This window comes from Lynx canadensis, chromosome A3 (genome assembly GCF_007474595.2).
Source record: "Lynx canadensis isolate LIC74 chromosome A3, mLynCan4.pri.v2, whole genome shotgun sequence".
Taxonomy (NCBI): Eukaryota; Metazoa; Chordata; class Mammalia; order Carnivora; family Felidae; genus Lynx; species Lynx canadensis.
In genome coordinates, this window is record NC_044305.1 from 131,128,817 (window position 1) to 131,611,492 (window position 482,676).

At 50.9% G+C, this 482,676-nt stretch overlaps 4 protein-coding genes and 1 pseudogene across 8 annotated transcripts; 3 read left to right on the forward strand and 2 right to left on the reverse strand.

Annotated features, from left to right (window-relative positions):
* Window positions 1–58,398: 58,398 nt before the first annotated feature.
* Window positions 58,399–189,063, reverse strand: LPIN1 (lipin 1). Of its 3 annotated transcripts, XM_030311623.1 has the most exons (22): window positions 188,937–189,063; window positions 152,800–152,856; window positions 113,127–113,327; window positions 112,281–112,376; window positions 108,573–108,880; window positions 106,590–106,715; window positions 104,156–104,263; window positions 100,736–100,865; window positions 99,090–99,399; window positions 97,881–97,974; window positions 97,057–97,247; window positions 95,302–95,395; window positions 94,571–94,640; window positions 90,878–90,970; window positions 87,753–87,832; window positions 82,453–82,579; window positions 81,323–81,471; window positions 80,763–80,849; window positions 70,679–70,831; window positions 64,076–64,190; window positions 63,200–63,303; window positions 58,399–60,232 (listed from the first exon to the last, which is right to left on the reverse strand). In XM_030311623.1, exons 1-22 carry the CDS (start codon window positions 189,012–189,014, stop codon window positions 60,073–60,075), a joined length of 2,931 nt encoding a protein of 976 aa, XP_030167483.1. In that variant the 5' UTR covers window positions 189,015–189,063; the 3' UTR covers window positions 58,399–60,072. The 3 variants fall into 3 exon arrangements, with proteins under 3 accessions (XP_030167483.1, XP_030167484.1, XP_030167485.1); XM_030311624.1 differs by lacking the exon at window positions 104,156–104,263 and having other exon boundaries at window positions 188,937–189,062; XM_030311625.1 differs by lacking the exons at window positions 152,800–152,856; window positions 188,937–189,063 and adding an exon at window positions 129,521–129,594.
* A 4,911-nt stretch (window positions 189,064–193,974) lies between these two features.
* NTSR2 (neurotensin receptor 2) lies at window positions 193,975–205,109 on the forward strand. Its single transcript, XM_030311824.1, is given in 7 exon segments — window positions 193,975–194,169; window positions 197,231–197,804; window positions 197,807–197,934; window positions 201,665–201,914; window positions 203,796–203,856; window positions 203,858–203,881; window positions 204,854–205,109. Coding segments are annotated over 7 exon segments (1,488 nt in total).
* A 6,043-nt stretch (window positions 205,110–211,152) lies between these two features.
* Window positions 211,153–302,959, reverse strand: GREB1 (growth regulating estrogen receptor binding 1). Its single transcript, XM_030311626.1, has 33 exons — window positions 302,905–302,959; window positions 287,935–288,115; window positions 282,103–282,222; window positions 279,229–279,405; window positions 271,183–271,365; window positions 269,794–269,937; window positions 267,510–267,638; window positions 263,922–264,035; window positions 263,292–263,435; window positions 259,691–259,876; window positions 257,376–257,726; window positions 253,130–253,258; window positions 252,278–252,397; window positions 251,476–251,673; window positions 250,563–250,743; window positions 249,407–249,602; window positions 248,346–248,482; window positions 244,292–244,631; window positions 242,831–242,946; window positions 240,738–240,937; window positions 239,343–239,432; window positions 235,897–236,510; window positions 233,278–233,380; window positions 230,670–230,828; window positions 229,568–229,710; window positions 225,949–226,110; window positions 221,986–222,190; window positions 221,425–221,599; window positions 219,013–219,231; window positions 216,994–217,129; window positions 214,735–214,935; window positions 214,112–214,250; window positions 211,153–212,944 (listed from the first exon to the last, which is right to left on the reverse strand). The coding sequence occupies exons 2-33, from the start codon at window positions 288,089–288,091 to the stop codon at window positions 212,781–212,783; spliced, it is 5,832 nt and encodes a 1,943-aa protein (XP_030167486.1). The 5' UTR covers window positions 288,092–288,115; window positions 302,905–302,959; the 3' UTR covers window positions 211,153–212,780.
* Window positions 302,960–374,776: 71,817 nt separating this feature from the next.
* Window positions 374,777–396,186, forward strand: E2F6 (E2F transcription factor 6). 3 transcript variants are annotated; one of them, XM_030311631.1, is made up of 8 exons: window positions 374,777–375,151; window positions 383,648–383,702; window positions 387,472–387,688; window positions 389,413–389,568; window positions 391,159–391,273; window positions 394,203–394,350; window positions 394,565–394,594; window positions 394,954–396,186. In XM_030311631.1, exons 1-8 carry the CDS (start codon window positions 375,044–375,046, stop codon window positions 395,001–395,003), a joined length of 879 nt encoding a protein of 292 aa, XP_030167491.1. In that variant the 5' UTR covers window positions 374,777–375,043; the 3' UTR covers window positions 395,004–396,186. The 3 variants fall into 3 exon arrangements, with proteins under 3 accessions (XP_030167491.1, XP_030167492.1, XP_030167493.1); XM_030311633.1 differs by lacking the exon at window positions 374,777–375,151 and adding an exon at window positions 381,311–381,425; XM_030311632.1 differs by lacking the exon at window positions 394,565–394,594 and having other exon boundaries at window positions 374,779–375,151.
* Window positions 396,187–415,442: 19,256 nt separating this feature from the next.
* Window positions 415,443–415,540, forward strand: LOC115511304 (annotated as a pseudogene).
* Window positions 415,541–482,676: the final 67,136 nt, after the last annotated feature.

A 482,676-nucleotide genomic window follows, 5' to 3' on the forward strand; every position in this document is an offset into this window, starting at 1 on the left:
AGGTCCCATGACGAGTGAGTGGTGCAGCAGCGTTGTGCAAAGCCCTTTCCTCCAGGGACAGAGAGCAGGGGACTGACCACCTGAGAGTTAGCAGCCTCCGTGCCCGGCCACCTAGTCCATTGGGGCGCGGGCCAGCTCCGATGTCCTTCCCAGACAGAGGGAGTGAAAACCAGCCGGGGCCAATGAGAGGCAGCCGCCTGGGCACTGAACTTGGCGTCTGGGTTGTTCTCTGCTTTACTCACCCCCCTCTTAGCTGGGTGGTCTTGAGTATAACCCCTCTACCCCCAATTTCCTTTCCAATCAAATGGAGTTAATAAGACTTCAGGGTTTTACAAGAATGAAGTAAGAGCACATGTTAAAAATGCTCAGTCCAGGGGCGCCTGGGTGGCTCAGTCGGTTAAGCGTCCAGCTTCGGCTCAGGTCATGATCTCACGGTTGGTGGGTTCAAGCCCCGCATCAGGCTCCGTGCTGACAGCTCGGAGCCTGGAGCCTGCTTCGGATTCTGTGTCTCCTCCTCTCTCTCTGCCCCTCCCATGCTCATGCTCTGTCTCTCAATAATAAATAAATGTTAAAAAAAAAAATTACAAAAAAAAAATGCTCAGTCCAGGGTTTATCTCCTGATAGTAGCACTCAGGGTGACATTTACGAGCACAGCGCATCAGGCATGCTTCGAGCCTGTATGTGTCCTGCCATTCAATCCTTGCAACATCCCCAGGAGCTCGATATGACTACTGTCCTCATTTTATATGTTCAGGAACTAGAGCACAGAGCGGTTAAACAGAACCTCTTGGTGGCCCGAGCTCACCCAACGAGAAGGTGAGTCAAGCTGGAAACTGAAGCCAGGCCACCCTGTGGCCACAGCCACTGGTCCGCACAGCTCACTAAGTAGCAGACATAGCGGTGGCCTCGTTTTTACGCCAAACCTCGCAAGCCGGCTGTGGGGACAAGAAACAAAACAATAAAAGACGGAAAGTTCCTAGAACGGTGCCTGGCCCGCTTTGTAATTAATGATTAGCATTAAGGCCACTACCATTGCCATTCTAATTGAGGCCTGTGGGAGGTGAACATGTGCTCCCTTGTAAAGTCCCTGCGTCAGTTGCCTCTTGCCACAGCGCTGCTGTGTCAGCAAAGCCCACGACACTTCAGCGTCATGCGGCAACACGTGTGTGGGGCGCAGCCTGGCAGATTCGGGGATGTGGGCTGAGGTCGCTGACTCGCCGAGCTCACACGTCCAGGGCTGGCCGGCCTTTGGCTGCTCGGGGACGGCCTCCGTCGGAACGTCCCAGGCCACCCCACCCCGCGCTGCCTTCTCTTTTCATCCTTCAGCTGACTCGCCCCGGCGCGTTCTCGCCGTGACGGCGGAGGGCAAGGGCATCAGACCCAACGGAGAGGGGCTTTGGAAGCCTCAGTCTGCCTCCCTTTTGATCACTTCCCGTGGGCCAAAGCAAGCCGCAAGGTCAAGCCAGAGCCAGGTGGGAGGGTTCTCTACAGTTACAGGAAAAGGATGTGGGTAAGGAAGGGTGAAACGATCTCTCACAATCCCAAGCAGCTGCCATGAGTGTAATCAACAGAACACCCCACCCTCCTCTCCTGGTAAAAGTCCCTCGGTCCGTTTTGCGGTGTGGTTCCTGAACGTGTACTTGTGCAGCACCATTATTCTCTCTGAAGCCAGAAGCCAGCGTGTTTTGTCTCCATATATGCGAGACCCCACAGTGGGCATGAGGACGCACCTGTGAACCAGGCAAACAAGGTCTTGTTTGGACCTAATGGAACTAATGATCCAGTGGAGGAGAAATGCAAAAAAAAAAAAAAAAAAAAAAAAAAAAAAAAAAAAAAATCATATAATTTCAGATAATGAAAAAGTCAATGAAAAACAGGCCAGAATTACTAAGAGTGGTCTTAGAGGATAGTGACCTTTGAGATTCATGCCCATATCCTCAGCTCTAAGCCTAAAGCCTAATACAGAATAGGCTTCAACAAATATTACAACGAGCTTGGGTGGGTGGGTGGATGGATGATGGATGGATGAATTGATAGATGGATGGATGGATGGATGGACGGACGGACACTAAGACCTGCCTGATACTTCTTGCCATTGCTTCTTCACCACCTTTACTCTCTGTTGCCCACTGGGGCCAGGAAAGTTCCCAGAGAGGAGACCCCGTTCCCCTCTCCACATCTGGAGAGCCGGCCATGAGACTTCAACTAAGTGTCTTCTCCAAAGACTCAGAGGCTGGTGGTCTCAGCTCTCCGTGGTTCGTGAAGGGACCGCCTTCCTTCTGAACTCCCTGCTCAGTGTTGGGAAAGAGTCCACAGAGCTAATGCCACCCCCTGACCCTTTGGAGAGGTCCAGACCCACTCCTCACCCTTCTGTGTGTGTTTCGGTGTTGGGGTACACAAGGGACATGGGGAGGCAGGCACAGTGCCGCCTTTGATCCCGCCCCAGATTTCCCTGAGCCAGGGTGGCAGGGTCACTGCCCCAGCATCAAGGCTTCTCACCACACTTTACTGAACGACTGGTGCTTCGCACACATACATACTCTTCACAATAATTCGTGGATCTTGGTTTTATTACCCACTTCAGTGAGAAGTGACGGCAGAATGGAAAGAGGACAGTTCTTCCTGGTCCGGCGGACGTGGATTTAAATCCACATCCCAACCACATCTTAGCCCCGTAACCAGGCACGCTGACGCAGAGCTGAGTGTGACAGGGACCATTCAAATCCTAGAAACCAGCAGACTCAGTGGCGTCTAAAGCACTCGCAGACATGTTCCGCAGAGTACATCTCTGAAAGCTCATCTGTCAGTGGCTCATATTTTGTTTCTAAAACACTTACAGAATGGACCGACGGAGTCCATTGAAAACGCAACAAAGTTAATAAAAATCACCCGGTTGTGTCTGGCCACAAATAAAAAGTGATTTTAAATGACACCTTCTCCCTCACTAGGACACTGTGGCTTATCAAACAAAGGCTCCAGATGTGCACTGTGCTTGGCATGAGAGCAGGTGTCTCGTGGGGACCCTCCTCACCCAGGTCTCCCTCATGGGTGGTGAAATTCAAGGCAGACGTGAAGCCAGGGGGGAACAGGGGGAAGGGTATTTGAGCCATTCTCTGGTGCAATCTGTGCTATGGAAAGTTAGTTTTAATTTGTTCCATATGAATCATGAAAAACGTGAAGTGTGCAGGGGGTTTATCATAATTCTTGATGAGATAAATACTGTGCTCATGCAATAAAAAAAAAAATGGAAAACATGTATTTAGTCCAAAAACTTCATTTACAAAAAAAAAAAAAAGCTAACATAAGGAAACGATTTCCTAAAGAGCCTTTCAGTCTGACGAAAGATGGACCCAGGCATTTTAAGGATACAGATCAGATTTATCACTTCGGTTAGGTCCCTTGATGAGAACAGGGTGTTTTGAGCGGCGAGGTTAAGTTCTACAGAGCCCAAGTACACGCGTGGCTGTGCTGTGCCACTTAAACCTCTCTCAAACCAAGTCCTCGGGTCCCAACTAGCCCGCTTCAAAATTACTAGCTGTGCAACCCTGGGCAAGTCACTGAGTGTCTCTGAACTCTGGTTTTCCTATTCCTATACTAAGTAATTTCCGTGACAGGTGAGAAGATCCGATGAAATGACAGAGCTGGTTAGGTAAACCATCTAACTTATTTACAGATGTTAGCTGCGATCGCTTTTGTAGACGGAAAAGCAGACACACAGTATTTCCAGGACCCATCATGAGCTCAGCAGAGTGCTAGACACGAAGAAAAAACAACAACAACAACAACAACAAAAAGGCAAGAAAAGCAGAAGATGTGGTCCCTGCCTCCAAGGAGCTTGTAAGCAAGTTTTCAGGCATAACGAGGAAGCAAAGAGGGACTCCTGTAGGATACGAATAAGCAAATCCGTATTTTAGGCAACAAGTTACAAATGGCTGGAAGATTCGGGTAAGAGTCAGGTATGCGCACGTGGCTAAGGAAAACAGTGGGAGGGAAAGCAGGTGTCCCACGAGATATGAGCGAGGCCGGCGAGACTCACAGCTCAGATGTCAGCCTGTCAAAGATGGTGGCATCTAATTTAAGAGCTGGTCATCACCGCACACTTCCCAGATGTGGCCAAAACTCAGCCAGGCCAAGAAGTCAGAAGGAAAAGCTGGGGAAAGCCTGGGCTCTAGGCTGGCCGTGGAAGAGTCACCTCTCTGGACCCGGGTTCTCATCTACAAAACAGGCCACCAATGGCCCTTGCCCACCCCCACCCCCATCCCACCTCCACTGGAAGGAGCTGGGAGAGAGGTCATGCAGACATTGTAGGGACCAAGGATCACCTCCAGGGAGGCGAGCTGGCCTGACAGGGGAGACACAGACAAAATGGGGGAGAAGGGAGATGAAGAAATGCACTGAGTGCCTGCTATGCGCCCGGCACTGCGTCGCACATCATCTCACTTAATTCTCTCACCTGAAGTTAATATACCCATTTTACAAATAAGAAAACTGGCTTTTATAGCGGTTGAGAGGGGCGCCCGGGTGGCTCAGTTGGTTGAGCGTCCGACTTCGGCTCAGGTCATGATCTCACGGTCCGTGAGTCCAAGCCCCGCATCGGGCTCTGTGCTGATGGCTCAGAGCCCGGAGCCTGTTTCGGATTCTGTGTCTCCCTCTCTCTCTGCCCCTCCCCTGCTCCTGCTCTGTCTTTCTCTGTCTCTCAAAAAATAAATAAATGTTTAAAAAAAAAAAGTTTTATAGCGGTTGAGAGAATTGCCCCAAATCCTGTACCTAATAAGTGGAGGAAAGATTTGAACCCAAGTCCTTCAGCCACCAAAGCCCACACTCTGCATCACAGAACTGGAACAAGACCCTGAGTGGGGCAGAAACGCCAGGAAGGGCCATGATAAGTGGCTTCCTCTGCTCTGTCTTCTCCCCTTAGCTGGAAGAGAAAGAGGCTGGGGTTGGAGACATTCACTTGGGCCCTTGGAAAGGTCTTGGGGCCAGGAGAGGTGGAGCCTGAGGGCGGCAGCTTAAGAGTGGCTCACAGCTCCCCCAAAGCAGAAAGGGGAACATCCCAGGGACCCAGCACCGGGGCCTCCGTGGGGAAGGATGGGAACTAGGGAAATACTCGGTCCAGGACTAAAGATGGGGCGTCTGACTGGGTGCTCCCTAGAGGGTGTGTCTGGCCCTGCCCTGGCAGACAGAACAGGGAAGGCAGGGGGCTGGTCTCAGGGCACCAAGGCAAAGCAGGACCAGGAGCCTGGGTCCAAAGGTTGGGAAAGGCATTACCTGTGAGGGTACTCAGCCAGATCAGAAGTGGGAAGAGACCCGAAGTCATGAGCTGAAGAACCCAGGAACCAGCACACACAGACTCTCTGCTTCTCAAACCTTTGGCACATGGTGGGTAGATGCGGGTATAGCAAGCCCCGCCCCGCGGGGGGCGGGGGGTGGAGCCGTAAACGGGTCCCATCTCCTTGCAAGATCAAAGCGAAGTAGTTTCAAACAATATTTTCACGTTAGCAAATGGAATAAGATTCAACAATCTGCAGGAAATGTTTAGAATAAAACACAAGACTTCAAATAAATTTTACACTTGTGGCAACCACTGGAGCTACCACCCCCTCGCGGGTTTTCGAGCCATTAGGATTTGCAATGGGAAGTTTCTGAAAGGAAAAGGAAATCGAAGGAGGCAAACAGGTTACAATACAGAGGGGAGGAGAGCAAGGCTGGTGCTCAGGCGCCGGAGGGGAGTGGGGGGGGGGGGGGGGAGCGGGAGGGTTGCTGGGGAAGTTAGATACTCAAAGAGGGGTGGGGGACACACAGGAAGCCCAGCAGGTGAGTCCGGGACCCCTGCCCAGCAGCTGAGGGTCCATTCGCAGAAATGTGGAAAGGTGTCAGCCGGGTGCCCGTCCTGGGTTCTAATGCCAAAAGAAACTGGTAAACCGAGGCTGCGCTTAAACTGCAGGGGTGTTGTATGGAAACCAATTTGACAATAAATTTCATATATTGAAAAAAAAAAAAAAAACTGCAGGGGACTCCGGGACAGAAGGAATGAACATCTGTATTAGGTAGCACTCACCCCGGCAACCTTGCGTGTCTCCTGATTGGTCCTCTCTTCCCTGGCCACGCCCCTTCCTCTGTAGCCCCACCCAGCTTCCGCGCTGATGCCCCACCCCCAAACTGCCCCAGGTTCTCTCCCCCGCATGTCCTTATTCACAGGCTGCAGGTGTGAGCTTTGCCAGTATTTGTTCCCTTTGGCCAGTGTTTCTTGGACCCATAGTCCAGACGTGCTTCTGGCTGCATCATATCTGCTGCTAGGTCACCCTAGGGGAGGTGGGTCCACGGCGTGATGGGACCAGTAGGGAAGGGAACCCAGCAGCATGTACAAGGATATCCATTGTGGGTTGAAGTGTGCCCCGCCCCCACCCGCCGGAGAGTTGAAGTCCTAATCCCCTCACCCTCCAAACGTGACCTTATTTGAAGCACAGTCGTAATTATTTCAGATGAGGTCACCCTGGAGGAGGGTGGCCTCCTCAAGCAATGTGACTGGTGTCCTCCCAGAGAGGGGAGATGTGGAGACACGCACCACGCAGGTAGAACCCCGTGTGCACGTGAAGGCAGACTGGGGCGCTGCTCCCACAAGCCAAGGCGTGCAGAAGAACGCCAACGACCCAGCGGAAGTATCCGGAATGGAACAGAAGGGACCCCGCCCCCCCGCAGTGTGTGGCCTTCATGACGGCAGCTCTAGAAAGCACCGCAGGGCCCGGCCTCTCACCCAGGGCTGAGGACGGCTTGTGCGAGCAGTGTGCCCGAGCCAGGTCCCAAAGAAGGAACAAGAGGGTTCCGGATAGAGCAGGAGAGCATGGGGGGGGGGGGGGGGGGGGAGGAAAGAAGGAAGACTTTCCCTGTTAACTATCGCTTGCTTCCCTAAGTACCCGGCTCCTCGACAGGAGTGGGAGCCGGTGGTCTCCCACGGACCATGGCGAGGCCTGGTGCTGCAAAGGGCCTCGGAGATGTAGACAAATCTCTGGTCTTACAAGCAGGAAAACCCAGGGCCAGGGTGGGCAGAAGCCGCTGGGTTCGCCCGCGAGTCAGAGCGCGGCCAGAACTAGAGGCCAGGCCTCCAGATACCCCTTAAGTGCGCCGACTTGTGCTTGCAACACAACCGATGGGAAATGCGCCCTGTAAGAGCACGTTTCTCCTTAGAACAAGGCTTTTTAAATCAGTCAACCAATCAATCTCACTTACCCATGGCTTTGGTTGGTATGGCACAAAGCATTCCGTGTTCCAGTGTAAACTTGGCCTCTACAAGATGGGAATAGGGGACGATGCAGCCCCAGCCTGGCCCGGGGACGTTGTCACCGGAGCAAAGGGAGCTTCATCTGTTGGGTGTTCTCACCTTCCCGAGGACACTCTGTCGTGGTCCAGACGAGGAGGAGACAGCCCCGGGGACTTCCAACCGCCGGCCTGACGACTTGAACACCGTCGTTCTTCCGCTCAGACTGAGGCTCTGTGACTCACTCTTCCCTGAGATGGTTTGGACTCTTAACTGGGATTTAAGGAGAAATTTTACCATAGAGATCTTTGGGGCGGTTGGGTAGGGAGGCTCTGAATCCCGCCGTGGGTTCACGGGGCTCCTGCGTCAGGTTGGATGGGGTCCAGCGGGAGGAGGAGCTGGTGGGAAGAATTCCAAATCCACCCAGGCTATTCTCACCCCACTGCCTCCTCTCACCGGCTGGGTGATGTCGGAGAAGCCCCAGCCTCTCTGGGCTTCTGTTATACTATGAAATGCAGCTTAGCTGCCTCACTTGGATGGAGGCAGCGTGCCGGTCAGATGAACTTGACATTTCTCTAAATGCTGAAGCTAATTTATAAATGCAAATGTTACCGTTAAAGATCAAAATGGGCTTGGGGCACCCAGGGGACTCAGTCGGTTGGGCACCCGACTTCGGCTCACGTCATGATCTCGCAGTCTGTGAGTTCGAGCCCCGCAGCGGGCTCTGTGCTGACAGCTGGGAGCCTGGAGCCTGCTTCGGATCCTGTGTCTCCTTCTCTCTCTGCCCCTCCCCAACTTGTGCTCTGTCTCCCTCTTACTCTCAAAAATAAATACACATTAAAAAAAAATTTTTTTTTGGAAGATCAAAATGGGCTTGAGTTTGGGATCCATTGACAGAAGCTCCCTGATTTCTCTCCTCTCCTCTGTGAGCTCCCCTTCTTCCTTTCCTTTGCTTCAGAACTAACCCCTCCTCTGCAAAGGGGTGGGGGGCAGGGGGAACAGTACCAGTGTACATGTCCCTACTGCTCTGTCCCCTGCCTCTGGCTCTGGAATAACCCTTTATGCCCCATACATCACCTTGTTTAATTCTCAGAACCCTGGGAGGGACTCTGGTTGAGCCCATTTCACATATTGGAAAACCGAGGCTCATAGAAGTCAAGCAACTTGAAGCCAGCAATGATCTCCATATACGCCCATCCTCTTGCCCATCATGGTACCAAGTGGTACCTTGGGTTCTCAGTCTGTCCCCTTCTGCCTCCCAAAGGCCAGGTTCCAGCGCCGTCTCCTCCTTCCTGCACTGTTTCAGTCTTAACCGTCTCCCGAACTCTTGCCAGCCAGCCTCCCCTACTTCTGCAGCCCCCTATGTCCTCCCAAAGGTCCAACTCAATGGGTCTTCTTGCAACCAATGCACATGTATCATCAACAAGTGCCCCTGTCTCAGAAGAATGGAGGCATTCTTGACTGGTGATCCGTTCCTTGTGCTGGGCTCTCCTTCTGTTTTTCTTTTTACTCTGTCGGATGAGGGGTGGGGGGTGGGGTATGGACTTAGAGGTTCTGGGCTCATCCCCAATGAACTACTTCCAAGGCTCACTGATTTTTTTTTTTCCTCCTAAAGCTTTCTCTGATTCTATTCCCTGCCTGAACCTTCCACGTTTCCTCATAAATGACGGCCTTGTTGGAAATAACACCACCACGCAAGCTATCCACCGGACACGGGGGAATGGCGCAATTATTTCGTGGATTCATCACAACTTGCTTCCAGGGAAAGATAAAAAGCAGGCCATCTTGCTTCCTTACGAATGCTGATCTGAATACAAAATTCAGATGCCACAGAAGCACACAGTTTATTCAGATAGATGCCAGGAAATAAAGCTTAACCCTTCCTAATTCGGGATAAATTCCCCTTTAGGATTTATTTAGGCTAGAATAGTGGCCTCTCCTCAATGGTCTGGGATATTTACAATATTTTGCAAAGAATCAACTAATATCTCTGAGTAAGAGAGGTGTGGGAGGGGCAGCTAAGCTCTAAAGCCTGAATGTGGTGTTACAGAACAGTGTCCCATCTGGAATAGAAAACTGCCTCTGTTCCAAAGTGTTAAGAATGTCGTGAGATTCGGGATCTGGTTCTGGTCACTCCAGACTAAAAATATCCCCACTTTCCCTCTTTCTTCTCAAGTTTTCTCAAATGAAGATTTAAAACAAAAAGGAAGGAAGGAAGGAAGAAGGGAGGGAGGGAGGGGGGAACCTTAGCTAGGAATACTATTTGAATATAGAATGTGTCCTAGGGGCGCCTGGGTGGCTCAGTCGGTTGAGCGTCCGACTTCAGCTCAGGTCACGATCTCGCGGTCCGTGAGTTCGAGCCCCGCGTCGGGCTCTGTGCTGACAGCTCAGAGCCTGGAGCCTGCTTCCGATTCTGTGTCTCCCTCTCTCTCTGCCCCTCCCCTGTTCACGCTCTGTCTCTCTCTGTCCCAAAAATAAATAAACGTTAAAAAAAAATTAAAAAAAAAAAATATAGAATGTGTCCTAGCCAAAGCACAAACAGTTAACAAAGAAGAGAGAAAAAAGCAGCAAGAGGGTGCTAATCTTACACTGCCAACTAAAGGCCAACCCAAAGCACCATGTACGGAAAAATCAAGTCCAAATTAACAAAGGGAGCAATACATTCCAATGAAAACTCACAGCCGTGACTATTACCTCTGATAATATAGTCCTTACACAATAAGAGGTAGGAGAGGGTTGTCCAAAATCTGAAGAGCCCAGGTCATTTCTTGGGCTCCTGTTGCGTGATGTCTGAGAGGCGGGTGACAATGACATCACAGGGTGGTTGAAAGAATGGAAGGAGATGTCGCACACGCAGGGTCTGCCTCGGTGCCTGGCATCTAGGAAGCAGCTCATCCTTTTCTCCTGCTTCTGTAAGGTGAGCTCAGTAGTCCTTCGGAACGTGTGTTCTTGCCGTCCCCTGGATTGGGGGAGCAGAGCTGTTTAGGGAGGACCGGTCATCCATGCATTTGCTCTGCAAGGTACGGTATACAGTGGGGCGTGGGGTACGACGCACGTGCCATTTGGCTTGACACGGTTCAAGAGTAATACCCGTCCCGACCCCCGACTGTCATTGCCGGGACTTCTTTTTAAGAGCGTGTTCTAGAAAACGTCGCGGTGTCTGTGTTTCTACCTGACAGCGCAATCCGTTTTCAGCTCAGACGCCAGGAAGGAAGCGAGTCTAGCTACGAAAAGGCATTCACAACCCCCCTACTTTCTCCACAGAGCGGTGGAATTCAACACTGAGAAGGAAGAGGTGGGAAGCGAAAAAAGGGTCCTGTGCAACCATCTGTGAAACATGCTTGGGGGCATCCTCCCTAAGGAGGATCTCTGGAGGCAGTGCCCTGGCATTTCACACACATTAAATGCCATTATCCTATCTTCTGACTTCACCTCCAATCCTTCCATACCTTTCCTGCCTTCATTCTCCCTACATCTGTCTTTGACCTTGAAGAGACCTCCAGGTCCTGGACCCCTCCATTTTCCCATACTCTCCTGGTCGCTCTTCCTTTCTAGCACAGTCTAAAGTCTGTATTAGCCTGGGGTCTTCTGAGAAACAGAACCAGTAGGAGACAGAAATTTATGATAAGGAGTTGGTTCATGGGATTACAGATACAGTCCCAAGATCTGAAGTCTGCAAACAGGAGAGTTAGGAGAGCCAATGGTTTAAGTTCCATCCCGAGGGCGGGAGAAGACCCACGTCCCAGCTCCAGCCCTCAGGTAGGCAAAGTTCCTTGTTCCGCCTTTTGGTTCTATTCAGGTCTTCAACTGCTTGGGCAAGGCCCACCCACACTGGGGAGGGCCATCTGCTTTACTCAGTCTACCAATGCAGACGTTAATCTCATCCAGAGGCACCCTCACAGATACACCCAGAGAGTGTTTGGCCAAATCTCTGGGCATCCGCTGGCCCAGTCAAGTTGATACACAAAATTAGCCAGCGCAGTCTCCATGGTCAATCATCTGGACCCTCACGAGGGCTTCTGTAACTCCTGCCCTGTAAGATCAAACATCTTCTCTTTTTATTTTATTTTAGAGACAGAGAGGGTGCATGTGCAAGTCGGGGGGAGAGACAGAGAGAGAGAGAGAGAGAGAGAGAGAGAGAGAATCTTAAGCAGGCTCCACGCTTAGCACAGGGGGCCCCCACTCAGGGCTTGATCCCACGAACCGGGAAATCATGACCTGAGCCGAAATCAAGAGTCGAACGCTCAACCATCTGAGCCACCCAAGTGCCCCTGCATCGTCTGCATTTCTATACCCAAGTGGCTCAGTGCTCTTGAAGGAAAGTGCATAACCTGGAAATGAAATGGCTACAGATCTGTGTCTCCATTGCCAGCGGGATCCTCAGTACCTCCGTTCAACCACTCACTTACCTTAACCTCCTAATCAGCAATTATTCCACACATTTACTGCCCTTCTCAAGCCCCCTACTTAGGCCCCTCCTATGGCCCTGCCCCCTCATGCCTCCTTAACCGTAAATCCAAGCACACCCACTCTTACCCATCGTGGCTTCCTTTTTCCCAAATCCCCAGTCTTTTCTCTACCTACTCTTGATATCCATTATCATCACCTCCTCTCCTCTATCTCCAATCTCTCTCTCTCCTTCCTTCCCCCTTCCCCTCCCTCTTTCTCTATCTCTCCCTCCCTCTCTACTGCCCTCTCACCCTCGCTCCCTCCCTCTCTCCCTCCCTCTCCCTCCCTCTTCTCTCTCTCCCTTTCTCTCCCCCATCTTGTCTTCTTTCCATCAAACTTGAAGCATGCTCAATTCCTTCCCATCCTGTGATTGACAGAATAATGCCCCCACCCAAAGACATCTGCGTCCTAATTCCCAGAGCCTGTGAATATGTTACCAGAAACGGCAAAAGGGACTTCACACCCATTAAACTAAGGACCTCGAGGTGGGAAGATCCGCCGGGATTCCAGGTAGACCCAATGTATTCACAGGGGGTCCCAACAAGAAGAAAGCAGGAGGGTCAGAGTCAGACATGGGACTACAGAGGCAGAGATCAGAGTGTTGCAGAGAGGGAACCACGAGCTAAGACATGCAGACAGCCTCTAGAAGCTGGAAGGACAGGGAAACAGATCCTCCCCTGAGAGCTTCCAGAAGGAACCCAGCCCTGCCGGTGCCCTTAGGACTTCTCATCGCTGTCACTTTAGGAGCATATGTCTATGTTGTTTTCAGCACCTAAATTTGTAGTATTTGTAGTAATTTAAGCACCTAAATTTGTAGTAATAGAATACGCACATTCTGAAAGCTCCAGGCAGGACCTCTCCCTGTGGCTTCAAACCACATGTCCACGGCCCGAAGCACGTTTCCATGTGAGCAGCCTCAAACCCGAGCTATTTGAAACAACTCATTGCCAATGCCTGCCCACGCCACTACGCCCCCCAAGCAAAAGCCTTGTCCTGCTCTATCTCAGGTTGCCTTACAACATGGAACGTGTCACTGAAGTTAAAGACCCAGGGTTCACCGTCGATAACCTCCTTCAGTCATCCGTATCCCACCGATCTTGCGGTCTTGCACCCTAACTATCTCCTGAAATCATGCATTTTTCTCCATTCCCCACAGTTCCTATTTTATCTGAGGTCGCCTTTATTTCTTGCCTGGAATCACCTCTTCTTCTGTCTACCCGCTTCCATGCGGATTGATCTGTTATTCCCACTGCAACCCGAGCAATCAATCGGCAGTGGAAAATCTGACCGTATCCCCTGCCTGCAACCTTTCAGAGCCAGAGTGAGCTGCTTGGCTCACGAGGCTCCCAATAATCTAATGCTGACCCAGCCCTTCCAGCCCCATTTAACCTCAGACCCCGTCCCAAGCTTCACGCACCGGCAACACTGCATGAACCTGGCCGTCCCTTGCCTCCACGGCTTTGCTCTTGGTGGTTCGTATTTTCCAATCTTCTTCGTACAGTCACTGGTCCTTCAAGACTCAATTCAAGCACTATCTCCTACAGAAAAGTTTCTGAGACCCTCCAGGCTAAGTCCCCCTCCTCCAGGCTCCCAGAATGTGCGTGCCAGCACTCTGCACAGTGCCCCACGCATCAGTGTTTGCCGAGTGAATAAATGAATACAGAAACAGTCCATTACAGTTAACAGGTGCACCACAGAGGTGAGAGAGATGCTTCCGGAGCGTGGTGGAGGTGCCTCCGCCTCCTGGAGAGTCAAGAAAGGCTCAGTGAGCAGGAAAAGCAGAGCTGAGCTTGGGAGTGATGCAGCGGGAGGGGAGGAATCATGTGTTAGACTCTGAAGTCACACAGGGACCCTGGGGGCTCTCTACCCGCGCTCTCTACCGCCATCTCAAAAGTCATTTTTGAACACGGACACCTGTGTCTTCCCCTCGTACTGGGCCCACAACTTTGGTACCCAGTCGTGCAGACAAGGCTGGCTTGTCCAAAGGCGTAGGAACCTAAGAGTTTGAAGGGGCTCACCAGGACCCCTAACCCTGGCTACGGTCTGGCTGTGCCCCTCCAAGCCAAACACTCAACCACATAAGGGTGCGTCTTGATCTATTTATAAACGTCTAGAGTTTAGGTGGGAAACACCATATTGTCTGTTCAATACGTAAGCATGTATAGCATGGGGCACATCAAATCCACACGGTTCAAATTCATTTACACTTTGCTCATCAAAATGCCTCCCGGCCCTCCCCATGAGGCTATCTAATGTCCAGGAGGCCATCTTGACTCTAGCGGACCTTTGGATTTAAAAAGGGTCGGAGGCACCTGGGTGGCTCAGTCTGTTGAGCATCTGACTCTTGCTATCGGCTCAGGTCGTGATCTCTCAGTTGTGGGATCGAGCCCCACATAGGGCTCTGCACTGAGTGTGGGGTCTGCTTGGGATTCTCTCTCTCCCTCTCTCTCTCTCTCTCTCTCTGCCCCTCCCACTTGTGCTCTCTCTCTCTCAAAATACATAAATAGACATTTAAAAATAATAAATAATAAACTAAAAGGGGGGATTTGAAAAATCTGCATCTGACGAAGACAAACTAGATTTAAATCTGAAAAGTTCTGATTATATTCTACAACTCTACATTCCCCCAGATCAAGGGGGGACTTGGCTTATCTCAGTCCCCCAGTCACCCCAACATCCCTGTGGCAGGCACAGCCCCAAGGAAGGACACTTTCTCCCAAAGAGACAGTGCCTCAAAAGGACACTTTCTCCCAAGGAGACAGTGCCTCGATTGTGCATTAAGAACTGGAAACTTGGAAGAAACCATTTCAATAGCTGCTTGAGAAAAAACAAGCCTCTGGCTTACACTGCTGCATTTAGAATCACAAATCTTTAGGACTGAAAGGGATAACTGAGATCATCTACAATAATAACTATCATCTGCCCAGCACTTTCCACTTGATAAATCACTCTCTTATCTAATCTTTGCAGCGATTTTGTTAGACAGGTACTGTTCTCATCACCCTCAATTCTACCGCTAGGAAAATGAGGCTCAGAAAGGTTATGTGGATTTCCCAAGCTCACACAGTAAATACAATGGGGGGGGGGGGGCTCAGACTCATGCCCTTGACACGCCCCCCCCAAGGCTTGTCACCAACCCCACTCACCGCTTCTCGGGGTGAAACGAGGTCAGGATTGGCCACTGCCTGGCCAGTCTGGCCGGCGTCCATCACGTGCTGGGAAGGATAACAAAACCAGAACACCCACCTCCTGCCTGGCGTCCTTTCTGCCTCTCTCAGTGTGGCTCCTCTCCCTTTATTGGAAGAAGTCAGGAAGGAAAGGAGCTTATCTCTTCTCGTGGGGTTCAAAGAAACAGTTTCTGACATTGCCACCCCCGTCTCTTTGAAAGAGTCACAAACAGAGCAATTCACTTTAAAGCACGTATTATCTTTGCAATTCTTATAACCACCTGGTAAAGTAGATATTCTGCCACCCATCTTCCTCCAAGAGGAAACTGAGAGTCAGCGAGAATAAATAATGGCCCCCTGTGACATAAATGGCAAAGAGCTAAGAGTGCCAGGACTTAAACCCAAGTTTTCTGGCACCGACCGAAACATCTTTCCGCAGCACTGATGGCATTTGGCTCCAATCCCATGAGGACCAGCGGTGGCAGAAGATGGAGCTGATGGAGGGAAAAGGGAGGGAGGAAAGTTATCTCCAAGGGCCGATAAATGGGACAGATGACTACACAACCTGCCTGTTTGGCCAGGATCATCGCATGCACGAGGAGCAGGACAGACCGAGAGGAAGGACATGGGCTGGTCTAGAGCAGAATCTGAGTACATATGTATATGCAAGCAGGCGACATACCATTCTACCTCTTTCAAATATATGCAAACTAAGCTATAAATAAGTACTAATCAGTACCCATGAGGTGAATTAATTAAAAAGTTATAATTCACAAGAGGCCTACATTACTCGATAATGTAGCACGAAAGCTTATGAATATGAGAATTAATTACTCGGGCCAGATGTTGAAGGAATGCTTAATTTCTTGAGCTCTTGGTTTCAAGCAACCACTGAGTTTATACGGCTTTGAGACGAAGCTAACATTATTGTGTTTACGAAGTCATTAGTTTAACAAACGACACCACTTACTAACGAGTGGATATCCAGTGCCTTGCTGGAAGTCTCATACTCATCACCTTACATAACCCTCACAACAACTATATAAGACGGATATCGTTATCATCATGTTAGATGTGCTAAAAAAAAAAAAAAATTCTCGCGCCCCCAAAAAACCAAAGTCACACAGATTACATAAAGAAATGCCTATATGAACTTGGCATCTGCCAAATTCTGCCCAGGCAATGGCACCTATGCCAAATGAACCCCTCGGCAACTCTGGTTTACTAAACCCCGAATGACTGAGAATTCATTCCATTTGTAAACCTTTCGGCTTTGCCTGTTTTTCATTTGAAACTTGGAGATATTCTTGAATCTTAAATCTGCAGGCACATTAGTCCATTCATTTCCATGCTATGTGTTTGCTCCTAATTGTTTCTCAATCCCACTTTAACCAAAACCAAAATCAAATGTTTCTGCTTGGTGGGTTGCCCAAAGACAGAGCCAAATTCCAGTCATCGCTGTGAGGTCTGAGGAGCAGAATGAGCACAAATAAGTCATAGCCACAAAGTCCCAAAACCTCACTGTGTGCAGCTACAGGAAAAAGGAAGCAGTGGAGAAATGAGAATTTAAAAATATGGATTCCATGTGGTTTTAGGTTTTTAAGACATTTTAAATTGCAATAGTGTTTTTTTTTTATTTTCTACAATAAGCCTATTTTTCTTTGGTAATAGGAAAATGCATGATAATTATTCAAATTACCAAGGACAGTTTGGCTGGGTATCGAATTTGTGAATCACAGACTTTATACAAGTTGTTCCATTGACTGCCTTTACCCAACATAGTAGAGAGAAGTCTAATGGCTCTTTGATTTTTTTTCCACTGTACTTGTTTGGTGTTTTTGTTTGTTTTGCTTTTTTCTGTCTGAAGTTTTTTAGGATTCTTTTGTTATCCATGGAATTCAATATTTTCACAGGCTATGTTAATATGTTTGTCAGACTTTTTTAACTCTTCCTGACAAGATTCACATGACGGGGTCACAGATGACTTTCAGAAACTTTTTATTCCATACTATTCTGAATATTGTTTCAGTCATCTTGTATCTCTTTGTCATTTTTTTTCCTCCACTTGTTTTTCTCCAAGATTCACTCATGATTTGGTACTTTACCATATTTCTGTATGACTCAGGATTTCTACTCTGCTATTATTTGCATCCTTGCATTATTTTCTGGAGCCTGCTTTATCCTAATAATGATAATGTAATTACCATCAAAATGCAATGAAATATCTTGGGAGATTTAACATCCTAATGTGCATGTTTAGGAACAAATCTATAAAACGAAGCGGGACATTCTGAGGGTGGAAGTGGGGAACAGGAGACATTACAAGAAGGGAGCCAGACAGTAAAAGATACTAAAATGAATTTTGAAACTAGAATAACAAAAATAGTCCTTGCCCATTGCCAAAATAAGCAGGCAAATCAATGGACCAGTATAATTTTGTTTACTCTTCAGAAGGTATTTCAACTAGGAGGAAAAAGAACTCTACCTGGCAATGGTGATGAAATTCCTAGTTAAACATTGAGGGGAAACCCTAACCTACATCTGATAACTTAAGTTCTAGGTGAATTAAAACTTTCAGTTTTTAAAACACATCAAAATACTTAGACAAAATTAATGACTATTTATCGAATCTTCATCTATAAGAAGGCTTGGGAAGTATCTCACCAAAGATAAAGACCATAATGTAAAATATAACAAATTTAAGTCTATGAAAATCAATCAGAAAAATAAACGTTGAAAACAGTAAGGAAGACACCCATGGGAAATTCTCCAAAAAGAAATAGAGAGAGAGACAGAGAGAGAGAGAGAGAATATCTATGACCAAACACAAGAAAAAACATTTAACCTTACTAAAATGAAAACATTATAAATTGAAGGAAACTCTTCACATATTCTCAGCTTCAGTCTCTTGCTTCATAGCCTCTGTTTTTATGCTTTTGTGAGACAAAAAAGAAAGATTTGATTGTCAAATCTTTGCTTTGAATGTCAAAGCAGACATTTTAGGAAAACTGGACCCTCGAACTTGAACTTGAGAAAAGAAAGAAACAACCAGTACAGTGGACGCGGGTATCCTCCAAACTTAGCAACCTGCCTCAGGTGCTCAAAACGGCTATGAATTCACAGAAGATAACCAGGCGGTAGGAAATTATTTCAGTCTAGATGGCAAGAAAATGTGCTTGTCCGTCATGCTTTACAGCTCAAAAAAGCCCTTTGATGAGCTATTTTCACCTAATCTTCTTGCTATGCTCGGTATTAGGCAATGCTGAGATCGTACCCTCATTTTAAGAAGAGGAAACCAAGGCTACGGGAGATGCGCTCACGTATTTGTGGTTGCACTGCTAGGTGTTACCAGAGTAGGCACTTAACCCCGGCACACAGGGGAACCCTGCCTTCTTCTTTACCACTGTCATGTGGAATAAAAGCAACCAGCTCCATGCTTCTACATCACAGCTTCCTGGAGTTCAAAGAGTGGATTCCCATCCAAATTTCAAGTGGCTGTCCTAAGGAACACCAACTGGTGCTGGATATAAAATGTTAGCAGAGAAGAATGTTCTCAAAGAACGCAGATGCTCTTACCACCAAGAAACCTTGCTGGCTATGTCAGAATCGCCTTCTAGAAAGAGTAGGGAAACGTTACAGTGAAAGTAGAAAAGTACCTTGCACAAGACCATCATAGCTGTAACCACGTAACTTAGAATACACTTACTGGGGGCATGTCCTTGACCAAGAAGGAACTCGCTGTATTAACCCTTCTCACATCGAGCCTTGGTTTCTCTGGGTATAAAACTAAAGGTAAGACGCCCACTAAATTGTCTTTCACTCTGACTCTTTTAAGCAGTGCAGACTGAGTAGGAGGTAGGCACACACTCAGAGAAGAATGCGATCACAAAGAGGGACATTGAGATTCATGATAAAAGCCCTGGGAGCCAGGGCTTGCTACAGAGCAGAGCCATCCAAAGATGAAATAAGCAGCTTCCAGGAAAGGGAAAGAGAAGGGAGGGCTGTTCCTCAAACAGCTATTATGCTCCTGTCTTAATGTTTATTTATTTTTGAGAGAGAGAGAGAGAGAGAGACAGAGTGCGAGCGGGGGAGGGGTAGAGGGAGAGGGAGACACAGAATCGGAAGCAGGCTCCAGGCTCTGAGCCATCAGCACAGAGCCCGACGCGCGGCTCGAACCCACGAACCGGGAGATCATGACCTGAGCCGGAGTCGGACGCTGAACCGACTGAGCCACCCAGGAGCCCCAACTCCTGACTTGATCTTGGACATGCGTGACTTCTAACTCCTATGACAATTTTAATTCCTGGGCATTATCAACCCCCGCCCGCCCCCCCTTCCAGGTTGGAAAACGGCGACTCGGAAAGAAACCATCAGGTCAACATCAGGGGTAGTGGGTTCTTGAAATGTGTCATCAAGGAGGATGCTTAGAGGATGGAATACCAATTCAAACGGATTTAGGCATCACACGTGGCAGGATGGGGAAAAAAAGCATCAAGATTTTTATCTTTACCTTTATGATCCCTTCCAGCCAGGGAATCTCATGATCCTATCGCTCAAGGCCAGTCCTGTGTGACAGAAAGTGCCATCTTCCGAACGCCCCATTCTCTCCCTGCCTCCTCCTGCAGGCTTCCACGCCTGCCTTGCACCTGACAACAGAACGTACCACATCAGGAAGTAGGGGAGCGGGCATGGGACCAGTCCCTGCCCCCGTGGCTTTTTCAAAACCGTGCCCTCCAGCACATCGCCACCACAAGTATCCCTCCAGTGGCTACTGCGCTCCTTGAGAAACCTAAAGAACTTGATAGCTTGGGAAGCATCTGACGGACTTCTAGGCTCCCCAAGACGGCTCCGGGCCATGGTAGCAATGCCATCTGAAAGCCCTCCCCGCCTAGCCACGGGAGGCGGGAGGCCACCTTGCAGAGCCTAGCTCGTTTGAGAGACTCACCGCCCCCCCGTGCCACCTTCCCCTCTCCGGGGATGCTGACTTGGCCTGCCTTCCTCGTAAGGTGCGAAGGCCATCCGGAACTTTCCTCACGCTCAGCAATTTTTCCGACTCTCCGGCTCTTTCAGCTGAGGCTGCAATGTTAAACATGTAGTTTTGTAAATTAATTCTTTGAAGATTCACTCTTGTCAGCTAACTTTTCTCGCGGCAGTAAAGCCAAGGAAGTCGCTTACTAGCAACTAAATTTTCTCCTTTCATGTACTCCCGAGTCTCTTTAATTTAAGACAGTGTTCCAAAACCCCTATTCAGCAAAACTCACCAGTTAGGTGCAGGGATCTCAAAAATGTTCACTTAAAATTAATGGGGGAAGTTACAATCTCATCGTGGCCTTAGATATTTTTAAAAAGTGTCTGGGTATATCATCGCGGGGGAAAGGAGGCAGAAGACGAATAAGTCTTCGGTGAGCATTTGCTTCAAATCCACCCCGGTTTTTTGATTTTCGTCTCCTCTTCTCAGCTGTCATTTGTGCCATGAATAGACTTTGCCAGGCTCTAGAAGAATGCCCCGCAGGTGAGAACTAAGAAGCATTCACAGGTGAATAGGAAAAGGACATACGACCCACCACAGGACAGAGCAGACAGTCCTCAGGGGTGAAGGGGTGACCTGGGGCAGCTCTGGGCTGGGAGACCTGAGCCCTGGACGTGGGCTCTTCTGCGCCCCTAATTTACTCCATGCATTTGGACAAAGTCGCCTCCTCTCTAAACTGACTCTACGAAGACAAACAAACAAAAAAGTAGAACCAGATCATAACTGAGATTCCTCCTACCGCTAGCTTCCTAAGAGTCCAGAATAGCAAAATGTTCCAGGAGAGAAACAAATGTTCTAGCAGACATGAGGAGAGTGGTTCTCCCTGGGTTGATCCGGGCAAGTGCTGGAAAGGCTGCAATCCTGTGCTGGTCTCTGCAGAACACCCAGGATGTGGGCGGATCTGAGAGACATTCTTGTAACGGAAACAGATGACACCCCTACTGCTGCTAAAGAGGAGTAGAAGGGGAGGTGGGGAGGGAGGGGAGGGGAGGGACAGGAGGTTGAAGAGAAACCGAATAATAACAATAATAATAATAATAATAATAATATCTGCATAGTCCTTTGTAGTTTATGGAGCGGCTCTGTATACATCGGCTCATTTAGCTCTCAGCACAAAGCTGGGGGGCAGGGATAGGCATTTCAGCCCACCTTTATGGACTCAGGAGTTGACCACACATCTAGTAAGTGGTGGAACCAAGATTCCAAACGAGGTCTAACCAACACCAAGCCACACATCATACGACCATGATCACAGGCTCAGTATGCTTCCACCACCTGCTGTGGTGTCCAAAGGAGCCCCGCACACATGCATTCAGCGATGTTCACGGCTAATGCGGTCTCCAGAGGCAATGAAGGAGAGCGCTGACCGCCTCAGGACCACGGCTTTCACTTCTGGGCCCCACACTTTGTAAGGAAAATTGCCCAACTGGAACATTTCGGAGGATGGTGAGAATCTTTATAGCCAAGTCATATTGGGTACAACTGAGGCATCTTGGGTCGCTCTCCTGGAGAAGGGAGGACACGGTAAGTACCTAGCATTGTTTCAGAATCATCTTAAGGGCTATTGTATCAGCCAGGGTCCCAACTGGAAACACATGGCTTTATCAAATTAGGTTAACCAGAAGAAGATCTGCGTACATTGGGACTATTTGCAATAGTACTGATGTACGGGAGTCAAAAGGATAAGGCTGATACCAAAGGATCCATCTCTCCTAGACACAGAGGATGTGGGCACAAAGTAGCCATTGAGGCCTGAAGAGAGTCATGCAGAGGAAAGGTGTCCTTGAAGGAAATGGTGACCATCAGTTGAATAGTAAGGGCCAAGCCAGTCACAGGCAACCTCAAGAGTAGGAGCCTAGGGAATATAGACATTGAAACTCATTCTTCTCTCTCCCATCAATTTGCTGTTAAGACACCATTGTGGCCAAATCCAGCCAGAAGTAAGAGCCTTCAGGACCCCACAGATGAAGTTCCAGGTCAGCATCCCAGGGCAGAGAGCAGAGTGAAGGAGGGTGAAGGCAGTGTCTGGAGGGAAGACATCAGACACAGCTATTCCATGGAAGAGTTAGAAATATTGTGAGACCACTAGGGATTGGGTCGGGGACAGGGAAAAAGAATTAGGATCAGGGGATGATACAAGGAAATGGATTTTGGCTCAATTTTATTTTTTAAATTTTTTTTTCAACGTTTATTTATTTTGGGGACAGAGAGAGACAGAGCATGAACGGGCGAGGGGCAGAGAGAGAGGAAGACACAGAATCGGAAACAGGCTCCAGGCTCCGAGCCATCAGCCCAGAGCCCGACGCGGGGCTCGAACTCACGGACCGTGAGATCGTGACCTGGCTGAAGTCAACGCTTAACCAACTGCGCCACCCAGGCGCCCCTGGCTAAATTTTAACACGACAAAGGAAGAAGCTGATAGCCAAAAGAGAGCTGAACTAGGAAGGAAGGTTTCCATAAAGTCTACCGAGCTCCCCAGCACTGAACTTCAAGTCAAGATTAGAAGAGTCAAGAATGGACTAGAGGAAATCCAATGTTAGGTTGAATTCAGTGACTTACAACATTTCTTCTAACTCTGATATTCCAACATTTTATGGAAAAAAAAAAGCAAAAATACAGAAGGGATTTTTAAAAATTAATCCCGGAATATTCCCCCAGTTTTCCTCCTCCGTCTTCTCCCAAAATAAGTATTTGCATTTACCTACCTGGCAGCTAAGAGAAGATGCCTGTTGATTATGAATGGCACTAGAGTTAAAGTTCAGATTAGGCAAAACTTTGAAATCACGTAAGGTTTTTACTAAGGAGCTTCTGCCTTGTTTATCATGGATGACCTTGGCCAGGAGAGAAAACGTACTGTCTAGTCCAAACAACCTCAAACCACTTTCTTCGTCTTCTCAAGGAGTATCACATTTGCTCACAAGATTGGGTCCATAATTTCCCACCATCTCTCTAAAGCAAGGAGCAGATTATAATGCGAGAGTGGCTGACAGATAATTGGACAACGCTACTAACTTTTTAGGTTTTTTTCTCTCTTGTCTTCCAGATAATAATAAGTGTTTCCCTCCTTAATCACCAAAAGAGTTTCACTGTGATCACTATCGAAGTTAGGTAAAATCTAGATTTGCTGAGGCTTCCATTTCCTAAATTTCCAAACCAATGCTTCCGAGAAGTTGAGCGATCGCGTAATTACCCGTAATGTATTGTATATACTAGAGGCATCTTGTGGACTTTTTATCAAGTGAATAATACCAATGTCATCTTGAGTGAATAATCGTTCCGTTAACTCCATTGTTACTAATTACACTTAGTTAGAAAACCAAGAAGCTTGTTTGGAAATGTACGCATTGGAACCTGCCATTTCTTGGTTACACAATATGCTTTTCATTACTTCCCAATGTCTCAAAGAATGGAACTAATAAAGCGGATATTTCATGGTGTCGGGGGCAGACTGGCAGTTTGATGTAATGTTTCAGCTCATGATCCCTTGTATGCAAAGGACAGATTAATCTATTCAACTGGAGAGAAAGACCACCCAAGGTTTAACTGCGCAGGTGAGGCGCAAAAGGCTGGCTCACAACTATTTCCTCCCAGAATGAATGTAACCAGTTGGCATGACTCCAAAACAAGCATGGCAGAACCCTCGTTTGATAGGTTCAATTCCTATTCTGGGAGAACCATGAATCAATTCAGTTATGTTCAGTAAGCCAAAATGCTGCAGCTATTAGGGAATCCTTTAGGAACAATGGTTTTGATTTCTTTGTTCCCACAAAGCCAATAGTGAGCTGGAAGGCTTCATCTTGTGATCGGTCCGTATTACGGCACGTTGAGCAGAGAGCCGTTCGCGCACAGGCGTGCCCCGTAAGGGAGGAAAAATGAACCCCGCGTGCCTGGCAAAATCATCAAAACGCAATTCTCAGTGCCAGAACTTCACCCAATCCCCAAGAAATCCCCGTCGCCTCCATAATCTCTCCTACCCACACCCCAGGATGAGCTTGTTCGGTCCTCAACTGAACGGGCGATGCCTACCTCGTCTCTGCATTTCTCGAGCAAAAGCTGCCTTCATTCACACATTTCTTCAGACATCATTTATAGATACTCACAGGCGCTCTGCCCACACTGTGCAGGAGGTTTTCACAGACCAGATCTCATCTCGTCCACATACCGATGCATCCCTCTATGTCATTCCTGGGTTTATCATTATTTTCCACATCTTCGCTCCCTCCCAGCAATGCTGATCTGTGTGCTTGCTAATGAGGCTGGGGAAAACAGACTCAGAGGGGGTAATGTACTTGCCCAAATCACCTGCTGTCTTTGCCTGTTCAGGCTGCTATAACAACAACAACAACAACAACAACAACAAAAACGGAGGCAGGGTAGCTGGTAATCAACAAAAATGTATTTCTTGCATTCCCGGAGGCTGGAAGTCCAAGGTCAAGATGCCGGCAGGTTCAAAGTCTGGCAAGACTTTGCTTCCTGATTCTTAGACAATAGCCTTTTTGCTGTGTCCTCAGGTGGCAGGGAGGAGGGAACTCTCTGTGGCTTTTTTTTTTTTTTTAGTAGGGCACTAATCCTATTCATGAGGGCTCCACCCTCCATAACATAATCACCTCCTAAGACCACCACCCCCACACCTCCTAATACCATCACCTTGGGAATTGGGTTTCAACATAAAAATTTGAAGGTTTGGGGGAAAGGACACAAACTCAGTCTATCACACCTGGTTAGAAACTCATAGAGCTGAGGTCAGATTCCAGGTCCGTCTGAATGTAAATTCCACGATTTTTCTACTGTACCAAACTATTTCACACACTGCAATGTGTAGCATTGTCGTATTTATTGAGAACTTACTGTGTGCCAGGCACTGTTCTAAGTCCTTTACAGGCTGTTTACACATCGTTCGATCCTAATGACGATAACGAGGGAAGTTACTAATATTACCCTCACTCAACAGATGAGAAAACGAGGCACCAAGGTGTTAAGTAACTTTCTCGAGGTCACACAGCTAGAAGTAGGAAAGTCGAAATTCAAATCCAGGTGTGTGGCTCCAGAGAGTGTGTTTTGTTAATGTTTATTTATTTTGAGAGAGAGAGAGAGAGACAGCATAACCTGGGGCGGGGCACAGAGGGAGGGAGAGAGAGAGAGAATCCCAAGCAGGCTTCATGCTGTCAGCGCAGAGCCCCACACGGGGCTCAAACTCACAAACTGTGAGATCGCGACCCGAGCCGAAGCCAAGAGTCGGATGCTCAACCGAGTCACCCAGGCGCCCTCAGGGTCTGTGCTTTTTAATCTCCACATTGCTCTGCCTTGACAGTTCCTCCAGCAACACAGAGACGTTTATGTATTGACAGAGCAACTGTTTACTAAATGACTCGTGTGCACCAGCCCTGAGCAGGTCCTAGGCACCCAGGAGTTAATGAGACAGTGTGGTCCTTCCCGCGCTAGAATTTCAGCATAATGGGAGAGGTGGGTATTAAGCAAGCGCTATGAAGGAAAACACGGACTACTGATGATGCACAGGGGAGAGACAAGATCCCTTTAGACGGAGTGGTCAGAAAAGGCTTCCTGGCTCTAATTCGCTGACATTCGCACTCCAAAGAAATCGAAGTGACACGTGGGAATGATACCAATTCTGTCTTCACAGTTCATTTTCTCAGCCTGACTTTGCATCTCAGCTTGGACCTCTACGAGCTTGGTGGCTTTGGATAAGTTACGTCCTTGAGATACCGTCCTCTCAGCTACAAAAGGGAAGGTATAACAAAGGCTTCATGGGCTGCCATGATCATTAGAAGGAATGTAGACAAGGCACCTAGTCGAGTCCTTGCCACACCGGAGATACTGAACCAAGGTTTGTCCTCGCCCTTCGTTCTCCTCATTAGCCAGTGCTGGGGCCATGGTACCAGTGGGGGGCAGGTGTCAATGCGAGGGGTACAGCTCGGCCACTCTCACACCTGAATCTTCGTGGCCAGGCACGTGACCTGCTGAGCAAGTGTCTGAAATAAAGCAGATCTGAGCGTCAGCCGTGGACGCAGCACTGTGAGGGCTGGGTGGCCAAAAGGACGCCATCTACTTTTCAGTATCCACCGTCACGTGCGTGGCACCAGGACCGACTGGGAGCGTCCGCTGTACGTCGTCCTCTGTCAGGGACCTAGAAGCGCCACCCCTGTTCCCAGGATGGCTGAGACTGGCCAGAGCCCAATGGCAAAGTGAATGCCGGCTCTTGAGGCTTCTGCACAGACACGGCACAGGTCACCTCTGCCCGCGTTGTATTGTCCGTGGCAAGTCACGTGGCCACACCTAATGTCCAGGGTCCAGGGAAGAGTGATCCCCCCGGGTACCCAGAAGAACAAGGGATAGTCGGTGGACAGCTTGAGCGACCCCCACAAGGAGTCCGTAAAGACACCGCGCGTGATGGGAGAAGCGCAATCCCACCCACCTCTCTTGGGGGGGAGGGGCAGAGATTCTCTTCCAAGGGGGCTGCTCCCCCTGAGCATGGTCAGCCTGGCGCCCGGCAGGCTCTCCTCCCCTCTGGGAAGCTCGTCGACTTCACTCGGAGCTTTCCAAGCACTTCCACCCAAGGAGTCCTCCTGGCTGGGAAAGCGGAGCTCACACCTCTATGCGGTTGAGACCACAGTCGTCCCCCCGCCCCCCCTGCTGTGCACCTTCCCTGAAGCCTGTGATTTCGCCCTAGAAGCTCATGTGGCTTTTGCCTCCCGGTCCGTCACACAGCACTGTGCGTTTTAACATCGAAGTCGGAGCTTAGCAAAGGCGTGCGGGGCTCACCCCGTGTCCCTGCGTCACCCGCACCTGTCACCCCATGCCCCTGGAAAAGCCGAGTGACAGATCCCTGACGACGAATCTTGGAATTTTCACAAATTGCCCAAATCTCTAAACCTTCATCTTCTTCCCCAGGCCGTTTTTCTTTCCCTGAATAAAAACCCTAGCTGACATTTACCGAGAACCTACTCCTCTAGGCCAGCCGTTCGCTCATTGACTGATTCCATACATCATCTCCATGGAGTCATTCTCCACGGCTCAGAACTGTTCTGTGCGGCAGGCGCAGCGTGACTGAGGTTCCCACTAATGATAAGAGGCTCAGGAAGGTCGATGGTGTGTCCGAGCCACACAGTACGTGGCCGAACAGGAATGCGGACCCCGCTCTGAATGGCTCGGAATCCCCCCCGCTTATTCCACTGCAACCACTCAGCTCGGATTCCCATCAACACAAAAGACAACCTGCAACACCAACTGCATTTTCTTCCATCCTTAGCATGGGATCTTGGCTTGCTCTCTTGCGGGGATGAACTTCATCAAGAAACAGCCCGGTATCGGCTGTAGGTATTGGCCCAGTGTTGCAGGTAGGACCGTGGAGCCCCAGGGAGTAGGGTCGCTGGACAGGAATGGCTTCACTCGTCAACCCGCTAAGCAGCTCATTCTCACACGTGAGCCTTCAAACCACTGGGATTAAAATTCACACGTGGGGAAAACACAAACTCCTGTGTTCCATGGGCCCTTGAAGTACCTGGAGACAAGTCCCCCTGGGATTATAAAAGACTCCGAGAGGAGCTTGATGGAGCTTCCTGGTCAGGAGGGTGGGGGGTTGGGGCCAAGGGTAGGAGGCACAGCGGGGGGTTTAAGTGAGGTGCGGTTTTCATGATGAGCTATACAGCCACACCACCGGGCGACAGAGGGCCTTGGCTGATCATCCCTGCGTCAAACGGGGACCCCGGAGGCAGTTCACACAGGCTCAGCTGGACGGGAAATCGGCACACAGATCAGCTCCACCTGTCAGTTCCGCTTCCAGAGACAGACAGCCCTTCTGAGCACCGCACTGCTGAGCAACAAAGCCACTACACCTCATGGTTTTTACGGCGTGGATCAGAAATGACATTGTAAACATCAAAGCAAAGACTGTTGCAGGAAAAGAAAGAAAAATAGATGCAACAATGAAAAGTTTTAAATAGATCTCTACGTGTCAAAAAAAAAAAATTCCCCAAACAAAAGGCAGATGACAACCGTAAGGGGAAAATATTTGTAACTTACATGATAATGTGTCAATTACATTAATACAGGGGAATTCATACAAATTGACTTAAAATGGACATTTTTTTTTAAGGAAAAGGACCATTTCCTTAAAAAATGGTCAATAAGTATTTCTAGGACGGTTGTCCTTGAGGGAATACAAATTAAAACAAGGTATTATATTTTTTTTGGCCTAACTGATCTTTTTTCTCTTTTTAAGATAATACTTAGCGCTCTGGAGAGTGCCGTAATGGGGGAAGAGTGGTCCCACCCACCCTTTCCCTTTCCCTGTGGAAAGTGCTGTGTGAGAGTGAATTCCAGGAAAGCAATTTAGCAATATGTATCAAAAGCCCTATGGACGTTCTCGTCTTTGAGCCAGTAATTCACTTCTGGGAACCTGTCTTGGGAAAATCATCAAAATGTGGATGAAGGTTAAATAAAAATATGGCGGGGCTGCAGAAGAGTATGGAAAGAATTATTTGATGACATGGGGAAACGCTCATCATATAATATCAATTAAAAGGCAAACCTTGTCACCATTCTCCTTAAAGAAAATATTCCATAAACAAATGCATACACAAATGAGTCCTACACTCACTCGTATGTTCATGAGACAGGAAGACACATACTAAAATGCTGATCATTATCTCTGAATGATACGTTACAGGTGATTTCTTTCTTGCTTTAAATTTTTCCGTGTTTCCCCAATCTCCCAGGCTAACATTATACACATACACACATACGTACACATTTTATAATAAAGAATTTTTTGTAAACAGAATAGAACAGATGGAAAATTTTGCCACAAATGATTCCCTCCCTGCACCCATGGCCTTGGGGGGTGTCCTACCACTGAGTCTGAGCTTAGTCACATAACTTGGCCAGAAGGACACGGGCCACCGTGTTGCAAACAGAGATTGCAAGGTGCTTACAGCCTGGAGCTTGTCTCAACTTGCTGGTCTTGGAATTTTGTGACAACGACAGCATGAAAGGTCCTGAATTAGGATGTTGTGTGGTGACAGACACGTGCTCCGGCTACCCCTCACTGCTCATAAGCCAGCTAGACTCCAGAAACAAAGCAGCTGACTACAGGCACATGAGTGAGCCCCGCCAGCATCAGCAGAAAACCACCCAGCTAAGCCCAGCCCAGATTGCCAACCCAGAGAATTATCGAATGCATTGTCATTTTAGTCCACTGAGATGTGGGGTTATTCGTCGTGCAACAGAAACTCAATGAAACAGGAGAAAACTGACTCTAGTAATAACATGGAAAAACCCTGGGCTTCTCCACTGGGTGCATTATTTGACCCCTCTGTAACTCCATTTCTCAAATCTGTAATGCCAGACTAATACCACAGGCTTCCCTGGGTGGCTGTGAGCATCAAAAGAATTAGTGTACGTGAAAGCAGCTGACATACGGTAAGGCTAAGTAATTATGCAACGACTCTGAATTGCCATTAGTTGTTAGGAACTAGTAGGAGGAAAGGAGCATTAAGGAACTCGAAGGATAGATGAATCAGGATCTATCCATCACCAGGGCTTAGTAGTGGGTTAACAATATTATTTTACAAGTCAAAGGAGTTCATTACTACGAACAACGGATAAAGCCTTGGGCTGGAATTTGGGAACATGAGTTTTATATCCTAACTCTTGCACTGACTTGGAAGATGGCATCAGACGCCTTTTATATCAATTAATGCAATTAATTCCAAAGTGGCGGTCCCTCACGTCTGAGCCAATTGCAGTGGAGCAAGGGAAGGGCTGGGGGCAGGGTTATTCCAGATGTAAAGCTTAGACTTTCACAGACTGACATCAACCTATTTCTCCTGCCACTCACGGCCCACCCCAACCCATATGCTTAGCCAAATAAAATAGCTTGATGTTCTCAAGACACAGTGCGTGACTCTTGTACCCCGCCTACGCTGTTCTTCTGCTTCCAATACCTTTTCCTACGACGAACGCCGAGCCGTCCTTCAAGACCCGCCCCCAGGAAGACTCCTCTGAGCTCCCAGACAAAACTGTCTGCTTCCCATGTGTTCCTACAGAGCTGTTCGTCTTAGGCCAGGGTCTCTGGAAGTAGGAACTCAGACAGGAATGGTGTACACGTGCTTTATTAAGGAGTTCTCACGAGAACCCTTGAGGAGGAGCGGGAAGGAGGAGAGGACAGTGGGAAAAGCGAAATGAAGATGCGGGCTCGGCTGAAGTCCACGTGGACCATAGCTGAAACCACAGAGTTGTCTCGCCTCGAAACAACGTCGGTCTGGTCTTCGGTATCCCATTGGCTAGAAACCATCCTCAGGGACAGGGCATAACCTTCAAAGCACTTCCAGGGCTGCACCCACCATCCGAGGCAATACGCAAGAGGAGGGAACAGCCACAGCTAAGAACGGACTATCAGCTAAAGGGATCTAGACGGGTGCCCACAATGGCTGCCTGAGTGCACTGCCTGCACCACTCAAACGCCCGTGCCACTCACATCAAGTTCACTCCATTTAGCTTCTTCAGGATTCTGACTGGCCACAATTCCTGGGGAAGCTTACAAGAGAGAGGCTGTTGCATTGGTGCCAAGGTCATGTCTGAAACTCATCACTCCCCTCCTCCTCCGCCCACACTAAGTTTCTCTCCCTATTAGCTAGCACCTCTGCTGATCTCTGTGGATTTTCCCGAGGGAGAGGGAGACCTTCATCTTTGCCTTTCTCCTAGTCACTGTGCCCTTATCAGGCCACAGCTTGCCCATTTACTGTGAAAACTGAGTATGGGAGTACCTAGAGATGCCCAGGGGACCACCTCAATGCCAAACACATTTCTCCCGGTCCCCATTATGAAGCAGCAGCCGCACTTCCACCTGAGGGTCAGAACCAATTCCCGCTACCAATATGGCAACTCCTTCGGGCGCCTGATGATTATTGGCACCAAAACACCAAAATGGCAGCGACGGCTGTAGCTTCAAGTCGAGCGGGCTTTTGCTATATTCCCCGGTGGTAACGTCTCCACTGTGGGACCCAAGACCTCTAGACCCTCAGAGCCTGAAATTGCAGAGCGGACAGTAAGCACAAATTCCTTTAGCGGGTCATGAGGGGTGATGGTGAGCAGAACTCTCGTCTCCTAGCTTCTGGACCCATGGGTCCTATGTATTCTACGGCTTGACTCGTTCCAGAAGCTATGCTTGTACCTGTCTTCCCGTGCCTCCTTGCCCAACGGCTCCTTGAGGGCAGGTCTATTTTTCTTGATCTCTGTATATACAACAACCCACATTACCCAGGGAGAAGAGGAGCAAAGTGCTTTCTCATACCATATACATCATGCCTCGGGATGGTCTGACTCATATTCCACCCACAAAGTATCAAGAGGATGGTCCTAACACCTAATACAGGGACCGTGGGTCAGAATGTCAAGTTGGGACAACCCGGGATACCTGAAAACAAATGACTATCCAGTTTTGGGGGCAGTGCCGTAAAGAGCTAGCAAAGTTAAAAATACAATGAGCAGTGTCTGTGTGGTCTGGAAGAAGGAAGAAGATGGCCAAAGGCGAGGGTTTCCAAGGGCTCTGACCCTGGAGAAAATCAGACTTGGAAGATGAGATCCATTTCCCTGCCAGGCAAGGCTCCCTGATGTGGGAATCAGGGCTGAAAGGGGTCACAGCAATGTCAGGTCTCTGTCCCCAGGCCACATCTGTTCTGGCTCTGGGAGCGGAGGCAGGATGGGCGGACGGGTGACTATGGAAATCTCCCTGGCCACAGCCAACTGTGAATATCCTGCCATGGCCAAAAGGGGCCTGGAAAGGAAGCAGACTCAGAACAATTGGGAAAGGTCTAAAAACCACAGGAGTCTGATGAATAAGGCCACGAGGCGGCCCAGTGATGCAATTCACGGTAGACAAAAAAAGAAAGAAAAAGAAAATAAGAAAAAAGAACCCTCCAGTCCTACCCAGGAGCATTCATCATTCAGCGTGACCTTCCAGGAATCTGCTGACAGACACAAAGTGTTCTGTGTGACTTTCTGCCTGGGTCCTGCAATGACTGGGGCCCGCAGAGAAAGGGAGGAAGACAGGAAAGGGGGCTGGAGCTCAGGGAGGTTGGGCCGGGTGGCCTCCGTCCTGGCACAGCATGGTCGGGCGCCATCTGCTGGTGGTGTGGGGAACCACACCCACCTCCCTGCCTAAACGTTAACAAAACCACGTTTCTGAGAGAAGGTATCTGAACCCGAGAGGAACAAAAAACACATTTCCACCTATGATGAGCCAGATGCTTCCACATACCTTTCATCTCCTTCGGATGTTACATTCCTGTTCGGTGAGGACTGCTATGCTAGTTTTAGAAGATGGCCAACTGAGGTTCGGGGAGATGACTGATTTCACCGAGGGCTGGAACTGACCGATTTGTTCTCCTGGGAGAATCGTTCCTCGTTCTGAGCGCACGAGAGCTGAACAGTTCCTGGAGTGTAAATGCTCGCTGAGGGAATGACTGCATAAGGCCTGAGCAGCCTGTCTTTTTGTAATTTGTCTGCAGAACAGGAGAAAGTAAATACGAAGCTGAGAATGGGGGCTGTCTCTGCAGAGGGCAGTCGGGAAGCACCCAGGGCATTGCCTGCCCCCCTTACCACCCTCCGGGATCACAAACCACTGGAAAGCCTGCGATGGGTTGTGTTGCTTGTTGACCTCTTCCTAGCACTGCGCTGTCCTGGAGAGGCCACAGAAGGAAGAATCGGGGACGCTGAGCTACACAGGCAAGTGCCAGATTTCAGAGACTCGGAGAGGTCAAGGTGACAGGTAGCAGACCACCACTGAGGGTTCTGAAAAACCATTCGCTACTGTGACAGTTCTGCTCCAGACACCCCCTGTCCAGACTGGGACCCTCCTTCCTCCCAAATGTCTAGCAATATTCGGGTACATCAAGTCTGTTCATGCTGGGCCCTACCTACCCTTCCATCCATCTTCTCCTAACCACCATTACGAGCATGCACACACACACACACACACACACACACACACAGAAACGTACCTATGCACCCATACTCCCATATACAGGCAAAAACCACACCAGTCATGGACTGTAGCACAGTCAGCCTCAACATCCCCAAACACACTGGGATCCGCCACATCTTTGAATCTTTATAATACTTTTATTTCTCCTATTCTCTCTGGCTGGGATGACTGCCCTCCTCGGACAAACTCCTATTCAACCTTCAAGACCCATCTCCAACATAACCCCCTTGTGAAACCTCCCCATTCACTATTTAGTCATCCCCTCCTCTGAATGCCCAGAGGTTTTTTTTTTTCATGTTTTGCTACAACACATAAAGCATCGTCTTCATCTGTGCATGCCCTAGATAGAAGTAGATACTCAGAAAGTGTTCACTGAACGAATAAATGAATGAATGAGCGCAGGCTTCTTCCCCTAAGAAAAGAGGGGAGGAGTCAAAGCTGGCTTGAAAGGGAACCTGCATGCCGCCAGCCACTACTATCCCAGATTTGGGCACAAGCCGCTCCCCACCTTGTGGTCTGGTCTGGAGCCTCTCAACAGGTACGGCTGGGTTTACTGGAGGGAAGGGGGAGTGGGAGGCCCCTAACTTTTGCAGGAACAATGCACAGCTAGTCGAGGAGAAGAATGATCCTACAGTCGGCAGCACAGGCCCTCCCAGGCCTCCCGCACAGCTCCTGCACAAGTCTGGCCTCACTGGGCCCTCGGTTCTTGTGCTCAGGCTCTGCTCTCTCGATTTTTACCTGGGAAAGGTGACTCCCAGGGTGCCCACGCTAGGAAAACAACACCTTAACTTCTTAAATGAACGGTTTAAAAATGAGAGGATAAAAAAACGACCAAAACCAACGGTGAACGCACTGATCTGAGAGTTTCATCCCTATCCCAAGACCCGGAGTCCTAGACTGCCACGATCCTTCCAGGAAAGGAGAAGGACGTCAACATTTAGTAGCATCTACTGTGCCCTTGCTACTTGACCGACGCAAAGTGGCTTCAAGGTAGATGTCACCATGCTCTTCTGGAGGACAGAGGCTCGGAGACACAGAGAAACTTCCCCAAGGGTGCCCGGCATGTCAGTGGGACAGCAGGTCTCAATCCCAAGAGGTTGACTTCCGTTCCACCCCCACCCCATCCCACTGCACGAGCTAGCCTCCTGCTGCATACAGGGGGCTGGAGACCAGGCAACAAAGACAAGTGGTTTCTTTCGGGGCTTGTCCTCTAAATGACCCCTTTGCAAATCTTTATCCCACTCAGGGATGATATCAACTCTACAAAGGGTTTAAGAGAAACCTCCTTCTACTGGGAGGGGAAACTGCAGGCAGGAAGGCAGCCCCTGAGCCGCCGGTATTCGCTCAGCGAGCATGGGCACCGCATGCCCGTCATGGGCCAGGTGTGGACCGGCCGGTGGATGCTGGGTTTACAGACCAGGGGCTGAGGCCAGCCCACCCACGGCACACCATGGATCAACCAAGCTGCCCATACCTCGTCTGGGAAGCCAGTTCCTCACGCTTCGGGAATCTAACACGAATTCTGGGTTGCAAATAGGCATGCCACCACTTTTTACTTAAGCTTGGCAAAGGCAGAGAAAGCGAGATCAAATTTTGCAGGATGTGAAAGGAAGTTTCAGGCTAGCAACACTTGTTCAGCCTTTCTGTATTGTCACAGAGCATGACGGAAACGCTCATCGTAGAAGCCAAAACCGGCCTCGTCTTTGGAACACAGAGGCAAGGAAAAACACTGAGATCTGACTCTCACGGCGAGAACAAAGGGTTGATTCATTTATTAACAAAAACGCACTGTGTGATTCCCAGGTTCTGGGCACCGTCCCAGGCCCCAGAGATACCATGGGGACGAGATACCATGCAGCTTCCGTACCAGTGGAGGAAGACAGAGACGAAACCGGGGAGTGAGTCACAGGCGACATGAGACGATGTGCACCACGGAAAAGTCACAACCAAGTGGGCGAGGGGAACGAACGCGCAGGCAAGTGTTGTGTGAGGCTCGGAGAAGACCGGGGTGAGTAACGTCCTTCCTGTCCCCTGAGGAGCTACCGAGAGAGAACAGGAAAAGGCCGGCTTCCCAGAGGGGGTGACCTGAGAGTCAGTGTTGGGCCCCGCCACTCGGGCGAGAAAGGCCCAGGGGCACCCGACCAGGCAGCTGTCCTTGGGGGAGTTGGCCAGCCCAATGTCTTCGTCAGCTTGGGCCGCTGTAACACGATTCTACAGATGCGGACTTAACCAGCAGAAATTTCTTTTCTCACAGTTCTGGAGGCTGGATGTTCAATGTGAAGACGTCAGCAAGTTTGGTGTGTTTGACTTATGGATGGCCACTTTCTCCCTCCGGCCTACAAGGTCTTTTCCTCCGGGCACGTGTGGCCTTGGTGTCTCTGCATATTCAAATCTCCTCTTCTTGTGAAGACAGCAGTCATACTGGGTTAGCGTCCACCCCCAAAGACCTCATTTTAACTAAATCCCTTCGTCCAAGGCCCCGTCTCCAAATACGGTCACATCCCGAGCACCAAGGGTCGTATCGTCAACATGTGAATTCGGGGGGACACAACCCAGCCCGTGACCCTAGCTCATTAAGAAACGCCTTCCCCCCGCCCCGGGTCACGGGCTCGCTCTCTGAAGCGAGGTGTGTTCCAGTCCAGCACGGGCACACTGGTCCCACGCTCTTCCCACGGTGACTCCCGCGCTCCTGTCCCCAGGCTGGGTCCTCCCAGGGGTGCAGACAGGGAGAACAACTACACGCCTCTGCTGTCGTCTCTCACCCCAGGACAACTAATACACCTGCCGACTGCCCGCACTTGGCCCCAAGGGGCGTTGGGAAAGACCCACCAACCCCCTCCCCCCACCACAGGCCTCTGGACAAGAAAGGGTAGACTGTCTGCTTCCTCTTCGGCTCTGGAAGGGATGCCTTCTAGAGCACACTCTTCTAGTTGCCCAGAACTCCAGGCTTCCTCCGGTACCAAGGAGGGCCCAGGTCTCTACTGTGGGACCCTGTTGGGATCCTGTGGTCTCTACTGTGGGACCCTGTGGGACCCATGGTCTCTGTTGACCATGGAGGCTGACTTAGCTCTGGAGGGTACCGAGGTTGAAAATACGGTCACTTCACGTTCTGAAAACATGATTCCCACTCTAACAATAATAGCTAATATCTAGCGATCACTTATATGCACCAGGTAGAGTGCAAAGAGCATTCTCTTCTCTTGTTTAAACTTCAAAGTCACCCTCAGAAGCCCAGCTTTACGGACGAGGAGAGGGGAAATGACTTGCCCGAGATGACGCATCTCAGAAGGGACAAGTGGTGGTGACTCCGGCACTCTCGTGCCTCAGCAGCACGGTGGGAGCTCCCCGGCGTGAGGACCTGAATTCCGACAGGCAGCCCAATCACCTGACCTGACTCCCCCCCCCCTTTTTCTCTGACATCTCACGTGCCTGGAAGTCCCAGGCTCCCAGGCCAGCACCATTCCTGTCCCCCTTCTCTGGGCACGTGCTTTAGGCTGACGGGGCACAGGCTCTCTCCTCCGTCCAGCCTGCATCATCCCAGGCACGCCTTCTGACCTCCCGACCACTCGCCTTGTCCCTGTTCACCTCTGCTGCTGCCCTAACGGGACGACCAGTCGCCACCCTCTGTGCTGGTGTCCGTCCTCACTGGGGACCATCTTTGCCCCCATCAACCTCAACCTTTGGGCCGCCAGGGTCTTCTGGGCATGTACCTGACAAGGACCACACCCCCCAGGCACTCTCAACTTCCACTTCCCCTAACTGTCCCCTCATTTCCAAACCGGCTGCCCTAGCATCCCCGATGGAGCACAGCTCTTGCAGCGATGAGGCCGCCAATCCTGTGACCCCACCCTTATCCCCCCAGGCCATCTCTTCTTCCCTGTCCTCCTGCCCCTCAGTCACCCAGCCTTGCTTCTGCGGTCCTCCTTGTAGTCAGTCCGTGGCCCGCCCACCCGTCAGCCCTCCACTGGTTCTGTGCTGGATAGACCCCAAACCCCGTTAAATACAACCATTCACCTCCTCGGGGCCTCCACCCAAGTTCCTGAATGTTACTGAAGAAAGTCCGTGCAACCAACGCCCGCTGTTGGTTCCAAGTTCATGACCACAAATCTCAAACATGTTCTCACGGCTGCCCGGCTGTCTCTTCCCCTCCCTGAGACACTGTGCAACTCCTCCTCTCCTCCCCTCCAACTTCCCAGCAGAGGAAGCCACCAGAAAGAAATCCTTTCATTGGCCCTCTTCTCCCCCCATTCAGAGGAAAAGGGCCCAAGGCGGATCTTTCATCTGTATGCCGAAAACTGGCGCCCTTCAACTTCTCAAGGACTTTGCTTTTCTACGACCTCCTCTCTCCTCCCCATCATGCTCCCCCTTTCTCTGGGGTCACTGCCTCCAGTGATCACGCAAGCCCACCTACCTCCTGTCTTCAGCAACAGGGAGACAGGCCACTTGGGTACAGGACATATGGCCCTTAACTGTATCATTCTCTCAACTTTTCTGGAACTTTGAATTTTTCAAAATAAAAAGCAGAAATAACGAAGAACGAAACAATGTCCAGAAATGTGTTGAGCGTTTCGGATTGGATCCCCTTGGATATTTGCGCGGGAGTCCAGGAAAGATTTGAACTGCTTTATTTAAAAAACAAACAAAAACTCCCCTTGACCACACCACACCCATCCATTCACTCTTCTTGGCCGCTGAACTCATCCAAAGGGTCTCCCATTGGATAACGGGATAATAATAACTCCCATTATAGTTCCACTGCCCCACTTCTGTTCCCCTGAAAATGCTTTTGTTGGGATTCTAAAGACTCCCATGGTACCAGGCCCAGTGGGCCCACACATCCAACCACCCACTGGGTATCTTAAACCTTAACATGTCCCAAACCATGTTCAGTGGGCTCTGCCCTTAGTCTCCCCCAACACCATCTAGTTGAACCCCAAACACAGGAGATACCCTTGATTTCTCCCTGTCCTTTAAGACTCACATCTAAATAGTCAAACAGTCCCCCTGGATCTACCCCTAAAATATTTCCTAAATCCTCCTATTCTCCCGTCTCCACTGTCCCCCACTTGGAGCCAGCCGCCATTTCCACTGATCCGCTGTCTTGCTGATCCCTTCATCCCCCGCCGCCTCCTTGCTACTTATTCTTCCCATACCATCTCCACCCCCCCAAAAGTACCTCAGTGACTGCCCCGCCCCACCTCCTCACTACAGCTTAGGAAGGCCCCGAGTAATCTGCCACGGCCCTTCTTGTCCCACCTCCTGTCACATGACTCCCCTCTCCTGCCGTCCTTCGCTTCTCTGAACACAGCTGGCCCTCCCAGCCCCGGGTCTCTGCACCTGCCGTTCCTTCCGTCTGGAACGCTCTTTCTCCAGCTCATCTCACGGATGAATCTTTCTTCAGTGCTTCCCTTAAACACAGACCTTACCTGATGACTTAGCTAAAGTGGCCCACCGCCAGCCCCTGAAATAATCCCGCCTCACCACCAGATAGCTTCCTTCACGGCTTCCTCTCGCTCGTGGTATGATGGTCTATACTTCCAAGTATGGAGGCAATGCCAAGGTGGCAGGGACTTTGCTCCTATCGCTCCTGCCATGTGAACGGCTGAAGCAGCCACAGGAAGGCAGAGGGATCGTGAGGAGACCTGAATGGAAGCAATGGGCCCCAAATGCTCACATAGCACCGTCCTGGACAAATACACGTTCTCAGCCCTCGGATGTTCCAGCATCACCCGGCTCGGGCCACTCAGCGCAGGTGTCTCAGGAAGGCGTCAGTCCTGGCCGTAGCTATCTTAGATGCTCCGGAAGCACATCTCCAGCCACCTCCCTGGGACGCATCCTCCCCCCTCGGCATTTAGGGGAGACCCACCAACACAAAGACTTCTATCTCCACCCGTGTCCCTGCTTCCTGCCCTGAACACACAGGACAAAAATTCTCATTGTTCAGTTTTGCTTTTCTCCCGGAATCCTTCAGTTGCTCCCTCTCACCGACAGGTCCTCGGATCCGGCCCCGGTTGCCCATTCGGGCCTCATGTCCTACCCCCAGCTCACAGCCGCAAGCCTCGGGACACCCCACAAGCCCCCATTAGGGCTTTGCTTACACTCGTCCCCCAACCTGAATTGCTCGCTTCACTTCTCCCCACCTCTCTAGAATTAAGCTCTTCTTCTCCCGAGGCAGCGCTGCACCTTTAAATTTATCTTTCCCCCGTGGGCCGCTTACATCGACTCTTAGATCAATAGATACCAGTTCACCCCCACTAGATGGTTGTAAGACCCTAACACTAATGCTAATGTGTGTTAATAGTGTACTATCGGCCACGTGTCACCGCACAGGAAGGTCACGGCCAGGACAGGACAGCTAAGACGGATGCTACGGCAAGGAACACACAGAATGCAGCGGGAGGTGGTGGCGGGGAGAGAACGGATTTGGAGTCGGGCAGACCAGAGTTCAAGTACCACCTCTGACGCTTAACCAGGCAGGCTCACCCCCGACCTGCCTTCGCCTCTAAGCAAGGTCACGGGCCCGTGTCACGGTGTCACGTAACAGTGAAGCAAGACCAGGTAGGGAAAAGACGTGGCACCCGACCAGGCATCGTTCACCCCTCTTCACCTCCCCTCCCTGCCTCCCTAGGGACTCTGCAGAGAGCGGGCCCAGAGTAACTCATCTCCTTGCCCTTCCCCCGAAGGCATCTCGAGAAGTCGCACACTTGTTCCGGAAGAGAAGACCAGTGTGGCCGCTCTGCTCCCGCCTCCCGCTCCCAGCTCCGGGCTGAAGTTCTAGGGCTTCTGACGGACGTGTGCTGGGACGGTGCCGCCCCGGCCTGCCTTAGCCCTCGTGCCTCACCTGCCTGTTACTCTGAGGAAATAAGGCGTCTCCCTGCTCCAGCCCTGCCCCTCGTCTACCCCGGGGCCGGAGGGCACACGAGACCTCAAATCTCAGATGCCAGGCTCCGGCCCCAGCTCTGCCACACCCGGGGTTGTGTGAGCCTAGCCTAGTCTCATCAGCAGAATGTGCCCTCGCAGGGTAGTCCCAACCCACTCACCAGCCCTAGACCGGATGCCCATGGCTCACGTGCAAGTGCGCTTTGTCACCGCAGACCACACGCACACTCACCGCCGTCATCCTGAAGTCAAGAACGGCGTTGTCTCCACTATTCGCGTACCTGTGGAAATTAGGGTACTCGGTCCAAATTACAGTCCTTTTCCTGTTATGGTATACCCCAGGATAATCTCTCTCTCTGCTGGGGTGTCTCTGCCACCTGACGGAGGGTCTCTTGCAGTCTCCTCTCTGTCTTCCACCGTGGAGGCACAGTCCTTGCCACAGAGGAGGCGTGCTCAGGATAACTTCGTTGTGGGTCAATGACTCACGGAATGAATGACTCCGATTGAACTAAATCTCGGCCCCAACATCTCTGGGCCCATTTCTTCATGCCAGATGGAGACCATAACACGTCATGAGCCAAATGGAGTGAAGGTTGTCTCTCTCAGCTTCTAGTACACTCTCGGGAATTCTCCCTGGTGAGATGCTCACCTCCTGCCCAAGTGCCAGGGGTCCTCGGGTTCCTAAAGGTGCCTCCAGCCAAAGGAAAGCCTACAGGATGAACTGTAGACTCATCACCCTGCCTTGTAATAATATCAGCGCCTCTCTGAGCACCTTACCCGTTCAGGAATAGCTACACTCTCACAGAAAACCGATCACTTGGGATCAGAGGCGGATGGAAGTAAATCCTAAAAACGGCTGGTGGTGACAATTCAGACACAATCCCTGACAGGGAGGAATTCCCCCAGAGGAATACGTCTGGAGGACCTGATGTTGACCACCCAGCCAAATACCCATGGTGGGGGGACAATTCAAGCCTGGCTACTTTCTAGCCCCCTGAGCCTCGGTTTCCTCATCTCTATAGAAAAGTGACAACAATACCTACGTGAAGCGTTAAGTAGAGTTAAATGCACAGAGTGGATGGGATAAGTAGGTAGAAGAAGTCGAAACACAGAATAATTAGAAACAGGAACCCATCATATAATGGGTATATTACTGGCCTCACAGTAAGTACGCAGCAAGGGAAACTAAATTTAGTATCCTGACTCTAACACTTCTCGCGTGACTCTGGCCAGGATATTTATTCTGTGGACCCTAGATTTTTCGTCTGGAAATTAGAAACAACTCCTACCTGGCGATCCTGCGGAGAGCATAATACAGGGTCACGGGGTAAAACCATTGAGCCTGCCAGGTGCAAAATGTAATTTCCTTCCCCTGCTCTGCCATCAGACAGGAGCTTGGGAGAGCAGGAGTCTGATGTCACATGCCCCTTCCTACGGCTCCAGGCAGATACGGAGCTGCCCAGAATCGATTCTGGGATTCCAACTGAGGCTCAAAGCAATTTTTGAAAACGACCCAATGAACCTCAAGTTGCCATCGGTGGACGTCACCACACCTACTACGCGCGAGGCCCTGAGACGACCGCTTCCCACCTCAGTCCCAGGCGCCCGCGCGCGAGAAAGCGGACCTGACCTTGGTGAATGACAAACCTGTCAACGGGAGCCGGGAGTGCCTCCCGTGGAAACAGATCGGCCCTTCTCGGGCTGCAGACACCATGCTGAGCTTGACTCAGGGCTCACACCCACAAACCCATGAAATCATGACCTGAGTCGGACGCTTAACCGACAGAACCACCCAGGCGTCCCCAGAAAGCACTCATTTAGTAGGTGCTGGGTAATGCTCCAAATGTTCCCAAACATTAACTCAATTAACCTGCACAGGCAACCTCCGGGTACCATCCCCATTTTAAAGGTGAAGGAGCTGAGGCACAAGGAAGTTACGTAACTTGCCCAAGGACACAGAAAGGAGCCCAGGGAGCCTGACTCCCGAGTGATTGTTTTCAATCACTGCGTACACGCACGGGGTCACCCTCCCAGGGTTCCAGTTATCCCTGCACATGTCACATGAAATCACACCGATTTACTTGTTGGTCTGTCTCTTCCACCACCCCTACCAACGGCCTACAACCTCCTCAAAGCCAATGATCCGTTCTTTCTGTGGTCATTAGCTATGCATTGGCTTGGCCTGCGCCCAGGGGGACAGGCCTTTAGCAAATGTTGAATGGACAGGTGCCTGAGGAGATTTCTTGGGAACAAACCCCCACATCAGTTTGAAACACACACACACACACACACACACACACACAACACACACACACACACACACACACACACACACACAGTGGAAAGGTACAATATTCAGTCAATATTAAATCTTTCTAATATTGCAAGATTTATTCTTATTCTAATATTTATTCCAATATTAGACAGATTTAATATTGACAGAACACATATTCTGTATCAGAAACTTTATGCATCCTATCATGTTTTAATATACAAGAGAGCCCAGGAAGAAATATCAGGCCTTATTTTATAGATGGGGAAGCTGGGACTCAGAGAAGTTAAATAACTTGCACAAAGCTCTTATCCTAGGATTCCCCAGGGTCAGAAGCCAATTTTGTAAGTCTATCAAATGGGAAAAAAATGGATTCTTGGGTGTTCTTTCTAGAGCATCTTGGCAAAAATCTGCACCCGCTGCACATCTTCGTGCTATTTTCCAAACTCTGTAATTTGTAGAAAACTGACAGTAATGCAAATAATTCTTGTCCACGGAAATGCAAATGAAGCTTGGTCCTTGGAGATACAATTGATTATTGCCCTGTGGACACTGAACTGCCTTGCATCTAATTGTACATTCATTTCAGATGCCTGACTGCCTATATGTTTGTGTTCTCCGAATTCCTCACTGAATCTGTTTTTACATTTTACTGGTTTCCTCATTAATTAACGAGCGACATAAAATCCTTGGCATGTATTCATTATATATTTCCATGAGAGTCATAATTTTACCTTATTTCAATTTTAGCACCAATTAGGATTCAAATCCGAGGCTGTTGGTTCTTTCCAATTAATTATACACAAACACGCGCGTGCACACACACACACACACACATCACTGTACTTCATCATTAACTTCTCTGTCAAAGGCAAACTAAGCTCTGTTAAGACATAAAAGCAATACAAATTTAAATAGGCCTTTTTAAAACTGTATTTTTCAATATTGTCTCATAAGAACTGAATCAGTGATGTCTGCCTTGAATACTATGGCAGGCCATCCATCAGTGACAGCCCTGGATTCCTACTTTTGCACACGAATTCCAGTCCTTTTAGTTCCAAAATTTTCTCTGCTTGCCTGCATGAGCCGTGCGTGTTCGTGTGTTTTCTTCCTAAACTACACCATGGCCCAGAGCGAACTGGCACATAATCAGAGCTAACTAAGGCAGGTTGGATTGAACTGCATTGAACTGAATTGACCTGAGCTTAGCTTCCTGCAACTATCCGTGAATACTTTTGCCTCCCCGCAATGCCAGGTCCCGGAGAACAGTCTTCCAGAGATACTCTACTGAGTCTTTTCTATAAACACAAATCCAGCAGGATGCCTTCACCTTTGAGGAGTTGCAAATTAACTGTTCCCTAGAAAGTGACATTAGAGACACCTCTGGCTTCCGGAAAACTTGAGAAATCTGCCATGTCCGTATCTTACCTGGGAAAATCCCAGGTTTCTTCTATAAGGTGACGGGCAGTTTTTCACGGCAGGAAAAAAAATGGCTGCTACAATCAGCAGACTCGGGCTAATAGTCCCAGTGCAACACACACACACACACACACACACACACAAGATAGGGTGATTCAATGGAACAAATTCTGGAGTCAGCTCTCACATCCTAGCTACGCTAGTCAATACTTCGAGATTAAACGTTATCCTCTGTGCTGGTTAATTTTATGCATCAATTTGGCTAGACTATGGTGTCCGGATGCTTGGTCAAACACCAGTCCAGATGTCACCGTGAAGGTATTTTTAGACGCGATTAACATTTAAATCCGTAGACTCTGAGTACAGCGGATGCCCCTCCAGAGCGTGAGTGGGCTTCATCCGATCAACTGATGACCTGAAGAGAAAAAGCCCGAGGTCCCCTGAGGAAGAAGGACTTCTGCCTGCTGACTGCCTTTGGACAGCAGCTTCAACATCGCCTCTCCCCGGGTCTCCGGCCAGCCACGCTGGCTGCAAATTTCGGACTTGTCATTCCCACAGCGGTGGAAACCGATCCCTTCATCTCTCCTCCAACTCCGATAGAGAAAATTATATGATGATCCGGGGGGTGGACTGCAGAGAACTGGGTTTTCCGGGATGTTGGGGAATAAGAAATTTACTTTCCTAGTCCCAGCAAGAGCCTGCCTTACCTGGCTAGTGTCCTGCAGATAAATGAAGGGCCAAGGAAACTATAACGCATCGTAGCTCTCGGCTCTGTGTGACCACATCACTTCCAGTAAGTGTCTACATCTTTGGCTGAATAAATAGGAAACTCAGTCCACCCACAGAGTGGATATGTGCCTGGGATAAGGGGGTGTCAAATCCACAACCCACCTGAAATGTTGCACAACTAAAAATATTAAAGACGATTTATGACAACTCGATGTCTTTGGGGGACATTTTGCGAACCCCAGGAAGGTCAGTTTGTGTGCATGTTGTTGGAAGGCATTTGAATGTTTCATGGTGCCCACAGATCCCCGGGCGATTCTACGTGGTCAAACACAGACCAGAACCAATAGACTGGCCGCGGTCACCGGACATGGGACGCGTTCACCGGACCTGAGTCAGCCGTACAAGCATGTCTATGTGTGCAGCTGTCCTCCCGAGGGGGCCCTCACTCCCCGAGCCACGAAGCCACTCCCTCAACGCCTACTGCTGCATCATGTGTATCACCAAAGGTTTTGAAATGGGAAAGAACAGGATATTAATTAACCCCCAAGGTCACATTTCCCTTCTTCTGAAATTTACCCTCATTCGATTCCATGTTGTAAATAAGTCGGTCCATATTGTCTAATACAGTCCTGGAGAGATTATACAGTGAGCCCAAATATATATCGAGGCGCACACACACACACACATAACAGCTCTCCAACCAGTGTTAATTGTTAACTTGCTTGAAGCTAATGCATTCCTTGCTTGCTTACCCAAACTTCATGGTTTGTAGCAGAACTAACCTACTTCCCCTGAGATCCTGCAGACCGCTGGCCTTGAGGAACGAAGGACCAGACTTTCCAGAAGATAAGGCCTGACGGCACGCGAAAACAGCCACCATGGACCGTGGGATCCTCGGCAAGAGATCCCTGGGAGCCTTGCTGCACTGCCGGGATGCGGCTTATTGGCTGGGCTGCGGGGGTACCCTTCACTGAGAGACACCTGGGAGCGTTGACAACTGGCAGAGCAGAGGCATCTGGAAGCTATCACAAGGACAAATGGTTACCTACTGAGCACCAGCGTCTCCTGAACGTAACCCCCTCACCATCTCCTGAGCTTTTCCCTTTAAAGTGTATTTATTTATTTTGAGAGAGAGAGAGAAAAAAAAACATGCACACGTGTGTAAGAGAGGTGGGGGAGAGGAGCAGAAGCCCAAGCAGGCTCTGCGACGTTAGCACAGAGCTCCACGCAGGGCTTGATCTCACAAACCGTGAGATCATGACCTGAGCCGAAATCAAAAGTTGGACACTTAACCCCCTGGGCCACCCAGAAGCCCCTGAGTCTTTCCCTTTAAAATCCTCCTGCTTCACCCGGATGGGGAGATGGGCTTTGAGACATTAGTCTGCTGGCTTCCTGAATAAAGCATCCTTTCCTTTCCCACCAATGTCTGTCTCTTGTGTGTTGACTTTCGATCAGCTGAACCTGAGTTTGAAACCAGTCCTCTGTCTGGCCACATATATATGGCCACATATATATGTGTATACAGATGTATATACACACACACACACACATATACATATGTATATATGTAATTGTATACACACAAATATGTGTGTATATATGTATGTATACACACGCATGTATATATATGTGTGTATAGACACACACATATATGTGTATATGTGTCTATATACACACATGTGTATGTGTGTGTACATATATATTCTATATATTCTATATATGTACATATATATTGTATATATAAAATATATATACATATATATTTATATGTATTAGACAATATACATTTATATGTATACAAGACTGTATTAGACAATATATATATTGTGTATAGACAATATATATATTGTCTAATACATATAAATGCATTATTTTAGACATATTATATGTCTAATACATATAAATACATAGACATATGTATTATATGTCTAATACATATAAATATATATACATATATATTTATATATATGTATATACATATATATATACATATATATAAAATATATACAATATACATGTACATATATATATATTCCTTTGTATCCCAAATATGGACACGGTAAATTATTTCCCATTTTTTAATCTCAACATGGGAATTAAAGGCCAAAGAAACTGAAGTCTAAAATGATTCTTTCCAATTTCTCATTTTTATTGTACACCTGAAACTAATACAACACTATAATTAACTATATTAGAATTAACATTGTTTAATTTAAAATTTAAAGAAAAACAAAAATTTTCATTCTGCTCCATGTTTGAGGGAGAAGGTCCTGATGGAATGGACTTGAGATGGGTTTGTTCTGAAGCTGCCACTTACCAAACTCCTTCCAGTGGGAGGGGTATGATTTTTAGCTCCTGCAAAGGGACAGGAATCCAATGCCCATCTCTCATAGGTCCCATTTTCCCAAAGATCCATCAACAGCCGCAAGATTATCGTAGCGCCAATCCCACACCCATGAAAGCTAGAAAACCCTGGCAAATTCCAAGCCCAAGGATTATGATGGCAGAACCAGTCCCCCGTAGAGGTCAGAGCTCAGCCAAACACCATAACAGAGACTTTATAATTGCTGGGAGAAGGAAAATAAGTGGAAAATACATGAAAAGGCTACATATCCTTGGTTTCAGCCTCACCGGAATACCAGCGTGTCTGGCCAGTTGTTTGACATGTTTTTTTCTATTAACACAAATCCAGCAGGACGCCTTCACCTTTGAGGAGTTTCGCGGTGATAGTAGCAAATTGTTCCCTAGAAAGTGACATTAGAGACACCTCCGTCTTCCCGAAACCTCGAGAAATTTGCAGCGTCCATATCTTATTAGAGGCTCTCTTCTGCCTCTTAAAACCTCTTCGTTTCTGTTTCCCCAGATGTTTCTGGCACCCTGATGCTGAACCAAGCATCGGATCTGTCTCCTCTCCCTCCTGCCAACCGAGCACGCCACATTTATTTTTAGCTTCTTGTTTCCTGATAATTCCATTTCGGGTTTTTTTTTTCTCTCTGCATTACCCAAGAAGATGGAAAATCCCTCAGAAAACAACTGCTTCCCCTGGGTCACAAAGGTCTTCATCTTTTTATAGATAAAACCCACCATCATGGTGCTGTGGCTGAACCCACAGTCTGGGTCTTTCGAATCTACAACCATCGAGAGTTTACGATGCAAGCACTACCCTGCCAAGCTGACCCCACTGGAGGGTGGAGATTCAGAGCCTCAAATTCGTTTGGTCTGGGGTAGGACTCAGGCATCAGTGATTTTTTTTTTTTAATGTTTACTTATTTTAGAGACAGAGAGAGACAGAGTGCTAGCAGGGGAGGGGCAGAGAGAGAGGGAGACACAGAATCCGAAGCAGGCTCCAGGCTCCGAGCTGTCAACACAGAGCCCAAAGCGGGGCTCAAACTCATGAACCCCAAGATCATGACCTGAGCTGAATTCGGATGCTAATCTGACTGGGCCACTCAGGCACCCCTGGGCATCAGTGATTTTTTTTAAAAACCCTTTCATATTAATTTTAATGTACAACCAAGGTTAAGAATCCCTGCTAGTGAGATCTAGAAGGTTCTCTACTCCTAATACCCCCCACCAGCATCAGCTACAGCTGTTTTCTGATGGCAGGACACAGCTGCTGCCTCCCCTCAGGACCAGTGAGACTCGAGGCCCACAGAGAGAGTCCGGTAAACTCTGCCTCTCCACCAAGAATCTCCGCTTCGTGTAAAACTCGTAAGGTTTATTCTCGAAGATTCCTGGCCAAAATGCACCAAAAATGTATCAGTTACCACCCCCACTCAATCCCTCAATTGTAATATGGATACACATGGAGAGCTAACAGGCATGTAGGACGTAGAAGCTGGGAAGGAAATCACAGAAGCAGCTAGAATAAAGGAGAGCAGGAATGGAGAGCACCTCTGGACCAGAGGCCAGCTGAGACTCTCTGCCTATTTCTCCTCAGGTGTGAAGATGCCAGGGCCACTCCATCAGGCTTGGGCTGAGACGTCGAGGGAGAGGAGAACAGAGGCCTGAGGGCCCCACACAGGCCTTCAGGGCTGTGCCCCAGGGGGGACTCTAAGAGGGTCCAACACTTGCTCAACCCAGAAGTGAGACCTGTCGTGGCTCAGGGGAGCCTCACTAAGCATATCCGCCCTTCCTCTTCCTGTGAAAAGGCAGCCAGGCATCACGGCGGTGCAGGGAAAGGGCGGAAAGCAGCTTTGAGAGAGGAGCCATCTTGGAACTCACCAGAATGGAACTTCTCTGGCAGGACCCGTGTCTGAATCTCTCCTGACCACCTTGTTGGAGACAACAAAGTTATGTCCAACCCGGACACCTTACCTGCTGCTTCCTGCCACCAGGTGGGGGTTCCTCAGGGGTCAACTACACGGCATGTCTCCAGCTGACGCTACAGCTGCCCCATCGGTGCCCTTGGCTGGTTCCGGGCACCTAGGTCCTATGATGGCTACTTGAGAGTTGTGCCGGATTCCCCCTGGGCTCCCCTCTGTGGCTGCTCCTCTGCCCCATGTCACTGCCCAGGTTTGGGCCCTCGGCCTTGCCCATCCGAGCTGCCCCAACAATCTCCATGAAGTCTCCCTGACGGCCCGACCCTGGGTCCACACTCACCTCCGGAGTGAGATTCCTAACTCACCGCCCAACCCGGTGCCCCTCCTGCCCCGGCCTGACCCCGCTGGCTGCAGCCACCTCCAGGCAGGCCTCCATGGCACCCCACACCCCTCCTCTGACCATTGTCTGCTCATGGCTGCTTCCAGCTCAACACAGGACACCTCCCTGCCGCTCCCCAGCTGGAAAAGGTCCATCCATCACTCCAGACTCCATACAGGCACCCCCCCGCCAACCCCAGAGAAGGTCTTCCTCTCCCCTAATAACACCCACTGTATCCCCACCCCCGGATGAACTTGACCCTCCCTCCCTGGTCCCCTCCCGGGGCACATTTCCGTCACGGTACCTGCCCCACAACAGCACACGATTTCTTTAGATGTCCTTCTTCCGCTGGCCACGAGCTCCTGACATTTCATTGGTCACATAGTAGGTCTTCAGTGTGTTTTATCCCTTCAAATGCTTTTTTTTTTTTCCTCCAAAGTCCTAACCCTGCAGTATAAGACACTATTCAGCCACAATGGTGATCATTTCAGACACACTCACTCCAGACATAACGCAGCTTATGAATAAATGGATTGGTACTCTCAAAACTGGCCACTAGATGGAATAAAAGGGATTGTCCTTGGAGAGACTGACTAGTGAGGAAGGCTGGTCCCTTAGAAAATACTCAAGAATGGAGAACAGGAGAGGCAAGGTCCTGGTCTGTTCCTCTCGCTAGTTCCTTTCTCCTCCTCTTCCTTCTTTCCTTCTCTTTCCCATTGTTCTTTGGTTTCCTTTTCAATCTATTCTGTCGGCATCCTTATCCTTCTATAATTTTCACTCGACTCTTTTTCAAACCAAAATAATATAGTCACATCGTGCTAAAAGTCAACGAGTAGTAACAGGAAGACACAGCACAAAATCTAACCCTGCCTGGCCCCCCCCCCACCTTAGCCCCACCCCACACCCCCCCCCAACCCTCTCCTCTCCTCAGAGTTTGGCTATTTATTCTGCTGTTTGCGTATAGATTTCTAAATGATATGAATATGCTGTCCTATTTTGATTAGTCCAATTTAGATACCACGCACTGACTTCCAGTAGATTTTCCCATCCCCCCAAACTCCTAATTACACATTTTTAATGTCTATAACTTTTGACTTCTTCTGGGGCTGATAGCTCCAATTTTTTTTATTGAGCATCATCTTTTCAAAGTAGTGCTAACACCTCCCTCTCCCCCCCCGCAACATGGTACCCAAGAAAGCTTCCCAGAAGCATTCTGCCTGTTGTCAAACATATATGTCCTTTTTTCCCTCCTTTTAAAAAAAAAAAAAAAAAAAAAAAAACACCCCGTAAAACTCAGGCTGAAGCACACTGACCCTCCCCATCGCCAGCCCCCTCCCTGAGGCTGCTGGGCCACCGTGTCCCTCTCCCATGAGAACCTTCCTTCACCTGCCCCCTCGCCCCGCGTTCCGGGTGGGCATGCTGGCTGCTGTCACAAATAAGCCTCTGAATCTCCGAGGTTATCACCATGGAAACGTATTTCTCACCCCATAGCATCCATTTCCGTATCTGACACCCTGGCAGCCACACAGGGATTCAGGGACCCAGGTTCCTTTGATCTGGTGGCTCTGCCCTAGAGACCCTGACTTCCCGTTGATGGATGGAGAGGAGAATGTCAAAAAGGCACACCCATTTTTTTTTTTTTTTAACTGCTTTGGCCCAGAGGCGATCACATCCCCATCGCCAAGATGTAGTGCGGCATGACCCCACCGAGAGGTGGGGCTGGGGCTGGGCAGGTGAGTCCCCGGGAGGGAGTCGCTCTTCCACCACAACTCCACAGGAAAGCGGGACTCTGATGAGGGCAGCTGGCCACCTCGGCCACACCCCTGAGCCTCAGGGTCTCCAAACTCCCTGTCCCTGCCCCATTTTCACCGGAAGCCCCAGACCAATGAACGTTTCTGCCAGGATATTATACACCAAACCTTCAGCAGGCACACGAGTGTCCTCTTCCTTTGCGTTGTTATGCTGTTGTCGTACATGGGAGGCAAACAAAGAACAGAATACAACTCCTTTAGTCCCGTGCCCCAAACACCATGCCCTCAGCTCAGCTGATGGGTCCGATCGGTAGGTTTCAGGTACCCTGGCAAATCTTCCAGCTCAACCAGGAAGAGGGTGCCTCTGGCAAGAGCTTCATTATATATGCCTCAATCTCCCCACCCAAGCATGATGGGTCCTTGATGGTATTTCTGAGCCGAAAGGCCCAGATCGGTCGGCGAGAGGAAGAGGGTCTGGTTTGCATCTGTTTCTGGCCCAAACAGGAAGTGCTTACCCCCATCTTATGAAATGCGTTAGCTTTTTTAAGAAGCAGTGAGTGCGCTGTGGCACACACAGTGGTTTGACCCTGAGGGACAATGTGGCAGCTGCCTCAAGTCTCTCCACGGCCTGGTCCCTGCTCTTGTCCTCTTGTTGCCGTCAGCTCAGCCGGAAGGGGCGTTGGAGCCTCTCCTGCGTGGACAGTCCCGGAGGCTGGCTCGTGTGATGGGACACGGTGGGACAACTGCCCTGATCTTTGCACACTTCACCTCTGTCGTCCCAGTGGCCACCCTTACGCCCCCCATTACGGGGGGGGGGGGGGGGGGGCACGAAGCCTGATGATGCTTGAACTTGCACTGGACTTGGAGACCTGAGTTCCAGCTCTGCCTTTTCCGAGTCAGAGGCCCTCCAACCGTCTCTCTGAACTTCGGTTTTCTCCTCAATAAAAAGGAGTGCGTGACGGCAAAAAGTGGTCTGAAATAGCAATGATTAATAAAGCTCAGAGGTGTGCCAGATCTCCCAGTAGCTAAAGCACACACCCCACTGTATTATGCCATTATTTGCTTCGTGGCAACCCCGTAGGACCAGCAGGAAACACGACGATCTCCCACTTCACAGATGAGAAAAGCGATACCCAGGTAGGACACTGGAGGCCACGAGGAGAGACTGCAAACGGAATAGGAGACAGTCCAGATCGTCTCAAGTCAACCTTTCTGGGAACGTACAAGGTGCCAGGCGCTGCGTCAGTTGCTTTGCAACGAAATACCAGAGCGTGACCTTATATGGGGCTCAGGGTTGACCGGGGATGACGCAGGACAACTGGACAATCCCCATTCCCTGGCCCGGCCAGGCCCGGCTCGGCGAGTGTGGATGTGCTGAATGAGGTGCCACTCTGCGGCCAACCAGAGGGCCTCGTGGGGGCCAGTTTGCAAGAGAGCCTGGGGAAGGGGAGGCCAGGCCCAAGACGTGCTCGAGACGCGCGGCGAGGAGAGGCAGCCGGCCAGTCGCCAGAGAACGTTCAGTCCTCCGCAAACTGTGATGACACGCTTCGGGTGCGTTCGTGTAAATACAGTCCACAGGCACGCCGGTGGAGGGCTCAGGGCCCGCTTCACTGAACATATGAACAAGCATCTCAACCGTTTGTAAAGTAAACTGGCTCCGAACAGCCATGCTTTACTCACGTGCCTGGATGAGATGCTCCCCCGGACACGTAGGGACACGCTGTTTCGACGTTTGCCCTTTTCATAGCTCATGTCTTCATCCGTTGTCCGTGGACAGCTCCAGACCACGCCTTACGTCCAGATTTCCATTTTTATACATTGGCTGAGGACTTAACTCTGTCAAGATGTTACCAATCGCCAGGTGCTGCCGCTGCTACGGGAGAGGAAGCCAGGACTCCTGTGAAGCGCGAGTCGAAGCCATTGTCCTCTCCTCCTCCTCCATGGGGATGGCAAGGGCACCTCAGGAAGAGTACTTCAGGACGCCCCAGGTCTGGAGCTTTCTCATCGGCCCAGTGTTGCAGGGGTTGGGTGGTGTGGTAGCTCAGGTGGGACAGAGGAGACCCAAGGTCCCACTATCTCAAAGTGTCAAGGTAAGATCCCTCCCCCAACCTTTTCTCCAGGTGCTGAGTCGATCGGGACAGACACTGGGGCACTGGGGAGCGGCCCGGGTCCTCTGCTGGAGCTCCTGCCAGGCCAGCATCCCCAGTCCCCAGAGAAAGCCACCTCGCATCCCAGGGTCCCCTCTAACTCCGTGCAAAGGCTCTCACCTGACCATCCCAACTCGCTCCCAAAGCAAACAAAACCGTATTTCCAAGTTCCAAAATAGCTTTGGCCCTCTAGAAGCAGAACCGGCCGCCCTGAAGGGTGTAGGTGCACGCTGAGACCATAGGAGGCTCCACGTTGTTAGAGTGACCACACACAAGCAGGTTTAGAAGCGGCCGTCCCAGGGTCTCCACTCAGCGGCCCCTTCTTCCTCCCCACGAAGGGGCAGGTCTGGGTGGCGGGATTCCTGAGCCTCTGCCCACGGGACCAGAGCACAGCCTAGCCGTGCCCAGAAGCAGGAAGCGGGCTCTCTCCCTTTCCAAGGTGCTCAGGCACTGGAGGAGGCTCTTGCACCGGGGAAAAGACTACTTGGGAAGCCCCCCACCTCCAGGGAGCCCGAGAGGGGAGGCATTCTCCAGCTTTGAGGGTGAAGAGAGATTTAAAAGCTTCAACTTAGCTTCAGGCAACTTCAGGAACTCCCATCGCTTTGGACAGCAAAGCTGACCCACGCGTGCTCATTTGCGTCAGCTCACGCTCCATCAGCCAGAATCTTGGAGAAGGGTGAGGGGCGCCCCACACCCAATCCCCAAGCGTGCTGATGCTTGAAGCACACAAAATGATGGCAGTAATGTCCACACGGAGCTCTTGTGGCACGTCAGAGAAAATTAGGACAATGGAGTCTGGGCGGTTCAATCCAAGCCAGTGCTACATTTGTCCCGGGACAGGATTTACCGAAGGCGCCCCGCACCGTGCTTGATGTAAGAATGTCTAACAGTTCACTGGCCGCCAGCGTAGACGGAAATATGTGATAAGAACTTTCCAACTGCTGTATTTGGTGGAAGTCAGTGTCAACAAAGATTTGAATGGTGATCTACCATGCTCAAGAGTCGAAAGACTCAAGATGACAAATGAAATATCAAAAAGAAACACAAATGCCTCTCTTAAAAGCCCGAATCCGGGGCGCCTGGGTGGCGCAGTCGGTTAAGCGTCCGACTTCAGCCAGGTCACGATCTCGCGGTCCGTGAGTTCGAGCCCCGCGTCAGGCTCTGGGCTGATGGCTCAGAGCCTGGAGCCTGTTTCCGATTCTGTGTCTCCCTCTCTCTCTGCCCCTCCCCCGTTCATGCTCTGTCTCTCTCTGTCCCAAAAATAAATAAACGTTGAAAAAAAAATTAAAAAAAAAAAAAAAAAGCCCGAATCCAACATCATTCCGCTGGGCTCAATTTTCCATGATACAACACTCATGTTGATTTGTGTTACGGCTGTAGTTTAGCTGCACAGCCATTTTAACTGAATTTTGGTTTTATTGTTACATACGAGCTACGGTTTTACGTTTGTACCTATCTACGTTAAATTACACAAAAATAATACAGTTTGTTGCAACGTGTTGAAGATGACCGTGTTATTTGGAGAGGAAAAAAAAAGTACTGTCTGGGGGTCTGTCCGCTTAGCACCCCCTCTAATCCTAAGAAATGCATCTATTCAGATACCATAAACTGAGTTCTGTGCAAAATCAGACGAGAACGTTACCGTAGAAGACATGACCTCCATCAATCATCGTGTTTTGTGCACTGCGTGAACGCGAGAACACAAACTTTTGTCCAGAACTAAGTCTCTCTCAATAAATCAGAGGTTAACCACCTCACTGAGTCAGCAAGCGCTGTTTATTTTTAGGATATCCCTGAAATATGCATCCAGAAGACAAAGAACAAAAACAAAACTATCAAGCCTGTCTGGAAGGAAAAATACGAAGTTCCCAAAGTGAATGTGTGACTTGCGAACCATAGAAACCATTTCTTCTTAGCTTGGCTCTGTCATCCGTCTCGGAAAAGGATGTTTTTACAATCAGAGCAGAAATATGACTGGCCCTCCTGCATTTACATTTCTTTGTTGCAAAATGAATGTAACTTGTTCAGATTCCAGCAGCGGAGAAAGCAGCAGAAGTGGTGGTTACTTTCCAAAGTGAAACTTAAAACCACAATCTCCGGGGCACAAAAGGCAGAGTGAGTCACCGGAAGAGGCCACTTGCTTGCAAAACTCATTAAAGGCAATGCAGGGCTGAATGGACTTCCTGCAGCAGTGAAAAGAGAGCTGGCATCAGGACAGCCCCTCCAGGCTCCCACCATTTGGGGGAGGAAGGGAGCCATCAGCAAATCTGGGCACGGCCCGGGTCTGCTGTTCACACGCACCGGGCGGCCCGGGGCCGGCTCGGCAGGCGGAGTCCCCTGCCTGCCACCAGCAGCCCACAGAGATGCCGGGGAAGGTGGCTGAGCCTCAAAGGGTTACCGCAACACCTTGTGACTCACTCGAGCCCCCATACTGGGTTTCCAGGGGCCACTCTCCTGCAGGTGGTCCCTTCTGTCACTCTGGCCAGGCCAGGTTGGTGCATTACACAAGCAGCCCTCCCCCCCCCCCCCCCGGGAAAGGATCTGCTCCTCAGCTGCGTCCTCCGGAACTTGAGCACGCATCAGAACCCTGGGCCGGACTCACTAGCATGGGACGTGGGACCCACGCCCCTGGTGTGGTTCAGTGGGTCTAGGGTAGGGCCCGAGAACTTGCATTTCTGACAAGCCTCCCGGTGCTGGAGCTGCAGGATCTACGCGGTCCTTGGACCCAGACAACAGTCAGCCACAAACCGCTCCCTCCTCGGAGCTGGGTGATGTCTGACCTTGGGCTGTGCCGACCGGAGGCACCTCGGTGCCTGAACATTCCCCATGGGGCACTCCCCCCCCCCCCCACAGGCCGTCAACACACCTGGCTGGTCTCCAAGACAAGCACCAGCCGGAGGGGCCTTTGTCAAAGCCGCCGGGATCAGGTTTTGAAAGGCTGTGCCTCCAAAGCAAACCTGATTGTGCCCCCAGGTGGCCATACGGGGCCTGCAGACTTCCGGCGATCACTTCCATCAGGTCACGTTCAGGCTTCCTGTGGACACCAAGCCTTCCCGCCCGAGCACGGGGGGCCTCACCACCGATTTTGGTTGTCACCGGAGTGTGAAAAGGGATCCGAAGCAGGAGGGAGACGTTAATGGTGTTTTAAGCACTTCTGTTCAGGGCAGGGGCGGGGGATGCCCTCCTCTCCACCCCCCACCCCCCCTCTCCCCCCCCACCAGGCCCAGGCCCACAGAAGCAGGGCAGTACGGCTCCCACGCAGCGCCCCCCCCTGGTCTGAAGACAAAGTACAGACGTACGAAGGGAGGAAGAGGAATGAGTGCCGGGTGACAGGACACAGCTCCTGGAACAGCCGGTTCAAAGGACGCTCCTGCTGCGAGGAGATTCAGACTCCAGTGGTTTTTCATTTTGACGAGGCCTGCCTACCTTCCCTCCACGACTGTTCTCCCGTCCCAGGGATGCACCAGGGGCCTCACGCATGACCTTTTGTAGGAAAGGGCACTTTGAGGCCTCACGTGGCTGGGCACTGCCCCCCCCCCCATGTCAATGTCCCTCCCGCTGGGGTTGAAAAGGGCGATGGGCCTGGGCGGGTGTGTCGATTTCAACCGACAAGATACAAAGTATTTTAAATCTTCCAGGTGATTACAGCTGGGACCCTGGGAAAATTCAAGCGGCCGCACGAGCTTTTCCAGCACATGTGTGAGAGCCGCCTGCATGCCGACAGAATGGCCTAGGGGTATATCACTGAGGGAAGAGTGGCCCAGGGCGGGAGCAGGTGGGGGGCCACCGGGCCCAAAGATTCCAGTTCACGCTGATTTTGATTCTACGCGATAAGAGAGCCTACACGGTCTGAAATCAGTGGTGGAAATCAATCGGTGATGTTCCGGGGCACGAGAGGGCTTGTTGTGTTTTTAAGATACACAAGCATTAACCCGAAGACGCCCGGATGGCCCGCTTGGCTCTCGCTTCATGAGAAGCTCAGGGGGGCGCCGGGGATCCATCTTTTACCCATGTGGGGACCAATACTCGTAAACATTTGTCCCCAAACACCCGGGCTGACCCAGGCAAATCGGCGGGCTGTCTCAGGCATGCCAACGATGCGCAAAATCCAATCAGGAAAAACGACGGCGTTCAAGGGATCTGGGTCAATTAGTCAAGGGCTCAGCGTGACTCATTCAAAATGAAAAACGAATCGGGTATACCACAGACGAGCGTCCAAATTGAGGACGGTGAATGGGGGCAAGGGAACATGTATAGTCTATACATTTGTTTTCTGTATATTATTAGCGTTTTGACATCTTAAAACCCCTCCTGGGGGAGAGACCGGCTAGCCACTTCCGAGAGGTAGCAAGGGGCCCAGGCAGAGCCTGCCTGTAACGTGCAAACTAACCCACCCACAGCCCGCCCTCCTCTAACTGGTCTATGCACCCAGAAGATAATGTTCTTCCACCTTAAATATCCCAGCATCCGCTTGTGTTGAGCGTCAGTTACGGGCCGGGCCAGGGAAGATGTGCATATGCAACATTTAACCATTTAACCGAGCCCACCCGGCTCTCGAGTCCCCTCCACCGGGGTAGGGCGAGCCCCGGACACGGGCCCCTCCCCTCTACTCCCTCCCAAGTGCACACGGAGGCTCAGTATTGCACCAAAGGCATCAGAAAAGACTGGCTCTTTTATTCCTAATATTGAGCAGTTCATCACCTCAAGGATTTTTTTTTTGAGAATAAAATATGCTTGATCTCACACACTAGAAAGTCAGCAACTTAATAACTTACCAGAAAACTCTTTAAAATTCACACGCCTGACTTTCAGAGGAGTCTCTCATCCGTCTCATTTATTACGTTTTCTAGCTTCGCATTCAGCACAACACAGCGGAGCATCACAGGGGTTTTATGGTGGTACCAGCATGTACAAATACAGACCCAAGTTTGTGGAGAAAATACATTTAAAGTGGGAATCTAAGCCTAACACTAAAGAGGGAGCTCCCTCTGAAGGTGCAGCCATCCCTCCGTGCACCAAGTATATAGTTTTCTATACACCGGGTATATATATTCTCCCTCGTCACACGGGATGATCATCTGATGACGCCACTAGGGAGGGATTCATTTCCACAGGGCAACCTTGAAATGTGTGCTGCAAATCCAGCATTCCAGCACGTGACCCCAGGGTTGCCGGGTGATGGTTATGTGAATACGGATAAACACACACACACACACACACACACACACACACGTGTGCGGCCGTATACAAATCCCATCTTCGGAACCCGCGAGGGGCCACGCCCTTAACTTGACGCACATCCGAGCGTGCGACCTTCTGGAAGCCATGCTCTGTTCCGGAGTGCGGGGGGGGGGGGGGGGGGGGGGGGGCGGAGGCAAAAGGGGCATCAAAATCAGGAACACAGAGTTGCGTGCTCTCCTACCTAGAGAATGACTACAGCTGGTCATCCTGACGAAGGGCGCACGGGACGGCACGACGTGGGATACGCTACGTGTCCTCAAAGCCCAATCCCTCCCAGCACAAGGGACAAACTACGTCAGCCTCCGCAGGCCCGCGACCTTACACGTGGTTCACAACACTTCAAGCTCACCCCAAGATACCCTCATGACGGAATTCACGTAGCTTCGAGAGGTCACTAATGAACAAGCCTGGAGCAGTTAAGGCAGAACAATTTTTAATTACTTTTAAAAGGGAATCTGCACATGCACGTTCACATCGCTAGGCAAATCCGGGATCCACAACACGCACATGTTTGCCTTTCTCTGCGCGGCCACGCGAACCGTTCAGTAAAGGCACCCCTTGCTAACAGAGCCCCCCCGGTCACAATGAAGGCCACACGCCTGGATTTTCTTTCACAGAAAGAGTAAAATGTCATTCAGCTGTTGCCTTTTCTGCCCCCTAGGACTCTAACAATATGCGATTTAAATAGGAAAGCACTTCAGTCATTGGAGTAAAACACTCTTTAAAAAAATAATACTTCAAAAAGTAAAGCAAAATCTTTTACCAAAATAATTCTTTCACTTTTCCAACTGTTCTGTCCACAAGCCAATTTCACAAACAGGGAATGGAATTCTCTTCCGCCGGCTTAAAGAATGTCACTCAAATTATTATTTATCCCCTTGCCCTTAATTCGAGGGGGAAAAATGAAGGAAAATGTATTACCCAGAAATTCCAAAGGAAGGTCAGTGTCGTGAGACATACAGAATAAGGCTCTTTGGATGGTCTAACCTCTACATCTTTTTGATATATTAACGACAGTTATAATAGGAGGGATATGGCTAAAATGCTCGTAACAATAACCCAGTCAGAGTGAAGTAATAAATAACCGTGCCTACAAAGAACATAACTTCTCGGAACTATTTTCGTAAAACCACCTCGCTTCTTTTGAGAGCTCCCGACAGAACTCCCCATCGTTACCGTGTGGCACGAGCTCAGTTCAAGTCCGCGTCCACGGCACCGCCCGGCTGGATAGAGGCTGCTGGCAGGGAGTCGAGCGGATGGAAAGCACTGCCCTAGTAACGTCTACTGTCATCCGAACTTAAGGCGCTACAAAGTTACAGACAGCTGGACAAAGCACATTCTAAATAAATCGTCTGCCGCAGGTGCATTAAGGCATAAATATTCCAGCCTCGGGCCACGAAACTGAGGAGGCGGGGGGGGGGGGGGGGGGGGGGGCCGAGGAGGGAAAGACACCCATGACCTAGATTACCTTTCACCAAAGGAACCCCAGAACTCCTCAGCTAACAATCAGACCCGTCGGCAAATACTGCAGGGGGACCCCGCGGGCCAAGCCAGCAGGGCGAGGGCGGAGACCCCGCAGAGCCAGGGGCCCTCAGCCCTCCCTGCACCAGCAGGAGGTGTGGCACACAGGCCACCAAGGGACACGTGCCCCTCCTCTACCGAAGTCCTGCGCATCTGGCGTTCCTCAGCCGAACTGTCATCGGCAGGGACCCCCCCCCCCCGCCCCCCCAGGCAGCCACCTGTGCCACATGGCCCGTCAGCCCATAACGAGCTGCTGTGGGAGCGGGCGGGACCGGACGGGGCCGGACAACGTTGCCACTGGCTTTCAGCCATGACCGAGGCATGCCTCCCACGCTTTAAACGCACCTGATCCCCCCCCCCAAGCCTGCAAAGCACCCCCTTCACACTTCACTCAGAAACGCCAACCCCGGGGCACCGGGAAGGGGGAGAGACGCCCCTCCGATTTCTCTGCTCTTAAGCAAACGACGGCACGTCAGGCTCCTGGGTTCCTGCTCCACGGCTCCCAAAACCTATCCTTTAATCGGGGGCGCCGGGTCTTCACATGACGTCAGGAGGCTGCTTGGGACGTTTCATGCGGAGGAAGAATGAACATCCTGGTTTTCAAAAGGTGGCGGTGGCTCTCTCCAAAAGGTGAAATTACTGAAAGTATCCGAGCAGGGGAAGTCCGAAGAATGGCTTCTTTTCAGCAACGGGAAGACGTGGTCAACCACTTCGCAGAGTCGCACGTACCTGGAAGGAAAACGGACAGCGTCACTGCCCCCGCCGGACACCCAGCCGAGGGGACACCTGCCTGTACCCTGCGCGGGGCCTGAAGTTAGGAGACATCCACCAACCCGGGGACACAAGCCACCTGCTTAACACTATGGCAGTTGTTCTAGAACAGTTCCTCACCAATTAACAGGCCATGAGTGAGGATGGCAAGAGGCGTGGAGAAGGCCCCCTGGGCAAGACGGGTGGAACCGGACTTGGCAGGAAGGACAGAAGAAGGGGGACACGCGGGAATCAGCGTGGAGCTCACGGACGAGCACAGGGAGAAGAACCTCAGATAAAGCCCGTCTTTGGAGCATCAAACAGAGACCACTGCCACTGTGCAAGGAAAAGAGCCTGGGCCTTGGGTCAAGGGGACACAGACGTGACCTGCAGCTCTGCTGAGTGACCCTGGGCAAAGGGCTTCATCCTTCTAAGCCGTAACTTCCTCAACCGAAAGGGAAAGGAAAAGAAAACTGCCCCAGTGTTCGCATGAGAATTAAATAAAATACCAAATGTGACAATAAAATAATGCATATTCAGTGCTCGAGGAATTTCTTCAACATACATTATTAACATTAGGAAACAATCAGCCCTCGCTAATCATCAGCCTTAGGGAAAAAGCCTTAGCTAGCACGAGGGACAAGAGACGTGGGATCTCCTCCCACCTTATTTGCTGTGCAACCTTAGGCAAGTGTCTTGCCCTCTCTGGGCCTCAGGCCCTTCATCTTTACAGAATATGGAGTTGGGGCTAGATCAGTGTTTCTCAACATTCCCTGCAATAGTCTCCCACGCCATTTTGTGTGTATTCTCAAGACGCCGCGTGTTAGTCTCTGTGGCCTATGCTACAAAAAGGACGTTGCTACACTGAATATGCATTTTCAGACCTCCGGGCGCCTCCAACTAGAAACTCCGACAGGCCCAGACCTCTCCGCACCTCCCCGGAGTCCTCCCCGACAGTCACTGGGTCCCCCTCCGGTTCCAATTTTCTAAAAACCAGAATAGGCTTTCAACACAAACTCCGGGAATTCGCATGTTCTCCGGCGTCAAATAACTTATTCCATAAGGACAAGAGTGTGTATTTAATAAAGGACCCCCGAAGGGCTTATGCGGAACCTCGTGCTTGCACAGAATCTCCCCTAATGAGCGAGAATGATGCGTTTCCTGGGGAGTGAAACAGATTTTTAAAACGCCTCCCGGCTTTAAGACCCATTTGAGCTCTGTGGCTGTGGGAGGCGCCCCTCCACCGCCCCCCGCGGGAACAGCCCCTCGGTGGCAGGCCTCAGATCCAAACTGTGGAGTGCTCCGGGTGCAGGCTGGGCCCATCTGCACTCCGCTGGCACTCTACCCCGGGCCCCGCGGACCGGCAAGGCTCCATCGGAAGGCGGCTCAGGGGTTTCTCAGGGACAGTGTCCCGGGACCCGAGGTGACGGCCCCAAGTTCAGTGCCAGAGACAGGAAGGAGAGGTGCTCCCGCACAGGGAGGGCTGCGGCCCCCGCCCAGCATGGGATGAGGACGGACGGAGTCCCTCCCGCGCAGCCGCCCACCCTGGGCCAAGAGACTCAGCGAATGTGACAACCTCACAGGCCTCCGGGGCGAACCCTCCTCCCACGCCCCCTTGTGACGGACCTGCTACGTGCAGCGTCCCATCAGTTCAAGTTGTTTGTGACTCTGAAAAAGAGACTTCTTCTTAGACTTTCTCCAGACCAGGAAACCCTTGCACATGGAGGGCGCTGTGCTGGGGAACATGGGAGACGGGAGAGAGACCCAGGTGGGTGCTGTCGGGGCCAGGCCGAGCGCGGCGGGCAGAGAGACCCTGCACGGCTGGTGGGGAGGAGGCAGTCCGTCCCCACTCTCGTCCCGCCAGTCGCCAGTCGCCAGCCAGTCGCCAGTCGGGAGGCAGCCTCACATTCCAAGGACGAAGGAGGCCCCTGGCTCCATTGTCCTTTCTCCCCATGTGTCTTGCGAACTGCCTAGAAGCAGGCACGACTGGGGGAGGCAGCTGAGGGGGGCCGGCCCCAGGGCTCCCTCCAGCCTGAAGCTGGCCCCCGTTTGGGCTCCACGAAGCCTGAGCAGGCAAAAGGATCATCTTGGAAGTAAAAATGTGCTCTGGGGGGAACCTAAATCTCTCCTCTACCTAAAACCACTGGAGGTGTCTGGAGAACACCAAACCCCCAGCTCCCCTCCTCCCCGTGAGGAGGGTCCCACAGGCCCCCGTGGGGTCACTCGGGCCCCGGGCTCTTTTCTAGGTCTGCACACACAGACCATGCAGCCTCTGGAACAGGCCAAGCAGGAGGGCAACCGTGTGCCCGGGGTTGCCCGGTGGGCAAAGCTCACCACCACGAGGGCCAAGGAAAGGCTTCCCACCCTGAGGAGCTAGGAGGCCACGGTGAAGCACCCCAGAGTCCAGAGAGATCCGGCAGCCGGCCAGGACGCCTCGTTTCCAACAGGAGCCCAAGTCAGACCCCTGCCTCAGGCGGACGGGGCTCCGACCAAGGGGACGAGAAGAATTCCTACATTTCTGGTGAGCGTCATCTCAGGTCCGTGTGTGAAAACACCTAGAGTGTCTCGCCTGTAAATACAGCTTCACAGGCTATTTCAGTCTGGTTACATTTCCCGTTTGCATGCTGGGCTTTTCGAGCCTAGCTTGGCAAATCTAAACCACCAGTTTTGAAACTCGTTCCGTTCCACTCGGGGGCAGAACCTGTCCACGAAGTTTAGACTGTGGGGATCCAGAGGGGATCTGAGTTCATGCAGACGGTCCAAAAGTGAGGTTTTGGACAAAATACAAGGAGTTAAAATACATTTTCTTGGCAGGAACTGAAGATTAAAATACAGGAAACAAAGGATAAAAAGGCATACTGTGAACCATAAAGCATCATTCCAAGATTGAGACCGCGACGACAACGTAACGACCCAGGAATCCCACAAAACGTGCGCGATACTCACGAGGAGGTGTTGGTCTTTGCGTGCTCCTGTACAAGTTCTCCTTTGGGGTTGACAGTAAATATTCTGTTCAAAGACACTCCTACTTGCTTATACGAATACACATCCTGTATTTGGTGAAGTATAAATTAGAAAAAAGAAAAAAAAAAGAGTTCATTGTAAATACGAATACGCAATATTCCGGATCTGATGCAGTCTTATAAAACTCTCATTAACCACAACTGTACTTCCAAGGAGTGTAGAGAAAGAATATCTCTGGATGTGAAATTATTAAATCAGATTTCGCCCCTGGGCCTCGGTTCGCTCATCCATGCAAGAACTGAGCTAATGAGTAAACAGCCTACCTCGTCACCTCGTCCCCTGCAATTCTCACACCCCTTGAGGCTGTTTTGTTCTCTGACCCGTTTTCTCAGGCGTAAATTTCAAAAGGGGAATTCTCTTCCTGGGAAGTTAGTACCCAACTGTATTATCCAGACTGCTAGACTCTCCAGCAAATGTGGGTAGTACACGTAAAATCTTTCACCGTAGGCAACAGTGCTCTTAAAACCTGCGATGCCAAATTCACCGTGGCGTTAAGGCTTGGCTTTGTGGTACCCTCCTGGTAGAAAGGGGCCAAGCCTATTCGATGTTCTTGTCTTACTAATTCAGCAAGTCATTTGGAATCTGAAGTTTCTAGTCCGACATTGCAAGCTTCAGACTGAAATCCACTAGCCGAGCTTCCAAGGCCACGAAATAATGTGCAGTCTCTCCTTACAACTACTGCTGGTGGGAGGGGATGCTGGCGCCACATGTCACCCAGGCCCACCCTTCCGATGACCGCTGTCAGAAAAGACAGTAAGTTTCAAGAGCTCTCACACAGCCCATCTGTTTGTTACTTACGGCCGGCCGGTTTCCAAAAGCGGCGTAAAAGGGTTCCGTGTTTGGAAAAAACAGATTTTTGATGTCTGTCAAACACTGGACTTTAAACTTCTCGGGCTTCTTTTCAATCACTTCTCTGTGAAAACAAATAAATAATCAATGGATCAGCCTGAGAGGAGGGGCTTCAGGAGCATCAAACTACTTCTACACGCCCAAGATGCCGTGATGCCAAGAACATTCCCGTATCTTCAAAAGTCAACCATGTGTAAGTCAGGGCGGCGGTCCCCGAAAAGCACGAGAGAGAAGGCGGAGAATCTGTACTTTCCAGTCTTCCCACAGAGCAAACGCTGAGGACAAGTGATTTTACCAAAGACCTCCACCAGGCACCCGACTTACAAAGAATTCCAGACACAGAAGAAGGGAGAACGTCTCGACGCTCATTTTATGAGGCTAGTGTAACCTCAAACACAAGACTTAGAGGAGAAAAATATGAGGGAAGCGCGGGCCAACCTCACTCGTGAGACGGCAGTGCAAACGTCCTAAGTAAGTATGGATATGCAAACTGACTGCAACAACTTTTGGCGCAGGAGTTTTATTCCAGGAACGCAAGAGTAATTCGATACGCTAAACCAAGTAATGCAGTATAACAGGGTAACAGATTCAAGTACCAGAAAATATACCGGGTCAATAGACACAGGCAGGGCACTTGATACAATGTGGTATCTACCCAAGATGAAACATCTTAAACCCGGAATAGCAGGGAATGGTCCACACCCACAGCAAGTGCCCCTGTAAGAGTGGAACAACAGGTGGCCCCTATGGCCATTTCGCCCCGACAATGCGCTGCGGGTCCTCATTGGCGCAGTGATGTAAGGAAAACATAAAAGTTATCAGGATAGGGAAGGAGAGAATAGAAGCTCTCACTATTCACACACAAAAAAATAATAATAATAATTGATTAAAAAAAAATAATCCACAGACGAATTACCATTATTGATAAGAGATCGATCCGATGCTGGCTATAAAATTAGTATAGAAAAAAAAATTAATGTACAAAAATCAATTGCATTTTCACGCATCAGAAGAAACAAACAGGTAAACATGTAATTCTGTACACAGAACTCTAAAATCTCAAAGGTCTAGGAATAAACCTACTGGAAAGATGTGCCAGACTTTTATGGATAAAATTATAAATGTTATTGAAACATAATAGGGAAGACCTAAATGAAATACACCATGTAAGTGAACTGGGAGATTCAATATTATAAGGAGATACTAATTCTCCCGAAATTGACCTACAGATTCACTGTCATTTCAGTCAAACTCTCGACAGAATTTTGTCTGTATGCTTTTATAAGACTTGATAGTCAGTAACACACAAGAGCAAAGGCCAGAAACCAAACCACACGTTGATGGACACTTGATTCACGAGCACGACGACAGTTCAGAGCAAGAGGAAATGGGCAATCATTTCAGTAAATGGTGCTGGGACAACTGAACATCCCTTTAAGGAAGACAAAAAAAAGAAGGGAAATGGACTCTCCCGCACTCCACACACAAAAATCAATTCCTGGTGGATTACACACCGAAACCTGAAAGGCAACACCTTTAGATAAAATACAGGAGCCTACCTTCATGACCTCGGCCAGGGAAGCCCTTTTTTTTTTTTAATTTTTTTTTTCAACATTTATTTATTTTTGGGACAGAGAGAGACAGAGAATGAACGGGGGAGGGGCAGAGAGAGAGGGAGACACAGAATCAGAAACAGGCTCCAGGCTCTGAGCCATCAGCCCAGAGCCCGACGCGGGGCTCGAACTCACGGACCGCGAGATCGTGACCTGGCTGAAGTCGGACGCTTAACCGACTGCGCCACCCAGGCGCCCCGGGAAGCCCTTTTTTAACACACAAATAGGACAAACTACAGAGGAGATGATATGTTCAAGTACATGAAACTGAGAATTTATGTTCATCACAAGCGATAGACCGGGGGACAGCTGTCTGCAGCGCTCATAACAAAGGCTACACATATAGAATCTATAACACACGCTTACGAACCAAAAAGAAAATTGAGAAAGAAACGTGAACAGGCACTTCACAGAAGATGAGGCCCGAACGGACAACACACACACGCAGACAGACATTTCACACCCACCGGACGAGCAAAAATGTAAACAGCTGACGTGTTGGCAAGAAAGTAGAGCAGGGGGAGCATTTCCACACCACTGCCGGTGCATAAATGGGTTCGACCACTTTGGAAAACAGTTTGGAACAAACTCATAACGCTGAATGTGTGCATATGCTCTGTGGCCAGAAATCCCGCTCCTAAGTGTTCACTCTAAAGCAGCTAGTGAGTGCGCCCCCAGCGGGCACACGCAAGAAGTGCTGCTCTCAATGGTGAAAAACTGAAGTGACCCAAGTCTCCATCCGTAGTGGCACGGATGAACCGTGGTAGGTCCTACAACAGGAGCGCAGACAGAAGTAAAATGAATGGGTTACAGGTCTACTCAACAGTCACGGGAACATACTGTTGAGCGAAAACAGCCAGCCCCACAGAACACACGGTAGGTTTACATAAAGTTCACACGCGTGCACAATTAAACATATTGGTTAGGGTCACAAATGTATGTGATAACACAGCTTAGAAAAGCAAGGGATGTTTAACAAAGATTCAGGGACAGTGGCTAATGTCACTACTATGATTTCAAAAGGAATGGTCTGGCCCTTTGCCTTCACTGCATGGTGGGTATGCTGGTGTTCACTCTTTGATTATCGTTTATACCCCGCATATATCTTAGAAATAGTCTTCTGTATCTACTCAAAATGTAATTTAGGCGTGCCTGGGTGGCTCAGTAGGTTGAGCATCTGACTGCGGCTCAGGTCATGATCTTGCGGTTCGTGAGTTTGAGCTCCACGTCGGGCTCTGTGCTGTCAGCACAGAGCCTGCTTCGGATCCTGTGTCTCCCTCCTTCCCTCTCTACCCCTCCCCTGCTCGTGCGTGCTCTTTCTCTCTCAAAAATAAACAAGCATTTTTTAAAAATGCAATTTAGATGATGATGGTGGTGGTGGTGGTGACACAGCATTAACCTGAGTGTCAAAAAACCCAAAGGCTGGTCCTGGCTCTGTACTGACTTCTGGGGACTCCAGAGCCCTTCTTAACCTTAACACTAAAGAGTTTTATATTCTATATCTTAGGACCCTTATGGGTAGAAACATGGCTGATGTCTGATGATGAGTCTCAAACTTCAATCCACCTGGAGGACACCATCCAAATTCAGCTTCCTGCTTCAATCTCTCTCTCTCTCTCTCTCTCTCTCTTGCATGAACATACCCACAGCCTGTGTGCTTGAGGGTGTGGGTAAGTGGCAGGTGGGGAGGAAGGCGTCTCCACGCGCACATACCGGGTAAGAAATGCACACTAAGAAAACACGCCGTGGCCCCACGCCACTAGTGCAAGGCTCCTCGTGGGCAGTAAGGTGACCCGGGAAGAAGCAGTGAGGGCTCCTGTCCAGAATGCTCCCTGGCACAGCCTGTCTTCAGTGATCTGCATTTGCAATTAGTCCCTGGTCACTCAACTCACCCTTGAGGTAATTTTCCTCCAGGAAACAATTAAGTGTCATTTATCCAAGTCTCCGAGCACCTCAGCAAACCCCGAAGGGAAAACGTGGTCACTGTTGAAATAGCTTCTAGTTTCCCAGAGACAGAGGCCAGCCTCTGTCTCTGCCAAACTCCAGGAAGGTCACATCTGCCCAGGAACCCCGTCTTGGGACTTGGCCAAGGCTAATCTGTCCAACCTGCCTGTCATCAGTGAGATCCCCCCGCCATGAGACGCGCCGTGCGTTACTAGGAATGTGCCCTGTGTTCACAGAGGGCTCATGAAAATGATCTAAAATGCCCTGACGCCACAACAAAAAGAAGGCCAGCTGACTAAAAAGAATCACATGACTCAAAGCCAATTTCTACTTTAAAAGAAGAAGCTCCTGAACCAAAAGATCAGGTGTGTGAAACAGATTCCATCGGCTTCTTTTTTTCAGACACGTTTCCTCGAATCATAGCATTTCAGGGCTGGAAGGCACACTTGGGATCATCGAACAGAACCCTCCCATCTGGCAGGTGAGGAAACAGACCCAGGAAGGGGAAGCACCGCTTGCCACACCACCAGTCAGTCTCCAGGCAGCATCAGAGCTTGGGGTGGGGGTGGGGGGGTGGGTGGGCGGGGAGGGGGGTCCGCTTTGGGTGGGGGGGGTCTCCTTCCTCACTTCAGAACCCTCTCTGCTGTCCCTACAGACCGTGCTCTGCCCACAATCTTTATTTTCCTTCATTCCAATTTAGACCCAGGCGGTACAATCAAAACTGCCCCCGGGGCACCTGGGTGGTTCAGTCAGTTAAGCGTCCAACTGAGGCTCAGGTCACGATCTCGCGGTTTGTGGGTTCGAGCCCCGCGTCGGGCTCTGTGCTGACAGCTCGGAGCCCGGAGCCTGCTTCCCATTCTGTGTCTCCCTCTCTCTCTGCCCCTACCCTGCTCATGCTCTGTCTCTCTCGGTCTCTCAAAAATAAATAAATGTCAAACAAAAATTTTTTTAATAAAAAAAAAAAAAAAAAGAAGAAGGACTGCACCCAATGAAAGCATCTTGCTAGAGAAGGTCATTCTGGCTCACACAGACTTGCCCGTCAATTCTAGAAAATCTGCAGGGAAGCTAATACCCAGAACAGCTCGGGCTGGAAAGTAGTATTAGAAGGAACAGGCTGTTGGCTGTGACCATCATCTCCGTCCTCTGAGAAGGCACACACATTGTGAGGTTTCCTGGTTTGGTTTAGTAAGTCCTCACAAGGAAAAGGCAACAGATCTTGGACAGTGGTATTTAAATAAGAGGAAAAAATGAAAAGGATTACCTTAAACATATATTTAGTGGTAGGATATCAGAGTAATAATGTCAACATTCTGCCTTGCCTCGCAAATCCTCAGTACTTAATACCTGGTAATGAGTAGCTTGCTACAAAGTGTCGACATAAGTCAGGGACCTCATTTCACTCAAGTCTGGATTTGTACCCACACCTACACTGTCAGGACAGCTATCAGGATCTGAAATGCACTATGGCATCCATAGGTTTTGCCCAAATTTCTTGCCCAGAAACTACAAGTTTCAATGCGAGATCTTTTACTACAGGAAAAAAAAAAAATTACAAATCACACAAAGCAAAGCTGTGATAGAAAAGGGATCCACAGATGGGGCGCCTGGGTGGCTCAGTCGGTTAAGTGTCTGACTTTGGCTCAGGTCATGGTCTCACGGTCCGTGAGTTCGAGCCCCGCATCGGGCTCTGTGCCGACAGCTCAGAGCCTGGAGCCTGCTTCGGATTCTGTCTCCTTCTCTCTCTGCCCCTCCCCACTTGTGCCCTCTCAAATAAGTGTAAAAAAAAAAAAAAAAAAAATTTTTTTTTAAAGAAAAGGGATCCACAGAGCTGAAGAAAAATACCCTGGGAGGAGCCAATATGGTGCTTTGGGCGCATCTGGATGTTTCTGTCGTTTGCATAGTCAGCGGCAGCAAGCAGCTTATCGGGTCGTCAAACTGAGGCAGAATCATACCAAAGCCTGTCACTGGGTCTTGAAGACAGAATTCTCTGATACTCAGAACCAGCCTTTGACAAGACCAACGTCCTATTACGACCACAGTAGATTGTGCTTTGAGAACAGTCAGGGAGGCTGTCCTGGGCCTCAAGCTACCGGGAAGCCCAGCGTTCTCCTCTCCAACGCCAGGAGGCCAGACTCAGTTTGGCCCGGCTTCTCTGAACGCGGCTGTGGCGGGGAAAGGGGTGGTGTAGGGAGAAGGGTACTCAGAGGCTGGCTAGCGACATTAGAGGGCCATTAAAACAGTGTTGGGGCTCCTAGATGGTTGAGTCAGTTGAGCGTCTGACTCTTGGTTTCGGCTCAGGTCATGATCTCACAGTTTGTGAGACTGAGCCTCACATCAGGCTTCGCAACTCCCAGCACAGAGCCTGCTTGGGCTTCTCTCTCTCTCCTTCTCTCTCTGCCCCTCCCCTGCTCACTCGCTCTCCCTCCATCTCAAAATAAATTTAAAAAATTAAAAACAAAACAAAACAAACGGCGTAACCAGAACTCCCAAAAACGGTGAGTGTTCTGGGAGACCAGGGCCAGGCGGCGGCTGGTAGAGGGGCCACTTAACCCGGTCCAGGCCCCCGATTAGACAGAATGCAAGTTGATTCTCAGAATCCTTAAGAGTCAGACCGGCCACGGTGGAGGGACAGCTGCCCACACAGAGGGAACAGCATGTGCACATACTGGAGGCTTCAAGTAGAGAACTCTTCCGGAGAACGGGTTTCAAAAACTGCAAAGCAGGGCAGGGGCGACTCAGGAAGAGTCACGTGACCGGAGCTCATGAATGTGGACTTGATCCTGAGAGCCACGATGAGCTGAAGAAGGGTGTGGACGAGGTGACAGAACCAGACCTGCATCTTAGGACGAATCTGCTGGTGCCCACTGTGGCTCAGGAGATGGGCTAGGGCAGACCAGTTAAGAGGCTATGCTTGCAAAAACTTGCAGGGAAGAGGGGCGGGGGAGGAACTGGCCGGCAGATGTGGGGCAGGAGTGTGCGTAAGCGAGCGCCATACCTGTGCAAGGCCGAGAAGAGACTGCTTGGGCTCAGCAGCAGGGGCCCCTGAGGCAGCACCGTGCCCCTCTCGTTGACCCAGTGCAAATAGCCCCTCGTCATGTCCGCCATCCCGATGGCACGTGCAGAACAGTAGAGAAACTTATATCCGTTTCTGCAAAAGAGACAAAGCATTCGGGTGTCACGGCATCCCGCGACCGAACCGCTCCGCGTTCGCACACCCTGACCTGTGCTTCTCGAAGAAAGGCGTTGCTGCAAGCTTCCTCACCAGCAGAAGGCCACCTCCTATACGACACTATTTGGCACTGAGAGGGAAGCCCGAATGCTTTTCGCTGTCCCTCACGGAGCCCACGTCCCTCACTTGGTGTAACCCTCACAGCAAGTCCGTTCGGTAGGGCTTTTCCCTCCGCTTTATGCTGGAGACGCTGAGGCTCTACGCAAACTGGCCGGGCTACCTGCCCCTGCACTGCTCGTCCTCCGGGTCCCTGCTCCCCGGAAAGGCCACCCAGCCACCAGCGCACAGGGCCCCCGCAGGTGCACCGCAGCACGGAGCCCGTCCCCCCGCCCCCGACACACGCCATCAGATCCTCCCCTCGGCGGGATGATTCCCGAAAGCACATAAATACGTGCCCGCCCCCTCTCATCTCGTCCTAAACACAACCACCGCCTTGGGTTTTCCTTCTCCGCACCGATCCCCGTCGCCCCGCTCCCTCGGCCGTGTGTCTGCACTGACCGCACTTCTCCACCCGCGTCACCCCGCTCCAAGCGGACTCGGTCCCCTGTCTTGCTAGCCCCCCCAGGTCCCTGCGACGCCGCATAGGAACAGACTTTGTGGCACGCACAGCACGTGTGACAGTCCCTCCCTCTGGAGCGCCTCCGTCCCCCTGCTTCCAGTCCCCACCGCCCCCAGTCTGCTTCCAGCAGCGGCCGGCTCTTCCCAGATAGGCCTGGGCCCCGTCTCCACCCAGGCTCTAGGTGCCCGAGTCCTGGGGTCCTCACCGCCTCACTCCCCGCGGGATCACGCCCACTCCCCCACGGCCCTGAATGCCACAAACAAACCGGAGCGGCGTGCGCTATTTGTGATGTTGTGATACGATACAGATCTCTGTGGTCCTCATCCCCGGGTCCCAGCACAGAGCTTCCAGACCCTTGGACTTTCTGAGTGACCAGGCACCTATTATCCAACACAAGCCCCTTCCTCCACACACCCCTGAGTTTATGCTGATGAGGGGGGCCACGGTTGCCATAGGAACCAGCCATGCAATCAGAGGGCTGGAACTTTCATCCCCACCAACCCCCCCCCACCCATCCCCCCCACCCCATGCACACAAATTCCGGGCAAGGCAGAGGGGCTGGAGATGGAATTCAATCACCAACAGTCAATGATCTAATCAATCGTGCCTACACAAAACCCCTCAACAATGGGGTTCAGGGTGGGGAGAGGCAGGTGAGTGCCTCCACGTGCCAGGACACACCCCCACCCCGTGGAGACGAGACCCTTCCAGACATCGTTCTATGTGCCTCTGCACCCGGCTGTTCATTTGTATCCTGTAGAATAAACCCAAGTGTTTGCCTAAGTTCTGTGAGCCTTTATAGCAAATTATTAAACCCCAGAGGCGGTTGTGGGGACCCCTGATCTGTAGCCAAGTTGGGCACAAGCGGGGATAAACTGGGGACCTCCTAGTCACGGCTGGCATCTGCAGTGGGAGGTGTCTTTGGACCGGGCCCCTAACCTGTGGGGTCTACCCTACCTCTGGGTAGGTGGTGTCAGAAGTGGACGGAATTGTTGGACACCCAGTTGGCGCCTGTAGGGAATTTCAGGACAGCTTCGTGCGACAGCCCCACACGTTGGGTGCCAACAGTGGTTGGGAATGAAACACAGATCGCAGGCCAATTCTTCATGACATACAACTTTACTGCTTGAGCAGGACTGCATTTCCCTCGTTTTAACCCTTCAAAGCTTAGTGACCAAAACGAGATGTGCTGTTAAGATACATGTATGCCACGTTTCAAAGGCTTACCGTAAAAAAACAGAAGCTTGGGGCGCCTGGGTGGCGCAGTCGGTTAAGCCTCCGACTTCAGCCAGGTCACGATCTCGCGGTCCGTGAGTTCGAGCCCCGCATCAGGCTCTGGGCTGATGGCTCAGAGCCTGGAGCCTGTTTCCGATTCTGTGTCTCCCTCTCTCTCTGCCCCTCCCCCGTTCATGCTCTGTCTCTCTCTGTCCCAAAAATAAATAAACGTTGAAAAAAAAAAAAAATTTAAAAAAATAAATAAATAAAAAAAAACAGAAGCTATCTCCCGTTAGTAATTTTTATATGGATTTTAAACGGTAATGGTTTCCATATATGTATTGGGCTAAATAAAATACACTAAACATTTTTTAAACACCATCTATACCTGGCTGCCTTCCAGATTTATACTTCCAGTCGAGACGCCTCTCTTAAGCTCCAGGCCAATACGTGCAACCACAAACCACCCTGTCACTAATGAGACAGACGACGTACCCCCGACGCGGTGCGCCCACAGTCAAATGTGCGCGGGCGCTCCTGCCGCGTCCTCGCTGAGCAAGTGGCTCTCGCTGGCCCAGGTGAAAGGTCAAACCTCAGGGCCACCTGGGAGTCTACTTCTCACGACCACTGCCTCCCCCCCACCCCCATTGCCTCAACTCCACCCCAGCAAGGACCCCAAACCACCCCGAGTCCCCTGCTACCGGGACGGGGCCTCTCACCTCTATTCCCGCGGCAGCTTGAATCGGCCCCCACCCCCCCCCCACACCAGTCTGCACACAGAAAGAAACCTCAAAACACACTCACGTCGTGCTCAACACCCTGAAGAACCTCGACATCTCTCTCAGACACAATCCAAACTCTACAAGGCCAGTGAGACCTGGTCCCCATCGCTCTCTCCAACCCCATATACTCCCTCACTCCCGCTCGCCAGAAAGGTGCCCCTGCCAGTCTTCCGAGGCACCATGCTCATTCCTGCACTGGGCACCTGCACATGATGTTCCTTCTGCCTGGAACACTCTTCCCCACACCTCAGGCTTACTCACTCCCTCACCTCACCTAGGTCTCTGCTCAGACATCACCTCCTCAGAGGGCCCTTCCCTTGTCCCCCTATTTAATAAAACACACACTCCCGGGGCGCCTGGGTGGCTCAGTTGGTTAAGCGTCCGACTTCGGCTCAGCTCATGATCTCGAGGTTTATAAGTTCCAGCCCCGCGTCGGGCTCTGGGCTGATGGTTTGGAGCCTGGAGCCTGCTTCGGATTCTGTGCCTGCCCCTCCCCTGCTCTTGCTCTGTCTCTCTCTTTCTCTCTCTCTCTCTCTCTCAAAAATAAATAAGCATCGACAAAACTTTTTTTAAAAATTGTTTAAAAAAAAGGGGGGGCTGCCTGGGTGGCTCAGTTGGGTGGGCAGCCGACTTCAGCTCAGGTCATGATCTTACAGTTTGAAGGTTCGTTGAGTTCGAGCCCCGCGTCGGGCTCTGTGCTGACAGCTCAGAGACTGGAGCCTGCTTCGGATTCTGTGTCTCCCCTTCTCTCTGCCCCTCCCCTGCTCATGCTCTGTCTCTGTTTCTCAATAATAAATAAACGTTAAAATAAAATAAAAAAAGTAAAACACACGCTCCCCTATCCCCACTTCAGCGACAAAACCTTTGCTCTGCTTTAGTCTCCCTAATGGCACCCATCGCTAATGTTACAGTATAGTTCCTGGTTTGAAGGTGGTCTCTTGTTAATCCATAAGCCCCCTGAGGGCGGGGGCTTGGTCTCATGCTTCGCTGTAACCCCAGGGCCAAAAAACAGTGCCTGGCAAGTTACAGACACTTAGTAAATATTTGCGCAATGAGAGAATAATACAAGCTGCCCCACTTCTCCCTGACTTAGTCCTCCAGCATGAACATTTGATGCCGGTTAAGGGGCTCATCTCTAGACTTGCTTATGAATAAATCTGGCCTTTTGTAGCACCGTGGACGGAACTGGAGAATGTTATGCTAAGTGAAATAAGTCCTACAGAGAAAGACAGATCCCATGTTTTCACTCTTATGTGGATCCTGAGAAACTTAACAGAAGACCAAGGGGGAGGGGAAGGAAAAAAAAAAAAAGGTTAGAGAGGGAGGGAGGCAAACCATAAGAGACTCTCAAATACTGAGAGTAAACTGAGGGTTGATGGGGGGTGGGAGGGAGGTGGGGGTGGGTGATGGGCATTGAGGGGGGCACCTGTTGGGACGTGCACTGGCTGTTGTATGGAAACCAATCTGACAAGACATTTCGTATTTAAATAAATAAATAAATAAATACGTCCTTCAAAACCGAGAAACAGGAAACTTTTAAGAGGGAGAGAATCCAGAAATACCAGCTTGTCTGGAATCCAGGGATGCGTCTTAAAATCAAGCAACCTTTTTACTCAAACATCTTTGTGTTTTAGCTCTCTGATTAATGCAGTCTTTAAAAAAAAATACCCACTCTTTCTGTATATAGCTCTTCACATCGGAGTCCTAAAAGCGGCCACCTGCAGGGGTTTGAGATGCTAATTTTATTCAAAACCTGATTTCCTGATACATTTCAGGGTTCGATCAGGCCACTCACTGCCTCCTTCTCACCAGGCAAGTATTCTGCTTCGAAGGCCATTACTAAACTTGGCTGGAAAATCAGCGCCGAGACTCCTGGAGGAGCTGGGGGGGGGGGGGGGGATTGCTTGTTGATGGCAGAGGCTTCGCCCCCACGAAAGCTGCCTGAAATACCAAGCGCTCCCATCAAATGCTCAGGTGACACCGAGTCACCAAAGTTTACTCTCAAGGGAGCCTCTGGGGGGTAAGACTGCTCACTCCTCACTCAGAAGGGCAGGACGCGCTGCTCCCACCAGCACCTCGCCTGAGCTCCGGGTGCACACGGGGCGGCACAGCCCTGCCCTTCGGGAGTGGGCAGGTGGGGAGACCTACCCTTGACTGCAAAAAAGGTGGACTTGTGGGCTCCCCGGGAGGGAAGGGCGAAGCCTGCCCGAGGAGAGCGTGCGCACAGACGTACAACACACACGTGGGTCACACTTACCCCTCTGAGATCTCGGCAACTACAACAGGACTCGGGGAGATACCAGAGCCAAAAAGAAAGAGGATTCCACGTCCCAGCGTCCCACTGACGATTTCTCCATATGTCTCAGCCTCTTGTATCTCTCTGAAAACACTTGGCCCAGGCAGATATTAAAATAGCTTGGAAAGATCACCCCTGGGGCTATTTGCCAAGAGAAGCGTCTAGGCGGACATTTCTCCACCACTGACATCTTGGCCTGGATAAATCATTGCAGGGGGGCCGGGCAGAAGCCCCGACAAGGCCGCCCTGTTGGACGTCTAGCAGCATCCCTGGCCTCCACCTGCTAAGGGTCCTCGACACACCCCAGGCATGGCGACCAGAAAGGGGCTCCGGGCATTGTCATGGGTCTCTGGGGGCCAAAATCGCCCTCGGTGGAGAGCACTCTTGCAGAAAAAAGGGGCCCTGTAGCCCCGTCTGCAGGCCCAGAGGGAGGATAACCGCTCGCTCCCTTAAGGATGGAAGGCTGTAGGCCAAGCTCAGACTTGTCCCCAGCCCGGCCTCGGAGGTCCCCTGCCCAGAGCCTCCCTTCCGCGCCCACCGTGCTCACTCCGGCCTGGCTCTCAGCCCCACCTCCTCTCGCCCTGCCTCCCCCTGTGACGAGTGCCCTTCTCTCAAACCCTGAAACCCTGCCCACCCAACAAGCCTCGGCTCCGGGCCTCCTTCTCGCTGAAACCGTCTCGGATTTCTCGCCCCTCCGATCAGATTTAATCTCTCCCTCACTTCCGCCTGAGAAATCTGCATCTCACCGCGCATCCCCTTCCCTGCATCCTTACAGGGTCCCCATCACCCGCTGCTACAGGATCCCGAGCTCCCTTACGGAGAGGCACCGGCACAGCCCCTGGCGTGCAGCAGATTCACAATCAGAGTCCGCTAAATCTGGGGGTCCTCACGGAGGCCGGGCGTGGAAAAGAACACCCAGCTGCACAACACACACACTTGTGACAGCAACCCCACGACGTGCGGGCATGGCATTTCTGGGCTGGCGGTGACCTCAGGGACCGCCCAGCCGAATTTTCCCCTTTTAGAGATGAGGAAACCAACGCTGGGAGTGGGGGACGAGGTCTAAGCGGCCAGGGTGAGGGAAGGGCCGTCCCCTTCAGATTCCGGCCGTCCCCTTCAGATTCCGGCCGTCCCCTTCAGATTCCGGCCATCCCCTTCAGATTCCGGCCGTCCCCTTCAGATTCCGGCCATCCCCTTCAGATTCCGGCCGTCCCCCCGACTCCCCATCAGACTCTCCATCCTTACTGTCAGACGTTAACGAATGCAATCCCCTAAGACCCAGAGTGGGAGAAAAAAACATCGGCGAAAAGGAGAAAAGACCCTAACGCGTCTGCTAATGATGCCTTCCGCTTTCAGAATCCTGGCTTCACACAGCCGTCTCCAGGCCACAGACGAACCCATCCACCCACGAAAACACGGGAGCATTCATGCTCGCTAAATCACACACACACTGATTTCTGCTTCCATCACTATAAAAGTACCCATCAAGGAAGGCGGAAAATCAGAGCGGTTATTGCCCACGTTTAGCCCCTAAAAGACCCACGGGCTCAGTGAGCTGGATATTTTAGGGAAGAGTCTTGTACTTCCCTTGTGCACGCTGACCGATACTTGAACGGGAGGGGAGAGTCTCACGTCTTCCGTTTCTATCGGCTGGCGTTCTTCTTAATCAATAACCAAGCCGGCTCTTTTATACCCTCTCGCTGAACAAGGTAACACCCAGCTCCACAGACAATTTCTCACAGCTGACTGTATTCGAAAAAGTAATTACATTTGGCAAAAATAAAATAAAATAAAATAAAATAAAATAAAATAAAATAAAATAAAATAAAATTGCCCTCATTTTCTGTTGCTGTCAGGCAAGCGGCTATCGGCGAGACTGGTTCTCCCGTTAGATAGATACTGCAGTGCAGGAATTTTAAGCGCAGCCTGCATTCCAAAAAAGCAGAGTGAGGACAGAGTGATCCGTCCCCAAATCCTAAAGTAAATAGCATCACCTTCCTGGAACCCTAGAGCATGCCAAAGAGCTCTCTCACTAGGCCTGTGGGGTAATCACAGGAGGACATCAAAAGAATAGCAGGGACTCATGAGAAGAGGGAGTCACCGCCACTCTCACCAGTCCTCAGTCCCCACACTTGTCCCGCTGCGGCTGCCCAGGACCCCAGAGGAGGAAGCATGCGGGGCGTGGCCAGCATGGGGGTTCACTCTAACCAGCAGTCAGCTAAGGGAATGTCGCACCGAGCCCGACCTGCGCCAGGACGCCAACAAGCCAACCCGGGCCCCTGGGTGTCAGTAAAGAGCTCAGTAAGGAGGTAAGAGCCACCCGGGGTTGCCGACTCTGGCCTGGAAAGGCATCGTGAGGACTACGGCGTCTGAGCTGGGCACAACAAGCGGAAAAGTGGGGAGACAAAAATCAGAGGTACGAGCATGCCGGGCAGAAGCCATCATTTGAGCGTAGGCGGGAAAATGGGAAAACGAAGCATGGAATGTGGGATGTGGCCTGGATTAGAGCAGGAAGGTCTGGGGAGCAACTTGGAAAAGAAGGGCCTCGCAGAAGGCGGGGAAAGCCACGCCAAGGAGCCCCCGGGAGGTGCTCCGTGCAGAACCCCGAAGGCCATGGCCGAGCTGTGTGTGCAGACTGTTCCGGAAACCTAACTGTGTGGGAGCCGCTGAGGACACACATCAAACTCAGCGAATGAACAAACGTCAAGCCCCTTCCTCTCGGCCCAAATGAAAATACAGGAAGCATTCTGTACTCATTTTGGACCACCACCCACAGCCCTCACTCACCTCACGCTAGGCAACCAACGTAAAAAATGCTCAGGCGTTCTCTGGTAAGCTACCCTACTTGACTTTCCACAGAGATCTCTTTTCTGGAGGACAAACAAAAATGCAACTGTGCCCTTTTATGCTGTAATGTCCAGTGAGGAAAGGATTTATGTTCCAAAGCCCAAAATGATTCAGGCCGTGAGCTTCTCGGTATCCTGACGCGGGAGAGTTTCTTCCAACTAAAAATAGATGTAATTTTCAGCGTCATGCGAGTCGCAGCAGGTCCTCGGTGGATTAATCCTTCCGAGCGAGCGAGAGGTCGGCCGTGGTGAGGCCGTGGGGAAAGGGGCCAACACACAGGCTGTCTGCCAGACTGCGGGCTGGGCCTACCTCTGCGGAGGGCGATCTGGCCCCACTGATCAGATCTGCTCATGTGCTCCCCCTCCTACCAGAAATTCCACTTCTGGGAATCCACTTTACGCCAGCCCCGCCCCCCGTGTGTGCCGTCCTTATTTATTTATAGGCTCATCACACACAATGGACACTGCGTTTGAGTGCTTTGTGCGTCACCGTGGGAAATGGCGAAAAAACTGGTAACTACCTCCCTGGTTCGTCAACAGAGGGCTAGTTACATACAGAACGGTTGACCCACGTTACACGATTCGTGCAGCAGTGGAGAATGAGGCAGATCTCACAGGTAATGAAACAGGAAGATGTATTAGTAAACGACGCGCGCACGGGTGCGTCTCAGGGGCCCGGGGACAGCGCGCGTGGATTTTAAGGACAGCGGGACAGAACAAAACCGGTCACGGTGGCTCCATTTCTGGGGAGTGGATCAGCTTGGTGCGGAGCAGAGAGGAAGGAGACACCAGCTCTGTACTCTCCAGTTTCTCTAACTTTTCTTATTTCTCTGCATTTTTTAAAGACCCATGTATTACTTTTGTGATTTTTTGCGGGGGGTGACATCTGGAGAAGTAAGCTCAAACCGATGAGCCGGGCATCCGAGAAATCCGAGTTCTCCAACCCACCAGGGGCTGAGGGCCGCGTCCCAGCCACCCCGCCCTCACTGCGGCATCAGGCTCAGGAGGCCAGAGACCGTGTCCACCTCATGACATCCCCCGCGCCTGTCCCTGGGCTAAGCACACAACAGGCACTCACGAAATGCTGGACGAACGAATGAATGAGGGGCAGGAAAGTCTACTCCATTCATCTGTGCTCAGAGCACCGGCGTGGCTTTGAGTGCCCATCCCCCACCCCATCGTCACCTACAACGGGCCACAGGTGAGCGGCTCAGCCTGGGAATCACGGCCTGGTTCTCCGGCCTGACATCCCCTAACTCTGTGATTCCTCGCCTTCCTCCGCCATGGCAAGGTGGGGCTGTCCTGGGTTGGCCTAAGGCACCTTCCAGCTCTGAGAGACTGGAGAACAGGGGCGCCTGGGTGGCTCAGCGGGTTAAGCGTCCGACTTCGGCTCAGGTCATGATCTCGCGGTTTGTGAGTTCAAGCCCCGCGTCGGGCTCTGTGCTGACAGCTCGGAGCCTGGAGCCTGCTTGGGATTCTACGTCTCCCTCTCTCTCTGCCTCTTCCCTGTTTGCGCTCTGTCTCTCTCTCTCTCTGTCTCTGTCTCTCTCTCCCTCAAAAATAAATAAACGTTAAGAAAAATCTTTTTTAAGAGGCTGGAGAACAGAAAGCCTTGGAGGGAGAGGTTTCACTGATGAGGGAGACTCTAGTCCACAGAATGATGGAGAAAGCGACGAGCTGTGTGGGGAGGGAGAGACCCTGACGGGCCCTGACCCTGGAGACAGACCAGAGCAGACCGGGGCGGCTGTACCTCCTGTTAGCGGCCGGGGGCCTGTGGATAAACCACTTCAACCCTCCGAGTTTCTCTCTCGGTGAATTAATGCTATCAATTCTTACAGTAACTCTGAAAGGCTAGTAAGTGAAGTGATGCGTGCCCGACACAGGACGGCAGGTCGTGCCCCCCCTAACGCTAGCACCCTCCTTCCGCCCACGATTCTCGAGCCTCCTATCACTTCCCTTCTCGTCTCTGGGTACCGAACTCACACTTGGGAGCCGGCGGGATTGGGACTCACTTGTGTACTCAGAATCCTCCACCCGCCCCCCCCCCCCCGCCCGGACCCTGCCGCCTGAGCCGCCCGCACCCCTCTTCACAGTCACCCTCACAGTCATGGCCCGTGCCATGATGTGATGGGGGCGAGGGCCCGGTACTTACTGGCTCACTTTATGGTACAGCTTAGCAATGCCCTGGTGGGTCCAATCCTTCCCGAGGGTGGGCAGAATGTGGCCAAGAGTATCTGACCTAAACAGAAAAACGAGAAAAAGAAAATAAAAAGGGCAGGCCGAAAGGGGGGGAAAAGCCCATTCCAGCTCACTGTACCAGAAATACCTCACGAGGGGCGCCAACAGGACCCGTGACTTACTTTCCAGATAGAAAAGCACAAAACGAAAGAGATCACATGAGGACGGAGGGATACGTTAACACACGAAAGGGCACCTTCCAACTATCACGCCTCAAGTCCGTGACTCGCTAAGTCAAAGCAAAAAGGCCGTTCGGAAAGTCGCGCTTCGGAAGCATCCGCGAGACATCAAAACCAGGGAGGCGGGAGCCCCGATGGAGACGAGCACCGAGCCCGGACTGCGGCTGTTTAAGGCGAGGGGCGAAGACCCCAGGACCACGCCGGGAACCGAACCGTACGGGCCCCACACGGTGCCACAGACCGCGAGCAGAAATGCCGGCTGCAGGCCCCAGGGCCCCGACACAGCCGGACCCACCTGGTGATGGTCCCGTCGATGTCCGAAATGATGACTTTGTCGTCCCAGTCCCACAGGTAGATGGTGCCCTCGCAGCGGCACGTGCCTTGGTACTGTGTGGTCACGCTAAAGACCACGTCGTTGGGGCCGTTCTTCAACTTCAAGCTTTTCTGAAAAACATGAGCCGCGGGGCCGCTTGAGGGGACAGCCCAGACTGAGGGCTATTTGGCCCCTCTTCCAGGAGGGGCGACGTCGGGATCGCTTTTCGAGCTCTCTGCCCTAGGCCACCGTACAACCCCTCCTTTCGCTGTCCCGCTCTCCATGAGGACGGTTCCTCCCGGGGTCCGGCCATCCCGAACCCCAGGCCCACCTGAAAGGCAGCTCACCCACTCTCTGCAGGGGGCGGGAGGTGACGGGCAGGAAGCCTTGCCCTCATCGTTCCAACTTCAGAATAGGGCCCACTCGCTACTCCGCGACTAAATATGAAAGGGGACACGAAGCCAAGTGGGGAAACGTTTCCTGGAATAACCGCAGATCCCAGGACTTCACAGCAGACTCAGAAAGCACGGTTACCTTTTGGCGGTTTTGATCTCAGTGCTGGGACCCTCAGGGTCCCCCTGGCATCGCTGGCCCAAGCCCGGTGCCACACCACTGCACAAGAGACTGCCAGGCGAGCTGGTGGCACTGAGCGGGAGTCTGGGCCTGACCTTTTCCCATGAAGCACCACGCCTGGCCCCCCCACCGCTAACTCTCGGGACAGAAGCGAAAGAGTGGGGACACTGGCTCACTGGCTGTTCATGGGAAACAAGGGGCAGGGAAGGAAGGGTCTGGTGAAACCCGAAGACGACACTGTGACCGTGACGGCCCCCTGCCACCCAAAGCTCTCGAGAACCCCCCCCCCCCCCGGCCCTCGCAACTGCTTGATCTCCCCCAGGTTAGGAGACGCACAGCTGTCGCAAAGTGGAAAGAGCCTGGGAGAGTCGAGTCTCTCAGTCACTGAAACCTGAGGATAAGTTGGCTTTGTCAGGCTTCCCTCCTCCGATGCTTGGCAAGAGGAACCGGAGGGGCACCCAGACGCCCAAGCCAGCCGCTGAGTCTGGGCGGCCACGCCTCGGCCGGGGCGCACGAACACGAGGGAAGGACACACTCACCAGCTGCTCCGAAGTGAGCCGGAGGGTCTTCTTGTAGCTGACGCTGGACAACAGGGGGAGGTGGCCCGCACTTGGGGGCTTGGAAGCTGCGTGTTCGTCATCACTGGAGGACGACTCATGCTTTATCCTGGAACACACAGTGACGTAACCACCACTTAGGACATGCATCTGGGCAGCCGTGAAAAATGCATTAGGCCAGAATCAATGGCTGAGTCGATCGGGTCTCTCCCCAGGGCCGTCTCTCGGGGGGTCATTTGCCATATGCCATGACATTTCTCCGTGAAGGCCCGCTAACTCCCATTCATACGCCTCCTGCATTATTCATCCGGGGCTGCCTCTCCTCGTTCACGTCCCTACTCGCTCGCTATCATCACTCCACTTTCCACCAAGACGCTCCTCTTCCCGATAAACAGGGTTAAGCTCCCTCCTTGCCGAGGGAAACATTCTCTTCTGTTCCCCGAGGCTGCTGGCCAAGCACGAGAACTCTGAATTTCCACACACCCTGACGGATCAGTTCCGTGTTCACACCTCTCCAAACACACGTTTCTTTTTTTTTTTTCAGTGTTTATTTATTTTTGAGAGAGAGAGAAGGAGAGTATGAGTGGGGGAGGGGCAGAGAGAGAGGGAGACACAGAGTCTGAAGCAGGCTCCAGGCTCTGAGCGGTCAGCACAGAGCCTGACGCAGGGCTCGAATTCACGGACCGTGAGATCATGAGCTGAGCGGAGGTCAGACGCTCAACCGACTGAGCCACCCAGGCGCCCCACCAAACACACATTCCCAAATAACCCAGCAGGTGCCGGTGAAGGCAGGGAAGACATCAGTCCTTCTCCAGAACCCCCGAGCCGGCTGTCCTACACACCTCGTCTGCCTGCACAGAACCCACAGGCCAATGATCCTGACTCTTCCAGACTTCTCCATCTGGTGAAGGGCTGGGAGGTGCGGGTGGGAAGCAGGCTCGTTTTCTTTAAACAGCTCATATAAAGCCTATCAGTAATTACTTGTTCCCTGGATTAAAATCCCGCTATGGCATAATCCCCAACCCAGCGGCTTCCCGCTGCTTCCTGTATCCGGGGACCATTATCTCCAAAAACGTCCTAACACTGTACGAAGTTAACAAATGTTGGCTAAGGCTAAGTGGAAAAGGCTGAGTGGCCCCAAGCAGGCAGGTCCCATCCTCATGCCTGCCTCCAGAGCTTCCTGCTCGGGACATCCCTGTTTGCAAGACTGATACGCTTGGGAACAAGACTCATACACTTGGGAATTCCGTCTTCTCTTTTTATCTCCAAGGGCTCGGACCTCGCTAACGCCCCCTTGTCCTCTGGCCTCCCACTCTCCCCGCCTCCCCTCCCACTCCTGTGTGGCCTGTTGCTTTCCCACCCCGTGTGTGCACCCCAGAGCAACGTCTACAATCCACGGCTGCCCCGAACTAGAGAGACCTGAGGGAGGTCACCGGACACAGCTGTTCTGTTACTTCTTCTGCTACTTCGGCTACCTCTTCGTGGGGAGGAGCCTCCTTCCGCAGCTAGAATGAGCTGCGATTCCGTGAGCTCCTGACGCCCTGGCCCCATGAGAGGGAGCCTGAGGGCTTCGGGGCTGGTGGGCTGGAGCTCATCCAACCAGTGCTTGCGAGCACTGCCGCTTCGGCAAACAGCCTGGCCCCCGCACTCCCGGGGCTTTCTGTCTCAACAATCACAACACAGCGTGGTAAGTGCTATGATCGGAAAGCAGACTTGGCCATCTCCAGGACACCGGGACCGTGGGGAATAAGCCATGGGAACGGGCCACTGGGTCCACAAAGGACGACAGAGCGTGGGGGCGCCTGGGTGGCTCAGTCGGTTGGGCGTCCGACTTTGGCTCAGGTCATGATCTCACAGTCCGTGGGTTCGAGCCCCGCGTCAGGCTCTGCACGGACAGCTCAGAGCCCAGAGCGTGGTTCGAATTCTGTGTCTCCCTCTCTCTCTGCTCCTCCCCCGCTTGCTCTCTCTCTCTCTCTCTCTCTCTCTCTCTCTCTCTCAAAAGTAAATAAACATTTTAAAAAAATTTTAGAAGGACAGAGCACAGAGGCTAGACTCCAGGCTAGTCTGCGGCAGGGCTGGGCTACATGCAGATGAATCTAACCAGTGACATCTGTGGCCGGTTTCTAGGTAAAGTGCAGACGGCACTGGGGTTAGAACCGGAGAAGTCCGTGTTGGAAGTCCACGGGAATCAGGCCATTTGCACAAATCGCTTCGTTTTCTTTCAGTCCTGATGTCCTCATCACCACATATAGAGGAACAAACAGCATCCCCACCCCCCACCCCCCACCAAAACACTCAGGATGCAGGCAGATGACAGACAGACAGAACCAGCCCAGGAGACACGAGCCCCGATGAGGCCTCACAACTGGAGAATCCCCTCTCTGGGCCCCTGGCTCGTCTGTAAAGTGACATGTTCTGACAACAGCCCTTTCCGGTCCCGGCCCCCGTGGGTCCCGTGAACAACGCTGGTTCTTCTGAACCACCGGCCCGCAGATTTCCAGATGGGTCGGGCACAGTCCCGGAGCACCCAGCTGGCAACCCAGAAAGAGACGGGCTGCAGGCCCCTCGCTGAATCGGAGACTGTCTACGCTCCAACCCAGCAGCCTGGAGGGAAATGAGATCCAAACGCGAACCAAAGCTCGCACGACACCAGACTGACGTGCGCCTCTGCCCGTGGGGTGTGGAAACACGAACGAGGCAGAATCACCGTTCATTTCCATCTGCTGCTTTGCGACCAAACAGCAAAAAACCCACTAAATCCGTGCGGCTGGCCGTGCTGGAGGGAAAACAGACACAGACTCTGGGACGCAGCTATACAGTTGGTTGCCGGTAGAGCGGCTGGGGGCGAGGACGCCACCCCGCGCAACGGGGGTCCCGCCAGAGTCCGCTGGGGCTCACGAGGGCCCGGAAGCAGGGCCGCTTCCCAGCGCCGGCCAGAAGCAACGACACAAAAGGGCTCAGCCCGCTGGAGAGTCTGTGTTCGCGGAGCAGCTGTGAACAACACCCGGGTTAGGGCCCGTCGCCGCGTACATTCTGCAAGCGGAAGTTCCACGACTCGCATGGTGACAAGCAGCTTGCTCAATGAGGCGGCTTCGGGGCCTGTTCTGTCAATCAAGTCTGTCGATTACGGCAAGGCGCCAACGCCTTCTCTGAGTCAACGGCACGAATCGAGCGGGGAGGCCGAAGGCCTAAGAACGCCGGCCAAAATTAAGACGTTTCCCTTTCTCGAACGAACTTTCAAACTCCCGATCCCTTCTCGCAAGAGTCAGCGCTTCGTTTTTCAGGGTTAATAAACGAGCGTAGCGTGATGAACTCAGAGCGCTGCGGGCTCTTAAATGGGTTCTGTTTGGCCGCGAACAGCATTTTCGGCAACGTCCAAAGAGGACCGTGTCAGGCGGTGAGAAAACCTGCAACGATTCCGAGAAACCGTGCCAGCTGAGGCTCCGGCTTAGCGGGCAGGAGCCACCCTAGGGTCACGTTGCCCATCGCCCTTGGTCCCCCTCGGCCCCCTGAGCCCCCACCGGCCCCCTGCGCCCCCCTCGGGCCCCCATGGCCCCCTGCGCCCCCCAGCTCCCTCCCCGGTCCCCCACGCGGCCCCTGGGAAGCGGAGAGGAACAGTATCAGAGCCGCTGCATGCCACACTGCCCACGGTCGTCACGCTCTGTGCCTTGGACCCTCCGGCCGGGCCCACCCCAGAGCCACCCCCCCCACTGTCCTGCTACAGCTGCACGCCCCGCCCCCAGCCGTGCGGCCCTGTGGGGTTTGCGTTCTGGACCTCCTTCCTCATGGACGGAACCGCCCGAGCCGATGTATGTGGGGTTGGCATCATCCTCCCCATTTCACAGACGGAAAGGAGACACCGCGGGGCTGACGATTCACCAAGGATCGCACGGCAGGCCGACACAGCCTCAGCTCTCCGTCCTGCTCACGCTGCCTCTCGTGTTCGGAAACCATGGCTAGGACAGAGAAGGTTCTTCGAAAGAACGGGAGAGCAGGAAGTTTCTGGTGGAGCTAAATCACTGCTTTAAATTCTCAAGGCAGAAGAGCCAGCGCTCCGTCTGTGTCCCCTGTCACCGTGCTGCCTCCCAGGCTGCCTCCCCCGCTGCTCTGGACACGACACCTGCCCCTTTGCTCAGATATGGAGACCAGTTTGCCCGAAGCCAGGACCCCAAACCAGGCCTGCCCGACTCCAGGTCTGCCGTTCGCAGCCCGCGGCTGGCCACGCGCAGGCGTAAACAACGACCCGCTGAAAGTCCACCGGCTTCTATCCCTTCAGAGGCCAGCACGTTCTCAGCCTGCGCTGCACCTTGAGCACACCTGCCTTCTCCCTTCCGGGGAGTTTTTCCTACTTCCGCCTATATTTTCTATTTCCAACAGCGAAATCTAGAGACAAAATAGTTTACAATGCAGAGCGACGGCCGGGAGGCTGAGAACCTGAGATCTAAGCCTGCCCCTCCTATGAATCAACTATATATTGGGTAAAAGTTATCAAGTCAGCAATAGTTCTGCAACATTTATGAAATGCCTGCTGTGTGTCAGGCATCAGCTTAGCCCCCAGGATACAAAAATGATTAAGATCTGCGTCTTGCCTTCCATTAGTTTGTTCGCTTTTTTCTTCCTGCTAAATGAGGAACGCAATCCTGAGTTTCTTAAACACGGGATTACTCTAAAGGTAAGGTGACGGGTAAAGGGCGTTACGTTGGCTCATTCGCTATCTACGTACGTTATCGACATCCTAACTGGTGCACGATGGCATTGCCCTCAGATCAGAGTTGCCCTCAAATCCCATAAGAACAAATTAACCTGACGGCGAACATTCACAGTACGTGTGAGTTGCCAATACGAACCCATGTCCGTACTTAGGAAAGTATCAGTGAAAGTCCCAGGAAGTATTTAGATGATAGGGAAAAGCAATCTCCTTCCGAACGAAACTGATTTCCACGTTACTGTTAACGCTGGTGCTGGCCACCATCATCGCCACCGCTGCTGTTTTCTGCACATCCAGGGCCATCAAACACCGAGACCACGAGAAGGGCTCTAGTTACAGGACGTGCCCGGAGTCTCACGTTCACTTCGCAAGGTAGGTATCTAAGGGCACCACTGCCACCATTTGATTCATGGGAAACGCAGTTCATTGTTCCAGTTCGCCCACGGCTGCAACCCCGGTCCGCCTGGGTCCCAGGCCTGTATGCTCGGTGCGCCCCAGCAGCCCCCAACGGCCACACGTCATGCCCTTGGACACAGAGAGGGGCCGCAAGGGCCCACGCCAACTCGCCCCGTACCTGGTGGCCATGCCGAGCTGTGACGGCTGCTCCCCGGGGCTGTGGCTCTTGCCAGCCAAGCACTGCTCTGGCTTACTTTCCTGGAGAAGGAGACGAGAAGGAGTCAGGGGAGTACCAGAGAGAAGGGCCGGTGTGCCACGACGGGCTCCCCGGAGCCCAGGGCAGAGCCCCGGATGCCGTCCCCAGTGATACGCGCCCCACGCATGGCAGGTGCTGATTAGTGCTTTGCTTGGATGCCTTGAGTGAAGCTGAGAAAAACTGTTTGACAGAAATGAGTCTGTTTTCCAGAAGTGCTGGTGGCACCAAACCAAACTTCATAATCGCCGGAGCTTATGCAAATGCTTTATCAAGGGCTGCTTGGATACCCGAATATTTTCAAAATATTTTCTTATAATTGCTGATAGAAATGCTTGAAAATATTTTCACACCACATTTTGCTTGGGAAAATGCTTCTCTCCTTCCCAACACCACACACTCCTCATAGAAAATGCTCCTCCGATGTACCAGAAAGAGCTCTGGGACTCTAAAGAGATCTGGGCTCAGTTCTGCTTCTCTTGCTTGGGAAGCTGGGGCAAGTCATGGAAACTTCCAGAGCCTTGTCTCCTCACCGGTAAAAGGGGGGGTGATAACATCTACGTCCTAACGCTGCCGTGAGGACCACAGAGATGCTGTGCCCACACAGAGCCTGGCCTGCAGCAGGCAAGGGACCAGAAGACATCCACCAGCCCCCACACACATCACAGAAGTCATCAGATGGGAGGACCCAGGGCAAAGGGTGTACAATTGAATCCCACTATTTGCGATCATCTGGTCAGGAGGCAGGTTAGTGGCTTCAGTGTTAATAAGAAAATGAGCAACATAAACATCAGGGTGACCGTCGTAACATCGGATGAGTACAAACTATACCCAAATATTCGTTAGCTCTTTATAAAATTGATGTGACAACATGCCCAGTAACTTTTAATCTATTTATTGAGGTAACATAGCCACCACTGTCAACAATCCTTTATTAGACTAGTTCAAAAATACGTAACTATCTGAAATAAATGTATTTCAGTTTTTTTTAAGAAATACTTAATTTCACAACTTCATGATTTCCTTCATGCTGGCATTCCCCTGAATTCAAACTGGTGCCAATGGGAATAATCTACAATAAATAGGCCTTTGAAATAGCAAACAGCCCTCTGCCTAAATTCTAGAACGCTCTACTCTCTAGGAAGGGAACTAGAAAGGCCCTTTATGTTTTAAGTCACCTAAAGTAAAGTATATGTTTGCCCTAATCTGTTCATACCCTTGGAGATAACGGAATAATCACTACCACTCAGGTATGCTGAAAGAAAATGTCAAAGAACAATTTCCTCTTGATAAAACCTTCCATCAGACTTTTTCCCTTTGAACTCATGGAATAAACAAATTGAGATCACTGGGGTTTCTGTTAGTATTCTAACAACCGACTTGACTACTGTCCTTGGGGTTTCTCTACACTATATTCCAAAAGTAATCAGCATTCCCTCAAATATTTGCCAAACCCCTGCTCTGAGTCCAATGTGGGCACCCAGGATACCCAGGGATCAGAGCCAGACAGGGTCTCTGCCTTCGTGGAGTTTAGGATTTAGAGGAGAAAGAGATGTTAACAGTCACACTAATATGACTACAAACTCTTGACAAAATTTACGAAGGCAACGTTTCACAGGCAGGACTATGAGAGCAGAGAACAGCAGCCCAGACTAGTCTGCCAAGAAAGGGCTTTTTGAGACACTAGTCAATTAAGTGAAGGGGAGTGAGAGGGGTCCCAGGAACGTCAGGCAGTGTAAATGGCATATGCAAAAGTCCTGGGGTAGAGTGTATGTTCAGCCAGTGAAGCTACAGTAGAGAAAGCAGGGGGAGAATGGCAAAAAAAAGTTTAAAGAGGGACGCAGGGGCTAGGATACAAGTGTTGTAAGCCATGTTAAGAATATCGGTCTCAACCATGGAGAGACCTGGGATCCCAGAAGGTTTTAAGCAAGGAATAATATAAATTGGACCAGTCTCCTAAGTCGACCAATGCACCTACGGTATAGAGGACGAAGAAGAGAGGGCGAGAAGAGACCAGTCGACCACCGGAAGCAATCCTGGGAGGGACGGCGCCAGCCTACGTTTGTGGGGGTGGAACTGGAGCGAGGTGGGTACATGCGAGAAATATTTAAGATGGAAATTGATGGGACCTGATGATGAATTAAATGTGAGACGTGAGGAAAAAGGAAGGGTCTAGCCTATGGAGGGACACCGGCACCATTTTCCCACCAGGGTCCGGCAAAGGAAGAATTCACAAGAAAGCTGTGAGGTCAGTCTTCGAAATGACCACCTTTGAAGTGTCTCGAAACATTCACATGGAATAGCCACGTAGTTGGCTACTTGGTAAGTGAACATGGAATACAAAACAATGCCTGATTTGCAAATAAGAGGAGTCATCGCACGGGCATGGGTGGGGCTGCCCGGGGAAAAGGAGGCCCTAAGACAACCCTGGATGACCGCCGCCCCCCCTCGCCAGCTGCCCTTACGGTCGTGGAGCCAGAGCGGGGACAGCCTTAGGAGGAAGGAAGTCGGGTGGACACAGGGGCATGGAACCTTCAAGAAATAGGTTGAGAGGTTGACAGAGAGCTGGAAAGAAAGCATAGGCATCTACAGAAAGGGAAACGAAAGCCATGCATATTGAGACGCGCCCTTTCGGTGACATGACTAACGGGAATCGGTCTAGCACGAGGAGTGTTACCCCATTCAAACGAGACTCACAAGCAGCAGAGGGCTGCTTAACTTTAAACAGAAAAGTAAACTCTCAGACCGAACCCCTTCTTTTCACAGATGCAGAAATCCCAGAGGGGCAGTGACTTGCCCGCAGTATCCCCCGCCAGCCAGGTCGCAGGGCCAGGAGGTGAACCGAGGCTCTCTGGCCACACCTCCCCTTCCTCGGCCCCTTCCCCCCACACCCTGGGAGGCCTCTCGCTGCTTCTCGGCAGGGCTGGCTCCCAGAAACCCAGTACTGTGCCTTGGGCACATTCAGCTCCCATCCGGAGCATGAAAACGCACTCCACAGACCCAAAGTCGTCTGGGCTAAGTAGAAGCACCCTTTGGTGGCCCGTGCTTACCTCTTTGATCGTGGTGTTTCTTCCCCTCCATGAAAACCACCACCTTCCGCCCTTTCTGGGCATCTTATCCCTCACGAGAGCTTCCACAGTGGCCTGTTTTAAACGGATGGGAACATAAATAATGGAACCAAAAAAAAAAAGATCCACTCAGCACAGTCAAACCAAAAGACGCACGCATGCAAACCAAAGGAAGATTAAAAAAAAAAAAAAAAAAAAAAAAAGAAGAAGAAGAAAGAAAATCAGAGAAAACACGACATACTCTTCGTGGCTGAAAAATTTCCGAGAAGCAAAACCTAATGGCGTCCAAAATTGCATGAAGATAACTTAAGCACGAAGACTTAAGAAGATGGTGAAGGGATAAACAAACAACAAATAAAAATAAAACACAACATGACGACAACAACAAAAAAAAAGAAAGCATTGAAAATCATTAGTGATTAGTACGACCAGAAGTTTGCAAATTAAAGTGATCTACGGGTTAACATACCGTTACTCTCAACATGATGAGTATAAAATAAAAAATGAAATGACCGACATGACGTATAGGGTAAAAAACCGTTTTTAAACAAACAAAAATAAATAAATAAAATGCACAGGATCTCTTTAGTGAATGTAAATTGCCAAATTTTGACCGACTGAACCTGAGTAGATGCACTGGGGTCAAAACCTCACGTATTAACAAGAAAACTCATACACTTGCCCTAAAGAAATGAGCATTTAATGGGGGAAGATCAAATAATAATTCATTATTTTCTAAGTATTTGCAAAGAAGAAAATATCCATCTTGAGGCAAATCCCAGCACCAGGGAAAGGGTTCACGGAACTATCAGGGAATCATCACCCCCGCTAGTAATGAAAAAACAGTTTATGTCTTTCAGCCAAACAGACTGCAGGTAAGCAGAAAGAGAAATCATTCACATGTTTCGCCTGAAGCGTGCTTCTTTCGGTCATTTAAAGATCCCTACCTGATACGAAAGAAACTCCTAATATACCAAAAAGCAAATCCTTCATAACCTAGTCACAAAGAGGATAATTCGTACAGATGTTGATTTCCCCATTCGTCCTAAATTCATCCATAAACGTAACAAAATCCCAATTAAAACAAAAAAAAAAACAGACTACCAGGATTATCTTCGTACCTAGACAAAGTGATTCTAAAGTTCATTTATAAAACAAAAAGATCCCAGAAAATTCATAGACAGAAGAGTATTAAGTAGGTCCAAGCCGCACTGGATATTAAAATACGTTTAAAAGCTACAGTAGGGGCGCCTGGGTGGCACAGTCGGTTAAGCGTCCGACTTCAGCCAGGTCACGATCTCGCGGTCCGTGGGTTCGAGCCCCGCGTCGGGCTCTGGGCTGATGGCTCGGAGCCTGGAGCCTGTTTCCGATTCTGTGTCTCCCTCTCTCTCTGCCCCTCCCCCGTTCATGCTCTGTCTCTCTCTGTCCCAAAAATAAATAAAAAACGTTGAAAAAAAAAAATTTAAAAGCTACAGTAATTAAAACAGTGTTATGTTGGTACGTGAGTAAACATATAGATGGAACAGAAGAGTCCGGAAATGAACCTAAATCCATAAACAAACGGAATACATGCTGTGGCTGTAACTGCCTAGCAGTGGGGGAAAGAGTCATCTAACAAAAGGTACTGAGATACTTAGGTAGCTACGCCAGACCCAGTTACTTGATGCTCTGGGCACATCATCCCCTTTCTTTCTTGCCAACAAATCTAAAACCCTGTTCAAGAATCAGGTGCAGTATGTTCTGACCTCGGTTGGTCTACGTCAGTCATAGTCACTGTTTTGCCCGCAACCGCTTTGGAGGTGATCACGTGACCAAGTGGTAGCCAGTGAAAAGTGAGAAATCTGTCTCCATCCTTCCTATTTGGGAGGTGGCTGTTTGAGAAGACGATGTGGGGGGACAGTCGCCTTGTGAACATAAAGGGAAAGCCAAGAAAATCACGGAGAAGCTAACCCAAATTCATCAAGCCTGAAACTACCAACCTCTAAGACTCTTACTGAGTCGGATAAGAAACCCCTATTATTTAAGCTACTTGTAGTCATTCTGTTTTCTACAAGCAAAGCATCCTGATGCGATAACCAACTGGGAAAAAAAAAAAAACAAAAAACAAAAAAACTGATTTTGGTTCCCGATACCTCTCTCACTCTCAGAATAAAACCCAGACCGGTCAAAGATTTAAGAAAATACTAGGAAACAAGATGGTCTATTTTCCCAAGTTTTGCAAATGAGAAAGCAGGGCCGTTCAAGGGTGATACGAGACCATAAAAGACAGACAAAGTCTACATGTAAAATGAATTCTATATTAATAAACACAATAAGCAGGGTGGAAAACTTACTGACAGCTCGTAAAAAGACTTAGGATGTGTATCACAAAGACTAAGTTTAGGGGCCACACGCACTCCTTCTGTGAGCTAACTCCTTTAAGGTAAAGGAAACTTCAACTGCATTGGTCATTTTTCTTACTGCTGTGTAAGAGCTGAGAAATGTAACATAAAAACGTATCCTGGGCCGGGGCTCCTGGGTGGCTCAGTCGGTCGAGTGTCCGTCCGACTTTGGCTCAGGTCACGATCTCACGGTTCGTGGGTTCGCATCCCGCATCGGGCTCCGAGCTGACAGCTCGGAACCTGAAGCCTGTTTTGGATTCTGTGTCTCCCTCTCTCACCCTGCCCCTCCCCTCCTCGCGCTCTGTCTCTCCCTGTCTCTCAAAAATAAATAAATGTAAAAAAAAAAAATTTTTTTTTTTTAAATGTATCCTGGGCCACGGATACCAAGGAACCAGGCGGGGACCAAAGAAAACCAGCAAGGGAAACGTGACCTCAGACAAAGTACCACCACCGACGAGGTCGCAGTCTCCAAATCCCAAAACGCCTCCCCACGCAGGCACGTGCGTGTGCAGGAAGGGGTGAGCACGGACTCAACAAAGTCAGAGGAGACTCTTCGAGAACCTCAGATATCGGAACTAGCTGATCTGCTACAACACCAAATGGCACAAAACACTTGCTAAGCGGACGAGGGAGACAAGGGGAGGCACGGTGTTGGCAGCACGAAGAATGTATAATCCAGCAGGAAGACGCAACGCTGGAAAACTGATCAATTCCAAGCCCAGTGTGCAGCGGGTCCCGAGGGGAGCGTGAGAGCATGCTGGGCCACGGGAGTCCACCTGCCCTTCTAACCCTGCCTCCTCCTTGCGGCCATCACGCCGCCTCGGGTGGCTTAGGAACCGCCAGACCCTGCCCGCTCCCCGCTTGGGCCGCTCGGCCCCGGGGCCTGCTTCCTGGCTGAGCGGCACCAACACCCCCAGCGTCTGATGCGCCGTCTCCCTGCACCCAAACTGCCACCTGCTCCAGCCCTTCTCTCTCGTCCCCTCGTCATCCCTGGGCTCTGACATCCGGGCAGCCACCTGCCCACCCCCCGCTGTGTCCCTAGCGCAGCAGGTGTCGGGAGAGGAACCCTGGGGGCAGGATTTGATCTGGAACCGGCAGGACTGGGAGGTCTCGCCCTGATAAAGGAGGGGAAGGCCACTCCGCGTGCCGTGCGAGAGAGGCGGACTCCACGAACTCCGAAAGGACGTCATGTGATGAACTTTGTGGTGCTACGAGAACGGTTACGTTCCAACCACCCAGAGGAGTCTCCCCGTCGCTTGCAGGGCCGCCTCTTCTTCCTCGTGTTAAAGCTCACCTTTGGCAAAGGCTTCTGGAAGGCCTGCATCGCCAGGAGCAGAGGGGCCGCCGTTGTCCAGTTATAATATCTGACGGGAGAAAAGGAAACAGATGTCAAAGATCAAGGCTCACGCTGCAAGGTCTTACGAGCGTCATGAGACAAGAGTCGTGGAAAGTTCTGGAACTCCAGCTGGGTCCCCAACAGGCCAACACCCTAGCCCTCCCCCTCACGCCCCTCCCCGGCAGGGCCCCTCGTCCCGCTGACCCCACAGCAGCCAGTCCCAGGGGCCAAGCACAGCCAGGCAGGCGCGGTGGCCACGGTGCCACCAACGTGCCTGTGGCATTTCTTGCCACGTTTCATAAAAAAGGCAACCAGGTACCCCAACTTAATACCTAAACACCCTTGACTTCCCCTCAGGGAGGAAAGCTTACCAACAGGCTACAAAAACACCTGCACGGCCCGTGACCTCAGACACCCAAGCCGGGGGAGGTACGCGGTCTATTCTGTTCCCGCCTACGTACTACACAGGCCTGAGGCCCAGGGGCCAAGTGCTGAGACTGGACACGTTCCGTAATAAAACTAGGTAACACCACAGGATTGTGCCGCTAGTGAAGAGCTAATAATAAACTGGAACGAAGACCTCGTTTTACATCTCCGAGGTTTATACGCCGTCGCCATCTCTGCATCTGAAAAAGTGCGCTTCCCACAGCGTGGCGTGACGGCCAAAACGACCTCCCAGAGGAACCTACTTGTTCCCGATCTTCACCACAAGATTGGGGTCGTCAATGAGAGCTGGGTTGTCCACAAACTGCTGATACGACACGGCTTGTTCCAGAAACGCATCTGTGAAGGCAATCGTAGGGAATAAGGAGAAAATATAAGGAACGTTCGTGAAGGCCAGTAGGCTCGCTTTTCACGCACTCGCTCGCTCGCAAGTGTCTTCCAGCCGTATAGACAATTCTTCCACTGCGCTTGGAAAGGGGCTTCAGTTAGTTCTGGGGACGGGGCCTGTGCAGAAACAAAGGCAGGCTGGGAGCAGTCGGAGGGGTCGGGGAAGCGTACCCGCAGGCAGCGAGGCCGGGAGCAGGTGTGTGGAAAAGACGTTTACATACGCGGGTGCATCCGCGGAAACAGCTGAAGGGTAAGCGGGCTCGGAAACCAGGCCACTCAGCTTATCAGTCACGCTTATTGGCGTGAGCTTGTAGTGAGCTCGTACTTCGCCCCCCCAAACCTCGGTTCCCTCGTCTGTAACGTGGGGATCGGAACCACGCCTGCTTCCTCGGGGGCTATGAGGCGGGACAAGGTCATGCACGGAAAGCACGGCATCCTGAAGGGCTCACTCACCTGTTGCAAGCGCCGGAGGCGGCGTGAGACCTGCCCGCCCAGGCCCACCGCGCTCCGAGAGGCGGGAAGGCCACCGGGTCAGGAGGCCCTGGACCTCAGCCCTGACTCCGGCTTCTAGAACGAGCTCTGACCCAAAGCCCTGGTTTCCACTCGAGGTCCCCCATTCAGCTGGGCCACGTCTTGAGCCTAGATGAGGGCTGTGACCACCTCTGTAACCCTAATTTGTTCCTACCCTTTCCCTCGGGGGGCCCTGTATCCCCCGAACGAAACCAGGACCCAGGAGACCCGGGACACTGAGAGTCACCCCATCCAGCAGAAAAAAAACAAACCCTGGTCATGATGCCAACTCGGAGTGCCCACAACACGGATCTTTGGAATCCTGATTCATATCACCAGCTACTCTCCTCGCGGACTCCCGGCCATGGGAATCTGGCCTCATCTGTACGGACCCCCGTGAGATGACGGTGGGGGCGAGTGTACCACAGAGGGGGTACCACCGACACCAGCCTCCTCCCACCCCTTCCCCGCGCACAGAGTGCTCCCCGCTTCGGGGCTTCAGAGTGGCCGGTGCCCGAGATCCGGAAACATAGTGTGGCTGGTTATTAGACGGGGAGGGGGCCTGAGAAAGACTTCCTGTAATGGACCCGGCCAGCTGGGTCACATTAAGCAACTTCTTTCAGTCCATCACCAGCTGCCGGATCCGCCGGTTCAGGTTCCAGAATAAAGGGCCCCAGCCTCGCGGAGAAACTCACGAAGCCCTGAAGGGACCTGAGGACGGAGACAGGGGTCTAGGATGGCTTCTCAGGGCAGGAAGGGGAGATGATGGCTTCTGAGCGCCAAGGGTTGAAGTGCACACCCTCACCTGCCGGAAAGCACCACCCCCGGGGAGGGGGGTGGGGTGGGGCGTGATGAAGAAGAACAGTGGAGGTAGGAGGAGTGGCGTGAACGACAGAGCCCTCCGGTAGGCCAACTGCAAGCCGGCAACATTTGGGCCTTGAGCGACAATGAGTCACTTGCCCTACCCCTGAGGCAGCCAAGCGGAAGGCGACCTTGGACGGAACTAGAGAAGCCCAAGCTTCCGGACGTTGCGGCCGGTGGCCACCAGGGGGCGCCCGTGGCTCAAAGACGGGCTCCGAGGCCAGGCTCTGGGGCCGCGCTACCTTTGGTTATCTCCCTGTTGTCGCTGAGGCCTCCGCAGAGGGAGATGGCGATGGACGGCAGGTCCCTCGGGCTGTCCGAGGTGCTCTCCACGCCGCTGTCGATACCAGAGCTGCCCACGGACTGCGGGGACTGGTTGGCCGACCGGGCGCCGTTGTCGCTGGTGTGTCTGGCCAGCCCGGAAGGCTCTCCGCTGGAAGGACAGGGGAGAGACTGTGACATCGAGGACATCAAAACGACTCCCGCCACACGACAGCCCTCGAAGGAGCACAGGAGGTCACCTCAGGACCACGACAGAGAAAGGCAGGCTCAACGAATCACCTTTGGAGGGAAACAATTATTTTAGCCTCCTGGGGTCCCCTCCCAAAGCCATGGGAAACGAACTGAGGAGAAGGCACGCTGTCCTAAGAGGCCACGGGACCGCCCAGGGGCCAGCCCTCCCTGCAAATCCCAGAACCGAACAGGGGCCCCGAGGGCCACGGGAGAACCTCTCCTGGGGAGGGAACCTCTCCCAGGGGGTGGCTGCCCGCTCTTGGCCACCGGTTCAGGGTGTGGGCCACACTGCCCGCTGCGACACGACCGTGGGTGTCACCGCGGGAGCCAGCCGCGAGCTTGCGTTCCTTTCCGAAGGTGGGAAGCCAGCCGCACGGAGACCCCCATGCGCGTCTCCAGGGGAAGCCCACTGTCGTTACCAGTTGCTTCTCACGGTAAAATCTGAGCCTCCCACTGCCTTTTCTCCCTCGCTCCTTAGTCAGCCATGAAGGAGGAAACCAGACTCACACAGAGTCACCTAGACAACGGTAAGAGGAGTGAAAATAAATCTTACTTTTTGGGAAAATACAGCGCAGCCACTTCCGGGTCCATATCGGTGAGGTCGTCCAAGTAGACGCCGTCGGCACCAAGGTGTCGGCTTCGTTTGTCTGCAAGAGCAAACGGGCCAGGTCAGAACAGCGACCTTCCGGAAGCGCGGACTTCTGAGGCGCACCAGACGGCACTTAAAGCGCAATGTGCAACTGTGCTCACAAGCGGCCCCCCGGCCCAAGAGCACACGGGTCAGAAGTCAGCGGCCCGACTCCAGACGCCGAGTGACCCCAGTGCGCACGTGACCCCATCACCGCCAAGCGTGTGACCCTGACCAAGTTCTGTCGCCCTGCGGCGTCTCTGTCCCCCCGCGTGCGAAGCGCCTGAAGGGTACTAGGTGCACCGTGCGCTGAAGCGATTCCTGTCGTCATCCTCATTAGCATCACATGATGAAGGCACTCATGACGCAGGCCCTTCTCTGGGCCAGGACTCCCGGGGACGGCAGCCGAAACGGTGCAGGGCCGGTCGCGGTGCACCAGGGCCGCAGACCCCCTGCCCACCTCTGCCAGGGTGTCACGTCACCGGCTCACACACGTCCGGAAAACCGCACAAGGCTGCGCGGTTACCAGATCAGGCGTGACGTCAGCGCTTCCGGGTAGGCAGCTGGGTGTGTCTTAAGAGAGCAATTATGGAGCACCGACTGTGTGCCAGCCACCATTCTGAGCGCAGGGGACACAAAAGGAAACCAGACCAAAAGAGTCTTGGCCTCACAGAGCATGTATACGCGAGGAGGGGCGTTCCCGGCAAAAACGGGCCAACACCCAAATGCTCATCGGACGCAGGGATAACGCGGCGCTTGCGGCAACGAAACCAGGGCAACGTGCTAGACCGAAACCCGGGGCAGGGGGAGAGGGGACCAGGATGAGCTCCCTAATCAACTTCCTACATAGCCCCAAGTGTGTGAAAAAGACTGCATCCCCGTGGATCCCAGCACCCCGATCTACAAAGTGAGGGGGCTCACTGCACCGCCCCCAACGGCTCCTTTCGTCTGATTGTCTATAACTCAATTCTGATACTTTAACACCTTCAGCAAAAGGGCACAAACTGAACGCGACGGCTGTCCCGGTCCAGCACCCACCTTGACATATTCGGAACAACCGAGAGAAGGAACCCAAGCGTGCAGACAGAGCACCAAGTTCACGCACAAGGAGCCAGCACACGCGGGCCTTCCCACCTTTTTTCCTGGAAGGAGAATCTGTCTTGCTCGCCATCGGGGCCACACTGGCAGACAGGGGCTTGGGGTCTTCAATCGCGGGTAAAGGCGGGGCCGCGGCTCCTAAGGCCTCGACATCATCTTCGTTCACACACTGCACGTCCGTTGGAGGCTTGCTCGACTCTAAACCGGGCGGCACGGGAGGCCTGGCCAGCGTCGGCGACTGGTCACTGAACGCATCTGAAGATTCACTCTGAACGGTCTGAAAGTGCGTCTTATCACAGACTTTCCTACCGTTTAATGGACTGCAGTCTTTCATCTTGTGTGGAGACTAGATCAGAAGGGCAGAGAGAGACAGACAGACGGACACAATGGTCAGAGCGTGGGCAAACAGGAAAACAGAGTCAGCTGGGGAAAAACAATCAACCAATTAAAGATCTGCAGAACTGTCCGCCCGTTTGACGGACATTTAAGCCTCGGAGCCACCCGGCGATTTCCATACCGGCCAAAAGATTCTAGAAAAACCAGACTATCCGTAGCAAATGAACTTTCATATATAACATCAGCTGCCAAAGAGAAGTCAGTGGGATTAGTAAAGGCCGACAGATACAAGAGGCTCAAATAAACGTCCACCAGTAGAACGGGAAGTATATTCATACGGCGGGTATTTTGCAGCAATGACAAGAGATGAATTACAACTACACACAACAACATGATGAGTGTTGTCAAACTAACCTCTGCTGTTAGAGCAGGGGGCTGTTTATCCTGCTGGGGGGTCAATCTGAATAGTAACTACAAAGGGTGGGGCTTCCAAGTTGCTGGTTAAGCCCCGCTTCTCCGTCTGGGTGCAAGTCCCGTGGATACATTCATAGTGTGAAAGTTTATTTTCTGCGCACTTATGATCTGGGCGTTTCTCTGGACGCATGTTATATTTTAATGACGTTTTACCCCCAAAACGTGAGTGAATAAGTAAAGATTTGGCGGTCGGTTCGCCTGAGTGGGAAACTAACATTTGATTCTACTTCTCCAAGGAGTTGCCAGTTCTGGAAAAGATTTATCCAAACAAAAACCAAAATGCAATTTGTGGGTTAGAGAGAGAAGGGAGGGTATTCGTTTCTGGACCCGGTCTCACAAGCCTCTAGCACAAATGAAAACAACACTACAGCACGTCTGCGGTTGGAAGCGTTTTGCCAGAAGAAGTGATGGGTTAGCATTTTCACGCCGTTTCTCCAGCAACAAATGACACGAGTTTGTAAAGATGGTTGGCTAGGTCAGCACTATAGCTTGTGGGCAGTGAAATCAGCATTTTTCTGTGAGAGCTAAATATAAACCCAGAAAAGGAAAGAATCCACAACTTTGCCCCAACAGACCTTTCCTGCAAAGGGTGTTGGTCTGGATTCTTCACAGGAGTGCTTTCAATGTTCACTCATTCATTCGTTCTTTCATTCGTTCATATGACAAATATTTACTGGGTTTACAAGACGCTCTAGCACGTTCTAAAGGCTTTATGATATTTTTTAAAAATTTGTAAAAATATTCTCAAGATTCTTTTAGTAGACTAGAATATGAAACAAAATTTCTCGAAAGAAAAGATTATGATGCCCATTTCACGTTCTTAGAAACCATCTTCGGTGTATGGCAGAACGGAGGCAGGGGGAGAAACTTACCTTTGCAGCCTGGGGCAATTCTCCCCAGAGCCAAAGCATTTCTAGGTTATTCTTCTGCACCGTCCTATCCACGGCCTTACTGACCAATTCCGAATCACTTTTAGGTGTTGAAGGTCGGGAGCCTGAAGGACTTAAGGAAACACAAATCCACGATTAGACTGGGAAGAGACACTTTTCTTAGATGTCTTCGGTCCACAATTCTACGGTTCCAACAGCCCAGAGAATGCACACAAGCTTCATGACATTCCCACCTGTGGCCACCAGGGGGCCACAGAACGCGCGGCAGGTGGAAGGCGCCTCCCAACGTGGGCCACCTGCCCGCCCTGCTGGCGAATTCCAAGAGGAGAAGGGGCATTTAGAAAGGAGAACTGAGGAAAAGGCAGATGACAATAGAAAGGGGGAAAAAAAGAGTTTGTTCTCACCTCGCAACCACCCATCTTTCCCCACCTCGCCCTCAGCTCACCTCCCCTGCGTTCTCCACGTCCAGACCCAGTCTGGTAGCTCTCAGCTGTGGAGGGGTCCCGCCTCTCTCAGACATGCCCCCATCCAATTCTACATTTAACACATTTACGAATCCGCGCTGGCTTCGAAAACAGGGAACTGTTTCGCGTGCCAACTTTGCCACAAATGCCGGATGCCAAAAATACACTCGCTTAGCGTGGCAGGAGCCTCTACGTGGAGGTTTTTACAAAATACGAGATCTTCCAGGAATCCGTCAAAGACCCACCCGTTTTGGCTAAGGCTCGGTCTGTAACAACATAGCCTGAGGCTGAATTCTCAGGCCAGCTTTTAAGTGGCTAGAACTTGTGTTCTCATCCCTCTATTTTCTGTATCTCTACTCTTTGGACGGGGACGAAGCCTTCCCTCTGTCCAGCCAAGAGTGACCGGCCACGAGTAATCACCTTAATCTATAAACTTCTCACAGCATCCTGAACGACATCCGGAGGAGAAAAACAGAACTCACTTAATCATCCCCTGCCTTTATTCTCCCACGTCATTTCCCCCAGCGTTAAACGATGATACTGCACGAAGCAGGGGACGACCCTCTTCCCCGGACCTTCCAGTCTTGTGAGCCACCACTCATAGCCATGCTTGGCCTCGCGGCCCTGAGTTCGAGTTCAACTCCAACCGAATACACCTTCCCGTCAGGACGAGGCGCGGTCGTGGACGAAACCCAACTTGTACGAAACCAACAGGGACCCTTCGTGGCCAAATCGGTCCCCAGCTCCGTCACCAAGCCATCTGGACCAGACTAACCACTCTCTCTCCCTCCTCCGTTTCACACTGAGGTGCTCATAGGCTGGTTCATCGCCCATGGCGCCCACTGCCCAGCAAACCATCTAAGCGGTACGTTGCCGTGGGGTGGCCCTCACGCTCTATTTCACCGGCACGTGTACTGGACGAGTGTATACAACGGGACGCGTCTCCCAACACACCAACACACCCTCTTCTGCCCTCTGGGAAGTGGTCCCACAAGAGGAAGCCGGAGCGCTCCCTACATCTGAGGGGTAATGTGCTCATCACCCTCCTACCTCTCTTGCTTCCCTCTGGTCCTACAATTACGTTTTTCCCCGAAGGGCCAATGGTCTTCGGGCACTGGTGTGTCCACAATTACGTATTCAACGTACGTGAGATCTGCAGAGGGGATGTCGTGGCCGCCAGCGTACCTACACAATCGTCATCACAGAAACAGCGCGCTGCGATCGGCTCCCTGTCCTCAACACCACTGCACCCAAATCTCACATCGTCCGCGTCACAAGCTCCTGCTGTTCGATTCTATCACATAAAATATGATCTCTATTTTGTTACAAAGTCCGTGGAACACGGAACTGTCTTACCCGCTGCGCTCAACGAAGTAAAGCCCTTGCCACTGAACTTGCCCTAGAGGAGGAGGGGGCCAGCAAATTTTGTCTGGGAAAGGCCAGAGAGCAAACGGCTCAAGCTTTGTGGGTTACGCGGTCTCTGTCACAACTGCCCAATCCTGCCACCGTGGCGCCAAACCGGCCCCGGACGACGCGGGAACGAACTGGCCTCGTGCCCACAACACCACGAGGACGGGTGGAGGGCCGCGTGTGGCCCCACCAGCTGCAGTCTGCCAACCCCTGCGCTAGGAAGAAGGCAAATGCTGACCACCGTTCTCTCGCGGCACCAACTCCAGAATCCCTGATATTCTGATCCTCTGATGGACGTCACAAGCCATAGGTTTCCAGAGAAGTATCCAAGGCTGCAAATCCGCATTCACAGAGAACCAAACCGGGCGTGGAAGCCGTAAGCTAGGAGTCCCTTCTCTCCCGCTCAACACGCCACACAAATGGCGGCACGTGGGCATCGCCGGCCTTTGCCCAAAGCATTTGGTGCGCAAACACGTGCACACGCTCTATGGGATCCAGGCTCACAGAAGGTGAACCGGGGAGAAGACTCCCAACGCCGAGGGTGACTGATGAGAAGAATGGTGGTTCCAAAGTTTCCCACCACCACATACTGGACTTTCAAGATCAAGGGCTGTTCAAAGCAGGAGGCTTACAAGGTCAATGACTGATCTTCATAAGTAATGCATTTATTAGCCACGTTAATAGTTTTCAGGATTCTGGCAGCCCCAATTAGGCAAGTCAGTTTTAACCGTTCACCGCTTCGGGTACTCTTTTTAAAATGGTCTCTCCTCCGCACATGTAACCCCCAAATAAAGCACCTCCTGAGACCTGATTCTTTACTCATGAAGAAAAACAGTTTCCCACATAGAACTTAATCATAGCTTCGCTGTTAAAGGTTATAAAGTAAGCCATGTAGGTCCACCATGTAGCTTAGAGTATGGGCGACACGGAGGGAAGGAGGCCGAAATCGCAGACCACGGCATCCGAGGAATATACAAACCTATATAATCCGAAACCTTAAGATCCCCCTGTGCTAGTCTCTGAAATTCCATTCTAGAAATGTTGTGGAAACATGACTCCATTATTCAGGAAGTCTAAAAAGCTATTTATAGGAGTTATAATAACTTCCCCTATACTAAAGATCTTATAAACTTATTTGCTGAACAACCCTCGAGACAAAAGAAGGATCATGTTCCCAACTTTTATTTCATTATTCTGTTTTGCACAGCACTCCACAAAATTAGGAAGGACTCTCTGCTTAATCACTACTAATGCGCAGAGAATCAAATTTAGTAGCGAAAAAAAACATCTAATAATCTACAAATGCTTAAAAACATCGAAGGAAAATAATCATCTCTGTGTATTTGCTTCATAAGTAATTCGGTTAGTCGAATAGATTTGTAAGCGTTAGATCAAAATTTTCACTTGCGTGACCTCTACGGGTTTTCTGCATAAGTAATTTGGTCAATGGTAAACAGACTTTTACGTAAGAGTTAGAGCACAATTTTTATTAGGGAAGACATCCAAGTGGGGAAAAAAGCCCCTCTACCTTTCCGAAGCATAGAAGTGGGAAGGCCGTGAAGGACAAGAGCTAGAAAGGCCTCCCTCGGCCACAACTGCCAGGCGGGGGGCAGTCCCTTGGCAATCTATCAGGCTGCTGGATACCACGTGATAGACATTAAAAGAAAGAAAAATCATAGGTCAATTAAATTACATTTCATATAAATTCTTTGACTAACTCTCCACAATAACATTTGTAAGACAATGAACATACTTAGGCATCCGACTACCGCAGAGGACTAGGGGACGAGCTGTTGAAATCACTAGGAAATCAACATGAATTTTTTGCACCACAAGAACAGGAAACTGCTAAAAGACTCATTTCACTTTCTCTTTCATCCTTCTGCCCATAAAAGACTGTTTTTCTCTGGTCAGAATTTAGTGCTTGATCAAGCTGCATACACCAAAGACTTGATCATCTCTGCTGCCAGCCGTCTCTTTAAAGAAAAGAAAATGCGTAATTCCAAGTATGGAAATGCATCTATTTATCCTAATTTGTAATTGCATTTGACAGCAGTCAGACCCACATGATCTGACATGGTCGCTGTTCTGGATTCAGACAGGAAAACGTGAGAGACAGAGAAACATTCCCAGGGTTGAGTTTAAAACATTTGTTTTGGGACGCCTGGATGGCTCAGCCGGTTGAGCGACCGACTTCAGCTCAGGTCACGATTTCATGGTTCGTGAGTTCAAGCCCCCGCATTATGCTCGCTGCTGTGAACACAGAGCCTGGAGCCTGCTTTGGGTCCTCTGTCTCCCTCCCTCTCAATCCTTCCCCCGCTCACTCACCCTCTCAAAAATAAACAAAAAATAAAATAAAACACTTCTTTTAAATTCTTAAAATGAATGCAGAGCGTTTGAACAGATTTTTCAACCCCTTAGTGGTTTCTAAGTATTCCACATAGTTGTCTTTCTAAAGTACCATGCTTTTCCCTTAGGGTTCATCTCCACAGATCTAGGGGGACAATGGAGGAGGTTCCAGAAAGGTCTAACATCTGCACTGTCCATCACGACAGCCACAAGCCACACGTGGCTACCTAGCACTTGAAATAGGACGCGTCCCAACTGAGATGGTCCACACATGTGAAATTCACAATGATCTTACACATTGCGAAATACCTCGTTAATAACTTTCTGAAAACTAGTTATTTGATGATGTTTTGGATATGCTGGGTCAAAGGAAATATACAAAAATTAACTTCATCAGTTTCAACCTTTTAAGGATGGCTCCTAGATTATTATAAATGACATACGGAGCTGGCATTATGCTTCTATTGCACGGGGCTGGTCTGCAGACAGACCCCCACAGGGAGGCCTCACAGGCCCCCAGCCCCACCCTGGTGACTAACACTCACGGTCATGGTCCTGGCTGGAAACCAGGTATGGGACACATCTATTTTTCTGTGACTTCGACCCCAGTGCATGCTGCTGACTGTGCTGTGGCATCAGCAAGGTCACTCTAGTCAAACTTGAACCAGGAGTGTGTTTGGCAGACTCTGGAAGGCAGGGAGGCAGGAAGCCTTTGTGACAGGGGCTCCTACACTTTCACTAGAAACTAGAAGTACCTCCAACACATTAGGAACAAGAATAATCCAAGGAAGTCATCAGTTCGCACATTTGAGACTTTTTTCCCCCAGTGGCCCTCCCTCCACCGTGAAATTTCAACCCCATGGCCAGACTGTGCAACTGCTTATGTGCTGTGGCCCTTCAGAGGCCACGAGCCATTATAACATCTAAGAAGTCTGTGCTGCCCAGGAGCCAATTTTTTGGTCTCAGTGGGGGTGAGACCATCCCTGCTGAGGACACACGGTTTCCATCTGTCCCCTCCCCAGTTCTTCTGAGAAGTGCTCAGAGGGGCTCACATGCTCTCCGAGTTGGCACTGACAGAAGTCTCTGGAGTCTTCGGGAGGGCAACCTGCACAGGGAGCAGGTCTGGTCCTCCAAGTTTATACCGGATTCTAGGGTGACGTCAGACTTCTTCTCAGGGAAATAAATACCCTTGAATTCGGCAGAAGGCATTAAGCATGAGGACAGGGCATCATTCTAACAGCCCAGAACCACCTCGGGGGCTCCTGGAGCGACAGCTGTGTTCCTGAACCTTATCTGAGAGCTAAGTGTCAGGAAAGGCTCAGTCACCTGTTCTCTCCCACTGACACTTAGCACCGAGTAACTTAAGTGGTCTTTCCTTCAACGTCACCTATGGGGAGCCCAGAGCCACGTTGGCAGTTTGACTGGGATATCAGATAGAAGTTTCCGGTCTGCCCATGTCCTTTTTCGATCCTGATCCGTACCTCCTACTCTAAACGGCCTTTTTTCACTTTTTACGTCCACTTCACTCTTTTATTAAACACACCTCCTATAACTGACTTCAAATCCTCTGGACGAGGGTGCGCGAACGCACACGCTTTCCCCCAGCAACCTACCTTGCGCTGGGTGACCACTCTCTATCAGAATTAGGGTACGATGCTGACTGAGGGTAAGTCATGATGGGGGAAGGGTTTTCCTTAGAAACCTCTTCTTGGAATGCAGATAGATCATTAGGAAGAGTTCTGGAGGAAAAAAAGAGAAGACGAAAGTCAAGGAACTATTAGTGATACATTCATCACACTAAAGGCAAGTTTCCATTTCATACCAATTATCTCTCAATTGTTTATGGAGTAACATGACCTCCTTCTACCACCCGGGTATACTGCGGGCAGTAGAGAGGGAAAAAGTGAGACAGAGACACATATAAATGTGTTTCGTGCGTTGGCCGAATTGCAAATGTAAAGTGACTGTATTCAAGCACCTGGACTGACAGACGTGTGTGATGGTTACACAGCCTGCTGTATACACTGTGACACCAAAACGAGACCCAGGAGGCTGTCAAGGTCTCGCTGTGCACGGGTGGGACTGCCGAATAACTGAATGACCACACACGGATAATGCTTCATCCAGCAGAACAAATACGTGATAGAGACCAAAGGAATCTTATAACTGCAAAATGATTGCAGATCTGCCTTGTTTCAGGTAGAATGCCTTCATTAAAAAAATAGGACGCGCTATTTCACTCACGCGGAGGCCATCTGTCCGTATGTTTGGTGTTCCCTGAGGTATCTATCACCAACCAAGTTCTGGAATGAAAAGCCACACAGGCATGGCAACTATAATAAGCCCAGCCACCAGCTTCTGAGCCTGCAGCAGATTAGAGGCTATAGTTAGGAAAAGGGACATTGCCAATTTGCCTGTATTTTTAGCCAAGAAAAAAAAAATAATGTCCTATTTTGAATAATGAAGCAGAGGGATACTCCTGATGTCCCTTATCCCTTCTTGATGCTAATAAGATACAAGAACAGTCATCAAAAATGATACCAAATGACATAAAAGTCTGAACCATCAAGCTCCCTTACAAAGGAGTTTTTCTCTTTGAAAACTGGCGGTTGTCACCAAAATAGTAACACACAGAAGCACAATGTCACTGCACTGTCAAAAGCAAAGCAAAGTCAAACAAGATGACCATTAAACCTTGGGCCTAATCAAAATTGAAAACGGGGAAGTCTGTTTGGAGGGAAAACTGGCCATGTTCTACACGCGCTTGTAACCTGAAGTCTATCACAGATCAGGCCCTAGCTAGAAGCCAGTCCGACTGCCGGGAACACAACCGGCGTCCAGATAAGAGCAGGCAGGTTCTGGGGTATCTGGGTGGCTCAGTTGGTTAAGTGTCCGACTCTTGATTTCGGCTCAGGTCATGATCTCACGGATCGAGCCCTGCGTCGGGCTCTGCGTAGACAGAGCAGAGCCTGCTTGGGATTCTCTCTCTCCCTTTCTCTCAGCCTCTCTCTCTCTCTCTCTCTAAATAAATTTAAAAAATAAAAAAAAATAAAGAGTACACAGGTCAGGTTCTGAAACTATGGTTTGGTGCAGTAAGTATTAGTTTGCTCAGTCCTCTGTTCCTTGGCTCTGTCCTAGAGGTCGAAGTTACCAGACGAGGAGGTCTGATATGACCAGCTGCCTCAAATCTCTCTGCTACTTTAAGGCTGGGTCCACAGAATTCTAAAACTCCATCTAAAATGGGGCTCCTGGGTGGCTCAGCCGGTTAAACGGCCGACTTCGGCTCAGGTCACGATCTCACGGTTCACAAGTTCAAGCCCCGTGTCGGGCTCTGTGCTGACAGCTCAGGGCCTGGAGCCTGCCTCGGATTCTGTGTCTCCTCCTCGCTCTCTGCCCCTGCCCTGCTCACGTTCTGTCTCTCTCTCTCAAAAACGAATTAAAAAACACTGAAAAAAAAATGTGTTTTAAACTCCATCTAAAATACATTACCATAAGAATAAGGAATTCTGGGGAAAAAAAAAAGAGTTTGTAAGAATCATCTTAAAAAGTCAACGCGCCCGACTCGGACACAGGTCCTGCCTCTTGAGAGCACTTACCTACTGCCGTCTGGCGGGTCGGCCTCCTCGTCGGAGCTCATCTCTATGGGAAACATGTCTTCGTCCTCAGATGTGTTCATGTTGTCGTCTCTTTTCAGGGTGTCCAGCTGGGACTTTCTCCTCCTTTTTCTTCTCTTCTTCACTAAAGAGCCGCTCGAAGGGGCCTCACTGGGAGGTGAGGCCTGGGCTGACGTGCTGGGGTCCAGGGTTCGGAGCCGATCTACCGAGCTCCTTTTCAACTGGCACTCCATGTGGGCGGCTCCGTCCGACAGGATAGGGGAGGTGGCCAGGTACATGGGGATCACTTCCTACGGGACAAAATCGTTTTCGGAGTCTCATGAATTGGGGCATAAGGAGCAGGAAGGATGCTGCCAAAGGCCGGCCAGGGTCCCTGTAGGAGCCTGAGCGCCCCTGGCGAGGGCCATGCGGGGCAGGCCGGCTGGACGCCACGTCTGGGGGGTGCGGCGGCCAGACCTGATAGCCGACCACAAAGTCAACGAGGCATTAAATGCCATTTGTACCGAATCCTGCGTTTTCCTACTTGTAACAAAGCAAGGTACTTAGTGACTTCAGGCCACCAAAAGCCAGCTGTGTTTGAAATATCTAAAGCAAAGAGGAGAAAAGGGGCTTTGAGGCATTATATCACCCTGGGATCTGGACTCAATTTTGCATTTCAGTGTGGGTAAGTGTGTGCGTGCATGCTTGTGTGCAAAAGGGAGAAACAATGTGTATGTATTTTTTCATACGCACTGAATGAAGATGACAGTAATTAAAAAAAAAAAAGAAAAAAAACACCTGACAGCCGCCATCCCCAAACCTGCCGACAAAGAGAGCACATCCTGGCACGTAGCTGATGATTCGATACTGACTCTCTTCTTAAAAGCAAAAGGGAAAAACACACAGCCTGTCAATTTAACAGTCGTTTAACAATGATTTGGCAGTTTTTAAAAAACTGTAAAGATCATTGTATTAACGAATGACTTATTTATTATGCGACACTCAGTAACAAGAAGTAAAGAACATACATACACAGGGGCGCCTGGGTGGCTCGGTCGGTTAAGCATCAGACTTCAGCTCAGGTCATGATCTCACAGCTGGTGAGTTCGAGCCCTGCCTCCAGCTCTGAGCTGACAGCCTGGAGCCCGCTTCAGATTCTGTCTGTCTGTCTGTCTGTCTCTCTCTCTCTCTCTCTCTCTCAAAGAGGTTTAGAGGACATCCGATGTGCTGCACATATACAATGAACATCTCAGGGCCGAAGCCTCGGGCTGGGAGGGGAGAGGTCATCTCAGCCAGCCGCGCAGTGGGCCAAAGTCGAAATGTGGATGGCCTTGAGATGGGGTTAAGAGCAAAGAAGGGTCCACAGGCTGGATAGGGGAGAGGCAGATCGCCGCAGGTTGTGGGGGGAGACCGCATCCTGGGGCAATCCGGAGATGAGGGACGCAGGCTTCCCGGGCTTCCGGCGGCCTTCCAGGGGTCGCCAGAGGCAGGCGTAAGGGGCAGAACGCACTCTGGCCTCCGAAGCCCCGTCCCACCCACAGGCACCCTCAAGGCCAGCACAGCAGGCCCCCGGGTCTGCACCTTCCATGACAGCCTCGCCCCAAACGCGTCTTCAACTCTCACAGTGTAAAATCTGTCCAGAGCTAAGGGACAACAGAAATGTAAAATGCAAGTATCCATCTGAGATGGAAAGAATCGGTAATTCCGAATTAATGCTTCTCAGAGCCTTCCCTTTGAATAGGAAGGTAAAGATTGGCAGGGACTCCCCCCTCCTGCCCTTCCTCCCAACCCTCCCCTCCCCTGCCCTGCCGCCTGGGGTTATTAAGGGATGAAGGGTATGGGATGAGGACGCTGGTGTTCCTTTCATGTCACACCTTTGGGTGGGGACAGAGCCTGGGACGGTTTTATTCTGAAACTGAAATTACTGGCATTCGCGTTAAAGCCTGGAGCTGTTGAGATCTGCTCCTTTCCCATAAAGCTGCTATCTTCCTGTAAAGGAACTCGTCTAAGTGGATTGTACTGAGGAATCACGACAGGATCCCTCAAGGTGGCTTTCTCGATGAAGGGAAGAGTTGAAAGTGGTTTGTCTTAGAAGAATACATAGCGGTAAATTATCATGACCTTGGATTTGGCAAAGGATGCTTAGCTAGGACGCCGAAAGCAGGAGTAACAAAAGGAAACAGAAAGAGATAAACTGGATTTCATCGACATTTAAGTTTTGTGCTCCAAAGGACACCATCAAGAAAGCGAATAGGCACATATAAGGAACTCTCAACAACTCAATAATAAAAAGACCAAAACCCAATTTAAAAAAAGATCTGAGTAGACATTTCTCTAAAGAAGATATACAGGGGCACCTGGGTGGCTCGGTGGGTTAAGCATCCGACTCTTGGTTTCGGCTCAGGTCATGATCTCACGGTCTGTGGGTACGAGCGCTGCATCGGGCTCTGCGCGGACAGTGCGGAACCTGCCTGAGATTCTCTCTCTTCCTCTCTCTCTGCCCCTCCCCCACTTGCGCTGTCTCCGTCTCTCTCCAAATAAATAAATAAACTTAGAAAATACACATTAAAGGAAATATACAGACGGTCAATAAGCACGTGAAAAGATGCTCGACATCATTAGTCATCAGGGAGATGCAAACCACATCGAGGCACCCCTCCACACCCCCCAGGGCGGCTGGAATCGGTCAGCCGGCAAGTGTTGATGAGGATGTGGACAAATCAAAACTCTCCTGCACTTCTGGTGGGAATGTAAAACGGTGCAGAGCTTTGGACAACGGTCTGGGAGTTCCTCAAACACTAACCACAGAGTTGCTACGTGACGCAGCAATTTTACTCCTGGGTACACACCCGAGAGAAATGATAACATATGTCCACACGAAGGCGCAACATTACTCATCACAGCCAAAAGGTAGAAACATCCCACGTGTCCCTGAGCGCACGAAGGGATACACAAAATGGGGGACATGGATACAACGGGCTGTTATCTCGCCAATACGGGCTACAGAATGGATGAACTCGGAACACATGCAAAGTGGACGAAGACAGGCACAAAAGACAACGTGCTGTAAGACTGAATTCGTGTGACGTCCAGAACAGGAAAACCTATACCAGCAGAAGGCAGGGTGGTTGCTTAGAGCTCAGGCAGGAATGGGGGCTTGAGAATAGGCAGGTAATGGCTAACGGGTACAGGGTTTCTTTGTGGGGTGATGAAAATGTCCTGAAATTGACTGGTGACAGTTGCACATACAAGAGACAATACTGAAAGCCACGGACTCGTATCCTAGAAATGGATAGATCATCTGGACCCAAACTGTATCTTAACAGAGCTGTTAAAATCTTTAATAAAAAATGCAAGGGATTTGGTCACTCACTAAACAGAAACTAGAACAGTCAGCCCTCTGGGATTTGACACACCAGTGTAAGCTGTATGCTTTGGACAACAGCTTGGATGTGCTTTGGTTCCCGTCTCCTTGGACACGGTGGGCACGCGGAAGCAGGACCGGTGAGCCTTGTGTGGACATAGCACACACCCACCCGTCTGGCGCAAAAACCCCTAGTATAGGGAAACAGCCGCCCTTCTCTGCCGTGATGGTCTACACCGCCCAGCACGAGCATTACTTCGCCACACAAACTTCCGCTGCGTCCTCTAGATAAGCACTGCTCGAAATTCAAAACTAGGAAGTAACACTGACCGCCCAGCCTTCCTTACCTGATCACTCTCAGTCTCTTGAACAAAAAATGCTTCTCCATTGTCTCCCAACTTCATGTGCAAATCCACGGATTCCCCGTTGATTTCTATGTCAACCTGAAGGAAAAACACACCCCACCGCCACAGGAAACCTCATGGGGGATGCCGTGTCTCTACATACACATCTTTTAATCACATACATCCCCGAAGGATCTCACAATTCCAAACCTCAATCAATCAACCCAGGCTTACGTGCTCTCCGCCATCAGAAGTGGAGTCTATTTGCCCCCCCACCCACCCACCCTGAGCCCCGGAAGGCTTGCGATTGTGCCCAGCAAGCAGAGCACAACAGAAGTGGCTCTATGGAACTCCCAAGGCTGGGTCAGACGAAGGCAGGGTCCACCTGGCTCCTTTCCTCTGGAGATGCTCACCCTATATCCAGCCGCCGTGTTGTGCGGCCACCCAGGCCACGTGGAGAGGCCACATGTGGGCATTCTGGCCAACGCTCTCAGCTGAGAGCCCAGCCGAGGGGCCACCAGCCATGTGAGTGACCGCATCTTTGGAGTGGGTCCTCCAAATGAGGCTCCAGATGGCAGAGGGCAGAGAAACCCCAGCCTGGCCACGCTTGGTCTGAATTCCTGACTCACAGAACCCACGAGCTTAATAAGTAGCTGGTTTTTGCCACTACGTTTTGGAGCAATTTAACACCACAGATGGAGATAATACACTTGTCAATTCAGTGACCAGCCCCTTCCAGTGTGAAGCCACGATCCCAGAGGTCCAAAGCTCTGTGTACAGACAGAAATACGATGATTTTTCTCTGAAGAAAGAAACTGTACCCCAGGTCACCGGGCCCTAGGCTCTTACCACTTTCTCTCGGGAGCGCAGGACCCCCATCTTCCCAAAGCGCACGTGGAAAGGGGAACACTGAAGGCTCCCATTGGGTTGGCGAACGACGATGATATCAATACATCCAGACAGGGTGGCAGGATTCAAGCCCTTGTAGAGTTCCTTCACGGTGACGAACACCTGGCCCGCCAACTGCCCAACGTAATTCATGGTTTGAGTCTGGAAAACAGAGACACAAACACACAGACGCACAAACAATTAATTCAGAGAAGGCCATCTCTCTAGAGTCAGTCCAAATGGGCTCATGGTCACGTCAAACACATGTGTTTACACGTGTGACTTTCACAGCTTGTTCACACCATCTTGGTCCACCAGAATGAGCCCGCTATCCACCTACCCCCGACCCGGTCAGCAAGCCCACAAACCTCCACGGCAGCGGCCCCAGGAACCCCAACTGGTAGCACTGGGCTCTTCCCCTCTGGGCCTACGGTTCTTGTTTACGGCACCCTTACGGCTCCTGCCAGCCTCACTCTGTCGTCACATGTAGGTTTTACACACGAAATCTCAAGACTCTCGAGAAGAGACTGTATTTGCTACCTCACAGCATCTATCCCCCCCCCATGCCAAAGAGAATAGATCATCAATAATATGAGTTGAAAAAAGTGGCTGTTTTCACTTGAGAAGGAAAAACAATGACTTTTATTTAGAACAACTTCCATCCCAGTCTTGGCCTGCCTATCTGACTCTGGCCCATGACTCCAGGAGACATTCATTCGAACCACTTTGGTTTGTCTGCCCAGCTAATCAACTGAAGTCCGGTCAGCAAACACCCGGGCGTCTCCTCTACAAGGGGCCTGGTGGTGGGGACGCAGAGATAAAAAAGACCAAGTCCCTGTCCCCTGAAGGGACCCACAGGCTCATGAAGGCAACAGAAGTAAAACACAAGGAACTAGAATATGTCACTGCTATGTCTGTTCTAGGCAGACGCTAAGGGCCATGACCCAGGGAGGCGGAGGGGCCACGCCAGGGCAGGGAGGTGGGAAAAGGTGGACCAGAGCCCTGCAGGGGGTGCTGTGCCCGTGACAGAGGACATGCAGGGAAAAGATGGAGAGTTTAAGCCCCGCTGGGAGGTCCGGACGTTTCTAGGTGGCAACGCAAAGCCACCGCAGATTTGGGAACGACAAAACGATGATTCGATCCATGATTTCAAGGAAGTGTCATGATAATGACGTGCAGACTGGCCAGAAAAAGCCAGAGGCTGGAAGGCTAAGTGACGGCTGCTGCTGATGGTGCAGACGAGACGCCGGCCCGAAAGGAGGTCACGAAGAGGCAGCCGGACATGCTCGGGTCCAGGGGCCCGGCCGTGAGCTGGTGCCATATTCGGGCTCCCACGGCCGCCTCAGTGCTGGTCCTCACCGGCCCACCTGCCCACCTCGGCAAAGCCCACCCTCCGGTTCCACGGTCTGGCCCCGTCGCGTGCCCCGATGTGACTCACAGACTGGCCCACAGCCCTCGGGAGCCAACCCTGCAGCCATCGTCAGCCGCCCACTCCTCCTGGCTCTGGGCTCTGCCTCCCCGGGCCTCGTGCTCTGAGGTGACTGCGCCCCACCCACCCCCACCCCCACCCGGGGTACCTGTCCTCAGGATGCAGCTCCCTTGGGACTCCCTTCTTGCCAGCCTGCGGGTCCCTTCTTCCCCGGCTTTGCTGACCTCAAGCGAAGGCCCGGTCAAACCTGCGCTCCCCTCTCCTCTCTGTGCACTTGACCGGGCCTCCTGGGGCCACGTGGCTTCACCACCTGAGCATGGAGGGTTTGCACGCTGTGACTTCCAATCACTGGACCCCAAGACCTCACCCTCCCTCCCACCCATCACGCCCCGATTCGTCAAGGTGACCACCCACCCTCCATGGGGGTGTGAGGGACCACACTGAGCCCACCCATCTTCGGGTCCCTGACAATGATCCCGGCGACCACGACCTTGAGTACGCACGCCTGTCCCTGACCTGTTTGCGCAGTTCGGTTCTATGAACTTTCTCGCCCTGATGTGTCCCTGACTTGGCCCTGTGCTTTTCCCGTCACTTGGCGAAGCCAGGTTGTCCCGGAGGCCAAGGACCAAGCCTTCTCTTTTCAAGTGAAAAAACCAAAAACTACCTTTCATAAGCCTCACCTCAACTCCTGTGACGTGTGGAAGTGAGAGCAGCACCCCAACCCCCTGCTTTACAAATGAGGAAACTGAGGCTCAATGCTGGCTGGCCAAAAGCCCTGCTGGCGGGGGGCAAACACGAACTGTTGCTTTAGGGCCAACTTAGAACAGGCCAGAACCCTAACAGCAATGAACAAAACCTCCAGAGAAAAGAGCGCAAGAAAGCCCCGACTGGCTCACTGTACAATTTTAAGTGGCACCCTCTGGATCGCCACCACCCGTCTCCCCCAGAAAGAGATGAGCAGACCCTTCCGTGCACACATGCGGAGACGCGCTCGGGCCAGCCTCCCTTAGACGGGGTCTTCGTGACGCGGCCCGGCACCCACGGCTAACGCAAGTCACGTGGACGCGAAAATAGAAAATGGCATGATTTCTAAATCTGTGTAGCCGTGCAAGCTAACTGACTTCGTGTAACAGGGGAGAGGGGACCGTTCCTGGAGATGAACAATGTGGAAAAAAAGGATTCCTTGGAACCCGGATACATCTTGGTTTTGTTTTAGGGTTTTTTTGTTTGTTTGTTTAAAGATTTTATTTATTTTTTTTTCACTTTAAAAAAAATTTTTTTTTTTTATAATTTACATCCAAATTAGTTAGCGTATAGTACAACAATGATTGCAGGAGTGGATTCCTTAGTGCCCCTGACCCATTTAGCCCATCCCCCCCACCACACCCCCTCCAGCAACCCTCAGTTTGTCCTCCATATTTAAGAGTCTCTTCTGTTTTGGCCCCCTTCCTGTTTTTATATTATTTTTGTTTCCCTTCCCTTAGGTTCATCTGTTTTGTTCTCTTAAAGGGTTTTTTTTTAAGGAAGCCTTATGCCCAAGGTGGGGCTCGAACTCATGACCCCGAGATCAAGAGTCGCAGGCTCTTCCAACTGAGCCAGCCAGGGCCAAGAACCCTGATATTTCTTCTAGGGAATCATTTTACCAAAAAAAAACAAAAACAAAAAAAAAACCCACCACCTCGATGTTCAATGTAGATTTTAACATGCAGGACTCACCGAGAGGGGTAAACCTCTAACTCTATAGCCAAGTGTAAGCAGCATGAACATTTTTGTACGATTTCTCTCACATGACCAGGTGCTCGAGTGATTCTCACAACAGCACCGTAGACACGAGGCCTTTCGGACAAGGAAACTTAAGGACAAGCAAAGGTGCAACGAGGCAAACGCCCAAGGTCACAGGCCTGGGTTCGGAGGCGACCTCTGATTTGGTTCTGTCAGCCCCCCTCCCTTCTCCCTGGCCCCTTCCGGCTTCATCACCCTCAGCCGTGGGCCCTGCTGGTCCCTGAGGGACAGGCGACCGCCTCCCTGGATCGAGGCCCCCAACCCGCGCCCCTGCCCCTGCCCCTGCTCACGCGGCCGGGGACCCACCGGCCAGCATGCCGTATTCCCAACAAACGGAATGCTCGTAACTAGATGGTACTCCCACATGTCGGCATCCCAGCTCCTCATCTGTGAGACGAGGACATCTGCCTGGGTGACCTGCGAGGTCCGAGGGCCTAAAGATAAAGCCTGAAAGGGCATCTTCAATAATTCAGACTAAATGGTGCTCTGCTCTCCCGTCCTCAAGAACAAAGCTTCCCTCCCCCGTGTCAGCGAGCAAACTCAAGGCTGTCGTGCAGAATCTGAAGATTTCGATGGTGGCAGGACCCTGGGTTGTTATTCCGACACCTCATTTGACAGAAAGAAGCCCAGACACGGAAGGTGACAGGCAGCGCTCCCCGTCTCCAAGAGACGGAGCGGGACCCCGACAGCCTGATTCCTGGTCCTGCGATCGTCCCTTCGTGCGTGGTGTAATTTTCCCACCACAAATAACCGGAAGTTACTTTGCTATCTTCAGCTACCCCTTCTATTGAATAACGTATTTGCAGATCGGAAAATATCTCCATTTGGAAGCAGGGAGCCTGTTCCATAATTCTTAGCAAATGACAGGATCGTGGCCCCACCTGGCAATATGCTCCTCGGTGTCTACAGGGACTGTCTTAACTAGCCACGGAGAATCTTTTAGGAAGGGGACTGCTTGGATGAATACTATCTGAAACACGGGAAAAACACGGGTTGGCAAGGCTGGGAAGAAACTGGAATCTATGTGTGTTGTTGGTCAGAATGCGAAATGGTGCGGCGCTGTGTATGGAACAGTACAGAACACAGTTCCTCGGAAAATTAAAAACAGAATTCCCATATGACCCCACCATTCCACTTCTACGTATAGATCCCCAAAAACCAAAAGCAGGGTCTCAAAGAGATTCTTGCACACCCACGTTCCCAGACGCGTTATCTCAATGGTTCCACGAGGTGGAAACCACCCAAGTGTCCCTTGATGGATGATGAACAGATAAACAAGATGTGGTGTATACATCCAATGGGGTATTAGCCTTAGAAAGGAAGGCAATTCTGATACTTGCTACAACGTGGATACACCTTGAGGACATCACGCTAAGTGAAATAAGCCAATCACAAATGGGCAAATGCCTTATGTACGATTCCGCCCACATAAAGTCCCTAGAGCACGGAAATCCCTAGAAACTGGAAGTAGAAGAGTGATTATTACCCTCGGCCTCAGGGAGGAGGGAAGGGGAGTTAGTAAGAAACAAAAGCTGGAGCTGGAGGGAGGGATGGACGCGCCAACAGGGTGAAAGTCCTTATACGAAGGTTCTGAACTGCACACCTGCAAATGGCTGAGACAGTCCCGTTTTCTGTGACGTGTACGTCACCACAATTTTAAAAGGGGGTGAGCAAGAACACTGTACCAACCAGAAGTCATTTCAGGAAGATGAATAATGTTTGCCTGGACCCAGGAGGCACGGGACAGCCTTTCAGGGGAGGAGGGGGGCGCCCGGTTCACCCCCAGCTTCTGCTTGGCTGAGTGAGGGGTGCAGGCAAGTCGGGGGGCAGGGGGGGGGGTCCATGGCTCTTTATCTCTCCTCTTCCAGGATTTCCTCTAAATAAGCGCTGGGCAAATGCTGGGAGAACCCAAGAACAGACGAGCTGGACGCCAATCTCACTTCCTCGGATCTGTTCAAAGTGAAAGGGCTCAAGGAAGAAGGTAATCTGATTTCCCTCAAGATAGAAAGCCAGACCAGCCAGGCTGAGATGGACTCCGTCCCTTCACCGGCTCGTCAATCTCATTACCGTGCTCCTTCCCCATGGTCACTACCACTCCGGGTCGGGCAGTGAGGGGAATGTTTTGAAGAACAAAGCATCTTAACTACCTCAAGCATAACCGAAGTACCACCTGTAAAAACACAAAACAAAATGCTTACGCATGCAGTGGGACAGAGGGGCACGCTGGAGACACCTGCTCCTTACTCACCCCATACCGAATCCCTGTGAAGTCTAGTGGTTTTCATCTCAAAACTCGGCAAATGGCTGCTTCACCCGACAGGGCTTCGTGTATCACGTGAAACAGGATCCCACAGCCTATTTCAGTGGTATTTTGAGGAGACATAAGCCAAACCCCACATAAACATCGTCTGGCCAAACGAGGGTTCTCCAGACTCTACTGTGGGTTTTCGGAGGTTGAGAAACATATAAGATGTCATACACATAAATGTATAAATACATATAAATACATATTAAATGTTATTTGTATATTTTATATTTATTTTATATATATGTATATATTTTATATATATGTGTGTGTGTGTGTATATATATATATACACACATATATATATATATTTTATTCGTGTATTTATTTATTTTTTCAACGTTTATTTATTTTTGGGACAGAGAGAGACAGAGCATGAATGGGGGAGGGGCAGAGAGAGAGGGAGACACAGAATCAGAAACAGGCTCCAGGCTCTGAGCCATCAGCCCAGAGCCCGACGCGGGGCTCGAACTCACGGACTGCGAGATCGTGACCTGGCTGAAGTCGGACGCTTAACCGACTGCGCCACCCAGGCGCCCCTATTTTTTTTTTTTTTTTAAACAGGGCATCTTCTAGCTTTCCAGAAGATATTCTGAGGCTATGACATCTTATGGGAATAACGTCTTTCCAGACAGTTTTCCCTAAATTAGAAACTACTGTGGTACTTATATTAGAGCCAAACAGATAAAACACAAAATCCAAAAGCATAGGGGCGCCTGGGTGGCTCAGTCGGTTGAGCGTCCAACTTCGGCTCAGGTCATGATCTCACGGCTCATGGGTTCGAGCCCCGCGTCGGGCTCCGTGCTGACAGCTCAGAGCCTGGAGCCTGTTTCAGATTCTGTGTCTCCCTCTCTCTCTGCCCCTCCCCTGCTCACATTTGGTGTCTCTATCTCAAAAATGAATAAACATTAAAAAAAATTAAAACGAAAAGACAGAAAAAAAAAACAACAATGGCTAACACCAGTTACCCCACTTCTGATGCAGAACCCAGGGCACCAGGTGGGTGAGACGCTCAGAGTAGCACGGTCAGCAGCAGAGTGAGGGCGGGAGCCCAAGTTGAACCCCGAGACTCCCCTGCTCTCCTCCACGTAGTGCTGCTTCCCAATCTCGGTGCATGAAACCGGTATAAATGGGTGAGGCCCAGTTAAAGAAAATCGGCCGCGTGGCTTTAGAAAAACAGATCTAAATGTCACGTAATATTCAGCCCCGGTGGACAGGGTACCCAGTGCTGTATAGACGATCATAGATCGCAATTAAAGTCAGAATTACGGGCAGGACTTTCCAGAGCCGGGGGGCACAATCCGTGAGACCAGGCTTCTAAGGAAACTGGCTCATTAGAGGGACTGAGCTCACCATCAGTGGTGGTCTCACCAAAGAGTCTAAACCACCATGTGGCAAAAACGTTGTGGAGAGAATTCAAGAATTTGATGGGGCTCTAACCTGATGATTCTGTGACCTGCTCGCGGCAACACCATGAAACCAAGTCTTCACTCCAAGCAAGAAACCAAGGGTTGGTGGGGGTAGGGGTTTGGGTTGTTTTTGTTTGTTTGTTTTGTCCCATCACAAAAACATTCCACCCGGGCAGATCACCTCTGCAGCAGCCTGACAACCCTGGGAATGAGGGGGAAAGTGCTAAAATTTACAAACAAGAAGAAATAAAGAATGAGAATTGTTGGCTCCCAGGTACATAAACTTCATGAAGACAATGCTGCAAACAAAATTCATTGCAAATGCATTCAAATTACAGGCTCTTAAGACATTTCTTGTTCACAAACAGGCCATGACACAGGAAGGAGAAGAGTCTGAAAAACAAGGGCACTTGGGTGGCTCAATCAGTTGAGCGTTCGACTCCTGATTTCGGCTCAGGTCAGGATCTCACGGTTCCTGGGATCGAGCCCCACGTAGGGCTCCACGTGGAGCATGGGGCCTGCTTGGGATTCTCTCTCTCCCCCGCTGCCCCTGTCTTGCTCGCATTCCCTCTCTCTCTCTCTCTCTCTCTCTCTCTCTCTCTAAAATTAAAAAAAAAAAAGAAAAAGTCTGAGAAATAGGAACTGCACAAAATATAGGGTCAGATGGTCGGACTTGATTGTCCTCCTGCAAAATTTGTGAGCTCTGTGCTTGGGAGCAAGGTATTAACACCACATCTCTGATGGAACCTCACCATCATGAGCATGAAACAAGATAACTTAGGAAAACCCTCTGCCATTAGAGGACAAGTGGCAAACGTGACTCACTGTCACGACCTCCCTGAGTAAGTCACTAGACCAGTCAGACTCTGCGGTTGGCTCTCAATGGGGTATTTTCGCCATTCACACCCTCTTCAGCTACCTCATCTCAGGGTCTCCCGGGAGGTAAATTCTAAGCCTTCCCCCACGGCCCTCAAGGACTAGAAGGTCAAAACACCTTTCTTTCTGTCGGAAGACTTCTCTAGCATTTTCCCCCACAGAATGATTCATCATTTCCTGGCACCAGCCTGCCCCTGACCCACTGCCCGTGCACACAGGCCAAACACGCATCGTCGTGGCAGGTGCCCAAGGAACACCTGTGGAATCTGGCTTTACGGTACATCCGGGAGCTTCGTGACTGGGAACCGACCCAGCATCAGCCTGGGGTGAAGCCTCGGGCTCCTGTTCCTCTGAGCAGCAGCAGGTTCTACCCGCACACAGAACTGCTGCCCTCAAGGGCCAACGGACACTGACAATTTAATCAGCCCCCAGCCTGCCAGCTACTTTGGCCAAAGGAGAACCACCTGAGAGGCTCCTAAATACCCAGAATTTACTGGCAACACCAGGCAAAGACAGTACAGCAGTGAACCAGCGTGGCACAAACCACAGTCCATTGTCACCTACCATGAAGGCTGGTACGCCGTCCAGACGGCGATAATAACAGAGTTTAAACTACGTATCCCTTCCTCCCAATGGTGCGAAACACAGTTTTCCCATCTCGCAGAGAAGGAAACTGAACTGTGGAGTTTATGTATGTAAGTTGCTCTGGGCCCCGATGCAGGTAAGGGGCGGAAGGAGCATTCGAATCCAGGAGAAGTCTGTATCCGACTTTGGGACCACCCTACAAACCTCCCCAAACACTGGACAGTCGTATCTCTGTACAGAGACGCACACGCAGACTTCAAGGGACATACGCAGGAAGCTGTAAGGCGCAGTAGATGCAAATATGATCTTGGGCATATTTGTCCCTTCGCCAACGGTGAGGCCAGAGCTCCCCACGGCGGTCCATCCTAGTAGCTCACTGCCTTCTCCTAAGCTGGTGCCCGGTTGGGAGACTGGTCTGCTTGCTCCACAGATACACCTGTGCTTCCCAGTCGGTCCAGGAGCGGCAGGCCAGCCTCACCCTCTGCCATGTCCCGGGGCGGTGGCGGGGGTGGGGGGCACACAGGTGAAGCGGGAGCCCAGAAAGGGGTTCCTTCCGTTTGAGTTCAAGGAGAAAAAGGGCAAGATTTTACTGGTCAAGTCTGAATACTCACGGATAAAATCGCCCCCTCCTCCTTTTATCCTGATCCACCTTAAATGTCAGAAAGGTGTCTCTGAGGACAGGTGAGTGACCAACCAATACCGCCCCCCCCCCCACACACACACACACGGATCATTCCTCCTGTCACGAGGCAGAGAGGACGCAGATGCTCGCCGTGTACCTGGCTCTGGGTTTGACACCAGGTAAGATTAAGCCCTGTCCTTGAGAAGCTGGAAGTCCTTTCTTTTTTTTTTTTGTTTATTTGCTCTCCGAATGTGAGCATGTGTGTGAGCGGGAAAGGGGCAGAGAGAGAGAGAGAATCCCAAGCAGGCTCCACACTGTCAGCACCACGGGGCTCGAACCCACAAACCGTGAGATCATAACCTGAGCTGAAACCAAGAGTCGGACGCTTAACCGACTGAGCCACCTGGGGAACCCCAAGAAGCTGGAAGTCTTAGATCTTAATTGGCTCAGTAATTAACAACTGAATATGGATGCCCATTTAGGACTTTTCTGAAAACTGCAGAATTTGCCTTGGAGAGTGAGCACCCTTGTGTAATATTTAAGTCATGTGGCTTTTAGTTAGGAATGCGGTTCCTTAAAGATACAGTCAAATCTGCTTCCCTGGGGCTCTCTCCCCCACAGGTCCTTGAAGCCTGGGGATGTCTCATTCTTCATTGTCCTGGTTGTCCTGAGGCCATGTGAGGACAGCTACGTGACTACCCCCCTGCACCGCCTGCACCTAACAGGCGAGGAAGGTGCTGTCAGCACCCCAGCCGGGTCTCAGAGGAGTCGGGGGGCCTCCATTCACCACCCGGGCTGTTCTCTGAGCACATTCTGTCTCTGTGTCCACAATCCAAACCTGACCAGCTCGTTGTAAAAACACACTGTGCTGCAGCTGGGGCTGCCCAAGATCACATTCACCTGGGAGGTTAGGAGCTGAGGGCGCATTTTCACCCAAAGCATTAAAAAAAGGGGGGGAAGGGGCGCCTGGGTGGCGCAGTAGGTTAAGCGTCCGACTTCAGCCAGGTCACGATCTCGCGGTCCGTGGGTTCGAGCCCCGCGTCAGGCTCTGGGCTGACGGCTCAGATCCTGGAGCCTGCTTCCGATTCTGTGTCTCCCTCTCTCTCTGCCCCTCCCCCGTTCATGCTCTGTCTATCTCAAAAATAAGTAAACATTAAAAAAAATCAAAAAAAAAAAAAAAGAGGCAGAGAAAAGAATACCAGCCCCAAGGTCGAGATCCGTATGTTTCACCCCTGCCCCACCACGCTGGCAGCACTCTCCACGGCCAACCTCTTCCCTCCTTGCCAGTTCTGGACTGAGCATGGCACTGCGAGAAGCTTCTTGAACAAGCGTCAAGTCCTGTGTGTGTCCACACCGATGAAAGGCGAATCGGGGCCTTTACTGGCATGCCGGCGTCCGTCAGGAAACACTCCCCGCCACAGAAAGAAAATTCGCCAGAAAAGCTGGAGATGCTTCTAAAAAGCTTGCAGGTCGGACCACGAGTACCTGCTGACAAAAGTGATGAGGCGGAAAAGCCAGCTGGCCCGAGCGTCCCCCCACCAGGACCCTTTCTGAATTAAGGCGGATCACACGGAGCCCGCGATCATCACAGCTCAGCTGCAGGACCAGAGGGAGGGGAGAGCCGGCTCCCAGGCGATCCCACGGGAAGGAGGGCGCAGCGGGAGGGGCAGGTGTGCGGAGCGTGTCTGGACTGAGGGTGCTAATACCCTGCAGGAAATAGAGCAAAGGCCCGGGAAGTTTTCTCCTCCTTCGATGCCCCCCCCCCAACGGGCAGGTGCACCCCCCACTGGAGCTACTCTGTACAATTCCTGGCACGCAACAGATGCCCATAAGCATCAGTCAGCCCGTCTCACATGGTTCCAGAAAAGCAGCCGTTGGCTAACGCGTGGTCAGCAGGAGGTCTCGGAACTTCTTGCCTAGTTATTACATCAGGAAAATCAACGTTTCACCCACAATCGACAGAATCTTTCTCCGGACCGCACAACTTTGCCAAGACACTCTGCTTTCTTGGAACGTCTGCCAAAATGCAAAACCCCTGGCCACACCCGTTCATAACCACCCATCTCTAGAATCTTAATGTCCGTTGAAGGTGGCCTCATGCTAACTGTATAGAAAAACAAATGGACAAAATACAGAGAGGGTTCACAGAGAAAGAGATCCGTCTGGTCAATGACACATGAGAAGATACTCAACCCCATTCATAATTTAAGATATGCAAAGGAGGTCTTTCAGATGGTATAAAATTCGAGCATTTCGTAAAAACCCCAGGGTTGGTGAGAGCAGGGGAAACCAAGTGATCACCGACTGCTGGTGGGTAATAAGCGGGGTGAACACTGGGGCCCCATCTGTCATTTTATGCACATACTTCCCCAGCAACCCTACTTCTGTAAGGTCCATGTACCAAACAGTCATGGCAGTGTTGACTGTTATCCAGAAAATAAGAAACCACTTAAACATCTCTAGGACTCTGGTTAAATAAACCATGTATCAGAAGATCATTACGATTGCTTAAAAAAAAAAAAAAAAAAACCACACACATGCACACACAAAGGGAGCAGTTCCCCAAATACTAACATGAAAAGGTATAAACTGAGTGAAAGAGGACAAAAACATTTATAACATGAGTCCGCTTTTTTAAGAATTACATTCCTACATATTCTGAGATGCACACAACAAAAGAAACTCTGGATGGATTTGCACACCAAATAAGGTTCACAGGCTCACCTCTGGGGGGTGTTCTCTAAACGCATAGGTATTACTTTGACGTTAATTCTTAATGACGTCAGAGAACTGGGTGAGGGATGGAAAAGCCTGGCCCACTCAATGTCAGGGTCTCCCAGTCAGTGAACCTGCTGAGACATGAGGGGGGGGGGGCGCTGCTTTGGTCAGAAAGGTCAAAGGGCGAACGCTCAGCTCCTCCTCCCCAGCTGGGATTTTGCAACACCCGGATCTTATAATCCCATGTGATGAGTGTTCGCGGGTCCTTGCCAAGGAGCACAAAAGGCCCAGACAGTAGGGGACGGGGACATCTAAACTACAGGGCGGCCCATGTGCCGGGCAAGACAGCTCCAGGCGTAGACCCTGATCCTCTGGCTCTTAACCATTCGACTCACTGACCAAGCACGGGGCTCGCATCCTCTCCTGACGCACCTCCAAATGCTCTCCGTCTACATCTGTGTGTTGGTCAAAAAGGACGTCCTGCCTTTGCGACTTCTATTCCTGTAGGACACCCACCCACTCCACCCCAGCAGTTCAGGAAGGGCTAAGTATCACCTGACATTCAAATGTGCTGTCGACAGCTCAGGGGATAAGAATGCAGGCTTCCTGGAGGCAGGTGCTTGGTGTCAGTTAGATCCTGGGTCCTACTAACCTGTGCCCACGGGCCAATTACTAACCTCTCTGCCAGCCTCAGTTTCGTATCTGTAAAAAGGGACTGACGTCGTCTGCCTCACGGGATTAGTCGTCCTCGGTACACGTTAAAGTACTTTGCAAAGCGCATACACCAAATGAAAGCCAGGCGCTAATCCTGTGGCCACAAAGGATTCCTGGACTCTGAATTAAGGCTCATGCCTTAACGATTTACATCGCACCTTCCCAAAAAAGACCGGGCCAAAGAATGTGGTAGATTAAGATCCACACAGATCTATTAGAAGGGTATTACTCTCGGGTGGTAGTACATTTCTGTCTGTCCACAACTCTGAGCACAAAGGCAACCCCAGGGTTGGGCAGCAGCATTCTGCGATTAGGTAGAATTCACTGGCAAGAATCCTCGGCAAGAGCAGTGGCCAAGGAGAACGTCTCGTTGGACGGCTGTGCCCTGTTATCCCATGATCTTTACTGACTGGATCCTGTCGTTTGAAAACCAAAGGGTATGCCTAGGGAGAGCCAGGAATGCAGACAAAGATTTCACCAAAAAAGAGAAAGTACACGTATCCAAGGAGAGGGAGGGACCTTCGGGAACAAGGCGCGCGGTATAAATGTGCTCACGGTGTCCCAGAAGCAGCCAGCAAATAGGCGTGTCTTGATCATAGGGTCTGTGGTCGGCTTTGTGAGCAATGCAGAGGACCTCACACTCGGGGAGCAAACAGTTGACACAGAGCCACGACCGTTCTAACCGCCTGTTGCTTTGTTCTGGAAACCCCAGCATTCAGTACCAGCAAAAAGTTCTAACTTGTCGGAAGAATCACAAAACTTGGTCGGTGGGTTGAGAGACGTGGCCATGATCACCGTCATGAAAAGCTCCCTGCTCCTCTCCAGATTGGGCCGGCCTGCTCCCTTCCTTCCTCCCCACGTCTCAGCGGGGGCAGTGCACAAGCACGGCCACCCTGGGCCATCCTCCCTGCCCCCCAAGCAGGGACTTCTGTGGGCCAGGAGGAAGCCAGTGCTGGGTGGTGCGGTCCCTCTGCCACACACACAACCACACCCACACCCCCATCTTCCCTCTCTCCACTGGACCGCATAATCTCTCTCTCTCTCTCTCTCTCACACACACACACACACACACACACACCCCACAGCTAAAACAAGTTCCACAGAACAGTATCTATCTTCTTTTCTGTCCTACTTCACTTTTTTTCAATGTCTGTGGGCCACCGAAACTGATTTTTAGGACCAGTGGGTCACCAACGGTGCTGTGACAAATATTGGCCTATGCCCAGACCCAGAGCTCTGGGGAGGCAGAAGCTCTTCTTCACAACACCCCAGCTGTACACAGCCCAGCCCCAGCCCAGGCTCACTTCTCATTTGCTGAATAAAAGGTGGGGAGGGGGAGAGGGGAGGGAAGAGGAAGAGGCGCCCAGGGAAGTGCAGGGGACGCAGGAAGGAGGGGCCCGGCCAAGGGCACATCAGGAGGCTGGGGCTGCCTTCAGGGCCCTGGTGCCCCCCTGGTCAAGGGGCCTGGGCCCTGGTGTCCCAGGAACTGGACCCTGGACCGGCTGCCAGGTGCAAAAGTAGACGCTGGGCCCCTCACTCACCAGACCTTCCACTCACAGCTTAGAAAGCTCCCGTTTCAGAAATGGCCAGCAAATGGGCCCTTGGAGGCTGCCAGAAATTAATAATTAAGTTAGGTTGGGGCGGCTGGGTGGCTCAGTCGCTTAAGCATCCAACTTCAGCTCAAGTCATGATCTCGCGGTTGGGGTTCGTGAGTTCGAGCCCCACGTCGGGCTCTGGGCTGACGGCTCAGAGCCTGGAGCCTGCTTCAGATTCTGTGTCTCCCTCGCTCTCTGCCCCTCCCCCTTCTCAAAAATAAATAAACCTGGGGTGCCTGGGTGGCTCAGTGGGTTAAGCGTCCGACTTCAGCTCAGGTCACGATCTCGCGGTCCGTGAGTTCAAGCCCCGCGTCAGGCTCTGGGCTGATGGCTCAGAGCCTGGAGCCTGCTTCCGAATTCCGTGTCTCCCTCTCTCTCTGCCCCTCCCCCGTTCATGCTCTGTCTCTCTCTGGCTCAAAAATAAATAAACTTAAAAAAAAAAAATTAAAAAAAATAAATAAATAAACCTTAAAAAAAAAAGAATTAAGTTAAGCTTTGCCCGAATTGTTTCACAAATTCCATTCTGATTTTAAGGGAGTGGGCTTACGCCATAATAAACCAGGTCAGAGTTCAAGAACATGTAGAATGTGACTTCACCCTTCCCAGGGGGCTCGCCCCAGTGCTGACAGTGCACCACGGATCCACCTGGACCTCGTGTGTGCCTCATCAGTACCTCAACAGCTCCAAACTCTTCTGCCCTGGTCATGCGGAGGTGCAAACAGGTCAAGGCACTAGCCTCAGTGTCCCAGTTGGATTGCGGCCTTCTCGGTGTTTCTCCAAAGTGTTCCAAAAGTGGCCCCAAATGATGCAACCCCCGCCCGCCCCACCAGGTCTCCCCCGGAAAAAGCTCCCTACAACCCTCCCCTGTCCCCATCTGAACGCTGGCCCAAATCAGTCTGTCCCCTGTGGGTTCCTTTGCGACCTTGAACCCAGAAGACAGAGAAGCCAGGAGACGCCAACTCACAATAGGAGAGGGGTGGCCGAGGGGGGGGGGGGGGCCCAGAGTGATGATTTGCAGCCCAGAGGCCAGCATCGGGCACAAGTGTCTCAACCCTACAAACAGCCCTCAGGGGCCTGGCTCCCCTCCCCAACACCACACCGCCTTACATCCCAACAGTAATAAAAGCTCCAAAACACACATCCATAAGCAAATGTGCTTGATAAGGATACAAATGTTGACAAATATGAAGAACTATCAAAATACAGAACTGTAAAACAAACAGATCTTCCAACATGGGGTAAAAAAGAAAAAAAAAAAACTGTGTGTTTAATTTCTCAATTACTATCCATTCCTCACTTACTTTTATTCCTAAGACCCAAATTATAGAACAAAAGATAAACTGTAAATTTCACATGCATCATGCCATTTCTCTGATTTAAAAAAAAGAAAAAAAAACTTTCACAAGCTCTTTTCCAAGATACTTCCTACTATCCTGGGGAAACCATTAGGTTCTAAAAACTGTCCGAGTTAATCCATTGTTTTTAATTCAAGTTTCCTGTTTGGTGGTCAAACACTGGGTTGACATCTGGTTTCTTCAGCGACTACTCTGCACATAAATTACGTGCCAGCTGTCTACGCTCTAGCCTACGGCACTTAGAGTTATGTCTAAGCCACTACTTTGCAGGCTACATGTTCCTGGCCCTCCCCAAAATAAAATTATTCGCAGGGGCATGTGATAGAGCCGACTGGGCCTAGCACCCATAGGCTGCAGGAAAGATGCACAGAGGCCGGGCAGCGGAGGAACCAAACTGTAATCCGAGAACCAGATTCCAGCCCCGTTCAACCTGCCGCCTAGCAGCTGTGTGACCTTGGGCACGTAGGTCAACTTCCCTGAGCCTCAGTTTCCTCAACTGCAGAGCAAGAATCCGAAGCCCCAGGGGACATTTTCGTAAAAGTTCCGGGCGCACGGCAGGGCTGCCCACTCCACGGATGGAACCCACCCGTCCTCGCTGGACAGAGCGAGGTCCGGCCGCCCCTGGGGTCCGCCAGGCGGGTCAAGGTCAGCCCTGCGGGCGACCCAAAGGGAAGGCCCGAGGGATGCTCGCGAGGCCGCCGGGCCCCGGGCCTGTTTCTCCGCCTCTCTCCCCGAACCACGTCCCCCAGAAAGGGCCGCGGGGACCGAGCACGGACCTCCGGCGTCGGGTCACCACCGTCCCCCGGCCGGCTCCGGCGTCGCCGCGCGCGCCCACTCTCCGCCGGGCTCCGCCCCGCCCGGCCCGGCCGGCCGAGGCTGCGGCCCCTCCCGGTAGCGGCCCGAGCTCCTCCGAGGCTCGGCCTGGGGCTGGGCGAGCGGCGGGCGGCGCGGAGGCGTCTACTCACCTTGCGGCGCCCGCGCGCGTGGCCTTCTTTGTATGCAAACACTCTCTGTCCGCCGCGCGCTCGCTGTCACCGAGGACTGCCCGCGGCGGCGGGGGCGGGACGAGGGGGCGGGACGAGGGGGCGGGACGAGGGGGCGGGGCGAGGGGCGGGGCGGGGGCGGAGCGAGGGACGGGGCGGGGCGAACGGGGCCGCGCGAGGGCCCTCGTGACGCGCGAGCGGCTCTGCTGCTTTCAGGGCCCCTCTGGCCTCAGGGATCCGAGCCTCCTCCCTCGGATGAAGGCTGGGACCCGCCAGCCCCTCCTGCGCCGCCCACCTTAGCTTTCCTGTGGGCACGGCGCTTTAGGCCACGTTTCTGATGATCCTCCCCAAAGCCACAGTCCCATATTTTAATTCACCAGGGTAGACTGACCTGTTCCCCAAGCCTCGGAATTCAGGGGGCGTGCATCAGCTGTCGCGGTAGCCAGGTAAAGCGCTCCAAAAACCTCCAGGGCCTAGCGGCTGCCATCTCGGACCTACTCTTTCAGCAAGTCCCTTAACTGTTCTGACCCAGAACCTTAGTTTCTACAACCATATCGCGGCAGTCAGCCTTACTGCCCATACTGCAATTTACACTTAGCTCTTCAACCTAAGTTCACCTTCATCCTTTCTCCGAATGAACAAGCACCCCTGCTGCGTCCATGCACTAAGCATACTTGTCAAGCTCTGTTCCAAACACCGTGAAATGTTGCTCAGAACAAGAGACAGGACACTGCCCCTTTGGAACTTCCATTCTCCAACAAGGAGACAAAGCAAGGAACAAATAATGAAAAAAAAATAAATAATCGGGTGGCAAAAAGAGGTAGATCAGATGATCACAGGCTGGCTCACTTAAACAGAAATCGTAAATGACAAGAAAACACCGGAGTCCTACAAAGATGTGGAGGCAGAGCTTTCTAGAGATCAGAAGCAGCAAGTGCAAAGGTCCTGAGGCAGCCCTCTGTGAGAGGCTGGAGGGATAGCAGAGACCAAACATTTAGGATTTAGTTGCCCAACTAAGAAGTTTAGATAGTCCAAGAAGGGCTTTAAACCTGTGAATTATATGATCTAATCTACATTTTTTAAAACCGCTTCTCTGCTCTATGGAAAATAGAGTGTAGAGGACCAGAGTAGAAGCAGGCACACTACTACAGGAAACCAGAGGAGATGATGTGGCTCAGACTGATGCGAGGGGTGGGGTGGTTAGGAGAAGTGGAAAGACTTCAAATGTATTTGGGAGGTAAAACTCGTGGACCCACCGATGTATGGGTGGGGTGGGTGTGGCAAGTCAAGGGTGAAATCCCCATTTGGGTCTTGAACAACCGAGGGATGATGCTGCTTTTCACTGAGGTGCAGAAGGAAGAAGCAGCAGCAGCCTTGGGAGGAAATTCAGGGCTGCGCTTTTGGCCACTCGAAGCTTGAGATGCTTTTCAGCCATCGCAGGGGAGATGTCGGGAAGGCATCACTGCAGAAGTCAGGCTGGCTCTAGAAGGAAGATGGGGTCCCCTGCCCTGGAAGCTTTGCCCAGGTGATGTGTCTTCTTCCAGCTGGCCACCTGTGGATACATTCTTGCTGGCCTTCGGGGGGACTCCCATCTAGGCAGCCTGTCCCCAGGAAAGCAGGTGAGCCCTTGCCATGGGCATTTGGGAGGAGGGGGCTACGAAGGGGATCACTGATTACAGATGAGATTCCTCCACAGGGATGTGTTTCGGAGACGGTGGTTCGGAATGCACACCGCGGCAGGCAGACCCCCAGGAGGAAGCATTCTTATACTCCCCACCCTCCCAGAGCTTCTGGCCTTGGGGTCAAGAAGCAAGGCTACTTGGAAAGGCTTTCTGGAAGGAAGGTCCAACTCCAAGCCACTTCAGTGAAGAGCTTGCTTAAAATAAATCTTGAATTATTAAAATTTAGAGGCTTAGAGGTCTGAAAGCATAACAAAATCGAGTCCAAAGCACTCATTTTGCAAATGAGGAACTTGGAGGCAGAGTGGGGTTGGGGCTCACCCCAAGTCACCCCAAGTGAGCCCTGGAACTTCCCCTGCTATTCCCATTACTGCCACAACATCTAAACAGCCAAATGCCTAAGGGGGGAGTCTTCTCAGACAAGCCCTCCAGAAGAGAGGATTACGCGCACTGGATCCCATTTCACGGTTCACTTTGCAATCCTGCCCTGTCTGGAGTCCCCCTGGGAGGGCCCTTGCTGTGTTGTCAGCTCCTGGGGCTGGTGACCCAGCTGTGACTCAGCCGGGAGAGCTGAGGTGATCCCCCTGGCCAATCCCAGCACCTACCGCCTTCAGCCCAACTCGGAAGATAAGAAGGAACCACAGGGATGAGGAAGAAGAAGGAAGGGCTGAGTGAAGCCAGGGCAAACAGCACACACACACACACACACACACACACACACACACACACACATCCTTGATTCTAAAGACTCAGTTTCAAAATCTGGAAAATGGGAAGCAGATCCACTTTGAGGATGGCAAAGTCCATTGTGTAAAATTCAGGGCGCAGTTGCTGACCCGAAAGATTCTTAAATTCTGAAGACCCCATACATTAGGGAGTGGCGACGCCCCGAAGTATATGTTTGCTCGGCCCCTCTGTGATCCAGAGAAAATGCCCAGCTCACTCAGCTCCAGGACTCAGCAGGCTGCTGGGCTCCCTCCTAGAAGGGACAGGCAGAGAGCACCAAAGAATGACAGTTCCTCAAATGGTGCAGTTTCACTGGGCAGTCTGTGAGGAGAGGGATCAAATCGGCCCTGTTCTAGCTGGAAACCTCCCGGTGTTTAGCCAGTGATAATAACCATATTATCCTGGGAATTCTGAACTTTTCCAGATTTGTTACCCACACAACGGAAAGGGTTCCGCACAGGGGATGGGGGGGATGGCAGGAGGGGTGAATGCCCCTCTTCACGGGACCCCAGGAAACAGTGTCAGTAGGTATACAGATGACTGGTCTCCTTACAGCACCGAGAATGGCATTGGTCCCATTAGCTCAGTAAGCGCCCAGGGCAAAAGGGATACTAAAGAGAGAACAATGCATTTTCCCCCCAGAGGGCCCACTTGGGCTCTCAGGAAGGGAGGGGATCTCCTCGGGATCCAAGGGCAGTCCTTGGCTGGGGGGCCCCTGATGAGGTAGGGGGCTTCATGGACTTTCCCTTGTGGGGGCCTCAAGAATCAGGAGGGAATCATGAACCACCCAGTGGCACATCACCCCCTCGAAGGGCGGGAGACTGAGCAGCCTGGAAATCCACCAGAGACCGAGTGGGTCCCCTGGGTGCAGGTGGGCAGACCGACCACAGCAAGTTTCATGGGGGAAGAAGCAGGCGGGAGAGGCCCCGGGTCCCACAAGGAGGAGGAGGAGGAGGGGGACGGTGAACCAGGGGAGCAAATGTCTACAACCAAATCACAAATCGCCAAACTGGAGTGAGGGTCACAGATTAGGGCTGAGGCACCCAAGAGAGCAAAAGTCTCAGGGAGAGAAAGGGGAGAGGCTGACAGTTGGCCACGCCTGGACGTTGGAGGCCACGCCCCCCAGTTCACCCTAACAGATACAGGAATTGGGCAGCATCCAGTACCGGCCCTGGGCTGGCAGGCGGGCGCTCAGCGGTTGAAGGGTCGCAGGACCCAGGCACACAGAGCAAGGCAAGGAAAACCCAGCGCTTGGGGCAGAGGGAGATGCGCCCACCCGCCCGCGGGGCCCGCACCCACTCCCTCTACAGCAGCCACCACCCACGCACACGCACGCTCATTTCTTGAGCGTCCACCCTGCGCCAGGCCCTGTGTGGAGTGCTGGAGCTTCCACGGGGGCGCAGGGCCAGACGTAGCCGCCGTCCCCGGTGCGCGCACGGTCTGGGGTAGTGATCGCGGCCAATGGCACAAAAACCCATGAAACACTGTCGCCCGGCTCAGGGCTGCCAGGAACTGAAGGGTTGTACATTGCCACGTGATTTGACCTGCTCGAGCGCCTAGGAAGAGGGTTCAACTGACCTTGGTGACCTGAGCAGGCGCTCGCGTGTGCTAATCTAGGCCAGGTGTGGAGGCGCAGAACTGTGGGCGTGGGAACCGCGTGTGCAGGACAGGCTGGTGTGTGCAGGGGTGAAGGAAGTTCCTGACTGGCCTCCCTTGGGTGAGGGGGGCCACAGCAAGTCCCATGACTGGCCTGGCAGAGCTCCTGGCCTGTGTCCCCTGCAATCAACAGGGGCTGGGACATCCTTTCTCCTCTAGCCAAATGGGGATGATTCCTAATGAGCCAGGCTAGGGCCAGAAAGATGCTTTTGCCGGGACTAGTACCTTGTTCCCTTTTCCCGGTCCCCTCGAGGCCTGCAGGACCCAGGACCCAGGTCTCTATTGCTAAAAAGAAAGCCACCAGACCAAGATGGAATCCCTTGCCCCCAGAACAGCAGAGCAAGAGGAAAGTGCACTTTCAACCTCTCCAGGAGTGGAAATTTTAAGCCAATAAATTTGGAATTTTCTGGTCAGCACCAAAGAGGTGATCTGTCAGACAGACAGACCCTCTCCAGCCCCTAAGGGAAGAGGAGATAATCCACCTACTAAAAGCTCCCCGTCCTTCCCCCAAGGGAAGGTGGCCTAGCCTGAAGGATCCTTTCTTTTCTTTTGCTAATTTCTTGTCCCAACTCTCCTCCCCGTTAAAACCACAGTATTTTGTGTGGCCCCTCTCCACCTGCTAGACGGGAATGGCTTCATAAGGCCAATTAGATCTTCAAATGTACTCCGTTGAATCTTGGTTTTTTGACCTCTACAAAGTAGCCCACACACCTTGGAAGTCGTGGCCTGCGACGGAAACTCCAGGTGCATATGTCTGAGCGGACTGTTACAGACTTCACCCTTCCCGGCTCTTCCCCAGCCTTACAGTGAACAGTCTGTCCCCGGGAATGATCGTCACACTATTTGGAATGGCCTGAACATGTGCCAGTCAGAATGGACACCAGGCACGGCAGAGCAGAGTCCAGCTGGATGAGGGAGGTGAGGAGGGGAAGGGAGCGGGCAGTTGAGGTGGCAGGAATAAAACAAGGCCACTTAGGGAACTGGGGACAATGACCAATAATCAGTATTTCGGAACTTCCAATATTTTAACCACTGGCAAGGCCATATGAGTGTGTCCGAGGTGCATCTACCCAAGAAGGAAACGTATTTGGAGTTCCACTGAGAGATGCATTTGCTGTGGACTGAATGTTCACCTCCCCCTCCCACAAATTTCTATGTCGAAGCCCTAATTCCCAGCGGGATGGGATTTGGAGATGGGGGGGGGGTGGGTAGTTAGGCTCAGGGGAAGTGGTAAAGGCAGATCCCCTCCAGGAACCCAGACCACACAGCTAAGCACAGCGATTCAGCCTCTGACCTCAGTGACTGACTTCCGTGACATCCAGATGGCTCCAGAAGAAGCCAATCTTCTTGGTTCCCTCAAAGAAGACGCTACGCAAGCCAATTAGTTACAGTGGGGTGAGGTCAGGGCCAACCTCAGGGTTAATTGCTCGCCTACTGGGCTTTTCAGTGCATGGGACTTTGCTACCAGTAAAGATAAAATCTGTGATGCTAAGTGAATACAATCCTTTGTCAGCTCTAAACAAACAGTTAGGAAAGCAGACAAGGACTGACTGGATTTGCCAATAATTGATAACATCTGTCAACACACAGAATTCAGACGCTGCTCTGCTCGGCCTACAGTCACCCACACTGGCACCTGCTTGTTGCCTCGAGCCTAAATACAACCTCTTTAATTGTTGACCTAGAACCTGGGGTTGTTTGAGGAAAGTAGCTCTACACTCGGAGGATTTCAAGTCATGAAAAGTCATCCATCTTGTCTCTTGTTCATAGAATAAACAACGTCCTGCTAGAATTGGATATTCTAACCCGTACCTAATATTCTGAAGCAATGTTTCCCACCAAAACTCGTCACATATTAGCATCACCCGGGAAACTATTAAAATTCTCGGTGCCCCCCGGCGGGGGTGCCTGGGTGGCTCTGTCAGTTAAGTGTCCCACTCTTGATTTCAACTCAGGTCATGATTCCCCGGGTCACGGGATTGAGCCCCACATCGGGCTTGGGATTCTCTTTCCTCTCTCTTGCCACGCTCTCTCTCTCTCTCCCTCTCTCTCTCTCTCTCAAAATAAATAAATAAACCTAAAAAAATTTTTTTAAAAACTCTCTGAATGCCCAGACTACAGTCCACATGCGTTAACCACAGTTTCTGAGGGTAGAACCCAGCATCGGTTATGTTGCAAAACTCCCCCATGAGATTCTCCGGTCCAATCACTTCTAAGAACTCGTGCTCTAAGAATCTACTTCCCTTTATCCCGTATCCTGGCCACGGCCGGTCTCTAGCAAAGCCCATCCTCCCCTCTCCCAGCCCCCCATGCCGAGGGCCACCATATAACTTACATTTCTTCTAATTGTCCATACAGTGAAACCCATACAAGCCAGCTCAAGCAAAGTGAGTGAGTGTGTGTGTGTGTGTGTGTGTGTGTGTGTGTGTGCGCGCGCGCACATGTGTGCATGAGTGTGTGTGTGTGTGTGTGTGTGTGTGTATGCAACAAGACATGTTCAAAGGAGCCACGGAGAGGCGCTAGTGAAAAGCAGAGAAGGCAGGGTCCACCCGGAGGCCGATAGGAGGCGCCCTGGGCAGTGGTTCCAACCTGGGCCGGGACTGCTTCACCTCTTGCTAGGTATTTGATCTCTCAGGGAAGGCACATTTGCCCTCTCTGACCCTCAGTCTCCTTTTCTACTAAACTGGGCTCAAAACACCTGTTTCTTGGGGCTGTTTGGAGAAATAAATGATCTAGAGCACTTAGTGTGATGTCTGATTCACCCTACATGGTCTACTCTGTGAGCTTTGCGGTAATAACAATGATAATCACTATTATTTTTATTTGCGATGAACCCTCAGGAGCCGCTAACAAACACAGTATCAGGTTTGGGGCCCCAGGATGGGGAAGACTTTTGGCAGACGACGGGTCCCGCGGGAAGGCACAATAAAGGCGTGGGGGGATGGGGAGCTCTGAACGTCCTGTGCTGCAAATGTGGGGCGGCCTCCCCAGTTTGAGTGTGAGAAGACACTCGTATTCTTCTCCTCTTTTCCCCCAGTGTCCAGTGAGTGCTGGGCCCAGAGGGAGGCCTCAGAAGACATGCTGAGTACACGCTGAAATGATGGGCTGGGTTCAGTTAGCCCAGGAAGGAATCACTCAAGAAAGTGAAAGTCGATTTCCTGGATTGACGCACAGTTTCCTTGGACTCAGGAGAGCCGAGCTAAATTTTCCTTTCACCCAAGGCAGAGCATTCATATCGCGCATAAGTAAGACGGCAGGCCCCTGTAAGGGATATCAGAGATGACAGAGCACTATTCCCTTGCCTCAGCGTCCAGGGGAACACTTCCTCAGTATCCTTCCAGCCTCTCTCTCCAGCCGTCATCCCGCCCAAGTCTGGTGAAGGGCACTGTCCAATCGCAGCTCCAACGGCATAAGGGTCAATACGAATCAAGAAAAAAAATGCAGGGGCGCCTGGGTGGCGCAGTCGGTTAAGCCTCCGACTTCAGCCAGGTCACGATCTCGCGGTCCGTGAGTTCGAGCCCCGCGTCGGGCTCTGGGCTGATGGCTCAGAGCCTGGAGCCTGTTTCCGATTCTGTGTCTCCCTCTCTCTCTGCCCCTCCCCTGTTCATGCTCTGTCTCTCTCTGTCCCAAAAATAAATAAAAAACGTTGAAAAAAAAATTTTTTAAAAAGAAAAAAAATGCAATCCTCCCTGGTGCGCTCAGAGAGAAAGAAACATTTCCTTTCCCCCCTTTCCTTAGAGCCCTAACTATACAACACTTGTTATAAATTCCTTCTCTGCCCCTTTGGGATGTGAGTAAATCTCCTTAAAAGGGAGATAAACCTCTGAGCACCTGTGCAACTCAGAAGCGTGTTGGGTCTCTCCCAGGGCTCAAAAGAGGGTGAGCACCTGACTTTGGCCATGCCTCGCTCCGGGGTGCAGAACTAGCCCCTGTCGCACAGGATACCAGAAGTTTCCTTCTGCCTTTGGGTAGAGGCAATGAGCCAACAAGATGGCCGCCCCATTACCAGGTAAGCTGGGACCAGGTGCGGGTGACAAACGGTGCTGTTAATGCTCCTGCTTGCCAACCACTTGTCATTTCACGTGACAACACTGGGCAGCGCGTTGTATCAGCCCGACTAGACAGAGGGATGAGACTTCTTCCCGTCGCCGTAATCTCTCAGCCGGTCGTCTGTGATGCGCATCCTGTTCTGGTTTGATGCTTATTCGGCAAACTTCTTTTTTTCTCTCTCTCGCTTCGTGGAGAGGTTTTCTGGCGGAGGGGGAGATTTTGGTCGAGGCTGACAGTGCAGGGTAGCTAATGTTAATTCAAGAGAGATGTGGTGCCCACCTGATTGTGGTCACAGGTCAAGGTCAAGTTGTGATTACTGTCTTCCATGCCTCATCCCGTGAATTCTCCCTCAAAGGGTACTAGGTAGGAGTCCAAAGGGTCCACGGATAGAAAGCGCAAAGCCATGAACTTATGGTGGTAACAAATTCAGTCTTCGTTTCACTGACTTCTAACTCAAATTTAGTCGCATCTCCTTGCATTGTGAGGGTCTGCAACAAACGCGGTCGTGTTAACCGTGCCTGTGACCAACACCCACACCCGCAAAAAAACCTCACGGCCATCTTCGTGCCACGTCAGAGCGGGGGCAGACACCGCAAAATATTGCGGACGCTCCTTACTACTCCAAGATTACGGTTGCTATTGGATCTGCTGCTCGGGGACAGGAGACACGAGGAAGTCAGGTGTCCAAGACCCGGAGACAGGCGGCCGGCCTCCACAGAGGTTTAGTCAAAACAACAGAGACCCTCTACCCCCACCACCCGACACCGTCAGGCCAACGGGAACCGCAGGGCAACGAGAAGAGCCAAGGAGAGAAAAAAATAACATGCCAAGGAACCCTCTCTGAAGTTCAGCGCAAAGGGAAGGTCTAAAGCATATATCTCCGATAAACCCTCCCCTACCCTGCAACACAAAGTGTGCCAAAAGGAACCAGACGGGTGGGGAACTGAGGGTGACCACCGCAGTAGCTCACGCCTCCACACCGAAGACCCACCAGGAGGGAGAGCAGGTCCCTCTCTGGAGATAAAAACAAAACTCGTCTAAGTCTCTACGGTTCTACCAAGATGTCCAACTTCCAAGGACAAAATTATGAAGCAAGTGAAAAGGTAAGGAAAACAACGACAACAACAATACGCTCCCAAGAGACAGCGATAGTACGAGCCAGACTCGGGTATGACATAGATGTTGGAACTATCTGACGTGGATTTTTTTCTAAAACGAACAAACAGGTGAAAGTCTGTAATGCGTAAGGTAAACGTTACGCAAGGTCAGATGAGTAATTTCATTGGAGAGATGGAAACTGTGGGAATCCAATGGAAACGCTAGAAGTGGAAAAAATACCCTAATGAAAATGGAGAACAGGGCATCTGAGAGCTTGAGTCAATATCAAACGGTCTAACCTTCATCTAATGGAATCGCAGGAGAAGACAGGGAGAGAGCAGGGCAGAAGAAATACGTAAGGATATAATGACCTAGAATTTTCCAGATTAGTGACAGACGGCAAACCACAGATCCAAGATCCTCAAAGAACACCAAGCAAGCCAGCAAGATAAATATCACACACATGTGCACACAGGCATGCCGTACTTGAACTCGTGAAAATAAAAGCAAAGAGAAAATCGCAAAGACAGCCAGAGAAAAGACAAATTACGTGGAGAAACAAGGTAAGAGTTACAGATCTGAACTCGTTTGTTATTGGATGTATGGATGTATGCATGGATAGATGGATGGATAGATGACCGATCGACTAATCGACCAGCGTGCACGTGGTCTAAGCGTGGGTTACTATACATGCAATAGGGTTTGTTGGAGAACTGATTCCAGGGCCTGAGCAGGGGAAGTAGCAAAAGCTCCTAGAGAGTCTTGTGAGACCACAAAGTGAGGAAGTGCCAAGAAAGAAAGGAAGAAAGAAAGAAAGAAGGGAGGGAGGAAAAGGAAAAGGAAAAGGAAAAGAAAAAAGAAAAAGAAACAGAAAAAGTAAAAGAAAAAGAAAAAGAAAAAGAAAGAAGATGGGCAAGCATGTCAGAAGAGTACAGGAACCGACCCAGAAGACCTCCCGATGGCCGAAGCTGGACCTTGTTCAACAAGATAACACTATTAGATTACAACCCAAATAACTCGAAAAAGTTTACGAATCCATACGGGTATAAGTAATAACTGAATGAAAAGGTGAATGATGATGATGTAACTCTCCCTTAAAGAAGAATTCCAATTAATAAGTTTAGAAAAATGGGGGAAGTAGGAAAACCACCATTATAAAACCCCAGTAATGACTGCCATGGGCAGGACCCACCAATGGAAGCTAAGGCTGGTGCGCAAAGGTAAAAGCAGGACGAGAATATTTACAAGGTTTCAGAATACTTGGTAATTACAAAGGGAGCTTGGCGTGCAAAGTCCTGGCCTACACCGTGTCGACCAGGCTATTGAGGCTAACATCTCGGAGATGAGCAGTGACACCACGTGTCCCCCAGTAGGACGCACTGGGGTGGTACGTAATCTCTGTTACCTTTTTCCCAATAACACGACAACTTCAACACGATCATGGAAAAACATTAGACAAGCCCAAATTGAGGGACCTTCTAACAAAGCAACTGATGCAACTCTTCAAAAGAGTCGAGCTCAGGAAAGAACGGGGATTGAGGATTTGTCACAGACTTGAGGGGGACCAAGGGGACGGGACGACTCAGTGCCATTGAGGATCTGGGGTTCAATCCTGGAACAGGAAAAGCAGCTGGTGGAAAACTGGTGAAATCTGAATACATTCTGCAGCTTTGGTTTTAAAAAATGGATCGCTCGTCCGACATTGCCACATATTTTTAATATAAAATGGTTAGTAAAGACCCAAAGCCCCAAGGAGTCTGGGAGAAAGAGCTGGGCACCAACATGGAGAACTTCCTGAAAATACACTCCATGTCAGATGCCAGTACATAGATCTAAATGGCATTTCCTTTGCATTTCCCATGTTAATAAAATATTGGAAAGATCATTTTTATAAATTAGAATTTTATAATGTGGCCATGGTTTATCCTTCTTAGGACTCCATGAGAGGGCGCTTGGGTGGCTCAGTCGGTTAAGCGTCCGACTTCGGCTCAGGTCATGATCTCACGGTTTGTGGGTTCGAGCCCCGCGTCGGGCTCTGTGCTGATGGCTCGGAGCCTGGAGCCTGCTTTGGATTCTGTGTCTCCCTCTCTTTCAACCCCTCCCTCACTTGTGCTCTGCCTGTCTCCCCCTCTCTCTGACTCTCTCTCTGAAAAATAAATAAACATTAAAAAAAAGAATTGTTAGGCTTTGCCCGAATTTTTTTACAAATTCCATTCTGATTTTAAATGACTGGGCTTACCCCATAATAAACTGGGCCAGAGTTCAAGAACATGTAGAATGTGACTTCAGCCTGCTTCGGATTCCGTGTCTCTCTCTCTCTCTCTGCCCTCCCCCGCTCGCACTCTGTCTCTCTCTCTCTCAAAAATAAATAAACATTTAAAAAAAATGTTTTTTAGGAAAAAGCACTCCATGAGAAGGCATTTACACTTAATAGATGATGGGATTTGTATAAAACCCCAGAGCAAACCAACTAACGGAAGGTAGAGTTGAAATGCCAAGAGCCTTGGTATAGGCTTTAGGGTCCCTGAATGTCAGTCAACTGATTCCATCCTCCGGTGAGCTCTGTGCCCAAGAAGCCAGCGTGGGGGAGATTTTGACATATAATATAGGCAAACCGTTAAACCCTCATTGTGCTCCACCCTCCCTCCCTGACATTTACCTTAGCTGCTAGAAAAAAAGCCTTCTCTCTCCAATTTGAAGGACATATTGGCAGGACATCATTCAACTTCCTTAACTTCGCACGGAGGTCCCTGCTCATGGGAGCTTTGGCCTGCTGGTCAACCTCATTTTCCTTGTTGTCTAGTTCTCAGCTGGCATGGCCGCCCCTTACTGGCCTTCGTTAGAATAGGCATGGCTGGCTCCTCCCTGGTCTTGCCCTTCTCTCTCCTTCCTCCTCGTCTTGCCCCGAAGCCCTCCTCCCTCCTATTTTCTCTTCTTCTTCATCATCCTTTCATTTGTAAGGGCTCCAGGAAAAGCTCGTTGTTAGGTGGCCCACTATGATGACACCGCTGGGGCTATGATGTCAGTACCTGGGGGTGCCCAGATGAGGAGAGAGAGAAGAGAGACGAATGAGGACGAAGTAGGTTTGAGCCCAGCCCTGGATTCAGAGCAGAGCTGGGAGCATAGCATCACCCAATTTTTTCATGGAATCAGACTTTGCCTTGCCGATTTGTGAGTTCACAACGGGCTAACTGGAGGGGACTTTAAAAAAGCAGTCCTCCAACAAATTGAGGATATTCTGAAGGAGGAAAATAACCCACCCCTTTTTTACCAAGCATGGAAAAATTTGGAGTTATCTAGTGTATCTACAGAGAGATTTTTGTATTAGATACTGTTGCAGGGGGAAAAAAATCAATTCCCAAGAAATTTAAGGCTATGTAAGAACTCTTAAGTCATATGAAGCCTAACTCATGGGGGGAAATTATGAATGGGGGCAAGATACAAATGTCGAATTATTGTCTAATCAACTAAAGATAGTTTTAAACTGGTGGCAAAATGTAAGGTTATTCCACAGTCAGAATGGAATCCTTCGAAATTAAGACATGACTTCCACGCAAGCATCAAAAGTCTTTGCTCAGATGGGGCCCTGAGAGCCCAAAGTTTTAAGATTAGAAGTGGGGTTCTCTGGGCGCCTGGGTGGCTCAGTCGGTTGAGTGTCCAACCTCAGCTCTGGTCATGATCTCGAGGTCTGTGGGTTCGAGCCCCGCGTCAGGCTCTGTGCTGACAGCTCAGAGCCTGGAGCCCGCTTCGGATTCTGTGTCTCCCTCTCTCTCTGCCCTCCCCCACTCGCACTCTGTCTCTCTGTCTCTCAAAATAAATAAACATAATTTTAAAAAATTTTTAAAAAAGAAGTGGGGTTCTCTGTTCTTACTACCAAATGTTACACATCAGTGTAGGAGGTGAAATTTGAAAATACCCATTCATGAACCATTGGCCACCTCATTCTTCAGGAAAATCCAGAGTGGGAGCCAGCCCTCTCAGTCTCCCAGACTTCTGCCTCTGAAACCTGCCTCTCCCTGCCCACGTCTTCTTTGGATGGTGCTTTTGAATCTTAATGGAAAAGGCACATTTGAAGGATGAGTTCTTACAAGGAAGAGAATTTTTTTCTTTCGTCTCCAGCTCTTGGTGCCTTGGATAGCTTTGTGGTTACCGCAGAGTCCTAAAAAGAATGTTCTAATGTCAAAAGGGTGGTAGGTTCTGGTAACCACCTGGGATTTGCACATCGCTTTTACTGACCTGTCCTTATGCCATGCAGCACCTTTTAGTAAATTGCGCAAATGTGGCAGGTTCAGCTGTCCCGGGTAAGAGAAAGCAGTGGAAAGCAGTGGTACATAAAATATTTACAAATCCTCTCAACTAAATACTAGTTTTTCTTTCTTTTTTTTAATCATTATATTTTATTTTACTAACCCTTTCTATAGTTTCTCCAGAGCTTGTCAACTCTTCCTTAATGAAAATTTGGGGGCTAAAAAATATTCACTTGCTCCTCAAGTTGTGATTCTCATCTTCCAAAGTGTACTCCAGGGTGCAGTATTCTCCCGAGACCAGAAGGGGTGTTACCAAAGCCAGCATGTTCAACGGGCCATGCGATTCCAGCTCATGTAACGACCTGCCAGCCTCAGGAGAATAAGATCACGTAGCTCTGCGCTTTCCCAACCCCGTGACATTGGGCTGCACAGATACGTCTGCTGGCCTGAAACAAAGGGGATCCTTTTTTCTAGTCTTCTCTGCAGGTCAGACCGCACCCGCAAAGCCACATCCCGGGCTGGTCATCAGACCTGAGAACCGTAAGGGTGGCAGCATGCCTGGCTGGAGGAGAACGATCCAGGTGAAAGGGAGGGCCGGACCCCTCTCCGAGTGTAATAACCGAAGCTGTGGAAGCTGCGGGAAGCCCTGTGTGAGGACGCAGAGCAATGGAAGTCTAGTACCAAGGGCTGATATGCAAGAACAAGCTTGTGTTTGTCTGTAGATTCCAGTGTGTGATGGGGGTGATAAGGACCTAGCGAGAGAGGTCAGACCCGCGCAATCTGTACTGGGCCTGGAGCCCAGGGGTTCCCAGCCGGACCCCTGATCAGAAAGGGGTTATGGAAGGTTTTCCAAACATGAGGCAGCAAATTGAACTGGAATCCCGACTGCTACTCCCAGCCCTGACTCAATGAATTAGCTCTCTCCTTCTTCCTGTCTTCCAGACGGAACTGCTCTGTCTTCTGCAAAAGCAGTGTGAGAATTCTAGGTCAGCAAAAAACACAGAAACACTGATTCAAAGGGATCCGTGTTCCCCTCTGTGTACTGCAGCATTAGCTACAATAGTCAAATTATCGAAGCAGCCCAAGTGATATACACAATGGAATATTACTCAGCCATTAAAAAAAAAAATCTTGCTGTTTGCAATGAGCCAGAAAGTAGAATGCTAAGTGAACTAGGTCAATCAGAGGAAGACGAATATCAGATTATTTCATTCATATGTGGAATTTAAAACACAAAACAGATGAACATATGGTGGGGGGGAAGAGAGGGAAACAAACCATAAGAGACTCTTAATGATAGAGAACAAACTGAGGGTTGCTGGAGGGAGCGGGGGTGGGGGGATGGGCTACATAAATGAGTGACGGGCACTAAGGAAAGCACTTGTGATGAACGCTGGGTGTCGTATGTAAGTGATGAATCACTAAATTCTACTCCTGGAACCAATACTGCACTGTTTGTTAACTAACTAGAATTTAAACAAAAACTTTAAATACACACACAAACACACGCACACACACACACACACACACACACACTGATCCCAAGAATAAGCTGATTTCAAAAGACAGTTTCAGATCTGTCCCTGAGCCAGATTCTACCTGTAGAATCCGGAACCCAGGTTCTATCTGTAAGGTAATCCAAGTCCCTACAGGGAAAGTGGCTACCCCCACTCTTCACGCTGGATTTGACCCACGCTTCAACCAAATGCTGTATTTCCCTCCCAGAACAGTGAGGATGTTTTTTGTGTTTTTTTTTTTTTAATTTTTTAACGTTTATTTATTTTCTTGAGAGAGAAAGAGACAGAGCATGAACGGGGGAGGGTCAGAGAGAGAGGGAGACACAGAATCCGAAACAGGCTCCAGGTTCCGAGCTGTCGGCCCAGAGCCCGACGCGGGGCTCGAACCCACAGACCGCGAGATCATGACCTGAGCCGAAGTCGGACGCTCAACCGACTGAGCCGCCCAGGCGCCCCAGTGAGGATGTTTAAAAAAAAAAAAAATCCCACAGGTTTTTCAGGAATCTAGGGTATCCTAGGTAGGGTGTGGCTCTGGGGAACCTGGATTCCAGTCTGTGCTGTGTCACTTATGAGACCCTGCACGTGTCACCTCAAGACCTCAGCCTCCATATTGGAAAGCGAGGAAATGGGCATAAAGGATCATGAGGTCTGACCTGTCTGCAGGGTGACTCCGTGGGCACAGACGTGCATCATCATCACTGCCCGCCCATCCCCCCAAACACACAGGCGTAACCGTGAATCCGGTGTCCGTGGCACCCCTGGGCATCTCTAATTATTTCAAAGGATGCTGAGATAATTTCAAAAGAAGAAACTGATGTGAACTCACTTTAATTTTAAAACAGATAACACACTGGGGCGCCTGGGTGGCTCAGTCGGTTAAGCGTCCGACTTTGGCTCAGGTCATGACCTCCCGGTTCAGTGGGTTCGAGCCCCGCATCAGGCTCTGTGCTGATGGCTCACAGCCTGCAGCCTGCTTCGGATTCTGTGTCTCCCTCGCTCTCTGCCCCTCTCCCGCTCACGCTCTGCCTCACTCTGTCTCTCAAAAATAAATACATGTAAAAAAAAAAATTTTGTAATTGTTTGAAAAATAGGTGACATATTACCAGATACTTTCTCCTCTCCCCCCGCCCCCACCTCGCCTGGGAATGTATAAGTGAAGATTTGGGCGTCACTAACCTAATTAGAGGACGTTCTAAGCTCCGTAAGACCAAAACATCCATTGGGAGCTTTTTGAATTTCAAATGGGAGGGATGGATGGAGGCCAGGAGCGAGGGTGGGCAGACACGGATGCATCCCTGTGCCAGTGCTGTTTAGTTCTATCACGTCCTGCTTTGTTAACGTTGAATCCGCGCAGCGTGGTCTTGCTCAGTCAATGCTCTGCTGGGCCACAGGGTCCTCGGGAGACCCAGAGACAGATGGATCAGCTAGAGAGCATCAGAATGAGGGCGCATCACCCTCACACACACACACACACACACACACACACACACACACACACACACACGTGAGTGCGCACACACGCTCCTCCAGAGCCAGCATCACACATCTGACCGCACGTCAAGTGTCACTGCTGCCCTGGCTCCCCTTTTCTATGTGCAGGCCAAGCTCAAGCCACACCGGATCATTTCCATTCCTTTATGCTTGCCCTCTTCCCTTCTACCGCAGGACCTTTGGACGTGCTCTTCCCTCTACATGGAATCTTCTCACCTCTTCACCTGGTTACCCACTTATTCTTTAACCTAATTCAACCATCACTAACCTCCCTAACTATATCAGTTCTCCCTGCTAGACACTCTTACTGCTCTCTAAGTCTTTTATTTGAAGGATTTATCAGAGTTAGAATGTTCCATTTGTGTGTACAATTCTTGTAAAATCCCTCTTCAGCAGATAGACTCTGTAGGAAGGAAAAGACCATTTCTGTTTAAGTATCCAGCACAGTGCCTGGCACACAATATCCGCTCCATAAATATTTTTTTAAGTTTTTATTTAAATTCCAGTTACTTAACATACAACGTAATATTCGTTTCAGGCGTACAATATAGTGATTCTTCAGTAGTATTTTTAAATAAATGTTTAAATGTCATTTCATGGGTCATAATGCCTGGTTGCAAACACATATTCATCATAGTAAGAATGATAAAAACCCAGCTATAATAAAAATATAATCATCCTAATAAAAAGAAATGAAGCATGTATTAGTGTTAATGCCAACAGCCTTATCAAGAACGAAGCAGGAGGGGAGTCCCCAAGAATGCACTCATTTATGCAACAAGCCATTTCTGAGTGCTTAGCATGTGATACACTGTGGGGATAAACCATGAAGAGATGCCTCTGTTCTCAAAGAGACCAAGATCCAGTAGATAGATAGTGTCTCCAGCAAGGGAAAACAAGTACACAAAATTCAGAACAAGTTGCCCACTGGGGAGGGGAAAGGGATTGGTAAAAGGGAGGATTGTGAATACACACTAAAATGAGACATTCGTACAAGGTTTCAACTCGCAAATGAAAAAGGGGCCTTGGGATATCTCTGTAAAATCGAAGAATTCACCGAACAGAAAATGACCATTCTCTGTAAGTTTCTAATTAATTGCACTATAGCTTCATCTGGTTGTGCTAGTACCTGTCACTAAATCCATGCGGGACAAATATTGCAGAGTGGGGTTGTAATGGTTCTTGCTAAAAAACAAAAACAAAAACAAAAAACCAATTGGCCGTAAGAGACACCACAGCGCATTTCTAGATGGGAACGCAGTGACTGTCATGGGGCACCTGCAGAATAACTCCGTTAACGGTGCTGGACAAGGAAGAAAAGGGGCCGCCAGCCCAGGAGAACCTCAAACAGGTGCCCGAGCCAGAGCCACGTGGCCCCCGGGGACACACCCAGCTCCCTGGCTCTTTATTCCAAAGGAACTCCAGCCATCGGTGCTCCCAGGCAACTTTCCTATTCCATCCATGCTAACTAAAAACAGACAACCACAAATCACTAGGCATTTGAGGAAAAGCAGCAACATAAAAAAGAATGATAAACAGGAGGGGGGAAACTCCACTCCTGAAGAAATTTAAAGATGATGGAGGGTCAGGGCACCAGGGTGGCTCAGTCAGTTAAGCGTCCGACTGCGGCTCAGGTCATGATCTCACGGTTCGTGGGTTCCAGCCCCACGTCGGGCTCTGTGCTGACAGCTCAGAGCCTAGAGCCTGCTTTGGATTCTGTGTCTCCCTCTCTCTGCCCCGCTCATGCTCTGTTTCTGTCTCTCTCTCAAAAATAAATGAATATTTTTTAAACATTAAAAAAGAAAAAAGGAAGTCAGTGAAACGATGCATTCACCATTCTGTGAAACATTATTATCAGCCTCAAATTCTAATTCCAACCAAACCATCAAATGGGAAGCCAAATTTATTTTTTCGTTATTTTTTAAAATGTTTATTTTTTATTTTTGAGAGAGAGAAAGAGCGTGCACGAGGAGGAGAGGGGCAGAGAGAGAGCTCGAGGGAGAGAAAGAATCCCGAGCGGGCCCCACCCTGCCCTCACAGAGCCGGATGCGGTGCTCGAACTCAGAAACCGTGAGATCACGAGCCAAGCCAAAATCAAGAGTCAGGACAACTCAACCGACAGAGCCACCCAGGCACCCGGGAAACCACATTTAAAAAGAGTTCAAGACATGCAAGGATTCGAAGACTTGTCTTCTGTGTCCCTTTTCTGGGAGGCCGCATAAAAAACGACCTCCAGCTTTTAGTTATTTGTAAAGAATAAGTTAAGAAAGAAGAAAACAAGAACCTGGGTAACAGCGGACCTCGTGAGGGCCTCCGAACGTAACAGCTCTGATGCAGGATTTAAGAGCGAGCGGGAGAAGGGCCGACTCCAGGCAAGAGATTCTAGGGAAAAGGGCACCTGCACACAGAGCGAGTCTGGGAAGGCAGAGGCCATGCTAAGGGGGCTCAGTGCAGGGAGTAAACGAGGAGAATCAGAAACGGCTCAACAAGAGAAACTTCTTTCGGACGCAGCGGTGATAGTGCTTAGGAACCAAGTCTCTGCAGCCGGAAGGCGTGGCTTCAGATCCCAACCCCGCCACTTACTAGCTGTGTGACCTTGGGCCAGTGGCTCAACATCTCTCACACGGAGACGATAACAGGACCAGCTCACGGGGCTGCTGTGAGAAGCTAAACGAGTCAGTGTGGGAAATGCTTTTAGGAAAGAACCCGTCACATAAAGTGCCATATAAAGGTCTGTTAAATAAAGAAGAAAACCAATGAACTACATGAAAATCGTGGTCATCCAAATAGAAAAAAACAGATCCCAATGACAGCCAGTTGATATTTTAAAGGCTGTTGAAAACAGCTTAAAATGTCGGAAATATGTGTTAAAATGTTTAAAATATATTTATTTATATGTGTATTTGTATAAATGTAAAATTTAAATATGTATTAATTCTTATTTAAATTTTAGTTAACAGTGCAATACTGGTTTCAGGAGTAGAATTCAGTGATTCATCACTTGCCTGCAATACCCAGTGCTCATCCCAGCAAGTGCCCTCCTTAATGCCCATCACCCATGTAGACCCTCCCCCACCCACCTCCCTCCAGCACCCCTCAATTCGTTGTCTATCGTTAACAGTCTCTTGCGGTTTGTTTCCCTCTCTTCTCTTCCCCCCACCATATGTTCATCTGTTTTGTTTCTTAAACTCCACATATGAGTGAAATCTTTTTTTTGTCTTTCTCTGATTGACTTATGTCGCTTAGCATAATACATTCGAGCTCCCCGCCGTTGCAAATGGCAAGATTTCATTCTTTTCGATGGCTGAGTAATATTTAAGTACATATTAAACGCACCTTTTAAAAGGCACATCAAAGATATTGTTAAGTAAGTATGGGCTTAAAAATAATGAAAGTGATGGTTTCCAAGTGATAGAATCAAGTAAAAGCTTAAGGACAGTGTGTCGGGGTGGGGGACGGGGAGGGGGGGAGCAGAGAGTGGGAAGTACACATTTCTCCTCCTAATGAGGCAAAAGCATCCACGAAAAACACACCTCCCCCAGGAAGAACACATCGGGGAAAAGAACCCCATATATGAGAAAGGCAGAGTCTGAGCACAGAACCAACTAAACCAGGGTGAGATTACACATAAGCGGCAGAGCGTGAGAAACAAGAATGCCTTTGCGCCTGCTCCCTGAGAATCAGCTAGATTCTCCTCCATCAGAGCGGAAGCCTCAGGATAATGTGGAGACAGGTAAACAGACCAGAGGTAGGACCAGGAGACTGTGACCCTCTACCGGGGCTGGTATTTGCTAGTTGATTTTCTAGAAACTGGGTACCTGCAGTGCTTTGATACAAGTCTTCAAAACTAAATTTAAATCTGGACAGAATCACTTCCCGCCCTGCCCCCCCCCCAAATATGCTCCCTCCTAAACGACTGCATTTTAAACCCAGTCCTTTGACAACTTAAAGACAGCAAGAAAGACAACTTTTCAAACCCAAAGCAGCAAGTCTCAAGTAACTGGGCCAGGGTAACCCAGGTTTCTGAGAATTGCTGCTCTTCTAAGAACTGTCGCAATCAAAGCACAGGATGGCCAAGGGGGAGGTATTTTCAAGTACATGCTGCTGGTCGTGAACACAACAGGGAAGAGGAGGCAGGCTTCACGTAACACACTGTCCCACCACATTCCCTCCCCTCCCGGAGCAAGATGGGTTTAGCAGCTTGGGCGAACATTTCATTGCTCAACTGCCCCTCCAGAATTCCAGGCCTTTTGTCTTGAATGAACCTCTGTCGGGAAGGTGGGGGGAGGGGGGGCCGCTGGAGGCAGCAGGTGCGTTGGTGAGGGTGTATTTCTTTGGGCTTCTGTTGCCCAGAGCTACGGTATTCAAACTGAGAACTAGACTTCGTGGGGAAGCTTTCCCGCAGACGTCCCTCAGATCCACGAAGAAGCAGGCAGAGGCTTCTCCGCCCTAATGAGCCACGCGTGACTCCCTTATGGCCCGTTTCACCGGGTGCTGTCCCTGTGTCATTCCGTATTCCGCTACCTCTTCTACTGGTTGGTGAGCCCTTGAACCAAAAAAAACTGACTATGACGCATTCATCACTGAATCCCTGGCACCTAGCACATTTGCACAGAGAGAGCCAGAGGGACAGGACGGGCACACAGAGCCTCCCCTTGGAGGCGCCAGCCGCACAGAGCGCCGTATCTCCAGTCCACACCTTGCCCCCGGCTCCAGACCAGACTTCCAACTACCTTCTAGACACCTCCACTCAGACGGTCCGCAGGCCAATAATGAAGTCCTCACGGGCCCCCACTGCTTCCAAGCCCACCCCGTGACTAGCCTCTAAAGGGGCTGCAGATCTGACGGGGCATCACCTGCTTAAGGACCTTCCATGCCCCCCCGCCCCCATTATCATTACCTGGAGGGTAACGTTCACGGTCCTCGGGAAAGCAGACGCGGCCCCCCGCCATTGGCACCCCTGCTTCCTCCTCTCCTCCGTTTTCATCTGCCACCGCTCCCCTGGTCCTACCACATGCTCCGGGGTCCCCAGGCTCACCATGCTGCCGCCTCCCTCCACGCCTGGCTAACCAATGGCTCCTTCAAGACGCTGCAGAAGACTCACTTTGCCTCGGAAGCATATTTCTGAATCGCGTCTAAGCTCTCCGCCCGCCCGCGCTGAGTCACAAACCCCTCTTCTCTTCCGCACGACGCCTCGCGGGCAACAGCAAGCACGTCGTGTCTGTGACCGAACGAAGCCCCCGTGTGCACCCAAGGTGCCGGAGCTCGGAGTAGGAAGCGAACGTGCCCGATGACGCCCGGACCCTGTGGCTGAGCCTCAGGTCCGAGGCCAGGACTTGAACTCCTAATCCAGCTCCCCTGCCTTAGATGGTCAACACTCTCTGTCACTTCTCCCCCGAGACAGAAACTTCCTCCTTCACATCTGCTGTCCCTTGTCTCCCATCTTGTTGGAATGGGGACTCGGCCCTGGGAGGCGGCCTCGGACTGCCTCTCGACTGCCACCCTGCCAGGAGGAGAGGCTCACTTACCAGGACTTCCTGCCTCTTCTCTCCACCATGGAGGATGGCTCCCCTCACTGCGGGCTCAACTGCCACTAACTGCCCACTGGCCAGGATTCCTGGCCTCTGATTGGGCCCCGTCCCCTGCCAGTCCCTTCGGAAACAGAACCGCTCCTCACAGAGTCCGTGGGGCAAGGCCTTCTTCATTCATTTAACTGAGGCCTGTGGGTTCACGCCCCGGGAGAATCTCTCACTCTGGCCAACACCGCATCCGGCCTCCTGAGCCCCCTCGCAAATCCTCCCGGTCCACATTCTGTTCCCGAGTCCCTCTCCAGACTGGTTGCTCTTGTTTTTGTATGGCCAAGGCTTAGGACAGCCCACAGAGGGCCAAAGCCGTGTTCAGGCTTTACCACTTCTTCCCCGGATCATTCCCACAGCCATTTCTTGAGCCTGGCCACCCCCAGACTTAGCCCCTCGAGTCCATCCTCCACAGGAAAAGATCTCTGGGGTATGTAAGCAGGTCGTACGCTGTTGCTGAAGCTTAAGGTATATAGTTCCAGGGCACGGCGAGGGCACGATGAGGAAAGAACTGAAGGCGGGCGTCGGTGGGGACCACGAAATTTCCCTCCCCAGCAGCAAAGGCTCCGCGAGCCAGACCCATGAGGAGCCGAGAAGCTGGGCCTTCGGTCAGCTGAGCCTGCAGCCTCGGGAGATCCACAAGGAAGCATCCGTGGACAGAGTGGGAAGCAGAAAACTAAATACAGTCATGGGGACGATCCAAAGGGCCCGGCCTAAGGCCTGGGGACCAGGCACAGGGCCGTGGGACCGAGGCAGGACGACAGAGGAGTCAGAGGGTGCAGGAGGAAGACGCGGAATCTGCAGAAGGGGCTTAAGGGGCTTGGGGACAGCTGCAAGGGCTTTTATTGGATACACGTGACCACACCCACCACGAGGACCGTCCAACCGGCGGCCATGGGCACCAATACGACCTTTTCTACTGGCACTAGGGAGCCGTGGAATGCTTTTTAATCACAGAGGTGACAAAACCATTTCCGTGCCTGAGGGAGGAGGGATTCAGGGGGAAGAGGTTAGAAACCACCCAAAATGCTGTTAGCTCTGTCCCAGACGTCTCATCGCTCCCAAGGAGCTGCGGGCCAGCAGAGCAAGCACGGGGGAGGGGCGGAGTGCTGGTCACGTGACACGCATCCGTGCGATGCGCCACCCACCGTGTGTCAGAGTACCTTCTCTCATCTTTGAAACGCAAAAGCAAACTAACCCATTCATAGCAACTTCACTCACATTAATGTTTGAAGACCACACGTTTCTGATCCATCCAGGGTCTTTCATCATTGGAATCTGAAAAAGAAAAACGTGAGAGATCAATCACTGGAAACGTCCTGGAAAGGGACACTGGGACCGACGGCACAGCCTCGTGAATGCACGCAAACCCACTGGCCCATACGCTTCAACGGGGCGAATTTTACGGTATGTATTTCTATCTCAAGAGAAAGCAGCGGCGGTGAGGACATGGTGAGTTCTCTCCGTGTTTGCGGAGCCTGTGAGGTCTGGGTTACCTGGGGCACATGACGAGGTCGTAAGTCTCTCTCCTCCCTCTCTCTGTGTTCACCTCTCCCCCTTCCCCAAGCACACGTGGGGCCATGTGGAGAAATGATGGGAGTCGGGGTCAGAAGGCACGCCGTCAAGGGCTGCCTGCACAGTTCCTTAGCTGTCGCTGCACAAGGCTTGTTTCCTCTTTTCTTTTTTTTAAATGCTTATTTATTTTTGAGAAAGAGAGAGCAGGGGGAGGGGCAGAGAGAGAGAGAGAGACACGGAATCCGAAGCAGGCTCCGGGCTCTGAGCCGTCAGCACAGGGCCCGACGCGGGGCTCGAACTCACGAACTGTGAGATCATGACCTGGACCGAAGTCGGACGCTTAACCGACGGAGCCACCCAGGCGCCCCAAGGTTTGTTTTCCTATCTGTAAAATGGGCGTAACAGTAACCCCAGACCCAACGGCTGTGTTGTAAGCGTTAACGGAGTGCATTCGGGTGGAAGGGGACACGAACGAGCTGGGGAGACTGCCGGTGTGGCCCCCACCTAAGGAAGCAGGGCCTGCGCGGTCTCCTTTTCCTACAGGAGCCCCAGGGGGAGCCCCGAGGTCCGGCCCCCACACTAAGGGACGTGTCACGTTTACGTAGGCCTCAAATCACACTCACGTGATACTCAAAAACATACACGTTCCAAGTTCAACTACGGCAGCCCAGAGTCAACAGCCTTTGAAGCCCCTTTGGCCTGTCTCCCTTGTCCTGTCACCCCCTCACCCTGTCACCCTACCTGCGACCCATTGGACGCATTTAGCTTTTCCAGTCCATGTTGCTGATCGGCTGATAGTTCGTGGTGTTTGTTACTTGATATCACTGTTTATTGGGTTTCTCTCGGGGGGCCATGTACTGAGGGAGACAGTGGGAATGCAGAAGTGAATACAAATGTAAACCTTGCCCTTGAGTCACTCGTAATCTAGCAGGGGGTGGGCCAGAAGACAGGTAGAAAATTTGTCATGGCTGAGGCCACCAGAACAGGCCCAGGGTCCCGTGGGAGCACAGGAGGGAGCCAACAGCTTTCCTGCAGGGAATGCGAGGAATCCCGTGCCATCCACAGAAGGTCTGAGCTGCTTCTGAAGGATAAGGGGGCTCTTGGAGAAGAGAGGAGGGAGAAAGGCCTTTCCCAAGCAGGGAAGAGAGCAAGTTCAAAGAAACAAAGGCATCGTATGTTTGTTTGGGGGAGGCCCCCGTGACGGGAGAACAGTCACTGCAAGGAGACATGAGGGGCCCTCGATAGGTCCACGGTCAGGAGACGTGGGGACCGTGGGGCCATTCTCTCCTTTACAGAAAAGCCCTCCTCAAACAAAATCCTTTGGGAGGCCATACGTAACCAGACAGAACGGGAACTGTTTCAGTCGTATCAGGGAAGGGGCCCAGAGTCCTTGTCTTGGCTGCAGAACCCTGAGCTTCCAGAGAACACAGTCTGAGAACAGTCGATGGGCACAGTGCGAGCCCCAGGGAGTGGGAGGAGCAGACCTGTGTCTTACAGGATCATTCTGACCTCTGATATCGGAGGCAGAGGAGTGAATTTAAAGGCTATTCCAGGGGTGCCTGGGTGGCTCAGTCGGTCAAGCGTCCAACTCTTGGTTTCGGGTCAGGTCATGATCTCACGGTTTCTGGGTTCGAGCTCTGCGTCGGGCTCTGCACTGATAGGATGGAGCCTGCTTGGGATTCTCGCTCCCCTTCTCTCTCTCTCTCTCTCTCTCTCTCTCTCTCTCTCTCTCTCTCTCTCTGTACCTCCCCGGTTTGTGCTGTCTCTGTCTCTCTCAAAATAAATAAATAAACTTAAAAAAAATGTAAAGGCTCTTCCAGCAAAGGATGGTCAGGAGGTGAGCCAAGGAGAGGGCAGGGGGGGCTGAAGAGGGAGGGGTGGCTGAGAGCCCCTCCTCGTGGCGGGAGTGGTGAGTGATTTGGATTGGCTGGGTGGGCGAAGAGGGAGATTTCGAGGGCGACTGAAGTCCCTGGCCTGGGTGCCTAGGTAGATGATGGTATCATTAACTAAATGAGAAAAACCGGAAGGATAAATGTGGGGAGGACTTTTCTAGTATCCTGGAACCACAGCTGGAGTAAGAGGGATAGAGTTTCCTATGACAAGCCCTGGGAAAGGCGGCAGACGCGGGTTAAGGGGTTCCCCCTCCCCACCCCCCACCCCTGCCAAGTCTGGATCTTTGTTGGAAAAGTGGGGCACGAAGATGGGGTTCTTCATCTATACACTGCTTAATGTGGTCCTTAGTTCGGTCCCGATTTCAACAGAAACACTTCTGGGAATCCAGCTACTGGTCCCATTTCAGCTCCTGTGGAATATTACAGCATGCCTCTAAAGAATCATGCAACTTGGATACAGATGTTCTGGACCATCCAACTCAAATTCCTCCTGGAGCACGAGCACGCGCTGGGCACAATGGCTCCACTCACTTCAGATTCACGAGGCCGGCCTGGAAGGCCAAGAGCAGTTTAAATCCACAATGCTTGCATTTGATCCCGATTAAAGACCAAGTTTCACATCGAATACCAAATACGTTCTACTGCCAGGGGAACTCTGAACCCTCCAAGGGTCTGGTTTGATTTCAGAGATTAAACGTAAGCATAAGAACAAAAAATGGCGAACTCGTGTCTTTCAACCAGTAATTTCTCTCAAAATTAAGAAGAAAATGAATAATCTCCTCCCCCCCCCCCAACTGTTTGTCTGCTGCTTTCCAAAATTCTAACGCAGAATTGGAAGTCCAGCCTTCAGAGCCTGTGCGCCACACGGGGAACAGTCACGGTGGACCCCAGACACGAACTTGGGTTTGAACCTCCGTTCTCCCACTAGAGCTGTGTGGCCTTCGACGCAGAATTCCAGCCTCAGTAGTCTCATCTGTGAAGAGAGGGAAACGCTGAAATGGTTTCCTCAGAGGCGACGTCAGAGTGGCGAGATAATATGCCGTGTAAAACAAGAACGCACCACACGCGTATCAGCTGCTGCTCATGGGTGATGACCCTACAGTTCAGACTCATTGTCAGGAATAGATGAGCGTCTTCCCAACAGCTGGGTTGTTCTTCCCTTATTTATACTCTGAGCCGTATAATTTCTCGGGTCCTTCTGTAGGTAGGAGTTGCAGATTCACATTTCTGTTCCAACCCTGCTGAGTAGGACCCCGTGAAATGCACGGTGGCACTCGCCTCATTCGTGGCTCTGTTTTCCATCTCTACATCTTTTTTTTTCCTTTCAGTCCTCATTTAATTTATATGTAGGCAACTGCCGTGGACCGAATGGGTGTGTCCACACCCAATTGAGATGTTGATGCCCTAATCCCCCATTCTATGGTATTGGGGGTGGGGCCATTGGGGGCTGTGAAGGTCATTAGAGTAGAGGCCTCATGAAGGGGGTAAGTGCCTTGTAAGGAGAGATAGGAGAGAGATGTCTCCCTGCCGTGCGAGGACACATCAGGAGGGTGGTTTTCTACAAGCCAAGAATGGGTCTCCCAACAAAACCCCACCATGATGGCACCCAGATCTCGGACATCCAGCCTCCAGAGCTCTGAGAAATGTGTATCGTTTAAGCTCCCCAGTCTATGTGTTTTTGTTAGAGCAGCTTGAGCTGGCTGACAGAGATCCTGTTATGTTTCCAACCATCTTCTGTCCATGGTCATACACAGTGAAGGATACAGACATGATGGACAGATAAATGGGTAGGCCAATGGATACAGAAAAATGGGAGACATGCTTGGGGAACGAACCCAGTCAATGTGCACAGATGCACAGACAGAAGATAGCCAGACCCTTCCCTTCTGTCTTTTCATTTTCTGCTGTGTTTTGCCTGCTCACCTGACCACACTGATCGGTACAGGCTAAGGACTGGTGCAGGTTGAAACAGAACCACAAAGACTGGTCCTAGCCTGGCCAGGGCCTCTGCCAGTTAGAAGTGGAGTCATATGGGGGGCGCCTGGGCGGCTCAGTCGGTGAAGCGTCCGACTTCGGCTCGGGTCGCGATCTCACGGCTTGTGGGTTCGAGCCCCGCGTCGGGCTCTGTGCTGACAGCTCGGAGCCTGGAGCCTGCTTCAGATTCTGTGTCTCCTTCTCTCTCTCTGCCCCTCCCCTCCCCCCCAAAATAAATAAACATTAAAAAATCATGCTATGAGAGTCAAGCGAGAGGCGTACTTGGAGGTGACCAGCACGTACCGTGTGCTTGGGGACGCTGAATTTGAATCTCAGTTGCATACTGATGAAGATCAAGTTCCAGGTCACAGTCCCTTAGGTTCCTCATGGGTTCAGGCTCTGTTACACCCCTTTCCCACCATTTGCTAGAGTTTACATGTATGAGCCCTGGGTCCAAATGCAAATTCAGTCCTGTGTGGCTCCAAAGGTCTTGCTTCAGTTTCGTGGATGGACAAACATTTGGACAGCAGGTTCCCACCAGCACAGAAGGGGGAAGGCGGGATCTCCAGGCAGAAACGCTTCCAGACTGCCAGGCGGAGAGGCCACAGCGATAGTCCAGGCGGTGCCCGTTTGCAAAAGGGGTCCCCTAAAGTTCATTTGTGAACTTATTTTTCAGCAGAGAATAACATTTTCACACAGAAACAGTTCTATCCAAATGAGTTCACTTCTCCGGGGAAGGGGAGGGCAGAGGAATCCACATCAGAGCTGAACAAACAGCAGTCCTTCCGGCTGGAGTCGTAAGAGCACGGAGTTCCGTTTATAAAGCCTCCTTTTGGGGGAAAATTCATTCCAACTCCAACCGAAGTTTCCAGGAAGACACAGGAACGGTCCAGGATACAATGGAAGGACCATTGCTCTGGGGATCCAGCAATTCAGGCTCTAGCTCTGTTTCTCAGGTGCAGGGGGAAATGGAGGAGGCTTGGGCAAAATACTTCCCTTCCTTGGGTCTCGATTTTTCCATCAGCCAAAAGATGGGAGTTGCATCTTTTGGGTGATTCCTCGGCACTTTTTATCTCCAACATTCGGCAAGTCTAAATGTCCACGCCCTCCGACATCATGAGCCCAATGACAAAACCCCCTTTCTTTTCTGTCACTATGACTTGAAATAAAGGAAGATGGTAAGGGACAGTTTGTTCTGGCTGGGGGGCAAGTGGGGTGAAGCGGACGAGGCTGAAATTAGACAAAGTCAGGCCCTAACCTGGGCCCCCCTGAGAGTTCCCCAGACCCCCCCCCCCCCAGAAATGGAGAGAGCATCTGTGGTCCAGGGAATTAGATCTCAGCCCTGGCTATAATATTTAATAATGCTTGGTGGTGAGTAGATCACTTCATGTCTGAGAAATTCCTTTCCTTCAATTACGAAATGAGGTAAATAATACTTCTTCCGCCTTCAAAGCTCGCAAGGGCCGAATGAGCGCTTCCAAAGTCCCAGCTCTCTGACCCACTGTCTGAGCTCATGGGATTACATTGGGCCCCCTTGGATAATCCAGGCTAATCTCCCTATTTTAAGGTCCGTGATGAGTAACCTAAATTCCATATGCAACCTTACTTCTTTTTCTCCATGTAATTAATAATATTCACAAGTTCCAAGGATTAGGATACCTCTGAGGGACCACTGTTGTGCCTGGCACAGCCTCCTGATGGGATCGCCCACATCCCCACGTGCCATCCTGCCGTTCAGTCCCCGTGCTGCAGCCGTGGTCATCTTTGTTGACAGGCTGGTCACATCACTTGAAAATCACTCAAGGAAATATATACAATGTTTACAATGTTTTAACCTCTTCCTTAACTTGGTGAACAAAGTTCCCACCCACCTGTCCAGTCTCATCTCCCTCTTCTTGCTCCTTGTGATCTCTCTGACTCAGTCACCCTGGCCTTTTAACCCTTCCTATTCAACCTACTTCCTCCAGCCACAGGGCCTTTGCACGTGCCGTTTCCTCTGCCTGAGACACATGTCGGCTGATTAGCTACTACTCATTGCCAGACCAGACCACCGCCAAGCGTCACCTCCTCAGAGAGGCTGCCCCTGGCCTCCTCAACTGGATCACATCATAACTGTACCCCCTCACAATACCCTTATCTCTCCTTAATAGCACATAACACAGTTTGCAAGGTTATGTTTGTTTGCCGAATTGTTCACCTAATGACAGTTTCCTCCATAAGGGACAGGGCCTATGGTTCTTATCGTTGTATCCCCAGCAGTGCCTGGCACATAGTAGATATTCAATAAATACGTACCGAATGGAAGAATAACAGCATGATTTTTTCAATATACAGATGAGGACCCTGGAGCTCAGAAGGTCGAGGGACTTAGACAAGGTCACAGAGCTAGCGGTTGGGGGGGGGGGGTGGGTTGTGCGAGCTGGGATGTGACCCAGGTTTCACTGACTTCAAAGTCATGGCATCACGCCGTCTGCATTTCAGTCTGTTGGGGTGGAAGGGGGCTATGCATGCCCTGATTTGTGTGCACTTTTCCTAAGGAAAAGAGGAAGGTGGTGTTGGTCCCCGTGGCTCTTTGGTGGCTTCATGTCTTAGGCCTTTGTCTGACCAACGCTGTGGCCCGTAACCACTAAGGGGAAGTTTTCGCCTGGCCCCGGCACGTCCTCCTGGTCACGCGTGTGAGAGCTGAGCTCGCCCAGGCCTCACCATTGACCGGCAGTGACCGCCCTGCCCCCGTGCCCTGCGGTCACCCAGCCATTTGTCACATAAGTGCACCTGTCCTGGAGGGGTGCTCAGCGCATGGGGGTCCAGGCAGCGGGAACCGCATGGGATACAGGCCCGCAATGGGAGTCGGGGTGTCGGATGACCCAAGGCTATGGGATCCCAGCTTGTGACCATGAGCGTTTGTTCCCTTCCACTGGCCTCAGTATCCCCGTGTGTATCATGAGAGGGCTGGAGTGGACAGAATACGTCCCCTTCCGGCTCGGGCAGTCTGTGTTCTCCTGGGTATCCGTGGTATGCTCTGTGAGTCCACACTGAGCCCGCCCTGCACAGTGTCCTGGGGAAGGGACTTCACTTCCCGGATAGAAACCCCTCCCCACAGAGAAGTGAGCCCGGCACAGGCTCCTCCCCAAGCCCCGTCTTCCACTGCAGCCACTGGACAGACGGACGAGGGGGTCGGCACCCTGCCCGGCTCTGCCCAGGACACCGGCCCTCACCACTGCCACTGCTTCAGGCCCAGACGTGACCCCAGGACTGTGCTCAGCAAAGGAGGCTCGAGCCTCACGTGGGGAGTGTAGGCGGTGTGCATGCACACCCGTGTGCATTAGATGGCCTCGGGTTCTTTGCTGTGGCTCCCAGTGACAGGCCGAGTCCAACAGACCTGCCCTACGATGCACCTATTTATGAAAAGAAGCCGCACAGCCCGTAAACGTATGCACGTGCGTGCGTGTGTCGATACGAGGATAGAATAGGCTGGAAAACAAGAACACAGCCTCCAATCAGAGGGTTCTAATGGGGAAATTTGGTTTAATTTAATTGAAATTAACTTACTACCGGCAATCATTGAGCACCCAGTGTTTGCCAGGCACTGGCAATGACAGGAGTTAGGAATCCAGAAAAACGGAAGAGCCGGTCCGGTGCTCTGGGAAGGGCCAGGAGCCCGGGGAAGACCCCAGGGAGGGCGAGGGTTAGACCCCAGGGTTCTCAGGGCAATGACTTCAGGCTGCTTGGGCGCTCGAAATCCTGGCCTCCAAGCCTGGAAGACTGGTTGTTCCGAGTCTACCAGTGGGCAGCCCGGAGCCACGCCATCCCCCAAGCAGCGCAGTGGGTCCCGAGGCCTCTCCAGGGACGGGGGTGCAGGTTGTACAACACCAGCTCCGTGGCGGAGAGACAGATTTGGAAACATTAGAGGAAACAGAGATAAAGATTCTTTTCCTTCATAGCTTCTCGGTGCCCGTATGTCACTGTACATCACCAGTCTCCAAGAGGAAACATAGAAAGTGGCATTTCCCCAAACTGCGCAATCTTGAAACCCCCTTTTCACTGAATAAATGGTGGGGGTTGTTAAGTCAGGGAACTTAGTTTGGAGAAATTGTGCCACAGAGGTAACAGGAGTTGTGTCCAACGCCGGGGGCCATTCATGCAGCCTTCCCACCTCCTCCAACCCCCCCACCCCCAGTGGAGGATAAGGTAGCAGCTTCAAGAAAACCATGTCTGGGGGTGCCTGGGTGGCCCAGTCGGTTGAGCGTCTGACTCTCGATCTCGGTTCAGGTCATGATCTTACGGTTTGTGGGTTCGAGCCCCATGTCCAGCTCCTCATTGACAGCACGGAGCCTGCTTGGGATTCTCTCTCTCCCTCTCTCTCTGCCCCTCCCCTGTTCATACACTATAAATAGATAGATAGCTATATGATACATGATAGATAGATAAATAGATACTTTAAAAAAAAAGAACGCAAGTCTGAATGGGGAGACTCATGGAAGGAGCGAGAGGAGGTAAAATAGTGAGACAGGAGTAGATGTTTCTGCACTGAGGCCATAGTGAGGGACGGTGACCCAGCCCGCCCGCCCAGCTTGCTCGTCACACTGTCCTTGCTGCAGAGACCCCTGGGCACGCACCAGGAATCCCTTCTTCACCAGGCCAGGCCGAGCAAGCCAAGGTCTGTCTTTCTCAAGCAACCCCTTTACGTGCTGTATTAACCACGTGTTTTATCTTCTGCATTTTTTTTTAATTTTTTTTTTAACGTTTATTTATTTTTGAGACAGAGAGAGACAGAGCATGAACGGGGGAGGGTCAGAGAGAGGGAGACACAGAATCGGAAACAGGCTCCAGGCTCGGAGCCATCAGCCCAGAGCCTGACGCGGGGCTCAAACTCACGGACCGCGAGATCGTGACCTGGCTGAAGTCGGACGCTTAACCGACTGAGCCACCCAGGCGCCCCTGCATTTTGATGCTCTAATATTTAGGACCTTGCTGACCATGAAGAGACTGCCCCCTCCCCCAGACCTGCCAAGGAGAGAAACCAGTATCATCTCCACACCACAGAGGACTTACTCTTGTGACTAAAAAGGAATATCAGCAATATTTGTTTATTTTCTTAAGAATAAAAAACTCGGGGCGGGGGGGGGGGGCGCCTGAGTGGCTCAGTCGGTTAAGCGTCCAACTTCGGCTCAGGTCATGATCTCGCGGTTTGTGGGTTTCGAGCCCTGCATCGGGCTCTGTGCTAATGGCTCAGAGCCTGGAGCCTGCTTCAGATTCTGTGTCTCCCTCTCTCTCTGCCCCTCCCCTGTTCATGCTCTCTCTCTTTCTCAAAAACAAGTAAACATTAAAAAAAAAAAAAAAAAAAAAGAATAAAAAACTCAGGGCGCCTGGGTGGCTCAGTCGGCTAAGCGTCCTAGTCTCGATTTCGGCTCAGGTCATGATCTCACAGTTCGTGAGTTCGAGCCCCAGGTCAGGCTCTACGCTGACAGCACAGAGCCTGCTTGGGATCCTCCTTCTCTCTCTCTCTCTCTCTCTCTCTGTCCCTCACCACTCGTGCTCACTCACTGTCTCCCTCAAAATAAATCAACTTAAAAACCAAAAAAGAATAAAAAAACTCTTACTAGTGACCCAGCTGAAATCCAGCTTTCCATGATCGGCTTTTTTGGATCCCAGAGCTCGGTGACATTTATGAGAAGTGAGAATTTCTTTCCTATGCAAACCAACCAACAAATCCAGAGCCCGTAATTCAACCACCTCCTTGACAAGGCACTCACACTTGGCCACCATCCACCTGCTGTCCATCTGGTACCGCGGGGCCAGGTACCAGACCACGAGGAACAGCCCTAAGCCCCAGAACCTGCTGGAATCATTCACACCAGCCAATCCTACGCCCACTTACCCTACCTGCCATTCGTTCCCCGTGGAAACCACAGTAAAGGCTCCTGCCCACGTTTCTCTCCTTGCTCCCTCTGCTTCGACCTGTGGCCCCACGTGGAGTGTCATGCCTCCCGTTTCTAGGGATCTGTGAGTATTACAAAATTCTTCCTTCGTGACAGTCATTTCCGTGTCTGTGTGTCTTACCACACCTGAGGAAAATAACTCTTAGGTGGCCTCAGAACATCTGTCATCCTAGTGCTGCAAGACCGGAAGGTGAAACTCCGCAGAAACAGCCCTGGTAACACCAGGGCATTGAATGCCCAGGGGGGATTACGCAAAATAGTCAAGGGACAGCTTCAGCACTGCCACTGATGAAACCAAACAGATACGCAAGCAACCAGAAAGGACACATCAGCCCTGGATACACCAATGGGTGATACAAGTAGATTTTTATGGGGTAACTACAATAGAGACTCTAGAATCTGACAGGCTTGAGCTCAAATCCTAGACCCATCACAATCTCAATGTGTGGCCTTGACCTGGTCATGTAACTTTTCTTGTGCTCCAGATTTTTCAACCCTAAAATGGGGATAAGAATATATTGTAATTATATGGAGGATTAAATATGGATGAAGTTAAAGCACTTAGCACAGACACCATTGTACATTATGCATTCAGTAAATGTCATATAGGGGCGCCTGGGTGGCTCAGTCTGTTAAGCATCTGACTTCGGCTCAGGTCATGATCTCGTGGCTCCTAGATTTGAGCCCCGTGTTGGGCTCTGGGCTGACAGCTCAGAGCCTGCTTCGGATCCTTTGTCTCCCTCTCTCTGCACCCCTCCCCGACTCGCACTCTGTCTCTCTCTCTCTCTTTCTCAAAAATAAACATTAAAAACTTTTTAAATTTTTTTTTTCAACGTTTATTTATTTTTGGGACAGAGAGAGACAGAGCATGAACGGGGGAGGGGCAGAGAGAGGGAGACACAGAATCGGAAACAGGCTCCAGGCTCTGAGCCATCAGCCCAGAGCCTGACGCGGGGCTCGAACTCCGGGACCGCGAGATCGTGACCTGGCTGAAGTCGGACGCTTAACCGACTGCGCCACCCAGGCGCCCCAAAAACTTTTTAAATAAAAAATAAATGCTGTATATTATTATTATCACTACTATATTTATAAATGGCATTACTGCAGATCTGGTGCAGTTACTCATTCTTTTTTTTTTTAATTTTATTTTTTTGAATTTACATCCAAATTAGTTAGCATATAGTGCAACAATGATTTCAGGAGTAGATTCCTTAGTGCCCCTGACCCATTTAGCCCATCCCCCCTCCCACAACCCCTCCCGTAACCCTCAGTTTGTCCTCCATATTTATGAGTCTCTTCTGTTTTGTCCCCCTCCCTGTTTTTATATTCTTTTTGTTTCCCTTCCCTTATGTTCCTCTGTTTTGTCTCTTAAAGTCCTCATACGAGTGAAGTCATCTGATTTTTGTCTTTCTCTGACTGACTAATTTCACTTAGCATAATACCCTCCTGTTCCATCCACGTAGTTACAAATGGCAAGATTTCATTCTTCTTGATTGCCGAGTCATACTCCATTGTATATACAGACCACACCTTCTTTATCCATTCATCCATCAATGGACATTTGGGCTCTTTCCATACTTTGGCTATTGTTGATCGTGCTGCTATAAACATGGGGGTGCATGTGTCCCTTTGAAACAGCACACCTGTATCCCGTGGATAAATGCCTAGTAGTGCAATTGCTGGGTCGTAGGGTAGTTCTATTTTTAGTTTTTTTGAGGAACCTCCATACTGTTTTCCAAAGTGGCCGCACCAGCTTGCATTCCCAGTAATTACTCATTCTTATTGACTATCCATTGTGTGGGCCACCTGGGCCAGGGGTTGTGGACACACTTGAACGTCGAGAAACCAGTGAGGACTAGATTAGTCAAGTCCGATCATACATCGATCAAGCATTTGCTACATTCCACGCTCTGTGCTAAGTACCTAGTTCATCACTGGGGCAATCACCAAAATGACTAAGACACGATCACCCAAGTCATTCATAGTCTAGCAGGAAAAACGGTGCAGAAACGAATCTGAATACCCTACCTAGCGAATGCTATCGTGGAAGCATGAACCAAGTGCTGGGGTAGTTCCGAGGGACGACGATCTCCTAGGGAGAGATGAGGGAGGCTCAGGAACGCCATCGCAGAAGAGCTGGGTGCTGACAATCGAGCAGGAGTTCACCAGGCCGACAAGGAAGGGTGTGGCCAGCGGAAGTAAAGGCACGTGCACAAGGAGTCTTAAATAACGGCGTCGTCAGCCAGCGAGGAGACAAACACAGAGTGAGCGCGGAGAGCAGAGCTGAGGAGGAGCAAGGACTCTGCCATTCGGGAGGAGGACCTGAGGACTGAGACGGACAGAACTGGGGTGTCGCGGAGGTGTTTTGTCCCAGAAGTGACAGTGGGATACCAGCCGAGGCTACAGGGGATCAGCCTGGGGGCCCAGGGGTGCTCAGTGGCTCTGGGAGCAGGCAGGCAGCCGCCAATGACAGCCGCCACCGAGGGAGTGGCGACCTCGTGCTGAGAGATGCACTGGGCGCCTGCTGGGCACGTACACGTGTGTCTCTGGAGGCCTCGCACCTCCGTGAGATGCAGTTCCACGCGCATCCACCTGGAAATGAAGAAGCGAAGGCGCAAAGCAGCATCACGTGACCTGCCCAAGGTCACACGCAGCAGAAGCGGCCAAGCTGTGAACGAGCCCAGGTCTGTCCAACCCTTTCCCTCCAGAGGGGCAGGGGGCTGTTGCAGTGGCCCATCAGGAGGGCATGAGGGGTGGCGGTGGGCCAGGCCAGAGAGAGCACACGGTGGGACAGAGGTCAGCGTGAGAGCCTGGGAAGTGGGGACACACACCCACGGGCACTGCACCACCAGGCTGAGGTCGGTTAAGCCTAAAGGGGCCCCGGGGTGTAGCGCTGTGCCCCTGCCCTTGGGCAGATGCTGGGGGCCCCACGTGGGGGAGAACAAACTGAACGGCAGGTAACTGGACACCAAGCCCGCAGCACCCAAGTCACGCCCGACACAGAGTGACCAGTAGAGGCTACTTAAAGGGACTTCAACTATGCATCAGGGTGATGACCTGAGGCCACATATCCGGCTTCTCAATGTGGAATAAGGACGTGCACCTGCCATGTGCTAGGTGCTCCCATATTCAATTCCTGTCCTTCTTCTCTAAGCACTATGGGCATTACCGTCCTGGGTTCTTTTTAATGTTTATTTATTTATTTGAGAGACGGAGAGAGAGACGGAGAGAGAGAATCCCAAGCAGGCACCGCTCTGTCGGCACAGAGCCCGACGCGGGGCTCAAACTCACAAACCGCGAGATCGTGACCCGAGCCAGAAATCAAGACTACGACACTTCACCGACTGAGCCAGCCAGGCTCCCCGTCCGGCCAAGTTTCAGAAAGGTTGAGTCGTTTTTCCCAAGGCCGCACAGCTGACATGCTCTTTCCCCCCTAAACCTTCACTCAGCTGGACAGCTCCTACTCACCCTGCGCCTCCTTTGTCACGCCCAGCCACCTCCTGCGACCTATCACGTCCTCATCACCTTGCTCACACCTCAGTGCTCGCACTTGTCGCACTGCCTGACCGGTCTGTCCCCCACCAGACCAGCCGGTTTTATTCTTCCTGTTCCTCAGAGCCTGGCACACCGTGGCCTCTCGGTGACCATTGACGGAACGGATGAGCATCGCGACCGCAGGTGTGGTCAGCCAGCAGACAGGCTGTATTTATAGCTCACAGACTGTAAACTGACAATTTCTCAGTGTATCTGAAGGACTACCTGTGGACGCGGCATTTTACGGGGGACAGAGTTTGAGGAGAAGGTAAGAGGTAGCCTCAGGACCGGGTGTGAAGGTTGGGCTTCCATCGCCTCCCTATTCTGTGGTCTCTCTTTTGAACACCTTCCAGGGGCTCCTGACCCCCTTGCGTCTATGAAGGTGCTTGGGCCTGTGGTGTGGTCCAACCCAAACAGACATCCTCCAAGGCTTGGAAGCCATGTTGGCCACTAAATCAAATCTCATGAATTCACACCAAGCAGAGCGTGGGAGCATATAACATATTCTATTCTTTTCATTGATCTGTAATGACCATCTCAGCAAGAAAGTACTCCCTAAAAAGGTCTTTATGCGGATGCCTTTTTTTAAATAAATTTTTTTAATGTTTTTATTTTTATTTTCGAGACAGAGAGAGACAGAGCGTGAGCAGGGGAGGGGCAGAGAGAGAGGGAGGCACAGAATCCGAAGCAGGCTCCAGGCTCTGAGCCCGTCAGCACAGAGCCCGACGCGGGGCTCGAACTCACAGACCGCGAGATCATGGCCTGAGCTGAAGTCGGATGCTCAACCGGCTGAGCCACCTAGGCGCCCCTGGATGCAATTTTTTTTTTTTAAGTTTACTTATTTATTTTGAAAGAGAGAGAGAGCACGAGCAGGGGAGGGAGACGAGAGAGGATCTCAAGCAGGCAGCGCAGAGCCCGACGTGGGGCCGGCACTCACCAACCGTGAGATCATGACCTGAGCCGAAAGCAACGCTCAGATGCTTAACCGATTGAGCCACCCAGGCGCACCTATTTGGATGTATTTTTTTTTTAAATATAATTTATTGGCAAGTTAGCTAACATACAGTGTATACAGCATGCTCTTGGCTTCGGGAGTAGATTCCCATGATTCATCACTTACATACAACACCCAGTGCCCATCCCAACAAGTGCCCTCCTCAATGCCCATCACCCATTTTCCCCTCCCCCATCCCCCCAACCACCCTCACTTTGTTCTCTGTATTTAAGAGTCTCGTATGGTTTGCCTCCCTCTCTGAAACTATTTTTCCCCTTCCCTTCCCCCATGGCCTTCTGTTAAGTTTCTCAAATTATGGATGCATTTTTATTTTTTTTATTATTTATTTTTAATGTTTCTTTTTGAGAGAAAGAGAGTGCCAGTAGGGAAGGCACAGAGAGAAGGAGACCCACAATCCGAAGCGGGCTCCAGGCTCTGAGCTGTCAGCACAGAGCCCCACATGGGGCTCAAACCCACGAGCTGTGAGATCATGAACTGAGCCGAAGTCAACTGACTGAGCCACCCAGGCGCCCCCATGGATGCATTTTTAAAGAGATACAGGGGTGCCTGGGTGGCTCAGTCGGCTAAGCGTCAAACCTTGGCTCAGGTCATGATCTCGCGGTCCGTGAGTTCGAGCCCCGCGTCGGGCTCTGTGCTGACGGCTCAGAGCCTGGAGCCTGTTTCGGATTCTGTGTCTCCCTCTCTCTCTGACCCTCCCCTGTTCATGCTCTGTCTCTCTCTGTCTCAAAAATAAAGAAACGTTAAACAAAAATAATAATTAAAAAAAAAAATAAAAAGAAATACGGACCACACCATATGCTGCAGATGAATAATGGTTCCAAAGTGCTAGAAGACCACCTGTTCACGAGAGTGATTTAAAGGAGGCTCAAAGTGCAGGGGAGAGTATGATCTTGGGCTGTGGGCCCGAGAAATGACCTCAGGCACGTAGCTGACGCGCCAAAGGCAGCTCATATACAGCATTTATACTCTTTAAAGTTTCATGACGGAACTCTGTTCACAAAATGCAAAGCCTGGACCGTATCCAGAACCACACAGGTTTCCGGTGAGAAGGAGCCTAATAAACAAAGTTCATTGCATTTAAGAAGAGCCAGCAGCCACCCCCCGAAGAGCACCGAGAATTTCAGAACCACAGGAGAAAGGAATTCTGCCCGTGTTTCCAAGTGTGGATGTGGGGGCATCGGGCACGTTCAGAGTCGCGTTTTGAAAACGAATCTCAGCCCCAAAGCGGGTGGGTTTCTCTCCAGAAACAACTACCAAGAGCACGAGGAAGCTGCTGCCTCTGGAGATACCCCACCCACGTGTTCTTGGATTTCTCGGAAGAGGAGGGTGATCTGGGAGCCTGTCACCGTGGTTCGGATTCTGGGAGGGACTTTTCAATAAAGAACTCAGAGGAAGCCCCTGACCCTGAGTACATCCAGTCCCTTCCAAGAAAGCATCCGGTCTCCTGAGACATGTTGGAAAGCAGGCAGCAAACAAGAGGCCGTGACATCAGCGGAATCAGGATAAGGCGGGACACGGCACGTCCCCGACACGCCAGAGCTGAGCTGACCGGGACACAGCCAGCCACACCCCTAGAGAGTCAGGGCCACAGGGAGGGGCACGAGAGGGACAGGTTGCCTGTTGCTTGGAAGGAGAGGACACTGTGGCCAGTGCTGAACACAGCGCCACCCCCTGGCCACCGCTGGCCTGCCATCGGCCGGCCGAGACAGAGCACAGCCAGGAGCTTCCAGGCTGGGGAAGCAGGGAAGCTGGGCCTGCCCTCTCCCTCCACTGAGGGCTGCCTCCGGACCCGAAGTGGGGCTTGCTCCTGGCCTGGTGACAGGAGGGTCACCCGAGGGGCTTGGTACCCCGCTCTGCCGGTGCCCACAGCCATCCAGGCCGACCTAATTCGGTGTGAGTCAGGTTTTCAGCCAAGACAGCCAAGCAAACCCTTCCCTCCTCACCCCACCCCTGAACGGTGGCCTTTCCCTGTGCCCAGGCCAGCCCCCAGCAGGCCAGGAAGGAAACCGCAGGTCTCCACGGCTCAGCAAACACAGCCTCCCAGTACCGGGAGGGCAGAGAGAATTCCTAAGTCGTGACACACAGACGCAGGCAGGCGGTGGGCTTGCCGGCCAAGGCTGGGAGAAGCGGGAGCCGAAGCCTGGACTACGGAGGGGTCAGGGGGTGCCGCTTCCCGTCCCCGTCATCAGCCACAGGCCTCCAGGAGCTGCGGTCGCTCCGGCGGCGGCCAGACGGAGCTCAGGACTGCCGCAAACACACGAGCGGGGCGAGCCTTCCGGAAGATGCAGGAGGCTGGCCTCTGGTCTCAGGGCTGCCCCTCCGAACGAAAGCTCTGCTTATCAAGAGGGACCGGCCGGGGGCTCCACAGAGACAGGCATCATCCTTCCGGGGACTCAGCCTCTGCGGCTGTTCCCACGAGTCACAGCTCCATGCTCGGGGGGGCGAACGCCTTCTCCGGGCCAGAGGCTAGAGATGCTGACCTGGGGAACCGGTGGGGGAGGGAGGACAGCGTGGCGGGAGCACAGGGAGGGTGGCACACGGGAGCACGGCTGAGCTCAGCTGTGAAGGTGAATCGGGATTCTGGAGGCCAATCAGGGAACCGGGAACGGCACAGGGAGACCGGGCACGAGGGTGTCAAAGCTCAGGGCAGCAGCTCCGACAGGCCTGTGACCTGCCATGGGGCCAAGAAGCAGCCCCCTGGGGGCCGCTCTGGGCTAACGGTGCTGTGCATAGAGCCGGAAGTCAGGCTTCGGTCCTCTTTCTCCCTCCTTTGACCTGAAAGCCTCTGGCTTTCCTTTTTTTTTTTTTTTTTTTTTTTTTTTTTTAAGATATATATTTCTATTTTGTTTTTATTTATGTACTTATTTTTAAAATTTTTAATGTTTGTTTTTGAGAGACAGAGAGAGACAGAGCGTAAGCAGGGGAGGGGCAGAGAAACAAGGAGACAACAGAATCCAAAGCAGGCTCCAGGCTCTGAGCTGTCAGCACAGAGCCCGACACGGGGCTCGAACTCACAAACCGTGAGATCATGACCTGAGACAAAGTCGGACGCTCAACCGACCGAGCCACCGAGGCGCCCCGAGCCTCTGGCTTTCCTGAAGTCGTTGTACCATGGCTTAGGGATTCAGCCTGCCTTCCCAGTGCAAGGCACAGAGCAAAGCACTCTGTTTGCTGCGTGCAGCTGGCCTCTCAATACATCACCGATTTTCCCATCTCTGCGGGGTCAATCCAATCAACAACAAAAGGCTCTTGCTTCGTTTTGTTTGTTTGTGGCATTTCCAAGACCTCCCTGCGATCCGATCCCCCTGCCGGCTCCTGCCCATCTGTATGCCTTTCCAGCCATCTCCTCTAAAGAGTCGTCTGGTCATTCAGGTTTCTGCCCCCTCCCTTGTTACCACACCAGAACTGTGCCCAGCAAGGTCACCGACGGCATCCACGCTGCTCAGTCCAGAAGGAAATTCCTCAGCCCTTCATCTTGCTTTTGATCCATCAACAACACTGACATAATTTCAAACTCCCTCTTTCTTGAAGTACTTTCTTCACCTGGCCTCCAGGACACCAGACTCTCCTGGTTTCTGTTCCTCTTGACCTACAGTGAGTCCTTGGTGACCTAGCCAACCTCATGGCTTTAAATACCCCCCACAGGATCATGACTCCCAAACGTATATTCTTGTGTGTATGATTTCTCTCCAGACTCATATACCCCACACCCTACTTGGCATCTCCATTTATTTTTTTTTTAATTTTTTTTTTAACATCTTATTTATTTTTGAGACAGAGAGAGAGAGAGCATGAACAGGGGAGGGTCAGAGAAAGAGGGAGACACAGAATCCGAAACAGGCTCCAGGCTCTGAGCTGTCAGCACAGAGCCCGACGCGGGGCTCGAACCCACGGACCGCGAGATCATGACCTGAGCCGAAGTCGGACGCTCGACCGACTGAGCCACCCAGGCGCCCCGGCATCTCCATTTATGACCTCTGGCAGACGCCTCAAACTTAGTAAGTCCGAACCTCAGCTGAGCCCCAGGCTGTTCTACCTGCAGCCTTCCCTGACCTTGGCTGATGGTAACTACATCCTTTCAGGAGCTCGGGCTGAAACCCTTGGAGCGACCTTTCTCCTTCTCTCACACCGGCCCTCACCGAAGTCTGACCCTCTTCCCTCTCTTCTGGTTTTACTGCAATGGCCTCCCCCCTGGGGACTTTCTGCTTCTCGTCTTATAAACTACGCCCCACACTGCAGCCAAAGAGTGGCCCAAACCCTGCAAGGGCTCGACGGATGAGCCCAGGTCGTCACAATGGCCTGCGAAGCCCCATCTGTCCTTTAAAACCAAATGACCAGCTCCTCGACCCCTTTAAATCTTTGCCCGTATATTACCTTCTTAACAAGACCATTCCCGACCACAGTCAGCCCTCACACTTCAGAATCCCAGAGCATTTGTCCCATGTTTTGCCATCGCACTTTTAACCTCTAACACATTATGTCACTTGTGTATATATGATGCTTACTGCTTATGGACGGTCCAGAAGGTGAACTCCACGAGAACACCGCTTTATTTTTTATGTTTGTCTTGGTCAGACGTGCCCACTGATGCGTCCCAAGTTTCTGGCCGGTGGTTGCCATGTAACAGACTCTCAGTAAATACTGAGTGACTGAGTTGAATGAATTGTGGCCTCACGGCTGCCTTGCACCTTGATTTTAAGATCCTTATTTTATGGGCAGGAACACGAAACCCTAAAACCACATGGTGTCACAGATGACGAGCTGTCACGGAAATTCGCAGATGCTGAGGAAATGACTGGAGAGCGGTACATAGAACATTACGACGATAATAATCTTTTTTTTATTGGTTAAGGAAATAGTAGGGATGTGGGCCTTCATCATACTAATCTCCATAGCTTTTGTTTACATAAAAGATTTTGTATTTGAAAAAAAATTGCATTTTCAAAAAGTTAGCCATTCCCATTATATGCTCATCCTGTTAGGTCTTGGGCTGGGAAACTAATGGAGAAAACGAAGAGCCAGGGCTCCGTCCTGATGCGTACAGCACGAGAACACCGTAACCTCCAGGACAAGGCGCACCAACGACGGGGCCTGCGTGGAGGCCAGTCCAGGACTCATGGCGGACGAGTGATACAGACGCTCAGTAGTACAGAAGTTCAGAGGCACAGAGAGGGTTGTGGTCAGAGGAATGAGAGGACCTTCGCCAAGACAGGGAGCTGAGCTGAGCTCGGCAGAGCCGAGGGGACAATGACTTCGCGGATGGTGGCAGACGTCACGGGTGCCCTCTCTGAATCACATGCAGGCTCATGTGAGGATAACAGAGCATCTGACTTTGACATGTCACTTAACCCTAATTTCTTCACCCACTCACCGAGTAGCGTGTCCTAGACAACCTGCAAAGTCTTTTCTGTTTCAAGGATTCTATAACCTTCGGTGCCAAAATGGCAAATTCATTCAATGCTAGGCATCGGGCATGCAGAAATTTTAAAAATGCATGGCCCTTGCCCCAAAGAATTCACAATCTAATACGGGAGTCGGGCACGAGTTCCTCCAAAAACCTTGAGAAGCAGACACAGCAAAGATGAGGAGACTGAGGCTCAGAGAAGTGCCAGAGATCAAACACAACCCCTGCCTCGGCGAGCAACCATTCCAGGGTTGGAGCCAGTGCGAACAACAAGCACTGTTCTCACAATCCCTCACACTCTGAATTGCCTCTGAGTCAGCTGGGGGCTCCTTGTTAAGAATGCAGAGTCATGGGCACCTGGGTGGCTCGGTCCAACTCTTGACCTTGGCTCACGTCATGATTTCACGGTTCGTGAGATCGAGCCCCGCTTCGGGCTCGGCACTCACGGGGCAGAGCCTGCTTGAGTCCCTCTCTCCCGTCTGCCCCTCCCCTGCTTGTGTGCGTGCTCTCCAAATAAATAAACTTAAAAAAAAACAATGCAGAATGTGCAGATGCTGATTTGATAGTCTTGGGTGGGTCTGGAAATTTGAGTTTCTGATCAGCTCCCCGGTGATGCTGATGCGGATGCTGGTCTGAAGATCACGCTTTGAATAGCACGGGGCTGTAGATTCAAACCAGCCCAGCCTGCTGACCAGATCATTCAGCAGAGAGCCTGGATCACATTTAGATTACTCTAGAATCTCTAGATCAGTGCCTCCCAAACCTGAATACACATCAGAGTCAGATGGGCAATGCGTTAAACACGCCCAAAGCTCAATGCCAGCAACTTTATTCCACAGGGACGGGATATGGAATTCTGTAGTCTTAAAAAAACAAACAAACAAAACTGCTCAGGGATTCTGGCGCACAGCCCTTCTAGAAGATGACTGCCCCCGCCTGATCTTCCTGAGACCCCCCGGACGGGCTCTCTGCATTCTCTGTTTCTCTGGCTCTCTAGCTCCACCTACTGTGTCCATCTGGACTGTCACAACCACCTGAACGTCTCCCTTATCCAACGGAACGCAAGTCCTGAGAAAGCCTCTGGGGGTTGATCTGAAGTGTATTAACGAACACTGGCCCCCGACCCAAAATAAGACTTCTCGCCCACCTCAGGCAGACTCAGCGCCTTAAATTTCGCAGGCCGCAGTATAATCCCAAGATCTCAAGAGCGGAGCCAGAATCCTATTTATCTATGTATCATGGGGCTTAACAAAGGGTACAGAGTATAGACCAAATCAGAGGCGGCGGAATTGAAACAAAGACTTTGAGTTAAGCATTGCCCTTTCCCCTCTTTTTATCAAAGGAAGATATCTGGAGGAGAGGGCAATTTAAAGTTTATTTTTGAGGGGCGCCTGGGTGGCACAGTCGGTTAAGCGTCCGACTTCGGCTCAGGTCACGATCTCGCGGTCCGTGAGCTCGAGCCCCATGTCGGGCTCTGGGCTGACAGCTCAGAGCCTGGAGCCTGTTTCAGATTCTGTGTCTCCCTCTCTCTCTGACCCTCCCCCCTTCATGCTCTGTCTCTCTCTGTCTCAAAAATAAATAAACGTTAAAAACAACAACAACAAAGCTACTCAAGGGACAGATCCACTCTACGGGATCAACACGCAAACAAGGGATGGTTAGAACCCGAAGAACTTAAAAAAACGACAGTGTGGGGCGCCTGGGTGGCGCAGTCGGTTAAGCGTCCGACTTCAGCCAGGTCACGATCTCGAGTTCCGTGAGTTCGAGCCCCGCGTCGGGCTCTGGGCTGATGGCTCAGAGCCTGGAGCCTGTTTCCGATTCTGTGTCTCCCTCTCTCTCTGCCCCTCCCCCGTTCATGCTCTGTCTCTCTCTGTCCCAAAAAAAATAAATAAACGTTGAAAAAATAATAATAATAAAAAAAAAATAAAGTTTATTTTTGAGAGAGAAAGAGCATGTTCGGGGGGGGGGGGGGGGCGGGGGGAAGGGCAGAGAGAGAAAGAATCCCAAGCAGGCTCTGCATCGTCAGTGCAGAGCTCGACACAGGACTTGATCGAGACCTGAGCTGAAATTGAGAGTCGGGTGCTTAACCGAGGGAGCCACCCAGGCAGCCCTGGAGGAGGGCAGTTTAAATGGCTGTCCTGTGGTTTTCCTCCGGGACACAAAGTGGGCCACACCTGAACGCCGTGTGCCTCCGGGGAAGGAGAGGTGGGAATGTGGGAGGAGGGAAGCATCTGCTGTGCTCCAAGCACTCTCCGCTGAGCACTTTACAAACATTAGGACCCAGGATCTAAGCCTGCTTGCTGCTCAGAATCCACTGGGGAGCTCATTAACACTGCTTGCTCCCACGCCCCACCGGACGTCGATGAGTCAGAATCTCTAGAGGCAGAACTCTGGAAGGCTTCAAAGCTCCCAGAGACTAGGAAATTTGGGAAGTGCTGCATTGCCCTCCCAGCAGCCCATTTCACAGATGAGGCCATCCCCCCCCCCGCCCGACCACACACACGCACACACAAGGACATGTAAAGGTTTCAACAAGGCATTTGTTAAAATCTTTCATGACGTTCTAAAGGAAGAGGCTGGATATCTTGGCAATATTATAATGAGAACAGTTACTAACACTAACATTCCTAAAGAATCTGAAAATCTGCTTGGATGGAGGCCTCGAATGGCAGGCCACTGGCTCTATTCTTCCTCTTTCCTTCTTAAGCGTTTTATCAGTGTTGGGTTGACAACAGTCAAAGACAGTCAAGCAGTGAATTTGTGCTCTGGATGTCCCCCTCTGATCCAAAGCCAAGTATATAAAAGAATAAAGGCAAAATGACATAGAGAGGCTCAAAAAAGGGGTTTCATGAGTCACAGACGGATTACGAATGTAAAGCAGGTGTACAAGACTCCGGTCCTGAAGCAGAGGGTGTGGCCAGGACCTGCAAAGGGTCACGTGAGACGGGGCACAGGAGCCAGGCTCCACGCTGAGGCCTGTCCCGGGAAGGGGTTCCCGCTGTTGGCAAAAGAGACCTGAAAATTTCTGCAGCCCTACTGCTTAGGGCCAGGGCTGTAGAGGGCAGGGGGAGGGTGATGCCCAACTTGTCAAACAGGACCTAACCGAGAGGCTGTCTGGCTCAGCATCTGTGTAAAATTTCCCCCGTGTCACCACAAGAAGGGAGCTCTAAGGGGCTCTGATGAGGCCTGGCCCTGGATTGTGCCGCCGGGGCCCGGGAGAAAGCTAGTCGAGGGTGAGTTCAGGGTGCCAGACTGAGGATGTGTCTCTCAAACCACCCAGCCCTGATGCTGGAGAACAAACTGGGGAGGCAGGCGGGTTTGAGGGAAAAAACCAACAGCAAATGTGAAAACGGAGTCATTCAAGATGAGCCTGAAGGCAAAACTTCTAAACTTAGGAAGAAATACAAGGCTAGGAAAGACAGCCAAAAATACAAAAACAAACCAAAAACCATTAGGAATATGGATTCACAACAAAGTCATTTCACTGAACAGCCTGAGTATGACCTTAAATAAGTAAGAGACTTGGGGTGTCTGGGTGGCTCAGCCGGTTAAGCGTCCGACTTCGGCTCAGGTCACGATCTCGAAGTTCATGGGTTCAAGCCACACGTCAGGCCCTGTGCTGACAGCTCAGAGCCTGGAGCCTGCTTCGGATTCTGTGTCTCCCTCTCTCTCTGCCCCTTCCCCACTCACACTCTTTCTCTCTCTCAAAAATGAATAGACATTAAAAATAAATAAGAGGCTTCAAGATACAGATTGAGGAATAACTTGCGTTAAAAAAGAGGAATTATGAAACAGGTGGAGGATATGAAAATGACACAAAAGTCAGTAGCTAGGACCAGTTCGAAGTCTTGGATATGAAAAGTACAGCCATTGAGATTAAAATGAAGGTATCAGAGGATCCAGCTAGGATCACGGGCTGACAGTGATCAACCTCTCACTTCCCTTTACTGAGCCTCTTCTCGAACCCAGACCCCATTAGGGGCTGGGAAACCAGAGATCTGTGTGGCCCGCTTTCTGTTCTTAAGAAGTTCGTCCTCCAGTAGGGAAAAAGAAACGCTGCGGAACCGATCAATAAAGTCTAAGCGAGCACCTAGACTCGTAGACGCAAGTTACGACGGGCACCAGATGCGGGTGGAATTCACTTGGCCTCCAAGGGCAGAAGAGGGCATCGGGCCTTGAAAGAAAAGTAGGCGCTCTCTGGACAAAGAGCTGGGGAGGGAGTGTCGTGAAATCACGAATAAGGGCAAAGGGGTGATGGGGCCATTTGGTGAACGCTTGCAAGCCCGGTGTGGTGAGAACCGTGCCTCAGCCAAAAAATAAAAGATAAAATAATTGTGCCTCAGCCCTCAGCGTGATCACCAACAGAGCCTCTAAGAAAAACAGAGATGCCCGGGCCCAACCCCTGGGTTCTGATTTCTGATTCTGATTCTGACGATTTGGAAACTCTGTGATTCTGAGGTCTAGGACCGAGAGCAACTTCAAGACCCCCATGAGGCCAGCTTTGCGGGTGAGGTTAGATCAGGTGACCAGCCAGCAAGGCCTCTTCCGGTCCAACATTCAAGGCCCTTCCTTCACCAGAAAGGGTCCAAGGGCGGGACCCACGGAGAACAGTGTCTCTCCAGCCTGGTCCCTACCCCACCTACTGTCACGCCTAAGAGGCATCGAGCGCTGGGATTCATTGGAAAATGACCAGCATTCCAATGAGATGGTCCCTGCCGGAGAACCAATCTCCAGCCCAGCATGAGGGCTAAGCCGAGGCATGCAGGCTGGGAGAACTGGTTCCCGTGACACTCGGAGTCCACTCCTACGAAAGCTGTCCTGAGAAAACCAGGAAGGCGGGCTTTCCAGTGGAGAGAGCAGGGTCTTTTCAGCAGGAGGCCCGCGCTGGAATTTCCGTTGCTCTGCTGGGTATAACCTCTCTAAGCTCCTCTGTGTAACCTGAGGCTAATAATCCGCTGACAGGGTTGTTATAAGGACTGATAAGACAAAAGGGAAGGGGCGCCTGGGTGGCGCAGTCGGTTAAGCGTCCGACTTCAGCCAGGTCACGATCTCGCAGTCCGTGAGTTCGAGCCCCGCGTCAGGCTCTGGGCTGATGGCTCAGAGCCTGGGGCCTGTTTCCGATTCTGTGTCTCCCTTTCTCTGCCCCTCCCCCGTTCATGTTCTGTCTCTCTCTGTCCCAAAAATAAATAAACGTTGAAAAAAAAAGACAAAAGGGAAAACGTCTCCCAGGCTCCTCACATATAAAAAGCACTCAGGAAACAATAATAATACACCTGGACACTTAATACACCTGGACACTTATCACTGTGAAAGCACTCAATTTATCCATAAACTGGGACACCTGGGTGGCTCAGTTGCTTAAGGGTCCGACTTCGTCTCAGGTCATGATCTCATAGTCCGTGAGTTCGAGCCCCACGTCGGGCTCTGTGCTGACAGCTCAGAGCCTGGAGCCTGCTTCGGATTCTGTGTCTCCCTCTCTCTGTTCCTCTCCTGCTCGCACTCTCTTTCTCTCTCTCAAAAAGAAATAAAAATTTTTTTAAAAGAAACAATAGTTCTTTAAAAATAAATAAATTATCCATAAACTGAGAATAACTCATATGCTTGCAAAATGCTATTATATCAGGCAGCTGCTTGTGTTCAGCATGTAAGACTCACTGTTCCTTCTCTTTCCATCTGGTGACCTCTCACCCATTGGGCATTTCCAATTGGAGAAAAATCAGAAACCTGATCCCATCTTGTTTCACCATTAATTGTGAGGTGTCTATCAAACGGCTATTAATAAACTCAATTTCTGCTTAGGTCAAATCAGGGGAAGACACCAACTAGCCAAGGCCCCTTTGCCTTTACTCTGAATGACTGAAGTTCAAATCGCCTTGTCCTTAAAGAGAATTCACTCAAGTATGTCAACAGAACTCTCATACTGTTGGTAGAAAATGTTTTATGTATGAACCCATTTTTCATTTGCCACCCTCCCCCCCACTCGCATGAGGCAGAGGGGACATGATCCTTGCCAGAGTGCCCTGTCCCCCGTCCCCGATGTGGCAGCGCCCTCTAGGGGGTCTTTCTGGGCCACCAAATGAGAGCCATTCAATGCTCTTTACAAAGGGCTGCACGTTTACAGGATAAACGGGGAAGCAGCAGGGCTGGAAGGAAATAGGGTCCCTCTCAGCCACGGCCATACAGCAAGACTCGGTCCACCACTCTGAAGCCTGGACACCGTTACTCCGTGTTGCTCCAGAAAGAATTCCGGCCGGGACGCCTGGGAGGCTCAGTCCGTTAAGCATCTAACTTCAGCTCAGGTCGTGATCTCACGGTTCATGAGTTCGAGCCTCACGTCGGGTTCTGTGCTGTCAGCTCAGAGCCTGCTTCAGATCCTCTGACCCCCTCTCTCTGCCCTTCCCCTGCTTGCACTCTCTCAAAAATAAATAAAACGTTAAAAAAAAATTAAAACCAATAAAAAGAATTGTGACCTGTGATCCCAGAGTGGTCAAGTGAGCCAGCTGACGGGAAGTTGCCCCCCCCCGCCAAGGGTATTGGAACTGTGCCCCTCTCGAGGCACAAAGCCCCCGTGTGGCCGGTGTGGCGGAGGAGGGAGAGAGAGGGTGGGGCTGAGCGGGAGGCGGCTGGTGTGGGGGAAGGACAGGGGCCTTGGGACAGGAGGGCCCTAAGCTCGACATCTTTGCAGCCTCACACGGGGGGACCCCTCTGGATGAACAGATGTCACGAAGGTGCCCTTCCTCTCGATGGCCCCGGCCTGGCCTCAGTCCCCAGCCCAGCAGGTTTGCTGAGCAGAGTGTAGGCTGGATTTCAGCCTCCACCTGCCCCTCAGCTGGGACTCCGTACAGACCCCAGGCTGAAGAATTCTATGCAGCGCCCCCCCCCCCGTGGCACCCTCGATTCCCGAAAGTACCTGATAAATGCAACCTCCCCCATGAGTGACCGTCAGCTAGGTGACCTGAGGGTGGGCGCCCCACGCTTGGGGTTGCACATGCAGAGTCTCGTGTAATCTGCAGACAGCCCCGTGGGGGACGGGGAGGGGGAGGGGGAGAGGGAGGCGGGCAAGGTGCCATTGCTCCAAAGTCATGGCAGGTCTGCCCCGAGCCACACCGTGAGCCCAGAAGCCAGCCCTCCGGACCGTTCACGTTCAAGTTCTCCGTGTTCCCCTCCTACTCAACACGACTCTCCTCTGTCTCCTTCCTAGTAACAATAAACTCTTCAGAGGTTCACGGGTAAGCCCTTCCTCTCCCACCCTGCTGGCCCTGCTGTAGGAGACGTCACATCCCCCTGCCCCTCCTGGGCCCTGGCCACAGCCCCCGACCGGGAGCATCAGCAGCCACGTCCCACAAACGCGCAGTAACACGCTGCCTCCTTGTCAACCCTGCCTGAATAAAAAAGACCTTCGGTCATTTTTATTCTGAACTTTTGGTTACTGACTGCTCGTCTGTTCTTCTTCTTTATCAAACCCAAAAGGGATCCCAAGCAGCTTAGAACTGTTTAAAACCAGATCAAAAGCGGTGAGGCGAAGCAGGATCTAGAATGACTGGAGAGAGCGGAGAGAATTATTCCTGAAATCTAGACGGGGGGTAATCCTGTGGTTGGGCACCCAGCAAAACTCGGCCCCCCTGGCCGCCAGGGCGAGAGGGGAAAGGCACGTAACGGGGCCTTCTGGAACAGGACCCTTATCGGTTCGGCCCCACAGATACACCTTCCAGCCACACACCCTGCGTGGATTGTGTTTACGGGGCCTCGGACAGAAGAGACGGCAACAGAAGGACAGCATCTGACCCCAGTGGGGCCTCGGCCACAGGCATCTTCCAGGTCACCTGAACGGGATGGTCTGATCTTTCTCGGGGGGGCATATGCTCTGCTCCCGGCGCCTGGGCCCTAACCACCCACGCCAGTCCTGTGCCTTTAAGTGAGACCAGCTCACCCACAAAACACACCACATCACCCCTGTCCAGCGGCCAATATCCACCAGCCTCGGGCATCCGGGACTAACTCAGCCTGGCCAGACGTCCTGGCACCAACCTTTCATACCAGCCTTCCCCTATCCCAGGGTCCATCTGTCCTAACGTTCTGGTCTTTGTCTCCCATCCCGCCCGCGGACCTAACTGCAGAGCCGTCTCTAGAATGCTCCTGAGCTCTGCTTCCTCTCTCTCCAAGTGCATCCCACCTGCAGTGCGCAGCGTGTCCCCAGAGGGCAGCCCGGTGGCTGCGGACGATCACAGGGTAAGTGCTAAAACGGGATAAGGAGGGGCGTCTCCGCACGGAAGTGAAGCCCAGACCAGGCCAAAGCTCAACGCCGAAGGATAAGGACTTGGGTCTCACCTTGTCAGGCCGTCCATTCGCCTTTCCTCGACAAACCCCAAGCCCTTGCCGTGGGCCGGGGACCAGTCTTGGAATAACTACAGCGACAGCTGGCGGGTGCCACGCTCCGAATGGGGGGCGATGGTTGAGACTGGAGGCGTCACTCTCAGCCGCGGTTTCAAGGCACAACGGCAAGAGGACAAGGCCTTGAAGGGTCAGGAGGCCACTGGTGGTGGTGACGCCCCCCCACCCCCGCCAGGTTCTCTATTAGCTGAGAGTAAACGGTGCAAGAAGAAACGGGGTTGCCTAAGCAGAGGCACAGGGAGAACGCCGTGGGGATGAAAGAGAAGGAAACAGAGGAAAACTTCTAGAAAGACAGACAAGGCCAAGTGTCTTCCGAATACAAGGGCAAAGCGAAGTTCAAAGTGGTATCTGAACGTCGGTACGTTTCCCGCATGGGAAGGCCAGGACACTGGGATTTTAGTCTCAGAAAACAGGCCAACGGCCCTCTGCGGGGCTCAGTCTCCCACTCTGCAAACCAAGGGGCTGCAGCAGGTCTGGGGTTCCTACACTCTGTATTTCAGAGACCAAGGTTACATTTCTAGCCTGGACCCTCCCGGCTTCCACTCCACATGCCTCTCACCCTCCCCTGCACCCACTGGGATCATGGCAACAGCCTCTGCCCTGGTCCCACTGCTCCCGTCCCGTCAGCCGAGGGCCCGGAGACTCGTCCCCACAGTCGGCACAGTGCAGGGCAGTGCATACCCCAAGTCCCCCACGACTTCCGTCGCTGGCCCTTACGATGCTCAGCACCCCCACCCCCGCCTTGCCCTCCGACATCAGCCCCTCCTCCCCTCCTGTTCTCTCGCTCCGGCCTCCTCGCAGTTGCTTAAACCAGCCTAGAAGCTTCAGCCAGGGCCTGGACACCTACTGCGCGCCCCCTCACTTCCTCACCGGCCTCCAGGCTTTGCTCAAATGTCACCTTCTCTGGGAGCCCCGCCCTGCCCTCCCCACGAAAGCCACGTCGTTCTCCCATCTCGTCACCCTCCCCCTGCTTGTATCCCCCCCTCCCCGTAACCCCCTCTCCATCTGGTATCTGTTTTACCTTTCCATTTGCTCATTCCTTTCTCCTCCACCTGGAGTGTAAGCTCCAGGGGGGCAGGGATGTTTGGGGGTTCACTCACTGCTCTATGTCCAGCACCTAGAAGGCCACCGGCTACATAGCAGAAACCTAAGGAGTATTTGTTACCAGAATGCACAAAGGAATAAAAACACAATCATCTTTTACTACTTTTGTTGGGGGGGGGGGGAGCATGGGGGTAACTGACAAAGGAGCCGGCAACTTCTTAGCTTCAGAAGGCAGGAAAGGGCCTCTGCTATTATAATCGTTTCATAAAGGAAAGATACTTTAATGTCCCCAAGATGGGAGCTGCGTTCTCTCACAATAAATAATAACCGTTCCCAGAAAAAAGTCACAACGGCGCAACATTGTCCCGCTCCCTTTTCTCCCCGTGCATCTCCCCAGCCTCCCGGCTCTGCGTCCCAGGGGCTCTTACTCGAACAAAAAGACAAGATGGTCCATGCCCCGACTGGCCCTTGCTCCAGCAGACGCGCCTGCTCACGTCACAAGCATTCTTGGCTCCCGAGAAGGGGGGGGGGGGGGGGTGGGCGTTCCAGCTCAAGAAGCCGGCTGGGATCCAGGGCCACCGCTCAGGTCAGCGAGAGCCAGCGTGACACCAGCCTGTGGCTCGCAAACTGTACAGTCCCCACCGAGCTTGTCAGCGCGTGCATACCTCCTCCACGCGGCCACCGAGTGCAAAATCCGGAGACGGCGCAAACCTCACCCCACTTACCCGCTGCGTGGGGGCTCAGGGCTGAGCAAGGAGGCTGAGGGCAGCCCCGTCAGGTGGAAAGGGCGGCGGGGGACGGGGGCAGGCCGTGGGCACACCTGGAGGGCGGCCCTGCCCGTCTTCCTTCCCCTGCAGAGCCGGACAGGTGCACCTGTGGTTCTCCAAATCGAAACCAGCCCAGACCTCTTGTTTTCCCTCCTTCTGTCTTCCCGGCCCCCAATCCCACCCCCTCCCCCCTACACACACACCCAGGCTCAGCTCCAGGCCCACCAGCCACAACCACGAGGTTGTTGTGGCTCCCGGCTCCCGGCACTGGAGGTGACAAGTCGAGTCCTCTGTGTCCCGACCTCCCTGTTTGAAGCATACGTATCCGGCCCCTTCTGTCCCATCACTTCACGTTTAAAAACATCAGAACACAGGGGTGCCTATGTGGCTCAGTCAAGCGTCCAAACACTTGATTTCGGCTCAGATCATGATCTCGTGGTTCCTGAGTTCGAGCCCCGCATCAGGCTTTGTGCTGACAGCGCACAGCCTGCTTGGGACTTTCTCTCTCTGCCCCTCCCCCACTTGCACTCTCTGTCTCTGTCTCTCTCTCAAAATAAATAAATAAACATTTAAAAAAATATATCAGAACACAAAATTAGACCTGATTCCCATTACACAACGTACATTATATCGCGTGGTTCTCAGCTGCCTGCCCGTCCTTTACATTTGAGAGACTGTCTCTTCTCTGGCCCCCACGGGGCCCAGAGCGTGCACGGCAAACCCCTGGGGCATAAGCTACGTTAGTAGGAGCTCCCCCGTTTGCAAAGTGCTGCGACTCACATAACTCATTTCAGCCTCACGGTACCAGGCAGGGAAACTGAGTCTCTCAGCGAAGTGACCTTGCCCAAGGTCACACACCTAGTCATTTGGAATGCTAGGTCTGCGTCCCCGGGTTTCTAAACTCTGAGACTGTGGCTCTTGGGCACCTCAGTATATTGCTTCTCAAAAGTGCATCTACGGGGGGGGGGGGGGACCAAACAAACAAACAAAAAAACAACTCTTGCTGGCAGAGTGAGGTCCTCATAATATACATACTCTTAAGTGCATTTAGTTACATATACTGTTGGCAAAATAAAGAGGGAAATAAAGAGGGAAAAAAGAAAAATAATAATTTCAAGCGTGCATGACGATTCTTCTTGCTTTTTTCACTCCAGAGGGTAATTCCCAGAAAGGTCTCAACTAGAAAGCCCAGAGCTGCTGTTCCCCCGACTGTGTCGCTTCCCGGGTGGGTGTCCGGGAGTAAATATCTCGCTCTCCTCATGTGAGCATAACGCTCAGGGAGAGAGATCGCGCTGTGCCAAAGCCCCACTGCAAGGTTTAACGGAAGAAACGGAAATCTGCTCCAAGGCTCCAGAAGACAGGCCCGTGTTGGATTTGGTAAGTGCTGACACCGATTACGCGCATACCAAGTGCTTCACGGCTTTTAACCCACTTGGTCTCCCAAAAGCCATTCTGCAGATGAGAAACGAGGCTAAGAAAGGTCGATCACCAGCCAGCAAGCTCGAGAGTTAGGCTTTGAACCCTAAGAGGGAGTCCGCATCATCTGCTCCCTTAACCGTAACCGCTAACGTGCAGTCAAGATCCTAATCTCTGCACGAAACACGTCGCCACCACACGGAGCCCCCACCCAGCTCCAGCCCGGACCAGAGGGGTGGTGCAGGCGACCGAGACCCCTAAGGGACAGTGAGAAAAAACCTTTGGGAGCAAGCTGTGGGTTTGGAGACGGCTCCAGAGCCAGGCACAGGCGCGGCCTTACTGGTATGTGCTGGGTAAGGTGATCGTTCTATTAGAGGGGACCGTGCCTGTCTCTGCAAGACGCAGAGTGTATTATGACAGCAGGGTGCTGCAAGGGGTGAAATCACAAGAAAAGGCAACGGTGATGAATCCAGATCGGGCCCAGGGATTGCTGACTTTGTTGGCGCACCACTGAGTTACACGTTCATCCTAACTTCTTGTCGCTAGTGGAAGTCACGAGGGCCGTGGTCGTCTTACGGGCAGGTGGGTGGTTTTGCCGCTTGTAATGGCAGAGTACCGCCTCCAGGGGGCACTCCGAACTCCCCTACGCTCCACCTGAGGGAGGGATGGGGTGGGTCCAGGACCCCCACAGGAGGAGCGGGCCAGCTCTGGAGAAGCCTTGAATACCAAGCTAAAACACCCGGATGGAGACCACACTCCGAATTCTCCTCCACATTAGGAGACACAAGGGTCCGGATTTGTGAGTCTCCTCCTCACATTGCTTACTAAGACCAATGAGCCAAGTCCAGATGATGCGATGTGTCTTCACCGTGATGTCTGCGGCCCAAGCTGTAACTACAGGCTCTCTCGTCTTCAGGTTTAGTGTCATTACGCATAACAGCTCCATTCACCAAACACCCGTATTATGCTATTAGGTATCATAGGCCCCATTATACAGATGAGAAAACTAAGGCTCCAGGAAATCAGAACTGGTAAGTGGCAAAACTGGGGCTTGAGCCCTGGCCCTGTGGCTCCCGCACACGCCCCCTATGCTGGTTTCGCGCTGGGTCCCACATATTTGGCCACGGCTTGCTTCCTTTCACAGGCTGGGCGCCCGACCAATGTGAACAGCAAGGCCATGAACTGCCCGCTAAGGAGTAATCAAGTCCCAAATGGCCGGAGGAACAAACTCTGCAGACTTAGCTTGAGGAGAACACCCTGTCCTGTCAAAACCCAGCCTGCTTTCACGCTGAACCCTCAGTCTAGAAGGCTCCGCCCCGCTGAGTGTTTATTGAAATCCTACCCTCCTCCCAGGCTTGGCTCGGGTGCCAGCTTCTGAGACGCCTTCCCTGGCCCTCCCGGCCGGAATTCCTCCTGCTCTGTGCTCCCGTGAACCTGGCGGCTGGCAGGGAGCAGGCCCACCCGCTCACATTCTGCCTTGACCTCCTGTGGGCAGGGACCGGGTCTCACCCTTCCCTCGGCGCCCCGCAGGGCTCGGCATAGACTCAGGGCCTGGAGGTCGAGTCCACGGTCTGTGGCAATGCTGACGGCCAATGCCACAGGCGGATGGGGCCAAGTTAACAGGTGCCTCCAAGGGCTCACAGCGCTGCCAGCTGCCCTCTCCCAGCCCCAGGAATGAAAGCGCCCCACAGTGGCTGAGCCGCTTGCACCCTTCCAGAAGTCGCCAGCCTGGCCCGGGACTCCAGCAGCAGCTCTGGCCTGGCCCGTCTTACGGCCTCCTGCTCACCCCTTCCTGCGTGCAGTCGGTCCACCTGAGTGTCTGCCTCAATTCCCTGCTTTGCGCTCCAGCCCTGCTTTGCTGAAGCCTGACTCTGGACCTGGCCTTCCTCTGCCCTCGTGGGCTGGTCTGGGCCTCAGCCTCGCCAGCAGCAGCAGGAGGCCAGCCTTCCCACTGGAGCCGGCCAGGTTCTTGGTATCCCCTTGCTACAACCACCCTCAGCCCAACAGGTCAGGTTCCTCCAGACGCGGGCACAAACCTGCACCAAGCCCAAACGTCTGGGCGCCTTGAGACCTGGGGGAGGACGCCCTGCCGGAGGCAGGGCAGAGGCTCCAGGGTCCAGTAACCACACGCTCCACCCCCCACCGGCCTTTCACTCTCTTGCGGGGAGGCCTCCCCACCTCCTCCCTCCCCGCCCCCTGCCCCCCAGGGCAGAAAGTCGCACAGCAGGTGCCACACTGCTTCGGCCTTTGGAATCAAGCACTCAGGGCAGGGAGGGGGCTCGGAAAGTTATGGAATGAAAGGGGACAAGAGGTGGCTTCGGAATCCTTTCGGTGACTTAATTAGAATGAGCCTTCAGTGAAATTAGAATGAACCTTCAGGCTCCTTGAGCGGTGGCTAACCAGCATCTCGCGATCTTATATACGCCCCGCTGTATATTCTGGATCTTCTATCATGAGCGGCTTTTGTAATCAGGAGAAAATAACTAGGGGCACCTTTGTGGCTCAGGTGGTTGAGCGTCCACCTATTGTTCTCTCTCTCCTTCTCTCTCTGCCCCTCCCCCCCCCACTCTCTCTCTCTCTCTCTCTCCTTCTCTCTCAAAATAAAAAAGGAAAAATAACTAACAACCAAAACATACAAGCAGAGAACGGATATTGTCAGAGCGTCCTCAGATCACAGTGTCTACAGGGTGCCCAGGATACGAGAACAGGGGCTGTGCTGGCCCCAGGACACCAGCTTCCTGTCCCCTCCTCCCGCCAGCCCCTGAGCTACTGTGGACAGGTCCCAACTTCACGGCCTCAGTTTCCTTGACTGTCAAATGGAAATAACAGTGTGTGCACGGGCTGTACAAAAGAGATGCCCACAATTAGAAGTCCCATGACCTGGGGTGCCTGGGTGGCTCAGTCGGTTGAGCATCCGACGTCAGCTCGGGTCATGATCTCACGGTTCGTGGGTTCGAGCCCCACGTCGGGCTCTGTGCTGACAGCTCAGAGCCTGGAGCCTGCTTTGGATTCTGGGTCTCCCTCTCTCTCTGCCCCTCCCCTGCTCATGCTCTGTCTCTCTCTCAAAAATAAATAAACGTCAAAAAAAATAAGAAAAAAAAAAAAAAAAAAGACCTGCGACCCAGGGTGGTAGAGGCTGTGGGTCCCTAGAGTGGATATGGGAGAGCATCATGGGAAGCACAGAAGAGGGAGGTGCACTTCTCAGTCAGAACAGGGCTGCTCTGTGTGACAGAGACAGTCCAGGAACGGAAACAAGACGCAGCCATCGAATCCCCAACCACCCACAAAACCAGTCTACTCCATCCGACCGTGGGTGCCTGAGGTCTTCACGACACTCCTTGGGGGAGGCCCCATTCCTGTCCCCAGCCCGCCTGTTGAGAGAGGGTCACGGGGCAGCCTCGGGTAACTCCTCCACAAGCACCTGTCCACGGTTGGATGGAAAATGTCCGCCCAGGGGGCCAGCCACAAAAGGGGGCAGGGGTGGGGGCAGAACCCAGGCCCCCTTTCTTGGTCCAGCACCCCCACCGCGTTCCAGCCTGAGCTCCCAGCAGGGCCTGCTGCCCCGGAAGGGAAGGGGACGGCTTGAGGATGCAGATGACTGGAGTGACAGGTGACAGGTGCTTCGGGGAGCCAGCAGCCTCGTGCGTGCCACACCTCTCGCTCTATTTCCTAGGAAGCGGACAGCCCCGGGCTCTCTCTGCTTCCAAGGCCTACAGAAACTTCCAGACCAGCCCCAGCCTTCTGCAGCTGAGGACAAGAAGCAGAGCGTCCCGGGTGTCCCAGATGCCATTCGGGGTGGCTGGTTAACGCCTTACCCTCCCTGCAGCCAAACCCCCGGCCTCTGGAAGAGACAGCAAATCATGAATTCTAACCCAGGCCACACGCTCAGTGCCCACTTCTACTTGGGGTTATCTGAGACCCCTCCTCTCCCACTTTGTGGCTTTCACGGAAAATAACTACTTTGAACCAAAGCCCTAGCATCTAGGTGGAGCCCCAAAAGGGCAGGAAGGTACCGCCCCTGGCTTTGGAGGCCAGTGGAGGCCCACAGCACATCCATCACAGCCCCGGGGACACGGCGGTTCAATGACTGCCCTGGGCCGGCCACGTCGACACCCGCCCGCACACAAACGTGAAAGACAACACAAGTTCCCAGCAACCCTGCCCGGCGAGCAGGAAGCCCTCAAAACGCCCTGCGTCCATGTCTCCAGGATCACAGCAATCGCTGCTCATTTACCACCCACGGCAAAGAAAAAAGCCTTTAATTCTTGGGTAAGTTCTAAAAACTCTTCTATAAACTCAGTCTCCGTGTCGCGGGAGCCCCTGGGGAGCAGCTGGCCCCATCACTCGCTTGGAGAAATGTCCCCAACCTAAGTGAGCCCCTCGGGGCACAGACCATCCCGTGCCCCGCCAGCACTCCCAGTCGGGGGCACGGTGCACAAATGGCCATGCCCTGGCCCGTACCCTTACCCATGACCAAGGCGAATCCGGGGGGCTCTTGTCCTGTGGGGGCTCCCAGGTGGACCCACCACGGTCCTGCTCCTCCATGGCCCAGCCCGCGGGATGCCGGCCACCTCCTCGCCCAGCACCGGAGAGCAGTGTCCCAACGCGGCTGATTTCACCCTCTCGGGAGCTGGGAGGCAGTGGGGGGTGGGGACATGTAGCCCAGAGCAGGCGGCTTCCCTTTACAGCCAGGAGCCCGGCCAAGTCACAAGGCTCAGGAAAAGAGCAGGGTGTTGAATTGCAAATCCTCTCCCACCTGGGGCCTGGCTAACAAACAGCTGGAGATATGGCCTGTTCCCTGAAGGATGCAGAGTCCCAGGGCTCGCTCCGGGGGGAATAGCCTGGTGGGACCCATGACCCCTGCTGGCGGCCGCCGGCCACGCTGTATCCATTCCCCAGCAGGTGTTGGAGAGACCACCTCACAACCAGCGTGCAGGGAATGGCGGGGGAGGGGGGGATCTTTCTCCCTATTCCTCCAGGCCTCGGCACACTTGGGGAAGGCTGGGTTCCGGGGCCCCTCCCCCAGAGGCCACCACTGTCCCCTCTATCACGCGCAGTAGCAGCAGGCATCATGACAGCTGGCTGGTTTCGAACACTCCCCCCGCACCAGGAAGCTATGCACTCCGGCCGCACTCTGGTGTACGTTGTGCACAGCCACCCTATAGGGTCACGGACACAAGATAGGAGCTTCAGAAACGGCCTTGGGTCACAAAGCAGGAAGTGGCAAAAAGCAGGGCCAGGCTGACTGCAAATCTGGTGCTGGAACTGTAGTTCTGATCCTACCAGGAGCCCTGGGTCCCTGGCCATGGGCTGGGCTCACATGAGCCCCGGGTTTAGAGGAAACTGCAGCAGGGAGGGAGGGAGGGAGGGCAGGGCTGGTGGCAGAGGGCGCGCCCTGCAGGAGCGGGTGCCGGAGCTCTGACCTGGTCTGACAGGGGCCTCTAGATCCCACCCAGAGAGAAGGGGTGGCCCCCTGGGGGCGCAGCAGGGCCAAGGAAGGGCTTTAGAAGAGCGACAAGTCAGGATCCCCAACTCAACTCTTACCACGGAGGACTCCCCCCCGCCCTCCACGCCCTGGTCGTCCTCGTGTCCCCGCAACGGGTGACCGGTGACCGTGACGCTAAGGCCAACCAACCCCTGACCTCTTTCACCTCCATTTCTGCAACTCCTCCCCGGCCAAGGCTTCTCTGGTTTCGCCCTTCGCAGCCTTCTCCTTCCCTCCAGACAGGACCCCAACCGAGAGCCCACCTGGGCCGGTAGGTGGAGAGTGGCCCGGTTTAGAACACAGGACAGGTGTGTCCTAGCTAATGCAAGGGGTGTCACTGCACCTCTGTTTACGGGCTCCGGGGGCAGTGGCTTCCCCAGGGGAGGGGCAGGGAGGGACTCGGCCCCCCGGCCTCCTGCGTCCAGATCACCACCATTCTGGCCACACACGTGCCCCTGGCCCTGCTCGCCCTGGACAGGCGTGGAGAGGGCCAGGGAGGGACCACTGCGCAGCCCCAGAGCCTGGTGCCACCCCCCACCTCCCGCCGTCTGTATGCCCTGAATGCCACTAACTATAAGGGGGCGGGAATAACGCATTAAGACACTTCCATGAGCTGGGTCACCACCACTCTTACTATTTTTAATTCATCCTGTCAAGATATTTTAAGAACCTCATGACCAACGACTGATAAGATTGTGAGTAATTATACCTGGTCGTGTTTAGCACTTAGCCGGAAATCTGATAGAGGTCCAGGACGGCACAGGCAGAAGGTGCCGGTGTCGCTGCATCGATTGGGAGGGCGCAGCCCTGGGGACCCTCCGGGAGGAAGGAGCCAGGCCGGGGTCTTCGGAGCTCCGAGCCCAGGCCATTTCACGCCCCCGTGGGCAGTGCCCCGTGTTGGCGGCGGGAGGTCCGGCTGGCACGTGTCTCGCCGCGGAGGGCCAGCACCGGTTTGGCTGGTAGTTCTAGAAGCACCGACGTGAGCGCCAGCCGCAGACAGTGCTCCCGGAAGCGGAAGCCGGAAGCCCCGCCCCCCGAATCACACCCACCTGGGCTCTGGGTCTGACCCTCCCCTTAGAAGCGATTCTGCCTCAAGGCGATTCACGCAGCCTCGCAGGAGACTTTGTTTCCTTATCTGGGAAACACAGGGATGCAAACAGAGTGTCTCCCTCATGGGGTTGTTGTGGGGACACCTGGGGCCTTGTGCGGCTCCACACAAGGCCTGGCATGTGTTAGACTCTCAAACAGAAGTAGCAACTATTACTCCTTACAGTAACTTTGAGGTTGGCATTAATAGGCCCATTTGACAGATGGAGAAACTGAGCCTGTGCCTATTTTGGGCTTCTGTCAGCTGCAGACTGTCCAACATTTCCTACTCTACATCTCCTGAGACCCCATCAGGGCCCCCTCAGGGGCCGTGGCCAGGACCAAGCTGAATTTCCCCAGCTGTGAAGAATCCACAGGCTGTCCCCTTTCCCCCAGGCTGCCAGGCACCTGTTAACCCCCCCCAAGAACACCGTGGATTCTCCCATTCCCATTTTCCCTTAGCTCATGCTGTCACCTCTTCCCGGAGTGCCTTTCCTCTCCTCTGTTCCTTTTCAAATGTGTCCCCTTTCTAGGCCCACGCCAGACCTCCTTCCTCCACGGAACCTTCCCTGACCCGTCCACCCCATAATGATTCTCCCATCCTTTGGCCTTTGGGGGGAAGGATGAGGTTGAAACGGACATTTGTGAGCCCCTTCCGTGTGCCTACTGTCTCCTTACACATACCATTCCTCATGATCAAGGTTTGCTTTTTCCCAGACGAGGAAACCGGCTGGGAGAGGCTCACGTGGCCAGGAAGACGTGGGGAGAGTCCTCCTGATCCAACATGTAGAGGGTGCCAGGGAGGTGCCTCACCTGTGAGTCCGTCCCATCACCCCAACGACTGCGGGGACCCCTCTGGACAGGACTGACTCACCTGTAGCTCCAAAAGTACTTCACCCAGTGGGAAGGACACAGCACGGGAAAAAAGTCACATGGCGGGGGGCGGGGGGGGAGTGTTTCATTAAGAAACTTACTTTCTCTAGAGCGGTTTGGGTTCACCCGCAAAGTTGATCTGAAAGTACGGAGCGTTCTCAAATACTCTGTTCCCACACAGGCACACCTTCCCCACTGTCGTCGCCCTGGCACCATATTAGTGCATTTGTGACAACGGATGAGCCCACGCCGACCCATCATTATCCCCCAGAGCCCGCGCTTTCCATCAAGGCGCCCTACGGTGTGGTGCGGTCTGCGGTTTCGACAAATGGAGACAGCTATGGATCTACCTTTTCGGCGTCACTCGGAGCGTGTCACTGCCCTAAAAATCCTCTGTGCCCCACCGATTCATCCCTCCTGCCCTCCCTGTCTCCTCCTGGCCCCACAGCTCCTTTCCTTTCAGTGCTGGCTGACCGTCCACAGTCTGGCTGGGCCACGGGTTCATCCATTCACCTGCCGAAGAAGATCCGCGGCGCTTCCGGGTTTTGGCAATGGTGAATAAAGCCGCTGCGAGCTGTGTCCGTGTGCACTCAAGGTTTCTGCGCGGGCCTAAGCTTCCAACTCCTCTGGGGGAAGACCAGGGAGCACGATTTCTGGATGGCACGGGAAGGGTATGTTCAGTTTCGCAGAAACCGCCGAACTGTCTTCCAAAGTGGTCGCAGCATTCCGCACGCCCACCAGCCGTGAGCCAGAGCTCCTGCTACTCCGCGTCCCCGCCAGCGTCGGGCGTTGTCGGCGCTCTGGATTCGCGTCCTTCTGGTAGGTGTGGAGCGATCCCTCGTGGTTGTTTCCATTGGCATCTCCCCGGTGACGTACGACGTGGAGCATCTTTCCGTGTGCTTATCTGTCATGTCTGCGAAGGTCGTTGGCCCATTTTTTTTTAATGTCTATTTCTTTTGAGAGACAGAGGGAAACAGCGTGTGCGAGTAGGGGAGGAGCAGAGAGAGAGGGAGACAGAGAACCTCAAGCAGGCAGCGCAGAGCCGGGCGCGGGGCTCAATCCCACAAATGGTGAGATCGTGACCTGAGACGAAACCGAGAGTCTGATGCTCAACCGACTGAGCCACCCAGGCGCCCTGGCCCCCCCCCCCTTTTTTTTTTAATATTTATTTAGTTTTGAGACACACACACACACACACACACACAGAGTGCAGCAGGGGTGGGGCAGAGAGAGAGGGAGACACAGATTCTGAAGCAGGCTCCAGGCCCTGAGCTGTCAGCATAGAGCCCAACGCGGGGCTCGAACTCATGGACCTCAAGATCATGACCTGAGCCGCACTCAGACGCTTAACCGACTGAGCCACTCAGGTGCCCCAGCCGGCCCATTTTTTAATCGAGTTGTTGCTTTTGTTATAGTTGAGTTTAAAGAGTTCTCTGTGTATTTTGGGTAACAGCCCTTTATCATGTGCATACACTAGATCTATCAAGGTCCCAGTAGAAAACAGACTGGACACTCGAGCTGGGACCTTAAAGAGGCCTATTAAAGAGACTGTGAACAGGATATGGGCAGAGTTGCAGAAGACCCACAGGGGGTGGTGACGAGACCAGCACCAGCCAGAGGAGGGGCCAAGGCCAGCCTGGGCTGGGGGGAAAGGTGAGGGGACAGCGGCCTGAGCCCAGCTGCAGGAGGCAGGGCATCAGCCCCCACAGGTGTCCACATCCTAATCCCCGGAACCTGTAACTATGTTACATCCTGGAGGTCACGTTACACCTTCTGCCACATCACACGGCGAGGGGAAATGAGGGCTGCGGTGCAGTCAGGGTTGCTGGTTGGCTGGGCTTAAAATGGGGAGGCTGTTCCGGATTATCTCCAAACAACCACCTGAATAGTTGCCCCAGGCCCCTCTTCGCCTGCTTTGCCACTGCAGAGCTTGGAGCATGCCTGACGCCCCTGCCTGTCCCCGCAGACTCTGTCCTTGCTGTGTGCATCCAGGTGGGCCCGATACAATCACAGGGTCTTTAAAAGAAGAAGCGGGGGCAGAAGATAGGCAGAAAGGACAACATGGGAGAGATGTGTGGCACGACTTTGCTGACTTTGAAAAGGAGACCACAACTGAATGACGCTGACAGCCTGCAGAACCTGGAAGGCAAGGACACAGGGTCCCCGCTAGGGCTTCCAGAAGGCACGTACCCTGCCAGCACCTTGATGTTAGCCCCGCCACACCTGTACCGGACTTCTGCTCTAGTGCAGCGGAAGGTAATGAATCCGCATCGCCTGAAGCCGCTACGTTGCCTGTCATTTGTTACAGCAGACATGGAAGACGAGTGCACTAGGTAGCTGGAAGAGGTCCCCCTTCAGGACCTTTGGTTGAGGGCGCCAAGGGTGTCAGCCAGTGCGTGGTAATCCAGCAAGGAGGAAGGGAGAGGAACAAATCCCTTCGACTCTCTCCTCCCACTTTCTCACTGTCCACCACTGGCTGGACCCAAGTGGAGGCTGGAGAGCTCAGAGCAGAGAAGAATGAATAACAGATATAGAAAGGCGGATCTGAGAGGAAGATCTGGGGTGTGTGTGTGTGTGTGTGTGTGCATATACGTGCATGCACACACACCCGCCTACCTGTCCCTCTGTCCCTGTCTCTCTCTGTCACACACACACACACACACACACACACACACACACACACTCATGTGTGTGTGTACTCTGTTGCCGTGAAGGTAAACTCTGTTCCCCTGAGTCAGAAAATCCTACCATGACTCAATCCTGACTCAAAGGCATTAACTCTTTTTTTTTCAAGGTTCGAGTAGCCAATCATCTCTCCAGGTCCCTGGTTGGCGTTGGGATCAAAAGCTGCATAAAGATTGGAAGCTGTGTTAGCACAACAAAGTACCAAAAACGGGGGGGGAGGGGGGGCTTAAGCAATAGAAATTCAGTGTCTCACAGTTCTGGAGGCTGGAAGTCCAAGATCAAGGTGCCAGCCGGTCTCGCCCCTGCTGCGAACTCTCTTCCTGGCTGGCACACAGTTTCCTTCTCACCATGTCCTCAGATGGCAGAGAGAGGAGCTCTCTGGTCCCTCCCCGTAGAAGGACGCTAGTCCTGTGGGATCAGGGCTCCACCCTTCCGACCTCATTCAACCCTAATTACTTCCTTACTCCTAATACAGCCGCATGAGGGCTTAGGGCTGCAGCATATGAATTGGCGGAAGGGGGGCCGTGCACAAAGCAGTCCATAGCAGAAGCCCTTTTGAGGGTGTCTTGTATGTAACAGGCAAGAAGGTCAGGAACCTGGGCGCCCAGAGCAAGCAAAGGGCCAGGAAGCCTTGTCACTACTTTACATGATTGACCAGACGGCCCCAAACCGTATCTCTCCATCTCGGCATCCCTGGGTCCGGAACTGCTGCTTTTCCGCGATGTCCACAACTTCCGTTCCACACGCCTGGCGGCACCCTCTAACACTGAGTGGCTCTGAGTTATTTGCTGCATGATTTGCGGTGGGGTGATTGAGCCTGGTCTGCGGTTAAACACGAGAGCCAAGATTTTGATTCCAACGTAGACGGTGGAGCGTATCAGGCATCAGTCTTCCAACAGACTGAAACCAGTCCTAACGCAAGGGGCGTTTTGTTTTTATTCAGAGGCAAAAATCAGGTTCATGTGGGTATGAAGGAAGCAAGTCCTAGGCCCAGAGCATCCATACATAGACATACTCTCTGAAAAGAGTTTCAGGTTAGGGGAATCAACGAATGAGATTCACAAGCAGAGACCCCAGTGAAGACAGAAATTGCGAGCCCTCTATACTGGCCGCAGGGGGAACCCACGGGGTGGGTCACCGGGGCGGATTCTTCCTCACTTCCACACTAAATGCATTTTGCAGTCCACCTCTGACCTGGCGGGAGAGTCTCATCTCTAGAAGACACCGAGGGAAGTCTCCTGTCTCTACATGACAGAGGATGCTTACCTAGGACTGTCCTAAAAAGGCAACAATACCTCCTTCACATCTTTGACACCCCTTCCCGGGAAACGGACTCACTCCCACCAGCGCGCAAGCGAAAAACCAGAAGCTGCCTCTTTCGTCTTTGAGCTTTCCTACCACGTAAGAGTTAAAGGTTTAACGCTCACAAGTGAAAGCGTGCGGACTCCAGTCCTGAAGACTCCTAGCTGCTCGGTGCTCTCACACAAAGGAGCACGAGACTGATGGCTTGCCTGAGACATACAGCTAGGGAGTGGCAGAGCTGAGACTCATATCCGTGACTCCTGATCCCAAGCGCCTTGTCCCCTCCACTATTCCAGCCCAGACCTTGGGAGCCTGAGTACTTGGAGAATTCCTCCAAAGGGGAGCAGGAACTGGCCTTTTCCAGATCCTATGGGCCTTATTGAACTACACAACACCCAGGAAAGAATTAAAAATTAATACAGATTTTTTTGCTCAAAGAAAAGCTGTCTAAAACTCATACGTACAGAATCCTTGCTGTAGACTGAATTGCATCCCCCCGCCCAAATCCATTTGTTGAAGCTTTAGCCCACAATGTGACCATATGATTATGTAACTGGAAAGATAAAACTGTCACTGAGCCATAACAATTTTAGCAAAGACAGAAACATCAGGAGACCTGGGTTTGGCTCCAGCAAGCATCAGGGGTTCTAAGTGCAAGCTAAGTAAGGGCCTTTTCAAGTTCTGGCACTTACAAGGGTTGAGGAGAGAGACTCATGAAAGGTTTGCAAACACCGTAACATACTTCTTTTCACTTCCTCCCCACTCTACGGGAATGACATCCTAAAGGGCTGGGAAAGCCTGATACCCCAAGGACGCATCTAACAGTGACAAAGGGATTGCTGGAGGATATTAGTGCGCCGTGCAGACGGCCCTTTAGCCAGAAGAGTAACAGCTGTAAAAGTTCTGGCAAGTCCTTGGACACCCGTCTCCGGAGCTGCACACGCAGCAGCACAGCAAGGGGGCCTAGGTGCATGGTACTGCAGGATGCCTATTTACTGCTACGGGTTCGGAGCCCTCGCACAGACCGGCTCGTCTAATCCTCACAGAGATTCTGCAATGTAGATAATATATTTTAAATGCAGAAATGGGTTGAGCAGGGTTTAAAAAAAAAAAAAACAAAACTTGCCCCAAGTCACCCATCCGGTAAGTGGGGCCCAACCCCTCCGTATCACCTTCCACCCAGCACAGTGCTCCCTGGGTTGAACTGAGCGGAGAAATGTAAACGCACCGAACGGGCTCACGCTCGCTGTCCGGTCCGGTCGGGTCCGGTCCGGTGTTGGCTCAGGGACGCCCTTGGCGGGGGCGGGTCCTCCCATTCCGGAGGTTCCAGGAGAACAGGAGGCGCTCGCTCTCCTCCCTGGGCAGCTGGCCCGGTCTCGGCGCAGGGAGAGGGAGGGAGCGCTGGCCACGGGGGAGGAATGGAGAGCAGCAGCCCGAGTCCCAGCCCCGGCCCTGCGCTGGGCCTGGACGCCCGGCTGGGCTGGGTGTGGACACGCGCCTCTGGGCCAAGGTGCTGTTCGCCGCTCTCTGCTCGCTCATCTTGGCGCTGGGCGCGGCGGGCAGTGCGCTGTCCGTGCGCGTGGTGCTGAAGGGGCGCGCCGGGCCCCCGGGGCGCCTGCGCTACCACGTATTCAGCCTGGCGCTCTCGGCGCTGCCGCTGTGGCCGGTGGGTGTGCCCGTGGTGCTCTCCAACTTCGTGTCGTTCCACTACCCCTGGGTGTTCGGCGACCCGGGCTGCCGCGCTTACTACTTCGTGCGCGAGCCGTGCGCCGACACCACGGTGCGCAGCGTAGGTGGCCCGAGCGCGAGCGCCGAGCGCTGCCTGGCCGTGCGCCAGCCCCCGCGCGCCCGCCGGCTGCTGCCGCCGCGCCGCACCCGCCGTCTGCTGTCGCTCTTCTGGGCCGCCACGCCCTGCCCATGGCAGTCATCACCGGGAAGAAGCACGAGCTGGAGAAGGCTGGCGGGGAGCCGGAGCCCGCTTCGCGGGTGTGCACGGTGCTGGTGAGCCGCGCCACGCTCCAGGTCTGCATTCAGGTAAGGGGGAGGCAGGCTCGGGGGCCTGTGTTTTCACTTCTGATACTCGCGATCTCCGCAGAAATTTGGGTCGCATTTCCCATTTTACAGAGGACTTGGGGAGAGGCTTGGCAGAGATGAAGCATTAAGAGAAGCCCAGATTAGAATTCAAAACTTAATTCTGAAAGTCTACACTCTTCCCAGTGTTACAAAAGTGGGGGCCAAACATTACTGGGCACGAGAATTACAGGGTAGGGAGGGGGAGGGCTCTCAAAATATAGATTTCATAACCCAGCCCTTTTTTTATCATCAAAACTACCCATTTTCAGTCCCATTACAGAATATCCAACTTAATGGGATTTTGTGGAGATATAAAAGAGAGGCCTGAATATTCAATATTAATGAAGGATTTCAGAAGAAATAGATTACTTGCAGCCTTAACAAGAATTTGGAAAAATATAAAGTTAAACCTGATTAGAGAACATTCCACTCGCTTCAGAAGACGCTTACTGTGGTCACCACGGAGAATTACTCAGAGCTGACAGGGTAGGATCCCTCGTTTTTAAAAATCCACTTCCTATATCAGACATTTCTGCAGGTTTCCCAATCTGGACCTGATGCTAAAGGAGACAAAACCAAAAACACACCGGCAAGCAGAATGGGAATGATACTAATGGGAGTGATCACGCAGGGGCTCCAGACAGCAGTCAGGAGGAGGGACCCCACTGACAACAGTGGGAGCTGCTCCTTCTGCCACATCAGGTGGGCCACTGGTGACCTGAGACCGCATCAGTCCAGCCCACACACCGCCTGCCGCCATGCTGGCCCAAGCACATCGCAGCCACGGAGAAGCGTGTGTAGGGCACCCGTCTACCTCTCAGCAACCTCCACACAGGCTCTGAGCTCCAGCGGAATGATCGGGCTGAATAGTCAGTGCACTGCAGCCCCTCCCTTAGACCTGACTCTGTAGCTCCCTGCTGCACCCTGTTGTGGCCGTGGCAATGAACAAGCAACTACGTGCTCAAAAGGCCTGGTAGCCAAGTTCCGCCAGTTTTCACAGACTAAGGCAGTAGCTTCCAGGCTGTACCTATCTTGGAACTGGGCTCGGGGAGGGGGAAGCGCCAAGCATGGTCTGTGTTGTGAATATGTCGCTTGCATAGCTTACTTTATGTGCTGCAGACCGACCAAGGCAGTAGAAACTGAAATCCGCCAGAGGCAAGCTTTTGACGTTCTACCGGTGAATTCCTTCAGCCTAACAGCATTATTCAACAAATGGTGTATTTAAAAAATGTTTAACTTGAGACACACAGTCTATGTTAACACAACAAAATAACCGAGCTCAAATTAGGATTATTTTGGTCCACCTTCCTTTTTAGGGTCTTGTCATTCATCGTCCATGTTAATCAGCGGGTTGTTTTTCTGTTTTGTTTTGTTTTTGACTAAGAAAATGTCTCATCGTTATTGAAAGTACAAAAAACTGTACAGTTTTTCCAGAAATATTTCAAAACTCCCCAAGATTAATAACTAACGCAGGAATATATTTTTACCTTCCACTTCTGTCTTGTCTAGGATTAAAGTGACAATTTGATAGTAAGTATGATGCTGTTGATAAAATGCTGCTTGGTTCTACAACAAACTCTAAACTATGTCCCACGTAGTGTTTTATTTTCTTCTTGGTGCTGATTTGTGAGCGTCCATCAAGAAAAAAGCATGAATGATGGACTCCTTAAAGAGGTACAGCACCCAACCCAGATATTTCGTACTGATTTTAAAGCGCTATTAAAATGCTCAGGTTTTTAAAAATGCTGACACAGAACCAATGAGGAAAAGCTCTATAATACATGTACTTCGTAGATTTTTTTTTAAGTTTATTTTGAGAGAGAGAGAGAGAACCATCAAGGAAGGGACAGGGGGGGTGGGGGGGACAGAGGACCTGAATCACGCTCTGTGCTGACAGCAAAGACTCCGATGTGGGGCTTGAACTCAACAAACCGTGAGATCATGACCTGAGCCAAAGTCAGACGCGTAACCGACTGAGCCACCCAGGCGTGCTATAATACAAATATTTTGGATTTTAAAACATTAAAACATTTAAAAAGCAGGGTATCATATAATAAACTTGTTCATAAGTCAAAAATTACCAAATAAAAAAACAAGGCTTGTTGCATAAAACAGCTGTCCCCTTACCACCCCTGCACACTTCGGTCTATATTCTTTTGTCGAGGGGCAGCTGCCGTGCACCCTCACCTCTTGCTGCCCCTTCCTACACATTTCTAAAGAACGCGCCTGCTTGATTTCACAGTTTGCACATTTTATCCAGTGTCTTCTAGCGGGAGAAAGAAAAAGAGCGTCCCGCCCTCTGACTTTCCCATCCCTACTCTCCACGCCGTGCACCCACACGCACCCCCTACCCCTCCTCCGGTGTTAATTCCGTCAGGGTATAAAGCCAGTCTTGTGCTCTGTACTTACACACTGTGACTATGTTAAAACATTCTTCACAGATGAACCATGTCGGACATTTGTATTGCGTTTCCTTTCCAATATTACCTCTGCTTCCTTGCTGTTAATAATGGTCTGTTTTCAGGGATGCCCGGGTGACTCGGTCGGTTGAGCAACCGACACAATTCCGGCTCAGGGTACGATCGCGTGGTTGTGAGATCGAGGCCTGCATCGGGCTCTGTGCTGAGTGTAGAGCCTGCTTGGAATTCTCTCTCCTTCTCCCTCTGCCCCTCCCCTGCTCACTCTCTCTCTCTCTCCTAAATAAATAAATACATACATAAATTAATTAATTAATTAATATTTAATGTTTTTTAATTTGCTTGGTTCCTGTGCATCTCTCATGCATTCTTAACTTCTCTACCAGAAGTATAAATACTGTTTCAGTGTATTCAGAGCCATCCAGTCAACGACCAGTTCATCTTTCAGTCTCCCCGGGGAGCCCCCTCTTCCACTCCAGCGTCACCGGATGCACAGCCAACATCTTACGTCACTCTGCTCTCCCAGCAGACACCCTCTTTCTGGACCCGGGTCTCCCCCTTTATTGGTGTACAACCTTATTTTGGCGGAACATACGCTCTTGTAACCTCCTGTGACCTGAGAGAAGGCCCACAGAAGAAGGTGAAAAATTGAGAATTTCCACGTCTGGAAACGTTCTGGATTATCCTCACATTTGCCGTAAGAGGGCCGGGCACGGAATTCTAGACAGAAGCCGCTTTTCCTCTCAAATTGTAAAGCATCGCTCCACTATATTCTAGCTTCTACTGTTGCCTTAAAGAAATCTAATGCCATTCTGGTGCCCATCCTTTTCATGTGCCCTGTTTTATCCCTTTGGTGGCTTTCAAGGTCTTTATCCACAGAGTGTTAGAAGTCCTAAGAACGTGCCTTGATGGGGGCTTATTTTTATCCATTTTTTCCGGGCCCCCAGGCAGCCTTTCAGTCTGGAAGCTTCTATACCTCACTTTTGGAAAAAACTTTCTTCAAAGTGGCTTATTTAAAAAAATGATTTCCTCCCTTCTGTTTTCTTTCTAGAACCACTATTACTTAGGTAAGTGTCCTAAGCTAATCCCAAATGTTGTCTCTCCCTTTATTGCTGTCTCATCTTTCTGAGAATTTTCGCAACTTCATTTTATAACCCAGCTGTCACCCCCCACCCCCTCCTGCTGCCGCAGATTCCTGGGCCTTGGGCACAGCCTGAGGACCACAGCATCACAGAGCCTTGGGGCCGTCATAAGCCTTGGAATTACCTTTGCAGGTGAACGTGCTGGTGTCTTTCGTGCTCCCCTTGGCGTTAACTGCCTTCCTGAACGGGGTCAGTGTGAGCCATTTGGTGGCCCTCAGCTCCCAGGTGCCGTCCCTTTCTGCCCCTGGCAGCCCCGTCCCCAACCACGTGGAGCTAATGAGCGAGGAGAGGAGGAAGCTCCCCCTGGAGGGCCACACCAGCCTGGTGAGACACAAGGACTCCAGCCGGCTCCGCGGCCTCCAGCATAGCGTCCAGGGTCTCAGTTAAGTACTTGGTGACACTGCTACGAGAGGAAGGGATGGGGCTCCAGGCTGCCTCCACTGATCCCTGGCCAAGTGACCTTGAGCAAGTTACCACCTCTCTCCAGCCCCAGGGGATCGTGTGGTTGCCAACAGGCTTCTATAAGGTTTGGTGGTATGATTACGGGGTAGAACGAGAATTCCATACACGAAACCCTCATCTGCTCCAGGGAGTAATACATAAAGACAAGTGAATACCTGCTTACATTTCAGGGAGCCTGGCCTATGGATGGATGCAAGGAGCAGCTGTAGTCAGGGACCCGTAGCCCCAGCATTGAGGGCTTAGACCGGCTGGGTCCCCCACCCAGTTCCCCACCAGCTCCCCACTTTTCCTGCAACATTGATTGTTGGCTGGTTTTCCTAAGAATCTGGGTAAACTTGGCCTTGTAGGGGAGACATTAAGAGGCACAAGAAAGCCGAGGTCTCTCCAAACACCTGCGGTAATGCAGGCACTCACTAAGGTCTGGGAACATGGAATAAGAGATCAGGTCTCTGCTCCCGTCAACCCACAGCGTTGGACGTAGGACAGAAACGTAAGAGCTACATGTCATATGGTGTGACAGGAAGAGAGGGAGCACGTGACGGTGCTGGACTTTCTTCCATAGACAACAGGCAGTCATTGAGAGTCAACGCCCAAGAATGCAGGGAGATTTGCTTTTCAGATGTTCTACCCAGAAATCTTTGGCGTATGGGTTACGCAGTGCTTCTCAAACTTGTGTGTGCTTAAGAACAGCATGAACACAGGGGAAGGGAAAGGAAAATAAAATAAAAAGAGAGAGGGAGGCAAACCATGAGAGACCCTTACATACAGGGAACAAACTGAGGGCTGCTGGAGGGGAGGTGGGTGGGGGATGGGCTAAGTGAGTGATGGGCATTAAGGAGGGCACTTGTTGGGATGAGCCCTGGGTGTTATATCTAAGTCACGAATCACTAAATTCTACCGAAACCCTTATTACACTGGATGTTAACTTGGATTTAAGTTGTTTTTAAAAGTGAGCAAAAAAACCCAAAAACTAACAAACGAACAAAACAGTATGGGGATCTGTAAAACACAGGCTGCTCGGACCCAACCCAGAGATTCTGATTCGGTTGCTCGGGGTAGGCCCGAGACTCTGTATTTCTACCAGGCTCCTAGTTGACGTCGCTATCCTGGTCCAGAGGCCACACCGGACAACAGAATGGATTTGCCAGTCACGGCAGGTGTAGAGGAGGGGAGGGAAGGGGTAGACGGTTAGCGACAAAGGGACCAAGTGGGAGACTGCCATCACAGTCCGGGGGAGGGGAGCTAGGAGCCCCTGGAGTGGGGTAGTAGAGGTGAGAACAGAGGAATCAAGACATCCTAAAGAAGAGCTTTTTAATAGATTGCCCCTAGGGGGTAATGAAAACATGAAAAGACTCTCTGGCTTACGGCTTGAGTGCTAGATGGCTGGTGGGGCCATCAGTCAATCAGAAAAAGGAACAGAAGAGGCTTGATGAGGCAGAAGGATGTTTAAGTTCAGTTATCTATGCAGTTAGACGATCAGGTGGGAATGGCTATCCCGGAGTTAAAAGCATATTCCAGTGGCCAGGAGGGGGTTATAGAGGTTGTAGAAGTTTCTAGAAGCTTGTCAGTGTGCAGGTGGGAGTTAAAGTGGATATTCACCCAGACATCGGGGTAACCTCAGGTTTGGCTACAGATCGAGAGAGGAGGGTGTCAGATAGCCTCACAGTTCCCTTCCGACCCTTGGACTCCAGGAACGAGTTCTAGGGAAATGCTCTTGTAAGCTTGGCGTCCTCCTCCCTAGAGACAGCAGAACTGAGTATGTTTGCTCTCTGTCGCTCCGTCCCTCCCCGCTGTTGTGCAGGAGCCATTGTGGCTATGTATGTCACCTGCTGGATGCCGTCCCACACCCGCAGGCTCATGTACCGTCTCCAACGATGGGTGGACTGGGTTGGTGCAGCGGAGGGGCCCCAGCACGTAGGGAAGGGGCCACTGGGCTGCGCCTGGGACTTTCTATGCTCTCTGCAGGGATTCCCAGTCACTGAGCCCTCTGGAACTCTGGCCTCCACTCAAGCTGGTCCTGTCCAGTCTGTGCCCTCAAATTCTCTGAGCTGGGGGTAGGGAACAAGGCGTTATCTACCAATTTCAAGGCCATGCGAGTGAGAGATCTTAGCGGTGATCAGGGCTATGGGCATCCTGACCACAGGATAGAGCCACCCACAGGCTGGGGCAGGGGGAGGGCTGTGCTATGGCAAGGAGAGGGGCGGAAGCCTCAGAGCCGTGAGTCGAGGCGCTAACAAAGGCCCCCTGGACAGAGACCAGACCACGTACGCCCTTTGTGACACAACTGGAAAAGAGGAGAGAACCCACTGTCTTCCTTGGTGAATTCACCGTGTGCCTGATCGCAAGAGGAAGGCAAACATCCAAGAGAAGAGAGGCCCGTGTAGCCTCCAAGGAAACAGCTGTGTCGACAGGTGCCTCTTCTCGAGATCTCCTTGCGCCCCTCGCACACACACGCACGTGCACAGCCCTTCCCGCTTCAGAGACTCTCTGTGACAACGTGCATGGCTTCACTGCTCAGTGAAGCCACGTCTCGTGGACCACACCCAGCTGTGTGAGGCTCCCGGTGTCTCAGTGGGCAAGACAGTGGCCCCCGTCCGCCAGCAGGGGAACCTTTCGCTGGTGCAGGGGCCTGGGAACAGCGCACGGGGAGCAGGGACTCAGAGGCTGGGTGGAGCGCATCCGCCAGGGGCAGCTGGTGTGGATGGGACAGTTGCTGAGGTCACACGGTGCTTCCCAAGAGCAGAAACCGGGCCCTCCCCACCTGGCCCTTTGGAGGAGAGGTGCGGTCTCCAAGAGAAAGGGGTAGACGCCGTGAGGAGGCGCAGGCCGTCTGACACACCTTCTGGGGTTCTCTGCCAGCACACTCTACGCCTACCTGGTGACAGACACCCTCTTCTACGTCAGTTCAGCGGTGACCCCTGTCCTGAACAACGCTGTGTCGTCCTCCTTCAGAAAACTCTTCCTGGAAGCCCTGGGCTCCCTGTGTCGAGAAGGCCACCCCCGTGGAACCCTGCCCCCCCCCGGGGAGCCCCGGAGCCCCACAGCTGCAGGCTCTAGGGATCCCTCAGACGCCCCGCGCTGGATGCAAGAGAAGAACGAGCAAAGCGGACCGTGACTGACTGCGCAGTCGCCTGGCATTCAGACAAGCAATTCGCTCACAGATAGTTCAAGCTCTGCCGTCAGGTGCAGAGTCACCTGGACCCCCAGCCCCCACCCCCACCACTTCCCAGCTGTGTAACCGCGGGCCAGTTGCTCACGCCCTGAGCCTTGGTCTTCCCCTCTGCGCGATGGAGATGAACAGGACCCAGCTCTTAGAGGCGTTCGGAGACCGAAGCGTTCAGCACGGTGCCTACCGCGTGATGAAAAACCAATTTTCGCTGGCATCGTTGTTGTTGCCGTTACCATTGCTGTTTCTCCCTCTCCTGTGGCTTACGCTCTTCGGCCGTGGGCTCAGCTGCCCCAAGAATTTCCACAAATGACAGTGCTCCGGGAGTTACTCCGCTGTCACGAGACTGCAGTCACACTCTCCAGTCTTGCCCAGCAAGGGAGCAGCTGTTTGCACCAGGAGTAGGGCTACGGAAGCTGCGGGAGGCAGGGGGGGCACCAGCTCCCCTCTCCTGGCCTCTGGCCTGTGTGGCTGCCTCCAGGCGGCCCGTGGGAGGACAGATGTGCGACCGGCCTGGAAGCGGCAGGGTCCTGAAGTGCCGTTTCTGGGGGCATCCTGGTGGCTCCGTCGGTTAAGCGTCCGACTTCCGCTCAGGTCACGATCTCACGGCTCATGAGTTCGAGCCCTGCGTCTGGCTCTGCGCTGACAGCTCGAAGCCTGGAGCCTGCTTCCGACCCCGTGTCTTCCTCTCCCTCCCGCTCTCTGCCCCTCCCCTGCTAGCACGCACACACACTCTCTCTCAAAAACGAACTTAAAAAAAAAAAAACCCAAAAAACGAAATGCAATTTCTGGAATACTGGAAATACTCTCATTCCCACTGCCATCTTACACACGGGGAAACAGAAGCAGAGAGAAGAAAGGTACTGCGGCCACTACCTGGTAACCGGGAACGGAACCGGGCAGCCGACGCTCATCAGAGTCCCATGCTGCTTCCGGAGAAGTCTGATGGCCAAAGAGGAACAGAAAGAAACTAAAGGCTCAACATTAAAGAACTGAGTGAATCGTGATCATCCACTCAGTCCACCCAAATCCTATTTGTTAGGCTACCCTTAAACAGGAAGTATAAATCTTATTTAGCAGCATAAACATACCGTGGTTATACTATTCAAAAGAGAACGCAATACAAAATTACACTATGATGCTATGTAGGAATCACTCGGGTGCATAGAAAGGGTCTAGAATGAAGCACTTCGTGAAAATGGCGGGTTGGCCAAGGAGGCATGCGTGACCCAAGCCCGGGGGCGGTTTCTGTCACCTTCACGCCAGGGTCTGAGCATATAGATGCCTGGCATGCAGTAGACACACGTTCGGCGAAAAGGATGTTGGTGGCATCGTATCGTTTGTATGATATCTAAATAATAAATTTCAAATAGAAGTTAAGGTCCCCTAGTGTCGTCCCTTGGGCGGCACTGGCGTTGGCTGCAGAGCCTGGAGGATGGGGGTGGAGCTTACTTCCGTCACTTATTAGCTGTGGGACTCAAGCAAGTTCCTTCACCTGCTCAGGCCGCACATCACATCTGTGAAATAGACATCGTAACAACTCTCCCCTGGGTTTTAAGAATTAAATGGCATCGAAAATAGGGGGGAAAGAAAGTTTGAAAGCATAGTATCTCCCACCCAAGAGTCTCAGTTGGTAGTGGCTGTCATCGACAGGAAGGAAGCTTTTGGTTCCCAAATGCAAATTACCTTTCTAATTCTGTATTTGAACAACTTAAGCTCTATTTGTGTAGTTGGCTGTACTGTTGGCTTGCCTAAGATCGGAGACCCCAAAAGTGGTTCATCAGCCTTAGTCCTGCGGCCATGACTCCATCAGGGCCGGAATTTTAGGAAGCTTCCACCAAATCCTGAAAGATGACGTACACATTGTACAAGTTTCCTGGGATTGCCATAACAAAGCACCACAAAGTGTGTGGCTTAAAACAACAGAAATCTATTCTCTCGCGGTTCTTGAAGCTACGAATTCAAGATCAAGGTGTCAGCAGGGCCATGCTCCCCAAAGTCTCGAGGAAAGAGTCCTCTTTTGCCTCTTCCAGCATCTGGTGGTTTGCCAGACATCCTTGGTTTATAGGCTCATCATTCCAATCTCTGCCTTGGTGGTCACACGGCAGTCTTCCTCTGTCACTCTTAAGACACTGGCCATACTGGGTTAGGAGCCCACTTGATTCCAGTGTGACTTTGTCTCGACTAATTACATCAGCCCCAAGCCTATTTCCAGATAAGATCACATTCTTAAGTATCAGGGGTTAGGACCTCGACATATTTTTGAGGGTGTGATTCAGCCGAAAACTTCAACCAAACCCACCCCTAGTAGGGTGGGTTGCCACCACTGGGAAAGACCCTTTTACAGAGCAAGAACCAGACTTAGAGTGGCCAGAGATCCTAAGAGAAAAATTAGTGTTCCTCAGAGTTAAAGAAAGCCAAAGGGAAACTGGGACAGTATATTCAGTGAACGACAAATGTGGTCATGGATTCTTGTTTCTTCTCCAGACACGAAGGGTTTTAAAACTCCACACTTGGCTTTCCAACTGTTTTGTTAATTAAAATGCTAATTCCTTGTGAGCTGGGAAGTCTGCCGAAGCAAGCAGACTGAAAAAGAAATGAAAGCTGTCTACATTGGACACGCCCTTGGTTCAGTCTTCCCTTAAAGAGCTGTCTGCAGACTCTGAAGCCAGATCTGGAAGGCTTAATGCAAATTCCGTTATTAAAAGGGTTTCTAAACATTAATGCTGGGATTGCCCAGACTTGGGATGATACATATGTAATATATTCCGTATATGCTGGCATCCAGTGCTACCTCCCACAGGCAACCCAACACTTCTCCCAAAGAGAACATTTTGGTTCCATACTTTTATCATATGGGGAGCCTTAGAAGCCAACGGTGCCTCCTAATGGATGACATTTGGTGGCCATAAACTGCTCAAGACAGAAAGCAGCTGTGATGTTAGCAGGACCTATCCTTACACCTGCAAGCATGAATCTAGATCTGTTCTGTCACTTGATAGCTGTGTGATCTTGGACAAGTCATTCAACCTCTCTGAGCCATAGTTTTTTCATTTGTAAGATGGTCCCAATGATATCTACTTCAGAGTGTTGTTGGATTAAATAATAAACAGTTAGCGACCTAGTTAAATGCCTGGCACACAGCAGGTGCTCAAAAATGTTTGCTACTCACTGTTGCTCATTTCGTAGCTAACACATTCTCCAGGAACGAAGTGACCTGGCAAGAGAATCAAGACGCGAAACCAAGTCTCCTGGTTTCAAATGCCATGCCCTCTCCACTGCCACATTCTGCCATGAGAACTCTGACATCCATATGAATGTTGCTTTTGCAGCCTGATTTCTCCTCCTTTATTGCAAGAGTTCTTAAGTTGTGGTGAGTATTCAGGAAAAAAAGAGCCACAGTTTGTGTATTTATTATTCTTTTTTTTTTTATGTTTAGTTTTTGAGAGACAGCACGAGTGGCAGAGGGGCAGAGAGAGAGGGAGACACAGAATCCGAAGCAGGCTCCAGGCTCTGAGCTGTCAGCACAGAGCCCGACACGGGGCTCAAACTCACGGACCATGAGATCATGACCTGAGCCGAAGTCAGACGCTTAACCGACTGAGCCACCCAGGTGCCCCTGGGTATTTATCATTCTTATCTGGTTTGAGGGTGACTGCTATTCCTGGCCTTGCAGAAGTACAGATTTCTGTATTTTCCAATGCTCTGGGACAGTTTTTTATTATGGCAAAATACACACAAAATTTACCATTAGTGTCATTTAGCACATTCACAATGTAGTGTAACCATCACCTCTGTCTAGCTGTAGAACATTTCCTGGAATTTCTATTCCACAAGAATTCTCTCTCCTTCGGAGGTTAATGACTTTCTATCAAACATGTCACCAGGTCAGTCGACTCTCATTTCTATTGGTCTTCTATTTCCAGAGAGATGTACTAGTCTCCAGTGATGGTTATGCAATTATCCCATTATTACCCTATTTGTTTCCTATTTCTAACTGTTCTCGCCTTCTAAGATTTCACAGCAGTGCTGGCCAGATCTACAGTTTTGTGACCATTCTTATCCCTTTGGGTTTAACTTTGAACTTCACCCATTTAATTTTTAAATGTTGAATCTTGTTCTGATTAGCCATCTTACCCCAGTCTGAGAGTCTCAATCTGCTGCCTTATTAGGTGAATTTAATCCATTTACGTTTATTTTGATCCAGGATATATTTTTTTAATTAATATTTTTTTAATATGTATTTTTGAGAGAGACAGTGCAAGCAGGGGAGGGGCAGAGAGAGGGGGAGACACAGAATCTAAAGCAGGCTCCAGGCTCTGAGCTGTCAGCACAGAGCCCGACGCGGGGCTCGAACCCATCAACTGTGAGATCATGACCTAAGCCAAAGCTGAAGGCTTAACCGACTGAGCCCCCAGGTGTCCCTGATCAGGGATATGTTTGAATGTCTTTCTGCCATCTACTTTATTTACCAAGCTTTTTGTTTCTTCCCTCCCCAGCCTGTTCTTCCCTTATACCACATACACTGGTTTTGTTGATACTCCTTTTCCCTCTAATGTTTAGATCTTGTACATCCTGTTTCAATTCTTCCAGGGATTACTGTTTTTTAAACGTATATTTAAATATTCCTTTCCTGGTAACATGTTAACCACCCCTGCCCCATTAAACCAGGAATTTTAGGTCAATTTCACTCCTTTATTTTCTCAGTTCCTCCATCACTGGCCACTCCCACCCCCAGCTCCCACGCTGGAAGCATCTAAAACAGAACGGAGTCAGTCAAGGGGCGTTTCACGAACACTACCATTTGCTGGGCATATTCCAGTCTCCAGGAACACAGGAGTGAATGTGTCTTACGAAGTTCCTACTTTCACGGGAAAGGACAAAGAAAACACTAAACAAAATGCATTCTACTGGGGAGGACCTCATTGAGGAGGTGACCTCTGAGGGATCCAAGTGACGTGAAGGGGAGAAGCGGTCCAGGCACAGGAAGCAACCGGCCTGAGGTGGGTACTCGGCTGGCAGTGGCCAAGATGAGCCAGGAGGGCCAGATGTGCAGTAAGCAAGGGAACAGTCAAGTGTCAGCCCAGACCGCCAACGTTCATTCCTGTTTGCCGTCAGACCTCTCCAGGTGCACCTCCTGGCGGGTTCCCTCTTGAGCTCGTCTGGCTATTCGCCTGTCTACCGAGGTCTCTGTTTTCACTTCCAAGATCTGTAACCATCCTTTTTTGTTCTGGATACCGTATCACCTTACTTTTTTCTGATTTGGATTATGCTTGTTTTATAATTAACCTCTTTACTGACATTATCACCTTTCACTGTATAACATTTGCTATTTTAAGAATCTTAGTTGTTTCTTCATTTCCATACTTGGTGGGTGGGGGGGGTTCCTGTTTGCTCATTTCATCTACTATAAACTGACCCATATAACTGTGAGGGGAGAGATAGGACAATGCCACAGAGAGGGGGCACCAATAGCTTGTCTTCACAAAAGTCTGGACCCCCTCCCGTGCCCCCTCCTTGAGGCTCCCTCCACACTCTGCAGTAAGCTTAGCAGTGGCTGCCTGCCTAGCCCAGGTCAGTGGCATCTGTGAGTGTTGCAGAAGAGCTGGAAGGAATCGAAGGGCCCAGCTGCACCAAACCGTATCAATGTGACAAATGCCCCAGGCCCCTTCCATGTCCTTAGCCACCGTGACGCACAGAGCACCCCTGACCCCATCTTCCGACGTAGCATGTTTCTCTGTATGGTCTCAGCTGTGCTATCCCTCATTTCCGTTCTTCTCTACACCTAATTTTCTCTTTCAGGGATTCCTCCATGTGTTAATACACACTTACTTCTATGGATTTATAATTTCCTTTCCAAAACTGTCTTTTCTGTCATGTCATGAGGTTGTAAGCAGGGAGCCCTTGGAGATCACTGGTCACACTACTCCCTCTCAAAGAAACAAAAACAAAAACAAAACCAACCGAATTAATTCCCACCAAAGAAACCAGGAGTGCATCACAGGTTTTATTTATGAGACTGGAACAAACAAGAATATTAGTTTGGTGTCTTCCAAGTTTAAATTAACTAACAAAATGGGAAGCACGGCACACAAGCTACTATTTACAAAAGACAAATACAACTGAAGAAGGAAAGTTTTTATTCCGAGATAGGAATTATGGCATATATGAAGGGATCATTTTATAAACACTGAACTAATCTTTTATACTCATCGGCTGGTTTTTCTTTGGGTGGGGGTGGGGGGGGGGGAAGATTAAACTCTTAGGCATCATCTTCTAAAATAATTTCTTCTTGGACTGTTATCCATCAGAGTGCTCAGAAGTGTCTAAGATGGCTGTGTACGAATGCATGCTGGTGGTGCATTTCTGAGTATCTTCAAACCCTCCCTTCGGTTAGGGGCCACTCCAAAAGCACCGTGGCCCGGGGCAAGACAGATGCTGGTCCGGAATCCAGGAGTCTAAGTAGACAAGTGTCCATCCTTCTGCTTCTCTCCTTGCGCAGTGGTCTCGGTGAGGTGCGCTCCCTGCATCGGAACCTTCTCGTCTACCAGGTGGAGGATCATTGCACCCACCCAGGCTGTTGGAAGGACTAAGCAAGATCATAGCTGTGAAAGCACCCAGTCCGATGCCTGGCCCATGGGTGGCACTCAAACACACAGGCAGACGGAATGGTGAGCGTCATGGAACGTTCCCGCATTCCTGTCGTCCATTCTGATCAGGGCCAAGCACTCGTAAGAGAAAACGAGCTATTTAAAGAACCAAAAACTGAGCTTCAATAAATTATAGTCAAAAGTTTAATTCTTACCAACTATTTTATGTCCCTCTGGTGGTTTCGTTGTTTCAAAGCAATTTGGTCCTCTTTGTAAGGCAAAGTCGGTCTCTTCAGGTCAACCTCTCCAACTCTAACTTCCTTCCTGAAACACTTCTTGTTTTAAAGAAAGTTTCTTTTCACCTTTGCCCTTTCTAAGAGGTAGGGTATTGACCCTATACTATTTTATTTTAACAGAATCATACTTGCTGTGAAGTAAAATCATCTGCTTTACTTTTTCAGAGTGGATGCCTTTGGCCTGGCTTCTGAAAGAGCAAACTTGTAGGCCGTTACGTAATTCTTATTAAATGTCCTTGTTTCTTCCTTCTCTCCAGCCTTTAAAGTTAAAAGATGTTCTTCTGGAATATTGCTTTGTAGTAGGTGATAGGGAAAGCCCCATAGTCGGAATCCTGTCCATCGCCCAATAAGAAGTTACTGACACCTCTACAAGAAAACCCAAGAGTGATCCTTTAGAACTCAGAAAAGTCGCATTTGTCCACGGAAGCACACGGATGACAGGACGGCAGGCAAAAGTTTGTTCTTCATGAAGTGGACTTCGATAGAGCCCAGGGCCGTGTGGCCCAGAACCCAGGAGACATGGCTTTGCGTCCCTGCTTACCACCCACTCATCCTCATTGCTCTAAGACCACAAACGCCCAGGCCTGGGCTCCTGGCACGTAGCACGAGGGGGCCGCACAACGGTCCCGGGGCCGCTCCAGTTCGAGCACCCCATGGATCTCAGAGTCCCTTTAGCCTCAAGAGCATGAGGTGCTGAAGGCTCCCCTCCCGCAGAAAATCTGCCGGTGTCTCCCTCAGATGTGCCGCCCGGTCAGAAAAAAGAGCGGCCGGTCTTCCTTGGCGTTGGCCGTCTGGAATTCGTCACGCAGCCGGAACTGCCACTCGTCTTCCAGCTCGAGGCGGACCACCGTCTGGCGCAGGGAGTTCCGGTCCTGGCAGATCACGCACAGGGTGGCACCTGCGTGGGCAACGGCAGAGGTGGTGAAGAAAACGAATGAGAGCTACGGCCTGGATTCTACCGGCAACAAGGAGACACGGTGTCGTTTGGGAAGGAGGGCCCAGACATCCAGGCGGCACCTCCTGCTGCTTCTGGAAAGCTTCGTACTCTCAGCGAGACACACAGCGAGATGGTTATTTGGCAGGTCTGGCCGGTGACACAACGCGGAGGCGGAAGAAATGTGCACAAAGCGGTGGAGGGGGTGGAGAACCGGAAGCAGAGAGACGCCTCGTCGGCTGGTCAGATCACCAACCAAGCGCTCCGGTTCCAGCCCTGCGCTAGCCCACCTCTCCCAGGCTGACGCCACCCCTTCCTCTCCCATGTGAGCCCCCAGCATACTGGCCAGATGCAGCACACCCCCACGCCCACCCCCACCCCCCCAGCCTCGGGAATTCTCCCTCCTCTCCACTCCCAGCATCCTCGATAATCCCTCTGGTCGGCTCATTCATCCTGTAGGTCGGTCTACCTGCCGCCCTTCCTACCCACATGTCCTGTCCTCCTAGTACACGAAATGTTTCCCCGGGGCAGACCGTGGGAGAAACCTCTTACTACTTCCCAAGGCCGCATACAGCGCTGGTGCTCAGTAAATACCCGCTCGACAAGGTCAGAGTGCAGACACCCAAGGCAAGGGAAGATCGGTCAGGATTCCCAGCTGGCTGGAAATAACACTGTTAAGTCCTAGAGAATGAAACGTCTGTCGCTCTCAGCCGCTCTAGCGTGACAACAACTATGGGAGCAGAAAGATCCCAGTAAAGGTCAAGGAACATGCAGTGCTCCCCAAGATGAGGAGGAAACCCCAGGTACCAGGAGGAAGGCAAGTCTGAAGGGACCTGGGTGCTGATGTTAAGAATCTGGGCTGACGGGGACCACAAGTCCAAAATATCTACCTGAAAGAAAGGGGACGTGTCTTGTCTCTATCCCGACAGGCACAAGGGGAAGAGGGCCACGCTGGGATCGCATCCCAGCCTTCTTGTACCTTCCTGGATAATCAGGGCAGTCGTATTCCCTCTCTGAGCCTCAGTCTACCCACTGGCAAAGGGGGACTAAGACCACAAGTCACCTCCTCGGAAGCGCCAGGTGCCAAAAGGCATTCAAATCGAGGTCCAGGGTAAAAGGATGGGAAGTTACCTTTCAGAAAATGAAACTTTTTCAAAAAGCTAGCTCCCACAAAAGAATCACAGAGGTATAGCAGGAGTCCGCTAAACATGAAGTCAGAGCAGCTGATGTTCAGGGAGTGGGGCCTGGAGCTCACATAACACACAGAAATCTGAAAAAGAAGGAATCCAAGAGAGAACATCAGCTTTCATGAAATACCCAACAACACCATGCTAGGGCCTTGCGTCTAACAAATACTAACTGCTTGGCCAATGCCCAAGGCTGGTGGGGGTCAGGGCAGAGACAAGATTTAGTGTTATGTCCAAATCCAGATCCTAAAACTCAAGTCCAAGAAATGTATCCACATTTGCCCATCCATCAATTCGAGAATCCATCAATTCGAGAATCCATCAATTCGACGGACGAGTTGCCACCCGTCAATTTTGGCATCCGCGTCGGCTTTCATTCCTAACTTATTACAGTGGGGGGCAAACCACTTAAACTCTCTCAGGCTTTTACCCTATCAGCTATAAGGTGGGGTAAACACCTGAGGCAAAGGAGCTGAGTAGCTATCATCCCGAGTCCTGGGTTCTGGCGCCTCCGTTTTAGGAATTCCTCAGATTCGTGGACTCAGCGGGGCCCCCTCTGAAAGTCACCTGAGATCCCAGGTTAAGGTAGCAGTCGACCGAGAGCACAGGGTGGCCGCGGTTCCGCAGGGACAGCGGGAAGAATCGGTGACTGTGGTGCTGGAGGAACTTCTCCAGCAGGAGCTGCGCGGGCGCCGCGAGGAACGTGTGCTTGCTGTCCGGGGCGCAGATGTACTGGGCCGGCACGATGGCCACGGGGTTGTCGGATACCTGCCCGGGGAAGGCGGGGTCAGCCACTCCCAGCCACCCTGAGCACAGAGGTCCCTCCCCAGGCCTCTCCTGGGGTGAGTGGCCCTGTCACGGAAGACTGTGTCACAGGGTAGAGCTGCCCAGCTGCGAACACATACCTCAACCCAGAAATTCTCTGCCAAGGAAAACTACGCTTTACCACGGTGGGACGTGTGAAACTGACGAGTGGGACCGGTAAGAATTGTAGGCATTGACCACTCCATGCAGAAGACTTGCCGCCTGGTCTAGAATAATCAAGAGGACCACTGGACCTGGGGAACTCTCCCCTAAATCCGGAGAGGCAAACCTCTGGGAAGGATCAGCCTCCCTCTGGCCCCAGAACCCATCCACCTTCGCCTGCCCCCGCCGCCCTTCCTGCCGACCACCCGCCGGTCTGCACCCACCACCCCTTACTCCACGGCCAACGCGTTTGCCAGGCTGCAGCCAGGGAGACTTGGCGTAAATAAAACGAATCAAATCCTCTGCTGGGCACCCTTCGGTGGTCCCTCATTACTCCTAGAGAAAGTCCAGAATGTTCCCATGGCTGCTAAGACCCTACATGCTTCTCTAGCCCATCTCTGCCATGACTTCTGCCCTTTATGCTTCTTCCACGCTGACCTCCCGGCTTTCACCTGCTCAGCTCCTTCACCCAGATCCTTCTTTGAACAGCTGTGTATTACCCCCGAGTCTCTGCTTTAATGTCACTGTCTCAGGGACACTCACGCAGACTCCCTCCCCCACCCTTCGCAAGGTTAGGTCTCCCTGTGACACATGTCACCCTCGTGGTGGTCACAAGGACACTACATGTTTAACATCCGCCTCAGCTGCAGGGCTACACCGAGTGAAGGGCCTGCGTGCTCAGTAAATACTCAATGAGTAAATGAAAGTAAGTTATTTCATTCAGATGAAAGATTATCGAATGTTCCAGCTCTCTTACACATAACCTAAACCTAGCGGAAAAGAAGATGCTCAAAATAGGAATACACATAAAATATCTAGAGCCAGAGGATTAGACTGAGAGACATAAAGAAAACTCAGTTTTAAAAGTACAACAGTATCTTTGATAGACAATGTGGTAAAAATCAGAATTGTAAAACTTAAACTAGAAATCTAACACAATTTCAATAAGAAATCTCAGCAGCGGGGGAGGGTAGGACTTAATTCAACGACTCCCGAGTTCTGGAAGTACAGACCTTTTCTTTAAATGTCTTGCTACTTTTTAACAGAAATGAGGATGGGCTTTCCCTTTCAGAGAAGGCTTCACATCCTGCTGATAGGAAGGGGCAGGTGGGTGGGGGTTTGGGACTGGCGGCTGAATTCAGACCCAGCCCAGCTCAGGATAAGCAACCAACCGCACAAGGAGTGAGGGGAGATGAGGCAGGACAGAGGCTGAAAGAGTCACCGGGACAGGCTGATGTGTCCACCGCCAGGGCAAAAGTCAAGGCAGATGGAGGTCCAAAGCAGAGAATGGGGCTCCCGTCCATGGGTCGGAGAGAACCTTCAGGCAGAGTCGTGCCAGCCCCATATGTCCTCCTGGAAGACCAGATCTCGGAGGGTGTGCTAGGACTTTCCACCCTGAAATTCTGCAGCCAGCACTGACCTAATCAGACCACGTCTCTCCCCACCAAGAGGCTGGCTCGCGCACAGACAACACGGCTACCAGACCAGCCTGTTGGTGCCATTTGGTTATCTGGCCAGGCGCTGTCCAGGGGCCCAGAGAGGAGCATGGCGCCCCACCCCCCAGGAGCTGGGTCCAGCAGAGAAGCCAGGGCAGTGAACACAGAGCCCAGTGCTGGACGTGCAGGCCGGCGAGCGCTCACGGGAAGGCTGGTGGCGGCCACACTGGCGGGACGCGTACCGGGGATACTGGTTAGAACCAGCGATCGGGAGAGAAACCCGTCGGCGGGCCTCCCTTCCCCAGGCTCCCAATTCAAAACCTTTGCGAAGGCCACCAGCCGTCAAGGCCGCCCCACGGCCTGGCCTCCCCGCCAGCTCCCACACCACCGCAGCCCAGGCAGCAGACTCAGTGGGCGCACTCACCTTGGACGTGATGTGGCAGGACCTGTGCCCGCCCACGGCAATCTGCTTCTTCATCACGCTAAAGCGGTTGAACCGGCAGAGCAGGAGGCCGGCGCTGTGCACCCGCAGGTTGAAGTCCACGTCGTCACACGTGAACCTGCTCAGAAGCAGAGGAGGGAGCAGATAGCACTGGACGCGGCCCACGGCCCCGGGCACGCCCCCAGCAGCCACGCGGAGTGTGCACCCCCTGCGCTGGGGGGCTCGTTCCAACCTTGAAGACCTCGCTCAATAGCGGCATATAAAGAAGACAAAACAAATAAGGAGACCAGGTGGGGCTGCGACGTGTCTGCACCAGGCCGGGCTTAAACTACAGAAGGACTACCACTGGCTGATCACACGCTACAGGCACCGTGTGAGGGGCTTCACAAACACCGTTTCATCTATGCGTTACAAACAAAAAACAAAACAACAAACAAAGAACAAAAGGGAGGTGCCTGGGTGGCTCAGTCGGTTAAGTGTCCGACTCTGGCTCAAGTCATGATCTCATGGTTCGTGAATTCGAGTTCCACATCAGGCCCTGTGCTGACGGCTCGGAGCCCGGAGCCTGCTTGGGATTCTGTGTCTCCCTCTCTCTCTGCCCCTGTCTTGTCTCTCAAAAAGAAACATTAAAAAAAAAAAAAGAAAAAATAAAAAAAAAAAAGAAAGAAAACAACAAACTCCCTAGAGTAAAAATATTAGCCACATCTTACAGCTGAGAAAAACAAGGCTCAGAGATGCTAAGTCATCAGCCTAAACTGCAAAGCTGTGAAAGAAAAAACCCAGAACTTAGCAGGGCAGCCTGGCTCCAAAAGCGACCCTCCCACGGCTCCTCCGATGGTCATCTTGGGTGTGGCCCCAGGGCTCCTAAGAAGGACATCTTGGGTGTGGCCGACTGCCTGGCCTATAGGGATGCCTGATAAGGGCTGGCAATCTGGTTATTCTTGAGATGTGAGCACTTCCGTGGCCAGGCCCAGAGAGAGAGTCATATGGAAATTACTTCCTAGTTTTCTTCAGTGTTAATGCTCCTAAAAACTGACGTATTCCGAGAAGGAAGCAAAAAAGTAAGAGAAATGACACAGTACGACGTAAGTCACTATATAAAGGATCACGTGAACCGATGAAGGAAGTTGAATGATCTTATGCAAATCTACAGTCTACAGAATTACATAATTAAAAACAAATTTTTTTTAAGTTTATTTATCTTGGGGCGCTTGGGTGGCTCAGTTGGTTAAACGTCCGACTCCAGCTCGGGTCATGATCTCGCTATTTGTGAGTTCGAGCCCCGCGTTGGGCTCTGTGCTAATAGCTCAGAGCCTGGAGCCTGCTTTGGATTCTGTGTCTCCCTCTCCCTGTATCCCTCCCCCGCTCATGCTCATGTGCACATGCTCTCTCTCTCTCTCAAAAATAAGCATTAAAACAATTTTTTAAAATAAGTAGATAAATAAAAGTTTATTTATCTTGAGAGAGAGCGTAGCATGAGTGTATGTGCGTAAGGGGCAGGGAGAGATGTGGGGCTCAAACTCACAAATCCTGAGATCATGACCCGAGCTAAAATCAAGAGATGGGACACTCAACCAACTGAGCCACCCAGGCCCCCCTATACGACAAAAAAATTTAAAAAAAAACCTGAGGGCTGATTTCAGCTTGGGTCATGGGTCTCGAAGTCTGTGGGATCAACCCTCTTCACTATCAGCACTATCCGCCTGCTTGGAATTCTCTCTCCCCCCCCCCCCCCCCCCCCCGCCCTCCCACTTGTGCGCGCGCGCACACACACGCACACACGCACTCTCTCTCTCAAAATAAAAAAATAAACATTAAAAAAAACCACCCCAAAACCTGAGGGCTGAAAGCAGGGCCAGAGCAATGCCCCGGGAAGGAAGCCTCCGGTTCCACTGGCCCCGCAGCAGCGAGGAGGCGGCCGTCCCCCAGGCCTAAAGTTGCCCTTCAGGGCGGGCTCTGGGCCGGGGGCGGTGCCGACGGCCACAGAGGGCGGGGACTCACCGGTTCTGGTTGTACTGCACATTCTGGGTCAGGTCCACGTTCAGAATGATGAAGTCGTGCACGTGGCAGCGGGAGAAGGGCTCCCGCACCTCGGCGCTCCCGGTCTTGCTGGACCACTTCCGCATGCCAATCAGGGCATAGTGGGTGATGTTGGGGGATGCCTCGATGTGCTGCATGATGTGCTTCAAGGACACGTTTCTTTCTGCCCAGGAAAACTCCCTGCTCAAAAGAGGGAGACGGACGTCCCCAGGCTGAGGGGCAAACAGCAGCAGGGCCCCCAGGACCGGACGCTTAGGAGCTGGGTAGGGCTGGAGCAGGTGGAGCCCATGGCTGCCACCCTGAGTGCCGGGAGCCAGGCTAAGCGGGTCACATCTACTATCACGTATCCTCACGGCAACCTCATGACCTAGACCTATCATCCCCATTCTACAAATGAGGAAAAAAGGGGCTCTGAAGAACTTGCCCGGTGTCACTCAACAGAGCTCGGACTCAAACAGCGCCGTCTCCAAAGCCTACCTCCTCCCCATCAGGCTAAAACACTGCATTTCCCGTTTGCAGACCTGAGGGCAAAACGGTGGGGAGAGCGAGGCTTTCTGCTGTGAATTCCAGTAAGGGAATGGGAAGGAAGGAGGTAGTGTGTAGAACCCCCCACCCTGACTGCCACTGTCTGAGGACTGTGGCGACGACAGGGACACCTGATGACCAGGGAGGGGGCTGGCGGGAGGGGCTCCAGGGCTAGGAGCTGGGCCCCAGCACGCAGCTCAACTCTTCTGGACCCCAGCTTGCTTTTCCCCAGCCAAGGGGCTTAAATAAACTCTCTAGGGCCCTGGCCAGCCCTGACATGCCAGGGCGTTAACTGCTGCTTCAGAACAGAATTCGGGAACGCAGAATGAAGGCTCCATTCTCTCCCAGTCTCAGCCCCCGGCTGAGCTCTTGCCTTTGGAAGAGCGTCAGGGAGAATATTGCCAGCAAAGCAGAACTGCTCCCATAAACTACGGGCAGCTCTATCATCCGGAACACATTTTCTCTCTAGAAGAACAGGGACTAGTGGTAATTGTCACAGGAGGGTACCACTAACATTAAAGAGGTGAAATGACCTCACGTTTCTTAAAAAAAAAAAAAAAAAAAAAAAAAGGTGGGGGGCGCCTGGGTGGCTCAGTCGGTTAAGCGTCCGACTTCAGCCAGGTCACGATCTCGCGGTCCATGAGTTCGAGCCCCGCGTCAGGCTCTGGGCTGATGGCTCAGAGCCTGGAGCCTGTTTCCGGTTCTGTGTCTCCCTCTCTCTCTGCCCCTCCCCCATTCATGCTCTGTCTCTCTCTGTCCCAAAAATAAATAAACGTTGAAAAAAAAATTTAAAAAAAAAAAAAAAAAAGCCAAAAATAATCAGAAGTCATCAGGCAGCCCTAAGTTGAAACATCCATGTGGCAAAAATCACAAAAGGAAGTATTTTACCAACGATGTTCCGAGTCTATCTACTGAGCCTTCCCTACATCGTGCCCTCTGGTGCCCACCTCCAGGCACACCCTTCACGGTTTAGTTGTTACACTAATGTCACACAGCAAACAAAAATGCAGCTGGCTGTTAGGAATTAGGCTGGCGGCAGGGGGAGGGTGTGGAAGGTTCCAGGAGGGAATTTCCGGGCCACTGGTGACATTCCATTTCTTCCAACGGGAGTTGGTTAAATGGGTGATCAGTGTGTGAAAATTTCTGGATGTGTGTCCTACTTTCTGTAGGTATTTTATACTGAATATATACCGTGTGACTTTCTGTACGTATTATACATCCAAGAAAAGTTTTAAAAAGTTAAAGACACAAGGGGCCGCCTGGGTGGCTCAGTCAGTTAAGCATTTGACTCCTGATTTCGGCTCAGGACCTGATCTTGAGGTTTGTGAGTCTGAGCCCCCAAATCGGGCTCTGCGCTGACAGTGTGGAGCCTGCTTGAGATTCTCTTTCTCTGCCCCTCCCCCCCCTCAAAATAAATAAAAAATAAGAAACTTAAAAAAAATTGAAACCTCAAAACTACGCTGGGCTTGGAATGAGAGCCTGAGACATACAAGGCCATGTGAACCACATACTGTGCCTTCTAAGATGCGGTGTCCTCTGTGGTCCTCAGGAGGTAGCTAAGAAGCCCCCATTGAAAAGGAACAGCTTTGGGGCACCTGGCTGGCTCAGTCGGTTGATGTCCGACTTCAGCTCAGGTCACGATCTCACAGTTCGTGAGTTCAAGCCCCGCGTCCAGCTTTCTGCTGGTCAGCGCAGAGCCCATTTGGATCCTCTGTCCCCCTACTCTCACTGTCCCTCCCTTGCTCACGCTCTCTCCAAAAAATAAATAAACAAACATTAAAAAAAAAAAAAAAAAAAAAGGAACAGGTTCATGTTCCTTGCAGGGTCGGGGGGGGGGTGGCATCTCACCTGCTTCTTTCTCCACCACAGTCTACATCCACCACGTTCCACATCACGCAGGAGTCGTCCGAGATCACGATGAAAGGCCAGATGTCCTGTGGCTTGATCCCCAGCTCCTCCTGCCGGTTCCTCTCCAGCTCCAGATTGTGGTAAGACAGCTCCTTGATCAGGAAGTGGGCGGCGCCTGAAATGGGCAAACCCCAGGCCCACTCTTGGGTCGGTCCTCCACGGACATCTACCCAGGACAGGCCCACCCTCAGGTCTGCCCTACCCAGGACCAAGGCCCCATCTGGAGTTAGAACGGCTCATCGAGGCCCCAGCCCATGACCAGCCAGCTCCCGATGGGCCTAATCTCCATCGCCAACCTGCACACACATTTGTCTGCTTATCCTTGTCTCTGACCGTGGAGAATGTGAATCAAAGCAGTGACCAAAGACGGAAGAAGGCTATAGCTTTCAAGATGAAAGGAGCCTGATGAAGAATGTTTAACCCATTCATCTCTAGGACCGTCTCCCAAAAGTCTCCGTTCGCAGGAATTTTACCAAGCAGGGCATGTTAAAAAATGCCTACCAACTCCAGCGCTGTTGAAGATACTTGGGAGCACCAGCATGATGTGGTTGGGCCAGTATTTCTTATAAATGGCCATTTCATACTCTTTGACGACCAGCACGTGCAGATGGCTGGCACCATCCATGGCATGGTACAGGTTAAAGAGTCCGTGCTCGTGACGGCCGGTTGTCGGGGTGAACGTCGGACTTTTTATATACTCGTGGCTCTGGAAAGCAGAGGAATGAGGAGGGGAAGTGTTTGTGAATACGGTCACGATCACTCCCCTCCCTTTGAAATGGGACTTCGGGGGCGCCTGGGTGGCTCAGTCGGTTGAGCATCCAACTTCGGCTCAGGTCACGATCTCGTGGTCCGTGAGTTCAAGCCCCGCATCGGGCTCTGGGCTGATGGCTCAGAGCCTGGAGCCTACTTCCGATTCTGTGTCTCCCTCTCTCTCTGCCCCTCCCCCGTTCATGCTCTGTCTCTCTCTGTCTCAAAAATAAATAAATGTTAAAAAAAATTAAAAAAAAAAAAAAGAAATGGGACTTCGCGGAAGCTTCCGATAAGAGAATGCAGCCAGTTTCCACACTCACTGAATGCAGCTTAGCCTTGGGACTTGCTTTTCCCGAGAAGACGACGGGAACATGATGGTTTGCGCCCGTTCTGAGCCTGGCCCCCCGAGGACGGACGCATTCCACCCTCTCTCTCTCAGACCCCTCCCCGGGAGGAGCCGGGGCTGGCCTGCTGGGGCAGGAGAGACCGCAGCGGGCAGGGATGGGCATCCCACTGAGGCGACCCTCGCCCGGCCAGCCCCCAGCTGACCTGGCAGCTAACCACAGACACGAGTGATCGCAACAAGCCAGGGTAACCACACAGCGGGACCGAGCCCAAGCTGCCAGCCCGAAGAATCGCAAGCGGAGTGAGGGCTTGCTTGGGAACGGTCAGTTACACAACCGAAACTAACTGGCATGTGTCAGTGACCCAAACGGATCCCCCTCCCGTGTTGGCACTGAATATGTGTGGAGTATATACTAGTCTGGACGATTTAAATCCCTCAATCCCTCATCCCTGCAGCCTAGCTCCTAATACACTCCGGTTGTGAATCTTTTATACCAAGAACTGGGTTTTCCTCCACTCTGCCCTCAACAAAAAAGTTCTTCTGGTTGAGCTAGGCCTTCCACTCCTTCTGAGTTCCTCAGAGCACCTGCCGCAAAAAAACCTGTGCTGCACCTGGTGCCCGTACCCAGTTCTGGCTGGAACTGGCTGGAACTGGCTGGAAAAGCGAGGGGGGTGAACAGAGAAACCCTCCACCAGTGCAACAGCCCGCCCCAGCCCACAGGGTAGGAGATGCCCTGTAATAAAGGCCCCCATTGTTCTTTACAAATGTTCCCACACAAGGGTCACATTGGCCGGGGCTGGGGGCAGGCAGTGAGCTGACTCTGAGACGGTCAGGCTGGATCTGTGAAACCAAGCATCCCTATGAGGAGGGCCTCTAAGAATGCTGGTCACGGACTTCTGGTGGAGTCTATCGGATTTTCCACGTATAATATCATGTCCTCTGCAAAAAGGGAAAGCTTGACTTCATCTTTGCCAATTTGGATGCCTTTGATTTCCTTTTGTTGTCTGATTGCTGATGCTAGCACTTCCAACACTATGTGAAACAACGGCGGTGAGAGTGGACATCCCTGTCGTGTTCCTGATCTCAGGGGAAAAGCTCTCAGTTTTTCCCCATTGAGGATGATATTAGCTGTGGGCTTTTCATAATTGGCTTTTATGATGTTTAAGTATGTTCCTTCTATCCCAACTTTCTCAAGGGTTTTTATTAAGGATGCTGAATTTTGTCAAATGCTTTTTCTGCATCGATTGACAGGATCATATGGTTATCTTTTCATTTATTAATGTGGTGTATCACATTGATTGATTTGCGAATGTTGAACCAGGCCTGCAGCCCAGGAATCAATCCCACTTGATCATGCTGAATAATTCTCTTTATATCCTGTTGAATTCAATTTGCTAGTATCTTGTTGAGAATTTTTGCATCCATATTTATCAGGGATGTTGGCTTACTTGACACATCTCCAAAAGCAAGGGAATTAAAAGCAAAAATGAACTATTGGGACCTCATCAAGATAAAAAGCTTCTGCACAGCAAAGGAAACAATCAACCAAACTAAAAGGCAACCGACAGAATGGGAAAAGATATTTTCAAATGACATATCGGACAAAGGGCTAGTATCCAAAATCTATAAAGAACTCACCAAACTCCACACCCAAAAAACAAATAATCCAGTGAAGAAATGGGCAAAAGACATGAATAGACACTTCTCTAAAGAAGACATCCGGATGGCCAACGGGCACATGAAAAGATGCTCAACGTCACTCCTCACCAGGGAAATATAAATCAAAACCACACTGAGATATCACCTCATGCCAGTCAGAGTGGCTAAAATGAACAAATCAGGGGACTATAGATGCTGGAGAGGATGTGGAGACACAGGAACCCTCTTGCACTGTTGGTGGGAATGCAAACTGCTACAGCCGCTCTGGAAAACAGCGTGGAGGTTCCTCAAAAAATTAAAAATAGATCTACCCTATGACCCAGCAATAGCACTGCTAGGAATTTACCCAAGGATCCAGGAGTGCCGATGCATAGGGGCACTCGTACCCCAATGTTTATAGCAGCACTTTCAACAATAGCCAAATTATGGAAAGAGCCTAAATGTCCATCAACTGATGAATGGATAAAGAAATTGTGGTTTATATACACAATGGAGTACTACGTGGCAATGAGAAAGAATGAAATATGGCCCTTTGCAGCAATGTGGATGGAACTGGAGAGTGTGATGCTAAAGTGAAATAAGTCCTACAGAGAAAGACAGATACCATATGTTTTCACTCTTACGTGGATCCTGAGAAACTTAACAGAAACCCATGGGGGAGGGGAAGGAAAAAAAAAAAAAGAGGTTAGAGAGGGAGGGAGCCAAACCATAAGACTCTGAAATACTGAGAATAAACTGAGGGTTGATGGGGGGGGGGGGATGATGGGCATTGAGGAGGGCACCTGTTGGGATGTGCACTGGGTGTTGTATGGAAGCCAATTTGACAATACATTTCATGTTAACAAAAAGATAAAATACTTCAGCAAAGGGAAAAAAACCCAGATGAACTAAATGTGGCCGAATGTTGGTAATTGTTGAATTTGGATGATAAATTGCGGGGAGGTTTGTTGAACTACCTCCTTCCTAACTTTTGTAAACGTTTCACATTTCATAATAAAATTTTTGTTAAACAAACAAACGAACAAAAAAGAATGCTGGTCACAGAGACGGCGAGTTATTAAGAACGAGCTCGTCCAAGAGAGAAAATTTATCTTTTACGGATGACATGATGCACCATCTGGGCTTCGCTTCCAAAGAACAGAAGAAGGCAGAAGAGAAGGCTGGCCGCGACAGAGTAGTCCCTGCAGCTGGGTTTGAGCCCCCCCCGTCGGGCTCTGTGCTGACAGCACAGAGCCTGCTTGCGATTCTCCGTCTCCCTCTCTCTCTCTGCCCCTCGCCTGCTCATTCTCACTGCCAGAAGAAATAAATAAATTCCTAAAACGTTCCACAACAGCTTGTTCGAGACAAAACGGGGAAGGGACGAACACGTCCTCAGCACCTGTCACCTCGCAGGCACTGTGCAGGTGCCTCACGTCGGTTATTCCCACGATGCTCGCAAGAAGCTGCTGCGAAGTGACTGCTGCCGAAGCGTACAGGGTGAGGGAACCGAGGCTCGGCGACATTCAGTGACAAGTCAAAACGACACAGCTAGACAACGGTAGAGCAAGGCCGGAACTTGACGGAGTGACCCTAACCCCAGCCCGCTCCACGTTCAGTCACACACCGGTCCCCGCCTGCCCTTGACTCATCAGGCAACCACAGCCTCCAGCTGAACGGTCACCTGCAGCCACTCTGTGCCCCCCCCCCCGCCCCCCGAGCCAGAGCCGTACCTTGTCTGTGACCAGGGGCAGCCGCATGCTCTCCAGCTGGCCTCCGGGTTGGCTGAAGACAAAGTGGTGCTCCTTGGACTTGGGGATGATGAAATGTAGCTGAATTTCCTCTCCTAGCATGGAGTAAGAGAAGGCAAAGGCGTGCAGGGTGGACTCATAGAGCTGAGGCGTGAGGGGAAAGGACAGAGCTTGTCGTCAGAGTCCGGCATTACCTCCCAGAAGAGCCCAGGCCCGTCGTGGCCGTGACACCACACAGGTCACTGCCACCTGCCCCACAGCCCGAGAAACCCACAGGTTGGCCCTGGTACGAAGCGTGGACGCCCGGGTCTTGCGGCTGGACAGACACCCGAGGCCACGCCCACTCAGTTGCGGACCCTCCCCCCCCGCCCCTCATTATTATTACTATTATTTTTTTTTAATGTTTATTTATTTTTGAGAGAAAGCGAGACAGAGTGCTAGCAGGGGAGGGACAGAGAGAGAGAGGGAGGCACAGAATCCGAAGCAGGCTCCAGCCCTGAGCTGCCAGCATAGAGCCTGACGCAGAGCTTGAACTCGGGAATGGCGAGATCATGACCTGAGCAGAGGTCAGATGCTTCACCAACTGAGCCATCCAGGCGCCCCCACCCCCCCCCACCCCTCATTCTGATCCCGCTCCACCCAGTGACGCCACTTCTGGCCCCAACCCCTTGTGGACTCGTGCTAGGTCACCCACTAAAGCATTCACACCACACGTCTCATCGCTTAATGCCAGTAAATGGATTCTTCCCATCACAGGCGTTATGCGTAGAAACTCACTAATAAAACTATCAATAACTACAGGCGCTTGCACACTTCCGTCCCACGCGCTGTCTCGGCCCCCTCCACCCTTTGGGGCTGTAATTAACCCTATGAAGCAGGTAGTTTCACCATCCCCTCTTTATGGATGTGGAAACAGACACTCAGAGGTCTTGGGCTCACTCCTATCCCTAAGGTCTAGCCTCACGTCCCCTCACCCCCTTCCGGTCGGCCCGCACCCGCCCCGTGGCTCTGCCCAAGCCTCCTTCAGGCCTCAGCTCAGGCATCCAGCCCTCCCCGACCCCTCCCCAGACCTGCAGCTAGCAGGTGTGGGCCACTCCTGAGGCTCCCCGAGGCCTGGAGGGGGTGGACACAGGCCAGGGCACACGGGCCGTCACTCCCACTGTGGCTCCCCCAGAACCACAAAGCCCTTTGGGGGCAGAGATGAGACAGAAAAAGATTTTGACCTGGGGAGGCAACAAGGGGGGGGTGTAACTGAGGAAGTTTCATACAACGGATCAGGGAGCCGTGAGAGGAGAGAAAAGACTCCAGGGTGCACGGGGGCACAGAAAGGCCAGCAGGGAGCGGGCATGTCATGTGCCCCTCAGCACTCCTCCCGTGGCCTGGTTCCGAGTCCCCTGCAGCCGGGGCCCCCAGACCTGAGCACCCTGAACACGGCGGGTGTTCGGCCGGGGTCTCCGCGCTCAGTTCTGTTAACTCACTGCAGATGCCGACCGTGGTGACCACGACTCTACAGCCCGCGGGTCTCTGTTTCTTTAATGTCAAAATTAAGAGAACGCTCTCACGTACATACTCTCCGCTTTGAAAGAATAACTTCATCTCCACAGGGAAAAACATGAGGACGGTTTATCTGCACAGGATCACTATTTTTAATTCTTAAAAAAAAAAAAAACTGCTCATATGTGTTTTCTAATTTTGTCTACAGTAAAATCGCATAGTTTTGCTTTTGTTTTTGTTTTTAAACCGTCTAAAAGAAGACGGGTGCTACTTCAGCAACAGCTGAGCTCCAGGCCGGGCGGAGGTGGGAGAATTAGAGCCCCTATCTGCTGCGTCCCTCTGCAAAAGGGACAGATGCGGCAGGTTGGTGCTCAGGCCACCTCTGGAAGGTGCCAAGGCCCTTCTGGAAGCAGCCAAGGCATGGGCTTTCCGCACACCAGCTCTAGCTGCTCCTCCCCTTTCCCTGCTTAGGTCTGAAACGAAAACACACACTGGATGTAAAACCCCACCTGCTACTGCTTCTGCGCGACCAGCCTCGCAGGCCCGCTGTGAGGCCACAATGAGACCACGCAGAAGGCAGCTTGGCCCCCATCAGGCCACTCCATGCCATTCTCCCTGGAAAAGCCCCTGTCCCGCTCTCCGCACAGCACCCGGGGCCTTCTGTGGTGTCTCTCTGCCCCCCCACCCCCACCCCAGCATCCTCTCCTGGGCTCACCCACGCCTTGCGCCTTATGGTCCAGCGATGCCCGACTGAAATCCCTTCTAATTCCCCCAGAGACCCCGTGCCTCCCTCTACTCACATGCTTCTGTCTGCCCCGGCCCCTTGGCAAATTCTTATTGATTCTTCAAAACCCTCTCCTCTCCTTCCTGCCCAAGACAGTACCTTCATTTATCAAATGGGGATGATGTTATTTCCTTGTGTGGTTTTAGTGAGAATAAAAAGCTAGACAGGGCAGTTCCCTATCCAGTCACTCTGAATGACTGGAGGTGTGCCTTGAACACAGCCACCTGCAGGTGACCAGCCAGAACCTGAGACAGGCAGAGCCCAGGGGCAGCCTTAATCCATTTGCCCCAGTGTCTGGGGTAAATATCATTTTCTATCACGTAAAAAGGTTAGAGGAAGGGGTGCCTGGGCGGTTCGGTTGATCGAGCGTCTGACTCTTGATTTTGGCTCGGGTCATCTCACGGTCGGGGTTTGAGCCCCACATCGGGCTCCACGTTGGGCGTGGAGCCTGCTTGAGAGTCCCTCGCCGTCTGCCCCTCCCCCATTCACTCACTCACTCACCTCCCTCCCTCTCTCTCAAAACAAGAAAAATAAAGGTTAGAGGAAATGACATAGCGAAAGTGCCTGGTGCGTTGCCTGGCATGTAGTAAGTGCTCAGTAAGTGCACGTTCCGATCTCCTTCTCTAAGTATTTCTACGTGCCAACATTACTGCTTTTCCTGCCAGCTTTACGTTGCTCTGAAGTTCTGCCCTGTCCAAGTGCATCTCTCCACCCCTAGATTGTGAGTCTTATTTTTACATTTATTTATTTTTGAGAGACAGAGAGAGACAGAGCGTGAGCAGGGAAGGGGCAGAGAGAGATGGAGACACAGAATCCAAGGCAGGCTCCAGGCTCCGAGCTGTCAGCACAGAGCCCGACGCGGGGCTCGAACTCACAGACCGCGAGATCATGACCTGAGCCGAAGTCAGACGCTCAAGCGACTGAGCCACCCAGGCGCCCCTAAACTGTGAGTCTTGAATACGGGGATAAAGCTTATTCGTCTCTGTGACTGGTGCAGAAGCGCTCGGTGCCTGCTGCACTGAACTAACTTTGGCAACTGCCAGGACGTCAAGAAAACGAAGACATCCGCAGTCAGTTAACGTTGCTACCGGTAAACGTGTAATCCCAGAAGAATCACGGTTTCTGTAGCGTCGGCAATAATTTTGCAGCTTACTGAAGGGAACTGAAGATACAGGAGACCGGGAAGCAAGAGCTTCCGGAACTTTCCACGCCCGCCCCCCCCCCCCCCCCCCCCAGCAACCGGAATGAAAACACCGAGGAACGTGTGGAAGGGCCGCCGCAAGCGCTCCTGGAGATGCAGGGCCTCTGCGCCCCGCGGCCTACCTGGTAGCGGGGGTGGAAGCCCATGTAGTGGTGACACTGCTCGCAGTGGTGGTATGTGTTATAGGCCGCGTACTTGGACAGCCTCATCCGCGCTGTCTGGCGCCGCACGTAGAGCTCCTCCGGCTTCCGGGACGTCCCCCTGGCTGCAGGAAACCCCGGCGTTACAGAGCCGCAGGAGGACAGGACAGACATTCTCTCCGCCGCCCGCTCGCAGTGGAAGGAACTGAAATGCCGTAATAGGACTTTGTGCGACGGCACCTGCCGGGGCCCCGAGGTGACTCGGCGGGTCAGAAACGACAGAGGTTCAGCGGGAGAAACTAACAGACCACGTTCACGAGGGGTCTCGCCGACGGGCCCACGAATATCCTATACGCACATCTTTAAGGATTCGCCACCTGACGATGCAAATGGGTGGCCGACTTCATACGCAGACCCTGCACTACAGAGGACTTGTCTCTGTTCTTTTCAAAGGACTTAGCGAGATGAAGACTTTAACACGAAACCTTAACTAGGGACTGGTCTGTATGAAGGATCGTTCGCTGAACATGGTTCTAGGGAGAGACAATTATCGGTTTGACACGGAGACTGGTGAGTATCTTCCTTTCCTTTCCACTCACCAAACTGTTCTGGTCAGTGCTTAATATCGCACCGGCCACGAATATCTGATGGTTGCTGAAGGTGACCCTGAAACCCTGCAGGGTCATAATGCTGTGAAAGTCGGCGGTCCCCGAAGGAGGAGGGAGAAAACAGGACACTGAGGGTAGAGAGGGAGATGGGTGCATTTCGTGAGGACAACTCAAATTCCTACATAAACATCCATGCCTTTTATCCTCTCTTAACCAGAACCTTGAGGATATTCTGACCGTGACCACCCGCCAAGAGAGCGCGCATCAAGGTCAGCATGCGCTGAGCCGCAAGCCTGCCTTCGCGGGAAGAGCTCTTCCTCGTCTGGTGGGGCGGTGACCTCAGTTCTGTACCAGGCACTGCTGGCTATTCATCACCGCACCACCGAGCTCACCGCCGACACGGTTCCACTCGGCCCTTCACGAGGCTCGACCCTGGACTCTGGAGGAAGGTGGGGCAAGAGATTTAGAAGCCTGACCTTCACTCTTCACGCTCTGAAGGTGCGAACAGATGAGACTGGCGTCTTCATACTTCGGGTCGTGAATAATGTAGTCAAAAGGCAACTTCTTGAACAGCTCCAGGTCTGGCCAGGGGTCACTGAGCTGGAGGTAATGCCAATCGGACTCCTCTCTGAGTTCTGTAAGATCGTTGGAAACACAGGCAGGTGACAAACTAGGAAATGAGAATGATTTAAAAAAAATTTTTTTTAAACGTTCTTATATTTTATTTTTGAGAGAGACAGAGTGTGAGTGGGGGAGGGGCAGAGAGAGAGAGAGAGAGAGAGAGAGAGAGAGAGAGAATCTGAAGCAGGTTCCAGGCTCTGAGCTGTCAGCACAGAGCCCGACGCAGGGCTCGAACTCACGAACTGTGAGATCGTGATCTTGGGTGAAGTCGGATGCTTAACCAACTGAGCCACCCAGATGCCCTGAGAATGACTGATTTTTAAATGTGTCCAAGGACGATGCTCGTGGTAGAGCTATCACTGAGTCTATGGGCTACTGGGGGGGAGGGGTGCTACTGTATCTCAAAAGCTCCCAGAACATACTGCATTTTCAGGATTGTTCTAAGGAGGCAAGAGGTGCCTCTGGGTCCACCTCGTAACCAGAGGACCCGCCTATGCTGTGTTTCCCACGGGATGAGTTTGCTTTCCTGGCTCCCCCACTGACTTCAGCAACTCCCAATACACCTACCACTTGCTCTGAGCTTCCCCCCAGCCCCATCCCCCACATACGTAGGTTCCCAACGCCAATGGAACCTAACATAGTTCTTGTTCTTGTTTTAGATCTAAACGCTGTGCAGCCAATATGGCCACGTCCTATCACTGCACCTCTAGAAAGCCTCTTCCAAGTGTTCAGACCCATTGGTTCCTCCCTTCTGAATGCCAACACCACACGTGGTCCAAACTCCATCTTTACACTCGCCGTGTATCATCTTGCGATAATTGGTGTAGTCTATGACGCTCACACTAATTGCTTGCTGGCTCAAAAGCAAAAAAAGTCTAGTTGGTCCAACTCAAATTATGTAACATATTGATTTTACATCTAGGATATGTACACATGACCAGAATACCTGTCTAGAAGAAAGAGAAGGAAGGAAGGAAGGGAGGGAGGGGAGGGAAGGAAGGGAAGAAAGAAAGAAGAGAGGCATGTTTATTGCATATTTAGTAGGCGCTCAAGGCTTCATATGTAGAACATCATTCAACCTTCACAATGCCCCGTAAAACAGAAATTATCCACGTTTTACCAAGAAAACCAACGTATTAAGAGACTATCTGAGAAAATGGGCTTTGAAGTTGAACAAGCTGGGTTCAACTCCTGTCATTGTCATTGGGGTATCCAAGAAAGAGAGGACACAGAGACTCAACAGGGCTGCTGGTTTTCATCTGGAATAAAGTTCCAAACTGTGTGTGGGGCGGGGGTAGCATGAGAGCTCAGAGGTGGGATGAAGAGCCTCTCTCCTTTTCCTTCGAAGGGACGACCAAGGGCTGGATGGGCTTCCTTGGTTCCAGATTTCCTTCAAGTCAAAACTCAAACACGGTCAAGAGCATGTAAAGAATACAGAAGTGTTGTGTTTGCAAATGACAGGACTTTCTTCTAAGGCTGAATAATATTCCACTGCATGTATATACCATGCTTTTCTTTACCCATTCATCTGCTAATGGCCTTTTATCCATCAAGAGACCACATATGGTTGTTTGTGTATCTCGCCTACCGTGGATAACACTGCAATGAACCTGGAAACTACGAATATGTCAGTTAGCTTGACCGCAGTGGTGATTTCACAACGTACATGTGTATCGAATCATCAGGTCGTACACTTCCCACGTAAACGATACCAATAGATAAAAAGAAGTGCCATTTAGCCTCCGCGCAACTCACTGGTTCCCTTTCTTTGCAACACGGACCGGACTCCTCACACAAATTTTAATTCCCAAAGCAACGGATTCATTTACCAGACCAAGTTTACAAGCCGCTGAAGGAAAGTATGCAGAGACACTGGAGCATAAAACAGTGGCTCAAAGACAGTCTTACCTTAATCAGGGCAAACTCTGTTCCGAGAATAAGGAGGAATGGCTTTCCCCCACATGTCATATACTTGGGTTTTGCCCTAAGATATTGACCTATGCACTCGGCTGCCTGAGTGGGGACCTGCCCGGATGGATAACCCCGCTTCTGAAGGCCGTGGTCAAATCCAGCTCAGTTCCAGCTCTGCCGTCTCCCAGCTGGGTTCCTGAGCAAGTTACTTATCAGGAAATAAGCAATTATTCTCATGGTGATGTGCAGAAAATTGAAAGTGGCCATTTATGTAAGGTACCCAGCACACTGCTTGCCACTTGGAAGATACTCCGTAAACAGCAGTTATTTTTAGTGGAGTAATTCCATCCCCATGAAGGCCTCCCAGGCACTATTCTGATATTGAGCAAGATGACGACAGACAAGGGAGAGACAAGAGCACCCCACAAGGCCCCGGCAGTGAGCGTGGCCACTGATCTGAGAATTCCATCTGGAGGGCAAAAGACACAAAGTCAACCCGAGCAACCAGTGACAGAGGATTCCAACCCCAAGGGTCACCAACGCACGACTCACGGATATTGATCTCTTCTTCATCATAAACATCCACTTCCGTCAGCCGGATGAGCATTCTGGACAAAATACTAAGGAACTGCAGGTAAGCACCTGTCTTCCCAACCTGTGAAGACATTGAAATTGGAGCCCACAGTCCGCACACCATCTACGTGCAGGCACCGGCCAGAGCACCGGACCCACTTCGTTTCGCCCACCTTTTTCAAAGACCTCGTCTAATTAAAGCGAGAGCCTGGGGGGCGCAAAGCCATTTCTGGGGAAACGTGGCCCCAAGAAGCATGGCAGGCCGCAGAGGGACTTCCGTGAGCGGCAGACCCGCCTGCTTATAAATCACGGCAATGTGTCTCTAGTTTGAATCGGTCACGTTTCCTAAGCTGTTAGAAATAGGACTTTACCACAAACTGAAGGAAGGCTGCTTCAAAAAATGAACTGCCAATATAAAGCATAGTAATGTCTTAAGAGAATCTTGCACAATTACAGATTGCTATTCTTGTGTTAATACGTCTATGGTAAGAGAATAAAATCTTAAGACATAAAAGGCTGGCATCTCATTTCTCCTCTCCTAAGACCAGGAAAAGAAATAAAATTATTTTTCTCTCCTTCCTGCTCTTCCTTCCTGTATCCTAGAGTCCCTGTTCCCTCAGCCCAGCAGCAGGCTAGGACACCATGAATCTTCGTAAAACTTGGTCACAGTTGGTTAAATGGGCACCTGTGGGCCAACTTCCCACCCTGTTACTCCGGGAATGTGCTTTCTGAGCTCTCGGCTCAATGCCTGGTTTATAGCCAGCACTCAACAAATGTTGATGAACAGAAATGACTTAAGGAAATATGAAATATGACTGGGGAAAGCTTCAGAGAAAATATTTGCGATACATGCAGTAGACAGAGGATTAAATTCTGTAACCTCCAAAGAGCTCCTGCAAAGTAACAGGAAAATGTCAGATGCCTGAAGGAAAAATAAACAGGAGAAACAAAGCAGAAAATCCCTGTGAAAGCCATAGCAGTGACCAAGAAATATATAAAAATATATTCAACCTTAATAAAACTATAAGATACTAGGTTTCATCTATCAAACAGACAAAATTTTCTTTAAGATTGAGATATCCAATAACATGACAGTGTGGAGAAACCAGGACCCCTTTTTCCAGTTTATAAAAAGTTAACAGGGGCGCCTGGGTGGCTCAGTCGGTTCAACACCTGACTTTGGCTCAGGTCATGATCTCACGGTTCATGAGTTCGAGCCCCGCGTCGGGCTCTGTGCTGACAGCTCAGAGCCTGGAGCCTGCTTTAGCTTCTGTGTCTACCCCTCTCTCTGCCCCTCCCCTGTTTGCACTCTCTCTCTCCCTCAAAATAAACATAAAAAAAAATTTTTTTTTAAAGTTAACACACCCTCCCGTAAAAATTCCAGAACCACACGGTGACAATGAAAGAGAACGTTCACAAATCCTGGTCCCTCTCCAGGTTAACAATTCAGCAGCAATCCTGCCAGCGATTTTTTGGGGGGTATTTTTCACACACAGAGACATACACACACACGCTGATACTTTTTTTTTTCCCTTGACATTACACTATGCACGTATTATTCTGTAACTTAATTTTTTTTTTAATTTAAATATCTTAAACCTCAGTGTCAGTATACAAGCCTCTGACTCCAACTTCCTAGGCTGAATTGCATGACACAGTTATGCCCGAATTTACTCAACCAACTTTGACCAATGGAATTTAAATTGTTTCCAGTCGCTTTTTTTCACTATTGCAAACGATTCTAAAATGAACGTTCTTACACATATTTGGGGGGGGGGGGGTTGTATTTCCTGGGGCAGGGTCATCACAAGGAAATTAATACACTGAGCTGGAAGGGAGCAAGTCTCGCACTGTGACAGTGGCAGTACTAATGGGGACAGGAATAACTAGGACACATGCTTTCCACGGTCAGGCCGTGCCCCGGGCACCCTGCGGGGATTCCCTCGCCCGGTGCTCACATTTCTGACGTCATTCTCAGGTGAGGACACCGAGGCACGGAGAAGGCCGGATCCCACGCGGGGTGTCAGGTGAGACCCGAGGCCGAACTTGACCCCAGGCGAGAGCCCACCTTGCACCTCAGCACGGTTCCGACAAAGGCCCTTCCAAGACCCGACCCGGTCTTCCCTCACACGCTCCGGACTCTTGGCAGATGTCTGCCATTCTGACAAGTGAAACGGCCTTTCGTTGTTAGGAAAGCACAGTGGGGGTGAGAGGCTGGGATGGGGACAGGCGGCCAAAATCCTCCAGCGCAGAACCCAGGGCAGGGGGGCTGGTGTGTGTTTCTACCTGGCATGGACTGGCCACGGGACCGAACGAAACAAGGTGGGGAAAGCGGAGTCACAGTCGGACGGAGAAGCCCCCGGAGAGAAGCCCCCCCGGCCCCCCGCGTCACACAAGGCGAGACGCTGAGGTCGGAGGACGGAAGTTGGCCAGCCGTCGGGGGGCGGGGCAGGCAGGTCTCGGCCTCCACCCGGCCGCCCGCTGTAGGGTCTGCTGCGGGGATGGCGAGCTGTGAGGGTGTCGGCCCCCCCGCCCCGGCCCGGTGGGCGCGAACCCGAGAACCCCCACGGGGCCCAGGCCCCGCAGGGCGGCACCCACCTGAGGGGGCCCGCTGAGCAGCAGCCGGCGTGGGTGGAAGCCGTCCACGCGGCCCTCGGTGCGGTTGCCGTAGTCCATGTGGCCGGGCCGGGGCACCGTCCACTGCCGGTAGTAGAGGGACTGCTCCGTGGACGTCATGGTCTTGCTGAGCAGCGGGCGGAAGGAGCTGGCCCACATGACCGAGTGGGAGGGCAGGAGCGAGGCGGCCTTGGGCAGGCCGCTGCTGTCGGTGGCCGTGACCATGTCATACACCAGCTTGGGCAGGAAGACGACGGGCGGCTGGCGGCAGGCCTTGGTCAGGGAGCACCGGGAGGCCTGCGGGACGAGCGCCCCGGACGAGGACGACGGGCCGGAGGAGGACAGCTGGGAGGACGACGGGGTGACCGACACCTGGACGCTCCTCTGGCTGTTCCTGGGGCCGGAGTCCGGCTGGGCGGCCAGCCCGGGGCTGCGCCTGCTGATGACCGACGGCGGTCCCCGGCCAGCGTGGGGCCTCTGCCTCTCCCCGGGGGCCCTGCCCTCCTCCGACGGGCCGCAGGGCTGCGGTGATCGGGCCCGCTCCCCCTGCGAGGGCGCCCCGGGCTGAGCCGAGGACTCGCGGCACGGTGCCGAGCCTGGGGAGGGATGCACCTGTCAGTCACGCCCCGGGAAGGACCCTCGCCAAGGAGCCCACCTTTCTGCTTTCCGCAGCGCAAACCCCCCCCGCACTAGACAATCGCTGGGGATCTTCCTGAACGCAATTCCACCTCTGGGCAAATATCAACCCTTTGGTTCTGTGACAAAGGCAAGACTGGCTGAAGGGAGAGAGCGGGTGCCTTGTGGCAGGACTTCAGCCCACACCCTCCCCAGCACCCCGCCCACTGCCTCAAAAGCCTCTCCTCTGCAACCTCCTGACCGGACCTATTCCACAACATCCTGCCTTCAGGGCTCAAGCCAACTCTGCCCCCCCCCCCCATGCACGTGTTCCCCTCTCCTTTCTAGACCCTCACGGAGCTCACATCTCCCCTCTGCACCAGGACAGCGGTGGCTTCTGGTTCAAACTGGCAGCGAAACTCACAGGACCCAGTGGGCTTTACCAAACACCAAACCTGACTTAACCTTTAGGAGAATCCGGGCAAGGAAACGCAGCCCACACAGCAGCCGCTCGAATACGGACTCTCTTTGGCCCCTCCCCTACGTGGAGCACGTTGAGACCCGGGGAACACGGGGCCGGCACCCTGCTCTCCTTTTTATCATCCCAGCTCACGGCAGCCCCGCAGACCGCAGGCCCCGCAGGAAGCAGGGCAGATGGGACATTACACGGTTGTCTTCACCGTCCTTCCCCAGGGGCCGGTGTGGAGAGCAGACTAAGGGAGGCCCGGTACCCCATACACCCTCCTCAGAGAGGCCTTCCCGCCACCCCGCAGCACTCGGCTCGGCCTGCAGCCCGTTCCCCACACCACGCGGGCGACCTCCCCCCCCGGATCCGAGCTCCCCCGCAAGGGCCCCACCGCTCAGCCCCGCAGCTGGCACCTGGCACCCTTCGAGGGAGGGCACGCACCGGCCAGTGCCCCTCCGCCGAAGGCCTGACTCCTGCTGAAATACCTCGTCGTCCTCAGACAAGGCACTTGAAGTGACTGGCTCAGAGTCAAGGGACGAGCCGAAGACCAGAGACGGGGAGGCAGTAAGGGACCTGGGCGCCTGGCCTGGGGCCAAGGGGACAGATGGGCCCGAAGCACGTGAAAGAGGCTTAAGTTTGCAAAAGTAGACCAAGGGAACCCCGATGTCTTCATCCACTTCCCTAGGTTGTGAGGGCCGGCCTGGTAGGACCCGGAGGACAGATACCCACACGGACCTTCCTCTCCATCCACCCCAGACCTCAGCTGCTCTGCCCCCCCTTGAATCCAGGGGCTCTGTCAGTGTATCAGATGAGACTCACCCCCACCCAGGTCCCCACCCTGACTCGTGTGGCTGTGGCCAAGCCTCACCTCCCTGGGCCCCCAAGTCCTTCACCTCTGAAACGTATGGGTTGTACCCAAGGGCACGAAAGGCATCTCATCAGAGACCCCTACGACCTCAGGACCCTCTGAGGAGTCCTGATTAAGGAAATTGTCTCACCTGACTGAAGAACCCCAGGAGGACAGAGGCCAGCTCATAGCTTGGACCCTCTACTCCTGAAGACACTGCACGGACCAGTGTGCCCCCAGAACCTTCTAGAAAGCGGTCAGGCCAGGATTGGGGAAGAAGCAAACCCACCACTCCTCTCGATTCTGAATAGCATCGGTTCATTCGCTCACCCATTCGCCAGCTCCACCCTGGGGCCCCAGGCTCCCCGTACCGTTTGGGGCAGCGGACCCCGGAGGCCGCCGCACTTGGCTTTGCTGACTGACATGAGCCGAGGAGAAGGTCTCCCTCCTGCCACAGAGCTACGGGCCCATGTGGAGGAGGCCTCGTTCTGACCCCCTCTGGCCACAACTGTGGGGAGACCCCCACACGAGGGCTGTGTGGGGAGGGGCAGAGAAGCCAGGAAGGCTCTGACCCCCACAGCTACGCCCTGACCGCGGCCAGGCGCCCGCCCGGAGCTGCAGCCCGTGTGACCGTTCACTGTGCCCGAGCATCAATCACGCTCACTTCCACAGCCTGAGCCTCCTCCGTCCAGAAGATCTTCTCTTCCCCAAGAGACCCAAAGGCCTGCTGCCCTCTGAAACCGGCAGCGACTGGGCCGAAACCTGCCCCCACCGGAGGCAAAATTTCCTCTTCGTACGTGCGACCGTCACCCTTCACGCGTGACCACGTGTGCACAGACGATAAGACAGCCTCTCTGGTAATGTAACGTGGTTGAAGAGGAACGATGGACTCCCTGACCGCAGGGCCGTACCTAGTCTTTCAATGCCCTGACTCAGATGCCAAGTCGGTTCTCGGTAACAGTTGTGACAGGAGGACGGGCGGTGTCGTTGGCGGTGTGCCAGTCCTGACCGCTCCCAGACACCAGGCGTCTCTCAGGCAGAGACTGGGCATCTTACCCACCTTCCCCGCGGTCTGGGTCCGGGGCTGGGTGAACACCTGCTGCCATTTGCTGCTTCCCGCCCCCCCCCCCCCACCCCCAGAGAAATCCGTGTCCACTTCTCTCCGCCCTCAGCCTCGACCAGCACACCTCAGGTCAGCCCCTCTCCTCCCCGAAGGCGCAGGGATTCATTCCCCTGCGGAGCAGCAAGGCCACACCGCCCAGCACCAGCCACGGAGGGGGGGCGGCGTCCATGCTCTTCCCCCGGGAACGCTGAGGTCCTGCCCAAACGCCTCACGTCCCAGATCCCAATCCGGAAACACAACTACTCCCTCAGAAAGCCCAGTTCTTCCAAGGGTCCCTTCTCTTCCCAGTTCTAGGTGAAAACTAAGGATCTCTTTTCATTCTCTGAAATCTCAAAAAGAAACGTCCCAACACGCCACTCTCCCGCCCGGAGACTTACCGGAAGCTTTCGAGGAGAGGGAGGACGCCGCCGAATCATGGGAGCAGGACCTCTCCCGCTTCACCGGGCTCCTCTTCTCCGAGGTGGGGCCTGCCCCAAGATACACGCTCGCTGAAAATGCCTCGTGATCCCCACCTCGTGCGCCCGCCCAGCACTTCACAGTTTGCAAGCTGTGCTCCCACCTAGCACCCACCCGGCTGGCATTCTCTAGGCACCCACCTCTGACAGAGCCCTGAGGAGGCAGGTGGGGAGGGACACGGGGCAGGCCACCCAGGCGCTCACGGCTCACGGGGCCCCTTCCCGTGGGCCGCAGCCACAAGGGAGCGTAAGAGGTGCAGACAGAGACCTGGACGCTGGGGGGCCAGGCTCCCACCCGGCACAGGGAAGCAGGAGCAGGTGATATCCTGGAAAGGTGACCCGACCTGAGCTCGGAGGGGCCAGCAGGGGCTTCTAGGTGAAGCCCAGAGGTGGGGGAACTCAAAGCCCCCCCAGACGTGACAAGAGCAGAGCACAGCCAGGGAACCCAAGAGGTCAGAGTGGCCAACAGCACGGGGAACAGCGGGGCGGGGGGCTGAGAGCGGAGATGAATGAACACTGAGGCTAGAGAGGTAGGCTGTGAAACACCCGGACTGTGGACTCATCCCACGGGCAACGGGCATTTTAACGTCGGGGTCACATTCACGTTTGTGAAAAGAAGCTACGAGTCTGCACGGCAGGCCTTCTAGACTCCGTCTTACAGGTGAGCAGTCTGAGGCCAGGAAACGAGGCACGGCTGTCCCAAGTCACACAGCCAGCAGACGGACCGGGAAGAGATGCCTGGCCTCCCGACCCTGCTACGCCGTCTACCCCACAAACACTTTGCGGTTTTGCATCGACAGCTCTGTCCTTTTTCTTGCTGTTGACGACAGCCACGTGCTGTGCTCTGCTCTACCTGCCCCACTACGATTCGGGGCTGCATTTCCAGCTCTTCAAAGGAAACTGGGTCTTTCTCGTAAATCTCGATAACGGACACATCCTGTTGATTCACACTACCAGAGGGTAAGGCCACGAACGAGTCAAACAGAGCATGAACCTGAGTCCTGAGAAACTCCAATTTTCCTTCCTATTCTCTAAGACTTCCAGAGCTAGGAAGAACCCATGGGGATTCCCATTTTCTCACACCACCAAAAAAAAAAAAAAAAAAAAAAAAAAAAAAAAAAAAGGCAGGGGAGAGAGCAGAATCAGAATTCAACAATGGACTCGTCATCTTCTCCAAAGACGTATCCAGATGGTTCTCATCGGAGCTGCTGAGCATCGCCCGGGGCCCGAGGGTCACGGCCGTCTGGATGAGTGCAGGCCGCACCCCCCCCCCCCCACCAAGGAAGAACAGGGGGGAGCAGACCCACCACCTCTCACCTTCCGTCACCAGCTCCTCGTCCTCGTTGTCTGTGCTGCTCAGCTTTTCCGCATCGCTCTCCAAGGGCTCGTTCCGGGCCGCCTTCTCCAAAGAAACCTCGTTGCTCACAAAGTAAGCGGCCAGGCCCAGCTCCTGCTCCAGCGCTGTTCTCACCAAGCAGGAGGAGTTTATCAGACGCAGGTCACAGTACCTCAGAGACCTGGAGGGAACAAGAAGGGATCTACTGAGTATCTTCTACAACGGAGGCACTGCTCCGGCGCTGGGGGGAAATGGCGATCGGGACCAGCACCCTGCCCCCTCTTCAGGGCCGCAGGACTCGTCTAAACAAAGAAGCAGAAGGCATCACGGTGAGCCTTTGGCAACCAAGTCTGTGGAACGTGAAGTCTCCTGGGGCACCTGCTACGTATTCAGCCCTGTCCTGTGTGTCATCAAAAGAGTGCTTTCAGGCCAGAAGAAAAGCAGGCTTGCACCCCAGCTCTGCCACTTCCTGGGGCCAGAACCTTCTGCAAGCCGGGCAACGTCTTGCAGGCTCAGACTTTTTTCATCTGAAAGGGGAGAGCGAACATTAAGAGCCATCGAAGTGCACTGTCTGAGGACGACATGCGGTTCAGTGGGACGTTTAATTATTCAGTCGACACTTAAAACGTGCCCAGGACGGAGCCGGATGGCAATCAGATCACTGCCATGTTAGAAATACGAGTCTGTCTGGAGAGACAGACACCAGCAAGCGATGAAAGAGGCAGAGGAGGGGACCCAGAGGACAGGCCGACGCAGGGCTCGGGGGGCTTGGTGGAAACAGCAAAAGGCCTGGAGAGAGGCAGGTGTGGGTTCCAATCAGGCCCTACGGCCTCAGGCAAATGACTTTCCATTGGCTCATCTACAAAGCAGGAGAGTGATGCTGTTGTTGCAAGGAGTAAACGCTGTGTTGAAAGTCCGGCGCGGAGCCTGATAAAAAGAAGGTACTCCGTGAATGTTTGCTCAAACCTAAGATCGCTAAAGACACGGTCTTAGTCCTTAGGGAGCCAAGGGATGGGAAGGAATAATCCATGCGAAAAGCAACAACCAAGGTCAAACGTTCTGGCCCGTGAGGATGCTGCGTGCCGTGGCCCTTGTGGAAGGAACCCAGGCTTTGGAGTTGGGCAGCCTGGAGTCCATGGTCTGCCACCCAGGCTTAATCTCTGGAAGTCCCCATTCCTTCACCGCTCAAAGGACCTCTGAAATATTACCTTCCCCCAGGGATATAGCGAGAGTAAAATGAAATACGCCAGTGAGAATCTAGTCCAGTGCCAGCACGTAACAGGAGCTCGATAAACGACCGCTCTTACTGTTTCGATTTACCAGGAAAGACGTGCAAAGGCCCCACAGTCTGGTTGCCTGCTCTTCTCCGTGGGAATTAAGTAAATCTTTAGGAGCCAACCTGTCATCACCCATTCAAGCACCTGCCTTACTGGAGGCCCAGTGACTTTCGGTGCTGAGTGTCTACCTGTCTGTGTGACGGTCTAGAGACCCCAGGAGACGCTGAGGGGGCTTGCGGCTGACTTCTCCATCCGTGGCTGTGGTCTCCAGGGGAAGAGCCTTCGAGACAGCGTTATGTGTGGAAGAAGGGGTTCTTCCTACGTGGCATCAGCTGCCTGCCACCTCCCAGAACACCTCCCACCCCAGGAGGGCCCGGCTGACACAGCAGCCTGGACACCAGGAGAAATGTGGCCTTGGCCCCCCCAGGTGATCCGATACTTTCCCAACTGGAACAGCCATCCCTAACGCACATGGTGATCATCGTGCAGAGAGACAGAGGGAGGCATCAAACCCTAACTCCAGCTGTCGGACCTCCACCCACGGAGCCCAGAAACAGCCACCCCACCCCGCCCTCGGCCCAAAGGGCGCCTGAGAACTAGGAAAAGCGGCCCAGACCTCAGAGACGTCTCACTGCCGTCGGCTGGAAGACCGTCGTAAGGAACACAAGTCTCCGATGACTCCGGATGTAAAGATTCCACCTGCCGCCGGACAGGGGAAGCCTGGCCTGCCAACCCCGCAAGGCTGTGTGCCTGTGGCCCTTCGAAGACCCCCCGGGGCACAAGCGCCCTCCCCTCACCTTGGTAAGGATTCCCCGTGAGGGTCCATCCCACTGAAGATCAGGATGCAGGGCAGGCCCTCCAGCTCCAGGTAGGTCTGAGGTCTCCACTCGGCGTCCTCGATCTGCTGCCACAGCTGCGGATAATTAAACAGCCACAAAGCGGTGAGACTCCTTCCTCCCGGGCGAGCCCAGCCCTGTCCTTTCGCGACAAGGACGGTTCCTCATACTGCAAACAAGCACGTCGTCTGCACTGGCACTGTATTCCCAGCCCCACGGCCCGGCGCGTACCAGCTGTTCCCGAAACACCTACTGACTGATCCTCTGGAAGAAAGCGCACATCCTCGATCGCGTCTAATGTTTTTGCTGTGTTTTCTTCCCCGTGCTGCCCTGCGTTGCCTTTCACCCACTTCCTACCCAACTGTGCTCTCCGCATGCTTTCTAACCCTCCTGCCTTTCCTATCCTCTCTTGGTGGGTTCAGTGAGAAGCTGCGGGCCAGGAGTTTAAAAAAGCAAGACAGGGTTATTGGGCGCCCGGGTGGCTCAGTCGGTTGAGCGTCCGACTTCGGCTCAGGTGATGATCTCGCGGTTTGTGAGTTCGAGCCCCGTGTCGGGCTCTGTGCTGACAGCTCGCCTGGAGCCTACTTCGGATTCTGTGTCTCTATCTGCCCTTCACCCGGTCGTGCTCCCTCTCTCTCTCTCTCAAAAATAAACATTAAAAAAAAAAAAAGCAAGACGGGGAGCCTGAGTGGCTCCATCCGTTAAGCATTCAGCTTTTGATTTAGACTCAGGTCACGATCTCATGGTTTGTGGGTTTGAGCCCCACGTGGGGCTCTGCCCTGACAGCATAGAGCCTGCTTGGGATTCTCTACCCTCCCCTCTCTGCCCTTCCCCTGCTCATACTCTATCACTTTCAAGATAAATAAATAAACATTAAAAGTAAATAACTACGGGAGCCTGGGTGGCTCAGTCGGTTAAGCGTCCAACTTCAGCTCAGGTCACGATCTTGCTGTCTGTGGGTTCCAGCCCCGCATCGGGCTCCGTGCTGACGGCTCCGAGCCTGGAGCCTGCTTTGGACTCTGTGTCTCCCGCTCTCTCTGCCCCTTCCCCTGCTCGTGCTCTGTCTCTGTCTGTCTCTCAAAAATAAGCAAACGTTTAAAAAAAAAAAAGTCTGCTTAAAAAATAAAAATGAATAAAGAGCAGGCCAGTGTGATTTAGGGAAGCAACATTCATTAAGTAATTTGGTGTCGCTGGATGAAAGCTGCAGGTGGGGACAGGAGCGGCAGCCAGAGGGGTGGCTGGGTATAGAGGGCACGTGAGGGACACCAACACTGAGGCGCGTGTCGCTGCTCCGTCGCCCCGCCCCGCCCCGCCCCCGCCCGGTCACCGCGCGCGCGCGCGCGCGCACACACACACACACACACCCCACCCCTACCCTGCCGGGCATCTTTCACCCCGCCCGTCCCCGACCGCCGCGCCCACCTTGAGTTGCTTCACGAAGTGCTTCCCGACGGTGATGCCGGAGCTGGGGTTGCCCAGGATGATCTCAAAGTGCTCCTCCAGGGCCAGGCGTGCCCGCACGTGGGCCAGCCGCTCGTAGGCCACGGCCGCCAGCGGGGAGCAGGGCACCCGCAGCAGGACCATGAGCCCGTGGCCGCAGGGGCACTGCTTGGGGGAGTTGATGAGGTTCTGGGTGATCTCCAGCGTCTCCACCGACGTGTAGTTCTTCATCTGCGACAGGCCGCTCACGGCCATCATGGCGGCCGCGTAGTGCTGCACGAGAACAAAGGTCCTGATCACCGCGCTGTGCAGGCGGGGGAACCTGCAACAAACAAGAGAGGCGGGGCGTGACCGCGGGGCTCCAGGATGCCCGGGGCGCTCCGCGAGGACCGCGGCGACGACGACGACACGACGACGACACGACGGCGGCGGCCTTCGCCCAGCCGCCACGTGGCCCAACACATCCGCCGGCTCGGGGGCGGCGGGACCCCGGAATCGCAGACGCGTGGCGTTTCCTTCCGGAGCCGCTTGCATCCAACCTGCAACACAAGCCTCCCTCAGAGGGCGCGTCAAACACCGCTCCGCCATCGCCAGCGGGGAAACGGAAGCACAGGCTGGGGGCTGCTGTGGAAAAGATCGGGAAACGGGAAGACACAGCAAAAGGAACGATCTGAAATGAAACAGAGGGAAGCAAAACCCAAGGACCGTAGCATCGGAGAGCTGAAACTTCAAGCACCTTAACGTACGTGGCATTGGATCGCTCTAAAAGGGAGGAGGAGGAGGAACGCAGAAAAAAAATAGAGGAAACAAGGACCGAATTGTTCTCATACTTGCTGAAAACTCAAGTCAGGACAAAGAAACGTGAAGAAAATTATACCATGGCGGATCTTAATTTGCTTAAAATCAGTAACAGATTAAAAGTCTGAACACTTTGGGGCACCTGGGTGGCTCAGTTGGTTAAGCGTCCGACTTCGGCTCAGGTCATGATCTCACGATTCGTGAGTTCGAGCCCCGCGTCGGGCCCTGTGCTGACAGCTCAGAGCCTGGAGCCTGCTTCAGATCCTGTGTCTCCCTCTCTCTCTGCCCCTCCCACACTCACGCGCTCTCTCTCAAAAATAAATAAACATTAAAAAATTAAAATAAAAACAAGTTAATTAAAGTCTGAACGCTTTAAATATCTGCAGTTCACTCTATGTCACTTATTCCTCACTAAAGCTATTGTTTAAAAAAAGAAAAAAAAGAACCACCGTATGGGAGGCAAGAACTCGCCCAGCTCTAAACAGCACGTACAGGTGCAATGTGCTTGCCCTAAGCCTTTGTGGTTGGCTCTACAGGAAGGAAGCTCCCCAGAAAACATACCGGAATAAAAATGGGAGTTGTTAAATGTCTAAATCTCTTAAGTCCCAGTAAGTTTGTGTCAGATTTGCGGCTTCCCAGACAGATTTTCCAGCCATATGCTGGGGTCTGTGTGCAACACATGGCGAATCAACAGTCTGGCCACGCACATGGTGGGGAGAGGCAGTAACCAATGTGTTCTTACCTTTATCGCCTTCTGTCCCAGTGGCCTGTTTCGAGAGAGTTTTCCAGACACAGGATTCCTAGGAAGGGCAGCATGGTGTGGCGGAAAGAACGTCAAACCTGGCTACGGTCCAGGCTGCCACAAACTGGATGTGTGACCTTGGGCAAATCGCTTCTCCTCTCCGGGCCCCAGTTCTCACAATTGTAAAATGGGGTGGTTGGGTGAAATGATTCCTGGGAGTCCCTAGGACTCTCCATAACTCAACACTCCAAAGCCTGATGTTCTCTTCTCACTCCGTGAAATGTGAATTTTCATCTCTGTGCAACACTTCCAGTTTAGCAGAGGGGTGGGAAAGGAAGAGGATGGTGGTGACAGGGACAGTTGTGATGGTGGTGACAACGGCAGTGGCAGCTGACATGAGCACGTAATGTGCGCCAGGCACTGCTCTTAACGTTTTGTGTGTATTCGTCCACTGAACCCTCATGACATTCCCATGTGCTAGGTGCTCTTATCCCCACAGAGGATTGAGACACTTTTCTAAAGTCTCAGCTCATAAGGGACAGACCCAGGACTCGAACCCTGGGAAAGAAGGAACCCTGGGAAGGAAGTGTGACTTTGGAGCCTGAGCGCTCGGCGTACAACTGTTCCTGAGTCTGCACAGGCTCGTGTTTCCTGAAAACTCTCATGAGAAGCCACTAGAAAAGTAGATTTGTTCCCAGGTGAGGGTACGGAAGTTCAGACAGGTTCGGTGGGTTTGCTGAAGGTTAAAACTAATAAAGCATAGGGGCGCCTGGGTGGCTCAGTTGGTTAAGCGCCCGACTTTGGCTCAGGTCATGATCTCGTGGTTCGAGGGTTCGGGCCCCGCGTTGGGCTCTGTGCTGACGGCTTGGAGCCTGGAGCCTGCTTCAGATGCTGTCTCCCCCTCTCTCTGCCCCTCACCCACTCCTGATCTGTCTCTCCCTGTCTCTCAAAAATGAATAAACATATAAAAAAATTTTTTTAATAAAAAAAGACTAATAAAGTATAAAGCCAGAACGTATGGTCCCCTGGCCACTAGCCGTGAGACCCTCCTCCATACGTATGGTTAGTGGTTCTACTGTTTTGGAGTCGATGGCAAGGACTTGGTCTGGCTTCACTCCAAAACCTCCCACGTGACCTCCCACGTGACCTAAGTGTGTATCTTCCTCTGCCACATGGGGGTAACAGGATCCGTCTCACCGTGCCGCCGTGAGGATTACACGAGGCAATACACGTAGAGTATTGGGCCCAAAGTTACCTACAGCTCGCTAAGCAGCCAGCAGGAGGAGGTGCATGAGCAGGGCAGAGAGGCAGAGGCGGGGCTCCCTCGCTCAGCAAGTTTATGGCTCTCGGCTGCCCGTGTGTGAGGTGGAGAAGCGGCCTGATTAAGCCCATCAGCGTCACCGCGCCGAAAGGGATTTCGTTCCTCAAAGGGCGTTCTGGGGAACACCAGTCCCCCGATGTCCAGGAGATGCCACCTACTCTAGTTCCACTCTAGTCACAGCACGCGGGGCAACTGAAGGCTCGGGGACTCTCGTGGAAAAGCAAACCTTAAACGTAAGGGTGCTGCGACACGGGTGACCGTGGAACCCCTTTCGGCAGAAACAGCCGTCGGCATCCAGCCAAAGCAGGACAGCTCGGAAGACAGCTTGGAACACACCTTGAGAAGCACACGCCTGGTTTAACGCCCTCGTTGGCAAGTGAGGACGAGGTGCCGTGAGGGCAGGTGGCAGGGCCCAGCTCAACACCAATAGCGGCAGAGATCATTTTGTTTCGCACTAGGCAGTCTGCAAAACTTGGCCGGGCTTCCCGACGTGCAAACTGTGTGGATGGCGGCAATCGTTTAACCTCCGGGGGCCTCGGTCTCCTCGTCTCGGAAATGGCAGCTTTAAATCCACCTCAGAGGTCTGCTGTGACACGGGCTAAAAGGGCCGGCTGTAGAGTCGGGCTGATTCTGGAGGTTCACAAAAACGGCTGCAGCCCTTGCCCGACCTGTGGCCCAAGGAAGTCACGGGGGCCCCTCTGAGCCTCTGTTTACTTGCAAAAGGGAGATAATCATAGCAACGGCGAGAGAAGTGGCGAGGACTGAATAAGATAGTGAAACTAAGGAGCAGCGCCGAGCACACAACCAGCACTCAACAGATGATACACAAAGGACGTGAGAGATGAAGCCCCCTGGGACTGTCGCCGTCGCTCCCCTTAAAACCTTTGGGTGTCTTACCTCCCACTTCCTTGGTTTCCCTGAGTCTCAAACACCCCATTCCACATTCCAACATGTTTCTGCCCATTCTCATTTCTAAAACGTTCTAGAACAATGGCACAACAGATATCACTGGCCCAACGTGCAGGGCAAGAAATAAGCCAGGGTCCCTTTCATGGAGGGACGGTCACCCAGGAAAGGAGGAAGGCGGCTCCCTCCCTGGAATTCTCTGGCTGCACATGCTTCCACTGGCACGGGACTCCTGAGCATTTGTAGCAACTTCCAACAGAGACGTGTACCTTTTTCCTAATGCCGTGACCATGGCCTCAAAGGAGCTGTCATATCTGAGCAAAGGGAGGCTGTGTCCCGAAAGGGTGGACTCAATGAACTCTGACAGCCCGAAGTACTTCTTGTTCTCAGGATATAAGTCCACCCCCTAAAACAGAGAGGAACATCGGTCACTCAGACACTGCATTTGTGGGGACTCAGAGATTCACACGCCGCAGATGACCAGGACCAGCCTCTTGGTCTAAATGGTGCTGACTCTGTTGTCCTTTGCACGATGCTTTATACGTTAACTTCTCTCCGCAGACCCAGAGCACAGAGCGTTCTCTACTGAAAGGAGGGTGCATCCCTACCCGTCAACACTTTTCCATTCATTTGACCCCAGTGCCTTTGCCAAGAAGAAGATCAGCCTCGTTCTTTAAACCCACAACTTTGTTAAGACTTTCTTTCCAACCATTTTAAGCTAGTTTTAGGGAAAGGCAAATCAACCATCTGACATTCAGCTGCTATTGAAATCAGCAGGAAAAAAAAAAAAAAAATGCATCCCCCTGATCAATTTCACTCCCACTGACTTAACATTCCTCCCAAAATATCATCAGAGCCTCTCAAAAGTCAGAGCGTAGCAGATAAAACTGCCAAGACACGACCTTTGCCCTCAAACAGCACCACGGTTGAGCGTGGGGGCCACAGAGCCAGGCGGACTGGGTCACTTCTTGGCTCTGCCACTATCTGGCTGCACAGTCTTTGGACGAGTGGCTCAGTCTTCTTCTCTCCATTTGCAAATCAGAAATCGTCCAAGCCCCTGCCTCGTGTAGGAGTTCATATGACAAAGCCCTCAGAACAGTGCCTCCCTACACACGTTAAGATGGGGAATCTAACTAATGTATGTTGGGAGAGTTCCTAAAGACCAGGAAGGGGTTAAAATCTAACTCTGGGTCAACTCAAAGACCCAAGAAACGGGGACCCACTTGGCCCCCAAACGACGCTAGTCAATCAGGAGTCTTACTAACCAGAATTTCTCCCACCTCAGCTGGTGTCATTGTGACCCCAGGCCCCACAGCCCGGCGGCACTCACATTGCTGTAGGAGGCGGGCCAGTGGATCTCATTGTAAGGGCTGATGAGGGTGTGCTGTGTCTGCAGAGCGTAAGGGAAGGAAGTCACGTGAAGCGTCACGATGTTCGGGGCCTCCTTCACCTCTCTGCAGTTCAGCAACCGGTCCACCAATCCCACAGCCGGGTCACTTTGGGAATAGAGATTATGAACAGCGCTACTGAGGAAGGAAAGGGGGGGAAAGCAACAGTGAGTGGAACGAAGGCACTCTGTAATTTTACGAGGATCAAGCAGTTGAATACGTGTGTAACTAGCCCCACCCCCCAAATCTGCAAGTGATCAAAGCTTCTGGCTCTGTGCGCCTGTCAGGGATGCCCTGACACTCATCGCTTATTAAAAACCTGGCTGGGGGAACAGTATTCATGGAGGACTGCTTTGCAGGCTACACAATCCTCCTACTCCTCGAGAGCAGTGACTCTCACCCAGGAGTGCTCCTTTGTGGCCCCGTCCCGTTGCGTACTTTTGTCTCCTGAAATTTTCCCCCGAGACTCCTACTGACCTGAAGCGATCCTGAGAGGATATAAAATGGCACACTCTGTATTACATTTAAAGAACAGGACCAGGCAGGGGAAGCATTTTGGCCAAGGAGCCAAGGAGGGCAGCACAGCTCAGCCGTTCCCTGTGGGCCACGGCCTCAGCCTTCCCTTCCAGCCATCCAGCAAAACAGAGAAAACAAAGTGATTAGCCCTTTCGGTGGCAGGGAGCTACTCGCAGAAACCTACGTCCAGATGGATGTTCACAATACAGCTCTTTCTACAATTCCGGATGTACAAATGCAGGGACCCGATGCTGCATCCCCTTCGTATGGGTGATCTTTGAGTTTCTGGCCAGCCCTAAGCTTCTGACTCTGTGCCAAATCAGAGCCCCACTCTGCGATCTGACCCAGGATCTCCCTTCCCTCCTCACCCAGTCAGTGACAATGTCTAAATGCACAGCCCTCGGGCCAGTCCAGATGCCCTCCAGCTCTAACGTTCTGGAATGCATCCATGGCAGCGGCTTACAAACGCCAAGACCCCCAACGTCACTCATCTTTTCAAGGCTTGTACCCACAGCCCCAAGTGTCCCCCGTATATTAGCATAATAAAATGTCAACCCTGCCATATGCCAAAGCCACGCTCACCTCACGAGGTCCCAGTGGGCGTGGTCGTGGATCAGGACAAAGAGCGTATGCGGATTCTGAAAGGAGTTTTGCAGAAAGGACTTAAATTTCGTCTGCGCTTCGGCATCAAGCTTCAAAACATACTGTTCAACCCTCTGCTTGGTCATGTGCTCCTTTTCCAAGCCGAGCTCCGACAAAACCCCTGTAACGTGGCAAAAAACACATCACAAGTAAAACGGGATGAGAAAAACCCTTATCACAAGCTTCTCCTTCATTTGGTGGGCGCCTGCCGGGCACCTCCTATCTGGCCGGCGCTCCGGTAGGCCCTGAGGCTACAGGGATGGGCGAGACACGGGAGAGGCGGGGCAGCGGACCCCAGGCAGACCACTGTCACACGTGTCTGCAGAAGCTGGGCACAGAGGCGGGCCTGTTTCATAGCGTGGTGTGTGCACACAGCAGCCTGCCCAGGGGCCACAGCCAAGCTGGCCTCATGATGCAGGTGATCCCGGGCACGGCGTGACTGAAGGGAAGGGTAAGGTCCGCCCCCCCGCCCCCCGCCAACCCCAGCAAAATCATCTCCCACCCTGAATGCCACTGAGCTGCAGGTTATATAACATAAAGCTAGGACATTTAAGACGTTGACTCTTCATGTATTTCGTATTTCATCCCCTTGAAAACACAGGGAGAATACATTAAGTTGAAGCAGGATATCGACACACAGGTCATTGACCTGAGCGGGACAGAGTGGAAACATTTGCCATCTCTGAGCGTCTGTTTCATGATCCACGAAATGGGGGTAATAATACTTGCCCTATCTACTTGGGAGGCAAAGACTGGTATTTCAAATCCAAATCTGAATTTAAGGGGATAAAAGCTTCTCCATGTAGCCGTCACAACGTGTCCCCTGAATGCCCCCCCCACCCCCCGCCGGTACCTGAATGCCAGACGTGGAACAGGGTTTGCTGATAGGTCACTTCTGAGGGTGGAATACAAATCAGAAAGTCCACCTTCTCGAAGGATCCTAAGTCCAAATTCTGGGTGCTGGAATCCGCAATTGAACACACATGGGAGAGGAGCTTCTGAGCCACGGCCAGCTGGAAAGGCCGGATGTGGTGGGGCTCCAGATTGTAACCTGGAACCAGAGCCCCCATAAAGGCGAGGTACACTCAAGAGCAGAGAGCTAGGGAGTCACGCAGGGGGCCCCTGTCTGGTGCACAAAGTGACCAAAGGGGGAAACACACCAACATTTATCCGGTGCCTGCTCTGGGCTATGTACCATTTCACACTGTCTGTAATTTAATAATAAAAGGATGAACAGCACTCAGGGAGCACAGAGGCAGTGACCTACTGTACCCGAAGGGGACAAAGACAGCATCTCAGGGAACGTGACACCGAGACTGGACTTTGGAAGAGGCTGCAAGTTCTCTGGAAGGGAAGGAAACTATCACAGCTCTTCGGGAACCTGGGAGGAATAAACTATTTCAACAATGCACTGATAAGCTGGAAAGCAACACAGAGCAATGCACTATCTCAGGAAAAGTGTGCATTTCAGGGTAAGAGGAGACTATTGGCGTTAAAGACTCCAATTAAAATTATATATTAGTCCAGTTTGATGCTAAGAAGATGCCCTGCCTCCCGGATGCGTCTCTAACATTGCTTCCTCACAACCCCTGGCGTCCCCTGGCCGCTGGCTCACTAGCCCGGACCCTGGCCGCTGGCTTCCTGGCGTCACTCACTTGTGCATGCCGGTGCATCCGGGGATGCTGATTTGGTGACAGAGGAGGCAGTAAGTGACGATGAAATATGGCCTTGATTTTCCTGATGAAATTTGTCCAGCAAAATGTCAATGTCCCCCTCTGCCCAAAACAGAGAGAAAAACAGAAATGGGTTTTCCATCCCAGTGAAATTCGGCAAATATCCATGCAACGTCTACTAGGTACGAGGCGCTGTCCCGGGCCTGGGGTAATGGAAATAAAGAAGCCAGGGCCCATCCAGCCCCGGAGCCCACGGCTTGTAAGGCAGGCAAACAGTCAGAGAAAATGGCACGGTGATGTGGTAGGTGCCAGGACAGAAGGAAGAGCCAGATGCTAAAGGACAGGAGGAAGGGGTCTGAGCCCATCCTAGAGGAGGGGGGGCAGGGACAGTTTATGGGAGGAAATGGGTTGAGGAGCCAGGCAGAGAGGGGTGAAGGGCACAGATCTCACAGCATAGAACACACGGACTGAGGCACCGCTCCAGCAAGGAGCCGTAAGCAATCCGGAGGGGGAGCTGGGGAGCAGCCGTGCACGGGGCCAGGGAATACAGAGGAGGCACGAGACCCTCGTGTGCCCCCAAAACCAGAAACCACAAAGCCCCCCCACCTAGGAGAGCCCACAGTCAGTGCACGAAGATGGCCGGCCAGAAAGATTGCAACCACAGAAAGGGTTGCAAATGCTAATACAGACAACGGAGGGTACGGCCTGAACATCCAAACCCAGGCCAGCCTCGGCAGGTCCCTCGGCAGGTCCCCTCCGAGAGAACTTCACCTCTGAGTCTTTGTTTCTGCCCTTCCCGCTCGTGAATTTACACCGGTCTCCCCACGGGCTTACCTGGACAGAGGGTGCTGAAAAACGCCCCCAACAAGTCCACCTTCCCGGTAACCAGCTCGTAATTGACTTCTTTCTGGTACTCCGCTGGGGTGAGGAGGCTCTCAGAAAGAATTCGGGCTTGGTATTTTCCTGGAAAACAAACAACTCTCACTGGGCCCCTCCACTTAGAATTAGCACGTGAGCCCAGGGACGACAGTCTGTCTCCTCTCTCTCCTGCAAGCCTGTCACCATGCCTGGTCAAGAGCAGGTGTTCATGTTGGTTAAACGAATAAATGGCATAAAGCATCTTGGCCCAGGTTAACAGGATAACAAGAGGGGAAACCCAGAACACTGGCCTCGGAACCTCTCTTCCCGCTTAGTAGCCGTGTAACCTGAGATACTTAACCGTTCTGGCCCCGTCTCGCCTCCTGAAACACAGGAATGACAGCACTTCAGGACTGTCCTGAGGACTGTAAACCAGGCACTGTTTATAAAAATGCTTAGTCCATCCCTGAGGCACAACAGGCCACCAGGTTTATTTCTGAGAGTGCTACTCAAATCACATAAGTAATTTATTAAAAAAAAAAAAACAGAATGAGTTTAGGATCAAGAATGCTTATGGATAACTGGGGCAATGCATAGCAACAATATACACTTTTTAAGTAAATAAAAAGATATGAACATTTCAGGCTTAAAACAAGTAACACCTGTGGAGTCATTTTTTTTAAACAGTTTAAAAAATAGGAGTATAGTGATTGGCCAAAAATTATTCTGAAATTGACAAACTGACCCACGAAGATCTATGAATACCATACAACAGTGTTAAGAGGGATGTTTTATTTTTATTTTTTTGGATGTTTATGTATTTTTGAGAGACAGAGAGGAAGAGCGCAAGTGGGGGAGGGGCAGAGAGACGGGGGGACACAGAATCTGAAGCGGGCTCCAGGCTCCGAGCAGTCAGCACAGAGTCTGATGCGGGGCTCGAACCCACAAATCATGAGATCATGACCTGAGTTGAAGTCGGACGTTTAACCAACTGAGCCACTCAGGCGCCCCGAGAGTGATGTTTTAAATCCTAATAGTCCCATTTAAGCTGAGAAATCTGTTTGTATTCATGAGTTGTTCTTTCTTTTTTTTTTTCAAAGAGAAATTTGAAGCCAGAAGGATTCTTTTATTTTTAGTGTTTATTTATTTTGAGAGAGAGCGAATGTAAGCCAGGTAGGAACAGAGAGAGAAGGACAGAGAGAATCTCAAGCAGGCTCCGCACTGTCAGCGCAGAGCCCGATGTGCGGCTCAAACTCACGAAGAGTGGGATCATGACCTGGGCCCAGACCAAGAGTCAGTCGCTTAACCGACTGAGACACCCAGGCGCCCCTGCATTCATGACACTTCAATCGTGCTGACTACCCCTTAACCTCCTTCAATTTCCTAAGAAAATGCTAGACTTAGGAATTCCGTGTTCTTTTTAACTAACAGGACGAAGCTGGGAAATAATTAGCCATTGCTATTGCTCTGGGAGAGGAACTAATGAGGTCAATGAATTAATGAGGTCACTGCATTAATGTGCACAAAGATCAGCCTGGCACATAAAAGCTGCTTGACACACCCGATCTCCTCCAGGGAGCTGTCCCCTGCTTCCGCTCATTCACCTGCAACCAGGGGCGTGCCCTGGGTGTGGTCACAACTGATAACTCCGCCCCTCTGCCTCCTGCAACGAGGGGCGTGCCCTGGGCGTGGTCACCACTGACAACTCCGCCCCTCTGCATCCTGCAAGGAGGGGCTTGCCCTGGGCGTGGTCACCACTGATAACCCCGCCCCTCTGCACCCTCCACTCCCTGCAGCCTGCTCCCCAGCCACCTCTGACACTCCAAAAACTCCGCCGCTCTTCAAATCCATAGAGCCTCCCAGACGTGCTCCTGCTTTCTCTTCTTGTCCCCCTCCCTTGAGGGAGAGCCCACGTCCAGCAATACTCAGTCCCAACGTCCCTCCCCACAGCCGTGCTCCACCCTCTGCATCAAACCCCCTTCCTGCTCTGGGTCTTTACGGAGCTGCCAGACGCGGCTGGAGAAAAGACCACGGTCATGCCCACTCGACTCCCGTAAACCCGCTGTGCGCAGCAGCCCCGGCCCTGTCCCCTGCTGGAGGACAGAGCGACCACCTGTGACGCATCCCAGGGCCCCGCCACCTGTCCACCTGTGACGCGTCCTTCCCACTGCCAAACATACACCGCGCGACTCAGAACCACCACAAAAACCTGATCCCGTTCCGCCTCCAATTATTATCTCTGTTCTCTATTCCTTGTAAGGCAAAATTTCTCAAAACGGTTGTCTCCCTTTGCTTCTTTGCTCCTCATCTCTTGAGCCCAATCCAGTGGCGCCCTCATCCACCAGCACCGCTGTGTCCGCATCACTGATGGCCATGCGGCGGACAGAGGGAGGAGCCCGTTCGGACTCAAACAGGAGCATTTGGCCCAGTCGCTGCCTCTCCCTTCTTGAAGCACGCCTCCCCCCCCCCCCCCCCCACCTCCACCCCTCGGCCTCCAGGACATTCTCTCCTTCCACTCTCAGGTCTGCTTCTCCATTTCCTCCCCTCACGGGACGGGACCTCAGACAGCCCTCGCTCCGCACTCACCGGATGGGTCCTGGCATCACCTCTGGGCTCTCAGGCCCCCAACGTGCTGACTACCCCTTAATCTCTGTCCTGCACTTTGGACTTTCTACCCAGCTGCCCACCCACGCGGCCACCGCGACATCTGAAGCATGGGCCGGGCTGGTGCGGGAGAACTTGAGATTCCAGCACGACCTCCCTAGCACCCCTTCCCTCCACGAGGACAATTTCAATTTTTCTTTATTTTATTTATTTATGTTGAGAGAGAACACAAGCAGGGGAGGGGCAGAGAAAGAGGGACAGAGAGAAGCCCAAGCAGGCTCCGTGCTGCCAGCGCAGAGCCCGGCTAAGGGGCTCCATCCCACAGACCGTGGGATCATGACCCGAGCCAAAACCAAGGGCCGGACGGACACTTAACTGACTGAGCCACCCAGGTGCCCCTAAATTAAATGTTTTCAAAAAACAGAAATGCTCCTGCAGTTCCTGCCATCTCAGCGGATGGTGTCTGCATCAGCTACACAGCCAAAGCCCTCGGGGTGTTCCCACACAGTCCACACGGCCCCCCCCGCCCCCCCACTGCAAATCCCACAGGTACCCACCCCACAGACACCCAGAATCAGGCCGCTCCTCTGCGCCTCCCCCAGCCCAGCCCCGGCCGCCCACACTGGGCACTGGATGAATCCAGCCCCTCCCCAGGGACCCAAATAGGGGGTTCTCCACACCCAAATAGGTCATTGATTCTTCTAAAACAAAAGCCAGGTCACAGCCCTTCTCTGGTCAAAATCGTGCAACGGTCTCTCAATTCACACAGGGAACAATCCAAAGCTCTGATAAGGCCGTCAGGGCCCCCACACAACGCCCTAGTCCCGTCCTCTGCCCTGGCCTCCTGCTTACTAGCAACATGCCAGGCACGGCCTGTGGCCACGTGGTCCTGGGGGGGGCCCCCCCCGCAGCTGTCCCCAGAGGCAACATCGCCCGCTGCCTCATTTCTCTCAGGCCCTCGCTCTTAACATCCCCTCTTTAGATAGGTTCTCCTGACCCCTCTTAATAACCAGCTCCCCAAATGGGATCCTCCGACCCCGGGCCCCTCCACCTGTCCACCTGTCACTTTCTGCACTGGCTTTGGTGTCTGCCTCCCACACCAGAACGTGCGCTCCAGGCGAGCAGGGACCTCGTTACCTTCCTTCCTGTATCTCCGGTCCCTACAACTGTGGCTGCACACAGTAGGACTTCGATAAATGTTTTTATACTGTATTAGTTCACTGACGCATGAGTCCACATAGGCAATGAGATCGCCGGGGTTTTTGTTCTCCATTAGCTAGCTGAAGGAAGTGAGGGCCAGAGTCGTTAAGGGACCAATCACATCATCAGGTGCATGGACCCAGGCCCTCCACCCGGTCTAACTCCAGAGTTGCCCAGCCTCTCTAGGGTTTGGCAAGGCGGAATGCTCACCTTCCTCTCGGAGGAGGAAAGAATTTTAACTCAGCACGCCAGCCGGGGCACGAGCGGCGCACATCGAGGGGGCTGCTGAGCACTAACCAACCGCTGCTACAGACCCTGGGCCACGAGAGGCAAAAGGCGCGGATCTGCAAAGGAAGGGAGCCGGGAAACAGACGCAGCTGCTTTTCCCGCTGCCCCCAATCTCAGGCGCAGGGCTCACCCGTGACGGCGACGCAGGAGTCGATGGCGGGGCTGCGGCACGCGCGGACGATCACCACGTAGTTGGTCTTGGCGAGCTTGCCCTCGATGAGCAGCCGGAACATCTCGGAGAGGCCCTCGGCCAGGGAGTAGGTGCACTCGATGATGTGCACGCTGTCGTTGCAGGAGCTGGCGGCCAGGCCGGCGAGCCAGGGCAGCTGGGCCGAGGTGACGGGGGCCACGGCGCTGGGCGCGGGCGGGCAGGGCTGCGGCTGCGCCTGCTGGTACTGCCGGATCTCGGTCAGGTGCGATTCGCGCCACGAGCGCAGGAAGATCTGCTCCAGGTCCTCCATCAGGGGCACCTGGTCCGCTGCTGGCAACGACAAGACGGCAGGAGAGGCTTGGGCGCCGGCCCCCGGGTCCCCACCGCGAACGCAGGGGGCGATCCTGGGGAGCCGCGCGCAAGCAAACGCGAAAGTAACACAGTCGGCGTCACCAGTGCCAGATCGTCTCAGGGACCGCGGGGAGGTACAGGGAGGGCAGCCGCGCGGCCAGAAGCTCCCCAGCCTAGCGGGGCCACAGCTCTTTCTGCCTGTTCCTCAGTCTGGGTTTCACGCGCGGGTGTTAAACAGCAGCAAGGACTGCGAGCCTACGACTCCGGGGCTCCTCCTCTTTCCCTACCTTCTCGCCGTAACCACGCATCGCGCTGTCTGCGGTCCGCGCCCAGCACGGTCCCTGGCCACGCAAAGTCCCTTCCTACGAGGCTCTACCGTTTACTCAGCGGTGTCTCCACTGTCGATCCTTTCTTTGCTGCCACGTAGCCACCTCTGCAAGTGCTTTCACAACACACGTCTTTATGCGTAGAACCTAGCTTCCCGGAGTCTCGAATCCGGGCTTCCGGGGCCAACCTGTACACATCGTCAGACCGTGTCCCGAGGGCCTACGTGCGTCCACCTACCGGCGACTTTAATGTCACGTGTGACACTGGTTTTACTGCACCCTTAGCCCCACTGGATACCCACGCGTGCGTCATCAATTCGAGAGATACGTTACTTGATTTGTGGGTCTGACGCCTAGGAGACTGAATACCGTCAGCCTTTCTTTCCTAGGCGTTTTCTGGCGTGTTTGTCCAAATCTTATATCTGGGGGAGTTGGAGGAAGCGGCACCACGCTTGGACTCGGAAGGCGTGCTCCCTTCCGGTTCCACCCGGCGCCAGCACGGATCCAGAGCTATCTTACGATACGGGTTCCTGATCTGAAACACGGGATCACAATACACACGCACGAGGCTACGCCAAGATTTGACCAGATTAGCCGTTAGGCCTCCCATCTTTGAAATCTTTCCCCTTGAGCCCACGCCCCCTTCTGGAATCACCATCGCCAAACCGAGCTCTTGGGAGAGCTGTCTACACTCCGTACGCTTGCCTCCTGTCTCCAATCCACCGCAGCACGGCTTTTGTCCCCCACACTCCTCGGACGCACCCATCACCGAGGGTGCCTGTCACTCCCATGTGCCCAAACCCAATGGCCAATCATCAGCCTTCACTCTGCTCTTGGCCTCACTGACTCAGGCGACTGGTCCCTCTCCTGAAATGCTTTCACGGGATTCTGTGTCCCTGTTTACCTGTTCCTTCAACACAGCCGAGGGCCAACTACAGTGCAGGTGCTGTTGGACACGCAGATGTGAACTAAATCAACGTTCCTGATGTCACGGACCCTACATCCTAACCGGGGAGAGGCACGGAAAGCGAGCAAATACTGGTGCTCTAAAGGCAAGACACGGAGGAGAGAGACTCCCAGGGGCCTGCAGAGGGGGCACTGTCTTAGATATGGTGATAAGGTTCTCCCTGAGGTGACACAGGAACCAAAACTCGGAGGACAGGTCCTGGGCAGGGGCGTTTCTCCGGGGTAGACGGGTCTGCCGTGGGGCACGGCAGGGCTGGAGCGGAAGCGGAGGTGGGAGGAGGCCTGGTCACTTGGACCCTGGAACCGATATGGGTCGAGTGTGTGATAGGAGACCCCGGGGGGCTCCAGCAGAGAACAGATACGATGACATTCACAATCGTTAACAGCTGTGCAGAATGGGGGGCAGAGCCGCACCCTGGCAAGGGAGGGGTGTGGCGGAGGAGGGTGGGGGACGCCGCATCTGGGACGAAGCAGGGCTTTCCAGTGGATGGGATGCGGGTGGTGAGAAAGGATGGTCCCCGGCACTTCCTGTCCGCCAGCCAGCGTGGCTTCTCAAGGGCTCCAAGTGAAGGGTAGGGATCCGGGCTGACACGCCGCCTCGGGCCGCGACCGCTGCACCAATGGGCCCCACGCGGCGGGAGGGAGGCTCACCCAGCTGGACGAGATAGTAGACGGTCAGTAGAAGCTGCACCTCCTCGGAGATGGGCTGTATCGCCGAGGCCCCGTAGTGCTCATATGCCCGGGAGATGGACTGAGAGTTCTGGTAGCACGTGTACAGGAGGGGGCTCACGACGACGTCACTCAGGTTCCCGCAGAGGTAAGGGAAGTTCCCGTGGCCTGCGGAAGAAGCAACCACGTCCGCTTGGCGGCTGGCGTGGGGCACACGTGGCCCCCACAAGCACGCACGTCGAAGGCGAGGGAGCCAAAGTGGGCAGGCGAGAGGCCCCTGGGCTGACTCACACGTCCCTCTTCGGGGAGAAGGGGGAGGGAGGAGGGAGGAGGAGAGGGAGGAGGGAGGAGGGAGGAGGGAGGAGGGAGGAGGGAGGAGGGAGGAGGGAGGAGGGAGGAGGGAGGAGGGGAGAGGGAGGAGGGAGGGGGGAGGGGGGAGGGGGTCGCAGATTTCCCGCCCTTGCTGAGCTAGTGCACCTGCTCTGAATACTGACCAGGGCTCCAGCGTCTGCCTGTTCGTCGTGTCCAACCCTTGTGGTTCACAGGTGAGCTCGCTGAGGCCCAGAGAGACGCGCCCAAAGCCGAACAGGCGCCCCGCTGACTACAGAACGCCTCTTGTGAGCACTCTGCCGCCCCCCCTGCCAGCCAGCCTGCCCCTCCCCGACTCCTCCGTGCTGGCTTCTGTTTCCCATCCTCCCAGGACTCTCTGGCAGGCTGAGTGAGGAAAATGAATCACTGCGCAGACCGAAGGCTCCAGATACTGACGGAACCCGACCAATGCTTTAGCACATGTTAGGAGACCAATTCCGACAAGAACCCTCAGGGTCAGAAGAGCCTGGCCGGACTGATTCTCCTCTGCGCTGGGCATCAGCTGTGTGGCCCTGCGCAGGAAGTAGGACTTCTCTAAGTCTCAGTCTCCACATCTGTAAAATGGGTCGGAGACACGCAGCCCCCATGGGGCTGCCGAGATAACTGGATGCGCCAGATGCACGTGCGCCGTCCTGTGCTTGGTCTGAACTCATTCACCAAACACACACTCACTGAATGCCCGCTGTGTGCTACGTGCTGGCATCATGCTTGGCTCTGGGGAAATCTGACGCCCGAGACAGTTCACATCCTCACACAACTGCGTCTCAAACCTGAGGGTGCATGAGGGTCCCCCGGGCCCCTTCTGGGCCTTCCCGCACAGCTTCTGATTTGGAAAAGGGGCCTGATTCTGATTCCAGGATGGGCCTGGGAATTCACCCCTCTAACAGGTCCTGGATGATGCTGGACCTGCTGGACCAAGGACCACAGTTGGGGTGCCACGGCTTGCGAACATTATGGCTTAAACTGCGTTGGGGCCCAGGAGAAAGAAACTAAGGCAGCCTCGTGGAGAAGGCACATGGGTTTGGGTCCTAAGGCGCAGGTGGGGTTTGGGCATGAGGTGGGCTGGGGGCGGGAAGACCCAGGACAGCAGGCATGTTACAAAGAGTGCGTGGCTGGGGCGCCTGGGTGGCTCTGTCGGTAAAGCGTCTGACTTCCGCTTGGGTCATGATCTCGCGGTTTGTGGGTTCAAGCCCCGCGTCGGGCTCTGTGCTGACAGCTCGGAGCCTGGAGCCCGTCTTTGGATTCTGTGTCTCCCCCTCTCTCTGCCCCTCCCCTGCTCATGCTCTGTCTCTGTCTCTCAATAATAAATAAATGTTTAAAAAAAAAAACACAAAGAGTGAGTGGCTTAAACCAAGCAGAAAGTGCAGTGACCTTGAGGAATAAGGAGGATGGTCTATAGCTGAGGTCGTCAGAGGCGGGTCTGCCGGACCCTCACCCCGACTCCTCTGAGGCCCCTGGCTCGGGAGACGCACAGATGCCACCCTGCCCGTAGTGGTGCCACCGTGCTCTGTCTTCTCATCCCCGCGTTCTCACAGCGTCTCACAGACACATAAAGACTGTGCACAGGTTACATGTAACACTGTTGCACGTTGACCTTCTTCCCAATTAGCCAAGAGGGCCCGATGGGATTACCGGCCGTGACTCATGCTCAGTTCAAACCCAGATCTGCACCCCTCTTCCTAAAGACCCTGTCCATTTTTTTTTAGGAAAAAAAAAGCAGTGCCTCTCTTATTTCTTAATTACCGGTAAGATACCTCCCACTTGCCTACGACCCTCTCTCCTCTGTGCCTCCAAACACGATCCCAGATGCTGTACTAGCTTCTCTAGGAAGGAGGTGCACGTGCGTGTGTGTTTTATCACACGGCCCCGGCGACCGTCATCATCACGTGAGTCCCGCCAGACCTTCACATTTCAACCTCTCCTGCTTCACTAGAAGGGGATTTCTTTACTTGCAGCAAGTCTGCCCCCACATAACCTACGTTAACCTACTGTCGCAAAACAGATCGAGTCTAGTTTCCTGCTTCCATGTGGCGAGCGTGGCCGTCTTTGGCCAAAGTCAGATTTCATAGTCAAAATGTACTAGTGGCAGAGGATGACACAGGACGATCCACCGGACCAGGGGTCCCGGGAGCAAGGGGCTGTCTGATCTGTCTCCATTCCCTGGTGCTTTGTACTGGACCTGTCATTATGGCACGAATGAGTGAATGAATGTATGAGCGACCTAGTGAATGAGCGAGTGAATGAATGAATGAGCGAGTGAATGAATGAATGAGCGAGTGAATGAGTATGTGAACGAGCAAGTGAATGAGTGATCGAGTGAATTAGTAAGTGAATGAGTGAGCAAAAGAGTAAGCGAATGAATGAGCAAATGAATGAGCCAATGAGTGAGTCAATGAGTGAATGAGCAAGTGAACGAGTGAGTGAATAAGTGAGCAAGAGAATTAGTAAGTGAATGAGTAAAGGAGTGAGTGAGCAAATGAGTGAATGAGCAAGTGAACAAGCGAGTGAATGAGTGAACGAGTGAGCGAATGAGTGAATGAGCATGTGAATGAGTGAGCGAGTGAATTAGTAAGTGAATGAGTGAGCAAATGAGTAAGCGAATGAGTGAATGAGCGAGTGAATGAGCGAACGAGTGAATTAGTAAGTGAATGAGCAAGCGAAGGAGTGAATGAGCAAATGCACAAGCAAGCGAGTGAATGAGTGAGTGAATGAGTGAATAAGCGAGTGAGCGAATTAGTAAGTGAATGAATGAGTGAGCTAATGAGTAAGCGAATGAGTGAATGAGCGAGTGAGTGAGTGAATGAGCGAGTGAGCTAATGAGTAAGCGAATGAGTGAATGAGCAAGTGAATGAGCGAGTGAATGAGCGAGTGAATGAGCGAGTGAATGAGCGAGTGAATGAGCGAGTGAATGAGCGAGTGAATGAGCGAGTGAATGAGCGAGTGAATGAGCGAGCGAGCGTGAGCGAGTGAATGAACAGATGCATATCATGGAACAGAATCGTTCCACTTGGGCTTGTCGTGGAAAGCTGTGAAAAGCCCTAGAACTCTTGGCATCTGACCAGGGGCAACACCAGTGACTGGTCTGCTTAGTTCCTCCGTTGCCCTGGAAAGGGTCTGAGAGTTTTCTCAGGGGGACACCCTTGGAGTCAGCCTGTCCCTTGTTCATCCCTTCAGGCTCTCCAACCTCCACCACCTGTCCCACTGCTGTACTTGCCTTTAAATATCACCGGCTTGGCCTTGCATATTTTCAGCAAGTTGTCAGGGACGGACACTGGTTCTCCAGAGGCCACAACGGGGAAGGTGACCGACGCTGGTCCCACCGAGCCAACCTGGGGCACGCAGGACATGCCTGCGCTCTCTAGGGACAGGCCAGGAGAGTTAGGAAGACAGGCCAAACAAGCCACCCACCTCTGGCAGACCTGACGTCAGGCCGGCCTCCGAATCGGCTACAATCTGACCCTCACCCCTACTTGTGGGAGCCCCCAAGTCTTGGAATCACAGACTCCTGAGGTCAAAGCATCTTCAGAGTCGCTTGATCCAATCTTCCCCACCAAACAACCCAGTCCCCTCCCCTTCAGTCTCCCTGCCACGTGACAGGCAAGCCCCTTTTAAATTCCTTTAGGGTCAGGGAACGAGCTCACGGCCATACAGGAAGCCTGGGCTTGGTTGAGCAGCCCCACCATACGAGAAAGAGACCCTCTGTTATACCCAAGTCTGCCCCCCAGAACATCCTCGCCGATTCACGCGGAAGCACACACACGGGCACACACGCCCACGCCCACCAGCAGCAGCACCACCACGGGTCCTCGAGTCTCGGGTTTCTGGCAATGTTGCCGTCACTTACCGTACTTAGCTCTGTTCCCACCGCCCTGGGCGTAGCCGACGTCTGTCGCTGATGGAGATTCTGGGGACCACCCTTTGTGGCGTTTTTTCGGGGGCCCAGAGTTTGATAAGATACCTAGACAACATTCAGAGTACGGATTAGGCTTTCGCTAAGGATGAGCTTCCAAACACTCCCCCTGCTCTGGAGAGCACGTATTTGTTATTTTTTAAAAATCAGAGCCTTACGAGGGTCGTTAGCTGTTTAGGGAAGCGTCCGGGCATGAGGAAATATCCTGTCCATTTCAGTGAACGTTTCGTTCCAAACCGCGCAAGTGCCTCGGCCTGATCTCTGAGCCCTTAGCACACCCTCACCTTTAACATGGGGTCACAAGCCCTGCCGTTAAAGGTGGTTTCATGAAGACTAAAGAGAATGTAGCGAAAGCACAGCCTTGGGGCCCACTGGCCGGCAGCCCCCAAGATCACATCCTCCTTCGCCTCCTCCTCTAAACTGCCCCGTGAATGCCCGTGTGCTTCTGGGATAAGCCACGGTCACGTTCGACCAACCACCACACAGTTTCACCACCTGGGGGCAGGACCGCTCTACCGGTGTTCCTCTCCCACCCCAGCCTTGACCACTAACTTCAGACCAAAGAAGTCAACAGGAACAGAGGCTGGTACCTGCTGTCGTTAACGAGTCATCCCCCCCCACTCTAGATAACAGCATGTGCGGGACTCACGCTCTGCTCCTGGGTTGTTCAAAATATCCAGAGTTGGTTACCACATTCGTTTGAGCAATCCGACTCAAAATCTCCCCTACGTTTAGAAGTACACATTCAGCTGTGGCTGCACATTAAACGCCCCTGGGAAACCTTTAAAGCTCTCTGTGCCTGGACGCAAGCCCATCCCAGGTAAAGCGGAACCCCGCGTCTGGGGGAGCCCCGGGGAACCGTGGTGACTCCAAGCTCCCTGGTGACCCTAACTCACAACCAGGGTTGAAAACCACGGTGTAGGGCAAGGTTCCTACAAATCTGGCCTGAGAAGGAGCTGGACAGAAGCAGCAGGGCCCTGCTAAAACCATCCGCTCCCGGGCCCCACCCTGACCTACAGAACCAGACTTCTGGAAACAAGAATGAGAAAATGCCACCGTTCGTGGGCACCCTGGTTTTGCTTAAGCGCCCTGCAGGGTCTTGCTCCAGAGTCTCTTAAAGGTGGTAAAATTATGCTTGACTCCGCCTTAGACTGACCAAAAATGAACAAAGGGAACAAAAAGTGAAAACAGGTGGCTCACACAGAGCTTTCGAGCAGGCGGGCTCCTTAGACACACCTCCTCCCGGCAACACCTGAGGCAGCTACTATAACCGCTGTTCCGTTTATCTTCTATTACCTTCTACTGCCCGCACATCTGTCCTCAGGTGCGGACAGAGGCGCCCCACAGAGACCAAGACGCCTCTGAAAACCACACTCAGCTACCGTAGAGGGGCCAGGCCTCGATACTAGGGATGGAGGGTCTACAGATGTCCTCCCCCTTTGGGACACAAGCCCTCACCGCTCTGCTGGACCCAGCTCGACTCTCCCAAAGTGACGTCACTGGGAGTCGTCCCTGAGGTGCCAATGTGGACCAGCCCTCGCGGTGTCTCCTGGTATCGCGGTGGGGGGCACCCCTTGGCATTCTGGGTGAGCGAGTTTTTATTACATAGACTTCCATGTCACTCCAGGACATGTAGCACCCAGACCCCCCTGTGTGGACCAAGCAAGGATCCTGGGCACTTGCTAACGCTCCCCTCCCCCCCCTGCGAGGGGGCAGGACTTTTCCACTCAGGACCACTGAGCGACAGTCCTCAAGCCCGAATTCAACACCTCTTGTCGTTTTAGGAGCAGTTGACTAACATGGGCTTCCTCTCTCCCCAGAGCGGGCGGGAAGGCACAGGACCTCTGACGTTTCGGCCGTGCCGTCTCAGTCTGTGAAGGTGTCCCGGGTGGCCAGGTGCCGAGGCCCCAAGATGGGAAGGACGCTGGCCCTGCTCTCAGGACCTTCGGTACCTGAAGGACACGGATGGCCATGGAACTGAGACCAGGCAAGGTACCCCGCTGCAGGAGGAGGGGACAGCCGAGCTAAGCCCTGAAAGGCAGGTTTAGCAGCAGTCAGGACTCAGTGCATGACCAGGGGGTGAGGACAGGAAGGGGAGGGCACTCCTGGAGCGTGGCGGTCTCAAACAGTGGGGAATGAATAAGGTTCCTCAGGTTGGTTGGGGCCAGATTCCAGAAGGGTTCGAGGGCTGCCGGGGACTAGGGGCATTCTACTTCCCACACGGCTCCTCGTTCACCACGGAGTGGGGCCCCCGTGCCCTGCTGCCCGGGCAAAGGCTGGACGTATACAGGCCTCCACGCAGGCCGGGCAGGTGCCACAGTGCAAGGCTGCCATCACCATCCCAGAGGCCCGGTTGTCGGCCACGGGGCCACCCTAAATTCAGCACCTTGTCAAGAAACACCAGTCACAGCCCAGAGCGGCTGGAGGAGGGACAGAGGCTGGACCTCGGATTCCACGCTGGTTAGGACTGGGGAGTCTCAGGTCCAATTCAGAAAAGACACTGGTCCTTCCACCAGGGAGGGGACACTGGTCCTCTACCAGGGATGTCCTCTGCCGGCCATGTAACAGAAGCAGGGAAGCCTGGCCTCTAGGCCTGGGCTGCCTCTCTGGGCCTCACTTCCCTTCTCTACCAAACAGAATGTGGGACCAGAGAGTCACTACGGGCTCTTCCAGTTGGACAGTCTTGCATGCCAAAATCCACTCAGCTGCGTGCAGGGAGGACGGGGAGAGAGGTAACCCTGGCTTACTAAATGGCTCCTGAGAGCCCAGAGGGGCGAGCACGGAGCTCGGAGTCAGAGGCTCCACGGCCTCTACTCCAGCAGAAGGTCTGTGTAACCCCTTCGTGCACCTCTTCATCCTCTTCTGAGCTTCCTCCCTCACCGCCTCTCACGCTTCACCAGCTCTAAGGTGCAGCTCGACTGCCACCTCCTCCAGGAAGTCCTCCCTGCAAAGGAGCTCAGTGATGATGCCGAGGGGGGCATGGTCACTCAGGGAGCTGCCAGAGGGTCTGAATCTCCATACAGCACCTCACCTGACCCTCTCAGCCGCCCCGAATGCAGAATTCTGATCTCCAGATGAGGGAACAATGTAGCCAGAAGGCTTGTCCAAGATCCCCCTGACCAACAAGAGGCAGAGTTGAGTTTCGAATTCGTATTTATCTGATTTTGGAGCCCGTGTTTTTCCCATGACACCACACTGCCCCCAGTTTCTCCAGGACTTCACAGCCCTCCTGACGTGTAGCCCACAAGACTGGCCGCCCACCTCACAAGGGGCTCCCGCTGCTTCTTGCCGTACACCCATCACCCACGTCGGTGGACGAAGCCACGGCCCCACCCACACCAGGGCCCGGGCACAGCCCCACCGACCCGGGAGGCACCTGCCGGCCTGTCCCGACTCTCTCTCCATGCCACACCCACTCCGTGAGGCTCGGTGGCCCCAGTACGGTGGCGCCCACAACCCCCACAACAGCCTGGCCTAGAAAAAAGCAAGACCCCCCCCCCCCCCCAGGACAGGCGATGCTACCTAATGCCGAGGGCCGTGGCATGGCCGATAGGTCGTTCTTCACCAGCTGTTGGTGCTTCGGAGAATCTTTGCCATTGAAAACAGCTGGACCCACGGCCGTAGCAAGTGAGGGGTGCTCAGAGGCTGGTCCTGGCAGCAGAGAGAGAGAAAAGGGGAAGCACAGAGTCAGTTCATAGGAGCCCCGCTTAGCAGGAAATTACTTCTCTTCCATTTTTACCAACCAGCCGACAAGTGGTTCTGCCCACTGAGGACACACACACCCATGCACGCACACCCATGCGCACACACTCCTGCTCCAGTGAGCGCACAGCCCGGGTCAATGAAGGACCAGGGAGACAGGAGTGGCCAGTGGGGCCCCTGCATCCCAGGAGTGCACCCGAGGCTGATCTGCCTCCCTTCTCCCACACCCTCACCCCCCAGGCTCGGGTTTGCACCAAACACGCTCAGGACAGCTGTAGGGCACGCAGTCACCCAGGGCCCTGGGGCTCCCCAGGTCTGAGGATAATGCCGGGGGAAATTATGGATTCTGGTCTTGTGAGGCTCACTGCTTACGTGCTCACATCAGCCAGCGTGGTCTGGAAGGCCCTCCAGAGTCGGGGGCAGCACAAAACCTTTCTTGTGGGTGAGGTGGCATGGTGAGGGGCTTCGGGGCATAGTTCTGAACCCCACTGCCCTGGGTCTGAATCCCCTGCTCGGTTGCCGCCTGGGGCCGAGTGACCTTACTTAACCTTCTGAACCCCTTATGCTTCAGCTTTCTCAGCTACAAAAGGGGACCATAACAGAGCCACTGGGAGAAAGCCAGGATTTCAAAGAAGTGTGCCAAACAGTGCCTGGCAGGTAGTGAGCGCTGAGTATTTGCTATTGGCACCATTCTTAACTCTTGCCATCACCCTGCAAATTAGACAAGATCTGCTCCAGCTTTACAGGCGAGGAAACAGAGACGCGAAGAGTTGAAATCAGTTGCCCCGAATTGCCCAGCCAGAGGCTATCAGTGCTGGAAACTTACACCCAGCTATTCTGATGGCAAAGGCCAAGGGCTCCCCAGCCGCCATGGTAGCAGAGGTTCCTGGGGGCCCGGGCGCGGTGAGGACAAGAGCAGACGGCATGCAGAGAGGGAGGCCCGGGGCCTCGGTGGGAGGGCACAGTTCCCAACCCTGGCGTGGCCTCTTCGTGGGAGCCAGGGCACCGACTCCCCTCGCTAGGCCCCTCTACAGACCTCGTGGGCCGGAGAACGAAAACAGCCAAGCCTCCCAAGCCCTTGAGAAGGCTGCTGGAGTCAACGGCGACCATGCTCAAAGGTCCGTTCAGGATGGCAAAATGCCAAGCACACGACCCAGAAATCCCTGCTTGTCAAATCTTGACTTCACCTCCAACTGCCCGGGAGACCCCAGGCACGCAGCTGAGCCTCAGGTTCCCCAGAAGTACCGCGGGGAAACCCAAGCCTGCTTGCAAGGAGGCTGTTAGGACTCAAGGAGGCACATGCCCAGACTTGTGGGATCCTGAGCACACGGTAGATGGCGCATGCTCGTCTCACCTGCCCCTTGCAGGCTCCCCACTGCAAACCGGGGGGGGGTGCTGAGGGACCCCAATTCACCACACCACCGATAAGGGGGTCATATTACGTAGCAGACAGCAACAGAGGACATCTTTCCAAGTTAAAAACACAGCATGCGGGGGCACCTGGGTGGCTCAGTCAGTGAAGCGTCCGACTTAGACTCAGGTCATGACCTCACAGTTTGTGAGTTCAAGACCCGCATCGGGCCCTGTGCCGTCAGCGTGGAGCCTGCGTGGGATCCTCTGTCCCCCTCTCTCTGCCCCTCTCCTGCTCCTTCTCAAAAATACATTAAAAAAAAAATTTTTTTAACACAACACAGCATTCTGTGCCAGAAACTACTACAAATTCAAGATAAAATGCTAAGGCTTTGTAGGCAAAGATGAGGTACAAAGCACGCTTTTTATTTATCTTGAAAAACGTTTGGCTGCAGGGGCACCTGGGTGGCTCAGTCGGTTACTCATCCAGCTCTTGATCTCGGCTCAGGTCGTGATCTCACAGTTCATGAGATCGAGCCCCCCTTCCGGCTCTGTGCTGACAGCATGGAGCCTGCTTGGGATTCTCTCTCTCTCTCTCTCTCTCTCTCTCTCTCTCTCTCTCTCTGCCCCCCCCCCCACCACACTCTCAAAAATAAACACACTTTACAAAAAGAAACAAGAAGATCGCTTGGGCTGCACCCTCAAGCTGCCAGGCTTGTGGGTTTAGCTCCTTTGTGCTTCTCGGTCGCCTCACCTGCCTGCTGGGCTCCCAGGGGGGCGCTCGGGCTGGCTCCGGGAACGGGCTCGCTGGAGAAGGCAGCCAGAGGCCCGGAGCTCTCCGCTGGCGGGAAGAGTGAGCTGGAACAGGCACGGGCGGAGGTCGGCCGGCTTCTGAACTCTAAGGGGGCAAGACGCGCGCATGAAAACCAACTCCCCCCCCCCCACCCCGGTCACGCGAGGCCTTCCTAGACCGGAGGCTGTCCGCCAAGAGAGCCAGACACCTAGACAACCAAAACGGTGCCAATGCCATGCCAGCCTTGCCTCAGTGTAGCTGGGGGAGGCGGGGGTGCGATAACCCCCACGGCTCCGTGCCAAGGGCAGGGGGATCCGTCCGAGGGGCAGCTCTGATTATCAGGAGGGGGAGCAACCCTGAGCGTTTGGGACAAAGAGAAAAACAGAGGACACGAATGAGTCACCCCCATCGCTGCCCTTCAAGCCCAAGGAAAGAACAGATTATTACTCAGAGGCAGAGAAAGAGCTGAGAGCCCCCTGTCCTGAAAGCCACCCTCTGCTGGAAAGATTCCCTCCCAGGAGTTGCATCTAGCCTGTGAGGTGTTTGGTCACAGCACGTGATCAAAGACTCTTCCTGGGTCCCACAGCAGAAGCACCACTTTGTACTACTAATTCTTAGTACCAGGAGCTCAAGAAATGTTTACTGAGTCAAGTAAGAAAAGGAGTAGGGGTGGGGGAGGAAGGCCCTGAGCCAGCCCTTCCTGAAGTCCCTTCCTTCTATTCACAGAGGCTGGCCAGGAGAGGCCAGGTGACCAGAGATGAACCAACCCAGACAAGGTTCTCGTGGAGACCCCTCCTAGGACATGTCCCTGCACAGCTGGCTGAGTGGGGGCCTCTCAGGGGCCATCCAAGGCTGGGCCTCTGAAAATCCACTGCCCCCCACCCTCTTCTCTCCATAGTTGACTTGGCCATGGGTGATCCGGGAGACAGGAGGGAGGAGGGAAGCCCAGTGACTTCTACGACGCTGGCCTTCACAGGGTTCGGGGCGGAGAGAGGACGGGTATCATCCGAGCCATTATTTCTCTAAATCAGAGTTTCTCAACCTCGGCACCGCTGATTATTTAGGCTTGCTCGTTCTTTGTGGGTTGGGGTACGGGGCAGGGGGGGCGGGGGGGGCAGAAAGGGCTATCCTGTGTGCTGCCGGATGTTTAGCAGCATCTCTGGCTAGGCTGGCACTACAAATGTTTACCCATAATGCAAAGCAGCGCTTTGATTTCACGGGGCTGACCTTCTGCCTGCAATTGTGCCCATGGAGCCTGGGCGCTCCTCGAAGTCCGGCTGACAGGCACCTGGGCCCTCTTGGAGGGCCCCCGTTCACCCACCCAACCCTGCTCAAAGCCGAACTGCTCACCTGAGCCTTTCCAACAGATGAGAGGTCCTTTGGTTAGAGTCCCTTGTGCGTTGCGGACCAGGTAATACTTCAAGTGTTTCTGCTTCTTGGGCTGAGTGGTCAACTTGAGATTTATGTGATTAGAGAATTCTGTGAAGTAGCAGAAGCCTTTCTTTCCACAGCCAACGCAATTCCCAGAGAAACCTGGGGGAGGGAAACCACCACGAAGGTCTCCAACTTACCTCCAACATACTCGTCAAATAACGCAGACTTTGTGGTAATTCTAAGTACTCCCATCCTGTGCCACGAACCCGAAAATTCCACAGGGCAAGGGTCCCTAGCACCTTATGTTGGTCCAAGGGTCGAGATGACCTTGACTTGAACAGAAGGAGGCCCAAGAAGACTTAGTCATGGAGGAGGCCCTGAAGCTTGGAAGACTGAGCTTGCCGGGGGGCGGGGGGGGACAGATTTTAAAGCCTATACACACAGGAAACATTACAAGATGAGACTATCGCATTCAACCGTCTACACTGATCAAGTGCCTGCAGGAAGTGGTACACGCCCATCTCCTTCAGTGCTGGCCGGTCACAGAATCTCAAAGCCATCAGACCACTGACGGCCTCCCAGGAGCCCCAAACTCCATCCTGATCCCATGAGTCGCTGCAAGAAACAAAGAGAGCTCCATGGTGCGGGGGGGGGGGGGGGGGGGGGCTGGAAGGGTTTGGCAACCAGCGGAACGGAGACCCACTGCCCCGGTGTGACTGTCACAACGTTGGCATCCTGCGGCCGAGGCCGGAATGGGCCTTTCTGGGGACGGACGGAGGTTCCCACCAGCTGTGAGGCTCCAGAAGGGTCACCCGATGACAAAACGACCTCTTAGGAACCATGAAAATCCAGCGAATAGGGATAAAGAGACCTTTACAAACTATAAAGTCCATTCAAACCACACTCAGTGCAACCACCGGTTAACATGGGACAAATGTGACGATTGGCCTAGCTGCTCTGGTCTACACCCACCATCTCAAGAAGACCTTCCTGAGGACCTTGCTTCGCCCACTGGGGCGTCTGGTTTCTATGGTACAAGGCCCTTTGGCAGGAAAGACCCTAAAGCGGAGACTGATCTGTTTCATCATATTCTCTGGCCGACAAGTTTCCAAAGGTCACTTTGACTCAGCCCATGAGGGCCACGTGGCTCAGTGTGTGAGCCCTGCTTTCAAACAGGGTATTCCTGAGGCCTCTGGCTAATGTTCAAAGCAACGTGTTCGTGAAGGTTCAAGACATCTCCACAGAGAAATAAGGCACCTACAGTATAGACACTCACTGGATTTTCTGATCTATTTTAAGCACATTTAATACTCCTTAAAAGGCCTTAGAAATAGGGACAGATCTCTTGGTCTAGCCACAGGACAGGGACAGGTTTAGTTTAAACTTCCAGAATCCTGTTCTCTCTGCACCAGAGCAAACAGACAAAGTATCAAAGAGATGCCAGGCACTGTGCTATTTCCTTGTTCTTAAAGGGACAGGAAAGGAACTAACACGCACAGAGAGCCAGCGAGATGCTGGCCCTTTTACCGTCCTCCAGACAAGGTCAATCAGCTTAAGTGACACAACACCCGGCCCCTTGGGACACAAATCCTTCTTTGGGGAGGGCTGAGGACCGGAGAGGTCATGGAATATTCCCCAGTGGAGGTAGACGGTGTGGCACTCCAGCCCAGCAGGCGAATGGAGTGGAGACTCACAAGCGTGGCATTCAAGGCCACCCCAAATGCTACCCAACCCCCATAGCTCCAGCCTTCGCCCCGGTTCCTCGCTCTGCTGTGCCAAATCCCCGAGTGGACCCGCCCACCCACTCCCACCGCCCTCATGCCTCCAGGCTCACACTCTTCCTCCCTTGAGTCCCACCTGCGTGTTGCATGTGTCCCTGCCACTCAATGCCCAACTCAAACGTCCACTTCTTCGGGGCTTCGCTTGACCCGAAGGGCTGAAGCTCCCTGTTCTCCCCTACAGCTCTTCATATTGAACAGAGAACCACCGTAACCTCTTTTTTAGTGTTTAGTCATTGAAATTCGCATCTTTTTCCCCATAGCTATTCCCTCGCTCTAAAGGACCAGCGTCATGGGATGACTGCACGTAGGGGTGGGTTGTGTCTGTACATGTTAAGTGTCTGTGCACAGACCAGTGTCCAGCACGTCATAGATGATAGATATCAGAAGGGAAGGAGAGGCGAAACAGGCTATCAACGTGAACATATCAGGATTTCTGCACCTCCTTTGAAATAACAATCTAATGTTTTTATTTCTTCCTTTGTCTCCAACCTGGATCTCTGAAGACAAACGCAGCTCAGCTGCCATTTAAGAATACTGGATGGAACTAGAGGGGATTATGCTCAGCGAAATTAGAGAAAGGCAAAGATCATATGACTTCACTCATATGTGCAATGTAAGATACAAAACGGATGGAAAAAGATTCTAAAAACAAGGAGGGGGACTCTTGAAAACACAAAGAACAAACTGAGGGTGGCTGCACAAGTTGTGGGGGGGGGGATGGGCTGAATGGGCAAGGGGCATTAAGGGAGGAGCGCTGGGTACACATCGGGGATGAATCACTGGAATCTACTCCTGAAATCACTATTGCACGATATGCTAACTAACTTGGACGTAAAAGATAAATAAGTAAATAATGAAATGGGGGGAAAACAACAAAAAAAAAACAAGGCCCTGAGAAACCTTCCAAGCTCTCTGGAAGGGATTCTGACCCCAAGTGTTGAAAAGATGGATGCACGAGAAACAGAACTACAAGACCAAGGTGTGCGGAAAGCACCCTGCCAGGGCCCTGCTGCCATCCAGGGACAGCTACATGGACCACAGGCCTTTGATCCGTGACAAATGTGGGCGGTGGGACCGCTGCGCCCTTTCAGATGGAGGGATGGGACCACGGGCCATCGGGAAGGCCTTCTCGTGGTTCCGCAGGTGGAAGGCCTGGGTCTGCCTGGCAAGTATTTGGGGAGCCAGCTGCAAGCTGCAGCAAATACGGACTGCTCTTCTAAGAGGTGACTCGGGACCACAGGACGGCTGACCGACTGGTCCCTGGAGACAGGGGAAACGGTTTAAGCCACCCCTAGCTGAACATGTGAGGCAATTGTAATTTTCCCAGAAGTCGTCTCAACGGCAGTAAAAAAATTTCACGAGGAAGAATAAAATGAGCCGTTCTCTTTGGAAATCTGCCTCAGGACCAGGGAGATGATCAGGACCAGGACCAGGATGATAGTCTCTTTAAGTTTTTTCTTTTTTATGTTTATTTATTTTTGAAGGAGAGAGAGACAGAGTGTGGGATGGGGCGGGGGGGAGGGGGGCAGAGAGAGAAGGAGACACAGAATCCGAAGCAGGCTCCAGGCTCCGAGCCGTCAGCACAGAGCCCGACGCGGGGCTCGAACTCATGAACTGCGAGATCGTGACCTGAGCCGAAGTCAGACGCTCAACCGACTGAGCCACCCAGGCGCCCCGAGCCTTTTTGTTTAAAGTGAGAATCTGACTACAGCGGGACCAGTTTCACTTTCGAGGACCCCTGGGCTATGGACTTCAGATGAAGAATCCCGCGCCATTCTCTGAAACAGTAAAAATCCTTTAAAACATAAAACCTGAAGCCCTATATGTACTCTTGATACTTGCATAAATCCAAATTATATCGTTTTCTACTACAGACTGAGCCTCTGATAAAATATGTGCGTGCTAGGGGCGCCTGGGTGGCTCAGTCGGTTAAGCGTCCGACTTCAGCCAGGTCACGATCTCGCGGTCCGGGAGTTCGAGCCCCGCGTCAGGCTCTGGGCTGATGGCTCGGAGCCTGGAGCCTGTTTCCGATTCTGTGTCTCCCTCTCTCTCTGCCCCTCCCCCGTTCATGCTCTGTCTCTCTCTGTCCCAAAAATAAATAAAAAGGTTGAAAAAAAAATTAAAAAAAAAAAAAAAAAAAAAAAAAGAAGACAGGCCTAGAAAGCCTGTCCTGAATCCTCAAACTCTCCGGCATAAATATCCAAAGTGCAGAGAAACGGTTCCTTCGAGGTTACCACCCCCCAGGAACTACTCCAGAAAAACCAGTCTTTCTTGACCACACGGGGGCGGCACTATCGAGTTTCCCCTCAGGCCCGGCCAAGCCGCGTTTGGCACCCCGGATGGTGTTGCACATGCACACCCCGAACTGGTGCCCACACGTGCTCCCCCGTCCATGGAAAGACCTCCTGGCGAGGCAGGGCTTAAATTGGACCCTGAAGCTGAGGTCAGACCTTGAGAGGGGCTCCGTGCTCCTTTTAAGGACGGAGTCATCACAGGCAGGCCCTGCCCTCCTGTTCCCTGAAAGCGAACGGCGACGATAAAAGTAGCATCGTCCTTGGGTATTGCGGCAAGTGAAGCAGGCAAACCAAAATCGAGCCTTATGTCCACGCTTGTGAAATACAAGCTGTGAAAACCATTTCAAATGCCCCACCTGGATGGCGCACGGAGAAGAAAATGGGCAAAGTACAATGGAGGTTCACTTGGGGGTGATGGGCAACTTCCTCCTTTTCCACTTTGTATTTGACTGCTGTTGTTTCTGCCACGATCCTCGTTGTGGAGGTAAATAGAGCCTAACGGCGAACGAGGAAAAAAACACGTCCATGGCCCCCAGCCTCGGTATTCTGGCCACGTTCCGACTAAAGTACGCAAGGGATCTACTTTCTCCTTGCGTCTCTGAAGGTGGGCCTCTGGAGGACTCCAAAGCGCACCTCCCTTTGCAATTCTCCCGCGTGTGCCCGGGAAGGGGGACACAGGCCAGAGCGTACCAGGCAGCAGCCAGAGGCACAGGGAAAGCCTTAAGAGCCGCGTCAGGCTTCAGATGAGATAGAAACGGGATGGGGGTGATGGGCACAAGAAGATGGGACCAACCTCAAGGCTGGCCGGTGGTGCATTCTTGCCACATAACCAACAAGACCCCCGGAATCCTGCAAGAGGCTCACGGCCACTTCCCCTGCCCCTAATTGTCCCTTTGGAAGAAGGGGGCAGAAATCAGTTATTCATGTGACCTCTAAGAGATCGTTCTACACTGCAAGTTAACAACATAGCAAGCAGGGGCAGCTCAGTCGGTTAAGCGTCCAACTTCGGCTCAGGTCATGATCTCACTGTGAGTTCGAGCCCCGTGCCAGGCAGGCTCTGTGCTGACAGCTCGGAGCCTGGAACCTGCTTCGGATTCTGTGTCTCCCTCTCTCTTGGCCCCTCCCCTGCTCGCTCTCTCTCGCTCTTTCTCAAAGGTAAATAAACATAAACAAACAAACACAGAAATCACCTTCTTTGAACATTTCCAAAAATAAAAACTGTAAGGGACAACTAGGAAGGAGGGACCTATGCATGAAGACAGAATTAGCAACAGGTCAGCCAAATGCTTTGGGACAATCTTGGTTGGATCTTGATTCAAACAAAACATCCATCAAAACAAAACCAAAACTGTAAGACAAAATTTGAACACACTGGCTATTGGGTAATATTATGGCATTACTGTTAAATTTTGTAGATACGATGATGGTATAGGAACTCTAACAAAGAGCCCTTATTGTTTAGAGATACACACGGAAACGTTTACAGGTGAAACGCCACGTCTGGGGTTTGCTTCCCCAACAATCCAGAAGTTCGAGAAGGAGTCGTGGGTGAAACAAGACTGGCCGTGTGTTAGTAATTGTTAAAGACACAAGACAGACGCATTACATTATTATTTGAAAAATGACTTCCCGGGAATGGCAGCCTTGCCCAGGCGGGGCCCAAGCAGCCCCCGCTCCCAGCCTCCGCTCCTTCATTCCAGCACACCGTGTTCCTTCACGCACACGGTTCCCCCTCTTCCTGAGGGCACCCGTTCCCCGGAGTAGGAGGGCCAGGGCCAGAGCACCTGGGCTCAAATTCAGGACCTGCCATTTACGACCCTGAGCAAGTCAGTTAACCTCTCTGTGCCTTTGCTACCTCATACACAAATGCTAGATAATAACGTACCCACCGGTACACTGATAACCTATTTAGAACAGTTTCTAGAACGCGGTGAGTGCTTAGTAAAGTGGTTGCCATTAGCGTGCAGGTGCTATTGTTCTCTGACTTGCAAAATGCCACTGGTTTTTCAGGGCCCAGCTCACACACCACACCCTGAGACACTGTTCCTGTCACTGGGCTCCGTGTGCCCTTCTGTACCCCCTCGGCACTTTAACCCTCAGCTCTCACGTGCCGCCCAGAGATGTGTTAGAAAGTCCCCGTCTGGCCGAGCTTTCCCACCAGCTGGCAAGCTCCCAGCGAAGGACCAGGTTGGACTTGACTCTGGGGCCCTGGGCTGAACTGAAGGTCCACCTTCGACACGGGGTACACATTCCACAAATGCTGCGTGAACATAGGACTCATTTACACCCTGATAGAAAAGGACATTCTAGCTGGAGGTCGTCTCCTGCCTCAGTGATCAGCCAATTGAGAGGAATTCCCGTCGTCAAAAAATGGAAACACACATCTAGATTTTCATCTTTCAGCTTCTCAGACAAAATCCCTCTGTTGATCCCAAGTCACTAAAACAAGATTCCTTTCGTTATAAATTGGGGGGGGGGGGCGGTTATAAATTAGGAGCTAAAGCCATTGCTTCCCCCAAGATATTCCACAGCTTCCGTTTTATAGGTCACTAAAAAGCGCGGAGCCCAGGCCCCCGGAGGGCTGTAGGCCCACCTTGTCCCGCGCAGCCATCAGGGTTAATTGCAGGAAACCTACACGGTGTTAAGTGTGCAAGCTGAGAGCATAAAGTTATTTTAAAAGAAGAAAGCGTCGGTTATTACCGACCGGCCCTCGTAACCCACCTCCGATGGCTTTTTGGCGAGCAATTAACAAAGCCCCCACTTCCTCTGCACTCGCCACCTGAGGAGCCAAAGCTGTTAGGGGCTGGCGGTGAATGAACTCAAAGATTCTTGTCCCCACGTTTCAAGACACAGAACCTCCTTGATTTACTGCCCTCGCAATTCCTTTACAGTCACTAAGTGGTGGAATTCAGCCCAGGCCGCGGCTGCCGCCAGATCAAACGCTGGCCAAGTCACTGGCACAGTCTTACCAGCACGTTTCATCCTGAGTGGCCTCGACGAGCAAATTAAATCCGAGACGGAAGGACTCCGTGAGCTCCTTTGGTAGAGTGAATTTCCCGGGATTACTCTTGTTCTCGAGAACTAGTTATAATAAGCCCCTCCTGCCTAGAGAGACGGAGTTGGCCAGAACCTTCTCTCTCTCTCTCTCTCTCTCTGGTCACCATCCCAGAGCTGTGTCTGTCTGTCCAGCCCACATTCACCTGCCTTGGTTCAGCATTTACCCACAGTCACTGTCTCCTCGTGGCAGGAACTATTCGTCTTCTGCGGGTCAATCCTTGCTCTCCCCTCTTCCCCTCCTCCCCTCTCGGGTCCTTTGCATAGTGCCTCAGTCCTAAAATGTGCTCAATAAATACCCACTGGCGTGCATTTACCTACTCAGCTTTTGGGGGGGGGGGGTGTATCGAGCATGAAATTTAAGTGTTCTACAGCGCGAAGACTCTTCCTGACGCTACGTCTGGACCAGATCATTACCAGCCCTTCTGCCTGCCTGATTCTCCTCCACGGGAGACACCGGACCAGGTGAGGGGGCCAGGGCACGTGCAGGAATCGCTCCCCACTTTCTGGAGAAGGCTATGAATGTTCCGCAAGCAGGGACACACACTCAGCCCTGTTCTCCCACCGCCTCAGGTCTGATGCCCTCTGAAAGCATCGAGCACAAGGCCCGTATCCTATTCTTGACACAGGCAGGCGCTTAGAAAAGGCTTGATGAACATACGCACAAGACAGTACTAAATGATGGGCTTTCTATAGGAGGTCAGCCACATCTCAGGATAAATCTCATTTACGTTCCACTTCACACGGAAAGAGCCTACTGAAAAACAAACGGGGCGGTAGGATGCACTGATCAAGAGCCCCCAAAGGCGGCCTGTCCCCCACCCCCCATGGCCTCTCTTGTTCCTGTCCCCCATGCGGATGGAGCCACAGGGAAGGGCAAAGAAAGGACTTACCAAGAAGAGCGTTGTGCCCATTGTCATCCGGCAAGAACCTTTTGTCCACGGCACACACCAGGAGATGGTCTGGCAGGCTGGGGGACTTGGCCCCCACGAGGAGAAAGCCTGCAGGGACGTCTATGGGCTCACTGGAAATGGAGACGAGACGCAGGTCCTTCCCCGCCTGGCAGAACCCTGGGAGGAACGGACGAGACTCACACACGCTGCCCAGGGGCCTCCCCAGACCCGGGCTCCGCGTGGGCAAAGGGAGGACAGCGTTCCAGGTCTTGTCGGGAACAAAGCTCACCTCTGGATGTGGCTGACTTTCAAACTAGTTCTAAGAGGTAAGATTAGGACCCTACTTACTGAGGCCACTCACCACACGCTAATTATTTTTATGACGATGGTGTCACCATATGATACACGTTGACGTACAGATGAAACTCACCAGGAAAAAGTGTAGGCACGTGATGGCCAATTAGAATGTACACGAGATAAATCCATAAGAGATTGTGAGCAATTTGATATTCTTTACGCCCGGTGTTCCTTACACGTATGAGGAAAAGACAAATGTCACAAATAGGGAGCAAGAGCCTGGTAACACTGGCCATCTCTGGGGATGGGACACAAGGACACTGACCATCAAGGAGGCCTTCACTCCATACCCTTTTGGACATTCTGTATCTTAGAGCTTTTAAGTAGATTTTCCATTCAAAAAATAAGTGTCCAGGGGCACCTGGGTGGCTCAGTCAGTTAAGCGTCCGACTCTCGATTTCGGCTCAGGTCATGATTTCACGGTTCATGAGTTCGAGCCCCGCATCAGGCTCTACACTGACAGTGCGGAGCCTGCTTGGGATTCTCTCTCTTTCTCTCTGCGTCTCTCCCGCCCACACTTGCTCTCTCAAAATAAATTCCTAAAAACTTTTTTAAAAAATTTAAGAAATACATGTCCTGAGGCATCTGGAAATAGAAACAGCTGAGACTTATTTGGACAGGCCCTTTGCAAGGTCTTTGGGCACATCCAGCCCCATCCCGTGTCCGTTCCATCCTTAGTTACCGACGGAGGCGGTGACAGCTAACATGGCCTGATGGTCCCAAGGCTCCCCCTGCAAAACCCTACAGTACCGTCAATGGACTCCTCCCGCACGCACCTGCTTCGCCATCGACAACACCGTGCCCCCGGCGGGAGGGCCACAAAGGGGCCCTGGGGGGTGGGGAGGCCAGAAGGCACAGAGCCAGTGCCCACAGTGGGCCAGGCCCTGGGCCGGGATAAGCTCTGCAAAGCTGTCACTTGATCACCTGTGGGGAAGTGTTCCAGCTGCCAGTCTGAAGATATGGAAATCAAGGCTCCGAAGAGGTTACGTGATTTGCTCAGAGCCGCAGAGAGGAGGGCCAGGGTGGAGGCAGGTCCGACCCAGCTCAGGGTGGCTCCCCTCCATCGTCTTAGGGAAGCAGGCCTTCCACCTACGCGGCCTGGGCCCAGCCTTCTGAAGAGCTGAAGGAGGGGTGCCTGGGGGGGCTCAGTCGGTTGAGCGTCTGACTTCAGCTCAGGTCATGATCTCACGGTCCTTGAGTTCGAGCCCCACGTCGGGCTCTGGGCTGATGGCTCGGAGCCTGGAGCCTGCTTCGGATTCTGTGTCTCCCTCTCTCTCTGCCCCTCCCCCATGCGCTCTCTCTCTCTCAAAAGTGAATAAACAATAAAAAAAAATATTTTTTAAATGAAGAACTGGAGGAAGACGGGCTATGGACACCGTTGCTGCGTTCACTTGGAAATTCTTTGAAAATCACCGTGATGACCCCTGGAGAGCTCGCTGTTTTCTTTCATTAGGTGGACATGAGAAGGCCCCCTCATGAAGGGCCACTGTGCTGGTGTCCCTCACCCCAGAGCAGCAGCCCCAGCGAGGGCTGCCTGCCTCCCCCGCCGCCATCTTGCACAAGGTCACGTCCAGCCCTACACACGGGGCCTCTACACCCCAGATGATCACCGCACCGAGCCCTGCCCAGCCACACCTCAGACTCCTACCTAAACTGCTGGCGGCTCCCCACATGGGCTCCACGCTCCCCATTCTGAGCCTCTGCCCATGCCGTTCTTCTGTCTGGAATGTCCCAGCTTCCTCCAACCCTCTCACAGACTCCCGCCAATCCTCCAAACCCCAGACGATGGGCCACCTCCTCCAGGAAGCCTTCCCTAAACTCTCGACCTGTGTCAGCAACCTTTCGTGGCCTCCCAGGCACCCCTGGTCGCCCACCCCACCCTGCTAGCACTTTCCACGTCGTGGACGAAGTATCTGCTTACCTAACTAGCTCCAATATCCGAGAGTATCTTTTATCTCCAAACTTCCAGAGTTGGGAGGGGCAATAATTAATTCACTCACTAAACCATTCGCCTGGTGTGGTGACAGATGAACATACGCCACTCAGACAGGCTGCTGGGCTAGAGAGTGGGAGAGCCAGGAGTTTCTCCGAGTGTCTCCGCATGCAGAGCGCGAGCTCTTATGACCAGATGAAGCATCTGGCATCCCTGTGCCTCGGTCCCTCAACAGCGCGACGGGAGCGAGTCACCGACCCTACGGGGTTCCTGAGAGACCACAGGTCTGTCTTTTTCAACCATAAAGTGCGATAAAGGAGAAAGATGGTTCCCGCGTATTGGTCTGAGCTAAACGTGCAGCGCCAGCCGACCCGAATTGAGAGGCACGTTCTAGTTTTCAAACAGCCAACGTAGCAAAATGAACTGTTGGACCCAAACCCGTTGGTGAAGTTGAGGCTGTCCAGGGAGCGCTGAGGGGTGAGAGCCTGACGGCCACGGTGACGTGCAGCCAACGCTGCTGGGTGGGGGAGGGTACGCCCGCTGTCACCTGCCAGCGGCCAGGGTCACGCACTCTGCGGGCTCACCGTCTGTGGTACAGCAGCCTTCGGGCGGAGGGTGCATCTGGTAGGGATTCGGGGGACCGCTGGGCTCCAGCGCCCCTTCCCCCTCTTCTTCCTCGTCCTCATTGTCCCCTCGGCCTCCACCTGGAAGGGGCAAAGGGGAGCGAGGCGTCAGGCAGAAGCAGCTAGTCCGCAAGTCTCGGCCACCGAACAGCCAGCCCGTCCCGACAGACACACCCCAAGGTCGGGCGTCATCCCCCGTCTCTGCTGGAGGGGCCAGCTGAGGTCAGGGGACTCTCCCCAGGTCACAGACTCAGGCTCCAAGCCTGGCCTCGCGACCTCGAATGCGGGTTCACCTCTCTCCCCATCCACGAGAGCTGCGCCTGTCTGCACACGCACAGGGGTCAACGCGCGGTAACTGGTGGAGAAGAACGGTGCACGAAGCCTGGTACCTGGTAGGCACTCCAAAAATATTTCTGTGGGAGGTACCACAGATTAAGATCTAGACCATTTTGCAGGTGGGCACACTGAGGCCTAGCGAGGCCCAGTGATCGGCCTGCCGCTCTTCAGAGACCCGCTAAGCAGCACAGCTGGCCCGTTCCCAGCTGGGTCTGCTGCCCGCGCCGATGTTCTAGCGACTGACTGCACCGGTTAGTTAAGAACAGAAAACGTGGCATGAATCGCCTCTACAGAATACGAACGGTACCTTTTTATTCATCCCCAAGGGAAAAGGGGACGCAGAGGCATTTCTGAAAACACGCACCCAAATTTGTCACATACACGCAAGGCACCGTTCCAGAACAGGGCCAGGCAGGTTATGACTTCAGGGAAGTTTCTTTTGTTGTTGTTGTTTTCTTCTTTTATTTTTTTTTATTTTCTTTTTAACATTTATTTATTTTTGAGACAGGGAGAGACAGAGCATGAACAGGGGAGGGTCAGAGAGAGGGAGACACAGAATCCGAAACAGGCTCCAGGCTCTGAGCCGTCAGCACAGAGCCCGACGTGGGGCTCGAACTCACGGACCGCAAGATCGTGACCTGAGCCGAAGTCGGCTGCTTAACCGACTGAGCCACCCAGGCGCCCCAGTTGTTTTTTTTTTTTTTTTCCAAGTGAAATAGCATTTTAGGAGTCACGGAAAACACGAAACTGGCCAGGAGAGCCAACAATGGGCCATGGGAATCTCACCGTGGGCACTCTACCTGGGCAATGGAACAGCTTATTGTCATTCCCCAGACTCTCAGCTCCTAGATTGTGGGGTCCTTGCCCTTCTCCGTCTCGGTACTCCGGGCACCCCGTAAAATGCTCATGCAGAGAAACACCCAGAAAACACCTGTCCAGCCGATGCGAGCACGCCGTCTTTACCCAGCTCGGCTAGAGAAGGGGGGGGGTCATGTTCGTGAATTTCCAAGGCTATGCAAGAATAGTCCTGACTTTTTTAACAGAAATTTGGGGTTAAAAATCCCTCTCAACTTGTCTACATTTAAATGTCATTTAACAAACAGCATGAACACGTCTTCATGGGACAGGGTCACTCCCAGCATTCTTAAATAGGCCGGGCTGGGAGACCATTGTTTCTTCTTTTTTATTCCTCTGTCTTCTGTTTTCTCCATTTCTCCAACCTCCTCTTCCTTGGCCCTCACACCCTCCGTCCACCCGGTGGTTCTAGTTTAATGACGAAGTCATGTGCCGTGGAGAGAGGCAGAGCTGGGAACTGCGGACCCGAGTTCTACTACTTGGGCCTCCCATGGTCTGTGCGGCCACAGGAAAGTGACTTAACCTCTCTGTGCATTAGATCCTGCAACTTTTCGGGGCGCCTGGGTGGCTCAGTCGGTTAAGCATCCGACTTCGGCTCAGGTCACGATCTCGCGGTCTGTGAGTTCGAGCCCCGCGTCAGGCTCTGGGCTGACGGCTCGGAGCCTGGAGCCTGCTTCCGATTCTGTGTCTCCCCCTCTCTCTCTGCCCCTCCCCTGTTCACGCTCTGTCTCTCTCTGTCTCAAAAATAAATAAATGTTAAAAAAAAATTAAAAAAAAAAAAGATCCTGCAACTTTTCTATTTTTTTCTAACATTTATTTTTGAAAGAAAGAGAGAGAAAGTGAGAGTGAGCAGGGGAGGAGCAGAGTGAGAGGGGCACTGTGGCACCCAACACAGGGCTCGAATCCATGAACCTTGAGATGATGACCTGAGCTGAAATCGAGGGCCTGATGCTCAACCACCTGAGCCACCCAGGAGCCCCCAGATCCCGCATCTTTAAAAGGAGGTGTTTACATAAGGGCACTTTGAGCTGTTGTAGTCTATGCAGCGGGGAAACGCAGCCCTCAGAGTTGCACAGAATATTCCTGATGTGATTGAATCAGCACAGGGTACTGGGAACATATCTTCATGGTGGCCACCATTTTAAAAGGCGCCCGTGGGACAAGAGGCGGAAGAAAGTGAACACCGTAAGCCAGCCTGGGCCCGTGACCTTGGGTAGGTCAGAGCAGGAAGGGAAGATTCCTGGGGTGTCTGTCTCTCTGGGCCTGGAGTACACAGAGGCGGCAGGAAGACTGTAAAAAGATTACCCAGGAAGAGCACAAGGGGGGTGGGGATAAACTCCGGAGCCTCCTTCAGATGCTTCCTTCCTGCCATTAAATGCAGGTCTGGAGTGGCTTTAGCAGGAGGGACAGAGTCCCGCCCAGACCACAGGCGCCCGCAATGCAGCACAGGACCCCGTGGGGGCTGGGACTGTCCTGTAACCACCAGAGGAGAGGGAGTCACAGAAGGCTCTCCTGCACAATCACATCTGCTCTTTGAGCCAGTACCCCCCGGGAAGGGGCGGGGGGGGGGGGTGGCTCCCGGAGGGGACGGCCAAGACACCAACCAAGCGAGTGAAAAGGGGCGAGAAAGTCAGAGCCACTGGAGCGCTCGGGCAGCCAGGAATGTCTGTGTGCACATTATTCTGCTAAGCCAAAAAGAACAGGAATTCAGACTCTCAGAAAGAATGAAAGAAGGGCATCTTAAGCCTCCGAGAGTCAAAGAAAGAGCTCAAAATCCAGCAGATAAGAGAGCTGCCCTCAAGGGTCAAAGGTCTATAGCAGACATCCCAGGGCCTTTGATGGGATCAATCGGGCAGCAGCGAGGGCGAGGAAGCTTGTAGCGGGGAGCAGACCAGACCAGACTGCTGGCCAAGGTCTCCCGGCAGGAGGAGGGAGGGAGGAGGGCATTCACACGGCCTCAGACAGACAAAACCAACAGGATGGGGACCTTAGGACCTTCACGCTGGAAACACTGGAATCCAGAAATGCCACTGCACCACCTTCACTCTGCAGAGCATGGGGGTTGTTATTCACTGTAATGCTCCTACCTCATTGCATCTTTGTGTGGCAAGAAGCCGTAGGACATTTTGAGTGGGTGGGATCCCAAGAATTACCTGCGTCTTGTTTAACTAATTAATACTTACCTCAAAATGCTGGTATCTGTTCTGTTTGCTCTCTCTCTAAAAACAGCAAATAACACGTAATAAACGGGTTTTCCCCTGGGAGGAAGTGGTAAGACCTCTACGCCGGGGAACAAAGTCACAAAGGCCCCTGCTGCATCACCTTCACAAATACAGAAAACGTTAACAGATCGAGGGCTGTTTAGTATACCGGCACCCTGGTCATAAAAACCATCTTTAATGTAATTGTCTGAGGAAGGACAGTAATAAGAGACCCAGGGGGAGAGACAGACACACAGACTATAAAACAAGGTGTCGCCAGCACAGGCCGTCTACGCCAGGTTTTATGATGCAGAAACCAGGGGCAGAGCTGTGCGCTCAGTTTATTGTGACACCCAGCAAACTAAAAAGAGTGTCCTCCCCTTCCCACCAGCTCCCCCTCCCCTTACACCCGCCCCCCCCCCCCCAGGCCCCTGCACCTTGGGAGGATTTCTCTATTCTGTTTGCGGGACAAACAGGGAAAGCTGGAGGGTCTGCTCTGGTTTTCATTCAACATTTGGGCTGAACAAGCAAGCCCACTACAGCCGGCCGCCAGCCCTCAACACGGGAGGCCGGGAGGAGCATAAGGCTCAAAGCTGTCTCTGCAAAGTGTCCCATGCCCAGTGCCCTATCAGCAGGGGAGGACATCCTAAGAAGTCAGAATGTCCGAGATGCAGCCTCCCAGGTAGTCCGTGGAGATCTGGGGCATAAGGAAAAGCTGCCTGGGGAACCTCCTGTCTCTCCCCAGGTGAGCCTCTCCACCACACCCCCCCCCGCCCCACCCGTCTACTTAACCCCCTATCTGCCCCCTCTTCATCAAAGCGCTGCCAGAGTTAAGGGTTCAACTGTGGGACTCGGGCTCTCCTTCAACTCTGCAGGCAACCCCAGCGCCCATCTTCCCAAACCGTGGGATTTAATCGCGTTAGACGGTGGAGGTGAACGCGCTTTGTAGATTTCAGGATGCCAGGCAAACTAAGTTGTCCGTGACCATCGTCAATTTATCATTAGCAACGCAGCCTTTCGATACGGAAGGCCGTTAAGGATGACCGTTGAACGTGTGCATGTCTCACGGAAGTCTTTGAGCCGTCCCTAGTTTGTGCTTTTGAGCCCAGCCCAGTTTCTCCCAGACCCTCTCTCAGGTCCTTACTGTTGCTGTTTGCAAGGTTAATGTTGTAAGATGTTTCAAAGATTGACCCAGGGAGCGCCTCCCTGCCAGAATAAGAACTATCAGGCGCTAACTACACAAGCAACTCTGTGCCTCATTTTCCCCTCACGTGCAACCCTCCTGGTCAGCCATCCCCACGCCCTGTCAACACACACACACACACACACGCATGCATGCACACGCACACTGATACTGACCCACACACGTCGTGACCACCCCAATCCAGGGGACCTGGCGGGCTGCGTGCTTTCTTAATTGACTCATTTTTGTTGTAAACAACAGTCCTTTTCCCCTTCGGTATCTAAGTTGAGTCTTCAAGCAGAAGGCATGAACTGACCAAAAGGACTTCCGTAAGGGTAAGGGTCTCACCCTATGGATTGCCGTGGGGTTGCTTCCGCCATGAAAATACATGGCTATTAAGATACAAATCAGGGGCGCCTGGGTGGCGCAGTCGGCTAAGCGTCCGACTTCAGCCAGGTCACGATCTCGCGGTCCGTGAGTTCGAGCCCCGCGTCGGGCTCTGGGCTGATGGCTCGGAGCCTGGAGCCTGTTTCCGATTCTGTGTCTCCCTCTCTCTCTGCCCCTCCCCCGTTCATGCTCTGTCTCTCTCTGTCCCAAAAATAAATAAACGTTGAAAAAAAAAAAAAAAAGATACAAATCAAAGATTGAGAAACAGAACCATTTTATTCTCCGGATAAATAAGTAAACCCTAAAGTTGTCCCCATGCCTGAGTATGATTTATGCATTTATTTCTGGCACACGTTCCATTCATCAGGGTGTGTTTTCCTGGCTTTTCGAAGATTCTAGAGGGCTCTGGCATCTGCCATCACAAAAACTACCCAGACTAGTTTGCAAAGATACGGCCGTGAGTCCCGAGGCAGAGAGAAAAAAAAGACCACTGAGGGCCAAAGCATGTTAAAATTTCTCACTTATCAAGTGACTTTCTGATGAGAGCCTAAGTAACAACCACTCCAGGATACTCCTCCCCGGCCCTCTTCCTCCCTCCCTCCCTCCCGTTAGCCAGTGAATAATTTGATTCCTTGTAACTTTCCGGCTGAAACTTTATCATTGTTTGGTTGGTTGGTTTGTTTTCAGCCAAGTCCAAGTGTATGCGCAACTTTTTCTAATAGTTCTTTTCCGCCAGACTCAACATTTTGCACACAGGGGAGGAAAGCGTTTCCAGCTCTGTTGCAACAGAAGCTGCACACAACACAGGACAGACGCGAGGGCATCTCCTACCTTCTAGCGTGGAGAGCTGCTGTTCGGCTTCTAGATACAACTGGGAGAAGACGGGCCTGGGCACCAGGCTGTTGGAGCGCAGCGAAGCCTCGATGGAGTTGTGCAAGACCTCTTCGAACCGCGTCGTCTTCAGCTGGCCGGCGTACGAGTTTCCCATCTTTAGAGAGGACGACGGAGGCTGCTGTTTAAAAGGGCATCTCAGTGTCAGTTAAAGAGACTGACCCTGTGCACGAAGCCCAAAGGCAGAGGTCGACCGCTTGAAGGGGCCGTGGATCCCCCGCTCAGCAAAGAGGAGAGGGCGGCTCTCAGCCGCAGCTACGGCCGGGCGTTTACAGGAAGTTAGATAAGCAACAGCTTTCTCTAATTTAGCGCTCAGATAGCAGAGTCTGACACCTCTTAGGATATTTTACTAGAAATTGGCTCTTCGTCATCCCTGGCTTCCCAGACCCCCGGCTTTTCCCTGAGAGGTGATCCTGCCCGCCCCCCCCCCCCCCCCCCCGCCAAGAGAGCTCAGACAAACGATGGTTTATTTTCCTTGACTTCCAGAAGAACGGCCCTGCACCACTTAACGCATGGGACGGCAGCTGGCAATTCCATGACCCGTGGCAACTAGTCTCCAGATCTGAGGATTCCAAGACCTCCCCTCACCTTCTCGGAGGGCGGGCTAGCAGCTTTCCCAACATTGCCCTTTTTTGCTAAAAGGCCAATGGTTAACATTCTCCCTTTAAAGCGTTTTTGTAGTTTATCAATACTTCCATTACCCAAGTAATGCAGACTTAAATCTGGGAAACCTGGAAATTACAGAAGAGGGTGGAAAAACCATAGGAAAATCACTGCTTTTCCCATTCCCCAAGATGACCACCGTGATTTTTTTTTTTTTTTTTTGGCAGCCTAAGATAGTATTCACATGCCATGCCATTCACCCACTTAAAGCGTACGTCTAGTCAGTGTGGTGCAAACATCGCACGATCAACTGTAGAACATTTTCATCGCCCCCAAAAGGAACCTCATACCCTTTAGCTGTCACTCCTCAATCCCCACCCCTCCCCCCCCCAGCCACTAATTTACTTTCCGACTTTGCAGATTTGCTGACTGTGCAAGTTTCGCAACAATGGAACCCTCTGGTCCACGTCTTTGGGGACCGGCTTCTTCCAGTTAGCGCAATGCTCTCAAGGTTCTTGCGTGTTCGACACCTCATTCCCACTGTGCTAGGATGACGTACTCTTTCCGGACTTCATTTTCTTCACGAGTGGGGGGTAAGAGGGAGAGGGGAGATGGCATTGACATAATCAATGATGACATTTTTGATTCTGCATTTTTCCCTTGACATAAGCATTTTATTCAATGCTCTTACAAATGCTCTGAAAATAAAGGTCATGGCTACCTCATATTCCGTTCCGTGAAGGTGCGGACATTTGCTCAGACACCTCTCTCGGATCATACGTGGTAAGCCTCTGTGTTTATTTAGTGCTTCCCAAGACCAGCATTTAAATTTATATTCCTTCCTCATGCTGCCGTTCATTTTCTATGGCATTAAATTTAGGTTTCTGTTTCCTCTTGGCTTACTCTGTTGTACTGTTTCCAAACTGCTTAAAATGATCACTTTGTTATCGTCTTTATTTTCCACCTCCTTTAATAATGAAACCATTTCGGGCTACATATTTTCCTCTGGACACCTCTTTTGGTATGGCTTCGTAGGGCTTGGTATAAAGTGTTCTCCTTTTCATTTTTTAGACACCTTGCAATCTCCCTTTTGATTCCCTCCTTGATCAGGTAATTATCTAGGAAGGCATGTTTAATTTCTAAATAGTCACGATTGGGGGTGGTCAGCCGTATACTATTTGTAATTTTTATTGGGCTGTAATCATGACTGTGGCCTTTAGAAACTCTGCTTTCAAAATGTCACAGGTTTCTTTTTTTTAATGTTTGTTGATTTTTGAGACAGAGAGAGACAGAGCATGAGCAGGGGAGGGGCAGAGAGAGAGGGAGACACAGAATCAGAAGCAGGCTCCGGGCCCCGAGCTGTCAGCACAGAGCTCAGTGCAGAGCTCGAACCCACAAACTGGGAGATCATGAGCTGAGCCGAAGTCAGACCCCTCAACCAACTGAGCCCCCCAGATGCCCCTACAGGTTTCTTTTTTAATGGATACCCGATGGATTTTTACAAATAGCCTACGACTATGAGAAGAGAGATGTATAAACTCTCTAAGGGAGGAAAGGAGATAGATTACCCAGTTCTTCTCTATCCTTATGTATTTCTCATCTACTATGCTGTTGATTTTCAAAGTAGCGTCTGACTTAAAAAACAGCCCCAAAAATAGCATCAACACGACCACAGGGCGGTAGCTCCTGCTTCATCACAGGGATGCAACCCTAGTTGTGAGACCAGCCTCACAAGCCAGGCACGACCGCACACATCAATCACTCTGACTCAAGACGTGTAAGAAATGCTCCCTTGTTTGGGCGGCGAAGTCATCTCAAGATGGGGCCGCTGGTGCCCCTCTGAGGGCTCTGGTTTCCCTCCTGAAGACAAAATGGGCCAAACACTCACACTGATTTTCTGCCTCTCTTGCAAGGAAGGTCCAGCCTTTCCTCTTCCAACTAAAAGTACATAAAAACCATCAAACGCTTCCTGCTTCTAGCAAATAATCCCTAACCACAGGGCCCCCTGGTCAGCCCCTGCTTCCAGCCTGGGGCAATGAGGCATCGGAAGGACTGCGTCAGGAATTAGCCCCGGACACAGAGAAGGCACTCCAGAGAGTGAAAGAGGTCAGCTGCCAGAGCCCCTGAATAGCCCACTCGCCTGGGTCGGAAGAGGCTCCAGGGTCCTCGTGTCTGCCTTCTTCCTTGACCCGACGCATACCTCGATACACAAAGGAGGAGTTACTGGCCACATTCGGGGGACGCTTGCGTTATTTTCGAATCGGGGCGGTCTGTTTAAAGCTGCTGCCCGTGAATAACATCACAAATGCCCGTTTCTATAGATCTTTGCCTGAAGAGCTTAAGGCACACAGAAAGGAGATTTGAGCCCATTCCTTTTTACATGGCGTCTCTACAGAACCATGCTTGATGATCCAAAGAACACGATGGAGGCGTCCAGACCCCACCACCCTCCCAAGGCCCCTTTCTGCTCACCTGACAGGGGACAGGCACTCCGAGCCCAGAGGATTCCACCGGTTATCACAGATCAATGCCTAACGTGGACAGAGCCACGAGGAGGAGGGAAAGGAACACTCACTGTCCTGCTGCTAAGTACAAGGCACGTCGGTGGCCAGGGGAGGGATAGGATGAAGCCCATTCTAAATAAAGATGGCAAATTCAAGTCTTGGAGAGGATACTCACCTGAAGGAAGGAACTCTTGTTCAAAGAAAAGAAGAGAATTGGGGTGGGGTGGGGTGGGGGAGAAGGAGCAGGCAGGGAAACGGAGGAGGGAGGGGGAGAAACACAAAATGAACCAGGAACAGCGGCACAGAAGAGTTTTCACAGTCAGAAAAATGGAAACTTACCACCCTACGCACCCATGGAAGCTTGAATGTCTAGGAGCAAATGGGGAGGAAATGTACCCCGCGCCCTGTGTGATGATGCATTTGAAATCCTAGGAAGGAAACGCCAGCAAATGAGGATGGAGAAGGAGCCCGGAGACTCGAAGGAAAATCGTGTGGCCCTTTCGTCAGTGGCCGGGGGACCACCGTTGGACGGGGTGGGAACTCCCCAGGGCAAAGCTCCAGCTCACAGACAAAACCACCTGGCAGGTGAGAGCCTTTGGGAGGGGAGGACACAGCAGGCTGAGGTGGGGACACAGCTGGAGCTCTCTGGCCTGTTAGAAGTGTTAGAATCCGGCCCCCTCGTGGGGGGACTGGAGAGCCCCAGTTTGGCTCAGGGTCAAACACAAAAGCTGAGATCTCCCGCCACCCCAGGCGACAGGGTAAAGGGCCCCGTGGCTGCTGCGGTCTCTCCCTGCTCCCTCCCCGTGCAGGTCCTGCTACAGCTACCCCGGGGCCACGAGCTGCAGGGATTTCTTCCACACCCTGGACACATCACCCTCCACTGCCTGCATTCCAAGGCCTGGCCCACTTCCTCCCGATGCGGGTGCACGACGCTCCTCAAACCCCAGAACCTGAACCACGGCCTTCACCATAACGCACAGGAGCCTGGCTGCGGCAGAATGGGCAGCGCACGCGTGACCCCGAGCAAAGTGTTTGACTCACTGGGCCTCGGTGTTCTCATCTGTAAAATGGGCACTCTGAAGCACTGACCGGCCGGTCATTTTGGAGAGAAGAGAGGCAGAATATGTGGACACTGCCTAGCACAGCACCTGGCAGGCAGTGCGCGAGCATTCATTTCTGGCTAAATCTGAATACTCACCCGGGAAGAATTTCAGATCGGAAATGACAAGTGACAAGGAACGCGTGAGGCGTTAGCAGGGAATCAGTGAGAACTTGGGCCAAGGGGCCGGTACTCAAAAAGGAAGAGGAGGGTATTTTGGTGGGATGGATTTGGCAAGATAGTTTAAGACAGGGACAAGAGGGTACATGGAAAGGAAAGCCCGATGAAGACAGGCTCTCGGAAAAGGAGTTGATCTTACAAGTAGTAAATGGCTCACAAGACGGCACCGTGCGAGAGGAAAATCAAAACTGAGGGTGAAAATCAGACATCGTTTTCGTAGGTAAGTCCCTGAAACCTCAGAGCTAGGGATTTATGGTGACGAACGTGGCGTTTTAGGCTGGCCAATCAGACAGAGAGATGTTTGGGATACAGCTGGAGGCCTTGCGCATCTGCTTGTTTTTAAGACTAACGCACAAAAAGTTGAAAACTCTGTACCCAAGGAACGCCGCTGGATGGCTGGTGGGCCCTATTTCACCGAGTCAGCCTCAAACAGAGTCAGTTCTACGTCAGTTCCAGTCCCAGAACTAGTCCTGCAAGTCCACTGGCTCATCAGACCCCAGGAGCACCTACGAACTTGACCAGATGAATGAAGCAGACTGATCTCCAGTGAGTCCGGAGTCACCCAGGCGGGCTATCTGGGCACGTTCTCAATGGCTGAGACACCCATCCCAAGCCATTCTCCTCCCCTGGCACCTGTAAACCAAGCAGTGTCGTTGAGAGCACCCGGTTAGAGCAGCAAGCTCTAGTTTGGGTTGAAGTTCAGTGAGAACAAGCATGGGGCGGACCCATCAAGGAAGACCGAGGGTGATCACAGGCGAAGACAGAGAGAGAGGCGGCTTCGGCGAAAGGGCACAGATAGAATACACACATCATCCCTACTCCCTCCCAAACTTCACTAGGAGTAGGCAAGGAATCCAGAAACATACTATACACACACACACGCAGAGCAAGGAGAGCCAGTGACAGCAGACAAAATGTGCCGCCACGCAGTTTAGAAGATGCAAAGCGGAAGTGGAGACAGACTTTGAAACAAAAGTGAGAAGTGGGGCTGAAGACCTGGCTGGGGGAGGGCGCCGGGGGGAGGAGAATCCCTCCCCACTCTCCCCCCCCCTCCCCTCCCTCAGCAGCCTCTTCCCTGTCTCCACCAGACCCTGGAGGCTTACTCAAGAAAAAAAAAAAAAAAAAAAAATCACAGAGATTCTCCAGGATACAGCCGACAACTGGTGTGCGGGACTGAAAACAGGAACGGGTTCAGTCTACGGTGCCCTCCCCCCTCATTCCTTTTCCCTATTTGGTTCCCCCAAAATGCTGACACTCGGGCTTAAGGATGGACAGACACTGCAAACTGGGGGTACCCCCGATGCCACAGATCCACATCCAATCATGTCCCACAAGGGAACACCCCCCTCCACCCCAGCTACCTCCTGTGTATGGCAACTTTCACACAACCTCCTGTACCTGATCCTTAACTACGAGCAGACATCCAAAGACCATCAGCATCACAGAGGCTTTTGAGAAACTCCTTCAACATAAAAGGTCAAGACCAAAAGAAACGCACAAATAAAAGACAGCACACAAAAAATGCAAAGGATAACACCCACCACAAATTCCTATCCTCGGAGGAACACTGTATCCACAAAACAAGAACAGAATGCTGTACTGGTCAACAAGGAATGTGTCAGGGCAGGGAGTATATGGGAACACTTAGTACTTTCCTCTCAATTTTGCTGAGAACCTAAAACTGCTCTAAAGAAATGCAATCTTTAGAAAAGAAAATGTAAGAATGCAGAAACCCAAAATGAACTCTTATAAACCATTTAAATGGTAATAGAAACTTAAACTTTACTGGGAGGGCTAGAAGACAGAATTGAAGATAAAGACACAAAGATAAGAAAATTAGAGAATAAATCCATGGTCTAATAGGAGTTCCAGGAAAAGAGAACAAGGAAAAAGGAGGGAATAACATTCCCAAGAAATAATCTAAAAAAAATTCCCAGAAGCGAAGAATTTAAGTTTCTGGATTTAAAAATCCCAAGGGCTCGCCATAATAAATGAAAAAGGAGCATCATCATGAAATTTCAGAACACCAAGGATCAAGAGAGGATCCCAAAGAAAGATCCAGAAAGAAATTAAACGGCACATTCCACATTGAAAATAATCAGAATGACTTTGGATTTCTCAACAGTGATAATTGGGAAACAATGAAATAATGCCCTTAAAAATTCTGAGGGAAAATGGTGTGCTATATAGAATTCTATACCCAACTAAAATAACAACCCAAAGTACGAGTAGAATAAAACTATTTTCAGAAATTCAAGATCTCAAAACAAAACAAAAACAAACAAACAAAAAACCATATCTCCCAACTATTCTTTCTCAAGAAGCTATTGGGGAATAGAAAATATTGACCAATGTGAAGACATGAAACCCAGGGCAGAGGGTCCAGCACAAGGAGAGAAAACGAGTTCCCAAGGTGATAAGGACAACAGCTTGGAAAAGGACATCTCCAAGACAAAATCAATGAAACAGATCTGATTATCTGATGTGTTGAACTATGTTGAAAAGAGCTTTAGAAGTTCTATCAGAGGGGTGCCTGGGTGGTTCAGTCAGTTAAGCGTCCGACTCTTTATTTTGGCTCAGGTCATGATCTCAAGGTTCAGTAATTCAAGCCCCACATCGGGCTCTATGCTAACAGTGTAGAGCCTGCTTGGGATTCTCTCTCTCCACTCTCTCTGCCCCTCCACACCCCCCAAAATAAATAAACTTTAAAAAAATTTTAAAAAGTAGTTCTAGGGGCGCCTGGGTGGCGCAGTCGGTTAAGCGTCCGACTTCAGCCAGGTCACGATGTCACGGTCCGCGAGTTCGAGCCCCGCGTCAGGCTCTGGGCTGACGGCTCGGAGCCTGGAGCCTGTTTCCGATTCTGTGTCTCCCTCTCTCTCTGCCCCTCCCCCGTTCATGCTCTGTCTCTCTCTGTCCCAAAAATAAATAAACGTTGAAAAAAAAAATTTTTTTTTAATAAAAAATAAAAAAATAATAAATAAAAAGTAGTTCTATCAGGAGATCAGGATGAATTATTGATAGGTCTACAAAAATTCAAGTAAACAAAAATTGAGACAATTAGTGGCTGCACAAAAAATAAGATGTTGCACAGGAATTAGAAATTTAAGTTAATTGTAGCTATAAGTCTATGCTGAGTACAGATTCAAAGTTTGCGATAGAATGATTTTGGAAGGATGGGTAAAGGGAAGTGGAGCGTGCATGCGAGGGTACGTTTTTGGGACAGAAGGAAGGAGGGAAGTGGAGCGTGCATGCGAGGGTACGTTTTTGGGACAGAAGGAAGGAGGCCACAGTCGGAATGGAATGGAATGGAATGGAATGGAATGGAATGGAATGGAATGGAATGGAGTGGAATGGAGTGGAGTGGAGTGGAGTGGAGTGGAGTGGAGTGGAGTGGAGTGAAGTGAAGTGAAATGAAGTGAAGTGAAAGTGAAACGAAAAGATGGTCTGGAAATTAACTGCAGCACAAGTTACTATTTGTAAATTAAGCAGTAAATTCCAGAAAACAATTAAAAAAAAAAACTAAAAAGTTAAGACAGTTGTCTCTAGGTAGCAGGACCTGGAGTGGGAATGGGTGTTTTTCATTTTAAAGGTTATAATAATGACTTGTTTTTTTAAATGTTTTATTTATTTTTGAGAGAGAGACTGAGACAGAGCATGAGAGGGGGAGGAGCAGAAAGAGAAGGAGACACAGAATCGGAAGCAGGCTCCAGGCTCCGAGCTGTCAGCACAGAGCCCGATGTGGGGCTCGAACCCACGAACTGTGAGATCATGACCTGAGTCGAAGTCTCGGACACTTAACCCACTGAGCCTCCCAGGCACCCCCATAATGACTTTTTACACTGTGTTCGTATTCACACTTATTAAAAACTGAAGGCTATGTTAAAAACTAAAATGCAAGCACAAAAATGCACAGCAAACGTCACGCAGAATCTCAGCAGAATGGCCACTGAAGATCGTGGTGGACGACGGGCCAAGAGCAACGGAAGGCCAAGCTGCCAAGCATTTCCTCAAGGTCATCTCGTCTCATCCCAGCAACTATCCTATCTGGCAATTAGTTCTGGCCCTACTTTCATCGCTATTTTACAGATGAAGAAACTTAAGCTCAGAAAGGTTGGGAGAGGTATCTAAGGACACACAGCTACTACCTTGTGTGGCCTTGAAAGCCCATCCCCAAAGAACATCTTCCAGGCAGAGCGGTGTGAAGAAGTTCCAGTCAGCAGAACAGGAAGGACATCTCAGACACCCTCGGTTTAAAGGTTATAAGTCTGCCTTACTGTTCTCTTCTAGAGCCTTCTCTAGTAGTGGCAAGGCATTTCCCAACTTCACAGAAAGCTATGGCATTCCCGTAAACTTCTCAAGGACAAAGCCAGGAAGTCAGCCTCGCGGGACTGAGCACTGCAGACACGTGGGAATCTGGGCTGCCCCCTGGGCTCCTCTGGGAGCCCTTAACATCCTGCAGCTACTCATAGAAGGTTCTGCCTCTACTCCCAGAACCACACGACAGTGCAAGGTCCCTATTACCGTACGCCTACATCACACCGTTATATCCACAATGGGGACAAAAACAGAAAACATCAAAACTTCTGTTTTCAAAAAATGAGAACAGGGGCGCCTGGGTGGCTCAGTCGGTTAAGCGGCCGACTTTGGCTCAGGTCATGATCTCGCGGTCCATGAGTTCGAGCCCCGCGTCGGGCTCTGTGCTGACAGCTCAGAGGAGCCTGTTTCAGATTCTGTGTCTCCCTCTCTCTGACCCTCCCCCGTTCATGCTCTGTCTCTCTCTGTCTCAAAAATAAATAAACGTTAAAAAAAAAATGAGAACAAACTGAGGGCTGATGAGGGGTGGGAGGGCGGGGAGGGTGGGTGATGGGTATTGAGGAGGGCACCTTTTGGGATGAGCACTGGGTGTTGTATGGAAACCAATTTGACAATAAATTTCATCTATTTAAAAAAAAAAAAACTGGGGGCGCCTGGGTGGCGCAGTCGGTTGAGCGTCCGACTTCAGCCAGGTCACGATCTCGCGGTCCGGGAGTTCGAGCCCCGCGTCGGGCTCTGGGCTGATGGCTCGGAGCCTGGAGCCCGTTTCAGATTCTGTGTCTCCCTCTCTCTCTGCCCCTCCCCCGTTCATGCTCTGTCTCTCTCTGTCCCAAAAAAAATAAATAAACGTTGAAAAAAAAAAATTAAAAAAAAATAAAAAAACTTCTGTTTTCATCTAGTCCATCTCATCGTTTTCATTATTTTCCAGTCTATGTTTTGGAACGTAAATAACCTATACCATACGCCGCGGTCCGTGTATGCGACATATAAATCAATAAATACATACGTGGAGAGAGACGCAAGTTTGAACGGAAAAACAGGAAAAGCAGTACTTGTTTAGTAGCTGCTGTGTGCTAACACCTCCGTGACAAAAGCACGATCTTCATTTTGCAGATGAAGACACGGGGTCTGAGATCTAAAGCCTTTGTTGGTTTCACGTCCTTATTATTTCCTTTAGCAACGTAAGCCCCAGGAACATAGGAAAAATCCAAACAGCGGCTATCGTTTATTAGGGCCGCTTTGTGCAGCCCCTTTTCTCGGTTTTTACCTCACTTTCATCACGGCTCTAAAAGGCACACGACATGATTCTCTTTTTACTTTAGGAAACTGAGACGGGGCGGGGGGAGATTAAGTGACTTGTCCCAGGTCCTACATTTTGGACGATTTTAGAATGTCCAACGATGGCCCGAAGTAGGACAATCTTTGCTTTCAAATGAAGCCGGTGACTTCAGAAAAGAGAGTGTTGTTTTTTTAAGTTGGTGGGGTTTTTTTCATGCCATTGACTTGTCCAGCCCCGCTGAAACTTTTGCTTAAGAAAAAAAAACTGCCTTGGGCTCTTTCATAAAGGTGCTTGACCAAAGCGGGGGGGGGGGGGGGGGGGGGGGGGGGGGGGTGGGGAGGGCTTCCAGAACAAGAAAATAAAGCCTCAGTGAATGAAAAGCCCCATTGAAAAAAGACACATTTCTAGCCAGACAACGGAAACCGAGAGCATTCTAAGAATGTTGCCTGAAGACAGGTCTGCGGGAGGGAGGAGGGCAGAAAGACCACCGCTCAGACCACCACTTCGAGAAGCAGCAACGCAAACAAGGGGCCAGCAGCCGGCGGGCCGGGGGCCTGGACAGTGTCCGCCTGGCAGCCCGACTGGCCGTTCCCTGGAGATTAAAGCAGGAGACTCAGACTCCAGCCGTTCAAAGAAAAATATTCCGGCTCAGCCTGTGACTGCTTCTCTGTTCTTCCTTCCTTTCTTTTCTCTCTTCCTTGCAGAAGAGAAGATCAGAAGGTTTGCCCAAGAGGCAGAAAATCCAGTTATCTTAAAAGGCTCCCGACACTTACCGGGGAACCCGAAGACGTGTGTGTCCGGCTAACCTCTGGGCCCCCAGTTATTCCCCGTTCCCTTCGGAGCACTTTCCACTTTGCTTTTCTGTCAAGTAGGGAGGCGCCCGTGCCAGAGCCCAAATCTGTGAACAAATGTTATGGACTTCCCAGAATGGGCTAGCTCACGGTCCCGAAGACCACACCCAGCTCTGTGCACCCCTGGGTGCTGCTCATGAAGATAAAGCCGACACCTCGCCTGCTGCACACGTGCCCGATCCGGCTCTTCTCCCAAACGCCCAGGGCACACGCTGTTGGCTCAGTCCCTCTGCACGGAGACCGGGGGCCCACGATGTGCTGAGAACAAGCCCTTCAGTCCGCCCGTCATGCTGTCCAGTTAGATGGGAACCAGCAGGGCTCTCAGAGAAGGGCTTGCAGCTCCCCTTCAGTTATCATAAGCCTCTCAGTAAAGTTCCACTTTACCAGCTTCCAACAATTTTTCAAAGGTGGGCCTTACAAAGCATTCATAACCCGCCTGCCTGCTAGCTGGTAAAAAACAAAAACAAAAACAAAACGAAACGAAAAAACAACCATGTACGTTGGAAGAGGACCACCAGAGGCTTAATTCATAGCTGTGCTATTTTCAAGCTGTGTGACCTTGGGTGAGTTACCTAACCTCTCTGGACCAGCGTTTCCTCGCTTGTAACATGAAGAACCGCCTCCCAGAGCCGAAGGGAGGGCCAAATAAATGAATATACAGAGGGTAGTTGACACACGGATGTGAATAAACTCTGGTCACCTCTGTAGAATGGAAATTAACTCCTCATGACTCGCATTTCTAGACGCCAACCAGAGGTGTGGACTTGGTTCAACTCACTGTACCCCAGCAGAAGTCATCAGGCTCCTGGCTTCCTTCAGGGGTGCACCGACCGAAATGTGCCAGCGCAAGCAGTTACGCGATTTCTGTGTGTCTCATCCCCCCTTCTCTCCAAACCTAAAGCTCCCTGGGGCACCTGGGGGGCTCAGTCGGTTAAGCGTCCGACTCTTGATTTCGGCTCAGGTCATGATCTCATGGTTCATGGGTTCGAGCCCCGCACCGGGCTCCGTGCTGACAGCGTGGAGTCTGCTTGGGATTCTCCCTCTCTCCCTCCTCCTCTGCCCCTCCGTTGCTCTCACTCTCTTGCTCTCTCTCCCAAAATAAATAAATTAAAAAAAAATTAAAAGCTCCTTGACAGCAAGAACTATTCTAGTCACCTCTTTACTCCCCTGGGACACTGTGTGTGTGTGTGTGTGTGTGTGTGTGTGTGTGTGTGTATATATGTATGTGTGTGTGTGTGTATATCTACACATACATATATATGTGTGTGTGTGTGTGTGTATATATATCTACACATACATATATATATGTGTGTGTGCGCGCGCGCGCGCACACACACACACACACACACACACACACACACAGCAGAAAATACCTCCTAAACAGAGGGCGTGGGGGTTAGAAACGTACGGAAATGCAGCACAGTCCCGTCTGAAAGCTGCACCCGTCGGGTGCAGGATCTGAAACCCCAGCTGTACCAAATAAGCACACCTGAGGTTTTATTTCAGCCCCCCCCCCCCAGGATGCCACTGCTCTTACAGTTCCAGAAAGTGTATTAGCTACTGCCCCGGAGATTACCTGGACTCACCTCACCGCTTTCTATTCCGAGCGGGGTCGGGAGGAAGCCCTCCCTGTTGAACATCGAAGTACAAGATGTGCACTTGTGTTCTTTCCTCATGAGCACGCTGCTTGCTGGAGGGCCCTGTGGGGGCCTGTTCCCCCTTCGGCTGGCTTGCACCTGAGCCAAATACATCGCTCCCTCTTCTGTTCCGCCACCCGCAGAACTTTGCTGCCGCCCCCGCCGGGTGCCGACCCCGCTAAGACCACAGGGCGCGCGTCTCCCACCCCCTCGGGGCGGGGGGGGGGGGGGGGGGGTTGAGCTGCTGCAGACAGCAGCCAAGTTCGCTCAGCTCTCCATCCCTTACAGAGTCCGGAGCGCTTTCTCACAAAGAGCAGGTCTCTGGCAAGGAAGCGATGGCTGACTGTGCTCATCACCCCAGGCTGCTACGGACCCTGCCACCCGCACCCAGGCCACCCCTGCCTCCGGAAGAAGACGCAGCTGGAGGCCTTCGGGGTCTCAGCACCAACTTGAGGCAGCTGGGTCTGCCCTGAGCCACACACTGACAAGCGTGGCCCCTACTGTGCCTCCTCTGTGAAAAGGTGAACTTTCCCCCCCTTCCAGGATCGTGATTTTGAGCCTTAAAAGCGAAAGCTTAAGTTTGGCTATATAGTAGAAATCTTGCCTTCTCACTTGGAGCTAAGGGCGAACGTGAACCAAAACAGGAAGAGCAGGAAAACAATGAGCGCACGACCCCGGGAGGTGGTCGCCTTAGCAAGGGTGCAGGCAAGAAGGTGGCTTCAACGGAGACAGAAGAGAGCGGAAGTTTCTCTCTCAGGTCAGTCTCAAAGGGCCTCCTCGGAAAGCTGCATCGGAAAGGATGAGATCCAGTTTGCGGCAAAGGCGAAAGGGCATTCTGGGCAGAAGGTGGACGGCGCACCCACGCCTGGCCCAGGGGGACACGCCGTCGTGCGCCTGGGGGATGCAGGTCCTTCCAGACGTAGGCATGTAAGGTCAGGGGTAGAGGGATAGAGGGGTGACGAGGGGCCGGCTCAGACTAAGCCCAGCCAACGTGTTGAGAACCAGCTTTGTGGAAGCAGGAAAGGAATCTGCGCAGACGTGATTAGGCTCTATTTCAAAGAGGCTTCCTAAGGATGGTCTACAGGACAGTATTGCGATATACCGCAACTCAAAGACCGGCCCCACGTGCAAGAGGAAGGAGGGGGAGGCTGGTGACTTCAGGGCCGAAAACAGAAGCTCAGCGTCCCAAGTGCCGGGGACCCTCCAGCCCCGCCCTTGCTGGCGGCCCATCCCCAACACTCCTGCACACCCCAGACACTCGGACCGCAGGCCCCCCGTCCCTGCAGGCAACAGCCTTCCCCTTGACTCCTGCCCAGCTTTCAGGGCCTCAAGGGAAGGTACCGGATGTGCCCCGCCGGCCACAGCGACACAGCACCCCCCCCAAAGTCGTACCAGAACCCCCCCAAAACTCCAGCTCTGATCTGAGCTGCCACGAACCTCTGTCCCTTCCTCCCCCAATGTCCCTACAGCAAAATTTAAGAATCCTTCGGCCACCGGACAAGTACGGTGACATTTCGAGTTGAGTCCAAAATGGAGTCCAAAAACCAAAACAACAAAAACCATAATTAGCACAGCACTCTCAAGCTGCCGCTTTCAGCCTCACTCTGTGATTTCCACAGGCGCGCTGGGGCCCTCCCCCATGAAGAATGGGGGTGTAGGAGCAGTCGGCCCCCAATATATGATATGGCCATAAACGCATTCAGACCGCGGAATGGTCTCCTATAAACTCTTTGACGGTCCTCCTGGCAGGAAACGCCATTCTAATGTAGATTTCTCCGATTTTCCCTAGAGGAACCCATAAACTCCACAGGTGCTGTTTAAGGAAGAAAAGCCGGGGCGAGGGGCTCACTTGTCCCACCCCGGCCGTCCTGCCCCCCCCCCCCCCAGCTGCTGCGCCACCGCGGCCCTGGAGACATCCGCTGACAGTGCACAGTGCTTCATCCGAGAACGTCCCCAAGCTCTCTCCACGGGAACTACAAAGCAGCGTGGCCCCTCCAGCTGCAGTGAGAACTGAATAGGGGCGAGGCACCTTCAGAAGAAAGCCAGGCAAGATTTTCAGGGAAGAACAAACTACTGAGAAACTTTTCTCCAGAAACAAGCAGGCAGGACCCAAAGAGTGCTGCAGACCTTTACACATGATGTATGTATACAAGATACGCAAGATATGTAGGGTATCTTTAGCACATCATATCCTCACTATACCCACTGCTGCTCCTGTGCCCACCTTGTGCAGAACTAATTATTTACGACCCCTTGAGATGCCACTCCAAACAGTGCACTTTGCTCGGAGTACCTGCACCTGCGGCTTATTGAAACGCTAATGCTTTGCCATCGTTCTCCTGACCACGGACCGGTGCTTGTCTGTCTCATAAGCAACGAGCCAACACAAACCCTTCCGCCCCCGAAAGTGGGTGCCGCACTCCCCGAAGCCACTGCACCGTACCTTACAAAAAGCTGGTCATCTCAGGCAGCCCCATAAACAAAGCAGCCAAGAGCAGCCTGCACCCAGCAGAGTGGGAGCGCTCGCGGAGGCTGACGCCTCCCTGGGGCTGTGCCTTTGATCGCGTGGGGAGCCCTTAATGCCCCTGAGAACTGTGCGGTCAGCCTGACACCCTGGCTCCCGGCCCCTGCCCAGAGAAGCAGCGGCAGCCAAGCCAGCCAGGGGAAAGGTTTCAGAGCCAGTATCTGCTCCTGGGGCTACAACAACAACTGGAGGGGAAAAAAAAAAAAAAAAAAAACTTCAGCAGACCTTCCAAGTTGAGCTCCATCTGTCCCAGGCTCCTGCTGGGTCAGATGGCCAATGCCACAGTTTTCTGTCTTCTTAGCACGGAAGTGTTTTGCCGGGTCAGAGTGCTCTCCACGCAGGTACAGGCCAATCTGTCAGTCTAACCACCAGCAGTTAAACCGAGACGTTTTAAACAACGTGCAAGTTTTGTACTTGGGGGGGTGGGGGGAACCGCGTCCTCTTGCGCAGAGAACAAAGGGTCGGGAGAAGGGCCTCGGCTTTGCCGCGGGAAGCTGGCAGGCCCGTCTGCTGGCAGGTGCCGCGCTGACCCACGGAAGCACGTGCCCTCAAAAATGATCCCCGTGAACACCAGGAGCACACCCCAACAAGGAAAACTCCCCGGAGAGGCACAGATGCACATCCTTAAGCTTCTTTTATTGAAATCCCTTCTGGAGCACCTGGGTGGCTCAGTCAGTTAAGCGTCCGCCTTCGGCTCAGAGCATGATCTCATGGCTTGTGAGTTCGAGCCCCGCGTCCGGCTCTGGGCTGACAGCTCGGAGCCCGGAGCCGGTTTCAGATTCTGGGTCTCCCTCTCTGCCCCTCCCCCACCCGTGTACACGCGCCCTCTCTCTCTCTCTCTCTCTCTAAAAAAAAAAAAAAAAAAAAAATTGAAAGAAAGAAAGAAATCACTTCTGCCGTGGAAAAAAAAACGCCAGCCTACATGTCCCTGTCGTAATGGACTCTGAAATCCAGGAATCCTGATCAGGTCCTAACTGAAAAAGCAAAGGAACGAAACCATGGCGGCTTACTTCATTTGTGCTGAATACCTTTAACGTTTATTTTTATCTGCTCGTCAGGATCTTCTCTTTGCCCGCAAATACGACGTGGATGTGACCCAGGGTTTCCATGCCACCTACCTTTTGTGACAAAGGCCAAAGTGCCCGATTATTCTTGTCAGCGCCCCAGTCAGCAAAAAGAGCTCTCAGCCGTTTCTAGGTCCAGCTCCAAAAAGGACTAGGAGCTACAGGGTGGAAGGAAGAACCTCATATCGCAGAGAGCCTTCCCCGGCTGAGCAATGTCTCTAGAAAGGGCTGGAAGAGACCCCACTCAGGCCCAACCTTCCCAGCAAGGGCGGGGGCAGCGCCCCCTGGTGGTTCTGCTGGAGTGAGGCTCCGGGAGTCCAAGCAAACCCCTGGCACGATGGCTTTGTCCATCTGGGGAGGCCGTCAGGCCCGGTGACCGTGCACGGAGGACCTGTTGCGACGTCTGCCCCTCGGCGCGCTGTCTGTAATGGCGGGAAGCTGGACACTTCAGAAACGCCCAACAAGAAAGGAAAGCTTAATGTGGTCTCCGATATCCACACGCACAAAAGCTACGTACACAAACAGTTTCCAAATGACGCAGACGTACTTAGGATATAACGTGCAGCAACAAAAAAAGTCTAAATTGTCACAGAGGGGCACCTGGGTGGCTCAGTCGGCCGAGCATCAGTCTCTTGATTTCCACTCGGGTCACGATCTCACATCACAGTTCGTGGGATCGAGCCCCACGTCAGGCTCTGTGCTGACAGTGTGGAACCTGCTTGGGATTCTCCCTCTCCCTCTCTCTCTGCCCCTCCCCTGCTCTCTCTCTCAAAGTAAACAAACATTTAATAAATAGTTATAGAAATAGAGAGAAATATATATGTACGTGTATATTTTATGTAACATATACGTGTTACATAAAACACATTTATATTTATATATCAGTAACACTGTGTTAATATTGCAATAATGTACCAGGTAGTATTATATAATATAGGTTATGTATTACTCTGTATTACATGGAACATCATATATTGTATGTTTATAATTAACATATATATTATATTTATACTTACATATTGAAAAATGTCTACAGTGATTGCCTCTAAATGAAAGAATTGAAGATTTTTGTTATGCCTCTTTCATCTTTCCTGTCCTGTGCTAACTTTGTAAACTGACGTAAGTTGTCATCATCACAGGGAGAAAATGAGCGAAGAAAAAGGCTGCATCACAATACCTTTGAACTGATTATGCTCTGCCATTACTGTCAAAATAGGTTTTTGATGTGAACATAGCATTGAGGTGTGTGAGGACGAGAGAGAGCTCAACACATCAGTTCTGTAGGGATGTTTCTGGTGTGAACCGCCCTTCTGAACGCAGATCTGCAAATCCAACAGATGTCAGTGCCCATGTATCTCCCTGCCATAAACCCCTTTCTTCTATTCCACGTCAAACGCTCTTCCCCCCGGGCCAAGTCCCCTGCACGTTAAATATGACGGGCACTGATTACAGTCACCATACCAGCCGCCAACACAAACACTTGAGACTGTGATGTGTCGGCTTTATTTTTCTTTCTGACCACAAAGGCTAGACGTGATGACCTTCAAAAAGCAGAAGAGTCTCCATCTGTCCAGCACAGTGTCCTGTGTTAGAGGTCATGATAACACCGGTAACAAATACACACGTCTTGGTTGTTTTTTTTTTTTTCTAGCAATTTTATTTTATCTTTTTTCAATATATGAAGTTTATTGTCAAATTGGTTTCCATACAACACCCAGTGCTCATCCCAAAAGGTGCCCTCCTCAGTACCCATCACCCCCCCTCCCCGCCCTCCCATCCCCAATACACACGTCTTGTGATGCCTCTTTGTGCCCACTGGACGTTTCATCCCCCTGGAAAGCCCACACCCCTCATCTGTGATATGAACTCCTACTCATCCTTCAAACTCCAGTTCTAGCATCTCTTTTCTTGTGCGGTGGCCCTGACCTCCCTACACAGACCTGACCACTAACCTTCTTTGTTTAGGTTTAACAAACCTCCAGAAGCCAGACTAGAGAGACAGACTCGTGGCTGAGGCAGATAAAGGGTACTGCGGTATGGTGCCTATGCAGAGGAGGCCAAAAGGTGCTACAAAAAAACGGAGACTCGGGACTCTGGCGTATGTTAAGTGGGGAAGCAACCCTGAAAATAGGAAGCTTCTCTGAAATACCGTATACAGAGCACTTGGTCCCTCCACTCCCATCCTGTGGCCACAGGCAGAATGTCGGGACACAGGCATTCACCCCCAGGCAAAACACACAAGGGTTCCTCTCCGTGTAAACTGAATCAACCGAGAAGTAGGCCCGCTCTTAAAGACACAGTCTTCAATTTAGAAAGTTCCAGAATACCAGCTGATTCGCTCCTGGGCACCCAAAAAAGCAACACTGCCAATCCACAAAGCTCCATCTGAGGACACACAGAGCTCCCAGCGGACCTCCTCTCTCATTCTTACACACACATGAAAATCCAAAGGTCACAGCATCTGAAGGACTGAAGCGGGAAAAGAATATCCAGGAGGAAAACCAGGGATACAAAGAGAATCAAAACAACACAAAACAAAACAAAACACAGTGACTTGGGTTATCCTCTGAGAGATCGGGGGGCCATACTTGGCCACCAGCCCATTCAACGAGAGACCAAAAATCACAGAGAAGGAGCCCTTCGAGGTGACCCGGGCCATCCTCTGGTTTTAGAGCTAAGGGATAGTCTTGGACCAGCTGGGCCGCTATTCACAAAAATATCACACAGAGAGGGGCTTCAACAAAAAGCATTTCTTTCTTACAGTTCTGGAAGCTGGAAGTCCAACATCAAGGTGCCCAGACTCAGGGACAGTGAGGAACTGCTTCCTGGTTCGGTCGTCTTGCTGTGTCCTCACATGAAGAGGCAAGGCAGCTCTCTGGGGTCCCTTAGGAGGGTACTAATCCTATTCATAAGCTCCTCCCTTGTGACCTAATCACACCCCATAGGCCCCACCTCCTAACACCACCACATTGGGGCTTAGCTTTCAACCTATGAATTCGGGGAGGACAGGAACATTATTCAGTCCGTAGCAGGGACCCACGGCTGCTGGAGAGCTGAGTAGGAAGGCTGTGGGTAGGAAAGCCACACGCATTTCCACAGGAAAGAGTTTTAGCCATTCGGTTATGTTGTTCCTATATACAGACAATTCTCCTACAACGCTGGTTTTTGAACTGCAAATCGGTCCCAGCAGATCGACAGATGACAGAACAATTTGACCACTTTGTGAATTTTCTGTGTGCTTAGGAGTGCCTTCTCATGCAAGAAACACTAAGGCGGACGCAGAAAAAAAGGCGCCCAGCTCCACAGAGCTGCTTGGCAATGAGCAAACCGGGGACCCCCTCAAACCGGGACCGGCTACCTCCAATCGCCACACGTGCCACGCCCACCCACAGCTGTCGGACCCTTCCACACGATTCCACGCCTCCCTCCTTTCCCTGCTTCTCACAAGCTGCAACCCCTCCGATGCACACAGAGCTTCATTCGTGTGATCTTACACTTCACAGTAAGGTTCCACATTTACGGTGGGATTTATGTACTTCCTAACCGTTTTGCATATGTAAAACTGTGCTTTCCTTTTCTGATAGGATTTTTTCCTCTCCCCCCCCCCCACGCCCCCCAGTGTGTCATTGATGAAGTTTCTGAGTGCTATGCCCATAACCCCGGTTCTCCTATAACCCCTTATGGTGCAATTTTTGACGATGCAGTCACTCTGAGGCACACATATGTCTTGTTACAGCAGGATCGACTGCATAATGTATTGCTATATGCCTGCACACAAACCAGTTCCAGGAGTCTCTCTGATCCTTGAACGAAGACACAAAGGCCATGGTGTGCTGATTCTGCTTTGGAAAATGTGATTGCCGCCACCGAATCGCTCCTAGTGCGTTATTTCTGGCGACCCCGAAACTTTTCATCTCCTGCTTGACCTTCTCCCCACAGCGATGGGGCTGGAATCTCTTCCTGGGCTAAGGCCATTTGTCGGGTTTTGTTAGCATGAAAGAAATCTGCGGATCACCCATTTTCCCTCCCACCGCATACAAAATAAAATTCAAGCATAAATAATGAAATCTTCATTCCCGGCTTCTGTTTACAAGACAGTAGCCGAGTCTCGGGGAAGCTGTGAGGCTTGCCCCTGGGGTCCTGTGCCGCCCCTCGCCCACCTGGTAGCTGTGTGACCTTGGGCAGACTCCCTGACTCTCTGAGCTCTGGTTTTCTCTGTCATGAACGGAGATAACAAGGTTCACTTCAAAGAGGTTTTGTGAGGGGTGAGTAAGATAATGGAGTATTTAGCGCAGTGGCTGGCACTTAAGTGTTTTCCCGTTGATTGTATTTCTTTCTTTATTTTTAGGACTAGTCAAGCTGACGTCTTTGCTGCTCACAAATCCCCTCATCTGTGTCTTGTGTTATTTGCCTACATTGCAACCCCCTTCCCTCCCCGACCTCACCTCTAATTTGGAGCTTAAAAATTGCAAAAGAGGAGTGACCGGGAAGGTACAAAGCCTCTTAATTTGGGGGGCCAACTCTTTTGGCCCATCATGGCCAGGTTCTCCTCTTTGGCCTCTCCTTGCCCTTCATTAGCTCGGAGCTGTCATTCGTTCATACACCCAACATTTGCTAGGTGCCCAGCATACGCTGGGTAGTCGCGTGATCTGGGTTCCAAGAGCCTCCGTTTTCTCAGCAAAATGAGGGCCATAATACCTATATCATGAGGTTGGAAGGCTTAAATGGCGCTAGGACCGTAAAGCACCTTTACGCTGCCTCGCACACAGTAGGTGCTCAACAAAGAGTAGCTTTCATCCGCATCATCGTGGTGAAAATGACTAAGCCTCAGCCCTGCTGTCAGGAAGTTTAAAGTCCAAAAGCATAAAGAACCCCCCCTTCCAATGCACTAGCACAGACCTGCTGTGGTCCCTATGCCGGGAAGGTCTGCAAACCTCTCTCCTACAGACTCTCTCCTACAGACCCAGACATGCTGGAGCAAACGTTTCACTGGCTACGAAACAATGAGTCTGATTATGCATGCATAGCACTGAAAAGGCAGCAAGCTTGCGAAGGTATGATTCAGCACTGCCTGGTGCAGTAATTAGAAGTATTTTGGTTGGTTCTAGGTCAGAATGACCCAGTTTACTGCACCTTTTTTTTTTCTCACTGTGGAAGTCTGTGGTGAACTTTAAAACAAAGCTTGGGAAAAGATAACTGCTCTGTGGCTTTTGCTCAGAGGAAAGACATTATCGGCTCTGCTCCGCAGAAACAAGCCCTCATCACGGAAGCCATTAAGGCTCAGTCTTGGATTTTACCAGAAAGAAGGACAGTCTGCGTGGCCCCCCCCCCCCCCCCCCCCCCCGCAACCGGAGTTCCTAGAAACTCACCCGTCTGTTTCCCCAGCACCAAGTATAACATAAGTACCAAGAGAGTGTTTATTGGAGGAGTGCTCCTATAGGCAGTTAACTTTCTAAAAGTAAGAAAAAAAGAAAAAAAAAGAAGAATGAATGACCCAAAATATGTGATATTTGCTAAACTCTCCAGGAATAAAGTAACATTTTCTACTTTATTCCTGCTGATGGTGACTCATTGGCAAAGATAGTGTCTACATGTGTAATATGACATGCTAAAGGACCAAAAAAAGCACAAAAGCCATAACAGAAGGCAGAGAAAACACACATAAGGATAGAAAGTTAGATCACTCACATCCTTGGCAACTAACAGAATAGTATTTTTTTTTTTAATGCAATAGAAAAAAGACTGGAAGGAAATACATGAAAATTTTAACAGTGGATGTTTGGGGAAATGGAATTATAGACAAATGTTTTTTCTACATTTTTTTTTTTTACAAATGGTCACATGCACGGGGCGCCTGGGGGGCTCCGTTGGTTGAGCGTCCGACCTCGGCTCAGGTCATGATCTCGCGGTCTGTGGGTTCGAGCCCCACGTCGGGCTCTGTGCTGACAGCTCGGAGCCTGGAGCCTGCTTCGGATTCTGTGTCTCCCTCTCTCCCTGCCCCTCCCCACTCACGCTCTGTCTCCCTCCATCTCTCAAAAATGAATAAGCGTTAAAAAAAAAATAAAAACAAAAAAAACAAAAAAAAACCCACAAATGGTCACATGCGGTTTGTATAAACACCTCTTGGGAATGAGGGGGCAGGATACTAGTCATGACATTCCATCAAGGTGGAGTCCACTAGGGGGCGCTGCACAATATGGGGCAGGTGAGGGGGGGCTGGAGCGCTGGAGCCACACTGGCCTGACGCTGCCACTCCGCACCGGGCAGGTCCTGGCGCCTCTGTAAAAGGGGAGCCCAGGCTAGGGGCCTCTTTGGCAGCAGCCTTCGGCTCTAGCTCAACAGCTACTCATGCGTTTCAGGGGACGACTCTCCTGGGGTAAACTGGACACCCTACTCGTGGAATGAGTGGGGAGCAAATGTCCCCAGACTGGTCCTCCAATTCAGGCCCCGAGTCCCTGCCTGAAAGTGCCCCCTTAACACCAGCCCACTCACCTGTGGAACTCCTTCTCCCTGGAAATGGACCCACACAGGGGCCGACAAAGTTCAGAGCTGGGATGGGCGGGCTTGGACACAACTTCTCCGACCCAAGGGAGACCTGGGATGCCCCCGCTCCACAAAAACCAAAACTCACCGTCTTTCTAGGCCGGGCTCGGGTCCTACTCGCTCCAGGCAACCTCCCAGATTGCTCCCATCCCCACTCTAACCCCTTTCTTTCTTTGAATTGTGCTTATTGAATCTGAGCAGATACAGAAGAACGTGTAGAAGATACTTGTTATGAAAACTCATGATACAACGAACAGCCATGGGCCTCCTCCTGTTTAAAAACAAGAACATCAGTGGATGGCTGGGTGGCTTAGGTGGTTAAGCGTGCGACTCTTTGTTTCAACTCAGGTCACCATCTCATAGTGTGTGAGCTCAGGTCACGATCTCATAGTTTGTGAGCCCACATTGGGCTCAGCACTGAAAGCGTGGATTCTGCTTGGGATTCTCTCTCTCTCCCTCTCTCTCTGCCCCAACCCAGCTTGCTTGCTCTCTCTCTCCAAATCAATCAATGAATGAATGAGTGAATAAATATTTAAAACATTAAAAACAAGAACATCAGAACAGCTACCGAACCCTGGTGAGCTCCTTCCTTACCCCCGCCCCCAGGTAACTGGTATCCTGAATCGTACTCTTCTCGCTTTACTGTACAATTTTAACAAAATTTTTCATTTAGATGTAATTTACTATTAACCTAAAATCTAACACAGATGTAACTTTCTTTTTTTCCTATTTGGCAAAGATCAACTTTAGGGTGCAGAAGAGACACCTGGAGGTCTTGTTAAACAGCAGCTTCTGTCTCAGGAGGTCTGGGCTAAAACCTGAATTCAGCATTCCTGACAAGCTAGGTTCACTTAATTCTAATGCAGGTTTCAACCTAAGCAGCATGCTGTCCACTTTGACATTTTTAAGCTCTGGGTGAACGGACTCGCACTGTATGATTTTTCTCGACCTGCTTTTTTGCTCAGTACAACGTTCCCGAGATTCACCGCTGCCGTTGCCCATATCCGGGAGCCCCTTTCCCCCTGGAACAGCACTTTATTGTATGGACATCCTACGATTTGTTTTTCCACTCTATAGTTGATGGCTATTTGAGTTACTTCTGAGTTTTGGTCTGTGTGTTATTGCAAACGAAGCCAATATAGACATCATCGTGCGTGTCTCCTGCTACGCACACAACCCACGAGGCTGCCACACAACCCCAGGGGGCACCGTTCACATTGTAGGCTGCGTAAACAGCGCCCCCTAGAGCAAAGAGGCTGGTACCAAGTTAGGTTCCTCTCCTGGAGAACAAGCGTCTGGTTGTTCCGCGTCCTCATCCACCCTTGATGTTGTCAGACTTCCAAGTTTTGCTCAGCTAGTAGGTGTGAAATGGTATCTCACTGAGGTTTTAATATGCATTTGCCTCTTTACAACTAAAGTTGAGCATCTTTTCCTGCTTGTTAGTAGGAGATGTGAAATGGTAGCTCACTGTGATTTCAACGTGCATTTCCCTCTTTATAAGTGAAGTTGAATGTCTTCACGTGGTTAGCTGTTTTTCTCTTGCCCCTTTCTAAATTCTGAACTATCACTTCAGTTTACTTTGTCAAACCAAAACGAAGCTTCTGTGAATATTAATATCTCATGTCTACCTTATAAATTCAGCTCCTGCCCTACAATATATTCTACTCTTTTTACTGTTTTATGCGGTTTTTTCCCCTGATGGGGGTGAGGGGAACCACTCCATCTTCACAGGTTTACTAAAGATTTGGTGATTTTATTCTTTTAAATTCTCTATTTTTAGAATTTCTGCCCATTTACTTTCAAAAGAGAAAGATCCTCTGAATCCTGGTGAAAAGGAATTTTCAAAGTCACTGTGGAAGCCAAACATACAAACCAGGGGAGAACAAAAATAATTGGTCTTCTGGTCATTTTTTGAAGGTAATAACCACACTGTATGACAATTCTGTGCTTCCAGTGACCAAAGTCACATTTTAATAATGTTGAGAATTGCCCAAGCCAGTTGAAAAAAAAATTGTCAAGGGCTAACTCTTCCTCCAGTCAAATTACTGAATGACTTCCAATCTGAAAAAGTTATCTGGTCATTCTTTTCAAACAACTATCTACAGCCAGCAAAAAAAAAAAAAAAAAAGTAAAATTTGACAAATGTATATCATTTCATAAGAGTATTGGTATTCAGAGTTTCCCCCAGAAAATACAGAGTTTGTACCACCTAATGCATACAGATAGAGTAGAGCTTGGCAAAGGGCTTTACAAAACATTCAATAACCATAGGTTTTACAGCTGAAACAGAACTCGAAACTACCACCTGGTCCAACCCTCTGCCTTATAATAAACTGTTGTGTCATTTTATTTTATTTTTTTTTAAAGTTTTTATTTATTTTTGAAACAGAGACAGAGCATGAACGGGGGAGGGGCAGAGAGAGAGGGAGACACAGAATCAGAAGCAGGTTCCAGGCTCTGAGCCATCAGCCCAGAGCCCGACACGGGGCTCGAACTCATGGACGGCGAGATCGTGACCTGAGCTGAAGTCGGACGCTTAACCGACTGAGCCACCCAGGCGCCCCCGTTGTGTCATTTTAAAGACCTAGAACAGTTAATGCAAGTAAATAATCCTGCTACTTTCAACGAGGGTGTTCACACTTTATAAACTTTTGCCTTTTATGGCTAGGTTGGAAAGGGATTTCTGCCACTAATTCACCTTGCCATAAACGTGAATTTGGAGTGGATGTAAAGCAACAGAAGATCTTCATCCTTGAAAAGTTACCATTCTCCCGTTCTACCAGGACAGTGACCCCAGGAATTTTGTCATCTGTTCCTCAGACACAGCAGCAAACACACAAACTCGGGCCCCTTCCCAGTGTGGACAGAGGAAAGAGGAGTGTCCAACCTAATCTCCGGGGCACTGTTTTCCCTGAGCAAGTTTCATAATTGACGGAACGTGGTTTTACAACCTGAAAAAGACTGATTCTGCAATCTTGTGGGTTTACTCTAGCCAACAGCTATTTGGTTGTCAATGTGGAAAGGAGATAAACCTACAAAAAAAAGTTGAAGGAAAGGGAAATTAAGGGATTTAGTGTATCTATATCAGCAGACCAATAGACGTAGCAGACTTTGTTAAACTCTTGGTAGAATTAGGACTGGGTAACACAGCCTCCCAGGCCACCCTGCCTCTTTCCTTTACAACACACATCACACCAACAATTCACGCTTCAACGTCTGTCTTCCCACAAGACCATGAACTCTGTGAGGGCAAAGACCACATCTGTTTTGTTGATTACAGACTCTCTAGGGTCCAGCCCATACTGGCTGTCTCCATTTACTTCCTGATTGAATGAATGAGTGCAGTCCTGCCATTTAGACAAAAGATTGTCCGGGAGCCACAAAGTCCATCTAATCCACCAGGTGCCCAAGTTTACTCTTGGATCAAGTTTCACCACAAGACATTTTTAACTCATTAGCTTGGTCCCTCGTGCAATTCTCTTCCCAGAACTTCCCATAATAGCATCACCTTGACTTTTTTCCAACACCATCATGGAAAACGGCCGTATGGAACTGGCTTTGACATTTGCTTAACATTAAGTCCACTGTGTTACGATATCACTTCTATGTGACCCCACAACAGAAATTATTTTGAGAAGTTAATGCCAGGGAGAGAGTCCTTTCCCCTGAAGAACTGGTATGTTTCTCCCTTTCTGGTAATATGCCTGCTAACACTTCTCACTTCCCCATTTTGTACTGAGCACCAGATAAATAGTGATAAGTGCATACAAAAAATAGGCAATTGCTAATTTCAGGAAAAACAGAAAGCCACATGGGAAAAAGGAAAACTAATCGTAGCACATACATGGCTCAGTTGTCAAAATGTTTACATGACCACAGTGATGTACACATTAAGTTGAGCTATCAAAAACTATAAATCACCATAATGGGAGGGTGGGGGCCAGGACGGATATATCTGTATGGGGAGAAGAGGGCATGTGTGAAAGAAAGAAAAATCCTTACCTTCCATATCAAGAAGTTAACAAATTTACCCCAAATTCAAAACTCAAGGAGCAGCAAAATCTGTTCTTCAGAAAAGTCAATACAATTACCAAAAGAATCAGTTAAAAGGATAGGAAGCGACTGCCTCCCGAAAACAAGAAAAAGGATGAAAGAGTGGTTAACTATAGAGAGTAAGACTGCAATTAGGATTTGACGTATAATACCTTTATTTATTCTTCACTAAAATTCTCATCTTATTTAAATTAAGGCTCACTGACATTAAGTAACCAAGATCACACAGCTGGTATTCAATGCAGGTTGACTGAAATCCAAAGCTCATCATCTTTCCACTACATGATGCTCCCTTCTCCACCCTCCTCTCCTAAAGGAACTAACGACATAAAGAAAACTTAGAGCCACATGGTCTCAAAATGTCATAGGATGTAAAGAAAGAAGAAAAGTGGCAAAGATGGAGAGAGTGAAGAAGAATATTTAAGACCATTCATAAAGCTAGGGTCATATTAATCCACATGAACTCAAGCTTGACCCCAGGGGTTTTTTTCCTCCTAGAACAAGTCAAGTTGGCATTTATAAAAGTAAGCCTTTGATAAAAAAAAATAAACCCTGCCAAGTGTCTGATCCCTCTATGCAATGCTGGGAGAAGCCTTCAGAAGCACCAAACAGGAGCAATCACTGGGTCCCAGGGCAAGTTAAACTCAGAAGATCAATTAAGCCCACGCAGTGTGAAGTTTACAACCAAGAATCAGCCAGGGGGACCTCAGAGCACAGTGTCCAAAGGATACCGTGAGTCAAGGAAGAGGGAAGATATGCCACAGACAGGGTCAGGCGTGGGGATATCTGGGCGAGAGTTCAGAACCAGGCCTTTCAACTGCGACGGGGTGTCGGGTCCATCAGCTGGCACGGCCTCCAGAGGATGGGCAGAGCCGTCTGCTGCGAGCTGCATGGGGTCCAGTGCCCATTCAGCCAGCGACAAGATGAGTGATGTGTTCTGGAAAGCACAGTATGAAAAGCAATGATAAGACGAAAGCAGACCAAGGCCAAATATGTCCCAGACAACGAGGTCACGGCGACCTTCTGGGGAGAAGAGGATGTTCAGACAGAACGTGGTAGTGCAAGGCAAATGCAAAAATATCAATGTGTCATTTACAATCTTCCAGGGGCAGCTATTTTAAGGATTTGCTGTCCACCTGATAGGGATTGCACATGCACTGTCCCAGAGGCCACTTCTGCTGGGCATCTCACAGTCACTTCATTTCATCCTGTGCAGCCCTGGGAGACCAACAGGAGGGGAAACGTGAGGGCCAGAAAGAGGGCGTGTCCTGCCCAAGGACGTACAACTAGTAAAAGGCAGAGATGGGAGTTGGACGCAAATCCAACACAGTTGCCAGCCGGGGACCCCTCCACCTTTCCTCTCGCCCACTTCAATCTTCTGGATCCTGAAGACCTGAGCAAGACTCGGCCTCTGTTCTGCTCAACCCAGACCTCTGGCTACTAAGCCAGACCGGGGTCTCAGATCACACCCACCTCCCACAGAGAGGGTTCCGGCTGTCCCACACTCTGACTTGGCTTTGTCCCCAAGAACCTTCCCTTCTGCCCGGCCCGCCACCCAGCCTCTTGATCTCCAGTTGACAGCTCAAGCTGTGAGGCTGTGCGACCTGCCTCTAGTCCTGGCCTGCTCTGGTCTGGCCTTGAGCAGCCCCTACAGACCTTGAGAGAACCCTCTCCTTTTGTAGGTCCTCACCACATCTTACCGATAACGTCCAAACTGTCTTCTGTGACTAACACCTTCTAGCGAGAGAAAGGAGGAAAAGGGGGTGAATTTCCTATTTGAGCATTTATTTACTAGGAGTCTAAATTTCCACTAGCACATTTTTTTTTCAATGTTTATTTAACTTGGAGAAGGGAGAGAGAAAGAGAGAGAAAGACAGAGCACAAGCAGGGGAGGAGCAGAGAGAGAGGGAGATGGAATCCGAAGCAGGCTCCAGGCTCTAAGCTGTCAGCAGAGAGCCTGACGCGGGTCTCGAACCCACGAAGCGTGAGATCGTGACCTGAGCCGAAGTCAGACGCTGAACCGACCAAGCCATCCAGGCGCCCCTCCACTGGCACATTTAAAAAGCAATTCTGGGGGCGCCTGGGTGGCACAGTCGGTTAAGCGTCCGACTTCAGCCAGGTCACGATCTCGCGGTCCGGGAGTTCGAGCCCCGCGTCGGGCTCTGGGCTGATGGCTCAGAGCCTGGAGCCCGTTTCCGATTCTGTGTCTCCCTCTCTCTCTGCCCCTCCCCCGTTCATGCTCTGTCTCTCTCTGTCCCAAAAATAAATAAACGTTGAAAAAAAAAATAAAAAGCAATTCTGGGGCACCCGGGTGGCTCAGTCGGTTAAGCATCCGACTTTGGCTCAGGCCATGATCGCCCAGTTCGTGAGTCTGAGCTCTGCAACGGGCTCGCTTCTGTCAGCGCAGGGCTCGCCTCGGATCCTCTGTGCCCCTCTTTCTCTGCCCCTCCCCCGCCCACACTCTCTTTCAAAAATGAATGAAACTTAAAAAAAAAAAAAAATCACGGCACCTGGGTGGCTCAGTCAGTCGAACGTCCGACTTCGGCTCGGGTCGTGATCTCACGGTTCGTGGGTTCGAGCCCCGTGTCGGGCTCTATCCTGACAGCTCGGAGCCTGGAGCCTGCCCCGGACTCTGTGCCTCCCGCTCTCTTTCTGCCCCTTCCTCACTTGCTCTCTGTCTCTCTCTCTCTCTCAGAAATGAATAAACATTAAAGAAAAAAAAAAGAGTTCTTCAGCTGAGCCTGTATGAATCCCAAGAAAAGACTTGCCTACGTACCTGCTTAGAGTGCCTCCATTCTGTGCCAGGCACTTTGAACCAATCGGTCGAATAGACAGTGACAATTCAGAGACCCCAAAACCATGAGCTATGCACCTCAGCCCACCAGGGGCAGAAAAGCAGGGGCGGCCTCTGTGATCAGCAGTGCACCCTGTGGGTCATCTGGAATAGGAAGCAGGAAGGAGACTGGCCCGAGATACCCAAAATAGCAGGGTTTTACCCAGTCCCTCCTGTCTTTCAGGTCTGGCTTTGAATCTACAACTTTGGGACTTCTGCCTAGGACGCTAGACATCTAGCCAAAGCGATGGAATCCGTCCCTCACAGCCCAAGGGTGATAAGACCTCTGCAGGTTGCCCGGTTACTGCGTCTAAGCAAAGGCACCCTTTGTGAAGTCTACGTTTGCGTGGAGGTTCCAATCAACACACTTTTGTGGAGCTCCTGCTAGGGCAACCCAAGGCCAAACAGCGGTTTGTTTTCAAGGTAAAGGGGCATGGAAAACGTTACAGGCAGCACAAGGCAGCAAACGAGAAACCGTATGCATTTTTTGCATTTGATAAGACCTTCACATAAATTTGCAAGTAGACTTCTTTACACGGTAACATCGATTCTGAGGTAGAACCAGCTCCATCATGACAACTGGAGTGAAAGTATTTGTAGCCGATGTTGTGTCTCAGCCCTCAATACTTGAAGGAGAAACTCGACTGGGTTCAGGGACACGACGTGAGCAGAGGTAAAACATCTGAGTTTATTGCAAGGCAGCTTTTCAAATCAAGGTAAACTTGCAAAGACAGAGGTCTGCTTAGGACACGATTGCTTCGTCTTTCAAAACTGGAGGGACTAACACATTCCAAATTGTTCTTCGCCTTGAATACAGATCAGTCCGTTCCAAGAGGAGTCCAGCGTGAACTTACACCTGACTGGTAGGTGTTGAGCCTCCGCTATGAGCCCGGCACCAAGGGCGAAGCAGAGGTAAGGCAGCTGGATTAGGACAGGCACCAGAGCCAAACTGCCCGCATCCGAGACCCAGGTCCCCACCTGCTAACTGCGCGACCTTGAAAACGTTACTTACTCGCTCTGTACGTCAGTTTTCTCATCTGTAAAATGAAGATAATGCCCCCCACCAAAGATGACCCTACTCTACTCCCTGGAATCTGTGACTGTCCCCTCCCGTGGCAAAAGGGACTTTGCAGAAGGGATTAAAGTTACAGACTTTGAGACTGGGAGATTATTCTGGATTCTCCAATAGTCGTCTAGTCGCACGAGTCCTTAAAGGAGGAGAACATGTATCTGTGGTTGGAAAGAGACGAGACCAGAGAAAGAAGAAGGAGAAGAGGAGCAGGAGGGAGAAGAGACGGAGGAGGAGGAGGGAGGAGGGGGAGGGGGAAGGGATAAGAGACTCCAAGTGGCAAAGGGACTTGACCAGCTACTGCTGGTTTTGAAGATGGAAGAAGGGCTGAGCCAGGAGATGCGCGAAGCCTCTTGAAACTTCGAATAGCCCTCAGCAGACAACCTACACCAGAATTATGCCAACACCACAAAAGAGCAAGGGAACAGATTCCTCCTTGAACAGCCCGAAAGGAACACGGTCCCGCTGACACCTTGGCTTTGGCCTCCGGCGACCAATTCTGGACTTCCGACCTCCAGAATCGTGAGCTATACCTGAGTTTTTTTGAAGCCCCTGTATTCAGGATATTCTGTTACAAGAATGACAGGAAACTCATACTCTACTGCAAAGGGTTGCTGTAGAGATGAGAAGAGTTTAATCTGTAAGACACCTGAAGCAGGACTTGCTTGTCAGTACTTACCTCACCATTTAACTTTCTAGAAGGCGAACAAGATACAGTTCACATTTGCACAGAACTTCAGTCTTGCAGGGGAGGGACCGTCATACAGACAGTCTTCATAAAGACCGTCGAACGTGGTCCCAATGCCTTCCGTTAATGAGGCAACGAATGGTAACATCTAAATAACCCTTACTACAACGGTACAGGTTCCATCTATACTCTCTGGAACTATATTCAACTACTGTTCTGATTTAAAGAAAAAACAAATCGGGGCACCTGCGTGGCCCAGCCGGTTAAGTATCTGACTTCAGCTCAGGTCGTGATCACAGTTCATAAGTTCGAGCCCCACGGTCGGGCTCTGTGCTGACAGCTCAGAGCCTGGAGCCTGCTTCGGATTCCGTGTCTCCCTCTCTCTCTGTCTCTCTCTCTCTCTCTCTCTCTCTCTCTCTCTCTCTCTCAAAAATAAGTAAACATTTAAAAAAATTTAAAAAGAGAAAACCAATAAATGCTTTTCTGTCAAAAGGTTTTCAACAAGACCTCCCAGTAAGGTAAGACTTCTGAGGGTATCTTTCATGTAAAAAAAATCACCTGTTTCTATCTTATGCTTGTACCTTTTTTTTCCATGTCACTCTATTCACCTCATTGGACCTGGATGAGTTGCCCAAGTGCTATTCAAACTGCCACCAAAATGTCAACAGAGTCTAATGTAAGTTGTTTTCACAGGTTTTAGCCTTGGCTAAATAAAGCACCTGGCTAAGGCCAGGACCGGTCAAATGATGTGCATGAAGGCCCCCGTGCTCCCCAAAAGCAGCAGCACGTCCCAGAAGCGCAGACAAAACCTCATCCTGTACGATCCACCCTGGAATTCTAAAATTCCAAATGCCCAGTCTGAGACACAAATGAGAAGCCCCCCGAGAGACGCAACAGCGACTTTTCCTACTGAAGAGAAAAGAAAACGTCGTCACATTACCTGCACCGTCCAAATTTGCCTTTACAGCATGGCTTTCTCCTATGCTAAAACGTTTTCATGTGTTCGTTTTCAGCTCTCAATGACTGTGAAGTGATAAACTCCCACCCGAAAGGATTCTCTCTCGCACTCCTCCTGACCTTGACATTAGACACCTATCTGGAAAGAGGTCCCCTGCTTCCTCAGCGGGGTGTCCACACCAGATTGCGGCGATAAAAGAGAACTATTGCCAGTAATTGAGTATGCGTTGACCGTTTTGTTAGAGTTGCTGGTTCCTTTTTTCCCTTTGCCCTTGAAGAGACAGCACGACACAACCTCTAGGAAAAAGCCCACAAACGAGAGGAAAAGAAAAACCACAACCCCTCCTAAGAAAACTCTCTGGGTCTTACCAAGTTACCAGCACCTTTTAATTACTCCTAAACGTTTCACTATCAGTTGCTAAATGTGACAGAAACAAGAATTACATGAACACGTTAAAACAAAAGATCACAAGCCTACACTAGACTCAGACTGATACGTAAAACAAGATGGGCGTGCAGGTGTAGGAGAGTCCCTTTGAACAATGCCTCCTGGGGAGGAAGCCAACTTCTACTGGGGGAAGAAATAACAAGCACTTTAGTTTGTTTTCAATAACGGAGTGGGTAAGGTGGCCATCACTGTCACTTTTTCTACAGAGAATGAAACAGATGGATCACACAGGACCACGTAGGCTTGATTGTCTCTACCTTGGCACACCTGTTCCACCATCGGTTTACAGAAACTCACAAAACAGGAATGTCAAGAAACGTGAATTTCAAATTGTATGCTTTCCAGAAGCCCGGAAGTTTCCAATAAAATGCTACGACAGATATTTCATATATGCGTATGGAGGAAGCCATGACCCGTTGTGGATTGCCAAAACAAGAAATGGGAAAATATCTGCAAACATAATAAGGAAGTGCTGGAAAAGTGACTCCCCCGTTGAACGAAGTTGGTCGTAAGTTACAGCGGAAAAACAACTGGTAATGCGCAGATTTTTGTCAACAGGATAATTTCTTGGAGAAAGAACAGACTTTGAAATGGGCCAGGAAATATGCTGTAATTCCTTACAACTTCGTAGTAAAGGACTTGTTGCTATTCCAAAGTACATGCTGCCTTGTGATACCCGTGATCATAGCCTGGGGCCACCAAGAATGCAGAGTGACCCCTGCCAGGGGTGGTGGGAGGACCATGAACATATTTATTAATCAGCAAGGATAGTAATTTCCATATGCTACCTCTTGTTCTTCCGCGCGATTATTTTACAGGTGACGAGCCAAGATTCTGAAATTTACCAGGGCCCCCAAGAGTTCAAGCCCTGGGTCAAGCCCCACGCACAGGACAGACACCTGTGGGTGTGGACAGACATGGCAGGCCCCCTGCGGTCTGGGACCCCCCCCCCCCCGTGTCCGTCCACACCCACGACAAGTGCAAAGCTGCCCTGACCTCCTCACTATCCATGCGGGAAAATTCTCCCAATCATGCTGACATCACTTCTAAAAAATCTGCTCCCGGGAAAATAGGCGTTGAACCATATCCTCTGGGTTGGTCTACAAAGATATGACTCGATTCAGAACACAAAATCCAAGCTGAGGCCAAGCGTCTCCTGTCAGGGAACGGGTCACCCAGTTAGCAGGTTTTCAACCCCCTTTGGGCTGCCCAGATACGAAAGCTCGAGGAGGAAATCATTTGGGGGAGGTCCTTAAGTCCAGCAGGGTGATGTCCTGTGGATCTAAAGTAACGTACGTAATTAAAGTGCCCAAGTTTGCCCCGGGAACTAGCTTCTCAGCAGGGTGAAGTGAACCACAGATCAGACGTAAGGGGTGTACGTACACAGGGGTGTACCACCTTGGGAGAAATAGAAGAAGCCCCCCCACACCTCCATGCCTTTGCCCCTGTGCCGCCCCCCACCTCCCATGTCACTGTCTGTCAAAGCCTTAAGCCCCTTTCAAGTCAAGAAGGGAACTGCTACGGGTTAAATGGGTGCCCCCAAAACTCATACGTCGAGGTCCCAACTCCTAGGCGCTCAGAATGTCCCCTTATTTGGAAATACAGTGGCTGCTGATAGAATTATTTAAGATGAGATCATGCTACAGAGGCTGGGCTCCTAATCCAGTATGACGGGCGTGCTTACAAAACAGGGGACTTAAAACATAGACGCGCACACAGGGAGAACGCCACGTGAAGACTGCAGTCAGGCTGTCGGGAACCAAGGAACCACCAGAAACTGGGAGAAGGGCCTGGAACAGATCCCTCCTAGTGCTTCAGAGGGAGCACGGCCCTGCCGCCACCTTGACCTTGGACGATGAGGCGCCAGAACTGTGAGAGGATACATTTCTGTGGTTTCAGCTATTCAGTTTATGGTACCCTGTTACGGGAGTCCAAGGAAACTAATACAGGGAGTATCTTATTCCTTTTAGGCCCCTTTAACAAAATACCACGGACTGTGTGGCTGGTAAACAACAAATTTATTTCTCCCAATTCTGGAGGCTGCAAGTCTGAGATCAGAGGCCAGCGAGGATGGGGGCTGGTGAGGGCCCTCTTCCGGGCTGCAGACGGCCGCCTTCTGGAAGAAGTCTGGCAGAGGGGTGAGGGAGCTCCCTGGGGTCTCCTTCACAAGGGCGAGTCCCATTCGTGGGGCTCCGCCCTTGCGGCTTCGTACCTCGCAAAGGCCCCACCGCCCAATACCATCACGTTAGGGGGTTCGGTTTTAAAACAGGAATCTTGGAGGGGGCACATGTCCACTCGATAGCAATGACTTAAACCTCATCTTCGCTAAGAGGACCTTCCCAGGCTCCCCCCCGCCGACAAGAAAAGGGGGATGCCCTGCCCTGCCCTGCCCTTTGTTACAGGGGTCCCCTTTTCAAACAAGAGACCGCACACTCCCTGCAGGGTGGGGAGAAGGAACTTTCGTGGCACGACCCAAAATGAAAACCTGGGCCAAATCCCTCTGTTGGGACTTTGAACCCAGAAGATGCGGGGGGGGGGGGGGGCGGGAAACAGGAAGACGCAGGTGCACGTGCTGCTGCTGAGTCACGACGGTGGCAGAGCACGGGACCCAGAACCACAAGCTCCTACGTCAAGGACCCAGACCGGCCTTCAGCCCAGGCCCACTCAGTCTCGGCCTGGGGGCAGCCAGCCCACGGCGGTGCTGTCCCCCACACTGTGCACCACCCCCCACCCCATGCCCCTCACGGCAAAGCCCCTCACCCGAGGTGACTTCAGGGGATCTCGATTTCTGGGGCAAATGATGCAAAATTAAAAAGCCTAGTCCCTCGGTGCACTCCCAGGCACCTCCGTCGAGCAGGGGTTTTGCCAGCAACCGGCAAACCCCGGAGAATGAAGGGAACACGGAAGTCCTCAGCCCGCTTCCACGTCTGGCGACTGACCGAGAGCCTGGCACCCGGCAGCGCTCAGCAAACACGGCTCGAAATTCATCCCAGTGCAGCCATGCCAGGCGGGTGCCCACCAGGCAGCCACCCAATGGCTCTGTAAGGTGTGACGGCTCCGGAGACCGGGCTGGCCCCACATCTCGGCATCCTGGGGACCGGCACAAACACCCGTCGAGGCGTCAGCTTTGCCCAGGGAGGGAAAGGTACTCAGTGCTGGTCCTGGGGTAGCCACCACATACTCACGACATGCCAAGGGGCCAAGATGGCCACGTTTGGGGGACAAGACCAGGGAGAAACAGGGGCGCTGGTCGGCTCAGTCGGTTTAAGCATCTGACTCTTGGTTTCGGCTCAGGTCACGATCTCATGGTTTGTGGGTTCGAGCCCCGTGTCGGACTCTGTGCTGACGGTGAGGAGCCTGCTTGGGATTCTGTCTCCCTCTCTCTCCCTCTCTCTCTCTCTCTCTCTCTCTGCCCCTCCTGAGCGCTCTCTCTCTTCCTCTCAAAATAAATAAATAAACAACAAAATGAAATAAAATAACATGGGAGAAACAGGGTAGGTACTACTGAAATTTATAGAGAAGGGACAGCAACGAGAGTTAGAGAAGTCTGGAAGGCTGGACTCCAGCATCCTGACGCTTCCCCCTCCGTGCCTCCTCACTTCCAATCGGGGAGCAGGTCTTTGCAAGGCCTTTCATCATCTTTCTGGCTTATCCACTTTATACCTCAGAACCTGTTCCTAATTGCTAACCTCAATCCCTCTTCCAATCAAGCTCATTTCTCATTTTTTTTTAAACGTTTATTTATTCTGGGGAGAGAGAGACAGATAGAGTACAAGCGGGGTTGGGTGGGGATGGGGGCCAGAGAGAGAGGGAGACACAGAATTGGAAGCACGATCTAGGCTCCAAGCTGTCAGCACGGGGCCCGACACGCGGGGCTCGAACCCACGGACAGCGAGACCATGACCTGAGCTGAAGTCGGACGCTTAAAGGACTGAGCCACTTAGGGCGCCCCAAACCCATTTCTCATCTTAAATTTGGAATCCAACAGATATGCGATCCATTCATTTATCCAACAAATTTGCTCAGGGCCCTCTACGTACCAAGCACTCTAACATCAGGCACGTTAGCTGGCTTGAAGAGCCCCAGCAGTAACGGAAGACGCTAAATACAGCACAGTAGCAAATAACACTTAGGGAAAAACACCCCACTCAGCTGGGAAGGAGGAGGTCACACAGACAGCCTAAAAAAGCTGGTACCCGGGTTAGGGAGGAGAGCCAGATGGGACCAGGCAGGAGCAGAGCCTTGAGGCAGAGGAAGACTCCAGCATCACCCCGGGAAGGGGAACAGTCAGGTCCCGCAGGAAGGCAAAGGTATGGCGGGCCAGGGGAGCAGGGAGGAAGAGGGGCAAGCCTGGCCAAGGAGGCGGGCGCTCCAGGACACAAACCCCTCCCCTGAATCCACAGCCTGGCTCATCCGGGTAACCCTGGGCCACTGTGCACACCAAAGAACCTTCCAGACACATGAGCAGAGAAGAAAGCTGGAAACATAAGCGGGCCCAGATGGGTAAGGAGCTTGGTCTTGACTCAACAGTCAAGGTCGGAAAAGCCCCGTGCCCTGTTCCTAGAGTCCCCAGGTGGAGGGGCTTCCCAGAGCAATGCTGCCAGCCTCGTGGCCCTCACACACTACACAGGCGATGCCAGCCACTGCTCTTGGTGGCTCAGGTCATGATCTCCTGGTTCTGTTCGAGGGATCGAGCCCCGTGTTGGGCTCTGTGCTGACAGGGTGGAGCCTGCTTCGGATTCTCTCTCCTTCTCTCTCTGCCCCATCCCCGCTTGCACACACTCTGTCTCTCAAAATAAATAAACGTGAAAAAAAAAGAAAAGAAACAACCTCATATCTTCTTGGAGAGCCCCAGGCGCGGAGATAACGATGTCTGCATTCAATCATTTTTTTCTACTCACCACGTTTCCTCTTATCGTGCCCAGACTTTGAGCTCTTTGACAGCATGGTCTCTATCTGACTCAACCTCTGTCACCTCAGCACTGGCCACAATACCAGGAACACTGTATACTGTTTGGAGAACGTTGAATAAGGGATTGAGTAATGAGCAGATAGGCAAATGGATGGATGTGCGGGTGGGTGAACAGGTGGGTGGGTGGGTTAGTGGATGGATCAGCAGATGAAAGGTTGGACAGACGGATGGATTAATGGATGATGAAAGGTTAGAGAGATACATGGGCAAATGGATGGATGGATGGATGGATGGATGGATGGATGGATGGATTGGTGGATGGATGGATGGATGGATGGATGGATGGATGGATGGATGGATGGATGGATGGATGGGTTGGTGGATGCTGGCTGGATGGCTGGCTGGATGGCTGTCTGGCTTGGTCCTGGATGGCTGGATGGCTATGGATGGCTGCTGGTTTGGTGGCTGGCTGACTGGCTGGCTGGCTGGATGGCTGTCGTGGTCAGCGGCTGGTGCTGGCGGCTGGTGGCTGGTTGTGCTGGCTGGCTGGCTGGCGGATGGCTTGGTCTGGATGCTGGCTGCTGGCTGCTGGCTGGCTGGGTGTGGCTGGCTGGCTGGCTGGTGCTCTGCGCTTGGTCCTGGCTGCTGGCTTTCTGGCTGGCTGGATGGCTGTCTGGTTTGGTGGCTGGCTGGCCATGGCTGGCTGCTGGCTTGCTGCTGGTCGCTGGCCTGCTGGCTGGCTGGCTGGTGCTGGCTGGTTTGTGGCTTGCTGGCTGGCTGTGCTGGCTGCTGGCTGGCTGGCTGGCTTGGTCCTGGCTGCTGGCTGGCTGGCTGGCTGGGTTGGTGGCTGGCTGCTGGCTGGCTGGCGGTGGCTGCTTGGTCGCTGGCTGGCTGGCTGGCTGGCTGGCTGCTGGCTGGGTTGGTGGCTGGCTGGCTGGCTGCTGTCTGGCTGGGCTTTGCTGGTTGGTCCTGTCTGCTGATGGTTCTGGCTGGCTGGCCTTGGTTCGCTGCTGCTGGCTGGCTGCTGGCTTGGTCGCTGGCTGCTGGCTGGGCTGGCTGGATGGCTGGCTGGTTGGTGGCTGGCTGGCTGGCTGGCTGGCTGGCTGGCTGGCTGTGGCTTGGTCGCTGGCTGGCTGGCTGGCTGGCTGCTGCTGGCTGGCTGGTTTTGGTGGCTGCTGGCTGGCTGCTGCTGGCTTGGTCGCTGGCTGTCTGGCTGGCTGGCTGGCTGGCTGGCTGGCTGGGTTGGTGTCTGGCTGGCTGCTGGCTGGCTGGGCTGGCGCTGGCTTGGTCCTGCTGGGGCTGGCTGGCGGCTGTGGCTGACTGGTGGTGGCATTGCGGTCTCTGGCTGGCTGGCTGGCTGCTGCTTGGTCTCTGGCTGGCTTCTGGCTGGCTGGTGGGCTGGGTGGTGTCTGGCTGGCTGGCTGGCTTGCTGCTTGGTCCTGGCGGGCTGGCTGGCTGGCTTGGCTGGCTGCTGGGTTGGCTGGCTGGCTGGCCTGGCTGGCTGGCCTGGCTTGGTCGCTGGCTGTCTGGCTGGCTGGCTGGCCTGGCTGCTGGCTGGTTGGTGCTGGCTGCTGGGCTGGCTGGCTGGGCTGGCTGGCTTGGTCTCTGGCTGGCTGGCTGGCTTGCTGGCTGGCTGGCTGGCTGGTTGGTGGCTGGCTGGCTGGCTGGCTGGCTGGCTGGCTTGGTCGCTGGCTGGCTGGCTGGCTGGCTGGTTTTGGTGCTGGCTGGGCTGGCTGGCGTGGCTTGCGGCTTGGTCTCTGGCTGGCTGGCTGGCTGGCTGGCTGGCTGGTATGGTTGCTGGCTGGCTGCTGGCTGGCTGCTGGCTGCTGGCTTGTCGCTCTGGTGCTGCTGGCTGCTGGCTGGCTTGCTGGTTGGTGCTGGCTGGCTGGCTGGCTGGCTGGCTTTGGTCGCTGGCTGCTGGCTGGCTGGCTGGCTGCTGGCTGGCTGTTTGTGGGCTCTGCTGGCTGCTTGCTGGCTGGCTGGCTTGGGTCCTGGTGGCTGCTGGCTGTCTGCCTGGCTGGGTTGGTGGCTGGCTGGCTGGCTGGCTGGCTGGCTTGGTCGCTCGGCTGGCTGGCTGGCTGGCTGGCTGGCTGGGATTGTGGCTGGCTGGCTGCTGGCTGGCTGGCTTGTCGCGGCTGGCTGGCGGCTGGCTGGCTGCTGGCTGGTTGGTGGCTGGATGGTGGTGGCTGGCTGGCTTGCTGGCTGGCTGGCGATTGTCGCTGGCTGGCTGGCTGGCTGGCTGGCTGCTTGGGTTGGTGCTGGCTGCTGCTGGCTGGGCTTGCTGGGCTGGCTTGGTCGCTGGCTGGCTGCTGCTGTCTGGATGGCTCCTGGGTTGTGGTGCTGGCTGGCTGGCTGGATGGCTGGCTGGTTCGCTGTGTGGCTGGCTGGCTGGCTGGCTGGCTGGCTGGCTGGGTTGGTTGGCTGGCTGGCTGGCTGGCTGCTTGCTGGCTGCTGGCTGTTCGCTGGCTGGCTGCTGGCTGGCTGGCTGGCTGGCTGGCTAGGTTGGTGTCTGCTGGCTGGCTGGCTGGTGGCTTGCTGGCTGGCGGTTGGTCCTGGCTGCTGCTGGCTGGCTGGCTGGCTGGCTTGGGTTGTGCTGTCTGGCTGCTGGCTGGCCTGGCTGGCTGGCTGCTTGGTCGCTTGCTGCTGCTGGCTGCTGGCTGGCTGGCTGGGTTTGGTGCTGCTGGCTGGCCTGGCTGCTGGCTGCTGGCTGGCTTGGTCTCTGCTGGCTGGCTGGCTGGCTGGCTGTCTGGCTGCTGGGTTGGTGGCTGCTGGCTGGCTGGCTGGCTTGTGCTGCTGGTTGGTGCTGGCTGGCTTGCTGGCTGGCGGCTTGGTCGCTGGCTGGCTGCTGGCTGGCTGGCTGGCTGGCTGGGTTTGGTGGCTGGCTGTGCTGGCTGGCTGCTGGCTGGCTTGGTCTCGGGCTGCGGCTGGCTGGCTGGCTTGGCTGGTTGGTGGCTGGGCTGGCTGGCTGGCTTGGTGGCTTGGTCGCTGCTGGCTGCGGCTGCTGGCTGGCTGGCTGGCTGTTGGTTTGGTGGCTGCTGGCTGCTGCTGGCTGGCTGGCTGGCTTGGTCGCTGGCTGGCTGGCTGGCTGCTGAGCGCTGGCTGGTTGGTTGGTGCTGGCTGGCTGCTGACTGGATGGCTGGATGATTGGTAGATGGATGGATGGATGGATGGATTGGTAGATGGATGTTCTTATATTTTTAAAGCAAGACTGAGAACCCTCAGTTAATTACAGTCATCAGGAAATGGGCTCCTGGGGGACCTCTTAGTCGCCCTTCAAGGTTCTTCCAACCCAACGCTACAGAAGTTCAGAACAGAGTGGCTAAGAAGATTAAGGAAGGCTTCCTGAAGGAAGTAGGCCTTGAAGGGTGATTAAGAGGTTTCCCAGGGGCCCAGGGCTGTGCTAGGGATTCAGGGAGTCCAATTATGGCAAAGATCTTGAATGTCCATCCTGGAAAAATTAGTTACAAAAGCCAAAATGCTTAAAACCTCCTTCCCTGAGGAGCCCATCCTTCCGTTCTTAGACTGAAATCCCTCAGGAACGACATAGAGCCTTACTCTCCCCACACTGGGACTAAGTTTTAATTTTTTTTTTGACATTTACTTATTTTTTTGAGAGAAAGAGACAGAGCGTGAGCAGGAGAGGGGCAGAGAGAGAGAGAGAGAGAGAGAGAGACAGAATCTGAAGCAGGCTCCAGGCTCCACGCCGTCAGCACGGAGCCTGACGCGGGGATTGAACTCACGAGCGGTGAGGTCGTGACCTAAGCCGAAGTTGGCTGCCCAACCAACTGAGCCACCCAGGTGCCCCACACGCTGGGACTAAGTTAAAGACGCCCACCCCTCTCTGTCAAGGAGATGAGCCTGTGGATCCCCAATGGACCCACCAGAACAAAAACAAAGAGAATAGGTTAATCTGCAGAGCTTTCTAGAACGATATATATAAATGTCCCATTTATGAATAACAGGAAAACAATCTGATCCAATTCAGCCTACTGGTTTTAAACTTTCCTTTCCAGCTCAAGACCAGGGAAGCTCTGACTTTATCAAAGTCTCCCGTCCCCGGAAGAGGGTTTGATAAAAGAACCTATAACCATCTCCCCACACAGCCCTTCCCTGGGTTCCTTTACCCAGGCAGCTCCAGAAACAGGAGGCGGGTCACTTTGACCTGATTGTCTTTGTCTATAAATCTTAAATCGCGTCCACTTAGATAAAACATAAAACCAGCGAGGCTGCCTAAAATGTCTCTTGAGTTGCTGGGAAGAGGCATTTCTTTCATGCTTTTGAGAGGATCCTTCGGATCTAGCGCTGGGGTCACTGAGCACCGGCGTGTGGGAGGCACGGCTTTGTCTTCTATGAGCCTTTAGGTGGCCTCTGGAGGTAAGAGGTCTTAGGGAAAGGGACTCAGAGGACCCACCGCTTTGCTCCAGCCCAGCCCAGGAAAGCTCATTGTGCCTTCCACCAAAACGGAGCGTGCCTCAATCCTCAGCCCTACAAGACTAATTTTCTTCTCAAGCCTTAGGAAACATGCAAACCTCCCCTTCCCCAGATGTTTTCAAGAAAATCCTGGCAGCAGTCGCATCTATGTAGTGCGTGACTAAATGCGCCGGGCATAGCACGGAGTTAAGTACTCCCTAAATATTTGTTGAGTGAATTAGTTTTTCTTTATAGGAAAAGAGTTGCTTCTCTGATTTACTACTTCAGCCCCAGAAAAGTTATGATTTCTTTCTTCGAGTTCTACGAAATTAAATGATGGTCCTAAGAAACGAGTTCTTCCACAGAAACCAGTGGTCGACAGAGCACCTAGAAAAAAGGGAGCGTGGCCTCGAGGCCCCGTATTGTGGCCAGAATGTGATTTGCTGAGGTGGTTGCAAAGCAGGGTGTGGTCAACCACCTTAGGAAGAAAAAAAAAAAAAAAAAATGTGGGAAGAACAAATACAAAAAAATATAACAATCTAAGTCTGATAGAATTAAATCTGATAGAGATTTAGAACTGGTGCTCCTCCCACAGCATTTGAACGTTAAAAAGAATCCAGAGACAGCATTGCTAGAGGTGACAATGGCACAGAATTGCGAATGTACTAAACGCCGCTAAAATTTTCAGTTTTAAATGGTTAACTGTACGTTATATAAATTTCACCTCGGTTAAAAATTTAAAAAAAGGCTTCGCATTTCTGGCACCGGTTCCGAGGGTAACCCCACCACCTTGTGCTGTGGAAACGTCACCAGCTGCGGGCTGGGAGTCACCTCGTAACATAGCACGTGAGACTGAACCAAGATGCTTTTCTAGGGACACAGAGGGCAAAGTGACGGGCAGCGAGGAAAGTCTCCCCGACAGTGATGGTGGTCACACCCACAGAGGTCCTCGCAGTGCGCCGGGAACTGGGCATGCACCTGGGGTGTATTAGCTCATTTAATCCCCATGACACCCCTAAGAAACAGGACTACTGTTACTCCCCCAGCTCACGGTTGGGGTACCCACCCAAGTATCGATGTATCTATGAGGAGTGTCTGTTCTGGACCACATGTGGGTCCGCTGTTTCATTAGGAATGGTCCCTGTCCCCAAGAAGCTGTCTCGGGGTGGAAGGGAGCAGGCGAGACCACGCAGAAGGAGGAGGCAGCACAGCAGTGGACAGTCCTGGGAACAAAGGCGGCATGAAAAGCAGGTGCTGTGCTCATCCCGCACCCCCACCCCCAAATCCACCCTAGTTCGAGCCAACCTGGAATGCCTAGTCGTCCACCTGGAATGCCATCCCCTGCCCCGTCCCCACCCCCTCATTGGTTTTCAGGGACGTAGAGCCAATGTGCCTGGGTTGGATCCCCAGTTCTGCCTTTACTGGCTATGTCGCCTTGGCGGGGAAGACTCGACTTTCTTTGAGCCTCAGCTCAGATAGGGATGATGGTGTAACGCCAGAAAGGCTATGACCTCTGCAAAAATGTTGGATGGACGTGGACAGAGAATAATCTTCACCAAAGTCTGGCTCCCCAAGGCCATTCACAGGGAAAAGCTTTGTTCTCAAAGAGACTATGGGAGGAGGTGAGCCCGGGCCTCACGCTGAGGCCCAGCTTACAGGAGCCAACTCGAAGGGATGCCACTGGCCAGAGGTGGGCACTACAAGCACCAAAAACAATCATCGCTTCACCGAGTGGGGCCCTCTGAATGTGTTAACAACCCATACGTTCATTAAAAACACAACAACGACCCTCCCTGGTCAACTCTGGAGGATGCTGGGAACAAACCCGTTATTCTGAAACCTGGTGGATAAAGAGAAGGAGCCAAACACTTTTCCTGCTTCTCCCACTTAAACTGTATTGTAGAGCAGCCAAAGAGTGATGAGAGAAAGTCCTCCGTAAGAATGCCAGCAGCTGGGTGGCCGGATGGCTGAGTCGGCTAAGCGTCCGACTCGTGATTTCAGCTCAGGTCACCATCTCGCAGTTTGTGCGTTCGAGCCCCACATCAGGCTCAGCACTGCCAGCGCGGAGCCAGTTTGGGATTCTCTCTCCCTCTCTCTCTCTGCCCCCCTGCCGTTCATGTTCTCTCTCTCAAAATAGGTAAGTAAGCATGAACAAATTTTTAAAAACAAAATAAATTAAAAAGAATGCTGGCAACTACGTGAAGAAGGAATTATAAGTCAGGGTATCATCATTTTGCAGCCCCTAATGAAATCAGGATCTTGGCTGTGACCATCAGCAGTGGCTAAATCCAGTGCCGAAAGGCTGATGGGGAGTTTTTAAATGGATAGATCAGGCTCACGATGCCTGGACCCATTGGACCCGTGGGCTGATCCCAACATCACAGAGGGGGACAACCAGACCCGAGGTGCCTTCCGTGGTGATGCAAGATAAGGTCCAAATCATCACTTGGACGTCTCTGGCCAAACACTGGACCTCTGCATCAAGCTACCAATTTACTGCACACACAGGGGGAAAGGTAGATATTAAACAGCAGCCCGCGGATGCAATCGATAAATCCGGAAAGCGGGGGACTGCAAGAGACAAAAATGACCTGGTGTTCTCAACAAATAAATGGCAAGGAGACACAAATAATAACAAAGGAAGAACTTATCTTCCTAAGATAACGACTTTTCAATAAATTGCAACATACGGCCCTTGTTTGGATCCTGATTCCAACAAGCAAACCAACTGCAAAAACACCCTAAAGATACATCCGGGGAAACCGAATCCTAATTGGACAGTTCTGATCATAAGGAATTACTGTTAACTTCTTCTTTAGGAGTGGGCATGGCTTCTTGAAAAAGAGAATCCCTTGGGGCGCCTGGGTGGCGCAGTCGGTTGAGCGTCCGACTTCAGCCAGGTCACGATCTCGCGCTCCGTGAGTTCGAGCCCCGCGTCGGGCTCTGGGCTGATGGCTCGGAGCCTGGAGCCTGTTTCCGGTTCTGTGTCTCCCTCTCTCTCTGCCCCTCCCCCGTTCGTGCTCTGTCTCCCTCTGTCCCAAAAATAAATAAACGTTGAAAAAGAGAATCCCTTTAGAGACACCCGCAAAAGTACTTTCAGGTTGGTTTTGTTGTGTTTTGTTTTGTTTCTGGTAATTGAAGTTGGGTGAAACTGAATTGTGTCGACACGCAACGTGGCATTCGTTTCAGGTGTGAAAACCCAGCGACTCAACAAGTTCGTGTGTCACGTGATGCTCACGAGGGTGGCTGCCACGGTCACCTTACAACCCTATCACAAAGCCACTGACCACACACACTCCACTGCTCCACCGCGGAAGTACGTTTGGATGCAACCGCGTATCCGGCATTTGCCTTACGATAACCCAGCGGGGAAAAGAAAGCTGTTTGAGGCGCGGTGGGATAGACACAACAGGATTTCCACGGGTTGCTCATTTTTTTTTGAGATGCGAAATGCTTATGTGGAGGCTCGTTATGAGAATTCTTCTTTCTTTTGTGTACGTTGACAATTTTCCATGATAGAAGGCCGAAAAAAGAGAAAAGGCAGATTTGGCCCGGGGGCTCCGGGATTTAGGGGCAAGCGGTCATTTCTGGCAAGTCAGTGGTCAGTCGGTCTGGACCGAGTTTCCAGGTGCTCTGTGCTCCAGGAGACACCCCCGAGGGCATTCCCGGCAGGCGGGGGGCAGGCGGGGGCAGGCGGGGGACTCTGTTCCAGCAACGACTGGCTCTGGAAAAACATCGTCTTCAACATGGTTGAGGCCACATCTCTCTGGTTTATATTGGCTCCAAGATGATGTTTTGTTTTCTTTTGTTTTCTTTGCTTTCGCTCTAAGCATAGGTTTCGACTACGCTGTCCCGGACGGTGACTGTTTGTTCCTGGAAGGACTGTGCGTGTTCTTGTTTGGCTGGCTACCACGCAGAAGTCGGTGTGGCAATCCAGAGACGTCAGGAAGGATGTGAAGCCAGCCTTCCCTGGGCCACGTGCAGGGCAGAGGGGAGGCCGCTTGTGCGGCCGCTGAAGAGCCGGTAGGGTACGGCTGTGCTAGGAAACGAGCTCCGGGAAACACTCCAGGGTCACACTCCTGTGTCCCAGATGCGTGGGGTGGGGAGGGGCGGCTGTGGGGCAAGGCCAGCCCTGGTTGAAAGGACTGAGGTTTCTCCCGGGAAAGAATCAGAAATTCCAGCTGCCGAGGGTCCCTGGAGAAGGAAGATCTAGTGATGGAAAGTGGGCACGAAGAGCCTGGTACGCGGCATTGGGGCCACGGCGGGCACAGGCCTGGAGACCTCCTACACTAGGAAAGTGGGCTAGAAGCCTCTGGAAACAATGACATCCACCATGCAGTTTGGTGCCTTCCAGGTTAGAAATGCCTCCAGGGATCGTTTCTTCCACACGTCATTGTAAAGCAACACAACCCAGGTTTAGATGACTTACAGAACTAGGGAGAGACCAGAATCCCCACTTGAAGTAATTCAGGAGAGCACGAAACAGACGTTTGCTCCTCCACCCCAAGGCCAGTACGGCAACAGCAGCAACAGTTCCCAAATTCCGTGGTCTGGGGATCCCCGAGTAGTGGAGGGGCAGGACAGGTTTGGTGGGGACCTCGGGGAGGGGGGGGGAGGCGGGGGAGGGACTCTGAGAAGCAGGAGGTGCCACGGGACTCCTGTATCAGCCATAATAATACCCATTTCCCGGAACAGCAAGTTCCGGACGAGTTCTCGGAAACAGTAACAACAGCAGGAAGTGAAACGATGCAGGTTCACTTTAATTGTTTCTTTTTTTTTAATTTTTTTTTAACGTTTATTTATTTTTGAGACAGAGAGAGACAGAGCATGAACGGGGAAGGGTCAGAGAGAGAGGGAGACACAGAATCTGAAGCAGGCTCCAGGCTCCGAGCTGTCAGCCCAGAGCCTGACGCGGGGCTCAAACTCACGAACTGCGAGATCATGACCTGAGCCGAAGTCAGATGCTTAACCGACTGAGCCACCCAGGCGCCCCAATTGTTTCTTGATTTCAAACATAATGCACCTGATCTCGTGGCCAGACCGGAGTAGACAGTCCCTGCAGGGCCGCTTTCGTCGTTACTATTTATTCTCCCTGTTTCGTTGTTGCTGGTGCGAGAGACCCTCCGTGAGGAAATGTCAGTGCTTCTCCTACTACCTGCTCGGCAAAACTAGTCACGTGGTGTTTTAATTCCTTGGTTACGTGGGTTATTAACTATCGGGTAATTCTGTATCGAAATCAGTGTATTTAAACGCAGAAGGCGACATCAATACTTTGTACTTAAGAGGGCGCCTGCTGTGGGCGCAACTCTGATCCTGCAAGGGAGTTCTCGGCCGCAGCGCAACTGCAGTGTGTCCGGAGTGTCGGGAAAGGGCTGCACACCTGGCGGATGGTTGGAGAGGAGGCAGGAGCCCTGGACTCGAACCTGCTGCACGTACTCTATTCTGGAGCCAGTTATGTAACCTTCCCCAGGCCTCCACGACCTCATCCGTGAAACAGGGCTGATGAAGTCCCGCCCTCAGGCTTTCTGCCGGAAGTGCAAGCGGCAGGTGTAAAGTGCTCAGCGCTGTGCCGGGCACCTGTCAACAACCAGATGCCCAGGAGGCGGCGGTGGCAGCAGCAGCCACAGCAGGGCCGGCCTCATCCTGGTTCCACCTGCTCTGCCTCCATTTGCTCATCGGAGACCCAAGAGCTGCCCGAAGGGGACGTGGTCACAGTCACCGACTCTAACCACCTCATTTGTATAGGAGAACGAGACCCCATGCCTGGGTGGCTCAGTCGGTTAAGTGTCTGCCTTCGGCTCAGGCCACGATCTCATGGTTCATGGGTTCAAGCCCCGCATCGGGCTCTGCGCTGAACTGCGGGGCCTGCTTCCGATCCTCTCTCCCCTTCTCTCTCTGCCCCTCCCCTGTTCTCTTGCTCTCTCTCTCTCTCTCTCTCTTTAAAAAAAAGAAAGAAAGAAAAAAGAAAAGAAAATTGAGACCCCGGAGGACTCCATCATCGTTGACACTAGATAAACTGAAGATACTCACTTAACATTCAATTTTAGAAAAAACAAAACAGAACACCTTGACCTTCAGATGTGTGCCGGTACAACTCCCTCCATCGGGAATGTGTGTTTCTCTTCACCTGTCCCAAGTGCTAACTTAAAGTGCTAACTCAGGGGGCACCCAGGTGTCTCCGTCAGTTAAGCATCAGACTTTGGTTCAGGTCATGATCTCAAGTTTCATGGGTTCAAGCACAGAGCCTGCTTGGGATGCATTCATTCTCTCTCTCTCTCTCTCTCTCTCTCCCCGCCCCTTCCCTGCTCACACTTTCTCTCCCTCTCAAAATAAATAAACTTTAAAAAATGAAAACAAAAAAAAATAAAGTGCTAACTCAGATGACCTTCCTCCATGAAACTCTCCATGACATTTCCAGCCAAAAGCACTCCTCACTCCTGCATTCCCACGATACCTTTGTGGTATCTTACCTCCTTCTACTGCAAGACCAGGCCTTCTTCTTTTTTCCCTGGCCACCAGATATCCCAATGCTTAAGCATAACAAACTTTTAATAAATGAAGGGAGGAGAGAGGAGGGCTTCATCTCCTGTAGACAAAGCCACCCCCAATTCCTAACCACTTGCAAAGGCATCTGGTCTGGTGAAAACATAATAATACACCAGCAAAACCTTAGTGTCGTCCATTTGCCACAGTGGGTTTCCCATCACGCAATTAACAAAACACCATTGATCGGGAAGGGTGTGCGGAAAGGACTGCCCAGGAGGTCAATCATGGGAAGAGAAGCTTTGATTCACGGGCCTGGGCAGCAGCTACCTGCACTGGCCTTACTGATGAGAAAGCCTGGCTGGTGCCCCTTGGGCCGCTGGCACAGGTTCAACGCCAGAAAAAGCTTCTGCGCACAGCGTGGCCACTCCCCCCACTCTGCTCGGCTCCGTGTTAACTACCTGCTTATGTGTCCCGCCCCCATCCCAAACCACGCTTCTCAACGATAGGAAACCCCACCGTCTACACCCAAGCAAGACTGAAGGAGGAATGCACTAGCTGATGCACTGCGACAGGAAGCACTACCGCTGGGCCAGGGGACGGCATCGCTGATCGGGACCCCCAACCTCCCAGTCTCACCCTCATCTTCCAGGTGACAGAGTTCCCACCCAAGGAGGCCCAGGAAGTCGGCGACTAAATCCCACCTAACCCCAGATCCCCAACTGTGCCAAACTAAGGAATCAAATATGGAAGAAAATCCACAGCAACACGTGTTCATGTCACATTTTCAGAAAACATTTTCTTGCATGTACAGGTACCCAGTGCACATGCTCACACCTCCGGGGAACATTTTCATTTACTTCTAAACCCACCCCAGCAAGCCCAGGCTTGGGAGACAGTGGGGCCATTACGTGTGAGCCCACAAGCCTCTCCTACTCGGCCTCTTCAGGACGAAATGTATCTAGTCCACCAAGTGACCCCAAAGGTGAGGGCGCGGGTATGTATCTTGCAGTCATGCATCCACTCGATAGCCTTGAGAAGACACCTGTGCCCAAAGATCAAGCCGCTGTAACTCGTCTGAGAGCAGGACTCAGGACGCGAATGACGTGTGGCCTCATTTGTCTCTGCTCGTGCAAGGGAATCCCGGCCTGCCCCTCCTGGGGCGCTGCACAGATGCCTCCCCTCCCCCAACCCCCAGTCCCCCACCCACAACAGAGGGAGGGAAGAGGGGAGGAAACGGGCGTTCTCTCTCACCCGAGAGAGCGAAAGTCTGAAGTCAGTCCCAGCATCTGTGAAAGGCAGGAAGGCAAAGGAAGGAGCAGTCCTTGGCTTTTCTCCGGATGCGTGTGTCACGTATCAGGTGCTTGCCAGGTGCCCTGGGTCACGGAAGTGTGCAGAGCTGGGGAGTGAGAAGCAGACCCTTCCTGCTCGGCCAGCAAGGACTTAGGCCTGCCCGCCTCAGTGCTTTACCTTAATACCCTTTCCCCTGCTTCTGTAGTCTGAACAATAAGCTTCAAACAGAGGAGACAAAAGAGATCAGAGAATGTCTGCAAACACAGCGAGGGTTTCTTAGAAGACTAGGACTCTTGGGAATGCAAGCTGGTGCAGCCACTCTGGAAAACAGGATGGAGGGTCCTCAAAAAACTAAAAATAGAACCGCCCTATGACCCAGCAATTGCACTACTAGGCATTTATCCACGGGATATAGGTGTGCTGTTTTGAAGGGACACATGCACCCCCCATGTTTATAGCAGCGCTATCGACAATAGCCAAAGTCTGGAAAGAGCCCAAATGTCCCTCATGGATGAATACACACACACACACACACACACACACACACACACACACACACACACAATGGACTATTACTCAGCAGTCAAAAAGAATGAAATGCTGCCCTTTGCAACTACGTGGATGGAACTGGAGGGTGTTATACTAAGTGAAATTAGTCAGAGAAAGACAAAAATCATACGACTTCACTCATGTGAGGACTTTAAGAGACAAAACAGATGAACACAAGGGAAACAAAAATAATATAAAAACAGGGAGGGGGACAAAACAGAAGAGACTCGTAAATATGGAGAACAAACTGAGGGTTACTGGAGGGGGTGTGGGGGGGGATGGGCTACATGGGGGAGGGGCACTAAGGAATCTACCCCTGAAATCACTGTTGCACAATATGCTAATTCGGATGTAAAATCTTAAAAAGTAAAAAATAAAATTAAAAAAACCAAAGGAGACGAGGACTCTGCCAGACTTCCAAATGGGGAGCGCGTGGATAAGCAAGAGAAGGGAGGTCACCCCATGAACGGCCCTCGGTGCCTCAAATTCTTGAAATGCTACGAATCTGGCAAATCGAGGAAAGACACGAAGGAAACACCAGTCATGGCTAAGGCCCAGAAAAGCTTATACTGACTCCTACCCGTGTATAAATCTTGACAGGGGGGGACCCAGGAAGGCCACCTGCCAGCCAGCTTAGAAAACCACCGGCTGGACAGTCAAAGGCCGGGAAGAAAGCTTCACAGGGAGCATCAGGTTTTCAGAGGCAGCTTGGGAGGCAGACCACTAACCCGACCACCCACCCCACTCCCACCCACCCTCTTCAACCCCGACAGCAGCTTCCCATTGCTTTGCAGTGAGATTCTCTCACCCTTTAACAAACCCTGAGAGGTCCGCCTGGGCAGGCCCCCACCTGGCCGCACCCCTCTGCCTCCTGCAGGCACTTGCCACACGGGCCGGGATGCTCACGGTTTCCCAGGTCAGGACAAACCGCCCTCCCCCACGGCCTCACGGTTACTGCCAACTATCTTCAGATCACGTCCCAGTCTAGATCAGGCTGTGCTGCTCTCCTGGAACTTTCTTCCCACCTAAGGACATTCCTCCTTGCCCATTCAGGGGTCATCTGATAGTCTCTCTCCCCCACTCAACGGCACTCCTTGCACACAGGGGCCATGTGTGTTTGGCTCACCAGTCTGTCCCTGGTACCTGACACACTACGGCTGCTAAACAAATATCTGTCATAACAATAAACAAACGTGATGCCTTCACATTAAAAAGGATGAGATCTTGCCGTCTGTGACAACATGCACGGACCTAGAGGGTCTATTATGCTAAGTGAAATAAGTCAGACAGAGAAAGACAATTACCGTTCAATTTCACTCATCTGTGGAGCCTAAAACACAGGGGCACCTGGGTGGCTCAGACAGTTAAGCGTCCAACTTCAGCTCAGGTCACGATCTCACGCACGGTTCGTGAGTTCGAGGCACACGTCAGCTCTGTGCCGACAGCTCAGAGCCTGGAGCCTGCTTCGGATTCTGTCTCCTTCTCTCTCTGCCCTCCCCTCTTGTGCTCTCTCTGTCTCCCAAAAATGAATAAATGTTACAAATATTTTTTTAAAAACAAGTGAATTAAATAAACAAAAAAAGCAGAATCAGACCTTTAAACACTGAGAACAGACCGATAATTGCCAGGAGCCCAAGATAGCAAAATGAATGCAGGAGACAGTAGACACAGGCTTCCAGTTACGGAAAAAGGAAGTCATGGGGACGAAAGGATATTGGGAGCACAGTCAACAGCACTGTAATGGAATCGCACGGTCATAAAGTAGCTTGTTGAATCACTCTGTTGTACAACCTGAAACTAATGTCCCGTTCCGTGTCAACTGTACTCCAGCAAAAATTAGAAACAAATAAAAGTAAAGAGCGAGGGGCCCCTGGGTGCCTCAGTCAGCTAAGAGTCCTACTTGATTTCTGCTCAGATCATGATCTCACAGCCGTGGGACAGAGCCCCACGTCAGAGCCCCACCGTGGAGCCTGCTTGGGATTCTCTCTCTCCCTCTGCCCCTCCCCCTGCCCCCCCCCCAAAAAAAACATTTAAAAAAAGGTTAAAAAGTGATCCCTTTAATGCCAGCCTGTCACTTTCTCATTGTAGGACTGTAAGCAAATCACTCTGTCTCCCTGCACCACCCTGAAGGTTTGCCAACACCGAGCGTAATCATCTTCCCTGATTACATAGCTATTAAGGCGTACTTTCCTATTACTTTTCTTCCAGTATCTGTGTGCAAGCAAGTGCGAACATTGTCGCCATTTGTTATCATTTATTGATTTGTTACTACCAGATTTCAAGGACAGGATCAATATTCTGGCGCTTTGTCTATTATTGATCACCCTCTTGATGTGGGTGTACCTTTCTCTAAACGTGTGAAAAATAATAGAGACTTGGAAATGTTTTCGATGAGTCATCACAAAAATAACACCGAATCAAAATTAAAAGCTGGAAGGAAATGTTATGGTTATTCCGGTGAAATATATCAAGATCCAAAGAGAATTTCCAGATAATGGACAGCAGCACCTGCTAAACCGACTCACATTTCCTGGCTTTCTGGTGACTCTCTGTTTCTGCCACATCGGGAATCTGCCACCGGCTTTCAGGCGCTCTTTCCCCCAAAGTCACCCGAAATGCCACTATCCTTTTTTTTTCTTAAGTTCTGTTTTCCCCACAAAAACTGGCCACTAGAATTTCTAAGGAAACCCATGGAAAGGGAAATGATGTCTTCCAGACATCTTAAAACCATAAGGGTATCTGGACTGGGGAGGTCGTCTCTGACCTAGGGCACACGAGGAACCCGTATCCAAAGCGGGGGTGTTAAGGCAGGGAGGGTAGCATCTCCTGCGGCCACACGACCATCCTCTGAAAACCGGTCCTCGTCGCCAATCAACGTCTGCCGTAGCCCCTTCTCTTCCGTCACTGGCAATGAAGTAGGACAGCCCAGGGGCACCAACACAACGTTGACTCCGGCCAGGCATCGGTGTGAACGCCAGCCGCACCCCTCCCCCTGCATGACCCCATCAGCGTGGCTTTCGCAGCCTCCGTCCCTCAACTATGAGACAGAGACGATACGACTTGCCTCGCGGGCTTGTTACAATAATTATGCACTCACTCGGCCTCCTATGTGCCTTCACTAGATGAAGATAACAACGTAGGTGGAGAGACGGAGTATCTGGTCCGAGGTGTGTGGTCGGTAAATATTTTCCTAAGTGTAATCGTTGCCTTTATTCAAGGAGCACATAAATGAACTGAGCAAGGCTCCGTGTTGTCCTAGTTCTGTGCACGTAAACAGAAATCCGGGCTCTAACAAGTTAAAAATCAGGCCGGCGCAAACAAATTAAAAGGGGACCCTAGGAGTAGGATTCCTGAAGATAAAAAGCAGCGAGGACCTGGCAAGAAGTAGGCACTTACGCGTCTGCAGTTGGACACATCTCAAGATCATCTTCCTAAAAAGCGTATTGCAAAATAGAACCTAAAACCACCTTCCGTCTAGAAGGAACCGGGTCATAGGAATACAGAGAGAAACAGGAAACGTCTTAAAATGCTGGACACCCCACCATGGAAAGAATCCCGCTCCCCAAGAACTGAGATGCCCACCCCACCCCCCAAGGCACATCCTTTTGCTCCTCGTCACCCCTGCGGCAATTTACTCAAAGATGCTCAGGACGTAAACGAGTAAACGCGAAGTCGGCAGGGCGCACCGCTGATTAAACAGGGTCCCTTCATGAAAAACCTGAACGAGCTCATTGGCCGACTCCAGGAGGCCGGGGCGCCCTGCTCGGTCCAGCAGGTGCCGGGATGAGGGAGCCCTGGTGCCCGCCCTCCAGGAGCTGGGCGAGCAGGGCGGGGAGGCACCCGTGACATGTGACGGTATCACGGCACAAAGGCAGAGCTCGTCCCCGCAGGGTCTGTGACTCTCAGATGGGACCTCCGGCCCAGCCCAAGTCACATCACGGCTGAAGATGGGGAGTGAACTGGCAGCTCGCCCACTCTTCCTTCTTCTGGCATCTCGGGCTCGCACAGAAATCCAACGGCGGCTTGCCAGAACTCTCTACACCTTCTCCTGTTTCTTAGCCAAAAGCCGGCCTAGGGAAATGTGCCGGGGACCTGCCTGCTGGTCTCCTTGGTCAGACTTCTCCCAGAGAGGGGCCCTGTGGGGGGCAGAAGTCTGACCAGCATCCACTCCCTGCCCTGAAGACATCGAGTGCCCTGGAACGGCTCCACAAAACTCTGCAAATCTCAGGGTTCCCTTTTCTCTGCGGCCAAAACCACTTTAACTAATAAAGTAACAATATGTTACTTGAATGATACTTTTGAAACATTCCTGTTACCAAAGCAGATCATTTTTAGCTACAGCAACAATTCTTTACGAACCAGAAAAGGCAACCGTACCCATTTTAATTTTTTTAAAGCAATGTTTCTACAATGCAAAGAAATTATGTAAAAAGGGATTATGATAGCACACAACTATCAAAATTTGTGGGGAAGGATATTTACAGTAATGACCTGCTTAAAGTTTCCTTGTACATCTACAGGAAAATCACATGTATAATATATGACAGTCTGGGTAATATGTCTATTATATACATATACACTTAAAAAAACAAGAACTTATGGGGCACCTGGGTGGCTCAGTCAGTCAAGCGTCCAACTTCGGCTCAGGTCATTATCTCACGGTCCGTGAGTTCAAGCCCAGTGTTGGGCTCTGTGCTGACAGCTCAGAGCCTGGAGCCTGCTTCGCATTCTGTATCTCCCTCTCTCTCTCTGCCCCTCCCCTGCTCACTCTCCCTCTCTCCCTCCCTCTCTCTCTCAAAAATAAATAATCTTTTTTTTTTTTTTTTAAATAAAAATAAACAGGGGTGCCTGGGTGGTTCGGTCGATTAAGTGACTGACTTCAGCTCAGGTCATGATCTCACGGTTCATGGGTTCGAGTCCCCCATGGGGCTCTGTGCTGACAGCTCAGAGTCTGGAGCCTGCTTCAGAGTCTGTGTCTCCCTCTCTGCCCTTCCCCTGCTCTCTGTCCCTCTCTGTCTCCGTCTCAAAAATAAATAAACATTAAAAAATGTATTTTAACATTTTTTTTAAACAAGACCTTATTTCTAGGTGGAGGAATTAGTTTTCTGTTTTGCACCTGTCTGTGTTTTATACGTTTTTCTGCAGTTAACTCATATAACATTTGAAATGTGAGAGAAAAGGTTTTCTAGTGTTTTCATCGGCTAAGTAGACCAATTTCCCTCAGAACAAAACAGAGAGACCGAGGTAAGTGGTCAAGGCAAATACGACTGATCAGCTCTTGCCTGGAATTCATAGCATGATGGAAACCCAGCTCTCCGGGGTTCCCTGTGGGGAGACCCCTTAGACCCTCGGGGCAAAGGACAGAGGCAGACAGCAGGGTTTAGACACCTGGAGACGTCCTCAGCCGTCATCCTGGACAGCTGAACAGTGGAAACAAAAGATCATTCTCGCAGTCCTGGCTGCAGCCGGCCCCCCTGCACCCACCTTCTGGCAGGGCCGCGTGCCCCCCGCCCCCTGCTGACCACGGCACCCCACATGGGCCACGTGGGCCTGTGGTCAGCAATGTCACAACTCTCCACTTCCAGCCAACGAGAAAACAATTTTTTCTCTCTCTCTTTTTCCAAACCAGCCCTGTGTCTTTATGGCCCAGCTGGAGACTGGAGTTTTTGAAAGAAACGAGCAAAAATAACAATAACTATTATAATCTTCCTTCCAAAATGAATACTTTTGTGTTTACAGGGATTATCTTGGGGCCTGGGGATTACAGATGAATGCTCTTTAACCGTGCTAGCTACCTCCTCTCCAATGAACATGTTTGTGTAACAGAAAACATTTTTAAACAGTAACAGCATTTTTTAAAATATGTGCACTCGGGGCGCCTGGGTGGCGCAGTCGGTTAAGCGTCCGACTTCAGCCAGGTCACGATCTCGCGGTCTGTGAGTTCGAGCCCCGCGTCAGGCTCTGGGCTGACGGCTCAGAGCCTGGAGCCTGTTTCCGATTCTGTGTCTCCCTCTCTCTCTGCCCCTCCCCCGTTCATGCTCTGTCTCTCTCTGTCCCAAAAATAAATAAACGTTGAAAAAAAAAAAAAAATTAAAATATGTGCACTCACACTTCCAAAGCCGCACTTGAGTTCTGCTGTGTCCTGCACACTGGGATTCGAACAGCCAGCTGCTGGAAGCCACAGGGGGAGGCCAGGAGACCTCACAGGAGCTGACAGCTGAAATCAGTCGGAGACCAGGCAGGGCTGCAGCTGACACAGAAGACAAAGTGGGAGCCTAACCCGGTCATGCCCATGCCTACCACAAGGCCAACTCCACCCCCAAGGTCAGCGTGCCCCAGATTGACCCAGGACACCCAGCGTCACCACCCCTCCCTGGAGAGGAAGGCCGCCCAGCTGCACAAAACTCCCCAGGACATCAGCCTCCCACCACCCGCCCAGATTCCCCGTGCCATGACTCACGCCCCCACCTAACTGCCAGGAAGTCCGGACCTACAGTGTTCCTGAGCTGAACTGTCCTTAGGGATCTCTTGAAGCCTAAAATTGTATCGTATCTCAAATTTTTTACGCAAACTTTAGGCCCTTTTGTGGCCCAAATAATTTGGGTAATAAAAAGCACCAATTCTTGAAATCTTAAGTCAGTACGAAAGCAATTCAGCGGAAGACAGACAGCCTTCTCCACAAACAGTACTGGAACAATTGGATACCCGCAGGCCAAGAAATGAATCTTGCCCTAAACCTTCACACCGGATGCAACTCAACGTGGAGCGCTGACTTACGTGTAAAACATAACATATAAAACGGAAAGAAAAAGCCACAGCTGAACATCTTCACGATTTAGGGCAAGGCAAAGAGCGTTTAGATTTGACACCATAAGCACAATCCTTAAAATGATATACAGATAGGGGAGCCTGGGTGGCTCAGTCGGTTGAGCATCCGACTCTTGATTTCGGCTCAGGTCATGACCTCGCGGTTCGTGGGTTTGAGTCCCGCGTCGGGCTCTGTGCTGACAGCTCGGAGCCTGGAGCCTGCTTCGGATTCTGTGTCTCCCTCTCTCTCTGTCCCTCCCTGCTCATGCTCTGTCTCTTAAAAAATAAATAAATGTGGGGCGCCTGGGTGGCGCAGTCGGTTAAGCGTCCGACTTTAGCCAGGTCACGATCTCGCGGTCCGGGAGTTCGAGCCCCGCGTCAGGCTCTGGGCTGATGGCTCAGAGCCTGGAGCCTGTTTCCGATTCTGTGTCTCCCTCTCTCTCTGCCCCTCCCCCGTTCATGCTCTGTCTCTCTCTGTCCCAAAAATAAATAAACGTTGAAAAAAAAATTAAAAAAAAAAAAAATGTTAAAAAAAAATTTTTTTAATGACATATTGATACACTGGATTTCATCAAAATTTAAAAGTTTGGGGGTGCCTGGGTGGCTCAGTCGGTTGAGCGTCCGACTTCCGTTCAGGTCATGATCTCACAGTCTGTGAGTTTGAGCCCCGCGTCAGGCTCTGTGCCGACAGCTCAGAGCCTGGAGCCTGCTTCGGATTCTGTGTCTCCCCCTCTCTCCGCCCCTCCCCTGCTCATGCTCTGTCTCTCTCTGTCTCAAAAATAAATAAAAACATTAAAAAAAAATTTTTTTAATTTACAAGTTTGGCTCTGCAAAAGACCCTATTAAGAAGATGAAAAAGGGGCGCCTGGGTGGCTCAGTCGGTTGAGCACCTGACTCTTGATTTCGGCTCGGGTCGTGATCCTGGGATCACCGGATGGAGCCCCACGTGGGGCTCGGAACCGAGCGTGGAGTCTGCTTGGGATTGTCTCTCTCTCTCTCTCTCTCCCTCTGCCCCTCTCCCCTTCTCCCTTTCTAACATAAAAAATAAAGAAAGAAAGAAATTAAATAAAGAAGTTAAAATTCATGTTTACACAAAAATGTTACACTAATGTGCACAAATGTTAACACTAGCTTTAGTCATAACAGCCAAAAACTGGAAACAATTCAGATATCCTTTCACAGGTTAATGTCAAATAAATTGCTGTACATCCCTAGCCTGCAAGGTAAGTCAACAATAAAAAGGAACGAACTACTGATACTCAAAACAGCCAAGTGAATCCCCAGGGAATCGTGCTAAGTGGGCACGGCGAGGGAGCCAACCTCAAGAGATCACGATCTGGGGGCACCTGGGGGGCTCAGTCGGGTGAGCGACCGACTTCAGCTCAGGTCATGATCTCACGGTTTGTGGGTTTGAGCCCCACGTCGGGGTCTGTGGTAACAGCTCGGAGCCTGGAGCCTGCTTCGGATTCTGTGTCTCCCTCTCTCTCTGACCCTCCCCTGCTTATGCTCTGTCTCAGAAATAAATAAACATTAGAAAAAAATATTTAAGAGATCATGATCTGTATGATGACATTTATAAAACACTTGTGAATCAACAAAATAATAGAACGGGATAACAGACCCATGATTGGATTGTGGGGACCCAGGGATGGGGGGACAAGAGTGGACAGAGCAGGAGCTGTGTCCCTGAAAGAGAAATGTAAGGGCTCCTTGCAGGAATGGAACAATTCCTATCTTGACTGTATCACCGCGGTGATAGCCCTACTATAGTTTTGCAAGATGTTACCACTGGGGGACACCTGGGTGGCTTAGTCAGTGAGGCATCTAAATTCAGCTCAGGTCATGATCTCTGCCGTCAGCACAGAGCCCGCTTCAGATCCTCTGTCCCCCTCTCTCTCTTTGTCCCTCCCCTGCTCATGCTCTCAAGCTCGCTCACTCGCTCTCTCTCTTTCAAAAATAAACATTAAAAAAAGAGAGAGAGATTAACATTGGGAAACACTGAGTGGAGGGTACATGAGAGCTCTGTACTGTTTCTTCCCACTACATGTGAATCTACAATTATCTCAAAATTACAATGTTAATTAAATCAGCATTTAAAAAACCAGCATTAAAAAAAAAATCTATATTCTTCTTGCTAGCAACTTCTACTGGCACCTGAGCTGTAGAGGATGCTTCCTCCAGACTCCTCACTTTGTCAATCAGATATTCAAGCGCGGCCACAGGGCTGGAGAAGAGGCAGGCGCTGCGGTTCCTGGCCTTTGTCTCTGCGAGAGAGGCCCCTCTGGGAATCTGCGGGCTTCGCACCACGGCGATTGGAAGGGAGCAACCGAGGGCCAACTCTGAGCCGTTCCTTTTCAGCCATGCAAATGACCGCAGATAAATATAAACTGAGGGGGTTAAAATCCCCAGCGAGGCATCATCTTTGCTCCCTCCCACGGTGACCACATAATTGAAAGAAGATCCTCCTGGCGACCCCGGCCCCAACCTGAGAGGCGTCCTCCTCCCTGTGAATCGAGAGCACTGCACAGTGTGGCCAGCGCCTGATCTCAAGAGAGCGAAAGCGGGAAGCGGATGCTTTCTGGAAGGAAACTGGATCCCTGAGAACAAGGACAAAGCCCCCGGGACGTGTGAAATCTCGCCCCATCGCTTTCTGCCTATCACTTCCGTCACCTCTCCCAGCCGGGCTTCCCTTGTCTGTGAAACGGGGCGACGCTGAGGACATCAGAGGGCTGCCGTGACAATTCCGCGACAGGGTGCACAGGGCGCCTAGCACAGACCCCCGGAGGTGCTCCAGAAGGCCCTCCCTTCCCGGCTCGCCCGAATCCCGCTGACTCGAGAAAAAAGCACCTTATCCTACCTGGGACGCAAGAGAGTAACGCGCATGGGCCTAAGAGCTCAGACCCCGGGCCCAGGCTGCTTGCGTCCAAATTCTGTTTCTGCCGCTTCCTGGGGATGTGGCCTCGCACACGCTACTTACCTTCTCTGTGCCTCAATTTCCCCCTCTGTAGAAGGAGAATGATGCCAATAGCACCTCCCTCCTAAGGCGGTTGTGAAATCTGGATGAACCGTACGGTGAAGTGCTCCGCAGAGTGCACGTGTCCCCGATTTTTTAAGTGTCCTTTTGGGTAATATTTGGGTCAGAAGAAATATGATTATTTCCTTGGGACCGTTTTTTTTTTTTTTTCTATGTTTGTGAAAAATAATTCTGTGATTAGGTCGAACCATACAAAGCTGCCAATATATCGCACCATTTTTGACCCGCGAGAATAGCAATTCCACGTGGTTCTGCCTAGTGGCTAAATCTCTGGGCCTCAGTCTACCCATGTGTGAAACGCACTTCCTCGTCCTTACACTCCCAGGCTGTGGCGAGGCCCGCGGATCGTGCGAAATGCTGGCACAAAGCGGGGGCTTAATACACAACAGCAGCCAGTTGTACGAAGCCACCCACCTGTTTCCCAGTTGCGATGTTCAAAGAACGCAACGTACAAGCAACATCGCTAAAGAAAAAGAGGCGAGGTGAGCCGACGATGACGTTACCGGCCCGATTCCCATGCAGACCACTCAGTGTCACGCCGGGGGACCCTCTTCCCAAGAAGTCATAGAACGACCCAGTGCAATCACCACAGAAATGAGCGAGAGGTGTGGATGCTGAAAAATGAGCACCCCCACCCCCCGCCCCCCAGAAAGCACCTCTAACGCCAGACGCCTAAGACAGGCTGCGGGTGATAACAACGATAACGAGCACTTTCTACGTAAGAGGCCATGTTCTAAGCATCTGACTGACACCCGGCATGCTGAGCTCTTACAACCAGCCTGTGAGCCATTTATTACCCGCCCCGTTTTACAGAGGAGGAAACAGACCTAGGGAAGATTAACTGGCTCCCCCAAGTACAGCTGGGCTCCAGTTTGACACTGGGTCTGCATGACTCCAGATGACCAGCTCTTAACTACACTCCCATTACCTTCACCACCCAGATCACCCTCATCCACATAGAAGAAGGATCGTGATCGAAAAGCAAGGTCGACGAAGGAAGCCAGAAGCCAGCAGCTGTGTCCGGAATGGACTCCAGATTTCTGGAGCAAAGATCTCTCCCACTGACCTCTTGCCAGGGCGGTTCAAAAGCAGCCTCTACAGCAGAGCTTCTCGACCGTTGGCATGCATAAGACTCACTTGGAGGGCTTCTGAAAACAGGTTCCCGGGCCCCAGCATCCGGAATTCTGACTCAGAAAATCTGGGGGGTGGGGAGTTCCCTAAAAACTTACATCTCTACCAATTTCCCAAGTGATGCTGACACAGCTGGCCCATGGAACACACTCCAGGATCCAGAAAATACCCCACAACCCCAAAAGTCTCATGGGTCTGTGTGACAGGAAGTCAGGGAAAAGGGTCTTGGTTGGGGGGTACGTGCAGGCCGACTGCCCCCATAAGTCGTCTTCGCAGTCTGGCTCTGTCCAGCCCCCACCCCCGCTCTGGAGCCAGACAAAAACGGGTTCTCTGCCATTTTCTGCCCGTGGAACCCTGACTGGGGCCATTGGCTTTTCTAAGCCTCTTTACAATGGGAACAACACTCCTCCTCACCCAGTAAGGATTAAGGGAGGTGGCATGTCTAAAGTATTTACGCTTAGGACAAAGTCAACCACTGTTCACGTCTTCTCACTTTTTCCCAGATTCGTTTTCCCTAAATCGCCAAACACATCAGCCCAAATTCTACTTTTTTAGAATTTTCTATCATGTGGGTAGCCATCAGTAAGGAGAGCAACAACATTTCATATCTCTATAGTTTGCAAACTCCTCAGGGGGCAGGGCCCATGGCTTACACATTGTGTGTCCCACACCTAATATAATTACTTGGCATAGAGCAAGCATTCGATATGGGTTTACAGATCAAGCAAACAGGTCGAATTTGCTGTCAAACTAACATTTTGAGAAGACAATTTAACCTTCAGAGATGTGAGCCTACAGGACTTCTGGCTTTCTGCTCAACCCAGAACCTTTCCTCTCTGCTAACTTCCAAGGGATGCTGTAAACAGTCAAGATTAAACAAGAGAAGGTTTGTGATTTGAAGGTGAAGGTAAAATCGAGCCAGCCTCCTGGATACAGTCCAGCAGAGGTCCTCTCCTGGAGCTACAAAAGTCACAAGGTCTAATTCTGCAGGCAAAATCAACAAATATATCTTAGTAAAAGAGGACCAAGGAAGTTTCTGGAATAATCCTCCATAACTGCCCGTGAGAAAATGCAGGTTCTCAGGAAGAAACAGGGGAGACGATAGAAAGGAAAGGGGCAGTACGTTTATCTTGAGATACAAGTGCTACCCCAGGGGCTCCTGGGTGGCTCAGTCGGTTAAGCGACCAACTCTTGACTTGGGCTCAGACCATCATCTCACAAATTGTTAAGATCAAGCCCTGCGTTGGGCTCCATGCTGACAGTGCAGAGCCTGCCTGGGGGTCTGTCTCTCTCTCTCTCTCTCTCTCTCTCCCTCTCCACATAAATAGACTTTTAAAAAAAGTGCTACTCTAACCAGCCCAGGGGCCAAAAGAAGCGGGAATCGAATGGCAGACAAATGAGAAGTCCACGTAGAAATTAACTTGAAACGGAGATGAAAACTTGGAAAGTTAACGAAGTGGACACGCAGATTGTTTCTCCTGAGGCCAAGATTTGTCTCGTCTGTGGCACAGCTTTATAGTCAGACGGACGTGCGTTCAAACCCTGATACGGCATCTTCCTGCTACACGACCTTGTACAAGTCACTAAAGCTCCCTGGACTTTGGCTTTCCTGCATACGAGGTGGGACTGTTAGCGCCTCGTCCGCACAGAGCGGTTGTGAGGGCTGAACGACCTAACAGCCACACGGCCCGACCTGGAGCCTGGGCCCCGGCGGTCACGGAAGCGTTGCTTCCCGCTGACTTCGCCCCACTGGTAACCACGGAGAGGAACCGCCCCATCGGACAGCCCAGAATTCTGCAGGGACTCCCGATCACTGCCATGTGTCCAGCTAAGTAACTACCAGGTTCCAAGTTGCACTGCTGTCACAGAGGAGCCAATTCCTACTACCTAAAATGAAAACTCTGCAATGCCTGCCACTTGGTAATGCAGCCAAACTCAGCGGGGCCCACAACCAACTTCGCAGGACTCTATTCCGTTATTGAAGTGCTTTCAACAGTCAGTGGCATTGTAACCATACTGCAAGGTGACGGAGGGCAGTGACACTTGTGGTGAACCCAGCGTGACATACAGAGACGCTGGATCACCAGGTTGTTCACCTGAAGCCAATGTAACACTACGTATCAACCACACTCAAAAGGGAAAAAAAAAAAAATTAAGTTTTTATTTATTTATTTATTTTGAGAGAGCCAGGGACAGCGCCAGCGGGGAGGGGCAGAGAGAGAGGGAGAGGATCCTAAGCAGGCTCCACGCTGTCAGCGCAGAGCCCGACGCAGGGCTCGAACCCATGAACCGTGAGATCACGACCTGAGCTGAAATCAAGAGTTGGGCTCTCAACCCGCTGAGCCACCCAGGTGCCCCTCAGAAGAAAGTTTTTAAGGCCTTCAAGTAACCCAATGGGGTTTCGTTTAAAAAAAATTTTTTTTAATGTTTATTTATTTTTGACAGAGAGAGAGAGAAAGAGAGAGAGAGACAGAGCATGATTGGGGGAGGGGCAGAGAGCGAGGGAGACACAGAATCTGAAGCAGGCTCCAGGGTCCGAGCTGTCAGCACAGAGCCCGACACGGGGCTCGAACTCACAGACCGCGAGATCATGACCTGAGCTGAAGTCGGATGCTCAACTGAGCCACCCAGGCGCCCCAATGGGGTTTCGTTTTTATTTTTATTTTTTTTAATTTTTTTTCAACGTTTATTTATTTTTGGGACAGAGAGAGACAGAGCATGAACGGGGGAGGGGCAGAGAGAGAGGGAGACACAGCATCGGAAACAGGCTCCAGGCTCTGAGCCATCAGCCCAGAGCCCGACGCGGGGCTCGAACTCACGGACCGCGAGATCGTGACCTGGCTGAAGTCGGACGCTCAACCGACTGCGCCACCCAGGCGCCCCGGGGTTTCGTTTTTAAATCTGTCTAGAGGTGCCAGAATCAGCGGTCACCTATGTGTGCCCCAGCCTCACCCACCCTGAAGAGCACCCTTCCTCCTCGGGGTCCCCCAAACCAGTACCGGGTGCTCCCGTGTGGTCTTGCGAACCCATCTCCCAACTGCAGATCCAAAACTGAGCACGCTCACCTCAGCGGTAATCTCGGGGGGGTGTTACGGACTGAAGGGTCAGGTGCCCCCACCTTCACCACCAAAATGTACACGCTGAAGCCCTAACCTCCAGAGAACCAAAAGGAGGTAATTTAGGTTAAGTGGGGGCATGGGGGGGGGGGGGCATCTGATCCTATTGGATTAGTATCTTGATTAGAAGAGACATCAGATGGGGCGCCTGGGTGGCTCAGTCGGTTAAGCGGCCGACTTCAGCTCGGGTCATGATCTCGAGGTCCGTGAGTTCGAGCCCCGCGTCAGGCTCTGGGCTGATGGCTCAGAGCCTGGAGCCTGCTTCCAATTCTGTGTCTCCCTCTCTGTCTCTGCCCCTCCCCCGTTCATGCTCTGTCTCTCTCTGTCTCAAAAATAAATAAACATTAAAAAAAAAAAAAGAGTTGAAAATTACCTTTAAAAAAAAAAAAAAAAAAAAAGAAGAGACGTCAGAGGGCCCCCCTCCCCCTTCCATGTGCCCACAGCAGAACGGCCATGTGAGGACACAGCAAAAAGGCAGCCTTCTTACGATGAGCACGGGGTGTTACATGCAAGTGATGAATCACTAAATTCTACTCCTGAAACAACAACAACGAAAGGAGGTAGCCTTCTGGCCGGCCGGAAAGAGAACTCTCACCTCTCCAAACCAGACCGGTCAGAACCCTGATCTTGGAAGCTCAGCCTCCAGACCTGAGAAATAAATTTGTATTGTTGTTTAAGCCACTCGGTCTACAGTATTTTACTGTGGCAGCCTGAGCGAATACAGTAGGGTACATGCAAGGAGGCAACACCAGATCTTTGTTATTATGTATTCCTTACTTTAAAAATTATAAATACATTGGGGGCACCTAGGTGGCTCAGTCCCTTAAGCGTCCGACTGCAGCTCAGGTCGTGATCTCACAGTTGGCGAGTTCGAGCCCCACATCGGACTCTCTGCTGTCAGCACGGAGCCTGCTTGGGGGTCCTCTGTCTCTCTCTCTCTCTCTCTCGCTCTCGCTCTCGCTCTCGCTCTCTCTGCCCCTCCCCCACTTGTGCATTTGTGCACGCTCTCTCTCACTCTCTCCAAAGTGAAAATAAGATTTTTTTTTAAAGTTGTACACAGAACTTTTTTAAAAAAATTACAAACACGTTACACCCTGGTAACAGGTTGACGCTGGCAGCCCCATGGGTGCGGGTGTCACATATGGCCGGAGAGGTACCCCCCAGCTCCGGGGAGTTGTCAGAACACCTGCACCTGTCCACCTGCTCTCCACTGACTGCAACACGTTACAGTTTACGTGTGGCCAGACTGCGGTCTTAGATAATAAAATCATTGCCATATCTTCCTTTTTTCTTTTAGGTTCATTTATTTATTTTAAGACAGAGAGAGAGAGAGAGAGGGCACAGTGTGCACGTGTATGTGTGAGCAGAGGAGGAGCAGAGAGAGAGACAGAGTGAGAATCCCAAGCAGGCTCTGCACGCCCAGCGTAGGGCCCGATGTGGAGCTCCATCTCGTGAAGCGTGAGATCACGACCTGAGCCGAGATCAAGAGTCGGATGCTTAACCCAGTGAGCCGCCCAGGGGCCCCAAGAATCATGACCATATTTTCTATGGAGACAAAGAATGATAATGACAACCACAGCACTGGGCTCACTGGCAATCTTACTGCTAGAATGTCAGCCCCGTGAGAGCAGGAGTGTCTGTTTTGCTCACTGCTCCACCGCCAGCACTCACACTAGCAATAGGCACATAGTACATACTCAATAAATACGTACATATTAAATAAATGATGGGATTACGTTGCTAAAACATGCCTTACCTTTCCAGACCATCATGTCTGCGGATTTTTCAATTGTGGAAACAACTCTCCAAGCCTCTTTTAAATTTTTACAAATGAAGATCTGTACAGATTTGAACATTTACCCAATTTGCTTATAATACTTTTACACGGTCGATACTAATAATTATTATTCAGCTAACTCTGGTATCTGAGAGCAATCGAAAGAAAGGTAGTCATGAATCAATGGGATGCTCTCATATGCGTGAGTTCCTTTTGTCTTATTCTCTTGTATGGCCCTTCATACTTCTCCCCAGAGTCTGAAGACGTAGCTAAGCATGTAAGAGACGCTTTTATTTGACAAATACGAAACTGACCTTTTGGCTCAAACTCTCCTACATTTGGAGTCAAAACCTCAAAGTAGAGCCCTTAATTGTTCCTGAATTGTTTCTATCAGTATTGGGCTTGGCTCTCTAACCAGAGTTCTGTAAGTTCCCTAAAGAACAAAAGCTCATTCGTTCATCAAATATTTACTGAGCACCTACTATGGGCCATCCGTTGTGCTGGGCACTGGGGCACAACAGTGAGCAAAGGAGGCCTGATTCTGCACAGCACTTATCAAGAACCATGGGGAGATAATTACACACAAGTATGTGTGTAATTATAAATGTGGTGCCTCACACTAAGTGGTTTTCAGCATTTTTTTTTAAGTAGGCTCCACGCCCAACATGGGGCTTGAACTCACAACCGTGATATCAAGAGTCATATGGTCTACAGTCTGAGCCAGCCAGGCACCCCTCAACCATTTGTTTAATGCAAATTGCCTACACACACCCCAGTTCAGAAACACTTTATAATAATTCGTCTCCCAAATCTTTTTGAGTCAAGAACACATAACCACCTGGGATGCCTGGGGGTGGGGGGGAGGCTCAGTCTGTTGAGTATCGGACTTCAGCTCAGGTCATGATCTCACAGTCCTTGAGTTCAAGCCCCACATCAGGCTCTGTGCTGACAGATCAGAGCTTGAAGCCTGCTTCTGATTCTGTGTCCCCCTCTCTCTCTCTGCCCCTCCCCAACTCATTCTCTCTCTCTCTCTCTCAAGAATAAACATAAAAAAAAAAAGATTCCTTCTCCCCCTCTCCCTCTGCCCCTCCCCTGCTTGTGTGTGCACTCTCTCGGGGGGGGGGGGGGGGAAGAGGGGAAAGGCACATGTAACTACCAACCAGATTTCCTGATCAGCGAAAGATTCTGCAGTCACTCCACAGTTAACAGCAGCCCGCACAAAGGGAAGAAGTCTGACATCGGATTGACTTACAGAGCCAGATGATAGGTAAATGCACAGTCTCCAGCAGGTTTTTGTCTCTGTCTTTTTAAAAGAGCTTATAGACTCTCAGCTGACCTTCACAGATTCACGGTTCATCAAAATCACCCAGAAGGTTTATTAAACCAGGTTGCTGGCCACCCCCCCCCCAGGGTTTCTGAGTCCATCTAGGCAGGGGCCTGAGAGTCTGTATGTTGCACAAGTTCCCTGGCGACAGCGAAACTGCTGACCCTGGGACTAACAACTTGAGAACTACTCCCTTAGACTAAAAGACAGACCTTATGGTGAACAAAGTTAAAGTTCAAGGACAAGATCTTCCACATTACCCAGGTCAGGCTGCTCAGGTGACAGACTAGAGCAGGAACCCAGGGAGAACCGACCCTCTCAAGGTCAAAAACGAGCAAGTCAGACAGTTTCTCTAACTCTCGAGTCACCGGCCTTTGTGTCACACAGCCTCCTGGAAAACCCCCCCCCCCCCCCCCGCCTTCTGCTGAGCCCCCGAGGACATGCTCTTCTCATTGGAAAATTAGGTAAACTCCTCGTCAAAAACACAGGGGTATGATGGGCCATTATGTCTTAGACCTCAAAGACATCCAGGAGGCTTGCAGTGGGGGGAGTGGGGGGAGTGAAAACAATCACAACCGACCAAATGTTGACAATTGTCGAAGCCAGATGATGATCACAGAGCACGTTGTACTGGCTCCCCGCTTCCGTACATGTTCAAAGTTTTCCATCATAAACTAGGTCACGGATACCAGTTGGATCAAGACTTGTCACGGCACATCTCTGAGAGGCCTGAGGTCTCTCACATGGCCCCTGAGACGTACTTCCCTCCTCCCAAAATATTTTGACATGCCAAGCCTTGGCTGAGCACTAGAGTGATTCACACAAAATTAAGATGCACATTTCTGTCTTCAAGAAGCCCATCGTTCGGTGGAGTAAATAAAACGCATAGTATTGTGTTACAGATACTGATGAACGGCAGAGACAATTAAGAGTGAACTAAGAGATTAAATGAACTGAGCAAGACTGCATCCTTTTCCAGAAAGGGAAAGGATATCCCAGAAATTACACTTTTTTTTTGCCTAAGAGCAGTCGCATTTTAGAAACGTGTATGACCATCATCATGTGTGTTCTATCAAAATGAAAAGACATCAAGTGGAAATAACAGGGAAAAACCAAGAATCTGTTAGACAAATAAATTAGTATTTTTTATACAATATAAAATTATTCAAAATGACAATATGAAAGAAATGATAGGCAATATCAACTTTTATTTTTTTTATGTTTATTTATTTTTGAGAGAGAGAGAGGAAGAGAGAACGAGCAGGGGAGGGGCAGAGAGAGAGGGAGTCACAGAATTTGAAGTAGGCTCCAGGCTCCGAACTGTCAGCACAGAGCCCGACGTGGGGCTCGAACCCACAAACCGTGAGATCATGACCTGAGCCGAAGTCGGATGCTTAACCGACTGAGCCACCCAGGGGCCCCAATACCCAGAACTTTTAAATGAAAAAAGATACAAAGTGACATAACACATATACCATATAACATGTAATGTTGAGCAATGTTTAGAAGCATATAAAATTTAGTTTTAATACCAGAAAAAATACACCAAAATGTTAACAGTAATTATATCTGAATCACAGACTTCTGCTTTTTTAACTTTTCTGTATATTCTTAAATTATACATCACAAATATACATTACTTCTATAATAGCCTTCCCCCTCCTGTATTTTTTTTAATTAGCTTCAAAGTACAGCAATCTATCTGTATATCCAGAAACGGACCCAAAAAGCCAAGAGGGCCCATTAGGCAGTGGATGAGCTGAGAAGATTAACTGCCTGGAATCTTTTTGAAGAGATTAGAGGTCCATGAGCCCTCTGAAATGGCCAGGCCAGAGTTCCATGAGCTGCTCTTAGCCAGCTGTCATGGCCAGTTGCCCCCACGAAAGCCCTAGAGGCTTCCTTTCCCAGAATGGACCAGAACCCAGGAATCACGGCGGGGGGGGGGGGGAAGGAGGGGCTGGGAAAGTGTGATTATTAAAAGCAGGCTCCCTTTCCCCACTTGGTGCATGAACGGTCCGTGCCACAGCCTTTGTTGCATGTCCTGGTCCCTCTAGATTCTGATAACTGCCTGGGCACGGTGCAGGGGGGTGGCGCAGCGGGGCAGGGGAGCAGGGGCCCTGCCCTCTCTCTTTAAGCTACAGTCTGTCTTCTCATTCTGATTGTTTAAATTTTTACTAGCCCTACTTTGAGATGGCCTCGGAACACTCTGAAATTGCTAAATACTTCAAATGTTGAATCCACAAAATGGACACAATGTTCTCAAAAAGGGGATTTCTAATGTCAAGCATAATAGTAGCTCCAGAATAAATACCTACAACACCATAGGAGGTTAATAAGTTGCTGACTAAATGAAAGACAGAGTGGTCACCTTCATGTTAAGCACAGAAACCTTTAGACAGGCTCTAAGAGATTATAAACTCTCCTGTTAACAATTCCAAGACAGGGGCACCTGGGTGACTCAGTCGGTTAAGCGTCCGACTCCGGCTCAGGTCAGGATCTCCCAGTCCACGGGTTCGCCCCGTGCTGACGGCTCAGAGCCTGGAGCCTGCTTCGGATTCTGTGTCTCCCTCTCTCTCTGCCCCTCCTCTCTTTCTCTCTCTCTCTCTCTCTCTCTCTCTCTCTCTCTCTCTCTCTCCCCCCTCTCTCTTTCTCTCTCCCTCAAAAATAAACATTGAAAACAATTCTTTTCAATTCCAAGACAAAAATACGCATAAAGTATAGCTTCAAATTACCCACCCAGTAAGATTAAAGGTATTGGCCCAACTGCCTATTTTCAGTAATTAAAAACACTTAAACCACAAACAAACCATTCAAAACATCTGCAATAATGAGAAAGTCCAGGATGGAAAGTCAGCTTCTACCTGAGCCTCCTTCTGAAGCCATAAAGAACGCTTGTTCTAGAATGAACAGCAGCACCCCTCATCCACTCCTGTGGGGAATCAACACTGTCACAGACCACACTGCAAATTTTAAATGCACCAGATTTCAGCGTGCAAAGACTGGCAGAAATATTTCCTCACCCGGGTTTCACTTCATTGTTTCGCATTTTAAATCTGGTTTTCATTTCCTAAAAACAAACTGTTTGAAGCCAGTCAAAAACCCGTGCTCTGGAAGCAATGGGTTGGTTACAAGGAATTCGTCAAATCTGCCCGGAGATTTAAGACATTCTAAGAAAAGTAGTTAAAGGCGGGGCTCTGATTGGCCTTTAAAACTTCCAATAACACTTTCCTACAAAGTGCTGCAAACCGGGCGACTTTAACACAACATTTAAGTTAAGACAAAGCTCAGAACCTCTCCAGACCTCCTCCTAACACCTCGTGTTAAGCACAGAGATTAAAACGCTCTCCCTGGGAATCGACGTTTTCAAGTGAAATTTACACATTTACCGTTTCAAAGATATCCTAAGAACACCCCTCAAGCCCATAGCAACACTTACCTCTATAGCGAGAGTCTAGTCAAGAAAAGTTTCAGTTTACAAATTCACTAGTCCCTCCTTCCTGCTGGTCCTCACGACCAGGGATCAAAAAAGGGTTGACAGCAAAATGGCCCAGCATCCTTCCCAGTGAATGGCGGGTCGCCCTGGCCTCCACACCGGCCTGGCGCCCCGGCGGACACACACACACACACACACACACACACACACACACACACACACTTTCTCGGACTTCAGGAAACCAGCCTTTGTTCCCAAGACGCAAAAACCTGGGCTCCAGCGACTAGGCCCCCGCCTCCCCGCAACCGGCCTCTCCGAGCGTCCCAGGCCGGTCTGGGAACAAGCCCCATTTTCTCCCGTGTCCCAAGTGCTGGGGACACGTGGCTGCCACCTGGGGCTCCAGCTTTCTAAACACACACACGCCGACACCCCCGCCCGCACGCCCCGAAAGGAGGGATCGCCGCCGTCATTGTCATCTGGCCGAGCTGTGCCCTGCGGAGCGCGCTCTCCAACTTCCACGATCTCACACGGGCGCACGCGCGCGCGCGCGCACCAGGCGAGGGCGCCCAGGGCCCACGTGCCCTCGAGGGCGCACCGCGACCCTCCCGCGCCCCCCCCCCAACCACGCGGGCGCAGGCCGGGAAAGCGCCCGCGTCCGCCCGCGCCCTGCGCTCCCCGCCCCCGCGGCCCCGCTCCGGAGCCCGGCGCCCGCCCGGCGGGACGGCTCTCACCTCGGCCTTTGTCCTCCCGCCGACGCAGCCCCGCTCCGGTGCGACCGCCGCCGTCGGAGGGCCGGCCCAGCCTACCCGCCGCGGTCCCACCCACAGCTGCCGGGCTCGGGGCCGGGCGGGGGGCGCTCGGCAAAGCCCGGAGCCGCGGAGCGCGGCCCGCGCCGGGGACGCGACCCCTGACCCCGGCCGCCGCCCCCCGCCCCCCCGCCTGAATCCACTTCTCCGGGTCTTCGGGCCGACCGCGCGGCAGGGACGCGCGGTGGGCACGGCCGCCCCGGGACCCGGGCTGGGGAAGGGTCGCGCGCGGTGTGGGCGGCGTCCGGCGAGGGGTGTGGGCCACGCGGCAGGAGCCAGCCCCCGCGCCGGGAGTTCGGGCCCCCTCGTTCCCCACCCCCGCGCCCGGATCCCCGCGCCCACAAGGCCGGTGGGAGGGTCAGCCAACGGCCCTGCCCGGCGCCGGCGTCCACCTCGAGGAAATGACCAGGTCCCCACCTGAAGCGCCCGGCACCCGGCCGGCCCCGCGCGCTGGAAAGGTCGCTTTCTTCTCGGTCCTCCCCGCGGGCCCCCTCCCCGCGTTCCCGCGTGACCCAGACCTGGAGCCCCTCCGGCCACCGCGGACATCGCGGGGCGGGTGGGGGGATCTGGACACAAGTGGGAAGAACCCGCCGAGAACAGAGGTCATTTTGTCGCTTGGGACCCAGGCGCCCGGAGGAGACAAGGCAAGTGTGGAAGGCAGGGAGAGAGGAGTCTAGACCTCCCGGGACCCCCACCCCGCCCCCCACGTCGGCGCCGGGACTGAGCCCTCTGGGGACTGAGCCCTGCAGAGGGTCCTGTCGGCCGGGTCTCCCAGCAGGTACCATGCTCCCCCGTCCCCACCCGACTGCGCCCGTCTCCCGCAGCGCTGCCCACCCGCTCTAACAGCCTGACTGGTGGACCGTGGTCCCCAGAAGCCCGAGTCAGCGAGAGGCCCACGAGGGGCTCCGCCTGAGGCCCACAGAGCAAGAGGAAGATTCTGGAAATACAGGCTCCTGTAGGTGGCACCCAGGCACCTTTGCCCTGGCCCCCTCCCCACGCCCGGTCAGAAGAATGAGTGAATAAAGGAGGGAATGAAAAAGAAGGAACCTCAAATAAGACTTTGTAGATGTCGCTGGCAGCTGGTGCAGAGGTAGCCTGAGGGATGAGCACAGGGCTGGAGGTTTCTTTCCTCTTTTCAGCAGATGTCGTTGCCCCTGTGATTTCAGGAACCTGTGAGGTGCTGCACAGGAGTCGGAGGACCTGTCCTGGACCCTCCCTGCCCCTCACCTCCACGCGTCGCCAGTGAGGCCTTGGGCCTATGAGTCACTGTCCTCCTGGACTGGAGAGTCACAGCCACCCAGCTGGGCAGTTAAGCGAGGAAATGACAGAATGAGGGGACAGCTCCCAGCAAATGCCAGCACACAAGCAGGGCCCCAGTAAAGACGTTGACTGAATCAATCGTGGCAGATCTGTAACCTGAATGGCAGCACCGTCATTTTCCTTATTGTGAAGTATTTCAAACACACGCTGGAGAGGCGACGTCATGAGCCCTCCCTGTGTGCCCAAGAACCAGCCAATCCTAACATCTTGCCATACTTGCTTCGGATGTTCGTGTACAAAATAAATAATATCACAATACAGTTAAAGCCCCTGGGCAGCCCTCCGTGATCCCAGTTCTTTCCTCCCCAGCCCCCTCTCCCAGTACTCTTCTACAACATGCCATCCATGTTTCTATACTATTACTATGTATGCACGCGTTCGTGAACTATATATAACACGTTTACCAGTTCTACAAACTTTCTGGGTATTATCACACCCTATGTTTTGTTCTGTAATCCGGTGGGTTGATTTCATACTGTTTTGCTCAATGTTATGGTTGTGAGAGCCATCTGGTCATTCATGGAGCCCTACTTGATTCAGTTTAACTGCTAAATGGTATTCCATTGTATGGCATGGCACAATTTATATACACGTTCTTCTGTTGATAGATATCAGCGCTGATTATGATATGGTTAAAAACAAGAGTGTAATGGGGCGCCTGGGTGGCTCAGTTGGTTAAGCGTCCAGCCTCGGCTCGGGTCATGACCTCACGGTGTGTGGGTTCGAGCCCCTCGTCGGGCTCTGTGCTGACAGCCTGGAGCCTGGAGCCTGCTTGGGATTCTGTGTCTCCCTCTCTCTCTGTCCCTCCCCCATTCATGCTCTGTCTCTGTCTCTGGAAAATTAACATTAAAAAATAAATAAAATAAATAAAGACTAAAAAACAAGACTGTAGTGAACATTCTTGGAATTGTATTTGTGTTTCTAGAGTATAGCCCATTTTCAACCCAGTAAAAACATGTACAGAATAACTGTTGAATTAACGGTAACCAATATGTTTGCTCTGTGGTTTAGGTACTGCAATTGCTAAACCAGTAATCACTGTAAGAAATGCCCTTACTTTCTTTTCCCCTTCCATTTTGACAGCTTACAGTTTATCAAGCAAATAAAATCCTACAGAACCGAGGTTAGCACACTTTTTTCTTAAAGGACCAGAAGTAAATATTTTATGCTTTGCCAGCCAAAAGGCAAAATCTGCGCAGTCTTTTATATAAGTACTTTAAAATATAACCTTTTAAAAATGTAAAAGAAAAATTATCTCACGGGCCATTAAAAATTTTTTAGGACCAGGGGCACCTGGGTGGCTCAGTCGGTTAAGCGACCAACTTCAGCTCAGGTCATGATCTCGCAGTTCGTGAGTTGGAGCCCCGCGTCGGGCTCAGTGCTGACAACTCAGAGCCTGGAGCCTGCTTCAAATTCTGTGTCTCCCTCTCTCTCTGCCCCTCCCCAGCTTGCACTCTGTCTCTCTCTTTCTCTCTCTCTCAAAACTAAATAAACATTAAAAATTTTTTTTTCTAGGACCAAAACAAAAACAGGCAGCTGAGTGCATTTGGCCCATGGGCCATAGTTAGTTTGCCTATCTCTTGTTATAATAACATCATTCCTTTCTTTGAAATCCAACATTAAAAAGGAAGTCACTTTTAATAAAGACAAAAATAGGGGTGCCTGGGTGGCTCAGTCAGTGAAGTATCCGACTTCAGCTCAGGTCATGATCTCACAGTTTGTGAGTTCGAGCCTCACATCGGGCTGTGCTGACAGCTCAGAACCTGGAGCCTGCTTCGGATTCTGTGTCTCCCTCTCTCTCTCTCTCTCTCTCTCTCTCTCTCTGCCCCTCCCTCGCTCGTGCTCTAGCTCTGTCTCTCAAAAATAAATAAATGCTAAAAAAAAATTTTTAATAAAGACAAAAACATAATTTGGCTCACCAGAAGAACCAAAGCGAATATGAGATCACTACCTGGGAAAAATTCTTAGAAACATGTCCCATACCTTAGCTGAATGAATACAACGACTTTGGAGAAACCATTTAATCCTATCCTTAAAATCTACAACAAATTTTAGAAATGTGTAGGCTCCTCCCAACTAAGAATTAATTAGACAAGACATGAGATCCGACGAAAAAGTTGAGTGTTGTTTTGCTGCTTAATGAATCATCTCTCCGTTCCTAGTTTATTGATTTAAACACTAGCACACAAATACGAACGATTAGATTTGTTGCCTGAACCGAACCTGACCCGCTTACTTTATGTGTCTTTATCGAACTTGAACAGAAAGTAATTTCAAGATATTTTCTCAAATGAGGAGAATCAACCTCGTTTACCATGGGGTTGAGAAGAATGAGAGCAAACTAAAAATCTGTGGTGGCCAGGCTGAAACTCACAAAGGGGCTGTTAATCCCCAAGCCCATTCAGTAAGCAAGGTTCTCGCAGAGGCCATGGGGTCGGGAAGGCAATTAGACATGGCTTCTGGGCACATTTGTTTCCCTGACCAGCATTATCCTGAAGAATCATACGCGTCCACTTCTCGCACACCTACACACACACACACACACACACACACACACACACACACATTCTTCTATCCTTCGCACATATGCATCGTCCCACACGCAAGTGCGTAAGTCTATGCATGTGCTAACACGTGTACCCCTTACCCACACTGCTTTCTGAAATGCACACAGCACACGTGCTTCAGACATACCTATGGCTCTTTTTCACATACATACGTGTCTCTCATACCTTTGCTCCTTCCCACAGACCACCAAATACTTCTCTCCCTTTCACACACACAGGCCCACCCACCCGCCTTGTCACACAGACAGTTCTCCCCTCGGGACACGCATTCTCCCCGTGCCCATATTCCTCCCGTTTCTAGCACAGGCAACTCTTTGCCCGCCTCGTGCTTTCCAGCTTACACCCATTTTCCCACAACTTCCCCCCGGATGCGCGTGTACTCTCTCACACGTTTTCATATCTACGTATATTTGCTCATCTGGCCACACGTACAGATGTATACACAGTCCCCTTCCTTTCCTGCTTTGGTACAAGTAGCATCCGCTCGCGATCACATTTAGCCCAACCGCCCAAGGGAAATGCGCAGAGTGGAATTAGGATGGAGACTTTGGAAGCCCCATCTGTGCCTGTCAAGCTGCTTAGAGTCATTTGTTATCAGCCTGCCACGTGTTTCTACATAAAGAGCGCTTCTAAATTACTTAAAGTTTAGTCTCTGACAATGAATATTTCTGTAACCTGGTCTGTGTTAAGAAAATGTTCCTCTGGCATAGTAACTGCTTTCAACTTGCTTAAATTCCCCCAAAATGTGTGTGGCTAGGTGCATTGGTTCGTTTGCGTCGCCATAAGAAAGTCCCACAGACTGGGTGGCTTCAACCACGGAAATGTATCATGTCACAGTTCCGGAGGCTAGCAGCCCACAGTTGAGGGGTCAGTCTGGGTGGCTTCTGCTGAAGACTGTGAAGGGGTATCTGTCCCCATCCCACCATCTCTGGTTTGTGGATAGCTGTCTTCCCTCCATGTGTCTGTCCAAATTTCCTTTCTCCTAAGGACACCAGTCATTGAATTAGGACCCACTGTAGGGACCTCATTTTAGTTTGATTACCTCTGTAAAGACCCTTTCTCCAAATAAGGAGGGTTGGGGGTTAAGGCTTCAACTTATGAATATGGAAAGAAGCAGGAATAAGAAACGCAATTCAACCATTAATGGTTCAAACCAGAGATGCCAAACTCTTCCTTGATCAGTCGTACATCGGAACCCTAGATGTGGCCAGGGCTTCGTTTGGAACCTTAAACTCGGATCCAACTGCACCCACTCTCTTCTCCACTTCCATTTATTTATTTCTTTAATGTTTATTTATTTTTGAGAGACACAGAGACAGAGCTGTAGTGGGGGCGGGGCAGAGAGAGAGAGAGGGAGACACAGAATCGGAAGCAGGCTCCAGGCTGTCAGCACAGAGCCCGACGCGGGGCTCGAACCCACGAACTGTGAGATCACGAGCTGAGCTGAGGTCGGAAGCTTAACTGACTGAGCCACTCGGTCAGTTACCTCCATTTTAGCGGGGCTATCGAACACCCAAAATTCAGAAGCCCTTTACGATGGACTCCCTGAGGTGAAACTGCTCCACCTGGTGGAGAGTCGAGACGCTACACTTCAGCAAATGACAGACCAGCTTGTAAGGCGACCGCTAGCAGGTTGACATCAAAGGAAAGAGTCAGAGGAGCAAAACAAAGTTGGTGCAACTGATACATTTCACGCGGGTAGTGCCTGGAAGCTGAACATTTAAGTAGAGCACATCTAACAATAAGACACTAGTAAGCAAACTAGATGGCGCTTACATAGAATTCAGGTGGAAGAGAATGCGATAACTCAACTTGGATGAGACTTTCTTTTAAAACCCGGTTGCAACATAGGCACAGACTAAGAGTTTCACGCTGGACCTTCATAATCAGGAAATATGAAATTATATAAAAGTTTGCGATGCCCTGCTCCAATGTATGTATAGAAAGAAATCACTCTGTATAGAAATATCACTATGTATAGAAATAAATCACTCTGCCAATTGTGCAGCAAGGTTTAATAAGCCACCATCGTCATCGCTAATGGCATTTCCAGAACACAATTACATAGAGCTGAAGACCATGTAAATGATACAAATAGTATCACTTGTAGATATCGGGACCCATCACACTTCTTCCTTCTCTTTTTCTCCAAAAAATACCTCTGGGCGTCTGGGTGCCTCAGAAGGTTGAGCATCCAACTTCGGCTTAAGTCATGATGTCGCAGTTTGTGGGTTCAAGCCCCACGCGGAGCTTTGCGCCGAGAGCACAGAGCCGGCTTCGGATTCTCTCTCTCCTTCTCTCTCTGCCCCTCCCCCACTCATTCCCCACCCCCCAAGAATTTAAACCTTAAACCTTAAACATTTTTTAAAAAATAGAATACCTCTTGGGAGTTTATTCCTCTAAGAATGTAATGGTATAATGTACACCATGCACATTACAAATATGTATAAAACACCTGGATTGTTGTCATGTATCCCCAAATCCTATGTATAACTCAGGGAACTGACATGTCAGACTTTTAGCCCCAATGATTTAGCATCAGCAAAGAAAAATTACTATTCTGGTGGTTAGTAGCTTCTTGATGTATAACTTCTTTCTATTCAGAAGAACAAGGATGCCTTTGTTGAGAAATGTATGAATACAAAGTGAACAGTGCTATTTCTTAAGGGCCAACTGAAAATTTTATCTGCTTTATCTTACTTTGCACGCCCTTAGCTCTTGCTAGAGGGAGTGTAAATTGATTCAACTTCTTTGAAAGACCATTTGACAATAGGTAACAAAATCACCAGGGCGCCTGGGTGGCGTGGCGCAGTCGGTTAAGCATCCAGCTTCGGCTCAGGTCATGATCTCGCAGTTCGTGAGTTCGAACCCCGCATCGGGCTCTGTGCTGACAGCTCAGAGCCTGGAGCCTGCTTCAGATTCTGTGTCTCCCTCCCTCTCTGCCCCTCTCCTGTTTGCACGCTGGTCCTCTCCCTCCCTCTCTCTCTCTCAAAAATAAACACTTAAAACAATCACCAATGCATCTCTGAGAGCCTAGTGGTTCACTCCTAGCCACTTATCTTTTGGATATACTCACACCTGTGTGAAAGGAAGTATGCACAAGATTAGCCCATACTGAGTGTTGTTCCTGGTAGGAAAATATTAGAAGTAGCCTAAGTGCCCAGCCTTGGGGAACAGCACGGGGGATTTATGGTACATACACAAAAAAGAGTGAGAAAAACTTTTATTGCATTGAACAATCTGCAAGATATTTTTCTAGGTTGAAAAAATTAATGGTATGATTATTAGTGTGCAAACAAGGGTCAGGGGAAAAAACATAGATAAAATATGTGTGCATAAAACATTTCTGCATGAATGCATAAAAAGCTGGTATAATGGTAGCCTCCCAAGAAAGGCCTTTGCTGCTAAAGGACAGAGTGGGAGAAAGATTTTTTTCACTATTTAACCTTCTGTACCTTTTCACTTTGGGGCCCTATAAATGTATCGCTTCAAAAAACTAATGTTTTGGGGGATGCTCAGTCGGTTAAGGGTCTGACTTGGGTTTAGGTCATGATCTCACAGTTTGTGAGTTTGAGCCCCACATCAGACTCTATGCTGACAGCTCAGAGCCTAGAACTGCTTCAGATTCTGTGTCTCCTCTCTCTACTTGCCCACCCCCCACCACGCCCCGCTCATGGCTCTGTCTCTCTCTCTCTCTCTCAAAAATAAAAATAAACATTAAAAAATAAACTTAAAAAAATTTTTTAATTTAAAAAAATTTTTAAACTAATTTTTTTTAAAAATTTTTTTTTTCAACGTTTATTTATTTTTGGGACAGAGAGAGACAGAGCATGAATGGGGGAGGGGCAGAGAGAGAGGGAGACACAGAATCGGAAACAGGCTCCAGGCTCCGAGCCATCAGCCCAGAGCCTGACGCGGGGCTCGAACTCACGGACCGCGAGAGCGTGACCTGGCTGAAGTCGGACGCTTAACCGACTGCGCCACCCAGGCGCCCCTTAAACTAATTTTTTAAGTTTATTTATTTTGAGGGGGAGGAAAGGCAGAGAGAGAGGGAGAGAGAGAGAGAGAGAGAGAGAGAGAGAGAGAGAGAATCCCAAGGAGGCTCCACACTGTCAGTGCAGAGCCCTACTCAGGGCTTGATCTCACAAACCATGAGAACATGACCTGAGCCAAAATCAAGAGTTGAATACTTAACTGACTGAGCCACCCAGGTGCCCCCAAAAAGAATATGTTTTGAAAATGTTTTAATGTTTTTATTTATTTTTGAGAGAGAGACAGACAGAACATGAGCTGGGGAGGGGCAGGGAGAGAGAGGGAGACACAGAATCCCAAGCAGGCTCCAGGCTCTGAGCTGTCAGCACAGAGCCCAATGCAGGGCTCGAACTTGCGAACCACGAGATTATGACCTGAGCTGAAGTTGGATGCTTAACCGACTGAGCCACCCAGAGGCCCCTAAAATGAATATTTTTAATTTAATTTGCCTTGACCAAAATATCTCAAAAACTTAAAACTATTTTTCAATTTTGGTATCATAAGTCTGAAACCAATGTGATTAGTCTCTGACATTTAGCAACTTTCTCTTCTTTTAGGGCAGGTATGGTCTACCTTTTATATGTTGATATGTAATGATAATAAATATATAAATACATAAATACATAAATAAATAAATACATAAATGATATGTAAATACCTAACAAGATTCCAAGTTAGATAATTGTATTTCTTTTTTCCACACAATTAATTCAAATGGGCGTTTATGATACATATCCCTACATGCAGAAAATGCAAAAGAAAAATTCAAATAACGCATCTGAATTATTACCAGTGAAACTTTGCTGTGATAAGACCTTTAACAAATTGGAACGCCACAGATTTGTGCAAGATGAATTATCAAAAATATGACAGCCTAAGAACAGGTTTTCTTGAAGTGTATTCCTTATTAATCAAATTTATGAGAATTCCCAATCCTGACAATATAGCATTCTTTCTCCAAAATAAAACTAATTTGGGGCACCTGGGTGGCTGGGTCGACTGGTTAAGCATCCGACTTTGACCCAGGTCATGATCTCGCCATTCATGGGTTTGAGCCCCACTCTGGGCTCCACACTCTCTCTCCCTATATCTCTCCCTCTCTCTCTGCCCCTCACTCACTCGTGCTCTCTTTCTCTCAAAAATAGATAGATAGATAAACAAATAAATAAATACACAAATAAATAAAATGTTAAAAAACTAATTTTAAATCTACAATATTTAAGAAATACTAAGAAAATTAGTATGCATACAAAAATCAGGCAGGAAGAAAAATAGAAGTTGCTAAACTTATCAATAACTTGATAATTCTGAATCAAAACCAATCCATTGTCAAAAGTATGCTCGGAAGTCTCATGGCAACATGGTATTATATTTCAGGGTGCTATGCTTTGCTTTAGACTTCACATTTCAAGACGAGCATAGTAAAGGTGTTATTTCTCCCAAGTGCTATTCGGTTGTTGATGATGTAATGTACCTATTGATAGTGAAATATTATGAAGGCATCAGCCCAGGTTTCAGGGCTCATCAGACGACCCAGGGGGAGGAGACTGGGGTGCTAGCCTCATCTGGGGGTTCCGGGAAGGCTGTCTGAGGGAGCATCAAAGGGAAATGTTCTAGCAAAGAAAACGAGGTGTGAGAGGGCTCAGCAGGGAGGGAAGAAAGCTTTTGAGGGAAGGAATAAAGATCTCTGTGGCTGTGGCCAGAGACAGCAGTGCCCCCCAAAGGGCCCATGATGGGGACAGGGCGTGGGACCTGCCCTCCCCAAGGGCGGTGGGGGAGACAGCCAGGCAGGCAACTGACCAGCGTGCAGGGGAAAAATACTAACCTCGGGTGACGCACGAGCAAGCCCACCGGCAGATTCAAGCAGAGGAGGGATGAGATCAGATCTGTGCCTTAGAAAGATTTCTCCAGCCATGTGAGGTCAAGTCAACCCCCCCCCCCACCCCGGCCAAAAAAAGGCGATTGTTAATTTGACAGTGATAGTGTGGCGTCCCTTGTAGGTGGGGGGATGGAAGATGGGGAAATTAATTAGGAAGCAGTGATAAAGGCCCTGGAACAATGAGGAGGAGGGCAGCAGCGGGGCAGCGGGAGTCGGGAGGGGGGAGAAACCGAAGCTCCTGGCCTTTGTTGCTCCTCATTGGAGCCCACTGAGGCGCGAGCCCATGGATCATCTCTCCCACAGCAACTTTTTGACAAGCCTTCATGGGGATTTGCCCTTGTGGGTGGATTTGACTGCGCTTGCTTTTTTGTTTCCTTTCTGAGGCGGGAGACAAATGCAGTTGCTAGGCGGAGGGACCGAATCCGTGAGGCTGGGCCAAGACTCTCATGGGCTCCTGTCTTCTTGGGAGCTCTCGGGGAAAGCTCATCCAATTCTGAGCAAAAACCTCCAAGAGTTCACTGCGCCTCTCTTGGTTCCGTGGGATGTCATCGTAGAGCCATTTGCAATCGCTGGAGAGGGAGCTTAGAGGCTGGATTGGAAGAGACCCTGCGGAAAAGGGAAGTTCGTGCAGGTGCTGAAGGTCGTGCGTCGAGGCTTGCTGTCCCTTACCTCTCGTGCAACCGAATTGCAGGGACGCTCGCCCCCAGCTTACGAACGCACAGACTGACGGTCCTAGAAGTGAAGTCACCTGCCAGTGAGGGCTAGTCAAGGTTGTTGTGGGACCCACATGGGCCTGCCCCTTCCTCCAGGCCACCTTCTCCTCTTCCGGCGTCTGTCCATCTGTCCATCTCATCGGTGCTCCTCTCCTGCCACGTGTGTCTTCTGCCACATCATCTCACCTCCTTTTTTTTTTTAATGTTTATTTATTTTCAAGAGAGAGCGCGTGCGCACACAGGGGAGGGGCAGAGAGAGACGGGGGCAAGGGATCTGAAACAGTCTATGCTGACAGCGGTGAACCCAATGGGGGGCTCGAACTCACCAACCATGATCATGACCTGAGCCAAAGCCACACGCTTAACTGACTGAGCCACCCAGGCTCCCCTCATCTCACCTTCCGAAGAGGGTGCTGATCTGGAGAGGAAAAGGCCAGCATTGGAGTTGCAGTTCTGCACCTTTTTGATCTTAGGCAGGTCACTCAACCCCTCGGTTCTGTTCGCTCTCCTGTGAAAGGAGAGGGTTTTGCTACATGATCGCCAGGACCGCTTCCTGCTCTGACTCAGAACATGACACACAGAAAACTAACGGGGAAAAGTCCTTGCTGGCATCATTTCTCCTCTGCCATCTTGTACACCGGCCCCTTCTTCCTCCACCTGTCATAGGAGGGGATGCACGCAGAGAAACTACAAGCCAGCCGTGGACCAGAGCAGAGGTCTACAGTGTCATCCACAACCTCACCGTGTTTCCCAAGTCACTGTCCTCCAGGGCGCCTCACCCGCCCCATCCGTCTATAGCATATGGCTGAGCACCTGCACTGTCTCTAAAATCTGCAATTCTGCCGTCTTCCCTTAGCCCCAGCAGGTGACCTAGGCTTCGCAGACCATGGACTCCCTCCACTTTCTGCCAAAACTACCTTCCAGGCATGCCTGCCTCTGTCCTGACACTGTCGTCCTGTCCCTGCGAGAGTGGGGTCCCTCCTCTGGCCTCTGCTTCCTTCCTTCCTTCTGTATCGCACCCCCAGGAGCGCCCTCAGACTTGTCTCCTCCGTTCGGTTTTCAGCACTTCCCTTCCTCCTATCAACTTCCCTTCCTTGTTATCAACATTGAGAAACTTGGGTCTCTTCCACCTTAAAAAAAAAAAGAGAGAAAGGAAAGGAAGGAAGGGAAGAAAGAAAGAAGGAAGGAAGGAGGGAAGGGATGGAGGGAGGGAAAGAGGGAGGGAGGAGGGGAGGGAGGAAGGAGGGGAGGGAGGGAGGAGGGGAGGGAGGGAGGAAAGAAGGAAGGAAGGAAGGAAGGAAGGAAGGAAGGAAGGAAGGAAGGAAGGAGGGAGGGAGGGAGGGAGGGAAGGGAGGGAGGGAGGGAGGGAGGAAGGAAAGGGGAAGGGAGGGAAAAAACCCCATCCCTTCTTTTAATCTCTAAAACACTCATAGCCCAGATTCATCTTCCATCTCCCTGGCTACTCTCTTAATTAGTGTTGTTGTTTAATTTAAAAACAAAAGCAATACGTGCTTAAACAGTTGTGATAGTGGGGCACCTGGGTGACTCAGTTGGTTAAGCTTCTGACTTCGGCTCAGGTCAGGATCTCCCCAGTCATGATTTCAAGCCCCGCATCAGGCTCTCGGCTGTCAGGGCAGACTCTGCTTCAAATCCTCTGTCCCCCTCTCTCTCCCTGCCCCTCCACCACACATTCTTTCTTTCTTTCTCTCTCTCTCTCTCAAAAGAATAAACATTAAAAAAAAAAAAAAAACAGTTGTGATAGTATTTTCCAGCACTTTCACCCCTGGCTGTTCTCTGGTTCCACCCTCTGGCTCTGCCCCACCTTCCTGCTCCCTGAACAAATCTTGTCTATTCCCGGACTTCAAGTACCCAGATCACCTCCTTCAGCCCAAGCCTTCCCTTAAACCCGATCAACCCCCAAGCTTTCTGTCCCTTCTACCTCTCGAATCTATCCTTTCCTCCATTTTACTATTGCCGGCACCTTTGGGGCCATCACCAGCCGCCCTTTCAGGGATGGTGACAACCTCTCGTCCATTCTCCTTCCCTCCAATTTGACTCTTTCTGTTTAAGATCTAAAAATGCCTATGCTGGCGTGACAGGTATATGCAGAAAGTTGTAACATCTGGCAAATAATTGGATTACAATGGCAACCTTTGGATTTGATCCTCATTCCCAAAAGGCTGCATTAGAGAGATTAAATTGGCTTCAATTTAGCTGGGGTATCACACACTTGAAAAGGGGTTGGGGATCAGTTGCTTCATCCGAAAAATAAAGGTTTGGGCTAGAGCAGTGCCTCGCAGAGTATGCCCAAATCCTCAGAGTTTCTGATTCTGTAGGTCTGGGGTAGGGCCAAAAATTTTGCATTCCTAACAAGCTCCCATGTGATGGCGATGTTGCGGTCCACAGACCACACTTAGAAGAGCAGTGGACTAGACGATATCTGCGTATTTTCATTTCTTCACCTGCGCTATCCAGTGTGGTAGCCACCAGATACGTGGCTATTTAAATTAATAGTGTAATTAAATTAAACATTAAATTAAAATTCAGTTCCTCAGACATACTAGCCACGTTGGAAGGGCTCAATAGCCACGTGTGTCTGGGCACCATTGTGGGGCATGGTTGATAAAGGGAAGGATATGGCGACTGAAGTCCTGCGAGTCCCCACAGGGCCCCCTCTCGGAGCCTCTGTATCTAATCTGCAACGTAGTCTAGAAATATCTGCCTCACGGGGAGATGTGTAAAAAAAAAAAAAAACACCTGTAATTCACACCAAATTCCGGTTCCTTTTTTCTTCCTCCTCTGTGCTCCCATAGCATGTGATGCACATTCCGATGGTACTTCTGTGTTCTAGTGATGTGTCTCCCCAGGCTGGGGACAGCTGCGGCACAAAGTAAGGTCCCTGGCAGACTGGACTCCCCTTCAGCACCTCGTCCGTGCCAGGCTCTTGCTCCAACAACGTGTGAATGATTAAGTCTCGCCCTGAAGCCAAGTGTCATTGCCTGGCTCTCCACAACCGTTCTCGTGCTGTCTTCAGCCTGGAGTCCCTGCCACCCCCATCCTGACCCACACTCCACCTTTACTCACCCAACAGCATCTCTAGCTGGACACAATCTAGGCGGTCTCCAATTATCTTCTCAAGGATCGGCATCCCAGATGAACTAATCAGCTATGGAGTCAAATCCTGCTTCGAACCGCTGCCTTCCCCGGGACCCTGGGTGACGTTTGCAATCTCGCTAGTCTTCATTTTCCTAATCTATACATTGGGCAGGAAAACACCTTTCAGTTTTGATATAAGCTTTACATGCAAAAATGCATGCAGAACATTTAGCAGAATGCCGAACATATAGTAAATGCTGGCTTATGTCTTTTTATGAAAAACATTCATTTCTGGTCTCCAGCACTTGCCTTCTCAGGGACTCTGGTGGGTATAAAGGCATGTTTTAACCGCTCTGGGAAATTCTCCATTCTGCAACAAAATCCAATCTTTTAGACACTTAGCCCTTATTGTATTCTTTATTTCAAGCCGTTCATTTAGCAAACATTTACTGGGCTCTTACTATTTATTTGCCACACATTGTGCTAGATGCTAGTCATACAAAGATTATAAAATGCCTCTGCCTGGAGGAGTTTATAATCTAGCGGGGAGCCAACTTTCTCTGGAAGCCTGCCTTGTCCCCCGCCTCAGGCTGGGTAGAAACCCCCGGGGGTCTAACTACCATGAGGCTCAGGGGCTGCCCTCTACCCTGTGCTGAACCACATTGCCTTGCCTTTTTATCCCAAATATGTGTTTGTCCTTGTTCTAAGTAAGTTAATTCATTTCACAACAAACTTACTGTCATTATTCCCATTTAACAAATGAGGAAACTGAGGCACATTTTAGGATCTTGTAAACTGAATAAGGAGAGAAGCCGGTATTCGAAAACACGTTTTCTGACTCCAGCTTTACACTTTAAATGTTTTAAATGTTCTGTTTATCTGGTTCCTCCATCGGAAGACGAGGTTGAGTCTGTGCCAAACTCTGATGGATATCTCCTGTGCCCACCACGATGTCTGACACGACAGATAATCATTTATTTAATCATCAGATGAAAGAAAGGAAACAATAAAAAAGAAAAGAAAGAAAGAGAGAGGAAAGAAAGAAAGAAAGAAAGAAAGAAAGAAAGAAAGAAAGAAAGAAAGAAGAAAAGAAAAGAAAGACGCTCGTAAGTAGACAATTGCACCACGGTCTGGTTACCATTTACTAAGCATCAACACGGGGCAAGTGCCCTGGGTGTGCAGAGGAAGCTCAAGATTAAATGAACATCCGTGCGCTCAGAAGTTTCAACAATGGTCCACAACTGCGTTTCCCCCGCCCCCAAACACACACACCCGCGGCCTCTCTTCTCTGGCCCCGTTCCCTTCTTCTGAAATTCCCGCTCCACCTCTTCCTCCCCCTTGCCATCCTCTCCGTGGATTTCTCGTCCGGGCTTTCCCGAGCTCCGGCCGCGGGAGAGGGTTAGGGCCTGGGAGCGCTCCGGCAGCGGCAGGCATGCGCACTGGGGGCGGCGCACTGCGCATGCGGGAAGATGGCGGGCCTGGAGTCCTGAGAACCGTGGGTCGCCCTGCTCTCCTCCGGCCTGCTCCGTAGCTCCCCAGGTCGTGGGGCAGTGGCGCGTTCGTTCGCGGGCCGGCCTAGGCAGCGGCGCCTCCGAGCAAGCTGCAGGCCCGGTTCGTGCTCGGCCTCCGGGAACCGGCGCGTTGGGGGCGGCGCCCGGCCGGAGCGGGAGAAGGCGGGAGAGCTCGCGGGGTGCGAGGCGAGGGGCGGCCGGCTGGGCAGCATGAGTCAGCAGCGGCCGGCGCGGAAACTGCCCAGCCTGCTGGTGGACCCGGCGGAGGAGACGGTGCGCCGCCGGTGCCGCGACCCCATCAACGTGGAGGGCCTGCTGGTAAGCCCCCGGGGGTGGCTCGTGCCCGGAGCGCCCGGGGCCCTGGCGCGGCGCGGGGTGGGGCGGGGGCGGGTCCCAGGCCCGGCCGCCTGCTCTCGTTTCGCGGGGAAGCCGGACCCACAGCCGTCTGGGTCGTGAGTTCCCTCTGGGCCGGGTTCCTGGCTGCTCGTCGGTCTCCCCGCCTCTCCGGCAGGCTGGTCGGTCATTCACGTGAACTCTCTCGCCTTCCCATTCAACACTTGCTCCCAAACGTGTTGTCAGTCTTCCTGGCTGTTACCTCGGGGCTGCGCAGCGCTGTTGGAGAATATTGCCCAGCATCGCGTTGTAAAGCCCTGTTTTTCTACCAACACTGGATCCTTGCTATATTTCTGCAACGTATTTGGGGTTTTTTTCTTCATTCTCCTCTCCCATTCTCTTAACTGCGGCCATTTAAAACCTTGTGCACACTACGTTTCCCACCCCGCAGCTGCCCATTCAGCAAATTAAGGAAGCTTGTGCTCCCTCCCTGCGTAAGGTTAATTTCCTCTATTCTTGCTCTAGACTACAAGCAGTATATTCTCCTTGGTTCTCAGAGGCGTTGATGAATTCATCATTTTCTGTTTCTCCCCGTGTTTTCAACTTCTCTGCTTGTTTCTTCCCGTAATGACTAAATGTTTGCTGAAGTTAATATTAAGCCCAATCCCCATGGTGACTCAGTCCTCAAAAATAGTTTGTGAGCATAGTCTCATTTAATTCTTCACAGCAGTCCCGAGACATTACTATTCTTGTTCTCCGTTTGTCAAAATAGACTTGGAGATGTTAAGTGACTTGCCAGTGATTAGATCGTGCCTGGGAAAGCCTGGATTTAACCTCACAATGTCCGACCCGTGATGATGAATTCTTGACTACGTACTTAAACTGCATCCTAAATATTTCCCCATCTCAAAAGAGACTTCCTTTCATTCTAGTTGCCCTTTCATCTACTGTATCTTCCCTCCAAACTTTTCCAAAAAACTGTTTGGATTCCCTGTGTCCACTGCTCACTGTTATTACCACTGGGGAGGGGGTGCTCTGCCCTGAGCACAGCTCTAAGACTGTTCTAACCAAGGTTGCCAACAACCTTGTCAGTTCCAGCAGATGTCTGACTCCTTATCTCTGTAGTTTTGGCACAACCGACCGATGTCTTGCTTTTGTTGGAAACTCGCTTTGAGTCGCTTCTTTGATGCAACCTGCTCATGGTGCTCCAGATGTAGTCATCTGGTCTCTCCTGTGCTCCCCTGCAAACTCCTGTTCTTCTCCACATTCCTTACGTGCCCGTGTTATTTGGGGTTTTCTTCTACCCTACGCATTCTTCGTGTGGGACGTCATTCACCCCTCCTAGGATTTCTGGTCCATTCTTTATTGTTACCATCTCTCTTGGTGGGTCTTCCCCTTTGAGAATTTGATACAAGCCCTGAACTCTCACCATCGAAAAACCACTTAATTTCGTATTTAATACCAGAAGAATACACACATCCCTTGAAGTCTTAGATATTCTTATCTACTTTGGTAGTTTCGGTTGCCACATCATAATGACTCCCAAATCTATAAATTCAGCTCAGTTTTCCAACCGTCTACTCGACATCTCTACTTAGATTTCAAACTCCTATCCAGCGTTGAATTCATGATCATCTTGGCCTAAGCAGGCAACAACGTTGCTGTGTCTCATCTTCATAAATGGTACCACACCCACCATATTGTCCAAACTAGCATCTTAGTTAGGCATCATCCTTGCCTTTACCCTTTTCCAAACTGACCCCCTCTCCCCTCCCGATCTAATGAAACTAATCATCAATAGTTGCGCCTGTAGCCATCTATCTTTAAGATTGTTGCAAGGTTTTCCTGCTTCTGGTCTAGCCCCCCAGACTTTTCTATATGTTCTCCACATAGTAACGGTCTATAATGGTCTTTAAAGCATGTTTCTGATCATGTTGTTTGGCTTAATCAATCATGGTTCCCTAGTGCTCTCAGAATAGAGTAGAAACTTCTTAATATAATAAAGTTCCTGGTGTTATCTTCTTTGAACTGCTCGTAGTTACTAGATTTCCAAATTTCTGTATTCTTTTGGATTCCTACATGTACATACTCCCCCTTCCAAAACTTACTTTTTCTTGTTACCTGCCCTGGTTTTCAGGTCTAGATGTAGAGGTTCCTTGTCTGAAGCCTTTCCTGATGTCTCAAGACTAGGTTAGGCACTCCTTTTGTGCTCCTAAAGCACCCTGTGCCTACCCTGTCTTTGCAAAGTATGGCTCTTAGGTCCCTGAGTGCAGTGACTCTGTCCAGTTCATACACAGCGGTGTGGTGCCTCTCACAAAAGGATTTGGTAAATAGTTCTTGGATGGATGAAGCAGATACTTAAATGTTTGAATGTGTGTTTATTTTTCTGATTGTACACTGGTGGTGTAAACAACTACCTCATTGTTTTTTAACTGCCTAGTGACTGGAAGTAGTTAACAAACTATATAGCTGTGCAAAAATTAGTTATTATGTATCTGAGTGATGTTCCCCAGGTAAATGGCTTGAAAACTGTCGGAATTTAGAGAAGGGAGAAGGTAGGGTTGGTTGGAGGTGGAACTTAGTCTGCACATTGAAAAGTAAGGGAAAATCGAATGAGTGAGGTGAATGCAAACCCCATGTTTAATGGTCTATTTCCCGAGAGCTCTTAAAGGAGTAGAGCTCCCCCAAATAGGCAATCGGTACAAAGAGGCATCTGTATAGAGAAATTCTTAACCAATTTAGAGGCAATGCTTAAGATTTTAGTCCCTAAAATGACCTTTTCTCTTTTCTTTGTCCTTTGCGATCTCAAATTATAATTTCCTGCGTAGTCTTCAGATGTGGGACTTGAAGTACTGGTAAAACAGCCTCGGATGTTCTGACTTGCCTGTCAGGAGCTCCCGGTTCCTAGAGAGCTGTGTGCACCCAGATCGGTCGCACTGATCTTTCAAGTTTGGCGGCCTCTGCTTTCTCCATTCGCTTCCCAGGCTGGGTGTTCAGTCAACAAATGGGGCACAGAAACTGTGTGAGGATTGAAAGGGAAGGTTCTTGGGATGTGACTACCACTGAGCTGTCCCCAGTCATCCCTCAGGGAGATTACCCGAGAATTGAGCTCTCAGAGAGACTTCCTTAGAGGAACGGAGACGTGGTTTAGCCCACGGTGGGGCAGAACCGGAAGCCGCGGTCTGTGCTGCGGCCTGGGCAGCTTTGTCCCGCAGGGATGGGAGGACTGCCACCATAAAGACGCTGGAAAGGTCCAGAGTAAGTGCCCTGCACAGGAACCACTTTGCAAAGGCTCCCGCTGGCCTAATCTGGGACACTCTGAGCCCTACAAGAACAGGTTTTCTGCTCACAGAATAAAAGAAGAATCCAGTTCCTGAAGCCCAGCTCAGTCCTGCTTCTCCGGGTCTCCAGGCCAGGGAAACTAAAAAGACCGTCATCCGACCCTCCTCCCTCCACACCCAGCCCACACTGCTGGGACAGACCGGGTAGCTGCCGCAGACCTTCCCATTCCCAGGGGAGGAGACGGGAGTCACAGGGGAAGGTAACTGGTCCAGAGCAATTCTGAAAGTCAGCTTGGGAAACGTTAGGAATTCCTGGGTTAGGTCCCAGGGCCTGGGAGCATTTCTCTCTGCTCCCAGCTCGACTCTCTGGGCTGTTGGCTCCACTGTGTGTGTCTTCCTTTCTTCCTCATGAAAGGAAATGCCTATTTGTAACAGAGTGACTTTCTCGGCCTGCTTCCTGGCAGTAGAATTTGGGGTGTTGAGTCACCTCTTTTCGATTTAAACACCCTGTGTCCCTTTTAGTCCAAGCTGATGGTGTTTTCGCTGGTACGGTTCTCTCAGACACAGTGTGGACCTTCTGTGAATCCTGTTGTGGCTCACTCAGCAGAAACAAGTCCCACCTTTCTTCAGGATAAACCCTCCTCTAGCTCGGGCTCCTGCTCGAATGGCTGATGGACGGTGCCCCAGACCTTCCGAGAGGCCCCGGCTTCGATCTGGAGGATGTGTGGGGCTCATCCTTCATCTCCGTCAAGGCCTTTTATGTGACTGTGCAGTGCTGTGAGGCGCCCGCTTTGATCTACTGGGTGTCTTACCCCCAAGCTGTGCAGTCACACCCTCACCTTCTTCTTTAGATTATGCCTTTGATTTGGTCTTTCTCAGAAGTCATGTCTTACTCTGAGCTTCTGGAGAAGCTGAGAATTTTTAAAGGCTTTAAGTCCTGGCTCCTTTTTGTTTAACAGTCCTTTTCTCGATTTCTCGGTTTCTCTCTCTCTCATTCTATGCGCTGCGGGGAGAGACAGGTGCCAGATTTGCCTACGTTGTAGGGAAATCTCAGATCACCCACATCCGTTAGCATCTGCTTCCCGCGGAAGTGCGGTGGACGGTGAGCGTCCCGTCTTCGCGTAACAACCAAGGTCTCCCTTCCGGCGTCAGACGGTGCAGTCCTCGCCTCCTTTGGAACCTTCACCGCGGCGCCCAGGGTTCTGCCGACAGTTTCTTTCAAAACTGTTCAGTTTGAACAGACTTTGGTGACTGTACGGTGGCCGTGTAAGAGAATATCCTTGAGATACACGTGGGGTTGTCTAAGGGTCTGCACTTTGGTCCCAGTTGATTCAAGGAAAAAAATCGTGTGTCCACAGAGGAAAAAGCGGTAAAGCAAATGCAGTAAAACGTGAACACCTGGGGGATTTGGATGAAGGGTATGCAGCAATTCTTCTGCATCTTTTACGAAGGCTGAGATTATTTCAACAGAAAAAGAAAACGGGTGTCCCTGAGAGGAGCTTGGACAGTCCCCTGTTGAGAGGGGCTCAGTTCCTGACCTTGAGGGGGAGCCCCCTCCACTCCAGCCCTGTTTCCGTTCCCAGGTCCGCACTTGGGTCCGCACGAGAGAGTAGAGCGTCGCCGGTCTCCGTCCGGGCCCGAGGCGCACTGCTCTGCACCGAGGGACTCCAGTAACGTGGGGTCAAGTGCAGGGGTGGCATTTCGGTTCCTTTTTTTTTTTTTTTTTTTTTTTAATAGCTTACTAACTTTTCTGTGAGGAAACGTTCATGCTGATTTTATTTTTATTTATTTTTTTTTTAATTTTTTTTTCAACGTTTATTTATTTTTTTGGGGACAGAGAGAGACAGAGCATGAACGGGGGAAGGGCAGAGAGAGAGGGAGACACAGAATCGGAAACAGGCTCCAGGCTCTGAGCCATCAGCCCAGAGCCCGACGCGGGGCTCGAACTCATGGACCGCGAGATCGTGACCTGGCTGAAGTCGGACGCTTAACCGACTGCGCCACCCAGGCGCCCCATCATGCTGATTTTAAAGCCACTTCAAAAGGAGTCCTATCAAGTCCCTTCTACTCCCAGAAAAGCTCCTGGCCTCCTTACTGAAAACCGTTGACCAAAGTTGGAGTAGCTGCTGGGGTAGCCAGGTGATACATGTTGTATTAGGAAACAGCAAAGGGCACCCCAGCATCTCTCAGGGATCTGTATTAATGGGGTGCAGAAGAGCGCGTCTTCACCCTGTGTCCCCGTGTCTTACATACTCACCGTCTCAGGGCTCTGAGTTACTTACCAGTTGAAGTCCTCTGTGACGAGGTACCCTTTCAACTTCAGATGTTAGCAAATATTTGCCAAGTGCTCGAATGTGCCAGGCACTGTTCCGCTTCAAAACGCAGAAGGGTAATAGTGTCTTAGGCTCGCCGAGGATTTCACAGTTTACGAGATTTCCTTTAATCTTCACAGCAGCTTGGAAAGTGGACAATAAAATTCCATCAACACACTGTGTTTCAGATAAAGACTGGCATCTCCCCGTGTCTACGAAGTCATGTGACTGGTAGTCCTGAAGCCAGTCTTAAGCCGAGGACTATTTTGAACGTAAACGAGATGAATGTTGGAAATCTCCGAAATTGTACACCTGTAGGGTTTATACCTCTAGGATGTCTGCCCCCAAGGGGCTGTGAGACTGTTGTGATTCCTCCAAGGTAAAGAGATGGTGTTTTCATAGTCAAAAGGAAGAAACAATGGCTGCTGTTGGAGTCTGCTCTCCTGCAGGTCTCGGCGTAGACCAGGTGGTGCGGCTGCACGTGTGGTGAGGAAAGCTGTCCTTGCTCCTGCTGCTGTGCCCGATTGAGGCATTATCCCTGTGCCAGCCTGGGAACAGCAGCCGTCTCGACAAGAGGACGAGAGAGAAGGGAGCAGCAAAGAGGCCCTTCTGAAATATGTGGCAAGCAGATACCGAGAGAGCCAATTAGGATGCCGTCAAGTACTCGTATGTAGGCCTTGGCCTTGCTACTCTAAATTAAGAACGGCAGTCTATTTGTAGCACGGCACCCACGAGCGCAGTGGCATTAACCCTTTCTGTGTTTCCTATGTACTCTCTTAGGAATGTAGAAGAGTTTAGGGTATTTGTTTGTATGTTGCAAAGCAATGTGATAAAGACGGGTTATTTGTCGTTTAAGAATCTTGCTACGATAAACGCTGTCTCGTACACTTTTAGCAGAAGGGTTAAATGTAAAAATAGCAATGACTGTGGGTCACATTCATCTGTGTCCTTTAATAGGACTGCCCGTCAGCGTTTCAGCGGTGGGCACCGTGTTTGCAAAGCACTGCTGTTGTTTGGCGGGGCTCGTCAGGCCCAGGCCCTCTCCCGAGACAGGCCTTCCCAACTCTGGTTTTGCACAGCCCAGCAGGTCTGCGTTTTCCCTTAAATCCTAATAGCTGAGTTCATCTTCTAGCAGAATTCTCTGTCAGTAGAGTTAGTCCATACGAGGTTCCCTTGCTGGTAGATGCTATAATCTTGTCCTAAATGGCAGGGAGATCGTCGTGGCAAAGATTGGTCCTTAACGCTGAGGCAGACAAAGAGCTTCTAAGCCGTCCACCTTGCCTTTAGGCTTCCTCACCCCCCAGTCTTTTTGCTGTGTTGCCACCGTACTTCCATCCCTACACCGTGAGCTGGGGTATGTCACGGTCTCATTCAGAAATCTGCCGGGCGTCCTCACTGCCGTGACTCCTTAGCGCACACTCCTTAGCGTGACTTCCGTGTCTGTGTCGAGGGTGGTGCCTCATGCCCTTCCGACTTCCGTGTCAAGTCAGTCTTGCACCAGCCACACGGGTGGGTGTGCAAAAGGTGCCATGCGATTTGTATTTTCGTACTTTGGGTGCATTTCATTTCTTGCACTAGGAATCCTATCTTTTCCCTCCTTCGTGAAGCTCCCACAGGTTCAGGCAAAATCTGGCTTGTCCTTGAAGGCCCAGCTGGGGATCCCCTTCCTTGTGAATGCTTCTCTGATATCCCTCTCCAGGTGCATCCACAGTATTCCTGTTGATTCTTCTCTTATCCCAGTTTTGCTACAGCCAGTTTGGGGGCGAGTTTTTTCACTTGACAAGAGCCGAACCTGATCACGGCCTGTCTGGAGGCTCCTGTCATCATTGTAGTTTGTTGTAAGCATGAGGCTAATACAGGTTTTTGTTTACATGGCTTTATCTAATGTTTTATTTCTTTTTTGCAAAAACAGTTTCTAAGTGCGTGGCAAATGTTTTACTAGCAGTTTACGTAAACTTTCATAGCTTCTAAATACCTGATAAGATGGTAGTCATTGGTAGCAGAACTAGTACTCATTTCCTGGTTGTTTGAAGAATTTAAAAGAAGCGTTTTTTTTAATTAGTCTAACACCAAGGTTTCTAGTTACGTAGCATACGTTATTTTCCATTATTAGAAACGCTGCTGGGGGCGCCTGGGTGACTCACTTGGTTGAGCGTTCAACTCTTAATTTTGGCTCGGGTCATGATCCCAGGGCCATGGGATTGAGCCCCCAAGTCGGGCTCCAAGCTAGGCACGGAGCCTGCTTGGGATTCTGTCTCTCTCCCTCTCTCTCTGCCCCTCCCATGCGTGCGTGCTCACTCTCTCTCAAAATAAATAAACTAAAATAAATAAATAAAATAAATAAATAATTTTTAATTAAATAAATGCTGCTGTTTTTACATTAATTATAGTGGAAATGCATGGCCACCTGTGAAAGCTTGTGAGCAAATTTTTTAGAGCCACTTACACTTAGATAGCAAGGGGTGAGCATTTCCTGGTTTAGACCTACCTATTCTGCACCTCTGCTGAGCTTTCCAGCATCAGAGACAGTGTCCTAGTCATCTTCGTATTCCTTTTTATTCTCAGTATCTGATACAGATGATAGAGTAATGCCTATTCAGTAATAATTTCTCATTCATATTTCTCCTCCACCCGTTCTGTAACTACTTAACGTCCATACTTACCGAAGCCCGTGCAGCGTTAGAAACTTAACTCCATGAACCCTGCCAGTCATGAATACAGTTAGGGTGGTGACAGCTTAGAAGAGTGCTTTTCTCGCATCCAAATTATCACCCCAGGGAGAATAAAAACCTCTATATTTTCCAGTAAATGCTGTTCATTTGCATTTTTTCATTTGCATCATTGTTTTTAAATTACTAATTTACATTTCTGTGTTTTCCTTTTTCCAGCCATCAAAAATAAGGATTAACTTAGAAGATAATGTACAGTATGTGTCCATGAGAAGTAAGTTGATTCCTAAATAGGTTTTAGGTTTTGTAGTTTGAACTTCATATGGTTTAAATGATTTATTTTAAATGTACGTAAGTTGATTCAAAACTGAAAATGTATTATTTGTACATTGATTTTCAGCAAACACTTGTGAGGTTGTGGGCTGAGTAGTGTAAACAAATGTCAGTTTATTCTTTGCTGCTTAGGGAAATGCATTTTAAAAATGGAATGGTCCGGGGTGCTTGGGTGGCTCAGTGGGTTGAGCGTCCAACTCTTGATTTCAGCTCAGGTCATGATCTCACAGTTCATAAGATCGAGCCCAGCATCGGGCTCTGTGCTGACAGTGGGGATGCTGCTTGGGATTCTCTGTCTCCTGTCTCTCTCTGCACCTCCCCTGCATACATATGCTCTGAATTTGAATGGTCTGTGTTTAAGGGTGTTTTCTCGAAGTTCTGTGAGAGCGATTACTTGTTGCTGTCAGCAGAATTGAAGGCCATTGACCACAGTCAGGAGAGCCAGTCTTTTGCCCTCCAGATTCCTGGGACTCCCTTTGCTGTCTCCCACCTCTGCCACGGACCAGGGCGCGGAGTCAGTTAAAGGAGGCGAAGTGCCCATTGCTCTAGTTCCCTATCCTTCTGGAAATTATAACCGTAGAACGCCCCACCCCTGATTTTCTCTTAATTTTGGTCCTAACCGCGATGGATGGACAGTGCATAGATCCCAGATAAATCTTAATATCAGCCCTAATTTCTCCCCGACCCCTGCCACAATCTCACCCGTAGTCGGTCCGTTTTACCTGTGAAGCGTGTCCTCCGTCCGGCCCACAGCACCACCTCACGGTAACATCTAACACACGTCGAGCTTGTACGGTACGAGCTGTGTTAAGCTCTTTGCATGGATTATCACTACAACCCTTTAAAATGTAAGCGTGGATTGTTTTTCATTTTTTATAGTTGAGTAAACTGAGGCCCAGAGAGGTCAAGGGACTTGCTCAGTTGGGATTCAATTCCCCACCTCTCTGACTTCACCTCTAGTTGTAAGCACGGGGCTAGACCCCTGCTTCTAGTGTAGACTCTCCGTCTCTCCCTGCCTGATGTGGCGAGATAGCCTCCTGAGTAGGTTGTCTGCCCATAGGCTCTTCCACGCTGCTGCCGGTGTGATTTTCCTAACACAGAAATGGGATCGGGACCTCCCTCGACCCGGAATTCTTCCACGATGTTCTGTTACATACAGAGAAAACTCCGACTCCTCGTGTATTTCATTTTACTCGTGTTAAATTTATAAGCCACCTCAGATCCTTAAGAGGAGCGAGGCCATGGAGAGCGGCCAGGTGGAAAGACAGGGCCCTTGCACGTTGTCTCTTGCCCCACGGGCGGCCTGGGCCTCCAGCTGCCGCCCTCACCCATTGCTGAAGCTCTGCCTGCTGGGGGTTCCCTACATACACCTGTCCTCAGACACAGCTCTGTCTTTCGACGTGCTGTTTCCTCTGTCTCATTAAGCCCCTTGCCCTCTGTCAAGAGGGGAGACACCCTCCTCTTCACGTTCGTGTCCTCTGCCCACACACCCCCTTCGTGAGGACTTCCTTCCTTCCCGTGCCGGTTAGGTTTTGTCTCGTCTTCTCAGGCAGCTTGGACACCTCTCTTAGCACGGACCTCAGGGCGTTGTGATCGACTAGGGAACATCTTCACTTTGAAGACCTTTTTAAGTCATGTTTATGTTCTTTCAGCAACTATCATATTCTAGGTTTTCAGTTAACATCTGTTCTTTCTAAAGTGACTAACATGGTGGCAGTGTACTTATCCTGAGCTTGTAAGACCATGTTTTGTTAGTAATGAGGGTGATTAGATTTATGCTTTCTGAAGTTAGAATTTCTCGAGCGCCTGGGTGGCTCAGTTAGCCAAGCATCCGACTCTTGATCTGGGCTCAGGTCACGATCTCACAGTCGTGGGATCGAGCCCCGTGTTGGGCTTTGCACTGAGCACGGAGCCTCCTTGGGATTCTCTCTCTCCCTCTCTCCACCTCTCTCCACCTCTTCCCGCCTCTCCCCGACTCTCCCCAACTCGTGCTTGTTTGCTGCCTCTCAGAACAAATAAATCAACATTAAAAAAAAAACCCTAATAAAGTTAGAATTTCTCTTTTGTAGTCTTCAACGGGTTTTGGTAGAATTCTGACTTCTAATTTAAGTGAAATTTTCATTCCTCCCTAATCCCGTTTAATCCGAAGTGTAGGAGTGGTCTCCACAGAGAAGACATGTGCATTATAAAATACATACTTGTGTTCTTGGAGTAACCACCAACAGCCTTTAAACTGAATGTGACATTGTAGAGATTCTGAACACGGGAATATTCCGATTGAATATTTCTTCTGAAGCGTACTGGTCATTGTCTGCTGTGAAAGTAGCAGAAAGGAGAGATCATATTCTCCACTAAAGGGCAGCTCCGTGATTCCTGAAACTATTTACTCTGCATACCAAACTATTAAGAACTTGTTTTTTAGTATCAAATTAGGGAAAGATGAAAGGAACGTAATACTCAGTGCTGAGGCCCTCATTCACTGTGTGAAATCGGTAGGCCAGCAGGTGTAACAGCACATGTTCACACGCCTCGAAGTACCCTTTTACCCATCAGTTCCAAACCGCAGAACTTACCGGAAGGAGACAAAGATGCAGACAGAAATTTAGCTGCAGGGAGATTTATTGAAGTATTGGGCCAAACAGCAAAGTTGGAGACAGTTGGAATTTCCAGTATCGGAGTAAGTGTAGCAAATACTCCGTGAAGTGAACTATCATGCAGCCCTTAGAACAACGTTGAAGTACATTTGTTGACAAGCGACGATGTTCACGATGTTGAGTTAAAACAACACGCTAGAGGATAGTCTGTTCTTTTGTTTTTAAAAGTCACGTATACATATTGACAGATAGGTGTATGCCTGTGTGTGGAGGGGGCCGGGCATGTATGAACAACCAGAATCACAGTAGGTGAGGGATGGAGGGAATTAAAGACATTTCCCCCCCTCTATTTGCTTATCTGTTAACATAGGCTAGTGAATATTTAAAAAGTGGAATAATAATCAGTTTGAAGACTTTTGCGTTTCCTCAAGATACGTCATAATTGTTCTGATGGAAGACCAGTTTGAGCTCGTACAGAAACTTCCATCAGGGTTACGCTGTGACGCGTACAGGAGCATTTTAAGTATTAAAGAGAAAAAGCCAAGTCTCTGCCTTTGCTTCTATAAAGAACGTCTTGGGGCGCCGGGGTGGCTCAGTCGGTTAAGCATCCATCTCTTAATCTCGGCTCGGCTCATGATCTCACAGTTTGAGTTCGAGCCCCGTGTTGGGCTCTGCGCTCACAGTGCAGAGCCTGCTTGGGATTTTCTCTCTCTCTCCCCTCCGCCATACCGCTCCCCTGCTCGTGCCCTCTCTGTCTCTCAAAATAAACTGAAAAAAATTCTAATCCTGTTCCTGAGAGTGGTGTAGGTACAAATGCAAACTCTCCGCTTTGTGTTTGAGAAGAGGCCGCAGACCCCTGCAGATTCCCGTGTCCAGAGGACCTGGCTCCATATTTCAGATACTCTGTTAAGTCTAAAGCCTTTGCTTACTCGGCATAGGCTGATACATTTTGATCTGGTGTGAGAAATCTAGTTCATAAAAATGAGCTATGATGTGTTCAGTGTGTAGAATTTCGATGGGTGTCTATGCTTACTGAGCAGATAAATTATTTTTTTTAATGAGCTGAGAAAGAAATGCTATAGAGGATTTTACAAATTTGTTTGTTTTGTTTCCCAGAAGCTCTAAAAGTGAAGAGACCTCGTTTTGATGTATCTCTGGTTTATTTAACTCGAAAATTTATGGATCTTGTCAGATCGGCTCCTGGGGGGATTCTCGACTTAAACAAGGTCGCCACGAAACTGGGGGTGCGGAAACGAAGAGTATATGACATCACCAATGTCTTAGATGGAATCGATCTGGTTGAAAAAAAGTCTAAGAACCATATTCGATGGATGTGAGTTGGTTTTGAACTTTTCGTGCTTTTTTTTTTTTCCCTTCTCTTTAAGTGACAGTACCCAGGTTTGAAACAAACTAGTATTTGTAGTGTTTTGACAGGACAGAACAAAGTAAGATATGGCTTCTTGCTAGAAAAAGATTCTATAAAAATTTTGTTCATTTGTTGTCGCACAAGGTACATAAGTATTTTTTTTCCTACTTAGGACTGAATAAAAGCCATAGATGTAGGATATCGTTCTGGTGTTATGGAAAAGTTAAATGGAATAATAATCGGTTTTAAGACTTGCTTTTCAAGATCATAAGAAGATCTTAAACATCTGATTGTTTAGGAAATTTTTTTCCAATTGGTTATTGCTATCAGGAAGAAATTCGCTAAGGTCGTCGTAAGACAATGTAATGTAATAAACGCTTAGAGGCTTCCTGCTCCAAGAGTTGTAATTCATTTGTTCTGGGGGAAGGTGGGAATCTCATCTTCCTCCTTAACTACCCCAGGTGGTTATGAGTCTGATAGACTATGGATCCACACTGTCCTGAATGTAAAAATAAAAATCAGTGGACCATGTCTAAAAGGCAATTGCTAAAGACTTTATTTTTGATGAGGAAGACCCCATGGAGAAAAAGCCTATGGCATAGACGTAGATACACACGTGGATGTGTGTGTGCATACGTGCACGAGAAGAAAGCTGTTAATGCACATGTGGATGTGGATATGTGTGTGCATGAGAAGAAAGCTGTTAATACTTCTGACAGGCAAATATTTTGGAAGAGTAAGAAACAGTTCCAGCTTCGAAGTGCATGTGAATACATTACATTTCAGGCAATGACAGATGTCCCAACAAAGATCGTGAAATGGTCTTAAATAATGAACTTTGCTGATAGAGGAAAGGGGTTCATAAAGGAAGTTATTTTTTTCAGCAATACAGAAATGCAGATTGAATTCTAATCTGAACGTGTTTGCTAAATAACATTAATAACACCTTAGGGGTTAATATCAGATTGCATTCCGAATCGCTAATTGCAATCAGGTTTGAAAAGTAGCAAGCAAAAGGTAAAGTAGTAACAGCCTTTTTCCTCATTATTTTTCATGAAGAAGAAAAACAATGAGTATCAGTTGCTCGGGTCAGATCATAACCACTGCGATAAGGTGGACAGTAATAACTAAAGAAAATACATCTTTTAAGAATAATGCATACAATCTTATATTCAGCTCGAACCAGATAGAAGATGCGCATTAGGGAGAATCCTCAATTTTATCAGAGGAGCTGTCATTTTAGTCAGAACCCCTTGTTTGTCATCAGGGGACTAAAAGATTACAACTTCTCAAAAGTCCTGCTGTAAGTGCTAGAGCTGGGACCTAACCTGGGTCTCGTTGACTCTTGGGCGGTGCCCGGTGTGCTTCGTCCGCTTTGCCCACCACTCAGTCTCCGTAGAGTTCTGACTGTCCCTTGGGTCTCCTCAGATCCCTGTGTAAGAGACTAGAACGGGGACAGAAAGCAGTGTAGCTCTACGAAGAATAATGGTTGTCTGGAATACAGGGAGGTCAGGAGTGAAGTGAAGTACCTAGTTTTGTCTGTCGCTTTGGGAAATGCCTGCTGTCAACATCGGGAGAAGTTCCAATAACCTAACTTGTGTCTTCATCTCCTGGAGGTGACTCACAGGGAGTTTTTTGTTTGTTTTTGTCTTGTCATTACTATTATTTTTTTAAATACCTTTCTCTTAAAGAGGGTCTGACCTTAGCAATTTTGGGGCGGTGCCTCAACAGAAGAAGCTGCAGGAGGAGCTTTCTGACTTATCAGCAATGGAAGATGCTTTGGACGAGCTGATTAAGGACTGTGCCCAGCAGTTGTTCGAGTTAACAGATGACAAAGAAAACGAAAGATATCCTTTAACTCTGTCCTTTAAAAAAAAAAAAAAAAAAATTCCCCTTCCAAGGCAGAGGTTACTTTAAATAGTAGGGTCAGCCTGGGAATTTAATTCATATACTCAGGATACAAAATTAGACCTTTAGAAATTTTGAAGTAACCAAAGAGTTAGGAGTATAGCCTCAAACAGACACAGATAATTGCCTTTTCCTCTTTCGTGTGGCATTTGTTCAGGTCAAATGCTACATTCAGACCGTGTACCAAGGTTCATGTTTGCATATCAAATTAAAATAGTGACACATTCTTGCTTCGTTTTTTAGTCAGAATGCTATAAAGATAGCAAACTATCTTTTGTGAAATTGGCTTTTGTGAAATTCAGGTTTTGCCTAATTTGTTAACTGAGGTTTCTTTTTCTTTTTTTTAATTAATACGTATTCATTTTTGAGAGACAGAGCGCAAGTGGGGGTGGGACAGAGAGAGCGAGACACAGAATCCAAAAGAGGCTCCAGGCTCTGAGCTGTCAGCACAGAGCCCGACGTGGGGCTCTCCCGAACTGTGAGATCGTGACCTGAGCCGAAGTCGGACGAGTTCGGTCTGACTGAGCCATCCAGGCACCCCACTGAGGTTTATTTCTGAAACGATGACATTGCCATTGAAATGGCAGTGGATGAAATGGCAGCTGCCATTCTGGTCCACAGAGCCCGGTGTAGCTACATGGGACCAGCGGGGCAGACCTGTCTTTGGCGGCGATCTTCTCCTGGGTCTCCTGGGCCCACCTACTGCTCTGTTTTCACTGCACCTTTGTGAGGCTCCACTGGTTCCCAGCTGCTTCATGCTTGAGTTTACTCACACTCCGCATCAGTTAAAACCTATTTTCACAGTACAGTTATCACAAGGGAAATAAATGCTGTTCCTCTACCTAATCAGAAAGTCTGTGAAGTAAGCAAAAAAAAAAAAAAAGAAAGAAAGAAAATGTTGGGGAAATGCAGTAAGTCACTTAATTGGTAACATTTCAGCAACCCAGTAAAACAAGAAGAAAAAAATTCATGTAGTGAGATGGAAAATAATTTGGGATGTGGGAAATCCCATGAGTACATGGTAGTCCTAGAACACATATTCTCCAGATTGATGCCACTTTTTTTTTTTTTTCTTTTTTACAGATTTTTTCCACCTTGCATTTTTGGAGAGTCTCATCAAAATTGAGTATTTTTTCCCCAAACGTTCTCATAGTTAGATCTAGCATCGAATAGGGAATTGGGGGCAGGGAGCAGTTAAATGCCTTCACCTGAGGATTTTGTGTGCGTGTGTTACGTGTATGTGGACAGTTTGTCCGGAAATTGTCACCATAGTCACGACGGTAGGCTTTAAAGGAATTCTTTGAGCTATACATATTGTAAAACATTTTGTAAAGTCTAAGGAATTGTTTATGAAGTAGTAAGAGTTATATATGAAATGATTTTCTACTAATTGCTTTCCTTAATTGTGAGTTTGTATCCCATAAAAACTACAGAGATTCTAACATGACACTTATATTCGTGTATTATCAGAGATCAGTTATCTCCTCCGTAAGTAGCATTCTGCTTAGAGACCCTTGACTGACGTTTACACTAGCGTACGTGACGTATCAAGATATTCACAGCATCCAAGCCTTCCACGAACAGATTGTTATCGCAGTGAAAGCTCCGGCAGAAACCAGATTGGATGTCCCCGCTCCCAGAGAAGTAGGTATCCCTGCATGTTTAAGAAGACCTTGTAAAGAATGGGGGCAGGTCAACTGTTCAGGCTGCTGTGTTGCAGTCGTAATATCTTCACAAGCATCACGTGCGTGGTAGTTGCACATCTGACGTCGCTTGAGGCACTTTGCACGTTTTAGCTTGTTTTGCATAACGCAACAAAGGAAGCGGTCATGATCACGATCCTCTGACAGGGGAGGAATCTGAAGCACAGAAAGATTAACTTTCTCATGGTCACACAGTAAGCGACAGGCCGGAATTCAAACCCAGATGGTTTGTCTCCAGAGTATGTTCTTGACCATTGTTCTGTCCGTGAACCCTTCCTATACTATAACGCGCTGCAGTGCCTCCACTGTGCCACAGTATGCCATAACCTATTGTAATGCCTGCTAGAGGAGTCTCCAAGAATTGGCCCCGTTGCTGGAGTTCCAGATTGGGTGTCGGTCAAGGCTCTAGAAGTTCACTCTAACCAAGCTCATGAAAGACTAAAGAAAGAATAAACAGGAACGCTAAGTGGTACATTTAATTTTTTTAGAATTGTTTTTCACTGTTTATTTTTGAGAGAGAAAGACAGAGCATGAGCAGGGGAGGGGCAGAGAGAGCGGGAGACACAGAATCCGAAGCAGGTTCCAGGCTCCGAGCTGTCAGCACAGAGCCCGATGCGGGGCTCGAGCTCAGGAACCGTTGAGATCATGACCTGAGCCAAAGTCAGACATTTGACTGAGCCCCCCAGGCGCCCCCTAAGTGGTACATTTAATATGAAATGTAATTTTGCTGTATAAATGAAAAGATGCTTATCAGCCGCCAGCTGCTTAGCACACTCTTTCCCTTGCAGGAAAGTTTATATTGAAAGATAATTGTCATCAGAAGGTTGCTTGGTAAGGATGGAATCAGGACCAAGGAATGTGGCCATTCTTGGGACAGATCGTCAAGTTCTGACAGCCTGTAGACCCATCGGTGCTCATAGTGACCGCTCTGCGTTGCTATAGGGGCTTCCCTCCCTCACAGTGAAGAATGTTCTTACCACTCATCTGTCCCTTCATCCCCACCAGACCACTGTCCAAGTGAGCACCGTGTTGTTACTTGACAGTGTGTTATAAGTCAGGGGACAGCCTTTAATCTAGTCACACTCAAATTGTGACTTCTTGGTGACGCTTCCTCATTATTTTATTTAGACCTGGATATAATCCAAGTCTCCTAAGCAACATTTGTGTTTAATAGGAGTCGTTTGAGAGATGTGCAAACTTTTTTTAAATAACCACTAATCTTTCAACACATCCTTACCCGGGGACACGATAGTCCATTCGGCAGTGACTGACAGGGTTTTGGTTTTTTCCCCCTGCGCTACGAGCTGCCTCAGGCCGTAATTGCCAGATTTTGCTGGGTTTTTTGATCCCGCCCAAGACTGAGAGTCCAGTCTGAAGGCTGAGGAACGTGGGCCCTCTGGGCAGCCCTGCTCCGCGGTCGGGCAAGAGCGGGAGCAGTAGACAGGAGCACGCTGCGTGCAGGGGAGCCCGCCGCCCGCAGAGATCCAGGGCGAGATCTGGGGAGCTGGTGCCATGGTGGTTGGGCTTCAGGTCAGATCTGGCTCGCTGGCTTTGAGGCATAGTCTTGCTGGGACACAGCCACCTGCCCGTTTGTTCAGATATATCGTCTCTGGCCGCTTTCAGTCTGTGATGGCAGAGTTGTGTAGTTGTGACACAGGGATCGTATGGCCCACAAGCCCCTTCACGGAAAACGTTTGTCAGCTCTGATTTGGTGGTGTAGGAAGTCCTCGGCTGGCTGCCAGTTCCGAGCAACGTCACAGTTTCTTTTGTTTAGAGATATATTTTGAGTTGCGTAAGATAATACCGTTCAAACCAGACCTGGCCTGGCGATCTAGAGCCTGAGCATACGTGTACTTTCTCTGGCCTACACGTCTGGTACCAAGAAGCCCCTCTGAGAGACCGCATCTCACCGAGCCCTATTAGGAGATGACAGTGAGGTTTGTGGGGCAGGAGGGGGCCCCGGTGTCTGTGCCAAGCCCGGGCCTCCCCGCGTGAAAGGGGAAGAGAACAGACTCTGTCACAGTTGGACCCTCTTCCAGTCAAAACAGCAAAGGAATCATGTATAACTGGAACCGTTCCTTCAGATTTTGGCGTAAATTGGTTCATTTCGGGGTCCTGGCACACACACAAAGATGATGATTTAGCATAACTGTCAGTAGAAGCCCCTATTTCCTGATACCTTACAGAAAAAATAACTAATCCTGAGGAAATTGAAAAATCCAAAGCCAAAAGATGTGAATAATCGTAATTAATTAATAGTCCTTTATACACAGTACTTTTTAAATCTTTTTTAAGTCACTAAGGTACGTTTTGTCAGGATCTCATCTTTTTCACGTGGACGAAAGAACGGCTCTTTCAGTTAACTCGGCACCTCTCAGGGGTCAAAAAATCTGAACACACCCTTCTTATTTGAGACTACAGGGTATTTTAGATTTCTCTGTTATCCAGACACTGATCGTGGACCCTCAGGGACCGACTCCTAGAAGGGGTCAACTCCTTGAGTAGAGAAAAATGGGCTCTTGAGTGCTGAAGTAGTCACATCATGACTCCCATCGAGTCGTCGTTTCAGCCCCGTGAGCTGGCCGGTGGCTTATTGGCCAACACTGAAGTGACTAAAGCCACGTACGTGGTTTTCTCAAACATACGATAGGAAGGAAACCACCCTCGTTTAAATTTTCAGCAATATCCCTTGAATTGGCCACGTCCGTGGTTTTCTCAAATATACTATAGAAAGGAAACCACCCGCGTTTAAATTTTCAGCAATAGCCCTTGAATGGAAACTTTTGCAGTTCTAGTGAGTGAAAAAATGTAATCAGTGAACAGACACCCTGACATGTCTTCTTTATGGTGTTTTATTTATATTTTACCAGGACTCCATCACAGTACACATAAGAAGCACCAAAGGACCCATCGATGTTTATTTATGTGAGGTGGAACACGATCATTCGGGTAATAAAGTGTCTGAAGGAGCGGGCACCTCTTCATCTAAAAACAAACATCCAGAACACCCCGATAAAGGTAAGTATACCAAGTGTGTGATGAGGAAAATTGAAGATTCTGATGGCTTTTTACAAAACCATACAAAACAAATTTGTATATTTGTATATACAAATATATATATATATGTATGTAAAAAATCATTAGAATCTTAAATTCGTGTATATACATATGATTTTTAGTATATTGTTACAAATGCATCTTATGGCCTTACGGATATTTTTACTCTTTCTAGCCACGAAAACACGAGTTAAAGAATTACAAGGTAATTTAGACTATTAACCGACAAGGTAGTTTAGCCTGTTTCTAACAAAAATAGAGTTAGATGCTGTGCGGTTTTGATCTCGAAAACTTAGAATCTAGTCGGTCCCGTGGTGGTGCCTCCCGGCGCGGCCTCTGGGTAGAGAAGCCGTCTCCGTTCTGACAGGTGCTGGCGGGTGCACGTGCGACCTCGCTTGACTCCGGGGAGACTTACAACAGGAGCCTGTGCCATTGACAGAACGGTGTGGCTGTTGGCCGGGGCTCTTCAGGGTTCTTTTAAGCACTTGAAGTGCGTGTTCGCTTACCTGTCCGCCTTTCAAACCCTCACTCAGGAGAATTTCTTCCGTGTTTGTTACTTTTCAGAAGAAAAGCCTCCACAACAAAGTGAAGAATTACTTGAAGTGAGCAACTGACAGCATTTGCAGATGCGTGTATGGAGTTTTGGGGAGCATCCCGTGTGGATGAATCATGCATCAGATTTGATTCTCAGAGCAATAAATCATCCACGAAGTTCTCTGCTTCTCCGAGACAGCATCAAGGCCAGTGGTGGCTTTGAGGGGTTCACTACTTAGGTCTACTGGTAATTACAGTTTCTGCATTTGAAAACAACTCTTTTTATAATTATTCACTGCTTTTTGTCAGTGAAATAGACACCCTGCCTACTGAAATAATACTCTTCCGTCACGGAGAGTATCCCTGAGAAAGGCGGTCGGGCCTGAAGCAGACCGTGCTTTGTGGACTCTGCCCTTCCCTCCAAGGATCATGTGTCATTATCACGCAGGAAATTGCCTTACGCGGGTTCATGTCTGCAATTAGCTCTTGGATGAGTATACACAGGCGTCTAACCGTGATGTCTCTGTATATATCTGTATAATGTTTAGATGACTTATGTAATATGTCTAAGTAAAACTTTCCACCCTTGTACAGCCAAAATAATGTATATATGGAAAGTAACAGACAAATTCTCTAATTTCTGTGGTATCGATAACTTATTAGAATCCTCAGAATGGGGGTTAGAGGAAAGTTTTTTCCAAACTTCTACATGTAGAAGTATCATAAATATGCTAGACATTTGAACATCATGGATTTAATTAAAGTGTTTCCATATGGTTCCCAGTGCTGAAATTGAAATCTGATACTTGTTGATTTCAAGCTTCCTCCAGGGTTAGTGTGTGTGAGCCGGTTAATGCGGGCCCTGAGGCTTTAGGGGCAAGTATACAAATACTATCAGGTAATGGCTTAATTCTTTGCAAGACATGAATTTAATCATGATGAAAATTGGAAACTATTTTAACCTTTTTGCAAGCAGATTTTGTAACGTTTCTGTATGCAGCCTCGCTTTTCAATCAGAGGGGTTTACTTTTGATGAGTTGGTTGTACCCTGCCCTCTCTCCAGCTCTAGTCCCACATTTCCAAGAACCTAGCTATTTCTACCTCATTGGGTAAATCATTTACCACTCTGTGCCTCAGTTTACTCAGTAGTTTACCATTAGACTGTGAGCTCCTTGAGGGACTTTGTCTTAATCATTGTTATACCCAGCGCCTTGCACCATGCCTGGCACATAAAAAGTGCTCAATAAATGTTTGAACAAATCACTGAGTGAGTGAGTGAGTGAGTTGTAAAATTCGTCTGGAAACACTCGTCTGTCGTACAGGATTCTTGTTGGCGTCATGCAGAGTCCTGTTTTAAACTTCTCTCGCTTTCAGAGAGAGATTTGAAGCAAGTTGAAATTAAAACCGTGTAAAAAAAAAAAAAAAAAAAAGATAATTCAAGAGGAGTCACAAATCAAAATACTGAAAAAAAATGCCGAGGGCTGGGATCGAGTTACCTCCGAGCTCTGCGGTGCGATTCGGCAGACGTCAGGTCATGTGCGAAGACGGATACCGTGCGACTGGACGAGCCCATCTAACGAGGGGGTGAGCCGGAGCAGAGGAGCGACCCGCGGACGCCTCTTCTTAAGAGGAGATGCAGAATAAAAAGCCTCTCCTGAGCAGGAACGATGGGCCAGGGAGAAGGTGGTGGCCCGGGAAGCCTTGCCGAAAGTCCGCCGTTCGTAACCAGCGGTTCGTTCCTTAAGTGTGAAATGTGACAACGCTTGTGATTTACAAACTGCTCTGAGATCACGTAAGCAAAAGTCCTTTGTCCGCCGGAGGCGTGTTCTAGAAACGAATCTCTCTTTGTCACTTTGTCTTCGGGTGTTTGGTCCCTAATCTTTACAACCGCCAAAGCGGGCATCCTCAGGACTGGTCCCGCGGCCCTGCCACCCGCTCCCGGGCTCAGCGTCACCGCCCGCCTGTCTGTGAGGAGACCGCCACTTACTTTCGTGTCGCTCCCCCAGCTCAGGGCTAAAGAACCCCTGAGTGTTCCCCTACTTCCTTCGGGCTGAAGTCCACACTCGCGATGTAGAAGGCCTCCCAGCCGTCCCCAGCCTACTGTCCAAAGCTTGTTACTTGTTGGACAAGCCCCCAGCCCGGACCAAATCGATCTGGCTGCTGTGCCTTTGCTCTTACCCTTTCGCCTGGGATTGTCCTCTCATCTTTCCAGAATTAGGTCTTCATTCTGGACCTGGCTTAAACCCCTCCTTCCGCTTTCCTGCCCTCGCGCCTCCAGTCACTACAGAGCATTTGGTAGCCACCCTCTTCGGGGGCCGTTAGGTTTTCCCAGTGCGTGTTACGTGCTCTCAGAGTGGAGGGCCCACACCTGACGTGTTCGTAGTTCTCGTATTTAGGTACGTTTCCGTATGTTTTGGCTGGTTGGTAAGAAAAGTGACCTGATTTCGTTCAACCTGACTCCCAGGAGTTTAAAAACAAACTCTGATTTTGCAAAAACACTGACCAACAAACTGAATTTTCGCTGGAAGAAAAAAGATTACCACTCTGTACTAATTTTGCATTTGCGTTTTGTGAACTCACAGCACATCTGCCTGATTGTCCCTCACCTCGGCAGAGGAAGACCTTTGTGGTGTGAGCATGCCGTTTTCAAGAGGGAGGCTTTATTTTTTTTTTTAATTTTTTTTGGGACAGAGAGAGAGAGAGAGAGAGAGCATGAACGGGGGAGGGGCAGAGAGAGAGGGAGACACAGAATCGGAAACAGGCTCCAGGCTCCGAGCCATCAGCCCAGAGCCCGACGCGGGGCTCGAACTCCCGGACCGCGAGATCGTGACCTGGCTGAAGTCGGACGCTCAACCGACTGCGCCACCCAGGCGCCCCAAGAGGGAGGCTTTAAACTTGAGTCAGTAAGGACCCCTTTTGTCCCTCCCTTTGGACCGGGGTTTGGCACCAGGGACGCATGTCACAGGTGGTGTCGAGTTGGACGCTGCAGGTCACACGAGTGAATGGTCGCGCCTCTAGAGGCTTGAGGGCCTTAAGACAAAAACAGCATTTCTCTTGGGAATGTGAGAAGTCATGGCTCAAAATCTAAGAAATCTGGAGCGCCTGGGTGGCTCAGTCGGTTAAGCATCTGACTTTGGCTCAGGGCATGATCTCATGGCTGTGAGGTCGAGCCCTGTGTCAGGCGAGCACGAGAGCCCCGCTTCAGGTGAGCCCTGCTTCTCTCTCCCCCTCTCTCTCTGCCCCACACTCACTCCCTCTCTCTCAAAAAAAAAAAAAAAAAATCTCAGGAATCTGCTCCTTGATTATCTACCAAAATTAAAACTTGAAATCAGAATAAAGTCACATAAGTCTCTAAAAGCAAGTTGCTGGGGCGCCAGGAAGGCTCAATCGGTTGAGCGTCTGACTTCGGCTCAGGTCATGATCTCGAGTCCGTGAGTTCGAGCCCCACATCAGGCCCTGTGCTGACAGCTCGAGCCTGGAGACTGCTTCGGATTCTGTGTCTCCCTCTCTCTCTGCCCCTCCTCACTCATGCTCTGTCTCTCTCTCAAAAATGAATAAATGTTTAAAAAAAATTTTTTTTAAAGCAAGTTGCCCTATTCCGGTGTTTCTGAGTTGGCTCATCCCGCTCTTGTGGGCCACACAGCCACCAGGCGTCAGTGCTGAGGATTAAGCCGTGGCTTCTGTCCCTTGCTCTGACAGCTTCCCTGACCACTGAGGACAGACCGGCAGCTTGTTCTTCTCAGGCCCCGTTGTCCTCATAGGTGGACGGGACTGTTTGGGTGGCCCTGCAGAGGACAGGAGGTGGGGCTCAGCAGAGGAAGAAGAGTCATGCTGAGAGAAGGTGGAGAAAGTGAACAATGAAAGGAAGCGGGAAAGAAGGAGGGATTTTCGGGAGCGCTGCGCCAGCCTCAGCATGGACTCGGATTGGAACCCACCACTCCTGGCCTCTCCCGCCCCCCTCGGTCTCCTCTTGAGAAGAAAAGGGAGGCTTTTCTGCCGGTGAGTCTGGAAAACGGAACTGGGCGTGCAAGGCTCAGGCCCTCCTGGGCTTCCTCTTTTCCTTCCTGTGGAAGGGGCTTCTTGACTCGCCCGGATGGGGCCCTGCAGGTGTTCAGTGCGGCCGGGGAACCCCCAGCGGGGGGAGATGTCATTCCCCGGGGGACACCGGGCAAAGTATGGGAACACCTTTTTGGTCTAGATTCGAAGTTTATCTTTCTGAAAAGTTCCAAGACGAGTGTGCAGTGGAGAGGGACATTTAACCAAGTAGGTAAACTGCTGGCTTCTTGCCATTGTTTAACCTGGTGGTTGGTTCGTTACGTTCAAGTTGTATCCGGGTTTGAGAGGGATTGGTGGTGATAAAAGTTACCCAAAATAATGAGTCATGACGTACTTGGGCTTTGAAAGGATGCCACGGTCCTGCAAATGCCAACTTCGCTCAAGTGCAAATACATGGTTTACATTGTACGTCTCAGTCTATCCAGTTCATACCTCACGGTAGGTTTTGAGAACCGTCCCCACGACAGGCTTCAGTTCACAGAGGGACTTGCATAGTGAACCATAGCAGGCATCAAGCGCCGTAAACGTAAGACAGTCACCAGCGCTGTTCACGCACCTCCTCTCCGTCGCCCTGTCTGATGGCCACTCTCCACCCTCGAGGAAATTGTCATTTTCCTAACCAGTCCCCAGACTCTGGGGCCCATCAAACTTGAGCACTCCTCCTGCTCAAGTCTGTCGCTACCCCGACCACACACACACACACACACACACACACACACACACACTTCATTATAAATTGGGACTTGCGTTAAGCCACGTTACGGAATTTAAGATCTGTCATTTTGATATCAAGTGGCACCCTAAAAACTTCCGTAAGCATGAAGTCCCATGGAAGGCTTGTTGTTCAACGCAGATTTCCACATCTGCCCTCGGAGCTTTCAATTCTGTAGTTTAGGTCAGGAATTGCCACCATGTTTCTCCCTCATCTCTGACACGATCAAGTGCCATGGTGTGGACCTCCTTGGTTTCTTGCATGGAACTCCGTGTCTCCTGAGCCTGGACGTCTGTGTCTTTCCCCAGGTTAGGGAAGTTTTCACCTATTGTTTCCTCAAACGAGTTTTCTGCCTCCTTCTCTTCTTCTGGGACCCCCCTGTAATGCGAATGTTTGCTCACTTAATGATGCCCGAGACACCCCTTAACCCATCCTCATTTCTAAAAATGCTTCATTTCTGCCGTTCAGCTTGGGTGCTTTCCGTGACCCTGTCTTCCAGATCACTGATCTGTGCTGCACCCGCTAATCTGTTGACTCCCTCCAGTGTATTTTAAGTAAGCTCTACGCCCAGTGTGGGGCTTGAACTCACGACCCTGAGATCAAGAGTCACACGCTTTTCTGACGGAACCAGCCAGGTGCCCTTCTAGTGTATTTTTCATTTCAGTTATTGTATTCCTCAGCTCTGATCGGTTCCTCTTGATATGTGCTATCTTAATTGATGTTCTCGCTGACTTCCTCCACTCCTCTCCAGTCTGGTGGCATCTCTATGAATAACCATTACTTTGAACTCTTATCAGGCAGATGGCTTATCTCCATCTCGTAGGTCTTTTCTGAGGTTTTGTCATGTTCTTTTGTTTGGAGCATAACCCTCTGCCCCGTTTTGCTTGACCTTCTGTGTTTGCTTTAGTGAATTAGGCAGAACGACTACTTAAACTTGAAGGAATGCTCTTGTGTCTGGTCATGCGTGGTGTGGATGCTGCCTGGTGACTCTGGCTGGAGCTGTGGCTGGGGTGGGTTGGGGGTCCCCGGGCGCTTTGCTCTGGGCTGCTCTGGTGGGACAGCAGGAGCTGAAGCCGGTGCAGGCTGGGATGTCCAGGGACGCTGTGTACAGGGGGTACCCTGCTGGGGTAGCTGGGGCTGAGGCGGGCAGTGCTGGGGGATTCTGTCAGTTAATTCTGAAAATAGAAGGGGAGGAGGGATGTTATTGGGAAAAGAACCCATAACAGACTTTGCATTGGGTACCGTATTGGGATTAAATGCAGCAGCAAGTAACAGAAAAAGCCCCAAATAACAGTAAATTTAAGAAGATACAGTTTATTTCTCACATATGGGAAGTCTGTAGCTAATTCAGAGCTGGTATCACTGTTGAGGGGGTCATGGACTGAGGCTCCTTCCAGGTAGTTTTCTTCATGCTTGACAACTTAACCATTTATACTATGTACGTGTATATATATACATAGTATAAATGGTTAATGTGTGTGTGTGTGTGTGTGTGTGTATATATATATACACTATAGTATACATCACATATATATAAATACACTTAAGATTTTATATATAAATATATAAAATTTATATATTTATATGTATTTATATGTATATTTGTATATATGTTTATGTATATACTTATATTTATAAATATATATATTTATATATATTTATATAAAATATTCTTCATGCTTGACAACCATTTATACTATATATATAGTATAAATAATGCGTATATATATATATATATACACGCCCACACTATATACTATATATATGTATAGTGTATATATATATACCATAGTATACATCACTTATATATAAGTACACTTAAGATTTTATATATATACATATATAAAATTTATATATTTATATAAAAAATATATATGTATATATAAAATCTTCAGTGTATTTATTTATTTATTTTAAGAGAAAGTGTGAGTGGGGCGGGGTGGGGAGAGGGTGGCAGAGAGAATCCCAAGCAGGCTCCGTGCTGTCAGCTGGAGCTGATGCAGGGCTCAAACCCACAAACGGTGAGATGATGACCTGAGCCCAAGTCAGGCACTTAACTTTCTGAGCCACCCAAGCGCCCCAACAACTTAACCATTTAGACTGAGAAAACGTAGTCGTTACTGGGGCACAGACGGTCGCGTACCCAGCGAACGCCCTGGAGCTTGGTCGCTGCTGAAGAAGGGAAGAAAGGACGTGGGGTGTGGTAGGCAGCGCTGGTGTTTGCGGAGATCTGACTGTCTGGGCACCTCCTGGTGAGACCACGGGACTAATTCCAGCCAGGTGGCTATGAGGAGTGACACGTGGCGAGAAAACCATGCACGATTCTCCAGCAGCTCTCCCCCCATCACTCCCCCCCCCCCACAGCAACCACGAAAGCCACAGGGGACACAGACACCGTTCCCAGATACTGGTGCCTCTGTCCGCCTGGGTCCCCGAGAGGCCGTGTGGCACAAACCCTGGCAGCCTGCTGGCACGAAGAAATGCATCAAACCGTTGGGATTTATTTGGCGGGGATTTGCTACTTACTGCAACAGAAGCGACATCATCCAAGCTAGTAGGTTTGGGGACCCCTAGCCACAGGTCGGGGGGTGGAAGAAGAATGCTGTCAAAACAGCCTCAAGTCAAACCCGTGTCCTGTACCTCTGGCCCACTCCCAACGGGCATCGGTCAACTGACTCTGAATCCGTTTGTTTGCAACCGGTGTGGCGGGAGTCTAACTCAAATGTACGTCATGATTGCCACCTAGTGGGGAATCGACACTTGTTCACATTTCCTCAATTGCTTTCAATCAAGCAGGGGTTGCTAGAGAATTGCTTTACCTTTTTCTTTTTAATGTTTGTTTATTTTTGACAGACAGAGACAGAGACAGAGCATGAGAGGGGGAGGGGCAGAGAGAGAGGGAGACACAGAATCCGAAACAGGCTCCAGGCTCCGAGCTGTCAGCACAGAGCCCGACACGGGGCTCGAATCCACAAATCGCAAGATCATGACCCGAGCCCAAGTCGGACGCTTCACCGAAGGAGCCACTCAGGCACCCCAAGAATCGCTTTAACTTTAAAAGGAAATGTTCAGGCCCCATTCTGGTTGATGAAGTGAACTGATACTAATTTTCATGTGTTACTATTTAAATAGGATAACTTGGAAAGAAGGAATGGACAGCTGCCAACTTAAGAATTCAGCGTGGTATCCAGGCTATGTCAGTTTTTCTGTTCTGGTTGTTACCTCGCCTACAGAGATCTCCATTTCCTTGATGCTGTTCAGAACGTCACAGTGGTCCATGACATTGACCCGTTGGTCTGGAAGCCGCAAGTAATTCAGATATAAGACGTAAGTGTGCCAAAGGGACTAGACAAGCCAACTCTTCATATCAAGTGCTGGATCAGTCAGGGTCCAGTAAGAAAACCATGGTAGGTTTTGCTGTAAACTATTAACAACAGAGGTGAGTTCGTACAAGAAGGCTGGGGGCACCTGGGGGGGCTCAGTCTGTTAAATGTCCGACTCTTGATTTCAGCTCAGGTCATGAGCTCACGGTTTGTGAGATTGAGCCCCTTGTCAGGCTCTGTGCTGACAGCACGGAGCCTGCTTGGGATTCTCTCTCTCTCTCTCTCTCTCTCTCTCCCTGCCCCTCCCCAACTCACTCTCTCTCTCTCTCTCTCTCAAAATAATAAACATTTTCCATGGGGTGCCTGGGTGGCTCAGTTGGTTGAGCGTCCAACTTCTGCTCAGGTCATGATCTCACAGTCTGTGAGTTTGAGCCCTGCATCGGGCTCTGTGCTGATGGCTCAGAGTCTGGAGCCTGCTTCGGATTCTGTATCTCCCCCTCCCTGCCCCTCCCCCACTCATGCTCTGTCTCTCTCTGTCTCAGAAATAAATAAACATTAAAAAAAATTTTTAAAATTTTCCAAAAACACAAGGAGGTTGAACTAGCACAGAGGGGACACTGATGTCACAAATATGAATAATTCAGGAAGTAGCTAACCACCCCCGGGGATAAAGCAGGGTCGCCACAACGTAGGAGCTCAGAGGATAGGACGCACATCTCCGAAAGAGATGCCACACTGGTGCTTGGGCCTCCGGTGGGGACAGAGACGCCCAGCAGGTGGTTGGTACTCAGACCTCCAGTTGGGGTGTGACCTAGCAGGTGTGCACGCCCCTGAGGGGGTTACAGCCACTAGTGCCGAGACTTTTGGGGGGGACACACCACAGCTGCTGCTAGGGCTACCCTCAGAATCAGGAAACTGGGGCCACTGCTGTCCCCTGCTGCTCGAGGGACACTGGCAGAAGCTAGAATGAGGAAGTAAGCCCCTTCCCTCCTCTTCCCGTTGCTTCTTTCTCAGAACCCCACCAGCCGGCAGGGGACACAGGACATGGAATTTGCAGACCCGCCCCCCGTGACCGAACAGAATGGACAGGCGGGCCTGGATCTGAGAGAGAGCGAACACCCAGCGGAACACGTAATGACAGCGGCCCCAGGGTGGGGCAGGCCCAGCTCTGACCTTGGCCAACTCTAACATTAGGCAGATGGCCCCGTTTGCTCCTCCGCAGCCTAATCGTAAAAGCCCTTTGTAGTTCTCAGATTCTGTGAGGCTAGGTTGATCCCTGACTCCAAGATCGCACGCAGTCCAAGCCGATGCCTGGGAGAGGAGGTGTTTCTTAGATTGGCATTCCGACGGTGTGCTTCGTAACATGGTTTGCACCGCATGGACCCAAGCTGACCTCGCTGGGGGCTCTCACCTTCGCTCATCCCCACTGTACTTTACCGTGATCAGGACAACGGGGTGCCTGGGGGGCTCAGTCGGTTCTGCGTCCAACTTTGACTCAGGTCGTGATCTCGCAGCTCGTGGGTTCGAGTCCCGCGTCGGGCTCTGTGCTGACAGCTCGGAGCCTGGAGCCCGCTTCGGATTCTGTGTCTCCCTCTCTCTCTGCCCCTCCCCCGCTTGTGCTCTGTCTCTCTGTCTCTCTCAAAATAAATAAATTAAAACTTAATTAAAAAAAAGTAAGCCTATGGATCTTCTGAAATGCGCTCCTGATGGATTTCTTGGTTTAGACGAGGTCGCATCGATACTGGGAGTGGGAGAAACAAAGAACATATGACATCACACATGTGCTACGTGGTGTTTGCCTCACTCAAAACAGATCTAGGAATCACCCTCAATGGATGTGAGTTATCGTCAAATATTCTCATGTTTAAGCTTTAGTAATAACAGGAATCGTGTTGCTGTTTAAAAGCTGAAAATGAGGGGAGCCTGGGTGGCTCAGTAGGTTAAGCGTCCGACTTCCGCTCAGGTCATGATCTCGCGGTTTGTGAGTTCAAGCCCCGCATCCAGCTCTTTGCTGACAGCTCGGAAGCTGGATCCTGCTTCAGATTCTGAGTCTCCCTCTCTCTCTGCCCCTCCCCTGCTCGCACTCTGTCTCTCTCTCTCTCTAATAAGTAAACATTAAAATAATAATAAAAGCTGAAAATGGAATTTTCAGTAATTGGAAATGATAAGACCTATCATGTGATGGATTTATATCCCATAAACATTAACTGCAGGCAGGGGGTCTCTAAAAGAGTGAACATCTGAGTCCTTTCCGGAGACCAAGTTCTGTCTCAAGCATCTGAAAGACAAATACGACATATTCCCTGCTGTATTTAGCTCTCTCGGACGCCAGCCAACAACCCGCATGCAATGGTTCCGAGCACAGAAGGTGTGCAAAGAAAACCACGGTCCACCCTCAGAAAGGTGGACCAATTCGGCTTCAATCCTGGACCTTCCACTTACGCGTAAGCCGATAATCCTTTACTTAACCTCTCTGAGCTCAGGTTTAACACCCATGGAAGTGTTGTTCCCGTGAGGGGGGAAGATAGCTCCCGGCTTAAAACAAACGTTCAGTAAATATCTGTTTTCTCCCTCCACATAGGAGGGACTTAAAAGAGGGAAGCAAGTGGCAAGGAAATGAGGTTATTTTTAATTTCCGCGTCGGTCATTTTGGAAAACGTATAGATTGTATTGAAGTTACTGACTAGGACATTTTGCTTCTAAAAACTTTAAATTTCAGGGGCGCCCGGGGGTTGCAGTCGGTTGAGTGTCTAACTCTTGATCTCCGCTCAGGTCATGATCTTGCGGTTCCTGGGTTTGAGCCCCGCGTCAGGCTGTGTGCTGGTGGCACAGAGCCTGCTTTGGGATTCTGTCTCTCTTTCTCTCTGCCCCTCCCCTGCCTGTCCACGTGTGTGCACGCGCTCTCTCTCTTCCTCTCAAAATAAATCAATAAACTTAAAAATAATTTAAAAACCTTAAATTTTGAGAAGTGGTTTGACATGCTTTAGAACACATATGTGGCGTGTTTTAATTTGATATCTTATACTGGACTGGAAAGGAGTTGTTATCTACTCTGTGTCCAAAAAAATGATCAAATGCATGAGTCCTTATATGAGGATTAAATGCATTTAATATTTTTGAGGCGCCTGGGTGGTTCAGTCGGTTAAGCGTCTGACTTCGGCTCAGGTCATGATCTTGCGGTTCACGAGTTCGAGCCCCGCCTCAGGCTCTGTGCTGATGGCTTGGACCCCAGAGCCTGCTTCCAATTCTGTGTCTCCCTCTCTCTTTGTCCCTCCCCTGCTTGCGCTCTTTCTCTCTCTCTCTCTCTCTCTCTCTCTCAAAAATCAACATAAATTTTTTTAATGCACTCATATTTTTTAGTACTTATTTTGAAAGTGTTTTTAATGTACAGGGCCTGGCACATAGCATATTACTCTATGTAAGTATTTGATTAGTTAAAAAAAGTCTAAGAGAAATGAGGCTGATCTGAATTCTGTGTTAGTTGAGGCTGTAATTGAATGGATATTTATCAGTCCCTCAGAGGGTCTCCTTACATGGTAGGGGGCCCGCTGCTTCTTTCAAGGCCCTGGGCTGACCTGTGTGCAAACATGGGGGACAGATGGGGCCACCTACAGCATCCATGCACACCGTTGCTGCAGCGAACGCTCTGGCCAAAGCCAGATGAGTTTCAACTCCCAAAGAAGTAGACGGTGGTTCACAGGCTTTATGTTCCCCTTAAGAAAAAACCGTAACACATCTGCGATTGATTCCTGCTGTAGCCTGTTCCGTGGCGCTGCTGAATTCAGGACTGAGTGCCAGGAGGGCCTAGCAAGCTGTCCTTATCTGTTTAGCCATTTTATAACTAACGTTATGCCCAGGAGGCAGGTAGGTTGGAGCCGGTTGTGTGGATAGTAAGTACACTTTGCTGCGACTCTTCTGTCCCCGAGGGCGTGGCCTCACTCTGTGCACTGAGCCCCCTGTGGCTCTTTCCATCGTCCCGCCAGCGAGAGGCAGCCGCTACGCTGTGTTGAGGCTTCTGAACATGCCCAAGCCTTTCTCGGTCCCAGAGTGTGTGCTCACGGCCCTCCTGGCCAGCCGCCTCGGGAGCACGGGACGCACCCCGGGGGAGTGCACTGCTTCCGTAGTCTCGATGCACAAGACCCGGGCGGACCTAGTTGGACGCGAAGGCTTCTGTGGGCTGCTTCCAGAAATCTCCGGGGAGAAAAGTGCTCCTTCTGGGGAAGGAGAACCACGCAAAGCCAAGCCAGGCCCGTCGTCAAGAAGGCAGCAGATCACCTTACGTCTGAATGGGAAGCCCGGATGTGGCATGACAGATGAGGATTCGAGGCTGTCACCGTTCATCTCACTGCTGACTTCAAGTCATTCTGTTGGAAGACGGCGGACGTATGGGACAAGCAAGACAATGGGCCCCAAGGGCGTGCTCGAGCCTAACAGCCTGGACACGAAGCCACAGGGGCAGTGGAGGCTGGGTGCTCGTTTCCAACCGCCAGACTCCTGCTTGGGGCTTTTTAATATTGTCACCTTGATAATGAGCCAAAGCAGGCCTTCCTGAAAAAGCTGTTTCCATGCCTGGAATGGAGAATAAGACTGAAAATGGGCAGGGGTAGAATTCCCATGAAGAACGGACAGTTCAACTTTGGGCTGGCTGTGATTCTCAAAAGGAATATGTCCCTTTCTCAGGAATATAAGAAGTCAGACCTCAAGTTTTTAAAATAATTACAGAGAGGGGCACCTGGGTGGCTCAGTCAGTTAAGCTTCCGGCTCTTGGTGTTGGTTCAGGGCATGATCTCACGGTTCATGGGTTCGAGCCCCGAGTCAGGCTCTGCATTGACAGCATGGAGCCTGCTTGGGATTCCCTCTCTCCCTCTCTCTCGAAATAAATAAACTAAAAAAATTAAAAAGTAAATAATATAAAGTCATTACAAAGAAATGAATGTCTGACAAACATAAAACATATTCGTACTTATCCTGGTTATCATGTCCAGGCTGTCTGAGATTAATAATAGTTCACTAATTGGGGTGCCTGGGTGGCTCAGTCGGTTGAGCGTCCAACTTCGGCTCAGGTCATGATCTCACAGTTCGTGGGTTCAAGCCCCGCGTCGGGCTCTGTGCTGACGGCTCAGAACCTGGAGCCTGCTTCAGATTCTGTGTCTCCCTCTCTCTGCCCCGCTCACACTCTGTTTCTGTCTGTCTGTCTCTCTCTCTCAAAAATAAATACAGATTAAAAAAATAAATAATATTTCACTAATTACGTGGGAGCTAAAGCAATGTGAGCTACACTTAGGCGATCTCTTCCTTTTGTAGCAGGAAAGGAAGACATTCTTGGTTGGCCTAATGTGTCCGGAAATCACATTAGGATGAAAACAAGGTAAGCATCCTTTTGGTACTTTGGTCTCAGCAGTTTCTTACCAAGTCCCAAATATCAGTGAGAGAGACTGAAGTTCCAATTCATACAAGATGAAATACTTTTTATATAACGGGACTTTTATTTCGGTTTTAAACCTTGTTCTGTAAACCTTCACCATCCAATACAGGAGCCACTAGGCTCTATGTGGCTATTTAAATCTAGATTATAATTAATGTCAAATTCAGTTCGCGAGTCATAACTTGTCACATTTCAGGTGCTCAATGGCAGATAAGCTCCCACACTGCACAGAGAACGTTTCCATCCCAAGGAAAGCTCTATTAAGCAAAGTTCTATACAATTTTATTATAGCAGCCACCCCTCCCCCAAATGTTCATACACAATAACTAAGCTTCGCCAATTATTTCATTATTTAAAATATTTAGGGGTGCCTGGTGGCTCAGTCTGGTAAACGTCAGACTCTTGATTTCTGCTCAGGTCATGATCCCAGAGTTGTGGGATCGAGTCCCACGTCGGTGTGGAGCCTGCTTAAGATTATCTCTCTCTCCCTCTGCCCCCCTTCCCCACTCACGCTCGCTCTCTCTATATAATAAAAAATTAAAAAAAAAATAAGTTGATCTATTAAAGTAGTTAAGCTGATTTATCTAGCTGCATGGTCATCAATAAAGCATATTAGCAATAAATTTATACTGCTGGCAATATGGAACACAGTACATGAAATATAAACTCGGGAACCAGCTTGCTGTTTAACCAAAGTGAGTGATTAAATAAGTCTATCGTTGAACATGGGTCATGACCATTTCACAAAATTGGCATTGTGGGGTTTTTTTTAATCTCTACTCATTTTTCCTCAAAAAAAAGGCAGAGAAAAAAAGAAATCTTATAATCCTTATGTGTGGTGAGAAAGAATGTATATTAAATTTTTTTTTTAATTTTTTTTTTCAACGTTTATTTATTTTTGGGACAGAGAGAGACAGAGCATGAACGGGGGAGGGGCAGAGAGAGAGGGAGACACAGAATCTGAAACGGGCTCCAGGCTCCGAGCCATCAGCCCAGAGCCTGACGCGGGGCTCGAACTCACGGACCGTGAGATCGTGACCTGGCTGAAGTCGGACACTTAACCGACTGCGCCACCCAGGCGCCCCTATTAAACTTTTGAAGAAACAGAACTTTGCCTCTTCCCATGAGTAAAACGAACACGGTTAATCATTGAGTATCCACAACTTATCTTTTCTAGGATTGTGGCATGGCCCATATAAAGAATCCACACTTTGAGCTCATTTCCTGTTTGGGAAAATATTCCTACGTTGGCTCTTTCTCAGCCTCTGGTTGACCGAGGTGGTAATGTTAGGATTAACCAAAATGTGTCAGTGGTGGGGGAAAAAATCAGCCTTGAAAGAAACACTGAAATGTTGCTTTCTTAAACAGGCTTTGAAAAATTGTCTCATTTAACTTCTGGTTCCTTACTCAACTCATAATCCGGTGAAGGAGAGATAAGGTCATGTCACCCAATTGCTATTTATATTGCTGAGTACTCGTCAGCTTTCCGAAGAAGCTGAACATCGTGTCCAGTACTTTGCAAAATTCTTTTGAATCCTCTAATGATCACTTCGGTAGAAAATGTCAACCAGGCCAACTCGGCTGTCTTTCGCAGGCTCTCGTTTTATATTTAACTTTGAAAATAGAGCCACAATCCTTTCAGACAATCAGCCTGCTCACTCGCGCTGGTGGATTTAATTCGTCGCGAAAGGAAAAGCGGGCGGCAGGTAAATGTTAATGTCACGGTTGGGCCGGGAGTTGTAGCAATTTCAAGCCACGCCTTGATCTGTCACGCTCTTAGTTAGGTGTCGTCTTACATTACATTGCATTACTTTTCTAGCTATCATCTACTCCTAAATAACTGCTTTTAGTGAACGCTTATCACGTGCCAATCACTAGAATACAAGACAGTAGTTTAGTCTCCACGTTATCTTGCCAGGTAGGCATCATTATCCTCGTTTTAGAAACGAGAAGGCCGAGGCTCCAGCGGGCCTGTGACATGCCTGCCCAGGGCTGCACGAGCCAGTCAGTGCCAGAGTCCGGCTTTGGACCCAAGACAGTATGATTCAGTCCCAGACTCCTTCCAGGCACGACGGCGATCCCCTTCTCAGCCTACGTGACTTGAAGTTCTGGAATTCTTTGAGCTCGTGCTCTCGCCACGGGAACACGTCTTAATTTGGGGACAATTATTCAGAAGCTGGGACAAATACTAGATAGATGGATGATAGATACGTACATACATACATAGGGTATATATATATATATATATATATATATATATATATACTGAGAGATATATAAATCTGAACAGTGAACCCCTAAAACTGTAGTTAGAAATTTGTATTATATGTCTCACTAGATAGATAGATAGATAGATGATAGATAGATACATACATACATACATAGGGGGCTATATATATATATATACTGAGAGATATATAAATCTGAACAGTGAACCCCTAAAACTGTAGTTAGAAATTTGTATTATATGTCTCACTAGATAGATAGATAGATAGATGATAGATACATACATACATACATAGGGGGCTATATATATATATACTGAGAGATATATAAATCTGAACAGTGAACCCCTAAAACTGTAGTTAGAAATTTGTATTATATGTCTCACTAGATAGATAGATAGATAGATAGATGATAGATAGATACATACATACATACATAGGGGGCTATATATATATATATACTGAGAGATATATAAATCTGGACAGTGAGCCCTTAAAACTGTAGTTAGAAATTTGTATTATATGTCTCACTAGATAGATAGATGATAGGTAGATACATATATACATACACACATACATACATAGGATGTGTATATATATATGTATATATGTGTATATATATATATATATATATATATATATATATACTGAGAGATATAAATTTGGGGTAGAACTGTTTAGATCTTCATTTTTATTTATTTTTTTAAGTTTCCTTATTTATTTTGAGAGAGAGTTTCTCTCTCAGGGGAGATCAGGGGAGGGACAGAGAGCGAAGGAGAGAGAGAATCCCAAGCAGGCTCTGCACCATCAGCACGGAGCCGGGTGTGGGGCTCGAACCCATGATCGGTGAGACCACGAGCCGCGCCGAAATCAAGAGTCAGATGCCTAACCCACTGGGCCACCCAGGTGCCCCCAGATCTTGATTTTTAAAATCTGGAATATTTATTTTTTTTTTTAATTTTTTTTTTCAACGTTTATTTATTTTTGGGACAGAGAGAGACAGAGCATGAACGGGGGAGGGGCAGAGAGAGAGGGAGACACAGAATCGGAAACAGGCTCCAGGCTCTGAGCCATCAGCCCAGAGCCCGACGCGGGGCTCAAACTCCCGGACCGCGAGATCGTGACCTGGCTGAAGTCGGACGCTTAACCGACTGCGCCACCCAGGCGCCCCTGGAATATGTATTTTTATGTTCAGTTAAGGAACTCAGTGTGAGCTCTTTTAGGCAGCCTCGCCTAAAACAACCTGTCACAGCAAATCCAGAAAGTTATTAGTGCTTTGAAATATGACATTCGTACTCATCTGCACTTCACATCGTCTCAAACCATATTTTTAACATTTTGGGAAAATACGCAACGCGATGTATCTTTCAAAGAGTTAAGGAACTGGGGCAAAGGGCAAATGAGGGGAGAGAAAAATAAAACGACACCAGGGGAGAGAGGTTAGTACACACTTCATGCCGTGCTGTGCGTGAGTCACTCATGGCATCTCGATTTAAAAATAAAACAGCACACAACCTGCTTTCCCCAAAATGTGGCTTCTTGCTCGGGAATCTCCATCTATTTTTTTCAGCGTTGGAACTTCTTATCCTTTTTTGTACTTGGTTCTTTCTACCCTGCCTTGGGAAATATCCCGCTTGATTTTTGTCCATTTTCTTTTCTTTTTTTTTTTTTCCTCTAATAGGCAACCATGCACAGCAGCCTGAGACAATGAAGACTCACTGGCGCTTTTTTAAGCAAGTGATGACGAGGAGCATTTGAGGATGCGTTCGTCAGGTTCGTTGGAACTTCTTATGCGGGCAAGCTCATGTTTCCAATTCGGGACTCAGAGCAAGCGATCAGCTGTATAGACGCTTGACGTTAGCGCTGAGAGCCGCGGTATCTTTAGCAGCTCACAATGTAGGGTGACGCCAATTGGATGAGTCGTCCCCATGGAAAACAGCCCACTTGGCGTATGTTCCCGAAGCTACGATCTGGCAGCGGTACCGAGACCTCTCTTCTAGAAATTGCTGTTACCGCCACACACGGGAGACAGATCCAAAAGGGGAAATTTAGTTTCTCCACCGGCTCGTCCTTTGCCGTGAAGCTTGTGTAGGGCACCCTCCATAAAATCCCTTTTGCAAAGTGAAAACATCGATAGCATTCTTCACGTCACTATTTTCCGTGGATGAGTTGAATGTGGTAACGTGGAATGTAAATACCTCTACATGTAACTACAAAATGTTTTAAATAAAATGGGAAGCGTGCATTATTTTCATTTTGTGCCACTGTAAATATGGAAAGAAGTAATCGGATATACTAGGCAGAATTGGGGTGGGTAGATGGGGCCTAAATTTCTAAAATCAATGTTTGCTGCATTTTTATTTTTCCTTTCAATGACTTTAAAAAAAAAAAAGGGCTTCGTATTTTGGAACAGTTTTAGATTTACAGCAAAATGACAAGAAATTTCAAAGTCCCGGGGCACCTGGGTGGCTCAGTCGGTTGAGCGTCCGACTTCGGCTCAGGTCATGATCTCGCGGTCTGTGAGTTCAAGCCCCGTGTCTGTGCTGACAGCTCAGAGCCTGGAACCCACTTCAGATTCTGTGTGTGTGTGTGTGTGTGTGTGTCTCTATCTCTCTCTCTCTCTCTGCCCCTCCCCTGCTCATGCTTTCTCTCTGTCAAAAATAAATAAATATTAGAAACACAGATACTTTTAAGAAATTTCAAAGTCCCATACCCCGCCCCTCCTGCACAGTTTCTCCTGTTATATTAGTGTGGTATGTGTCTTACATTAGTGGGGGTTGTGTTACAGCTGATGAGCCAACATGGTTACCTTGTTATGAACCAAAGCCTTAAGTCTACATTAGGATTTACTCTCTGTGTGGTCGTGTTCCGGGGAGTTTAACGAATGCCTCATGTCTTGTAGCCACCATTACGGTATCATCTGAAATAGCTTCATCTCCCTGAAACCCCGCCTGTTCTACCCATCCGTGCCCCCTCTCCAGCCTCCCCCAAGCCCCAGCAACAACTCACCTGTCTCTAGTTTTGTGTTTTCCAGAGCGACCTATAGTTAGAATCATACCACACGTAGCCGTGTAAGCATTGAGCTCATAAGCGTGAAGCTTATATGGATGTATTACAGTTTGTTTTTTTTAACTTTTGTTTAATATTTATTTATTTTTGAGAGAGACAGAATGCAAGTGGGTTAGGGGCAGAGAGAGAGGGAGACACAGAATCGGAAGCAGGCTCCAGGCTCCGAGCCATCAGCACAGAGCCCGACGCGGGGCTCGAACTCACCAGCCGCGAGATCGTGACCTGAGCCGAAGTCAGGCGCTCAACCGACGGAGCCACCCGGGCGCCCCGGGTTTGTTTATCCGTTCACCTACTGAGGGACATCTTGGTTGCTCGCAAGTGTTGTTAATTCTGAACAAAGCTATAAACATTCACCTACAGGTTTTCACGTGGACCTAAGTTTCGCCTCCTTTAGGTAAGTGCCGGGGAGTACGGTTGCTAGAGCTCACAGTAAGCCCAGATTTAGCTTTGTAGGAAACCCCCAAACTGTCTTCCAAGGTGGCTGTACCATTCTGCGTCCCCCCCAGCAATGACAGAGAGCTGCTCTCGTTCCACAGCCTCACCAGCGTGGCACATGTCACAATCTCCCAGTCTGTGGCTTGGCTTTTCTTTTCTTTTCTTTTTTTTTTTCCACTACTTACTCATTTAAGTAATGTCCACACCCAACGTGGGGCTTGAACTCACAACCCCGCGATCAAGAGTCACACGCTCTTCAGCCTGAGCCAGCCAGGCGCCCCTTGTCTTCTCTGTCTCTCCACAGGGTCTTTCGCAGAGCACAAGTTTTAAATTGCAGCCAAGTCCAACTTATCAACCTCCACGGATCATGCTTTTGGTATTGTATCTGAAAAGTCATCGCAGGCCTGACCGAGGTCACCTAGACTTTCTCCCGTGTTATTTTCTAGAAGGTCTATAGTCTTGTGTTTTATATTCAAGTCTGTGGTCTGTTTTGAGTTGTTTTGTGAAAGGTGGAAGGTCTTTTTTTTTTTTTTTACATATGGCCGTCCCGTTGTTCTAGGATTATTGGTTGAAAAGTTTGCTGACCGTTTTATGATGTCAGGAAGGAAAAAAAATGTCCTGGAATGTCACAGTACTGCTGGCCATCTTGGGACAGGTACCAACCTCCTGGAGGCCCACTTACTCATCCCTGTCCCACATCTCAATCTTATATTTGCAACACCTACTCCTGAGATAGTATATTGATCAAATATTGCCACAATAATGCTGTGCAACAATTCCCCTACCCCTCCCCTCCTCAAACTCAGTGGTTTAAAATGTTACTAATTTGGGGGCGCCTGGGTGGCTCAGTCAGTTGAGCGGCCGACTTTGGCTAAGGTCATGATCTCATGGTTTGTGGGTTCGAGCCCCACATTGGGCTCTGTGCTGACAGCTCAGAGCTTAGAACATGCTTCGGATTCTGTGTCTCCCTCTCTCTCTCTCTGCCCTTCCCCCGCTCACGCCCATGCACTCTCTCTCTTTCTCGCTCTCAAAAATAAACAAACATTCAACAAAAAAAATTTTTAATGTTAATAATTTGGGGCCCCTGGGTGGTTCAGTCGGTTAAGCATCCAACTCTTGGTTTCCGCTCAGGTCGTGATCGCATGGTTTCATGTGTTCGAGCCCCACATCGGGCACTGTGTTGGCAACTTGGAGCCTATTTGGGATTCTCTCTCTCCCTCTCTCTCTGCCCCTTCCCCACCCACGCGGTCTCTGTCTCTCTCAAAAATAAATAAGTGCTCACATCGGCAGCACATATACTAAAATTGGAACAATACGGAGAAGATTAGCCTGGCCCCTGCACAAGGAAATTCGTGAAGCGTTCCTTATTTTTATGAGGACTTTAAGATACAAAACAGATGAACATAAGGGAAGCAAGAATAGTATAAAAACAGGGAGGGGACAAAACATAAGAGACTCTCAAATATAGGGAACAAACAGAGGGTTGCTGGAGGGGTGGTGGGAGGGGGGATGGGCTAAAGGGGTCAGGGGCACTAAGGAATCTACCCCTGAAATCCTTGTTGTTCTATATATATGCTAACTGGGATGTAAATTATAAAAATAAATACATTTTAGAAAAATAGATAAATAAATCTTTAAGGAATAAATACATAAAATAAAATGTTGATAATTTATCCTCAAGCTCCCAGGTCTGTGGATTGGTTGGACAGTCTCATCTGGGGGCCCAGGCCGGAGGGACGGTGGTTGGTCCTTGGGGCCAGTAGAAATACGTGATACCTCTTAAGGCCTAGGCTGGGAACCGGTACACTGTCCCTTCTGCTCATATCCCATTGGCCAGAGCAAGTCACGTGGCCAAGCCCAACATCAGTGGGGCAGGAAAATATATTTTTCCCGTAAAGATGGAGAAGAAGGGCGTGAATGTTTGTTGGACGGTGGTAAAGGAATCACATAATAATACGAACAGGCAAAGTTAAATGTAAAGAATTATTAACTAGAACAGGAGATTGAAGTTACAAAGGATTGGTTAAAAAGAAGTAAAGAAATATAGGAACAGCCGATATAAGGAGCCGATGTTTTATATCTAAAAAAATATAGGAACAGCCGATGTAAGGAGCAGCCTAGGACTAAGAGAGAGAGTTCAAGGTAGAGGCCCCTTCTACCCCCAGGGCTGACATTCAGATCCTATTGGAGAGCTAGCTGTGGCTGGCTGGATAGCACGGAAGACAGTCTGTTCCTGTGTCGCCAAGTGCCCTCCTCAGATCTGTTATGCCAGAACCACCCCAGGGGCTTGTTACAATGCCGAGTTCTAGGCGCCACTGGAACTAACTGAATGAGAATAGGGGGAGGGAGATAGGAATCTGTAGTTTCATCTACTACTCCAGCTAGCTTTCCCTACACTAGCTTAAGATCTCGGAGCTCTGTGAACAGAGAGACCTTGTTGATTCACTGTCGTATCCTTGTCTCTTAGCCCAGTATCTGCCACTTGCTAGGTGTTGCTTTAGACAGGTTGTTCCTGGACTGGTTCCCATTGGTTGGTTGGTTGGGAGGTAACATTCAAACCCAACCGGTTGTAACTGGCCATAAGCCACATCCCCAGCCATACTTTCATGGTGTTTGGTTGATGAGCACAACGTCCCTTCGTTATTGTTGGCGAAACCCAAAGGTAACGTATCCTCCCGGAATGGCAGGTGGTATTTTCCAAAAATATCTGCGACACTGCTTTCCATTCTACATGTTTTCCTGCGATGTGACCTTGACAGGCTTCCATGGAGAGGCAGAGTCTGTGTCCCCTGCCCTTGACTCCAGGCGGGCTTGTGACTTGCTTGTAACCAACAGAATGTGCCAAAGTGATGACGCAGGACTCCTGAGGTTAATTTTAAAGGGCAACGCAGCATGGTCTTTGCTTTCCAGAACACTCGCCTGGGGAGCCACGAGTCTCCGTGTAAGAAGTCCCCACACTGGGAGGAAGCCCAACCGCTCAGAAAGGCCACACGAGGATTTCCCGATGGCTAGCTGCAGCGGAGGCTCCGCCAACGGCCGGGTCAACCAGCAAACGCGGGAGCGAAAGGTCTCCAGGGTTTCCAGTCCCAGCTGCTGAGTCCCCTCCGGTCCTTAAATCTCCCCAGACCTCAGGAGGGTGCGGAGCCATTGTGAGAGTCATCACAAAGTCATTTTCATCTTTACTTGCTGGGGGGAGGGGGAGGGGCGTGGGGATCATTTGTTAGGTGGCCATACTAAGCGGAACCAGTCCCGGATCAGCACCCCCCCGCCCGCCTCTTCCCACACCATGAACTTGGACTGGAAGTTCTTCCCTCTCCCAGCGATATCGCTGCGACCATCTTCCCTCCTGTCCAGGATCCTCTCGAAAGAGAAAGCCGGCACTTCTGAACGGGGTGGGCTGACGAAGGGTTCTCTCTGAAGTGCTTCAAAACACGGTGTCAGACGCGCCACGGGCCTCACTGCCTTAGCGCCACACGGAAAACCCAACCAGGGTGATTTTCGATCCCCTTCCAACGCAGAAACGAAAGCCACTGGAGAATCCTTTGTGCCACCGCAGCGTTCGAGAATGGGGCCGAGTGACCTTTCTCAAGCCCCTTGGCTTGGCACATTGAACGGAGGGATGGAAAGAGGAAAGAATTGGGGATTCGCAAAACCTGGGGTCGAAAATGAGTTCAGCCCCATCTCCTCTGTGGGAGCTGAACGAGCTGTCTAACCTCTCGGCGCCCGGCTCTCTCCGTCCCAAAACAGGATTGGGTAATGACCATCCCAGCCCCTAGGGCTGTTCCGCGGATGCCCTGATGCGGGCAGAGAGGTGACAGCGCTTTGTAAATCTGTGACACAAAATACAAACGCTTGCTGTCTCCTTCCACTTTACATAAAGGGCGACTTCCGAAACACGAGAGACTAAACAACCCAAAAACTTTCCTAGCGATTTAGGACAGGGTCAAAGAAAGCAAAGCAAAAGACAAAACAAAGTCCTCTGCGGACATGTCCTTTCTTGGTGGGCGATACTCCCGGCACGCACCTGTGCTATCTACGGGTCACGGTCGTAAGGGGACAGGGGACAGGGGACAGGGGACAGGGCACCGACCGGGGCGCCCTTCGCTGCCCTTCCCCTCAGAGCCGGTTTCCCCCCCCCCCCCCCCCCCGAGTGGTAAACTGTGCTGCTCTGATCGAGTTCACCCTCTGCGGCTGAAGTGTTTCCTTCCCCAACAGCCCCGCTTTCGAAACAGGCAGCCGCTCCCGTTGCTTTGCAGAGACTCGTCTCCAGTTCTGATCCTGAAGATAAGCTACCGGGTTTGCACCTCGGGTCGGTCTTCCGTCCCGAGACAGAGGCGCAGCCGCTCTTGCTGCCCCGTGGCCTCAACGCCAATGTTCTAGTTCACACTCGCCCGGCGGAAGGGACCCTTAGAGGCCCGCCGGCCCACCGCCGGACCGCCGTGGAAACGGGGACGCGGGGAAGGAGCGGACCGTCAAGGCAAAGGCACAACACCCCCCAGGCTGCAGCTTCTCTTCCCAGAAATAGTCTCCCCTCGTTACTCCTGCGTCACGCGTGTGCTCCTGGCGGGCACAGCCAGCTGCCTACTCCACGTCTCCAGATGGTGACTAATGAGTGGCTGCGACTCGACTTGTCTAAGCAGAGCTCCGGATTCTACCCACCCACTCACGCTGGTTCCTCCCCCAGCCTGCCCAGCCAGTCAATTGCCCAGGTCCTGGGGCCACATGCCTCGGAGCCCTGCTGCTCTTTCTTTCCCCCATCCGGTTCACCTGCAAGCCCCGTGGCCCTACCCTCAGAACGCCGGCAGGATTGGTCTACGTCTCACCCCTTCGATGACTACCACCCAGCCACCCTGCCCTCTCACTCAGGCTGCTGCCACCCCTACCCGACGAGATTCCGTCTCCCCTCTTTTTTTTTTTTTTTTTTGAGTTTATGAACTTCTAGGGTATTCTTTTTTTTTTTTTTAATATGAAATGTATTGCCAAATTGGCTTCCATGCAACACCCAGGGCTCATTCCAACAGGTGCCCTCCCCACGCCCATCACCCACCCTCCCCTCCCTCCCACCCCCCATCAACCCTCAGTTTGTTCTCAGTTTTTAAAGAGTCTCTTATGCTTTGGCTCCCTCCCTCTCTAACTTTTTTTTTTCCCCTTCCTCTCCCCCGTGGTCTTCTGTTAAGTTTCTCAGGATCCACGTAAGAGTGAAAACATGGAATCTGTCTTTCTCTGTGTGACTTATTTCACTCAGCATAACCCTCTCCAGTTCCATCCACGTTCCTACAAAAGGCCAGATTTCATTCTTTCTCATTGCCAAGTAGTATTCCATTGGGTATATAAACCACAGCTTCTTTATCCATCCGTCAGTTGGTGGACATTTAGGCTCTTTCCATAATTTGGCTATTGTTGAAAGTGCTGCTGTCCACATTGGGGTACGAGTGCCCCTCTGCATCGGCACCCCTGGACCCCTTGGCTAAATTCCTAGCAGTGCTATTGCTGGGTCGTAGGGTAGACGTATTTTGAATTTTTTGAGGAACCTCCACACTGTTTTCCATCTCCACTCTTAACTCTCCTTGGGTCTCTTCCCCACACAGCGAAGCTTGAAAACCACAAAGCAGATCGCATCACTCCACTCCTCAAAGGGCTCCAACGGCCGCTCATCTCATGATAAAATCCAAACTCCTTACCATATTCTATAAGATCCTACATAAAGGGCCCTGCCTACTTCTTGGATCTCATCTCCTACCACTGTCTCCTTAAACTCTCTCCTTTCCAGCAGCAATGGCCTTGCTGCTGTTCCAGAAACACACAAGCTCATGTCTGCCCCAGGGCATTTGTACGTGCTGTTTCCTCTCCTGACGTGCGCTTCACCCACATCTTGGCATGGATCGTTGTCCCATGTTATCCGCCTTTCTGACTGAACCAACCTTGATCACTCTCTCAAAAAGAGTACACCTCACCCAGTCATTCCAATCCTCAGCCTGCTTTTTTTTTTCTTTTATAGCACCACCTCCCCCATGAAATTATATCACGCATCTGTTCATGTGCTTGTTTACGAAGTGTTTTCCCCACTGGAACTTAAGCTCCATGAGGATAGAACTTCAGTCTGCCTTCGTCCTTTGTCTGTCTGGAGTATCTCAAACAAGATCCATCACCTATCAGTCACCTATCACAACGCCTGCCACAATATTAGTTGAATGGATAAAGGAATGAATTAAAAAACTACCATGTAAAATTTGGGACAATCCAAAAGTTTTTGAGAAACAAATGTGCGAATCTAACACACCATAAGCATTCACGTCATTTTTTTCTTTTTTCCTTTTCTTAAGTTTAAATTTTAGTTAGTTAACATACACTGCCATATTGGTTTTAGAGTAGAAATCAAGTGATTCTTCACTTCCATACAACACCCAGGGCTCATCACAAGTGCCCTCCTTAGCACCCATCGTCCATCTAGCCCATCTCCCACCCACCTCCCTCCATGAACCCGTAGTTTGTTCTCTATCATTAAGAGTCCCTTGTGGTGGGACACTTGGGGAGCTCAGTTAAGTGTCCGACTCTTGATTTCACTCAGGCCGTGATCACATGGTTCGAGATAGAGCCCCACATTGAACTCTGTACTGATAACACGGAGCCTTCTCGGGATTCTCTCTCTCCCTTTGCCTCTCTCTTTCTCTCTCTCTTTCTTTCTCTCTCTCTCTCTCCAAATAAATAAACTTAAAAAAAAGAGTCTCTAGGGCTCCTGGGGGGTTCAGTCGGTTAAGTGTCCAACTCTTGATTTCGGCTCAAGTCGTGATCTCAAAGTTTATGAGTTCAAGTCCCACATTGGGCTCTTTACTAAGAGTGCAGAGCCTGCTTGGAATTCTCTCTCTCCCTATCTCTCTGCCTCTGTCTCAAAATACATAAATAAATAAATACTTTTAAAAAATAGTCTTTTGTGGCTTTTTCCTTCTCTTGTCTCCCCCTCCACTTCCCATATGTTCATCTGTTTTGTTTCTTAAATTCCACATGAGTGAAATCATATGGTATTTGTCTTTCTCTGACTGACTTATTTCACTTAGCATAATACATTCTAGCTCCATCCGCATCATTGTGAATGACAAGATTTCATTCTTTTTGATGACTGGGTAATCTGAAATCTTGTCATTCACAATGATGCGGATGGAACTAGAATATATACATATATATATATATATATATATATATATACACACACACACACATACAGCTTCTTTATGCATTCATCATTTGATCGATATTTGAGCTCTCTCCATAGTTTGGCTATTGTTGATAATTTCATGTCATTTCTTAGCACATGGTTCTTACAGGGGCAATTTTATCTGTAATGAATCTACCAAAAGACCATGGTGCTTACAAAGGAGAGAGAGACTAGAGTATTAAAAAATTCATGTTGTACAGGAAACCCACTAACTGGTCCTGGGATTTCCATTTGGCTCTGTGTTTTCCTGACGCATAGTATGTACTAGTGAGCTTAGACCTAGATGTTTTTCCAGAACGTGCATCTCCCAGAAGAAAGGTGGGTCAGTTATAAGCAGTTGAAGTGTTCCATCTGTGAGACACGATTTAGATTCGCTCCAGAGCCATTTTCCTGGTGGACCTCCAGGAATTTCCTGGCAGGAAAGACTCGGGCCTGCAGGGGGAGCTGATGGCACATGTCCATTCTGGAAAGCCTTGGAAAACTGAGGTCCAGAAATTTAACTCTTCCTTCCAGTGGAATGAAGTAAACAGGTCACTGAATTTTAGAAACGTCCAAGATGTTCTCCTATTCCTGCCGGAATCCGAGAAATGGGAAGATTCTTTAGACTCGAAATGTCAAGCGGTCAGATTGGGTTCATGCAGCCCACGTAATGCAGGATTTTATCTCAACTCTGGGACCACTTCCTCTTCATGTGTAGACTTGGATGTCCCCACACACCGGCCAAGACGGTGGCTCCGAACGATGGCGAAGGATGCCCAAGAAACACACTACCGCGCATTCTAGCCTGGAAAAGCATAAAAAGCCAGCGTTCATCATGACACAGAAAGCCTTGTGGGTTCATCAGAAGAACCCCAGAACTTTGCCTCCTGCAACTAGAGAGCAAAACAATGTGACCTTTCTGTTCAGAGATATAAAGTTACTGAACAAAATGGAAATCGTTCTATTAATAGTTTATTTACGACCGTATCACTGGGTCAGAATTAATTCTCATCTTGCATCTAATTTCACAATGGCAACTCCACGTTCATGGAGCCGGCCCTTCTTGCAAACTAAAGAGACTCTGCTTACTCTCGGACTCCAGTCCTTCAGGGCAACCCTTGAAAATGGAAGTAAGTCATATTCCCCACCCAACCCACCATAATCACACGCACAAGAAGGGACAGCAGCTCATCTCGGTCCCAGCTGCGCTGAGTCTTAGAAATAGTGCTCGCTCTCCCTGCATCAAAGGGCAGAAGGAGATTTCTGCTCCAGAGTGATGGCATCCCGTCACCCTCCAAAGGCAAGTCTGCACAGTGGGGCTGCATCATTTCCTTTTCGATGTTGGGATTTCCTGGACTTTCCGCGCAAGATCTTAAAAACCAAAAACACAGTCCGTAGAAAGATGCATCGAAAAACCCTTCATCCCTCATCCCCACTACACATACGATGTCACCGTGTCTGACATGCCCTCCGTTGCAAGCAGACGGTAGCCACAAACTAAGGACGCGCGTCAATCGGAAGGATTAACACCCCCACCTGCCCAAACCGCAGCATGTCCGGGCTCCTTCCCTTGACTCCCTGTTCAAGTTCCATATTTACCTAGTATTTTCTTGCACAATCGACGGCTGTGAGAGGGTGTATCTTGCAAGGAACACCAAAAAGGAAGGCACAGCCATTGGGATAGCCAGGCCCAGGTTGTTACCAGCGGTGTGACGGTCCTCACCCGCCTGTGGGCAGGGTCGGTCCTTCCGGAGACGCACCCCTGCAGCCGGTCACCTGCAGCCGAGTCCTCTGCGTCGGTGCTGTCCCACACCGTGGTCTTCGTTTCAGTGGGGATCCCGAACTCTTATCGAAAATGTCTTTGGAAGGTCATACGGCACCACAACATGGAGACGGAAGTCATTTCGATGCCAAAGACGACCCCTCATATACCAGTGCAATAAAATGTAATTGAAATCACCAGATCTCTCAGAATATCTTAGATTTTTCTTTTTTTTTTAAGTTTATTTATTTATTTGGAGTGGGAGAGAGAGAGAGAGAGAGAGAGAGAATCCCAAGCACGCTCAGTGGAGAGCCCTATGTGGGGCCTGAACCCGTGAACGGCGAGATCATAACCTACGCTGAAATCAAAAACTGGACCCTTGGGGCACCTGGGTGGCTCAGCCGATTTTGCGCGCTCTCTCTCAAAAATAAAAAATGAACATAAAAAAAAGAGTTGGACACTTGGCCGTCTGAGCCATCCAGGTGTCCCATAGATTTTCTTTTAAAGATTTTTTTTTTCATTTTTAAGTGATCTCTGCACGCAACATGGGGCTCAAACCCACAGCTCCATGTTCCGTCAACTGAGCCAGCCAGGCACCCCTCTCTTAGATTTTTCTAAGCTAAGCAGGGTTAGCTTAGAAAGGTAACTTTTTCCAGGTGTTAGAACAACCATCAGTCAAAAGCTCCATGGGGTGCCTGGGTCATGGCTTCAGCTCAGGTCATGATCCCACGGCGTTCATGAGTTCGAGCCCCCCATCGGGCTCTGTGCTGACAGCTCGGAGCCTGGAGCCTGCTTCGGATTCCGTGCCTCCCTCTCTCTCTGCCCCTCCTCTGTTCACGCTCTCTCTCTTTCTCGAAAATAAATGAACATTAAAAATTTTTTTTTTAATTTAAAAAAAGGCTCCTGACTGATTACCAAGAAAATTGTTTTAGCAACAGTGATAGGTAATTCCATTGAGAAGGGGGGGAAAAAAAGAATCCAACTAGGAGTTTAACCCAAAAGGAAATGCAGATATGTAATCTCAATATACTGATCAATTCTGAAGGTGATCAAGTTCAAGGTTATAAAGGTCACATGTCCTCTGGGTGCCATGTATCCCTGCCAACAGCAATTCATAAACGTCTCCAAAGTCGGGATGGGCTCAAATAAAAATTTTTACCGTCCAATTAAAAAGTTGAGATGTGTTTCAATAAAATATTCATTATACCGTAAAAAGACAGTACATGTAATTAACTGTACAGAGACATGTATGCTCCTACCCATTAATTTTTCTTAAATTGTGGACATTAGCATATACCGGTGTGATCCCCGCAAAGCTGTGATTAAGTCAACCGTGCATTTTACAAGAACCCGTTCCCCCCAGGCCCTCCTAGCTGCTTTCTCCCCCAGGCTCTCCAGCTTCCCTGACGGACGGGTGGGCGGGGACACTCAGGTGCAGAGGCACTCCACTCACCCCTACAACCCGGGGTGGGGGTGAGAGGGGCTTCCGGCCTCTACCTGCTGTCCCCCAGTGCCCATCCTGGCGCCCCCGGTGTCCACAGCAACTCAGTGAGTTCCAGCCTGAACTGTTGAAACAGCGGGCCACCTCTTAAGGATGCATTTGGAGAAAGGGATCCACAGCTAAAAGTATTTTTAAATCTACCGGACTATTTTATCTCTAATGTCATTTGGGTTTGAGTGTTTTCTGATTCACCGACTACACTACACGCTGCTTTTCATTTGAACTGAGATAGGCATTGTTTTCTTTACTTCCCTTCAAGGAGCTCAATCAGAAGGTAAGAGGCTCAACCAGGAAAAAGGGGGGGGGGGGTCCAGTTCTTGCCCAGCTGTTCTCAACTGAGGTTAAAAATAAAGGGGGGAAAGAAAAAGAGGTCTGAGCTCTAGCTGAGCTCGATCCAAGGCCTGGTACATCAGAATCCCTGGGGGAAAGACAGACTTAGGTGTTTTTGTAAAAAGCTCTCCAGGTGATTCTAATATGAATCACGCCGAGAACCACTGATTTCGTGGGGGAAAAAAAACATTACGCCGTGTGGGACTCGGGGACCCTGAGGTTCTAGACTCTGCTGTGTCTGGGGCAAGGCACTTAGTTCTTTGGACCCAATTTCCATTTCTGCAAAATAAAAGGCATGGGCTGGAGACTTAATCCTTTCGGATCTGATGCTCGTGCCGATGGATGTCCAAGTCTCTGTCACCGCGTGCGGAGATATTTCAGTATAACCCTGATTCAAACTGCACTTTGGACAAAAAATACCAATGTAGACCACAGCCAAAGTGGCCTCCTATCGCCATGCGTATCGACCTTTCCCAGACCTCATTCTTCTCTGCACCTTTGGTGCTGTGGTCCCTCCTTCTGGGTCCCTCCTCCCTAAGGGCACACCTTGTGTTCACTAGAAGGAACGCGCCAAGTTTTCAGTAAAGGATCCAAGAAGCCCTGACCGGAGGGGAGCAGCAGAAACAGAGGGGGACAGAGGAGTGACCAGAGAGAAGAATCAAGCGTGGGGATAGATCCCCCAACATCTCCCCGATTTCCAGCCGAGTTGCTGATGTTCTGCGACAGACGAAACGTGCGCGGAAGGAGGGCAGGCTGTTTAGTATTTTGGATCTGCTGACTTTGAGGCACCAAGGTCCACATAACTGTATCCTGAAGGATTTGGCCCCGAGGACCTCCGAGACTCTTCCAGACCTTTCTCCCGTGCCAAAAGCAAACCCTATGACGCTGTAGGCCGCTCTCTGATGACACTGGGAAATCGGGTGTGCGCTCTGGGAGGGGGGTCCGTCGGGCTCACGGAGTGTATTCTGTCAGTCTCCTCTCGCTCTTTCGACCTCCTTGTCAACTCCTTCACACTCATCCGTTGTTCGTTTATTCGTCCCCTCTCCCTCAGTTCTCAAAACACTGTATCTGGAGCTCTTTCTTGGCACGCATTTTCCTCCTTGGATTTTGTCGCCAGTGGATGTTCATGAGCGAACGGAATGAGGAAGCACGAGGAAGGCGATCTCTGACAAGCACACTCAGCAGGGAGAGGTCTGGAGGTAAGGAAGGAATCAGATCGCCTTCCCCCTTCAGAAAAAAAAACAACACGTAAAAAACGCAGAACAGACGTGAAACTCGATGAAAACAACGGTCTTGGGGTAGTCGGTACAGGGGCAATGAGAAGAGCAGATTTTTTTTGTGCGTCGGTGATGATGTTAATGATATAAGCGCATCCTACTTGTCAGGGATGCTTCTGAAAGTTTTTCGTACATTATGCACATACACGATCTCATTTAATCTCCACAACAGTCCCGAGGGGGAGGATTATTATCTCTGCTTTACGTAGGAAGAAGCTGGCTGAGAGGTTCTGTGAAGGTGGCGTAGCTGGGGGTGGCGGGGGGGGGGGCACAGCTGGATTCAAACCCGGGTCAGCCGGACTCAACGGCCCAGACCGCCCCACTGTGTCGTCCGGCCCCCATAGCATCGCTATACAGGGGCAGTATGATGAGTGATGTTGCTATTACTGCCCTGAGTCATCATTTCCCTTCCTAGTCTCAGAAGGTGCAAGAGGTGAGGGAGCATTCCGGAAGGGTCCTCCCCAAATGGCCCAAATCCATGGTTCTCAATTGGTTGATCTCCAACTACCTGGAAAATTCCCTTATACGGAGATCTTATCCCCCATCAGGTAAACAAACGAGCAACTCCAGGAGTTCTCCTGAGATCAAACCGCCAGAAGTGTGCCCAGAATGCCAGGCGCAAATGCACTGGGATTTCGCACGACAGGAGGATGATATATTCTGGTTCGTTTCCCAAACCCTAAGAAATCGTGTCCCAACTGGCTTAGCCTTTTTTTGTTTTGTTTTTAAGAAAGATCCTAGGGGCGCCTGGGTGGCGCAGTCGGTTAAGCGTCCGACTTCAGCCAGGTCACGATCTCGCAGTCCGTGAGTTCGAGCCACGTGTCAGGCTCTGGGCTGATGGCTCAGAGCCTGGAGCCTGTTTCTGATTCTGTGTCTCCCTCTCTCTCTGCCCCTCCCCCGTTCATGCTCTGTCTCTCTCTGTCCCAAAAATAAATAAACGTTGAAAAAAAAATTAAAAAAAAAAAGAAAGATCCTCTAAGAAATGCACACCAACTGGAAGCAATGACAATTTTTAAAAGTTTATTTGTTTTGAGAGAGAGAGAGAGAGAGAGCACAAGTGAGGGAGAGGCAGACAGAGAATCCCAAGCAGGATCCGTGCTGCCAGCACAGAGTCCGGTGTGAGGTTCAAACCCACGAACCGTGAGATTATGACCTGAGCGGAAGTCAGGAGTTGGGTGCTTGACCGACTGAGCCACCCAGTTGCCCCTGGGTTAGCCTTTTGAGCCATAAAAACATAGTAGCCTGTTGGATTCAGAGAATAATCTATACTGACTCTACCCAAAGTCTTTCTCCTGGGTCCCTCTTAAAACGTGAGTCATTAATTTTTTTCTATGTATAAGTTGAATAATGTCCCCCTAAAAGTCTTTCCTTTTCATTGGCCGCCCCCACTACTGTTCGCCACGGATCAGCCCAGAAACAAAATGTCCTGCCAGTATCAGGTCAATCTCCTGTTGGCTTACTCCCCCACCCCGACCCTTCCCCCCTGTATTATGCTCCTAAAGGTTTTCAAATATACTTCTCAGTGGCTTTCTCGTCTTCTCCCCTTGCTTGACCATCAAAATAGCAAGAGTCAAGGTTATTCATTAAACTTTCAGGCTTTTACTTTTCTTGAGCCAAGAAAGTGGTCAGAGAGAGCTTTAAAACACAAGCGTGGTGTTAGAAAGAGTGTCCCTTACACCTTGGTGGCTCAGTCGGTTGAGCGTCCGACTTCGGCTCAGGTCATGATCTCACGTTCCTGAGCTCAAGCCCCTCGTCGGGCTCTGTGCTGATGGCTCAGAGCCTGGAGCCTGCTTCGGATTCTGTGTCTCTCTCTCTGCCCCTCCTCCACTCATGCGCGCGCGCGTTCTCTCTCTCTCAAAAATAAACATTAAAGAAAAATTAAAAAAAGAAAAAAGAAAGAGTGCTCCTTCCTCTCTGAGCAGGTTGCTTTGCTACTTTGAGCCGAATCTGCACAGTGGGGTTATAAGACCTCCGGGGCATGCCCCTCCTTTGTTATTTTCTCACTGTACTCATCAAGTACATCCTTGCCCTGTCGGAAGCCAAGGGGAGTACCTGCACTTGAAGAGGAAGCTTCTAGGGAACTAATCTTACCTTGTGAGTCCTCACTAAATTAGTTATTCTAAGTATTAAGGAGGCAGTCCTAGATGGGTTCACAGGAGGCCTGAAGGTCAGCAATGTTCACCATTGGCCCCAGCACAGCCATCGGGAGGATGACCCACGGTTTAAATGGCATAAATTCTGGAGCATAGGTTGGCTTTGGGTTTTGGTCAATGGAGTGCGTTGAATGGTGTCTGCCCAAATTTGTGCCACCTGGACCCTCAGAATGAGACCCTATTTCAAAATAGGGTCTTTACAGATGTATTTGCTATAAAATTTGAGCCCCAGTCTCTGAATAGCAAATGCTAATGTAATGTGTGAACTCCTGGTACCCGGGAAGGGGCTGCGAAGGCAGGGAACAACCCGCCATCACACCCACACAATCACTGCACAAGATTAAGACCCAATTCCTTACTGTCCTTCACGACTCAGCATGCCCCGACCCAGCCCAATCTTTCCAGGGTCAGCTTAGCTGCAATAGGGTTCATCCCTCATCCAGCCACATGCAACTGTTCAGCCACTGGGAATAACCCTGTCCTCTCCCATCTCACAGGTCGAGTCCTACTCATTGTCAAGTTTTATGTCATATACCACCTCCTCCAGGAAGTACATCCTATATTAGTAAGGAGGCTTTAAACTGGAAGTTCAAAAACACCCAACGCAAGCGGACATTAGCAATGACAGGAATTTATTACCTCATGCGACTGATCAGGAATAAAAATGGTGTTAGGTAAGGAATATTCCGGTGATTCAGGAACTAGTTTATTTTGGTCTCTTCATTCACCTTCTGCAGTCAAACCCCTCCCGAGGGTGACTGGCCTCATGGGTACAAAATAGCTTTCAGCATCTCCCGGGACCTCTACTGTCACATCCAACAAAAAGGAGAGAGAGCTTGTAGTCGCTTTCCCAGCCGAAGGCTTGACCTTCACTCTGATTGGTCCAGCTTAGAGAGCATGGCACTCAGGAGCCAATCACCGTGCCCAGGGGGATGGAGAGCTCTGATTGGCCAATCCAGGCCACGTGCACCACATCGGCGGTACTTTCCTCGAACCCTGTGTCTCCCCCAAGGGGAGCAGGAGGAAAGGACGCTGGGAGACCTGACCTGCTCATCACACACACTCCCTCTTCCGTGTGCCCAGTACCCTCGTCCACGGTTGTGTGAAGGCACCGATCATCCTTTGAATGTATTTTATTCCAGTATCTGTACCTCCCCTGACAATTCCTTGGGACCGGAGACTGTGACTTGCTCATAGGCAGGTCTCAAGTTAGCCGTTCACATGGTGGGAGCTCAATCAAGTTCTGCTGAAGTCAATTATGTCTTTTAAAAAGGAAGCGAAGGATAAGTTGTTTTCATACTTTCAAATTCCCAGAGGATCGTGTGTCGTTGCTTGCGGCACATTGATGAATCCCCTGGCCAGTAAGGCAGGCCGATCGCGGGCGGCACCCAGGGTTCTCACGTGCTGTAAGCAGATACATTAGAACATTTTAGTCGTTTAGAAACCGAGTCGAATGTCCGCTGCATTTTTTGTGCGTGAATGTGTGGATAGTTATAAATAGACATGGAAAAACACTGGGGCTGGGTGACTCCTTGGCGGGGGCCCTGGATCTGGACCCCCAAATATAGCCTGCTAACAATTTGCCACAGGCACTCTTTTTTTTTTTTTTCCACACAGTTCATCATTTCAAATATTCTGAGCAACCATCCTGGATATTTGTTCAAGAGTACATTTTTTCCACTTTGTCTTTTGGCCAAACGTGTGGCTTTTTCTTTAAAAAGAGATGAGAACCTCAAGGCCCGGATAAATATATCCCCTGGCACTTGGCTATAATACAATTCTCTATAGGCAATTCTGTCGCACGTCTGTGGGATTGGTTTAAATCTGGAAGCCTCCGGAAGGCCTCAGTCTCACACTCCTGCCCCCATAGCTGCTTCTGAGGAGAAGGCCCGGGGAGTGGGCCACAGACAGTGTTTTCCATTAAATAGAGCCAGACAGAAAAAGGGACGCTCAGGGAGGAGGAGTCTCTTGACAGACCTGAGCCCAGGGCAGCCTTCACTTTTGAGCTGCCTGGTTGATATTACAGCACGCCGTCCCCCGCCTTTTCCCAGTGTTGTCATACCGCGGGGTCACCTACATCTCTGTCCCTTCCCGTCCCTCTCCCACCGCCAACCCCCTCCAGCTTTCCAAGCCCAGCCTCCCTGCCGGATTTGACACATCTGATTACACTTGACCCAGGCATTTCCCAGTGTCAGTTTGGTCCTCGTCCCAGCCGCTCAAGTGGATCCCAGTGCTGGAGATCAGAACAGACTTTCCCATGAGCGCCGTGGAATTAATGAAGTTTAGATTCCCAGGCTAGACCAGAAGACCCAGATGTGCTAGTGATATCCTGGCGGAGAGTTTGGGGGAGCCAGATTTTGGGGGGGGGGGGAAAGTAGACCTGGTCAGATCTTCATTTAGCCCTTCGCCCCTTCGGTCTCGGATGCGAATGGGAAGGATACCTGGAGGTGAGCGGCTGTCAGAACCCCTCCTTAAACGGCTGCAACAGCCCAGGGCTGCCTCCCTCTAGGTCTTTTTACAAGTAGAAAAAGAAAAAACAAAACAAAACAAACAAACGTAAGCCTCCTTGAACCATCCACTGTAGGCAGGCGTCCACTTAACGCAACAGAACACAGTCCTAAACTGAGTCACAATCGTTCTTTGTGCAGCTCCAGAGGTATTGAGCTTGGATCGCAAACAACATGGGTCTGCGACCTCTTGATCGCGAGGAGGCCACTGTCGGCCTTGCTGATCCTGGTGTCCCACCCCCGTCAGGCCTCGTGGACGCGACGGGCTTTGTAGAAAGACCAGTGGACGCACCTGATGGAGTAAAAGGCTGGAAGGAGGGGCAGGAGAAGCCAAGGAACGTGCCCTTGTTTTGAAATGGGTGCAGGGGTGGGGGGGCGCTGGGGGACGCCTGGGCGGCTCAGTCGGTTAAACGTCCGACTTCAGCTCGGGTCATGATCTCACGGGTTTGTGGGTTCGAGCCTCGTGGTGGCGTCTGTGCTGACAGCTCAGAGCCTGGAACCTGTTTCCGATTCTGTGTCTCCCTCTCTCTCTCTCTGACCCTCCCCTGCTGTGCTCGGTGTCTCTCTCTCTCTCTCTTTCTAAAGTAAATAAATGTTTTAAAAGTGGGTCCGGAAACCTGAAAGCTCTGGGGCAGTCACAGCCCGCCTGGCCATGAAGTTGCCACGGGCAATTTTCTTCATGACAGAGCTTGGAGCAGCTGAATCCCGGCCAGCTCTCACCGAGTCAGGCCCGGCCCACCCTCCGCTCCCCCGGGAGGGACCCTGGCGCGCATGTGGTCTCAGCGGGGATGTCGAGCTCCCAGCAAACACAGCCAGAGGCTGCATGGGTGGGAGACAGAGCTCAGAGGGCCTGCAGCGTAGCCTGGGGCCCACGGCCATCATTTGTCAACGTGCGGTGGCGGCGGCCGTGAGAGCTGTGTGCCGTGTCTGGTCACAAAGTGTCATCTCTCTGCAGGCAATGGGATTTCACAACTAAGGGAAACAGCTTTGCCAGGCACCAAAAATGGAATCCCTGCTCCGGTGGCGGAGAGAAGAGAGGGGGATCGGAGGAGAGTGACGGGCAGGAACCCTACGACTATTATCAGTTTGAATCAGTGGGATCATAGTTACCATCTTATTTTTTTTCCTGAGTATTTTCCCCGATGTTCTGATGTCTCGCGATATCCCTCGGAAGTAGGAAAGGCTGGGGTATTAGATTCTTATTTAACAGTTGAAGGAACTGAGGCTCGGAAGGGACCGCACACACGGGAAATCAGGCCTGATTCTCATCTGAAGGTGACACCGGGAAGACCTGTAGCGTCTGGGGTCCCCGCAGGAAACAGATGGCACTCTTCAAAGAGGTGACTCACAGGGGCATAAGGAAGGGACTGTTGACAACGGTGTGTAAAGAGAGTGAAGCATCCCAGGGCCACCAAGAGCAGGAAAGCCCTTGCCACCATGCCCAGGCCTGCAGGGGCGAGGAGAGGGAGCAGCTTCTGGAACTTTGGGGAGAGCGTGCCCACGGGAGAGGGCCACCAGGCAGGAGAAAAGCCCATCGCTCTTTCCTCCCACCCCCTCCCATTTCCTGTCGGTTGGTGCCTCCCGTGGGCCAAACCCAACTGGAAGCCAGAGGGCAAATATGGCCCATGTTGTGTTCCTGTCCGTGAGGTCAGCTTCCCACAGCCGGGAGCCAGCGCAGAGCAAACATTGGGGTTGGGGTGGGGGGTGGAAAACGTCCTGCCATGATCTGCTGCGCACTTACTTTGTGGCACAAACCGTCCTTGGGGACGTCTGCGACGGTCACCTGTAATCCTCGCTATGACCCTGCGTGGTGGGTATGAAACCTCAGGTGGCCAACTTGTGTGTGTAAAGGTCAAAACTTTGTGTTTCTAGAATGTCACTGCAATGTGGGGCCTCCGTTCTTCTGACAGGTGGCGGAAACGTTATCTCAGCCGGCTCGTGGTTTCTTCAGCCGGTCCTGGACCCCAGCGCAGCGCAGGCCCTGAGACACCTGCCCCAGGGCCTTCACGCACACCCACGGGACTCCCAGAATGCCCAGCCAATAGTGGTTTCTCTCCCCGCTTCCCCGCCGACATCTCAAGGCATCCTCATTCCCGCCTGGTCTCTTGTCCTGAGATCAGATGCACGCGTGCCTGTCCCAACTGTAGGATCCCTCTAGGTCCCGTTCTCTTTCACCCCTCTGGAAAGCCCAGAAACCTTTGGGTGTTGTCCTGTCGTTCTGCTGGGGGCAGGGGGGCAGTCCCTAGGGGCTGTCTCTGTCCTGTCAGCATGCAACCTTCTCCATCTACCTCTCTCGTTTGGACCTGTGGGGAAATTCTCTGAGACGTGCCACGTCAGGGCTCCGCTCGGGAAGCGAGGCTAAAGTCCTCTTTGGAGCCAAGTCCCCAAATGGATCTGGAGCTTTCGTTGTGCCCTTCCCCCTGGGGGCCTGCTCTAGGATCCTTTCCTTGGGGTCACGTGGCAATATCTACCCAGCCCTCTGGCCGACCTCCTTCTCTGCCACCGCCTCTGGCCCGCAGAATCTTTAAGCAACAAATACTTTGGGGTGTTGGGAAATCGCTCTGAGGAGACAGGTATGCTTCTGTTTCCAAATATCCTCTTCATGCATTGACTTTATCTTCTAAATCAGGCAACGATTGGGATTTTGAAACTCGAAAGTCTAGATCTGGGCAGCCCAGAGTCCTTTCTCTTCAACTTTTTTTTTTTTAATCTCCACCGTGGCAATAATTAAAACTTCAAGACCAAGACGTGCCATCTCGGTTGTCTGCCTTCGCCTGGGGCACCCTTTCCTGGGGTAGGAAGCCTCAGCTGCCATCTGAAAAAGAAGAACCTCTAGCTCCAGGAACTTCCCAGAATGCAAGTGATAGCAGTTACGGCAGAGATGGCTTTCCCACGAAGCTAATGAGCTTACGGTTCGGGGTCCCTTGCTTTCAAGGGTCTCGGAAGAGACTCAAGTAACGGATTCATGGATTCATGTTTTCCTAAAACATGCAAAATTTAAGATGTTTTAAAACTACCGTGAGTTAAGACCGCTGTCTCCCGCTCAGACTCTGCATTACATTCTATCCACTTTGGGTGGCGCTCTAGTGACTGTGGGTGTCTGAGAGCCTTAGCCAAGGAGAAGTTGAGCTGCGTCTACGCAGTGGCATCCTCAGTTCAGGGCAAGAGCAGCTATACCCTAGACTTTAGAGGGTCCCGCTCTTTTCTCCTCTGGCTTCACCCCTACACTTAGGGTAAGGAGTCTACAGGACCAAAGAGACAAGTGCCCCGGGGACCTTCAGCCTCTTCTAGACCACACCCCAGGTATGGCAACCAGGGAAGTTGCCTGTGAGAACTCCCTTCATGAAGAGCGTGCCGCAGGGAGAGCAGTTAGCTGGGATCCTGTCACCGTTGAGCTCCCAGGATCTTCGAGTGTTCAAGCCAAGGCCATGCTTCTCCCAGGCAGCCCTCAGCCAATGACAACGTGTGCCAGGGTCCTAGCAGCTGGCCATTGCTGCCCAGTGGGGGCCTCTTCTAATGGGCCATCCTTTTATTTTTAATGCATATTTATTTTTGAGAGAGAGAGAGAGAGAGAGAGAGAGACATGGAGTGTGAGCAGGGGCAGGACAGAGAGGGAGATACAGAATCCAAAGCGGGCTCCAGGCTCCGAGCTGTGAGCCCAGAGCCCGACACAGGACTCGAACTCACAGACCGCGAGATCATGACCTGAGCTGAAGTCAGATGCTTAACCGACTGAGACACCTGGGTGCCCCTAATGGGCCCTCCTTGTACCACAGCTCCCGATTGGGTTGGCTAAGACTCCACGTAGGCATTTCAGTCTGTGTCTATTGGCCTCGTCTCCTTCCCTACCTCCTTCCCCGGGTTTCCGATTTGCCCTGTGGAGTCTTTCCCCACCCATTCCCGCTCTCCCCTCTTGTAGTTTCCACAGGCATTACCCCCAGTAACCTCTAATACTCCCGGGGCACCTGGGTAGCTCAGTCAGTTAAGCATCCGACTCTTGGTTTCACCTCAGGTCATGATCTCATGGTTGGTGAGTTCAAGTCCCGTATCAGGCTCTGCGCTGACAGTGCGGAGCCTGCCTGGGATTCTCTTTCTGTCCCTCTTTCTCTGCCCCTCCCCTCCTCCCTCTCTCTGTTTCCCTCTCAAAAATACATTAATGAAAACTTAAAAAAATAAAGAAACCTTTAATACTCCCACCTCTGTCTCAGCTGCTGCTTTTGGGAGGACCAGCCTGACACGCTCCGGAGAAAGCAGGCAAGAAGGTGTGGTCTGGGGACCCGACCAGTTATCACTGGGGGGGACTCGATCCCAGGGAGTATGTACACAGATCACAGAGGGTCCCCGCAGCAAGGGGGAAGCCAATAGTCATCATCTTCACTGACATCGACTTGGGAGAATGTTCTGATGGTGGGAAAACCCAAGCAGTGCAATACTTCAGGCTTTGGAAAAGTAGTGGGGCGTGAAGGTCAAGGGCTACAGAACAGATATATAAAGACCGTGGGATCCAGTGGTTGCCTCAGGTTGCACTGACCTTCTAGAGAAAGAGAACGAAAAACCGAGGGCAATTGACAAATAGAAATCTCGATGCGAAAGCCAAAAGGATGCTTTGGGAGCTCCAAAAAGAATCGTGTCTCCTGCAATGGGAGAGGAGGAAAATCTAAAAATGAAACTCAGGATCAAAGGTGGAGTCGCCAAGCTTCACTGATGGTTGACTACTCAGCCACAGCAGGTTTGTTATGGGTCTGACACGTGGGATGGGGTCACCTGGGTGGACACCACTGATAGTCCTGGCTCCCGACACTCCTCTGAACCCTCTGAATCACTTCTCTTACTGTGACGTTGGGATTTAGCATAAAAAATACATTACAGTAAAGCCTTGGTTCGCGAGCATAATTCACCCTGGAAACATGCTCGTAATCCAAAGCACTCGTGTATCGAAGCGAATGTCAAGAACCATTGGCTCAGTTGTGATCATGTGACATTTGGCCTCATGTGCTACTCGTATTGCAAGACATCGCTCGTTTATCAAATTAAATTTTATTAGAAATGTTTGCTCGTCTTGCGGAACACAAGTTCCTCACAATCTGACGTTTTACTGCACTCGGTCTTTGTCCCCATTTCTGGCACGGAGCTTCTTAGAATTTCCTAGGTGCTGAGAGCCGTAAAGATATCTTGTGTTATGGCAAGCAACCCAGGCATCACGGCAGAATGTTGTAGAACTAAAAGCCACACCGTGAAATGAATGAGTTCAGGCTGCAAAAGGGGGTTGTGGAGGAGAAGCAAGTCAGAATATGTCCGTGGAAAATTCTTCCAGTTACTAAAATTCTTCACAATCTTACAACATAAAATTGCAAACAGAATTTGGTTCTTATTGACATCTATTCAAAACTGTCAATCACAAAAAATAACCTTTTTTTAAAAAATAATTTATTTCAGGGGCGCCTGGGTGGCGCAGTTGGTTAAGCCTCCGACTTCAGCCAGGTCACGATCTCGCGGTCCGTGAGTTCGAGCCCCGCGTCAGGCTCTGGGCTGATGGCTCAGAGCCTGGAGCCTGTTTCTGATTCTGTGTCTCCCTCTCTCTCTGCCCCTCCCCCCGTTCATGCTCTGTCTCTCTCTGTCTCAAAAATAAATAAACGTTAAAAAAAAAATTAAAAAAAAATAATAATTTATTTCAATTTGGCTAACATACAGTGTCTACAGTGTGCTCTTGGTTTTGGGGGTAGATTCCCGTGATTCATCGCTTACATACAGCACCCAGTGCTCATCCCAGCAAGTGCCCTCCTCGATGCCCATCACCCACTTTTCCCTCTCCCCTGATTCCCCCCCATCAACCCTCAGTTTGTTCTCTGTATTTAAGAGTCTCTTAGGGTTTGCCTCCCTCCCTCTCTGTTTGTAACTATTTTTTTCCCTTTCCCTTCCCCCCTGGTCTTCTGTGAAGTTTCTCAAGTCCAACATATGAGTGAAATCATATGACATCTGTCTTTCTCTGCCTGACTTATTTCACTTAGCATAAGACCCTCCAGTTCCATCCACATTGTTGCAAACGGCTTTCATTCTTTCTCATTGCCAAGTAGTATTCCATGGTGTATATAAACCACATCTTCTTTATCCATTCGTCAGTTGATGGACATTTAGACTCTTTCCATAATGTGGACATTGTTGAAAGCGCAGCTATAAACATTGGGGTGCCTGTGCCCCTATGCATCAGCACTCCTGTATCCTTTGGAGAAATTCCTAGTCCAATTGCTGGGTCCTAGGGCAGTTCTATTTTTAATTTTTTGAGGAAACTCCACACTGAAAAACCAAACTTTGATCAACCGGGCTAGGGAATGGACTGAATCAACTTTCAACTCTCTATAGAAAATGCTATTACAGAGGCTCCTGGGTGGTTCAGTCGCTTAAGTGGCCGACTCTTGTTAGCAGCTCAGGTTGTGATCTCGCTGTCGTGAGATTGAGTCCCGAGTTGGGTTCCGCGCTGAGCAGAGCCTGCTTGGGATTCTCTCTCCCCCTCTCTCCCTGCCCTTCTCCCCTGCTCTCTCTCTCTCTCTCTCTCTCTCAAAATAAATGAATAAACTTTAAAAGTTAGAAAAATAAGTATTTTAAAAAAAAGAAAATGCCGTTACAAAATCATGATCATAGGAGGAGCTATCAAAGTATACACAGCCAAAAAAAAGGCAGAAAAAAGTATGATAAAAGCATATAAGCTAATTAATAAAATATGTTACTTTTCTGGATTTTGGGGCCCTTATGGTATTTGTTCTTTAACGTTTATTTATTTTTGACACGGAGGCAGGGGAAGGGCAGAGAGAGAGGGAGACACAGAATCCGAAGCAGGCTCCAGGCTCCGAGCTGTCAGCACAGAGCCCAACGCGGGGCTCGAACTTATGAACCGTGAGATCATCACCCGAGCCAAAGTTGGACGCTTAACCGACTGAGCCACCCAGGCACCCCTAGTCTTTTTTTCTTAAATTGCAATTTGTTGTGACTTCTTTCTCCTCAGTAACTATTCCCTTTCATATTTAATTTTGTACTTGTAAGTTTCTATTCTTCTTTTTTAATTTTTTTTTTCAACGTTTTTTATTTATTTTTGGGACAGAGAGAGACAGAGCATGGACGGGGGAGGGGCAGAGAGAGAGGGAGACACAGAATCGGAAACAGGCTCCAGGCTCCGAGCCATCAGCCCAGAGCCCGACGCGGGGCTCGAACTCACGGACCGCGAGATCGTGACCTGGCTGAAGTCGGACGCTTAACCGACTGCGCCACCCAGGCGCCCCTCTATTCTTCTTAAAGAGGCTCCTCCAGACCGAATGAGCCTCAGGTCCCACAAAACCTGGGTCCCTTCCAGAATGAATGTTATTATCGTGAGCCCATCATTGTGGTCAGGTGGACAAGATTGCCCCTGTTTTACAGAAAAGACAAATGAAGGCCCACAGATGAAGTTGCTCACTCATCCTGGCTCTGAATGCTCTCTCGGCTCGGTTCTGGGATCTTCCTGCTTCCTGCTCCTTGGCTCTCAGCCTGCTGCGTCTACCCCCCAGGCGAGGCAGAGGGGGACACTAACTGGGAAGAAGACGCCTCCCTAGTTAAGCCTCCGCTGTGGCTGTGCGGCAGCCCCAGGGTGGGGACGCGGGGACGGGGCGGGATGACAGCAGAGAACTACGGCCCACGCGGTGGCTTTTGCAGGACAAAGCAGGGGCACCTCCAGGCACTGGGTCCCCGGCCAGGACCCCGCAGCTTCGGGGAGTTGCTGGTGTGGCTTCACCCTGATGTCACCAACAGACGCGGGAAGGAAGGTGGCGAAGGATTGCACATCTGTGTTTCTTCATTTCCGGAAGCCGCGGGCCGGGCACAGAGAGGCCTGCTGGGGACAGCCAGAACCTGACCCCGGTTCGGTAGGGCCCCTGAAGGCACCTGACTTGTCCCTCAGCTTCGGGCCCCTGGACACTGCTTTGGCCAATCAGGCTGTTAAGAATTACAAAGGCATCGCCTCTTAGAGCAGAAAGAACCTACGTGTCGCTGAATCTAGCAATTACACTCTGGTGGGGCAGAGAATCCATGAGGACGATATAGAGACTTGTTCCAAAAGCCAAATGTATCCGCTTTAAACCCTGTCGTTTTGGCTTAGATTTGTTCCCATCGTTTTTTTTTTTTTTTTAAATCTCCGTTTGGTGTTAACATATCCCTTATGAGGGGCGCCTGGGTGGCTCAGTTAAGCATCGGACTCTTGATTCCTGCTCAGCTCATGATCTCACGGTTTTCGAATTCAAGCCTTGCGAGTTCAAGCTTTCGAGGAACGTGCTTAGGATTCTCGCTTTCTCTCTCCCCCTCCCTCTGGGCCTCCCCTCCCCTCCTCGCTCGCACTCTCTCAAAAATAAAAAAATAAAAAATAAATTTTTAATTACGAAAAAAAAGAGAAAACTTAAAAAAACTGTCCCTTAGGAAATAACGGTGAGAGTGATAGTATTTATAAGTTTTGTTGTGTGTTGCCCCATGCTGGGTATTGCGCTGAAAGCTTTACCTTTTTTCTCATTTTTCTAATGTTTATTTATTTTTGAGAGAGAGACAGACAGAGACAGAGCGTGAGTGGGGGAGGGGCAGGCAGAGAGGGAGACACAGAATCCGAAGCAGGCTCCAGACTCCGAGCGGTCAGCACAGAGCCCGACGCGGGGCTCGAACTCGTGAATCAGGAGATCATGACCTGAGCTGGGGCCAGACACTTAAGTGACTGAGCCACCCAAGCGCCCCTCCTTGTGTCTCATTTAATCGACACAAGAACCCTACAAGGTGGATGCTAGTGTGAATCCAATTTTATCTCCAAAGAAACAAAGACGCAGCACATGCTGTGGAGCTAGGACCTGAGCTGTGGCCCTGTGACGTCACTGAACATACTTAGTCATCTCACCATCCTGCTTCTGGAGAGTAAACGTGCAATTGGATTGTTATGTCTTCATCTCACAAAACGAACGTCTGGAAAACTTGCTGGAGCCTGGTGCTTCCTTAAAGAACTTGTACTGGGCGCCTGGGTGGCTCAATCGGTCAAGCATCCGACTTCAGCTCAGGTCACGATCTCACAGTTCATGGGTTCAAGCCTCACATCTAGCTTGCTGCTTGCTGTCAGCACAGAGCCCGCCTCAGATCCTCTGTCCCCTCCCCCCCCCCTCCGCACTTCCCCGCTCACTTTCTCTCTCTCAAAAATAATCATTTGAAAAAAAAAAATTAAAAAAAAAAAGACCTTGTACTGGTCTAGAAATCAGGAATCCCAAGAGCCATTGAGATAGCCCATCAGATCCATTTGACCAAGGCCCAGGAAGACGAACTGAGCTACCCAGTGTCTCCCAGCAGGTTGGAGCAAAATTAGACAAAGAGAAGACAGATTTTCAGTATTTGTGAGACAAGAAAATTGGGGGGTTTCCTTTGATCTGGACAATGGCCGACTCAAAGAAAGACAGCCTCTAGAAGTAAATCCAGAAAACGATTCTTCTAACCTATGTTTCCCCAGGGACATCTTGGCTGTGACATTGTACTGCGGTGTAGGCTCCGGGAATGTCTCCACATTCTTCAACGGGATGGGAATTTCCAGGCCTTGGGTTCCTACCGGATGCTGCCTCTCAAACCTACCAAGGAGCGTCTGGAAGCACGTTCTCGCCTCTGCCTCTGTGGCACCCCCTCCCACTTGAGGAGCGGCTTTCCAGTTGGCTGTCTCCATGGTGAAGGTGCGAGAAAGCGAGAGTTCAGCCGGTTTCCCTGGCAACGGCAAGGGAGAGCTTGTTGCCTTGGTGATGCCGAGGCGAGTGAGGCGATGGGACTCAGAGTATCTGTCCTCTGCCCCCGCTCCCACCCAGCACAGGTCCTACCCTGGCAGGCGGGCTTGGGGTGCGGCACATTAGGTCACCTTTGGGGTTCTTCGTTGCCTCATGGGGCAATAATAGGATCTAATGGGGCTGATGTTAGGATCAACCTCTTGCGGCCGTAAGGAAAGTAAACATACGTGCCAGTGAAGGGTAACCGTTGTTATTAGGCAGTAACTACCCTCGCACGCTAATAACCATTGTTATTACAAGGCAGAAAGGGAGGCAAGTTGAATGTACTAAGACCATTTTAGGCAAGAGGAAGCAGGAGCCCAGGGATGGCAAGCGACGGCCTGAGTTCCAGCATGGTCAAGTTCTGCTGGAGCGGGAAGCCAGATATTTGGACTCGAAATCCAGCGCTCTTTCCACCCACCCCCTCTCCTCTTGCACAGTAGACACGCCCGGCCGCCGGCCGGGCCTGCCCTGGTCTCCCCGCCTCAATCAGAGAGGCCGGAAGCAAAGCGTCTAGTCCCTCCCTCCCCCACGGCTCCCACGGGTCGCGCCGTTAAGCCTGAACCGCGTCACCACGAGCCTCTGGATGATGGTCAGAACAATTAATAAGCACAAGATGGGAATAGTGAATTCATTTAGCCAAGTCTTCCCATGCCATAAATTACTGAAATCAGTCCAGACGCAAGTCTGATGGAATGCTTCACTGCTTTGCTAAACGGTTTTGGCATCGCCTCGCCTCTAATGGCATTCCTGAATCATACAACTTATGAATTATTAAGGTTTTTACTTGTGTGATCCATTAGTTATGTAGAAAGCGATACATCATTCTGGGAAGACGACTGGCTTTGGAACTAACCAGACTCGGAATCAAATGCTAAATTCCACCGCGGACGAGCAGTGTGACTTTGGGCGAGTTCACAAACCTATCTGAGCATCAGTTTTCTGACCTGTGACACAGCCGCATGATAATAACGCCTCCTGGCAAATTTGCTGTGAGGTTTGGAGATAATGTATCTAAGACGGCTGGCACGCGTAAGTCATTCAAACAACGGGTCGCCTTTCTCGTTAGACACAGGCGGTCTCGTCACGTTTCACAGCTTGTTCTGTGTCCGCGGCTCCTGTCCGTCTTCTGTTGGGGGTGTGCTCCAGGAAGGAAAGACCATGCCTTACGGGGTTCTGCAGCTGCACCTGCGGGGGACAGTTCGGGAAGGGTTCGCTGAGGTCAGCACGGGCCCTTGGTTCCTTCGTATGCAATGCTGGGAGCAGAGGAGCTTAACGATTTCAGCCTGAAGCCGGTCATCTCCACCCAGGTCAGATAGCACAGGGAACTGCTCAGCTAAAACCTTTCACAGCGTGCTCTCCAAGGCTGGCTGGGTGTGCCCACGTTGAGGGCTGTCGGTCACAGCCATAGGACTGGGTCCTGGCTGGCTTGGACTGCATGATCCTCCCACCCCCCCCAGCACCCGTGTCTAATTGCATCAGAAGTAAATATCCGACCACAGTCCACCAATAAAATTGTATCACCCAGGAATTTAGGATTGGGTCCAAGAAAGAGTTGAGTTAGTTTCTTAATATCATTCAAATACTTGTATAGAAAGCCTGGAATGGATGTTTAGCCACTGGCCATCACGAGGCCCTTGATCTGGGGGGAGGCACACACACACGTGCACACGCAGGCACTCGCATTGGTGTGCAGGTGCAGAATTCGGGGACAGAGGTCTCGGATCACGGACCGGATCGCTTTCTGAGTCCTGGCAACACTTCTGACCTTGGGTTTGGTGAAACACCGTATAATAAATCCCCCCTCTGGCTTCTGTTGTTGCTCTTAAACTAAGTCAAGTTGCTTTCTGTCACTTGTAACCAAAGCACCCTGAGCCACGTAATCCCTTACAGCAGGGAGGCACAGGATGGAGGGCAGAGACTATGCTATGATCCCCTTGAAGGAATTCGGTTCACCAAGGTACAACTCCTCAGACTTTAGATTTTTTTGTGTGTTTATTTTTGAGAGAGAGAGAGAGAGAGAGAGCACAAGCAGGGGAGGGGCAGAGAGAGGGCGAGCCACAGAATCCGAAGCAGGCTCCAGGCTCTGAGCTGTCAGTCGAGAGCCCGATGTGGGGCTGGAACTCACGAACCGTGAGATCGTGACCTGAGCCGAAGTCCGATGTAACTGACTCAACCACCCAGACGCCCCTCACTCCCCAGACTTTAAATAATAATAAGGCAACTCCCACCTGCTGTGCAACAAGGTCACGAACTTTTCTCATCTCAGACCCTCCTCAACATAAAGACCCTGCAAAGGCAGGCAGACATCAGCTTTTCCAGAAACCCAGCCGTCCCCTGGGCCCCTAGGACCGTGAATTCAGAATCACCCGCGAGAAGGCCCAAGATGGCGGTGCACCCAGAAGCCTGAGCCAGGCCGAAGGTCGTGCAGCGGCGTAGCTCAGAGACGAGGAGCCTCTGGGTGCCAGTCTCTGAAGGTCTGTCATGAGGAAGAAGGGAGAGGTGGGTGCTGGTACAGGGTGGGCCCCCCAGGAAGCCGGCTCAGAGAAGAGTTTAGGGACAGGATGTCTGTGAAGGAGCGTCACCGGAACCATCCCCTGAGGAGGGGGCAGGAGGGAAACAGGACTGGGCAGAGGGAGAAGGTGAGGCCCAACAAGAGAGCCCACAGAGAACACAGTGACCTTCGCAGCTGTCTCCCTTCGGACCGAGCTGACCAAGCCTTTATACCTTCCCCAGTAGATGCGACTCCCACACAAAGGGTAGAGCCTCGGACCAGCCAGCTGTCTGCCCTGAGGCAAACCCCGAGGAAGCCGACAGCTCAGTTGTCTGAGGACAGCCTTCCCAGCAGCTGGGGGAAGCAAGTTCTCCAGGAAAAGCAGGGTCTGGTGGCACATCACGGTGTCCTCCAAAAATACGCCGAAACCTGAGCATGTTAGCCAGCAGTGAGAGGCATTAGTCTACAGAGCTCAGGGTTTCACCGAGACATCAAATTTCAACAAGCAGAACTGTCACCCAATTGTCTAGGGGAAAAAAAAGGGAAAAAAGAAAAAAAAAAGCAAGCTGGTCTAGGCATCAGAAAACCTGGACTCAAACCAGGCTCTGCGGGCTGTGTGAGCTTGGGGAAGCCTCTGAGCCTCTCTGAGCCAGGCCTGAAAGTGGCAACCGTGATACCTATTTGGCAGGGTTGATTCGAGATCGAAAAGCTCACACGTGTGGCCGGCACCAGCCGGGGCAGAGCAAGGGGACAGAGCAAGTCAGGTGGCTGGCTGGCTTTCGCTGATAAACACTCAGCCACCGTGGATATCATAAACGTGACGGTTCCAACCAGAAGGGCCACAACCTCTGTTTCTTTATGGCCTAACGAAGCCAGATGCCAGGCAGGGAACCACAAAACTGACATTTATTCCTGAAACCTTTGGAACGCACTGGTTGTTCTGTGACTGAGGACTCCATTACCCTTGCGCTAGGGATGGGGCAGATTTACACACATCACCTGGGGCTCTCATTCAAATCTGGCCAAAATCTGCGGGGACTCGGTCATCCTGAGTGACACTGGCCGGACAACACCCTTGTGAAGCTGGAGAAGCAGTTACGACAAGCAGTCCCAATACACACGTGCGCGCACACACACACACACACACGCACACACACTGTCTTAGAATAGGCAGATTTTCACAGATCACCATCTGTAAAACCAGTGGAGGCTCACGTAAAAACAAAACAAAACCAAACCAAAAAACCCCCAAAACTCATTTCAAGGGTGAGAACAGAGCCATCCGTGGCTCAGATAATTAGGAGAATTGAAATCATGTTTGCCTCCCAAGTTTGCGGGGGGGGGGGGGGGGGGGGGGGGTAGGAGGCAGCGGGATATTTTTATTCCCGGTGACCTAAATGCTGTGTCATAAACAGACCAGTCGGAAGGTCCCAAGCCCAGCAGCCTTATTTTTTTTCCCCAATTATTTTTTTTTATTGTGGTAAAGTACGTATACCGTAAAATTTGCCATCGTAACCGTTTGTGAGGGTGCGTTTGAGTGGTGTTAAATATGTTCGTGGTGTGGTACAACTATCACCACTAGCCGACTCCCGAATTCTTTCCTCTTGGAAGACTAAAGCTCAGGGGCACCTGGGTGGCTCGGTCGGTGAAGCATCTGACTTCAGCTCAGGTCATGATGTTGAGTTCATGAGTTCGAGCCCCGCGGCCGGCCCTGTGCTGACAGCCGGGAGCCTGGAGCCTGCTTCCGATTCTGTGTCTCCCTCTCTCTCTCCCCCTCCCCTGCTCACACTCTGTCTCTCTCTGTCTCTCAAAAAATAAAATAAAAACGTTAAAAAAATTAAAAAAAAAAAACCCTAAAGCTCTCCACCCATGAGACAATAACTCTCCATTCACCCCTTCCCCTGGCCCCTGGCAACTCCCATCTAACTCTCTTATTTTACAGCTAAGGAAACCACAGCCCAGAGAGGGCCAGCAACTTGTTAAAGACACGCAGGCCATCTGTGGCTGGTTGAGGACTCAAGCCAGGTCCCGGGAGTCCTGGTCCATTGCGTTGCTCTTTCCTTTCTCTTATTCGTGGGGCCAGAAGTACAGGGCGTGGTCAGCGGGATCCCCGAGCGATGCCAGTCCGGACTTGAACCTGTAGGTAATAAATCACCATCCTATGTGACCTCTGGCTTTGCAAGCAGGGAAGAGCGATAGGGATGGGGAACGAAAAGTGGAAGGTGGAACAGACACTCTCTTTGTTTCCTAGAGCTGCCGTGACAAAGTACCACACACTGGGTGCCTTAAATAACACAAGTGTATTCTCTCACAGGCCGGAAGCTGAAAGTCCAAGATCCAGGTGTCGGCGGGGCGTGCTGCTCCCCAGAGCTGTGAGGGAGAGTCTGCCCCGGGCTTCTCTCCTTGGCTTGTAGATGGCCGTCCTCATGTTCACACAGAGTCCAACCTGTGTGTGTGTGTGTGTCCCGAGTCCCTTTTTGGAAGGACGCCACGCGTATTGGTCAGTAGCCCATGTTACCCCCAGGCTGACCTCATCTTCATTAATTACATCTGCAATTGACCCTATTTCCAAATAGGTTCACGTTCTGAGGGACTGAGGGGTTAGGATTTCAGCATATGAATGGGGGGGGGGCAGAAGATTCAGCTTATAACAGAGGCCCCTCCTTTATTCATTGGTCCAGAAGGACAGAGAGACCCACAAGCTGACGAACTCAGGCTTAGTCTCGTGTGGATTTGGCAACATGACACATGGTATCATGGGTCAACAAGAAGAGGGTGGGCTAGTCAATAAATAACCCAACGATGGGGCGCCTGGGTGGCTCAGTCGGTTAAACGTCCGACTCCGGCTCAGGTCACGATCTCGTGGTTCGTGAGTTCCAGCCCCCCCATCAGGCTCTGTGCTAACAGCTCGGACCCTAGAGTTTGCTTCCAATTCTGTCTCTCTCTCTCTCTCTCTCTCTCTCCCCAAAATAAACATTAAAAAAAAAATTTTTTTAACGTTTATTTATTTTTGAGACAGAGAGAGACAGAGTATGAATGGGGGAGGGTCAGAGAGAGGGAGACACAGAATCTGAAACAGGCTCCAGGCTCTGAGCTATCAGCACAGAGCCCGACGCGGGGCTCGAACTCACGGACCGTGAAATCATGACCTGAGCCGAAGTCAGCCGCTTAACCGACTGAGCCACCCAGGGGCCCCCCAAAAATTTTTAAATAACCCAAAGAGCTCAGCAATTCCACTCCGAGGTATGCCCACTCAACTCCAGTTGGGAGATGCGACATAGCCCTGTGTGAGAATATTCACTGAAGCGTTGTTTATATCCCGAAAAGTCTGTCCACAGGACAATGAGTATGTGGGTGGTTGTCGAGGACTGAACTGTGTCCCCCAAATTCACTTGTTGGCATCCTAACATCCAGTACCTCAGAATGTGACGGGACTTGGAGACAGTCTCTAAAGAGGTGATTAAATTAGGATGAAGGCCTAAGAGTAGGTCCTGGTGTCTTTATAAAAGGAGATTTGGACAAACACAGGAAGAAGCCCACCCATCTGACTGAGGTCCCTATAAGAAGTGCACATTTGGACAGAGACACCAGGGATGGGCACGCACAGAGAGGAGAAGACACAGGGAGAAAGACGGTCACCTCCAAACCAAGGAGACAGGCCTCAACAGGCACCAACCTTGCTGAGGTCTTGATCTCATAAGTGCAGCCTCCAGACCTGTGAGAGAATTTGTTTCCGTTGTCTAAACCGCCCAGCCTGTGGTGCTTTGGTTTTGCATTGTTAGCAAACTCATGCGGGGGTATAAGTGCAAAACCGCATATAGGAGAGGGGCGCCTGGCTGGCTCAGTCGGTTAAGCGTCCGATCTTAGCTCAGGTCATGATCTCACAGCTCATGAGTTCGAGCCCCGCGTCCGGCTCTGTGCTGACAGCTCAGAGCCTGGAGCCTGCTTCGGATTCTGTCTCCTCTCTCTGCCCCTCCCCCATTCATTCTCTCTCTCTCTCTCTCTCTCTCTCAAAAATATGCATTAAAAAAGAAAACTAAACCATCATGAATTAACTGTGGGCTAAAAAAACCCCTGTACATTTTTTTTAAAAAATCCCTCAAGTTTTCCTTTTTTAATTTTTACTGCGAAGCATAACATACACACAGAGACAGGCACAGAATAAATGTATAGCTTAGTCACTGTTTATTGCCCAAGTCAAGAAATGGCACGTTGCCAGAACCCTAAATGGCCGTCATGGCCTCCTTCCCAATTATGACTTCCTTCCTCCTCCCTAAAGATAAACACTTACTCCATCATTCATTACCTCTCAGTTGTGCCTGTGTTTATAAGCCTTTTCTTCAATAGAATCCAAAGTATGTGGGTTTTTCTGTGTCTGCTTTCTTCTGCTGCACATTGTGTTTGTAAAAATCCGTATGCTGTCTTCCATTTTCCTTGCCGCATAGTATTTCACTGAGGGGCGTCCCATGGCTGTTTCTACCCATTCTCCGGCTGATGGAATTCGGGGCTGCTTCCAGTCTGGGAGTCCTTATGAATAATGCTGCCATGAATATTCTGCATATGTCTCTCAGTGAGCACACACTTCCGGGGGACAGATGCTTCGGAGTAAAATATTCAGGTTGTTGGGAATGCCTGTCTTTAGTTTTGGTCGGTGAAACCAAACTATTGTCCAGAGCAATATCTTTGGGGGTCATTAGTCTGCCTACCACATCTGGGAAACAAAACAAATAATAAGGTTTTTAAAAATCACGATTTTACGCCTTTCAAGTTGAGATTTTTATTTTGTTTATTTTTGGGACAGAGAGAGACAGAGCATGAATGGGGGAGGGGCAGAGAGAGAGGGAGACACAGAATCGGAAACAGGCTCCAGGCTCCGAGCCATCAGCCCAGAGCCCGACGCGGGGCTCGAACTCCCGGACCGCGAGATCGTGACCTGGCTGAAGTCGGACGCTTAACTGACTGCGCCACCCAGGCGCCCCTCAAGTTGAGATTTTTAAAACATAATAATGGTACCCACTGCTGGTAAAAAACCTGAATTATTAGACTTCTAAACTACTCCTTACTGAATTAATACAATCTCCCACAAGGGAAATTTGGCAATACGTATTAAAGATTTTAAACCTTGTAACCCCTTGATTCTACTTCTAGAACATTAGAAGAGTCATACGTTGGCCAAGTATGCGGTCATTAAAAATCATAGACTTGAAAGATTTTTAACTTTTTTTAAGTTTTTATTTATTTATTCTTGAGAGAGAAAGAGCACATAAGCAGGGGAGGGCAGGCTCTGCGTTGTCAGTGCGGATCCCAACACAGGGCTTGAACCCATGAACCGTGAGGTCATGACCTGAGCGGAAATCAAGAGCTGGACGCTTAACCAACCGAGCCACCCAGGCACCATGGGTGACACTTATTACAAGATACACCATATGTTAGGTGCCACTTACTTATGTGTGTAAAACGCTAGTTTTATATAATGTCTGCAGGAAAATGTTCCAGAGTTAAATATTGCACCCATATCCTTGCTTTGGAAATGTATGATAATATTAGAACAGTAAAGTCTCCAAGAAGCCCTAGAAGAAGAAAAAAATAACTGTTTAAATCAACATTTCCCAAATTTACTTGACTCTAATTCTCTCTCTTCATGGAATACGTATTACAATTCTGCCAAACTACTATCCTACATAACGCAATTGAAGAAAATTTTGTTAAATGAAAATCTCGAGAGAGGAAAAAAAGACCCAGAGAATGACCTTAGGGTCATAGGCAGATATGTATGTATAGATATATCACATGTACATAAATGACTAGAAGGGCACATATCTTGTGAATTGCTGTTACTGGCATTTTCTTTGTTTCACGCTTCTCTACCTTTAAAATTTTTCTACACTGAACATTAGTACTCTTTTTATAATCATAAAAAACATGCATATATAAGTGCATGCGTACGTGTATGGCTACATGTGTTGGTTTCCTTAAAATAAAATGTCAGCCATCCACGGCCCTTAAATGGAGACCCCAGGTCCTCGCAGTAAAGCCACGCTGAGGGCTCTGTTGTGATTCTGAAGTGTAAGTTCTTCCTGTACTTGTCCTAAGAGTGCAGGAACATGACAGGCAGAAATGCCTTCCTTGAGTTATGATGTTCCCGGTGACCTCTGCCTTTTTTGGAAATGCCCTACAAGCATAATCTCTTTGTTTACTATTTATTTTTTCTAAAGATTAAAAATAATTTTTTTTAGTGTTTATTTATTTTTGAGAGAGAGACAGAATGCAAGTTGGGTAGGGGCAGAGAGAGGGGGAGACACAGAATCCGAAGCAGGTTCCAGGCTCTGGGCCATCAGCACAGAGCCCAATGCAGGGCTCGAACTCGTGAACCACGAGATCATGACATGAGCCGAAGCTGGACGCTTAACCGACTGAACCACCCAGGCTCAACAAAAGATTTTTTTAAAGGAATCCCTACACCCCACGTGAGGCTCGAATTCAACAACCCCGAGATCAAGAGTCGCACGCTCCACCAACTGAGCCAGCCGGGCGCCCCAGGCGTCATCTGTTTGAACAATGTCTGTGGGTCTTGTGTAATACTGTAGTGGCAGCCATGGTCCGTTCCATAATCCAGGGTCTCTTTACAAGGACACTCAGAAGTTTTGGCAAGAGCTTTATTCCAGCAAAATGTCCGGCTCTTGCAAATCAATTTGTATGCATTCTTTTGTCAGACAAACTAAACTGTGTAACCCAGTATGTTCCTCGCTTCATTTCAGTTGCTAGGAGATGTAGACCCAAACTCAGGACCCCTTTCGAGCAATAAACTTTTAGGATCGCTGGGCTCCGAAATGTCAGAACCGCAAGACCCCCTAGAGAACATGCGGTCTCGTACACACATATGGGGAAATCGAGGCCTCTGGTCCATCCTGGACTTCTTCTCAGCCGCCCTGTATCCCTGATGTAGCTTATTCCTAAGTGTGTCCCTTTGCGTCATTGACATCGGGAAGCTGCAAATCTAGGGTTGGCACAGATCAGAGCTCAACGGAACGGGAGCACAGAGGTGGTCTTCCAATAGCCCAAAGTGTCGCTGAGACTTCGCGGGAAGGGAACTAAGGTCACTTCCACTAACTAAGGAGACAGAGTCCAGCGGGCGTCTGGGACACGTTTGGAGAGATGAGCTTTGATTTAGCAGAGGACCTGAGCATTGGAGGGGAGGATATGGCCTTGCCTCTTGACTTTTTGGTTTTTTTTTAAATTTTTTTTTTTCAACGTTTATTTATTTTTGGGACAGAGAGAGACAGAGCATGAACGGGGGAGGGGCAGAGAGAGAGGGAGACACAGAATCGGAAACAGGCTCCAGGCTCTGAGCCATCAGCCCAGAGCCCGACGCGGGGCTCGAACTCACGGACCGCGAGTTCGTGACCTGGCTGAAGTCAGACGCTTAACCGACTGCGCCACCCAGGCGCCCCGCCTCTTGACTTTTTGAATCAAGGAGACGGTGGTGTAGCCCAGGGAGATGGTTTGACAGAGAAGCAAGGTATATTTCAACAAGTGTCATCTTAGGGCTTCAATTCTGTGTCAGCCCTGAAGCTCGTAAGCCGTTATCTGGCCCTGTAACCCCGGATCCCCAAATGCTGCTGCAGCAGCTGGGGGTCAGAGCGTGAAAATGGATTTTTCGGTTCGGTGGTTTGGGTGGTCTTAAGCACAGTGAGAAGAATGGGGGGGGCGGGGGTGTGGTGAGTGTTCGAAGAAACCAAACTCCTTCCCTTTTTTGGTTTTACCGTTTATTTTACGAAACGCTGGCCCTGGGAGTTGTTCGATTTGCTCTTTCGGGGCAAAATAAAATGTCATCAACCCACGCCAGACCCTCCCCAATTTCTCTTGTAGAAATTATTTTTGGTGATGTGCGAGAACCGCCCCCCCCCAAGTCCGCGAGCCCTTGTTCTCTGGCCGCTGCCCGGTTTTACTGCCGGCACGTGCCTGGAGAGGGAAGCCAGGCCCCCCGGGCCCTCGTTCAGAAGCAGCAGGTGAACCAGGTCTGAAGCGCTGCCCCAAGGCCCTTTCCCCTTCACCTCACGCTCTCCCCACTAAGCACCCGATGGCACTCTTGATACGTGGGATTACTGGCCATTCCTTAAACACGTACAGCTTTGGGCCCCATGCCTTTGAGACGGGACTCTCCCTGCCCACAGTGTCCTTTTTCCTTCTGTCTCTGAGGCCCGGCCCGCCCACTTGGCCAGAAGAAACGAACTATAAATGTTTGCAAACTGGTTGTGAACCGTAACCCCACAGCTTCCAAGGAGCTTAACCACTAGGTTTTCCTTGCATGAAGCCCTCCCAGCAGATTCTGGTGGATGTCAGGCCTCTCTCCCTCCAACCCATGGCATCCTGTATGCCCAGTGTCCGCAACTATGTGAGGTCACACGTGTCCTTTAAAGATCTGTGTACTTGAGGGCAGGGAACATGGCTTCCCGGTGTTTACATTCCCCGTGGCCCCACAGTGTATACCCATTTCATGTTTATGGAACAAAAGAGTGAGTGAGGAAGGAGTGAGCCACTCAGTGGCCCAGCTCCGGAAGTCGGCACAGGGCAGCACGTGGGACCGGTGGCCTACCTCCCTGAGCTTTCTGCCCCGAGAGCACTGGTGGCAGTGCTCACACCGGGTGACAGGGGTCGGGCTGTGCGAGCGGGCGAGAGCCCCATCTTTCCCTGCTGGGCAAAGAGGCCAGTAGTGATTATCATTGATTAGAAGTCTGGTCAGAGCCAAGCACCTTTCATATATGATCTCATTTGTTCCTCACCTCAACCAAATAAAGTTAGGAACCTGGGGCTCAGAGAGGTAGAACAAGTTGCCCAGAGTTGTACGGTCAGTGAGCAGCTTGACGGGTGGTGTAGATGAAATATTTGTGTCCCCTCCAAACTCCTGTGTGCAAAATCGAATTCCCAGCGTGTTGGTGTCGGGAGGTGGGGTCTTAGGGGGTGGGTAGGTCATGAGGGCTTCACCCTCACGAATGGGATCGGTGCCCTCATAAAAGAGACCCCAGGGAGCTCCTTCCCCCCTTCCACCATGGAGGACAGTAAGGCATCTGTGAACCAGGAAGGGGGTTCTCTGTAGACGCCGGCAGCCTCTAGAACTGTGAGTAATGAATGTTGGTCGTGGAAACCCCTCAGTCTGCGGTATTTTTGTTAAAGCAGCTTGAATGAACTAAGACACAGAGGCTCAGTCTGACTCTCAAACCTGTTTCCGCTCCACATTTAGGCAGAAGGAGCCAGCCACAGTGCCCAGGCCCCAGGGCCCAGCGGCCCACCCCAGATTCCCCCTCGTCAAAGCCCGAGAGCCAAGTTCCCTGCACCGAAGGTGCGGTGACCATTCGAGGGGAAGGGGCCGTTCGTCACAGCGGGCGATGTCACCACGTGCCACCACAAAAATATGACTATTTCCGACACCGCAAGGTTTGCAAAGGCAAAGGCAGGAAGAGAAGCTTGGTTTAGCCTGCGTTTATTTTTGTGATTGGAGAGTGAAGGCAGTCGAGATATCACAGGGCGTTCAGAAAGTTTCGGAAAGGGAAGTATTTGTGCTTTATCACTTGACCCAGAAACTCCAGCCGAGTGCTAATCTTTGATGGATTCTGCCTGCCTCATAGGCGCACTAATAATAAAAATGAGGCAGACGGGGAGCGTTTCAACACATGACACATCAAATCCGTCTCCTGAGATGTGCCCATGCCCGTCATAGCCCTGCCTGGGTGGCTTCGAATGCCGAGCACGGGTAAGTGGGTCATCAGTGTTTGGAACCTGGCAGCAAAGAGGGGAACGTACAGTTCTCCAGGGAAGCTAGCGGCTAAGCTCCCCCCGGTCAGAACGTGAGCTCGGCTTTCAACAGACCGAGGTTTCATGCCTTACCAAATTGTCTCGTTTTCTTGAATGTCCTTCCTCCAACTCTTGCCTCTAGGCTTAGGCAAGAGTTGTGCATTCAATAAATACTACTGGGCGTCTGCCGGGGGAGTCTGGGGACAGAAGTCAACCTTGGTGGGGCGTGGGGGGGGAGCGGGGGGGAATGTCAGAGGAGGCTCCTGGACGAAGTGACATCTGAACTGGGATCTGAAGGCTAGGAATTCCCCAAGATGCATGCCAGGCCTGGTGTCTAGGGTCTCAGTGGCTAGATCTTCAGTTTTCTAGATTTTTTTTTTTTAATATTCTTTTAAAGTAAATATTCTGCAATATCTGGCGAGCTGTCGTTGGCATTGCAAAGAAATGCAATATTTATGTACTTCTCCCAGATGGCCTGGTTGCCTAAGGAAGTTATGTGGAGATTAGAGGCAAGATGCAGGGGTGGAGGTGGTGAGAGGCAGGGAGGCATTTTGGAGGGCAGCCGTGAGGACTGCTGTTCATAGTTGTCTTGGGATATAATTCACATCCCATTAAAATGTGCCCTCTTAGAGCCTACAACGTACGGTAGATGTAGAATTTTTTAAAACAAAAATATACAGGGGCGCCTGGGACGGTTGAGCGTCCGTCTTCGGCTCAGGACATGATCTCGCGGTCTGTGAGTTCGAGCCCCGCATCGGGCTCTGTGCTGATGGCTCGGAGCCTGGAGCCTGCTTCGGATTCTGTGTCTCCTCCTCTCTCTGCCACTCATGCTCTCTCTCTCTCTGTCAAAAATAAATAAACATTAAACAAAAGTTTAAAAAAATAAAACAAAAATATAGAAAGACAATGCTTAAATTTCTCACAACAAAAATATACCTTTGACTCAATATTTTTAAAATGATTTCACTTTTCTAACTGCTTTACTGTCATCGTGTTTCAAAGGTGTATACAAATTAAAATTTCCCCATTTTTAGCGACGGATAAAAAACTAAAGTGCACAACTTAGCGGGTTTTGTGAAGCCACCACCACTGACTTCTCCCAGAGGATTTCCATGACCCGCCCCCCCACCCACCAGAAATCCCACATCTGTTAGCCATCACTGCTCCTCCCCTGCTCCCTGGACCATCTTGTCGAAGGCAACAGTTGATTCCTCCACAGATCGGAATCAAGAGGGCCCTCCTGAAGCCCCGAGAGGACAAGCACTTGGCTGTGGTCCTTTAGGGAGCTAGTGGCGGATGGGACAGCACTGCAGGGACAGGAGGGTGAGGATATGGAGCAGTGCTACCTGAAGGTTCTAGGGAACCTGTTGAAATGAGGCTCTGATTCCACAGGTCGGGGGCAGGGGAGAGTCACCATTTTGACCAAGCGCCCAGGGGATGCCACCGCGGTACCCTCTTTAAGAACAAGGAGCCGGAACCACAGAGCGGCGCCGAGGGGCTCTTCCCCTGGAGGTCAACGGAGAGGACAAGGGGTACAGTGGGAAGTCCTTGGATCTGAGTCTGGCTGACCTGGACCTGGGTCCGGCACCCCACCCCCACCCCACTGGTTGTGAGTTAGACAAGACACTTTGATCACAGGGACACAGTGCCACCTAGACTGGTTTAAGCAAGAAGGGTGACATTATGGGAAGCATATCGGGGGTCTACTTTGAAGTCTGAAACCAGTTCTCAGACAGAAATGTTGACTTGACAAAGCCAGCGGATTCCTCTTCTACGTGCAGATGGCCCCATGTGCCAGTAGCATGCGGAAGCGGGGGCCTGGAGGGACCGGAGAGCCCAGGCTCATGACCTTAACCTGGATGGTGAAGCCGGCCGCCCAGAAGTACCTGGATGCTCTTAGAAGTCAGGAAGGAAACATCGCAGCTAGCCCCACCTGTCTTTCTTCCACACACCCTGGCTACTTAGAGCCTTGATGTCCTCGAGCTTTGGCTGGGACATCTCCGATCACCTCACAGCCCGCCCCCCACCCCATCTCCAAATATCAAGAAGAAGCACCCTTTCCCTTTGCCGGAGTTTCCCAGGTCACTCTACAAACTGACCCCGTCCTTTCCAGAGTTCTGCAGACCACCTGGAGGGGCTGGCTTTGCCAAGTCCCGGCTCGCTTGTGTTAAGTGAGGTCACCAAGGACCTGCCCCGTGGTGACCTTTTGTTTTTGTCTCTCCAGATAGCAGCTGGTAGATTTTTCCATTAAAAAAAAAATTTTTTTTTTCATTCTAATAGATCATTGTGTTACGTAAGTCTAAGCCCTAATAGAACATTCTGTTACAAAAAGATATAGGGATATTTCAGGAAACCGAAGGACCCCAAGAGTGATTAGAACTACCAACAGGGAAGCTGTCAGAACCCTCTCTCTGGGTGTCTGGGGGTCATCGTCTGACACTTTTATCGCTTGCCCTGTGGACAACAAGCTTCCTTCCATTGCTTCTGTTTGCATATGGCAGTATCATCACCGGCCCTTCCCATTTCAGGACCTAACAGAGGCTGAGAAGTATTTCTTTTCTTTTTTTTTTTTTTAAGTTGATTTATTTATTTTGAGAGAGAGGGAGCATGTGTGCGTGTGCTCAAGAGCCAGTAGGGGAGGGACAGAGACAGAGAGAGAGAGGGAAAGAGAGAGGGAGAGAGAGAGGGAAAGAGAGAATCCCAAGCAGGCTCCTCATTGCCAGTGCAGAGCAGGGCTCGATCTCACAAGCAGGAGCTCATGACCTGAGTCGAAATCAGAAGTGAGACACTCAACCGACCGAGTCGCCCAGGCACCCCTGAGAAGCATCTCGGGATCCAGAAGCTAAACTTTGAGAGAGAATATCCAACTGGCCTTGCTTGGGGCGTGTGCCCATCTCTGGTTGAATTAAATGAAGTTTGTGAGACACGAGGTCACAGTGGCAGGAGCACGGCTGTGAGTGGGGACAGTTCTCATGTTACGGGGAGTATGATGGGAGGCGGGCACTCCAAAGCTTATCTAGAACAGTCTGATAGCGTATGCAGAACGGATGTGCTGCTCTGTTTTAAAATGGGGATGGTAACACCTACCTCTCTGAGAAAGCGAGCTCCGTGAACAAGCACAATGTCAACTCCAAGCGGCTGTCTGGAGCCTGGTGACCGTTCTCATCAGGGAGATACTGACCCTGCGACGTGGACCGTGGGCTCCTCGATGCCCTAAGTTGAGGGGAGGAGAAGAAGGGGGGCACTGCATCTTTGCAGGGCGGTGGGGGGAGGCACCCAGTGCAGGGCAACTCCACGCTCCCCCGGCTGGAGGCGGCACCCAGCCCGAGTCAAGTTCAAGGTTGTGGCAACTCCATACCCACCCCCTTGGAGAGGCACCAGGCAATTCATAGGTTGTCCCTAGAGCACTAACTGTCTTAGCTACTCAGCGATGAGATGGGCTCCACGGAAGCCAGGACCAGTATAAATAGGCCTCTTGATTTCTCTGCCTTCACGCGAAGGAGAAAGAACAGCAGAACTGGGGAAGAAGGACATTCCAGAAATGCCACAGAGAGAGACCTCAAAAAGAGCACTGCGCTGTGTCTGCTAAAGGAAGCACTTCATGAGAGAGAAATGAGCCGCGGGAAGAGACCGAGGGTTCTCAGGCCAGCCTAGATGAGGGTAGCGATTCCTTGTGGGCCCTGGGAACGAGGGCAGGGGACCACAGCCCGATCTCGGGCCGGCTCGCCTCCCCCTGCGTCACGTTCTCTCTCATCTACGATGGTGGGATTTTGCCATAGCGTGGTATTGGGACTGGACCCCTAAAATATCTGACTGCCTGAAGATCCTTGGAGGGGAGGGGTGGCCAGTATTTGGTTTTTGTTTGTTGGTTTTTGAGACAGAGAGAGACAGAGCATGAGCGGGGGAGGGGCAGAGAGAGAGAGAGGGAGACACAGAATCCGAAGCAGGCTCCGGGCTCCGAGCTGTCAGCACAGAGCCCGACGAGGGGCTCGAACTCACAAACTGCGAGATCATGACCTGAGCTGAAGTCGGATGTTTAAGAGACTGAACCACCCAGGTGCCCCAAGTCTTTTTTTTTTTTAATGTGTATTTATTTTTGAGAGAGAGAGAGAGAGAGCTCATCTGGGGGAGGTGCAGAGAGAGAGGGGGACACAGGATCCAGATTAGGCTCCAGGCTCTGTGCTGACAGCAGAAAGCCTGATGTAGGGCTCGAACTCACAAATTGTGAGATCGTGACCTGAACTGAAGCCATACGCTTAACCAACTGAGCCACCAAAGCGCCCCGCCACTTACTAAGTCCTAATGAGTTAAACTTTTTAGTTTGTTTGTCTCTTAATAATGGGCACACTGGTTTGTACCCGTTGGCATAATTTGGGTACGAGGTTGAGGCTGGGAACAGCTTTCCTTTTTTTTTTTTTTTTCCATCACAGAAAGCAAGGTCAGAAGTTTGGGGTTATTGTCATGAGGTCAAAGAAGGGGACCACAGCTTTGAGCGGCCCGGTGTTGCCTATTTCGGGAATGGAACTTCTGAGTCACGACCTGAATTAGACACAGGTGTTCTCAGCAGCCCAGAGAGTTGAGAGATGTGGCTGAGGGCCCGTCCTGCCGGCTTTCCTGGGTGAGGGTCCACGAGAGGAAGAGAACCCGGGATGGTCAGGACGGGGAGAAGAAGAACGCAGACACTCCTAAGAGTAGAGGTCTGAAGTGGCCTAAATTGTGGCCATTCCTTGGCAAGGTCTGGTTTCAAATCCTACTCCCAGAAGCTTCCGGGATACAGGGCAGCTCACTTATCTTAATTTCATAGCCTATCAAATAGTACGAATTCACAAATTCCAAGGTCATCGTACAAATGAAAGATGGTAACTGTTATGTGCCCCCCCGCCCCCACACGCACACAGCAGGTGCTTAAACGGTACAGGCTATTGCTGGCGTTGATTCTATCTTCCACCTCCAGACCCCCAGGCTAAGCTCTTGGAGGGCAAGGACCGATTTATACATCTTTGAAATCCCCGAAGGCCGGGAAGGCATGGCCATCGGCAAATCCTTGAGGGTCAACCCACCAGTGGCTGGGACTCCCCCTATCATCCTAACCCTATCTTGCCATACACCCCTATGGGTGTACGTTCCCTCATACATCATGGTATTGTATTGACCAGCAGAGTGAGAGACAGCAAGCAAGCAGCAGAACTTGAGAAAACCACAACATATTTCCGTTTGTGTCAAAGGCACCAGTAAAAAGGACAGCCCCGGGGTGGGGGTGGGGGGGTGGATAGGATTTGCAGGGAGGGGTCAGAGATGAACCCTGCGGAGGCTTTTGATTCTGATGCCTCAGACCCTGGTGCAAGGCCAGCGGGGGCTGTGGCGTTGCGGGGGCCACGTGGCTGAGGGTATAGAAGGGAAATTCACTCTCATTCGTTCGTTGAGTGCTATGAGGACCTGCTATGTGGGCTGGGCACTGTGGGTGCAATGGTCCAATCGGGATGTAGAGAAAGGAGAGCTAATGACCAAAGTTTCTGAGGCCCTAGGAGCCAGTGCAAAATACTCCAGGCGTGCACAGGAATTAGGGAAGGGATAGCCCCTGCGGGTATCAGAAGGTCGAGTTGGAAAAGGACCAGCCAGAGGAAGAAGGGCGTTCCAAACACAGGGAACAGCATTCAAAAGACCCTGAGAGGCTGAGCTTGAACGTGGCAGTGAATGCTTACAGAAGCCTGCAGTTACAGGGGCTGGCGTTAGGGACCCCTGCCAGATCCAACAGGGAGTAGCCCGAGGGAGTGTCCTGGGAGCTTCCTTCCTGGGAGCTCTGGACACTCAGCCCCTGGCCAGGAAGGGGAAACCTGAAGGCAGAACTTCACCCCTGACGATTTGGTCACGGCTGGGTTTCTGCCTCTTGTTCTGGAACTTTGGGCTGATGAAGGAGGAATTTGAGCCTTTTCGTTGGCCGTCCCCTTGGGAGACCTGGGTACAGACGCCCAGGACGGCAGCAGATCAGATTACGTTCCAAAGGTTAACCGCGTTAGGACAGGGCTGGCACGCCGTTCAGATCAGAGGACGCTCGGATTCAGAGTCAGCCTCCAGCAGTGGTCGGAAACGCCCTCATTCCCGTGACACCTGTCTGCCATTCCAGGCTGCAAAACACGCCGTCCAAGAGGCCGACGCCTCCGCGGCCTAGCTTGGTGCCAGACAGAAGGCAACACGCACGAGGTGTTTGCACTTGAGCACGAAAGAGGCACAAGCACACACCTCTCCACCCACATCCTGTCCCCAGGGCCTGCTCTTGAACAGCAACACAGCGTGCCGGAGGGGCATCAGGAGACCCGGGTCTGGGCCACTGTTGATCTGTGTGACCCTGGGCATGTCGCGTCCCTCCTGGAGTCTTTTCGTCTGTGAGCAGCATGGTTACAAATCTGCCTGTCTGGCTCACAGACTTATAGGTGGTGGCCAGTGGATAAATACCAGTCACCTTGTGACCGCCCCCCAGAAAAGAGATGTCCACGCATCTGTCCCTAGTTCACTATGATGGTTATTGCCATTTAACGTGGCCAAGTGGGAAAGAGCTGGTAGTTTTCTTCCCAGAGAGAAGCGGAATGTGCCCTCTCTGCTGACCCGGACGGGGACACCGACTCCAAGCCCCGCGAGCATCGTCACGAGGAAGTCACAGTCGGGGCTCCGGGAAGCTCCGTGCTCCCGGCTCCTCTGTGCTCATTCAGGTAGCCAGAGAGGCCACACGAGGCCCCTGCAGCAAGGGTGGGGCTCCCTGGGGTCAAAGTCAGAGAGGAACTCAGAACCCCGGGAGGGACTTTGAACGAACGAGATTCAGCAGACACCGGTTCCGCGCCTCCATTTCTCACCAGGCACGGGGCCGCTGCCTTCTGTGCATTAAATAATCCGCATGACAAGCCTGGCTGAGGCAGCAGCGTTACTTCCATCTTGTGACGCTTGGGTCCACATCGCTTGGGTGTCATCTGAAACGTCACCTCCTCCTGACGCCTTCCCGGGTTCCTTCTCTCACACAGCGCCTGGATCTTTCACGTAGCAACGTTGGGATTGCACGCTGCTTGGTGCTGCTGTCCCTGATGTCCACCTGGACCGTAAGCACAGGAGCCCCGTCTCTTCTGTCACCGCCGTCTTCAGGGTGCTTTGGAGACATTCAGGAAAACACTGCTGGACAGAGTGTGGGAATACACACAGGCAGTAGGGACTCAAACGCGCATTGCCTGCCTTCCTCTTATTTTCCTCTTCGTCATTTTTCACCACGTTTCTTTCCGGATCCGAGAGGAGACGTGATATTTCAGGGGGCACTTTGCAATGAGACCCCAAAGTTCCCACAATCTTACTCATCTTGAGACCACGGAGCACCTGGCTGCGGGGTGTGACGGAGGCCTCGGCAAATCCCGGGACCCTCAATCATCTCTTCCCGTCTGGTGAGTTGCACTGTCTCCGGAGCCCTGCAGGTGCTCAAGGATTTCGCCGAGGCCGTCCAGTAAGCACGTTAAGCTTGTTGCTTACCCGTGTGACGCGCACGCAGATGGCGTCTGTCCCTGCCCTGGCCGAGAAGCCTGTTTTGTCTATACAAACATCTGATGACGAGAATAGGGGTCGGCCAGAGCTCAGAGCATTCTGTCACTGCCGTCATCAGTGTGCATTAACGTTCATTGCACCTGCTGGAAACGCCTTCTTCCCCCTCTTCTCTTCCAACCCCAGTCCTGGGAGTCATCAGAGATAAGTAGGCAAGCCTCTCACCCTGCTGCCGGCACGTAGTAGGTGCTTGGTAGTTACTTCCTCCCTTCCTTTGCCCGTTTGCCAAGGGTGGGCCCCGGCCCGCGGCCTCTCCACCCCGGTCCCCAGGTACGTCCCCTTCTCAGATTCCCCCACCACTGACTCCTTCCCCTTGCAATTGGCCAGTAAGCCAGCAAACTGAACTGGGGCATTTCTCCTCTGCACCTGTTGGTCTCCAAATCTAGTCTGTGAGTGAGCTCCTTGAAGACAAGGACTCAGCCTAATGTGTCATAGTCTTAACATTCTTGTGCGTTAACAGCGCTGGTCTCGGGCCTGGCCTTGCCTGTGGTAGACGCCCCGTAAATCAGGCCTCAGAGCCTTTATAGGCCAAGGCATGATGGATGTAGAACAGGCTAGGAAAGCGAGTTGGCGTAAACTGTGAATCAGCTCTTGCTCCTTCGGGTTCTGAATTGGGTTCTGCAACCCTGTCATTATAATGCCCAATCCCCCTTCCAAGGGGCAGCCCGTACCCAGCAGGATTCGTAGCGCGTTAGCACTGGAGCTAGACCGCGGTGGGAAGATCCACAGCATACAAGCAAAAAGCTGAATTAGGAAGCGATGAGGATCGAAGCAGGGGAGCAGAATTCTGTCCAAGGGGTTAGCATGGAGTCAAAATGCGTGTGAAAGCCAGAACATCAAGAGTCAGGCCCTCTCCGAGGCGTAGACCAGATAGACAGGGAGAGGCCAGCAGGAGCAGAGACGGCGGCAGAGAGACTCGTGACCCTGCAGCACCTCTTTCCTGGTGGGGCCCTGGGGCCTGGGGCTCAGCCCAGTTTGATGGCTTAGAGTCTAAGGACACCCACGCGGGCCTCCGCAGCTTCCCTTGGCTCACTGGTATCCAGACAAAAAGGGAACCAAGCCGTGGACAGACAGAAGTTCCTGTTTCCCATTTCATGAAAACTGTGAATCTCTGTCACATTCTGAGCTCAGGCTGTGTCCGGGGCCCAGCCCCTGGCCCTCGGCCAACTTGCAAAATTCCATTTCAGTTTGGAGTTTGAAATCTGTCATGCGTCGACATTTTGGTCAAACGGCTTAAGAGCGCTGTTGTCCGGAATTCACTGAGTCTGCATTTTGTACAACTGCTCCCTCTTCATAAGGTGTAGCCCCCGTGTTCAGCGAGAGAGGCTAAATACACGAGAATCTTCAAACCAGAAATTGGCCGGGTTCTCCCGGAGCGCTTCTGTCCTGGGAGGGCAGGGGCGAGGCTGTTGACACAGGAACTTATTCATTAACCTCATTCAGAGGCTACAAATTGGTTCTTTATTCACAACAGGGAACACGGCTTAATGAGCTCTTTTTTTTTTTTTTTTTTGTCTTTCAAATCAGATATACAAATAAGCTGATAACAATTTTCAGAATATATAAAACAAGAATCTCCAGTTACGGGAGCAAAGCCTGTAGCTTCTGAGTTCCTGCCTTACTGAGGAAATGGATTTGAAATGCCAGGAGGTAAACGTTCATGTCTATTTTAGATTTCCGGTGAGGTCCTATTTCCTTTGGATTCTGTATAAACAAAGAGAGAACAGTTGTTGGTTTGGTTATTTCAGATAACCCATGTCTTTCAAGTAAATGGAGTCTATCTAAATGGAGATCTAATAAATGACTAAACTTTTCCAAAATAGAACTCCTCAGCTAATAATGAGTATAACAGCAGAGCCCATTTTATCAGGCAATTACCATGTTACAGGCACTTACTAAGCAATTAGCATACTCTAGAAACACTGTTGACTGGCTATATCCACTTCGCCCAGAAATTCCATTCCTAAAAGTCTATTGCAAAGAAATAAAATCCCCTATGCCGCAAAGGGGTGTGTGTGTGTGTGTGTGTGTGTGTGTGCGTGCGTGCGTGTTACAGCATTGCTCATTGTGGCAAAACCAGAAATGAGGTGAATATCCATAACTATGGAAACAGATGAATAAAAAATATTATTTTCAAATCATGAAATATTATGCCACCGTTCAAGTCAGAGCTTTACCGAACGACCGGAATGGATTTGCAGAAATTGTTATTGAGCGAGAAAAGGAAAATGCATAAAATCGTGTGTCATAGGGTTTCTTCTTCACAAGGACGAAAAGCCTTTTGTATGATTATATAAATTCAGTGAAGTGTAAATATCGCTATGCTTTTCGTACTGTAGTATCATGGAGGAAAATACAGATCGTACGTTCTAGGGTGTCCTGTGGTTATGTGGGATGTGCGGTTGGCCCAGGTTGAGCAAGAGCTGTGATGTGAGGAGAGCAGCCTGGAGGGCGAGGGAGGAATCAAACAAAGGAGAAGGGGTAAAGGATTCCACTTTAAGGAAATCTGAAATCCACCAGGATATATTATAGAATCGTGTTTATGTATTTATATAGAATCATCTGTGCCAGTTAAAGTAATACAAATATCAGAAATATTAAAATAGTATCGATTTTTTTTCAACCTTATGAAACGTTATTGTTTCTCACTTTAGAGATGAGGAAACGGGTGATCTGATTTCCTAAAGGGCCTCTGATTCCAAAACCTAAATTCAGTTCCTGAATAGATGATGCACAGCGATTGTGAAGAAAGAAAAAACACTAAAGTATACTAAAGATCGTAAAGCTCGCTGAGACCCAGAGATACCGCTGCTAAAATGTGGGAAAAGGGCCATGTGGACATTTGCGCACACATCGAGGTACACGTAGTAGGTCCTGAGCCTAGCTTGATAAACACGCTGACGTCAGTCTCTGCAGAGGCTATGGGAGGGGCACCACGTCCCCGAAGGAAACACGCTCTGAAAAGTGGGTAATCCCGGGCAGGAAATGAGGCCGGTCTCTGGGCGAAGGGAGGAGGGCACAGGTCCAGGACCTGCCTGGGGGCCTCAGAGTGGCGCCTGCAGTGGGAGCAAGAGGCCTGACTACCTGCAGGCAGCCAGTCCACCAACAGTAGGTGGTGAATGCGTGGTGTTGACCGCGACCTCTACCCGAAAGATCTCTTCACCCTGGAAGACAGTGAAAGCAATTAGGAATGATGCCGGGACAGGAGGAGGACTGTGTCTCCACCCTGAGGTCAGAGAGGACTGCTGTCTGGGCAGAGCACGCAGCTGACCTCAGAGCTGCCCCTAACGTAGCCCCATCGTGCCTTTGAATACATGGCCCTCTGCCTAGGTGCATAGAAGGGGCTGGTCAGGGATGACATAGTTGCCCCCGGAGGCCTCTCCCGAAAGTGACATGGGCTGGAGGGTCCTCTCTTTACGCCGAGGTGATGCAGCAGGCCAAGCATCGGCCACCACGGAGGCAATGATGCTCACGTGGCCACAGATGGGACCCCTGTAATTCCACTGGCTGCATAGACGGTCACCTTTCAAGGAAGACCAGGAGCCCCTGCTTTAGTGACTGCAGGGGGGCCACCCTGGAGGCCGCCGGCAGAAGCTGGTCGTCCACAGATGGGGACAGCCTCGGAGGACACAGCCAAGTGTATGTTCTTCGGGGGGCTGGAGGGAGGGCAGCAAGGATTATGTCTGTGAGGACAGATTCACAGGTAGGTTTTTCGAAATATTTGGGGGTGCCACCTGGGTGGCTCAATCGGATGAGGGTCTGACTCTTGATTTCAGCTCAGGTCCTAATCTCGGGCTCTGGGATGACAGCAGGGAGCCTGCCTGGGATTCCCTCTCTCTCCCTCTCTCTCTCTCTGCCTCTCCCCTGCTATGGGCACTCTCTGTCTCTCCAAATAAATAAGTAAACATTAAAAAAAGAGAAAGAGAAACATTTAGGGAAGAGAATCTCAGAGATACTCTTTCTTCTAATCTAGGTGGGTAAGGGCTCCTAGCATTAAGATTTGAATATTAAGGAAGGGTGACTTTATTTATTTACTTACTTACTTAGTTGCTTATTTTAGAGAGACAGTGTGAGCCAGGGAGGGGCAGAGAGAGAGAAGGAGACACAGAATCCGAAGCAGGCTCCAGGTTCCGAGCCGTCAGCACAGAGCCCAACGCGGAGCTTGAACTCACGAGCTTCGAGATCATGACCTGAGCCAAAGTCGGACGCCCAACCCACTGAGCCCCCCAGGCGCCCCTGATTTTGTAGACCAAGTTGGTGAATGGGAAATGTCAATTACATGGATAGAGATACACATATTCAAACTACAAATCTTGTCACATCACTCCCCTGCTTAAAATCCATAATGGCTTCCTTTGGGGTGAAGCCCAAACTCTTTACATAGATCCCAGGCCCGGAGGGCTCAGCCACATCCCTCGAGGGTCCTAAACCGCAGCCACACTGACATCTTCAGGTCTCCGGGCCTTGGCACAGCTTTGGCTTCTGTTTGGAACGCTCCCTGATCCAGTCATCTAGATAGTTCTCGTTTACCCTTAGAGATGTAGCTTGAAATGTCACCTCCCCTGGGAAGTCTTCCTCTGCCCATCCCTCCTCACAGTGCTCGGACAGATTAAGCCCCAGTGCTCCCAGATTAAGCCCTCCGGCCCAGTGCTTGGACGGTCACAGCATTCGTTGCCCTTTATTGATATGTTCTCCTACCATATTGATATGGCTCCTACCATATACAACTATGATGTGTTGACAAAGCTGGGTCTCTGACTCACCTTGGATCCTTGATGGTGCTGGCACTGTGCCTTCATCCACTGGTTGTCTCCAGCATCTAACACAGCCTCTGCCACATAATCGATGTTTAGTGAGCATTTGTGGAAGGAAGGAATGAGTGAACGGACGCACGAGTAAATAAATGAATGAAGGACGTTTACAGTTTTGCTCTTGGAATACTACCTGGTAGGCTGCAAAATCAATTGGAACCCATCCCAATTTATTGCCACAGACCTACAGACACTGTCATTTGCAATCAGAATCAGAGAGATCATCCCAGCATGCTGGAACAAGGTAGAATCCTTTCTTGTACCTGGTGCAATTGAGGTCCTACATGGGAAGGTTACACAGCAAATTGCACAATAATTGGTCAAGATATCAAGATCGATACCCAGGCATTTCAAGGGTCATTAATCATCCGCATCTGATGTCACCCCTATTTCAGGTGGCCTGTAATGCACTTTTCATTTCTTTATATTTTAAGTTTATTTATTTTGAGAGAGAGAGAGAGAGAGAGAGAGAGAGAAAGCAGGGAGGGGAAGAGAGAGGGAGAGAATCCCAATTAGGCTCTGCACTGTCAGCACGTAGCCTGATGCAGGCCCTGATCCCACAAACCACGAGATCATGAACTGGGCCAAAATCAAAAGTCAGATGCTTAACCAACTGAGGAACACAGGCACCTCTGCAGTTTTCATTTCTTAACACAATAATAACAGTTCCTTAAAATTGTATAGCACTTCATAGTTTACAAAGTCCTGTAAAAAAAAACACACCAAAATTCTGAGCTAGGTGTTTGTGGTTAAGTTACTTGCCAAGATTATTTAGCTCTGAAGCGATGGATCTAGGCCTAGCACTCAAGATTTCTGGCTCTGTGCACTTTCCAGGATATAATATCTGCCTCCAACATCACAATAAACACTGGTTAAATATTGATTCTGGGCTCATTCGTGGGAAACACTAGCATCTCTAATCGATATCATCATTTCCTACTTCTAAGAATTTTCTGAAGGAGACGTAGACCAGACTTGTCAAACCTTAGCTGATAAGATCAAAGGTAAGCTACACGAGGAACCGGAAGTGTGTGTGTGTGTGTGTGTGTGTGTGTGTGTGTGAAGCATGTCAGTGACTCTGCATATAGAATACTTGATGCTTTAGGGCACTCAAAAGTGTGACTGTGAACAAAATAAGCAAATCCCCAATGCATGGTGTCGGTCAGATTATGACCTTAATAAATATTTGCCAATGAATTAATGTGCCTTGTGTCTAAAAAGTTCTCATATAAGTCTACTGCATTTAGTCAGTATTTCCATAGAGTCTTTAAAAAATCTAAATGTACATTCCAAATAACTACATCCATTCACACTTTCATTCAATAAAGAATGCCTATTATTAGTACCAAGATGCAGCTCCCCTAAAATACAACAGCGATCAAAATAGACAAACCCTAACCTTGTGGAGTTTATACTCCTTTGGGGTAAGAGAGAAGGTTAATAGCCATACAGTTATATAGTTATATAGTATATTAGATGATAATTGGCGTGAAGAAAAATGTGGAAAGAAAGGGAGCTAAGGGATGCCAGGAGTGAGTGGGGCTGGAATTTATTTATTTTTTTAAGTGTATTTACTTATTTTGAGAGCACAAGTGGGAGAGGGAGAGAGAAAGAGAGCGAAACCCAAGCAGGCTCTGCACTGTCAGCACAGAGCCCGACACGGGGCTCCAACCCACAAACCACGAGATCGTGACCTGAGCCAAAATCAAGAGTCGGACGCCCAAGGGACTGAGCCACCCAGGTGCCCCAGGGGCTGGAATTTAAATCAAGGTGTTCAGGCAGGTGACGTTTGAGCAAACCTCTGCGAGCAAGAAGAGTGAACTGTGAGGAACTTTGGGGGAAATCTTCCCCTTTTGTTTTTTTTTTGTTTTTTTTTTTATTTTTTTTCCAACGTTTTTATTTATTTTGGGGACAGAGAGAGACAGAGCATGAACAGGGGAGGGGCAGAGAGAGAGGGAGACACAGAATCAGAAGCAGGCTCCAGGCTCCGAGCCGTCAGCCCAGAGCCTGACGCGGGGCTCGAACTCACGGACCGCAAGATCGTGACCTGAGCTGAAGTCGGACGCTCAACCGACTGCGCCACCCAGGCGCCCCAAAATCTTCCCCTTTTGAACAAACGCTCGTAATTTACAAAATAAATTCCCCCTGCCCCCAAATAAAAATAGACTTTTCCCAAATAGCTCCTATACACTTCGCTGCCCTCTAAGAGGGGATACGGCAGGCGATGCGATGGTCTCTTGGACATTCGGGCACCCCTGTGGCTCTCAGCTCTGTACTCTAGTGCAGTAACATCCGTAGAGGCTGAGACCATCTCAGATCTCTCTCTTTCACCCCGTATCTGCTAGCCAGTCAGCGACTGCAGCCTGCTGACTCAGGCATTGTGTCTGTATCACCACCCTGCACTTTTCATCTGCTGTGTCTAATGTGCCGTGGGTTTGTGAGGACCGGGTCCAGGAGAAAACAACCCAAGCAAAAGCCTAAATTTTCCTGCCGGGGACTCCGGGGCATCCGCTCTGCCTCCTCAGATAAGACCTGTTGTTCATTCTCCACTTCTTTTCTGACTGTCTGAATGCCAGATAACTGAACCCCTGAATTTGGGATCTATTTCTTTCCTTTTAGGGCTCAGATCCGTTTTCTTTCTGCTTTCAACAGATCATCACACTGGAGGCAAGTTAATGCCTAAATCCCACTCCTGTGGCTGAGACAGATTCCAATGGAACAGCGTGGGGGGAGAAGGTTCCCAGAATATGATTCAGGAGCTCCCAGATGAGAAGAGAGGGGCCGGAAACAGAGGACAGAGACTGCCTTTATTTTTCTAACCAGTACACTGGTAACTGGTACACAACCCAGTACCGGCCCAGAGCATGACGATAGCCATGACATGTTACTATCAGGGCAAGTAGAACGGAAAGTACTCTAACAGAAGCTCTCGAAAAGTGCCTGGGAATTCACTAATAAGTAATAACTTCTTAGCAGGCAATTTGGGGAGGGTCCACAGAGGAGGTGGTGTTTGAGTTAAGCTTTGCAAGATGAATGAGCCCTTCATAGGTAAATAAAAGGGGAAGCTTTTCCAGCCCGAGGGGACAGCATGAACAAAGGCCTGGAGAGGTGAAATGCACGTGGTTTATTGACCAAAAAAAAAAAAAAAAAAAAAGTGAGAGAATGGTTCATACAACTTCACTTTTCAAGGACTTTTGATCCTTCAGGTAATATCCTTGCCTAAGACCCTGCTCTTTTTTTCTTTCCTCTTTCCTTTCTCCAAGTTCCCGTTTTTGCAACATTCACTTGCACGGAAGTCATCAACTGCCAACTGATAACTCAATGGCGCTGGGCTTGCAGGGGTACAAAGGAGAAGTGGGGAGAGGGGCTGTAAGGTAGCAGGGGGCAGCCGGAAGTGAGCCATTCCCAAACTCCAGAAAGGTTGGATTTTAACCCACAGGGCAGTGGTCCCCAAAACATATTGTCTGGAGTTGCAGTTCTGAGGGCCATTGCTTGGAGTTCCTTAAGAAGACTCCTTTGGTCAAATATATTTTGGAAATATGCCGGGCTCCTTGAGCCTGAACGGGTCTCTTTCCTCTGGGATCTTGGGGACACCGGGACTCTGCCTGCGGAAGAAAGGCAGAGAGAGTGGCATTCTCTGAGCTCAAGTGACACAGCTTGGGGGTTCTGCATCTCACAGGAGAGGGGGGCACTTGGGGATACACCGCTGTAGCTCAGCAAGGAGGTGCGGAGAACATTTTTGAGCTGGGGAATAACACCGACCACAGAGGGGCATCTCGGAAAGACCACGGAGTGAGCCCTGTGGGGTGCGGATAAGGGGTCACCCCAGAAAGCAGCCACCAGAGGTGAATGAGTCCTGTCCCTGGCAGGGGCGGTGAGGCTGGCTCATGTCTAGGTGACCCCTTCTCAGAGGCCCAGCTGGACGGCAGGCTGGTGTTGACTCCTTTCCACGCCTGCTCTAAGCCCCACAGTGTGCCAGGGCTGAGCTGCTGCCTCGGGTCTCTGGCTCCCGTGCTCCGAGAGGCCACACAGCGGACAGAGGTCAGGCAAGCTGGAACCAAAGTAGTACAAGTTGTCTTGTGCCCTCTGAGGAATGCTGTTCTCAACAGAGGGGAGACAGCAGTGGCATGGGAGCTGCCAGTCCTGCCTGGGCAGGAGAGGCTTCCAGAACCCACCTTCGTTTGAGTCTGACTCCTCTATTCGACATAGGGGGAAACTGAGACCCGAGATGAAGGGACACGCCCAAACTCGTACAGCTAACCCCATTATCAGATAACTCTGTGTGGTTATGAACTCCAAAACAGTTTTGCATTAGTATTCTTTTTTTTTTTTTTAATTTTTAATGTTTATTTATTTTGAGACAGAGAGAGAGCATGAGCGGGGCAGGGGCAGACACAGAATCCGAAGCAGGCTCCAGGCTCCGAGCTGTCAGCACAGAGCCGGACGCGGGGCTCGAACCCACAAGCCGTGAGATCATGACCTGAAGTCAGACGCTTAACTGACTGAGCCACGCAGGCGCCCCTACATTAGTATTCTTATTGTTGAATGTTATCACTTTTTTTGAGTGTTTTGACTTAGTGCCCAGGATCCTTCAGGGCGATATTCTTGCTCAAGTGCCAGTAAAAAAATGCTTTCTGGATTTATATTTTCACAGTCGTTTTTTTTAAAAAATCACTTTCTTCTGGTTATCTCGCCTTTGACTTTCCTGCGAAACAAACGGATTTTAAAATGCAAGTAGGCTAATGACAGGAACAGGTCCTTTGCCAAGATTTGAACAGTGCCAAAGACATCTCGCATCAAAGGGTTCCCTTCCCCGGTAAATTTTCCCTCATTCTTAATTTGCCGAGTGACCTTGAGAGAAAGGATTCGGGTTCACAAAAGAGAGAAGGCAGCTGCCGTCAGGAGATAAAGACGGGGATCCTGGTAAGGGGTAAGAGGAAACTAGAATCTGAGTTCTCCGTTGGCTTCTGGGACCTCGAGGAAGTCCCATTTCCTTCCTTTTGCAGTGTTAGTTCCTTGGCCTGATGCTCAGTGTCCCTTGACTTCCCACAGGCAACTTCCATTCTGGCCAGATGTTTATTCTCTGTCACCAGAATTGACCAGACTTTCCCTGCTCAGTCCCCTCAAGGCTCTGCTCATTGGAGCGTCCTGCTGTTCTTGGCCCTACTGTGTTCTTCAAGCCCCTGCTTCTGCCCCGAGCACATCCCTAACTTCTCCAATTCAAACGGTTTCTTTGGAGTGCTTAGTACTTGATAGGATGTCTAAGCTCAACAGCTCCTAGAGGTTACTCTTATTTTTTTGTTTGTTTTAGGGGAGTGGAAATAGAGGCACAGAATGGGAAAATGATTTGCCTGAGATCACACAATTAACAAAAAGACAAAAGTTAGGACTCAGTTTTCCTGATTCCCGATTCCCATGCCCATTTTTTTTAAAGTTTGTTTTGTATTTACATAAGTAATCTCTACCCCCAGCGTGGGGCTCGAACTCACAACTCTGAGATCGAGAGTCTCACTCGCGCTCTTCCGACTGAGCCAGCCAGGAGCCCTGACCCATGCCCATTTTTTGATATCAAGATAGTTTATACCATTTATTACATTCACTTTCCACTTAAGAATTATAATAACCAGGGGTACTTGGGTGGCTCAGTTGGTTAAGCATCTGACCTCGGTTCAGGTCATGATCTCCTGGCTCGTGAATTTGAGCCTCACGTCTCGGGCTTTGTGCTGACAGCTCAGAGCCTGAAGCCTGCTTCAGAGTTTTGTCTCCCTCTCTCTCTGTCCCTCCCACTCCATCTCTCTCCCTCATAAATAAACATTTAAAAAAAGAATTTTAATAACCAGTATTTTTGTACCTAATGCATTAACATCTTGTCATTAATTCTCGTAAGTATTCTTTCATCCACCCACCCACCCATGCATCGGTCCATTCATTCATTTATTCAAGTAGCCAACATTTTTTTTAAATTTTTTTTTTTTCAACGTTTATTTATTTTTGGGACAGAGAGAGACAGAGCATGAACGGGGGAGGGGCAGAGAGAGAGGGAGACACAGAATCGGAAACAGGCTCCAGGCTCTGAGCCATCAGCCCAGAGCCTGACGCGGGGCTCGAACTCGCGGACCGCGAGATCGTGACCTGGCTGAAGTCGGACGCTTAACCGACTGCGCCACCCAGGCGCCCCTCAAGTAGCCAACATTTATTGAAGGCCCGTATTCAAGCATGGTGCTAGAGACTATTATTCCCATTTCGTAGTGGAAAGGAAGTTCCACGACTTGCTCGAATTTACTGAAAAAATTGGGTCTCAATAGGAAACAGAATTGATTCAGGTGGTTTCCACGAAGGCGCTCTTTCCAGAGGTGTAGACAGGATTGAAGGAAGACAAAGCATAACGAAGCACCCAGACATCGGTAGCAGTGAGAAGCTAGGACCGCAGGGCGAGGGGAGCTGGAGCTCAGATAGAACGGGGCGCAGTGCGTGGGGAGCTGTCGGTGTTGGGTCCTGAGCTGCTGGTAGAGGATGAGCCAGGATGGAGGGGAGGACACGCTGTCTCCTCTCCCTGTGTCCTTCCAAGGACCCCCTTCGTCTGAGCCCAGCCAGAATACGTACGGCCAGGGAGCCCAGGGGAGGTCGTTCATAGAGGTCAGCCCGTGGGGCACAGAGCAGGGCAGACAATGAATTTGGACCAAGCAGGAGTATCTAGCCTCATGCCCAGAGGGAAAGTAGGGGAGCAGGAAGGTCAACTGTGCCTTGGGACTCCTAATCCTGCGCTCGGGACTCGCTTGCATCGATGACCTTAGGCTCCCTCAGTCAGTCAACTCTTCCTGCTAAACCATCAACAAGCTGGGCACTTACTCCTTGCCAGGGCCTGTGTGCATGACTCCTACCGACGTCTGCAAATAATGAGCTCAGCGACCTTGTCTCACTTATCTTTGAATTCTCCGGTCACAGTCCCTGGGCCCTGGGGGACATTCCAGCCACGTTGACCATCAAGAGCTCCCGAGAACCACTAGGAAGTGTGAAGGAAGCCGCCAGAGCGAGCCCTGAGGGGAGTGTTGGTGCCCCAGTCACCTTCATGGGGCCTGGGAAGGAGAGCGTGTGGTCTGTTGGTATGTTCGAGGGCTGAGGCCTCTGATGCTCTGGGAATTTGCGCCACTTCCGACGACAGAGCTGGGAGGCCGGTGTCTCAGTTCCAGAACGTCTCCACTCTGCTGAGCCCTTCCTCACTCTTGGCTCTCCACGCTGGCCGCAAAGTCTCAGGCCACGTCTGTGAGGGCTGCGGGCGAGCCCCCGAAAGCCGAGCTTGCCCCCTTCCTCCAGACTGTGTCCCGGTGACAGAGTGATATATGTCAAGGTTTGAACGGCTTTATCTCACAGGATCTGCCGGGCTACAGCAAACAACGGCTGTGTGTAAACAGCCCGGCCCTATTCAAACACCGTCAGTGAGAATGTCAACAAGAAATGGAAAGATTTGAAGACTGTGGCCGTCGGCAGTCAGCCTCCCGTGTTGTCACAGTCTATTTCTTTCCTTTTTTCTTTTCTTTTTCTTCCTTCCTTCCTTTCTCTCCTTTGTTCCTTCTCTTTCTTCCTTTCTCTCTTTCTTTCTCTCTGTTTGTTTTTTCTTTTTTTCTTTCTTCCTCTTTCTTTCCTTCTTTTTCTTTGTTCTTCCTTTTTTTCTCTTTTTCTTTCTCTTCGTTTTTTTCTTTCTCTCTTTCTTCCTTTCTCTCTTTCTTTCTCTCTGTTTTTCTTTCTTTTTTCTTTCTTTCTTCCTCTTTCTTTCCTTCCCTCTCTTTCTTTCTTTTCTTTCTTTCTCTCTCTTTGTTTTTTCTTTTTTTCTTTCTTCCTCTTTCTTTCCTTCTTTCTCTTTCTTTCTGTTCTTCCTTTCTTTCTTTTTTTCTCTTTCTTTCTTTCTTTCTTTCTTTCTTTCTGGAAAAGTGCAAAAGAATCACAAAGGACTATCCTATCACTTGCTTCTGTTTAGTGTTTTTTAACCCCTCTCCATTTTTATCTATGTTAAAATACACTTACAGCTCATAGATGCATTAGGTGATCTTTATTACCTGGAGCCTAGGAAATCCTGCAGGCCATCCTTGACACCTCCTTTCTCCTCTCTTCTGTGCCCAGAATGCAAGCTGGGGACTCTAGCAGGATTTGAGAGAAAGGACTTTGAATGTGTGCCAGGAGTCATATTTCTAGAGCCCCCTCATGTACATTCTCTTGTTTTAACGTTGGAATCCATTCTACTGAGTAGATTTTACAGAGGGAGTAGTGCAGTTCAGCAAGGGTAAGTGACTTGCCCGAGGTCACATAGCCCATAAATGGTGGCACTGAAGCCTGAACCCAGGTCTCATGTGTCCAACTTCTGTCTCCCCCATTGGGTTTTGCTGCCTCAGATGAAGGATGCTGGACCCTGTCTCTATGGTGATGAGAACAAGGATCTATCGGACAGAGTGCTTCTACATTCACCGGCTTCCAAGAATTACTACAAAAAGCACTTAGACAAATGGCCACGAAGAATCCTGCAAATCTTCAGGGTCGGGGACAAACCTGGCCAGGCCACACTGCAGCGCTTTGGGAGAACAGGTGTCTTCTCTCTACCCGTCGTGGACCTGTAGTTTTCGTGGTATGGTGTCACTCCTACCAAACCACATACGCAAAGGTGCTTAACTCTAAGCCTGTCTGTTACGAAATGCCCTTCCTTGGTTAAAAAAAAAAAAAAAAGCTCTGGGGCGCCTGGGTGGCTCAGTCCATCAGGCGTCCGACTCTTGATCTCAGCTCAGGTCATGATGTCACAGTTCGTGAGTTCCCGCCCGGCCTCGGGCTCTGAGCTGGTGGTGTATTCTGCTTGGGATTCTCTCTCTCCCTCTCTCTGCCCCTCCCCTGCCTGTGCTCTGTCTCTCTCTCTCTCTCTCTCTCTCTCTCAAATAAACATTAAAAAAGAAAGCAGTTTCTCATTCCACCATAAGGCAGGCTTTTATGGATCAACTAAGCGTTATCCCTGTATTCTAACGACCATCCACTTTCGTTTTCTTCTTTGTATACTTTGTAAACCACCCAATTACAAATGGTGGCCTGCCCATCGTGGAAATGTCTCCCAACCGGCCTCCTTCCACCTTCGCTTCCTCATACGGCTGCTGAGTCCCAAGTGCCACCCCCATCAGGCCCATCGTTGCTGATGACTCCCCTGGTGCCCACCACACAGGGTGACGGAATCAGAGGAAGGTGACCTCCTCCAGTTTCTTCAATCCCAGTGACTCCCGGAGGACAGCCGTGGCTGAGTGATGTCACACAGCATGTAAGTCCAGACTCTAGGCCTTTCCTGCTCTGCTCTCCTTCGAACCACGCACGCACCTGCTCTCCAGTCATTGCTTACTTTTCCTTTTATTTACCTCATGATTTCCACATCTGTCCTTGTCTTGCTTAGAAGACTCTTGTCTCTCTGTTTCTGAACCCTACTGAATCTGAAGGACCCAGGTCACATGCCATGTCTTTTTCCGGATCCCCTTGCTAGAAGATCTTTTGCTTCCAGGACCCTTTGCATTCTCTTTGCATGTAATCTGTGGATTTTTTTCAGGCACCTACCGTTCCCGAATTACAGTTTTATTTGTGGGTGTTTTGGTATGTACGTTCATTCAACCATCTGGTCATTAAACGAACACTGAGTATTCAATTGCCATTTCTAAAATGTGTTTTTTATTTTTTATTTCAAATAGGCTCCACATCCAACGTGGGGCTTGAACTCATGACCCTGAGATTAAGAGTTGCATGGGGCCCCTGGGTGGCTCCGTCAGTAAGTGCCTGACTCTTAATTTCGGCTCAGGTCATGATCTCGCAGTTTGTGAGATCAAGCCCCAGGTTGGGCTCTGCACTGACAGATTGGGATTCTCTCTCTCCCTCTCCCTGCCTCTCCCCCGCTCATGTGCACACGCACGAGATGTCTTTCAAAATAAGTAAAATTAAACAACAAAAAAGTCATGTGCTCCATTGACTGAGCCAGCCAGCCACCCCCATTTATGGTTTCTTTTTTTTTTTTTAATGTTTATTTATTTTTGAGAGAGAAAGAGAGACAGAGTGTGAGCAGGGAAGAGGCAGAGAGAGAGGGAGACAGAACCCAAAGCAGGCTCCAGGCTCCGAGCTGTCAGCACAGAGCCCGATAGTCCGACGGTGGGGCTTGAACTCATGAACTGTGAGATCATGACCTGAGCTGAAGTTGACTGCTTAACTGACTGAGCCACCCAGGCACCCACCCCTTCCCCCACCCCCACCCCTGCCATTTATAATTTCTTGATTGCAAACTCTATGTAGGAAGAATCCAAACTCTATGTAGGAAGAATCTGCCAAAGAACCAGCACAATGCTCAAGCTGAATTTAGAAAGAAAGCAGCACATGGGGGACTGGCCTGGAGGAAGCGTGACTTCCAAGGTGGTTAGTGCTGGGCAGACCTGGAGGGAGAGGCTGGGGAGGTAGAATGGCACCAGCAAAGCTCAGAGTGGGGGATGGCATGCTGGGAACAGTGTGCTCTATGTGGTTTAAAGTTTGCTGGACCAAAGTGTTTAAAGAATGGAATGGTAGGAAGGGACTCTTCGCGTGGTGGATGGTACATGACGGGATGTCACTAATTTACTCCAGGTACATAACAGACCCATTTGGGGAGATGTTCAAAACACCAAAAGAAAAATAAAGATACTGCTCTTTTCATGTAGGTGAGGCAAGCACCTTGCTAAATGTTTTGTTCCAAGCACCAGGGATCCAGAGCTCGGGAAGAGCCAAGCCCTTCATTCAAGGAACAGAGGAGGGGGGTTAGAAGCTTGGTGGGTGGAGAAGGGAAGGAGGAATGACATTCCACATGGATGGAAATTTGCTTAACCAAAGAGTGAAGAAGAGAAGAGCCAAGTGGGTTCAGTTTGAGAAAAAGTAAGGAGGAGCAGTGGAAGAAAGGCCTGGAAAGGGAGGCTGAGGACACCTTGTAGAAAGGCCCAGATTCCGGGGCGCCTGGGTGGCGCAGTCGGTTAAGCGTCCGACTTCAGCCAGGTCACGATCTCGCGGTCCGGGAGTTCGAGCCCCGCGTCAGGCTCGGCTGATGGCTCGGAGCCTGGAGCCTGTTTCCGATTCTGTGTCTCCCTCTCTCTCTCTGCCCCTCCCCCGTTCATGCTCTGTCTCTCTCTGTCCCAAAAATAAATAAACGTTGAAAAAAAAAATTAAAAAAAAAAAAAAAAAGAAAAGAAAGGCCCAGATTCCAGGCTGAAGGTTTCATGCATAATCACACAAAATCCAGTGGGAAATCTCAGAAAGCATCCTGAGGACATTTCCATTTCCCCAATGCGGAAAGTAAGATCGCCAGAGATGACATCGAGGTCTCTTGCCAAACTGGCAGGATCAGGATCACAGCTGGGCTTTCCAGTTCTTGGAACCACTCTTCTCAAACACATACATGCATGTATTTTTGGAGTGACTTACCATTTACCTCCAAGTACGCTTTTGAGCCATGACCAGCTTTATTCTCCTCTGAGTTTCTTTCATAGCATACTGGTGAATAATTTGTCTTGGATGCGGCTGGTACCTTTCATCTAGAGATCTTAAGGAGCCTTAATGACAACCAAGCTTCATTATTTCTGTTTTGTGTATGAGGAAACTGACTCACAGAGGGTATGGCAATTTTCTCATTCATGCTGAGAGTTATTACCAGAACCATGAATGAAACCCAGGATGAAACTTGAATTCATAAACCAGTAAACCATGTATCCTTTATAGTAGTAGAGTTTACTATTATAATGACACCTTTGTATTGAGAGTTGATTCCTTTATTCTATTATTAAATCTTGGCTTATGAGGGGCAGAAGCATCTCACTACAATGCCAGCTTGAGTTGTTCTGCAATGCAAAGCGAGATGAGAAAAGCTGTTGTGTGTTTTGGTGATGCCCAGGCCATTCAGAGTTTCTTGTTTTCATCCATCCATCCACCCATTTATTAATTCATTCCATTATCATATATCTGAGTCCCTATTACATCATCTGGAGGATGGGCAGAGTAATATTACCATTAGTAAAAGGCTGTTTTGAGAAGTAAGATAATCTCGATAAAGCACATTGTCTAGCACACAGTAAGCCCTTACTCAAAATAATAGTTATTGTCATTAAATGAGTGATTTCAAGTGCCAGATGGAAAGACAAAAAAATGGTTCTTTCACAGCCCTATTTATGGGTGGAGAAGGTAAGGTTGCATCTGAAGGGTGGATTAATTCCTGAGAAAGAGGTAGTGCCCTCAAATTAAAAACTGGAACAGAGCAGATGTGTCTCGGGTAGACCAGATTGGGGTTCTTTGAATTTGGACCACGAAGTGTCAGGAGAGCTAGGAAGGTACTTTTGGGTAGTGGGTGTAACATTGACACCAGCCACTTAGAAATGGGCTGGGAATGAAGAGACACAGAAAAGAAACACAGACAGGGGTGCCTGGGGTGGCTCAGTCAGTTAGGCGTCTGACTTTGGCTCCGGTCATGATCTCACCCTCCATGGGTTCGAGCCCCACATCAAGCTCTGTGCTAACAGCTCAGAGCCTGGAGCCTGCCTCAGATTCTGTGTCTCCCTCTCTCTCCACCCTTCCCCATTCTCTCTCTCTCTTTCAAAAGTAAATATACGTTAAAAAAAAAAAAAGCAGAAAAAATGCAGATGAAATGGGGTGGAGCTTCTAAGTCCTGCACATCTATCTAGTGGTTTATGGTAGAATCAAAACCGTATAGACTGATGGTCTGGCCTGTTAAAATTCCCTTTATTCTCTGTTTATTTTCCCAATACTCTTCCTTCATATTGAACACAATTTTTGTCCAAGTTCCCACCTGTGCATCGGTGCTCAGGATGTATCGGAGACAGTGTTAAAAAGGAAGCAGCTAACCTCAGAGAGAGCCAAGGGAATGCCCCTGAGAAGTGCAAACATAGGGAGACCCTCTTCCTATGGCTCATTTGGGATGAGATATGTTTGATATTACTAGGAAACTGCCAGTTCATAGAGCCTCTTACAACGTCAGTCCTCTGTGTGTCCGAAAAACTGGGTTTACGATCTTTCCCCATCTGGACACAAAAATCCGGAAGTTGTCAAGGAAAATGGTGATAGATTTGGTTTCATAAAAGATAAAAACTTTGGGTGGCAAAAAGTACCAAAGCCAAAACTGAATGACTAGCAACAGGCTGGAGGAAAATGTTTGCAAACTATGACACAGATTTTAACATTATAATAAAAAGGGATATCCACAATACATAAAGGGCTCCTATAAGTCAACAAGAAAGGCCAATGGACAAAATGTATTAGCAGATAACTTCAGAAGAAACAGAAACACAAAATGCTCATCTTCAATAGTAATTGAAGGAATACCACTGAAAACAGATGTCATTTTGTTTGCTCATCAGATTGGCAAAAATCAAAATGGTTTATAACGGTGAATACTGGCAAATGTAAAGGTAGTTTTCTCTACTGATAGTGAGAATGCTAACTTGTGTAGCTTTTTTATTATTTGTTTTTAAAGTTTATTTATTTTGAGAGAGTGTGTGCATGCGTGTGTGTGCAAGTGCACAGAAGAGGGGCAGAGAGAGAGAGAGAGAGAGAGAGAGTTACAATCAGGCTCTGCACTGTCAGCAAGGAGCCCAACTAGGGGCTCGATCCGTTAGCCGTAAGATCATGACCATTGTGACCTGAGGTGAAACCAAGAGCCAGACGCTCAACCAACTGAGCCACTCAGGAGCCCCACTGGTGTAGCCTCTTCTGTTTTAAGTTTATTAATTTTGAGCAAGACAGAGAAAGCATGTGTAGGAGGGTCAGAGAGAGAGAGAGAGGGGGAGAGAGAGAATCCCAAGCAGGCTCTGCACTTTCAGCACAGAGCCTGATGTGGGGCTTGAACTCATGAAACGTGAGATCATGACCTGAGCAGATATCAAGAGTTAGACATGTGACCTACCAAGTCCCCCAGGCGCCCCTGGTGTAGCCTTTTTAAAGGCCAGTTTGACAGAATCTCTAACTATTTAAAAAAAAGTTTTTTACATTCATTTATTTTTTGAGAGACATAGAGAGACAGAGCACAAGTTGGGGAGGGGCAGAGAGAGAAGGAGACACAGAATCCGAAGCAGGCTCCAGGCTCCGAGCTGTCAGCACAGAGCCCGTCGCAGGACTCGAACTCACCAACAGTGAGATCACGACCTGAGTCAAAGTCTGACGCTTAACCGACTGAGCCACCCAGGCGCCCCAAGAATCTATAACTATTTAAAGTATGCTTACCTTCTGATACAACAATTTCACTTTTAGGAATCTATGCTATTCAAGTATGTCCACATGAAGGCAAAAAAAAAAAAAAAAAAAAAAAAAAAAAAATCCCAAAAAACCATAGCCATGTCAACTGCAACAATGTTGTGATAGGGAGAAAATACTGATAACATCTAAGCAAGGGCAGCACTCTCCTAAGCACTTTGTAACAACAGACCATAGGAGGAAACCGAGGAATTGACAGCTAGGGTGTTGGCAGAGACGGGATTTCAGCCCAGTCTGTCTCCAGAATCTGTTCTTAACTACTATGCTGTTTAGAGGAAAGTAAATAAAAGTCCATACCATGGAATATAGCACAGCAGTTCAAAAGAATGAGGTAAATCTGTTTACAGACATGGAGAGCTAAGACGTGCTATTAATTAAGGGAAAAACCAAGTTGCAAAACACTATGACCTGATATAATGCTGTCAATGTGGGGAAAAAAGTACATTTGTGTATAAGTGCAAATATATATGTATGAATATAAGGTAAAGGCCTTGAGTGACAGGAGAATGTGTAGTGTGTAGAGAGATTTGGGAGACTAATATTTTTTTTTTTGGTTTCATTTTTTAAAATTAATTTTATTTTTTTTAACGTTTATTTATTTCTGAGACAGAGACAGAGCATGAATGGGGGAGGGGCAGAGAGAGAGGGAGACACAGAATCGGAAGCAGGCTCCAGGCTCTGAGCCATCAGCCCAGAGCCCTACGGCGGGGCTCGAACCCACGGACCGCGAGATCATGACCTGAGCTGAAGGCGGACGCTCAACTGACTGAGCCACCCAGGCGCCCCTAATTTTATTTTTTTTTAATTTACATCCAAATTGGCATATAGTGCAATAATGACTTCAGGGGTAGATTCCTTAATGCCCCTGACCCATTTAGCCCATCGCCCACCCCACACCCCCTCCAGCAACCCTCAGTTTGTCCTCCATATTTATGAGTCTCTTCTGTTTTGTCCCCCTCCCTGTTTTTATATTATTTTTGTTTCCCTTCCCTTAGGTGCATCTGTTTTGTCTCTTAAAGTCCTCATATGAGGAAGTCATAGGATTTTTGTCTTTCTCTGACTGACAAATTTCACTTAGCATAATACCCTCCAGGTCCATCCACGTAGTTGCAAATGGCAAGATTTCCCTCTTTTTGATGGCCGAGTAATACTCCATTGTGTATATAGCCCACATCTTCTTTATCCTTTCATCCATCGATGGACATTTGGGCTCTTTCCATCCTTTGGCTATTGTTGATAGTGCTGCTTGAGGCATGTTTTATATATATCTGGTTTCTTTTCACTTTTAGAAGAACGCATGTGTGCATTACTTTGGTAAAAAAGAATTGTTCTATTGGCCAAGAAAAAAAAAAGGTTTAACTCATATCAACAATCAGTCTTCTTTTCTTGCACGTGAACAATGGTGGGGGTCTTGGACAAAAATCTTCTCCGGTAGGGCTTTTTCTAGCCTATTGTAGAAGGTGCCCATTAACTGTATCTTGTTGATCAGTACCTTTTCTTCTCAAATAAGGTTTTCATGTAGAGCATTTGGGACCATGACTTCCTGTTAGCCCGCGGAGCGTCATAAAAGTATACAGCCAGTCATTGAAAAATTAATTTGGAAACTGCGAACCACAGGGTGCTTTTGCTTTGCGTGTTTTATTGTCTTCAGGGAAAAAGGTCCATAATCACGGATCATCTCTTATTTTGCTCCAATGCATAAGCAAGAGTGTCTGGCTCACTCTTGTTTTCTTGGTGTGGTTGTGGAGGCAGGAATGAGTCACTCAACATACAGATTTAAAGGACTTACCTTTTGACCAGAAGTCAGTGTTATTATCTGAGAGGAAAGGGCTGTACGGGATCCTCCAGGGCCTCTTCCTGCTTGAGTCCAAGTGGCTTTGACACAAAGCAAAACGATGTTGCTGCTGGAAAATTTACTGATTAAATTGCTACTTTTACAAGGTTGGGGCTTCAGGACTCAGACGCTCCATTTGTGAGCTTATCTCTCACGTGCCAGCGAGAAAGGTTCTTAAGATTCTTACTACTTAGGGGCGCCTGGGTGGCGCAGTCGGTTAAGCGTCCGACTTCAGCCAGGTCACGATCTCGCGGTCCGTGAGTTCGAGCCCCGCGTCAGGCTCTGGGCTGATGGCTCGGAGCCTGGAGCCTGTTTCCGATTCTGTGTCTCCCTCTCTCTCTGCCCCTCCCCCATTCATGCTCTGTCTCTCTCTGTCCCAAAATAAATAAAAAACGTTGAAAAAAAAAAAAAATTTAAAAAAGATTCTTACTACTTAATGGATAACAGATTGTAGCTTTTTTGGAGTGGCCCATCTATCTTACTCCAGTTTTCCAATTTTTGAGATTTTAATGTTCTCCTAAGCATCCTTACAGGAAAAAAAAAAAACAACAAAACAAAACAAAAAACTCTTATTCACTCAAAGACTGTCTTTCTCTCTTGTTCTCGCGGCTGTTCATTTTGCAGTTGTAAGTAGTGTGTGCAAACTATTTTGTATCTGTTGTTCACTCAACCTTATTTCCAACACACCTTTTCACGTACTTGCCAAAATTTCATGCGCTTGACATAAATCCAACATACCTGCCAGGATTCTTTCTGTTAACGCGACAGAGCTTGGATTCTTCCCCAATTGTCGGACAATTGGGCCCATTCTAGGTTTTAGTCATTATGCACATTCTGAATAGCCCTGCTATAAACATCTTTATGCAAGTTCTCCCCTCCCCTCCCGTTTGGATCATTTCCTTAGGAACGTATTTCCTTAAATGGGTTTACTGGGTCAAAGGGGCTCAATGAACAATTTTATAGCTCTTGGCACATATTTTTCAGATTGCGCCCTGGGTGGATCTGACCAATGGCACGGGCCGCGAGAGGGCAGGAATGCGGGGGAGCGGCCCCTATAACCACCCATCTTCCGTCCCCCCAAAGGCAAGGACCTGGAGAAGGCCTGCGGATGGAAGCAGTTTTCTATCGCCCTCTTGTTCTCTTCCTGATTAGTGTTTAAGCCCAGGCTGGGAGACTGCCGGGGACGTGCACAAA

Coding starts and splice junctions, on each gene's coding strand:
- GREB1 (XM_030311626.1), bottom strand. CDS start 288,091: ATGGGAAACTCGTACGCCGGCCAGCTGAAGACGACGCGGTTCGAAGAG. Junction 257,727..259,690: donor CTACTATCTCGTCCAGCTGG/GTGAGCCTCCCT, acceptor TGTCGTTGCCAG/CAGCGGACCAGGTGCCCCTG. Junction 219,232..221,424: donor TGTGGTGGAGAAAGAAGCAG/GTGAGATGCCAC, acceptor TCTTTTGAGCAG/GGAGTTTTCCTGGGCAGAAA.
- E2F6 (XM_030311631.1), top strand. CDS start 375,044: ATGAGTCAGCAGCGGCCGGCGCGGAAACTGCCCAGCCTGCTGGTGGAC. Junction 389,569..391,158: donor GATGACAAAGAAAACGAAAG/ATATCCTTTAAC, acceptor ACTGACGTTTAC/ACTAGCGTACGTGACGTATC. Junction 394,595..394,953: donor ACGAGTTAAAGAATTACAAG/GTAATTTAGACT, acceptor GTTACTTTTCAG/AAGAAAAGCCTCCACAACAA.
- LPIN1 (XM_030311623.1), bottom strand. CDS start 189,014: ATGGAGGAGCAGGACCGTGGTGGGTCCACCTGGGAGCCCCCACAGGAC. Junction 106,716..108,572: donor GACCCGCCAGACGGCAGTAG/GTAAGTGCTCTC, acceptor TTTTTCCTCCAG/AACTCTTCCTAATGATCTAT. Junction 80,850..81,322: donor ATCGACGGGACCATCACCAG/GTGGGTCCGGCT, acceptor TTTTCTGTTTAG/GTCAGATACTCTTGGCCACA.